The sequence below is a fragment of the Falco biarmicus genome, chromosome 8 (assembly GCF_023638135.1).
Source record: "Falco biarmicus isolate bFalBia1 chromosome 8, bFalBia1.pri, whole genome shotgun sequence".
Lineage (NCBI taxonomy): Eukaryota > Metazoa > Chordata > Aves > Falconiformes > Falconidae > Falco > Falco biarmicus.
The window spans coordinates 53,077,539-53,654,254 of record NC_079295.1 but is presented as its reverse complement, the minus strand read 5'-3'; the positions used below and the strand labels follow the sequence as shown (position 1 = coordinate 53,654,254).

The window sequence follows — 576,716 nt, the reverse complement described above, 5'->3', positions numbered from 1 at the left end:
TAATACATACACACACATATACACATGCTGTAATAGTAAGTGTTGTTCAGAAGAGAAAGTGACCATACTGAACATCACCCTGAGAATTCTAACTAACCTCCAAACCTCTCACCAAAGTAAAGTTGATCTTAAAGAGTCTCCTTCAGGACACTCCCACAGGGAGCCCGTAAACCAAAAGACAGCTGCAACTCTCATGCATTTGCCCCAAAGGTCACATTTTGTTTCAGCAGCAACCGTTTGACAGATGAAACATTATGCTGGTTTCATCTAGGATGGAGTTAATTATCTTCTTAAGAGCTAGTACAGTGCTGTGTTTTGGTTTTGATGTGAGACTTCTCAGTTGCTCAGGCCTTGGTAGGGAAAAGGCTGGAGGGGCACAAGGAATGGGGAGGGGGGACAGCTCCAGGCCAGCTGACCCAAACTGGCCAAAGCGGTATTCCACACCATGGGATGGCATGCCTGGTATCTATACCTGGAGGGTTGGCTGGGATGGGCAGATCGTGGCTCAGGGACTGGCGGGGCATCGGTGGATGGGTGGTGAGCAGACACGTTGTGCACCACGTGTCTTTCTCGCTTTCTCTCTGGGTTTTATTCTTTCTCTTCCCCTTTTCATTATAACTGTTATTGTCATCATTGTTATTATTGTTCTTTCATTTATTCTATTTCAATTATTAAATTGTTTTTATCTCAACCCTCTAGTTTTACATTCCTTTCCAACCCTCCTCCCCACCCCTCTGGGTGAGGGAGAAGTGAGTGGGTGGCTGCGGGGTTAAACCATGACAATCATATAGACAACATAGCTGCAAATTTGGCTTCACAGACATGATAAATTCTGTGCACTTGGAAATTCAAAAGAGAAGCTGCAGGTTTCTGCATGCAAAGCAGCGCAGCACCACTATTTCTACATTTCTGTACAGCGACTATGTGATTTAAGCTCAGAAAGATACGTCCTTACACCTTCATTCTAGATTTATAACAGGAAGAAAAGAGTAGGGGGCAAACGAACAAGCATGCATATTACAAAGCTAGAAATAAACCTGAACAAGACTGAAAGACTGAAGCTTGAGAATAAGTTTTGCTTAACAGCGCCTAGGGACCCATCTGTTCCACACCTGAAGGTTCTCTCGTTTCCACTGGATCTCTGTTTTTTTCTTCTCCATCTGAGTAATTCTGTGCAATGGTGTTAGAGATGCAGGCTCTTGAAGTCCCCATGTTTTCTTCCTCATCCTCACTGTCTGAATCATGGACAGTAATAGGCGCTGCTTTTACAACAGGCTGAATGCCACTTGGCCCTAAAAACAGTAGAATGCCAACAGTTCATGTAAAAATAAGCCAAGCACAGATTAAAGGGCTGAAGAACTTTTAGACCTGCTTCAAAAAACTACAGGAGATTAATTTGATTCAATTTGTCCACCCATTCTGTGGCTCCCTCATTAAAATGCAAATACAAGAAGGGCAAAACACTGCATTTCAGCATTAAAGCATTCTAGTTTGGAAGGGGAAGAGTATCACAATGTAAAACAAGACAGAGGTTTTCTGTAATCTTTTTTCTGCTTCAGAACAGCTTAAAGATTCTTCCACCATAGGATGAGTAACTGCACAACTATATATTCTAAGCAGTCTCTGAAACCTCCAACACAAAGACAGAAATGTCAGTCAGAAGATCTGCAATTATCCTTCTAAATCCCACCACTGGAAGCAGGAAGGAGAAGCATGAATTATCAAGCTTCTGTATAAGTGTGCTTTGTTAGTAACCTCTCTTGGCTACTAACGATAGCCAATCACAATGACATATATGCCTGTGAATAACATAAGAAATAAACATGAAGTTAAATAATGTTTTCAGGAGTTATCTTGAAAAAGTGAACAGATCCAGCACAGATGTATGTTACTTCATGATGCTGGTATATTTAGTAGAAAATTACTTTGTCCAGCAAAGACTGCCTTATGTGACTAATGTGTGTCACTAATGATGTCACTAATACAAATTAACACTGGAACAAGTTTTTCTGGCTTGAAAAAAAAAAAAGGCAAAAAAGAATCCATATGTTGCAGTGAAAGAAGTGAGGCCATTAACACCAACAGGAAACATGGCTCATTCAGGCCCTTTGAGTCTTTTATTATACTGGGCTCAAAAATAAGGCTTTACAATCAAGGTATTTTACTCCGTATGTAGAAGAAAACTCAGAACTCTAAAACAGAATTTAAAACAACAGATTTCTTCACAGCAATAAGCTGTGCTAGCATCATTATTCCACACACACTAGAGAACACAGCTGAAGGAAATCATCCAAAACCAGACTTATACTGAAAAATTTAACCCCTCAAGAAGGGGATACCCAAAGGTAATTTCTTTCAACAAACAGTTACCTGCTTGCTCTTCGTCCACCTCCATAGGAACAACAGCCTGGCTATGACCTGGGAGCTCATTCTGGCCCTGCCCAGCGGCCACCCCTTCTTCCTGTGCCACCTCCTCCATCTCATTCAGTGCTGAAAAGATTAAGATGAGGTCAAAAAGAGGAAACAGAAGGAACAGAGCCCCTAAGCACAGAAGGAATTCAACTGGTACCCACAGAGAGTCAGAGAATCATTAAGAAGTAATAGCTGCCTTGATTTCTTCAGTGAGTCACTAGGTTGCACAAGTCTCTTACAGATTTGTTTTACATCTCTTTAGCCAAGCCACCAGCCTAAGCTCTGGGGGTTTCTTCTCCCAGATTTTCCACATCTTCTCAGAAGTCTTATTCTACTGCAGTGAGCAGCATAACTAGGATTTACACGTTCATTCCCTCCAAGAGACATCTGCCTTTGCTGGAGAAGTTTAAAAATATACCATCTGACACTGATGTACTCCCAGCTCTGACCAGAGCAGCCTACAAAACACTTGACACTTTCACAGAGGAGTATCACATGAAACTCCACATAGCTAACATCCATACTAACATGTATCATTGAACTGTAAGGTGCCTGTAACAGCTACTAGATACAATACACAGATAGCTTGTATCACACAGGTATCAGAGAATGTGCAAACAGCCTTCAGAAAAGATTGGTTACATAACAGGAACTAAAAGAGTAACAAGCTTTCAACATATATCTCCCCTAGGACCCTACCTAAGTGGCAACGCAAATAAAATCCCTCCCTACAAAGGTTCCCGAAGGTCGGAGATTACCCTCAGCTGCAATCTGCTGCTCTTCAGCTTGACCATCTTGCCGCAGGTCATTCTCCTCATTCTGGTCATTTGGGTGTTGGTGATTGTTGTGGTGGATGTTTGGATTATTGTTATTCTGGTGGTTATTGTTGTTGTCATTGTCATTGTTAGAGTTCTGATTGCTGACTAGAGCAGATGAGACGCCAATTCCTGTGCCTGCACTTAGGCCCACACGAGCACAACCCTGAAGACAAAGAGCAACTATTAAGATTTGAAAATACAGACACATTTTATCAATAACATATCCCAACGCCAACAGAAAAAGCATTCTGTCATTAGTACCTGGGATAGCAGGACAATATGCACATGAAGAATGTGGAAGTTGTCCCTAATAATTCCTCATGCTACACACTGCAGAGCCCCATCTTAAGTATGGCAACCAAGAAAACTTACACTCCGCTAAACGTCTAATGAAAGGGAACTCCACAAAGCATATAGCCTTACATTATTGAGTTGCATTTCATTTGCTATGAGATCATATTAGAGCAACACAAATAGCAGATTACATGGTCTTCCCAGAACACAGTAGCCTCAAGAGAGAATCAATGATCAAAGAAAGCAGTTTTTTTACATAGGCAGTTTTATGTTACAACAGCTGTTAAAATGATTTGTGTTACAAGTGTGGGAGAGGGGACAACATGAAGAAATAAAATTCCTAAGCTTTGAAAGCACTCCAACAGGTGAACAGCACTCCCATTTCCCCCACTACAAAATCATAAAAAACCCTTAGCATTGTAAACCAACTCTCAGCATGAGAAATATCATATAGAAAGCAGACGCAAAATGAAGTAGCAGCAAAGACTTCAACAGAAACACAGAATCAATATGAGTCTTATTTCCTGGTCACATATTCATACAAGATCATACCTTGCCACTGCTCCAATCTGCGGAAAAAGTAGCATTCTCCCTAACATATGATAATAGCAACTGCAAACCAAAGTCCTTTACTTACCAAGCTATTTAATTAATTACAACTTCTAAAAGAATGCCTAACAGGTGGAGCTCACCATATTTCCAATGAGCTGGCAACAACAAAAAGTAAAACCATTCCCTGAAAGACTCACCTTAGGAGGTTCACGGAACATCTGGTCCAGAGAAATAAATTCTAAGCTTGGCAATAACTCAATGAACTGACTAAAAGAATCTAGCTTTATTGCATGGCATCGCACCAGGGTGAGGTCAACCAGTCGGGTCCACCTTGAATGATCTATGGAAAAGAAGAGATGCATTTCCTGAAGGATTCCTGTCTCACTTTTCATTATATCCTTTCCAAATTTGAGAGCAGGCATTTTCTGTACCTCCATTCTGACTGTTAGCAGCATCATTATGGTTCCAAACCAAGCATCATCTACTGTACTTACTAAGAAATAGAACAAATGGTACTACAAGCAGAAAAATTCTCTTTTAATATCACAGCAATTCATATAATATCTCTAAAATTTCAAAGGTGTGCAATACCTGTGATCCAATTATTTGGGTTATGTAGATGTGGGCAGTTGTAAATGACCAGATATTTGATGCAAGAAAAAACTTCATTTACAGCTTTCATACCAATATCGGTAATAATTCCTGGATTTTCAACCACATCAGCCAAGCCATACTTCACCAAGTCTCCATTCGTCATTTTACCTATGAAAAAGATCGTAGCAAACTCAGCAGTAAATTTCAGAAATGTGCCTTTTATAGCATGATTGTCTAACTCCCTATTTTAGTCCAATTTTACAAAATGGATCAGATTATTACTTCAGCTTAATAAAGCCGAGACTTTCACAACTTCAGTAAGACTTTCAGGGAGTGAAGAAAAACATATTTGGCAGTATGAGGTCACCAGCCTCAATATGGGTACATTAATATTATTTTTAATCACTCTTAGAACATGACTGAAAACACAGAAACTTGTTTAACACTTATATTTTGCCAATTATTTATGTATATAAAAGATGTCATACACTGTAGTAAAAACTCATCAACATATCCTAGATGAAGAGTTTCAAACTGTGGAAATTCCAGTTCAGCCATCTTCAAAGCAGAAAAAACACCGTCTTTGGTCAAGGAAGGCTGGATCCGCACTTCATGCAACCTGAATGCAATTAAGAATTGTTACTATTAAAAGGCATGCCAAAACACAATTGCCATAGAAACTACTCAAGTTGCTCTTTCACAATAAAATGAAAATATTCTTTCAACAATGGCAGGATTAAGACGATATTTGTTGTATCTTTATAGCAGTATTTGGCAGTTGCATATCAATATAGTTGTGAGACTAACAGGACCACACTGTTCAGATATAGGTCTAAGGCGGCAGCTTATGACACAAAGTGATGCAGGAACAGACATAACACCAGTTACTTTAACTGCAGAACACTCCTGTTACATAAAGTTTAAATGTATATTCCTTAAAATTTTGAAGGCTGCTCTGCTTCTTCACATTCTTGGACTTCATTACTAACACGCTTATTTTGAAAAAGGAAAAGAAGAAAAGAAAGATCTGAAGGACATACCTTCGTGCAGCTGTTATGATGAGGTAGCCAAGATCCACTTCAAGTGCATTCTTGCAAGCTCCCAGAACTATAGTGTGCAAATTCCTAAAACCACCTGATAAATAAAAAAAACATTCTTTCACAATTCCATCACAGATCACAACCTTAAGACTTATAAATTTCCAACAGTATTGTCTTGACAACTGAATTAGCAAAATGCATCTTTTTTTAGAAAATCAATAAAACACTTATTTGCACCCAACTCCCTCCAATTCTGCTAGTTCTACTCACCAACAAATGCAACTGAAAGGTTAGCTTATCAGTCAAGAGTTAATTACAGTTAAAAGGTCAAAACAATTCTCAGAACAGAGCTATATTTAGCACCATAACCATAGTTCCAAACTTGATACCTTTAAAATAATGATCAAGAAAGGATACGCTACAGACTAGCTAAGCTTCACGTCTCCAGTTATTTGCCAATATTTTTATTTATTTCTTTGTTCACTTGAAGTCTGAGGGATAAGAAGTTTCATACCTGATCTCCAGCTATCTTCTACTACATGCTGGATAAGTCCTCCAAGAAATGGAACACGAACCAGTTCTAAATGCTCCAAATTTCGAGCAGAAGCCAGGCCCGTCACTAGGGGAACATACTTCAGAGAATTTGTGGGTCCTACATAGAACAAACCAATACAGACGAAGAAGGTTGTTCACTTAACAGCAAATATCTCATGTTAAAAGAATTTTAAAATGTTCACATACATCCATCTAGATCAGGAAGTCAATAGAACCATGTAGCACCAAATAACGTACAGGAGAGGTGTACATTTTTACCCAACACCATCAATAAAACAAAGACTCATTTCAGAATTTTCTATTTCAAGATTTCCATTCCCATTTGTTGCCTATTGAGCTTTAACAGAATTAGATTTCCTACATGCTAAACCATCCCCTCTATATATGAATCCTTCTTACCGGCACAGTTCCTCATGACAAAAGCACGTAAGCTGATACAAAGGAAATCTTTAAAAGGCTGTGGTTTGGTGAGTCTCACCCACTTCAAATAAAGGTGCCTCAGCATTGGGATACAAGGAATCTCAGGGACATTCACCCCTAACAATACACAAACAAAACAAACATTTTAAGCAAGCTTTAAACTATAAACCCTAGGATAAATTTCTTTGGATTAACATTCTGGCTTTTAAACGGAAATCTTTTCTTTGCTATGTGGCATGTGAGAAAAGCTGTAACCATTATAAAACACAAGTTCCTCACCTCAGTTTGTCAATGCAATTTTTTTAGAATTTGCTTTTTGGAACTGCTAACATATATATAGCAACTAGTATTTCAAAAATGCCACATTCCAAATTCCCTCTCTTAAAAAGAATTACAACCTTGCAGAGTTTCAAAGCCTTTAAATTCACCTGTGTTTAAGCCAATTACTTCACCATTACCACACTCACCTACTAAGTGCAAAGTCTGAATTTTAGCTCCTATAGGAATTTTCAGCTTGTTCTCGGGAGGAATTGGAAAAGCACCATTACGATTACGAAACTTCCCTAAAATGTGAACTTGTGGCATGTACGTCCAAATAGCTTCCACCAGCTCTAAATGAGAGGTCTCAACACCCTGGATAAAAGGAAGCAAAGCAGATGCTCTAACACCAGTTCAAGCAACAATATCCTCTTAACCACATAAACGTCTCAATAACACACTATACATGATGCAATGTGTTATTTCACTTTTAATTTGTAGAAAGACTTGTCTTTTTAACAGAGGGATCAGAATTTTAATTCATTTCTGAACTTCAGAGCACATGTGATTCCCACTGGTGAAACTAAAATAGTACTCATATGCAAATATGTCACAATTAACTGCTATTCTGTACAGCCAGATCTGAATATGCAGCCCAGGTCTGAACATGAAGCCCTGTAAGCAATGAGTCCCTGCCACATTTCTTCTGCTCTGTTAACATGCATCATCTCAGCTGCCAAAGGATGTTCTTTCTTGAGTCTAACCACTCACCAGAAGATTTGGGCAGGCTTGCAAAGCCTCTAAAACTCCAGGAATGCTGAAAGCTTCATGGCCACGAACTCTGCGCCTTTCAAGGTACCTGGGATGAAGACCATAAAGTTGTTCAATGTCTGGCATCTTCCTCAGCAGCGTTAGGAAACTGGAATCAGTGAAACCTAAGATGACAACAAGAGATTTGGTATTTGTGTGACAGCAGACACCTATCTGTAAAGGGAAAGCCAAATAAGTTGTTCTTTTTGTACGGTAATATAAATTCTACAGTGTTGGAAGATGTACTCAGTGAAGCAATAGCTTGTCTTCTACTTAGAGATTCTAGAAACCATGACCTACATACTCTCTTCTGCCTTGAATTTTGAAGGCTTTCTATAGGTTTCCTTCAGCGTAGTTGCATGGCTACAGGGTTAACTATACTTTCTCCCTTCTCAGATGACGCACCTCTGCAGACTGTCAGGCTTCCTGTCTCTGTCTTTCCTGGAATTCCATTTATCAACTACATGGCTCAGAAATGCCCAGCTGGATCAGTCGTATGCAGTTCATCGCTATTCATACCAGCTCAAAGTTCTCAAAGACGACAATTTCTTAAAGCAAAGGATTATTTTATTCTAACATAAGACAACATATAAAAAGTACTTTAAACTAGTAAGTTACCTGTATTCTGTATTTACACCTATCTCAGGCTAGGCCTAACCATCTACCTCGTATCAGCCCTACTAAATCCAACTTTGCAGATCATCTGACTTTTAGAATTCACTCATTGTAGCTCTCTCCCCCAACAAATCCCAGCAGTGTAATTTAAATCCAACAGAAATCCTAATACTCACAGGGTTGACCTAGGTTGCCAAATTTATCTATTGATCTGAAGATGGCTTGAGGTGTGACATCAAAACTTATTTATTCTTACATTAAGTGTTGGTAGATGAGTTGCTCTCTCATTCCATTGTATTTTTTCCTGCCTGCATGCAAACAGCCTCTTCTTGGATTAACCCTTGGATAAACTCCCTTACAATAATCAGACAAACACAGATTGTATTTACAGATTGCTACAAAGGAATCCCCATTTCTGCTACAGTAGTATCCAAAATATATATACACACAGACACAGATAAATTTTCCAAACCACATACTCAAGGAAGCCACCCAAATCTCACAAAAGTCAAAAGGAATTAAACATCTAACTCCTTTTACTGCTTTGGAAATTTAACCTGAATATGTCATTATAAATACCAGGATAGTACAGACAGATCTGCTCAATACCACTTTAATGCCATATCTTGAGTGCACTACTCACCAGTGGGCATGTACTCCCACCAACGGCCTGCACACAGATCCACAACCTTCACTACTCGCAGATAAAGAGTAACAGCTTCCTTCAGCTTCCGGGACAGGCATTCCATGCACATAATATCCTGCAAGGGAAGGTACCTTTGGGAGAGGAAAAAACACCCCTCTGATTTATCAAAGGTGGATCCTTCTTGACTTTTTCCAAACTAAAGAACATCCCAAGCACGACTACATGAATTCATATACTTCTAACACCTAATAACATTAACTCAAACAGAATTTTCAGGCCATACTCTAATAACAGTGTGAAATTTTGCTAAGCAGAACGACTCACCGATTTCTGACACTGAATATAGGATATTTAAGGTAGAAATACAATATTAAAATGGAGAGATACTTTAGTCCTCTAATAAATACTGACCAAACTATTTCTCACAATAGTTTCTTTCTACATGGTTTAATTAAAGGTACTTTCATTTTCTAGTACACACTAGCATGCTCAATTTGCAGACATTTTGGAATGCTACTGTTTTTAAAGAACTTGTTGGTAAGGCATTATGTTTTGAATATAATAGGCATGAGTGAACATCCTGGAGAAGGACTGTGCTGTAGGGAAGATTATATGTTCAACCAGGTTCCCTTCTGCATACTATGCAGCAGATGCAACAATTTCAAAACATGCACCTCAACTGCATGCTATGTGAGACACATTTCTGCACTGAAATCAGTATTTAAACACTTGTTACCACACACTGGTGAAAGGAATTAAATCCCTTATTTCTTCTCATTCCACCATTCATGATATTCACACAAATTAATTTTCAAAGTATCCAAATGAATTCTAGGACTGAAAAAAACATTTATCACCCCTTTTTAATCCAGTTCATATCCACCTGTTCACTCATGGTACATCTACACTTTCTGAATATGTGACATCAATGCAGGTAAGATTGGGGAAAAGTTGAAAACAATGTAATAATAAAAACCAAACTGATTTCTGACAAGCTGCTCACCTAAAGATGTGGCACAGCACTTCATGAGAGAGTTGGTTCATGTAATCTTTTGGCTCATCAGCTTTGGTAGACTCAGAGCCTTCCCTGTTCACTGAGCATGGTTTTACATTTTTCCGCCGGGGACCCATATTTGCAATGATTTCTGATGAAAGGAAACGTTCACAATGCTGTGCAAATTCAGGGCAACTGAAAGAGAAAAGTGACAGAGAGTAGAGGGGGACACACCAGTTAAGCCTTGTTTACCCCAAAAAAACCAGCAAAATCTGCCAATAAAGACAAGCCCCAATAGAGCTAAATTAAGTTAACTAAGAAGAGAAAAATTATTCCAACAAGTTAATAGTCTGCCTAACACATAAGATCTCAGACATAACTTGATGATTATTAGATAAACTACAAAATCCCTTTAAGCTAAAGGAAATTGACAGAGAGGAAAATCACCATAGGTTTAATCAGAGATCAATTCTTTTGCATGAATAAGATGTCTTCAAAGATACCATCCTGTGATCAACATAAATCACAGGAAAGCTGTGCAGACATCACAGAAGTTACAAAGCAAATGCCAACTAGACATGTTCCAGTGAAAAAGAAAGTCCAAAGCCTCTGTCTAGCAGAAAATTAAGTCTTCTTTTAGAAAAAAATGGCCTCCTACTGGTCATTCCCCAAAAATGCCCTATTAAAGGTCCTCGAACTAGCTCTTCTTAGAGGTTAGAATACCAAATAAAATATTTAGGTTGCTTAGTTAAAGATCAAAGCCACAGCAAAACTGAAAGACCTTGCCTCAGCAGCAATATGCAGGATACCCTCTCCTCTTTCACTTTGTTGAATTGTGTTTGTGTCTATATTGTTCCTGCAGCACACATACAGGCACAGAAGGACTGCAATAACAATGTATGTTTCATTTAAAAACATACAAATTGATTACAAGAAATAACAAATAACAACTCAAAAAATATACAAACAATGTCAACATTAGAAGAACTGAGTTAAGACCTCATACAGATGAACAGCATGAGAAACATCTTCACTACTGCTATTTAGCTGAGGAATGCTTTCTGGTAAGTAGGGTAAAGCAACATTAACTCAGTAAACCTGTTTAACAGGCTGAATACCAAAATTTGGTGGATAAGGAGAAACAACTTTAAGAAAGAAAAAAAAAAAGGCAGATTTTGGAAAACTCATTAGAGGTGCATCTGTTACAGCATTCACTGTCATGTAAATATACCATAGTGTTTGCTTCACATTATGTGGATATGGCAACTGAGAAGGAAAACAAAGTACTTCATGGAAATCAAAAAGAAAAATTTTGCATTCTCCAACACAAATTATTTATATGCTGGCACAAAATCTGACATATTGATAGTTTCACTGTGATCTAATTGTTGAAAAACACGTGCCTTCACACATTTTCTTATGCATCTCAAATTAACAACTGTATGTTGTCATAATTGATTTTATTTAAAATGGTGATATTAAAATAACTAAATTGGCACCTTCTGCCTGTGACTAGCATGAAACATATCTCTGCTCCTTTGGATTAGCAGGAACTTCTCCAGCCAAAGCTACAGGCACCGAGTTTGTTGCCCATACCCATATTACCTTTCTTTTTGGTGCACAGTAGAAGGGTTTAGTATGTTCGTAATACTGCATTGTAATGTTGTTCAACTTCATGAAGGCCAAAATTCACTTCAAACTACTCAGATACTGGATCTGAATGAAAACAAGTATTACATGGATTCCCAGTGAATGTCACCTGATGACTCAACTTGAACAGCAGGCAGAATACAACGTAAGAATTTCTAGATAGATGCAGACACATGATGGAGTACAATACAGCAGTATTTAAAGGACAGCATTAAAAGGACTGTGATGTAAGGTAAGAGAAAAAGATATTAACAAACAGGCCAGCATATAGGGGGAAAGTCTGAAAAAATCCTGTAAGATTTAAATGCAATGCACACAACCTGCCCTCTGAGTTTCGACTGCAGTGTAGTTTGTCTCCTGCCATTAAGTAAAGGGGAAAATGTCTCTTATGAGGCAGCAGTTTCTGTAAGATACATACTCTTCTTGATACTATTTTGAGCTAAAGCACGCAGCTTTAAAATCTCATTCTACACAAGGAAGCTGACCCATTTAAAGAAAAAAAAAAACCCCAAAACAATCACAAAAGAAAAAACCCAGAACAACCAAAAACCTTCAGGCATTTAACAAAGCTGATTTTTGCTCCCCAAGAGTCTTTGTATGAAACAACGGCTCAAAATGGTATCTCCTCGATTAGAAACTACTACACTGAACTTAAAAAACTTACAAAGCCACGGGGAGACCCGCACCCCCCGCAGAAAGGACAGCTTTACAGGGAAGTGCAGAGAACAGCTAGGCACGGCCTGGTAAGTGCTAATTTAAGAGGGGTGTTTCCTTATGGTGAGAAGATGTGGGGTTGGGGGGGCGGGGGGGACGGGAAGCGCACGTTTATTTTTTGCTTAGATAAGCGATATAAAAGCAGGTTTCCCCACAGCCCTCCTCGCTGCAGCCAGCCCACACGCCGCTGTTTCCTCAGCGGGGGGGCGGTGTCGGCAGCCGCCCCTAACGCGGCATCTTCAGGGCTCCCCCCTCTCCGCCGCAGCAGCAGGGAGGACAGTTTTCCTAAGGGCCTGTCACTCCGGGGAACGGCCCTCACCAGCCCCAGGCCGGGCCGCCCCGAGGCCCCGGTGCTGGACAACGACAGCCCCAGCCGGCAAGGGGAACAGCGGCAGCGCACTGCCGCTCCGGGCCCACCTGCCGAGAGAACACGGGGGGCGACAGCCTTCGGCTCACCGAGCCCCGCCGTACCGCCGCCGGCTCAGGCCTCCGTTGCCGGCCCGTAGCTCCTTACCTGCCCCTCAGCGCCGCCCTGTTGTTGTGGCCGCGGGTGGAGGGTTAACCCCGGCAGCCGCTTCCTGCGCGTCCCCTTCCGCCAGCGCCGCCGCACTTCCGGCCCCACTTCCGGCGCAGGCCGGGGGCGGGAGGCGGGACGCCCCGCCGCCATCTTGAGGGTAGCGAGGGGCGGGGCCTTACTGCCGACATCTTGGGTGCGGCGTCGCCTCCGCCATCTTGAGTGTGTCGCCCAGGGGGCCGCCATGTCGGTGGCGCCGCGGCCGCCCCCTCGCAGCCCGCGGAAAGGGCCCCGGCCAGGTCTGGCCTTGCCCCGCGATAGCGGCAGGACGTGTGCCTGCAGGCCCGGTGACAGGGCGGAGATCTTCAGGCCAGGCCCCTGAGCATGTTAAATGCCAGCTGAGATACAGGGACATAAACTGGGTGATTGGAAAGAGAAGGAACTGAGGAAACCCTGAAAGATTGGTGGGGAGTTCTAGCACAACAGCAGCAACCACACATACATGGCAGCGTAACCCTGAGGTGTTGTGGGTTGAAACAACTCACAGGCCACTGTGACTCTCTTGAGATTGCTTTGCACGCATATGGAGAGGAATGTAATTTACAGCAATTATATCCCAACCCACAGTTCTGTATGAACTGATAGGTGATAGTGATACATTATCTGCAGAGGCAAGAATCTTGCTAGCTGCCGTTGCTGAAGTGTGTTTGCAGCATTTTGTGGGCCTGTATTTAGGCCATCTCTTAATCAGTGCATTTGGATTAATCCCAGTAGAAATCACAGTTTACCAAATACCTTGGAGGCACATTTCATGCAAACCCCAAGGAACTGAATAACAAAGCCCATTTATTACCGAGCAGGCTATTTGTGGCTTATTTTTTGTGAAGGCCAACATGCAAAGACAGTTACTGGTCTAACAATCATCCCAGAATGATCCACAACATACTGTAGTGAAATACGAAGTAACAAAATAAGTTGTTAGTTTGACTTTGCAGAATGAGCAGAGTGAGTCACAGATAAGCTATTAGGAAAACCCATGTTGAGACCACCTCTTTTGAAGGATCACACAGCAAATGCATACAGTAGTATTCACACTTAGCCTGATGTTCCTCTTATTTAACCTCAGCTGTTAAACAGCTTCAGGAAATGTTCCTGTTTAGCTTTTCCTCTGGACTACTAGAAGCAATTCTCATGAATGCAAAATCAAATAACTGCTCTGTCCAAAGCTTGTTTCTCTTCATCTCTCAGCTAACTTGTCACATCATCGCTGCTACCAACAGCAAAGACAGCAGGAATATCTGGTGGCTAATACCTCATACAATCTACCCAGAACCTGGCACATTTAATTCCTGTAAGATTCTTTCAGTACAGAGAAAAAAAAAAAAAGCAAAAAAAAAAAAAAAAGGCAGAAAGCAACATACAGCAGGAAAAGAATGACCCAGTAAAATAAATACATGCAGGATAGTCTGAATTTAAGATGGATTGCTAAAGGAGAGGAACTGGTACCACCAATGCTATTACTGAACCTAGAACAGTTGGTAACAGCTGTGCAAAACAGGGTTAGACCCTGTTCTTGAGAATCAGTGTGGATTTTAGATGTGTCAACAGCAGCATCCAAAAAAATTTAGACCCCAAAATATGGGGGAAGTAGGCAAGTGAGGCCTCCTCTGAAAATAAAACGAGAGAAGAGAAAACAAGAGAAATAGTAATTCATTCAATAGCAGGATTCAAGTCTAGTGATGCTTGTCGGTGCCCCCCTCCCCCGCCCCGCCAAAGGCATGCAAAGAGAACAGAGGAGACGCAATTGCAAACAGGACACAAGAGACTAAATTGAATTAAGGGATTTGGGCAGGGCAGTTTGGTTTAACTGTCATTTAAACTTACATATAAACAGTCAAAGTATGTTAATGGTTAGGTGGTTACAAGATAGATGGCAGAAACCAAAACCACCCTCTTTTTTCTCTTAACAGAAACCCAGTAACTTCTCACATAGATCAGTTATACATGGATCCTTGATGGTAGTTTGATGGCTCTTTCTGTCTCCACTACTACATATGAGAAAGTTTAGAGTTTGAGGCACTCAAGGATATCTAAACTAAAACCCAAAAGCAAAACAATTAAAAACCAGAGATCCTGAATACCGATACTGTTCTTGATCAAATTTGAGATTAAATAGCACGCTGCATTACATATAGCAAGCTACTGAAGTCTACAAAGAGACCAGTGTTTCTTAAACTAACAGTAGAGCATTGGCTTTACTTGCTTTTATCCAGGGTGTTGAGACCTCTCATTTATTGCTGGTGGAAGCTATTTGGCCGTACGTGCCAGAGGTTCACATTTTAGGGAGGTTTAGTAATCTTATTTCTGTGACACAAGTATTATTGAATCAAATATAAGAGACTTGAGGAAGTTAATGCATTCCTTTATGCTTGAAAGAAAAAAAAAAAAGTCTACAACCTACAGACTCTCAATACTTTCTAGTCTGCCAAAGATGTGTTTCTAAGCTTTAATCTTCTGAGAAAATGAATGCTCTCCATCCTAGCTGATGACAGAATTAGGCACTAACTACATATGTAGCAGCTAGCAAAAACCCATCAATGTTTCAGAACTTAAAAGCTTCTACAGGAACAACTTACTAAATACCCACCTAGCTCCAAGCAGAAACCTCACGCTGAGAAAATCTTCTAAACCCAACACATTTACTATAACTCCTCATCAACAATTTATGTATCACTTTTCTTCTACCTAGTCCTACCCCAGCAATGTAACTCTTAAAAACAAAACAAAATAAAATAAAATAAAATACCTTAACACACCCTAAAAAACAACATATCACTGTTTTCTTCCAGGAACAGTCTTTCTCTCTGTATTTGTAAGAAATTGGCACCTAACGTGTCTCATCCGCATCACTGAATCAGTACTTAGAAGCTGTTCTCTCCACAGCTGATACCTGATAAAAGAGAATCACAGGGATTCTGACATACAGGGTTCCTCTTACATGTCAGTACTATTTTCACCAGGTTTAAATATCTAGCCTTACATTTTTGTGTCTTCTTTACATAGAAATACTTTTTTTTAAACACAGTTAAACTTGGAAAGTAGTTCTATTTTCTGATACGCACATGTCCCTCTTCACCCTGAAAAAGCTCAGTAACATTTTATAAAAACTTTGGGATTAGCATAGCACTGATACTGTAAAAATATTTACTTCTTATTGCTAATTTGTCCAACTGTTTCACTGAAATGGCACCGTATGTTACAAATATTACAACTCGTATCTGCACCAGCCATGAGACATAATTTAAATATAGAGGATTCTGGGATTACATGTCTCCTGCCTTTAGGGAAGGTGGTCTAAACTTGGACAATTACATACCTGTTTGCAATACTAAAAAGTTACCAGATGCATAGTGCTCTTGGCAAGTCCTTGAGGTTAATGAAGTCGTGAAATCAACTTCCCACTAATTCTTTAATTATGGAAGGATTTATGGAAAAAATGATGCATGCATTTGTAAAACTTGGTGCTGTGAACTTGAAGTAAGTTCATTCACAGGAGAAACTACCTCTCTAGTGGCACTTGGACCCTTCTGAATTATATTTACAGTTTCATAAATGGGAAGTCCATCTGCTGCCAAGGTGTTCTGGTTGCACTGGTCTTCCCTGAATATCAGCCACCCAGGGCTGTCTTCTGTTGACCTGGCTGATGGAAACTATTGTGGTTTCCTCCAGTGAGAAAAAGGCAGTTCAGCTATCCAGCGAGCACGTTCAGAATAGCCATGTAGTGTGCTTTGGTTGCTTGAAAACATGCAGGCGTTGCTTAGAAATTCATATAAACTACTGGCTGTTCAATTTCACCCAAGTGACAAGGGCTATCAGTTTTTCTCAGTTTTGTGGGAGGATTACAGAGTCCTTTGTGGCAGAATGTGCTGGTGGCATTGCGAGGTGTGGTCTGCTAACAGTCACCAAATGCACCTCTCCTCTCCTTCAAGAGGGTGTGGAGGCTGTTAAAACAACAGCCCTAAGAGGCTGTGCTGCAAGACAGAATTTAAAAATAAAAACCAGCTTCCAGAAATACAATAAATACCTAGTAAGATATATAACAAAAAAATCAAATAGTATAGCGTCTCAGTGTCTGCACTTTTCCCTCAGGCAGGCATGGGGTGAAAGGCAATAGGTACAGGGGTGATGGCCTTGTGATTTCACAGATTTGCAAAGGGAACAAAGGAAACTGTGTCCTCCCTTGGGGTTCTGATCTCTTTTCCTGCTCAGATAGGAAAGCTATGGGAAGCATTGGACTCAGAGGGGAGCTATAGTTAAATGTATATTTGGACGTGGGAGGTGGAAAGAATTTCACAGCCCCTGCTTCAGGTTAGGTAGGGTTAGGATTGGGGTAGGGAACTGAGAGCCTTCAGGACTGGAGTTACACTGGGTATTACTCATGGCAGGGACAGATGAGAGCTGGGGCCACAGTGAGCTATAATGCAACACTTCCCAACAGGGAGGGAACTTCCTTGTTTTGTCATTCCCTGTTCAGGAGGGGGTGACTCCTTCCTTACCAAAATCCTCAAGCCCTCCTGTAAAGTTGCACTGAAGTGTAGTCTATGGAAGTGAATGCAGCTTCAGTCCTTCCAGTGATCGACTTGTTCAATGGAAACCAGCCACGAGAGTGGATACAGAAGCAGAAACAAACCCATCCTTCTTTTGTTATGCTCTGTGTAACATGAAATCGTCTTTCCAGCTGTGCTCAGAAAGGGCAGAGCTGTGCTGGGGGGAGGCCAGCAGCTGCAGATGTGCTGTGCTTCTCCCAGGAGGTGGCACCTCAGTGGTATGGATGGGAGAACAGCCTTCCCCATGCCCACATTCCTCTACCTTCAGGTGCTGCTTCTGGGAGGTCTGAAGGAAGACGGTCACAGCTTGGACAAATTAGCGTAAGGTTTATGTGCCATACTTCTCTGTCAGGAGAGGCTGCTGTTCTTTGAGGAATCATTAACTTTTGTGAATGTGATACTAGAGCTGTCATGCTTGTAGCTGATGTATTCTGATTTCCTGCTGTATCTGAAAATATCTAGGCCTAACAGGGGGAAAGCTTCATAATTAGTGATCCCTGTGACCATATCATGCTGGAATTTTAAAGCCCAGTTAAGAAGGGAAAGAACGCTTTTTAGATCGTTTCAGTTTTTCAGATTTTAAATGTCTATCTCCATGTATTTGCTTGTGTCAATAGTTTAATACACCTCATGACCCACAAATTGGAAAAATATCCCTTTATGGACAGTTGATGAGTTAACGCATGTAATTAATAGTGTATATTACTTGCATACAAAGCTTTACATTACTAGAAACTGTCCAAACTGTCAAAGCATTTATATTCTTTAATATAGAAGTTGAAAACCTTGCTGCATGCTTATGAGTTGTCCAAGGACAGATAGGTGCACAGTTTGGATTGCTATCTGAATTTGATCATGTCTCCTTCTGAGTAATTCCTGAGGAAGATTGTTACTGCCTCAGTTTCCCAGTTCCTCGAGGAACTGAATCCCAGAACCCAACTGTTATCAGACTGTAGTTGTTTTGATTATGGTCTCTTTATCTTCTGCAAAACAGAGGGGATTTTTTGCTTCTTTAGTGATTTTTGCAAGGAAATCTATAATACTTGAAACTGAAGAAAAGGGGGGAAAGCAACCAAAATTCTATATATGGAATCTGTTCAGACTTTAGTCCAAAAACCTAAAGTCATCAGGTATATTATCACAAGTAAGGATGGTGTCATGGTTTAACCCCAGAGAAACTAAGCATCACAACACCGCTCACTCACTCCTACCTAGTGGGGTGGGGAGAGAATCGGAAAAGTGAGAACTTGTGGGTTGAGATACAGTTTAATAGGTAAAGCAAAAGCTGCACACTCAAGCAAAGAAAAGCAAGGAATTCACACACTATCTCCCATGGGCAGGCAGGTGTTCAGCCATCTCCAGGAAAGCAGGACTCCCATCACACACAATGGTTACTTGGGAAGACAAACGCCATCACTTGGAATGTCCCTTCTTTCCTTCTTCCACCAGCTTTATACATTGAGCATGATGTCATATGGTGTGGAATATCCCTCTGGTCAGTTGGGATCAGCTGTCCCAGCTGTGTCCCCTCCCAAATTCTTGTGCACACCAGCCTCCTCGCTGGTGTGGTGGTAGGGGAGGCAGCAAAGGCTTTGACTCTTGTGTAAGAACTGCTTAGCAGTAACTAAAACATCCCTGAATTATCAAGGCTGTTTTCAGCAAAAATCCAGAACCAGCCCCATACTAATGGCTGTGAACAAATATAACTCTATCCCAGCCAAATCCAGCACAGGTGGTTATTACCAGGTGGTAAGTTTGAATAACATTCTCTGAAGAATATCAGCGTTCATTTAATTTCAATTCACTTTAGTATTAGTCTGTTCTGTTTTACACTGGTGGTGGCCTCCGTTGGATTGGAGAAAGAAAAGTAAGACAATTATTAGAGTTGTCATAGTGATAGATGAAGTATGAAAGCCTGAACAGAACAGAACTAATGAGCTTCATGCCACAGAGAATGGTTGGAATAGCCTTTTGGGGAAAGGTTCCTAGGCAAGCCTGTCTCTCCCATTTCTTGCGGTCATCATGACTTTTTGTTTGTTTTGTTTTTCATGACAGATACATAATTTTCTCCATGTGGCTTGTTAAACTCAGAAGAGGACCCTCTCTCTTTTAAGTGAATATGTAGAATCCTATAACCATTTTTTCTTAAAAAAAAAATGTTTCCTCAGTTACCGGTTTCTTTTCCTGCTCCTTGCTGAATACATATTATGTGTGTTGACTGTTGCACATCACGGAAGTACACAGCTTTGGTACTCTGATGTTCTGCATTGTAATTTTTAAAACTTTGGGGAGAGAGGGCAACATATCTGTTTAAACAGAGCATGTGGGAGTCTGCATGTTTTGTGCAGAAGTAATGTCATAGCAATTTCAGTCTCCTTTACTGTTAAAGGCGTCAAACCTGGTAGGAAAAGTTCCTTTTTTCTGTCTTTTGCTAAGCTTACATACTAATGGGATCAGAGGTAATTTAGCACCATATCCTGGTTGTTTAACCATTCCTTTAGCTCAAGGCTTGATTTTGATCCTCTCCCATCTGTTTTTTTATATTGGAGCCAGCTGAAGAATGTTCCAAAGCAAGGGATTGCCATGTAAATTAAAATTCAATAAAAATTTAAACTTTTAAGATGTGTCCTCCTCAACAAATGGCTGAAATAAAGAGTGCCAAGTTTTGAAAACATCACTGGTATTTTGGTGGTGACACTTTTTTTTTACCAGTTCTCTTTGCAGCCACAAATTACAGTCTTATGATCAAATAGTTCAAAATGTCTTCTGCTTACATTCTCTAAGTTGAGACAGTAAGGACCTGTTTTTTTTCCAAATACTTACTATTATTAAAAGATTCAGAAAAATAACTGTAGTAACTAGAAACACCCAACAAGCATGAGATAACCTTCGAGCTATTTAGTGTAAACAGTCTGAGCAGTATCACACTGGGTTTAGAGCATGGATAAAATGCAGTTCTCCAGGATGACCAAGCACTGATACACTACAATGAAGCCAGCTGAATGTGAATTATATTGCATTATACTTCACCAGTCAGTCACCTGGTATTACCTTCAATCCAGAGACATGGGATTCTGGTCTGATCTAAAGAATGATTTATGAAATAGCAGCTGTAGAGCACAGCTGGCAACTTTTTATGGTGCCCCTGATGTCTTTAAGAAAGTAATGCTAGTGTAGGAGTCAGGAAACCTGGATGTCAGTTCTGGCTCACCTATATATCTCTGATATATAAGAACCTTTGATCAAAGTGGCCACCTTCCCTCACAACAGTTTGCTTTCCAGGTCAATCTCTGAGGTCTTAGGGTCAGGGTTGGTCTCTTATATTGAGCACACGGAGCAGCAGTGCTCTTCATTTGTTGTACTTACATGCTAGAACAATGACAGTAACAACAGTACCGGAAAATAACAGTAACAACGATATCAGAAAATACAGTGTGGGCTTTATGAACAAATGATGTAGCTTTATTATAGGACTGGCATTTTCTTTTTCAGGAATCCAGCCTATCTGATTTTCAGGCCTGTATTTCACTACCTCTTGTCACAGAAGTGAAAAAGAAAATGTTGTAAGACCTTACTGTGAAAACCCTTCCTTCTCTTCCACACATATTTAGATACATCAATGATATACGAGTACCTTTTCAGTGCATAGTTTTGAAAACTCTAACCCTCAGTGAGTGCAAGGAGATCTGTTCTACTCTTCTATTCAGTGTCAATATCTTGCTGCCTCAATTTTATTTTCTAGCAAGCAGGATCTGAGCATGTTTCATCAGCTCACTCAAGCTATGTACTTTCTTCCTTCCCCATATTTCTATGCCATTGCTCCATCACACAAACTAGACTGTCCAGATTGTCCAGCCACTTCAGCATTTTCTTCAGATGTTGTTTACAGCAATTTGCAAATCATGTTCTTTGCTCTGGTATGTGGCAAAAGCTGCTATGTGTCTCAGTGTTATCTGCTGCTGTGGGCCAGCATATGATGCTAGCAGGAGATGATAAAAAGCATGAACACTCCATGTTGGAAAATATTGCTCTCCAGCAGCTCTCATCTACTCTTTCATATCAGAAATTATCAGAAACAAAGTAAGTCCCAGGGATCTGTGGGGGATTGTTTTAGATCTCTAACTTAAAGGGCTTTGAATCACCTTTGTGGATATGCATTGGCTGCATAGGAAACAGTGTCTTAAGTTTCATCCACAGACACGATCAATTAAATATCTCAACATACTAAAGCAGATGATGTGACTATCCTTAGGCTATAACAAGGCAAGATAGAAAGCAGAAAATATCCCCAAATTGTCTGCTTGATTTTCTGACATCATGATGAAACGTCAGAGTTTGGCTTTGTTTTCTCATTTTGATATTTTGATCTTTCTCAGTCAAGACGCATTCAGGGCGAGAGGACCTGTTGTGAGGACCTTTTTAGGTTAACTGTGCAGACCTGTGAGCCTTTGAGCTATGAGAATCTTCTACAATATTACCTTGCTCATTTGCATTCCTACTGCCTAATTGCTGGGACCTGGTTTCCAGATAAACAGAATTCATGATAGTGGTGGCTTTAGTCTACATCCTAGGACAGACAGAAGAATTTTCTGCCAATGTCCTCCATTAATTCCCCTCATTCCATACTAAGAGAATTAGGTTCCTTGCTTTTCTCAGCTTGTCTCTTTTAACAGTAAAGATCTTGAGCTGACAAGCAGTAACATTTCATACTGGCAGATTTTTTTTTGCCACTCATTTACCTTTAGTTGCCGTACCAGCTGACACCCTCATGCTTTATACGTGTCCCAATCCAAAAGATAATAGTCAGAGCCATCTGACTAGCCTCTTTCACCAGACCATGCACACAGCCCTTAAGTCTTGCTGTCCTTGTGCTAGAGGTCACAAGCACTTGTGGCTCTAATGAACAGTTTCTTATTACCTTAGCATAGCTTTACAAATTGTTTCTTTACTAGCAACATATCTAATTAATGCTGGAGGTACTAATGTGAGCAGTCTAGCTCAAGAAGAAAATCAAAATGCTTTGGAAGTACCTGAATAGTCTGGTGACCCAATGGAGGTTTTTTTATTGTAATGCTTTCCTAGTCAGATGTCTTGCCTGCAACTTCAAGACATGGCAACTTTACTAGACTCTCAAAGATTTTTTAGGAAATATTCCAATGGTATGTGATGGCCCTATCTTTGGCCAGAGAAAAAATGGAAGAAAGCCTCTGATGTCAGTTTATATCAGTATTTTCATAATATATGCCACCATTCTGGTGTTCTCCATCATTTATTCGCAGAAGTTCACACTGGGTTGAAAAAGATGGCAAGGCAACCATATAAACCACTAAAAAAGCCCATGTGACTTTGTGTTACAGTTATAAGAATTCCCAGCCTGTCACAGCACTCTCCAAACTATCATTACACAGTCTCATAATCTGAAGGGCCTCACCCAGGGCACCAAGTGTCGCAGCACTCTCCAGACTATCAAGCTGCAACAAGGTCTTTTACCATCTCATACCAGCATGCTCTTCATACAGCCCCTCTGCTGCCTTCTCCTCACCCAGGGCACACTCTCTCCTCTCTTCTCTCTGCTTCTCCCTCAGCTGCCTCTCTTCGTTGGCTGCCCAACCCCTTAACAGAACCAGCCACAGCTGCACCTCATCTACATTGCCCGACCCACCGCCCTGAAGCCAGCCCACAGCTGTATATTATCAATGATAATTAACCCAGCTTCATCCCTCTACACTTCCCCCCCCTTTTTTTTTACATTTCATACCTTATGTTTTTAACAATCATTACAATCTTTTTACAAATAAATTTTTCATACAGTCCTCTATAATTCCTCTACAATTCCAGCCTTTGTATTTCATACAGAAGAGAAAAAGATGACATCTGCACCTAACCCTTTATTAGTGTTTCCATCAGCTTGCACGATTCTTGGGTACATGGTTTAGCTGAATACATGGAGTCTCTTCCTCCAAGCAATCATGGGAAAAGAAAGCAGGCAGTATGTTCAATGTGTGTTTCACTACAGATTTTTTCAGATAACAGATGTGTCCTTAGAAATTGGCAAAGGTTATATTGCTCTGATTTGTGCATTAAGATAAACCTGAAGAGATAACAAGGAGAAGGAATGGACAAGTGCTCTGCAGGTTCTTGTTTTATAATCTTCCCTGAGTTTTTTTCTCCTGAAGGTTTCCTCTCATTTTTCCTAAGATTTGTAGTATTTGTTATATTTCACCTTTAGCTTCCCGTGTTGTGATAAAGTATTTTACCTTCCATAAAAAATAATCCTCTTTGACTTAATTCCATTGCTTCTCAGCATTTTTATATTAATCTCCAGTATTGTCTGTCTACCTTTTGTCTTCCCTTTCTCTTTTAGGGGTCGAGGTGGAGGCTATTGGAGTAGAAGAGGTGAACAAAATTCAAGAGATCTTATGCAGCATTAAACTCTATATGTGTTGATTTCTGTTTTGGAGATTCCTGTATCATTTTAAAACATGGTCCATTGGTTCTGCTTGATATTCACCCATCTGTCTGTGGTGCTGTCACTGCCACCATCTGAAAATGCTTGAACGTGGCAAGTTTCATCACCTGTGACTCGTTGCATCCATTCTTCACTAATGTAGAAAGAATCTCTGCTTTCCAAAGCAACCATGAATACAAATTACATTTGAAAATGTGTCATTCTGATAACTTGCTTCAGCAGTTGGCACAGTGTCATGAAAAAATTATTTTAAATGTATCCATCAGAACATTGGTCATAGCAATGTAAACTTCCCATAATCAGAAAATATTAGTCATGGAGGGACTAAATAAAGAAATATGCATGATACGTGAACCTCAGTTGAGGTTCTCTCTTTTTTTTTTTTTTAAACTATGAAATGAGCATTTGTTTTCATGGAAATGGCCTTTGTTAACAAAATGCAAGCAAGAAGAATGTAAATGAGATTTGTTCTGACAGCTTTTTTTGAATAACATTGGTAAGTTGGAATCATAGGGAAATATAGCTTGCTTTTAATGAACTCCGCTTTTTCTGTTTCATGAAGAACATGGCCCCTGAAGATGAGCCCCTCCACCACTTCTCCCCACCCACACCATACATAAAGTCTGAGTCTACTGAGAGAAATACACCAAGCAGAAACACAGTCTGGGAGGTGCCACGAAGAGAGTGACCACACTCCTGGCTCTAGGAGCTTTATGTTCCTCACATAACTGTGTGATCTCGCATTCAGAACAGTAGTCAGGCCTTTGAAACATGAGGACACTAATTAATCCTGACTTCAGTTACAAAGAGAAGGGGGCTGTGGTCTATGCGGAAACTCTTCATCCATCTTCATTAGTCTCAATGTTTAAGTTTCCAATGTTATCCTGGCACTTGGCCAATACTGTTTTAAACTGATAACCTCAATAGAACAGCAAAGTGAGTATCTTCTGCTTATGCATCACCTAGAAAACATGCCCATTTTCTCCTTCCTGAAAGATAAGAGTTAAAGCCAAGGTCACAAGTAGCCTCCCATCAGTTTCAGTGGCCTTTGAATGATCTGGAGTGTTGAGTAGGTTTTTGGTGTACTAAGAGAACCACTGTCCCTTGCAAATGAGTCCAAAGCCTCCTGCAGTGGGGAGTAAACACCACCCCACACCACAAACAGTCCCTAGGGTCCTGTTCTACTATCTGTGGTTTCATGGGACACACCAATGACTGGGAACAGCACATAATAATGTTAAGAAATCCATCTGGCCAAGATTTATATAACATTCAGTAGCTACTGCTATTTTGCCCAGAAATGCAATGCACCAGGGAACTGTACAGTTAGGAAAAAGAAGTCCTTTGTTAAATGCACTCATTATTTAGTGTTATTTGACATAGAAATGCAGAGCATTTACTTTTTATGATGTTTTCTTGGTTGGAAAATAATGCTCCATTTACATGCTTGATCTAGCATTTCATTAATCCTTGATTTTTCTTTTATTTTTTTGTTGTTTTCAGCTTTATCATTCTGCCAGATGTTCCAGATGTACTGAGTTTAATAGACAGTTAGCACAAGAATAGTTCAGCTAGTTCACATTATAAATCAAACTAGAGACTAGGGTTACATCAGTGTGTGCTAGCAAATTAAACAGAGCTTCTCTCATCCAGAGGCCAGCACGTTGACTCTAGTCACGTCTCTGCTATGAAATTATTTTATCTTCCAAAACAGGGTACCTTCATCCAGTTTCCTATTCGGGAATGGTCCCTAGACTCCCAAGATGTGCCTGAGAACTGTTGGGAAGAATTTCAATCCAAGACAGGATAGGATCATGCCAGGGCCATGCCAACAATTTCAAAGTAAAGATGATGGTGTTCCAGTGCGCACAGCTGTTTCCTGGCACTGTTTAATTTCTTGGTAAAAAAGTAACCTGTGAAAGACTCTCTCTTTAGTTGTGGATCAGTATCACATAAAATGCAACAGTCTCTTCTCCTCTGCAGGGAACGAGGGTGATGTTCTCAGCTTTGCCAGGAGAAAGAGCACATACTAACTCTGTGGACAAACAAACCCTTTTGGTCCTTCCAGTAAAGAATGGAGTCTGCCTGATGCTACAGCTACATTCAGCCAGCATTGGAATGGCTAAGCTTTTTGGAGTCTTGCCCTCAAAGGCAGGGACATGAGCTTCTTCCCCCATTTTCCATTCTTTTTAAGCGTGTGTCTTACTCCAGCCCAACTAGAGTACCAGACAGAAATGATCAGAAGTGATACCCACATTCCAGTTCCAAAATTTTCTTCCTGTGTAAGGCCACTAAAGTCGGTCATTCATACATTTTAATTCTAAGAATACGTATTCTTTTGACTGACTATTCAAATGTAAAAGGCATAAACTAGATTAATAATGAAGATAATAAGAAGATAGTAAGGATGTAAGAGCAGAACAGAAATTTCTTCAGATCTGAAAGCTGCCATTTTATCAGAAGTGAACAGAGGCATTGATGATCACATTGAAATGACAGGATTTAACAGAAACACTGCTATGAAGCTTATACCATTTTACGATTTACCAGATTTGTTTCATTTGAAGGAAAAAAAAAAAAAAAAAAAAAGAGCCAGTTTGTAGGGTAAATTCCAGTAACATGAGGCCATCTAGTGGAAGACAACATTTGTCTTCCAGGCTTTGGGTGTTTACCTCTGGCCATAACTTCTGCTCTATGATTATTTTCTGTAACTTGGGAAATATCTCATTTGTGAATCATGGATGCAATAAAAATTGTCTAGAAAGGTCACCATGGACAACAAAAAAAGAGTCAACGTTTATTTTTATAAACATGCAGACTAAGTAGCTAGACAACTTATGTTAATTAGAATTGTACAAAGTTAGAAGAAAAACAAGCGTTTAATGTATAGCTACAAAACATTGCCTACGAAAGCTGAAAGTTTTGAAAATAAAATATCTGCAAAAGTTTCTGGATAAATGAAAGAAAACAGTTCAACAAGGACAACGGAGTCATTACCTATACTGTTGCATTCACTAAGATCAGGTGGCATTTACAGAAGATTTGAAATTTAACTGTGGAGGAAAATACATGATGAAGGACTCGTGAAAACCAACTTGCTACAGAACCAGGAATGCTACTGAGACGCCCAAGGAAGTGTTTTGCAGGGGGGACAGAAGTGTCAATCCCAACGCCCTGGAGCAGAGGGAAGCAGCAAATGACAGAGCACAGCTGAAAAGCCTACTTTGTGCTTTTTTCACCATTGTCAAAACAGGCAGGATAAATGAAATTAAATTAAGAGATCGTGATAAGGCAGTGTAAAGCTGTTCTCAGCACTCTTCTCTGTTATGCAGAATTCATTCAGCATGCCCCTGCTTGCTTCATGTGTAAGGCACCTCGGCTTCTCCTGCAAAGGAAGGACATAGGCATTGCAGACAGTAAGCTTAGCAATGTGCACTAAAATCTCTCTGAAGTCCTCAGCTAATGACTTGCTAACAGAGAAGACACTATAAACAGAGAAGGCGGCACTGATCATTTTTCTTTTTAAAAAAAATATATTTTATCCATAAAAAGCAAGGTATTTGCAGTACATTTGAATTCTTACATAACCTGATTTGGGTCCAGGTGCCTTGTTAGCCCTGTGTTGCTTATCGGATTCTTCACTGTCTTCTAGTTGCTGCTAGAATAGGAACTTGCTCACACAAATATCAAGGTGATTTGTTTAGATCAATTGTACCTTATTGCTGGGAGAAGCAATTAGTCTATCAAAATGGTAACACTTAGGTGGAATGGAAATAGCAGATAACAGCTAATGTCAGATTTTAGCTTATTCAGGAGTAATTACATAGCATTGTACTTACAGGACTGCTTTGCAGAAAGAGCATTTGTTGTTATATGTTTTCCCGTCAGAGCCACAAAAAGGTTGATAGAGTCTTTCACAGTAAATAGGTTTTCCTCTCTCTAACCTCTTGTATTCACTGCAGTCTACCTGCAAACACAGTATCATTTTTCTTTGAAACCATCTTTCTCGCATTCTCCATTCACCTACAGAAATAATGAATATATGAAATTTTTGGACAAGCTTGTCACCTGTTCCAGAACAGCACAGTCAGTGAGGCTCCACCATCTATATTAGCTGAGCCTAAGCCTCAAAAAAGAAACGTTCCTTCTAATAGTGATGTGCGTAATGCTACCCATGTCAGGTACTGAGCACCTTTAGGGACTTTGCTGTCTATCTGAATAAGAATACAGTCACTGGAAAATACGCAGCCCTTTTTCCATCTACAGAAAAGTTGAGTCAATATTTTTTTCTACCTGATTGCAATTGTCAGTAAGTTCAGGTGAGATTAGTTCTCAAGGTTGTGAAGGGTTTCTGTCTCTATATTGCACAAGTATCAGCTCTTGATGCTTTTTTTATACTGGTGAAAGGTTCTGCCCGAGCGGAATTAAGTCCCATTTAAGTATTAGCATGAAAAAAATTGTTGGAAGGCCCTCATCTGACAGTGGGGTATTACAGACTTCTATATGTAAACGGGAGTACGAGCTAATAAAAGAAGTGACTGCAGGTGCTCCTGTCCTGGTTTTGTAGCTCAGTCTTCTCCTATCAAGTGATTTTCATTCCTGGTACTTGACAAGCAAGGAGTTCCTTGTGCAGTGCACATATTCTATTTAATGTACTGCTTGTCATCCTCAAAAGCCTTGGGTTTGCTTGCTAGGAAAGTCCTTATAGGTGCTGTTGTAACTAAAGTTAGTTCAGCTCTTTTTGCTGCTAGTCTAGTGACAACTGAATCATATTAGTCTTTGGAGGGACACTATGGCTGGAGCTTTTCCTTTCTGAAGATCTAGCCAAAATATGTATTACAAATGTATATATTTAAAACAGAACCTAGCTTGATGTTCCCTTGTTATGGCCGGATTTTTCCCCGCTTCATTCCAATTCTAGTGAAGGACAGAAGTATTACTTCAGCCAAACACTGGAATTTATTACAGACTGTGATTGATTTTATGCCAGTCATTGCCCAGAGCCTGCAGGTGAGTGAAGTCAGGAGCTGTGTGTGTCAGCCTGTGCCATGGCTCAGCACAGACTGAGAGATCTCCACTGGCAAAAAGTGTCATTAGCCAATCACTCTTTTGGGTATTATGGGCTTAAATGCAGCGTCCCATAATAAAAAAAAGCATATGGGATGTTAGTTCACCTAAGTTTTTCCTTCATTTGGTCCAGCTGCTAAAATAAGGAAGACATGTAGTTTGGTGGGAAGAGTGGAAGAAGCTCTTCCCGAAAAAGTGTGTAGATCTCGGTGCAGTTTTAGGCATCAGAGGCTGTATACGTCGGGCTGGTATGGGGCCAGCTCTGTGCGTGTGTGAATTTCCCCTCCCTGTTACTGTCCACTGGACTCCCAAATGGCTTGTCTGCTAATCTGAGTAAGGATTTTTGTTGGCTGGTGCCTCATTTCTTTCAGAGGCTGACCCCGAGATGCATGCTCCAGCATAGTCAGAGAGTAATTAAAATCCTAGGTACAAGATTTAGGTTCTAAAATTCACAAGAAAGCCTTCTAATGACATCACCATGTAAATATTAAAAAAAAAATTCTTGATTTCTCTGACTTTAAATTTGGCCTTGCCCAATTTCTTGCCCAGAATGTAGTACAGGTAAAAGTATCTGGAAGTTTTCAGGGCAACTGTATGGAAACCACTTATCACAAACTCAGGGATTTCTCTCTTAAATCTCAATACTTTGGCAGCATTTAATTAACATTTTGTAAGTGTTTTTCTGACCTCATGTTGTTACAAACTACGTATTTTTATCCAGAAATATATGAGAAAATTACTCACTTCAGTCTCTTCGGCAGCATCTGCAACATAAACAGAATCACAAAAGATAAAATAAAAAACACTGTTGATGAGCATTCAATTTGCAACTGGGGTTATTTCATTAGTACCAGCTCTTCCAGCAACACCAAGTCTCTTACCTCCTTGAAAGTAAATGCTGACATCATTTTTCAGTGTTTAATAAGATACAGGTGTCAGAACCTATTAAACAAGTGGACCTTGTTGTATTGTTTACCTTAGAAATCTGTGTCAGCAACTAGAACAGCCTTTGTTGTGGGAGGGAATGGAAGCTACTGTTCCCATTTTCAACAGAAAAAGATTGAAGACCCAGGAGTCATTATTATGTTCAATAGCCAGTCTGTTTAGGATGAACTAGTTGTTGAGCATGACTGAGTTTTAATTCCCAAGTTTATAAAAACAATTGTATGTGCCTCTAAGCGTATCGTGTGGTCTCCTTATACTTTGATTTTCTGTCAATAATGAGGATAATATCTTCATTAAAATATGATATTAAATATATATAATAATGATAATGCAATTTGGATCATAATACTGCTTTTAAAAGTGTTTTCCCTTGCAGGTTGATATGGATTCTAAACTATTTGGCAGAAGGATTGCCTTCTGTTTTGTACACATATGGCATCTAATATAATGGAACCCAGTTCTCAGGTGGGGCTTCAAAAAGCTCCTTCAAAATAATGATAATTACGCCTCTCTGAAAGTAATCAAGTAAAATTGGCATGTGTCCATTGTGGTGACACATTTGTTACTTTCTTTAGGAATGTATTTTGTTGTTCTCCAGTCCTATAATCATCATTCCGTGGCTTCCAAGAGATAAAAGTTATCAAGCAGACGTTTCTGCACAGAAGGAGCAGGAAGAAAACATATGGTAGCAATACCCCTCTAGCACTCCTCTTTCTGAATAAATGTAGCTTTTTTTTGATCTTTAAAGCCATTAAGCTTTCCACTGAAACTTCCTTTCATGGAGCTGCTTACATCATGTCATCAAATAAAGTTGTCCAAGGTAAAGAAAACTAGCATAAGTAATGCTCCATGTCAAGTTTCAGTCTATGTCACCAGAGGTTTGACTTGAGTTTTCATTATTCTGGAATTGGATCAGATTTAACCCACTTCCACAAAAGCATTAAGATGTTATTTTTTCTTTGGTAATCTTCTAGTAGCCACTATGTATTTGACAGTGAATGCAAAAAAAAAAAATGATGTAGCTCAAAAAGTATTGATCAATAAAGTTTTAATGCAGACAAGGTAAACTATAAAGTTCAAGGAAGGGATTTGCTGGAATTCTTATGAAAGCAATATGATTTTTTCTGCAGTTAATGAAACACTGAAAGAACAGCTTCCATCGAAAGCATGCCATTTTATTTTTCATAAGAATTTTGATTTTGAGACAATTTTGAAAGCAAACTTTTCAGAGCTATTAAAAATGGAAAAAGATTATTTTGTTTCTTAATTTTGGTATTTACATTTTCATTTGTTTGCTTCTTTATTCATATTCATATTATATTCATAATTCTATTGAATTGCTATACTACTAGCAAAGAAGATTTGGGCTCTCCTCTTTCTGTCACTCTAAATGTTCTTATTTTCTATATATTTTTATTATTATTATTTCATGTTTTGTTAAAACCAAAATTGCCAAGTGAAGGTCCAAGAAATTCCTCCCAGCTCCCTATTTTACCATAGAGCAACCTGCACCTCAAAAGTCTCTCCACCCTGGCAAATTAACATCATAAAGAGGTTATTCCCAGCCATATTATGTGGCCTGTGCATAATCAACCATCTTCTGCTTGGTCAGATTGGCAGGAGAAGGACCTCATCAGTCCAAGCTCCCTGCTCAGATGGAAGAAAAAAAAAATAGGTAAAAACCTGCTTTAGTTCTGAGGCTTTACAGTTCATTTTTTAATTACGATGCAGGATGCAGCTCTGATTCACACCACTGTCAAGGAATAGGTTTCATCTATTCAAGCTGGCAACTGTAAAAGTGGTGCAATATTGCTTGCTACATAGTGCACAAGCATAAAATTTCACTTGCTTTCTGCCACCCAAGTCCAGAAGCCATTGCTTACTATCCCAGTAAGAATCTTGCAGTGTTTGAACATGAGAACTATAATATATCAGGAGGTAAAAAAGGTTACTCACTTGATAAGCAAAGATCTGCCAGGATGAGGAGCACAAAGGCGCCTGTTATCTTCATGGCACACGTGGGTTCTTGAACTGTTTCACAGCCAATCTGTGCTCTAAGTATTCCAGTATACTTAGCTTAAATGTCTATTCATGCATCTGTGAGAGCAGATATATATATATATATGCACACACAAAGAGCAGGAACCCTGATGATGAAATCCCCCTTGTAGAGAAGGTAATTAGAAGAAGGTGTTGCCCATGGGTAGTGTCGGTAAGAATGTCTTCTGTACAATATGAAGGTCATAAGTACAGGGAAAGATGAGTGTCACAGCGTGGATTGTGTTGATAAAGGAGATGCATTATGCTTTGGCTAAGCCCCTTGCCTAATTAGCTATTCTGTCTCCATTAGCGAGTTCAAGGAGTGACTCAGTAAGGTGGTTACTTGTTGCTGTTCTGTTATTGCCATAGTGACCCTTAGAGCTAAACATAATTCCCAGGGAAAAAGTAATTCTTGCTGGGTGTGTTCCAAAAGATTCAACCAAAAGATTCAACTGAGCTGAAATGTTTCATTCTCTGGAAATTTTGGAGACTCTTGTCCCTAGCTGTGGTTAGAGGTGATGCTGGTTGATGTGACTATGCACGGAGCCCTTTCAGACTGCTCTGTGGTAGTGGTTACTGCTCGGAAAAGTCTGTGTTTCGTGTGAATACCACCACCTTCACCCACAGCCCAGAAGATCTCCCAGTCTTTCAGTGTTGTTCAGCCTTTAAAGTTACACCAGATCAGAAACAACGCGTTGTGACAGAAGGAGCAAAGATACTGCGTTGCACTGCCTAGGAAAGAGAAGTGCTGAGTTCACAGCCATTGTGCATCTTGCTGACTGACTGCCTGGTTTGCTGTCATGGAGATATGGAGAAGGTTCCTCTGCTTGCCCATCTTCTCCTTTGTTGCTATTTCCAGACAATAGGTGTCATAGCATGGGGGATTCTTTAAACAAATCCAGCACACAAGTGTGTTAGTGACAATCAATAAGCATCATTTCCTGGCTTTTATAATAGAGACCAGGAGCACGGTTACAATGGGAAACGGGTCTTAATTTTTCATAAAGTTCAAGGTAATGTGGTGTGTTGAGCCTATAGTTTTCTTTTAGCCCATCCTTCCAAAATTCCCTTCTCTTTAGTGATTTGCAATGTAGATATGCAAACTGTCTCAATATGAAAGATCCCTGCACACCATTACAATTCACAGTATTTCAGTGATGACCTTCCCTACTTTGCAAGATAGCCTGTGGCTTTCTCCCCGTGCAGGAGTTAGGGTCATATATGATGATTTCACTAAGAGAAGAAGGACTGAAAGTTCTTACAGAAAAGGCTGTAATAGGTCAAGTAGTCCTTGGGCCCCACTAACTCATCCCAAGAGGGATATGCATCATCTTGTCCTTAGAATATAGGTAATGAATAAATGATTAATTTCTCATCACTTAATGGAGGGGGAAAATGCCATCAAACTCCTGTTCCAGCATAGGTAAAGATGTGGTTTGAGCTGCAGGCCTGTAGGTTACCTTTTCAATAATACCCTTACTTCAGAGATTTCATTTTAAATTTTGCTTTGTTCTTAACTTGGACATCTGTGCATATTCCTGTGAGGTGGAGATCACAAAAGACAGGCCATGTTTAAATTGTGGTTGGTCTGGATTCTGCTGCTTTGGGATGTCAGTGAAATTTTTGTTTTGTAAAGTCCAAAACTTTTCTGAAGAGCCTGGCACAGAGTGTGTATAAACTCACGGGCGATATTCAGGACATGTCGGTTGGTTGATGGACAATTACCGACACTAGGCAAGAAGAGCAAAACCCAAACCAACCCAGAAGGTACTCCTAGTCTGAATAGTTTTGAGCAAACAAGAGTCTTGAGGATCTCTTGAAACTGTAAAGCTGGAACTTGACAGAACACGCAGGTTCCTTGACACTGGTATGAGGAAATTTGCCACTTTGCTTATGCTCACTTGCCTAATACAGTGCTGCAGCGTGTACTGTCTGATGCAACCTCAGTATCCATCCCAGCCCTCTAGCAGAAGAATATAAACATCTTTTTGCAATTTGTGAGTTGATGTAGGAAATTTTTTCTGGGGACTATTGTAGAAAGGAACAGAGATTTTTTTATTATTATGTTTTTTAGAGGGGAAGCTAGTGAGGGAAGCAGATTTTGCATCAGATTTTTCGTAGCATTTGAAAATTACTCTGCTATTGAAAGGACTCTTGACACTTATTCTACGCCACACAGCAGGAAAGTCATGATGTGAATGTTTTCTTTGTGGTAGTATTTACGCGTTTCGATTAGGGCTTTTGAATCAAAGATTCATTTTCTGAGCAGTGGACCTTAAGCTTTGTAGGGCTTACCCAGACCACTCGGATAGGGGGTATGTGGTTCTGATGAGAAGCTGTGACATAGTGTAGGGTCTGCAAACAGCAGCTACACTACAAGCAGGGCACAGCAGGGGGTCAGCTGAAATTCTGGAGGTTTTTGCATTTCGAAGTATCAAAGCTGTTGTGAAGCTTTGAGAAGAAAAATGCCATACACAGAAGGCAACAGTCTGTTTTACTTTCTGCAGTGAGGTAATACTCGTATGCAAAATCTCAAAATGAAATTTGGTAAAAAGGAATGCCACAAAGCATTTATTGCAACTCCAGTTTAAAAGGATATAGAAGTACCTCTGAACCTATATGTCTTGCTTTAAGAATGGGCAGAATTCACATTAGCCACCTGGAGAAAACAGTCACTTTGACTTAAAAAAAATGCTTCATCTGAGGCATCTTTCTGTCCAAACTTGCAGAGACTTGCTGTTTGCCCTGGTAGTCTTCATACAGAGCTGGTCTGACAACCTGAGACTTGTCATCTTCAGGTAGGCCAAAGGCTCATCTAGGTCAGAGTGCTGTCTTTGAGAACATTCAGCAGCAGACTGGGAGCAGTTCTTCTGTTACTGGACAAGTTGAACATGAGTCAATGGTTTGCCCCTACAGTGTACAAGTCCAGCTCTGCATACTGGGCTGTATTAGTAAGGATGTAATTATCAAGTAAAAAAAATAAACCATTGTTTTCCACTTGTTCAGCACTTGTGAGGCTGCATCTGGAGTTCTGTGTCCAGTTCTGAGTCCCCCAGCACACTGAAATACTGGATCAAATCCAGTGAAGGACCACCAAGATGTTTAGAGGGATGAAGTACATGTCATGTGAGGAAAGACTGAAAGAAGTGGTTTGTTCGGTCTTTTTGAGTTGGGATTTAGTTTTTGTTGTTGTTGTTGTTGTTGTTGTTTTTTTTTTTAATTCTGAAGAAAGAAGGCAAAGCCTCATTGTTGTCTTTGGTTACTTTAGAGGGATGTACAGAGAAGACAAGAGCCAGACTCTCCTTTGAGGTGAGAGAGAATAGCGTAAATTGCAGCAAGAGAAATTCCAGTTAAATGTGAAGAAAACAAATTTTGCAATGAAAGTAGTCAGGCATTGGAACAACTTGCCCAGAGAGATCATTTGATATATTAAAAAATGGTTTTGTTCTAAACTGGCCATGGTCTGGTAGCGGGGTGGGGATGTGGGGGACCAGGTGACCTCCAGTGGTCCATTCGAACCTGAACTGACTCTGTGATTCTCGTAGGTGAACGCCAGCTGTTGCTGGCAGTCAGCTGCTTGGGGACTTTGAGGCACATTATATTTGTCCTTATAAGTTAACATTTCTAGATATGACAAAGCAGACACAGGCAATAGACTAGCACATTGGATTTATTTTAGCTACTTGCAAAAAATGTTGCTTGTTGGCAAACAAGTGTTCAGATCTGTTTAGTAATACCTACTTTCCAGAGCTGTGTAAGGCCTCTTCACCATATCTAAAACTAATTCTGAAATTTATGGTACATAATCTGTTTGGATTGAAAAATTGTGAGGGAAATTTTGGCCTCATCAGCAAACTTATGCTGGTTTCCATTGAGCTGGGAGGTACTGTCTGAACACAGGTACGTTAATTGTGGGTCTCTGGTAGTTTTCCACTTTTATCATGATATCTTGTCTTTTCCTAACTTCTTACCTCTCCAAGTTGTTACTTTGAAGAAGAAAAAGCAATTACTTGGTGAACAAATGTTTATTCACTTTAATGGGCCTGTTACATCTGATAAAATATTAGTGCATATTTTTCTGAGAGTGGGAACATTTGTCACAATTATTGATATATTGCTTTTATTTTTGGAGTCCCAAATGGAGCACAAATGTGATGCCAAATATTCTGCTGCAGCACGTCATTAGTTAAGTGCCTGCTTTATTCTGCAGGGGAGGATGTTATCTGGCTGCTTTCCAGAAAGCACTGATGCGCAGTAGCTTGTTCCCATTCATATGATGGAATGCCTCGCATTGAGGACATCAACAGTGCTGAAAAAATGGCACATGGAATAGGAAAAATACAGTCTCACACCATGTGCACCTGGGAAAAATGTACAAGCCAAGACAGATACTGATATGGTCACGAGTGGGAATTCAGACCTCTTAGTGATTCCAGTGCATGTTTATACACAACACAGTACACGGGCTCCTTCAATCTTATTGTGTGTGGGTGGTTACGGTTGTCCACCCATGTGCAATTACTGTATCAGACTTTTAAAGTCTTGCTCAATGGAAGATTTGAGAACCAAGTGATGTATTTCTTAAGGCATCAAACTGTGTCAAAACATTTGGGTATCTGCCTGAAGGAAGGTGAATTTCTTATTTTCCACACCTTAAGAAAGATCAAAGGAGCCTTTCTTTAAAATTGCAGGTGTCAAGCTGGGACAGATCCCAGCTGAAGGTTTCATACGTTATTGTAGAAACTAAAAAAACCCAACACCATGACTTTCTGCAAAGGCTGGAGCTGATTTTTATTATTTTTATTTGTATTTTCTGATCTCTTGAAGATCAATTACAAGGCTGTGATACCTACTATTGTGCAACTAGCTTGTGAATCCTTTGAGTTACTTAATGTCATACCATTGATGTTTCTGAATGACTTGATTCTTCACAGATACACGCAAAGCAGGCATGAACAGCTTAACTCTCATCACTGAATGAATTGGACAGCAAGCATTGAATATGACTTACTTTAAATTGCCTTCTATTTTGTGGAAACACCTTTCCAGGTGTTTAGGACTCTGAAGTTCTGTTACACTGAAGTAAATCAGACTGACATATTTGAGGAAAGGTTTCTTTTAAGTTTTTTTTCATGTCTCAGAACAAGGTTAGAAGACATGTATTGGTTTTGCCTCTATTAAAAATATTACAACTTTTATAAAAGAGAAGCTACAACTTATGAACAAGAGAGACAGGAGGAAGGTCAACATGGAAGGAAGGGTGGATGTGAAGCATTTGGACCTGAAATCTGTGTTCTCTCACAGAACCCCGAACTAGTCACAAGCCTTTTTTCCCCTTTAGCAAGCACTTACCCAGCTGTAATGGCTGAAGCACTTAAGAGGATAGCAAGCTCCTGCTGCAATCTATCAGTGTGTCGTTAAGTACACCAACTATGTGTAAAGCATTCTTTAAGATGAGGAGCACTCACAAAAAGCCCTGGAATCGGTCTCTGTTCAGTGCAGATTTAGGGAGGTGCAGTCGGCAAAACCTAAAGCCACGTGTTGAATGACGAGTATGAATAGAAAGCCGGAGGAGCTGCCCCTTCCCAGAGAAGGCTGGGTCACTGCGCAAGACAGAGGTCCAGCAGAAAACCTATTGCGTGTCGATAAGATTAATGACTTATACCATGGGGCCTCAGGAATAAACTCTGTTCTATCATTTCATTTCAGAAGCTTTGATTTTGCAATCTAAAGTTTTTTGGGGGCAATTTTGTACATTGTGCAGCCTGATTTAGTCTATACATTATGACGTTTATAAGGTTTCCAAATTATTTGCAGTGCAGCGAGATGAGGAATTAAGAAAGAGAAGTACAAGGATTAACTGACACATCAACTATTATTTTCTTGGCTAGATGGAGTATGTTGGGAAATTTTCTCCAGTGTATGGAGCCACCATAGTGAATATTTCCACTGTGACATTAACACCTTTTTATGCTATCTAGAGAGTTCCTCGGGGATGGGAGAGTCTGACAATTTCTAGAGCAGATATTCAGAGGCACTTGGACCCATATAAGGTCCAGGAAATAGATAATCAAGGGTTGAAGTGAACTTTATATCTTACAGAGCAGCTGTTTTACAATTAAGTTGATGTAACGGATGAGGGAAAGGCTGTGGGTGTTGTCTACCTGGACCTTAGTAAAGCCTTTGACACCATCTCCCACAGCATCTCCTGGAGAAACTGGCTGCTCCTGGCTGGGATGGGTGCACTGTACGCTGGGTGAAAAACTGGCTGAAATGTTGGTGACTTTCTTTACTACCCACTCCTCATTACCTCATGATCTATGCCAGAAAAGCTTCATGTAGGAAAGTTTAACTCACCTTAAGGGATCACGGCAGAAAGGCATGTTCCTCTAAAGGTAATATAGATCAATACAATCTCCGTCAGGATACTTGTAAATTTAGCCTGAGTATTTCTGAGAGTGAAAACTAGGCTGAAACGAAGTTAATGAGAGGTTTCAATGTTTGGTTTCAACGGTGCCAGGGTTTCAGCCCAGATATCTGGAGAACAGGAAGGTCCTACTAATTCTGAACACGGTACCAACGGTATTAGAGAGAAACCTCAAAGACCTCAAGCTACATGTCAGCCTGGTTTCAGTTGGAAACCTCCCGACCACAAAGGCCAGTGAACTTCAGCGAGACTGCGAATGACACAATCACTCCGCCTGCAGAAGAAGCTTTAGAAGAGAATGCTGACTAACAGACTTCACTTTTCTGCATTGTCCTGTACAGTTTTACAGGCCATGAATTTGGTAAAATTAATCAGTAATAATGCCTCTTCTTACAAACAGTGCCTCACAGGTAGCGTTTAATATTCTGGTAGGAAAGCGAAGAGTGATATTAACCATTCTTCTTAAAACATCACAAGTAAACCCAATGTTCTTGTTTTCAGATGTATTTATTGTAAGCTCCTTTGTAAAACAAGCACAGTGAATTGCATTTATAGCAGAAATGAGTACATTTAATATTAATAAATACTAACAGCACTTGTAGCTAGATTATCAAGTTTTCTGTAATATCTGATACTTCCCACATTTCAATGTTTAAGTATCTTAAATTAACCACCCTTTGCTAAGACTGGAAAAAAGGAAGCATGGTCACAATGGAAGTCTTTCTTTAATTTCAGTGGTTCTGTATCGGGGATTAAATCCTTTGAGGCCTAAATCCTCAAAGATATTTTAATGTTTTATTTTGCCCTCCTGAAAGTCAGGATTTAGGTGGTTTGACAAAAACATACAGGCTTCAACACATGCTTTTGCTTTTTTCCAGACCTGGGGACTTACACTGTAAGCAATTTAGAACCAGGACCTGAGGGTGTTTTTCCTACCTATGGTTCTGTGAAGACACCTAGCACATGTTGCAGTAGTAGGAAAATACTTTCAAAATGAAATATAAAAATCTGTGTTCTAAAACTCTAATTTTAATTAGATGCTTAACATCCACATAAACCCAGTAAACAATTGCTTTCTGAAATATCAGATATACTGCAATTAAACTTACGTAATTTAAGCTGCCTTGGTTTCAGTTGCAGATTCCTGACTACTTGTGCCCTGTGGGTTTGCCTGTGGCACGACAGGTCTGAATGAATTTTATTGTCAGAAATCTCCACTGCAAGGGATGTGCTGGCTACACATGGGTCACTGAATAAAGTGACTGAATAAAGCCTCCAATGATCACAAGTATGAAAGAAAGGGAGCTTTGCTTAGGAGGTGTTCTATTCAGCTACCGGCTCCCATTTCCCTTCTGAGAGGTGGCAACAGGACTGTTTCAACCACAGCACCTCAAAGCTGCCTCTGTGCCAGCTATCCCATTGCTTCCACTGCAGCCTGGCTTCAGCCGCAAGTGTGGGGCTTTGAGAGTGGCTGGTCTCTCATTTGCAGTGTTCACCAGCTGGGCATCAACATGATGTAGGCACAGAAAGCTGACAAAATGCAGCAGCTAACATTTCTAGGACTCTGAACTTGCAATTCCTTCTTTTACTAAAACATCTGCCATCAGATTGGATGATGAGGATGGCCCTGATACATGATACATGCAGCCAAGGCTTTATATGCTGACACATGTCAACAAAATAAATAAAAATAAATAATTAAATAATTTAATAGTTAAATAATGGAATGCTAAACCAGTTCTTTCAGCAAGTTACTTTCCAAATAAATTAACATATGAAACCGTTTGAATAGCAACTGCCATCATCTGGCATTGCAAGTCATGTCGAGTAAATAAATAATAATAAATAAATAAATAAATAAATAATTAACGTGCAGAACCTACAATAACAGCTGACATTAAGATATCAAAATACTCTACATGTTAATATAACATGATGTATGCTAAAGTTGTTACTCAACTGGGGAGCTTAAAAGAGCTGCCAGCAGCAGGACAATATTAATCTATTGCAAGAAAGATATGGTATGGCTTATTAATAACTCAAATGCAGATTTTTCTTCTAATTATGCTTATGTTCTTGCGCTAATTCATTCTTGTCTTTCTTTAGGAGCTTTGTGCCATTCTGCTAGAATCTCTTACTGGCTATCTGTAAAATAAGAGAAAGAAAATATACATAAAAATTATCTTTATTTCCCTCAGACCTAGATTTTTAGTTCACTTCTCAATAAAGCTTTGCTGGTCTGAGCCATCTAATGAAATGCCAGCACTCAGTTTCTCTGAAGGACTCAGGACCACATAATGCAAGGCTCAGAAGTTCCCATGGTCCCAAGTCTGATGGGGATTAGGGATTCAGCTTCAACTGATGAGGGTCAGGCACCTGCCCAGCTATAGCCCTTCAAAAAAATTCCTTCAGTTCCCAGTGGTATCTATAGATGCCCCTGTACCAATGAGGACTGGATTCACAGAGCAGTTGTGATCTCGTTTCAGGTGTTTCAAGTGTTTCAAATAAAAGTTTACACCTTTTCAACAGTGTGGCTCTGGAAGCTTGGAGGTCAGAGAGATTTGCGTCCACATCTAATTGAAAAAAACCACCCACCTCAAAATTACAAAACAGAAGAGAGGAAGAAGATAAAAAAATAATCTGCGTAATTCTTTTTGGTGTTGATCTGAAGGAGGCTATTTCCATATTTAAAAATACGTTCTGACCTGGATAGCTAGGCTGAGAGTAATCTAGAGCTGTCAGAGAACCCTAATCAATTCATAGAATAAGAAAACAGCCATTCCTAGGACTAGCAGAAGCTGCTAATAGCTTTTCTTTCTAATAGCAAATACATCCTCTCTCTCACTCCCTTTCTCATTTTACTGGAAAAACTTGGCTGTATATGGATTGTCTGCTGTATTTAGATGCCTAACATTAACTCATAAGCTATTAATGAACAGAAAGGATAAAAATCAGCATGAGTTACACTGGCAATGGCCAACTGCTCATCTATTTCTTAAAGAATATTTTATAATTGCCTAGTTAGGTAGAAACCTGCCCATGTCCATGGACCTATATCCATTGTTTCATCTCTGATTTAAATGGTTTCTAATTGTTTCCTCAAGTATTATTTTTAAAGAGAATCATTGTTTAGACAGCCCAATACATTTATGTGTTTTTTCCTCAGACCTAGATTTTTAGTTCACTTCTCAATAAAGCTTTGCTGGTCTGAGCCATCTAATGAAATGCCAGCACTCAGTTTCTCTGAAGGACTCAGGACCACATAATGCAAGGCTCAGAAGTTCCCATGGTCCCAAATCTGATGGGGATTAGGGATTCAGCTTCAATTGATGAGAGTCAGGCACCTGCCCAGCTATAGCCCTTCAAAAAAAAGTACTTGACTTCATGAAAAAATGTTTAGGAGACAAAAAATTGTTATGATGAAAGGTGAAATAAATGAATATTTAAGAAGCAAAATTTCACAGACTCCTTACTCTCCTAAGTAAGGAATCATCCCTGCTCCTCCAGAAAAAGGTTCTTTAAGTCTTACCTGCAAAGTGCAGACCACTCACTCCAGGATGAGTTGTAATAGCGATCCCTGGCCTGGACGGAGATCTTGTCTTTTGGCCCAGTCACTGGAATCTGAATAGACTGCTCATCAGTATCATACACCTACGAAGAACGAAGAACGGGGCACAGCTCCATCAGCAGATTGTAAAAGTCAAGCAGAACATACCATGAAGGGCCAGACAGACTGCAATAAGCACATGTAGTCCAAAGCCCACTAGTAGTCTGTTGTTTCAAAAGCAGTATCTTCACCCACAGATACCAAAGTCATCAGGACTTGTGAGAACTAAAAAGCCCAGTTCCCACTGAAATTAGTGTTGTAATGTGTTCCAAACCCCAAACTGAAACCGTCATTAAAGCAAAGGGTTTATTTGTTTATCTGGGTTTTTCTCTGCTTTCTTCTTCCCCCAGAGCAGGAACCCTAAAAGGCAGAAGTTGCTGCTTTTCAGTATCGTTGAAATTCCCACCGAGGAGTTGCGGCTGATACAAGAAGCACTCCATAGACTCACCAGTTTCTCTACCTAAGGGATTGTACGAGACAACTCTACCAAAATCAAGGAATCAGCACCAGGGGCATGGCCCCATCTGCTGGTACAGGCTTGCTAATTTTTTTTTCGCGTAGAAAAAGACATCCTCTAGTGTCTTCGGTTTAATCAGTCGACAAACTGGAATGATCATTACATTTTTTTACTTTTCTAATTGCTGAACCAGGGAGGAGCAGCACTGTAGTTAAGGACCTGCACTGCGGTCAGCTGGTTTGTGTATTTCTTTCCGTGTCTGCTGTTGATTTCTTTGCCAGCCTAGGCAAATCACCACACTGCTGTCGTGTACCCTTTAGTGTATCCATTAGCATTACCAAAAGAAGCAAAACCATTTTGTGATTTAAAGCTAATACAGAGTAGAAATGTTTAGTTAGCAATTAACTAATAACTGAGAAGTGAGTGGCAAAGACTGTAGTCTTCACCATTTTCCACAGAAATGCTACCAAATGAGTCACCGATTCCTTATTTGCCAATTCACCTATAAAGAAGGCCTGAGCTATGCAGGTACAAACAACATACAAGGGAAACAGTGCAACAGATCCTAGATTTCTTGATTTGGAAATTGGGATTTTCCCACATTAGGACCCACACAGCCTACTAATGAGTTAGTAAACACTTCTTTCACACTAGCGCAGCTGTACAATGCTGGGCACGATTTTATCTCCCCAGTTAGATCAGTGTTGCATCCACCCCAGAGTGTGTTGCTTGGATCTTACTGCTCATAGAACTGGGAAGGAGATCTTTTTCTGCCAAGACAGAACCTTGCCACATTTGGGTCTCAGCACCCTTTTTTAAAATTTTATTTTAGTTCATGATTCTTGCATAGTTAGCTTATATTATTTGTACTGTCTTTTCAAGCAAGAAAATTGTGTTTCAAATGTTGTATCTCCACCTGGGTTTTGTGTTTCTCTGTACTTTCAACTTGGACCCTGAAAGTCAAAGGGAAGTAGGACTTTGGTGTGCTCCATGTTCTGGGATATGTCCAGGTCACTGTTCCATTTGTGGCCACATACTGACATTGGGGTGGGTCAGGTTTTACTGCAAGAGAAAATGTAGAAGTAATTAATTCACATTAGCAGCATAATAGCAGGTGTTGGTGTATTACTGTTGATCATTTTATAGAAATCAGCTTTGGGAGCCTCCCTGACATTAAGAGAGTAGACATGATGTGTAAGAACTGCCTTGATTGCTTCTTACTGAAAATCAAGAACACTCCCAGAGTCTCTCTGGGTAAGATCCTTTTTTTTTTATTTTTTTTTATTTTTTTTTTTTTCCTGGAAGGTTGCAGAGGGCTCTGTTGGACACAGAGGGATATCCCAGCTGACTGTTAGGGTATTTAGCAAAACATCTGTTTCTTTAGGATGCTGCTTCATTTTTCTGTGCCCTGTGGCATCATGGTCACAACTGGTCCTCTTATTTCCTGTCATTTTCTATTCATCTGCCCTCAATGCCCATCTGTAAGAATGCATCAGGAGGGAAGCATACACGGTGTTAATCATTATCTGAGTAAATCTGCTGTTCTCGGAGAAGAGCCTGATGGGTTATTAGTTATTCTCTGATTTCTCTCACATACCCCTTCCAAACCATGTCCATCTAATAGAGAATGCTACAGAAACTTCTGGGAGGTGTGGGGGTGAGAGGGTTGGAGGTCACAAGCTAGGGAGATGTTGATTCTTCACTTCCTCATCCTTTTCCGGACTGCTGCTATGATTTGTTTTCCCCTGTTCCTGTAACTGGGGCTTGATACAGATTTACAGTAGAATAGGGCAGGGATTCCCAAGCTTGGTTTGATCAGATACTGTTGTTAGTTCCACTATCAGCAGTGAGAATAACGCTAAGAATTAATCATGGTTCCTGGTCTACTCACTGATATCTCTGATGAAGAAGCTGCTAGTGTAGTTCTCATATTCCACCTCATCAATAACCTCCAGGAACATCTCAATTGGCTGGTGCTCTTCAGCAAATGGACAGTAGTTTTCTTTCTGGCACTGGGCTGTGTATTCAGTCACGGAATTATCACTGTGAGCTACAGGGCTGCTGCAGGTTATGTCTCCTTGAGAGCTGAATACAGAACAGAGAAAAGTACTGGAAATGCTGGTTTGTTCTGAGAATTTGTTGCCACAATGAAAACGTAGTTGGTAAGGTAATATTTTGATGTTGCCTGTATTATTTTACAGCTGCGCTTCATCAGCTGCAGGAACAGTTCAGTGGTAGTTCTTACGTTTTCGGTGCTGTATTACATATTAATGTAAAATCACACAAGCTCCCCTGCCTTTGCAGAAGGAATTAGTGTTTAAACCTAAAACGGGATGTCTCATTTCTATTACCACTGCCCCATGACAAGCTCTAGTATCTTACTTTGTTCCTTAGCCCTTTCCAAAACCTTGCTGGAAGAAACAAGGAAAGGCTAAAATGTATCCAATGGGAAATAAATAATAAAAGCTATCTGTAAAGTACTACCTGAATCTGGTTCTATTTTGGCATTCAGCAAAATAAAACGCTTTGCAGTTGTTTCTTCTTTAACAAACTGAAGTGACCTTTGCTGCAGCACTCCATGTTTTGGAGAAACCCCCCAGAGTAGTGGGAGGTAGGAAATCCCCACAAGGTTCCCCTCACATATTTCCCTCGCAGGTTTCTGCAGTGTTCCTCAACAGAGACTTGTGAGTGGACATGTGGCTTCTGCAGTGGGTGCAGCCTCCCACTCCCTTAATTCCACTGGATCTGCTATGAAGGGACTCAGTGCTATGATTGTTTCTGCTTTTGGCTCAACTTCCTCTGTCTCCCCTGCATGAACTGTTTTTGTTATTGCTTAAGTTATTCTGTGGCTGTACTGTAGCAGCTGTAACATCCACTGGGGGTTGCTCCATTTTCAAGTATTTATTAATTTCTGAGCAACTTCCATACGCTTATTAGTTAAGTTAGTCCCAGTGATGTCTCTAAACATTTTGCAGAAGTTCAGGCTTTGGAAATAGGATTCCTTGCCTTCTACGTGCCCTCAATAGCCTAAAATCCAGAATCTCCTACACACAGTAACACGAGGGCTCTTCCAGCCTTACTATGAGGTTGTTAAGGAAAGTACAAGCTTTTACCCTTTTAGATTTCTGATTGTGAACTTCACATTTGGACTCTCATTTTCTGTCATCCATGAACATATGAAAATTCCAGAGTAGTTCTTTGCTTCACATTTTAAAAATGTCCTGTTTGGCTCTAGATGGAAAAAAAAAAAAAAGAAAGAAAACATGATTTATTTACTCTTTTTGCCAAAATGGTCAAAGCAGAGATGAAACAGTAATTCTACAGACTCCCATCTGCTTTGACAGGGGGTGGGCACGTAGGCAGATGCAGTCGCATGCTGCCCCTGGGGCGGCCAACCTGCAGCTAAAAAGCCATATAACCACAGTTAGTGGCTGAAGGCTGGTTTACGTGGCGCCACATCAACCACATCTACGTGGCTATCGGCAGGAGCTAGAGCATACCCAAGCTGCTGGATAGCTGTCAGTAAAGAGATGTTTATAGATAAACCCATTGTTCCTTTCACAAGGAAAGGTTGCAGCTATTCAGTTGGCAAACTCGGTGTTTGTTCCCCTGCCCGCAAGGGCGCACGCAGTGGATAATCCCATGGCTTCACACACCGGGGCCCTTGATGGGGAATGTTTCCAGCGTGAGAAATGAATGAGGCCTCATTGTAGGTGTGTGGTTTGTTTCTGCTGCCCAGCACTGCAGATCTGCAACTCTGTGTTGTACCCTGGATGTAGCCAACTGGCAGACCAGCCTACTGGACCTGATATGTGCATTCAGGAGCCAGGGAAAAAGCCTTGGAGATGCCTAAGTTCTTGGCACTACAGTGAGGGACTGCATGAGCGAGGTTCATGCAGAAAATGCTAAACAACACAGGCTTGTCCCAGTGGGTTAATCAGAAATGGAGAAGCCCAAATGACAGCACTCAAAATCTAGGTTGGTTCCTGGTTCTGTCAAATCACGTAGCCCTGGCTTTGCAAACCCTCTCCTGAGTGCTGGATCTGTGAGATGGAGGCAAAGCCACTCTATTGCTCCCCCACCAGAAAAGCAGTGGTGTGATCTTGATGTTATCCTGGATCTAATTGTTCCTACCACCACTCCATCCTATAGGTCTAGGGAGTCCCACATTCAGCCCACAGCAACCAGTTCCTACGCTGCTCATCAGCTGCACCCTATGCAAACCCACAGAAGGAATCATTTGCCCTTCACTGTCAGTAAAGCGTTTGAGGGGGACCTATTTTAACGTGGGTATTTCTCATGCATTTCTCCAGAGCCCTCTGGCCCTCACAAAGCTCTGGTGCAGAAAGCTGAGCAAGATACATCACATCATCTTATGACCCTACCTTTAAAGCTTTTCAGAATCGACCTTATCATTTGCCCATTGGAGTCTACTTTAGTTATGAGGAAGAAATCATAGCTGATGATTTCATGGGTATCAGCTGTCAGACAGGTGTAGTTGCCAGCATCTGGGAACTCTTTCACTTCAGCAATCAGAGTCTTTCCAGTTCCCCTCAGTTCGGTGTCCTTTTTCCAGTAAACTGGCAGTGCTTCATCAGAGGTATTGCAGGTGAGCTTCACTCTTTTAGCTGGTGTCTCATCATTCCACTCTGATTCAATGACATACACTGGACATTGCAGAGAAAGACGTGTTAGCAGCTCCTCATACTTAAGTGTGAGGCTTGAACTGAGCCCTTTTTTCCAGCTTTACTCTCTGGGAAAACTGCTAACAAATCTCTGGCTTTCTTGCCAGTGCCTCATCATCACCTGGAAATCTTTACTACAAGAAGATGTTTGACTTAGAAATTTACAGTGCATCTAGAACCTGCTGATCAATAGGGACGACGTGGCTTTTTTCCCATGTTCTCAGAGAATCTTACAGTGGTTCACAACCATGGAAAGAAGGCAGATACCTTTGCTTTAAAGGTGAGGATTCAAGTGCACCCTAAGCCCAGGTATTCCTCCTGTACGTGGCTGGTGGCCTTTGCTCACAAAATGGCATGTAAAACCACTCCGTACTATGGTGCTTTGCTATGGTGCAAAGCTATGATGCTTTGCCCTCTTCAGCAGCAAAGGTCTATGATGGTGAATCCTGAGATCATTAAAGGTGAGTGATGGGGAGGAGGGCAGCTCTGAGTATGTGGTTTGTATTTGCCTGTAGCTGGTGCTGCTTTCCATTTTCTAGAGGGAACAGTCTGTACTCCCATCACCCTGGTCCCCATGGAGCAACTACAAAGGGACTGGGGATCGCTGAGCTACAGCAGAGCTAAGCGGGCTGCAACAGGGAGATGTGGTCTCCTAAATGCCAGCTTGTAACTCTGAAGTGCCCTGCCGGTTTTTCCAAATTTGAAGTAACGCCACATAACAAAGTAACTTGGAACGATTCCGTTAAGTAAACTGTCTTTTGTCTCTTTGCAGTGGTTGGCTGAAGAACTTCACTTACGCTCCTGTGTGGCAACAGTTCTCATATTTGTCGTGGCTTAGATACACTGCTGTTGTCACAGGCTCCCCAGCCATGTTCAGTGCCCCCAGAGGCTTCTACATGGCAAAAAATTTGTTTCTCAGTCAGCACCACAGCAAGCACCCAGCTCAGGAAATCAGAGTTCCAGTGAGATCTAAGACCTTTCCACCAGAGCACTTCACTACCAGAATGAAAGCTTTAGGACTTTACCGCAAAGAAGAAACTCTAAGAAGTACATGTCAAATGCTGAATCTAAAATGGCAGAAAACAAGCAACAAGCTTCCCAAACTGCCTCTGGGTATTTGAAGCACAAGCAAGGTAAATCTTACAGACTTCAAACACAAAGATTATTCCCAATCCTGAAAAACATATTTGCAGTTTTCAGCACCATAACATTGCCTAGGAAACCTACAAGATCAATAATTTTTTAATGTAAAGTTACGGGGAAAAGTAATTGAATTACTTGTTACAAGGAAAACACAATCAGATTGACAATGCTTTTCTCATGTTGATTAGGGTCCTTCTTTTTGGATAATCACACTGAAGACAGCCTGGGTTATGGAGCTACACTGGGTGAATAAGAACAGCAAATTTGATTATCTGAATTTAGTCCTGTTTTCTGGTAAGTTATTCAAAAGATTTGTTCGTTTATTACTGACACTATATTTTCACAAATGTATTTACATTTACGTTATTAACCAGAAAACAGAGATAAACTATTTCTAGGTTTTAGGCTTTACTGTGAAATACCGTTTTTGACAATTCCTCACTTGTTTGTGGGCTGTTGCCTAAGTCACAAGGTAATATCTCTGCTTCTAGATTGCATGACTAAAACTTTTGAAACAAGAGAACAGGGAATAGGAAATAAGACAGTTTCTAATGTAAATATTCAGAATGGCTGTTGTTTGACATTTTAGGACTTTAAAATATTTCTTCCATTAATACCAATTAGTCGGCTAGTTATTCACAAGCAAATGGGAAGAACCTTGGCCTAGGATACTATAGTTAACAAATTCTGTGCTTGTGGAAACAAGTATAATTCTGAAATACCCTTGTGTCCTACAGTCAGCTGCGGGTCTCAGTACATGAAGACTGCTTACCGTTTTCCCTCAGTTTCCACTGTGCTTGCAGAAGGGCAGCGAAGGAGAAAAATGAAAGTAAGGCAAATGGTAGATGAGACATCTGTAGAGAAAAAATAAATTACTAAACTTCATTGAGGATTGTTGAGTGTGTACTGAAATTGAGCTCAGGGTTGGACAGGATAATAAGATAGAGTCAGTTCCAGTGAACTAAGAAATATTGTCCCATTCTAAGAACTCTTAGAGTACACAAAAGTTGAATATCAGGTTTGTACTATTGCTCAAGCCAAGATTTTGATCCGCTTGTTATTCACACTGCAAACCAGTTTAGAGAAGAAATCATGGAACTTAGAGGAAATTGTTATGTGCATAGGTCTTATGATCAGGAGCTCAGAAGCATTCCCAGGACCCTCAGTTAAATATTCCTCACACAAGAAGAGTCTTGCTGGTGCCAGTGAGGCTAGCTGCATGAACAAGGCATTGGACTAAAGGATCAATGGAATTTAAATTCCATTCATATTCATACAAAGCTTAAAAGTATGTTCCTTGGTTTAAGCATGTCAGTAGTCCTATTAAAACAAAGCATTGTGAATAAAGTTAAGGACCTGCTGAAGTGTTTTGCTGGACTGCAGTCTTCACCATCTCTGTGAGAACAAGCGACAGCAGTGTCAATAACGCAGTGTAAAGCTGGCATCAGTATTGACACATGTCTAACTGGTACTAGTTCTAGTATCTACCCGAGGCTGCATAGTCTAATTAATTGTGTAGGCAATTTCAGGCAAAAATCCTATTGGAATCAGTGCCACAGCTATATTTGCAGACATGGCTGGATATGTGTACCATTGTTGCTGTGTTCATTTGATACATACACATATATCTCCCTTGAGAATATATAAGTATATAGCTGTATATACAATATATAAATGTATATTTGTCCTGAATTCAAAATACAGCTAGAGCTCCCACGAAACACAAAACATAGTTGCCAAATGCTGTAGTAACTACCAGCTGCATAAAAAACATTAATGACAGTTATTTAGATACATTTTCAGACCTTTTTCAACTGGAGATTAAGCCAAATTAATAGGAACATGACTTAGAAAAAGAGATTGGTGAATGTATCTTTCAAAGTCTGTTCTGACTACAGTGGGAATCTGAATGCACATGAAAAACACAAAATTGAGTGGTTTGCGTTTGTTTTTTTTTCCTCCCAAACAGTTTCTTTTTTTCCAAGGAAAGTCGAGTAGTGCTCCTGATTTCTCCTCATGTGCTATGAAACATTTTTATTTGGTTTTATGGAGGGAGAGTATGTGCATCAAATCTGTTACTCACTGGTAGCTCCTGCTGTTATTAGCAAACCTTGATCAGAAGTCAGCTCTCTCTGGACTGAGGCCAAGAAAACGTGCCCTCTGATTTTGTACACCGCACAGCAGCTATTGATGGGAGCCAAAGCTACTAGTGTAGTATCCAGAGAGTGTCTGCATCTGTACTTAGAGGCAGGCACAGGCCTGTGAAATGCCAGATACTATCAGGCAGCCTATCAGCAGTATATTGCTTCATTAAAAGGCAAATACTCTTAGCTCCTAATGATTTTCTGCTGCAAGCAGGATTATCTGTAATTTGTGAAAGAAAAACACATTTTGCAGAAATCAAGATGCTGATTTCTTTCATCGTAACGTGGCCATTCATCACTAAGCTTCATAAAACCAGCATCTGAAATATCAACTGAAACTTGGAGAAGGGTGTAAAACATGCCTTCTTTTTTGTACTAACCTTTCATCAAAATTGAAACCTTGGAAACCAAAAAGTTCCTTCTGGTTTTAGGGAAAAGCTTCACGGTTCAGGTTTTTGGTGAAAAAAGTTAACAATTTTCATGGAAAACTATTCAATTTTTGAGGTGGTGGTGGGGAACACCCCCTCTCCCCATCTCAAAATTTTAGTGAAAAATTAATCCGAAATAAACTCAGTTTCTGAACATCACTAGTTAGTGCACTTGCCTAAGCACTTCATAGGGGAGGAGGGTATGGCAATATCATATGTCCCCTGTGATCTGGAGCACAAGCTTCTGTAAATCAGCACAGATTCCTTCATGAAGACTCACAGAATAGTTATAGTTTATGCCAGAAAGGACCTCTGGATGTCACCTGGACCAGTCCCAGCTCAAGGCAGGGCCAAGCCAATGGTGGTGTGTGTTTTTTAAAACAGAGAACAGACTGACCACCAACATCTATTTGTCGATGCACACACCCCAGCAACATGAATATTGGTAAGATACAAAAGATTATTACTTTATAACATTAGCTGTTCTGTTAGTTAGATAACAATTCTGAGCTATAAACATATATACATTATGTGCCTAACTTCAGGCACGTAAGGATATAAATACTGTCCTGAGAAAAATGTCACAACAACTATTTAAATACCCTTTTAAATAAATAGTTTTAAGCTTTCACTGGTTTCATCTGAAGAAGCTAGTACCAGATGTGTTGCCCCAGTATTAGAGAAGAAAGGAATTCTCACCTTTTGCTGCGGTGCCTGTTGGCTGAAGTTGCCAGGCAGGTTGGTTTTGTGATCTGAAGGAAGCAAAGTGCTGGCCCGCTTATAAATCTAAACTGCTAAAGGAAAGGGATGCTCCGTTTTACCGCAATACCACAGAATTGCAACACGTGGCTTGAGTTCCTTTTTTACATAGTGGCAGAGCTAAAGCAAAAAAAAAAAAAGTTTGGGACTCCCAGGTAAACTTTAAAGAGGAAATGAGATTATGAGATTGTACTATGACCTTTATGCTATGCCAGAGGCATTTCCTTTCCTGCCTGATTTTCTGTCTCTCTCATACTGCCTCTTCATCATCTGGGGAAGAGTAAATACAGACTAAATAAACTACCAAAACTGTCTGATGGGAAATACATTATGAAGACAGAAAGAGAAAGTTAAATAAACTAAATCTACTTCTACCTGGTAAGCACGAAAGCAATAATTACATGAAATAAAATCCCAGCTACCACATCAATCAGAAGTAAAGCAAAGGGGAAATTAATTTTTAGCTGCTGTTTTAGAATTATATTTATTCTAAAAATGGAGACTTAGGACAAACAAAAAATGAACAATTAGTTCTGTCTTAAGAGATAAAAACCTGAGATTGTCGCATTATTTTATGTTGCAGCTTTTAAATACAAGCTATTGTTTTTTCTTTATAAACTGATGTTCCTTTTAGACCTGTACTCAAGCATAAGCAAAGCCCCATATATAACATATGCTTTGAAAATGAGGAGAATGTTTCTGTTGATTTTTTTATTATTTGTGAAATGATAGAAAACAATTCACTTTATTTGTCAGGCAAACCAAAACTGAATTGTTCTTCTAGCCCTGTTCCAAACCTGAATAAGACGACTGAAAAGTTTTAAGCAAGAAAAAATACATTACTTATAAAAGCAAAAAAAAAAATATATATATGGTTTGAAATTCAACCTAGACATACTTTAGGAATTCATAAAGAGACACAATTGTATCCTGTGTGCTCTCTAGTGACAGGAGTATTCCCATAGCCCAGGGATCAAAGCGATAATGTAGTAATCCAGCAATGAAAAGACGGTGTCTGTCCCTCCTGCTACAGTCAATGGTCTGTCAGAAGTCCTTCACACAGATGAAACACAAACATCTGCAATATGTTTACAGTCAATGGTCTGTCAGAAGTCCTTCACACAGATGAAACACAAACATCTGCAATATGTTGCGTATTTGGTGCCCCCAAATACAGCAAGAACCTGGGAAAAAAAAAAGGAGGAACAACCCAAATTAGCAGAGATAAACTTATTATGACCCCCAGCAGTTCCCAGTGCATGGGGTTCCTGTTTATTGTCACCCATCTGGGGGGCAAACAGCAGACAGGGTGTCATGCTCTAATTTGAAAGGGGGTAGTTTCAGGATTCTGGATAAACGGTGCTGAAAGCTTCACACAGATGTACAGGATTGCCATGGAATCCTTTTCTCTCCTTAGCCATCCTCTTTAAAGAAACACGGCTTGAGTAGGATCACAGACACCTTTGGCAGCTGAGCTTTAACTCCTTCCCATGTGGCAAAACACAAAATTAGAGTATTGCATTCTCCAATGGGCCTAACGACCTCCCTGCTGAGGCCAGCGTGCCCAGCCTGTATGTCACACACCAGCCCAGGCTGCCCGTTGCTGGAGCTGGTGGCCAGAGCTGGGTAAGAGCAGAGCGAGAGGGCTGCAGGCTGTGAGCGCAGCTTTCCGAAGCTGGTTTGAAACGGCGCCTCTGTCACAGAGAAAAACTGCCCCCTTCGCATACTGTGTACTGAATCTGTATCAGAGTGGTTTATTGATTTATTTCTGACACAGAATTGATGAGCAACCAGTGAACTATTCATCTGAGAATTCCGTATCAATAATAAAACAGATAAGCCAGAGTACTAGACACTTCCAAAATGGTAATTAACACCTGTACATCTCTACCCTGCATTTATCCCAAAGAGCTCTAATCTCCCCCTTCTACACATACAGACGGTCTTACACAGACACGTTGGGAGGACGTGTGGGTTACAAGCACATGTGCCATCTTTGCACATGGCTGATGCTCGTCTTCCTCTCTTACATGATCATTTGGGACAAATGTCTTCTCAGGCAGTTTTGGGTCCCCCACTGACATACACTGTGTATATTCACGCTCCTGTCTTAACAGCTCCTACCCAGGCCACTTTGCCAAGGGGGGGGGGCATGAGGACACTGACACTTGTGCCATTGTTCCACTGTTCAGAAGGAGGACGGCAGCCTGAGAAAGCCCTTTGGGAAAGGTGTGGCAGGAGCAGCTGGGGCACAGGCAAGTGAAAGGTATCCAAATTCTTCCAGGTGACAAAATTGTCTCCTTCTGATCCCAGCCCCTCACTACCTTTGAAACGTATGTCAGGAGGAGGCTGGGCTGTGTACCACATTCCCATGCAGCTGCTTCTCCTCCCAGGAGAAACCTCGTAGCAAGGGCAGGGAGGAAGCCTCGGGGCACAGTGACAGCCCTTCCCTCCTGCAGCCCACCCTGTTCCAGCTGCAGCCCTCGGGAAGCACTGGGGGCAGCTCTCCTTTCACAAATGAGAAAGAGCCTGGGCTGAATCAAGGTTAGGCAACAATTTGTTCCCATTGAAGACAATTTCAGATTTCTGAAATTCGCTTCTGAGATAACACACCAGTTTAACAGCAAGCCAGCAATGACCAAGAAAACTTGAGAGCTGCATCCAGTCGCTGAGCAGATAAATATGGGCACAAGTAACTTTACATACGTGTTGCCTACATCTTCCTCAACCCATTTTAGCTTGCCTGTTTGCTGATGTCAACCACATAATGTGGCTTTTCTTTTTTGACTGTAAGGTCGCTAATGCATAGCTTAAGCATCTGTCCAACTTGATGTAGTCTTTGAATACCTGCTTAGTTCTGAAACATGAATAGTTAATGATTAATATAAGTAAACACACATTTTCAAAGTGTATGCTTGCACACATGTGCATAAAGCCTACATAATTGCCTCAGCTTAGTTCTTGTTACAGGATAAATGGAGCAATACAGTACCAAGTCAAGAATGCTACATGCCAGCTATGGAGCACAGACACATCTGTGTGGAACTTCCATGATGGGATAGTTCGCTATGATCCATCAGAGGAATTTTTAAATATTAAAACATAAAGATTGTGAAAACATCTTTTGATGACACTCTGGTTTTCCATTATGAGCTCATATATTCTTAAGGGGAAATTTGGAGAGCAGCTTCTCTCCCATCATTTTATCCTACTTCCCCTATGACACTGAAAGAGAATGGTGGAAACTCTATGTCCATGTTTTGCTTTCTCCTAATGCAATGGAAACATTTTTTTTGGCAGAATTGCCCATTTGAAAACAGTTTTCCCCTCTTTTGAAGGACAGATAATTTTTGCTTTGTGGAATGACACAGTTATTTCACCATAATCCAGGAAAAAAACCTGTGTAACCTTAGTAAAAGGAAGATTTATATAAAGTGTATAATCAGTATGATTCCTTTATATGGAATTTCCTTCAACATCTGGCTACTTATGCATGGAAATTGTTTTGGAGATTAATTCCAAAGATCAAGTTTTATTAATGTTATTATTAATGTAGTAGCAGTGAGAAGGGAGCACCGTTCTTTATATATAATTAACTAAACAGTGATTTATATTATTTCATCAGGAAATACTGTGTAATATTAGCATATCAATTAACTTTCCTAAAAAATTACCATCACAAGCTACTATGTGGAATCACTGAACCAAGATCAAACCTTGAGAGAAACGCAAAACAGTAGAGGCGGGAAAAAATACATCCCACTTCTATCAAAAAATTTAAAAAATCTAAGCTTTATACAACAGTGATTCATTTGCGTTATGATACAACTATAGCAGCCACCCAAGAGAGGGACTTTGGGTATCTCTCCTTAGATGGAGGGGACAGTAAAAGGTTTACCTCATTTGCGCTCTGTGCTGGTAGGGCATCGACTACCTCCAGAATTGTGCAGTACTATTACTGTGACCTGGCCTAATTAATCGGCCAGTATTGTGCTAATGTAGCTCCTCAGCTTTCAGATTCCAGCTAACTGTTGTTCAGCATAGAGCTGAATGTGGATATAAAATGCATGTAGACGCAGAGCACTAGCTGGTGCTAAATTAGAGAAGTGCAAAGAAGGGGGTTTCGTCTTTTAGTCCTACTCCCTTCTCCCCCAGTAAATCCACATCTGCCCAGTCAGCGTACCTCATAGCGCATTGGGTGTCTCTACATAGACCCTGTTATACATACAGCCTGTATTTAGAGACAATATTAGAAGTAAAAGAAAGAATGCAAGGAAGGAGAGAGTACTATCCTGCATAAGGATATAAAAAGCAAAAAGAGGCATGACATTTCAAAAATGTTTTAAGAACCAAATCACATTTACTACAGTAAATTATGTCAGAGAGTCACTGGGATTTGGGTACCCAAGTCTATGATATGCTTTGGGAAATCTTCACAATCACTCAGAAAATATGGGGCAGAGATACAAAAGAAACTGGTACCTCTGTAACATTCAATGTGGAACTACAGAGATACCAGAGATACTTAACTTGGGAAGCACAAAAGTTCCTCTCCCAGAGCATGCATGTGAAGATGGCTCATTGCCTTTTTCTCAGTGCAATGTGATGCAGTGCAGTGCAATGCTTCCTATTACATCAGCCTGCTGTTTCCATCATAAATTGGTGGTTTACATTTGATAAATCTGATACAACCGTACTACGCTCAGCTGGAGGATCTAGATGCAGGTCACTCACTTTACGCGAAGTTCACCAACTTCTTGAGGGCGATGTTGCAACTATTTGAAATCCACTGTCACCATTACTTAGTCCAGGATATAGTGCTGGGGGTGGGGGAAATAACATATCAAACTGAAAGTAAAGGGAAAAAGCCAGTAGTAACTTACTGACTTAAATTCAAGCAGCATTATTTTGTTTGGCAGGCAACTTCTATAGAAAAGAAGCTGGATACTTGATTTTTTTGAAATTCTAAAATTGCATATAGCATTTTTTCAGGTATTGACAATAAGTTAGTAATAGGCAAGGATAAAATGCTTGGGCAACAAATTCAGTAGCTGAGTATCTGTGCAGACAACCTGACGACATACTTGTGATTCATATTACACTGATGGGAATTTCAGCAGACTGAAGACATGACAGGGAAAGGTCGGTAGGTAGGTAGGTGGGTAGTTTGGTCACAGTGTTTAGAGCCAGCGACTGTTAGCAATGTTTGTGTGATGGGATCAGGCAGTCTTTTAAAAACCAGAATCACACTGTTGGACTGGGATCAACAAATCCAGCAAAAACAACAGTAGTCTTCCTACATAAACTTGAAGGTGACAAAGGAGACAACAACAAATGTAGTCCATCACAGTGCTCTAAGCTGTAGGAATAGCCCTGGAGAAGTCTGTATTTTCTTTGCTAAAAGCCAGTTAATACATAAGACTTCTTGGTCGGTGTTAGGATCAGGTAATTGTAGGAAAATCATTTCAGTGTGGACAATTAGTAGAAAGCATCTATTGTATGGTCTGGAAAATGCTTTGATGCACTCATACTGCTCTTATAGTTATTCCTTGGCCACAGCTGAAGAAAGACCAATGCAGGAGAAAGATAAAGTGGAAAACTATAGCATGACACTGAAGAGAAGAAATAACGTCTGTGCTAACATTCAGTTAGAGAAGTTATTGAGAAATTACTCTCAGGTTTTGGAATTGTATTAATCATCTAAAATTCTTAAAATACTTTTCTCAGACATTAATAGACTTTCTCATATGAAATACAGCTGTTTGATTAGATATCATTACAAAAGGTATTTATTGATAGGTGAGAATCAACTTTGTGACACACGTCAGTCTTGTACAGCTAGTGTCATGTTTTTAACACGTGCGCTTGAAGTGTTCAGTGAGTGACTAAGTAAAATAGAAGCAGAGCAGAAAAGAATTGCAAAGGTTAAGCATGCCTCAGAGAGAGAGGTGTTATAAAAACACCATTTGCAGATCTTTTATGTTTCAGGAGTCATTATGTTGCATTTTTTGTGGAATTATATGGAATATTCTATTTTTAACCACTCACCTATCACTTAATAGCACAGTATTTGAAGGACAGTTTACCTTTTTTTAATCTTTCTGTTTCAGCAACGATAAGAATTCACTTCGGCATTTGGATTTGCAGTCTCGACGTGCCTTTAATGTCTCAGAGGTGAAACAAATGAGATGTTGGCAACATGAGGCACTGTCCTCCTTTAATGCAGTATGAACTTGATACATGCATCCCTATGGCCGCATGCAGTACCCAAGGGCCTTATGGAGAACACCCTGGACGAAGGACTGCTGCTTTTGCAGCATCTAACGTAGGCCGTGCTAAGAGATCTGCAGCTTTGGTGAAGGGAAGAGCTGGGGGAAAAAGGTGCTATTCATTTCCTCCCATTCTGGGGGGAAAGGGAAAATTGTCAAAAGCACTTAAAGACATTTTGAACCACTCCAGCCTTTTGGTAGCATATTGCAAAAGCTCGCATAAGTTTCCAGCTTTATCCGGGACTTTGGTGGCCATTCTTTTAAAGTTGACCAGAGCTGGGCTGAGGAAATCCAAAACAACACCTGGAGTGTTAGGAGGATGATAGTGGTTAAAAATTCTCACCCTTTTTAATAGTATGAATGCTAGGTAAACTTCTTCAGGGGAGAAGAAGGGAAGAAAACAGGTCTTTCTTTCTCCAGAAATGGCCCAATGCTTCTGAATTAAATGTTCCAGGAAGTCAGAAAACATCACTGCCTTCTGCTCCAAATGCAATTTTTTTTTATTTTATTTTTTTTTTTACCCTGCTGGTAATGTGCCTATAAAGAACAAACAAACCCTCCTTCTTGCCCGTCTGATGTGCACACACTTCCTCCTCTGGTGAAAACAATCTGTGCTATATATGTGCACATTGCTCAGGTACCTGCCTGTTACCACGGCATTAATGAGAGGAGGGCAAAGTAGAGCAGAGAAATTACTCCTGCTAGTAGTTCCATTGAATAAGTCTACATTTACATGGTATTTCACAAGGGGATTTGCACCTTTCCTAAGAGGGCACGTAGTTCAGGCTTGGCACTGTGCTAACTAGTGCCATGCAACTTCTGATCAATCTCAGGATGCTGGCAGAGCAAGCTCACGTCCCAGTGTATCGACAGAATTTCAACTGTACTCTTAGTGCATGTATGGCGGTACACAGTGTAATAATTATGAAAAATACGTCTGTTATCTGCTTTTATTGCTCTTTTGAAAGGGAAGATGGATATAAGTTAAAGTACTCAGGGATATACCTGGAAGAAAAGGGAAGTTGTGACAACTTACTGTTTTGCTATGTAATTATTAATGTGTATATCTTTATTTTATGCTAAAACCTAGAGACTCACACTGAGAATGGGACCCCATCTTATAAGGGATACAAGGAGTTGGTAGTAAGATTCAGTGCCTAATCACAATCTGGGCAATCTGTTGCATCATGTTTTACCTGTCAGAAAATTCCAGGTTCCTGAAGGTGGTGAAAATATATTTTACATTATGTAATAAGAGCTTTAGCACCTCCTATGACTGTTAATGAATGAGGTCATACAAGGCCTATTTGGAAAGCAAAGATGTTTCACAAATGAACTACCAAAGCATCCCTCAACTTCTGAAAGTCAAAGGAAATTTCTGAAATGACTCCAGTGGTTGCTTCGTGATATGACATTTGCTTCTGTAACTTTTGTGAATGTTAGCTTTGCTGAAGCCATGTTGTAATAAGTGGGACTACAGTATTACCAACCCTAAGTGCTAAAAATTCAGGAGATTTGACATGTGATAGCTTCTAGCAATCACAGCAGAATGGGGAAAAGTGAGGGACTCTGGACTGGTGAATCCTCCTTGCTGCTGTGTACCAGATAACGTTTAGAACAAGTGTGCCCAGGAAGGGCTACAGCCCTGTTGGCCTTCCGCAGTCACCAGATATTACCTACTCCAGGGAATTATTTTTTAAACATTTTCTATCTTGTGCTGGTATTGTATTTAGGATTCAGGGTAGAGCCAAAATAAGTTCATCAGCTGTTCTTTGCAACCACAGTAGCTAGAAGCTGATTTTAGTAAAAAATATAACCCGAGATTTCAGTCTCGTGCATTATCATGTAAATCTAAGCCTTAAAATTAACTGTCATGTTAAGAAAAGATGAGTTCCTGTAAAATTCTGAGAGTTATTAACACTATAATTAGAGAAATAACAAGGTTGCTTGGTACTAGTCTAGGTCTAATTAAAAATGTATACTTCAAAACTTCACATAACTTTAATGTTAATTAACTGCAAAAATTCAGGTAACCTGAGCAGTTTCTGGAACTTTGCAGCACGCTCTAAAAAGAAAGCTGAAGGAAAAGTCTTTTTTGGCTTTTATTTTCTATTCCTGATAGAAGGCAAATTTGTATTAATGCAAATTTATACAGAGTTTAGACAGTGGAAAAAGGAATGTTCCATGTTTCAGGAGAAAACTGTACCAACTTAATCCTTCTCCCTCTAATAATAATGGGTGTTTCAGTGTAGACGTGTGCAAACAGCTTTTGCACCAGTGTTCAGGAAAAAAACTCTTGGGTACAAAAGCTACAATGCTTAGACAGGAAAACTTATTTCAGTCTTCTCTGAATCTGACCAGGGTGAACAACTGGACTTGGGCATAGGAAAAACTTCCAGTTTTTAAATGGATCCTGATCAGGCCTGAAGTGTGCTGCCTGCCTTCTCAAAGAGTGGATCAGGAGGGCTACGTTTATCCTCTGGCTTATTTAGGGAATAAATGCATGTGTTAGGGGTTTTTTTTAAAGATATTCTGTGCAACAGAGGTTTGCAAACTGTTCCAAGATACTTACAAACAAGCTTTCAAAAAGAATGAGTTCACCACAGTAGTCTAAAATTCTTAAGAGACATTTGAAATTCCACTGGAAAATTTGAAGAAATATGAAACCCAGGTTTTCAATATCCACTTGAGTCATCTATCATGGAACTTCTAGGATAGCAAACTAATATGCAAACTAATATGCAAACTAATGTGCAGTTAGTTTCATATTGTTAATCATGCAGGAAACCACTAGGGAAACCAGCAACACGTGAGCTTAAGTTGGAAATATTCAATAGAATTTATGTTCCTTAACTTTGTCCATTAAAATGGTGTTCAGAGTAGATTTGAACTCTAATAAAGAGTATACAAATGTTTCAATAATTTCTCAAAGTATGTCTTTGTAAATTAAAAAAATGGAAGCCCAAAAAATTTTTAGTGTCTCTTCTTTCAGTGCAAACCCACATTTTCTGTAGTACTGCATTGTGCTGTAATTTTGCATTAAATTCTTCTACTTTTTAAAATTATCATCCATGAAAAATCGTCCTTTATTACAGTTATTAATTGTAGCTGTAAAAGAGGAGATCCATGTGGGTTTTTTTCTGCTTCTCAACAGTATCAGCTTTCTTCCTCAGTTTTTAAACTGCTAAACAGTCCGCGTTGTTACAATGTTTATGATACAAATCACTTAACTGAATTTATCCTGGTTTTATTTGAAAGGGGGAAGTCTTCTAAAAATGTCTTTTACTACTAGTATGATGTCTCTGCAGCCAAAAGTAATTAAACAGGCAGAGGAAAGAGGCCTAAGAAAGTGTCTTTGTTTTTTAAGTATATTTTGTCTGTCTCATTCCCAGCTGCATCGACACACAGACTGTTAGAAGATTAACGGGAATTTGATTGTTTCACACGTAACCACAGCACCCCCATTTCTCGCCACCACACATTTCTGAATGAAATCTTTGCAGAAAGCTGCTTCTTCAAGATACAGGGGCAGGTGCGGGTGCTGATATGCCAGCTGTAAGAACGAAATAATAATGACAACCTGAAGTTGCATCTCTGGTGCAGTCCCTGCCCTGAGCTTTCCCGGTGCTGGCCGCCCCATCACCCAGCAGGAATACTTGGCTTCTGTTCGTCCCGACTAAATGACAGGTTTTACCGGCTGCAAGCAACCCTGTTGCTGGTTGTAGCCACTGCTCCGCTTCTCTTCCCCACCGCGTACTGTATGGCCTGTGGCTTTCATTTCGTCTTGTGCTCAAACACTTCAGCACCTCATTTGCACGTAGGTTACACAGACTACAGAGGAGAGGCACACGGACCGTCTCTGTGATCACGAGAATGCAGTTGTGGCAGGGGTCTGAGTGCATATGGACACAGAGACTTGATTTCTGACTCAGTGTTGGATCCTGTAGCAGTTACTCTTTGGCTGATAGATTTTGTTGTATCGTGCAACTTTCTTACAACTAGTTCATGGTTTAACACTTCTGATTTCTCCTTAGGTTTCTAATTGGGGGGGGTGTGTGTGTGTGCATGTGTGTGTGTGTGTGTGTGTGCGTGCGTGTGCATAAAATAGGAAGCAAAGAATAACAACGCATGGCCCAGATCAGGGCAAAGACCAGCTGAGCTCAATATCCATCTCTAACAGTAGCAGAGAGCACAGGGAAGACTTTTAGGTTAGTTAAGACCAAGCACTCACTGGTACCCAAAGGGCATTTTTTTCTTATTTAGCTGGTGACTGATCCATATGTTGGCCAGAATCATACTGAACGCCTTTACATACACGGATGCTAGAATGATAGAAATGTGACTGGAAAAAAAAGAAACCAAAGAATGTTATTTTTTTAAAGTATATAATGTGTTGCTTTTTTTTTAGTATTGCTTCTAGAAATTCTCAGAAATCCTGGGGTTTACTTCTGAATTTATTCTTGAAAGATTGGAACATCTACCTCAATGTAAACACTGTGATAAAAATGAGATTGTTCCACTGCAATTGACTGTGTCTTTGTGACTAGGTATGACACAATACACATCAAAGCACATTGCGATGCCTTGTCTCAAGACTTAACAGCAATGGGACTAACAGACATTGTCACGTACTCTGGGGTTGTTATCGCTATTGTTCTGCAGTTTCTGAAGAAAGCTGCTTTCAGGGGACATAACATCAAACAAAGAGCTACACTGAGCCAGCTGGTACGGCCCCTATGTTCAGATGCAAAGAACAGAGCAGGAGAGCGAAGACATTAAGATCAAGCTGCTTCATCCAAGAATCAGTTCTCCACTGCCTGGAGTGCAACGCTGCAGAAAGGTGAGGAGCAGGGTGATGGCTGTCCTTCAGTTCTTACTCCCTGCCAGCAATGTAATTCGACTGGGGCACAGAGAGGGCAAAACAGGAAAGGAGGTGACTGCTTACATTTCTTTTTGAGCAAAGCAAAACCAGACACATAGCTTTACATGTCTTTATGGGGTGTCTTTTGAAATTTTGGGTGTGAATCCACCTATGTTCCATACTCGGGAAAGAACTGTCATTCAGCAAACAATGTAGGTGTCAAAGTGAGGAGAAAGCCTTGCATGAGGGAACTTCCTCTAAGTACTTTCCCAAAAGAATGATGAAACTGCTTGCATGGAGTGCACACATTTGTTTCTGCTTGCCGTCATGCCATGGAGTATGAGGATGTGCCTGGAGTTGCTCATATTGGGAATTGTGCTCTCTTGCTCCTTCCTTGGCTCTGACATCATCCTGAGTAACCACAACAGGTCTCTAGAAAAAACATCTGTCACCCAGATGAAATCGTTGACTAATGTCAGTAAATTCCTGGACTTGACACAGGGAGGAGACTGTGTCCTGAGGAGACACAGGGGGGAAAAAAAAAAAAAAGAAAAGAAAAGAAAAGAAAAGGAAATGTTTAACTTCTAAAATGTTTATGGATTTGTACTTGGGGTTATTTTGCCGAAAGCATAACCCAGTGCCTTTTTTTAGGTGATCCTATACACAGGGCTCATCAGAGTTGTGCGCAGACTATTGACAGTCGGTTCAAGTTAAAACTGACTGCTTTTTGCACATATGAGAGCTCATTTGGTCCTGTCCCAGGAGTCTCTGCTGGGCTCTGCTGTCATTACAGGCAGAAAGTACGAAGGTAATGAAACCAGGACCTTCTAGATTACGGGGAGAAGCAATCCTGTTAAGTAAATAAGTAACCCCTGCAGCTTTCACACAGGGATCGTTGACTCTTCTGTGTCACTTCTTAACTCTGCTCTTCCCTGAAGGTTAGCTGTGCTCTCGGGGGGCACGGTCCTCACTCTACCTAGCTGAAGAATGAATGAAAAGGATGGAAATTAAACAGTCTCTAACCCCACAGTGCAGAGCTGCAGAGCATAAAGATTGACTGGCCCCCAAATTCCACTTAATTTATAAGCAATCTGAGCCAAAAATGCATCGCTCCATTTTAAACTTCACATCTTTAATTGGCTTTTTCTCTTGCCTCTTTCTATAGGCAAAATCCCCTAGGACACTCCTCAGAGTACTCAAAATAAAAATTCAATTCCTCTGGGCGAAGCTAAATGAAGTTGCACAATAGCTATTGACGTAATGAAGGCACCGTGGAGTTTCTTGGTACCTCCACCAACCCTTTCGCTGGCACTAGAAAGTCACTCAAATGTGGGTTCCAGCCACAGGCGACATTACTTCCTTCCCGCGGTAAGAGCTGCTGCAAGGAACACCATACGAAAACAGTCCACCTAACACGCACTGTTTATTCCTCTGACTTCTGTTGACTTGAGCAAAGTGTGTGCTTGCATTTGTGACTTTCCACAATGACAATTCCTCTCCTACGCTGAGGCAAAGCTGTGCAATCTTACAATCAGTTATGGAAGTTCTAAGGCAAGCGAGAAACAGCAGGAGAAAGCCCTGTATTGCGGAATCTCTTCCATAAGCACACGCCTGACCACCTCAGAAGTTAAACATTAATATTCCTGTGCAACACATGTTTGTATATGTAATAATAATAATATCAGTTTTAGATGTTCTGTTTCAATTCCCTCCACCTGTAAGTAACATCTGAGAGTCAGAATCACTTCAGAGAGCTTTATTCTGACAATCATAACATGAATCCCTTTGTCAAAGGAACTGTTGTTTGCCCAAAGCAAACAAGATGTCAGTCATATTTCGGGAGCTCAGCAGAAACCCCCTTTTATCACAGAACGCAGTCCCATATAGGTAGCTTAATGTTGTAAATAGATTAAATAGAAATTTTACAGTAGAAAATATATATCAAAGAGTACCCTTCACATGTGAACTGCTACCATCTGCTTTTTTTTTTCCCTTTTCCCCTCAACCAGCTGAACTTAATAAACGCACTACTTAACTAGCGTGAGCATCCTCATGGAAGGACACTTCCATCCAGATCTGCAGGGAACTTCACGCTGGCTGAAAGGGCCAATTGTGTTGCAGGTTGTGGTCAGCATCACGAGCTTGGCACCACTCCACGAGCCAGCTGGCAGAACCACCCCAGAGAGAGGATGTGGTACGGACAGCCGTATTCCTGGAGTCACCGCACGGCTTTCCACAGAAGTCAGCTCTGCAACAGAGTGTGTCATTTTAAGAAAACAGGAACCTTCCAATCTGCAGCAGAGTTATAAATAACCAAGGGCAAAGTTTATTCACGACTGCTAGATGGGAGGTGGCTGGGCACAGCCATGGGTTTGAGCACAGAGTCATCAGAGCTAAAACCCCTAGCAGTCATGAATTTCCACTGTGTCAATATGATAATTACCATTTCATTATAGAGGGCTACATTTGTGTTGCCCTTTCCTTACAGTTAATTGTTCATGAAAAGGAAGAAATAGAAATGAGGAGAAAAGAACCCCAGAAACATTATCCCACCCTACACACAAATGTCTCTTGTGAATGCCTGTGACTGAGCAGGTGAGACAGAACTTAATTCACTTGTGCTGCAGCTTTATTTACGTATAACAAATCTACAGAAAAGGAAAGATGGGGAGAGAAACACAGATTCCACTAAACAGACTTGATTTTTGTCAAGACAGTGAAGGTTACATTCTCTCACACTGCACTGCTGTTGTACATTGCATCTGCATGCAGAGATGATCCAGAGATATCTTTGTTGAGAAAGGTCTCATTTAACATGCTCAGTAGTGCTTAGGGTTTTGATACGACTTGAATCAGAATTCCTAGTAAGCAAGACAGAAGTGTGGTAGAACAGATGTAGGTACATTTCCTTTAACAGCACATATAAAACCATATGGTGGACAAGGCATCAGGAGGTAGCACTGCGTGTACTTGTATATAGGTTACATCTGTTATCACTATTCATCGTTCAAATACTAAGCCATGAGGGTTTGTCCTAGAGATTCTCTATCTCCATTTCTCATCCTATATTAAAAAGCATTACTAGTCTTGAAATCCAGCAGAGTGCAATAAAGTTTAATGTTCCTCATAAACAACTTCAGCATGTCTGCATTTGGGAAGGAAAATTTAAAGCCACTCCTCTTAAAAGAAGTTGGAAGGGGAATCCTTGTCAAAGTTAAAGCAAAAAAAAATAAAAATCCCCTTTGCTTAAACTTAGGGAATTGTGATAAAAGATGTTCTCTATAGGAAAAGGCCCTGTGTCCATCACTCAGTGTGCCATTAGAAGATCTGGCAGCTCCCCTTCCCTGTCACTGCCTTTTATTTGGAGGCTTAGACCCATCCCACAATCACGTGGAAGGGTTCCTGCATCTGGGCTATGTCAGGGACCCCAAGATGGTGCAAGGTGCTGCCAGTAACACCTGCTAGACTTTGACCTTTACTACCAGCCCCAGACCAGAGACAACCTCCTACCCAGTCCTGGCAGAGAATTTCAAGTTCTTGTTGACTTCAATCATGACAAAAGCCGCCCCAGCCGGTGCTACTGCCACTCATTGATGTAGCTGCTTGGTTGTTATGAATCAAAGACTCTTCCTCTCATGTCAGCTCAGCTGGCAGAAACTGCCACTTGCAGCAAACAAAAGACCAGAATCTTCCATGGGATGAACAGGCACAGCCGTAGCAGAGCTGAGCCAGCATGACTGGCACAGGCTGAGAAGCTGACCTGAAAGCCCTGTAGGATTTCATGGCTATTGCTCACTGGCTTGAGAATGTGGAAAGGAGAGAAGAATAGGTAATATCCCATTAAATAGTCTAAACTCCCTAGTGATGGTCAGGCGGTTGTGTTTTGGAAGTTTCTAGCAACCGTCGATACCAGCAGGGTGGATGAACCGGCACCAGTGGGAAAGCTGTTCTTTGTAAACGTTCATGCTATGCAAAAAAGAAGAAGGTGCTGGAATTTGTCATTTGTTTGAATCAGTCTAGGTTTGGGCAGCTTGTGGCAGCTGAAATGGCCATGCAGAGATAAGAAGGTCTTTAGATTTCTCTGGAATCAGTTTAAATTCTTACTATACTTGTTAGAAAAATTTAAGGCACTCTTCAAGTTGTTTTGTTAGGTTGGCGGGGAGCACAAATGGAAGAGAGTAAGAAACAAACAAAATCAAATGAACAAGGAAACAGAAAGAAAAGCAGATGCATTTAAAGTAAAATTTCAAAATCTAGTCTTGGGAATCTTAGTGTTAGGGCTTTAAAAAAACACAAACCACATACTAATAAAAAGCATTCTAAGTCCATTTTGTCTGTGGTTCCAGCCTTTCTTAAAAACCCTTCCCAGGTTTTTTGAAGCCTTTTTTCCATACCGATGATTTTTTAAGGTAATGGAACATTTGGTAAAAAAAAAGACAATTCCATTTTCCTTCACAATTTCACTGGAAAGAAACCACTTTGAGTTTTAGTAACATTTTCTCTGTCTGAGATTGAAACCTTTTGTTTACTAAAATTGTTTGGAGTACTTCTTTTTTTTTCTTTTTTTGTACAAACCTGTTAAAGATTTCAGTATTGTGGAGAAACCATAGACGGAAAGCGGAAGGCCAGTAGCAGGACATTTCCCAGGTAACTGACATTTTCTTCGTAAGAACCAGCTGAACGATGTCGATGGTTTGAAAGTGTCAGAGGTGGCAGTGATAAATGCATGTTGCTGCACAAAGGCTGCAGGGTGGGACTGGAGCGTGGGTGAGTGATGGCCCCATCCCCGCCAGCCACCATGAGGGACCCGCGTGGGGTCTGTGGTACACAGCAGCGTGGATTTTTTGGTGCAAGACCCCCCCCATCAGCACAGCTCTCCCCGGTGCTTCCTGGCATCGCGCTAGCAGGACTCAGTCCTCCCTGTTTCTGAACTGGCAGTGCAGAACACACGGGAGTCCCCAGCACAGCTGCCATCACGTAAAGGCAGGAGCTTGTCTTCCCACCTGTATCCCTACGGACCTGGTAAGGGGGTTGGGATTTCTTGGCAGGAATCATCAAGACAAAAGTTCTGGAGCAGCCACTGCTTCTTCCTCATCGGGCCTGTTGGTTTACTCAGAGCAAGCACCAATTTTACTTTTTTTCCTGATCTTTTTGCATAGCCTAACAATGACTTTGGCTGACATATTTTTAATGAATTCCCAGAAGAAGCCCTCAGACTTTCCCTTTTTTCCCCATGTTTTTTTCTCATTTACTGGCCATTTTCACAGTGCAGAGTATGCCACGCTTTCCAATGAAAGAAGGGCCTATATGAGATGCTAGTTCTCAGATTTGTATTATCTTTCTTGGAAACTCTTGTCTTTCAAGAAATTGGCCATTTTCACTCAGAATAATTTCTCTGCCTTGGAAAGTAAAGGAAATACTTTCCTTAAAAAGAGTTGTGTCAAGCCCAACAGAGCTGAAGCCTGTCAAAGGAAAAAAGAAAAACAACCCAAAAAAACCATCAGAGAGAAGTCTCAGGAGATGCCCAGTGCAGAAGCAGGTAGCAATGCTGGCTGGGTGTGGGTGTCCCATGTGCATTCACTGCAGGGTGCAGGACAGTGCCACTTCTCCGGTGGTATCCTCCACATGCTCCAGCTAACATGTGGGGACCACAGCTGCCTCCTTCACAGCATGAGAAAGAAGGCACTATTTTGAAATAACACACAGTGCACTGCATCTCTGTCCACTGAGACAACCGTGAGTATTCACTGCGATTTCCTCCAGGAGAACAGTATGGGCTTTATGGGCTTGTGCTGCTCATGTCCACCTCACCCCACAAGATAAAAAAGCCGCGCATTAATACCAGCCATCAGGAATACCTGTGTGTTATTTGAAGTCATTGTAAATGTACCGAATGTTATTTCAAAACAGTGACCTTTTTCCTCCTCTCCCCAAACAGTTCTAATTTTCAGTTTTGAAATACCAAGACAGCTTTGTTCCGTTAAAAACTTGGCTGTTTCCTTCTGAGAGCAGCCAGAAGTGGAGTAAGTTGTCACTAATTTGCATTGCTGGCTTTAGCAAAGCTTCCAGTTGCTGACTGGTTATCTAGGGATGTAATACCCAGCTCCAGTCAAAACAACTCTGTGGTTTCATTTACATATTAGGGGAAATAAAACAATACAATGAGTCAGAAGTGGAGCTCTCTTTATTATGTAATAAAATAGCAAGCCTTTCAAAGAAAACGTAAGTCTGCCTTCGCTGCAGTACTTCCCCCCGAACTCTCTGTAAGACCTAACTTGACCTCAAAACCCAGAAGCCTGAAACTGGCTCCTTATTGTCACGGGCAAGTGAGCTGTCATAGCTGTCATATGAGTATCAAGAGCAGCACAGTCGTTACACTTATCAGTGAACTGGTGGGTTTGCACACACATGCGTGCACGCACACACATGTTTACACACAAATTTTCCCCTCCCCTATAACATCTGATAAAGTTCAGGCGATGCAAACTTCCAAACTAAAGGAAGAGCTCAAAGAAACTTTTAAATTCTCACCCTGAACTGTTCCGCCTCTGATATACCTGCCACGTCCCTTACAAACACACAGAAATTTCGGTTGTATGGTAAAAAGTATGAGAAATTTGACAGGTTTTCTTACTTGAGTCAGCAGTGTCTCTACTTCCAAATCATCTCCAGAGCCAGAAGTAACGGGTCTGTAGAAGATCATATCCCAAGAGCGTGAAAAACTGAGCCATGGATACTGCTGCCACAGTGGGCTAGCTGATGGATTGAAGGGTATCTCTATGTAGCTACCAGCTGAAGGATGGAAAGAAAGAAAGAAATTTCAACATCTTTAGATCCAGTGAATAAAGAATACACATTTGCTGGTGACAGGACGGTAGTTTGATCCAGTGAAATATAAAGACCAGAAAACCTGTGATTTCAGTGAGTAGTATCTTCAAAAGTCATCTGGCAAGGGAAGTGTGCCTGCCCGCAAGCTGGTGGAGAAGGGTTTTACCTGCCTCTGTAAGCACAGCTCTGTGAACTTCATTGCTCTGTACGTCAGGGAAAGAACCTGTGAGCTCTGCTGCAAACTCCTGTGCTGAAACTCATCGGTGCTGAAATCCATTCTACCATGTTGCCATTATCTCCTGCCAGTGCAATAGGGTTGTGTGGCATTGGATTTCTATCTTTTTAATGGGTCTGAAGGCCAGACTCAAAATTCAGCAGAAAACCTAAACTTTGTATAAGAAAAAAACCCCTTATGTATTATTTCAAATCAACACTGAAGCCCAAGCTTCTCCTGACGATGTAAATAAACTTCAAGACACAGCATCCTTAAAGCACTAAGCACGTGCTAATCTAACTACACCAGTATTTTGTACATATCTTGTCCTGCTAAACCAGCTGATCAGACTCTTCAGAGTTTTAATTACAACATTCTACACAGAAAAATCTCTCACAATGTGAAAAATCAGTGTCATCTATTAAAAATAATGATAAAGAAGCTGATTTTCTTCATGTTCTGAGGAGGTATTTTCAAATAGCAATTCCTAATGCATTTCTTTGATGTAAAATCCTAGCACATATTGGACATCAACAAATCAATTCCCATGTCACATATTTTTCATGCAAACACACAGTCCTGTAACTATGAATGGTGACTTTACACTGAGTGTTTTGGAGTCAGGATTTGGCTGATGGTTTCTAGGTGCTTAAGAACTGAAGTGATAGCTCTGCTCCATTTAAATAACAGAGTATTTAACTCGGAATGCAAAACACACTTGTGTTTATTTCACTGGGTCAGGATTTCATTCCTGGTATTTTACAGATGTGACTGGCAATAGGAATTAAAGAATTTCTGATTGCTCAGTGGAGATTAAATACAAACAAGGATGATTTTAATTTCATACTCCAGGTGCTGCCAAATAGGAGGAAAAGATAAATGCACATACCTCAAAAATACTAATGGGTGCTTAGCTGTTGGGAAAATAAAATATCAAAGTATGAAGATTATTTTTTCAATAGAATTTCTGATTGGACAAAAGAGCACAGATGCTCTGTTACAAGTTTCTTATGCAGCCCTTACATCAGCTGTAGGGGTGTTGGGTCTTCATCCCATCCCATATCCACACCACCATCCTTCTAATGGAAGTTTTTTTTCTTGAGTTTTTACACGTATCTTAGTAACTGACTTACAATTTCAGTAATTTTTTTGTGGCTTTTCTGTCAGTACTTTTCAAGTACTGACAAAACCCAAAACCCAACTGGAAATACAGAAGTCCCACCGTGTCATGTCATGTTGCTACTGTACAGGTTATCAGGAGCCTTCAGACTCCCACAGATGAGGTAAAGACAGACACGGTGAGAGCTAGCAAGGGCCATCATCTGTGCGAGTAGGATGAGATGTGGCACATCATTTGAGTAACAGGTTTTATCTCTGTTTGCTGGAATTGGAGTCTGGTTGAACGCCAGAAGCCCCAAGTCCCTCTTTTATTTCTGCCAAGAACCTGCTCTACCAACTGCGGACCACGGTTGGCATCATTCCCTCTTGGCCTTCTACCCCAACCCCCCCACCCTCTCCCCACCCTCTCTCCTCCGCAGTGTCCCAGCTGTGCCTTCCTTACCCGCTAGTTCCCATTGCTCACGCTCCTCCACACCCTTCTCATCACAGATAAGCTGAGTCATTCTCCAGACTTACTGCTGAATTTCTGAGATTCCCAACTACGTCAAATCTCTTATCCCTTTTTGTTCCCTTCATGCTTACTTACATCAAGTGCGTTTCAGCAGGACCTCTAATGCTTTGAAGGTAATAGAAATAAAATTGTATGAAATGCTTGACTTGAATCAGGTACATTGACTACAGTTTATACATTCCAGTTTGCATTTTATACCCAAGTTCAACCTTTTCTTGTGTTTAAATCTAGGTCTCGGTTCATGCCCTTTTTATCAAGGAGTCATCTGGGGTGTTTAAACCAGGTCCTGAATTCTCAAAGCTCCGTGATTTTCAAAGAAGCCAAACAGAAACTGCAGTTTGTTTGAACTCTGTGAATATTTGCATTAAACCCAGACTTCATTAACATTTTTGAGACTACTGCTGGCATCAGACTGCTGGAACCAGAAACTTCAAATGTATTTGTGACATTCAAGTTGGGCAACTAATGTATTTTCCAATGTGACTACAAGTCTCACTTCTGGTGTGCCAGCAAAGTCCATATGACCAATGCAAGTACGCAATGACATAAGATGATATCAAAACCAAACCTGCCAATGGTTTTTACAAAAAAAATCTGATTATGGGAAATGAAGAACTGTTCAAGCTGAAAGCTTGGCCAGCTTCAGAACAAGAGAACTAATGCAAATTGAATTGATATAACAAAAATCAGGAACCTGTTCTGAACAAATGAATTTGCTTTGGGCCACCCTGAAAAGGGGACACAGTAGTCTATACCAAGAGTTACACTGGTCTCTGCATCACACTGCTTTTTCTCCTACTACTCAGCAACATAACGCTAACTTAGTGTACTGGGTTTGCACGGCAAGGCTTTGGTAGCGGGGGGCTACAGGGGTGGCTTCTGTGAGAGGCTGCCAGCAGCTTCCCCTGTGTCCCATGGAGCCAGTGCCCACCGGCTCCAGGACGGACCCGCCGCTGGCCAAGGCCCAGCCCATCGGAGACGGTGGTAGCGCCTCTGGGAGAATGTGTTTAAGAAGAGATGAAAAAACCCCAAATATCAGAGGAACTGCAGCCAAAGAGAAGAGTGAGAATATCTAAGAGAAACAACTCTGCAGACCCCAGGTCAGTGCAGAAGGAGGGGCAGGAGGTGCTGCAGGCACCAGAGCAGATCCCCCCGCAGCCCGTGGGAAGCCCACGGTGAGGCAGGCTGTGCCACCAGCCCATGGAGCCCACGGGGAGCAGGTACCCACCTGCAGCCCGGGGAGGGTCCCACGCCAGCGCAGGTGGATCCCCGAAGGAGCCTCTGACCCCATGGGAAGGCTCCTGGCAGGACCAGTGGACCCATGGAGAGAGGAGCCCAGGCTGGAGCAGGCTCCTGGCAGGACTCGTGACCCCGCGGGGGCCCCAGGCTGGAGCAGCCTGTTCCTGAAGGACATCACCCTGTGGGAGGGACCCACACTGGAGAAGTTCATGAAGAGGTGCAGCCCATGGGAAGGATTCACCTTCGAGAAGTTCCTGGAGGTCTGGCTCCCGTGGGAGGGACCCCACGCTGGAGCAGGGGGAGAGTGAGGAGCCCTCCCTCTGAGCAGGAGGGAGCGGCAGAGACAACGTGTGATGAGCTGACCGCAGCGCCCGTTCCCTGTCCCCCTGCACCGCTGGCGGGGAGGAGGGAGAGAAAATTGGGAGAAAAGTTGAGCCTGGGAAGAAGGGAGGGGTGGGGAAAGCTGGTTTTAAGATGTTAGTTTTATTTCTCGTTACCCTGCTCTGGTGATTGGTAATAAATTACACTAATTTCCCCAAATCAAGTCTGTTGTGCCTGTGACAGTCATTGCTTAGTGATCTCCCTGCCCTTACCTCGACCCATGAGCCTTTTGTTCTATTTTCTCTCCCCAGTCCAGCTGAGGAGGAGAGCGATGGAGTGACTGTGATGGGCACCTGTGTTAGCCAGGGTCAACCCAGCACAGTTAGGGAAATTAAAAATTAAGAACAGAGTCTATTATTAGTGAACGCTATTTTCCTGGAAACAACCACCACATTGTAAAAACATGATTAGATTTTATCTCACTGTTGCATATATGTTTTTTGGAATAAAAGGCAAAAGTGATGAGAGGAATGGAGAGGAGAGAGGAAGGGAAAAGAGAGAAGGAAAAGAAAAGAAAAAGATAAGGAAAAGGATGATCTAACACAAGAACACAAGTATGGCAGGTATTTTAAGTAGAAAAAAATACAAGGTAATGTGATTTTGAGCTGTATTAGGTAATATGAAAGCAAATGACAGTATGGAAGTAATTTTTTTTTAAGTGAAATACAGTGCTGTAATCCACATTCTCTAAAAATGGAGCATGACATTCAGGTATGCTCAAAGCAACTGGACTGTCAAAGTTCAATCCAGCAAGAACTAGTTTACAGCAGAAAATGTTACCTAAATATAACTTCCCCTTTCAACCTAGTATTTTGCAACTATTATTTTATATTTTTATAAAATATATTTTATTTTAATATTTTTTATATTATTTTAATATTTTTATTATTTAAGCATTTGTACCTTCCCTCCAGTAAATTCACATTGATAGTTTTGAATGTTCCTATGGAACTTGCAAGGTCTCAGTGTAGATTACCACGACATTTAATATTTAGAAATTAATATACTGAAAGAGGAAATTACCTGACTAAAATAACACAAACACACATGATTTGCTTCTGCCATGTGCTTTAATTACAAGCTCAGTCCTGATCTCTGCTTAGGCAAATGACTTAAAAATGGGAAAGAAATTGTATAAAGAATTTCCAACATAGAGGATGACAATGAGTCTTTTACCTATGAATCAGAAATTCACTTCCAGCCTTAATCTACATGACTGAAACCCACTGATCTTTAACGGGTAGCTTCATAGAAAGTTTGAGTAGTTTCAATCCACTTTCTGATAGATAATTCCCCGTTAAAGACTCATATCAAGGATGATCTCACTTTGCCAGACTAATGCTCACAATTCATCTCAGAATTAACGAACTCCAAAAAGATTCCTGAAAAAATGTACAGTCAATTCTTTTCTTCAGTCTACTTCCCTTTTGTTATTTCTCCCTGTACCCAGTTCATGTTTTTGGCTGAGCCAGGCATCTCTGGGCAGCTGTGCCCATCCCCAAGGCACATGCCCCCCTGGCAGTGCTGCGCTACCACCCCGGGGCTCCCCACGGCCCAGGCAACTGCCCACAGTCAGAGGGCTCTGGACCCAGCGCCACAACACGAGAGACACTTTGCTTTTCACTAGGTGTACTTGCAGGTCCTGGCTGCTGGAAATGTTGCTCCTCCTTGCTCAGCCAGCTCCTTGACTTTTCACAGAGGTCCATGAGCGCCATGGCCCAGCACCAAGAGTGTGTGGCTGGGGAACCAGTAGCAAACTTGGACAGAAGCAGGGCAGCTCTGTTTTGCAGCAGTGTGCTGCTGGGTAAACTGGAGCAGTCTCACAAGTTTACCCTAAGGTTGCAGGAGGAGGCAATGTGGCTCTCCAGCAGAGCCTGGATTGGAAACAGCTTGCAGCCATCTAAGTCCCTCACAGACATTCTGCTACAGAAGTGGCTCCCACTCCATGGTGGAGAAGATCCTCCAAGACATGTCTTAGGGCCCCTCTGGTCCTCTTCGCCTATTACTGCTTGTCTCAGCAAACAGAATTTTCAGGGATGAAGCCGACGCCAGAATAGCTATGGATGTGAGCACAGGCATGGGCCTCCTCACAGGCACGGGGAAAGCACAGTGTCTGAGGGCACACAGTGCTGTGAAATGCCATAGCTTCTCTGGTGTCTTGTGACCATTTATTCTTGTCGGCTTTCTGCCTTCACAAGCATTCAAACCTCTTGCTTTAATAAGAACAAAATCATAAAGTAATTACTGGGGTATTTAAGAAAGCAATGTAATCCTTGTACGCTGGACTGCCTGTCTCACGGGTGGGTGGAAAATATCCCTGGTAGCTTTATTCCCATGACATCAAAAGACCTCTTACAAGACTAACAGAGGTATGAAATGGGGAAACTCACTGGGGCAATTTTCTTTTCTTCCTCTTTCATTTTCCACGTGTGTGAATATAATGCCCTTAATTGGTAGCTTCAAGGGTTTTAAAAAATTAGCTGCCACTGAAGAGAAGGACCATGTGTTTCAGTAATGGTCAAAGAGTTCATATGTCTGTATTTTTTGTCCTGAGGAAGAATGAAAAAATTACAGAGAAATTTACCCCCTTTGAGATGTCTCTTTATGAGACATCTTTTCTTTAAAAATAAACACCTATGGAAAAAAAAAATCAGAAGAGACACCTGGATCACCAAGATCAATTAATTCCTCATCACCACAACTACACAAGAGATGTTTACTCCAAAGCATTTCCTGAACAGCCCCTTCCCAAGCCATGAAGTCCTCCTCCAAATACCTTTAAAAGTGAAGGTTACAAACCCAGTGTCTCACGGCAGCACAGCAGGAAAGACCAAGGACATTACATTGCGTTTCAGGCAATCTGAGAGACAGAACACCTGAGACAAGGACTGCATCTCCTGCTGCCAGGAAAAGGCAAAAGAAACTCCCAAAGCCCTTTATTGAATCTCGCTGAAAAATCCTCTCTGGTCCTCATCCCATTAATTGGCTTAACATCAAATATGTGAGGAAAGTATATTAACTTCGTTTCTCTAAGCTGTGCTTTATATAAACAAATCAAAAGGTTAGGCAAAACCAGCATTACTGAGGCTGCGAGCAGCTGGGTGGGTTGGCTCGAAGACTGCACCTCCAGCAGGGCAGATGTGGCCCCACGCAGCTCAGGTCCTGGGTAAAAAAAACTGCAGCCACAGACCTTTGAGTTACATCTCAGTGGTGGTAGTCCTGACATTAAACTGTGTCCCATAAATACAAAGTCTTCCCATAATCTTTGCTTGTTTTGGAAATGCTAGAGTACTGCATAGCGGAGGGGGTCTCCCTATATCTCTGCTACCTGTTCACAGACAAATTTGTCCCTCTGATTAAAAGAAACAAATCCAAAAAGAAAAATCAGTGCTTATTTGTTTTCCAAACCACTATATTGCCCTGTGTTAGAAGTTGTTTGGTTTTTTTAATCACCCAAGCAACAATAGCAGTGTACCACAAACATATTACAAACTTCACAATTTTCTTACTGTGAATCTCAAGCTTTATCTCTCATCTTGGCAAACACATACCCACAAGTTTCCCTAGAGGTTTCACTGCTGCTAGAAAAGAGCTGTTTTGTGGATCCCCTTGTTAAAACACTGTCAGAACACCACTGACATAGTATTCCCAAATCAGATTCTCAGTTCTGCAATGTCTTCTCTGTAGCCTTTGAGAGTTAGACAGTTTTGACAACATCAGTGTGGTTTGATAAAAAAAAAAAAATAAAACACAAACACACACACACATGCAAACCCACATTTAGATTTGAGGAATGGTATCATCTTCTTGAGGTGAACAAAAATTCCGTATTTTCTTTTAAGTATTATGAGAAAGGTACCATTTTAATTGAAAAAGGCTTCTTCCCTTTTGTGGAGATCTGTTTCAAATACAGATAGTGAAATAAATGCTCATCTTCTCGGCCCTGAGAAGTCAGATTTTGTGCCATAAAATTTCCCACCTTAGAGGTGATTCTGCAATGCCCAGTGTGTCCTGAACCACAGTCTTCAGTCTCAGTATTGGTTTCTTTGCGGGTCCCACAGGGTTCAGACTCTGGCATTACGCCTACTCCCTGTCCCTGACATCCTTTGATCAGTAGGTGTAATGACCCAAAACAGCTTTAAAATATCAGAATTGTTTATTTAGCAGGGTATTTTGTTAAAGCCTAATTTACCTGATGTTATTGGCATGGCTGTCTTGTCAGGAAGTGGATAAAGGAGGCAAAAGATCATTGCCAATGTGTAAAACTGCTCCCTTCAATCTCCTCTTGCTTCTTACCATGCTTAAAGCCAGCCAGGCTTACCCATTTATTTGCAAATACCTAGTTTGGAAGTACAGTCTAAAAATCAAATTGGTACACTTTCCAAGGGTTGAACAAAACCATGAAAACAGCAGGCCCTACTATTGCCTCTGTCTCAAGGATTTCTCAGAGGGGTGAGGGATATTCCCATCCACAGGCAATACCTTGTTTTCCTGTATTTTTCACAGTAGCTCTAACAGTTTAGTTCAAGATTGACTTAAGCAGAAATCAGAGTATCACGTTCAACATTTTTATAGGTAATTCCAAATCTGCCCAACCACCAACTGAGCTAGAAGATTAGAAATTTTTTCTAACTTACTGAAATGTTGTTAAGGACTCAACTCTAGAAGGATTTGTGCTGTGGTTATATTTCATTAGGCACTCCAATACAGCAGGTGGCACAGGAGAACCTCACTGAAGCTTGTACAGGCTCTGAATTTTGACCAAGTTGTTGGGATCTGACTTTCTGATTCTCTTCAGACACTGGTTTCCGAAGCTACTAGGCAGCAAGAAAATCATCCACATCCAGCTGATTTGTGGATTTGTGCCCCAAAAGAAAAAAAATAATTACTCGTACAGTACCCACCTTTCTGAAATTAAGGCTCTGGCCCTCCTATGTAAGAAATAGTATCTTGTTCCACCATTCCATGGCTACATTTTAATGAGTTTTAGACTTCACATCAATACATGAGAGTCAGAACGCCCAAACTTTCCATTCCCCTGACCCACGTTCCACTTTATCTTTTCTGGCTGGCTTAACATCAACCAATAATTCCTATGTTGTATTAGCAAAGCGGAAGACCTGCAAAACCAACATCAGGTTTTGTGATTCAAGTATGATGTGCGGAAAACAGACTTCACAATTGGTAGATTGCAAAGTAGGTATGTTTTATTCAGTGCTGGGCAGCACGGGGGGTAATCCCACCAAACTCGTGTGCACCCCTTTCGTACACTGATGCTAATTTATGTATGTTCCATATCTTATCTATTACATACATATGGTAACTAAGTAAAGATTATGTCAAATCATCAAGTCACACAGTAACTGTAAGCAATACTTTATGCTAAATCATCATGACATGCAATAACTATAACTGTAAGCAATACACTTTATGCTAAATTATTATGACATGCAGTATTGGTTAGGTATGTGCTTGTTTGCTAGGGTGCCTAAGCTCAAGTATGCCATAAATAACTGCCCAGAAATAAGGTCTAAGCAAGATGGTGTCAGAATGAGGCCCTGGTGAGCAGAAGCAGCTATAGGGCTGGCACAATCACAGCCTCTCTAACACGGATATACTTATACCAATATAAGTATGCTGCACCAATATAAACTCTTTTTTGCCTGGCAATAGCTGAGCTGTCAGCTGGCCCAGGGGTTCCCTAGACTATTTTCTTAGTATTTTTTGTGGCCAAGCAATTTGTTAAGAAACATTACTTTCAGCAATGTAGCCTTTTTTTTTTTTTTACCATACAGGTAGATTCTAAGAAATGCAGGGTGGTGGTCAAACAGGAGGCTTTCTGCAGGAAAAAAAACAAGATTAAGTCCAACAGGAAGACTCAGTTATATGCACAGTTGTAGACAGAGCTACTCTTTTTTGGTGCTATCTTAGCTGGCCATGAACAATGAGTCCACGAGCCTTGTAAGGACAAAGGAACCTAGAAGCAGTGTTTCCAAAACAGCCTCCCTCTTGCGCCTTACCAGCTCAGAGCTAAGGGAAGATGCCTGAAATTAAAGTGAATTCTGTTTGATAAGAGGGAAGAAGGGTAGAGCATTACCATTTTGATGGTGAAAGAAAAGCTGGAGTTTTACCTTGCTTTCTGAGAGTCTCCCTATGAACCCCCAAACCAAATCCTTCTTAATTTGTGCTTTTCCTTTCAACGATCTGATTTTTTTCACTTTGAAGGATGAACACCACTCCAACGTTGTTAATCTTGCTGCATTCATATTAAAAAGAGACAAGAGCAGAGCTGATCCTATGAATCTCCCTCAGCATGACAGTGCTTCAGCTGCTCACCACCACCTGACACATGGGATGGTGGAGTGTGATACTGTTCTAAGCTGGAAGAACATGCCACGAAGAAATATTCACCTGCAAATCTTCCCCTTGAAGTGACTCTATGGGCTGGATCCTTGGCCTGTCACAGCTGAGGTTTCCAGCAACATGAAATTAGGCCGTTGTATGCATTTAAAGCAGTCTAAATCAACCTCATATGAGCACACAGACACAAGATGAGTACCAGCTGACAAACTCTGCTTCCAGCTCCACCACTGTATAATTTGAGAAAATTCTATCGAAGTCAAGACAGTTTACATCAGCACAGTCCAGTTCTTAGCCTCTAAAAAGGCAGCTCAACATAGACAAGGGGGACCTCTTCTGCTTTTCTATGGGCTAGTGGTCAGAAGTGACCAAAAGTTGTTGTCAAGAGTCCACTACAAACTCCCAAGCAAAAAGTGCCTTGCATCAGCGGGGCTCCTGGTCACCCCACATAAATAGGCAAATAGCCAAGGAAATACCTTCAGATCTGTAGTTCAGCCAACAGCCTAGCAGGCTGAAATAACCTGTTGCAATCTTACTCTATTAAATATATACACCAGAACAGCCACGACCACATCTGGCACAAAACATGCTTTGACTGGCACGCTTTTTACAAAGCATCTTGAATCACTCATTTTTACCACTCCCCATTCTTTAGCTTTTTAGAGGCTGGGTAAGGACAGCAATTACGCATTCCCAGTGACAGACCATGCTACCCTGTCTGGGGTGTCTGAGATCATGCCTTTCACATACGCACTCAAATTTAGAGAGAAAAGCATCACTTCTGTTAATATGTCCAAATCTGGCTGCAGCTGACAGGCCACTAAAGCAGAAACCTAATAGCATTTTAAGAGCTTTGATTAAAGATACCTGTGAGACATCATTAGCTTTGCTCCATGTTTGACTAATTAAGGTGGTCAAAAGGTCACAGGTCCACAAAGCACTATTCAAGCGCTTCTGAAATCTCATCTGAAAGACACTTTGCAGCATTCAGGTGAGTGCTGGGACCCAAAAGTGTGAATTTGGGTCTTGAGACAGTAACATCTCAGGAAACAGACTAGAACATCCCTATGATTCTCCTCAGGATCCCAAAGGATTACCACCCCCTTATCTTAGACTAAATTCTGCAGTTTCTAATTGTTGAAATTTTGCTTTTGAAATCCGTGGGAGCTTGTAATGCAGATTACAGAATTTGGGACATTGTAGGATCATTTTCAAGGCAACAGAAACTGTTTGTTCAGAAACTGCCTAACTAATTATTTCTAGGCTCAAGTGGCAAATTTTTACTTATGAATATTTAATTTGGTAGAGTGACAAACTTAATTTCATATTAATATACACACTAGAGGTTGCAGAAGAAGGTAGGTTGCCAAGAAACAAACATCAATTTCTTTAATTAGCTTAGAAAATTAAAGGGAAGTATAATAACTTCACACTATAAAAATGTGGTGTGTTGAGAAATAATACTGTGTGAAAACAAGGAGATTGGATATAAATATGTAGAACTACTATCACTACCTCAGCCAAAACAAAATTCAGGCAGACCTTAATGAGGCTTATACAACTTTTGTTAAATTAATTTTAAATAATTAGTCCCCCACTTCCCTCATCTCCTAATCCATGAGCACTTGCAAAAGCAAGGCAACAATATACTGAAAGAAAGGTAATTATCTCTGTATGTCAAATGTGACTTCAGCTTCAGAGCTGAAAGAACCATGAGAAAGCACTTCCTCCAAGGATTTCTATCCCAAGAAACTACAGATTTTTACATCAGTTCAAAGATACTTCAGCTTGTGCAATTGCTGTATTTTTGGAGGTTCCTACTGCATAAGCTTTCACGGAGTGCAAAGGGAACTAAGCTGAAAGCCCTGGCTAGAAAGAGGAAGCTTTGAGTGTGAATCTAAGGAATTCCTCATATTATCATCTTACAAGAGAGCATCAGAGCAACAACATACATGGGTCTGTGCACATCTGAGAGTCCCAGTAAAGCCCTACCACCAAAACAATCTCCTTTTACCCCTCTCAAGTTTTCCTTTACCCTACAAAGCTGGACACCACAGTAATTTATGCCTTCCAAGAAAAAGGGTGTGTTTAGGAAGGTGTTTCAACCAGGAATTAGCTGTGTGCATCTGTCCTGTTACCTCTGAACCTTGGAAAGAGGCTAGCAAAGCAAAGTCTTCATACAAGACGACAAAGCAGGGCAGGATTGGATGCAATGAGGTTAAAAGAGAATGATTTTACTAAAAAAAAAAATTCCATTTCTAAAACATATTAGTCTTCATGGAAGTTGCATCAGGGGGGATGAAAATGGTTTCATAATCAGAATCCAAACTCAGTGGTCATTAGGACACCAGATTATATAGCTCTGGAGGCTTAGCGGTAATTCCTTCACTGTCTTTAAGGCTGAAATCAAAAGGGATAGTAAAAACAGAGTTCGGGCCTCTTCTGGCACTGCCTGATCTTATCATAGGTAGAAATTTTTTGAACCTTATGGTGATATTCTCAGAAGTTTGACCTAAACACCACAGAAAACCTTGTTTTAAGTACCTAAAGAAGATGTGACTTTATCTTTATTCTTAACTCAGGAGAATTAATCTCTCATGACATACCAGCAAAGTAAGATATGAGACAAAGAGGTATGTGAGAAGGTCTATAATTTATTAGAATTCTGTATTTAATTTGGCCAGGCACCTGTGGTTAGGCATGAGGAAGGAAAAAGAGGGTACAGGCAGGGAGCGGTTCATGACTATGTAAATGACACTTGCCAGGAAGGCTCAAGTAAAGCCAGAGAACTCTTCGTTCTCTTGCTTTAGGTTCCTCCACACAAGCAACAAAATAAAACTACCTAAAACACAAGAAAGCTTAAGAACTTGAAATTCATAGAGATAAGTACAAGCTATGGCATATAGACACATTCAACATATATCTTGAAAGATTTGATTCCCTGATGTGCAGTGTGTCCCAGGAACTTTGAATTATGTCTTCAATGGCTAGACTTAGCATGCACATCTCAATCAGGAAGATTAATCCTGGCATATGTGTACATCATAGGATATACCATCCCACAGGTGTTATGAGGGATGGTCTCTGTTTCATTCTAGACCACGCAGGGCACAGCCAGGCTCAAACTAATTTCCCAGCACTGTAACTTGAATCTGGGAGGGTTTTTTTCCCAGTCCCCATTGACTTCGGGCCTCTCACTGTAAGTGTAAGAAGCATAAGCTGAGGCTGGCATGATGCCTCGCTCACTTTCCTTATGTTTATGTCTTTTCAATCTGATATTAAAAACAGCCTTGTTTTGCGTACACTAACCCTTCTACTATTAGCATCAGGTCTGCTGACAAAGGACTTTAAAAGTACCACTGGTAACACACACACTTGGAAATGGATGTAGAGTAACTGCTGCTATAACAGAGGTCACTGGAACATCCTCTTCTGGTTCCAGACCACTGCACTCTGCAGTGAACTCTCACAGTTGCACTGGTTCCCTGTAGGACCTCCAGAAACACCTTAGCAAAAGCACTGTCATGGGGAAGGGGGAAAGACACAACCACCTCCCACAGAGTGGTTTCTGTCAAGGAGGGGATGAACAAGAAAAATTCCTCCTTAACAGTGACATGGCCCTGAATCTCATCACTATGGTCAGTGCAAGTGATGCTAGTAGCGTTACTGTAAGATTCAACTCATCTACAAGTGCCACATTGCACTACCTAGGATTTCTCAGATGGAAAAAAATGAGTTCACAATGTAGCATTTATTCTTTGAATCCGGATAAATAGCCAGAAGAACTCTAATGTTTGACCAGAAAAATATGTAGGTAGGTAAAGAAAATATATCTGGGGAATCCCAAAGGGTGCATTACCACCACACGTATGCACATGCAGGTGGGAAGAAAGAGCAGAGCAGTTATTGCCTGAGGAACGTGTCTTGCAGCTGGTTCCCTCTGGGTGCAGGGCCACGCTGTGGGCTGCAGTGTGGGGCCCCGACACGTCTGCCCCAGGTGACATGCACAGCACAGTCCAGAGGGAAGAGGAGAAGCAGCACTGCACACTGTGAATGCAGCGGAGACCCGTGTCTCCATAGTGAAGGAAGCCTGTGGCACAGAATAAATGCATTCTTTCCATGCTCAAGACATGGGATGCAACTGATCTGGTGTTCGCAAATAGCAAACCCACTGGGGCAAAAAAATCCCAAGAAATTTTGCACATTACATTTGTGCTGTCCTCATACTTGGGTGTGATTTCTTTCCTCTGAGGTTTTGCAGTACCCAGCTGTCTGGGACTGCAGGACATGAAACATCCCCAACAACACTTGAGTATTACTACAGTGAAGTTCCATGGACAGAGAAGATGCTTTTTTGAGCAGTTGCCTTTATTTTCATAGTGGCAAAAAAAAAAAATAAAAAAAAAAAAATCCAACAGCTTGGTCTCTAGGACCGTTGCATATACTAGGCATGAGCGGTGGTAGGAAATATTTTGTACATTGTGTTCCACTTACAAACAAATGTTGATCTGATCATATTTTGGGGGCTGTTTGTGATTCATAAATATTCATATGCTTGGAGTTCCAAGCTCCAATATATCCTGAATGAATTTCTAATAATATTATACATTTATTTGAAAACTCTTCATCAAGAATGCCTGCTGAGTTGTTTAATTCTTATGGAAAGATTTGCTAGAGGAAAATAGTGCCATTAAATATATCACATGAAATGTCAAGCTGTTGGACAGTTATGCAAATGTGATTGTTTCTGTTAGTTACAATAAACAATAGAATCACACTGAAACAATGTAATTTCAAATTGAATGTTCTGTTCTTATTTTCATAACTAGCACATCGGTTATTTAAGTCACCCTGCCAGAACAGAGCTAATATCACGTAACGCATTACCACAACAGCGCTAACAGCACATCACGAGTCCTTGCTGAACATTTATAATGTAACCAAAGCCAGAGAAATATGAAATTTAGTGTAGTTGCTCTGAAGGAAATACACATTGGAATCTCTATATACTTTGTAAATAATAGAAGTGTGAAAAGTTACCGGATTGCCCTGAGATTCAGCTTAATTCCAGGTAAAGCAATAAAAGTCATTAATTTGTTAATAGACACACTGTTCTGAATCTTTGATTAATTTAGAATGATAATAGAGAATGAACAAACTGAACAATGCAAGACATTTTAGTGATTGCATTGGCTAATCCCTTGAGATAAATATATTGATCAATGTTATATAAATCCCTCCAAACCCTTAAAATAATTAGAAATTAGCAAAAGAAGCTGAAATTTAAAAGTTTTATTCCCTAAGAACCTTAAACAATTGCTTCTTAATGATAACCACAAGTAAAAATGGAATATGCTCCTCCTTTCCTATGTAATTAATATTTAAACTCATTGCCTTTTTGCTTTTCCCATTCCTCACCTAGTCTAGAAAGATAAAAACAGATCTTTATCCATTTTTAGGGATATTTTTATCTTCATACTGTGGTTCTCTATTGTTCAGTGTTGAAGACCATTTTTTTTCTGCTTTGGCAAGAAGATACTGTTTCTCATATTAATTTCCTTCAAAGGTAAACTGATTTGTACTGGTCTTGCAAATTTTCTATTATTCTGAAGAATTTTTTTATAAAAAAAAGGTAAAAGTATTGAAATAAAGAGGTAAAGTATGATCAGTTGAAGGACAATATATGAAAACCTTCAGTTCACGCTTTTTTAGATGCTGATGCTCAAGGATTCAGCCACTAGAGGGTAACATAAGATAAGGAAAAAGGGAACTTTACGCACTCCACCTTGTTTCCACAATTTAGAAGTTCCGATCTTAGTGACAAAGTTTATTCAGTTATTTTTTAAGAGTGCTTGGTCACAGTAAATACCTGTTGCTGCCTGCATTAAGGTGATAGAAGGAGCCACATTAAGGACAACGACACACCCGTACAAAGGGAGGTATACTTGGGAGAAAGAGCATGATCTGGCAGTTTCGCCACATGAAAAGCTATATTGACAAAGGAAATGCTTTGTAAACGCTAATGAACGCAGAATCCTTGAAGACAACTGCTGAAAGTTAATTTCAGTGTTGCTCTCAGACATGTGAGTCCAAATCACCCTGAAGCTGCTCTTTTTCCAAAGTAAAAATGGAATTTGGCCTCATGAATGACACATGAGGTTTTCTAATGGAATCACAGAAAGTACAGTTAGCAAAGACCATCCTATCTGGACCTAAACAAATGCAACCAAAAGTCCTTGGAACTTTTCAGTGACCTTTACAGGCTGGAAGCATGGGCCACTGAATGCTTCCCAGACACCAAAGACTAGGTCAGGGCTACAGACCACACAACAGAGCTTACTTACAGAGTTTATAATTCGAAGTGCATCGTCCTCTTTACTTTCAAGTGACTCTAGAACAAAGGTTTCTGCAAGTTCCTTTGGGATAAATACCTCTGCACTGACTCATACAGGAAATTGCCGAATGACATCCAATAGCTGTTACATTCTCAAATCTTTATGCACAAGCTCAATACAAAATGTTCTAGGCACTATACTATGCAAGCTGTTTGATTTTGCTGGGATTTAATTTCTCCAGCTTTTCCTCCTTTTCATTTATTCAGTGCAAATGAATTTATAGATATGGCTTATGTCAACAAGGTCAGTACAGAAAGCCGTGAGCTGACCAAAAATGTCTGCGAATACCATATCTGACTGACCTGTACTGGATTCAGATCAAAGTAAAGAAATCCATGAATTGCAGCAATACTTTTAAGACACCGTGAAAACAAATGCTGCGATCACAATTGCAGATAAGTTACCTTTGCTTTTTTTTCAGAAATAAAGTAATTGAGGTAGTAGATATAGTGAACTATGCTGCATGTATACACATGTTTGGGTCTGGAGTAAGCAGACCTGTAGCCCTATTAACAAATCTAAGCTTCTTATTAATAGATTTTCTTTTCATCCTTAGGAGTCCATGAACTCATGGCCAAGAAAGGTCTGTTGACTACTGGGTGATGGCATTGTGAGGTGCGAACAGAGGGAGAGGAAGAAACCATTTCATATCGCCTGTCCCTAGGACTCTAACAACTTATTCTCTGTTTGGGGTATACAGGGGCAGTGTAGAGAGAGTGGAGAGTCTGATCCAGGTGCAGCCAAATCTGATGCTTGCTTCAAGCCTTCCCTTATGTTCTATCTCCATTTGTACTCTGAAATTTAGCACATAGTTTTTTATTCCAGACTGGAAGGCACGCACTGGGTCCCACTAATAACCTCCGCACCTGGAGCTGTACACATGCTGCCTTACCTCGTCATCCCCCGAGATGTGAGAAAAATTCTGCAGTTTTGGCCTCCAGAGTCTGGTATCCAAGACACTGCAGTAAAGCTGCTACATACAGCCAGCGTTATTCTATCTAACAGCTCCTGTCACTTTATACCGCCGCTCATACGGCTCCTTCCATGGTAAAATCCTAAAAGACTTCCTGTGAGGAAATAAGACACAAATTAATAATAAACTGTTCCTCTTTTGGGAGAATTATGGGCTGATAGACCATTACGTAAGAGATACTTTGGAAAAGCATGGAATCACACTTAGTTAAGAAATGTATGCTCAAAGCATATAGATTCTTATCCGTTACACTTGTCCAAAAAAGTTTGGTCAAGTCAAATCACCCCCAAATGTAGATTTTAGCATGGAAAACCAAGAGTTGCCTTCATCATATTAATATATGCCTCGATGTGTACTCCAAGCTGTTAAGTTTAACAAGTATGCATTCCCCTGCGGTAGCCACAGCTCACATACTTAAGCATTGTTCCATCACATACAAATGCTTCAATAAAACAATTTAAAAAAAGAAATGAGAATTTGAAATACACCAGAAGATCAGTATCTACTGGGATTTTCAAATGCACTTAACTGTAAAACTTCTCCTGTCCATGTCATCTGTTGTCGCAGCACTCTCCAAACTATCAAGCTGCAACAAGGTCTTTTACCATCTGATACCAGCATACCCTTCATACAGCCCCTCTGCTCATCTCACCTCACCCAGGGCACACTCTCTTCTCTTGCTTCTTCCTCTCTCTCTTCATTGGCTCTCAACCCCTTAACAGAACCAGCCACAGCTGCACCTTATCTACATCGCCCAACCCACCTCCCCCTGAAGCCAGCCCACAGCTGTATATTATCAATGATAATTAACCCAGCTTCATCCCTCTACAATCTGTCTCTATACCACTCTAATTACTAGTGAAAATCTCTTCATAACTTCGTAACTGGAAAGGAAAAATTTTTTTTATTATTTATTATTCAAGCCAAGAAAAATATAGTCAGCACAAGCAGCAGGGTAAAGCCTTTATAAGCCTTTGATCAAGTATTGTTTAGAATTACTTTATACTTGCAGTATAGTCTATTGTTTATAATAATAATAATGATATTTCTCAATTTATCCTTTTATTTCATCCTATTTTGGGGTGTTTCAAGTAAAAGGAGAATGTTTTTGTTTTTAACTGGGTTGTTTTGGGGGACAAATTTCTGTTGGTTTTTTCAGTATTGACTGGTTATTATTACAGAATCAGACAGGATAAACGCTGCTCACTGAACTGCCGATGAAAGCTTTCAGAGTCAAGAATGGCAAGTGGCCTTACATGAATAAGGACCACCTGGTGCAGGTATTTCTTTATTTATACTTGCATCTCAGCAGCCCTTGGATTTGTGAATGTGTTCACAAGGGAAGCAGGCATGTCCTGACTATTCAATTTTTCTCCATAAATAACAGCAGAACAAGTTTGTTATGTTCTCTTGTGGGAATTGTGAACCCTTTCAGTATTAGATGGACAAGGGACTTTGCCTTTGGGAATGCAAAATCAAAATCCTCATAAACTAGCCAGGGACAGGGTGAAGGCTGTAAAGATCTAGAAACACTGTAAAGCCACAAGGCCGGTAATCTTTGTGAGGGAGGGAGGAGGACAAGAAACAACAAGTTGACTACTGTATCAAGCTCTTATAAACACATGTTTTTAACTCATTTCAACCTCCTCATTCAAAAAAAGGCAAGAGATTCCTAAAAAAGAAACTTTAAAACTGAAAACCAGGCAACAAAATCCTCCCTCCCTCTAGTTTTCTAAGATTAAGGAGAAAACTTCTTGTGCTTAAGAGGTGTGTGTATTATGAAACTGGTGTTTTCTGTTCCAGAGAGCCACCATACCCAGAGACAGGCAAAGAAGTAAATCTTTCAATGTCTTATCTAACTCCCATTAAAGTCTCTCTTAGGTATCATGTCTATTGGGCAGGCAGCACTGGAGCAACACCCTGCCATGATTTCTTAGCAGAGGTGCAGAACCCAGTGACAGCTTTGCTACACAGGGAGAACCAGCATGTCTCCTTCGTGGTTATATGCTGCTGGAAATTATGCCGCTACAGAAAATGGGTTTCTGTAAAATATCTCTGCACTCAAACCATTACTCCTCAGAAACAATGACCTGGAGCAATATAAAACAAGATTGCAACTCATCAGCTACACTTCAATAAAATAAAAGGAAACAATCTTAAAGCTTTGGAATTTATTTATTTATTTTTAACCAGAAAATGATGACAACAAAACAAAACAAAAAGGCCCTTCCTTGTGAGAAAGTCAACTCCATATCCCTGATGTTACTTCGCAGGAAAGTAGACAGTCATTGGGTCAGTAGAGGGGAGAAGAAATTCATTCTACATTATGGGTCTGTTTTGGGATAGGTTGAAAATCCTTTCTCCTGCCATTTGCCACTTGCTACAGGGAAGCAGAGATAACTTTGTATTTTAGACTCAATTTAGATTGGATGGATTTTCTGTAAATAACTGTTAAAAAATAAGCTATGTTTTATCACAGCATCATCAAGCACTGCAGGTCAAATGGGTATTTTAATTTAATTTTTTTTCTCCTGATTCCACTCTACTTAGTCCACTGAACATCGAAGTCATTGTGGGCAAAACATCCTCAAAGGTAACAGAGTTGAAGTAGGAGTTAACTTGTCCTCCAGCAGCCAGCTAGAAAACTCCTTGCAAAAGGTTGTTGCTGTCTGTCTGGGATGATTTAGGGATTGTAATAAACATACCGCTGATCTCATTTTCAGTGCAAGCAAGAAGCAAAATAGATGTATTAACTCTTCGGGGCCTAGCTATTTCTCTTTCATAAACACTGAAAGTAAATGATTGCTGCTGTGGACCCTAGAAACCACATTTAGTTACATAGTTGGCATAAACACGTCCTTAAACATCAACAAGTTAATATTGCTGAGATTAATCATAGAATAACTCAGAAAGGCTCTGCTGAGGTCATCTACTAAATTATTGAGTCAGTTTACACACCTAAATTTAAGTATATGCTTAAGTACCTTAAACTGAGACCACAGAGAGGCAACTACACTACTTGTCCCTTTTGATTAATTCCTAAGTTGTGAGCTAGACTGGTCACTGAACAGATCCTTTCCCCTTCTCTGTTGTGATTGTCTGTTTCCACTGATTCTCTTCAGTGATTATTTCCTAATTCTGCCAAGAACGTTTATTTATTAGATCCTCCAAAGGGTTTTGCTTCTACCAGTATAACCATCTCTGCAGCTATTTTAAGTCTTACCAGGATTTGGCAAGACTAGCATAATACAAATCCTTTCTCTTTCTCCACTAAAAAAAAGCAAAATTTAAAGATAAATTGCTCTGACTATACTACCTCTTTCCCTCTAGCTTTTCCTTTCTTCCCTATTTCCAGTTTTGAACTGGCTTTTGCAAGTCTGTCTTGACTTGATTTTCCTAGCATCTGCAAATCAAAGGGATTGTCTTTCTATTTGTTTCACAAATTTAGTGGAGTCCTGTTATAACTATACTGGTTTTTTAGGTGAAATCATGATAAAAATGAAAACAAACAGACAATGTGCTCTTGAAAGCCAGATCTGCAGACTCTTGTGAATGAAAATTTAAAAAAGGAGCAGGATCTTTAGTCATAGGAGAGCTAACATACCAAACCACTTCTACTGTGTTTGAAAATCAAAGAATTCTTCTTTCTTAGTAGACTTGGCAAGATGGAGGTCATGTTGGGGAATGGAGCCGGGGCATACAAGGCTGGAGAACCACGAGGACCAGACCAAGCCTTGTGCTTTGCAGGGTCGGTACAGCTGGGCTTAGAGGTGTGGGACAACCCCGTTCCTTGGTAATAGCGCATGGGTTTCCACTTAAACTTTTAGGACTACAGGGTCCTTTGCATGGACAGAATTGCTCACTAGTAGCAAGTCTCCTGGGGAACTGTGATATACATCCCATACCTCCTTTGTGTGTCAGGCATGTTGCAGATTCCCACTTCCCTCTGCCTGTAGACTCAGCAGAAAATGTTCAGCCTCCTAACTGGCCACTTCACTTGACTGCCTCAGTCTCCCTGTCATACTGGATATGACAGTATGTCTCCCTGATACATACTGGAATCCAAATCAAATCAGACCCAAACCATTTCTCTGATAAGGGGAGCTGGAAGAATAGCTAATAGACTCCCCCGGGCGGCTCTGATAAGCATATACAGGATATATCCTGAACAGATGTAAAAGTAACATTTTTTGGCTTTTATAGCACATCCTTTGCAATCTCCTAACATGGGATTGGTGAATCATCATTTGTCATTTGTCATTTTTGGAAGTCCATTTGATACAATGGATACTGGATGGACATCCAGTATGTCTCCCTGGGGCAGAGGAAGCAACTGGACAACTTTAGGCCCAAATTGCCTTACTGGTTTGGCTCCCTGAAGATGGCAATGAAATGTAATACCAGTTCTGTATGGCTTTATAAAAAAAATAACAAATGGAATGGCCTTTTCCCAGATATTGACATGGGAGGGGCAACACTAAATCAGACTGTAAGGGTATGATTCAATAAATATGGTATGTAGCTTTTAATAACTTTATTTTAACCTCACTAATGATACTAATCTGGGAGCTTCACGTCACTGGTGTTTATTTGCCTAACAGCCTTCCAGCTGACTTTGGCACAATTCCTATTGCTCAGACAAAAAACCAAAAAAAGCGTGTGCTAATCAGGATGCCTTCAGCACAGTTTCCCCCTGTACTCGCCACTGTATCAATACCACTTCATGTGTTCATGGCATCACACTAACTTAGCAGTTTGGTACATTAGAATATTGTGCTGTACGTTAGAATATTACGGATACCACAAAATTAGTGACACAATTCGCAACCACCTCTGGGAAGTTTGATCTCAGGTGTCTTGTTCAGCAGCTATCCCTTCTGTCCCTTCAGGCAGGACACTGACTGACTCACTCCATGACTTCCCATGCCTCCAACAAGAAGACAGAGTCTGGCACACAACGGTGCTTTGCTGTGCAGCTGATTTATCCCACAAAGTTCACTCTGGGCAGTGGTTGAGACAGGTCCTCCATCAACATAGTATTCAATCAAATAATTAGGGATTGTACTATAACGCATAAACATAAGATGGCTGATTTCATGTTCATCAGACAAGAGTACCTGTAGCATTGCTCTGCTTTTGACACCTTTATAAATGATTCGGTAACATTGCTTCAAGTAGTTTCATATAAAATACGTGTGCCCATTCCAAATATTGTGGTGCGGGGTTCCTGCAGACCATCTCCAGAAACTGCCTTCCATCACAGTTCTCTCTCTTAGGGTGCCCCCTGACAACAGTTTCAGTCCTGAGATGGTTTCTGATGGATCACTGATGAGTGCTCCTCCATCTGTTGCACTTCCAAAAATGACAAACGACAAATGATGATTCACCAATCCCATGTTAGGAGATTGCAAAGGATGTGCTATAAAAGCCAAAAAATGTTATTTTAACATCTATTCAGGATGATATATCCTGTATATGCTTATCAGAGCCGCCTGGGGGAGTCTATTAGCTATTCTTCCAGCTCCCCTTATCAGAGAAATGGTTTGGGTCTGATTTGATTTGGATTCCAGTATGTATCAGCCATAAAGGAATCAGTTTTATGCTGGTCACTATAGCCCTTAAATGCCATCATGCCAGGACCTTTGAAAATCATTGTGTTTCCTCTATTCCCTCCTAGATCTGTTACAATCATATGCTGGAGCTAATGATGTAAAGTGAGCATATGGGGAGCCCCTCCTTTCCATGTCAGCAACAGCAGTGATTCAGTCTGTTACCATAGCAAGCTGCTTTTGGCACCGAAGGGTTTGTAAGCAAATGAAGTTTACAGGTTGTCTTGTCCAATGATGAGAAGTGACGTTTTACTGCCTAATTTTGCTCATAACGTCATATTTTCCCCAAACCATGTCTCTTCTCCCACGCTTTCATTTCTCCCCCACTTTCCCCTCCCACTTAACTATGTTCATCACCTTCCTGGAACAGGAGCAACTCCAGCTCCTGATTCTTGACTGGACAAGACATAACAGCTTAGAGCAAGGGAAGAAAGTCCCTCATGAGTCTGCAGTGTCCTTGCATTGCACGTGGAACAGCTACTCTCAAAGGCCCCTGCCTAGCAGATGGATCATCGGTCTTATTTCCTGTACTTCCTACCTTCTTATTTTTTTCATGGCAATTACCAATGTGGCGTCACTTTGCTAGCTCTATAGACTAAGAAAGGAAGCAGATTATTCATTAAATGGTACCATCTATGTATTTGCAGAATTGGGTATATTCTCCTGCCAGGTGCCCATATTGCCAATCCAACTGATTTAATTAGGAGCAGTGATGACATTCAGTGTAGATCTCTGCCTGATCCCTACTATCCTTCAGCCTTTCCAGCATATCAGCTCCCTTACTGTACCTCAGAAGATGGCCTGACAGTGTTCCTCAGACCTGCAGAGCCTGGGTAACTATGCATCAAAAACTATTCCTGTAGGCGTTCATAAGCAATAACCATCTGGCCACCAAATGGACCTGAAACATTTCTGTTTCAGTGCTCTGTGTGAGTCCTCTCAGCTGTTACTTGGGGTGGGTCTGGCCTGACATCAACCAACACAGTATCTCCATGGCTTTACCTTGTGGTGATCTCTTTGGATATTTGGATTTGTAAGAAATTGTATCAAACAGAAATTGCTTAACTCACTCTATAGGCATCTTCAGCTCCTGAAATGATTTCCCACTTGTACCTCTGTTCAATGAATTGTAACAGTAAATTGGAGAGAGAAGCTTCTTGTGAGTGGTGGGGCTAGTGCCCCTAGAAAGTTTACTGGGAATTATTCAGGCATCTTGCACTTGTTTTGCTTCAATTTCCTGCTGATAAATCTACTTGCCAGCCATACAGTTAAGAAGGAATAATGCCACCTTATTTAGGTAACACCTCTAACTATGATTAACAAAGATGCAACTCAAACACAGCATGTCCACCCAGTCAACACATGCTTCCTTTGGTCTACAGCTTTCATTTACACTTCATGTCATTTAGAAAAAAGCAATATACTGCTAAGTTAACAGCAATATCATGTAACTGAATGTTTGGACTGGGAGGCATTCTTGCAGCAGATCAGCTTGCTTTTGCTTTGACATTTATTTTGCTCTAGAAGACTATAAACCAGTGATTTTTCAATTGTGCTCAATTAAATATGTGACATTTTTCACTATCTTGAAAATATGCAGCTTTCTCAATTCTTTTTTCATGATGCCAATCTGTGTGCCATTTCTGCATGATTAAGCCTTTTTGAGATGTAATTCCCACCTTTTCGCTCTCGGGTTGTGAAAATTTGAGGTTGGTAGCTTATTGTACTTACCAGTACTACTGTTCAGTTCTGAAGTACCTGCTTCCTACATTGCTACCTTTCCAAGCCTTGTCAATAAAACCTGATCCCTAAAATTGTGAGCAGTTCGGCACTCAGCAAGGGAAGGCAGAGCTGGTGTCCTCGGTTGCTTCAGCAGTTGCAGGGGCTGGGAAACACTTTGGGGTTGGAAGCTCTGAGGTAGCTTTTTCACCCATGGCACCCCCAGGGCTGCTCTCTGTCAGCAGTGGATGAGCCAACAGAAATAGCAGGTGTAAGAAACGGAGAGTGAGAGGCCAGCTCAGGCTCTCCAAGTTGTCTTTCAGAGGACCTTTCTTCTAGCACAGTCCATGGGGGGAAACACTGAAGCTAGTCACCATAACTCGGCCATTTAAAGCATTTAACTCCCCAAAGTACCTTCCAAATAAAATCGATATTGCAAATTCCCTACTAAATAGCATAAAGCCTCAAGCTATTCTTTTTAGGATAACATTTCTGCTCAGAATTGCATTGTATTATTGGTCAAATTTAGCTTATCTCCTGGAGGGTTGCAAATGAAAATCTGGGGGCAAGTTCTACCCCAGCGAGTGTTTGCAGTGATTGCTGAAGAAAGTGCAATGCCAGGATTTCCCGGACTGCAATATGGGGCTCACAAGGTATCCTTAGAAAGACTGCTCTGAATGTACCATCCTTAACTCAAGCACAAGTAAAATCCCTGCAACAAATTATAGAATTTCTATTTATCTAATTAGTGTGTGCAACCAAACCACAATGAAAACCCATCTTTCATACTGTATTAATTAAAACCCTAAATAGGAATACTCTTGCTGAGCTGGCTCAGTCCTCAACCTTCCCATGTAAGTACTCCAGAATGGGAAATCTGCAATTTCAGCTCTTTCTTAGTCTCAGCAAGGATGAAAGTCCTGATGGAAACTCTGATCTTGGCACTGTGAATGATGTTTAGTACCATACTGAGACATACCAGAACTTCAGACCCTGTAAGATCTGATCACAGCCTGCCCCAAAGCCAGCTGCTGCAGCTCACATCATCGTTAATATGATCAGAAGGGGAAGGAAGCTGGTGTTTTTAGACTTTTCAACCGACATAAGCAATTGCCACTTGCTCAGAATAACTGAAAAGTTTCAAAGACATTGAAAAGATCAGGGATCCAACATGTGCCAGGAAATGCTCACACAGTGCCCTTTTACCAAAGCTAGTCTCTTACAGGTAGTGCATGGATAGTATGCTACTTTGGAGAGAGCTTCTCTCTGGACAGCATCCATCTCTCCAGATAAGAATGTACACTACTGCTAAGATAGTAAGGAAGTAGTTTCTTTAAAGCTCTGAACATCCCTGTGGACAGCTGCTTAAGGTCAATATTACCCTAAACATCTGCTTTCCAGTTAATAAGTTTTAGTGTTCCCACCAATGTAGTTTCACCCCCACAGATCTCTGACATGCCACATTCTGCATAGTTTAGCCTCAGCAGGTAAAACTAAGTTGTGAGTTTCCTGTACATACTCACACTTAATAAAATTTATCCCACTGCCTGCAGATACTCTGTGCTGTATTCCTGCTCTTAAAAAATCCCTACTAATCAGGTTTCCCAGCAGACACTCTATTTATTCACAGTAAATCATAGCCTGCAGCATAGAAGTCTGGACAAATTAAATGCTTAGAAATGGCTTTGAACAGTAATCTATTTCTAGGATCCCTTAATAATTTTAGATGAAACGCTGATGGCACTAAACCTGTGAATGGGACATGAAGCTTCACCCCATGGAAATGGCTTTGCTAACACAGGGCAGGTATAGCCACTGCTACCCCCATGGCCTCTAGCCCCAGATGACTGTACCCACCAGGACCAGGGGCTAAAGCCTTGCAAAGGGGGCTGATGCATAGATAACAGCGAAAAAAGTCAAAGCCTGAGCTTTTACACAAAATGTTTCCTTCGCTGCCTGAGGTATGCAGTCCTGGGCTGGGGGAAGCATCTCAAGCAGCAGTAGCTGTTGGAGCAGGAAGAGGAGCGTGACGAAGATTAGGTGCTTTTCTAGGAGTGTCTTTTCATCGTCACATGCCTAAGGTTGGGAGAAGAGGCTTCAGGACCTATGCGGGAAAAGGATGCCTCTAATTTGTATGAAATACAGCCTTTCCCTGCCACAGCCTCCTTCCCCCTTGGAACAGCAGTGAGATGGGAATGAAGGCAGGTGGGTCTTCCTACACTGATACATCAAGGAAATTATCCTCCTGTGGACCTGGGCTACAGCTGATATGTGTTTGCTGGGACCAGTATTGCATCTATTTTCTCTAGACATACCACACACCTTTAACAAATAGAACTTTAAGCAGCTATGAAGAAAAATGTGCAGACACCAGCATTGCCTCCATTAGGTCATCTGGAGCTAACTCCATCAGGCATGTGTTGGGACAGATAAGAACTCATTTCCATATGTGCGCAATCCAGTCATATAGTGCTGCTGGCAGAAAATTCAACTTAGTAAGGCTAAAAATACGATTTCTTTCCTCAAACAATTTCAATTGGAAGATGAAATTGGGAACTGTAACTGATGACTTTGTTTACTTTAAAAGGCCAGTTTTGAGCTTGTTGCCTCTCTCTATACCACCAGTCCTCAAAGCGAAGCGCTGCAAAGGATTTGCAATGAGTGAGATCCCCCAGAACTTCTGCCCCAAAAGCCTCTCTGCCAGCACGTAGCTGGAAGCGCTATTTAATGTATAATCCTGCTTGCCAGTATCAGTCAGGAATTTCTTGACCTCTGGGATAACCTTCATTAAAAGAATTAAAAATATAAATCTTCAGCAAGAAATTGAAGGTCTGGGGAAATGGTCCATACTGGATTGCTATTAAGACTCTCTTCCGCTCAGTTGTTTCTCAGTAATCTCAGAGGAGAGCTGCAATAAGACATGCTACCTCCGTTTCATGTCCCAGCAATTAACTTCCTGACTAACAGCAAAGACTGTTCCAGCTCAACTGGCTGCAGTTGGCAAAGTACAAACAAGCCCCTCAAACTCCACAGACTGCTCCACATCCCACAGCTTCATGAGCCAAACTGTTAACAATTTGCATTCTATACAGTAAATTTCTAAAATGTAATACCCACTAGAAAGGGACCGGTCAGCTAGGGAGAAATTTGGATCATTTGTTTTGAAAACATGATCTCACTAGCCATTGTTTTCCCCAAATCTTCAAAACAATCTATTGGAAGGCTGGAAGTTGGGTTAGGGTGTTAAATAATTCTCACAAGAGAAAAGATAAGCTTGTTGGTGAATGCAGGTGTGTTGGGTGCAGAAAGGGAGAAATAACAATACTCTGTTGATATGTTTTTGGGCCACGCCACCAAGCAGCAAAGGCTGTCACATTATTGAAAAGCCAGGTAGACCTCCACATTGAAGTTTGTATCTTCATTCCCACTCCACATGAGGTACCTTGCTACTGTGTTTTCACTGGACTGTCACTGGACTTTCCCTGGACTCTCAACTGGTTAAACTGAAGAACATGTGCCTGTGGACCTGTTCTTGCTCTGAAGAGACAGGTCCTTTCTTTTGACTCTATGACAGCTATGTACTATTTTTACTATTTTTACTATATCATCTTTAGCTGATACCCAGAAACTCCATGTGACTGAAGAAGTTTTTAAAGCCTTGGCACCTGCTTCTTTTTAGGAAGCCATAATAACATGTGAACCTCTGGAAAAAATTGTCTCTATTGGTTAAAAGGGAGTAGGGTGTAAATCCTGAGCATAATTCCCCATCTGAGGTCAGAAGAAAGGAGATGTTTCTGCACCAAGCTCTAGATCCTTCAGGACCATTCTCAGCACTTTTTATCGCAGGGCTGTAGCTCCATAGGGTGGAAATATTTGGCTAAATATGTTCTGCAGAGAAACCTGGCCTTGTTTCTCAATGTGCAAAAGAGCTACAACTTCAGCAGAGCTGAAGTTATCTTCAGTGCCACCACTGGTAATGCCAAGGAAGCCTATGGTGCTCCACCTGTCTGAATTTCACAGGGAATAAATATAAAATTCCCTTGGATGCAATTAAAACCTCAGGCTTCAATAATGCAGAACTGGTTCTCTCACTTAATGACAGTTTATGTGTTGGCATTGCCCCACAAAGATTTTCAGAGGCAGCTTGTCTCATTTTCCTTTCTATTCTTCTCCAGAAAGGTAGGAATAAAAGCATGAGTGTTTTTCTGTGTCTTTGTTGCTGTTCTTCACCGAAGAAAGAGATAGGAGCAAGGATGTTTCCTCATTGAAGATGTTTTTTCATTGTTTCTTCATTCTTCTTGAGGCCAGCAGGGCCAGGGCAGTGCCCGTCCCCCTGTGCTCGGCACTGGTGAGGCCGCCCCTCGAACCCTGGGTTCGGGTTTGGGCCCCTCACGGCCAGAGGGACATGGAGGGGCTGGAGCATGTCCAGAGCCGGGCACGGGGCTGGGGAAGGGGCTGGGGCACAAGTGCTGGGAGGGGCGGCAGGGGGAACTGGGGGGGTTAGTCTGGAGAGTAGGGGGCTCTGGGGGGACCTTATCGCTCCCCACAGCTGCCTGACGGGGGCTGTAGGCAGGGGGGGTCGGTCTCTTCTACCAGGTAACAAGTGACAGGACAAGAGGAAACAGCCTCCAGTTGTGCCAAGGAACATTTAGACGGGATATTAGGAAACATTTCTTGACTGAAAGGGTGGTCAAGCACTGGAACAGGCTGCCCAGGGAGGTGGTGGAATCACCACCTCTGGAAGTGTTTAAAAAACATGTAGATGTGGTGCTTAGGGACATGGTTTAGTGGTGGGCTTGGCAGGCCTGGGTTAACGGTTGGAATCGATGATCTTAAAGGTTTTTTCCAACCCAAATGATTCTGTGATTCTATGTTTCACGTGGCTACCTGTGTAAGATAAAGCAGCCTTAAAGTTGTTCTAGTCAGCACAAAAGTGGCCAAGAACAGGCAAAACATGGCCAAACCCTCTGCACTGAAACACCTTGGTGTAGCAAAAAATGCCACAGGGAAGATTTTCTGCCATTACTGTGATGAGCAAAAAGTTGTCTTGTGCTGCGGCATTCCCTGGGAGTAATTTCCATGAGGTTAGATGTCTTTTTCATGCAAATTAAATGGTATAAGGGAATCAGAGTTCTATAATATTTCCCCACTAGTCTTTTGATAAATGCACAAAGCTATGAAGATGACATCTAAAAGTGTGTGTGTTTTCTCACTTGCTAATAATGCTCAGTGATTAATTTCTCTGGCAGAAAGAAGAAAGGGTCTGTTTTCCCTAGGAAGTATTACAAGCCTCAGAGAAAATCCTCATCTGGTTAAACAGCTCCCTGTAAGCTGGGTATTTTATTTTCTTGAAAATAAAGAGAGAACTAGTTCAGAGTTGGTAGCTACTTCTGTAGGAAAGGGAAGGACCTGTAGTTGGAAAGAAGTAGTTTCCATTATCTGAACTACAGCAATAACCTCAGATGGATTAGTAAAATCCAGCAGTTGCTATCCCCACAGGACAGAACTGCTGAAATGTCTCTCGCCTGCTGGTCCCAGGCCAAAGAAGAAAAATACTTTTCTCGCAGTGCATGTTCAACAAAACTGACAGCGTGGAGTGAGGGAAGGCCAAAGATGAATGATAATGTCACAAGAGCTAAAACCCACTTGGAGCTGTTGAATCCCCCCACGAGGAAACTGTGAGAAGCTGTTTCTGCTTATTCCAGTTGATTTGGTTCTGTTCGTCATCTTTTTTTTCCTCAAAAGCCACATTTTACTTTAAGGCAAAATTGCAGGAATTGGAGGTGGTGATAAGCAATTCCTCTGCACTCCTCCTCCTTGGGCTCATTTCACTTGCTTATTTTTATCTGCCTTGGCTTGTGTCAGCCTCAAAAGGAGCAAATGTATTGTAATTTTTTAATTTCCTCACATGTATACACAGGCATACAGACTCACACTGCTCTTCAAAAGCAACAAAAAGCAGCTTGGATTTTAGTGATAGAAACTGCATTAAATTTAAAATGGCAGAAGCTGGCTTTCTGCTTGGATACAGTTAGGGTGGCTTGGCAGAGCCATAACACATTGTGGGGTTCTGCTTTTGTACCATCTCTACAGTGACTTATTTCTGATTAGGAACAGTCATTACATGCTGTAACATTCTCCTTAATAGCTCCCTTACTCTTCACCAGCTCCTGCAGACTATTTTTCCTCATCCTATTTTATTGGAAAGTCTTTGTACTATTCCTAGTCACTTGAGAAAATAGTTGTCTGTATATTTTGGGCACTAAAGTAAAAAGTGATCTACATTTTCCATCTCTTCATTAACCCATACCCTCATCTTATGGTCATACAAGGATTGCTGGCTCTCTCTGTCCTTTCTTCCTCTACCGTTTATGGGGTAGTCTGACATTGCTATTTCAGTGAAGGCTGGTGATACCACTTGGAAAGCATAACTAACGCATGATGCTTCCCTAGTAGCAGATCTTGAGCTGGTCTGCCACAGCCCCAGTGATACTTGTGCAGATCTTCCCTCTTAAAGCCTTTGTACAGTCATGGCTTAGTAAGTGCAGACTCTGTACTCAGAAAGTTTTACACGTTTGCATGAGGAGGATCATGAAACCAAAACCTGTTGGGCTTTTGTGAACAGGAGAGGAGCACGTGTCTTCTCATGGCCAAGAAATAAATGCCCAGATAAAGGCTTGGGGTGATAAGTGGGAATTAATCTACCTTTGTGACTTTAACCTAGAAAGACTACCTCTGTGTTAGATCCCAGTAAAACAGTTCTAGCAGAGATATTGTCAGCACATGCAGATAGTTACATCTTCCTATGCAGCTTCATTGCCTCTTTGTTTCAGTTCAACATAAACTGCTTACTAACTACAAATGTCCAGAAACACCACTGTGCGAGGGAAACAAGTTTTGTCAAAGGAACAGATGTGAAGTTTTAAAAAAATGTAAAGTCCTGGGATCCAGGGCAGTGCTTGGCACAGCTGAATAGAAGGACCACGAGAAGGCAGAGATGGAAAATGAAACTCTGATCAATGCCTGAAGGTGGAGAAGGAACTGGCAGAAGTTGGCTATGACAGTGTGAACTGATGGGAAGGGCGTGCAAGGAGGATAATGATAGGAAATAGTGTCCATTGAGCATATCTGCCAGCAGCAACAGTTACTGGAACCATTCGCATGCCTAGCATCAGTTGCCATCTAGAGCCAGATATCTTCTGAACAGACATATGCAGCTAGATGCAGCCATGGTTTCGGATGATGGCTTTTTTCGTAGCTTCAACAAGATTTTGCAGTCACATTGCTTAAGTCTGTTAATGACTCCTCCTCCTTCCCAGAATCTCTCTGCCGCTGTTAGCATTTTGCTGCAAAGTTTTATGAAGCAAATGCCACTTTGGTCTTGCAATATGATTTATTTGCTCCGTTCATTCACAGCAAACACATGCAGCACTTGCTTCTCTATAAGAGATGCTTTTTCAAGGTATCTGTTGATCTCTCACTAACCAACCACAGGTTACTAAACACTTCATACTCAGAGAACTCTGCTTGGTGGAATCCCAGTTCCACATAGCTTTCTTCTGTCATCACCTCCACACACGTTTTGTGTGTGGACCACATTTCAGCAAAACCTAAGAAGTGATTTTCTGTCAAGAAATGAGACAGAACTGTAGTTTTTCCAAGCTTACTCAGAACTAAAACATTTTTTTTCTGCTAAATAAAATCGTGTACAAATGATGTTAGAATAATTTAGGTTCATCATTAATGTGCTATAAATAAAAAGAGCTGTACCCAGGGCTCTGGCCCAAGTGATATGGCTCTGCTAGTGTTATTACAGTCCTTCCTGCCATCAGGCTGGAATGACTGGGATCACACCAACTGGGACAGAGACCGTGGTTCAGTATAAATACAGACCATCTATGTATATCAGAGGGCTGCGACTGGCCTGCCTAGCAGTTTCTCATTATTGAATGATTCCTGTGGGCTATGAGTCATATTCAGAGCCACTCAGAAAATGATGAGGAATCATCACACTCAAAATTTTTACAAGACAGTAAAGAAAAAGATTTTGCATAACATTTTTATCACAGAAAGATTGTTTTCTCTCTCTACAGGAACTAAAAAATACTGGAATATTTTTATAAAACCCACAGTATTTTTCTTGCTGCCAGAAATGTTGCTGGGTACCTCCTCAATGCTGCAGCACGCTCCCACATAGCTGCAGAAATCAGCTTGCAGAGAAGTGGATCACACACCTTGGCCCAGCACAGCTGCCCTCGGGAGGAGGAGGGACAGCCATATCTCAGTGCCTGATCAGACTGTAACCTATCTTTCAACACCAGAAGTAACTCCTTTTCACTTCAACAGAGGGAATGTCATCCTTCACCCCTAAAACCTGCTTTTGTTTTCCTCCAGCCAGAATTACAAGCAACAATCAAACAAATATGCATCTAAATAAATACAGATGCACTTAAACCAGCAGGATTTAAAATGCTATTCATGCTGCCTGAATGCTGTTACTGTGACCACCACGAAAGCGCTGCTCACGTCTGTTAAAACACACTGAGGTCAGAAGCCAGTGTCAATGTTACACGTTGTTTTACTCGTATGTAAAAGTTGTCTGTGCTGAAGCACAGGTTGGAGCTCTGCTGTCACTGCCCTCTGCTCATCTGAAGGTCTGAAGCTGTGAATAACATCCTGCCGCTTTCAGCTGGCATTACATTGTGTGTGGGATAATCTCACACTTCATTACTCCACCGTACATGGATGCAGTACTGGCAAAGGCTGAAGGATGTGATTAAAAGTGTTGGCTGAGCAGCCTGGTGCAGTCTAGCAAATCCTGTATTCCTAGTCCAGCAGCTAACTAAACTAGCATCTTCTTGGGATCATAGAATCACAGAATCATTTAGGTTGGAAAAGACCTTTAAGATCATCAAGTCCAACCGTTAGCCCAGGCCTGCCAAGTCCACCACTAAACCATGTCCCTCTGGCAAAGCTGCCTTTTACTGTTCTGATAAAGTGAAAGAAAGAAAGAGAAGGATTTTAAAACCAGTGTGTTTTCTTTGCACCCTTAGAACAGAACACTGTGAATATGTGTTTCTGTAGCTCCAAATACTGTAGTACTTCTTTCTCAGTGATAGTTAGCGAGGTAAGAAAAACCAAATTGAACTTTTCTACTACAAACTCACCAGTGAATTCTTCTCAGTGGATGCTGTACTCTTTCTGTCTGCCTAATTGCGGATAGTAAATTTCCAAAAATGACCAGAATTTATGCAGGTTCCACTACAGGATCTGTGTTTCAAAGAAAGAAGTAGCAAAAGTATCTGCATGTTGTCCACTGTGAAGTATCTTATCAAACCCAATGTTAATTTATATGTGATGGAACTTCATAGAGTGAAAGTGGTACTTCCCCCTTTCTTTACATTTTCTTGTTCCGTTTTCCCATGTCTCATGAAATACTCACTTACTCACAAAGTGTAGCGAAGATGAAAAATGCTTTAAGAACTGAAAGTTGCTAAGCATTTTGAACCTTTTCTTAAAATCTGCTGAATACTAAGGTCTCATAGTCCTAATTGAATTTATAGAAAATGAAGATGCTCTGAAAATTAATCCCAGTTATCTTCCATTTGTTTCTTCTAGCCTGCCTTTCAATTCAGAAACAAAAAACCCCAGCAAAAACAACACCACCAAAAAAAACCCAACACCCCCCCCCCCCCCCCCAAACCCCAAAAAACAACCACGTGGAATGGAAATCTACCATTTTGACCAATTTTAGTCATGCTTAACCAGGTAAGTAATAGTACCAAAATTCAGTGTGATCATATATCAAGCTCAACAATGTTTGATTTAAGTCTGTGCTTAAATGCTTTGCTAGATCAAGGTGTATCTCAGGGGATTATTTAGCTTTGTGGTTAAAGTAGTTGACTCAGTTGCAATCACTGGAACTCATTCATAATCCCTCCAAAAGCTCACACCATCCACTGAAAGTTCAGTGTTCAGCTAATGTTCCTTCTTATTTTAGAAATACTTAAATTTTGTGAATTAGCCTATAAGTATAATTGAATAATTTCTCATTTCAGGACATTATTTTGTATGGAAAAACAGAATATCAGAGAATCTGACATATAAACTTTCAAAGACTATGTGACTCAGTGTGTGAATAAATCAGGATGGTAATGTCTCATCTCTACCCACTGGACTGTCCCTAAGGGTTTACTAATTGTCAGTGGGACTTTGAAACAAAGAGCCCTTGGAGACTGCATAGGACACAGCAGTTCACGCAGTGCGTGTAGTCCTAGAAAATCAAACTAATGCCTGCTGGTGAAAGCCCGTTTCCATTCCATCTCTTCTCATTGTCAACTTGGAAAACCACTGTCTTAGCCTTCTCTGCTCCGAGTCCTCTGGATGCTCAGAGTCCTGCCTCCATAACCCACAGCAACCACGATGGCAGAGGCCAGCTGCTCTCTAGTCTCACAGCTGGCTGCTTGGTGCCTGAGGCTCACTGTAAAGTGACACTATCAGAAAAGGGTCATGAGCAAAACATTTTCTCTTACAAAATCAAGAAGTCACTTGGCCTTTATGACAGATTCCTGTTCTCACAATTTAGCAATAGTTCACTACAGCTAAAAATAACAGTCGAGAAAAGAAAGAAAAATCACTAAGTAAATGCACATGGCTCCTGAGGCAATAGTGTATAGCCTTTAAATACAGATAAGAACTGCATTGCAACTAGGAGTGTTGTTAAGTTTTTTCTACTAAAATGAGAAGTGCAAAATGCTAACTTAGGAGGAAAAGCTGTATTGCTTTGCCTGTGTTGGGGCATTCATCCAATCATACAGCCTGCTTTTCACAAAAAGCAAAAATTTTGTAGGACTGACTGTATTAAAAGAGAGTGTCGACGGCTGACAGACCTGGGGATTTCAGTACCATCAGCATAACTACAATAAGGATACGACAAGCTTGCAAATCTTGCCCTGCTCACTTGGAGCAGTCTTGCATGTAGGTAGAGGCTCTCCTTCAGTGTCCATTCCCACTCACCTGGTTAACTGTGGTTGTCCACCTCAATGCACGTAATTCATTTAGAATCACATAATCATGAAACTGCTTAGGTTGAAGGGAGTTTCGTGGAGGTCATATGGTCCAACCTCTGCTGATAGCAGGCCAACTTCCAAGCTAGATCAGAATGGGTATGGATTTGTCCAGCTGAGTTTTTAATACCTTCAAGGACAAAGATTACACAGTCTCTCCAGTGTTTAACCTTCCTGTAAAGGATACTGCCCTTATATCTATCTGGACTACACCTTGCTGCAACTTATGTCTGTTGGCTCTTGCTCTTTCACCGTTCACCTGCTTTGTCTTCTCTAACACTCTCCCCTATGTTAACAAGGGTGTGGGGACAGTTGACTAAATAGTTGCTAGAATTGTAAACACCTGAAGACAGAGATGAAATCATGCTCATTAGAGGCATTTTGGATTCTGGAATCCATCCTTTCTAACAGCCCAAGAGTTGGGATATCATTTGCAACACAAAACTTTGTGTTCTCAAGGATTTCACCAGATAGTGAAGAGTGTGCAGTGATGATTTGCTGGCAAGCTGCCTTTTGTGGAAGCATGAGGCATGTGCCTGAGTGCTGTGATGGAAAGCTCTTCTGTGAAGGATTTATCATTTCAACAGTGTTTCTGAAAACTACAACCTGTCCTCTCCCCAGGAGTCTGTTCTCAGAATACTTGATAACAAATAATGAATTATGAAAATAACAAGCAAGCACCACACTTATCTTTACATATTTGTCTTGAGTAAAACCAAAACATTGAGACTTAGAAGATCTGGGTCCATCCACTAGGCATTTTGGTTAACCTATGGCTGGACTCACTCTCCCATGCAGTGCAACACCAACTCAGAGACACCTTTGGTATCTGCACAGCACACCATTCATGTACAGATGCCAGCTTGGGGCTCAAAACCAATGTTGCCACGTGATGTTATAGCTAGGATAATAATCTGAGAGTGCAGAAAAATGCCCTGGCTGATCTGCCACAGTTCTGCCACTTCCAGTTCTGGACCTAATTAATACTGTTATTCAACAGTAATGTTGTATTCATTGTAATCCAGTAAATGCCAAGTGAAGCTTTGTCATGCCAAATCAACTTACTTATTAAAGATAGCCAAAGACTAAAAAACCCCACAAACCAACAAAACATGTAAAACCCCAAGGAAACCACTTCATTACTTCATTACAGGTAAAACATGTTTTCATGTATACAAAAATCAAATTAATCTCTGCTTCACCTCTTTTTTCTTTTTTTGCTTGATTGACAGCATTCTTAATTTCTGCAAAGAAAACACTTATTGTTTCTCATTTTAAAATACATTGTAATTTCACAGTGGTCTGGCTACAAATAAGATTGTATCTGAAGATCCTAAGAATGGCTTATGCACTAGACTGGAAATTAGAAATAGCTCTGAAATGTTTGTGATATAAAGTAGGGAAGGGAACATTGGATCATTATAGACAGTGGGACTTGAGGGAATTCTACTCTGCCTTCTCCTAATGCTGCAGGTTAAAGATTTATTTGGTGGCATTGCCCATTCCATTAGCTTTCCCTGTTTGCAGGTGGCAGTTCTGTCAAATGGGGTCTCCAGAGAATATATCAGTAATATTGTTCTAGCGCATAAAAAATGTGCTCCAGCAAGAGAAAACATTGGAAAAAAACCTTGTGTCTAATGGAAAGCAATGGGAAGTGCAAATCATCATTACCAGCTTTCCCAAAGTCACCAGGAGATAGTGTTAACACCAAACTTCTTAATTCTTCACTAATACAGGACAACGGATGAGGTATTTAAAAATCTGAGCATCTGAATTTAGAGGTTACTGAGCAGCTTAGTTACAATGGCACTCCAAGAAACTGAACCAGAGGCATCTCAAAAAGAGAAGAAAAAAATCTTAAAAGAGAAAAAACATCATTGGCTGTAAGAAAAGAGTTGTGATGTGATGCTATTCAGTCCTCCTTTGGTGTCCTCCCAAGTCGATCACATGGGCTCCCAGCTACTTGCCCTCAGCCTGTGTCACTGACACACATCCAGCCAAGGAAGGCACGTCACAGTGCAGCACAGTCCTGATAATCTCACCGGAGCACAACTGCTGTATCAATCCACCAGCTCAGTGCCTTGCCTCAGCAAAGGACAACACCAAAGAACTAGAGATGAGAATACAAGCAATCTGCAAGCTCATCTTTGCACCTTGCCACTTGCTTAGATGTTGCAGATCACTCTGAAAGTAGGGAACTTCATTCTGAGCTGTGAGATGCTTAATCGCTCCTCTTTACCTTACGAACTGTCTGCATTCGCAATGCGCTGACCATTAGCCCTGTTTCAAGGCCACTTCCTGAATCCCTGCTGCAAGGTACAAAACAGGGCTATTAACGACCATTCTCTGTATTATGTCTGAAAGATAATATTAAGGCATATAATATTAAGGTAACTCCCACTGTTGTCTTCTGCTCACTGTAATAAAAATGCTGTTAGTCAGTCCTTTCCTCTGGGGAAAAGAGATGCTAACACAGAGAAGGTGATTTATAGAAGACAAATGAGAAAGGTTGAATAAAGAGCTCCTTTAGGCCCTGATTCTGCTATTGTTATTCATGAAGAATAGTTGCTTACTCCTATCAGAACCGACTTTTGGATTGGCCTTGACGTATTTCTTGGCCTTAGCAAAGGCTGCAAAAAAAAAGGCTTTAAAAAGTCATGGATTTTCAGCAACGTATGTGTTAGGCAAATCAGCAAAACAGCTGCCCTCAGCACAACAGCCCTTTCTGCAGCGCGGCAGGGAGCGCTTCCCACGCCATGGCCGGTAGCTGTTGTGCAGGGCACAGAACGTGTCTGAGCTGTCAGTCTCAGTTCAGCTACCTGCCAGGCTAATAGTTTGCTGCATGGCCTGGCATCTCAAGAAGCAAATAAAAAAAAAAAATAAAGCAAAAGGAAAATGAGATCAGTTGATCAACCTAACATTTTTTCTAGTGCAGCCTGAGTCATTATTGCAGTTAGTAAGCCATATCTTACTGCTTTAGTCAAATGATTGCTACCATTACATATTACCTTAAAATCTATCACTATCAGAGGATGAATGCTGGAAATTCAGATTCCTCATTATCCTCAAATGCCTCTGTATTAAATCAAGAGAAACTTTTTTTTTTTTTTTCCAAGCCATGAAACTCGGAAAGTTTATTGACGAGCAAAGGCTGTTGCAGCAGCTCTCACAGAGCCCAATCAGATGGCCATTCCGTGGTTTTCCTGAAGGCCATGAGGCTGTGAAATAAGGGAAATGCAAAGCCCACCTTGCAAGACGAGGCTAGCACATCAACCCCAGTGTTAATAGAGATCATGCACTTCTGCAAAGATGGAGAGGAGTTTATATTGAGCCAAAGACCCTGGACACATGACCTGCAAAATGTGTGGGTATGTCATACCGTGTCGTGTCACTGCGCTGTGGGTATATACTCATCACTGGCTCATCTCTAGTAACACTTTGCTAGTACATCCTGTTCTGCTGGTAAGACACATTAGGTGTGGACAGTCTTTGATTACTGTGAAATTTTGGTAAGGAACTTTGAAGGGATGCCCCTAGGACTTTACACCATTTTTATAGAATTTAATCAGCAGTATAAGCCTCATTTAGGGAATCCCCAGTAATTTCCTGTCTCATCACTGTGTTTCTTAAAACCTTAGTTTCCTTATTGAAATCATCTCTTTCTTCAAACTACCTTTCCCAATATTTAGGATTGTGCTTTTTTAATTTTTTTCCATTTCTGAGGCTTCCTACTGTCCCTTAAATGCTCATTCAGGGAATTTTTACTTCTCCCAGAAGTCCAATAACTCACCACCCTGTCCGCCACAACACAGACAAAACGATTTTCTGTGAAGGAAGTAGGCTAAGACATGAACATACATCTGCCAATGGTAGACTCTAGGTCATAGTAAACAGAAAAGGCTTTAGCTGTCTTATGCTTATTGTGGGATAGTATAGGACACGATCCTAACTTTGGGCAATTACTTAGAGCTGCTTTGTGGGGACACTTTTATTTATGCACAAGAAATCATTGGCATGTCCATACCCACAGTTCTTCTGTCTATGCCATGGGAATAATAGTATTGACTATCCTAGTACAGTGCTGCAGCACTAAAGCTCAAAACTACTGACTTCAAAACACCCTGCTAATCTACACTGCGCATTTCCCAGCCTTGGTGGTTACTTAACACTATTTATGAATGTTTATGCCTGTATTTAATTTCCTGTGGTGCTTGAAGTCCTTCTCTGAGACTTGCAAAAATGGCATCATATATTTGCCAGAGAACCTTTTGTTCAGCATAAATAAAACATTATGTAGCAGCTTCAATTTCCTGATAATTAAATGTAAAACTTTTCTAAAATGCTGGATCCAGGGCAGCTATAGGAACTAAACACTGTGTTGCTGAGGAGGCTTGAGCTGGATTTGTGCACCGAGTTCACTTAAAGACCTTGATGCTCATGTGTTTCTTAAAGCTGGATATTTAAGCACAGTGTTAGGAAGCTGGAAAGGTATAGAAAGGAAAATTTGGGAAGGAAAACAATCAGATTAGTGGGATTTTGTATGAATGGGGGGAACGCAAGCAATGTAAGTGTTATAAAGGAGATACAGGAGCAAGCAGCCAAGATGATAGAAGGGTTTTGGAGGAGATTTGCGCAGGTAGGGCTCAAAAGAGACAGGGACCAAAGACTGAGCCAACAAGTTCTTGAAAGGGTTTTCAATATACTGTAGACTTAAAACAAAAAACAAGGCTCCCCACTCCAGTTTTTAATAGTATGATTTCTTTGTTTCCTCTGCTGCTGCTGTGCTGTGACTAAAGAGATGTTTTATTTCATTTTCTCAGTCTTCTCAGACCCAGAGCTGTGGCCTATGACAACAGTTGGTTCTCATGAAAACACTTGTGACTGGAATGAGGAGTCACTCCAACCAGAGCAGGAGCAAGGACTCACAAAGTTTGTGAGAGAAAGCCTTGGTTAATGCATTTACTAATTCATTGCACTTTCATTTGCTAATTAGCAAGCATGACGGAAAGAAGAAAAGGCAACAGTACAGGCCACATCCTTGGCTACTGTAAATACCAATTTCTACCAGCTAAGATTCTGGCCTCTTGATACCCCAAAGGAAAAGATAGCTGCTTGCTGTTTGGTTTGCTATAAATAGCAAAATGGCTGAACTGAATTTTAGTTATGGGCCAAATGAGCAGGCAGATTTAGAGCTATCCATCATGCAAAATCCTTTGTGCAGAGCTGCAAAGTTATCCCTAACTGTGCATTAAAATAATCTCTTTTCATTTTAGTCATACTGTACCGACTACATACATACTTTCCCTCTTTATGAAGCAATTCTCCTTTCCTGTAAGATGGGCTGCTCGAGAAACTAATCACCTAAATAGCACCAGCGCCGGGTAGGCCAAAGAGCACCATGAATCATTCCTTAAGGAGAAAAAATATGCTAATTTGCAGATCAAAAAGAAAGCACTGGTCACAACTGATAATCTCTGTATATTAATAAAGAAATTTTACTCCTGTTGGTATTCAGAGCTGAGGAAAATGGCTCCAAGTGAACTCAGTTTTTTCCAAGCAGAGTATTTGCTAAGTTGGACAAAATAAGGAGGATACTAGTGCTTTTTTTCCCTCTAACTGTTCAGTGCTTCATGTAGTAGCTGTGAAAACCCACTGCATGACTGAGCCATCTGGACATGTGTTTCAAAACTACCACTTCAGAGAAACATTCATGCAGGTTTTGTTTTTCCAAATCTATCTAGAGCTTGTCCAAATGGACAAATTTGTGCAAGGGAGGAGACTGGACTGCACATCAGAGGACCCTTGTTTACTGGTAAATCCCACACAAGGGCCAATGCAGGAACATCTCTTTGAAGGATAAAAGCATTAACATTCTCAGTACTCCCTGCCAATAAAATTAGGTATAAGTTACTTTTTGACATAGCCACTAAGCAGACTGACTGCTTGAAATGCTCTCCTATTCTTAGATGGAAGCTGCTTTATAAACTCAAAATATTTTTTACTTAGCTGACAAAATATGTCTTCATAATAATTAGTCCTGTAGAAATACCCTTATACTATCAGTCTATGAAAAATTATAGAGTGGCTTGAACTTTTCTTTAAAATTACTGTGTCTAGAAAAGGGGAGCATTTAAAGAGTTAGAAATTGCATGTGATGAACCACATAATTCTGACCATTTTAATCTTAAGGGAAAAAAGTACAGGGCCACATCTTGACATTGATGGAACTATGCTAATGATGCCATGCCAGAATGTGATTCATGGTGGCATTTTTTATGCTTTCGTTCCCACTGTGCTTGCTTATTCACATTAATATGTGGACTAGCTTAGATAAAAATGTAGCTGAAACACATAATGTAGATAGCAGCCATTTTCTTAAATCCACGAGAAGAGCTATTCCTGCATGAGTTCTGCGGAGCTGCATGTCCTGCCTGGCACCCAAGATACGACACAAGTCATCAGAAAAGCAATTCTGTCCTTTGGATATGGTCATAAATTGAAACACAGGGTATTGTGACTGAATGTAAGGGGGGAAAAAATTATTGGAACAATGAAGCACTGGATCACGTTGCCCAGAGAGGCTGTAGAGTGTCTGTCCTTGGAGGCTGCTTTGTCTTGTCTGAACAAAACCCTGAGCAACCTGATCTGAAGTCAGTATTGACCCCACTGTGAGCAGGAGGCTGGACCTGAGACCTTCTGTGGTCCCTTCCCACCACAGTGATTCTCTAATGCTATCAAGCACGAACAATCTTTGTTGTTTACATTTGTGTTTAAAAATAAAGCCACAGAAAATGGGTAACTCCTCCACTGAGAATTTAGAGTATCTTAATATAGTTCTTAAAATTTGTATTCAACAATTTTGACATTTTACCTAGATGAAAGCAAACACAGTGAGGATATCCCATCATGAACTCATTTAAGGGTCTTTTTTCCCCATAGGATCTTGCCTTGAGGAAGGAAAAGGAACATCTGTTCTTTTGGCTCCAGTTAAGGGCTTAAGTCTTCCCAGTCTTGAGGAGCACTTCATAAACAAAGTCTGAGATCACTGGATGTTCCCACAAAACTGTTTGTGTAATCAGGCTAAGATGGTTGCAAAAGCAGCAGCACTCAGGCTGCCATGCAGTAAGAAAGCCTGCAGCAGCATGCAGTCAATCACTTCAGACTTTGCCTTTTAGGTAATGGGGGGTCTGAGGACATTCAGAATTATAAATCAGGACTCGATTAATTTTTTGTTCTGAAAGCACATTCCAAATTTCAGACACATTTACGAATACTCAGTTGTCATTTTCCAGTCAGCAGTTAGCTGAGTAAGAAGAGGGAATACAGACTGGTTGGCATTTTTATCTCATCCATCTTCTGAGTCTTCCAGGACCATCTTGGTTACTCAGATGAAGATGAGTGACAGCAAAGTGGTATAAAATCCCCTCTCTTCTGCCCTGTGACATACGTACAGCCCCTGTGGTTGATTAGGAGCAAGAAGCCACTGCCCCATCCATTACCTCCCCATGTCCTGCTACATGCCTGGCAGAGCTGCCCCAGCCCATGGCTCCAGTTGATGGGCTGCATCTGCTGACTCCTTTCGGAGTGAGCCAGTGGGATTTAAAGTGGTGGATGCAGCTTCAACAGATTTACATGTTTCCTTCAAATACTGGAAACAGAAATGTTTCCTGGATTCCCAGTTCTGAAAATGGGGCTTGAAACAAAATAAAGTTAATGGCCGTAGTGCCAGAACAGTTGCATTTTCTCATCTTCTCTGGGTTCCGGCAGAGGATGGACTGATTTTTCAATGCCATTTAGGAGGATGGTGGGTTAGTACAGAGGAAACTAATTGTCTCTGGAGCTTTGGAGTGTTTGCCTTCACTCAGGAGGCTGCCTGAGTCCCCTCCACAAGAAACGCAGGAGTTAATACTCAGAACTCTCTTTGGCAGTTTCCTGGGTTTCAATGAATGATTATTTAACATCTCCATGTTCCTGACAGGACCACTGTTTTTTTCTGTGCAATTAAACACCTCAGACCTCAGTACATGTGGCAGAGTTTCTGAGGAGTCCAGAGCTAATGGCTCAGGTCCAGGTGCCCCAGGCTGGAGACACCATTTCTATTCCCTGAGATTTTAGATATCATGAGTGTGCTTACAGAAACAAACCTGTATTTGACACAGAGGCACCACCCACAAAACGGTGCCAAATCTCGCTGCTTTGCTTTATGACCACAAGGAGTTGTCCCATGAAATGACTGTAAAACCAACTGGTGCCCACGTCCCAGATAGATTAAATTGCCGCCATCCTCTTTTTCCGTTTTCAGCTGCCTCATCCTGCCACGCTGCCATTGTTATCAGACACCTCTCTCCATCACTCTCCCAAATACTCCCTTTTAATACAATTTCTACCACTAATTGCATAACAACAGCTTTTGTAATCTGTATTTTAACAGCTAACAGGATTCTTTGGAAACTCAGGGTTAGGATGACTCTTAAAGGCAGAGTAGACAAGACCCTGCCTCCATCTATGCTTTAATTTCCCACTGGGTTCAACGGGGCTGGGGTGCCACCTTTGGTGTCTGAGAATTAAGTACCTACAAGGCATTTTAAAATCTGGGTTATTGATCCTAAGTGCAGTAAATTCATTGGTATACAAAAGAGATCCTGTTTGGACTGAAAATTCATGAAGAGCGTCACGCTTGGAATTTTCTTCCTCATTAAAAAGAATAGGACATTTTCTTCTAGCCCTAATCAGGTGAATGCCATGATTCCTAATCAATTTGGTACATAGTCAGTTTAGCCAGTTGTTTTGGGATGGCTCATTCTCTGTGTGCACAGATGGTCTAGAGCCATCACAGTGCTGTTTTTCTTTCTTCAACTACCAGGCAGAAGCCACTTTCAGGGCTTCCCAAATGACAGTGTCTGGAGACCCTGAATGAAGTTTCTCATATGTGAAATTAAAGCCAGTGGTGTTTTTCTCATCAGGGAGCTATCAGCTGTGCATCATGAATATCAGGTACAACCCTGATCAGTTATCAGGAGACAGGATCGAGACTGGAAATTAAAAAGGTGTCTTTCTTTGCTTCAGAACTGGTAGGATGAAGAGAGTAATCAATCCTGGGAACGTGCTGTGTGGACTTCAGAGAAGTGAGAGTAATTACGTTCTCTAATCTCTCCCTGAAGCCCTTAGCAGTGTGTGGCCAGATGCTAAATGAGTAATTCAGGAAGGGAGAATACATAGTAACCATACACAAAAATACTGTGTTTAGTGAGTTTTCTTCTTCTGAAGTTTTGAAGTAGCTACGTACCTTCGAACCGGCATCGCTCAGGGCCATGTTTTGTCTTACGTTGAAATCCCCAAAAGGGATTTTAGGTCCCGGCTTTTACCTTCGATGCCTGCCTGTAAGCTCACAAGCTGCCACTGCTGCTGTCCTGCAGAGCTTGTAGATCCTCATTTGGGCCTGTTGGGATGGACTGTGATGGGTGAAGCTGGGTCCCACAGGGGGTCCTGAGTACCAGCACTGCTGGTACTGGAGCCTCTGTGCTTGCAGTGGCTCCCAGCTGGGGACAGCCAGGCTGTGAGCCTGGGTGAGCTGAGCACACCACGCAGCGCCTGAGAAATGGGCTGGACATCTCCGCTCGTATGTCTAATCCAGACAGAGAGCCCAGATATGCCTTTGACAGGCTGAGCTACTTCCCCAGCAGCACTGACCTCAGTGTTTACATTTTTGAACAAAACTCTAAATCTCTTTTATTGTCTCCTGAGAGGCAGAAAAGAGCATCTGTGATTACTGCACACATATCTTAAAAGAAGATCACTGCCATTTACACAGACCAGGGGCTTTCCCATGCATGCTGCTACAAGTGTTTTTCTCAAAGCCCACACATATTTTGGGGCAGCAGAGAAGGAAGAATCCTGCCTTTCCTTTAGCTCATTTCACACTTTCTTTCAATGTTGTGTTTTCCTGCTTCTCTGAAAAGGGAACACACTTTCCTTTTCACATACCTTAGCCTTCAGCAGTCACAAAGTCTCACTAGCCTTGATCCTCCCGTTTCCATTTATTCCACTGTAGAATAACCCATGTTTGAAACACGGGAGAAACTCTCAGAGGTACATAGGTACATGACATAAGTACAATACAGAAAACAACTCATAATCATGGTAAAGAATCTGAGGATATGATGTTATCCATCAAGATATGAAATATTAATGTTTACACACTACTAACAAAATGAATTATTCAAAAGAAAGCACAGGAAAGCTGAGAGGTCTCTGATGAACCCTCACTATCCATTAACTAGTTTTGCTTAACCTGGGAATTTCTCAATGGAAACTGTTTCATCAGAAAAGACAATTTTTCAAAACCAAAACACCAAATAAAGAGAAAACTGTAACTAATCTTTTTACATAGAAAAAATAAAAATGTTTAAAGATTTCAAAAGTGAAAAAATTGTACCTGCAGAAAACCTCTTATACCTAGGCTAGTAGTAATAGTGAAAATACTAAAAATTAAGAAGAAAGGCACTGTAAGATAAAAGCTTTCTAAGATTCCAAAAGAAAATAACAAGGTTTGGGATTTTTTCCCCACATTTCATTCAAATTTCAGCTAGGACAAATTTTGTAGACACTTGCAAGTTTTCAAAGGCTAGGAAAATCCGTTTCAGTTGCAACAACTAGTAGCCAATTAATTATAAAGTGATCCCTTCCAGAAGAATACCCAAGTGCAAGTTGTAACCAAAGAACATTATCTCCTTAGCATGTGCCAGAATAACACTCCTAGACTTTTTATCTAAGACCATCCATTCTTTCTGAAAAAGTAAAAGAACAACAAAAGGCCACCATGTAGCTCACTATGAGTTGGCAACCAGGAAAGGAGATGATAATGACATGCCTCAGTACATCAGTAGTAACAATTTCACTGTTTGCTACTTCCAACATTTTCATTGAAGATACTGACAATACAAGCAAGGTCCCACATGTCCCTGGGGACCAGCATGAGCTGGAGTTGCCACCTTTTGCTGTCTTTCAGATGGTTGGTAGTCCACAGACTAGATGTAGGAAGGTCTTGCTTCTGTTTTCACTCCGTTATTACACGGTTTCCCCACCTCTGATACAGGAAGGACACACTCACCCATTGTTGCTCTGAGTTACTGCTCCAAACAGTGATCTTCCTCTCCCCAGAACAGTCGCTCATCATCTGGCTGTGGCAGAGTTGAGAAAGTCCCTCTCTTGGTGGTGACTGCGAGTAACCATGAGCCACATCCCTTACTTCCCCAGGGCGAGCCAGCAAACTCTCCATTCTGAGACAAGCCTGGTCCATAGGTGCAAGGATAACACAGAATTACTTTGCTGTACTCCCAAAGGCAGCCATCGCCCTTGCATTAAATTCCTTGGAAATAAAACCAGGCTGAGTTCACAGCTTTGGTGCCAAGGGAAGAAAATCTGTGGTTCAGTTAAAGAAGAAAGGGAGGGGAGCAGATTCAGTGGAACATTATTAATCTCTACTTTTTTTTTTAACCAGAAATGTTTGAAATTGAATCCTGCTGTTCTAAATTTAAATATTTCCTTTACATCACTGAAAAGAATTCAGAACTTGCATTTAGTAAATCCAGTGTGTGAAAGGTCTTTTGGGCTGGTAATAAGACTTCTGAAGGAAAAGATATTCACTAGGTCCATTAACATGGAGTGTACCTTCAAAAGGGAAGGCTGGCTTTGGCTACTGGAAAGTAATTCCTTCTCTTGCTCAGATGAGACTTTGATCTTTTTTAATCCAACCATAAGCCTTACAAAGCCATTTGAAGTAATTGCAATCCTTGAATAGTACACTGACCTTTCATATTTTAAAGACATAGCCCTAAAAATAACTTCATTTTTAGAAGTAGACTTAGCATTCGCAGTGCTATGGCACTATCAATGTGTTTTGTTACTCCTTAGTTCAAAAAGCTTTCACGATGAAGGTGGCTTTACTGAGTATGATGAGAGAAGGGCTGTTTATTTTTCTTCTCCGTAACTGTTTCTGTGTACTACTCCATAACTTTCTCTATCAACCTATCAAAACCACCATGATCATTGCTTCCTGCCTTCAAAGATACCCTACACTTGCAATTCTGGATAAGCATTAAGTGAAGGCTTTGAGAACAGCTATTTTAGAAGAAAAACAATGCATGGAAAAATTACTTAAAAAGCTCAAAGGCAATAACATACTTCTTTTCTGATTTGGGAAGTTATGTCTTTACCGTTGTTAGTAGTGGTAGAAGCTCTGCTTGTTCAAAGAGCTCTCATGAACTGGAGGGACGTGAGGAGGGATGCTGCTCTGGTGCTGCCAGTCTCACTGCAGGGAATTCTCCTTCATGAGCAAAGGTCTGGTCATGGTGGAGCTGAGCTCCTCCAGACTCCTTCTCCCAACTCCTTTCCCACACAGCCCAAATGTGACCTGGGTGGTAAAGACTGGGGTCAAAGCGGCATCAGCTAGTGTAGCTGTTACCCCCACTAATTTTGTATCTTTTCCACCATAACGTCCAATACCTTACTCCAAGTGAACATCCCAACCATTGGGTCATCTTCCCCTCTCCAGTCCAGGAGCTGACAGCATTCTTACCAAATTTCAGAGCCTCCCTGCTATATTGATGGTTGGGATGAAAGTTGACAATGGACTAGTACAGAAATAAAAGACTTTGAAAGTCAGTTCAATTTCACTCTTTGGAGTGTGGCTTAGTTTTTGGAAACCGAAAAAACATGATTTCAAAACCCCAGATCAGTTGTAAAATTGTATCAAATCCAATATTCATTAATAACTTGTAAGCTATACAGATCCTGTTTGAACAGATATGATCCGTAAATGAGGTTTCAAGTATTTTCAGTGAAACTCTGTAGGGTTTCAAAAAGGCTGTGAATAGTTAATTGTAAATAGAGTAATGGCAATGAACAAATAATAGATTTAGCATTGAACAAAAATGTACATTTCTGGAAGGATCAATGCAGCAATTTTTTGTAGTGGCAAGCATTTACATAGCTGATGAACTGAAGCAGTTATGTACAGGGAAAATGAGGAGATTCATGTCTTGTGTAACCCTGAGTTTGCTAATGCAAAGCCAAGAGATATTTTGGCAAAAGCTCATGTATTTGTGTAGAAAAAGCTTTCAGAAAGAAGGTTTATATCACATTCTCAAGGACTTTTTGCCTAGGGCTGATAATGGTTGCATTTATGGCTATTACTGTCAAGAAAGCTGCTTTCAAATCAAAATCATTGGAACGTGAGGAGAAGGAGCTGATGAAAGAAAAGCTGGTTTTAGCAACAAGGTGCAGCCGGTATCTGCACTGGTAGACTGATGCCTGGCAGGATAGGAAGTCTGCATGGACATAACAGACACAAATGAATGCTCAACAGAGATTTCTTTCTCTCATGTGCTTCCAAAAGGAAAAGCTTCACATCACTTGCCACACACTGTACATGTCAGAGCCATTAGTGACCTCCAGCTGTAGTTAGTTAAGGAGGGCCCAACACCTTATGCTGCTGCTGGATCTCTGCCATTGCACACCGCCCGCCTTTTCTCACCCCTCCCCAGGAATCTACTACATGTCCTTGGCTTGTTTTTTCTTTTCCTCTTTATAGCACTCTTTGCTGATGGTTAGACAACCCTCTTAAATATTTGACACAAGTACAACTAGAACAAAACAACTACCATATTTCCAAAAGCAATAAAAGGACACACGCAGGGATGAGAGGATGGGGGAGAAAGTGGAGACATTTAAACAACCAGGTCACCTCCAGACTCAGAGAACTGGTCAGTCCAGGCCCCTGATGCTCTTTGCACCAAGCTTCTCCAACACCCTGGCTGCTTGCAGCATGAGCAGAGGGAACAGCTGAGTGGTTTATCCCTGCAGTCTCGAAGCAGAGGTCCTGCCTGGAGGGGCTGTGGCAGAATATGTTCTCTGCAGGGTGCATCCTGTCCTGCCAGCTGCCTGGGCCGGGCCTTGGGCTCCCACCCCTCTGCCCGAGGCCCCCAGCCATAAATAACACTGGAAAGGGATTTGACAAGACAGACATAAGCCACTCCAATCAAGAAGCCACCTGAGTGAGACCCTGTAATATGAAAGAGAGGGCATGGATGTTAAAAACAGCATAAGCAAAGCCCCAGTGTCTGCTTTTTCCCCTACAACAGAAACAGGGAACAACTTAAATAAGTACTTTCCAGTGGCTTAGGTGGTTTAAACAACCTTCACAAAAAAAGAGAAACTTAAAGCCTATTGGCCTTGTGGTCCAAAAACCTATGGTGCTGGCAACAGGCTTCCTTTTACTTGGTGTCTTCAGAAGCCCTGCTGTTTCGTAGAGATGCCCATGTCATTAGGAAAGGATGTGAACACATCTGGAACAATCTTTTTCTCCAAACTAACTAGGTTTACTTGCTGTCTCATAAACCAGACTGTAATTATGAGACTTGAACTGCAGCTTTACCAGAATGACAATTTATGACTTTTCCAGATGTGTTTTGATATCCTTATATGAATTCTACCTAAGCCTTGGTGTTACAGGATTAAGCCATTTCTTCTATAAGAAATTATCTGCCTGCCTTCAGGTTAGTTTATGTGCTGACTCTGTTGTCAAGAGTCAAGCTAGGCACAGCTGAGTAATGCCTCTATAGAAGAAGTAATTATAAATTTCATCATTATGTATTTGTTATAACTGTGTCTGAGTCGCACCTAAGAGCTCACTCATAAACCACAGCCAAAATATCCCCTGTATTTGCAAAGAAACATCCCTTGCCCCAAACAGTTTTTCTGTTGACACGGTGGAAACAACTAGTACTGAATTAACAGGCACTGATAGTGCAGAATGAAGGCTGACTTAATTGTTCAGTGTGGAAAGCCAAAATTTTGTTTTCTATGTTCGTTTTCACCAGGCTTTTTTCTTTTCCTTTATATGAACCCAAATAACAATCAACAGTTCCATGACATTTTATAGTCCCCTGCTTTCATTCTACCTCCAGTATCAGACACCTCTGAAAGCTGTGATTTTAGCATATGACTAGTCATTAAAGCAAACAAATCTGTGAGTTGAAAGAACATGTAAGATTCAGACAAAAAGTTACCCTGGAAAAAGGCAGTAGACTAAAGTGATTCTATGCAAAAATTCAAAAAAATGCAAAATTAAAACAGCCCTCCCCCATGACTACAGCAAAAAGAAAATGCCAGGCGTGAAAAACAAGTGACAGAAAGATGGAAAAACATGTCACCATGTGGCTGACAGCAATATATATTATCCCTAAACAGTGATAATTCAAACGGAGACAGAAGCCTGTATGAGTCAGAAACTTTTATCAGAATACATCTAAAATAGGAAAAAAACAATTAAACACAAATAACAGGGAACTGAAGAGATGGAGCAAAACCACCTGATCACATCCAAACTTTGGGATGTTTAAACCAGTTATAAATCTCTGGATTGCATCCAGCTTCATAGCTAAATCATAAATCTTCACAGGACCAGAGGAGAAGAAAATTAAGACATTCTGAAATTTTGGGACAGAAAATAAAGCAAGAAGTGTAACCTATTCAAAGGAAAGTTGAAAAACCCAAATCTAAACTGGCAGCCAGACAAGAAAATTATTATAGTTTAGCAGATAATCAGAAATGATCATGATTATAGAAATGCCATTTTTAAACAGATATGCAGACATGATCCTTTACCCTTGCACCAGAAGAGCTGGACAAAAAATATCATTGAACTATAATCCTAAAATGGCAAAAACACTGCAACTGGAAAACGTTTCTGGTTTACACATTTCAAGCATAAGAATACTTCTGTTCTAACAATCTCACTGAAGGCTTTTGCACAATCTTTGTGAAAAGAAAGCATCAAGCATCCCAGTGATGCTCCCTACCATATGTGATAGAGGAATAACCCAAACGTCAGAGAAAAAACAAGAGACTTCCGTTTTGGAATTTTTTCATACCAAATTGTTGCACTCTGACAAGAAAGAGAAAGAGAGACCTAGTTACTTTTGTCAAAGTTGCATACCCAGATTTGCACAGTGATGACTGTCAGTGGCTGTGCCAGATGAGGTTTCAGTGACTGTGTGCAATACACAGAAGCAATGAATCGCAGTAGCTATCAGTCTGGATGATGCTGCATGAGACAGTCCCATCCCCCAGTGCACACAAATGTAAACAGGCGCAGCTGGCGCAAGAGAATGACAGCCCTGGCACAGGGCATGTTGAAGTGATACCACAAGGCTAAGACAGGGAGTTGATTTAATTTGGTTGGGCTTCCTGTGTGCAGGTTCTCAGGTTTTACTCAGAGTTAGTTCTACACATTGATTCATCATTAAGTCCTATACATTGATTCATCGTTACCATCAGCTCAAACTGCTGCAAAATACTTGTGTGTCGGTACAGCTGGGCAAATTAGGGAATATTGGATTGGCTATGAGTATTTCATTACTACCATCACCTATAGCAAACTGCAGTCATCCTATATGACAGTAAAGAAGACGTAATAAAAATGAGGCAGGATGCATCAAATATACTTCAGAAATATTACTTCTAAATACTGATGAGTTTATTGTGTGGGTTTCTGTCTGATATGCAAAGATTTAATGAAATATGACAGCACCTTCCTAACAAGGGATCAGTAAACTCAGAGTATTTATCTAAACAGCAGTGATACTTTTTTATTTTTTGAACTTTATCTTCAGTGTCCTTGTTATTTTGGTAGGGTAAACCTACACATCAGACATGCAGAGGGAGGGAAAAAAGTATGTATGGCTTTGCTCATCTACTTCTGTGCAAAATATTATAGCCTAGGCATTTGCGAGCAGTAGAGACATGAATAGCATTCTCTTGGTTTGGGAAGGTGCTTGCTGCCACATGGAGCAGGAAGCCCATCTGGCTGCTCAGAGCTGTGGAGGAATTTGGATCCCAAGCACCTGGCCTTGGGAAACATAAGGGGAGGGATTTCCCATGCCAGCATAGCTACATCATTACCCTTTCTTTTCTGACTGTGTCTGCACATTACTCCAGGCCTGTAGTCTTGAAGGGAAAGCAGGGAGCAGCAATGCAAGACAGAGCACTAGGTTCCACGAGGCAATCCAGCAGAAAACCCACAACAGAAAAATCACTTTCCATCTCTGACCTTCTGCTGCTGAATGGCTTCTTTCCCCAGCAAGCACCGAGCCCCGGCAGTGGAAGGACCTTTTCATGTCCTGCTCCTGCTTCAGCTGGCTCAGAGATATGTTTGAAAACTCTGGGTGGATAATCATATTCTGGTTTTTCTTTCTCAGAAAGTTTATTATAAACCAAAGGAAGCAACTGTTTTTAAATGACTCCGCTGTTTCACTGCTACAGAGGAATCTCTGGGATACTCTTAAGGAAAATAAAGGAGAACAAATTTTGAGGTCTCAGTTTAATCAAAGAACATTGTGCAGTGCAGTAACAGAACAGGTCACCAGTACGAGCCACCCAGCGGCAATACTGCAAACCTTCAACTGACGAGACTACAAGAGCAACAGAAGCACAGACATTTGACTGCTTGGAGTGAAGTGGAGACTTGGGAAAGCTCCTAGGGAACTCAGCCTCTGCTGGTAGTAAAACATTTCAATGATGGCAAATTTCTGACTTAGAGGGAAAAATACCAGGATCCATGGTAGGCACAAATAACTTCAGCAGCTGATCTCCTTGGGAGGCAGGATCTTATAGTTCAAAGGCCCCTGGTCCAGTGGGTATTGCTGTTTTGCTGGAAAGGGCCACGGATATCCTCTGTGAAACATCCCTATGCGCATGCATTATGCCAAGCTAGTTTGCATAATGAGAGAAGAGATAAAAACCTTTTTACCTAAACATCAAATCTACTGAGGCTTGGCTTTACCGTAATTTTCTCAAAGCAAAACTGAATTTTCTTGTTTTCATTTGGACCTGGAAAAGGAACTTACCAGAATCCTATTTTAAAAGGTTGCTTTCATCCTGTTTTTACAAAGACTAACTCAGGCTGTATCAGAAATCACAAAGGAGGATGATCCTCAAAGAGCTTTATGGCCTTATTGGCAGTGGCTCAAGGCTGGCCCTGTGACCTCCTCTAGACAGCTGGAAGTGAGAGAGAAGGATATCAGGCCATCAGTCGCTTTATCTGATCCCAGTACTGGGCAAAGAACTGTACTGATAGTGAGGGTCCATAACCCTCCACGTTGGCTGTCAAAGAGGGAAAGTGTTACCTTAAAAGTTGCACAAGTAGCTCAGAGTGAGACCTCAGTGGTTATTTGCTTTGGAGTTATTCACACACTGGATAGTGAATTTCCCCACTGCTGATGTCAAAACTGGTTTTTGAAGACGATGGTGACAGTAAATGCAGAAGAATGAAACTACTCAGGATATTAACAAAAGGACAGACTGAAGCTATTTGGTCTTGAAAAACTGCTCCCTTCAAGCTTATCCCAGCATATCCTGATGGATCTTTCTGGTCCTTTTTTGCATGGCTTTCTGTCCCCTACATCCCTGGGATTCATTCATGCTTCTTCAGTTCAATGGTACTGGTGGAAAACTGAATCTTCCCTGTGAGCTGGCTCCTTTCTCCAAAAGTTCCCCCAAAACCTACTCAATTAGAGTATTGAAATATATTAATATAGAAAATATATATTGATATAAATTAATAAATAAAATTAGAACTACTCAATCTGTCCTTGCTTATTCATGAGGTTCTGCAATTGCTACCTATAATTTCTTCCTGGTGTCTGTCTATCTACATCTGTAATAGACACCTAGCCCAAAAGACCTGGAACTGATCTTATAAAGGACTTTTAGATCCCTCTCTCTCTCTCTCTCTCTCTCTCTCTCTCTATATATATATATATGACATTCTATTTGGTTGGGTCTTTTTTAGCCAAAGTAATTTATTCAGATAAACACAACCTGTCACATATGGAGGTATTCAGAGAATAGCTCAGCTATGAATGTGATGAAACTTTTTACATGGTGAACGTTGCTGAATAAATTCGGTGAACTATCTTATAACTACCAAGTTCTTTGATTTCTTACACCATAATTTATCAAGAATTTTACACACTGTGACTTATAAAAGAAAGCCAGATGAAATATTGCAGCTGTGATTTGCCTCTCCATATGCAGCCTCTCACCAAGAACATGCTAGAGTGTTCGGTCACAAATTAAGTGTGAGCCACTCGGCATCACCACAATTCTCACTATGCAGATCTTCAAAGACACCATGGATCTTTCATGATTCTCCAAAGCAAGCAGAGGCTTTCTTTCCCCCTGCTCAGAAAAGAAATGAAAGTCTAAGAATGACATGGCAGCTGTCACAAACTCTGGGCCAAAGACTGCATTTATAACTTGGCTATTCTGCCTTGCTCCTAACTCTAGCCAAAAGTCCTAGGAGGAAAACAGCCCCATGACCTTTGGGAATCCAATCCATTCAGAACTCTGGGCAGTTTCAGACCAAGAAATAAAAATTATCGAGTCTGTTCTCAGTCAGATGAACAATCTTTGTCCCGAGACTCATCAGTTACCACTTTCTTGCATGCTATATCAGTTCATGGTGGCTGCTAATAGAAGAAGAAATATTTGTCTAAAGTGCCCACTCAGACTATAAATCTTCATCCACTTCCACAAATAAAACACTGCCTTTCCGACCAGGGAGGCTCAGGGAGGCTAGTGAGAAATGGCAACCTCAGCTCGGTGAAGTTTCCATCCCAAACCTGCCATCACTCTCCCAGTCAATGCTCTCATCACAGACTGATCTGCTCTTTTGTCCCTAGAGGTCCCTGCAAAGCAATCGTGCTAAGGCAGTGTGGGGAGCTGAGCGGTGCCCTTGGCTCTGTCTTGGTCCCTGTTCTTCCATCTACCTGCTCTCTCTACTGATACTGTACTGCTAATTCTCACAAACAGTCAGTTTCTATTTTATCCAGTGGAACTGTCTTTTACACTGTGTTTATCACAAGTATCATGAATTTAAAAATTTTTTATGTGTGACCATACGCCTGTAAATAGCATGCATTCCTCCATGCCCCCTTCTTGGCTATCATAAGGTAGCTACATGAGACTTATTTTGTTCAGGAGGGGCCAAGTTTTGGGTGAGCTGCTCAGAGTTCACATCACTGTAGGGCTGGGATGCTTTAGGTCACAGCACAAGAGTAGAAAAATGTGTCAGTCAGTTAGGAAGTTATTTAATTGCTTTAACTCATTTTAAACTCTTTGTATAATGAAACCATCTGCAGGAGAATCATACTCACAAACCACAGATATATCAGCAGAGAATTTATTCAGCCCTGCACTTCCTACTAGCTCTTGTTGGATGGCAATCGTAACAGATCTTTAAAGCCTAATAAATACTAACCATTTAGCTCCAAACATTTAGGATTCTTCCAGGATTAGTGACAGCTTAAGGCATGATAGTGAAGCTGCCTATCAGCTGATCTGTTCTAGGACAGTAGATCTGCATTAATGCAACCAATTATCCTCATCTGACTTTCATTTCAACTTTTTTTTTACCTGCTTTTGCCTCCCCCCTCATCTTTTTTTGGCCCAAAGTCTGTGACAGCTGGTTCACATCCCATCTTTGACACAAACTGGCCAGAGCAGCTTACCAAAGTGGCTGGAGTCTCTGCTTAGGCCATTGGCCATGGATGTAACTCTGCTAGGCTTCCAGCTAAAGCATGTGGGACATTGAGCTGGAGATGCAGAAAGCAATTAAAAGACAAGAACTTCTGACTTAGTTTGAGGAGGAACCAAGTTTTCAGTGAAATGACTAATTAATTCATATTTATATATTTACTCAGCAGAACCTATTTTGTAATGCTGCTTTCCTCAGGAAAGTAAGTATTTCCCCCATATTGCTGGGAGATGTTTACTTCTGTCCACCTATGGCACCAACCAACCAAGTCAGTTGCTACAATTATACATGTTCCAGACAGAATACAGACATAATTTCTTCATCAAATGGGGTGGCTGTGAGATAATCCAGCCATGCTGTCCAGATAACGTTAAAGCAGGGGCAGCTGGGTTACATGCATGGGGTTATATTGCTGAAATACAACGTTGTGAATTATTCATGTTAAGGGTAGATATATAATCTAGAATATTTAAAGGTCTGGGAGAAGCTGTAGATGCCCCATCCCTGGAAGTGTTCAAGGTCAGGTTGGATGGGCCTTTGAGCAACCTGCCCTGGTGGATGGTGCCAATGCCCATGGCAGGGGGTTGGACTAGATGATCTCTAAGGTCCCTTGCAACCCAAACCGTTCTATGATTCTATTATTCTAATGTGGCTTATATCCACATTATGTTTGATCAAAGGAAGAAGCCTTCTTCTGTTAGCTCTTCTGGACTTTACTGCCACATGGAAACATCAGTGAAATGAAAAAAAGGATAAAAAAACAGAAGAAAGAAACATGCAAGTCAGATGTTGGAAGATAAAGAAGAATTGAGCAGGATCCAGGAGTCTTGTGGCATCAGTTGCCAGCATATGAGTGAAAGAAAGGAGGAAAACCATGAAATACTTTCTGTATGCAATAGCAGCCAGCACCAGAAAAGATGAAGGAAAAGGAGCTGTAGTGGCACTTGACAAATACCGCCCTGATTTAGAAGTGGCTAAGTAATGACTGAGAAATGAGTCAGATGTACTTTTTCCGCCCATTTCTCCTCTGCTTTTTTTTTTTTTTTAGTTTTAGGAGATTATTAAATCAGGTAATATTATGAAATCTTTACAGTCCCTATTATCTCTGCCTACCCTACTATGTGCCTTATTACTGAAAAAGGTGAGACCGTTTTCAGTTCATACACATGGGTATGAAAATACCACAGAGAACTTCCGAAAGATTACTCACTGCTATATCTAACCTTTAGGGATGGGGTCAACGACTGGATTTTTACAGCTGTTAATTACTAAATAACGAATATAATTTTCAGATAATTTGTTCCACTCGGGCATGGTTCAAAATCCTTTTAAACAGACAATTATTACCACACTGAAAAAATCCAGTAAAGGAAGGCTCACAGAGAAGTGGTTACAATGTGAGCCTTAATCTGTAATTAGAGACATAATTTCTTGCTTTAAAAGACTCCTTCTCTGACCTTCAGCAAGCAGCTTTTAATTTCTTTGTTCCCATTTGTAAGCAGAACACAACAGCATTTCCTGACCTCAGAGAGGTGCTATAAGTATCCAAATATTAAATATTTGAGCCACGCTGTAAACATATTCAATTGAACACCATCTACTTTATATTTCCATCACTTATAAACATTGTAACTGCTATGCATTAAAAAGTTATAAATTTATAAATTCTCTCTGCATAAATTTTGCCAATGATGTATTTAATTTACAGCTTTCTGCTCTTCTAATACTGTCTTTTTTTTCTAGTAGACCACACTGAAAAGAAAAAAAGGCATTTTACTTAAGACCTTTCCATGGTTTGAGACCACGTGACAGATGAAAATAGAGCAATTTCCTAAAAATGCTTCAAGAATTTTTTTCACTTTCTTAAAAAAAGAACACATTAAATATTACCTCTTTCTGTATAAAAATCTCTTCATGTACTTTCAGTGAAAATGACTGTTTTCTTTCAAGGGAACAGAACAAAAGAAAACAAAACAATATAAGTTTTCATATGTGCAATGTAGGCTGTATTTCAACACATTTACTCAACTCTCATTACATTCTCTGTCCTATAAAACAGTTGAGAAAGAGTGCTTTACAAACGTAAGGGTTAATATAGAGAAAATGAAACCTCAGGCACAACAGCTATTTCTGCACCCTATAAAAGCAGGGAAGCAGGCTGACAGTCACAGCTTTCTGCAGTCAGGTTCCCGAGATGATGGTAACACTCAGCAGAAGCCAAAGCAGACATCTGCAGGAGTCCCCTCTGTGGCCAGCCTAGGAATCAGAGAGCCAGATGATTACGAGCAGTCGTTAATGCCACTGCGCATTTTTATAAGCATCACCTGGTTTTGAACAAGCTGATGGAGAATGTGGAAAGGCTGATTAGGTACAAACATGCCTTTTTGAAGCTCCCTTTGGCCAGGATGGAAAACAGGATGTCAAACTCATTCTTCCGTGCCCCCTACGTCCCTCTTGCTCGTGTATTATGACACAACACCCACACTTATCTGCTGCCCCTGCCAGATGGGGACTCCAGCCTACAACGCGCTGCACCACCTGCGCTGCTCCCCGATCTGGGATGATCCTTGGCCACATGGGAGGTACCCCAGAACCTCCTCAGGTTTGTAGCATTTCTCTACATATCTCAGTAACTGCTACCTCCACCTTACTTTTTAACTCTTTGTTTCCTCTTCACAGGAAGCCTCTTAAAAACTAGGGGGCCGCCCTGACAATAAATCCTAAACCCAAGGCCAATGAGGTCCACAGAGACAGAACCAGTTAGTCCAAAACAAAGCCTCATTACAATGCCACTACACTGCCATTCACTAATAGCTCAGGTGTCCTGTGCTTAGTAAATATGTTTCTTTACTAACATGAACAAAAGTGCAGGATCAGTGAGATGTCGTGCATAAAGATTTATCAGAAATGAGTATACTGGGCTCAGGAGAAGGGTTTCCTCAGTAAGCATTTACTCATTGCTGTTAAGTGAGCAGTCTGGTAGGTAAATGCATGCACATAAGTGTTATGACAGATCAGTAACCCCCCTGCTCTTTAATACAATTTGTGCTTCAATGCATGCTGCTCTGCACTTGATTAGATATAATAAAACTTCTTGTCATGGTGTCTCACATATTTACTTGTTGTACAAAACAGAATAAAATACATTTATGTAAATTTTATCAAGCTTTTAGTTTCTATCATATCATTTGCAGAAAAGGAAGAAACAATGTCAAATGGCCTCTTGGAGAGATTCTGCTAAAATTGGGTATTTTAGCACAAGCTGTTCTATTCCCATTGAGAATACTTTCTAACAGAACACAGACCAAAAAATCGTATTTGTTTTCCAATTTTTCTTAACAAAGCAAATGATGTAGTAGATGGTTTTTTTCAAAGTCTTAAGCAGAAAAGAATATTTTAGAAAAAGCAAATTAAATGTGAGCATCACAAAATTTGCTCTCTGTGCTTTGCTGTGTGGAAACTAGACAGGGCTCTGAACTGTAAATCCTGACAGGAACCACCGAATGGCCTGGAAATTGTAGGTTTACTCAGCCCAGTGGTTCAGCATCTGTTTATCAAAAAAAATAGAGGTTTGTGCCCAAAATCTGGATTTGAACATAAGCGGGTTGAAGGAAGACCGCAAACTGAAATTGGAGTACTTGGATCCATAGTTTGCTTATTATAAATTACTAGAATTTTAGTTATCTGTTAAAATGCACCATAGGATTTGCAGCTTGAGTGACAGGAAGGCTCGTGTCCCATGGGGCAGGTGAGGGTAGGCTGTGGTGCACCTGCAGCTCCATCCTGCCAGGGAACAAAGCACCCTCACGGGAGAAAGTCATTCCCGGACACTGTAAGAAACCGTGTATGGCTTTGATTTCACCGCGACCTGTCCCAGGTGAAACCAAATGAGAAGGTACAGTACTGACGTGAAAAAAAGACATTTCCTAAGTCTTCTTCAGGCCATGTTTGCATCTGCTAAACACCTCAGGGTGTTTCCTAGGCAGTGCTGAGCTGTAATCCTCCTAGCTGAAATACCACAGTAGAAAAACAGCACCTTGTGTGCCCTGGGTGAGGCAGAATGCTGCAGAATGCATTAATTCTAAGAACAAAAAAAGTTAGTATAAACATAAAAAAGCATATAAAACTTTTATAGCTGCTTTGGTCTATTATGAAAAGAGACTAAAAATAATTTCAATATGTTCTTAAAAGGTACTTTTTTCCTTTGGTTCTAACTCAGTAAAAATGTATCAACAGATGAAAGTTAAATACAGGTTAATGAAACAAGTTAGAGACAAAGAATTCTGGAGACAATATAGACATAAATATCTACTTATTCTAGCCATAAATAATTTTCTTGGTTTAGTTTGATTGATTTGGGGTTTTTTCCTGATCACAATTATAGAATATATTAGATTGAAATTAGAATATATTAGCTTGAAACATCCATCAGTTCACTTGTCAGTGAGTGAGACCATTAGCCAGGTATTCAGATTGATGGTTTTGCAGCAGTACCTACTGCAGGAAGGATAGAAAGAGGGAAATTAAGAAACAATTTTAAGGGGAAAGCATTTTTTTTAAACAGCCCAGCGGACAATATAGAAATAATTTAAATTGTTCCGTAATTTGGAATTCATGTTTCCTTGTAGAATTATTAAGAAAAAGTGTTAAATTGATTTTAATTTCTGAAGTTTCCCTTTGAGGATGTGGTCTTAGCAAAGCAAGCACTAAAGGTCTCAGTTTACAGAAGTATTCAGACATTGCCATGAGCCTTCTATGACTGACAATCCTGAGATAAACATTTTTTTTATTTCTTCTGGTGTCCCTCAGTTTTTATATTTCTGTTTCTCCTCCCAGTGGATACAAAGCAGCAATAAATTAAAAATTAAAGAAATCATGAGTATTTTCACACTCTAAGACTTCAGCAGGGTTTGAACCAGGCATCGGCTCCATGGAGGAAGCTGTTTGGCTCTTTTGCCTTTGACATTTATTCATCATTTTCTTGTATTTCAAATATTTTGCAAACTTTCATTTTACCTGAATTTAGGTCTCTCCTGGTTTTATGTTCATTACAGTGCCAAATAAAAAACAAGTCACCATTTATTTGCATAAAATAAAAAGCAAATAGAGAAAAATCAGCAATGATGTGAATTTTAACTGCAGATATGGGACTGGAAATTTTCATCCAGCTGCCTGCATTCAAACCACCTTTCCCTTCATGCTTTTTGCTTTCATCTGTGAAAATATTGGTATTGGTATTACCTGTATTTGGCAACTGTTTCACAACCAGCATTTACTGTTTAAACTGTGTATCCTATACACAGTATTATCTCAGGTTCATTTATATTAGAGACAAAAAAATGGATGACAAGTTGGAAGAAAAGGATATTAGTAAACCTCTTTTTGTACTAATTTGGGATTTTGCATACAAGTTGCTGTCCTACAGCTCTAAGACACTTCAGGCACAAGGCAGAAATCCTTGAGGAAGAGTTCAAAGGATGAGCAGGGTGTCTTTGCGTGAGTCAGTTAAATTTCTTATTTTCTTTTATCTATCCAGGGGCAAATACCACACCAGAAGACAGAATACTCACAAGCTGACATCTGAAAGATTCTTTAACTGCAAAGAATATTGAAGTTTTTGCAGGAATTATCTTCCATATCTAAATAGCTGCTGCTGCTTCTTCACAAACTATCGGGCTTTCACAGGAAAAGCAGAAGGAAAGAGGAAGGAGGGGTAAGTAGGAAAACGAACTGCAATGAAATAATCAGTTAACATAAATATGAAGCTATTAGACCAATATAAAATATAAGGGGAGTTGCAAATATTCATCGGTGTCCCTGTGCACAGAGTATCTCAGAGCAGCTTTTTGTGCAAATATCCTCCCTCTCAGTCCAGGCTTTGATCTTCCCTGAACTACTCCAGTTAGGCTGCAGTGCTAGCATTCTCTAGTTGTTCCCGAGGAATAGTGCTCGTGGCTTTCTTCTTCTCTGATTATACAGTGCAATTTTATTCTACAGTGTTCAGAAATATGTGCCCTGTTAGGTCTTCAATTAGGTTTAGAAATTTATGCTGTGTTTTTAAACCTTTAAATTTTTGCCTTTTTCAAGCCTGCTGTATTTTGGTTTAAATTCTTTCTTTGCAAGTTTTCACTAATAATATTTTTTTCCCCCATTTAATAAAGCTCTCTGCAAAGCATAACATTGCTCAACTAACACTTCCTACTACTCCTTCCAGTGCTTCTCTGCGCTGATGCTGTGGATGCAGTTCCATTTTATTTTGCTTCCTGAATGAAGGAAATTACATTGTCTGCCTTGTTTGTTCCATTTCTCTTTCCTACATGTGGTACTAATTGGGCAAGCATATGTTCATCAGTCAGTGAGCAAAGGGGAGCAAGCAGATCACAAGCACCCCAGGCTGTTGCTGTCTTGGCACTAAAGAATAAAATGAGAAAGACCATCCTATTATACCCCACAGCCCATATCCAGAGCAAATATCACCCTGAAGGTTGTTAGCATTGCGTGGGGTGCAAATAAGATCAGCTGAACACAAGCTGTCCTTCTGTTGTCCTTAGCTAGGAAACAGATTTGCTACAGCTTGAAAGTTCACTGAGTCATAATTTGATCAAGATTGAAAAATCAGTCTCTGGGAAGTGAACCTGGCCAGTATTCAAGTAGCATGTACTTAGATTTAACAACACATACCAATCAATCTGGGTCTGGGAAGATAGCAGCATGCCTCAGAATTGGGGGATATGAGAAATATTACTACTTTAAGAAGAGTAAGAGAAAAAATTCCCAGCAGTTGACAGACTCTCCTGCTCCACCACTACTATTCTCAGTTTGAAAGTTGTATATCAGCAGTCAGACTCTGTTCTTTTAAGAAAACAGAAATTCCCATGTGCTTTTTTTTTTTCCCTTTATAAAGAGTACAGCCAAAAAAAAGCCCAACCAGTTCCCATCCAGGTTTGCAAGTTGTCTTAATTGACAATAGTGTTGATGTGTGAGAAATTGCGTAGTGTAGTTTTATCGCGTGTCTTGGCAGCGCCTTTCTCCCGCTGATACTCTCTGCAATCAAGTCAAAGCACAGACATCTGCCTCTGTGTGTATGATACTTGCAGTACAAAAGCAGCGATGATATCCAGAAAGATCACAGGCATGTTAAGCCAGCTCAAACAGCTTGATGCCATTATTTCAACATCATATGTTTAAAGAGCAGATATTCTTTCCCACACATAGTCTTGTGAATGTTAAATAGTATTTATAATTATAGACTCCCCAAATACATACTCTCTTTCCTTTTCACATCCTTCATGGTGGAGCTAACACAAACACAAAGTGAAAGATCAGGGCAGATGAGGTTTGACTTCACCTTAGCTTTAGCAGCTGGAAAGCAGCAGACGGAAAGCAAACTAAGGCGAAGGGTCAGTTATGAAGATGCCATAGATTTCTGGGATGATTTCATGAAGATTTTGCCCACCTGGGAAATCCTGTGATATCAAACATTACTGGACTCCTTTCATGCATGGTTAGGCCTTTCAACTTCCAAGATACCTAATGATTTTAAAATCAGCAGTTTGCTTTCCATGTCATCTTCACCTAGAGTTCTCAATGCACTCTCTAAACAGCCAGGGTAGAATAAGCAGAGTCTAACCCCTAGAAGGAGAAAATACTTTAACTCCTCTTCAAGCTGTTGATTCAATATGGGTCCATCTTGTATTTTCATTAAAAGTAAAGTTCCTGTGGCCTCTAGCAAAGAAGAGCATGTTTGTGTTAGTTTTTCATGCTGAAAGATGGCCAGGTAAGATGGTGACTAAAGGTGAGAGACCTGAACTCAGCCTTCTCATCACTTCTCAGTATTCTTCTGTGTATGTAATGAAGAGGGTTTTATGGTCCAGCCAAATATTTGATGAATAAGCTGTCTGAGTGCAGTGCTAATGTGTGACCTGGCTCTGGCTTTGTATCCTGCTTTCCAAAAGGCCACACACAACTATCGCTGCCTGTAAAATGCCACAGAAATCTTCCAGTTGTAAGAGCAAGGACTTTGTTTTAGCTAGTCATATTATTCAGGTCACCAGAGTATGTCATATTTTGAAAGCACAATCTCCAAGCTATGTATGGAAATGGGAAATGTTAAAAGCTGTAATTTTCACTCTCTGACTCAGGGTTTCACCACTGAGAATTTGCATGCTTTTTATTGTTGTTGCGGTTTTACCTTACTTGGGTTTTGCTTTTTTCTTGTCCTTCAAGTAGCAAAGACAACAAATCTCTATTTAGGAACATATCTACCTAACACACTGAAAAGGGGAAGATGACATCCATTTTCTAGCGTGTGCCTTCCCTGCATTCTCCTCTGCTCCCTGAAGAATCATTCCCACTGGCGTTTGATACATTTGTGCTAAGGCATACTTCGAGCAACAAGGAAAAGCCCCAGACAGCAGAGGCTGTTGAGGCACGTTCATGTCATACATTGTTCCAGCCTGGTTCTTTAGCAGGGAGAGCTGCTTCAGTGAGAAGGAAGCCACAAGACCTGCACGCGTGTCTGAACTGGCCGTACCAGCTGCCAGAGGACCAGGACCGTCTTTGTTCTGCCTCCTCCAGTAACTATAAGCTCACCAACCTTCAACAGCTTGCTTCACGGGAGAGGATCTTAGATACGTCCCGGTGGGCAGCTTGAAGAGGCATAAAAATGCTTCTGTCTTTTAAAACTAACAACAGCTTGGATGGGCAGACATTTCCTTACTTGTCATTATTTTATGTTCTTCTGGCAAGAATTCTACAGTTTATGTTATCATATATAGCCTATTTCTCTTATTAATGCAGCATGGGTTTTTTATTTATAGAACTGTACTTTGCAGTGAGCTCCAATAAATATTTGTGGCAGTGAGTTCCCAGAGTTAATCACATGTTGCGCAACAAGCATTTATTTTTATGTTTCCATTTTAAATTCAGTTAACATTTAATTCCATTGACTGTCCTGTGGCTGTCTGGCCATTTTTATGTTGCTGATTTCTGTAAAAATATACACTTCTATGATTTTTAATTCCTTCTCCTAAAGAAATTTGTTCTGTCCTCCCCTTCCAACTGCTGCAGAGCTCAGACAAAGACAGCAAGAGGAATGGTCTGCAATTAAATGCCAGGGAACAGACCTCTGTTGGAAGAGCCAGACTCTCTGGGGATAGTTTCTCAGGAAAAAAAATTCAAAAATTGCTGCACTGAGCTACCTTTTCCCTTTGTTTCATAAAATGTAAGGTAAAATCAACAAATACCATTGCAAGTCATTTTCTATGGGTGGGAACCCTCTTGCCTCCTTAACCATTAGCATTAGATTTCCAACCTAAGCTGATTGATTTGCTGAAAAGAAAAAGTATGTCTATCCTTGATTAAAACAATACTAGGACTTGACGCTTCGTGCCACATTTTCCCTCTTTGTCATATGGAGGATATAGATGTTGCGCTATAAGGGCTACCTCCAGGAAAGGCTACTGTAGGTCTGGAAGCTTTAAGTAAGAGTGTATGCAGTCTGCTGCTTTGTGATACCTTTGTATATAAGCAAAATGCAGAGCCTAGTGAGACTATAAATTCATTAATGTTTGTGAAGTGCTGCAAAAACTTAAATAGAAAGTGCTTTTGAAATCAGCATCACTCAGGAAGATATTCACCTAACCCTTTGATTTTATTGGTCAATAAACTGGCAATCACCCTGCCACACTGCCAAATAGATCTTTGCTTTTCTTCACTCATGTTTCTAGTTTAACAGCAATATGCCCCAGAGCAGTAACTATGCTCTTCCTTGTCAGAGCTTGGATTGTTTTTCTCCAAAGTAATATTCCAGGAAGATCATTCCGTCATAACTGGATTTTGAAGGCAGTTAAGAAGCTTTGGTTGATTCCCATTTCTTATTACCAATAAATGCAAAAGCAGATACAGAATAACGTTATCATATTGTTTTCCACAGCAGTGAAAGGTAAAATCAGGCAATCAGAATAGGAATTAGGGTTCCCAACCTGAACTTTGTACCATTTATTATTATTAACTTCTGCAGTTGCTTGAGAGTTGCTTTCTCACCCCACAACAGCTGGAAGAAAGTTGTCACATGAATCCATCTCTAGTTCCTGCTGTGACCACACCAGTAATGAAATCTCATGTATTATCAGTGTTGATTTGAGATCCATGGAAGGATTTTCTCCAGTCATAAACATCTTAGAGTTTGCAAGAGTGTTTTGACTGATTTTTCAAAGGCAGTCACAACTCTGTCTCCACCTTTATTTTAAATAATTTATAATGATTTTTAAGTTTTTTGTGAACTAACTTGAGGAAGGGGGAAAAGAGAAGTAAGCACAGCTATATGGCAATAAATTATATTTAGCCAGAAACTGACTTTGAATGTTGTTATTTAGTAACCTGATGCTACAGTTGCTACAGTTGTTGAATATGTCTGGCTAAGTCAGACTGCGATCATAGTTAAGTCAGAGTTAGCATCTTCCAGCTGAATACTATTGTTATTACTATTATTAATTCCAAAAGTTTTGCTTTTAAAAATTAAAACCCTCAAATGTGTAGCAAAGCAAATGCAGCATTGCTTCAAACGATATGTATCTGTTGTAAGAACATTCTGTAGTTCGTAACAACATCCCTAATCTATTACGAGTTGTGCCTGTAAAACCCACGTTGGAGCTGGGAGGAGAGGACAGACGGGGAAGCTCTAGGCTACAGTCACTAGTCGGCAACTGTTCTGACAGGACCAACTTCAAAGTTCCCTGAGCATGACAAAAACCAGCTGGCTTGCATCTACGTGTGTGTTTGTCTGAGAAATCAATGACAAAAGCTTCTACAGGTGAGAGCCAGAACTACCACATTTACCAACAGTCCCTGCAGCCTGCACTACCTACAAGGACAAGCAGACAAGGAACCAGAATGTTACTTCTAGATTGTCATTAAGGTTTAAATTTTTTTTAAAAAAAAAAGAGGGAAAAAAAAAAAAGAATGGTCTACATTGTCCTCTCAGTGCTGCTGCCCAGCTAGTGATCACAGATAGTTCTTTTATCAGTCCTTCATTTAGCTAGAAAGGACTGAAAGGAGAAAGCAGCATATTACATTGACCAAGCTCCCATAGGTCCTCAACAACTTTGCTCCCTCTAGCATCTTTCAATCTCTTTATGCAAAAAGAGAAGGTACAGTTCCTTCTACCATAGCAGCAACCATAAGGACTCAATGCTGGGAAATGAAGAAGAGAATACTCTGCATTCACAGATCTATGGAGAAACTGCATCAGCCTCAGAAATGTTACGATGCTATTATCCAGTTTCCCCAGGAACTTCTCATAAGATATGATTTTTGGCTCACACAGACTTTTCATGGATTTACCAGGCACAGTCCAGCTAGGGAGCAGTTACAATATTAAGTATGAATTTATTCAACTCTTTGGTTTGCTAGAAAGTCCTTCAGAAACTGTCAGGAAAGAACACTGAAAAGTAGACCTGAGCCTTCTGCCCAGGGAGAATAAACCTGAACATTACTGGCTTAGGGAGGCAGGTGATGTTAAAGCAGTTTGAAGCCAGTTCTGCTGCCCAATTGCTCTTCTAAATGCCAAATAGAACTTACTCAACAGCAGAAATTAAATTTCCACCAGGCATTTCATTTATTAGAAGACTGTAAACCAAGAAAAGCTTCGAGAAATTATTTTTTCAAATTATCTTAATGTTAAAAAAAAAAAAGAAGGAAAAAATAAATAAAAAGAAAATCTGTTTTGCTGGTCCAATAGTTTTCCTTGCAGAGTATACCTGCTAAGCTGCAAGAATTCACAGCTTCTGACTACAGGTATCAACACCACTGAAAGTCTGCTGTAAAGAGCTAATAATGTGTCTTAGTCTGCCAGCAGCATCTGTCCTCAGAACAAATCAAACCAATTGGACCAAAAATTATAATGCATAACAGCTTAATTAAGTTGCAGATCCTAATTAGGCACATTTAAAGACATTTCTGGCCACAATGCCTGCTCTCTTTTTCCCTTTGAAACCTAATGCTGCACAGTGAAGTGCTTTTCCAGTTCTCTGAGCCCTCAGCGCTCCACCACTGTAATTAACACCTTTATAGCTTGTTGTTGATGGTTTTGTCACTTAGTATGGAGAGTGTGTGGTTCACAAACAGTACAATAAGGACACTGTTGCCAGACCTGTTTTTTTGCAATTGAAGGGTATTGTCAGATATTCCAGTATAATTTTTCCCACAATTTTTTAGGCCAATGCTTAGAAAATCCTACTTGCTGGCTTCACTGCATTAAACTTTATCTAGGTGTCCTTATTTGTCTAATTTCTTTTGTCAGTTTTCATCAAGTGAAGTACCTTTGGTGGCTGGATCTTCTTAAATTGCCATCGGCAGACTGTGGAGCTTTGTGAGGTGTGCATTACAGGTGGGCTAAAAAATCAAAGTGAGGTAGCCTGCATATAGCTGAGAAAATGACATTTTCCTGCTTCCTGTGAAAAATTGGATATGAAGAAAACTTGTTACCTTGAAACAATAAACAAGTAGTGACTGGATAAACACAATAAACCAGATGCTAGGGTTTTCCTTGGTTTTGCTTCTCATGCAGTAACAGCTTCTCAGAAAAGCTGTATGCAATTCCTTTAGCCAAAGTACTAGAAAATAGTATTAATGCCTGCATATCTTGATGAAAGCTAAGCCTAGCCCTTGCACAGGAAACTATGTAAAGCAAGGATTTTCATTTACATTCTCCATGTAGTGACCTGAAAAATCTGCCATCACACTTCACTTAGGTATTCATACATTACAAAGCCAAAAGCGGCACTGTAGGGTCTCAGTAAAAATTCGTATCACAGATGCGAGTGAGTTTTGTTTCTCTGAATATAATACTTTTAAAGAAAAGTAGATCCATATTGATTTGATAATTGCTAAGAATATAAAATCTGCTATAGCCATCAATGTTTTCCTCACGTTACAGACCTGTTTGTTACTTCCAGTTGGAATTTATCAAGCTTCAACTTCTAGGTAACAGATCATGGACTATCTCTGTCTTCCTACAAAAAGGAAGCATCAAAGTTGGTTTTACCTGCGGTTGATGTTTTTTTCTTGACATTGCTGTTTGTAGCACAAGATCCAGTCACACTTTGACACAATTAATAAAGGTAGCTGGAGTTTTATTTAGCCTTTTAGAAATGGTAAGGGATATTTTTTCAGGCTTCTTCACTTTTTGCATGTATTTTCCTGAACTTTCTGGCTTTGCTGACGTTTTGTTCCTGTGTAGAGGTTCCTGGTAGGGCTGTTTTGCAATTTGCCTTACAACATATGTTTATGAACTTGCCTGCTGCATAAACAATTTATTACGCCTTGAGTTAAATGTCTCTGCCAACGTGCAGCCCCCTAAGGTAACCTACCACATGGTGGAAAGAAGAAATGTTAAAGAGCTTTGGAATTCATCATGGACTGTCCACTGGCATATACTGCTTACATTTATACAAATGAAAGTACAGTTTAACTTAGCAAGAGCTTAGACGCCCTTTGTCCTCACTCTTCATGTCAGTGCAAGATGAACACAGTCAGGAATCCAAGCACTGTGAATGTGTTGACTTGTTCAGTACAGGGATTACTGAGGGAGGTCATCTGTCCTCAAAGAACCATACTTTAAGAAAAGACGTTTGAAGGCAAAGACCTTTAATGCCAGTTCTTTTAAATTTAACATCAATTCTCTTATTTGTAATAACTTCCTTCAGCTAGCTTCTTTTCTTCTGCGTGTTTAAAGAAATCACAGTTTGTATAACACGAAAGAGCTGAGAATGCAGAAAGATTATGTTCCTTGTCAGATGCCTATTAAGTTAGCAGTATGACCACATCTGCCTTGATGTCAGTCACAGTTTTATCATCAGCTGCAATGGGATCACTGCAGATCCAGGACCGTCTGTTCTGGGCCAGTGCAGCTCTCATGGCTAGCAACAGACTGACTTTGAGGGGAGCTGGCTTGTACCCCATTGGAAAGAGTCTCAGTTGGCGTTAATCTCAGCTGATCCTATATTGCTCAAACCACCAGGAAATCTGACTCCGTTCTCATCCCATACTTGGTATTCATTGCTATCAATTTTAAGCATAGCATCATAGTATCAGAGAATAGTTTGGGTTACATTACCAGGGGGTGACGAAAGTGCTCATTTCTGTTTATCCTTCCTGCAATGCCTTAGAAAGACAGACGCTGGGAGCCATGCTCTTCTAAGTAGCTCATTGTGATCCACACAACCATCTTGAGTTGTGTGGATTGCAATGAGCTAGACACTAGAGGCATGTGTCATTCCTCTAGGTCCTGGTTCAACTTTGACCCAGATCAATTCAAATTTGGCTTTGTAGAACCCAGATTACTGCAGTGCCCTGGGGTGGAGAGAAGAGTTTTTATATGGTTCTGTGGAGCTCTAAGAGTGTTCCTTAGAAAATACTTCAGCCAACTCTTAGATCTAATACAAAACTAACTCTATTGTATAGCTTGTTAGGTTTTTGTTTTAATTATTCTGGAGAATTCCAAAGCATTTTTTTGTACAAGATAAGGCCCTTTGAGAAAGGGATACTTATTACATACTGTGCTTTTACCCCATAACCAACCTCTGGTCACTTTGAAGATTAAGAGGACTGCTAGCGCAGGAGAAATTCCTCTTTCAGGAAGAGCTTTGGACAGAGAAAGGCCATGGTTAAGGCCTGAGCCACTGGAGACCACTGCGTCAAACTGTGGTTGCTTTCTGAAAGTGCTATACAGATGTTACCTCTCTTCAGTAAGCTGGCAGCTTCTCCATCTATTGGGGTTCAAAAGGCTGAGCATGGTTTTGCACAGTATTTAGTGTGTAACTGTTTGTGGAATTTCAAAAAAAACTTAAAGCTGATGTTCCTTTGTGCTATTCATGGAAAACATATTTTCCTTGTTTTCTAATACAATTTATGACCTTAACACATGGTTGGAAAGGATATTCTTGTCATTCTGCTTTTTCAAGATCTGATTTGATCCTTGACCAGAACATATTATCTGATGAAATTTTACAGGATACAATAAATGATGAATCAGTGCAAGTTTTGTTGATTGGACTGGGAAAAGTCAACAGGGTACCAGTCAAATGAGGGATGAATATCAGCAATGACACTCAAATTCCATACAGCTCTCAATGCAAACCCACTGGAGTCGGTGGGATTTTCAACCCAAACTTGTATCAAGTTGCTAGATCACAGAGGAGAATAAATTCCTGCTGGCTCTGCCAAATTACTCATCGGCTTCCCAGTGAAACTGAATGCTATAATGACAACCAAGAGAAACACAAACGTTTGGAAACATAGGGCTTAATGCAAAACCTGCTTTCAGCTGGTTAGAGTTCATTTATATCATACTAGGATTCCCCTCAGCCATAACTGCCAAAGAAACAAACCATAGCCAGTGACTGGCTCAGAAAAACCAGGACTGAGCACCAGCTCCACATGGTTAAGTAGTTTGCACCATACTCTGATATGTAGTCATCTCTCCTCACCGTTATAAAAACATTTCCAAGTGTTTTGACAGAAGGAGGCAACATGGAACAGATATAAAGAATGAAGGATGGAACCTCCACTCTCAGGAAGTCAAACATGCTGTTAAATATTAACCAAAGTATGAAACATTGGAACATAGGAACAAAAACTATTAAGGTTCAATTAAAACTTGGTTAATATTTTGCAACCGTTTTGTTTTTCATTTTATGTGCCCTAATTGTCTGGAACAAGAAAGCCCTGAATTCTAATCTTAGGCACATAATGGTATACAATTAGGTGTACATATATTGTCAGTGTACAGATTTTGCAGTCCTGCTGTATCTGATCCAAACTATTTACTGCATTTCAGCCCAGAAGATAAGCAATAGTATTGCCATGGAACTGGTCCTGGCATATAAACACAGCTTTAACCTCTGCAAAACTTGGGCACTGCAGAGTACCACAAAGGGGGACAGCTGACTGTGGTACTCCAGTTCCCTCTCAGCGTTCCACTGCAGAAGCTGACTTTTGCATTCAGTTGTGATACGTAGACAACCAAATGTGGGATTGGAGCCACTGATCACAGCTAATTAGAGAGCAGAAAAATTACCAGGAACACAACACCATGTGTTAAGTTATACAGAACTGCTCTGGTCTGAGTTTGTCTAATTCAAGGCAGATCCTTGATGACTCAGAATCTGGAGTTAAAAAAGAAAACATCTGTTCCAGCCAAAGGAAAAACCTCAGTATTGTTTATGCCGTGAAGTATACTGGAAACAGACCCAAGACCTCCTTTTTGCCATGAGGAAGTGGTATTAATGCTAGTGCATTACCAGAATTACAGTACCATTCATGTCCCTACTGCCCCACGCAATCCTAGTCACTGTTACACTACAAAAATTGAACAAATTAGCACATTCAAATCTAATTTTCCAGGTTCCTAGCCAACTTGGGCATAGCGCTGCTGACTTTTTTCACAAATGGCAGGTGTTTTGCCTTAGACTGTGGTAGTGGGAGGGCTAATTCCAGAACCATCTGGTTGAATCTGGCAAATTTATTTGAAAACACTGATCTGGCTACAAGTCAAGATATTTGGCTCCACCTATTGGACCAAAGACTTAATCTGAATGTGTTTATTTTTAAAAAATAAATTATGTGTAGGCTCCTGCCATTGCAAATCTTGACTTATATATTTTGTAAGTAAAACCTAAAAGCTTTTATAAAGTTAGGCTGGCAGATCTATACTTTCATATCTAAGTATGAATTTAAAAGCCAGTTTCAGATCTGTTTCAATGGAAAAGCAGACAGAGAGGTCTAGAGTAGAATAACCAGCCTTGCTTACAGGCAGACACCATATCAGAGGCTTGTACATCCAGTTGCTTCCCCCTCGCTCCTACTTCTCTAACCTCAGGAGCCCACTCACTCGTGTGTCAATGAAAGGCAGGAAGGGAAAAAATTAGCTTTACCCAAACAGTAAGCATCTGTTTTGCTTATTGCCTTAGCAATTCTTACTAACATTATACAGCAACACAGTTCCCATGAGATTAAGATGTAAAATGTTTTGCTTCCTAATAGTCTTTTATTTTCCACATAAACATTGTGTTAATGGATTAAAGCCTAATAAATAAGTTCTTCTGAATGTGATGATTAATTAGTTATGAGTTACTTGGACCTTTTGGTTGAGCAACGTTTGCTGAAGTAAAAGGTCATCAAAATGCTGTGCTATCTGTACTGATCTCTCCTCCAGGACCTGTGTTATGAGAGGCAGCACTGTCAGTGGCAGTCTGCAGTTTCAACAGTGGTAAAGCCGCAAAGTTCTCCCTAGCAAAGTCCAGTATTTTTCTCATTTCTTCTCTGCAGAGTGGCTCAGCATCAGTCTGAGTAAGCTGAATTTATAATTTCTATTCAAATCATGATCACTTATCAATAGCTTTCCTGATCTCTACCACACCTGGGATATGGTCATGAAAAAGCAAGCTATTTCTATGTGGGAATTATAGTCCCTGGTTAGAAAAAGGTGGGAACAAGCTTCTGGCACTGGTCCATGCAGGCCAGCTAACTTGTGAAGGCACTCTGGAGCCAGTATTGCTCATGCTGGGGCTGAAGAATTCTACAACTGGATCACATTGGACCATTTTTCTTAACTTAAGAGTTGCAAGCAGAATGCGACACATCTCTTCCATTCTGTCATGAGTCGAGTGTCTCCAAATCTGAATCAGTGTTGACCCTCAGCTTTACTACCTCTAGCAGACCTTTTTGTCTCAATCCCTTCTTGTCTACCACATAACCTTCTCATGATGCTGCTTATAACAGCTGTCAGTATTTTGGGCTGGCAAAATTACATGAGGACAGTCAGGCTGCCCCAAAATGCATCAGGAAGAAACTCATACAAGTCTACTTTCAAAGGCGTAAGTTCTGAAAGATAAGCATCACACAATTTTTGAGAGGTATGAGGTGGGTGCAGGTACTCAGGGTTTGGGATCTCTCAGAGAAAAGCCATTTGGATAGGCAAAGCACATGACTTAGTACATATGTGAAGCCTTAGCAATATATGGCTGCCCATCTCTCAGTATAAACATATCCTAAATATCAGGAGAATTCCACAGTCATTTGTCAAAAAAAAAAAAAAAAAAAAAAAAAAAAGGCAAGTTCGTTTTCTAAATCATTGTATTCCTTTTCTGATCAACAGTGAAAGGGATCGATTCAAGTTATTGAACAGGATATATCAGACAAATGCACTAAGTTCTGCCAAAGCCAGAATGATTAACGTATTACACATGTTGGCTCAGACTTACAATTTGTTTTACAAGATAAATACCCATGACTTTAGGATTTTACCCTCTGTTTTTCATTCAGCACAGGAGTCAGAGTAGTTATACATTTTATATTGCTTATAGATGTTTTGCTACTATAGAGCTAAGCATATCCACTGAATATAAGCATTACTTTGAACAAAAAGAAGCATTTAATCACTAAAGACAATAAAAATGCAGTTTTCTTGAAGTGTTATCTGTCACTCTCCTCAGTGCATAGAAATCAGAGCTGGAAAGAACTTTCAAGCCAATGAGCTTCTCTTTACATCAATTAATCTAGATTCCTGCCCTTGCAAGATTTTTTCTATGTTATATTTACTACCATTTTATCGAAAATGAGATAAAGACATCATAAATTACAAATCTCTAGCAATTAGTCTGGCAGATAATTCCTGAAGTCTCCTATTGTCGGAATGCTTTTTACACATATTCTGCCAAAACGTCTGTGTTACTGATCATTAATCAGAACAGTAAACACTAAAAAATGAAACATACCTAGCAAGCTTTTTTCCTTCTTTTACTATTTCTGTTGATATTGCCAACGAATTGAGATGAAACTATTTTACAGACACCGGTTCTTCCATAATCACTTGGGAGTTGTGGATCACAATTTTATGATCACACAATATTATGCTCCTAGTCAATAGCTCCAAGACACCTATCAAAGCAGGCTCTCTTAGTGAAGGGTTTACCGAGCCCCAGGACAGCTGGCTTTTCAGGTTGCCAGCACTTTTTATGCTTCGCTCATTATCACCTTCATGTTATGGATATATCTACAGAGCACTTCTGGCATTGGCAGCCTGATGTATAGGATGGCACAGGGTGATGTGATGGACAGGCACCAGCACTTGGGACTGAATGGTGTGCATGCCTCAGCACGTGAGTCCGTAAGACGGCTAAGGGCCACAGCGCTTACAACATCCCACTGCCCAGGGTACAGGATTCAGTGGGCCAGGTGTCAACTACAGGGTCCTGGAGGGGGACATATGATGAATACAGGGTGGAAGTCAGAAAACTGACTGCCACGCTGAGAGCAGGCAATCAGACAGATCTGCACATGAGCAGGGTAGCTTGACATCTGAGTTACTCAAGCAATTCTGCTTGAGAAACCCAAGAAAGACAAAAAATTGAGTTTATGCCCTTTTATGAATACTACCCCTGTAGCCATAGCAGGAGTACAAAACAACAAAACAATTTATTTAGTAGCTGAGAAAGCAGATCTAGATGCAAATACTAGCAAATTATTTGAGTGAGAAATTCCCATATCAAAACTCTTTCAAAGGTAGCATGGCCCTTGACACTTATTAGTTAATTACTTAGTTTTTTCATATTGGCCTGTGCAGCTATTTCTGCAGATCCCCTGGCTTTTACTGAATGTGTTTAGTCTTTCCTTGTTGATAAATTCTTGGTCTGATAATCATCCTGCCCACTTGTTGCTACCCTTTCCCTACCCACATCAGTAGTAAATATATTCAATTTCCTTATTGTATGCTGAAAATAAACAAGCCTGGGATTTAAAAAGACCATTTGATTTCTGCTTTATGGTCCCAACATCCAAACACTCTATTGAAAAACTCAGTGTACAAGAACTTTTTACTGATCCAGCCTAAAATGGGAAGGGGTGGAATATGAGGGAGAAATATTTAGCAGAAAAGTTAGAAAACTGCAGAATACTGGTTTGTGAAAATTACAGTGAAGTTTATTTCTTACTGTTCCATTTAAAATCTTTGCTTTTTACTAATAAAAACTGAAAAAACAAATTCTTTAGAGAAAGGTGGATGAAGATGATTCCACAGAAAGCTATTTTTTTTTAAGAAAAATTCAGGCACACTGTTGTATTTTGTTATCCATCTAAACGGTACTGACAAAGACACAGCTTACTCCTTTTACTGCCCTGTCATCACTGTGCCACAATCACAATCACACTTACTCAGAGTGCTAAAATCTTACTACAGCCATTTAAAACACGAATGACCTTCTGGGCTTTCCTTCCTAGTGAGAAGAGTGTGGCCCAAATCATTACAGCTCTGAGCTTTTCCTGTCAGATCCTCAGCAGACTCATGGCCTCAGGAATAAGAGAGCAAATCTTTATCGGAAGACCTACAGTAACTTCAGAAGATCTTATTCAGCCTCAGCTACACAGCCATCTGCTATATTTATGTCAGGTCAAAACAACATCAGCCCTAACCCTCCTTGAGCAGTGAAGGCTCCCTGTCACGCTTCCAAACATTACACATTTGGCCAAGCTTTACTCTTTGCTATGCTGCTAAAACCTCAAGTTTTATCTCTTTTTATTGAAGTAGCAAAAGAGAGCTATCAGATGGAGGGCAGGGGCTGATGGAAAGCTGGGGCTTCAGAGAGCACTTTCTGGTGGATATTGTTTACAGCTTTCAGGCCAGTTCGGTATCGTCTCATTGAAGCAGGAAACAACCTCCGAGACAAAGATCTCACTGCTGTCCTGGCAACGTGGTGACAGCACCAGAGCACTGAACAGAGGCCCATGGAAATGTAACTCTATAGGAAAAGGTTCATCATAACACATAGTGTGTAATTACACCACTCTGGAAAAAGCAGATATTTATGTTTGAGTAAAATGCATAATCAATAATCAACAGGTCGTTTCAGCTCATAGCTCTCCACCCACAGTGTACTGTGTACCACTCAGTGGTACTGAATAACAATGATGTTTCGATGCAATAGCTCCAGGCAACACTCTGAAATGCAGTTTGTTAACATAAAGTCTTCTGTTAATCTTATTTTTCTGAGGATTAATATATTTGCAGGTTTTCCTTGATATGAAATTAACTATATTTATGGTCTGTACTCAGGTTTCACATACAGGGTCTTCCAAGTATTAAATCTTGGAACGTTTATGCATGTAAAAACAGCAACAAAAAGGCAAAAATTCCAATAGGCACTTTTTGTACTAAATTAGATTAGTCATTACTAGTTCTCATAAACCAGGATTATTTCAATGCTAGGAAATTTAAACCATCCCTCTAGTTAGTAAAAGGTCATTTATTTGCTGATTTTTCAAGGTGAACAGTACCTTTTCTTTTCATCAATAAAAAAAATCAAAATTTAAAATTTGATCAGTTATAATCTTGACTATTAAAGCACAGCTAACATTGATTGGCATCAATTGTCTGATGAACTGTTGTACAGTCAAGTTGATTTAAAGCCTGGACCCAGTACTGCTGGCAGCAACTTTTGAAATTCACATCTTGTATTTTGTATATCCATTTCTGTACTGCTCCAGGCACAAAAAGATCTATAAAACTGATTATTTAACTTTTACCTCACTCCTGCTTCTTTTGTCATTTTTATCATTAATTTCACATCAAATAAAAATTAAGATAAATTAAGCACACTAAATAGTTTAAAACTAGTTGAAAGTTGATGCACATTACCTTTGTTTAGTAAAAAATAGAACCTGTTGAAGCATATGCATCCTATGTGCACGAAAGGAATAAGAAAAAAAAATGCCTGAATAATATATCTGTTCAAATAAATGCAAAATAGTCCTCACTGATTTTGCAAATTCCTGACAGGAACATACACTCCCTGGGGTTTCTCAACTCAAATTTCTCAAGTCTAATCCTGACTCAGTGGTTCCACAATAGTCCACCTATCTTTTTCATTGCACCACTTTAGAAAATGAATGGACTCAGTGCTTGAGCAATACGTTACCTAGACATTCTCCAGAAGAAATCTTGCTTTGATTGCAAGGCACAAAGCTTTTATAGCTCACACAGCTATTCATAGCAATTGCATAGCAATTTCCATCTGCAGGTCGCCATAGAGATTAACAACTGATCTGTATCAATTTTCTCCATCCAAGCCTCCTCATGATTCATTGCTTCACGAAGCTTCCTCAGCATTCTCTGTGATCACAATCCAAGACACCTGGGCCAGAGGGTTCCCTTACAGCATGCCTCCCAGTGCTGAGCAGTTTTTCTGTCAGCATCAGGAGGTGAGCCCCTGAGACCAGCATCCCAGCACACCCCTCATCAAGTCTTCAGTGCTCTGAAACAGGACCTCACACTGGGCAGCTACATCCCCCAGTACTGCCTGTGTTGCCTGCCTGACTGCCCCAAGTTTTATGAACATGAATCTTTTTTACTTTCCCTCCATAATTTATACATAAACATACTGCACATGAAATAAAAGAGCTCATCTGGGTGCCTATGCTCATAATTCATAACCAGAACAGTATTAGTGCCAGGTTTGCTTTTTTGAGCATTCACGCATGTAGGCAGTTCACTAGCAATGAAAAGAAGAGATCAGGACACCCAATAAAAGGAGTTGAATCAGATTATTTTTCTTGTATTGACCCAGCGTATTGGATCGAGTGACCAAACCTCCTTTACAGAGACAGTTCATTATCACACTACCAGAAATTTTCTTGCTACACTTGCAGTGCAGCTCCAGAGGGAGCATTATGCGGTCTGCTCCCACAGTCTCTTCCAGCTCATGCTTGAAAGCTTTAAAGTTTTAAACCTATGTTAAATGTGTTACAAAATGTCGCTGGTTGCAGAGTACAGCTAATCCCACCCCTCCAGTAAAGCAAGGTGAAAGACCCCAGAGTTAGCTGGGCTCTCAGCAGTGGACTCTGGCATGATGACTAAGAATAAAACCTGCACATACTGTCTCATCTCTAGGCTGAAACAAAGATCTAATGCATCAAGAGAAATTACATCTTTTTTTCTTTAAAGGTGCATATTCACTCTGTTAATTGAAGAGCAGACACTGGAAATAATCAGGTAATTGGGTCTAGCTGTAAATGATTTATTGGGCATTGTAATAAATATAGCAGCTCTTTCTGCTCTCAGTCCACAGCTTTACCTTGCTGCGCTAGCTGTCTTTGCATGCAAATATATTTGTATTATATGAGTCTTTCCGTTAATGCTCTGACATTAAACGTCATAAAATCAGATGTTTTTTCCAGTAACACTTGAAAATGTAGTACTAGAATTACAGCAATGACTGCAATGATGCAGATGTAAACATGATATACTGCCCTGAAGAGAGAAGCTGGAATTTGTTATTGATCTTAAAAGCTTCCACATGGTTTAAAGTTAGTGTTACAATAGCAATAACAAGATTCAGCAAAGAATTTAACCCAAAATCACTTCAGCATCTACAGCTAGTGCCAGAAAATGACCATAGTGTATATAGTTACCTAGATCAAGGTGAACCATATTGCACATATAAATATACGTACATATAAATGCACACACATAACAGCTTTCAGTTTTTAAATTGCTGCTCTGAGGAGAAGGACCTGGAGGTGCTGATGGATGAGAAGCTCAACATGGCCCAACAATGTGCACTTGCAGCCCAGAAAGCCAAATGAATCCTTGGCCATGTCAAAAGAAGCGTGGCCAGCAGGTTGAGGGAGATGATTCTGCCCCTCTACTCAGCTCTGGTGAGACCCCACCTGCAGTGCTGCATCCAGCTCTGGAGCACCCAGCACAAGGACATGGACCTGTTGGAGCAAGTCCAGAGGAGGCCAGGAGGATGCTCAGAGGACCGGAGCACCTCTCCTGTGCAGACAGGCTGAGAGAGTTGGGGTTGTTCAGCCTGGAGAAGAGAAGGATCCAGGGAGACCTTACAGCGGCCTTATGCCTAAAGGGGGCTTATAAGAAAGATGGGGACAGACCTTTTGTTAGGGCCTTTTAAGGACAGGACAAGGTGAATGGCTTCAAACTAAAAGAGGGTAGATTTTGATTAGATATTAGGAAGAAATGCTTTACTGTGGGCATGGTAAGATGCTGGAGCAGGTTGCCCAGAGCAGCTGTGTGTGCCCCATCCCTGGAAGTGTTTAAGGCCAGGCTGGTGGAAGGTGTCCCTGCCCATGGTAGGAAGGTAGGAACTAGATGATCTTTAAGGTCCTGTCCAACTCAAACCATTCTGTGATTCTATGAACTGAGCTACTTTGTACCCTCTTAAGAAAACACACATGAGAGATGAAACAGTACCATATCTCCAGGATGCATTTAGAAAATCCCTTTGCAGCTGAAAAAATGCAGTGCTATCTGCTAAATTAAGTGTGGCTCTTTCAAGGAGGCAGCTGACTTCCAGCTGCTGGAGAAAAGGAACATTTATTTAGGAGACAAAAGAACAGGTGAAAATATATTTATTGTATTACCTAGAGCCTTTTTCACACATCTTTTGATGTGTTTTCATGAGATCCTAGTAAACTATTAGGAACCAGGGCACAGGGTGAAATCAGGAGCCCATCCAGCCCAGGACACAGTGCCTCAAAGAAAACCATGAAAGAGGAGACTGAGTCTCCACGGGCCAATATTCCTTGCAGTACCTTGATATTCAACCAGGTTGTTTTTCTTGCTTCCTGTTTTATTGAGGGCTACAAATACCATCTGCAATCGAAATCATAGGGCTCATCATGAACTGAAGGACCCCGAGCCCTTGCCATAGACTCAGAGGCTGTCTGACCATGCTCCCCTACATGGTGCCTCCCTGAATGAGCTTCCCTGCTCACTGCTTGATCATGACTCTCCAGCCATTGTTCTCCAACAGTTCTGACAATTTTTTCGTTGTGTAACTTCAGGAACAAAACCAACAATCATTGTTGAAAAAGGAAAGAGTAGGAAAGTCACAAATACTACTATGAAACAGTAGTTCTGTAAAGAGCAATCTGAGCATTCAACGTCACCAACCACAAGCCCAAATCAAACCTCTGTTGGAGTACAACCCTGCCTCTCAGCCTAGAAAACTGGTTTTCATCAGCTGAACTATTTCATAGAAAACACGAATGCAAATATGACATTAGGTAGGGAAGCAGATGTATTGGGTGACAGCCTTGCAGCTGTGAACAAGAGTCATGTAACGTAACATCCTTTCAATTATTGTCCTAATTATCACTTCCAGATACTGAAAACCAGTGTTTTTCACCTGGAAAATAACCAGAGCTGGAAGACATGACTGTTACCATACTGCCTTTCTTTCTCATTTTTAGAATAGAGTTAAGAATTTAATCACAGTGGAAACCAAATCCTTGTGTGTGTCCCAAAAGCTACACATCTATCAACAGTACTCAAGGACACGTATGCACCCTGGGTGAATAAAATGCTTTACCCTAGTCTGTGGGCTCATGCTAATGAAGACTGCTTCAGGATCCTTGAGCGCTGCTCTGCTAATATTCCCAAAAGAGATACTAACTTTGGTACTTTTTCATGGACTAAATCACACAAATTATCTTTTCCTTCTCTTTCTCTGTCATCTATAGAAAAATCCTTGAATCCATCTATCCTTAATCACACTGATTATAATTCAGTTCCAAATTAGTGAATAAAAAACAATGCAAGGACTGGAACAGGACAGAACGTTGGCCCAGAAAACTAAAAATCTATGACAAATATCACTGTTCAACAGCTGTCCAGATTTAATTTTAGGATAAACATTAGAACACACCTCCTCTTGTTCTGCCTAGCACTGATTTAATACTTGCAGTACTAATTTAAATCATTTAATTTGCAGAACTTTTAGGTCCATCATCTGTTCCCACAGCTCAGTCAATAGAGTGGCTCAGCTCACACAAGAAATTGATCTGCAGACCACTCTTCACAAGACAGATTAATTTTTGTCGATAGATTGATTGGCCTCTGTCTGCTACACATACTAATTTTGGAGCATTTAAAGCTCATAAGGCTTTATATTGAGATTCATTGATTTCAGAGTAACAAAATGATGAATGGGTGTTCAGCCAAGAGCAGGCAACTGATGCAGGCTTGAGGAGAGAGGCCAAAATAACCCTCACAGAGTGGAAAGTGCAGAATTGCAATGCCATCTCTGTTTCTGCTCAGATTTTTCCCAGGTGGCTGGCAGTTCACTCTTCCAACCCGTGCACACCGAAGCAATATTTAGGGCAACTTCAGGCACTTTTACCAGATCTGTACCTCAGGGGGTGCTCTGCTGCCCCCCCCAGCCCTAATGTTCAGATAAAGATCTCCTTGGTTAAACACAGCTGGAAGAACCAGCCTGTCCCTGGCTCATAGAGGGTGACAATGGACACACACTTTTTACAGCCTTTGCTTCTGTCTCTTTTATCTCCTAGTGGGGAATATTGAGAATTCTGATCATTCTTTGTTAATGCTCTAAAATCACATACCTTCCCTGGAGATCAATTTAAGCATTACCGTTATTGACCTATGATTTCATATACACATGCAGTACACATGCCCAAAGGTAACCAAAATAACATGCTTTCCTGATAACATTTCATATATTTACAAGTATTTTCATGTGAAGAAATTAAGACATTTGCTAATGTTTGAGAAGGTTTTGTATTCATTCAGTCATCTCCTAAATTTTCCCAGTTAACTGAAGAACTGATCTCACCATCCATTTATATGTGGTCAGCCCCATCACAACGCAGCTGGGCAACACAAATCTGAACATTTACTCAGTGTTTTTTCCAGGTAGGGTTTAAGGTATTAACAAAATCTCTAGCACATATAGGACTGCTGAGGATCTAATTACTGCAGGATACTAGCTGAGACTGCCTTCCTTCTGCAACTGCATTCAGTTTTCCGGTATGGATGGAGGGCTGTTTTCCAGAGGGGGAGCCTCATTTGGATCTTGTTTCTCTTAGCAGTCTGATGTATTCAATGTCCTTCAGCTTACAATGTTAAGATGTGTAAATTATGTCTTCAGTTTGGACTTTGTAGCTTGGCAGTATTAATAACAATGAATCTCTCTTCAGCATTCCACAGTATTTTTTATTACAAAATCTGGATGCTTAGAAAATAAGCACTATCACAATTAAATAATAAACATATGAATCTGAAATATCAAGCAGCACCTGGACGTATAAAGTATATGTCAACCAGAGGAAAATCATCCAGCTCATTCTCTGTTGGAATCTGCAGAATTATTTTGGTTCAAGGAACCTGAACTGAAGCCTCTTTCCTTCTGCTGGTTATAGTGTCAGAGTTTATTTTCAGACAATCTGTTAAGTATTTTGTATGCTCCCCACAGAAATATCCTTGGAAAGAGATTTCTATATATATAGCTTCTATAAGCACGACTGATTCATGCAGGTCTCCACAACATGCTGCTTCAATTTTATGTTGTTGCCATACCATATGTTTTTTGAACTACCGCTTCAGCCCACTCCAAATTCCATCAAATAGCTTCAAAGTAGATGACAAATGGCCAAGGAGGAAAGCATTTCTTTTCTAAGCTACACTTTGTAAATGAGCAGTAACTCTTTTGATTTCATTGCAATTACTCTGATTTCTACACCAGCGTAACTATCTGGGCTCTTCATTTTCCTCTGACATCAGAGACATATGTATACATTTTGTATTTAGAGATTCTGTCATGCGGAAAAATAAATCTTCCACACAACTTCCTGCTGGTTTCATTTGAAATGGAACTTATTAATGGGCATATCATTGGACTATAGCCTTTCCAATTAGACAATGTTTGCAACTCCAACTAAACTGTTGATTGATATTACCACCCCCAAATTACCAGATTTTTGTAGATACAAATAAAAGGCAAAAATACAGAAGATCCAGAATTAATAAAAAAATAGCAGCAGGTTTTCATTTTCAGACTGGTGTTTGTATCCTTTAAGGACAATTATACTATACTGGCTGACTGTCCCAAGAATATATACAGTTATTTACTTTATTATTATTATTACATTGTCTTTGTGTCCTCTGAAATTAGGATACTGTCTCAAACAAAAGGTATACAACCAAGTATTAACGGGACTCCTGGGTCTGCCTCAGAACCTGGAGCTAGAATTTCTTAAAGCCTGCCAAAAAGGAATGTTCCTCAACCTCTTCCTATTAAAAAAAGTCTCTGAAGAAAAAAAATAATCTATCACTTGTCTTGTGCAGCACCAGCACCACGGTACTCATTTATAAACAAGTAAAAATAGATCTTCTGTTCTAGCTTATCAGATCTTGTTTATTTGCTGGTCGCATGCATAGGAATGTGTGTATGCAGTTGCCACTGCACATTTTCAAGTATTTCACAGGCTGTTTCTCCACATCTTACATGTTGCTAGTCCTGCTTAGTTCTGTGTTCTTCAGAAGGCCAGAAGGTAAGGCTGAGACCCAGCAGGACGAGCCCAGCAGGTTGACCTGCCTGCTCTTACCACTGCTCATGCTGGAGGAATTCTTTCCCTGGGTGGCAGGCTGGCACTCCTGCCCCAAACAGGCTGCAACGTACACAGGTGCCCACTACTCTGGCTTTGGTCTGCTCGGGTATCTGGTACAGAGCAGGAAGAGGTTTTGCCAGGGTGCCATAATCATGCATTTACCCAGGCCCTTCCTGCTCACTTCCAGAATCTGACAGCCTCTAGCTAGGAGGGGGAAGAGATTATGAGCTGTAGTTAGAACTCTTACAACTCACACCTAATTTAAGTGCAACCACAGGATCTAAAGTCAGGAAAACAGTAAGATCTGTACAGTCCAAGGAGAGAAAACAGAGTGGTATCTAAACTATACCTTTCTAAAAGGTAATCTGCTTCTCACTAGAATGCTTGTCAAGTTCTAGAGAGGGAGACTGACATACACATAACAGACCTGAAGCATCAGCCTGGCTCAAGGTCCCATTGCAAGAGCCTTTATCCTTCAACACATCAAATGGTGGAGATCTGCTGTGTGATGGCTGCGCTCTGCCTCCCCTGTCAGAAAGCAGCAGTGACCACCGGCAGGGAAATCCCCCTGTGCAGCATGGTGGCCAAAGGAGGAATTCTGGGGTGCCCACTGCAAAGCATGAGCGAGCCGAGAACTCTGAAGAAACCATCCCCTTTTGCACAGGGAGAAAAGCACCAGCCCTGTCAGAATCCTTGATGTACAGGAGTCACAGGAGACAGTCATTTAATCCTTCCTCTTTATAAGACAGCAGCAAAAGAAAAGAGTGGGGGATTTAGAGAAAACCAAGGAGGTAGACAGTGGATATGAGTCATAAAATAAGATCCAAGGTAGTGAAGACCTCTTTACTTGCATATATCTGATTTTAAATTAAGTTTATAGGCTATGTTAGAATTATTTTAGCATATAGAGTCTAGCTGTGCATCAGGGTATGTTCAAGTAGCTCACTACCCTGCTGGGAAACTGTCTGAAGACATTGGAGCAAAGGTAATATTGTGGCTCCCACCACAGAGCTCGGAGAAAGCTATGCTCTCCCATCTTGGCTTTGCCTCTTGGCCTCTCCAATCTTGTGAATGTAGTTCCCTACTTTAAAAGGAGGATATTTAATTATAGCTGGATATTTTAAGTTCAGGAGAGAGAAAGCAGGGGAGAAGCAAACAGTTTTAAAGATAAAACAATACCTTTTTTTTTTCTTTTATATGGGAATTTTACTGCCTTGCTCTTATTTACTCTTACTTTAATTTAACATGATATTTATATGTAAAACAAACAAGCAAAAATAATCTGCATGTACTATCAAACACTGAGAAAATAGAAAAAATGCTGACTAATAAGACCTTCTCAAAATACTGTCACAGACAGGATAGTTGCCTGGGACCCAAAGATTCTGTATTTTGCATCTACTCATACAACTGTTTTGCCACTGGGACACATGGAAGTTGAAGTAGTATTACTAGCCTATTTCATTAATTGCTTGGAGACCAATGGATAAAAAGCAGATGAGAGCAGGAATATAATTAAACAAGGATCCAGCATTTTTCTTGTTCCTTTCCCCAGCTCTCACACCAGTACGATTTGGCATCAGGCAAATGGAGAGGTTTATTCACTCTAAATCCTTAGTTAGACAGAATAAATCAACAGCTACAAGCCATATGATAGAGCCACATCCCCTGTCACAAGCAGTACCCTTGAGACAGATGAACTTTCTGGCTGGAGACTGCTGCACGCAGCCCATTCCTCAGCAGGCTGGGTTGCCTTCACACCGTGTAAGGCAGCAATTAGTAGCATATAGCCTGCAGAGAGCATCTGGGACATCCTCCAGGCTTGCTCATGCCATGGGAAATACTGTATTGAAACTGAGGCTGACAGAAAGAAAAAACACTATATCACCTGTGGTATGCTATGGATTAGGTGCTGGTGATCACACATGTCGGGTGTGTGGGATGGGAAGGGCAAAACAAATGCTCTCCATGGAAAGCTCTGCTATTCAGTGTCAAAGTGAAGAACACGAGTCTGTGCTGGTCTACTGCATCAGTCCCAAAATAACCATCCTTCACACAGGCACATGCAGAAAAACCTGGAATGGGGCTGGGGGTTTCTTTCTAGTAGGGACAGAAGTTCAAATTCAGCATTTTAATTTCAAAATCTCTAAAACTGCTATTAATGGGAATCTTTGTAGTATAGTATGGCCAGCAAGTAGAAATCATGTAGAAAAGTTCACTGCTTTTCTCCTTCTTTTTTTCTAATGAAATTACTGCAGGTAGTTGACTGTTTGAAACCTTCCTTAATCATTACAATAGCATCCCGCAACAGAAGTTACTCTGCTGAAATCCACAAAACTGTTAATGGATTTGGATACTGCTTAATAAATAGCACGACCTGAGGTTAGGTAACTTTGAAAGTGGCAAAAATGCTTTTCTTGGGTACAAACCTGTAGTATTGGGGAGTTACAGGCTGGGAGTGTAACAAAGACCGTTTCACAAGCCTCATCATATAGTCACTGTTGCAGAACCGTAAAACTATATATTAAAATTTTATCTGAATGGCTTTATTTTACTTTCCTTTCACCTCTCCTATAAATGTATCAGAAGCAAGTACAATAAACAAGGAGGAAAATTTATCACCTTCATTCCTTTAACAAGATCTGTACATTAGCCTTTTCTAATAAAATTACAATATAAATGTGATTAAGTCCCAAGGTATAAAATTATGGAAAAAGTGCTGAGGTTCAAAGCTATGTCATTAATGAGTGATATTTGTGCAGTGCAGGACCAGAGAAGATGGGGAGAACTTAAGGTCCAAGAACATAAACCTGCATTTTATCCAGAATTAATTTCCTCTAATCACATTCTCAGCAACTAGATGACTATTTCTCTACAGCTGAGAAGCTTTGTTAGCCAAGCTAAAAGTCTCTTAGATTGAAAGAGTGAAAATGGGCAGCTTTCCATACTACTAACAGTAAAGAACTGAAAAAGCTGTAGAACAGATTTTATATTGTCAGAGGTGTTACCAGGTTAACGTGAAAAGTTGCTCTGAATTAAAACTACAATTAAGGAAAGAGGAGAACCAAAATACACTGTTATTGTTACTAAAGAACACCTTCACTAATACAATTTTCAAAGACATATCAAAGATATAAAGGATTGTGGGCTGGCAGCTAATTTTGAAGTTACAGTGTTAAGTAGGAGCAGTAATAAAAGAGTTGGCTTTTTGATTTTATTTTTGTTTAGAAAAAGAATACAGTATGACTAATCACTAGATTGTTATCTATTTCTCCTGAAATACAGTATGTCTGGCTTATCACTTAACCTCTAAAAATTAGATGTAACAGAGACTAAATACATTTAAACATGCTGGGAAGATACCACAAAAACATATAATGGAATGGTTTTTTTCAGACACTCAGGTAATTTCATGTCCAAATGTGATAATGCTTTTTCTGATAGGATTTTTTATATGTATAGCCTATAAAGCTATAATAGACCTCAAAATTTAAAGGAAGGTTAAATTCTTGGGCGTCTTTGGTTCTGGCAGTAACAGCTGGTATATCCCCACACTGGAAGCCCATTTGTCTGGTACATATTTAGAAGCTAACATGCAGATATCAACATCTGAGTTAGTTATTTAGACTCCCTTCAATATTTGAGGGAAAAAACTGGCATTCCTAAAGGACAATTCATTCAGTATTTTAAACTTCTACTCTAGGAGGAGAGGAATCATCCCATAAAGATGCTGCTTTGCCAGTGAGGATAACGTGGACAAAGAGCTGATGAACACATGACAGACATCTGAAGTTAGGGGATATGAATTCCACTATAAACCTCTATGTCCAACATCTTCCTAGTACAGGAGGTTTATGATTAATTCTTCTTAATATGAACATTTGCAGCTGGCAAGGAGTCCAACACACAGTGTTTACGTACAGATATTATTCTCCCAGAGAGAGAAAAGTAAGCAGGCCAAAGATCGGCTATGTGCATTACACATTTTGCTGTACTGTGCTATTCCTATCTAACATTTTACAAAACTTCTATCAAAGTCTTCTGGGACTACAGTTTTCATTCTGGGCTGAAATAGCTGTTCAATAAAGATAGGAGGCATCTGTGATTCTGAGCAAATATATGCTTTGGCTCAGAGGCACCAGAGTTCTGAGATGCTGCAAAGTGGCACATCATTGCCTTCTGGATCTGACAGGTGTCACTCATGAAGGGAGCTAAAAGAAATGCTGAGAGCCTGCTGACATTGACAGGCAGAGGTTCACAGGTGCAGTAATGCTGCCTCTGGAGTTCAGCTTATAGGAGGTGACAGACAATGAGGTGTAGCCTGAGAAAGGCCTCCTTTGGGAAAAGCCTTCTGAGAGAGCTTTCATCAACACAGAGCATGGTTCTTCTCTACGTTTCAATCCCACTGCTTATTATTCTATGCGACTTTCTTGCCAAAAATAACTACAAAAGGGTCAGAAGCTAAGCCAAAGGTCCATCTAAGCACGGCTAACATTTACTTGTTCACAAAGTTTTCGAAAACATGCACATTACCAGCCGGGCTCTGACAGCAGAACTTCAGCATATGGAAAAGAAAATCCACTTTTTCAAACTAAAAATAAACACAAGATGTTCTGCTGCTTACTTTAACTGCCAGCATTTCTGATTCTTCCTTTTGCATTCTGTAAATTCGTATCTAAGGGTGACAGACAAATCAGGCTGGAAAAAAGGGAGGTCCCACATCTCAGCTTCAACTTTGCTTCACATAGTTTCAGAAAGCAGGCGTCAGCCAGTACTTGTCCTGTGTGTAAATATGGGAGATAGGCGACACTGAATACAAAGTATCCCTGCAGTCATAGAATCACAGAATGGTCAGGGTTGGAAAGGACCTCTGGAGATCACCTAGTCCAACTCCCTACTCAAGTGGGTTCCTCTCAAGCAGGCTGCACAGGGTCATGTCCAGGTGGGTTTTGAATGTCTCCAGAGAAGGAGACCCCACAGCCTCCCTGGGCAGCCTGTTCCTGTGCTCTGTCACCCTCAAGGTGAAGAAGTTCTTCCTCATACTCAGAAGGAACTTCTTGTGTTTCAGTTTGTGCCCATTGCCCCTGGTCCTGTCACTGGGCACCACTGAACAGAGCCTGGCCCCGTCCTCCTGGCACTCGCCCTGAAGATATTTGTAGCCCTTGGTAAGATCCCCTCTCAGTCTGCTCTTCTCCAGGCTACACAGGCCCAGCTCTCCCAGCCTTTCCTCTCTCAGCCTTTCATCCTTCCAGCCATGTGGCCAGTTTCGGGCACTTTAAGGAGAGAGCTCATACTGCTCTAGAAAGTGCTAACAAAATAACGGATGTTCCCTTAGCTTCTCCCCAGTAAAGCCCAGCTCTGTGAACACAGCTGAAGACACAGGACCTTCATAAACATCACCTAAAGTGCAAGGGATGAGTATGGTACGAGCCCTCTCTTACACTCTCTATCCTTGCAACACACTCTTCCAGCAGAAAAAAGCCATATAGGAGGGCAACAGGAAAATGTAAAGCTGTTGATTTTGAACCAATCTGTATGGAAAAGGACACTTCTCTCATGTTGCAGTTTCTGCCGGAATGGTTATTTTACAGAGGGATGCACTTACTGAGCTGGGCCACCCAGAAACTCATAAAAGATGACAAAGAAGCCAAAAGCCGTGACTAATTTCTCTATGCTGACCACCACCTTCACAAAGCAGAGGTAGCACATTTGTGAGGAGTGGAAGGGCTTCCTTCTGCGAGTGTGCAGCCGCTGGTTTTCCTTCCAGAGGCTGCACAAGTCACACTCCAAAGGACAGTACAAATGTGGAGCTAAACACCACAACCAAGAGGACAGGATATTCCACATTTTTATACAACAAAGGACATACTCTATTTACATTTTTCATCATCTCACTGCTTGGAAGATGCAAGTAAGTTTTCTGATAGCGTTTCTTTGAGTGATGCCATTTTTTACCTCATGAAGTCTGGAGCAGCACTGCCCATCATGGAATTACAAAAGAGGAAAATTTGGAGACGTAACATTCAATTCAAAATATTAGTCAGATTTGAGCAGCAAAAATAAAATGGAAAAGAAGCAGTACTCTCTGAAACATTATATATACTTAAAACATTATCCCATTGTGACAGGACTGTGGCCAAAGCATTTTTTATAGCAAATCCTGTTGCCTCAGAGACAGTAACATCAGAAAAGTAGATTTAGATCTCTATAATATTCATGAAATTATTTTATTTCTTAGTCCATTAAAATGATCTCTAGCTACTTAAACAGTAAACGTCTCTGAAAAGAGCTAGAAAATGTGTTTACATATTTGACAATGTAATTATGTTCATATCTAAAAGTCTTAATTAATGTTTCTGATTGTTTAAGTATTATGTTAAATGAAGAAACTAAACTATTGTAGAGTATTTCAGTTTTAACAAATTAAGAAAAATGCAATATCTCTAAGTATTAATTCAGGAAATAATTTTAGCAATTAAAAAAAATTGCTTCCTTAATTGTCACAGATTGCCTTCATCAACTTTAAAGTAGTCTGCTTCTGCCATAGTAGATTATTTTATGTTAAACACACACATACACACAACTAATTCCAACATAAAAATTATTTTCAGCCTTTCTCTGTGTGCAGATTAATACATCATTTCTCCAGAAACATTTGAAGTATGTAAAGAATAGCAGGACATACTTTGTTTTTATCCAAAACATTTTAAAACTGTCATTTGTGAATACTCAAAATCATTCTGAGAGTGGGAGGGGAAAATTCTTTCACTGGCTGTAATGGTGGATGAAAAATGTACGTGCTTCAGGGAAAAGGAAATTGTTCTAATATGAACTAAGGCATCTGAGGACAAGGGCAGAGGAGAGCAGGGGGCTGTTTGTTTTTGAACATTTCCTAAAAGACAGCATCTATAAACAAGCTATGTCTACTAATAACTAAAAGAGATTGCAAAGTTGGAAAGAGTGGAAAAAAACTCTACAGTATTCAGATACAGAGTTCATCTGGTATTTGGCAAAAGCAATCAACTGTGAATTTTGTGCCAGTGATATATTTGCTAAAATCCAGCACATGGCATTGCTTGCAGTGAATCCACACTCCCCAAAACCTATAAAAGGCCTTTCTTCCAAAACACAGATAACGTATTTCAAAGACATGTAAGACTACCCAGAAGAAAACACGTTGTTTAAAGCAGCAGTGATTCATCTAGAAATGAAATCCTGGTACCCAGAACAAATACAGAAATGCCACTGCTAGAGAATCACTAACGGTTGGATACAAGCTCTGCATGCCTCTGGTCCAGCCCCTCACTCATGTTACATCTGGCTTCAAGGTCAGAACACAGTTCTCAGGGCTGTGCCTCTTCCAGGTGTGGCCATTGCCAAGGATAGAGGTTCTCCTTCCTCTCTGGGCAAACAGTTCTAGTCTAAATGTCAGTTACGTAGAGCTGTATGTTTGTGCACATCTTGGTAAAAGAGAAAATACAATGTTCCTGTAAGAGCGGAGCAGTATGGAGGTTGTAACTATAAACAGGGAGAAGCTCAGGTGCTGGGATGTCTTGGCAAGAATCTGTAGGAAGCTGAACTGCCAGCTGTGGCTTACCTTGGCAATGAAAGTCTCTGGCTTTATTCAGTCTTCTGCCTTTCCCAAGAGCACTGCATGTTCCAGATACATCCGTGTTAGAAGACCTGGGAAAAATAGACATCTATCAGATGAGCAGACAGCATTTAATGAGGGGTTTGATGGGCAGCAACCTTCTTTTAATTAATGTAGTATTAATATGCAAATTAGCAAAGTGCTTAGCAGAAGGAAATCCAAATAAAGCTTAATCATCTTGTGCATGTAAATTATTTCATATTACATGGACTACTCAGTCCTTGCAGGCTCACGTTAAACAAAAGGGAGAGCTTTCTGCAATGTCTCTAAAATGACAGGTGCTTCCAGTTCCCTCTAGTTATTATGTTATGCTCCCCCTGGGCTGAAAACCAGCAACATTAATCCAGAGAGTAAATGGGAATATTTATGACAACTAGCTAAATAAAAAAACTTTTATCAGAAGAGCAGGTAAAGAAATAGTTACAATGACCGGCAAGACTGTTCATTGGACAATAGGATAGTAGAATAAACTGTGTAAATTAAGTACACTTATTTTAGAAAATTAATTACAAAAATCACTTTCAAATGGGGCTATAGGTATGTGGAGACCTATCTGACTGAGACAGCAGAGATAAAAGCCCTGGGATCATTCATGAATCCCATTAGATTTAATTCATTAAGACTGTGAACAAATATGCAGGAAGAATGTAGAGATTTTGGCTTCTGTCCCAGTTATTTTCTTGGGGGCTTTCCTCTAAGGCAATATTTATGTATCACAAATACTGTTGACTGAACTTTTTCAAAGTCAAGTTTTCTGGTGACCCTATGCCCTAATATTTACTATAAAAGAAAGAACAAGCTTATGTGCAACTGATAAAAAAGATAAAGCTGCAATATTTATTTTTGTGGCTTGACTTTAGAGGTTAACAGAAAATAGTTAATCCTGAGACAGATGGTGGGAGGATGAAGGAATGCTTTAGAGTGAAACACAGTTTTTGGTGGCCTCTTCTTCCAGTGCCAATTATCTTTTATTCCACCCTTTAAGGGTTATCCCTCACTGGTTGTGAAACACCTCCAGTGGTAATCTTGTTAATATGTAAACCTCCTTTGGGTACATATTGCCTCAGAAATTTTAGAAATAGGAAATACTGTTCAGATCATAGACTCATACTCCAGCCCAGCCTAGTTCATTGTATTTTATCCAGTAATTTCTGAAGAGAGCTCAACAGTCTTGAGCTGAATTTAAGACTATAGACAGACATCAGTTCGGAATCAATTGCCTTTTAAGACAAAGAAACTACCAGATCTGCGGTTGCAGGGTCTCATTACTCTCACTGATAACATTATTTGCATTTCTTTACTTCTTGATCCTTTATTTATTACACAATTTAGGAGTGGAAAAACAACATTTTATTTGAGCCAAAGGTTACACAAGTTGTCCTGGAATCACTGGCAAAGTTATATCTCAGCTTTCTGTCATGCTTGTAGAGAGTGAATCATGGGACTGTAAGCCTTCAGCTAGCTTTTACTTTCAAGATAATACTTACTGTCTGACACAGCAATCCAAGAAGTGGTGAGGAAGAATGCTTAGTTACAAAAATATTTTTTTAATATTACGTGAGCTGATAAAACTCATGTTACTACAGAGAAAGGGGCAAGAAATCTTAAAAAGGGAAATTTTCTTCTTCCCAAAAGATAATTTATACTGTGAAGCATGAGGGTTAACTGATTTTTCAAACTTGTATTAATTTGGTTTCTTATGATGGTAGCATTATTCATATAAAATAGATTAATAAGTCACAACTTCAGATGTTGTATCTGACAGAGCTAAAATTCTAAGACAGCTGTATGGGCTGTGGGGAATAAAGCAAGCCATCAGCTCCAAACCTTTTCCATTAGATAACCAGAATAATATGTGCACAATATGCTTCCTTTATCAAAAACGATGATGTGATGATCTTGTTTTTAATTCCACGCTGACCCAGATGTGAGTACACAATAAAGGATGATATGGAAAACTCTTTACATTCTCTTTTATGAGCTCAGCTTTGTATCTAATTGAGTGATGCCATCACAAGGGTAATGAGGATACAAACATCATCAGACATCCTGAAAATCCCAGAGTGCAGTTGTTTACTTGATAGTAGCTTACTTTGGTTTTACTAGGTTGTAAAAAAATAGCAGTACCAAAAAGGTACCAAAATACCCAAAAGGCTGTCCTAATTAAGATACAATGAGTTTCAGTTCAATTAAGAAGAGTTAGCATTCCTTGATTTTTAGATTACCCTGAAAACAACTTTTGAATGAGGAATCTATGCAGCTATATAAGATATGTAAAATGTGCTGGGGATCTGTACAACAATGAGATGTACCCATTTCTCTTAACCTGTGTCTGGTATGGTTTCTGTGTGACACTCAATCAAAGCAACGCAGCACAGTGACCCAAGAGTCCTAACTCCCCTGCTCCCTCAGAAGAGGTGGAGCTTCTCTTTGAAAAAAATTTTATTAGAAATGGCCATGATGAGGTGGCAGAGGTTTCCACGACACCTGCTGTTACCACTTAGTATCTTTAAAGATCAATAAGAACACCAATAAATATTTCATAATGCTTAATTTACAAAGGCATTTTCATGGAAAGTGGTCATATTTGAGTATCTTCCTCCGCAATTTTGCAAACAGTTCAAGGTACAATCAGATTAACTTGATAGGACACATGTAATTCCATTTGTGCTTACACAGCAACATTTTTTGCCTTCAAAATGTGTGTTCTTTCTCTCTTATTGATTGCTGCCCTGAAACAATCTGGAATATTCTCAGAATCTTTCTCTGCCAGGAAGCACAAGTCTTTAGTAAAAGTTGATTTATTCTTCCACCTTTGATCTAATTCTGTAGATCACTTTTCTATGTTTGTTCTGTGCTCCTGATAAAAACAAGTAATTTTCCTATCTAGTGCGCAGTGGAACAATGACATTAGGCCAGTGCAGACCCTGCACACTGGCAATCACGCTCGGCAAAGCAGAATATTCAAAGGGTGTTTCAGTCAATCTTGTCTTATACAGGTGGTTGGGAAATAAAAGAAGTGAAAATGAGAAGTGGACTAGGATTTGATTAGTGCCAGCATCCAATATTTGAATACAGAATATTTCTATTAGATAAAACACCTGAGCTCAGGTAAGGCTAGTATTTCACAAGACAAATTTACTCTTGCCTAGTGTCCACATGAGGCCTAACAGAAACAGGTTCGTGACTGCAGGCAGGATGGAGGGAGACAACTTCAAAAACAGAGGGTACAGGAATCCATCCTACTGCCCCTTCACAATGACAATGAACAGAAGGTGTAGCTCAGTGTCCCATTTGGGGTCACGGGACCTTCTGTTACAGCTGACATTAGGAAATTGCACTCTGAAATGGCTTAGCAATGTGGTAAAATAGTCACCACTTTCATTATGTGGGAAAGTACTGGTGTGTTCTGAGCACAAAACTGGGGAAACCATATTTATCAGTACCCTTGTAAACAGCCAGTAAAGAACAAGGTCCGTACCTGCATGGAGAAGCATGTTCAGCACAAGCAGTTCCTAACAATCAGATTATGGACTATATTTCTGATTCTGATTCTCTGTAACTTTTAGCTTCACAGTAAAAACTGATGTATGGCTACAGCCTTTGCAATACCTGTTTTCTCTTGTTGCTGTTTAATTCAAGTCCACATATACAGCGTTCAGCTTGCCAAAAATGCCACAAAAATTGGTACTTTAATTTTCCTTATAAAACATAGCGTAGACTACAATTTGCAAGTTTTATGTATTTCTGTGACTACAGCAGAAGACGCATTCAACAAAGCAGTATTAGAACTTCATAAAGATCAGGTTGATTTTAATGGCAGAAAATCTTTCCCTGTCACCAGCAGAGGACTGAGCTCCAAATACTCGAAAACCTCCTCATAGGAAAGGAAAATGTTAGATGCTTTCTCAAGAGCAGCACTTGAGCATTCACTGTTCACAACTCTGAATATTTATGATTTTTGAAAGATTTGCTGGAAAAATAATAGTTGTTGGCCTGACTTTAAATTGGACTTTAAATAGAGGATTGCTTCATAAATCACTAGTTTATGTTTGAAGCACGTTGGTAAAGCACTGAACGTGATTTGTCAGCCAGTCTATGGTTCTCTAGCGATATAAAACTGACTGAAGAGGTGCTGAAAGAAAGCGATTAAGAAGCAAAAAGTAATGTTTGGTCCTGCATGTTCACAAGTTGTCAGTGAGCTGCTGTATCAGCACAAGCAGGGCTTACCCAGCACGGAGAGCAGCACACAGTTCCAGCTGTTCTACAGCACACAGCCTCTTAAGTGCCTGGTCTTACTGCTCCAGCACAGATATGCCTGAAAACAGCAGTGAAAAAACACCATTATCCTATTTTGCACCGTTAACTCTCTTTTGCCATAGCATTTAATTGCAAACGACCTTTTTCAAAAAGCAAAGAACTCACTCATCAGTATTTTAGCACTAGAGAACATGCTGGGATTGGGCCACGGCAGGATGAAAATAAAGCAAAGAGATTGCTTTTTAAAAAATACATTATTAATGCTATAAATTTAAATACCCTGCACACTGGAATGAGAGTGGAAACAGCACTAATTAACATTAAAATAATTGGGAATTAAAAGAGCTATTAATTTACCATGAAATCAAGAACTGTAGTGTTATTTTATTTCTATAGTTCATCTTTTGCCTCTTTTTAAATATAGTTCATTTGTATTATTGTATTCAGTTTTGAGGTTGTAAACATTTTTCAGCTAAACTTTATTAATAATTTATTATTAGAAAGAGACATCTAAAATATCCAAAGCCACCTCAACAGCCGAGATGCCTAGTGACACTAATTTTAATGCAAAAAAAAAAAAAAAAAAATCAGAAAAATCCAGCCTTTCAAAGTACAGCTTTACATTGCAAAATTAGATTGTGGGTTTGGACATAATGTTAAATTAAGCTGTAGCTTTGTGGAAATGTTAATAGGCTGCAGCAATATTTTCATCCTAAATAATTTTTATTAACAGTACCAGTGCATAGCTGTAGCTAAGGTTGAAGTGGCACTAGCATATGAAATCCCTGGGACATTTCACTTTATGAAGTCAATTTTTTTTTCCTGCAAATTTTCCACCAAAATCAAGTTTTTTAATCATTTTGAGTGCTGTGCATTTTAACAGATTGGCATTTTCTGATAGGCTATGTCACTTGTGCCAGTTATTTCTCATCCAGGGAAATAAAATAAGAACAATTACCATGAATTGGGGCAGCTTTAAACTGAAGGTATGGTGAGTGCTCATACTGAAGAATCAAGTATAACCATTTTTGCATAGAAACTCCAAACCCACCCCTTGGCTGGGACCCTGTTATGGACTAAATCTGCTTGAGCAATCCCCCTCTTGCCCTTTTGGCAAGACAGCTGCTGCTGAAAGTTATGGATCTTCCGTAGAGGAAACATTTACAGAGACTAGGAGCCCTCAGCCTGGAAAAGCTCAGGGAATGGGCTATAAAGACCTGGTCACCACGAGTGGTACAGAGGGAGCAAAGCAGGAATGAGTATACGCTGGACTTTCCAAAACAGGAACAAGGGAGCATCTAGCAAAACTAGCAGTGGACAGATTCAAAATAACTATACTTCTTTGTATCATGAGCTTGAATTCCTTGCATGGGATGCGACAGATGACAGATTTTTACACGGATCAAAATGTCATTGAAAAACTCCTGGGAGAAAATCCATTAAAGATTCACGTCAGATGTGAATGCAATGTCTGTTATTTTTTCTCATTTCTTTTCCCCATGAATGATCCCTAAGCAAAGTTAGATATAAACTTCACTCTTTCTTTTTCCTTTGTTGTGTACATGCAGATTTTACATCACTTCACAAGATAGCGTTTTACTTGTCTTCAAGGCCTGAAGCTAAACCCAGTGGAATGGCCAAGAAGGGCAAACACAGGCTGCTGCAGAACCGCACAGGGAATTGGATCCATCCCTTCTCTTTAGAAAATTTAGAATTAAGGAAATCAAGTTCCTTCTAAGAATGCAAACTAACCTTTTTCTGGATAAAATCCTACACCATGTCTGCTCCGACAGACAGAGAAGAAAGGACCACCACGAGAAGAAACACTGGCAAAAGAGAAATGGCTTTGAATTGCTGGATTGCTCCCCCAGAGAAACAGGCACAGGCAGATCTGGCAGGCTGAGGAGAGGTGTTTAAACAAGTCAAAAATCAGGAATTGTAAGTGAGGATGGAATCAAAACCCAACAAGCAGGAAAGCAGAGTTCATACATTATCAGTGTTTCATTTGCATTATAGGAACCACACGTAGTGAATAGCAGCTATGGATTTACTTGACAACCTTTGTAAATCTAAGAAAATGTGATTTGTTATTAAATATCTCTAGAAGATGAACCTCAATTCCATTTCTTTCCGATCCCTTTCAGTCCCTGATTTCATTTCTTTCTAATAGCTGCTGCCCTCAATAACCTAACTGATGCCTTTCTAAGCCAAGAAAGTTTTTTTCATGCCTGAGCCTGTAGCTTCCACAGAACCATCGGCTCCGACTGAAGGATTAAGGCTCTTGCCAATATTTGCAGTTGTAAAAGGAAACACTGCCAAGGTTTAAAAGTTGCCATCATCACCCTCATCAGGGAGAATTTCTGAAGGACTGTGAAATGCAGATTGAACAAAATCTGCGGTGGGCAGGCCATGAGGAAAGCTCGCTCATAAGCGTCCCCACTTAAAAATGCACAAGTATAGGTGACGACTGCCTGATTGGGGCAGAAACATCCACGTGTAATTCATATTCCACATCACTCCCTATGCTATACCTCTGCCACAACGGTATTTCAATTAATATTAGTGATAGTGGTACAAGACAAAACCAGTAGCAAGTGAGGAAGCTTCTCCATATTTGAAACATCTGGGGCACTTACGAAAGACACATTTCTTTTCTGAGTTACTGGACTAAAGTTGAGGCCAGCTTGTACTCGGCAGTGCAGCCAGCCTGGCAAATGTTTCTCTGAGCAGGCAGTGCCAGGAGCAAGCTCCAACAGAAGGGATCCAGCAGGACACAATCGCTATGTAATTCCTAGCAAAGCATTTTAAGAACATTCTTTTCTTCCGACACCGTAAGGTACTACTTCCAGCCAGCTTCCTGCTGCTTAGTAAGCAGTAAAGATTGAAAATGGTTGAAGTAGGTTTTTTGACACTATTCTTTGTGTTGACTGTTATCATGGGTCACGAGCTGCCATTCAATGTCGCAACCTTTTTCCTTTCATCAGATGAGAAGCAGTACTGTTTCCCAAAACACTGTCTAACCAAAGAGTTCCTGGAAAAAACTTGTAGCTCATATGGCTGCAAAGGGATGTTGTGCAGCTTGAACTTAAAAAACACCAAAATCAAGCTGCTGCCCATACTGTCATGGACATTTCTTTAACTCTGTTTACACAGTTCAGCGGCTCAGTATATAAACTAATCAACTTGAAAGAAGTTGTGCTATTGGGATTATTTTTAGCCAGCAGACACAAAAGGGTAAACGAGCAGACACTATTCTTTTTGAAGATGTTTTGTGACTAAGCAGCAGTCCTGTTTTCTTGCACTGGATATTTACTAGGTAACATTGAATAATTAAAGTATACTGTAAAAGACACTTCAGGACACTCTCATCATGCTATCTCATTGAAAAGCCACCTTTACATATCACCCAGAAGAATGTCAGTGTAACCAGCTGATGAGTTCCCCTTTCCAAACTCCCTTAATTTATGAAAAGCTGCCACAGAAACAGAGCAGGTTTAGCTTGGCCTTGATTAACGGGTCCATTGTGAAAAACAAAGTAGAAACCTGATCTTGCTATTGATTCAGCAGGAACAATTTTCAGGCTGCCAGCTTTACACATCAAAGTATTTCTGCAATAATGAAAGTTTCCAGGTGTTAGGCAGATGTAGTATAAAACAGGACAGAAATAACAGTATCTAAGAGTATTCAAGCCATCACGTTTCCAGCACATAGCTTCCACTTCACAAGCCACAGAACTCTATTTGTCCAGGATTTCTAAAACTGACACAGATTACCAGGCATTATTATACAATAAATGTAATATTTTTTACCAATTATGGTGCTGTCTTGAAAGAAATTTGCATGACAAGGTTAGACTTTATTGCTTTTTGTTGCTGTTGTTCCATCACTTATATACACACTTTTCCTTTAAATGTAGACTGAATTTGCCATTACGAGCATCTTACATAGTTGACCTAAAAATATTGTACCTTAGAGTACAAGTACATGTATTTAAACACATATTAAATACATGTATTAAAACACGTAGAACTGTATTTTCTGGATTCCCTACAAATGCTTGTTAGTTTATGTGCTTGAAAAAAGCTGCTAAACTGTAATTACCAAAAGTCACTAATTCTTCTCTGGAAAAGGCCAATGTACTTAAAATTCTGCTCTTGAAAAATGCCTGGTGCTCACGGACAACTCTCTCAAGCATGTGCCAAAAAACACGTAATGTCAAACTTCTTAGCAGTCTCCTGTGTGGTGTGTAAGTTAAGTGGAACCCAACAGCATGCAATTAAAGTAGGATTTTCTATTCTAATTAAGCCATCAAATTATTTTCATTATTAAATATAATTTAGTTATTTCCCTATGCTTGCAGGTTTTCAAAATTCCACTTTGTAAAATTTCACTTTCTGGAGTGAGTGAATCTGATCCATGTCCCCATTCTGTACATCCTGCTGTGGATGTGCCCAAACCTCCTTGTGCAACCTAAATTTTAAAATGAAGTAGATTGAGTATCTGATTTACCCTTTCAAAATGCATCTTCTGTCCATCATAGCCAAGATGAACTCACCTAGTAAAAGGAACATTTTCCAAAATAGTGTTTAAGCAAACAGAAGTGCCACAGAAAACTTATTTTGAATATGCAGTTCTGTGTATCGACGCTGATTTCAGAAGTCCTGCCAACCTCACAGGGGCTCTTGCTCCCAAGCTATGCACATCAGGCCTGAGGACAGGAAAGTCAGCAACAACCTCCCAGCACTTTTAGACATATTCAAAGAATAGGAAGTAAAAAAGAAAGCCATATAACAACTTTCTGAATAAGATAAACTTCTATATGGTCAGCAGGAAAAGCAACTGTGAACAGAATCCAGTTGTTTTCATTTGGGGGATTTACCTTTAAAGCAATGAGACTATTAAAATACTTTAATGAAAGCATGCTACCTTTTGACAAAACATGCTGGTGGCTGAGAAGTGGTTACTGACATTTTATTGACTGTACAATTTATGCTTAAAGGTACTTTCTTTTTAGTTATGTTAAAAATTTGTGCACATGTACACAGTACAAAAAATATTACAGAAAATATTAAATTAACTGTTTATCACATGACCCCATACTGACAAAGATAACTGGCTAATTATACAACTACGGAAATTTTAATAGTTATATTTTCTGATAAACTTCTGCTATCTTGGATGACTTTATATGCCCCATGTCTAACACTTGCTCAATATGAAATTTTAATGACATGTCTGTTTACATACTATAATCTGCCGGAAAATGTACGTTTTCTCTCAGGTTTTGGGAGTATTTGTTTTCCCCTGAAAGAATGCAAAAGAAAAGACAGAAAGTCTTCTACAGTTTTCTATCTGTGTTCAGCCTCAAATTCATGCATTATTAAACAATATTTGCCAGGTCTTTCTCAAGTGTCTTGTAGTTCATGTGTCTCTGCTCTCCTGGCCCTTGAATCTGTTGTCATAATGTTTTGGTAGGTTTCTATTCCTGCTTCTGGGCAGGCTCACAGTGCTGTATGAATTTTTTCCCCCATGATTTATTTTATGTCCTAAGAAAAGCCAGTACCTTAGAAGCACAAACAGGAAAACACAGTAAGGGAAGAAACTAATCCATGTGTTCAAAAAAACCCACTTATCAATAACTATTGTATCTAAACTATCACTCACACAAACTTTGCCATAGGTTTGAGGAATGAAAATGAAATTCTGGGGTGGGTGTCAGGCAAGACTGCTCTGACAGGACAGGAATGCGTTACTGAGCGATCAGAAGGGTGTGTTGCCTGATGGCACATACAGCTACCCTTCACAATACCTCTCGGCCAAGCTGACATTCAAAGTACCTGTCCAAGTACTTCATGGGTTATTTTTCATCATCCTTAATGTCCGTATTTGTGCTCCCTCCAACCTCCCCCTCTGCCATGTCCTGGCACTGGGCAGCCTGTACTCAGACCCTGTCCATGCCCAGTTAGCTAATGCCGTGACTGGGCTGCCTCCAGCTTGGCAGCAGGCTATCACTTAGAAAGCTGATTTCACAGCTGTCTTGTCTCCTTATCCCACGTCCTTTCTGGTCTGGCCCCACGACGTTTAAAAGGAAACTAAAAATAATACAGTTGGGCTCTGGATGTTATTGACACAACCAGTTCTCAGCTTCCTTGGATTGATGATGATGATGGATGTGTCTGCCTTGACTCTGGTGCCAGATCTAGTTATTTTCTTGCAAGTTGCATAGTACCTCCTTAAGGCCCCAGCTGTGTAATTATGTGAGAAAGCCAGCAGCAGTTGAAAAGAAAGTTTCTAGGCTACATGTTTGTGGTGAAAGGTTTGAAAACACAAGGAGCTTTATACCCTAAGGCTCCAAAAAAGGCAAAGCAAAAAAAAATTCCTGTGTTTTCTTTTTTCTTCATTACTTAGAAATTCATTTTGTGAATTTTCTGGGCTCTGAACTCACTTTTCAGGGCATGGATTTGGCATTGCTAATGTAAATAGTAATTAGCACAAAGTGTCCTTTTATTTTGGAATCTAGTAAGTCAGTTATGAAAAGTATTTCCAAATGTGAAAGAGTCTTCAAGTATTATAGCACTACGTACTATATCAGTACTCAAATAACAAGATCAATCTTATAAATTGTCATTTCAAGACTCTATATTATAATAATGTGCTTAAGACAGATAATGCTTAAGGATCCGTTGCGGCTAAGTGGTTTCTCCAGATTCCTAGAAACCAATCTCAAACACTGATACGTTGTTGGTTTTCATATTTTGTTTGTTATATTGCATTAATAAGGAGAGAAACTACAATTCACATTACCATGTAATTGTAATTCTAAGGTATGAACTGCTTTCTATTGTAGACTGAGCTGAAGTAATTGAACTAATTCCACTTAGGCTGGCCTTTTCCAAGCTGCAAAAGGTGGTTTTCTACTGTATCTCCCCTTCATGGTAGAATGGATGCTTCTGCAGTTATCTAACTAAACACCGCTCTTTAATCATTCTCTCCTCTTCTGCCTACTAGCTGATACCATACGAGCGAAGCCTTACAGAGAAATCTCTCAAATTATACTCCACATTATCTTACATCTACCAACAGTATCCTTTTCTGGAATTATCATGAGAAATGCATAATAATTCACATCAAAATTTTGAGGCTGCCTTTTGGTGCTGGGTACGTAATTTCGTATAGGTATTTGAGCAAAAAATTCAACCCTATGTACATATTCATGTCTAGAAGTTTCCTTCCAGTTGGTGGACACTGCACTGACTGGGAATCCAGCAGTGTCCAAAACTGAATCTGTTTTGTTGCGTTTGACCATATCAGTTCCTTTGTACATAGCCACCATTCCTGTCCCACTGAACATTGTGCTTAAGCATAGCTACAGATGGAAGTACACTGAGCACTGCCAGTACACAAAGCCCTTCTAAGCAGGGATTCTGAACCATAAACCATAATGGCAAGTGAAATCCCACTAACACACATCTGAATGATGTGAAAAATTAATGCTTTGGCCTGCTTGAATGTTAATTACATGTTTCTGAAATCACAGAAGATCAAGGTTAAACGAAGCTTGCAAGTTACTACATCAAAACAGCCTGATGTGACACACAGGAGCACTCTGAAGAGACTGGCTAAATTGATTTGTCCCTAGGAATTCCCACATAGTACACAAGACTCGCATCACCTTGCTGTGTAGAGCACATCCCGGGCATGCCCAGGAGATGTTCATCAAGTTGCACATAATAACAGATTTTAGCAACTACCACCTTAGTTAGACTTTCTTAACTAGTTATTGATTAGTTTACTATTTGTGCCCTAAGATACAGCTAATTTTGGCTGTAATACAAGCCTTCCTATAAAATCTATTGTCATGCTGAAATTTAAGGGTGGCTCTTGCAACATGACAGACCGACAACAGAAAACAGGTACGGTTAAAAGCAAGCCTACAGCTTTATACTTTGAAAGTCAGATTTGTTAATTTAATGTCGGTTATCTCAAGTTATACATCTAGTTCATTGTCTGGGCATTCTCGACAAGCAATGAGGAGACACATTGTAAAGGCCACCTCTATCCCTGCAGGTCAGGATGTGGTGAGTCTCCCCTCAGGGTGGCTCTTGGGTAGGACCACTCCCAAGACATGCTATGCAACCACATTGAAAGGTCACTCTGATTTCATTTTAATTCTGTTCACTAAAAGCAAAACAAAAAAAAACACAACAAAAAAAAAAATTCAGCTGAGACAGTAATTTGGGTTAAGTATATCACTTCATACTTAAATTGAAATCACTCTGCTTCCACAGGTATTAAGTTGAATTATGAGCTCCAAGTGAAAGTTGATAAAAAGATTCCTTTGCATTCAGAAGGGTGATTAAATTTAATCCATTAACTTCCTATTACATATTCACTAGCTATTCCCCTCCTTCGGGCATCTTTCACTGTGCTAGCTGGCACAGTCCAGATGGAGGCCTGGGCAGGATGTCAGAGGTGTGACAAACTGTCTCAGATGAGGGTACTAGAATCTGTTCTGGGACATTTCAACCTGCTAGTACAGATCCAGCCTAGTAGCGATAGAGTTGTGCTCATTGCAGAATGCAGGAAAACACAGAGAAGGAAATTTACCTAGGCATACTGAACTCAGCTGTGGTTAGTCAGCGTGCCAAGAGGAGCATCTTTTATTCTATCATTACAAAAGCACTTACAGAAGCTATTATGATTAATATAGGAACTTATGGAAGAAGCCTATTTCTATTTATAGTATGTATATATGAACAGTAGAACTTCAGTTCTTGACCTTTTTCAGTGGCAATTTCTTGCCTGGCTCCCTAGAATTTATAGAAAGGAAAATGTGCACCCATCTAAATGTACAAAAGCACACTACTTGCTTCTTAATAAAATCATGACTCTGACAGTCATCCAAAAGCAAAATGTGACCCTCAGTATATTAACAGTATTTACAAGGCACTAGGTAACTCCAAGACAAGCTGTGTTTGCCAAAAACATAAAACAATAAGCTGTCAGGAAAGGTTGGTGAAGGTCTTTTACATGGCGTGGCATAACAGCGTTAAGCATTTTCAAAGCAATTTGCATCACTTAAAGAAGTTAACTTATGTTGCTGTAAACAGAGCTTTTTCCTGCATTACAGGAGGTGGTACATACAAGCAGATAGGCTGAAGACAGTTTTCCTAAAGTTTTTTCCTTCGCAGAAGTACATAATAATCTCTCTGCTGTATGCCAACGACAGTAAAATATTCCACTCATTTCTAAGAGTCCTCCACTCCAATGCACCCTCCCTCCTTCCTTATGTGCAGCTGCCACTCAGTTCAAATGACATTGTTGTTATTCTAGTTGTCAAGGTTTTAGAAGGGCAATACCAAAAAAGGTATTTGGTTTGGAAAATATGTGTTCTTGGAACTGCATGTAATTAGTGACCTCATGACTTTAAATATAAACTCTGAAACCTAAGAATTTATCTGAAGAAATAGTAAGATTTCATGCACATTTTGTTAATGTTAACATGCTCATTCAGAGCGACTTGAGGAAATTTCTCGGTTTGTCCCTTTTTTCTTAGAATTTGTTCCTGAGTAGTTGACAGCACCGGCCAGTGCAGAAGGTAGTGGGAAAGCATCTACATGCTTCCCTGCCGAGGCTCTGATCCAGACCCCTATGCTATCCAGTCCTACCTGAGAGCACCTCTGCCAATATGCTTCAATCTCCATCCACACTCCTAACTCCAATGCTCTCCTCTTCCACCTGTCCTTTGTAGGCTTTGTCATTTACTTTGCTATTGGGATGCTGTCCAGGACCAGGACACAGATGACTTCTCCAGAGGGACTGCTATAACAAGTGAGACCAAAGGCCACATTCAGCATCTTTTAAGCACAGCAGATGCTTAGAAAAGGAACATTAGTAGGGCAGGATGGGCAAAGGAAGACTCTTCCCTGTCCCGGAAGCACTATCATCATGTCTTTAGTTCATGTGCACGTACACATACCCTTATTTCTATATATTCTCAGTGCAATTTGGATCAGGTTGGCTTTCCATTACATTATGAACATTATTGTCTAGTAAAAAATGCCTCAAGTACAGCTACCATTCTCAAAGCCCCATTTACTTATAGAATGCGCAGACCAAATCTCAGGATGTTTACAGAGACACAAACAAGAGACAGGTTCCAATGACTGAAGCCATTATCTGTGTTTTGGGAGAATATGAGGCAGGACAGGACAAGTCTGTCAGGCCTCTTCTGCTCAAGCCCTTTGGAAGAGGAGGTGATGTTGCTGTCCCTGTGCAGCAGAAGGGCTCTGTGCACACACTCACCGAAGGAAAAGAAGTGAGAACTGGCACCGAACACGTACTCCTCTTGCAGAGACTTCCCTGGCAGCCTGCAGACAGGGCAAGCAAGAGGCAATATCATCTTAATTATAGACCACTGCATGGACAGCACTGCATGCTGAGGGAACGGCAGGGTTTAGTGTAAAAGCTCCTCCTGCTCCCAGTTTGGCTGCATCCCATGCCTGACTGTAGCCCCAAGGAAGACTGTTACTACTTACATAAGCATACATGGACAGGAGGAGAAACAGGTTTCACTTTACCCTTTATTTGAATTGAGCTGGGCAGATTTTCTTGTCTCATCAGCACTGGATGGGATAAATACCTCTTGTCAGTGTACCAACACAGACCATACTGTACATCACGATTAAGGTTTCCCTGCTACTTCTAGTAACCACCGTGTGGGTTTAGCTCTAAATACTTAATGGCTTTTTGTGTTTCCTAACTGGACTATTCTCTCTGTTTTCATTCTGTAAGGTTGCAGTTGTTCAGTAAGTGTAATATGGTCACTCAAAAAAACTGACTAATTATAGAAACTGCACACAGGCACACTTTTTTTTTTTTGTTAAATTGCTTTGTCTCTTTGGTTCCTGGATTGTGGTCTTATAGTTTTTTAACTTGTAATTTTAATTCCCATTTCTTACTCACGTTGTTTAGTACACAGTATCTGAACTATGCTTTGCCTTTTGATGAACATTCCCTCTGGTAAAAACAGCAGTACAAGAGGCCAAACAGCCACTGTCAGCTGAACCAACTCCTGCAGTTGGAAGCAGAGCCACTCTTATTAGTATAATTAAGTTTTGCAGCTTAAAAGAACATGCACCCTCACTGATCTACAGTACACAGCTGGTGATTAAATTCCAAAAAATTCATTTCACCAAGACATTTTGTTCTATTCCAGTTCTCCTGGGAAGATCACATGGTCATTCAAAAATTGTTGATATGCACCATTCTGTCATTTTAAGGAGCTGAGAAAGCTCCTGATACAGAGACATGGATTATTTCTTTTGAATCGGACTACAACAGACATTCTAAAAATAGCCAAGGAGAAAACAACATCTTAAAAGCCAAAAAAAGTAAAGTAAACAATAGATAAACCTAGCCAAGCAGCAAAAACAACACATGCCAAAAAAAACTCAAAAAAACAAATAACCCCTCCAAACAATAAAAAAAACCCTGAGTAATGACTGGAAAAAAAAAAAAAAAAAAGTTGTAAAGTGTCACTGGAGACAGTTGCAAGGGATGGTGAAGTCAGAAGTGCACTACAACATGAACAGAATAATAACTTCAGCTGTCTGCAGAGTAGCTGGTGGGGAAAGGGAAATCTGGCTGGGAAGACCACCTATCTGTGTGTATCTGTTGTGGCTACAGAGGCACCACTTAAAGCCAACTCTCTCCCTGTAATTTCTATACCTTGTGGGCACTGGATGTGCAATGGATGTTCAGATATTTCTTTTTAAACTATCAAACAGGTAGGATTTTCTATGGCATTCCCGGACATATCACTACTGCTTCATTGAACTGTATTCATTATACATTTCTTCAATGAAAGAAATAGTCACTGTCCTGCAGAAAAAGACAGAGATCATTGACAGGCACTTCTGTGTAATAACTAATGATTAGAAGGGGCTCTGAGTCTCATCTGATTGTTAAATAAAAAAGGAGAAAGGTAAGCCTTTGAAAGTCTGTTGAAGCTTTAGCAGAGATGACTTAAAAATCAGGTTGAAGGAAATTATATTCCTGGATATTCATAAATCAAGGAGCTCTTCTCCAAAAGCATCTACTCTATATGAAAAATATGGCTTTTACTGCCATTGAAAAACTGCCTGAAAAGCAAGTAATTTTCTCCTGGAAGCTAATTTTGTCAAACACAAGTCAGTAATTTTCACTCAGGTTCATCACCAGCATCACACTGAAGCTTAAGTTGAGTAGCATTCACCCTTTCTCATGGATGCAGGCTTTCCTCCTGGATGTCTTGGGAGCAGCAAGTTCTACCACACGCTGCCTCCTCTCACCCAGAACCCCAGCTTGGGCAGCATGCTGCCACAGGGAGGTAATCAGGCTGCATCCATCCCATTTAATTCAGACAGCCCTTCTAGCTTCTACCCTACCTTGCTCCCTGCAGGTCAGATAAGCATCCAAATGTAAATAGTTTTGTAATGCCAAGGGCTCACCAAAGACTAGTATCTTTCTTTTGCACCATATGTGTGTGTATCGTGCAAATTCCTTGCCACTCTGTCATCCTATCCTTTCAGCTCTTCCCTCTTGTCTATTTTTTTCTTGTCTTTTTTTTTTTTTTTTTAAATAGAGCCCTTGGAATAAGCTTCAGTTTCTTGTCTGAGGCTGCTGCTTCAGTCCCATACACCCTGTTTTATTAGTCTTTTGCTACAGGCATTTTCTTGACAGTTCACTCCAGGTCTTCTGCTACAAATATTTGTTTTGTCTCCTTATCTCTTTGACTGTAAGTTTTTTAGTGCAGGAACTCACTGATTTTTTTCCATTAAATAACTCTCTTACTCCATCCACTGCAGACTTCTATGCATATATTGTACATACGGATTTATAGCACAGAGATACTGAACAACTTTAAATCTTAAATAGAACTCATGGTATATTCCCTGTTTTGTAATCACATTACGTTATTAATCAAATAATACCTGTCTTGCTGAAATTAAATAATAGATTTATTTTTTTTTTAAAGTCTCACCTATAGCCACATGTCAGTCACTGCGGAATGCTTGCTTGGAAGGGAGAAAGACCAGAGAAGCCAACAGAAACATTCTACCCATTGGTGAGAGGTAAAATAAAAGACCCGGTTGCCTTAAACTGAAACAAGCAAATAAATTCTGTACTGCCCCAAACTCTGTCTAAACCTTAAAAAAATGTTAACATCTTACACATGTCAAGAGGGTTATTTATGAAACTATTTTCTTGTCAGTCGCTGCAGTACATTCCGTCCCTTTCCTAAGATACTGTAAATTCATGAATGATGAGTAAAAGTCTTACTTTGGCAGAAATATTTATATTTATCTAAAAAAGAAAATTATCAACTTGCTTCAATGCAGAGATAGTCTTTCAGTGACTAGTGGTATGCAATCATACCATGCTCTCTTCCCTGCACTAGGGCTCTAATCAGCAGCAGAGGGTGTTTGTTAGTTCAATAAAGGATTTCAGTTTGACTGAAGCAGATTTTCTTCCCCAACAGCTTCACATTTTTCTTCTACTATTAAATTTCCAGGCTTTGTGCTCGTGCTTTCTATTGTGTCAACTGTTTCTATTGAGCGACTGTTCATATCCCCCCTGCAGGGAGAGCTGGGTGCTAAAAGCACGGTGATTGCCAGCCTGCCCCACGGCTTCTGTGCATGGGTGCCCAAGCTGGGGAAAGCAGTGCGCTCTGCTTGTAGAGCTGCGCTTGTAGCTCACTTGCTGCAGTTCCAGCTGAGGCACTCAAAGCTGAAACATTACCAACAGGTTTTCAAGTAACAGCCAAACCACACTCTTACCAGCTGAGATCAAAGAAAGCTTCCTGCCCAAAATGATGGTTTTCAGTGGACCACGACGATATATACCAAATTTTTGCCTCTCCATAGTATCATGAGCTAGAAGAAGGCTGGTGTCTGGGAGACAACCGTAAGTGTAAATAGGCTCCATAAACCAGTCTTACAAATAAGCCAGTCTCACAGATGCTTTCACTAAAGCAAAGTATGTTTTGTTTCCTCCTCCAAGTCATAAAACAAGCTTTTTATTGTTTAGGGGGCTGAAACCGGATGAATTCCTGCAGCCAGCGTTAGTCTGGAGGATGAACACAATGATCTAATTGTCCATCTGCCCATTAAAACTATGATTCTATGAAACACAAGATGTTTTTCAAAGAGTGAGCTAAACAGCCGCTATTTGAGAATGGCTCTACAGGGCTCTCCCCCTATCACTCTGAAGAGATTAAACAAACACAAGGGACACAGAGACCACCTTTTATGCTGCATCCCAAACACCTCCCTAGGTGAAAAGTCCAGAGCTGGCTCCTCTGAAACTAATCTTTGCATTTCAGAGATACCAGAAGTGGACACTAATTTTCTCTGGTTTTGTTTCAAACCATAGCATAATAGTATTTGCTGTTAATAAAAACCAAATCGCTAAAAGCTTCAGCATTTCATTGCAATAATTAATCCTGAATGGTAGATGCTCCTAGTTTAGCACAGACACGGCAGTATTACAAAATGAGCCCAACACTCCCTGTCCCAGAAAGCGAGGTCCAATCAGGAGCGGTGGTCCCTTCCCTTAAAACTTGTTAGCAGACTGGTATACACTTGAGAATGGAATGGGAAAGATTGATATAATTAAGTTTCCATTAATGGAATCTTAACCTCCTTGTTCATCAGAAAGAATGCAGATCATGACTTTATAAATACATGTCTGCAATTACAATCATAATGCTTTATAAAAAAGAACAACTGTTCTGGCTGGAAATTGGCTGTAAATTTCCACACAAACCTGAAATCTATTTTAAGTGCAGTATGTGATCTAACAAATCTCAATTCAGTACATGCTTGCAAGAAGTCAGATATAAATGTGGGTGATGCTTTCAAGTAGTCATTTACTAGCAATGAATTGAATATAAAAAAACAGGGGTGGGTGTGTGTGTGGAGATTTCCCTGGGACCAAACACAATTCCAGCTCATTAAATCCTCTTTTTTTTTTTAATGCAATGTTTGTTCTCATTATTTATCTTCATTTCATAACAGAGCACTTGTTCTCATGAAAACATAACTTTGTTCTCACACCCTTTCACACTGCATGCCAAACTTTGTTTCTGACATATTTAGTTTTGTTGGTATTCCACTACAACTCGGAAAAAGTAGTTACTGAATGACATGAGGGAGCCATAAACTTTAGCAAAAGATGATCACAATGCCAACAAGTTATCTGTAAGATCTGTTACAAAGTTAGCTGAGCTTCTGACCATTTGAAAAACAAACACTGATGAAACTAACACACACACAGACAGCATATGTTTACTGTTATCAGAAAATCTTCAGTATTTAGACAGGGAAACAATCTCAGATTTATAAGCATTTTCTCACAGAGCAGATTTTTCATTTTTACCAGATTCAGTAACCAGGTAAATGCATGTTTGTAAATTAGCACAGATATTTGTATTCACAATTTATACCAACTAGAACAGTTATTGTTTCATGGAACCACCACGAAAAGATGATGTGCTTTGGGAAAGAAGAAGTTGAAACCTATCTGATAATTTCCAAAAAGAAAAATTCAGCTCCGCTTAGCGAACTCAGTTCTATAAGTTAGTATGAAGAGCACCATTTTCAATACTCCCAAAGCCAAAAGCTAAGAAGGTATCTCCGAGAACCTGTTTTTACTACTCTTCCCACTGTTGTTGGTTCTTCTCTTTCCAGTTTGACCAATTCAGACTCTTTTTACTTATTTACAGATTTTAAAAAAACAAAACTTTGCCCACACAATATGCAATACCCATGAGATATAATTGAGGCTAGTGATTAAGATAAGAAAATCTAACAAATATATAATTCCTGACCTCCCATATATTTAAAAAACAAACAAACAAACCAACACCAAACCTAAATCAAAATTACCATAAACCAAAACAAACTCCAGCAACTTCTAGAGATACTAATAGAGGCTTACTTTGCCACTTCAGGGTTCTTTCAAAATATAGATTTAGATCACTTCATAGCACCAAAAGGAAAAAGCAGCAATGAATGTACCTTGAGAATTATCTTGTGTACTTATGTACACTGAAGTACATATAGCTGTATCCCAATTCACACAAAATAATGATGCAGAACAGTTGTGCAACTGGGGAAACAAATTATTGTTTCGATTCAGAAATAAACATGGAGGTCTGAGCCAAGCTGTCATTGCCAAGTACCTCTGATCCATACTCAAATTTGAGTTCCTCACTCTGTTTTTTCCTCCCCCTCTTTATCTGAATCCAGAAGATGAATAAAAACTATTCATTTCCCTAAAAGTTTATATGTTTAAAATTCAAGTCTCATTCTTGTGTCTCGGCCCATTTCTAATTAATATCGGGTTTACTGTTTTCATGTTTTCCATTTCACTGAGCAAAACAGATTGCTGATCAATCCATCTTATTCCTGAAACAGATACGAAGCCAAAAAACAGATAGTCTTTTCGTTTATTCAATCATCCAAGAAATTATAGCCCTGCACTCAGTCTTTAAGATATCATTCAATTTTATTCTAGTTGGAGTATGTTAATAATAAAATATATTGATATTCCTATAATCAGTGAATATTCATTAATGCAAAATCACACAGCAATTCCTTATATTAATATGAAGTGTCCAAAGCATTGACCATTGAAGGAAATTACAATTAAAGTTACTAAAATGAATTCGAAAAGGAGATAGTAATTAAATCCCAGTTGCTGGATCATAAAACTGCTCTGAAATCAAATAATACAGATGGCTCCTCCAGAAAGAGGAAAGTTGGTAACATTTCTTTCCTTACAGTTATTCAAAATTTAAGCTGATTTTTATGGTAAGTAAAGGATAACATTCTTTACCCAACAAAGTTTTTCTAAGATTATTACACTGATGATTTCTGTGAAATGCATATTGTTCAAGTCTTTCCTTTACAGGAGAGACCACCGCACTAACAGGCATGGTAAAACTCCACGGTCTTACCACCGGCTGCAAAAATAACAACATGGTGGTAAAGTTAATGCCAGAAGCAAAGCAATTCCTCCAAGAACTACTCTTTTTCAAATGTAAGTCATAACAACTAATACTCTTCCTTATCTTCATCTCGTCAGATTTACTGCAGCGAAGATCTGTTTCCATTTCCCCAGTAAACACTCACAGTAATAGGCTCTCTTTGCTAGTCTCCCTCTGGCTCAGTAAATAAATTCTCTCGGAGCACACACAAGCTCAGGCCACAGCAGTGAACGAAGAGCTTTCCACACTGAAGGGAGGGAAGGGCAAGCAGTTCGCTGCTTTGCTGAGAAAGCAAGCTAGAATTTGCTGGCTTTTAGTGAATACCCTCAGTTCACTGAGGCAGATCTCTCACGTTCTCCATGTCAGGCACCATTTGCTCTTCTGAATGTTTTTCCAGGAAACAGTTGCCTTTTCGCATTCAATCTGCTCAACGGAAGATTCAGTCCTGTATATAAGAAAATGAATTTCAGATCCCTACTTCCATAAAACATGAGCGCATCCTTGTTTGTGTTTCCAACTGACAAGTTAATCCTAGCTATCAGAAAACTCAGTGCTCCAATCTGAACCTCTGAGATGAAAGGGGTTTATACACAGAAACTAAGTAAAACATTTTATTTTCCTGGGTATAACAAAGTCAGCCTGTCATTTTTCAAGAAAAGTCATACCATAGTTGCATAGACTAAAAACGGTAAATTACATATAAAAACAGGAATTAACTGTCTTCCAAGACTTCCCACATTGCTGTTAACTACCTGGAATATAAACACAAAAATGTGAAACTGGTTACGCTGCAGAGCCATGGAAGACTAAAAGTGTATCTTTAGGAGTAACAAAATCACTTCAATGTTATCGCATCAGTTGTGACTACTGATGGAAATATTGATTCATTGTCCGTTGTTCAAATAACATTTGAAGAACATTCATGTTCAGGGGAAGAAAAAAACCCTTCCCCCCTACAATGTCTTTCTCAGCCATGAATAAAAGTATAACAAGTAATACAACCCCTGATTAAACATGTTGTGCAACAAAGCTTAGATTTATGTTTAGCTCCTGCATCAATACACCAGAGGATCTGGTGTCTGCTATTGATAATTCAGAAGCTAGAAAACTCACCAATCAAAGAGACAAGAAACAAATACGCATTGATAGAGAAATTAGCACAGGTCTGTTATGAAGATTTTTGTTGTAATTTCTTGAGGAATAGGACTCTTGAGTAACACAACTTTTGGAATAAACCGATGCAAGCATGTCTGCAGTCCTGGCAAGACAATAATGTTTTAAGGAGAACGCTGCATGTCAGCACTTTGAATTTATTCCATGAGAACACGAGGAGTGCCACTGTCCAAAAGACACTGGGAGTGGGCAGAGAGTATTGCCCCACTTCGGTACTATGTGTGTTGCTCTTCTACTGACCCAGAAGCGCACACAGCTGAGGCAGAACCTAATTCTTTAAAAAGCCAAAGGTGTTCATGGGAGACCGCCATGAGTGGTTGGCCTTCTGAACTCTTACACACTCTAAGAGTGTGGTATCTCAGGTTTTGTTCCTCAGTCTGATTGGCAAATGTGCAGGCAAAAGCAGTAAAATGGAGCCTGGGCTGATGAGGACCAACCAACAGGTTTGGACAGCTACAGAGAAGTTTGCAGAACAGCTTTGTCTATTCTGTGCTCGCATCCTTATCTGTTTGTTATCTCCATCTCCTCACTTGAGCTTTAGATTTTGCACTCACATCTTCCCACCACTTCTCATCTTCCAGAGCTTTCTCCTTCCTCATCCCCTGCTCCCCAAAACAAGCAATGCTGTCCTTCTGTCTAGCATCCCCTCACTTGGAGCACGGTGGAAGCAAAGCAGAGCTCTGCTGCCTTGAAGGAATCAGGCACAACCAACCTGTGTGTAGGGTGCTCCTGAGGAGAAGCACAAGTCAAACCGCAACAGCATTATTATAGCTGTTCTGGGAATGATTTTGTGACACACACAACCATTATTCCTGCTGTCATGCTCACCAGCTGACCAATGGCTCCTGAAAGCCTGGAACAAAATGCTAAGGCTAACCTTGTTCATAAGGAATTCATTTTAGTGGGGTTTATGTTCACAAAGGCCTCTAGAAGAGGCCCGGTGCTGACCAAATTATGCTTGTTTTGTTGGGATTTCTTCAATAGGTCTAGCTGTCTTTTAAACTTTCTTACTTCAGCTAGATTTGAATATATTCCCAAGACTGACTCTCTCTTAGTAATGCTATAATTTCAAAAAAATATCAGGAAAGAAAAGCAGCCCTTTTGTTGGATAGATTATACACAATATTTTAAGTACGAGGCAGAAGAAATTGCTCCTTTTGAAACAAGAAATCCCTACCACTTTTTTTTGAGGCAAGACTACTATTCTTTGTGAGTGTACATGGCCATGTTTATAGATCTTCACCAACAAATCAGCCTGACATAAGCCTGAAATAACACATCTGAAAGTACGTCCCCTCTTCACAGTAACCACTATCACCTTGCAGCCAGTGAAAAGGCATTCAAACACTATAGGTAGTCATTGGTTACCTTTCCCTGAAATACCAGCTCAAGGAACAAAATGGTGAGAAGTTTTCTTGGCTTTTGGATGCTAATCCAAGTCCTTTGGAAGCTCAGCTGTCATCTTACTGTTTTGGAAGAAACACAGATTGCTCTCATACTACCTTACTGAAACTGGATTCTGACCACTTTGTAGTACACTCTCTGCTAAATTAGACTGTGAAAAACAACTGATTTTTTTGACAGCTAAATGCACACAGCAGAAATCAGAAATTCTGAATTCTGTGACTGGCATATGTTGAAACTCCACAGTTTTTGCTTTGAAGTCAGTAAAACACGTTTAATAATTTCACTGGCAGATGACACTGCCGTCTTTAACACTAAACAATGGAATATAAAATACGGAAAACTTTAATCATCACTAAAGATGGATTTCCCATAGTCTGATATTGACAACAGCTTAGCTACAGGAACCAAGTAATTTCTAGTGCTATTACAAACATTTTGGTAGTATCTCTTTTCTCCCGAGAGAAGAGAGGTTGATTACTTTATACTCTTCCCTTTTGAAAAAATACATGTAACTCAATTTATGGAAAATATCTTCAGTGAAACTCAGTGGCTCCTATAGCTGTAGAAACATTCTTGCTTGAAAGAAGACACGTCTGAATGATAATACACTCTTACAATAGGCTAAGGACCCTAAAGCTGATGTAACAATGGCATAAGAAAAGCAGTCTGGCTAGTAATACATCATAATAAACTCTCATGTTTTGAGCCTATTAACTTATATTGTTCCAATTGGCTTAAACAGTTTCATTCTTTGGAGAAGATAAATTAGTGTCTTTAAAGACAAAAGCAAATGCATGCTCATGTGGTACTTACTTTGCCAGTAAGCCTTTTCTACTAGATTTTGTATTTCTGCAAGTAGCTTATTTAGAAAATCTAGCATAGTCATAATACATCTGACTCAGAATATTGAAAAACATAACTTGATTAGTTTGAAAACCAAACTAATTCTTTCTGCGATGTTTTCCCCCCATCCAGTCTCATGACCTCATCCTGATATTCAAAATAATATTTTCCCACAGGTCAGGGGATACAAAAATAAATATATTTCCACAGACGCAAGTCGAAACTATTTCAACGACTATACCTCACTTTAGAGACATGCTCCAACAGAAGTTTGTACTGATCAGTAAAACAAAGCAAAGACACTCTAGCTACGCTCAGCTGTTAGAACAGACACAAACTCATACTTCGGGTTAACTGTAGCAGCAGGTACAGCCACAGGGAAATACCTAGTGAAATGATGGTTTAAAAAAGCTTTTGACTCTTCAGGTGACTTTCTTATGATCCCAGAATTATTTCTGGCAGCTAACCCTCTAATACATTATTCAAGTTTAAGTAAAGAAAAGGCTAAGATTACTCGCTATCTCCTTGTAACGACCAGAAGAGTTTCAGATACAGCTAAGTTTTAAAAGCAGGTATTTTACTCTTGGGCTTATTTGTTAGACACAATATAGTTTGCACATGGTATAACTGAAAAGTTTCTTAGCAATATTTGCATTGAATCCGATTGTTTTACCAAGCTAACAGATGGCTTTCCTGTTCAGCTCTGTCAAAAGCACAATGATGTGAAAAATAAAATGAAATTAGGTTTCCTACCATAACCAGTGAACCCTCTCTCTGCCAGGGGGTGAAAGTTTGGAAGCAGCAGACCACAGAAACATATCATCAGCAAAGCTTCTGTAGGTCCCTTGATGCCACTAGGTCCAAGAAATAGCTTTTAGGCAATGAACTTCCACAAAGGTCATGAGATATCTGTGGGTTTACAGGCCAAAGCCAGCTTCTCTTCCGATTCAGCAAGGGTCAAGCAGATCCCAAAGGAAATGACTGACATGTGTTGCCAGGAGCTATTTACTTGTACTATTAATCCACCTCTATCTGTATCCTTTCTCCCACATAGCCTCCCCATTTTATAGAATTTTTACAGTATTTTAAACTCTAAGGATTTAATTCATTCAAATAAAGCCAGCCTGAGGGCAGACAGCTCTGCTGGATAAGCAAGAAACATCCTGTAACTCCTAACCACAAACAGGAACAGTTAGGAGTTTTACTTTCTTGCACTTAGATTTCTTTTAAAAACCTAAGGACTGCTGTTTCCTGGGATTTTGTCATTTTAGACACAGTTTTTGAGACTCACGGCAAACATGCAGAGGAAAGGCAGAGACTACAGAAAAGGTTCTAGCAGAGCAGCAACAGATTAGACAAAAGAAACGCCCATTGCACTGCTTGATTGCTTGCTTTGAGAACTAGCAAGTTTTCCCGCAGCATGCTTGTCCTGTCCACACTAGCTCAGGCCCAGCAAAGCCGGTAAGTCTCTCTGCTACCTGCAGTAAGCATTACAGTAGCCCCTAATCATCTCCAGCATCCATTATCCCAGGGAAGAATCTTTCTGAACACAGCATCAACATAAAGTGAAATTAGCTTTGTAAGACCTACATCTATAACACGTAAAATACTTCAAACACACACAGTGCTCTCAAAACAGAATACCAAAAGAAGACAAAACTTACCCTTCCCCAAGCAGGGAGAACATCCACCCAACCCCAAATTCAGCCTGATAACACCTAACACCACCTCAGGTGCCAGGCTGTTAATTGATTCCTCAGGTGGAGTGAATTTGAGGAACATCTTTCCTAATCCCTGATTGCTGGGCTGCAGTGTGTGCCACAAGGTTTTATAGCCTTCCAAATCTCTGCTTTTTCCCTCCAGTGTTTACTATCACTTTTTCATTTCATATTTTCATTATATTCCATTTACAAACATTGGCTAAAGTTTCATCCATGCTGCTCTTACACATTTTGAAGAAGCGAAAACTGCATATGGGAACAACAGTGAATGCCTGCTCTCAGCCTTCTCTTCAGTTTCGTGTTACATGTAGAAGAGAATCCCATTTCTTGCTGTCACTCTCAGCCCTTTATTTTGGTTGCCAGCAGTGTCAGTACAAAAAATGAGGATGTCCTTGCACTCTGCAGAGCTTCACTTCACATCCTTTGACATGGATGCTATCGTACCACTATGAAAATCTTAACATCTACTACTCTGAAGTACAGAGAAATGCGGTGACTTCCCTCACAGCTGCAAACAGTTTCATAGTTTAGGCTACAGGTTTGATCCCAGACCTGACTCCAAGTCCTTCATGATAATTAGTAGTCTACTTTTCCTCATCTTATCATACATACACTGAAAATCAAATTTAAATGAAATTAATTTCAATTCCGAAGTCATCCTGAAGGATAGAAATGCTACATGTATTCAAGCTGGAGCTAACTTTTTCTTTATTCATTCATTTTGAAAATTGAAGGAGACAAGGGTATATGCTAAAAAGTAAATGTAATTGCTGCCACATGATTATGATAGACTGATAACTCCTACTATGACTGCCTGAACTGCATATGTGATGCAGACACATTAAAAGGAAAATTCATCCCACCTCCTCTCCTTAATTCATTGTTCCTAGGATCCCCTATTGCAGGTGTTGTGCCAAAGCGCAAAAGTGGGAGGCTGGGAAAATAGTGTGTGTATGCTGTTGTAAGACTACTTAAATCAGGTTTGGGCTTTGTCCTTACAGCCCTCACTGCAATTCATACTGCTGCTGATCTCAGGGGAGGAGGATCCAAGTCTGTGTCTAGCTGCAGTGTTTGTAGTTATCAGCCTGCCAATATTTTCCTGGAAACCTTAAGTGAGAGAAGAAAACTAATGAGTTTTTTAGTGTTAGTAAAACAGCTAAACCAGAACTGCCTAGAGGGTGGAAGGGTGCAAAGGCTTTTCACCCTGCTCAATGTCAAGCCTCCTCTGCAAACAATGGAGATGTTAGAAAACCTTTAAAAAAAAAAACCCAGTTTGCAAGAATACTTCTATTATCAAAACTGTCAGACGCTTAGATGCTGAGAGCATGCTGTAGCACTGCCTCAGGAGTATGGCTGCAGAGCATTGGTCAGTAACTGTACAGCACAGATTGGTCACCCAGCCTGTCCTGAAGGTGTCTGGGGATGCACATGAACACATGCAACAGTGTAAACCACTCCACTGACAGATACAGATCTAGTTACCTGCTAGAGGCAGCGCCGTGGGCCCTCAGCGAACGAGCCAGCACTGAAAAACTTGTAGGACACTAAAGGAGTTTCCATGGGTTACTCTTTCCCATGCCCCCATTCCAGGCCTGCTCTGGAGAGTCCTCTAGATGAAGGGCAGCCAGCAGCATAGCTGTCCCTTGGCTCAGTTGCTTTGGGAGACTCAGTCCAGGACAGACACTAGATAGTCTTGAGCATAACCCAGGCACTTCTGTTTAGAGAGAGAAAAATACACCCTCTCCCCCGAACTGCAGTCCTGCATCACCAATACAATGTCTGCCTGTAACACTGACTCTTACTTGTGTAATTTTCTGAAAGTCCCAAAATCTTGGAATCTTACTTACTTTTCCCAGATACTGTCTTGGCATCAGCACAAGGTTTCAGTGTGCTGAGACTTCATTTATCATTCTTAACTGATCAACAGTAGATAATAAATGTTATTCCTCACAACTGGCTAAAATTGTGCACTATATTCTCACTTTCAGAACAAACATTTCACTGCATTTGTATCCTTCTGGCCTTACGTCATGGTGCTCAGAAAGAAGATCCTATTCTAGAAGAGGAAATTTGCAATGCACTTTAAGCTATCCTTACCACAAATTTGTAGATTATTACTGCTCCTTGCAACCACAAAACATTAACTAAGTTTATTTTAATAAAATTTTCATTAAATTGCTTTTAGATACAACCCAGAACATCCATACGTCCGTTAAAGTATCTGCCATAAGTCTGCTGAAAACTCATCTAAGTAAAAACCCATCATACTCATTATTCAACCCACAAATGTCTGAATAAAAAGTGGAGGAGAATGATGAATCAGAAACAGAAGTCTGTGGAAAAAGCAGTCTCAAGCTGTGAGTCGCACCAGCAGTCTCCTCATCAAACGTAAATCACTGCTGTGTTAAACCAGCTTGATGTAGCCATGACTTGAATAAAGCGATAGGAAAGAAAACAGTAGTCATTACAGTACAGAATGGGTAAAACACAGGAATGAAACAATGTCTGGAGAAGTTCAACCTCAGGGGGGTAATAAACTTGGACTAATTTCATTAAATAGAATTTGAAGCTTTAGGAAAGCAAGCAAGAGACAGTTTACAAGTTACAAGAACAGAGGGTTGAAATGACACTGTCAGGTTTTTTGCTGGCACCAGTTCTTAAATAAACTCAGTTTCTGTCAGCCTTTCCGCATGAGCTCAGAAAGATGTCATGGCCTCGTGACTCCATACTCTAATACAAGCACTACTAGCTCTCCTAGTTCTAGGATTTGTTGAGTCTTTTTGATGATTTTATTCAAAGTGTATCTGATTTTGTTGGCTGCCACAACATCAGTGTGCTCACAGACTCACACTGAGAGGTCTAGGGCTGCTATTTTTCCCTCAGTAGCTGTGGTTTTGGCACACCCTGATCTGGCCTAGACATATACAGGCAGGTCGTGGTGGAAATGGGTACTACTCAGGATGAGACACAGGTGACATTTTCAGAGGTTCATGTCCTTCAGGGCACTGACCTATGCAGATACCAAAGTCTTCATCATCCAGATGTTCTGCATCACAAGTGCTGCTTTTGTATCTTACAAGCCTATGAATTAGAAATCCCAATGCCTTTGCAGGGCACCTCTCCCAGCAGCACTGGCAAAGTTCTTGAAAATAATTCTCAATTTTGGCTGTCCTTTCCCAGAAGCTCTACGTGTCAATCAGCTGAAATCCCCAGCTAGACTGAAGTAGCATGCTTAGCAAAACCCTCTGAAATGTGGGACAGCTCATAAACAAAAAAAGCAAAAAGCAGTCTGCATCATATCCTTTGGATGAACAGACCATTTTGGATGAAGCAGACCAGTTTGGAGATATCTAGTCGGGTATAATTTCTGTTTCTGTCAAACCAAGTAAGTCAACATCATGTCTACAGATGACACAGCATGTTATCATTGCTTAAACCTCCATAAAACATGGGACAGCTGGCATAATGCTTAAAAAAATAAATATTATGACATGAAAGGCTAACATTGCTCCTTATCTAAGAACATTAATAATGCTTTGTATCTATTCATCCGTGTCTAGGAGCCAGGAAATACATATGTATATCTATTAGAGGATGGAAGGATAAACAGTAACAAAAACTTCGCAGGAATGATGGAACAGAGTGACAGGATAGGGAACAGGCTTTCAGTATTCATTAAATACTGCACTGCAAATTTAAACTGAAAGCATTTTGAGATACAGAAAAGAAGCTACCATATATATGGTGTAGTATAATGTTACATTGAATGCTGCTTGCAATCCTTTACAGTCATTAGCATATCTACCTTCACATAGAGGAATCCCATTTCCTTGACATCTATAAGAACAGGAGCAATGAGGAGCACTGGTTCATTCATTCACACAGTTTCTTTTTTGCTTGTAACCTATCTACGCAGTATTTAGAGGCAATATTGAAATCATTGTATACAAATAAAACATTGCATCTGTGTATTGATGGGCACAGAGAGACAAACAACCCAGGTTCCAAAACCAAAACCATTCCTATTCAGAACGCTGTAGAGAAGGTGACCCTAGTCAGAATGTGAGGTTTGTGTATAATAAACATTATAGCATCAAGTTATTTAATTTCTAATGCAGTTTTTTTAAAGATTTTATTGGTAGGAACTGTACCTGCTATATTTAATATATATTTCAGCTAGCCAATTGTACTCACATAGGTGGCAATAAAGAATAAAGGAATAAAGCAGGCTGGTATGACATGAACGATAGTCATAAGAAAATAGCTTTATTATTTGCTATCAATTGTTCAAAGACTCTGCCATTTACGATTATTAATTTTGTGAAGCTTACCCTCATTCTACTTAACTAAAGTTGTTTTTTTCTAGATGAAGCAACAAGAAAAGCAGTTAACAAGTAGAAAATTACACCTTTCTCCTTAAAATGCATTTTTGTAACAGTTATACTGAAGTATTTTTAAGGTATGCAGAGATAACATTTGTAAGTAGAACATTAACAAATGCAGGCCAATTATTTAGTTGAAGATAGTGTGTTCAGTTAACTAAGTTCATATATATAGGACTAAATCCACTGTTTTCAAAAAATAGGAAAAATCCATTTACTATAGAAAACCTCTTTCTAAGACATATAAGATCCATTTTCCTACAAAAGTGTTTTCATCTAACATACAAAAGATCAAAGAAAGCTTTGTGTCTTCTGAAAGGAAAGTTGAGACTAATTTACGGGAAGTGTGGCTACATATAAAAGGAAAAAAACCCACTGAAATGAGTGTAATGACAACATCACAGCAAAAATAAAATAGGTGATAAAAATGTTCTACAGTGAAACATTTTATTTCTGACACCTTTATTTCCTTTTGTTGAATAAATTAAAACATTATTTCCATTACATTTCCACTTACTTACAGGGCCAAAATTTACCTGGAAAACTAGAATTAGATTATGCACTTAGAAGAGTCCTAAGAAAGACAAAGAATATATTTTATAATGAGTGTCCATGATGCCAAGATTAAGGAATACCCAGGCTCTGGCATAAATTCTCTAAATACAACTCTACATCTCAAAGCAAAATTAACACTATGTAATTGTACTGCTGTTTGTGAGAATACCAGGAATAAAAGTCACACCTTGTCATTTTGAGAAGATTGTTGTGGGTCAGACTGTTCTAAATGATCATGCCAGAGTTCTGGATCTCCATGTCTAGGTGGACAGCTGCTAAGCAAACAGCTTCAGCCTTTCTGCTGAACTCTCACTCACCTAACAGTGAATTGTAACTAGACTGAGAACTCCAGCATTCATCTGAGCAGTTTAATCAGTTCAATTCTGAATAAATTCCAACAAGGAGAATTTTACCAAAGTATTGTTACTTTTAATTTCACTTGAACAGAACAAATAACAAGCCAATCAAAATAAGTCCATAATGCTATTCTATGAGCTTCTGTTCTGTCTGTGTCCCTGCATATTACCTCCTTTCTAAACCTGTAATAACTTCAGGCTAATGTAGTCCCATGTATTCAGAATATGCTTAATTTATCTTTGTTCACTTGCATGAATAAAAACCCCCAATCTCAAAGATATTTATTGAAGATATATGTTTTGTTAATATAGTCTTTTCAATGTTTGCAAACTACTTTCTGACTTTTGGCCAATAATGGCAAATAAGAACTTGGGAGATGCAAAGCTTTGGAAAATTGGAATATGCCTTAGGTCATGAAAATTTAATGAGGTTCCTTATTACCACTTACAAAAAATCTCAAAATTAATCAGGTTCATTGTACAGTATTTAATGATCTTTTATGTTACTGTTTTTTAATGTAAGTTCAGACATGGATCTGCAAATTATACATTGTTTCTGCTCTCTACTTCTCCTTTTATAATAAGGAACATTTTAGACAATACTCTGCTGCTCTTAATTTGCCAAACACATGATCACAGTCGCTTGCTCTGGGGCTTCCCTTGCTACTGCAAAAATAGTGCCTGGGCAATCATTTAGTGGATGATGGAAGATCACACTGGAGATACTAGAAGAATAGATCTTTAACTTCCAGCAACAGCAAAACACATTAACTGTCCATCTGATGTTTCCCACCAGAGGAGTAAGAATTACTGTCAAACACTACCTGGCAGTGGGAGTTTCTAAGCTTCCCTCCCACTAGGCTTCACCATTACAGTACCCCCCACCCCAGTGCCTCCCCTCAATGCCCTCCACAGCCTGTGGGTTTGCCTCACCTGCAGGCAGCAGCTCCTTCTCAAAATACAGCAGATAAATTAGGACAATTCCGGCAACCTTATGGCAAACCTATCTGGGCACTAGCAGTGACCTCCACACCAACCTCCGCATGATCACAGATCAGCAGCCTCCACCACCTTTGGAAGTCTCCAACAGCTCCCTTCCAGTACATATCTTCCCATATTCCTGGGGACATCTAGCTATTAACAAGCTCTACGATTTCTTCAGTCTAAAAGAAAAAAAAATGCCCTTGTTTTCACCCTGCTCCAGGTACAGCTAAATGTTGAGCTACCCCTTATCTACTCGCTGCTCCAACGTTTCTCCAGTCTTTCTGCAGCCATGGTGGGGAGCGCATCTACTAGCCAGGTAGAATGGTGCCAGCCAGGAACAGGCAGGCAAAAAGGAGAAAACTGATGGAAGGAAAATCTCTTGACAACCACAGGAAAGTGAAATATGAGCACCATATGGGTGAGCAGTTGGATGTCCCACTCTGAGACAGGTAGAAGAGGAATTTGAATGCTGGCTTAGCCATAATTCAGATTAATAACATTGTCACAGAGCTAGCTCATGATGGGCCTTTATTTCTCTGATACTAATCAGAACTTCTACACTGCCACATAACAGTAAGTGAATGTTTAGCAAAATACCCTTGTTTCTATGGCAAGTTTGGATTACAAAGAACTTGAAAGAATTTGTAAAGATTTCAAAGAATTTGTGATGAAAACTGTTTCACTGGAAAATTCCAATCAGCATCTCTAAAACATTTGTTTACCAGACACATAGTTTATGTTTCCAACATATGGAAACCTCTTATGGTACAATCCAGCAATAAGCAGGGAAAAAAATAGCTATTCCCCCCTACTTTGGAGTTACCTTCATTTCTTCTACTAGCAGTTTACATTCATCATGCAGCTGCTGCAAGTGAGACTTGCAGTTTGAGACGCATCATATATTCGGCAGCACTGAGATCACAGTGACGTGCAAAGCAAGGCGAGAGAATCACCCCTTCATCCATTCCAAAAATACTCCTGTTACAGCCAGCAAGAGCACGCGCTGCAGCCGATCCATCCACCACCAAAAAGACCCAAGTTGTATTTCCAACCGCTCCATTTTTCCAAGAATGAAGGACATCACAGAGACAGGTACATCGCTAAAGTTCTCAGTTGCTCATTTATTTTTAAACATTGATGTTATTTCTCTCTGTAATAGCCTCAGAGTCACACCACAGACGAACAGGCACTCACCCTGTTAGTATGCGTAAAAGGCTACAGAGGCTCTGTGAAAAATTCACTCTAGCAGAAGGAGAGACACAGGAATCATGATTGTAAGTATAAACAGAAGAAAATCCCACTTGTAATAGAGTATGAATATATATTTGCAATATATACTTTATATATATACATATATGCATGTGGGAAGGGGGAAAGCTTGGGTGTTCACAAAATTATATTTTCCTCCCAGCTAGTAATAGTATCTTTCTGATATATTGCTTTTCAGCTAAATGTCAAGGTATTTTACTTACAAGACAGGCATCATCATTTCCTTGTGAAAGGTAGAGAAACTCGGGCACTGGGAGAGTGCGTGACTTGTTTGAATTCACCCAGCAACCCATTAGAAGAGCTCAGACAACAATTACTACCTCCTCATGCTCAGGACCGTGCCCTGTTTAGTAGCAACATTGCTTCTCCACACCAGACCCCAGAGGTGGGTTGTATCAGACAACTAGTCCGATCAGAGGACATCGCAGCCCAAAGGCTGAGGAATGCTGGTGTGACATTTGTGATATTCTTAACGTACATTGTACCGCTATTAACTTCAGAGTGCTTTTCTGTTACATATATACACAGGCAAATAATTCATATAAAATCATGCAAGTCTTTGTTTTCATTAAATAACATGCATGACCGAACTTTTCTCTCACCATCAGCTCTGGAGAAGTCCAGGATCTATTTTCTGGCTGCAGTTACTCTATGATCACAGTCAAGATGACAGTGACAGATATGTTACACTGAGGCAGTCTGATTTTATCCTTGCAATAGTAAATACTTTTTGTCCCTTAATATATTTCATTACATCTATGGTAATAGCACACTCTGAGGTGGTAGGACTGAAGAAAACAGACACAAAGATGAGATGCAGACCATAGTATTATTTTAAATATTCTTCAGATTTGTAGCTGTTTCTATTATAGACATCTCCTGCACCGCTTAGATGGGGGTAAAGACAACAAGTGAAACCTTTTCTCCAACATATATGCCAAAAATTCTTGCAGGGCTCTACAGAATTAAAACTGTCTTAGCTTTTTTGCAGTTTTGAGCACTACCATAACGTGCTCATTTAATTTGTGATGGAAATAGCATGTTCAAGTTATCATTATTTGTAACTTCAGCTTCTTCTACAGTTTCATTTGTCCTCCTGCAACTCTCCATTGAGTTTGCTTAGGCTATAAATAAAGATCTCCTGGGATCCTGGATCTTGCCTTCTGAACAAAAATTTCAGTGAGTCATTCTCATACATATTTTCTTCCATTATCTTCATCACGGACAAATGTTCATGCTCGTTTTAAAAGGTCAGAAGGAATGAAGCTGTGACTAGCTTCCTGTCAGAAGTAGGTCAAAATGCTCTTTCCTTAGATGTCCTTAAACAAAGGTGAGTTATTTTTTAACCAACTACTGTTGGAGTAGTTTCTGGTTGCACCTAAACCTCCTTAAGCCCCAGAGATGTTGGGTGATTCCTTAGCAAAAAGGGAAAGTTGCTAATCAGAAGAGTGGTGCCAGACAGACTGACAAGTCTAATGACTTCATTTGGCATCACTAACTTGTAAGCTAGTTGACGCCTTACTGAACTGTTTTTTCTAATGGATATGTGTGGTGCTGGAGTCCAGAATGTCATTCTTAATTACAACAAATATTAACCTGAGTAATAGACTTGGAATGGACAAAGTCTGCAGAAGCACTGCCTAGTGGGGACAAAAGTTATCCAAACAACACTCATATATCAGCTCATCAACAGACTGTTTCTAAAGATTAATTTCCTATTTGTTGGAAACATGTATTTTGTATAATTAAAAAAACCTCAGGGACCAGAAATCATTGGCAATATCTGAAAGCATGAATTTCTGAAGGTGCCATCCAGTGCCTAGTCCTTTTTCACACATTGCAATGTACCTTTGCATTGCGTACTTTGGTGCATTCAGCTTTTCCAAAAGACTCGTATTGTATATCCCTCCACATGCTGCTGACAGATGCATGCAGACAGTTTCACTCACAGATCTCTCAGGTATTTATCTGATCTTTCCCCAGACAGAGTTATAGTCCTCCTTCATCATTTACCTCTTTACACCAAACACTATAAGATAATGAGATGTTCTCCAGGACAGGTGGTTATGACTGGCTGTGGATCATGTATTGCCTGATGATGGCGGGGGGCAGCTTGTAGACTGATCTTGTGAAAACTCTCTGAAAGTGAAATTATTCCCGATGGGTCAAAACTGCTGCCTTTAGCTCACTTTTATTTCTGACTCACAGGGACTTCTGACACTTTCAAGAGTAGCTCCTGTAATGAGCATGTAAAAAATGCTTTGCTTTGGGTAAATAAATCCAAGAGTAGATATTTGTGCGGTTATAGGACTTTTCAGGAAAAGGCCCGTATCTTGTATGCCTGATGTTACAGCTATATTGTTTATGTAAGAAAATGACAAATCGATAACTCTGTTTAATAAATTATTGATAACTTTGTGAGGAATTTAGAGTACTACTGAACTGCGCAATCCCTGCTCTACACTAACCTCTACAGTGCCGCCAGTAAACCTCCAGTTATAGTCAAGGTGCTGGCTACAGACTATGAAGTACTTAATAGCTTGAATTCCATCAGCTTTCCTTCCCTGTCCTGCTGTAAATCTGCATCTAGCACTAGAATGCTTAAGGCAACTGTCCCAGTGATGAGACTTCAGAGGGTCTGGGACATGGGGTCAAGCTGCTGGCTGGCAGCGTTAGCCAGAGTTGGCAATAGGAGCCACGGTTCTTGATAATGTTCACAACATTTTTCTCCTATTGAAGAGTATTTCTTGTTGCTGCCTAGTTTTAGTTGCTGATGCTGAAAAGGATTATAGAACATAAATTCTGTATAATGGTAAATGTTTCCAACTCCAAATTATGCATAACAAACCTGGGCACTGCACTGGTAGCACAGCATTCCTGTGCAATCCCTAGTAGGCATTTAGACTGCTCAGGCACCTGTCAAAGTAGTTAAATAATCAAAATGAGACCTGCAAAGGTGGGTTGCAGGTTTTCTTCTTTCTCTCCTTTGCAATATGGAGAGATCAGGTGATTTCCCTGGCTTGAACCAATTTATTCAATGATTCTAACACCATCTGCACTCTCCTGATTTGCAAGGCCACAGGACATGCGTGGATAAGCAGCAGCCAGATCTCGCATGTCCCCCTGTTAAACCACAGGAATATGAAAGCAGTTTATTTTAGTTTATTTTAGAAAGCGATTATTTTAGTTCTACAAAATAAAGCTGTTCTCATTGTTCTCTTACACTGCCATCAACTATTAGACAACACACAATGCAGCTCACTTTCATATCTAATGCACACTTAATTAGAATTAAATAGCATTAGGTCTTTTCCCAGTTCCTTTAATAGTAGATATAATTATTCCAAATCTTGACAGGAAAAAGACAGGAAATGGATGCTCCCTTTCACCTGATTTTTCTCCAGAGAAATAAAGGGTGGTTATAGATTTTTATGGCTTCTCACAAGAACAGAATGTGGAAAAAGTATCAGATTCATGAGTATTTGACATTAATACAAAGAAGAGCTCAGTGCTCATTTCAGCAGAAGATACAAGCCAAACTCACAGTTCCACCCGTTAGTATGTGCTCTAGCTACTGAATGCTCAACTGTCACTGATGCACTGGGTAATACTGAAAAATTCATTTATTTCTCCTCCTACACTCATCTCTAAAAGATGGAGTAGCATGCAGTTCTTTTATTTACTCTGAGGGGTGTGAAGCCACTAGTGCATATTTTAAAGTATTATGAGATATTTATAGGCATTCAAAATACTATTGTGAAGGAGGAGAATCTGTAACACTTAAATACCTGGCTCACAAGCTGAGTCTTAATGAAGTACTATGAAAGAGGGAATATCTTGATTCACTACTTAAGCAGGAGTCTCTAATTGTCCTTATAAGAAAAGACACAAAAGAGACAGTTTCTCTCAGCAAGTTGCAGACTACAGAAGGGTGCAAAACTTTATTCCTCCTGCTTAGATTAACAGACTATTAGGAGTGGCACGTTTGAGGATGTGAAAGAAGTCACTGTTGCAGTTCTTTTTGCTCTTTGCTAGAAAGTTCTCTTTCTTTCATTCCCTCTTTACTTCTGTATTATCTTAATGTTTTCAACACTGGACCAAAGAAGCTTTCTATCCATTTGCAATCACTTCTCCAAGCAATTCTGCCATTTAACATTTTTGTTATTGCTTCAATGAGTTCAGCAAAGGAAAAACTAGATAATTATTGAGATATAGAGGAGAAATATAAGTTTCCAGCTTCTCTAGGATTTTTAGCTGAAGCAGGGAACCAATGAGACAGGAAGCCTAGACGTGCTTCCTTTTCTCAGAGATACCCATATTTTAACAAAACTAGAAGTCAAAAATACTTCAAGAATAAAAAAATGGCTTGATTACAATGAAGATATCCTGGAATATATCTAAATACTGATTTATGAAAAGGAACAGATCAAATTAGATGATAAATTGACATAGATTCCTTTGAATGAAGATCTAGGGTCAATATTTTAAGGCCTGCATTACTGCACACATAAACCTCAGCCACTGACTCTCCCAGGCATTTTCATCAAGGCAAAATATCACAATGGATTGGTATAACACCACAGCAAGATGAATTTCAGTGTCTATCAGCAGTGAGTCCCCATCCACTTACTGGCAGTAAGATATGCTGCAAGTGCAAATTCTGAATGTCATAAAGATATAATGAAGTACTGTGCAAACCATGATCAGAACTTCAAGAAATGGAGAGAGACAAAAAATAAGTTTAAGTTTTTTAAAAAAAAGGAAATATTGGTCTTTCACAAAATTGTCCCAACCTGTAAAATTCAAGTTTAGATTTCAAATAGCCCAGTACCTTGGGACCCAAATTGCTATGACCTGCTAAAGGCAGACTAAATCCATCTAGCTATTTAAAAACAAAGGGAGGCCTATCATAAGGCTCAGAAGTAATCCTGGCTCTTGTGCACAGCTTGGGGGGAAAGTTTTCAGAAGTTTCTAAAGGCCAATAAGGTATTCTGGTGCATAAAGATGAAGGAAGCTTAAAAATATCAAGACAGGATAATTCCCCCTCAGTGCAACCACAGCACTGAGCCAGCCTAGATATCTTTGAAAAATCTCTTTCCCAGCCACATTTCTGTGTTGTTAAAGATATTACTCTAGGCTCAGCACCTAATTATTAGAATGAGGAAATGGTTCACAGGAAGGCACAGAAATGAGACTAATTACATATGACATAATCTGCCAGTATGAAAAGCTTCTATCCAGCCTGAATTTACCTTCGAGTTTATTTCTTGAGGCACGGAGATTTATAACGCTGCAGTCATCTTAGCTAGTTTATCAGCGATTTTTTTGTAGGCCACATAAATGTCTAATCTACTTCTAACTCTCACAGCTCTTGGCACAATATTACTTTATGACAGTGAGTAACATGAGTTATGTGTTGTGTTTAAAATGTTTTTCTTTTTTTAACATTTAATTACTGTCCTTTTAATGTCACGTTAAGTATTTTAAATGAAGACTAGTTTATTTAATGTAAATAAATATATCCAGCCATGTGCCTTTTTAAAAAAAGACTGTGCCATCCGTATTAATTTCAATTTTTATGATCTAGAACAAACTGTAATATGGAGATTAAAACCTCAAGTTCATTCCATTGTAATTCTATTCTAAAAGTCCAGTTATGAGATCGCTTAAATGCATAGGAAAGGAGGAGAGCCTGGTATCCCTCTCCTGTCTCACCACACAATTCAACTGCTTTACCTAGGAAGCCCAGGCCAGCATCTGACAAGCCCTGTTGTTCACCAGTAGGACTTAACGAGAGGTGAAGGTGCTCAGAGCCTTGCAAAACAGTTCATATAAAGTGTGGCAACTTTCTAAATGAATCATGATGGCATTTAGCACGGTGACTTCTGGACAGACATGGACAGACCTATCTCACTCCATTCATTCTTCTTCACCTCAGCCAGGCTGTAGGCACCTCTGGCTGAGAAGCCACATGCCATCTCCCGGAGGTCAGCGTTCAGGCTAAAAAGCCTTTCTGGGAGAAACCGTGAGCTAGCTCAGCTATTATGGCTGTTCCGTTGCTAACAATCAGCCCACACAAAACATGAGCACTGATACTCATCTGGTTCCCGTTAAGTGTCCCCTTATTGGATTAAAATTCTAAAAGATTGCACATGTCAAAAATTTCACCAAGCTTTAGGACTCATCTCCAGCTGGGACCAGGAAAAAATCCTCTTTCCTCAGTGCAGTTTAGCACAGCACTGTAAGGGATTTACACTTTCTTTTGAACAGCTTCTGTCCACTTTATCACTGCAGATGGGACGCAGGCCAGCCATGATAAACCAGCACACTTTTGCTGCAGGTCTATTTTATTACACTCAACAAAGACAAAATCATTCTTTTTGTAATAACTTTCTCCTATAATATTTATTCTGTGTCCTGCTGTGTTTTATTTAAAGTGTGAGTTCTCCAAATGGCCCAAGCTCTTCAGTCACTTGCACACCAAATTACGCCTGTCATGAGGTGGCACCTGACTCACAGCCAGTGTTTCTTTCAGGCACCTGAGCCATGCCAGACTTCATAGGATATACTGTTTAGACTGCTGGAGCTTAGATTCATTCTCAGCTTACAAATCAGTAAGTTTTTGAAAGAATCTAAATGTACTTTAAATGCAGCTAGGAATCTGACTATTAAGGAAGGATGAAAGATAAGAAGGAAATAAAATAGGACTTCTGATTAACCAAAGCATCAACGATTATCAGAAATTCATCACAGGCAACACTGTGTACTCTGCACTGCCAATTAACCAGCATTTGCCATGGCAAGTCCATGGCCTTAAATAAAGTTATTTAGTTTATATAAGAACCCAGAGTTTGACCCCTGTGAAAATGGCTCCTGAAGACTAAGCGAACTCCCTTTCACCTCCCACTGCCCAGCTGACAATTCTTAAGATTATCTCCATGGTTTGAGAAGGCAAATAAACTCCTAACTAATAGAGTCTCATGGAATTAGAGAGAGATTCCTGAATCTAACACACATTTTCCTTTCATCCCTTTTAATTTCAAGGCATAGTTAATAAGGAATATGACCTCTGTTTTGGGATGGAAGTGGTTTTTCTAGAAGGCATGCATATTTCAAGCAACAATTGAGAGGGCGCAAGAAAACCCTTTGAAAAATTTCCCTTTCTCCTCCTGCATTTATGGCTTTAATCCATGTTGTTGTGGTTAGCCACACTGCAGTATAATAGCAACTAAATGACCAGATTTCTAGATAGAGGAAACCAGTCAAGACTGCACATTGTACAACTAGAGCAGCAGCTCATACAGTGCAGGGGCAGTGCTATCACACCAGCTCACTAAGCGCAGGGATTTTTTGCAAGCACCTTTACGTTGATATTCTATGACAGATTTTCACTATTTTGCATTCACACAAGAAATGAGTACAATATTATAAACTACACCTGTCAAACACAGCTTCATGGGTTTTTCTTATTTTAGAAAAGATATCCTATGCTTTATATGAGTAACTTAGTAAGATTTTTTTACTGCATTATGGTTTTTCAGAACATCTTGTCAGCTAATATTATCTTCCAATAATAGCTCTGTGATCTCCCCATAGTTTGCAATCAGCTCCAAGCCAGCATGACTTCCTGGGAAAAGTCAAAGGAGACAATAAAATTAAATTTTCTTCCACCACAAGAATTTCTTTTTATGCTCCCAGAAATGTGCTATTGTTCAATGTCAGTAAGTGGACATGCTTAAAAAAGAGACCTGCCATTTGTAAAAAACACATGAGTGACTGTTCCTGTAGAAAGATTTTGGGTTTTGGTTTGGGGTTTTTTGGCAATAGGGAATGTTACAGGATAGAACCATGTGCTTTGTTTCACTGATAGTCCCAGTGCAACCACAAGCAGAAAATAAGTTGTCTGCATGAACTGATAAAAGTGTCATGAATAATAAGAAAATTATATCCTGCACACCAGCCTGCCAGCAGATGATGAAGAAAAATCAGGACTTCATGAGTTTTCTTTTTTCCTCATGCTCTGGTGATATTTGTCTGATATTTATCTAGCTGTGTGATAGTTACTTCAGCAGTTTTAGTTCTTTCCTGGGAAAATACCAACAATGTTACCTTGGAGCAGGGAGGAGCATTGAGGGGTTGGGATTTTTGAAGATCAGCAACCCAATGACCTTGTTCAAGCAGCCTGCAAGCACCAGTTTATAGCTGTTCATTGGTGCTACTGGTTAAGTGATGCTTTGTTTTCATAGCAGGAGAGTGTACAGGCAAGAGTTGCTACTGGAGCTTCATGAAGATGGTAAGTGAATCTCCTGAATAGTAATGCTCTGCCCACCTCTTTCTCCCCAACTCCAGGGAGCAGAGGGCAGGTGGCAAAAGAGAGCAAATGGTCATGGACCACATGATCACAACATGAAGGCAGACAAACAGAAAAAATGCATAGTTTAGATAAAAGTTAAAGAAAAGGCAGAGAGACTTGGATGTAGCACCTCATTACTCTTATTTTCTCTTGTTTTGAGGAGGATGAAACAGCTTTCAGTCATCTGTGCTTCCTGGATGCTACAGTGATACTATGTCGTGACGCATAGGGAAGGAAAAAGAGATGCTAGTGCCTGCTGAGATTAGCAGGTCCTCCCCCTGCCTTTGCTCTTTGTGGGTCTGTTTACTGCAGCGTTTGGTTGCAAACTGTGCACTTTGTGAAAGACAGGTAGGAGTCTCAGAGCAGAAGACAAAGCAGCATCTTCTCCCTTCAGTGCACTTGCAGAATGATGGTAGGGTGAGCCATGCCACAGGGACGGCAGCCCGAGGGGAACCTCTGCACCAGACTGGCCCCATGGTTTCTGATAAAGTGCAGTTTGCATTAAAAGAGCAGCATCCCTCAAAACTGTTTCAGAGACTTGTAACACCTAGGTTTCTCTTTAGAGAGGATGTAATTCAACTTTTTCTTTTTTTTCCTTTTTTTTTTTTTAAATTCAATTGCTCAGTGTTAAGTTTATAAAGGCTGACAGCATCAAGTGGGCCCATCAGCTTCCCAAGCATTTTTAAGCTGAAAACAACACACACAGACATGCACCCACTCCCACTGGAAGGAGAGAGAAGCTGTGTTATTTTCACTCTCTTTAAAGCAGGGACATACTTTATCCAGATTTCCAAATACTGGTTTTTTACCAATCCTCGTGAAGTCTGTTTCTGACATGGAGCCTATGTCAGTAACTGGTAATTTGGGGAGCCTTTAGCACAGCTCTGGCAGAAATGCACAGCTAAAGGAGTGTGAGAAAAATGTTTTAGTGTGGGAAATGGGCCTGCAAAACCTAAATCTGGAAAAAGAATTTAAGAGCCAATGACAACACAAAAAGCATAGTATTTTAGTTAATCGAATGCATTTAACTTAGAAAACTCTCTCTACATTCTATTTACATAAAAATGACAACCACTGAATCGCCACGGAAAAAAAAAGATTATTCAAAATTGCAAACGTTTGCAATCTTCTTTTGGCAAGTTCAAGCTAATAACCTTAGCTTTTAATACAATCCCACGAAACAGTTTTTCTTACTCCAAAAATAAACCACAAATTTTTAAATATCATTACTGGACAACTGAAAACTAGCATTTTAAATGCATTTTTTCTCTTGCCATCATGGAAATTGACACTTTCCTGAGGCTCAGGGTTTGTGTGCACACATTTAAAGGAAACTGTCTTCTGCCTAATGATTAAATGTAAGGAAACTATAGTCACCTGTATTTCAATTGTCCATGGAAATTTTTCACCACTCTGGCTAAGCCAAAGAGGTTTTCTATGAAGGACAAAGATCTGCTAATCAGCAGTAATGGAAATGAAAGAAATTTTGTGCATCACACTGTCTGTGGATTTTAAGTGTTGTCCGGTTGTCCTTATAGAAAGAAGATTTCAGAAAGAACACTTGTACCAAAACAGTCATAACATTTTGTACCATCTGTAATTAAAAAAAACACGCAATAAAATAAGTGTAGCTATGTAATGAACACTGAAGTTTCTGACAAAACCAAACAAGAGTTTCATCTTGTAGCATACCTTTAACGACTGACACCATCTACAAAGAAGCTGTATTATGAAGAAATAATCTAGTGCCAAACAATGTCTCACATTTTCTCTGAGCTGTGCATACATTTTATGCACCCCAGAAGCCTACATATCCATCCACAATCATACAAAAAACTTTCCCCAAGGCCACCTCCTCACTCTACTTCTTGGGAACATTTTAGTATCAGAGACAGTGGCAGAGAAGTTTCTACAGCTGCATCCAATGCCCTCCTCATTGCTGCTTGCTTTTCATACTTCTTTCATGGGAGGAATTATTTCTGGTTTGTACTGGTATGATGAGAACACTTGGCATCAAATATGACTGCATGTTCATACCGTTCAAATCAAGGTGAATAAGCTAAACAACTTCTGACCTACAGCCTTGGTTTTCTTTGGTCATATCTGTTTATTTCTGTGAGTTATCAGGATTTCTTATTAAATCAAAGAATTAAGAGGAATTCTATAGAACTATGTGTAGATACACTAATTTAAATTCTGTATTAGCTCATACTTTTATGTCCAATTAGAAGCAGGCTGTATTGTTATTCACTAGTGTTGCAAAAGTGCTCTGGAAGTGCTTCTGCTGTATTTCTGAAATCAGATCAAAATGCCAATACATATTTTTAATATCAGTTTGTAAAAGAAGAACAAAAGGAACACAGCTCTTTACAAAACTGAGCCATGACTATAGGACTCTTTTTGCATCATTTCTCTGAGACAACAAAATAAATTTTAAAAGTTCAGCATATTTCAAATTTTGAGCTAGTCTAAGAACATATGAAGCTGTTATCAATGTTTCCTCAAAATGTATGTTCTGTATCCAGTCTTTTGCTGCTTCAGCAAGAGCTCAGCAGAAGTACATTGAATAGCTAAAGGGCAACCTGTCTTGCTGTACATCATTATTGAAATAATATTGAGTAGAATCTCCAGACTATTAAAATTACTTTTTCATAGAAAACTATGATTTATCTGAATGAAAGCAACTCTGCAGTGAACACTATCTGCACTTCTCTGATCAGATGTTTTTGATTGCACTAGCTTGAAATGCTACCTTGAACTTGGCAGAAAAAGTAGCCTATTTTTCACAGTACCTATTCTACCATTCATCCGAAGGTAGGTAAACAGTTAACATTCATGTCTGAGTTTCAATACACCCTATTATAGCACCTGCCACTGAAGATCTCAAAGCAATCTGTGAACATTAATCAGCTGAGCCTCATGACTATTCAGCCAGTATGTTATTACACAGACTCGTAAACAGAGATGTGAAAACATCAGACTTCACAGCAGGGTTGTAAAAGATGAGCAGTAGCTTTGTCTTCCTCTTTGCCACCTAGAAAAGGACTTTTCTGTCTGCTGTTTCATCTAGAGGGGCACAGAAAGCAGGACTAGTAAGGGAAGCTGAGTGGTCCCAGTACTCCTGCCATCAAAAGTTACTGAGCAAAGAAACCCATGGTTTAGTCCAATCACTACCAGTTAGAATACTTATTCCCACCCCTTCCGCCCTTTCTTGTCACTGCTGTTGGCACCGTGCCCTGGACCTTGCCAGTAAGCTGTAATCAGCTGACTCCTGGAAGTGCCTGTTGAAAGGCTATTGAAAGATCTGGTTCCGGAGGGCTACAAAATCTTAATGTAGCGCGACTAAAGCCAGGGAGCAGTTACAGGCCACTCATTATTCTTTGCAGGCTGGGCATACCCCACATGGTGCCAGCTAAAAAAGTGAAGTAGACCAGTTTACCCCCTCACCGATTCTCCACATTTTGCAGTGATTGTATTTTCTTACATGCCAAAGGCTGAAACACCATTACGTCTGGACCTAATGATCTAATCAAACTTGCTTTAATTAATGTAGCTCAAGCACCAAGAGTGGGAAAATGCAGGCTTCACTGCAGGCTATGCAATCCTACCAGGATGACCAGGCAAGCAGCTACTCCTGCTGTCCTCTGCTACCACAACTCTACTGGGAGTGGCACCGAGCCAGATGCCCTGGCCATGCACAGCTGTAATCACATCTCCTGACAGCTGTGTCTGCACCTTCAGGACAGGAGAGAGCCCCTAGCCTGAGGAATTCATGGTTTAAACAGACAAGGCAGAGAAACAAAATGAGAAATCACAAACAAAACTAAGAGTGGTTACGTGGAGTCCAGCAAGAATGGTAAGTGTGAAAGATATATGTCCAAAACCAAAGGCCACTAATTGCTTTTATTAGCAATGAAAGCTCTGTCTTGGAGACAGCAGAGGCAGAAGAGCTGAGGCTAAGCTCGTAAATTGAGTGTTTGTTCTTCTTCCCTTCAGTGACTCCATGACATGCTATCATGTCATTCTTGTAAATGTTTCAAAGAAAAGTTTTTGAATGATAGTGCTTTGCTATAGTCCCTGCTGTTGGGAAGGGCTATACAAACATCTGCCATACACTCCTAAAATAAAATTCACCCAGAGATTTTGTTTACATGTTTTGTCCTTAAAACCAGCACTCTGCTGCAACTTTCGGCCATATCTGCCTTATTAAAATTGAACCTTTTATTTTAAACACAGTACATTTTGTAACAGGAAAATCAATATACAGTAACCCCGAGTACTGCAGACAACAGCTGTAGGGCATAATCTGATGACAGAAAGTTGAGAACAGTATTTTGGCAGTTATGTGTTCAGCTCATATTTCACTTTTTGTTTGTAATGTTACTGAGCAATAAATATCTGATATTTCTCCCTACCTGGTGACTGACAAAGCTACGCAAAATGAAGAAATCAATGTTTTCAGCATTAAAGACTACTATCTAAAAAATTAATCAGTTCTTACTTATTTTTTCCTCTATGGGATACTGTAAGAGGATAGCTCTTCCCAGAGCTACAATGAGTTAACAACAGTCTCACAGCTCTTAGCAAAGATATAGGAAGATACTTAAGCATAAAGAGTACCTTGAAAAGACTACTAAATACTTTTCACTGCCTTCAATTTGGCTGTGGTAAGGCTGCTCAGCTCTGTTCCAAGGCTGGGATTCATGATGCACCTACGCTTGGAAAAGCTACCTAGGTAGAAAAGAGATGAAGGCACAGGTATGCCTGGTACACAGGAGTATAAAAAAACCATAAAGATCTTAATAGAGATTTTGATTTTGATCATCTGTTACTTTTTCTTTATTAAGTAAAAGTTTACAAATAGAAACAAACTGCTCCATGTCTGTTTTTATGCCATCATTAAATACTGAATCTGTGAATAAACTAGGGATTTTTGGAACCTACCTATTTGTCCTTAGAAGGTGGAATATTATTAGTTCTCTAAAATGGCTTGTGATTCACTTCGATTACAAAATAAACTCAAACACATTTCCTTGGTGAGCAAAAGGCAAAGCGCGCTAGATCATTTTGTACTCAAATTGCTTTTTTTACCACATCCCACCAAGCATATTTTTCTCAGATAATGAAACCGGTATTTTAAAGGCTTCCAATCCAGATTTCTGTGGCAAATGCTTTAATTAAGATTGATATATTCCATTTGTTTAGCTTTCAGGCTTTGATACGGAAGTTTTAACTTGAACTGCATTGCCCTCTAGCGCTGCGCCGGGGCCGGCCGCAGTGATGTCACCAGCACATGCCGTGTGAGCACAGGCAGCCAGCTCATGCAGAGCTGCCTAAATGCTGACAAACCCTTCTTGGAGACGCATGTCACAGCAGCTAGACAGAGGCATCCTTCCAACAGAACCACAAATGCACAAGGGAAAACAGTAAACCTGTCTTTTATTTCAGGGACGTCATGATCAAAACAGCTACTTTTGAGCTCCAGCCAAGACTTCTGCCTTCTAATTTCTGTTTAAACGAGTTCGTATGAGAAATTAAGCAAGTTTGAACAGCCTATTATTTCTGACAGGCTTCAGAGGACTTCACGCTCTGCAAGTTTTACGGGCTCATAGCTGACAGCTTGCTGGAGAGATGAGTTCTCAATCTAAAACCGGCCGGGGCTTCGCAGCAACTTCTTGGGTAGAGAGATAACTTTCAGCTGAACTCAAACCATCTGCGTGTTTTGCAAGGGATCCAACCATAACTTGCTATGGAGGATGATTTTTAAGATGAATACCTACCTTGGTGATAAATCCAATTCATCGATACCTGGATACTTGAAAGTGCCTCCACTAAATAATGGCAATCTTTCTGCAAACAGCTCCAACGAGACAGCAAGCAATCTGGATTCACCTGCCTTGGATATAAGTAGGGCGATAATTGTGGGGCTTATTCTAGGTGCCTTTATACTCTTTGCTATTATAGGTAACATCTTGGTAATTCTCTCTGTTGCTTGCAATAAACATTTAAGAATCCCTACAAACTATTTCATAATTAACCTCGCAATAGCAGATTTGTTGCTGAGTTTCACTGTCCTTCCATTCTCTGCTACACTGGAAATCCTTGGTTATTGGGTTTTGGGGAGGATATTTTGTGATATCTGGGCAGCAGTTGATGTGCTATGCTGTACAGCTTCTATTTTAAGTCTGTGTGCAATTTCTATAGATAGATATATAGGAGTACGTTATTCTCTCCAGTATCCAACTTTGGTAACAAGAAGAAGGGCAATTTTAGCTCTCCTAGGTGTCTGGGTCCTTTCCATGGTGATTTCTATTGGGCCTCTTTTGGGCTGGAAAGAACCAGCACCCAAGGACGACAAAGAGTGCCGTATCACTGAAGAACCATTCTATGCTTTGTTTTCTTCCTTGGGCTCGTTTTACATTCCTTTAATTGTCATCCTCGTGATGTACTGTCGGGTCTACATAGTGGCAAAAAGGACTACTAAAAACCTGGAAGCTGGGGTTATGAAAGAAATGTCTAACTCCAAGGAGCTGACTTTACGGATTCATTACAGGAACATTCATGAGGATACATTAAACAGCACGAAATCCAAGAGTCACAATCCCAGGAATTCCTTAGCTTTCAAACTTTTTAAATTCTCTAGAGAAAAGAAGGCAGCCAAGACATTGGGAATTGTGGTTGGCATGTTCATCTTGTGCTGGCTACCTTTCTTCATTGTTCTGCCACTAGGTAAGTGGGTAATCAAGGGGCTGTGTGGGAAGGGGGGGGGAAGAGGGTTGGTTAGTTGTTTACTACAAAAACATCATGGAAAAAAATCAGATGAATGGTAAGTAGATATCATTTTGAGAACTGCAGCAAACAGATGAAGGGAAGTGAAAGTAATGTACTTCTGACGTTGAGTCATGCTCAAACTTTGTAAAGTGTGCAGCCTGCAGAAAGTCTGGGGCAGATGTCAAATCAGGGGACAACATCTTCAGAGTTTATATATTAAGTACCCCTTTATGGTCTTTGTTAGAATTGAATTAGGTTTCAGAAACATTTTTATAGGATGCTTTAACAAAAATCCTAGGTAAGAACACAGAGAAGAAGTTTCAGCACTGAAATGTTCTTGGTTTAGTTTACTGTTTGATGTTTCTACTGTAATACAGTAGGTCCTCTGGCATTATTAGGTGTCTTAAATGGAAATGAGTCTGATCTAATGATGAAGTGCAAAACTCCCCTGGGCTTTGGGAAGCTGAAAAAGTTCTAGTTCTCAGTTCAAAGGTCATTGATCAAAGGTCATTGATCAAATCCCAAAAGCAAACACACAAAGCCCACCGATCCCCACAGGAAGTTTCTTGTTGGTTTCAGTAAGTTTTAGGACAGGCATTTCAGGAGAATGCCATGTGAGCTTTTGGCAGTCACTTTGTTCACTTTTAACTTTAAATTATTATTAAAGTATTTGATGTAGCCTTAATACATTGTTCTGTGTTCCCAAATCCTTGTGAAATTTGCTTATATTGTCTTTAATACTAGCGCTACCCGTGAAGTGAAATATCTCAAGACGTTGAATTACTAAGCTCTCAAAAATATCTGTCCAAAATTCATTTCTCTGAGACAGAGACAATCTGGCAGCCTAAATATGGAAAGAGGTGGAAAAAGAAAAGGGAGACAAAGCCTTTATTAATGTTCTGTATTCATGTTTACTTAGTTACCCTACCAAAACATTTCTAATTGAGTGGTAAGTGAATATTTTTAGTAAGTGAATATTTTTATTCTGTTGTAGAAAACTAAATTGAGTTCAGCAACGTGGTACTGGTAAAGTGTTATAAAACTATCATTTCAGTGAATGTGTAATATCATATAGACTAGATTCTTTACTGCAAGATAACTACTTAAGCTACTGCAGGGCAACTGTATAATCTCTAGCTTATTGTATTATAAACTTGAAAATTTTTATGATTCAGAATCTGCATAAAGCTAATGTTAAGGATGTCAAAAACTCTAAACAGAATAAAAATTGTGAGCAAAGTTCTCTTTGGCTACTGAAATTTAAGTCCTTGTGCTGGCTCTTAAAGAAAGTTTATAATATAGAGGAAGTTTTCAACTACTGCAAAAATAGATACCAGTGGGTAGGACATATATTTTCACCATATGGTACCAGTAGTAGTACTAGATATGTAGCTACTAGGTCATAATCCCCTGATAAAGTAGATTCCCTCCTTGATTTTGAACTATTGAAGGAACTTTGAAGAAAAAAAAAATGTGAATGCAGTAGAGCATATCCATAGCTAGCAGAAGCCAGTATAGCTACTGACGCTGTTCAATAAACAGAGATGCAGACCAGTCCATTAAAAACATTATGGTCACAGGGCACAAGCAACATGAGAAATAATTAAATTTCTTGAAAGATTGTCAGTTTTCCCTTTGAGAAGTTATTTCATAACTCCTGATCTTTCCTGGGAGGTTTAATGAGTCATTGCTCTAGACACCTAAGTGGAGAATTTCTCTCTTGTCACAATATGATTTTCTCTCTCACATAAACTGTGTCCAAGGCATCAGTGAGGTGACAGGCTGAGAGCCTCCACCACAGCACACCATGTTCTGGCAGAGGGGCTGAATGGGCTCAAGAGCTAAACCCACTGCTGTGAGCTCTGACCTGACACAGACTGAGTGCCTATAACCCCCAATACACTCACATCAGTGCTGTGAGCACTTGGTATCTCACAGAGCCAAGGTTCAGAAAAAGTTGCCGGTGTCAGTTAAAAGAGTGAAAAAATCAGTATTTTGGTGTTGCAATACAGACTGCTGGCTCTCCTGTCCTCTTGAGACCCTTTCAGGGGCCCAACTCTTAACTGACAGCCTTTAGTCTAAGAAAGGGGTGAAAAAAAGTATTCATAGTATCCAATATGCTTTCAAATAGTAAGTGCTTTCCCTTTGATTTTCTAACTAGGAATAGGGCTGGGTTTGTTCCTTGTACCTGATCTCTTTTTTAAATTTATTTAGCACACTCCGGAATGTTGTACTTTTTTATCTCTGTATATCAGTGCAAAGTTAATTAATGCTGTTAGGCATGACTAAAGCATTGCTCACTAAAACAGGTGGGGAAAAGACCTTTTCCTGATATGCATAATGCAACCATTAACTGGAGGAGATAGCAGAAGAGTGGAGAAAGACTTTTTAAGGAGCTTCTTGTGTGCTGCACTCTTGGTACTAGAAATCTTTTGCTTTGTGTCTTGAAGTCACAAAATTAACTGAAATGCTATTAAGAACCCTTACAAAAAGCACACAATGGTATGAAATCAGTTTCAGTGATAGGCAAACCATAGAATCCAAAAGGTACTGATGATGTACAAAACTCTCCATAGGTGACCTGGGCTGCTTTGATCACAACCCACTCGCTCATCAGTGCAGGGCTGCGAACTACAATACCTCTTCTGCTACTGAGTCCAGACTAGATACTTACATTTGCTGTACTGGAAGGATAGGCTTCTTCCTTAGCTTGTGTTTTTTATACCTTATATTTGCACCATTAACCCAAAACACAACCTCACATCCACATCTTCACTGGTTTTTGTTGCTCCCTGTTTCACTCAGTAATGCCATGGCACTGCAGAATGGAGTCGACAGAGAAGCTCTGGATTTCAGAGGATCCAATCACAAAACATTTGGCAAGTTGGTAGACGTTATTTCTGCAACATGCCAAAACCATGTCTTAACAAATCTGCTTAAAAGTAGAGGAGCTTCCTTCTTCTTAGCTCTTCTACTAGTTTCTCAGACAAAATTATAATTCTTCCACTCTGGCATTTCAATGTATTTCACAGCTACCTATTTTGATATTCCAGACAAAGGATTATTGCATCAGGTGGCAGATATATACTGGGAACTGATGCAGTGCTGAAAGCAGGGATATTGCTTGAATAAATATTCTATGACAGAGGCAAAGAAATAATATTAACACTTACAGAGTGTTTTTCAAGAACCAAAAGGCTTTGCAAGGAAAGCTCTCTGACAGAGCTCTGTATACAGCTACAGAGAGGACTTACAGCAGTGACACAATGATGCACTGAGCATCATGAAACGATCAGTGTGAAGAATGACCCACAATCTCTTTTTGTAGGACTGAACCATGCTGCCTTTAGTGTTAAGCTCCTGATGATGCAGCAAAACTGGTATCAAAGTGAATCATGTGAGAAATTTGGTTTTATTCCAGTAGCTACCAGATATTCTTTCCAGAATAGAGCTACAGAATATCCCTGTGGCACACATTCATAAATGCTCCATGGCTTTCTCTTGCCACTCAAATTTTTGTGGTACAGCATAAAAAATAAAATTAAGACATACGTGTCTTTAAGACAACTTCTTGTGCCATAAATTCAGTGACTCATCTTTGAAAAGTAAGTATGTTGCTTCTTTAAAATAAATGTTTCTTTTATCCTCCCTCATACAAATCCTTTCTTAGGCATCAAGACTATATTAAATATGCATTGCTGAAAAAACGCTGAGTAAAATAAACGATTTTTATCTAAAGACTAGAGCCCTGCAGAAATAAGGTACTCATTAAAACTCACTCCTTTAAACAAAGGAATATTAAATTTTATGCCAATACCTTCATTAAAAAAATGAATACAAAATGAAGGATCATATGTATCCCCCATGGCTACTATGTAAAGTTTAGTCTCATTCCTGTTAATTGAGATATCAGAGCTGGCTTGCCAGTCTTCTCCCAGACACACACACACACAAACCCCACAAAGGCAAAACTCACCACCTCCACTACTTTAATGAAAGCATATTCACTTCCCCAGCCTATTGCTTAACTCCAGCGGAGATCAGCAGAGCATTATTCACATCCCAGTTCAGAGACTAACTCTCCTTGCTCCCATAAAACCTGTGATCTTATCCACTAAAGTCAGAAACAAAATTCTTGTAACTTAACTGGCAGTTGGATAAGGTCTCAAGAGCCTCATAATGAATATACTACTCCTTTGACTACCATTATATATTAAGCTTTTGAAACCACTCTATAAAATAACAAAAAAGAAGACAAAAATATTCTGCATGTGACAGGTCAGCCAATACAAAATTATTCTTAAAATAAAATGTTATTCAAGTACAGTATGTAGATTTATGTTACATCAGGCCAACCTCTGCACCTCTGCACTAAGAATCCCAAATTAGGCCACTTAGTTTCCCATGGGAAACACTTCAAGGCATTAGGTCCAGTGCTGTCAATGCTACTGGGTTCTGCTTTCTGCAAGGCTTTAGGCCTGGTTTGCCTTTCATCTCATTTTAGTCGTGCCTCCTCTCCCCCTCTCTACCTGGCCTAGTTCTGTAGATTTGATGCCCCCAAGTTAATAGTTACACAGAATTTGTACAAATTAATTATATATGGGGCAATCTGACCTCTGCCCCCTTACAGGTCAATCTTTGGTACAATGTTCAATTGCACAGGTGATAGCAGGAACCTGCTCCTCCTATTTTCTAGCCAATTCCTGTAAAACAAAACATAAGGGCATTTCCTGACAAGTACAGCATGTTTTATCACATGTGGAAGACTAGATTACTTAAACATTTCATTTTACTGCTAAAATAGCGTCCCTTAAGCTGGTTGTGGTTTAAACCTTTTGGTTTGCAAGGGATGCCAATTAGCAGTTCCTTACAGACTTCTATTTTTTAGAACAAAGTTGTTATCAAAGCAGATGAAACTGCACAAATTCTGAGGTACTCCCTATGTAGGCTTTTGACTTGCAGGTCAGAGGAACAAAGGGAAATCTTAAAGTGTACAGTCTTATAAAAACAAATACACAAAGCAATACAGAAAAAATACAAAGAAATCAACTCATGTTGATTATTCAACCTCAGGGATGGCAGTAAATCCCATCTCAGGTGATGAGAAATCTCCAAGAATAAAAAATCAGGACTGAGCCACTGGGCAGCAATAGGAAATCTCAAAACTATTGAAATCTAAGAACGGAGAGAAGCATAATTTTAGAGGAAAGACTGCTTTCAGCATCCAGCATGCAGCAAGGCAGTGGATACAAGGTACTTATGCCAAAGGCATTTGCAAGCACATGCTATTGCTCAGTTAGTAGTCATGATGAAAGCACTGAGTAATGTTATACAAGTGCATATGGTTCTAGAGGCCATACCTCAGGATCTCAGCTGCACATTTTTTAGTGTACCTATCTGTGAAATACAGACATGAAAAAACATGTGATGATTCTTTTAGTATCTTCACAGAAGTCCTCCCGCATAACCCACTGCAAGATTTTGTGCTATTTTGACAGGCTTCCAAGTGATACCTAGAAACTGAAAAGCAATAACCATCAGTCTCTAACAAAAGAGATACAATATAATGGAAGTACATACAATATCTTTGTAGCTGTGTTATTCAATTCCATGGCAGAGTCCTATTATTTACCAACGACGCCCAAGGCAGATTGCCTCAGAATATGTCAGAAGTGAGAAGGGGAGAAGACACCAAAGCATGCTCAGCAATTGAAGATATTTAAGTATAATAAATGAAATGTCAGCAGACTGAGATTAGCTTTTCTAGACTCCTTTAATCAGCTAATCCTTTGTAAAACAAGAATAAGCTTGGCGCATATTCTTTCTAGTTAGCAAGCTGCAAAACTCTAACTCTTTTGGACAAAAGAGTAATAACAATAATAACATGTTTCTGTCCCTATCTGCTGTCAGTTTTAGAGTACCCAACAGAATTGTAACTAAAATTGATCTGAATTTTATCATATTTATATGAGGGCAATACAATTCAAGCACAAGTGAATTCTCTCCATGGTGTAAGTCATCATCGCTATTCTGGACTGAGAGGTAGAGTTTGTGTCAAAAATGTAAGTGCTTCATGGAATTTTTCCACATCTCATGTATTTTCCATATCTTGTATCTCCATGTTTTGTTATTCAAAATATACTCAGAATTTTTGCTAATGTGACAACTATGGATGAGGCATGAAAAACCTTAATCCTATTGCTCTTTTTTATTGCTTTTTAAAAAAACTACAGCTTTCCTTTTTTTCTTTCTGGGCTGGGCAAATAAAGCTCCTATTTGTTTTTTCTATTGCACTTCTAAGTAACAACTTGCAAATGGTGTGTTGTACCATACGTTTTTAAAAACATTTTTCAGCTCTCAATTATTTAAGAATCAACACCATCTTTTGTATGATGCTGTAGGAAGGACAGTCATGGACCGCAGACCAGAGCAGGATCTCTGGAACAGATAATTATCTCTTAACTTCTGTCTATCAGAGACAATTTTACCATGCTAGGAATGCCAGTTTAGTAGCTCTGTGGTCACATATGTAGGCAATGTCCCTTTAAAAAAGCAAACATAGCTACTCTGCTTTGCAATTGCTTGTACCATAAGAAAGTTAGCAACTCTGGGTTTTAGTAAAAAGATTTGATCCCTATCTGCACTACAACTTCCATAACCAAAGCTTCAAGGAAGGTAAAGTTGTGGTTTTATTTTGGCCATTCTTGGTACATCTCCTTTTGGAGCCTTTAAAATGCTCTCAAACTTGAGCCATTGTGAATGAAGTTCATACAGGTCTCATAGAAGTGATTTGTTCATCTGAAATATAAGGTACCCTTTATCAGAGATAGATAGTGTGGATGATAAGAACTTGTGAATTTCAATTAGGATTAGAAATAGAAACAATAATTTTTTTCAGCCTACCAGACAGCAAGGAAAATGTTTTCCTTAGGTTTTGCTCTTACTCATGAGCATATCCATAGGGGGGTGTACTCTTTATGGTCAGATTCTGCATTTGTGCACGTCTGCTACTTTCATCTGCCTCCTTAAGAACTTGTCTAAACAGCATCAGGCCTTAGATTGGTATGAGTTACTGAGTTTAGTTAATACCAGTAATGTACTGGTTTGCAGACATTTATTTCCTTTTTTGAATGGGATGGAGGAAAAAGTATGAACCACTTTTACCCTGTCAGAACAGTTAGGTGAGATTTCTGTGTGACTTCCTTGACTCAGCTGGAAAACAGAGAAATTAAAGACTCAAGGGTTGATGACTGGTTGAATGATACCTTCACCACCTCTCACAAGTGTTTGCTCACTGTAGGGCCAGAAGGTTCCAGCAAAGCTAATCCAGCAACTGCTATACATAGTCAGTTCTAGGACATAAATTACTCACAACAGGACACTCTTCTTGATAGCTGACCTAGATCCTTGGACATGTATGCCATTTGCCTATTAACACAATGAAGAATGAGAACCGCTGTACTTGCAACAGCATTGTATTTGTATTTCTATATCTCCCACATTATCTTCTGCAATATCATTGTCTAGTCAGTTAGTCCTTATTTATTATATCTCCTTCCTCAACAGCAAAGTGCTCTCCCCCAACACACACACACAAGTTACCCACAAACTCGGGAGAGCAGCTCTGCAGCATGTTGGTGACTGCAAGGTTACTGGGATTCCCATGGTGTCCCCCAGCCTGGCAGCCTGGGCACTGCTGGGATATGCAGCCCAAGGCATCCCACAGAGACACAAACATGCTTGAAAACCATAACCAAATGCTAGCCATCATTACTTGTTTGTAGTAGTTACAATTTAACCATCCTTCCTTTAATTTTCTTTATTGAATTTTACCCTGTTGCTTTTGGATGCTCTTTTTTCACCATTACCCTAACCCTCTTCTCCAGAAGGCCTGCAGTCCCTCCCAGCTTGATCAATTCTTAATTTTATAACCATACTCTCTATTTCATCCTCTACTGTTCGTAAACTGTGGCTTTTTTCCTACATTAAATAAGTCCAGGGGAATGTAAACAAACATTGAATGCTGGAAGGAAAGAAATCAGAAGCTGTAGAAATCCAATTAGCTTTAAAACCTTGGCATGCTGACTTGGCTAAGCATGGGGTAAAAAGGACCGCAGAAAACTTAATAAAAGACAAACACATCCTTTCTGCATTCTCTAAAACTCATAACATTCTGTTCAGAGGCAGCTTATTACTTTTACAGGGAGAATTTTACTAGCTATACACACATAGTATCTGAGCTTTCCCTGTTTATTGGGAAGTGGCCATAACTCAGCCATAAGCAGCTACCAGCAGTTACAGCTGCAGCAGGAGTCAAAGCATGAACTGCAGGAGATGCGGCGGTTCCCAGCCAGGCCATCAGCAGCCACCTACTGCCTAGCACGGGGCTCTCGCTGATCACATTATAAATTTGATCAAGTAACTTCTCATAGAAGACTGAGTTCCATCATTCCACAAATTTCTTGCAAAACAATAGTCATTTTTGGAAAAATTGTCTTCTCAGGAACAGATTGTTGGGTTTGATATTGTTGAAGCTTCCTGGTTTTCGTGTTGCAGAACTCATCTGTTATCATTTCGTATTTTGCAATGCTTTTCATCACTAGAGCAGTTTTTAAAGCATTCGAATTTTCTTTTGTGGAGAATGTTGAAAAGTTCAGATTAAACTCCAGCCAGAATGACTCCAATCTGCACCAAAACGGAATGATTCTGTCCTCTGAACAAAGGAGGGTATGTTTGCCTTCCAAGGTTACCTTAACTAGATTTGACCAGACAAAACTTCCAAATACTAATTACCAATTCTCTATTTCCATGTTATAGTATTCAAACAAGAAGGTGGTTTACTCTCCAGAATACTCCCAAATCAGTGTTTCAAGTTTTGAAACACTTCATTTTCTACTTGTTATGAATGGAGACAAGTAGTTTCAAATTTTATGGCTTTTCTTTAACCTTAAGACAATGACAAAACCCTGTGCAGTGAAACTCTCTAGTTTTCTACTACTGGAATATCAACTGACAAACAGCAAAGCACTTAAACAACTCTAGACCATTTTATTTCAATAAAAGCAAATGTTGTATTTGTTCCAGTAAACAGGAACATACACTCACCCTAGGTTGGCTCTCATCTTAGCAAAACAGGATTTAGAAGATTTTGAAATGTGATTTTTTTTGTAATGGGCAGAAAACATAGCACCTGACAATGCAAAACTTATCCACAGAGACTTTTTCTCCTTAAATCCAGGAAATTTACAGTTCTCCTGCCCAACTATTATCTAATCCACGTATCAAATGCTTGATTGTGAACAGAACTGATGATTCTATAGTAATGTATATACTTAATTGATAACAAATACACAACTTATTAAAAAGGAGGTTTAATTAATAAAAGACAATTGTCACAACATAAAATTAGAGAAGAGATTAGCAGTTGGAGTTAAGAACTAAGTAAGACATAAGCAGAGTAGAAATAAATATTTAAAAATTAAGAGGAAGACAGGAAATTACTGGAGAGTGAACATGCCTGGATGGAAAAAGAAAAAGCAGAGATATTAAAGAGAAAGCAGGCAGTAAAGGAGAATATGGTTAATTTTATGTTAAAAAATCATTAACAGCTTAAAATTTTCCTCCCATTGGGTACAAATAATAAATACAGGGCATTCTTGAAAATACATACACAGAGAATACCCTCTCCCATGAAGATGGCTCACACAAACATTAACATAGGATGTAAAACCATTCAAATGCCTGTCAGATGCAAACTGCAGCATACTGGGCTCTGTAACAGGAATGGAGCCAGCAGATGGAGCAAAGTGATTATGGCCTTTTACTCAACACTCAGACCGTGCCTGGAGTACTGCATCCATGCAGGGGAAGACAGCGATCAACTGGAATGAGTCCAGTGCAGGCAACAAAAACAATCACAAGGCTGGAGCACATTGTGTGAGGAGAGTTGAAGGAACAGGTCTCCTTCAGCCTGGAGAAGGGAAAGCTTCAGGGGACCTAATGCAGTGTTGATCCTGCTTTGAGCAGGGGGCTAGACAAGAGACTCCATAACTTCCCTTCCCACTGCAATAATTCTGTAGTTCTATTATGTTCTTGGCTTTCAGCCCCATCACGTATAAATATATATACATTCCATGCACAAAGGATGAAGGGAGGAAATACAACCACACAATGGAACCCAGTGATATTTCACAAATGACTGTTGTCACAAACTATTTGTTTCTTATACATTGTTATTTCCTCTGTGTGGCTTAAAATAGCACACAGAACAGAATGGCACAGAGATATCAAAGACAATTTCAAAAGTTCTAACTCATAAAGATTATCTTACAGGTTATTTTTCAGTTATAAACTCCAGCTAATCACTGTAGTATCTGATCATGTGTGTATATGCACACAATTGGAGTAGCAAGTTTGCTCCCTTCTCCTGGAAGTAGTTTGGGGTGTTTTGTCTGGTTGGTTGGTTGCATTGGCAGGTCTAATTTTGATGCTAAGTTCTTCCTTCCATAAAGTGGAAATAGAAACTCATATATGTCCTGTGTATTACACTTTCATCAAGAAGCTCGCCAACTACTACATTAAGAATCCTTAAATAGAAGTCTTAACTTTCCCATCCTCCTTTCTCTACAAATACAGCGGTCAGTTGCGAGAGGTAGCAAAGGAGCAGATATTTAGATGGAAGAAAAATAGACCAGGAAAGAATATGAGGGGTGGGTGGGTGTGCAGGTATGTGTATGCATGCATGCGTGCATGTGTGTGTTTCTCCTCTGCAGAGGGCCACATCAAAACCTCCTTCAGTGAAGAGTTTTCCTTAGTTAAGAGTATTGGGATTAAGCCAGTTCAGAAGATTTTCCTGCTGCTTACCCTGATATTTTAAGGACTCTTCCAAAGTCCACTGAAGTTCTTATGAGCCTTTACAAAGGCTTTCAAAGACTCCCACTGACTCCACTGGACTCTGAATTTTAATCTCAGTGATGTTCTGGACAGATATTCTGCAGAATATGTGAAAAAATTAATATGGCAAATTGCTTCCCACAACGTTCCTTAATTTCATTGAGGATGCTTTACTTACTTTCTGTGTAATAAAGAATTCATTGTAAAGAACCAGACTCTAATCAAAATTAGCTGTTACTAAATAAAATACTTATTGATTCCTTTTCATGATATTTGCTGCTGCTCAGTGTATTCCCAAACTGAATAGCTCTATCAACTCTGTGAGCATGGTCAAAAACAATGAAAACCGATCAATCTGATTGAGTTTCTGAAATATTTCCTGTTCTCCATTTGTTCTGGACACAGGCTTTGCAAAAGCTTCATTGGTGTCAATGGTGCAATCAGAGGATTGTGGGGCTATGTTTAATAAATCACAGGGTTTAGTGCAGAAAAGTAAGAAAGAATAGAAAATACACATTCTCTTAGAGTGAAGATGTTAAACATGAAGCATCAGGAAAGTGATCAGTTTGAGTAGGGAAGTCACTCTGGCTACCCTTGTCACAAACAAATCACTGAGGAGATAATCATATGCAAAATTTTCTAGCCATTTTGAAAAGCAATCTAAATCAGTACAGGGAAATATTTAATCTGTTTATCAGACTGCGATGGGAAAGTAGTTGGAGATTAGGGGAGGAAATATTAGTCTGATGTTTAGAGAGTGTGTCTAGTAGGCTTAGTTTTATCATTTTATCAAGGTACCAAAATAGCCTGCAGTTGTTTGCTCCTGACAGGTTAATGATGAGGTAAGGCATGTCTGCAGCTAAATAAAAGGTAATGTTGTTAATTCCAAGAACAAGGTAGGGAAAAGGGTGATGTTAAAAATATACAAGGCAATCAAAATATTTTGTATATCTTTATATGGTGAGAGGCAGTGGAGCTTTGCATAATAGTCACCAAATTAAACTATATTTAGAAGTACATGGCATGTATGGCAACATCTATCTAAACCACCTTCTGAATAATAAAGAACAGCTTCTCTCTGTAGAAAACTCAGGCTGGGATTCCACCCAGTGAAGAGGGACTGAAGACAAAAACTTAGAAACTTTCTGAAGCCCTGAAGAGAGTAAGTGCCCAAATAAGTATCTCTCTCGGACATTCCAGTTTTCTAACAGTTAATCCTCAACCTAAATAATGGATATATTTACCAAGGGGATCTAAGCCTACAGTATCTGGTAGGCTGCCAAAACTTAAGCCATTAAAGTTTTCCTGATGAAAACAGTTATATTCTGCAGAGTTAATTGGAGAAAAAAGGGACTAGAAGGGATCTGAAGAGGTCATTCAGGGCACCCTCCAACCCAAAGGTTGGATCAGCTATACATATATCAGTCGATGTGTGTCTACTCTGTTTTTAAAAGACTCCAGGGGTGGATTTTTACATCCTTCTTAGGTAGTATATTCCAGAATTTTCCTTTCTTGGAAGACAGAAAGTGTTTCCAAATCCATAATCTCAGTTTGCCTTGCCGTGATTCAAATCACTGTGCTTCATATATTTGCCACTGTGGACCTGGAAAACAATTTCATTTCCTTCTTAGCAGATAACTTATGTTTTTAAAGATGAATTGTCATGTCTGTCCTTAGTCCCTTTTCCTTCACCATGATGCAAGTCATATTACAAAACTACTACATTTCAGAGCATCTGTAGCTTTTGGTGGTAGAGGATCTCTTCATTAGCCACGGATTCCATCACAGGTGGTTTTGCTATGATCATGCAGTATAGCCTCTGCACAGCCAGCAATGTATCTGATCGTGTGCATCAACCAGTTTCTGTTAATCCCAGGAAATATTCTTGAATTCTGCTTTTTCTTGGGTGGTGACAAACGTAGCACAACCCACTGAACACACTACTTGGATGTGCTGTACTACCCACTGTGAGTTCTAGTGGTTGAGAGTTGTGCCAGTTCTCCTGGTTCTCTTCCTGGTAAAACAAACTTTCTTACTTGTGAAAATTAGTTGGCACATGACCTTCAACTGATTGCTTCTACTCTCCCCCAGCTCAGATTGCCCACTGGTAAAATCAGGATGGCACAAAGTCAGGATGACAGACAGATGAAAAGTGCTACCTGAGAGCAAATGAATGGTGCTCCTGTATATGAACTTATTCTCACTGGGACTGTGGTGACCCCTTTTATTGCTAGGGCCCTCTTGGAATAATCACCTACCACTTGATTTTTGAAAAAAAATGAGAAAGTAATAGAACATTATACGATAGACAAAATTCCTAAGATGAAATCCATCTCCCTTCAGAGCAGCTGCAGATAGATATATAGATACATATATATATATATATATAAGGAAGGGTAGAGGAGTTAAGAATTCTATCCAGTTTTATTACATCAGTCTGAAATAAGATCAATTAACAAACCAGTCTATAAATCAATGGCTTATTTATCAAATTAATATTCCTTGTTCAGAAAAGCATGCTTCCTCGCCTTCTTGTGAAAACTTAATCTACTAGTTCATGTATATTAAGAGTCAAGTAACACTTGAATTGTGCTATTTGCAGAAACAGGAAAAAGTGGAGAATGAAGTAGTGTGTAATGATCAGTGTTTTCATTAACTCCTTGAAACTTATTCCTGAATTTCTTAGTTTCAAAACTTTTCTACTATTGTAGCTAAATGTTAACATTTATTTTTAAATCACACCACCACATAGCTTTTCAAACTTATATATTTCCAAATTTTCTGGTAATGACTCAGCTTAAGGTCATGATAGCTTTTAAATGATTGATCCCAGTTCAGTGATTTTTCTAGATTCAGGTCTGAACACAAGGTGCCTCTGTCAGTCAGGGTTGCTATGAGGAAAATCTCTGCTCTTTTGTGCTGCTGCCCTTTAATATAAAAAAGACCTTTGAAAATGCCTTCTGCATCTGCTGAAAATGGCCTGCTGTCATTTTTTCAAATGGCATTTGAAAAATAGATTATCATGAAAGATAAGCATAAACTCCTTACCTTTTTTCCCTAGGGAATACATACTTCTTGAAGCAGTTTTAAAAGGTTAGCCATTTTGCAGCACTCAGCTTCTTACCTTTTTCCCTGCTTGGTCTTTTATTCTTTACTGTATGTAGTTAAATTCAGTTCATGTGCAATATAGATTATATAAGCACAACTCTTTCATCTGCATTGGTTCCCAGTTATCTTCTTTATAGCTTAGCTCATTTTATTTCTTAGGGAATTTCACAAAATTTGTCAGTAAATGTCTTTAATATTTTTTTCTTATTTTATTAAAAACTATACCACAGCATTTACTTTGTCCATATTTAACCTGCCTAAAAATATTTTAACCTGGTAGAGGAACGTCCTGTAGATTACCAATTGTTAGAGTATGAGAGAAAGGCAAACTCATTGATCTGGAAAAATTCACCACTGCTCATTCAACATTCACACATAAGAAAAAATGGGACCTCTTTAGCCACTTCAAGAGGTTTACTGGGTTTTAAGAGCTAAAATGTATATTTTAAGGCAGTTCCATAAAAAATTAAGAATTTATCAGTGTGAGCTCCAAAAAAATCCTTGTTGTACATAATAAAGCTTTATACTTGTTCCCTGTTCCCTAAACTCAAGGGAAAATATTAGCAAATATTATTTACAGAACGAATCCTGAAAAGGTTTGCAACTGTGCATGTAGGAGATTTTGGAGCATCTTCCTCATCTTGGCTGTAATTATAAACTTATACCAACTTTTCCTGAAGCTTTGTAAAAATTTGACACCTATTTAATGGCTTATACCATAGAATCATATGAGTTATCGCTGAATCTTTCATCAACGAGTATGTAACACAAGACAGTTTTAAGTGTTTTCATTGATTTGATTTATCTGTTGGAAATTTATCAAATACAATGCATAGTTTCTCTGATGTTAGACATGTTGTTCTCTACTTTCTGTATTATCAGTCAGGACAGATGGAGGATCTCCATCAGATAGACAAAAGCATTGGTGAAACCTGGCAGATCATTTGCAGCAACAAAGCAGTAAGGGACATGGGTTCAACTTACAAGAGTCTTGTACATGGAGTAAAAGTCAGTAAAGTGCAGGAGTCATGAAAGAAATACTATAAATCTTGTAATTTAAAACCTCCATTTTAACTTTAAGGGCTAGCATGTTGCTTATTTGCGAGGCAACAGGTAGAGCTAGTGTTAGCTGGCATCATCCCAAAACACTGCCAGGGAAGAAATCTATTATTCTGGATTCACAGGATCTGTCCTGACTCCTGTTGCCCCGGTGAGCAGGAAGAAGAGATAGCTGATGCCATCTCAGCATCTTAATTTCTCTTCTTAGCCAGCTCAAGGACTAGTTGACACACTGAGGAGCACAGTGGATATGTGAGGAACGAAACATACTTACTTCCCTTTGGATTTCTTGTGAGCTAAGAAGGCTCAGACCCCTATAGTCAGCACCAGGCCAGCACTGCCATCTAAATAAACAGCAGTATCTGCTGTGGCACGAGAGCTATTTACCCACAAAGCTAGGAAGAGCTTTTGCATAGTTTTGAGGCCCAAGCCATGGCCTCTACATTGCTATGAGATGGGAAATACGCCTAGAATCATATCCCTCCCCACTAAGGCATCCTGACAGTCACAACTGACTCAGCTGCCTTCACAGGCCAGGGACTCTGAAACCACTCCAGTGTAAAAGGTCACTCTTCACAGAGATGTGACATTGAGGCTTAAGTGTCACCTTCCATTTGAAAAACTCTTTAAAATCTAACACCAGTTCTTGAAATAAGAATTCTCTCCTGCATCCCCACTCTTTGATTACTTAAGCCAGACACAAAGGTGTTTGCCCACCTGGATAACTGTTGAATGCCTAAATACTAAAAGTACATGAAATGGATTTCCCAGGATGAGTTTTTCATTTGGGCAGCCTCTGTAGGGAAATTATTTTGTGTTAACAGAAGAGGAAGTATTCATAAAATAACTTCTTTGTTCAGGTTACACCATTTTTATGAATGCCTGAGATATGGGAAGTATCATAATTAACTTCAGGTTTCAAGAGGTTTGTACTATCATAATAATCTAGATAAATGGGGTGATGTTTAGGAGCTTCCAGAGAAAGTATTAGAAGTTATAAGGTATGTCTGAACACACTCCTTCCAAGAAGCCTAGGAACAGTTAGGCCTCTTTCTTCAAAAATTACATTTAAAAGCGCTTTGAAGAAGGCACAACCTTATTCCATGTGTGCATTGTGCAACAGCTTGGACAATGGAGGTTTGATCTTTCACTGGAATCAATAGATGTTAGTGTAATAGATGTGTACATATAAACACAAGGACTGCTTTTTATTTTTTAATTCTACATTAATTATGTGCTTCCTTAGCTTTGAGATGGTGGAAAGCATTTCCTTATTAGCTGTAAAAATCACAAAAATAACATTTTATTACCAAAAGACTGAAAATGAAAGCAACATGCATTAAAGATTTTGAATAAACAGATTATAACAGTGATCTGATGGCACATTTACCCTTCTCAAAGGCAGACAAACCAATTATCTCAGATGTTGTCTCTGCTTGTTTCTTCTGGACAGGATCTCTGTTTTCGGCTCTGAAGCCCCCTGAAACGATCTTCAAGGTGATTTTTTGGCTTGGCTACTTTAACAGCTGCTTGAATCCAATCATCTATCCTTGCTCAAGCAAAGAATTCAAGAGGGCTTTCATACAGATCCTAAAATGCCAGTGCCACCGTCGAAAGCAGCTAGGGTGGTGGGCCTATAGCTACAGAAACTGGAATCGGTGCTCCTTTGAACACCCTAGGAAAGACTCTCTGGAAGACAGCGGGAGTTTCCTTAGTGGCAGTCAGAGGACATTATCTTCAGCATCTCCCAGCCCTGGCTACCTGAGCAAAATCACTCACCCACATATGGAGATGTGCACATTCCAGGAATGGAAAAACTCCAGCTCTTTCCTGAGCCCCTTACAGGAAGGCAGCAGACAAAAGGACCCATGCCAGTTCTTTACCTTCAATCTCTTAACAGAGCGCAATGGACATGTTCCTGCTGGCAGCCAAGTTTCCAGTAATAGAGACCATGAGGACCTCTGTGACACACTGAATGGCAAAACCGACTGTAGAGCAAACATGACGCTGGAATGAACAGATTCTAAATTGTCTGTTCTCTTTGTACACTAACCTGATTGACATTTAGTCCCAGTGAAGAAATGGACCTTTGCACAGTTTCTCAGTATAGCACTGAAAGGAAGCCAGTGAGGAACGGGCAGATTTATGTCGAACAGGCAGATTTATGTCACAAGCGCAGCACAAAATTGGGGCTAACCATATTCTGCCAGAGGCTACTGAAGCAAAAACAGAATGCAGGAAAGATGCCGCATAAACCCAGGGAAGTGCACACTGAACTATTTAGCTGTCACGGAAGTGCTGTGGAACAGCCAAATACATGTGTATATAGAAAGAATGTATAAATATGGGGTGGGCAGGAGAAATGTGTATGAATGTGTGTGTGTACATGTGTGCTAGTCGCATGTATGGGTGCCTGAGAGTGGAAGTAAGCAATGCAGTGTTGTTTGTACTCCTGCAGGGTACTAACAACCACTGATCTTGCCTGTGATTTCCTATTGTTGCTGTACTTCACTGTACATTAGCACTTTAGAAATGGAAAACAATTACAAAGATTAAAGTAATTTCGAAACAATTTAAATACTTGCACAGATTACTACAGGACTGGAATTCAGCCAAGTTCCCCCATCACAATTTTCACTTCAAAATAAAACACTCAGTGGTTAAGTTTGCCATTGTAACTCCTAGGATGCTCCTGAATCTCTCTGCAGTTGCTTCCCTTCCATGATTCCCTTATCAGCAACATATGTAACTCCTCTATCCTTCACCATGTTCTTTTTTGAAAGTTTGAAAATATCAGCAATGACGAGAGCTCATAATCTACATTTCAGCACATTAGTAAGTGTCCTGTAAACATACAGGCTACCAGAGGATTTGATTACTACAAGCAACACTCATAAATCACTCCAAATACCTCATAAACAGTGTCATGAACACAGCACAAAAGAGCAGTGACCGATGAAGGCCCAAAACCCAGCCTTAAGACAAACACACTGGGGCCCTGGTTCTTTCAGCGCACTGTGAAAATAGTACTGCACATTTAAAGGCTTTTACTTTGCCACTTGGATAAGAAGAGAAAGAGTCAAAACAATGGAGTAGTGTAAGTTTCACTGTCATTAATATTTTTCACCTCAGTAATATAGTACTCTAACAGAACTCCTGAGAATACCTTCTAGGACATTTTAGGTTATGTTTGGAAATTATTTTCATCTCTTCCAATTAAGTGTGAATCACTAAACTGATTTTTTTACATAAAGTGGTACAAACTGTGGAAAGTGGTATTTACTCTTTCCTCCAACCAAGACTTTCCTTATTAGGAATTACAGTGACATTTTTTAAAGCTTGAAATGGAGAATGAACCATAAACAGATGCACTAAAAACACTTAGGGACAATTTAACAATGCTAGGTCCCAAAGGAGAGCCATTTCCTTTTGTTTCCTTAAATGTATATTCTTTCATTAAGTAGACAGGGATGGATGTGGATTGTGGTTAGATGAAATATCCCCCAGCTCAGTGAGCAATGATAGGAAAGTCATGTTCCAAGGTGTTCCCATGGTCTTATGCTATAGTAAGAATCTCACAAATATATTTCAAGTCTTACCTTGGTTGAAGTTATGGCCAATCTCCTATTTTAATAATTCAATTTTTATTGGGGTAAGTCTGTAATTTCCTCTTAAAGGAAAAATGCTTATAAAATTAGAAGTATTATAAAACAGAAAAACAAACTCTTATTGTTCATATATTGAGGCTGCCATAAAGAATATTCTATCTAGCTATGATATACTAGTATGAAGCTATCCCCATTGGGCCCCTAAATGGCAGAGGGCTGTAGTTCTAATCTATTGTTACAATTTTTGGAAGGAACCAACAGTAGTCTGTCAAACACTTTTGGGTTTTATAAAGCTTCTTCAAAATTACTGTTAATTGAAAATAGATTTGTTTAACCTAACCACCTGACAGCACAATTCAGCTAGATTTTGAGTCACACATGACTTGTACACTATAAAGTAAATCCAAGTAATGCTATCCATATTTGAAAATTTCTAAGTGATACTATGAGGTTTCAGAATAAATAGCATTCCATTACTCTAAAGCCTTTAACTATGTAGCTTTAAGAGACTGACAGTTCTTTTAATTAGTTTCTAGTCCTAACAAAGACTGTGTGATCTCCACATTATCATTTAAGCTCCTTAAACAATGTCATAATTCTCTAATTACCTATGAAATCAGATAGGCTTTTATCCCATACTGCAGTGACGTACGAGTACTTATAATCTTTGTACATTTTTACACAGAATGTAACAAAAACTGCAAGGAAAGTTCCCTTACTGCTTTTTTGAGATCTATAAAAAGAGATTTTCAGCCATTTCAGTACTGAAAAAACAGCTTTCTCTAGACACTGTAATTGATCAGGAGGAGAAGATATGCATTCACACCATGCTAGTCCATGCCATTTACAATATCCAGTGCCTCTAACCTTATGAATCATATACCAAAATCCTCAGAGAGCCAAAACCTCCAAAAACGTGCCATAAGCCTTAAAGACTGGAGAAAAGAAGGCATTCCACAGGCACAATATTATTTTTTCCCAAGAGTTACACTGCTCTTCTGTAAATTTGAGCTGGGAAGGCTGCTGGACTCTGCAGGGACAGCAACACGAACTCATCCACCCCTGCTAGCTTGCTTTCTCTCACAGCCAGCCACAGCGCTGCTGCTCTTCCCATGCCCTACCTAGCGTGGGAGACAGTTTGAACTGCAAATATTTGCAGAATATGCAAAACATATGTGGCTTAAGATGCACAGGATCTCTACCCTGTAGTGCTTCCCTTCCTCAAGCCCAAGTCCAGCAAGTATATTGGGGCAACCTCCCTGGAGACATGACTTGGTTATGCTGCCTTGCCAGGAAAACAGGAAACTAAGAGAAGCTTTGCTTTGGGATTTCTGATACTAGGGAAAACAAGAAGGGGGAAAAAGTTTTTTCAACATCTTATGTTGAAGATGGAAAACAAGAAATTGGAAATAATTACAGGCAATCAAAACAAATACATTCTGGCATTTCTAAGACAGACATTTACATCAGGCTGAGTTTTCATAGCTATTCATTAGGCCACATCTTAAGGGATCATCTCATACAATCCCTAGCATCACACAGATGAAGGAATGACAAACTGTGGGCTCCAGCACAGCAAACAGTGATAACAGAAATAAGTAGGAAATTCAGGCAATACCCGATACATACTTCAGATACCACTTTAACAGTTTGTCATTCTTAATCACTACCCAATTAAATTTTAAGATTGGAGAGCCTACAATTTGTAGCTGTAACAATTATAAGATGGAAATAATATTTCTCCAAAATACATTTCTTTTCTCCAAGCTTTTTTCCAGGTCATGTATACATCTTGCTCTGCTAGGCTCTCCATAGCCGTGCATATTACACGACTTCCCCAAAACAAATAGATGACTGCTGATCTTCCAAGCTCTCTACTTTTTGTCTTAGGAATTCCCATTTTTGTAGGGTCACATAACAGCCTGTTCTTATACACAGCAACACTGTACCAGTGGGGTGTCATTCACGCAAATGTGTTAAATTATGGAAGACTTCAAAAAAGTCATGTCACATCTGCTCATAAGCTGCCAACAACACCTACTTCACCTCCAGCCACAGCTTCAATGAAGGTACAGGCAATAAAACTGATCATAAACATGGGAAAAAAAATACATGGATCTGAGGGAGGGATCACAAAAATTAAAGAGGAGGAAGTCTGATATGCCACCTTAAAAAATGAAACCCTTGCAAAGCCACCTGACTTCTCTAGAACAAATCTATTCTAAATACCTTTATTTTCACCATTGGAATCTTCTACAACCTCCACCAGGCAAAGTCAGCCCAAATGAGGCTGTAGCAATCACCCTCTTCCCTTTGTTAGTCCTTCAGTTGTTGCAATGTTTTCCTTTAAAGGAAAAACTACTTGGGTCAGGGCATCATCATCAAACCTTGTGGGACAAGTCCATATTAGCCCATTTTTTAGTACAGACAAAATTAATTTGACAAGCAGAACATCCACAATCTAGTGAAATGGCAATTGGAACACAATGGTGATCTATCACATGCAACTATACTCCATTATGCATATTTTGATGCCTATTAACAGACCTTATGATGAACCCATTTTGTGGGCAAATAGATTTGCCTCCAAAGAGGAGTTGCTGCCATTTAGCACAGAAGGTGTTCATAAAACACTGTGAATTTCTCCAGGTTAAGCTACTATGTGGAGCTTAATCACTAACTAGGGGCTTGTACAAAGCCATTCAGCTGAGGCACAGCTGTAATGGCTCACGGAGTATTGTTAGAGTCCAGCTGCACATAAATTAAACCCATTAGGTTTCAATGCACTCAGCTATCACAAAAGTGCTTCTTATTTTTTAAAAGAGTTATGGTAAAATCAATCCAACTGAATGAGACCGAAACTCTAGAGCATTCTACATTCTTTACTCTTTGGAAAAGCAGTTTTCTATTATCTTTCTAAATGTGAAAGGGAGAGAAGAGGGGACATTAATATTATAAAGTGCAGTACTAGTTTGGAAAATGTAAAAATAGCAGCTTTCTACTCAACACATGTGCCCTCTGCTCTCAGTTTCTGTGCGTGACTTTCACCTGATACAAATGAGCATAAAATTGCACAACACAGGAAAAGATAATCTGCAGCAGCTATGGTATGGAAGTATTGGTATACCAACAACTGCTTATTCCTGTTAGTGGCCACAAACTAACCAGCTCATTCCCACAACAATAAACTGGATTCTGTTTTGATACACTCAACAACAGATACGCCTACCTTTTTCCAAACCATGCTTTGGATCACACACTTCATAGGGCCGAAGACAGTATCACAGGGATGGTGCATCAGACAGAGAAACACCATATTTAACCTGAAGTGGTCAAAAAGAAATACTTCAGAATATGAAGACACATCATGCTAGTTGAAGTCACTTTAATGGAACCAAAAAATGTTTCCAACCATTATGATTTTTTGGGGACTGGAAGGGGTACTAGTTACCTTCCTCATAAAAAATGTTATTTGTGCAAAATGTAAGTCATGATTCCCAAGTTCAGTAAAAAACACTCGAAGCAGTAACATAGTGGTCAGGTTACTAACTTAGCAGTCCCTAGAGTGAAGAGAAAATTGAACACACAAGTCCCTCTTACAAAATGACTATGTCAGCTGCCATTCTGTAACTGTTGGGCCTCTGTTTTTTTTAAAAAGACTGAGATTTGCTTTTCCCTCCAAAGAACAGCTGAAAGGGTTCACTCTCAGCAGATACATCTAGACTGTAGATCTCGAGTGTTTGGAGATACCTTCCTGCAGCATACAGCAAGGTCTTTGGACAAGTCCTTGGTTTCAGGATGCCTTCTGTCCTCCCAGCAACATCATAGCACATGCCAGCAGCTTAGGTTCTCCCAGGCAGTCTGTATTAGGTCCCACTGTCAAACACCTACTTCTCTCCATGCATTGAACACAATCCATAGACAACAGTATTTTGTTGTCTTTTGTTATCATCCTAGATAACCCTCATCTATGCAGGCATATTTTTATTTTATCAAATATTTTTCCATGTATTTGTCTTACAAGAGTTTAACCCTTTCTTGCAAACCTGTGGATAGCATTCAGCTAATATGTGAAGTATAAAATAAAACCTCCAAAGGCTCACAGAAGAAAGGGGAACGGGTATTTTACATATAAGTGTTGCATTGGAGCCTTCTGCTCAGCTGACATTACAAGCAGACAGAAAAGATATATATTCTTAAGCTCTCTCTATCCATTACTTACTATTTTAGGTTTGTATACTTCTACGCGCAAACTTTTAACTCCCTCATTATTCTCTTGGGATGTGTAATTATTCGTTTGTCTGTGAAATGGAAATTTCTCCCTGAACACAGAGTAATCAAAGCATCATTAACCATGATTTCTGTGGTAAAGTGTACAGTATTTTTTTACTCCATTCTCCTGCCTGTGTAGAGATATTTGCGCCAGCCAGCTGAGAACAAGCATGACGTTCGAAAGGCATCAACAAAGTTAATATATATTGGACAGTGTGTAACATTGTCTGGGAAACAGAGAATGAAATCTAGATATAAAAATAGATGTGGTTTAGCCTATTCATAGAAAAATCTGGACTCAGGAACAGAAACCTTATTCCATTATGCAAAGCTGCTTCTATGTTTAATTGTAGGCGAATCTATGAATATATACAAAATTATGAAAATAACATATTGCTCATTAACTTGCATGAATCTTTACCCTGGTATTTTAAAGAAATGAGGCTCACACAATCATTTTGTCTGTCCATCCATTGGCTTCCTTTCTTGTCCTCTTATTAGTCTTTGAATCTCTTCATTGATTTCTACAAAATTGAACGAGAAGTTAAATTAAGAAAGGTAATCAATTATGTATTTTGAAAATTTGTGGCTGAATAGAGGGAAGGCACCCAAACTAGTGCCTTCTCTCAGGAGAAGACTTACTAAGTCTCTCTCTTGACCAATTTCAAAGCCTGCTGGCTTCTAAGCTTGTACATGCTGACTAGTCAGCACACACACAGCCCAGAGGCAGCTAGGCCACCTGCTCCCATTTGCCTGATAACAACAGGGTAATGTGGAACAGGGCATGTGGGAGGACAACATGGAAGACAAATGAGGGTGCTGAAAACACCAAATGAAAGGGAGAAGTTTTAAGAGATAAAGGTTGCAACACCACAAATCAGTCTTTACTCATCCTAATGGTTACAGGACAGCATTTATATCATGTTTATCTGACTGATTTATAACTAAAATGAGGAGATAAGCAAAGCCTCCCTGTAGCGAAAAGCAAGGCTATTACGTCAGTTTATGTCACTATGACATGGACAGATGTATCTGCATTCCTCTGTTCTCTTGCCTTGGTTGTAAAAGCATAAGGTTAAGTTCAAATTATACTCATTTGTAATCTACGAGTTGGCTTTTCCCTAGAATATCCATCATTTTAGAACACAACATTCAAACTTGAAAACACAGTTCTAATAAGACTAATTTGTAATATTTTTTTCTGCTTTTTAGTCATTCACAATGACATGCTTATTCGCTGCTTTTAATCAAGCACTGGCTTAATGTTAAAGTTGCATTTTTTAATTTATTCCTGTAATCAGTGAACTCCATAGACATTACAAACATGTCTCAGACACTTCACTTTTCCAGTAGCATTGTTGAGAGTGTAAGTCTGAAATCAGCGTAAGAAGCAGCATGCCCCAAAAGAAAGTCACTGGTAGGGCACACAATCCCACCAGATGAATCAGTGACTTCACTATGGCAAATGCTGCTTTAGATACTTTAATGATGTGAACTGACACAGTTTTGAGCTCAAATCAGACAAATTAATTTACACTGGCTGAACAATTAGCATTCTGCCTCTACAAAACGTGAAGAGTGATAAAGGCAAAGAACAGTCTTAATTAAGAGGTTGGACCTTTATCTTGGACCCTGTGAACTTGAGTCAAACTGATGAAAACAATGGAAGGCTTGAAAAAATATTGGAATAGGGTCATTCAGATAAGTGGAAGGTGACAGGGAAAGGAAAACCGGTTTTGTTACTGAAAATTTCTTATGTCAAAATATATTAGCTTGACCAATGAAGAACATACTCTCTATCTAAGTAATCCCCATAATCTTTATTGACTCCAGCTAAAATATGGAGAAAAAGAGAGTGGATGTTCAAAATGAGTAAGAGTCCTTCATAATTTCTTTAATAACTCAACCTAAAAAGCAGATGTAGTAAAACTTTAATTTACAGATGTAATTAAAAAGCCTTCAATTTTCTATTTCACAATTCCTTTTAAAATGTTATTTGGGAAGCAAAATAATTTGATTCCACTGAGATTTGTGTGCAAATGTTTAATTCTAGCAAAGAACCTGGACTTTATGTAACCTCTGGAAAATGGTAATTATTTTTCCTTTGCTTCATTTGCTGAGCTTTGGTTTCTTTACAGTAAAGATCAAAAAAGCTGTCCCAAAAAAGTATATTTAGCATATGCTGTGGAGCCTGAGGTAATTATGAACAGTTCATCCTCTTCTTCCAGTCACCTTAGAGTCCAGTCCTGCACGACTGCAAGACAGGGCAGCTTCCATCCCGATTTCAATACGAACTGGATCAGTTTTGCAAGGAAAGGAATGGGGACCTGGGTTTGAAAATCCAACATCGCCATCTGTTGGATTTCTATTCCGGGTGAAGTTCACAAATATTCCAATCCAGCTAACAGTTCCCTGAATTTTACACACACAAATTCAGCCTCTTTCACAGTAAATCGGGAAGACTTTTTCTTAAGGCAGTAAGAGATCTTAGATATCCTATCTTCAACTTCAATTAGGTCTCTTCCAGAAGTGATGAGTTCCCAAAGCTCGTTTTTGTTGAAACTTTTTACAGTAAAATCCAGGAAGGAAATTGGCAAGCTTACAGAGAAAGAAGTTAACTAATTAAATTCTGCAGATGCCTTTAAAAATCCTCTCCTTAAAGTACATAAAGTAGCAACTTGGTTTCCATAGAAATTCCTGTGTCTTGGAGTTTTATTCTGTTTTATATTTAAAAAGAGAGAATGCTTTTCAGGCAACTTGGAACTAGAACCTATAAAAAAAGGAAAGCTGTGAAAGGCACCTCTTCCTTTGACTGAAAACTCCCAGATATAACATGAATTCTTTCAGTAGAAACTCTTTCACTCAGTCTTAATTTCTAAAATAATTCACCTCTTGTGCAAAACACACGAGTTTACAGTAATAATAATAAAAAATAAAAGAGAAGCTTTTTTCCAGAATGCTGAGTTTTAGAAGCACTCAGGTGTACTGAGCTGCAGTACACGGCAGTCAGCCTGTCTTCACCTCAGCTGAGTGCAATACTTGGTATTAATCCTTGCAGTGCTGGTATTGCACCAGTACTGCACCCAGTGGGGCTTGAGGCACCTTTACATCCACGTTAACAAACTTGTTGTACGCCTGCCTGTTCATTTACATTATTACTGTCTTAAGCAGCACAAGGCCAATTTTTTCTCAAGAAATGCATACTTTTAAAATACATCAGAAGTTACCAGCAGCTTGAGCGTAGATTAGTCATTCTCACCCAACAGCAAAGGCTCCTGCTTTCATCACTGTGTAAAAATAGAGTCCAGCCTAGGGATCCTAGTGCAACACTTAAACTGAGAGGAGCTGCACGCAGGTAGGCAACAGAGCAAGCCCAAAACAGGCCACAAAGAAAAGATCCTTTTAATATGCAAAATTCATAACCCCAGTTTGCTCTAGCCCTGCTGTGGTCCTCCTGCAAAGCTTAGACTGTGAAAACCGAGAAGCATGCATATACATTGCTCAGTTTGTGGGCCTCATGTTGGCTCTACCTTGTGAATCTTCTGCTGTAAATATTAGTATTTAAGAACATCTGAAGACTGCAAAATTCAAATGCATAACCTCATAGTCTCTGGCTGTTTGAATCCACAGGTTTTGTTCCATCTACTGGAAAAATTCAACCTCCCTTCAAGGCTCAGATCTGAAATACCTTAACACTTTTAATATTGTATGAAAACAGAACGGTAAGTGAGACTAAACAAGTTTAGGATCATCTCAAAGTTACACTGTAAAATCTATGTATTCCTGAGATATATAAACAGGAAATGTTCATCAGGGGAGCTCAGAACTGGAGTAATTCACAGTTCATGGAGACACTTAGAAATATAATGCAACTTTCTGGAAAGAAATATTAGAGAATTCTTACCCACAACGAAAAATGAAATATGGGTATCACTAGTGTGCAGGAGGGAGTGCAAGCTTTAACAAGCAAAGAGCTGCTTCTATTTGTCACAAGACCTTGAATGTTTTAAGGATGATTTTTTTCAAAATGCAGGTACCTTTTTTCTTATACTCAGTTTTCTTGCTTTCTCATATAAGTCAAGGAAATGAGCAAACACATGAAATTCAGCAGTAAAGTGTCACCCAGCGTGTCCCTGAAATCAGTGTCATTATGCACACAGATTAGATGCCTAATTGTGTGCAGAGCCATCTTGCAAATGTGGCCATAAATATTGGAGCTACACTCCCAAGTTGCCAGGTACTGTTCTCAGGAGTTTGTTCAGCATAAAATCCACTGGCCTTCAATGTTTAAACTATTGTATACCTTTTGTTACATTTTAGGAACATTTTACACTTGGAAATACTAGAAATTGTCTTTGGTCTCATTGTCATCTTGTTAAGATATTTTAGTGAACTCAAAGCTATTAGGCTATGAGTTTTCATAACTTATATTAAAAGAGCAGAGTCATTTCACCAACTGCCAGTTCAGCATAGCTGCAAAACAGGGAACAACTATTATGAGTTTTAAAAATAAGTGTTTTTAACAATCTGAATAAAATGCTCTCCTCCTCCCAGCTGCCCTCTTGTCTTCTATAATAGTATTGTTATAAAAGGTAGGCAAAATCCAAGTTTGTCTTGAAAGCAGTAAGGAAAAAGTATTTGTATACAATTACTAGAAAACTTTCATGCCAGAAAGAAAAGAATATACATCTTTCACATTGGCCCTCTCTATATTTCTTTCAGCACTACTGAGAAAGCAAAAGTAAACACAACATTCTTCACTTCCTGGCAGCTTTTCTTTTGGCACACTACATTGTACTTGAGTCTGTTGATCATGCCAGATAACATCACCAACACCGCCCTATGGGTTTAGGAAGAAACAGAAAAAAATGTTAAAGGTTAAAAAAGTTCTTGATGAAGGAAAGTACTGAGATACAGCCTCTTTGTCTGACTTGACCTCTTCAACTTATGCCTGGCTTAATAAAAGTGTTGTAGTATTAAAGTTTTCCACTTGAGGTACTCCATGACCCTGCACTCTGCTGCGTACCTGCCCAGAGAGGTAAACCCATCCAAAACAGGGAGTAAATTTCAACAACCCAAGCTAAGGCTTCCATCACTGAACACTTATCCAAACATATCTGCTTTATTCAGGATTGTATGTTCTTGATTTTTTCAACAGGTGTTCACTTAAAGGAACATAAAGGCTCTGAAAAATCCCTTAGCACTAGCAAGGTTAAACAAATTATACTAAGTGTTCGGTTTTGTATATATACAGCCTTCAGCTATTCATACACTTCCACTTACAACAATGAATTAGAGATTCTAAAAGACTGATTAACTCAGTAACATGTTCTGTGTTTGAACAAGTAAGATTTAGTGGTAAAAACTGGCAACTGCCCTATAACCTCCAGGGTAAGTGCATATGTTTAAAAATACTGTGAGACAACTTGTTCTTGTCTTTTCTAAACATAAAGTAACCTATGAACACAACACTCCAAGTGTAAAGAGAAAGTGAGACATAAGTCATATACATTGACTACATTGGTACCTGATGGTGGGGTAGAAAGTCTCTACCTTTTCATTTGCCAGCTGGAGGATTGGTCCCCTGATGGCAGGCAGAGAACTCTGTTTCTCCTGGTGGCTGCTCTCTGAACACCAGTGAAGCCTTTGGGATTTTACTTCATAGGGGCACTGAGGAGCAGTTCCACAGCAGAGATATGCAGAGACATTCACTGAGCTGCAACTTGCTCAGGGCTAACCTCAGGGGAAACCAACAATCCTAAACAGCAGCCATGAGGCTCAAAGGTCTTTGCTAAAAAGGACTCCTGGGGACATCCCCATCTTTAATAAAGCAGGACCATGGGAAATCTTGCCTTTCTTGCTAGATCTAGGATAAAGATTCATAAAGGAATGACCACACCTAAATGACAGCAGGGAACTGGGATTCTGGAGAGTTGCATTTTTTCACCTATGTTGTGTTAGAAGAAACAAAACGCTGAATAAAAGTTCAAGGAGATCCAAAGTGTCTCCAGATCAGAGGAGATGCAGGCAGAAAATTTCTATGGTTAAATCTGCTCATTTTTCCTCACACTTCTTCCTATGAAGTCAGTAAGTGTGTTTCATCAAGTTGAGGAACTCTATTTAAAAATGTGATAAGGAAAAATTGTCAGTCATTTTGGAATAGAAACTCCATGGGACAGAAGCCAAAGGCAGCAGATAGATTTTGGATGGTGCACAACAAGGCTGGCCAGGGACCGGAGTTGGGAACCACAGCATTCCTGAAAAGCAAATGTTCCTAATCCTGGCTCCCATCAAGCTTCGAGCTGTGGGGAAGTAGAAGCCCCTGCCTTACATGGAGGCAAGGTAGCATCTTGTCAGGGATCAGCAGCAGCTCAAAACTTCTAAGCAGGTCCAATTCCTGTAGTTTTTGCTGGCAAATAAACTCTCTCTTGGAAAAGATAAAAATAAAGGCTAGCACACCATCCTGGATGAAGTGTTGACCTCTGACGTCCATACCAGTTCAATTCCTTCTGGGGATGAAACAGTGTCACTTTCTCAAACCCCTGTACTCTGCACAGCCAGAGGAGATTTAAATAGCATTTCAGCAAATTCAAAACTGTATGGATTGATTTTGTACCACAGCTGTAATTTCCTTCTCCCTTTTCAAATGAGATGGTATTTAACAGGACAGTGAGAAGGTTCAGAAATATTTTCTGTAAGTCAGAATAAATTACACAGTGCTAGCAGAACAGCAGAAAGGCACATTTTTGGGGGCTAAATCATTGCAGCTGGGATGTTGCAGAATGCTGAATCTACTTTTATCCAGAGAGGGAGGAAAATCAGCCACAGAGCTCCTGTTTGCTTTCATTCTAACTAGCCATGCTCTTGCCAATTTACTGCAAAGTGTTCCAATCTCTTGTTAATACATCTACTACTGGCACCAACAGACTCAGTCATCTGAAATGTTCATTTAGAAGCAGTGATCAAAGAAATTAAGACCAAAAATGAATCTGGCATCTGAATCTTCAATTTCTACCCCAACTTTGGGTAGAGAAAGGAATACCCCGTAAGAACACTCCTTAACTGCCTCATTGCTTGGCATAGTGATTTTTAATTAAAAGGTATTGTTCCACATGCCTTTGACTTCAGAATTTGTGAAAATTCAGTTTTGTTTCAAAATTTGGGGACCAACATTAAAAGGAATGCATGTAAAAAAAGATGAAAGCAAATTTTATTCCACTGCTTGATTAGAAAGAGCTCAGTTTTCACATGTCACTGGAACAGAAAAACCAAAACTGAAGTCGGTGATGGAAACAACCAATTAATGGTGCCTTAGCAGTGATACGGCTATCACACGCACACTCATCACTCACTAAATGAGCCACTAGACTGAAGTAGCGCAGGCAACAGAGCCTGAAGCAACACCACCAATCTGCTGCTGTAGATATGATCCCTCTTTCTGTCGATCTATGAAGACTTTCCTTCTTTTTTTCTTCCGTCAGCTGATCACGTTTTCACCCCAATTTCTTTTCAAGCCAGGTGGTACTCGCCCGGGACCTCACTTCTGCTGTTCACCTGCGCCATGCCTAGCTGTGCCCTTCATTTCCCAGTCCCCATAGCCTCCCCATCCCTCAACCGCTTCCTGGTGAGCCTGAGCAGTGCCCTTACCGCGAATGGGTGAACTGCAGCAGGGATCTACCACTCCAGGACTTGCCATAGCTTTAACTGCGCCTGATCCCTTGGGGACCCCCTGGCGCAGCAGCCCGCAGCTTCCCGTGTCCTCAGAGCTGCCCTGCACCCAGCCTAACAGGGGCCTGCCCCAGTGCTACCACAGGGGCGGTTTCAAGGCGTAACTTCTAACCTAGCAGTGAGCCTAAATAACTACAAGAGATACTCCTTCAGATGCGCAAAAAGGCTGTGCAAGCGGCCCAAGTAAAAAACCTCAGCATCCGGGCGCCAAGCACAGGCGAGAGCAGCCCAGCAGGGCGAGAGGCGCAGGGCACAAGGGCTTCCCCTCACTCAGCCCGGCTCCCCCCTCAGAGCGGCTCCCCACTCAGCCCGCCCCCCCTCAGCCCAGCTCTCTCCCCTCAGCACGGCCCCCCCATCAGCCCGGCTCCCTCCTCAGCACGGCTCCCCCCCCCCAGCCCGGATTCCCCCCCCAGGCCGGATTCCCCCTCAGCATGGCTCCCCCCAGCCCGGATTCCCCCCCCAGCCCGGATTCCCCCTCAGCACGGCTCCCCACCCCCAGCCCGGATTCCCCCCCTCAGCACGCCCCCCCCCCAGCCCGGATTCCCCCCCCAGCACGGATTCCCCCTCAGCACGGCCCCTCCTCAGCACGGCTCCCCCCCAGCCCGGCTCCCCGCCCCCAGCCCGGATTCCACCTCAGCACGGCCCCCCCCAGCCCGGATTCCCCCCCCAGCCCGGCTCCCCCTCAGCACGGCTCCCCCGCCTGAGGGGCGGCCGCCAGCCTCCCGCGCGCGTCACGCGCCCCCGCAGGACTACAGCTCCCAGCAGCCTGCGCGCGGCCTCCTCCTATTGGCCGGCGCCGGCAGGAAGCGCCCTGCGGGGTGAAGGGTCAGGAGCGGCCGGCGAGCGGCGGTGCAAGGGAAGGCGCAGGTCTCTGCCCGCGGCCGGGCGGGCGTTGGGGTGGGTCCAGGCCGGCCCCGGGGGCAGGTGGCGGTGTCCCGAGGGCGTTGGCTGCAGCCCGGCCACTTGTCTCAGGGAGCGGGATAGGGCTGAGATGACAGAGCCGGGAACGGCTACTGGGGGCCTGGCTCCGGGGGGTTGTGATGGGGCTGCAGGGGAGCGCGGTGCAGGCGGGGCCTGGGGCGGCGGTGGGGGGCTCGCTGCTCGCAGGCGACAGGGGGCCGGGCTGGGCGAGGGGGTGCTGAGGCCTGTGTGCGTGACTTCAGTCCTATTGCAAAAGCAAAGCCGCGGTAGCATAGTGCTGTGCCGTGGCGGGCCAGGGAATCGGGGCTCGTGAATTTGCTTGTTTATGGGAACAGCATACTGGCCCCATGTTGCTGTATAGTGCATAGAAGAAGCGTGTATAAATGGCTCCCTCCCCTGGGGAGTAATAGTTTCCCTCATGTGATGTCAGGAGTACTTGAGAGATTTCTTTGCTGACAAGGCATTTATATTATGCTTATTGAAGGGTTTTTTTCTCTTGTTTCTAAAAACCTAACCTCTCCAAGGAGTCCATCATGGAAGAGTTTAAAGATGAAAGTCCACCTGAAGAATTACTTGATCACTTAAAGCTTTCTGATCAGAAGTCTTCAGAGACTGGTCCCAAAGGTGCACAGAATCCTAAAAACATTGAAAGGGAGTGTACACCATGTTCAGCCAAAGATTCCACCGCTGCAGATGAGTGTTTCCATGACTGTCATGACTCCTTTGAGGCAAAAGAACCTGTGCTGGATGATGAAGGGAATTTACAGAATGATGAGAATAGCGCAAGGAAGCAGACAGAACTAGATGAAGAATACTTACTAGAACTAGAAAAAGATATGCCAGAGGAAGAAAAACAGGTAATGCAAAGTAGCTATGTTGAATATACAAAGATACATTTTCAGTGTCCTGTTTCTGAATGGTCTGTGACTGGCATGAAAATGGACCTTTAAAACTCTCTTATGTGTCTAGTTTTACTGTTCTTCTGCTTTTAAGTAACAAATATTTTTGTTAGCTTTCCTTGCTGTTCTGAATCATAGCATTCTGTTGCAGATTTTTGCCTACTTCACCAGTGTATAAGGTTACTGCGACTTAGTGAGATTATAAGAAACAAAAATCTCCCTGTCTCATGTTACTTAGTTTGTGTGCATTCATTGTTTCACCTGATTAGCTGCAGAGTGCTTTTCCAAAGCTCAGAGTAGGTTTCAGGATAGTTCTCATTATCTGAAAGGTTAGTTTATGTAATACAACTACTTAGGATTAAATTTGAAAGTAACCCTATAGATTACTTAAGCTTTAATCAAACAGAACATATTAAATGTGTGATTCTTTTTTTCCTTTCAGTGTGGTTACAGTGGACAAAATGTTTGGGTAATAAACTGGATAATGTTGTGGGGAGTAACAAAATAGGTCACAGGGGAAGTCCAACAGCCTCTGTAATGGTGTTTACTGCCCTGTAAGTCTGTGTGAAGCAGGTTTTTTTTGACCCTTAAGCAGTGGTGTCATTTGACTGCAGTTAGTTTTCAAGGTTCTAAGATATTATGGTCATCAAGTAGTTAGGGGAAAAAATATAACTTTATTTTTTTCTAACTTTGAGAAAACTTGTTAAATCACTTCCAGGATTAGACTCTGTTCACTTGAGTAATGTGGTGAATTTCTGTTGGTAATTGTGTTCTCACAGCAAATGGTGGAAGTCTTGCTACTGATTTAGTTTTTTTTTTTTCCCCTGATTTTTTTCAATTGTAGCTTGTAAATGGTGGGAGAGTAAAGCTATTAAATCTGTGTCCCAAAATCAGCTATTGCAATTTATTTTTTTTCCCCAAACACTATTTTTGACAAGTTACATAGCTTGAACAGGTCATGTTTCAAAGAACTGATCCAGCCTCTTAAAATCCGATTGAATTATCCAAACAAGCAGTTGGTTGTACTGAAAATTGAAATAGTGGTGTACTACTGTATTATTTGGCAGTTGGGAAGAAGATGGAATTCTGACGTGTTGTAACTTATGTGAAGGGAAGACTTCAGCAAACGTTATTTTATAGTCTTGTAGGCATGAATTAGATCTTATTTTAATAAAGGAAATGGAGCCCTTTCTGGAAGGCCAGCTGCACAATTTGGATCATGGGTAACACTGCATAACTGATTATGATGAGGCAAGAAGAGTAGAGTAGGGAATAGTAGCTGACAAAAGAAGGCAGGCAGCATCATATGAAAGCATTACTTCACAGGGGGAAGATAGTGTGTTGTATAGCTGTATATTATATATATATATATAAAAAAAATATAGCTGTATAGTTTTTATACTGGAAACTCCCAAATCACCAGGAGCAAAAGAAATTACTATTGTAATGGACAAGTTCTACTAAAATGTGGCATTTGATGAAAATGAAGGGTCATATCCAATTAAATTTTTTTAAAGTCCTTAAAATATTACAAATGTTTCAGTGAATTTATAGGAGCTTATTACTCTTTTGTACAGGCAAGCTGATCTTTTCCAATTCAACTGACTCTGTAAAGCTGGACCATGCTTTCTTAACTGTTGGCTAGCTCTGTCTGTATGGTAAAAGTAAATGAATGTTGGCTTTACATTGCCCAAAAAAGTTGGAAAGAGGGGTTTGGCAGTAACTTGACTACACCATGGTCTTACTGTCAGCCTCTGTAAATGGAGAATGAGGGGCAGAAATATGCAGAGCTAAGATGCCAGAGGCAACCAAATGTCTTAAATTGTTACAAACCAGTATACAGAAATTTAATCAAGTTGTGTCTCAAATAGTTTCCTTGCTGGTAGGGTGGGATTTCTGACCAAAATATATCAGTGAAGACAAAAAGGTAGTTTTAAATCTGTAGTACAGGTAATTATGTTAATATAGAAGTTCCTTGAGATGGAAAAGCAGTACAGGATTAGCGGGTAAGGGGAACATGGAATATAATCTCCTTGAAGTAGAATGACATAAAATGTAACACTTTTCTGCTGCTTGACCTTGTAGAAGTATCTCCCTCTCTGTGTCTCTCAATTTTGACATCTGTAAAATCGGCATAATGATGCTAACCAAGATCTAATGATGAATAATAAGAGGGAGAAAAAATCTCAAGAGGTAATCAGGTGTATCCTTTGCCTCAAAAGGGCCTCTGGAGGTCATCTAGTCCAACCTCCTCCTCGAAGTTAGGTCAAATCGATCAGCCTGCCCAGAGCCAGGCCCAGAGAGGCTGGAGACTACACAGCCTCTCCGGGCCCCTGTTCTAGTGTTTAACTGCCCTCATGGTGGAAACTTTTTCCTCGTATTCAATTAGAATTCCCTTTGTTGCAGCTTGTGACCATTGGCCCTTCTTTTTCTGCATGCTTACAGAAAGAGTCCGTCTCCATTTGCTCTAGCAATAAAGCTTCCCCAAGCCACCTTTTCCTAAGGCTGAACATACTCAGTTCTCCTAGGCTATCTGTTTAGGTCATGATCCCCCGCAGTGTGCTGACCATCTTGGAGACCATCCACAGGACTCCCTCTGGAAAGTTTATGTCTCTCTCTCTCTCTCTCTTGGGTTTTTGGTTTTTTGTTTTTTATTTTCCAAATGGGGAGAACAATAAAATTGAGCACTCTCCAAATGCAGCCTCCCAGGTGCTGAACAGAGGGCAGTAATCACTTTGCTTGACCTACTCACTATGCAAAAAGCATCCCTTTGCCCTTGTGCCTTTTCCAGTTCAGACTAAACCCTCCCTTTTTTTTACTTGTATTTATTGCTGTACAGCAAGGAGCATTGTCATCATGACTCACGATGAAGCTTCTGCAGCAGCCTGTAACTTGAAGGCAACTTGAGAGTTTCATAGACAAAATGCTAAAAACTGGGGCAAAATTATGTAGTAGAATTAAACTCTAGAAAGAGCATCAGGCCTGGAAATTGGGTGTGTTAGTTTTCGTGCTGCTCTTGTTTCTGTTGGATTGTTAGGTAATCACTTAATTTTGCACATCAAATTTTGCCTTCTGTAAAATGAGCAAAAGAATTGTGAATGTTGAATACTTGCATTCAGCTTTCTGGAACTCCATTGAAAGGTGCAGTGGGAGTACAAAATAATAACTTGAAAGCTGGACAGATGGCTTTGAGAAAGTATTGAGACAGCTCTCATCTTTCTGTAGGCTGATTTCCAATGATATTTAACACTTGTGCCCTTCAGCTTGGTTTATGGTTATACCTAATGAAATGGATGGATTGGATCTCTTGGTACCACCATAACTATTAGATTGGCAATACTTACATTGTGAATTTTATGTTCCATGGAGAGCTTTCTGAGTGGATTATATAAGCAGTCTTTAAAATACAGCTATTTTTTTCTGCAACAAAATATTATTGGTATCTCTTATAAGTAGACCTTGAAAAATCCAGAAATTAGAGGGGAATTAGAAGCTTAGAGCTGTTGTTACAACTGTTGAAGTAGCCCATTTGCATGATCTCGCCTTACATCACCCTACATTCTCTGTGTAGTAAAACCATGGGGATGGGTCATTCCTGAATTGCCACTGCAGCTTTCCCCATAGTATTTGGAATTGATGGCTACAAATTTTATTTTTATTTTTTAAAGTGTTCGGTATATTTTGGTTATGAAAAGGCTCTGTTAAATGATGCAGCTTTTGGGAAAAAAATACTGCAATTACAGTCTGAAAACAGTTGCTGTACATCCATTTATTCAGTTTTTCACACATCTTAAACCTCCTTCCAATAACTCAAAAGGTCATTTTTGATAAGGGCGACATGATTTTTGTTTTTTGCAGCTGGAGAAAATGAGACAGAAATATTCAGAACTTACTTGACTGTTTAGGTTGTGACCAGACACTCAGCAGCAGTGCTGCATTTGCTACTTAGGCAGTCCTTGATCAGTTATTCTCAGCCCCCTGCTGCCTCCTTCATTGTGCTGGCACACCTCTCTGTGTGAATGTGCAGTGAACTAGTTACAGGGAATGATTCAGATGAAAAATAATGCTCTATTTTTAGATCAAGGGCGGTGCTGGTAAAAGTAGACATCAAATGTCAGCATCGTGATGGCATACAGGGGTAAATGGATTTTCTTCAATTAGACTGCTTGCCTAAATAATAAAAACTTCCTATGAACAGTGGTTGCAGCACCATAAACTATATACTCAAGTCATAAGGAGATCTGGATGTTAGCCCTGCTCAAATCAAATTTATGCAGCTACATCTTAATGTATTTTTTTTTAAACTAAGATCATTGTTGTGTGTTAGCAGCTTTAATAAATAAGTTCTTCTGAGTGATGTTCTCCAATAACTAGGCTGTAGAAAAGAAAATCTCTAATTTATTCTGGAGATGCAAAGATATTCTAGTCCTTGCTCTGTGTGTTTATGCATATCCTATATGTAACCTTTCATGGTAGCAGCTCTAAATCTCATCCATGCAGAAGCTGCTGCAGAGATCAAACTGAAGGAGTAAGCAGTTGTGTATTTTCTCTGCTATATTTCGAGAGTCCCATATAGCGAGATTTCTAATTTTAAGCAACAGGAATTGCTTCCAGGGAAACAGTACTGGTACCATAAGAAATCTTCTCTGCACAATAAAACAAAGTTAAGAACTTGAAGGGAGGGATATTAAGACACAAACCTGCAAGAGCTATTCTTAAAAACACATGTAGTGTAGAGCCTGCTTACTTGCCTGGACTTGTAACTAAGCTTTTGAAGAATTAAGCAGCCTGTAATGAAATTCATTTTATAAATTTTTTGTTGTTGTTTCAAAAGCATGCTGATTGTTGCCTCAGAAGAGGCACTGAGCAGTAAATGGCTTTTGATGCATTACAAACAGATTTTTCTGGTTATTTGTCATTGACAGTGATGGCTTTGACGTTGGTCTAGTCTGCAGAATTAATCAGAAGACACCCAACAGCTGTTGCATGGTAATTGTTTCAGTCTGACCTGGTCCTCTTCTGGAGGGACACCCATTAATTACGAGTTTATCCAGCAACAGGATTCCGATTCCCTCATGCTCTTCCATCATGACAGATGTTGTCTTGTTCATTGGGCCTTATCTGGCAAAGACTTAAGCACCTGGCATAGTAAGCTCTTATTTTGGATACAGAACACTACTTTCTAGCTGCTAGAAGACCCTGGAATAACTATCTAATATTCCTCAAAAGCAGTTCCCTCCTTTGGGCTGTTGCGTGTGCGTTATTGCTACAGCTGGCTGTAGTCATGCTCAACTTTTGTTTTAACACTAGGAAATGTGTCAGCAAGACAAGGAATACAGCTCTAGTAGAGGAGATTCTGGGTTAGTATCTTGCTAGCAAATCTGTAAGAATTAAGTGAAACTGATCTTTGAGAAATAGTATTTTTGAGTTATACCTGAGATTTTTTCAGTTCTGGGCTAAACAGTAAAATTCCCTTTTTTCTTTCTTTTGGGTTTTTTTTTTTCTGTTTTCTCCAGAAGTTCTGGGCTGTGTTAAGAGGATGCTGTCTTAATCAAGAAAATTCCTTTAAACTGCTCCTCTCCTCACCATTTCTTCTCCATGCTTCAGGTTGATCCCATTGTTCTTCCATAAGTTATAGCTTCTGTGTAGAATTTGCTTTTCCAGGGGCTGAAGAACCAATCTGGGATTTCTTCTGAGGTGGTTTCTCAGGTGTCGTCATGCATTTCAGCGTTTTGTGTTTTCCTAGTTCCATCTGTCTAACATTATGTAATCACCTTGACTCTCAAAGCTCCTTTTTTTCTATAGTATTTACAAAATCAGAGCTAAGGTACAAAATGGAAGATGGGATACAGTGAAGCAAGTCATATTTTGGAGCAGTCCTCAGGTGTTGATCATTTGGAGATGGTCTCAGAACTCTTTCCAGGAAGGTTTATGTGGTTGGACCAAAAACCCCCAGATTATTAGTACATGAGACAGTCCAACTGACTGCACAGCAGTAAAACTTACTACGTAAGTTACTGACAAATATGAATAAGGAATATGCTTTTTGTTAACAGTTCTCATCAGCTTTCAAAAATTTTTGTATAGCAATAAAACTTGTAAGACAGTTGGGTTTTGAAGGCATCACAATGCAGTCTTGTGAAATAAAGTAAAAGGTGATCCCCTTATTCAAATGACCTACTTTAATAACCTCAATCCTGTATACAGTAGAGCACCAGTACTAAATATGCTATTGTTTTTGTTCAAATTGGAGGAAAAAATGGATTGCTAGATTAAAACTGTCCTGTCTTATGGATTGCAAAACAGAGTAAAACATCATGTTGTATTTTCTGAGTTAAAGCTTGGAGAAGTGCATTTGAGAAGTGTACCTGTATCTGCTAGAGTAATTAATTCCAAGTGCTGGTGAGAAGAACCTTGATAAAATCTGGAGTTAGTCTCCCTTGTGTTTTGTAGTTCTTTGGATTATGTTTTTAAACAAACATAAAAGTCTTTTGCTGGGTGGCAGTTTAAGAGAAAGAGTGAGAAAGTATACCTTTCAGTGCTGCTATCTGATTTTAGTCTTAGGTTCATTTTTGCATTTTTCTGGTAGATGTTGATACTGTCAAATGGAGATAACTTGTGGTGGAGATGGGTTAAGTGGTCAGCTCCACTTTTCTGAGTGAAGTTGTTTCCTCTGGAACAGGAACAACTGAATGGCATGTATTGTCACTCGGGAATAGTCATATTTAGTCTGGTGTGTTAACTTCAACTTTTAGACTGTCTAGTATGGATGTGACCTATTGTCTCTGGAAGTGCTGCTTACGATTTCAGGAAAAAGGTGGTGATTTGGCCGTAGGAAGACTGGTAAGTCTTTACCGTGGAGTTACAATCAGCAGAGATTGGCCAAAGTCTAGTGATGCTTATTACTCTACCTCTTGAGTGTAGAGGGCAGATTTGGCACAGTTTTCAAGTGACAACTCTAGAAGTATTTGAAAAAGAAAATTTTTTGAGTGACTACAACCTTAAACTGAAATTCAAATACCTGAATGCATGATACAGCAATAGCTTCACAAAACTGCAGGGGGAAGCAGATGACTACTAATGGATGACTTGGAAATAGAATTGGTATTTAAAGCTGAAAAATGTGTTCTTTATCTGTTTAAATTCCTTGCTTCTGTGCACCCTTTGAACTGCAGTAATTTTAAATTGACTGCTACTTGGTGACCTTACAAACTGGTATATGAGATGATGCAGATGTGCATTGTCACATTGTATAAATAGCCTTGCAGAGAAGAGAGTGCGCATTTTCAGCTGTTGAAAAAACTGGAGCCAAGAACAGTTCCCTAGCAAAGTTAGATCAATTGATCACATAAAATGCATAGGAACAGCCAGAGGAAGCATAGTTGGAAGCATTACAAACTGAGGGTGTTTGTCCTTCAGCTCTCACCAGCTATATTTAAGGATTTTACTTCCAGCACTTTTAAATTGGTTACTTACAAAATAAACAGTGAAAATGTGTAGGCTCCTTTCATCTCTAATAGTAAAAACAAAAGCATTAAAGCCTTATTCTACCCTTGAATTTTTTGGCAGAGCAGCTGAGGTCCAAGGACTGTATTTGATGGCCTTTTTTTTTTTTTTTTTTTAATTGTGTACTTTATTGTCAGAAGGCCAAAACTGTCTTTTCTCATTGCTTCAGGTCAGGTCCTAATCTTCAGTATCTCTAGCTTGCCGGGCAGGTTTATGTTAAGATCCTAATTTCTTCAGAATATGGACAACTGTAATTCAGTATCCAAATCTGTAAACATTTCTTATCAGATCCTTTAAGAATCATATTACTAGTTAAATGTCATTATTTATTCTGGACTTCAAAAATTTTTTGACTTCGTACATAAAAATCTAACGCCTGCCACTTGGAATTTGTCATCTTTGTGTTAATAAAATCTGAAAAAAAACCAACCAAAAACAAACCCTTAACATTTTGAAGACTTTGAATAGCAGAAAATTGTAATGGAGTGTAAGTTGGGGAAGTTGTGCCTGACCCCGATATTGTATATGAGCTGCTTCAGGGAACGTAGTGGTTCAAGATACCATTTCCTCAGGCAGAGCATTCTAGGAGTTCAGCCTGACCTACTTCCCTCACCGAGGAAAGGGTAGCCTGCCCTGCAGCGACTTACATCTTTTTCTGAAAAATGAGTGGGTGGGGACACTGAAATGACATTGTGCAAAATTTGTCCCAAGGACAAGTCACTAACAATTTTTTCATTCTGGGGCTGATACGATCACAGTAAACTGATGACCAGTCAATTTGCAATTGTCCATTGAAGCTGGAAATGTAGCACACTGAGTAAAGAGGTTATGTCTTCTAACAGCAGTTTAGATTCTGGTGTTTTGTTGTTTGGTTTATTTTACCCTGAATTTGACTAGAAGACAGATTCTAACAGCATCCATTGGAGTAGTCCTTTCAGGTTAAGTGTAAATTCATCCAAAATAGTTGACTTTCCACTGCTTTTGTGTTAGATTTTCTGTTAAAGAAAGGTATGTGTGTGGGAGTAAATTAAGTATTACTGCATGCATTTCATTCATATTATTTCATGCATTATTTCATAAATATCATGGTGTGCTTTAGAGGGCAGCATGTTTAGGATGTGACGTGCTAATATGTATGCTTTTACATTTTGTAGAAAAGCTGGGGAAATTTACCTTTAGGGATAGTCTCCTACTATGTATTGCTTATGGGTCATACTTCAAATACAAATCCATAATGATGCTTGAGGTACCCTATAGACTTTAGCTTTTTTAAAAATACTGTGAAAAATTGTAGTTTGGAATCTAAGGGACAGCCTGAACCCCATAATACAGGGATGTCTTGAAAACATTGGGCAAGCTGTAAGAGAAATAGTGGTTTGGAAGCAGGACTGCATTGTCGGCGTTGTTGCTTTCCAGGGAGCTGAGTAAGCTGCAAAACCATATAAGGTGGTAACAACGCTGCTGGCTTCTGAAACGTGCTTAGACACCACCTTTTCTGGTCAAATAGTCAGAAGTGACCGCAAGACTGTCGCTGACATTTGTACGTCTGTAACGGTTGGATGACTAATAGTCCTCTGTCCTTCAAGTTTGTGCAGTTTGATTCACAGGCGAGAGGACATAGCGAGGAACAGGCTTTCGGAGGAGGAGAGCTGTATGAGTCATCAGCTTCCCGGTGTGAGTCCCTAAGCTCTTTGGTTGCTCAGAACATTCAGCAGCCCATGTTTCCCCAGTGAACATGGCCGTACAGCCACACTGGTCTTTATTCTATGCTGGTGAGGTTCCAGCTCACAGTCCTCTTGGCTACCTGAGAAGGAATCCCACAGTTGAAGAATTTATTATTTTTTTTGTTCCTTTTACAATTTTTTTTAAAATATAAAGCTTGTTCTCCTGAAGCCTTCTTGCAGCAAATTGCTTTTTATATTAGTATTTAATATTTAACCAGGGTAAGCACATAATACTTAGTAATAACTTTTAATAAAATTAAGCAAAATAATAATAATACAGGTAAAGCTTTTCATCCGGTATTCCTTGACTGCAGGGTTTCTGCATCAGGAGTACTGTGGCCGTGCTGCAGTTTTCATTTCATACCCCCCCAAAAAAATGGCTTTTGTTATTGTAGAGTTGTAACTCCACCTTATGCAACAGTGAATCTGTTAATGGCACTTAAAGGCCAGTTCTAAATAGGTCATGAGCAATGAAGTCAATAGGGCTAGTGTTTCAAGCATTTCTTTTCTTCAGTGAGGGTTGTCTGTGTAGATCTTTCACGTTTTCCAGTAGGATCATCATCTCTAAACCTGTTCTGTGCTGAAATCTGGCTGCTTTGTTCACTGGTATGAAAATGACTTCTGTTGTGCTAACTTTGACTTTATATGCATTCAAGAAGTTTTACCAATTTCTTTCTGTGGAGGGCCAGCTGTGATGTGCAGTGACCTTGCTGGAGCTGTTCTGCCTGGCACTTTGAAAGTTTGGGTGCAGCTTTCAAATGCAGTTAACATGCTCCTTCAGCTGAACGTGCACCATTCAATTCACATTGAAGGGTGCATTGTAATTCACATTACAAGGGTAATTCACAAATAAACCTGTGCTCTTAATGCAGCTTGTGTCTGAAATGCTTAAACTTGTTTGTATACTCATATTTAGAAAGCACCAACTGGCCTGCATATATTGGTGCAAGTGACATTGTGGAAGGACTTGTGTAGGTTTGTCAGTCCACCCTGGAGGAAAGCCAGTTTCTAAACAGTGGTGCATGTTTTGTCTGACCTATGGTTTGGGTTTTTTTAAATGAGAGGAGCAATGAGTTTTAGAAAACATATTTCTAAAACACAACGGGCGATAGGAAAGAATGTAGTGATCCTAGGCATGTATTGAAAGGGTCAGAGGATGTTTCACTGTGTAATTTTTTTGTGTCAACTGAATGCCATTCCGCTGAGCCTAGTTTTCAGAGCATTATGATCTGTTATTACTAAGATGGTGACAGCAGCCAGGTGAATTACTTTCCAAAACCAATAAAAGCAAGAGGAGAGAACCTCTGATTTTGTATTGTTTGTCAGTTACTTGGCAAAGCTGTGAGATGGTGCACTGCTCCACAAAGAGTACTATATTTAGCTGTTTCCAAGGAGATGTTCTGTGCGATATTGATAATTGCATTAATCCTTGATTTACACAATCTGCAGGAAAGGAAACTGCTCCTTTTCCTAGTGTTGGCTTTTTAATTGCTCAATGATCTGTAATTCATAGACATATATAAGGATGTCTATTTGTGTATGCATGTGTGTTCGGCGCAAAATCAGTGGTCAAATGATCATTTTTCTACCACAAAAATTATTCATGAAAACGAGCATTGCCTCTGGATGTTACTGTCTTACTTACACTGCTTTGTTTTTACTTCTGTGAGGTATGTCTGCATGTGAAAGACTTCCATTGTAAATAGGTTGAAGAGATGGCTTGGTGACATCCTGTGCTTTCTGTGTCAAAGGCTAAGAGCATTCATGTCGACTTCGCTTGTGCCAAGAGTACTGTTAAGATATTCATGGTTGAAAACACAACTCTGCTCAGCATGTGCAATTTTCACTGTGTAACAGAACAATCTTCCTGTCTCTGGGTCTGATGGTTTAGTCACTCTCTGCATAAGAAACCTTTCAGGGCAGTATTATCCATGAACCCGTTTCTACTGCAGTCAGCTCAACATGCTTTGTACATCTCTGAAAGTAATTACCAATTTCTGAGGTGGAATTATTTCAGGCAAAACCTTTGAACTCTACATCTAACATATATTCTACATAGTTGACCTGCTCTAGTTGAATTAAACTGAGTTGGAAAGGAGAAGCAAATAGCCAGTTAAAAAGCCAACATATTAGTTTAAATATGTAATTCACTATGAATCCTCTTTCTGCATACTGTTGTCCATGAACTGGAATTCTTTAATTGCCTTGTTGTTATACTACAGTGTTTCATAGATATAAAGTGTATCATGTCAGAGTGACTACCAGAAAGTGATCTTGGTACTAGTTAGAATTCTTGTTATATTTTATTCTGATTTCCATTCATACTTCATTTGGAACTGCAGCTGACCTACTTGTTCATTTCAATTAAATACTTTGAGACATTGTCTTTTCTTTTGTAGAAAAGAAGAAAGGAGAGCACAGGGCTGAAGGAGAAAGGAAATGAGCAGTTCAAGAAAGGAGGTGGGTTGATAATGTTTTAACATCATATGGATGTTAAAGAATCTGAAATTAGTACTTAGCCATCATGGTGATGTTGCAGAAAACCCACAGGAAGATCTCACACCTATTATTGTTCAAATGTATCATCTATATCATTTTTCATCATCATTGAGAGAACAGAAAGAGATAGCAGACCTCCTTAAGAGTTAAGTTTAAATCACAAAGCCTTGTATTACTAAAGCAGGATTCTCATGAAAGGGAAGTGTTTAAATCCAAGAACATGATACAGAATTGACTGCCTTCCAAGTGCCAAGGTTTCTTTTACTAATCAAAAAAGAGTTCCACTAGGCTAGTTTTGCTAATGTGTGTGCTTAGAATTGATGCAGGACTCGGTGGCCCAGTAGCTCTCTCATACCTTTGTACATTTGCATGTTTCCTTTTATCCACTGGCTCTATCTGTTACATATTTTATTTATGTATGTGTATATACAGACATCTATATGTATGTATACACAGAGATGTAAGTACACATAGGCGTGCATATATGTATATGGATACACATGTATATGTGTATATAGAGATGTATACACGTGTATAAATAACTGTACCAATGCCTTTAATTAAAAAACATAAAGGAGGAAGTGTTTTTGACACCTGCCTTTCATTTAATTTTCTGGTGGCTAGAGGATTCACAAGGAAATGAGGACATGCAGATTTGTACTTGCCTCAGTCAGCAGGGACACAAACAAGTAACTTCCCCTTCCCAAAAGTATACCCTGACAACCAGACAGTGGCCTTCCTGTGGGAGGTCTCTTATTGTGTGCTAAGAGAGGAGGATTCCTGGGGAATGATTTACGAGTTCAGGCAAGCTTCAGAGCAGGCAGAAGAAAGCCGCTTGGACCATGAAAGCAGCAAGCCTGTAATGTTGGCTGAATCACCCTGTGAAGTCTCATCCATAGCCTTTTTGACAAATTCTTTTGCGGATCTTTTCAGAGAGCCTGCCATAGTCCTTACTGATCAGAAGTACACGACCTCTTAAGCACCTGGATGGTCACCAGCTAATGTGCACAGGAAGAATTGCGCTGTTTTGAGGACAGTGTGTTTGTCAGCTGGCAGGACATTGTTCAGAGTCAGTACAGGGCCTTTTCACTCTTGACTCTACTTTTATTAGAAAATTAATAACTTGATAATCCCATGTGGTTTACCGCTGCTCCTTGCTTTAGATCAGACTTGATAATGGATGACCTCCGGGTGATAATGGGCTTGTGGCAACTGACCTTTGAGTCAGTCACTGAAGATGATGTGACAAAATATCTCCATAACTGCTTTAAACAGGTATCAGTGCAGTGACGTGCTTCCTTACAGATCAAGAATATGCTTAATCTAAAGAGATTCTACAACTAAGCCTGGTAACTCAAATAGAATTAAACAATTCCAGGGATGAGAATTATATTCACATCATGCTGCACTTGTTACATTAAGCTCAGAACTATATTTCTGGTTTTACAAGGGTGTTGATTTGAAAATGATTGTCTTTGATCTATGTGCTACTCAGGTACGTACTTTGTGAGCAGCTACTGATTCTGGTTTAATATTGCATCATATACTGAGAAATGTTTCTAAAGAATTCATCGTAGCCATGTGGTTCACTGATTGTACTGGCATTAGAAATAAATGTTCTGTTTTGGTTTTTTTTGCTATTGCACCTGCAGACTATGGAGAGGCAGAAGACTCTTATACGAAGGCTCTGCAGATTTGTCCAGCCTGCTTCCAGAAGGATAGGGCTATTTTATTTTCGAACAGAGCTGCTGCAAAAATGAAACAGGTGAATATTCTTTATATTTTATGAAACATCATGTATTGATTATATGACAAACGCAGTAATGAAGTCATTAGGATACATAAAGGAGGCAAAGGCATAAAGCTGTCTGCAGGTTTTGCTGCTTGCTAAGTCTGTCGTGCTCCTGGTAGAAATGCTGCAATGCTTGGTTTTACTGAGGATGAATACAAACCTGAAAGTTGCAGTTGGAACAGCTGTTGAAAGTTGCTCTGCTGCATTATGTTTGAAACACTAATTATTTTTTTTTCAATCTCCCTATTGTAATCAAATTCAAAGTTTATGTGGAACAGATGTCTTTAGGTATGTTTAATGTATACAGACCATATATTAGATTGTTTAGAATTTTAGCTAGTTAGTGTTTTTTCTAAAAGCCTGTTTGTCATATACTTGTCTTAATTTAATTGGATAAAATGCTTTGAGGCATAAGCAGGAGTTCCTAACTATGGCTTTATTAATTCAGTTAGTCTGCTTCCTTCACAGTTGCTATAGTAGGACAGACCTAGATAGCAGGGGATGGTCTGGATAGAGTGGCTGCAGCTTTCTTCATGTTTTCTATTCCTTGACAGGTGCTCAGATCATAGAACCATAGAATCACAGAATGGTTTGGGTTGGAAGGGACCTTAATCATCCAGTTCCAACCCCCCACCACAGGCAGGGACACCTTCCACCAGGGCAGGTCACTCAGAGCCCCGTCCAGCCTGGCCTTGAGCATCCCAGGGATGGGGCTTCCACAGCTGCTCTGGGCAGCCTGCTCCAGGGCCTCACCACCCTCATAGTAAAGAATCTCTTCCTTATACCTAACCTAAATCTCCCCTCCTTCAGTTTAAAGCCATTCACCTTGTCCTGTCCCTACAGGCCCTTGTACAGAGCCCCTCTCCAGCTTCCTTGTAGCCCCTTCAGGCACTGGCAGCCTTCTGTTACCAGAATTGGCAATATACTTAGGTAGCATGGATGGCATAGAACACGGTCTGTCTGAACAGAACTTTTCGATTCTTTAGGAGGAGGAGATGCTAAGAATTGGGGAGAAACCACTCTCTATTTTTGCCTTTGTTTTTAAGATTAAATTATTACAGAAAAATAGTACAGTAACTCCTGTCCTCAGTTTATCCTCCTGCAAAGGGAACATTCTGGCAGTTTTCCTCCAGTATTGGGACAGATGCAGCTTTGCCTAGAGATGTACCTTGCAGCCAACCATATTTAGGCATAAATAAAACCAGTTCTTACTCAGCATAGAGTATTCTTGTTTGGCTAGAATTTTCTAATTTGCTGTTGGTATACTGAATTGTTTGAGCAGACAAGTTAAAAATGGAATAAAATCTGTAATAGATGCTGGAACTTTTCAAATATGAAAGCTGTAAACCGAAAAACCTTGTAATCCAGATGTCAAGTATTTATATCACTGGGAAACTAACCCAGTAGTCTCCAAAGCAGCCCCAGATGTTAAAAGATCAGTGGAACCTGACAAAGAAATACATTACTTTGGAGATTGATTTTTATTACTAGTAACTTACCCATTAAGTTTGTTCTTCCATACCTGTTGCACCTATTTGCTTTGCACTACAGTAAAAGCTTGTGAGGCACTCTTCTCTGAGACAGCTTCTGGTTTATGGAGGAGGAAATAATTCCTTGGGTGTAGAAAGATTACTACTACTTCAATGAACAGTACAAGCACAGAACAGCCTGGTTATTTTATTAATTTTTTTAAAAGCAGTCTTAGTTTGGGTGAAAATTGGATCTTTTTTGCTATTTTCCTTGTTTTGTTACAAGCAAATTGCTTAACTCTCATCTTTCAAGTATAGTTGTCTGGCTGCACTAAAATCTTGTCCTTACCACTTCTGGAAGTCTCATGCATTTTCCCTTGTAGCAAACCCTGTATTACTGCTAAAGGTAGTATCTGCTTTCCAAATGTCTTACCTCATACTGACAGGAATTCATCTGGGACTCTTGGGAACCATCTATTCCAACCCCTTAATTAATTGACAAAGGTAGAAAAGCCGTAGCTGGGTTAAGCCAAGGCCTGCAGATGTGACTCAGCCTTTTGACTGTAGCTTGCTGCCGGCTGTTCAGTGCAGACGATTAGTGGGGCAGCCGTGCAATTTGAACACTGGCAGCCTTCACCGAGAGGAAGCTAATCACTGCTAAAGAGCTTTACATCAGAAGCAACGGTATGAAAAGCCTTCATTACATGAACGTGCCAGTTCCTTGGACAAACCTTTTTGCTTGCAATTGTAAATAACCTGTTTCCCAAGAAATATGACTTAAACATAACAAAACTATTTTGTGTTCCAGGTCAAGACAGAAGCTGCCCTAAGTGACTGCAGCAAAGGTATGACTTTTTTTGTTTGGGTTTTTTTCCCCCCTCTATGTGCTGCTCTTGTGCCAGATCCTTCATGCATAAATTATGCCATTTAGTGCCTTACTGCAGAGCTGTAATTTTGAGCATAAGGGTCTTTAAAGAATTTAAAGAAAGGCTGTGATGGAATACACCTGAATCTGGAATTACTTATATTATTTATTTTGTAAAATGCCTATCAAAATTTTCCTGTTTGTAATAATTTACTTTCTATTCTCCTGTGCCAATAAGGCTGCTCTTTGTACTTCTTTTTAACAGGAAAGTCTTTTTATTATGGAAGGTGTTTCCTTACACCTACTATTTGAAACCTACTTACACCTGCCATTTGCCCCCCCAAACCTTGGTTTAATCCCCAAGAACTGTGAAGCTTTAGAAAAGCATTATCAAGTCCCTTTTGTGCAAGTGTTTTGCTTTGTCACAAGGGCTTATGCCCTCCTGTTCTTGTCCTGCATAGTTTTCTCTCTGCAACTGCTGGTGAAACGATTTCAGCTGTGCATTGCTTTATTGCTTCCACCCACTCACTCATGCTTAAGTATTTGTTAAATTCCCCACAACAGCTGGGCAAAAAAAGTCCAAATTACCAATCCAAAAACCAATCCGATGGCTGCGTACCAGTACCGCTTGTACAGTAAATATGAGTTTGTATGTGATACAGGTATCTTGAAGGTAACAAATTTTAGCTGGCTTCTGTCACTCTGGGGGTTTGCCTTGTTTCGGTGGTGATGCATTTTGAAAAATGCTTCTGATAATTTTGAGGAGGCTGAAAGGGAATCAGGCTGCTTTGCAGCAGTGAGACTTCAACCTACCATGGCTTGATGCTCCCCAGGGACTTGGCTTACAAACTGCAATGCAACACTTGGAGCACAGCAGAGCAATTCACACTAACCTGCAGCTTGCTGACTGTAGCATTGTCTTTGTCCTTCCAGAAGAAATAAACTAGAATATTTAGCTAGATAATCTTAGATTTAATTGTCCTGAGGACCATTTTATAGGTTTAGTAATTATAAAATGGGCAGGCTTTCATATTCATTCTTCCTATGGATGAAGAAATTCTTGAGAAATTACTATTTGCAGCTTCCTGTTAAAACTGAATGCTAAACTTAACTGCATCTGTAAACACGGTCACAGCTGCCAAGGGTATAAGGAGAGGGAAAGCTTAAATTCATTCAGTATGCCCCTCTGCTAACTTGTAGAGCTAATATAACCATTTGTGGATTCCCCACCCAGTTTTGAATGTTTGGTATTAAATGGAGAAGAACACCAAAAGTTCTCCTGAAGTTTGTCTCATCTTGAAGTGAGATAAGCAGGGAAATGCTTATTTTCCCTGCTATGTTTATTTTAGATATATTTACCTTTAGCTGTAACCTACTAAGACACGCATTAAATATACAAAAGCTGAAGAATATCTTACAGGTCCTGAAAATTTCCGAAGCATCACTTGGAATCTCTGCATATACAGTATTGCAAAATTATGTTTCCATGTTATAAATCACTTCTATCTGTGATAGATTGTAGACATTAAATGAAATTTGATTATTTGTATTAGACTTTTACAGGCAGATGCATGCCTTTCTAAATTGCGACTTAGAATCAAGCAGAGTCACAGTTTAAAAGCTAAGCTACATTGTAAACGTAACTAGGAAGAATTTAATACACACTTAAGAATGCATTTGAGGGGTGTAAAAATGTTTAAGTAAAATACTGTGCTTTGTTTTTGTTTTCTAGCAGTGGAATTAGATCCTAACTATATTAGAGCTTTGCTGAGGAGAGCAGAACTATATGAAAAAACAGAAAAACTAGATGAAGCTCTGGAAGATTATAAGGCAGTCCTAGAAAAAGACCCATCAGTTCATCAAGCCAGAGAAGCTTGCATGGTAAGTCTTTTTAGTATACTTTGGCCTAACTTTAAACCAAGGTCTTTTCTTTCCTATTGTAAATATTCAATACTGTTTATGCGAGCAGCTTCATATGCAGTGATGCTAACCACTTTTTCAAGTCTGAAAGTGTAGTGGTTTTCTCATCTAGTGTTACGTAAGGAAGATTACATGAACTGCCACGACTGCCATGGCAAGTCTCAGGTCTATAAAGCATAGTCCTCTCTTTACCTTTGTAAAATGAGTGAAAGTAAACATGTGTTCTGAGCTGTAAGCATCTAATTACATGTTTAGCTCTTGAATAGTGTGCATGCATGCACATGCACACACTTCGTTCTAGTTTTCTGATGGAGGCTATAAATTGTATTTATGCATGTGCTAGAAAAGATTACCTGAGCACTGCTGCATTTTAGCAGCCATCATTTCAATACTGATCTGCAATTTGGAGATCAGAATACAAGCACTCTATAATACAGCTCTTGCTAGCTGTTTAATTAGTAGGAATCTGGTTTTCCTTCAGTAGAATTATTTTTTGGATTGGTAAATTTGCAGTTGAATGCCTTTATGGCATCGTTATGAAATAATTACTTTTTTTGGTGAGTTGATTATATAACTTTGAGAAAGGCAGAGAGACAGGATTCTGTCAGCCTGTATCTGTGTTTGTATCTACTTTAAAATGTTGATATTTTTGTTTCTTGATTTAGCTGTTTTCTGTTCCTGTGCTTTGCTATGCCTTGTGTGTGAATTGGCCACTTCCCGTTATTTTACCAATAGTGACTGAAGTCTACTATTAATCTTCAAAACATTAGTCTTTCACTTGAAGAAGAACGCACCTCGTGCTTGCAAACAGCACTCTGTCGTGATTCAGCTGCTTTCTTCATTCTTAAGGGGAAAAAAAAATCTGCAGTTTAGTACTGTGTTCCAATGTCCACTTTCATGATTTTCAAACTACAAATACTTCAGGATTAAGCATTTCTTGCAGAATCTTTGCATTATCTCTATAAGTTTAAGGAAATGCTTTAAAAGCTTCCTTGGCCTTTAGGATATGTCAGCTTGGATGAAAAAAGGTAAACCCCTAGTACTGCCTGAAACCCCAATTTAAAATGTAAATAATCCCTACCGATGGGGATTTAAAGTCGCTGCCACAGCCTCATGAGTTGAGTTTTTAAGTAACTATTCGTGTAAAATACCAGTATGAAATGATTTTTCTAGTCATATTTAGTATGTTAATGCTCAGCGTGGGAAATAGCTGTGGATTGGACAAATTCAGAGGGTCTTTTCACAAGGATAGCAAGAAGGGAAATTTATTTTGTGCTCTTCTTACAGCCTGCTTGCTGTTCTTATTTTTGAAAAGATGGTATGAAGGCTGTGTTGAAAGGACAAATGTGGTAGAGATGTAGCCACCAACAGCCTGTGGTTTTGAAGGAACATGTGCTAATGAAAGGTAGCCACTATAAAAAGTACAGCAGTGATCCCTTTTTATCAAAGTGGGAGCTTCAGGTCATGGTAGGTAGATGGTTTGCAAGCGCCAGAGAGCCTGGAAAAAGAGCTGACCATTTTCTGCAGGGAAAACAGCAGTCGAAGTATTCTTTACTTCCATTTCAAGGTAAATGGATGCAGTTGTAAAATGTAATTCTTAGCTGGGTACCCAAATCCGTATACCAGTACTTGACTTTATTTATATCTAGTTAAATTTTCAAAGTGCATCATTATTTTAGTTCAGCTTCACATCGGTGAGCCTGCAACATATTCAGCCCCATAAAGGAAAAGAAAAAAATCCTTTGCTTCACCCACAAAATTCTCTAAACCCACGTTGAATATGTCGATGCAAAAATATTTTTTAAAGGGTTAGGTCTAATAATTTTAATACTCCACTTAGAAAATAAATCATTAGTAGTGATTCCCCACACACACACACAATGGTGTTTTAAGTGACAAATTAGAAACTGCCTTTATAGCACATTAAACAAGAAGGCTTGCCTGAAATTACAAAAAATATGAAAATCCTTTGGGATCGGTTGTGCTGATGGCAGAAAAATACTCTCCTTAACTGTGTAACTCGTGTTAGTGTTACCACTATGGTTTCACAAAACAGCTAAACTGATGTACTAACTACCTGCTGTTTACAAAACTGTCTAGTTGCTTTCCTTGTGCTAATGCTGGTACAGCTCATATCTGACCCTAGGGGAAGGCTGGTTCTATGTATGAATATGGCAGGCAACTAACTCTGCTAAAGGGAAAAACAGCAACAAGCAAGCCCAAAAAAAAAAAAAAAAAAAAACAACCAAAAAAAAACCCCCAGCAACCAAAAAGCCCTAAAGTAAATACTTTTATACTGCCTTGGCTTTTTGCAGTCAGGCAAGTCCTGCTGCAAGTCTAGTGAGAAGGAAAGATGTGGTCAGGGCAGTGCAGGAACTGGGGCCATCTCTTTCAGTAGCCCCCACTGACAAGGTCAGTTTACTGTACTGTGAAACAACCCCCTGATGCTTGTTGCATGCGTCTAGTTGAGAACAGGAGAGCACTTCATCACCTAGCTCTTGGCAACGGCTTAATAAATGACAAGCTTGTCAAACATCATTACTGCATGGGTAGTGAATGTGATGGGTCCATCGCAGTCTAGAAAAGAGTACTTGTGTTGGCCTTGTTTATAGTCTCCTAGCTGAGACTATAGCTTATTTGATCCAGGAATTCAGCCAAAGGAGTCTGCTGACATTTCTAAAGAAAACGATGGGGTTTATTTTCTGCAGCTTGTAGTCTGTTAGCGTTAGACTAGCTCCAGAGTGAGGCCTAATATAATCTAGCCAGTTGCTTTGTAAAATAGTTAATTAAATTAACTATAATAATAATAAATATATAAATAAATAAATAATGAAATTAAAGGAGTGCATTTTAGCAGCTCATCATGCTAATAACAACTGTGAAGATCAGATGGATTGTTAGGAACCACCAGACCACCCGGTCAGGACTCCACAGATTAAGACCTGGGGAGGCTCTCAGTAGTTGGTATGAAATGTAAGGAGTTTAAAATACATATATTTTGGCGGATTGGAACTCTGTGAAAGTACAGCTACTGTCCTTTATACCACTTGCAAAAAAAGACAATTTTCATTCAGTGAATATGTCTCTAATCTCACAAAAGAGTCCTTGCTCAGTAACCGGTAGAGATGTGGACTAGCAAACAGTCATAAACAGTGCTGCTGTTCTTCCTGGCCATCTTTCAGGAATGTTTTAGCATGATCAGTAATTCATATTTCATTTTTGTGGCTGGGAAGTACAGAGGTTGACAGTCCCATATACCTTCTGCTCCTTGACCTCATTTTACTAGGTAGAGGCTTTAGGCTCACATGTGGTACAGAACACTTTGTACAAAATGCCCTTAATTTACACTGCAGTGGGATTTAGGACATTCTGCCCTGAGTTGGTCCTGTTCTTTCTCAAGTTTCAGGGTAGAAGCAACCTTTTGAAACTGAAGCTTAAAACTCCCCTCTTGAAAAATTGTTGTTTTACCCTTTTTAAAATATTCATGATAAATACCTAAATTTCATAATAAAACCCAGTTCCAGCTGTGATGTTGACTCCACATATGTGGTTATTATATATATATAGGAGACTAAGAAGCTTTGGGTTTTTGTAAGGTAAAGGGCATTGCTCTTTGCAGAAATATCACAGCATTTTTCCCCCCTTACTGGTAATGAAAATGATACGTCAAGAGAATCTTGAGTATTAGCATCATTCACTATTAGAGCAAATCTTTCTCCTTCCTGTACATAGAAAATATTTCATATACTGCTTTACAGAATGTCATGATGTTGTTAAATGGCAGGTTAAAAATATTAAGTACACAGTAGTTGTTTTCTTTGATTTCTGATTTGGTAACTCCTCCAAAATTTCAGTTTTATATTTCAGTACAGTACTAGTGTTTTGATTTAAATCCAAGCGTCACACACTTGAGTTACTTCTGACATCTTCAATGCCAAATTAAACAGTTTGAAATCATTATGTTTTATGGTCAAATAATCCCTATTGATGCTTTCCCAGAAAGTGTTTAATTATATGGTATCAGTGTATAGGTTTGTTTTTTTAGCAGGTGTGTAATAGCGTTGTGTGAATTTCAGCTTCAGCACAGTTTTTAGGGATTGGCCGGCTGGATAAACTTTTTTACCAAAAGGAGCTGTACTTTGAGATAAGTATCATAGACACCAGATAAACAGCAGTCCTTACAGACACCTTTCTATAGATAAGTAACCTTGCAAATACTTTTCTGGAGTGGCAAACACTGAGTCTTGAATAGTAGAATTCAGACAGAAAACATGGAGTATGTATTTCAGATTAAGGATTTGTGTCTTCAATTCTTGCTAAAGCCGTATGTCCAAATGGGAGAAACAGTCTATATATGCCAAACTCATCCAGGATTCAGCAAATCTCACATCACGATGCTAACTGAATTTAGGGCCTGGGGATATCCATACATGTTTTCATGCAGGCAGCTTAGGTCCAGATCTGCACCCAACTTAATAAGCCCCTCTGGGTCAGCAGGAGTCAGCTGAAGTCTGACCAGGCTAATTAGATCTGGCTCGCTGGCGGTGATGCTGGGCCTGGGCTGGTTTCAGGTTTAGCCATCCATGTGTATCTGTTCTGTTCCTTAGTACTCATTTTTCTGTTTTGTTTTTTTTATTTTACCATTTTTTTCTGGGGTATACCGCTTCTCTTTACAGTTCATTTTCTATAGTGACAGGGTTTGCCTGTGTTCACCAGCATATCCAGCACTGAAGAGGAGAGGAATAGCCAGGCAGCCTCACCAGCGGGCTTTTTCTTGGGGTGAACATCTTATTTCACTCTGGCAATGATACCAGGATGATAAACCCATCCACGATGACTGGAGCTGTAAATGACAGGAAGGAACAAGATTAGGAAATGAATTCTTTAACTATGTTGAGAAGCCAATTATCACAAGGGAAGCATATTAGGAGTGAATTCCACACCTGTTACCATACCCTGCAACTGTAATTAATTTACTGATAGCACCATTACAGCAGATCTGTCTTATTTGCTGTGACCTCCACAAGAAGAGACAACATAGTTATCCATATAATTGCATCCTGAACTGCCAGAATTATACAGTAATAAGCATAGTAGAAAAGCTTGAAATAGTACTTCTGAAAAATCTGAAAAATGTATAAAAAGGGACTGTCATTCAGAATAGATTTTCGTTTAATATTGCATTTGACTAATTATAGAAAATAGAAATTTTAAATGAAACAATGGTAAATTTAGTTGTGGTGAATATAAAGTTCTAATTAAAAGTGATCATTGCAGTCATATAGGAAAACACGTACTGTGTAAGGATGGCAGATGAGTCACAGCTGTCCTAGGCATAAATGAGAATCTCAAATAGTTAGGAATGCATAGACCATGCAGTTAGGTAATCCTCCTAAGAAACATGTGAGAAGTTTGTGATGGTGCAACAGATTTTAACGCTGGTGCCAGTTCTGAGAAGGGAAGAAAGCATGTTAATGAACTGTTACTTGGACTAGTACCTTGCTCAGGATGAACTGTTGGAGCTCCCTCCCCATGATGAGCTGCCAAATCAAGGCCCTCATTTGTAATGTGCTCTCCTCCTTAGAACTATGCCATACATTGTGTAGTAAGATGCTGCTCATTAAACTATGTCCTGAAGTTCATAGACGGTTAAATCGGTGATCTGCTGATAAAATATCTGTAGTTAGAAAATCATGTTTTCACGGTGTGGCTTTCCCTGAAGTGTGATGCCACTGAGAACCGACTTTATGGATATTTCCCTTACTACACCTGTGTTTGTTCAGAAGTCAAATGCCGTGCTTGCTTAGTTCTCTAGCCTCTCTTACCAAGCTTAATGCATGCAGCAGAGGAAGCAGGGCTCAAATATACTTTCATTGTAAGTCTAAATTTCCACATGCATTTCAGTTAAAATTTCAAGCAAACAGATCGGATCTGGTTTTCGGCAGTATAAACGCATGCCTGTATGAAACCTGCACTGAAAAGTTACAACTTATGGCTTAGGTAAAGTGATGTCATAGGATGCGTTACAGGTTTTCAGAATAAGATGAAAATGTGGTTTGAGGTAAGGATTCCTTTTAAGCCATAAACAGTGTATGCTGGGTATGTGTATGAAAAATCCATTCGCTTAACCTACAGTATTATTGAAAGCTTGGGTCTGATCCCAGTTTTTATCTCTCTCAACAGCGATTACCTAGACAAATTGAAGAGCGGAATGAAAAATTAAAGAAAGAAATGTTAGGTAAGTAGCATGTACCTGTAACTTGCATAATAATCTTCATAGTCTACTGGAAAAATAAAAATGCATGAGTAGAATCTCTTGTATAAAATTTGAAGAAGGTAAATCTTAAAGGAGATACTTGTGTTAAACAAAACAACAAAACTTCCGATTTCTTTGTAGTTTTCTATTGCTTGGTTTCACCTACAGCTAAGTTCTAGCCAAATACTTCTCCCATACAGAAAAGGCTGTTGGTTACATTTAAAGAAAGAATACTCAAGACCTTCTAAAACAATTTAATACCGATGCATGTAAAAGCAGGGGGAAATGGTTGAAACAAACCAGTTGCTCTGCCCTTTTTCTTTGAGTAAACCTTCAAAGGAGACATTCCCATGAAAGGGATAAAACAGGGTTTTCACTAAACCTTTATGTAAAAAGTCAGCCAGCTGTAGTAGCTGAGCATGTTTGATCTTGTGTCTGAAGAAACAAATTTGGTTCTTCTTGTAGCACTTCCAACTCATATTTACCTTGATTTATGTAGTATTTCAGTTCTGTTTGTTTGGAGGCTGAATTAGGCCTACCTAGTGTTACAAACAAGCATCTGGCCTTTCTAGGAGTGGAATTACATTTCCTGTGTAGCTCGCTGTCTCTGACTTTTTACAATTCTGCACCAAAGGATACTATTGACTCTACTTGTTTGTAGAAGAGAATTTAATTAGTGTAACTCAGTTGAATGTATGTGCCCCCATCGTCATGTTGTATGATATTGCTTGGATAATATCTTAACTGGATTGAAGTAGTTCAAAAGGATAGCTAGTTAAATAAAATTGCCCAAGCAAGATCGGTTTTAATGTGTGATACCAAGTATAAAGCACTTCCTTGTACCACTCAGCGCTGCAGTTAAATTAACAGTTTTGGGGGAACCTCCTGCCCAGAAAGACTGCTGTCAGCATTTTCTGCTGTCTCCTAGCTAACGGGAGACAGTCATTGCTGTTAATTCTTGTAGGTTCAGACACTACATAAGCCAATCTGACATTCTGGTGCTTTTTAAAATGAGTTTTTGTTTTTATATAATTTTTTCATTTGTAATATTTAGAAAATCCACACAGAAGAGCAAGGACAAAGGACAGTGTAAGATAGAGAAACTAACTGTACCTAACCTGTTTCAGAAATAGCTTTCAGTAGTTACCTGTTTACTCATTCTAGGTGTTAGAAGTAGTAGGTGAAATGCTATTTCAAGATCAGTAGGCTTAGAGGGTTTGGGTTAGGAAGGGGGAGGACTGTTTCACTGTTCAGTACAGAATCAGGTTAAATAAACAGTTTCTTGCATACTGTAACACTAATTCTTAAAATATTTGGGAAGAACAAACTGTTTCAAGGGCTTATGCTGAAACTGGTGTTTTGTTTCCCCCCCCTTTACTGTGCAGGGAGTCTGATTTGCTCTTGTTTTGCATCTGTTTTGACACAGTAAAGTTGCAGTGAGTCTTTCTAGAGCTTTCTATCATCAGATTCTGTTTCCACCATTGTACTTAGAACAAGCCATGAATAAAGAAGGTTAAGTGTGATACTGCTATAAATAAATGACAAATACAGAAAATCTCCAGAAAGATCATGCCCATTTGTAGGACATGGGATGAGTTTCAGTACACATTAATATGAAAACAATTCCTGATCTGTTTTGAACTCTCCATTTACACCATTGTTACCTCTGTCTGAAGGGCCTAACAAATCACAAGGGACTATACTGAAACAGTACATCCAGTTTTATAAACTGTCACGACAAACGTAGTTCTATACGGCTAAGTTTTGCCTAGCTTTCAGACTAGATGTGATCTTTTTAAAAAGAAGTGTTAATCCAGTGGCAGTTAGGATTTCAGAATTTTAATGGTCTTTTTGTGCAGGCTGTGATTCTTGAGAAAGGAATCCCTTCTCAATGATGTTACATACATGAAAGGAGATACACTGATGTTACTGGTGTAAACATCCAGGAGAACCAGACTAAGAGTAGGGTACTACAGCATATAACCCAATGTTTATCCACAACCTTTGCATGTGACAGGGTTCAAATAAATTGTCACATGTGTCATTAAAATGATATGGTGTCAGTTGGGCAGGTGGTATTTTATTCTTAGCACTGCTTGTGATCACTAGTCAAACATAAACTGAGCATTTTTTCTATAATGCAGTCCCTTAATGGAACACTTGAAATTAAGTTAGGAATGTGGGCAGTTACCAGACTAATTTTTAAAGTGCTGTAAAATTCTCTGTATCTTGTCGGTAAGAGAAGATAGCAGTGAAGTCATGGAAATAACTGTGGAGGCCCGGGAAGGAAATACTTCCCAGGTTTACAAAATGCTGCTGTTCTGTCTAAAGTCAAGAAAAAAAAAAACAACCTTACAATTGAAGAAGGGGGATTAGACACGAGTTCTGGAAGGAGTGGAAAAAGATAAACTTCATATAGTACAGTGGTTAAGAGATTTCTTTGGGTTGTTTTTGTTGCACAGTGTGTTTGTTCTAAGCTTTTTCAGCTTTTCTTTTTCAAGAATTTTGTTAATGCTATTTGCCAAATGAGTACTGTGTCAGAATAGACAGTTGCTTATGGTAATCGGTGAAGAGATTATCTGACTACTGGTTAAACAGTGCCAGGTGTGCAAGGATTCATTCTTGCCTTCTCACAGGGGAGACAGCTCAGGTGTCTGTGTTGTATCCCAGATTTTTTTGGTTCCAGGAGAGCAAGTCAGATGCCTTATAGTAGTTCCAGGCTAGGCCCGGTCCAGGAGAACTGACACTAAACTTTTAATTAATCACCAACAAAAATCTTTAGAAAGAATGTCACAGTTCATGCTTTGGCTCCTTTGAAGTTTGGATATTGAATTTAATTCTTATTTTAGTCAGTGAATCAGCCAGTAGCATAATTTTCCTAGGCTTTTGTTCTGTCAACTAAAACTAAGTCCTGGTATATCCAACTAACTAACACTGTCATGAAAACTGGAGCTGTGTACAAACAAACCAAAATAAATGGAGTGCATCTTCCTCCTTCCCCAAGTGTGCTTCCTGCTTTCCAGGGCTACAGCTCATTACCACATAGTTTGTCAGAAGCTGAAAGCACTTCTTAAGTGATTGTGTGTAAATAAATCAGAATACACATTCTTGGCTGGGTTTTTCTTCCAGACTACCTATGAGTTCTTGAGTGCAAGTGGTAGTGCATGTGGTTGATGAAGTTGATGGCACCAAAAAAAGCAATTTTTGTTGCCAAACCAAGTCCATTTCTGCTGTGTTCTGCAAGGGTCTAACTTTTCCAAAGCTGACATTTGTATTTAAATCATTTTCATATTTTCCATCCAGCCTTTGCAGGTGAGCACTGCCACTCACCCCTGGAGTTTGCTCAGTACAAACTAACCTCTGAGTTTCGCATTAAAGAAAGCTTAACTTACAGCACCCTTTGAAAGCAGCTTTTAAATCTGTGTGCCTCTTCCCCTTTGAGCTTTCATAACGTGGCTGCTCTCTGCCTTAGTAACTGTGCAGGATCTGAACATATGCTGACCATTTTCAGCTCTTTTTTTATTTCTCTTCTGACTTTAAAGCCAAAGACTTCCAGCTACTGTGCAACAAGCTAGTCTTGTCCAGAGAAACTAACGACTGTGGTAACTGGGACCAGTTTCTTTGGGGAGAGGGGTGTGAGAAGAGGGGACGTTTGGACTGGTTTTAGCAAGGTTTAGCAGTTTGGAGGCTGTGACCACAAATACAGTTTTCTGCATGGCTGGGGGGAGCCAAGTATATTGGATATTAAAAAATGGGATGGAACATATGCCAATCTGTGTAACCCATCTTATACAGACAGGGTTCATCAAATCTAATGAAAAACTATTGGGACTCCCAGCTTAAGTTATAAATGAGCGTATTCCAAAAAACAGTGAAATGTACCTGATTATCGATGTGATTAATGAGAAGGCCTGTCAAAACCTGGGCCTTTCTGCCAATAAGAGATTTTTCCAGCTACTTGACACCAGCAAAGATATTTATTTGGCTTAGTGTCTAAAGAATTAGTTCCCTGTTTTGTTTGGGGTTTTTTTTTCCTACTGAAGCATATACTGTGTTTGCAACTAAGCTGCTAAACCACAATACTGTATAGAGGGAGGTCACTTTAAATAATTCAAACCAGAGCTAATATACAATTAACTTTTAGTTCTGTCGTTCTGTCCTCACCATTTAGGGAACAGATTTGCCTTTGCTCTTTTAATTGCTTAAAAAATGTTGTTGGTAATACAGAAAGTTACACAAAGGTGAGGTGAGACCTCATCAGGAAATTTGTCTTTTATCCAAAAAAAATTTCTTAACACAAACAATATCTAGCTTTTTAACTTCCAGGCACCACATTAACACTAGTAGTGGCACTAGAAATATTGCCAGATAGACTGAACAGCAATTAATTTTGGCTGTTGCATCTTAATGTAGATTGTGAGAAATCTTTTCTTGCATCTGCCTTTTGCAAAAGGGTGTTAAATTGCAGTTTAGGTCAGTAATTGATTGAATCACAGACTTCTGAGCCCCGAATTGATTTTTACCAGTTAGGTTTTTTTAAACCTCAGAATATTGCTTTGCTGAAGAAATTTTAACATGCTGGAATTCCAGGTGGAAAGTAGACATGGGCTTTCTGAAATATAAAGAGCAAGATCTATGAAAACACAGTCTCAGAGAGGAGAATGTGACCCTGCTCAGGGACAAGTGAGTGTTTGATTGCTGAGAGCTCTTTGCAGCTGAGTCAGAGCTCCACATGCCTTCTTCCTTCCTTCAAGCACAGTCTCTGTTTTAAGAGAGCTTTTCTTTGCAGGGAGGGGGAGGTTGGACTTAACTGCGTATCTTAATTTAGGGATGAAAGGAGAGTGGGAGAGGAGGAAATAGCGCTTTCCTACAATGATGGGTTTATGTGCGCCAAGACAGCAGGAGCAGTGCTTTGGGCTTCAGTTCCCGGAAAAGGCAAGGCTTTCTTCTGCTTCATTAACAATTTATTAAATGTGCCTGCACCAAAAGGCATTGCTGTATGTGGGTTTAAGTGAACGAACAGGAAGGTGACCTGTGATTGTGTTGTTTGAATTATTCAGTCACAGTGAGATGAAGAATAAATATATCATACGGTCTTCAGCTTCTCCCAAAGAGCTGGCCTAGCTACAAGCAGGAATACCAGGGCAGTTGTTCTGTGTTTGTTGGCTCTAGCATGACCGGAAAAGAGCTGTCGTACTAACTCTGGTTAGAAAAGACCTTTCACGGTTTCCTGAGACAGGCAAAGTCGTCTGCCTGCTCCTGAGCCAGCTGCAGTGCCTGGAGAACTTGTGAACTGCTTACAACTGACTCTGGCTGTGCCAGGATTCTTTCACCAGTAGAAAAAGACACTTCTCACCCCAAACCTGAAGCTAAGCAGCGACCAAATGTTTGTCTAGAAGTACAATAGCAACTGTTCATCCCAGTCATAGAGATGCTATGAACAACTTCATGGTTTTATAACCAAAATGCTTTTAGGATGCAGTACAAAATTAAGAACTTAATAGTTAAAACAGGCTGTAGTTTAAAACACCAGCGGTACAAAGAAGCTTGTCCTAGCTGAGCCACTTGCTGGAATGACTCTGGTCAGATCACTCAATCACCTCATCTGGTAATCCACACAGGGGGGAAAAAAAAATCAAATTGAAGAAAAATTCTGTCTCACCAGCTACCTGCTTTTGTAGACTACGGTTGTCTTCTGTTTCTTGGGTAAGGCCCATGTTGATGCCCAAAGGCCAATCTTGCTTTAACATAATCACACAAATCTCGGAAAGGTACTCAGTTGTGAACCAGAACTTTGATGCAAGATCTTAATGACTTTGGCGTATTTAGGAGTACCATAGAAATGCTGTTAAATTTCTTTATGCAGGATTGAGTTCTTCTTAGAATGAGATGTTTACATTTTCCCCCAGCTATTTTTTTTTTTTTTTTTTTTTGTATTTTCTGTGAATGTGTTCAAAACTGCTTCCCCTGCCCCAATTCAGTTTTGGAAATGTGATTGTGAAAATAGCATCTTTTGGTTTATGGTGATGGTGTTTAACCTGCCTTGAGCTGTTGTCGGATTGTAAGAGATAAGGGCCATACCTCCACGGGGTAGGTTCAGACTTTGGTATCATTTCTGTTCTGAACACTGTCACCTGCAGTGTCATGCAAGGCAAATGTCTTGATCTGTATGTCCTCCATTTGTGCAGCATAAACACTGCTTGTCTCTTTCTGTGAAGGACTTGCATAGGGCTTTGCTCCTTATGTTTCTGTACTTTTACTGCTTCAGTATGGCTTAGCAACAAAGCCTGAATTAAATTCTGGCTGTTGCGTTGTAGTGAGGAAACTTACACAATAGCAATAGTGATGATTGCGGTGCTGGGTAGAAACAGGGTTTTCAAACAAACAAAAGCACTTAGGAAAAGCAAAGAAACTAAGTAAGCGTTCATATGACTTTGCAGTTAGGTTCGGTTAGTTTAGAAATAGAAATACAAATGAAGATGAGTAGAGTAAGATGTTTCTCATGACTTAAGATGGCTTGCTGAAACCACACACATGCAAGCAGGAATAGGTGTGGCATTTGCATGTTTTACTTGCATAGAATCATTTAGGTTGGAAAAGACCTTTAAGATCAAGTCCAGCCATTAACCCAGCACTGCCAAATTTACTGCAATGTAAGCCCGTACATTAACTGCAAAAAGTATGTAAAAAAAAAAAAAAAAAATAAATCTGCAAATTGAGATCACATAAGATGAAACTGCTATGCAACACTAGTAGTTTAGAGATAATGTATCTTATAAAAGTCTAAAAATTACGGAAAATGAAATAAGCATGAAAATTATAATTGAACAGTAGTCTTGACTACTTCAGTTGCTCAGCTGGATTTCCTGTGTGCCAGCTATTGTCGTCACTTTCTCCCCACCGTGAGTGCACACAAAGCTCCCAGCAAAACAAAATCCATTGCCTTAGAGAGTCTAGTAAAAGTAGAAGGCTATTTGAAAGGTAGCGTGTAGTCTGTGGATGCAGACCTAGGGTAGGCTTCAACTTGTCCAAACTTCTTCTGCTTGTTCTTTGGGAAATTAGTCTACAATTCTGCATTGAAGCCAGGGGGAAATAGTGTTTTTCTTGAAAAACTGACCATCATCCTCCTTTGTCTTGTCTTGCCAGGAGCTCAGTTAGCTTGTGTTTAGCCAACACCAAAGTTGTTACCTCAGCTTCTTGTTTAATTTTATGCATTTTATCTATTCTGTCACCTCTATATAAACATGGTGTTTGTTTTTTTTTAAAAAAAGTCCTTTTGTTGGCCTTCCCCTTTTATAGGTGGTAGTGAGATTCATTTTCTAGAGTCAGAACGCATGTATAATACATATGTTAATAAAGCCTTTAGATTTTCTTAACTGTTCTACTGCGTGTATATTTAACAATGCTTGTTAAATAATAGCTGCTTAGAGCTCTTAGTAGTGTGAGTCCTGAAGAACTGTGGTTTTGAAAGTGAGTTACTGATGTGACATCCCATGATATTATGCTGAGGGTGTTTGCAGGCCAAATGTAAAGGCTGTAAAGTTGTATGCTTCAGATGGAACTCCTTAGTTTGCACGTGCAGATGCAGTCACAACGATTAATTTGTTTTTCTTTGTATCTATATACAGCTCTAGAAAGGGATTTTTAATAATTACAAACGAGTAGTTTGAACGTTGGCTTTCATTGTGCCTTTTGGTAGTCTAGGAAACTGGCCAGTTATAATATTCTGGATTGTTTATAGAGCTGTAGCTGCATCAAAAATGACCAGAACTGAAACTTTTATGTTAAAAAATTGAAAGTTGGCAGCATCAGTTATATTCAAGCATTATGTACAGGGGAGACCAGTGCTTTGTTGTGAGCTGTTAAAAACTTGGATGCTTCAAGAGCTTATAACTGAGGAAATGAGGTGCTTCTGGATAGCTGTAACCACATAGAACCATGACTGACTGCAGCCACTGGCGCTTCATCAGGGCTGCCTGAACAAACCATTCAGAACCAGCACGGTCATCTGTGTTCAACCTCAAAGCTGACAGTAACTACATCACAATTGGAATTTTTAAAATTTGTGTTCAAAGCCTAAATATTCAACAAACTGCAAAGATTCCTACAGCATTTACCTTAAATTAGTAGATGAATTTACCTTAAATTAGTAGATTAGTAAATTAGTAGAGCCGGACTCTGTTGTTGGGTATAATTCAGTGGGGATCTGCCCTCCGCTTAACACTTAACGCGTTATCTTTCCTTTTTGTTGTAGGCAAACTGAAGGATCTCGGGAATTTGGTTCTCCGCCCCTTTGGCCTGTCAACAGAAAATTTCCAGATAAAACAGGATTCATCAACTGGTTCATACTCCATCAATTTTGTTCAAAATCCAAACAACAATAGATAACATGGATTCAATCTAGTTCTGCTGGCTTTTAGGCTTCGTGACCGTGTGCTTGCACATACCAATAAAAGGATCCAGCAAACATTCTTCACACGCCCCAAGTGAAGATAAGACTCAAGCATATTCATTTCTCTGCTTGTGAAATTACTTACAACGTGGATGTAAAGCAGGTCATTTGACTTCCCTTAGTGGTTAACTGTGTCCACTGTGTGACTTTTTGAATATTTTTCTTTTTCTTCCCTTGCAGTGTTTGGCTTATCCAACAGTCAGGTTCATTATTTTGGCCCACTCAATGCTGGTAACAAAATTCTAGAAAGCAATTCAGTTGAATCAAAATGCTCACGCACTTGTAGCCAAGAACAAAGCCTAATGGTGTCTTGGGGAATTAATGAATCTAGCAGAAGCACTTCTCCACACTCAGCAGGTGGATATGACTGACAGCATGCATGGAAGCAAGCCAGCCTCTTCTGTGGAATAATTTCTCTTTGTAATAAAGGCTTAGTATTTCTGTTGGTTTGGTTTGTGAAGTTCTTGCCTTATTTGAATCCTTCCCGTGGTGGTGGTGTTAAAAGTGTGTATAGCCACCCACAGATAACGTACTTGCAGGACATCAATTTGAAGCATTTGATATTTTTTTTTTTTAAATCTTGCTTATAGCAATATTGGTAAGTTAACCTCAGGCCACCCTTACACCACAGTTTTACTTTTTATTCATCTTTCTGAAGGCAGCAAGGAAATTTTGTGCCTATATATATATACACGCTTTGTAATGGTACCATAACATTAATTAAATTTGCCTGTCTGAGATTCATTCATATTACAGATACCCATAACTGCAAACAAATAAGTGATGTTAAAGCTGACTGTAATGATCTTCATAGTATAGTAGGCTGTGAAATGTGTGTATTTCTATACACACACATAAATAGGTGAAGTTGAAGTAGTTCATTCAGATTTTGGAGAAGGGGGTATCTTTTGTAATTACTACTTAGTGTTTCTTAGATTGATGCTGAAATGTTTACATTGGAGGCAGATTTTTCAGTTGTCTCCATGCAGATTTCAATACGTGATTTACTTAAATAGTTAGTGGTGGCTGTCTGTTGGCTATTCGTTGTCATCTTGAATTTATTTCAGGAAGTTTCTTTGTGTGCTTAAGGACTGAAATTAAGTAGCTCCAGTCTTTACACTAATATGCCTGAAAGGAATAGTCTCTCAAGCTGAGGTGTTCTTGGTGCTTTATTTTCATTTTTGTCTCTGTAGCTCTGGGGGCGGGGGGGGAGTGTGTGTGTGTGATTTCTCTTTAACTGTGTCCTGCTGCATTTTCAGTTTTGGTTACCTGTTTGTTTGTGAACAAGTCTGCAGTGAGTGTGTATTAAGTCTATGGGAATTAAAATGTCGTTGTCAAAAGAAGAGAGAAGCCCTAATTCACAGTGAGGCCTGTGCAGCCTTTAGCATCTTCTGCATAATTAAAATCTCACTTAAGTAAATAACAGCAAACAGCCTCCAGGATCTCCAAGTGCTGAACCTGTAACTGTGCCGTGCTTTACTGGAGTAAAGTTTCTAATGTGCAAAGCTGAATTTTCTTTACTAGTCAAGTTTGGGCAGAGGGGTAGGTGGGCCGATGGGGGGGTTTAAAGAAAGATGTCGCTCCTCGGAGCGGCCACAGCGCTGCCGGGGACGGGTTTGCCAGCCAGAGGCTGCAGGATCCAGGCAGAGGGCTGAGCTCTCCCAGGGCAGGTGGTACCAGGGCGTGTGCTGGGAGAAAAGTGTGCTCACCCCCAAGGGGCTGTGCAGGTCCAGATGCGTTAATTAGCTGTAAACCCACTCTGCTTTCAGAAGAGAGTTCTTTAGATTTGGGGAAGGCTTCTGGGGTTGGGCGGACTGTTAGGAGAGATTATTAACCTCCCGAAAACTGGGATTCTACAGAGCAGAGCTTCAGAGGGCTGAAGGCTGTAAGTGGGGCTCGAGCCCAGCAGCGCGCAGGTACGCCTGGCTCCCGCGCCCCTGCAGCCCCAGGGCAGGACGGCAGAGGTGGCAGCCCAGACAGCCCAGGCTGGGAGCAGCGGGTGGCCCTGGGAGCGGTGCAGTGCACCTGGAGCCAGGCGGTCCTCTGACCCTCGAGTTCCAGGAGCCAACTTCCCGCAGGGTCGGAAGGGTGGGGAAGGGAGTGCGTCGGGGCTTTCTTCTCATTTACCAACATTAGCGCCAGTCCCGTGTCGCTGGATGTGAAGCAGATCGGTCTGTGCCCTGGGTTTCACCCAACTGCAACATATATATATATATATTATATGTCCACACCCTTGGGACATATGTAAATGGAACCACTTTGAAGCTACTATGGATACTTTAAATTTTCTATATATCTTTATTATTACCAATTAATTGCTATCTTTATGCATTCACTGTATGTATATCTGGTATTTACCAAGTGTAGGGCTGTTGCGCAAAGTTAAAAGCAGGGGCTTTTAGCAACCTGCTGTTTGTCATACAAATGAGTTCAGTGACAGATTTTCTTTTGTTCTGTTCCTGCTCCACATCTTTCAAGGGCTGGGCTGGAGAGCTGCACACATGCCTCCTTGGGTGGAGGCCGGTTAGCTTATTCTGGAAAATAAAAGCACGACAAAACTTCTGAAATTACTACCGGCTGTGCAAACACAACAGCAAGTGCAACTTCCCTGCTGGATGCCTGATGTGTACCTGTAGCTTTTAAACGAAGGGAAGAACAAATGAAGCTGAAGGATTGCAGCTCATTTGCTTTCCACACTTGGGTTTGTAATTTCGTTGCCTTGTGTGAAAGGCAGGTTAGTGTCACAGGAAATTGGGCACACGGTCACTGAGGACTCAAATCTATAGGTCGTACCTACTCGAAGTGCCACTCTTTCAGATAACACATTGCAGAGGTTTCTGGTTTATCTGCCATTACAGCAAGTTCTCCTCTAGGTAAAATTCCAGTTAATTGCCTGAAAGAAGTCCTTTTGCATTGTCCAAATCCTGAACGATTGCATGTATTTTGCTTTTTATTTTTAAAAGATGTTTTTAATGTCTAAACTAGTTATTACAGCTGCCACCAGAAGGGTAATTGGTATTTCCTTCTGGTGTCATTGGCCACAGTTCCACCACGGTGCCAGGGTGTAGTCACACAAGTTGGGCTTCAACCTCTAGTAGGAACAAAATGTTTTATGAAACATAATCTTTTAAATGTAAGTGCTCTTAAACTACTACGTTCCTTACTAATTTGTTCCAACAATTACTCACCTTTATTGTAACTAGCATGTCCCTCTTTTCCACTTTGAGGTGTCTGTCCTCAGCTCCCAGCTTTTGTTCCTTCTTACTCTGCCTGCCGAATAAAAACCCTGTTAGTACCTGGGCTGTTCTCCCTGAACGTGTTTGCACAGTAACCAAGGGGCCTGTTGGCCTTCAGAAGCTGACAGACAGGGCCGCTTTCAGTCTCTCCCTACAAAGAACTTTCCAGGACTTCCATAATGTTTGTGTCGCAGACCTTCCATTTTTTGACATTTAGGAAGGGATACGAGAACTGACAGATTTATTTCCCTTCTGCTCTCTACAGAAGGCGTCCCATTCTTACTTCATTGTTTATACCCTCCAAGATTGTCTTAACCCTTCTGGCAGCAGATGAGCACAGTTTTACACCTCCCCGGGGCTGTTTCTGGGACATGGGCTCCCCTGTCCTGTGGCTGCAGGTGACGTTTTCTGCCTTGTGCTAACGCAGCTAAATGCACCATGAGGTCCCGCTTGCTGAGCAGTGTCTGCTTCCCCGTGTTGTCCCACCCTGCTGGTGCTTACCAGCGTTTTCAGGAGTGATTTTAGATTTGCTTTTCAGTCTCTTGACGAAAGTGTCAACTACTGTGCGGGCTAGCGGGGATTTGAGCGGAATCCCTCAGGAAACATGGCTGTTTGAAGGACAGTGGCAAACAGATCTGTCAGGCGGACAAGCTTCATCCACAGGTGTATCATTTGTTTTATCTTGTAGATAGTTATCTGTAAATACTATGCATACTGCAGGGTGCCATGCCAGGTAATGCGTCTTTATAATTAGACTTACTAAGCCTGGTTTAATGACAAGGTCTATTTTTAATGGATTTTAATTGCATGTTTGCCTTTAATTCTTTATTAATGGATTTCTGATCCTGTTTTCAGATTCCTAGCCCAGGTGTCAGATTAACCAGCCTGTGTTTACCTGGGGTTTCCTCTCTGTTGCTCCACTGTCCTGTCACTGTATCCAGTGTACATTAAAGGCGAATGGGTGACCCCGCTGGCTGTTTTAGGTGAAATATCTGGGCTTATTTTCAGTCCTGCCTGGTTGCTAATAATGGCAATTTCATCATACCACTTGCTTTAACTTGAGAAATACCAAACACCACTACTTTTATGGTCTGCAACAGGCCCCCACCATGTTTTGGGCACTGCTTTTCTTCCTAATAGATTAAAATTTCTCTTGTATCATCCTCATCTTTGTTAGCCGTGTTTTTTATAAGCTTTCCTTATCGAGATTATATTCTCTTACATCAAGTTTATCACAACTATTTATTCTTCCCATATGCATTAGATTTATTTTTTTAATTGCTACCTTCGTATCACTGTTGAACCTCCTGGTTATATAGCCAAGGACTACCTCATGTTGCAGTTTTAGAATAATTTTGTATTTCCTTTGTCTAGCATCTTAGAAATATACATTCTTCTTTTTCATTTGCTTATTTCTAGTCAAGTGTATCCTATTTTTCCTTCTAGTTTTATGTTTCTAAAGCAGGGATAGAAATGGAAAAAATATGTATGTTTTTATGTGGGTAACGTGCACAGTCCAGACTCTCTGTCTATAACCACCGACTTCCAGGACACTGACTTTTGTCCCTAGACACTGTAAAATGGCTCAAAGTAACATATCCAAGATACCGCATTAGAAGGCCCTTCTAGAAGTAATTTTCAGAAACTCCGATTGCCCAGTATGTCTCCAGCAGTTTATCTTTTCATTACAAGGGTGCCTGAAAAATAGCCCATCTGTTTTCTGGGGGCCATTAGTTCTGTTTCCTGAGCTTTGTTATCACGCTCATCCATACGCACTCGGTAGCCATTTGAGTGTACAGTATTTAAAGCTGCTGCTTCTTCCTCTCCTTACTCCGCCCCTCCTGAATAGGTAATACCCACTAATTACCAGTCCAGTCAGTTGAGTCATTCTGCTACATTACCATATCCTAAAGCTTATATCATTTTTTTCCTCATTTGTGAAACACTGCAAACCGCCTTATTTTAGAGGACTATTACAAGTAAGAATGAAGAACTAGAAACGCGTACGTGCTCTCTGATAATTCGGTATGAGATATTTACAACACTGAATTTCAGATTGTATCACTGTTGTTACCTCTACCTCTTCCTCTTCATGCGTGATAGGAGTGGGATACCCAAGGGAGATGTCTTCACCCTCCACTTCTCTGCCGCCACTCAAGCCAGCTCCACCTCCCGGATCAAACCTGGACACAGAGGAGGTTCAGAGTGGGTGTTCGGGTTAGCGTAAACCCCACGTTACTAAAACATCCAGCAGGTGAGCTGCCCCAGCAGGGCTGGACTCAGCCGCTCAAAACAACCTTCCCCACGATGGAGATCTCCATGCCAGAAATCCAAGATGTGGCGTGAAGTACAGCCCTTTCCAACGTCTGTCTGCATTTGTTCAGGGGATTGGAAGAAACGCTAAGGTCTTATAAATAACTTCACAGGGTTCCTGTAGTGTCCCGTACTCGGTAATTCAATCTGTTCTCCTTCCTGTGGTTATCCCTGGCAGCAGATGCTGGCTGGGTCTCTGTAACCTTCCCAGGCTCAGAGCTGCAGCTTGCATTTCGGCGCTTGCACCGCCGTGCTCGGCGGTGGCTGACCCACAGGGCTTCCAAAATCAGTCTTTTGGAAACCTCTAAGCTGTATACCCAGCTTCCTGAGAAGGCAAACACTCAGCCCCAGAAAAAGCCTTGTCTTACCGTCTCCTCAGCAAAGCACAGCTACGGAGAAGGGCTCCACAAACCTTGTCAAGAGCCTGTTTATTTGGTGTCCCTTCGCCGCAGCAGGAGGGGCAATGCCCTCGGTTCTCTTCCTCCGAACGCACACGCTGTGGCGCCCTGTCACGCAGCCCTCTGAGCAAACCCGGCGCAGCATCGCAACCAGGTCAGCAGAGGAACCACCCCGGGTTGGTTCTGTCACCCTGCAGTGGCTGCCCTTTGGCTTTTTGCTCTTTCTGCCCTTGGCAGCGTGCAAGGCCCCGTCCCCTCTTTCTACCCACCACCTTACTCCTTCCCGCCTGCTCTCGCCTCCTGGCACGGCGGCCCTGTCCCCCTCCCCTGCGTGCATGGCACAGCCGCGCTGCTACCCGCTTCTGCGTGCTCTCACCTCCCCTCAGGCCCCCGGCATTAAACCACAAACTGGGGTGGGCTCCCTCGGCTGCAGCTGCCACCCCACACGGGCCGTGCCAGCCCCACACGGGCCCAACTGCGCCGCCGCCACCGCACATCCCGGGCTGCGCAGCCCCGCTCGCTTCTCGCTTCTCCTGCCCCTTCTCCCAGGTCTCCAGCAGGACCAGCCCTCCGCTAGCAAGTTCATCCAGCTCCATCGAGCAAGGAACTCGCTCAGCCCACTTGTGACCGGCAGCGGCGGCGGTGGGCTGCACTGCGCCCAGTACAGCTGCCTGCCCTGAACTGGCCTTACTGGAGCACCCAGCTGAGGCAGGTGCCATAAAACAGAGGCCAGCCCGGCCCGTGGCAGATCAGGAGTAACCAGCAAAGTCCATCAGTTTCCCCCAGGAAAAGAACAACACCAGGTCCGCCAGATGAGCTCAGCTTGCAGGGCGCTTTCAAGGGGCATAAAACATGGGTACCCTGATCCACACGGCTCTGCCGAACCCCCCGGCGCGCAGAGCTGCTGGGAAAGGTGGCTTGGGCAAAAGGAGGTTTTTGCAGCTAATTCTGGATTCTGACTGTGAGAGTCCCAAGGCCTGACCTTCAGAGGAGCTGAACACCCGTAGTTCCCTCAACCTCACCAAAGACTTGGGGGATTTAGCATCTCTTAATGAAAAAACAGCTCTCCGTTGATTCATATCATAAGATCTGTCTCCCAGAACACCAGCCCCACACGAGGCAGCAGGAGGCAACGCTCTGGAGTTCAGAAAAGGGGCTGTGGGACTGGACCCACGCCGTGCCCGTGACGTACTGTACACAGCACTGCCGATCCCTCCCAGCAGCCAGTACGCAGGGATGTGAAATCTCTCTCAGCTCGTCGTGTTGGGATATTTAGGATTTGATCAAGCACCCAGCTTTGAAGCTGATTTCTTCCGTCCTTGATTAGCACATTGCAGCACAAAACTTCCTTGACATCCACCTACCTCTGATTAGCACAGACAGAGCTGGAGAGAAAGGAGAAGCTGCTGGTCACCAGTTCCCAGGCTTTAATTAGCTGTGTTATTCCCAAGAGATTATTGCAACAGCCAGGCTCTGTTGCTGGCTGCTGCAGCCAAGAACCAATTATATCAAAGTGCCGCCTCCTTTTAACAGCAGGTAAGGATGTGTTGGGCACGTTTAATGTGCAGCCTTAATAAGTTGCTCATTCACAAGCTTTCCCTGTTTAGAAGAATCCCAGCGTCTTCTTGTTCAGCAACTTAATTTTTTAAACCTGTGCAGCCTCCTGCTCAAAAGGATGTAATTGCTGGGGAGTGTCTTTTATCGGCAGAGGCTCTGGGCAGTCCGCTTGGCTGCCAGGGCACAGTAAATTGTCAGGCTCTCGGCTGCTGTGGCATTCCGCCGGAGTCATTGCAGCCTACCCTGACAAAGCAAAGTCCTTTATAGATTAAAGGTCCCAAACCAACGGAAAGCTAAAATAAACCACATTTTTCTGATTCTGCATGTTTGGTGGTAATCCCCCCAGTTGCAAACCACACCATCTGCAGCTACGACTCCAGCCTGGAATCCCCGGACCTGCCTATTTCTCGTCTGCCAGTTCTCGTGAAGAGCATTTAACAAAGCCAGTATTCCCTGAGCGGCCGCAGCAGAAACAGGTTTGCCTTTCCTAGCCCGACAGAGACCGATGCTCTGGTCCTGGCTCCCAGTGCAGCCTGCACCACATCTGCCAGCTCCCTGCAGTGACTGGGTGGGCGCTGGTCTCCGGGTGCACAAGTGTGGGTCCCCCGCAGCTGCTGACCAAGACCCTGACCCTCCACCAGCCACAGTAAATGAGACTTGAAGCTCCCAGGCACTGGTCGTGCCCCTTCATCTGGGATAAACACACGTTGTCGGGTGGGTTTTTCCGTTCCATTTCTAACTTTGGCACGTGAGATGCAGCCGGTCCAGAGCGCAGCGGTGCGGGAGGTGCTGAGCACCCTCCCTGCAGACTGACACATCGGTGAACTGGGATGTCAGGAGGAGGGATGGTATTATCTAGTCTAAGCAGTAGCTCTGGAATAGCTTCCTAAATGTATTCCTGCATCGGTGCTGGCGAGTGCCAAGTGATAAAACAGGTCCCTGGGGAGGCAGCGGGGGGTGGGCTCTGCTTGCCTAATTGCATTTGAGCACAGCTTCTCACAAGCGCATCTATCTTCCTTTATCTCAGTGAAGACAGACACATTTCCATTTGCTCATTTGCCTGTAGCACTCCATCATAGGGCACTTTTCCACCTGAGGAAGGAAGAATTCAGTATTTGGAAACTTTGGAAAAGAAGGAGGCTGGAAGCTGATTTACTGCCTACGGCTACAGCCCTGACCTGCCCTTGAAGCTGCAGCTCGCTCTGTGCCGCATTGTACTTTTGTGTCCCTGCTCCAAGCTCAAATACAGCTGAGGCCACGGTACTTGCAGCCAGCAGCGAGTTTACTGAGCCAAGATGGGACCGATGGCTTCCGATACGATTTTGCAGTGTTAATGAAAAGGTGTACAAAGTACGGCCACCCCAGCCCCTGGTCTCACAGCTCATTCGCCATGTTGTCTTTTTAAAAGGCAAACAGAGCAAACTGAGTGAATCACGAAGGGATTATCCATATCCACCTGAACAGTATTAGTATTTCTGGAATCTTATATTTAGCATGGACCAGCCTTCATCCTTGTGCACTCTGCAGCCCTCAGCCCCTTCCTCTGACGGCTCAGAGTGCTTCAGTGTTTGGACGAGCCCTCCAGCAGGCACAGCCTGAGTTTAGTATTTAAGGACCGAGACAACCACATTTGGAAATTCCAGTCCCTAAGATCTTGAGATGTGGAGCTCTTAGCTGAAAATCTGGATTTTGAAATTACAGCTACCCCTCCTGGGCTTTACATATTTACCCCACATTCAGACCAACCCAAAACCACCTGCAGGAACGTCCAGCCAGCCCACCATGGAGTGCCCATGGCTTGTGCTCCAAACCCAACACAGGAGTGAAAACAAAGACCACAAAAACACTCAAGGGAAAAGCAGGAGCAGATCATAAAAGCAGGCTACAGAATGCGAATAAAAACCAGCTGTATGACCCAGCAAACGACGTCATCCTTTCCCTACTGCCACCCAGCACAGGCTGGAGCTCACGGCGCTCTGCTTTCTGAAAGCCCTGCCTCCACTCGCCCTCCCTGCACAAAGAGGGAGAATGACAAATCCACCTACCATGACTTGAGCAAGGACAAGTGAGCAAGAGAAACAAAACAAAACAAAACAAAAACATGACAGTGATCAGCAGTTGATCCCACGGCCAGTACGCACACGGGCTTGTTTCTGCCCCGGCGGCTGCTCGGAGGCCTGCGGACGCTGCCGCTGCTGCTGCACTGCGCTGCTGCCAGCCTCGATGCCCACCTTCGCATTCGGCCATTTGAGTGCTGCTTTCCCTCTGACTGCACAGAGGGATGAGCTGCTTTGCAAAGCGGCTGGGGTTCTCTGCTGCACCACAGGTGCTCCTCACAACACACCACCACGCCTCACACCACAGAATCCTTCCAGCCTGGTGGCATTCCCAACTTTCCGGGAAGCGCAAAAGCATGAGAAGGACCTCGCCATGCAAATCTCAGCAGCCCCTTCCGCTCCTCGCAGCCTGGGGAGATGCTGTCGGTCAGGGAGAGTAGCCCAGGGAACACAAAGGTAACGTGAGCATCCCTTGTGTGACTTCCTTAACCCCAGGTAAGGCTTCAGGCAGGTGACTGCTTCCATCCTCGCCCTGTGCTCCTCACCACATAATGCTTAACAATAATGAGCATGTGACAGTGTCTGAATGTACTACAACATCTCTCTGTTGCTGATCTACCCAGTTTCCTTAAGAAACCTGCCCACTGGTCTCATCCTAAAAGAAATCTCGTTTCTTTGTCCCAATCCCTCACACTTTAGCTGGCAAGCCATGACAAAACCCTCCTGCACCAGGAGCGGCACAGAGCAGCTGCTCAGTGCACTTTTGCCCTCATTAAGTATCACCCTTTTGATGCTTCAGGGCAGCAGCAAACACCATTACTGAGCGGCATTGTGTAGGACTGGCTTCATCACTGAAGGTTGGGTTACTTTTATACTTTTGTCACCGAACTACTGGAGTGAAGATTAATCAATGGAGTAATTGCAGAACTCTGAAATCTGTCTGGCTAACCTCTCTTGTGGGCTTCGCAGTCACGCAGCAAATCCAGCAGACTCCCACAGTGAGACGCTACCAACACAATGTCACAAAGGAAAAGCCATTAGCGAGCAATTACATTTCAGCAGGATTTCCCCTCTCCACCACAGCCTAATGAGGATAACCAATTCAAGGGGAACTGCTGCAAGGATGAATGAATAATGAGAGAAAGAGGATGGGAGTTCCTGTAATCCGGACAGAATAAGAAACAACTCCATGAAGGCAAAGAAAAACACGTATGTTGGAGCTCTGCTCCAAGCAACAGACAGATGTGGACGTTCACTCACAGTTACAGGAGGCACCAGCTGGTTTCAGAAGCATCACAGAGGCCCAGGGCCAAGACCGCAGTCGCTACAAACACTGTACGTGCACATGATCACATCACTCCAGAAGTTAATTCAGTTTTGGGGAAAGACTTCTGACTATCGACAACAGGTCCCTGCAACAAAACACCTTACTTACAAAAGGGTTAGTACCTCTGTACCACCCAATAGTTCCTGACACGCTGTGCACCATAAAAAAAATTAATGCTACCTTGAAATAAGAACTTCCTAGAAGTCGAGTTCACCTGAGCAGATTATTTTTTGTTTAACCTAGGAACTCAACGAAAATGAGGATATCTTTTCTTTACAGTAATAAAAATGCAAGCGGGGGAAAAAAAAATCTAGATAAATGCTACCTTCTATTTAATGGCAGAGTGCAATTCTACAGATTCTGAGGTTTGAAGAAGTATTTGCCAACGTGGCCCTCGGGCCACAGTGGCAGAGATGGAGAGCTCTGGCGCAGGAGCCAGCGGGTACAGCACAACGTGCTCGCGCTCCTGCAGGCACCATGGCCAGGTAACGCAGCTCAGCGCAGGGCATTTCTTCCCTAAATGAGAAATACCCAATTCCACTTACCTGCAACGGACAGCCTTGGCTGAACCCGTTAGCATAGGAGCAAAAAGCAGCCAAAGAAAAGATCAGCAGGCAGCACGCAGGTAGCCCACGGCAAAGCACTTGTCCTGTGTCCCAGCTTGGTGCCTCGCTGCGACAGCAAGGACCTCGTCTGCTCACATGAGCTGTGCTGTGCCCAGCAGAGCTGGGGGAGCCCTGAGCTCACCCCCAGCTCTGCAGCTCGCTCGGCCCTCACCGACTGCGCTGGAATCGCGTCTGCAAGGGGCACAAACCTCCCATGACACCCACCTTCCTCCTCTACCAGGACCTAGTGCTTCTCAGTTGCAGCCACAGAACAGAGCCATCAAGGCTTCTTTGATTCTGTCTCTACAATGTACGCATAATCTTTTCTTGCTATTTACACAAAAAAAAGTTTTTTCCTATTGCTTGTGAGAAGCATCCAGCTGGTTGAGCATCACTTGGTATCTTTTGGCTGCTGTGGTGAAAGGTAAGGTTGGATAGAGGCTTGTCCACATGATAGACTTCCAGTAGTTGACTAGTAACCTCAGTTTAATCTTCCTTTAATTCAGAGGGGTGGGCAGGGGGGATTAACTTTTGGGCTTTTGGGTCAAGGACTAATAAAACAAGAAAAGTTAAGACATCAAAGCATTATTCAACATTATTTCCCTTTAAAAGAGCACTGAAAAAAAAATCAAGGCTTTATTTGAATAAATGTTACACAACATTCTTTATCATTTACTTCTCAGCAAACCTTAAAGGGTGAATCATATTTTCCTCATTCAAGTCTACAAAATGAAAGAGGCATAGTGACCATTCAATATACAGACAAGAAGGTAGCACGGAGCAAAGCTTAAATATTAAGCAACTAAAGCAAAAAAGTGAAAAGCAATACATTACTGTAATTCTCTATCACTAGAATATCCCTGACAATTTCATTTCAAAATGAAAATCTGGTTTCAAACAAAATGGCTGCAATACTTTCTGTGAAAACAAACGCAAATACAGTTAGCTACCTTGTCTATTTTTATGCTATTTGCTTATATACCCATATTCTCCAATGCAGAGACCTGCATCTCTCTTTAAGTGTATTATTTTATATTTCAGCTGCTGTGCACAAGTGCTCACAATGGTGAGGAAATAAGAGCACTGGTTAAGATGTCACACAGGCAGGCACTACTGGCTTCTACTTACAACATCAATCAGTTTTCAATCCATGTGCAATAACCCTGCTATTACAGTCCTGGGCCTTTTTCCTGAGCAGAAACTGGTTTGTGCCATGTTGTTTGGTGGTTTCTATTTTGTTTGGGGGTTTTGTTTTTTTGTTTTTTGTTTTTTTTGTAGGTAAAAATGTAATTTATTAGGCCAAGACCCTCATTTATTGTCAATAGAACTGGGGTTTGGTCTCCAGAGGTGAAAGGCTAGCACATACACGCCATCAAATCGCCTCCCCTTTCCTCAGCTCGGATGTCTAATTTTTCTAAGTTGTAGTCACGTCTCAGGCCACGAACAGGACCAGACTGCTGATCCTCTTCGACTGGTGAAAAGGAAAAGCACTGTAGAACAAACATTAATCTCAAATCTAAAAAAAAAAAAAAAAAAAGAAAAAAAAAGAAAAAAAGCTTTAGCTTATTATGAAAATGGTACAATTTGAACCTACTGTCCAGCATTATACAGCTAGTTTTTAAGAAGTAGGCAGTAAGTATTTAACTTCTGGCTTTTTAAATAGAGAATTTACTTCTGAAAAATAGAAACTGAACCAGCACGAAGCGTGAACTGCCTCAGTATGTATCACGATACCCCTATCCTGGATGGGGATGCCTGTCCCAGCCTCTCACTTCACCCCTCTCCGATTGTTTAGCAAGCATAAACCTGTTGCCAATATGAAAGCCAAACGATAGAGCTGTCCTGACTTCAAATTCTACGTGATTAATTCAGGCTCCATACACGAAGGCTGTGAAACTGTCTTTGTGCTGATACAGATGCCTCTCAGAAAGGTATCTCTTTTTTTAAATTATCTAGACAAAGACACTGTAATTTCTCCAATTGAATCAGGATATTAGTAAGGAGGAAAGCGTTTACTACAAGTCTTTTCACTTCTATAGAACGAAAAAAATTGACTTTTATGTGCACAGTTTCATTTCTTCAAAACAAATATTTATTTTCCCAGGTTATATAATAAATGCCCTGCTAAAAAGTCTGTAAGAAATGATACTGCTGAGAAAATGTGCACACAATGTCAAATAATTAGTGACAAATAAATTAATATTTAATAAGTCAATATTTCAGCAGCGTGTCCAGCATTCACAAGCTCCACTGAAATAAGTCTTACCAAACGGCTTTGGGGGAGGGGAATAAAATGGATAAAACCCACTGGGTTTGTTTCTTTTAATTTACAGCTATTCAGAGAAGTCAATGCAACTCAGATGAACAACCATCAGAAACACTAATAAAACCTTTGTTCTACTAGTTACCTATCTGAAAAATATTTATGTCAAAAGGAAAAATTAACCCATGATTTGAAATAGAAATGCCATTCCATTTCATCACTCTCCATTCATGACTGCCATCTTGATATAGTATTATAAGCAAAATGCTGCTCTCTGCGTTGTAGCCCTTCTTAACGTTATTCCACAATCCTCAATTCCCTAAGTGTTACAATAGCATAAATAAAATGCAACCATATTCACACAGAAGGAGCTTTCCCATAATACAGAGATACATGGAATTTGTGGTCACTGTCCTTTCCATCACCTCTATGGGAAATATTGGTCTCATATAGCAGGACTGTTCATATTTTACAATACAATTGATTTTGGACATGCTTTTGATCACAGATCACAGCTCTGCTAACACCTGCACTAAATACTAACTAAGCCTCATAGAATGGAAAATTGCAATGCTAAAGTTAAGAATTAAAATAAAAGTTCAAAAGTTACAGTCAACTTCCCAGGCAATTGGCTCCATCACTGGCACCTATCAAAACATACAAACGTGACTGTCACATTACAAAAAACCCAGTTATTTGCAGTGATTCTTCATACTAATAATTCAAGTGGTTCCTTGCATGTAAGTGTCTTATAGTCTTTAATAATTTCATGCGTCATTTATTGCAAAAAAGTTTTATAAAATATTTCCTAACATCTTTTTAAATTTTAAAGAAAATGTACATTAGGTACAGGTGCCCTAACAGGGTGAGAGGGGGAGCTTTAACATATTTACCCCCTTTCCCCTTCAAAAAATGTTTACTACTTGGTGAAGATTTCAGAGGAAAAATAGGACAATTCAGTCTCAGATTTCTTTCAGTCCTGATGAGCTGGTGCTCTTCGTGGCAGTGTAGTGAGGTTCCATAAAAACAGCAGTTGACTAGTGTCTCTGAGCTGAAAAGGGGAGAGAAAGGGAAAATGGTTAAATGTCTTCCAGTATATATTGCAAAAATAGGTAAGCAAAATCTGAGGTGGTCAGAAAAGTTACCGGTTCACCTGCTTCGTGCATTGTGTGCAGAAGACAAAAAAAAAAAAAAAAAAATTTACATTATCACAAGACATACACAAGTGAACAAACTCCTCAGTTGACTGGAATTTTAAGAGGAGCTACCATACCAATCTATGTTATATCTCACCCCATTTCAGCATCCAGAGAGATTTTCCTTTTTTAAAGATGTTTAAAGATAGCTAACGAAAGAGGGAGATTAATATACAATGTCTGTACAACGATGTGTATGGTTCACAACGCAAAGCTAAACCTGACCTTGTAACACCTTTCCAAATGCAAGACCAACATGTGCATGGCAGCACTGAAGTATAAACCTGCTAATCGTGTTTCTTTTCCGTTATTGCTTATATTTTCCCATTTGCTCCACAGAACTGGGAAGAAATGATGATAAAGCAGATAGAAGCAGTCCAAGTAATAACTGCTGCATGAGACCACCACTTACGGCATGAGTAACCACTTAGGGTAGTGCAGAGCCCGCACCGTCTGCACTGACCTGCCTCTTGTGTTGCATGGAGGAAACATTGCTCTAGAATAATCTAAGTTGGAGGCCTCTGGAGATCATCTGCTCCAACAACGCTCAGAAGAACAAAAAAAGGTTCCAACAGGCCAGTCTTGTTGATTCCTTTTACCGTTCTGTTGAGTTTTTGACTGCTAGGATTACCTGAGAGGTACACATACATGTTCCAGTACTGACAACAGCATTGTGAAAAACACAACGGAATTTTAAGACTCATACCATGGACAGGAACATCCTAAAGTTCTTTCTAAACAGACAACTCTTCTGAAGAATATTAAAAAAAATAATAAAACAATTGAGAAGTAAGAGAGAGGCGTCTGTGAAACGGTCCTGCCACAAGAGGAGGCAGGGAAGACAAAGGGGGTAACTACGGAGTTTCTCAATTGCTCTGCTGCTCACTGTCCCACAAAAGTACAACATAAAACACAGAGAAATAATTCATTTCATATCCTATACAATGCAGTAGAATTAAAATAGGAATGAAATTTTCGGAAAGTGGAAACAGAAGCAATGAGTGCTAATTACGAAATTTAACAGATCCAGGCACAGATGCACTGAGCTGCTTTACGCTGACAGCAGGCTAGTTATATCCAACAGGTCCTCATTCGGGCATAATACTGAAAACTGATACCTAATTAAACCTGTTTTAGCTATGGTCCACTCCAAGATGCACGAAATAAGCCTGCAGAGCCTCTACAAAGAGAAGGATGTGGACAAAGTTCCACTGTACTCAGTAGTACTTACTGTTGGTGCCGGTAACTGAACACCACAGTATTCCAGGCTGCAAAACAACCAACACTGGGTATTAAAGCATACCACCAATAAGAAATTCTCCAAAATAAAATTAATATTAAATTAGCATCATGCATCCATTAAGTCTTGTAAAGAGAAGCTTTTCTATTATGCCAGAGAACCAGACCCAGAAATGTCAACAAGTCGGCTAACAGTTCAGCCCGGGTGTTCCAGCACCCACACTTCCAAACTCAAGCCTCAGTGAGACTACTGCTAGCCAGCAGGCTGCTGCGATCTGCAAAGGAATAAATGAGACAAGAATTTGGTTGTTATCTGAGCGTGCACGCAGCTACTACTTGGTCTAAGGAGATGGCCAGTTCACTTCAACCTTTAACTGGTGCTCCCTCCTCTGATGGCAGGCAGTTTTACTTTTCACTCCCCATCTACCAACTTGGCAATCGATGCAGTTGTAGCGATTTTCAGAATCAACACTTGGCAAAGTCTGTTAGTAACATACCTGACACCCGTGTTCCTGCCCAAGCCGGTTCCTACAGCTCTTTTACCCTCTGATTCTTGCTGTTGAGAGACTCCAGGACACCCTTAGTGAGCACCAGGATCTTCGCTTCTCCCACTGACATTTACACATCATCAGCAGTGACTCCAGAAACATTATTAGTTTCGTCCTCTATTATAGTCCAGTCTTCTGTTTTACCAGCAGAAAATCTCAAGTTTATAAAAACTAAAACCAACGGATATTGAATATCTAATCCCAGACCTAATATAGCACTAGGTCAAACTTCTTAATGTTAATAAAGTAAAAATTGTGACTTCTTCATGCAAATAAAGCTCCCTTGACAACAACTGTATGTTCTCCTCACTGCCCTATTTCCTCTCCATGTCAAAAAAAAATTATACAAGAGGTGTGCATACACCCATGGCAGATTTAAGTAGTAAATACATGTTTGGGATAGAATTCCCAATAATAATCAGTATGTGCTTGGCTTTAAACATGTACTTCAAGTTTCCTTACTGACTTTGGCACACACTAAAAGTTAAGCATGCTTGTTAAGTGTCACTCCCTCAGATCACAGCTTTGCAAAGGGAAAAAAAAAAAAAAAAAAGGAAAAAAGAACAAAGGAAACAAACTTTATTTTCCTGGAAAAGTGGCTCCCTAACTCTGGTCCATATGTCATCTGTGAGTTTCTCATTGAGATCTTCCTGCTCACGTTTTCAGTTTTTTGTTGTTTTAGGTACTAAACTTCTTTTCAAAGATTAAAATGTTACTAAATTCCTTCCTGATTTTACTTTTACGCATCAGCAAAGGCAGAAAGCTGTGCCTACAGTCACAGCAGCAGATGAACTGCCCACATAGTACATCCTACTAAGATATGATCCACATAGCAAAAATGTTTGGGGATTGCTGGTTTAAGGAGACAAAAATCTTTATTTTTTTAATATTTTTTTTTACCTTTACATTATACCTGTCAAGTTATTTAATCCGATCATGACATGCAAACTTCAAGAAGGAAGCCTAAAGAGAAACTTAGTGTCGATCTTTCCAATAAAATACATATAGATCCTGACATCAGGTTAGGTCAGGGAAAAAAGCTGTATCTGAAGTGTTCAAATAGAAGAGGGAAATAAAATAACAGGTAGCTCATTACTATTGTCCTTAACCTGCTTTGCATATGATTAATTGATAGCATAGCACATCCTTCACTTAAGGCAGGGTTTCAACAGAATTCATGTAAAATATTGCCTTTTGTTGAGACTTATGCTAGAAAAAAAGCCAGTTAACAGGAGTAAAGAATTGACAGTGGTTTAAAAAAGAAAACAATTAACCTCCTTGCCTGCCTGAATTCTTACTGGGTGTACTACTCTTGCTTTCCAGAAAACAGTACACCATGAAAAGATGCTAAAAACTCACAGAAAATTCAAGTATCAACTTTTTTGAGCTTAAACGGGACTTTACCAGCAGAGTTTAAGGGAAATTACACATCATGTAGCAAACAGCACAACAGGGTATCTACCTGTACAAAGACCTACGCAAACACTGTACTGCTCACTGAAGAACTTGGTGCTCAAAGCCAGAGTGATATTATGAAATTTTGCTGGACCAAGTAACTACCAAGAACAAGTGGAAACTGAAGCGATGGATTAAAGTTAATGGTGTCCATGACCTTTCTGTATTTTAGAGTTAAAAAAAAAAAAAAAAAGCAAGCTTAGGGCACTATCTATTCCATATAGCTAGCATTTTACATCCGTTGTGCTATGCAGCCTGTAATAAACCAGATTTTTTCGTATACTGAGAAATGCAAAGTGTGACGAGGCAGACAACATGCCATTGCAGCAATACAACCCGTAGCCAAACCCAGTTAATCGTTACTTTCTTCCACGTCTTAGACTTGCTTGCTTTCTAAAATGTGAAAACCATCAGCTAATCCTCCCCTTTTCAGAACATGACCCAGATGAGATACCAATTCTTCCCTCCAGGTGAAAACCACACAGATGAGACTGTGCCTTCTTTTGGCTATTGATCTTCACACAAAACTGCGCGTGTACACTGCATTCATTATGGTCAAACTACCAAGAACTTCTATCATAGCAATTACATTTACTTAAAAGAGAAGCAGATGACTCACAGTTGTGGAATATATCAAAGTTTCTTTGTATTTTGCTTCTCATTCTTTATTACAAGTACTATAAAAACTGTTCCCACTTGGTTGCTCACACAGCCTTTAAACTGAAATACAAAGCTGCCTTGCCAGTGGCATTATAATCTTTGTTGAAGTGATTATAGAATGGAAGAAAACTGAGACAACAGAAGGTGAAAGAGCAAATGGACCAGTCGCTTTCATGGGTGTTATGATCTGAAGGCAAACCCCCTGTTATTTTATTAATTTCCAGAGTGTTTCTAACTACTACAGAATCTCACTGTTCCTATACATACTAACATGCACTTGTTAGCTGCATGTTTGGCAAAATTAATGAATATGGGAACCTTTGCACTGTCACAGTGAAGTTGACTTCAGAGGGCTGCTTGGGCTACATTGCCATAAGGGATGAAAACTGATTAGGGGATGTCTAATCTGCTCAGTTAAAATATAATTGGGGTTACATTCTTTTATTTGGATCCATAGCAGTGTTTTGCTTAGAAAAGGTTTAAGGCAGAAGTATACAAGATTAGGCTCCACAGATATAGTGACTAAAAAAATAAAGCCACGCACATGCCCTCACATATCTTACTCTCCTTGTACTGTGGAGGAACCTCTCTTACCCCGCGGATTTCCCTGTGAGAACCACACGGAGCAGGGACCGGCCACCCAGAGAACAAACGGTACAAAGAGCCGAGTTGTCACAAAAGATGAAGCGTCCCTGCGTCCTCACGGACTGCGCTTCTACACTTGCAAGCCACCCATGTCAGCCCAGTATTCATGCCCTTGAAATCCTCAGCCCTTGTGAATGCAGCAAATCATGTGTTCTAATCATTCAGTGAGTTCATTCACTTCATCGTGTAATCCACAATTTGAAGGCGAGTGATAGCAAAGCCTAATCTGAGGGTACGGCTCTCCCGTGGCGTGCAGTGCACTCACAGCGTTCTGGACTCCGTTTTGAAACAGTTTCAACTGTTGGAGACTATGGAGTCATCATAAAAATTACCACCAGTAATCAACTTAAGTATGCGCGTTAGGACAAGCACTGATGGGGCTCACGGCTTTCACCACTGACGTCGTGAACATCTGCTCTACTCAACGGTGTTTTACACAGCCACTTTCCTGGGAGTCATCACTGTAGTGTGGATTCTGATTTTTCTAACGTGAAAATTGTCACGATCCTGTGTATTCACTAATGTCCAAAGAGAAGCACTGCCTTTGAAAGTATTTGGATTTCTCTGCAAAGGAAAAGCAGAAAGACAACAGGCAGCCATCAAGAGGAAGAAAAGGCAGCCCAGAAGGACAAGGAAAGTAAAAATAGCAGCATCTCTCATCACATACTGTGAAGAAGATACATAGCTCCTAAAGTAGAGAGCTCAAATTTAATAACATTTACAGTAGCATATATACAACTTCTTCAGGGGACTAATAATTTGTCTATATGCAAAACTACGCAACAGAAGAAACCGCACATGTTATTTTACTGCTACGGACTGACATTTTAAGTAGTTAGGAAGAGTTAAAATAGACTTCTCTTTCAGATAATGAATTACTAAAAAGCAAGCAGAACTGTTGCACTCCTCTACAGCCCAAGCCAATCTTCAACAACAGGGCCTCAACTACAAGCAAAACCAAGAGCAGTAACACATTCTTCAGTTTACATGCCTAATTCCCTGGAATATATAACACAGTATCAAGAATTTCTAAAACCTGGCTAAAAGCAGCTTTTTCATATAAACGTATCAGAAGAGATTAGGTCCCTAAATCCCTCAACACTTGAAAAATCTCAAGCGAATATTCCCCCCCCCCCAAAAAAAAAAATAAATTGCTAAATATGATATTCCAACCAAGAAGACATTCAATGCTCAAAACGTTCAGCTGTGATTTTTAACAGCAACTTGTAGACAGAAAAAACCCATATTTGTAGTTGTTTTGGGGTGGGGTTTTGTGTTTGGTTGGTTGGTTATTTTCCCTAGCAAAAATACAGAAAAACAGGTTTGCTTTTTTTCTTTTTTTGGGAGCAAAGGAAGAGGAGGGAGCTATTTTTAGTACTAAGCCTTCTCTCTCTTGTTGAAGGGCTCAGGAATGAGGATTGATTTGGGAGCTTTCACACACTCCCAGTGCCTTTCATGATGTCCAAGTTAAATGAGCATCATGAAACCAGTAAGAGTAACCTGATAATTTCCTTCTCCTATTGCTCAGGCTTCAGCCACTTGTTATTACAACCTCTAGCAAACACATTTCTCAGTAATTCTACCAAAACAAAAAAAAGCTTGTGTCAATCAAAATTTCTGCCTACTAAACAAACACTACAGATGGCCGAAAGAACACAACTTTGTTGTCAGTCACTTTCCAACTGAGGTGCCACACATGTCACCAACGGGACAGCAAAAATAACTAGATCATTCCTAGTACTAGCAAACGTAAGGACATGTTCCTTACCACATTCATCTGTGCTCCTATATGAAGCACCAACTGATTTTAGGGCTGATTTTGGCAGTGACGTCTTAGAAAAGCTGAGACAATATGCCCCTTGCTAAAATCAGTAAAGATTACTTCAGTTTTAGATGACTACAGAACCAGACTACATGACACAGTCCACGATTACTTACGAAATGTCATTCATACAGACACCTGTGTCTCCACTGAGGCATTTAATCAGGCCATACAGAACAACTTGAGAATCTAACTCTAACTAAACTTCTTTGAAAAACCCGTATTTATGGGCTTAGCTCCTTTTCACCAGAGCTACTAAGTACCAAAACTGGCACCACATATTTTAAAATTCTGAAACACTGCAAAAAGTACAATTAAATAGTGTTTCCTAAAGCCAAATGAAACCCCTGAATTTTCCTAAATAAAAAATTATGCAAAATTAGCATTTAGGTAAATAATTGCTTGTGATTATATCCGTTTACTTTACTGGCAAAGCAAGTGCCCTCTTCCCCTTTATGCACCTGTTAAAACCAAGCAAGGCCAATCCTGTCACCAGAATTATGTTGTTTCTGTTGCGGAATCTTTTAGAGATGGTAAGAAGCTAGTGAACACAGCTTGCCTTCCACAGATTCACAGCACATGGCTGGCACCTCTAAGAATATTTATTATTCATACAGCATATTTGACACCAAAACCATTAGTAAGCAAACACGAAAACAGGCCTAGATTATTTTTAAAAAAACAAACCACAACACTCTAATTTAAAGGACGTTATATAAATGATGCCATCCAAAGATGATTTTGCACAGAAGAGGCCCATGGCAGGAGATGCAGTGCAGTTTTACTACAGGTAGAAGTTAAGACTCTGTTGTTAGAAGGCCGTACTTGCGTTGTACCAAGTGCGAGTCCTGCATGACTGTGAACAGGATGCATAAGGCAGAATCTTTCATTATACGCATATTTTTACAGACCCTGTTTTTCCAAAATCAGAATGCTTAATAACACAATCACAGAAAACAGAGCTGTGACAAGGTCAAGGTAGATCACCTATTTTATCCTGTACCCAAATGCAGGACGAATTTAACCCGTTCCTGACAGAGATTAGCCTAATTATTGTTTTTAAAAACCTGTAATTATAAAAACTATGCAGCTCTCCAAACACTCCAGGTTTCACTGTTAACAACTGGAATAAATACTCTAGTGGCTAATCTTAACTCCCTGTCTTATAATTTTAAATATTGTTTCCTGCCCTAGTTGCAACTAAACAGAAGCACGTTTCCCCTTTGCCTCCGCACCTATCCTGCAGGTATTTACACACCTCAGATATTCCTCAGTCCAGCGAAGGAAGAAAAGACTATTGGAACTGAGGTTAAAACCACTGGCACAGAAACTGCATTACAGTTGTTCAAAATACACATGGTCTGGATTTTGAAAGTAACTTCTCAAACACGGAGCCCAAATAATTCCCACAGATCCGTTTGCCTTCACGCACTGAATGAGCAAAGGCCAAATGTAAACTTGCAACAGGGGATCCCGATTTGCTCCCTGTGCCAAATTACACCTGCAGCCTGTGTTGTCAGCACTATCCCCTCTGACCATAGGTAGGAAGGTAGAGAGGATCAAAGACTACACATCTCCATCGGCACAAGCACCGGAAAGTTTTAGCCCTGCCCGTACAGGAACTATCTGGGAAGGTTACGGCGTGCAGGGCCATCTCTTACTTCCATTTTTCTCCTTACTGGATGTGCAAGGTGGCTCAGGTCTTCTAAGGTGTAAAAGTCCTGGTCTTAATGATATTAATTTTCCAAGCTGCTGCTTATCCTACGTCATGCCTAGCACATTGATTGCTTTTTCTTGGGGAAAAAAAAAAATGGAGCCATGGATCTGAGTTCCATCACCATGGGTACCTGGCACTAAGCTTGCCAGCACTGCCCCAGGGAGAGTTATCCCCACTGCCCAACGTGGTAGCAACAACAAAGCCAGGCAGGGAAAAAGCACGACAGCAAGACAGTTGCCAAATCACTGTCTCCTTAGCCATGCCTGGGAACTGCTATTTGGCCTTCTGTTCACAGAAGCACAGTTGTGTCAAGAGTTTAATTTAAGGAAAAAATTAAGAACTTTATGGATTGATATGCACACCCCAGGTATTACAGAAGACAGGCTGAAACGTATGAGTGAATCATAGGAAACTACAAGCTGCTGTTAGGACCTAACAATTAAAAACCAAGAAGCAGACATATTTTGAACTTAGGGAGGAATCACCACCATTTGAAAAGAGTTTTGTAAAACCTCATCTAAACTACCATAAACAGTTTTTGCCACCGATGTCAGGGAAAGAGGAGTTCAAACTAGAACAGGTGCATTGAAATGCCAGTAAGATGAGCAGGGAATAGAAAAGCCATCTTACAAGGGGATCCTATTTTATCTAGTTAATAATCTCCACACACTATAAATACACTAACGGGGTAACACCATAGGAGGGAACTATTTACACTAAAATACAAAGTTGTCACAAAGAACAGCAGCCGAGGTATTTTAAACGTGGAATAGGAACTTGCCGTCGTAATTGTTAAGGACTTGTATCAAAACAGAGGTTCTTCCTATTACAGATTAAGAGTAATTCGAAGCTGCTTACAATCACATGTCACAAGCTTGAATCTAATGAATCTTTAGACAGCCTGACAGATACTACAAGAAGTTTTCAGCGCTACGGGCCTTTAGCTGTCCTGATGTTAAGCGTGAATGATCTCCGACCACTACAGCCGTGTCAGAAGAAGCTTTAAGGAAATTAGTTATGCAGAACTTTTGATACTTCATTTTATTTATAGGGACAATTTCACTGTATTATTGCAAGTATAGCCTGTCTACATCCCCAAAAGGTATGCTGCTATTTCCTACCCTAAAAAAACAAGACACGCTTTACGTAAACACAGTTTAAACTGACAAAATCCTGTGGCAAGTCACTATTTCCACAAGTGTGAAGTAGATTCTAGATGAAGTTCAGTTAACTGGGAGAATGATACTTTTCACCAAAATTCTCCTACAAGCTCTCTAAGACAGGAGAGCACCGTTCCTTTCTGCTGAACCTGCAAAGTAACGTATCATTCTCAAACAGCATAGCTGTCCCTCCAGCATCCTAGCTGGCTTGACACACCAAGTTCCTCTCTTTTCCTTCATGTTCCCTATGACCTTTCTATTTATACCCTTAAAAACTGAAAAAAGAACGGAAAGCACCTCAGCCTTTAACCACTATAAACTCTGTACTGTAAAATCACTTTCAAGTTTGTTCTTAAATAGTATATATATACTTTTACCAAAAGGCTTATGCACAAAATACTGCCATCTTACTGCCCCTTTAATCGTAAGCTTACTGGACTTCACTTCCAGTTCCAGTCTTTATCTACAAGTTAGTGTAGTGATCCACTGCATGGACTGAATTTGCTTACTCCAGTAGGCATTTATTAGAACACAATTATAAAGAAAGCAGAGATTAACTGAAATAGCCTTTCACTGAATGTTAGCCGCCTCCTCTCCAGAATTCTTCAGCCAAGAAGGCAGCTCTAGTTTTTCACTGTACTTTGCAGAACATGCATGAGGATAAATGATAATGCTACTAGGGACTAAGATTTCTTTTCCAAAATTCATGTTCTTATCCTACTCTGACAACTTTAGCAAAAGCTTATAGAAGACATGAATGGAAATCAGTTTCAGGACTTAAGAGAGTTGACTGGAAACAAACCTAAGGCTAGCAATGCAAGAAGCAACTCTTACCCCTTCCTCACTTCCACTGATATGCTATTTCTTAAATCGAATCACAATTAGAAACTACTTTAGAAAAAAAGATTTTAAAGCATGCTGGAAAAAATAAGTCTTCTCAGCCTTGCACAGTCAACCTAAATTATCCCCACTAAACACACCCCTCCGGGTGAGGTAGCTGTTGGTTATGTAGGTTTGAAACTAAAGATAGCACTGTCTGAGAAAATACCATATAATCAGAGATGATTATCTCATTTAAGTGTTGACATAAAATTACAACTGATTAGAAAAATAACAAATATTTGTTCAGTTTCCTGTAGAACTCCATTTCAGAGACATATAAGCATTTTACAAGCATTTGCATCTAACTTCACTCATGAAGCGATCATACCTTCAAACACTCCTGTTTTTTCCTTATAAAGGAAATAAATCTTACTAAGTTTTGGAATAACTACTCTCTCCCAAAACATTTTACCTGAAGCTAAAGATCTTCAAAGGAGAAGTAGGCTTGTACTAGAAACTCATCGCTACCTGTCACATTTCCCCCCCTAGATTGAAAGAACATACATATTCAACAACTACACCGAGGAATTTCATTAATTCAAAAAGACATCATTTGCAATTTACTAAGCAGACAGAAAACTAAGTCACTCCTACTGATGTTTGTCTTCACGACACAGGCTACTTGCAACAGTTGCACAGTTTAATTACACAGATGCACTATCCTGGCACCATACAGACATGCTCCTGTCATGAGTTATTTAATAGCCATTTAAACTGTCAAGCTAACTCAGAGATGGTAGATGTGCACCCAGCTGCAAGAGCAGTAGTCCACACTCACAGTGTAGGCATTGCTGGGAGCAGACAGGCACGTTAAGTGTGGGTTATGTTGCAGTTTGTAGCTAAAACAGCACTAAGCTCTGTCTGCCTTCAAAGCTAACCGACATGCAGCATCCATACCGCCACGAACAGGGTTACTTACTGTACCCAGACTTTACACAAGCCCAATATTTTCTCCACTGTAAACTGTTAATCTAGAGTGATAGCTATTTCAGAGTGAAAGGAAAATCATGCATGAGTACGAATAGGATATTTTCAACCTAACTGTTTTTTTTAAAAAAAAAAAAAAAAAGAAAAAAAAGAGTCATTTCTTTCGAGACCTGTTAAGTCTGAAAGGATAATGCACATTCACTATACAACTTAGGAAAGACTTCTTAAACGCCTGATCAATTACAAATCAAAACTAAGACTCTTTAAATGCATTTCATAAACAGTTCTTTTGAACATAAAACAATATAAGGAAACCCCTCTTGTTGCTCTCCCATCTTACCAGTGAACACCTGAGCAAGCTTTGACTATGTATGCTTTAGTACTATCCTAACTTAATAGTACAAAGCTTCCAGGTCTTTTAAAGAAAAAATAACAATGAAAATACTGATTTCACCACTACTTGGCTCAGAACAACTAACTTGTAACCAGTTCGCTTGAGCTCCTAAATCTCAAGGAACTAGTGCAGACATCTAAACCACGTTGTATGTGCTCTTTGACATCAAAAAGCAGCCTGCTTTAATAACAAAGTACGGCTTATTTACTTAATTAGAGCAACTGTTTCTGTTTGCAGGAAAGAATACAGAGAAGTGAAACAGGATTTTTTTTCCAATTTTTTTTTCCACATTATAAAATTTATTGTGTGTTTATCACATTCAAAAAGCATTGACCAGTGGGGTTTTTCTTTTTGTAACTTAGAATGCCAAGGTAAAGCTGATATATTTGCAAGCTTAGTTACCACCTAACAGAGACTACCATAAACTTGAGGAAAATTTGAATGGCCATGTATTTAACACTTACAGACTTCCAATAATTCTGTGGGCACAAGAGTAATTTAAAAAGGTAAAAAGAAACTGAATGCTTCAGAAAGACCAGACAGTATCATGAATATATGAAATTTAACCTTAAATTAAAAAGATTTTAAGGGTTTGATGATTAAATCCTTACCCCATTTTCATGTCTGTTTAAAATCTGATTTCAGTCTAAACTTAGATTTTTACAGATGTCATGATTGCCTATATGGGCAATTATGGAAAAAACAGGATGAAAACTGCTTTGGGATGAGCGCTGACAGATTCTTCACAAGACATTGCAAGGCTGAAACAGGAGTGGGTTGGAGAAGAGACAGTAATTCACATGGTCAGATTAGGACCAAAACTAGGAGGAAAAAAAAAAAAAAAAAAGTCAGTTGCATGAAAATGCCCCAACGCTGAGCAAAAGACATGCAAGAAAAGCTGAGGTAGCAGTGGAGAGTGGGTCTGATTAGGTTTTGATAGCTGGAGAAAACTGAAAACATTTCCCCACTGTATAAGTGACATTATCCACAGTCTTTACTCAAATCTATGGAACAAAATCTAATTAACGGAGAAATTTGATAAACTTTACAGAAAGCCCTCTACAGAGCTAGTTTTGAAACAAAAAGGACAGATAATTGCTTAATCTCAAAATTAAGACTGAAGTATACCAATAGTACTTTACATCAAGCAGTTATCTTTAAGAATATGTGAAAAAGGACAATTTACTTTTTAAAAGGGTGTCCTCTAAATACGGCATACATATGAAGTACTCTAACATCCTGGATTTTTTTCAAAGCTTTTTGAGAAACACACACAAATAATTCAGATTTAGTCAATTTTATTTACAGTTTGTTTTTTTACATTTCAGAGCATTACACAATTACATATTCTCATTTTCTGACCTGCAAACAGATACCTTAAACGGAAATATTAAAAAAATGAAGTTAGATACATCCAAAATGCAACAATTACACATCTGACAATTCACAAAGTGTAATTTACTAGGACGTATCCTAAGAATTTAGGAACAACCAGTCAGGAGAAAATCTGACCAATTTCAGCAATCAATTATTTACACATTCAAAACAAAGCCTCTCTTAAACTAAACCTCCAGGCAAATGGCCTGAAAGATTTCTTCGGGAAGAAAGACCAGAAGTTATGATTCACACCTATGCAGCATTAACAGCCCTTGATCCCAAACACTGAGCGACTTCTCAGCTTTGTCTTAGAGCTACAGGCATCCCTCTCCGCTTCAGACCCTGAAGTGTTATATTTGTGCCCCCATGTGCATAGAAAGGTTGAGTGTTTAAGTGGTCACTACGATAAAACCCCATTTAATCTGGTCTTTCAGTTATGTGAATTCTTCTTCCTTAAAAACTTGAGCAAGCCTCCTAATGCTGTTTAAACTGGCCTGTGTGGACTGGAGCATGCCTCCCTCAGATGTTTAAGCATGCTTTGAACCAATTTGCACTGGCCAGACTAAATACATCAGAGACTATAATAATCTTTAAAGACCATTTAGACAAGGCTTACATTTCTACACTTCCCTGATGGGCCACCTAATTAAAAAAAAAAAAAAAAAAAAAGTCACAGCTACTACTTTCATTCTTTGTGTTAACCCTTTGCCACACAGCAACTAGTTATATACTGGGTAGAAACTACTAAAAAAATTCCCTGCAAATAAGCTGCCTTTCAGCTCAGGCTATGGCTCCTATGCATTGGGTGTTTGAGGAGGTTTTTTTTTCTTTAAAAAAAAATTCTCACTTGAAAAATACTCAAGTTCTCACTTTAGGCTAATTTTGATTGCATGTTCAATTTGCTTAACTGTCAAGAAACCGCTACAAATGGAACAACTTTAGTATAAAAAGAGCAGTCAACCGAGTGCAACTTCTGACTTGACAAGTCCTTCATGGTAGTTTTCTAACTAGGCTATGAATTTTGTGGAGCCTCCAGGTTTCTTGCCTACCTTACTTTCCATGTTCACGTTTCAAACTGTGTCAGCAGGGCCCGAACTTCGGGAGTCAGCTGCTTAGCAGCCTTAGCTGCCTCTGTGACGGCCTTGCGGTAAAGACCCTTTCTCTTCTTATTAAAGCGCAACTGGAAGCTTTCTAAAAAGGGGGATAGTTGTGCAAGAGCAAGAAAAGATGTTGTTGTGGAGCCAAACCATGAGATACGAGCCTCCTGTCGAACTAAAAGGCCATTATCTTTCCGGCTCACAGTTATGGTAAGAATACGGGCTGGCCACCAAGGGAAGCCATAAATCTTGGCCCAAACAATGTCCCCTACACATACGGTCCTGCCATCTGGTGTGACACATTTAGAGACGTTTTTGGAAAAGACTTCCGTTTTCAAGGAATTACTGAGCTTTTTCTCTTCCTTTGAAGAGGAGGAGGAGGAGGAGGAGGAGGAGGAAGGTGCATGCATGCTGCCTGGAGGAAAATCAAAGCTTTCAGTAGAGCTACACTCAGAGTTGGTAGATTTCAAATCATCTGTGCTATCACTACTACAAACTGATGCACTGGAAGAGTCAGATTTCTTTTGATTAAGGGTCATGTAAACCGTTATATTGCTTTTGCTGCCTCTCTTGCCCAATGTCTGGTGTTCATCCTGATCAACAGTTACATGCACTTCACTTGTGTCCTGAACCTCACTGCTGGCCTCTTCAGGGCCTTCTGAGGGGCTCTGATTTTCTGAAGGGGCCTCACCTGCTGAGCGGGTGGAGGAGCAGCGAGACTGGGGCTTAGATGCCATCTTGCCACTCCGTATTTTCTCAAGTCCTGTCTTGAGAGAAGAGTCATTTTCTTCATTCCGATACCTTTGTGGCTTTAAACGCAATCGGGGTGGAAGGGAACCTGAGCTGGTGTTCTGAAGACGCCGTGTGAAGTGGACCTTTGAATGTGCATTTTTGGAAGAGGAGGTTGCACTCTGCTTCTTTTGTGCCTTTTCTTTGGCCATTTTCAAGACTTCCCGAGCTTTTGCATGATCCATGTTTTTGCTCTGGAGAACTTTTTTTGTATTTAACTGCGCTTTTGAAGTATTTGCTTGTGCGGAAACTTTAACTACTCTGCTTCTGCTGTGGGCAATATTTGAAACCTTGACCACAGCATTCCTTTTCTGGCTTTCAGTTTGGCTTTTTCCATCCACTTTATGGTCAGTCTTAAGTTTTTTATTCACAGTAGTCACACTCTCATTTCTTCGTTTTTTATTATCCTCATATTTTGAAGAGTCACTTGCATTGCCACCTTTTTTAATTTCCTTTTTTTCTGCAACAACACTGTTTTTGCACTTGTCACATAAGACCTGCCGGGGCCGTAGTTTGATAGCATTCATGATAGAAGTGGGCTCCTCCCTGTACATTTTACGCTTGGGCCGCTTAATTTTCCGGGGCGGAGGCTGAGGTATTGACTGGTTATACGTGTCCCTGATAAACAAAGGAGGAGGGTATGGTGCTCCCTCATGAAAGAGAGGAGGTGGTTTAGAAGTCCATAGGCTTTTAGCTATGCTAGGTTCTGATGGCTGCGCAAGAGAAGAGTCATCAGGGACTGCAGCATTAGATTCACACTTCACCTGTGCCTCATCTTGGAATGGTTTACTTTGGAGCTGCATGGCTTCAGGTTTATCCTTATATTCCCTTTTAGGAAATATGGTCACAGGGATTCCATGGGGTCCAAACCTTAAAGAGAAAAAAAAAAAAGTTACAGGTTTTGAGGGATCTTTTGCTGCATTATTTAAAAGTATTTGAAAACCTGTCCACGTTATGTAGCCACCATAAAGACGTAAGTCCCAGGAAAATTCAGGCTTTGTATCTAGCCTTATGGTAAGCTTTGAAAAAGCAGGACAGCAAAACCAAGGCAGCAGAGAACATGAAATACGCAGCTTCACTTACTATCAGTTTATCTTGCATCAACAAGATGCCCTCAAAATGTAAACAAAAAATATCACCTAGAGACAGCAGTAAAGAATTAACTTTGTACTTTTAGAAAATGCTTATAAACATACAAACTATACACATCCCATCAACTCCAATTCTAACCCAAGAGTAAATTCCATACTAAGCCATACTTCCACACTAAGAGAACTCTGTGAAGAAGGGTGTCTTCAGGAACTTTTCCAAAATTCTTCAATTTTTAGCATAGCACAAAAGGCCAAGTATGTTTCAGATTTAACCAAGGCAAATACAGACTGCATAAATACTTGCATTTAATACTCTCTACAGAAAGTACCATCACTCTTGATCCACTAAAGATTAGCACTTGATCATCTGATGCATGACAGCCCAAAACTGGCTAGCCTGTTAGTTTGAGTTCTGGTGACACTACCTTTATTTCAACAGAGTACAAACCATTCCTCCCTGTTTTGCGAGCAAACAAAATTTAGACCTTTGCCTACTTTGCTCCAGACAGCTCTAGGTCTCTGCTGCCCTGTTTGACTCACACAGCATTTCTCACCACCCTGATCAGCTCTAAGAGAACAGAGTGAAAAATCCCAGTATGACTCAGGCATTAGCTCAACTTCCCTATAGTAACATAAGTAGCATGTTGCCTAACAGGTAACTGAGACTTTCTGCAAAGGGTTATGCTAAGGGAAACATTTTACCAGTTTGAAAGGCATTATGTTTGCCGCCTTCTGAAAGGAAATCCAACCATAAATACATCCATTTTACAACACCATATCTTTCAATCCTCAGAACAGGGCAGGAGGGATTATAAAAGCTTGTTTAACCTTCATTCTGTTCCACTCTACAATCTGCCAGCTGAGGTAGCAGCCTTACAAAAAGCTGTCACTCGGCTGTTCACTGCTCGAGCTCTGCCCGACTCCAGCTCCCATACACACACTAGTGTTTGGCTTCTATTAGTTGGTATTTTAATAGTTGACCTTAATGCAGTAACAACATGATAGACAAAGTTGCAATTCAAATGCCAAATCATCCATTTTGAATCACTAAACTCATCACGTTTATCCCACACCCCACCTGACAGGAGAATGAAGTAATTACCCAAGATTTGTCCTCAGGCTAACACTAGTTCATGTTGCACTGTAGCTGCTCAAAGGCAACATCCTCTAACTGATTGAACTGAAGTTTATTTACAATCTATGGTTGCCTCTCAACTGAAGATAAATGAATACCAGTCTATTTTCCATTCACACTCCTGCAAGAAACATGCAGTTTATGCGAGTGCCTACACTTTGGCTTTATTCCTTCAAAATTGGTTTTGAAAAAACATCATAGGTGTTAGAAGACTCTTTACACCAACAAAAGCAGCCGCTTGTTTGTCCTTTTGCTTATCTGTTAAGCCTCTTTTTGCACTTAAAAGTTGTAATTAAAGCAAACAACCCACCCAAGAGGTAATGAAATGCAAATTGGATGGATAATTTCAAAAGGAGAACAGAAACAGCAAACAACCTAAGCAAGGGGCAACCACATAATTTTGTCATCATAAAAAAGAAGGGAACTTGAACACACAGCAATTTACAGTTAGTACCACCACGGACACTGTTGCCGCCCTACACCTAGGTGCTGTTACATTCCTACCTTTGAACCCTGGAGACAGAAGCAGGAGCCCAGGTGGGCAGCTAGAACAGTTCTGGTTTTATCCATTGGCGGAAGAGTGCTCTTCACCACAAAATATCCCACCACCCACAAAAGTTTGTTTCTGAGGTCTGGACCCACTCCAGTTGAATTCCACATATCCCTACAGAAATGAGCAGCAATACTAAATGCAGTCTACTGCACTAGTGAAGGCTACAGTGAATTATAAACATTTAGCAGCTGATACAGGCATTTCTCCAGCCTGCAGTCGGGCATTAAACCACAAGGGACACACTCATAACTAAGTTTTAAGTTCCCTAAAGTCCCAGAAGCCCACCAAGCGCAAAGAAGTTGCTTTTCCACAAGCATTTTTCCTTCCATTAAGGATTACGAGGAAGTTATTCACTTTCAAGTAGGGCTTAAAAAGAAACTATCCACTGATAATAATTAAATTGGCAATATTTTCAGTGTTACTTGCATCAAGAACTTCAGCTTCTTTAAGAGCAATACAACCCAGATCCCATCTTTCACCACCCAATAAAGATTACAGCATTTGGGACAGTTAATTTACTGTAAGAGTTGAGAACAAGGCAGGACAAAAATCTCTGCTGTGCAAGTTTCAATCCCCAAAAAAACATCACTAAAGTAGAACTAGACAGGAGCATGATATCAGACAGGCAAAACCCACACAGGAAAACATTATTTACAACTCTCTTCATTGTCTCAGGAGCCACATTTCCTAGCCCCTCACAAGACATTTCCACAGTCCAATGCACAAGTCTTGCTTAGCATTAGCAGCATCGATCAGGGAAGAACTGGATGAAGAGGACTGCAAGGAGGCTCTCCAGAAGGATCCTGTTTACCTACTTCGTCTCCCTCCCCCTAAACATTCATTCTACTGCCTCACAAAGTCAGCATAATTAGCAATCCAAATGCATAAAAAAGCTTAATGGAAAGCTCGCCAGATGACTGACACCATGAAGGTATTGAAGATTAATACTGCATCTTAGACTACCTTTTCTTTCAAGCACCTGCATAATACACAGGCCAAACAGCGGAAGAACAACACAGCCAAAGTGGAATTTTTATCTAAAATGCAAACCTTCTTTAGTGAGACACAAAACCAATCCAGACAATCTCTGAAGCTGGAGTCTGTCTCACAAAAGATACTGCTTTAACAAATGAACTAAAATCTCCTGTTCCTGTCTACCTAAAAACGAATGACTTGTAGAATTGGAGAACATTCTCAGATATCATCCAGTGCCAGTTATGTAAGAACAAATGAAGGCACTATTCCTGTAAATGATGTGTCAATACATGAAGACATGACTAGTCAAAACACAGTCCACCTGAAGTACAAGAGAAATTTGTTAAGCCCAGAGACCGATTATTACTTCCAACAGCTGAGTATATGGTGCCCTCTCTTTGCCCTCATCCAATAGCAGGTTTCATCCATAAACATTCAGGTTTTGTATGACCTTTGTTTCCTCCTTGGTGAATGAAGTTCTCCAACTATGCAACTTGGAAGAACAGTATGAAAATTAAGAGAAAACAATGGCAGAAAAACTCAGGAATGAAACTGTAAATGATACAGGAGAGAATGGTGACAAAGAACAAGGTAAGAAGAGAGTGAAGGCAAAGCAAATGGCCTGGTTTTTTTTTTAAGAGAAGCAGCAGAATGAAGATGTGATCTTAAACTTAATAAAGACAAGGCACAATACAGCCCATAATTAGTTCAACAGGAAACACAAGTATTTATTGAGTATACTAGAACTTCAAGCCCTATTTTCATACATCTAGTTGGTAGACCTTGAAGACAAGCACTTCTCATACGATCACGGTAATAGTTTTGATTATACCAACTACATGTTTGAAATAGCTAGGAGTGTCATGTGTATGTAGGTTAGACATAAATGTTGCAAAAACTAGCATTTGGTTCATCTACTGCAGAGATGAAGAGGGTCTAAAAGGCTACCATACAAAAAAAACGTAAACCAACCCAAGCAACCTAACTCGGTTGTATCATCACCTTTACTGATTGACACATCAATGACTCGGCAGCAGAAAACCACCTACTAAAAGAAACAATTTCAGTTATGCTACCTCAGTGAGATGACCTACACGTTTCCTTTGTTAGATGTTGCATGTTTAAGTACTTCAAAGAACTGCCTTAACAACAAACTAAATTTCTTTAACATACCGATCGCAAGCATCACCTGCCCCTAACAGAATATTCCTTTCCTCCAGAAAAGGCTATACTTTGAAAGGCCTACTGCAATTACGGTTTGCTTAACAAAAAAAAAAAAAAAAAACACAAACCAAAAAAACCAACATTTGTGCATAAGTTCCAGTTGTCCACTGTACAGCCCACTCTCATAACATAATATAGTTCTACCTCAGACTTGAAGGAATAGAAGGATTCATTGATAGGGGATCTAAAATGAAGTGCTAGGAAAACCAAAGTAAGAAATAGGTATTTCAACCTAACTTAAGGCAGTTCTGGAAAGCAGTGCACTGCTGCTTCACACCTATTAAAAATTAGAATCAGTTTTCCATGCTGCCTGCTTCCTTCCCCGTAAAGGTGTCCTGGCTCTCTTCTGCTTTGAAAGGGCAACTCTAAAGGAGAAGACTGTTGAGACCCATCGTAAGAAACTTATCTCCAAGAAGTTTTACAAGTAACCAGAGCAATCAGTAGAGTCTAATAATGTTTCCGGTATACCTATCACTCCAATATACATATGCATTAAAGACATAAATAGCAACAGGAATATCAGGAACTATATTTAATAAAAGGCTACCGGGGTAGATGAGATCAATTCTGGCAGTCCAGTCATCTTTAGACTGAGAAAAGCTTTCAATTGGCTAGGGTACGCAGACACAAAAATATGATTAAAAAGTCAGGGTTTATTTCCATTTGTCAACTGCAAGTTAATGAACTATGAAAAATACTAGTTACCCGTTATGTAAAAGCTAGTTTGGGTATCAAACCTAGAAGTCTATCACTTAAGTTTACATATTAGTAATACAAATCCGTATTGCTTTAAGCAAGCAAAGTAAACCCACTTTTTTCAAATCAAAATTCTATAGCAGAATTACTGCAATGAATACATATTACTACTCAATTTGTATGCAAAAACACAGTACAGTTAAAAGAGTATTTTTTAAAAAAATAAACATGAGAGAGGGAAAAAATCCCATTTAAATTTGTAACTGTACATACATAAACATCTAAACAATACATCCTGGGGCTAAGTGTTTTCACATTACTACCATGTAAAGTCTTAAGCTCTCATCTTGAGGCCCCAATGTCTCTTAACTTTTGCTTCTCCATTAAAAGAAACAAAAGTGAAAAAGCACCTTGCTCTGCGAAGAGCAGTCGAAGGAGAGAACCCACTGAACTGCTTCAGAAGCATTTCACATCTGTCTACAAACACACTGAATTAAAGTCAACAAAGCACGGTAACTTCCAGTGTTGTGGTAAGTGTTAAATAAAGTCTGTTGTAAATGACTATGATCAAAACTCATCTTCACTACCATGTCAGACAACAGTAATCTCCGATTACCTTTCTATGCTTTGCTCTTGTACTCAGTATCATCCTTTGTGTTTTGCAAAAGCCAAAACAAGCAAGAACTGAAGCAATTTTTATTGCATGGATAAAAGTTCAAAGACTATAATAATATGTTGAAATAATGTAGAGCTAAGTATATATATTTCATGCATGTATCTAAACTGAGGTTTTAAATTATAATATTCAATATAAAACACATTTAGATCATAGCTATTTGAACATAAAGTACATGTATCTAAAACAGAGATTATGCAATAACCTATTTTTAATATACGATTTACTTGGTGTGATAAAGCGCAATATGGAACATATTGCTTTAAGTGGCAGGCACCTTACTGAAAAAAGCATCCACAGAAGCCAAACTATCAACTGAACGGTTTACTCACCTCCTGAGCTAAGCAGGCTAGAAAATGCTTATTTCATTTAGAGCTCTAAAAACATGGCACAGGACTGCAGCATAGGTAACTCTTTGGAAATAACACATCATCAAGAATAGATGTTGCCTCTCCATCACACACTCGGCACCAAGAAAAATCTGGTTAAATATATGACAGTTCAAATTAAGTAACACGTGACAATCCACATCTAAGTGAAATATAAGAAGCTTACTACTCAAAGACTTTTGCAAATCAATGTTATGCTTGGTGTTTTTCAAAGAGGTACACTTGCCTGAAATCCAAGCTCTTGTTTCTGGGACACTTTCAAGACAGAGGAAAGACAAGGGCAGAGTATACATAGAATTGAGTTTGAAAGAATACCTCAAGAGAACTGGTTAGAATACCCCAGGCAGCAGTGATTTTTAATTTGTAACCACTGTCAACCTGGATCTACTACTGCAATCATTACCCAAGTGGAAACCAACTAATGGATACCAAACAACATGCAAATATACCAAACATTGTATTAGCTTACAGGACACCGCTCCACAAAGTTAGAAGCCCTCTGAAAGACTTCCAACTCCCAGGAAACTGAATCACAGAAGTTTATGTAGCCAGGATGCTGATGCAGACTTTGAAGAATTACCCACTGTAGAGACAGAAGAATCTCAAAGTTGATAAGCCTAAAGAGTATACAGGTGGTCCCCCCTAATAACAGAAGTGGGAAGGTACCCCTCACCTTTTCATTGGAAAGGATTTACAAGTTAATTTGCAGAATTTCCTTCAGTTTTCTGCAACTTTGAGTTCCATCAAGGATATAAAAGCAAACTTTAAAAGATAGAATGCTTTCAGTTTAGGCTTCCTGCTGACTACCAATTCTACTGGCATGCTTATAAAACTGAAAGTCTGTTTAAGCTGAAATTACAATTATCTTTTAATTTTTACATCTGTTGGTATTATTAGTTTCAAGTGTCAATTGCATTTTAAAGTAGATGCTTTGCCAATATATTTGGAAGTGTTACACAACTGCAAAACTTCATGATTAAAGTAAAATGCCTTGAATATGGACTTCAAGATCATCCACATACCAGTCAGACCCAAGACACATGGAAAAGAATGATACTGTTAATTAATGGATGAACTTTAAGCCAATTCCACATCAAGATGGACAAGATCCATCAGTCCCATAATAGAAAAGAAAAAAAATTATTTAAAGCATACTGAAAATTTCACCTCCACCCTGTCTCTCAACACTTCAAGCCAAGTCAAGTCAAGCTACTCTGAGAAAGCAACGGTAATCCATGCTGTTGGAAGACAGAAAAGGATACTGTAAGAAGAAAGAACAGTTTAACCATCATCTGTTGTATCACAGTCTGACAAAGAACAGTAGTAGACCACAGCTACTTCAGGAAAGTTTGAGGCACAATCCACAGGCGCCCTATTTACCAGCAAGATTAGGGTTTACCAGTTTGAGAAAGGGAAGTCACACTCCTTGTACTGGCTCAAAATCAGAAGCAGATTGACGAATGTTTTCAGTATAAACAGCAGCTTTAACATGCCTTATACCCATTTCAGCAAACCCCTAAAAGCTAGTCCAGTTTTGTCAGAGATTTTCACTTTCCAAGTGGAAACCTGGGAATGAGTAAGCCTTTCAAGAAACATTTGATAAGTGACCGCAAATAACACTCAAAGGTTTGAATGTAGAGACACAAGACAAACTATTTTCATACAAACATTACAAAATCATAAAAAAAATTTTAGGATGAGAGCAATATCACGACAACTTCTGATCCAACCCTGTCCTCTAAGTAAGGCTACATTTGACACTATGTCATTCAATATATAACCTCTGTCAATCACAAGCAAAGTACCTGTAGTAATTTACTCTCTTAAACACACACACACACATCACACTTATGGTTCCAGTGTTCTGGGGATAAAGCAAATATCAAAAAACAAACAAATGGTTGTTACTTAAATGCTAGAATTTCACCAAGCTCCTTTACACATCTGAGAAAAACCACAAAAGAGAATAGGTGATGAACTGTAGGAACACCTTGCACACCGAGTCTAAGTTAAAAAAAAATAATTATCACACCAAAACACAACCCTGAGTAACAGATATTTCTTTACTGTTGATAATGTGTATCACTGAACATCAGTACTTAGAATCTAAACCTTCTGCAGACAAGGACAACCAAATGTTGTCCCTGCTTATTAAATGAAGTTATTAGTAAAAGAGAACTTAAAAGGCAGGAGAAACGTGCCACATTTTCTCAAAACTTCTGCTATTTTCCTTCTCGCATCATGCATCTTAAATTTCTCAACTTGGGTGTACCTTCCCCCCCGCATCATTCTTGGTGTATATGGTTACAACACACTAGATTCACCCTGTGGAGTTTATACCAACAAAATGAAAGCGTACATAGACTGCAATTTTCAAGAAGTGTTAAATATAAATGATTTACAAATCTAACAGATGTTTTGCAGATTAAGACAACACAAACTAGAGAATGGATGCAACAGTCCATTATTTACCCTTATTCTTTTTGAGTAGAAAGGTCCATGAATAAATCAGGAAAAATATAGGATTCAAGAGTTGCCAAGAAAGCAAGCCATAACTGAAAACTGCTGCTAGAATTATAAGAACTTGAAGCTGTCTATAAGAGTTTATTTTCATCATATAATGCTGCAGGAAGGCTTTCCTCCTCTTCCACAACCAAATCCCAAGATATAATTTCAAACACCTGTCTACTAGCAATGTACTGGGCATCTTTTGGGTATCTAAGATCAGAAAACAACTTTTTGCTCTCCCCTTTCCCCTCAAAAGCTATTGTCACACACAAGTGGAAAGGGAAATAGCTTAGAGAAAAAGACAATAGGAAGGCACGTGTCCATCACATCTGTAGGATTAGAAGGAAAATTTTAGTCAAATGAGAAAGCAATAGAAAGTCCAAGTCCTGAATGTTGGCAAAACAACAGAACATAAATTTAATCCCCCTTGTGTCCTTAATCTTTGGGAAGGGGAAAAAAAATGCAGAAATAATTATCCTCTCTCCAGAAGAGCAAACTAAAAACTAGGACTTATTAATCCTACATTTTAAGGTTTACAAATGCTATGCTCATCAGGTATTTCCTTCCTCCAGGTGCAGAGCAAGATTTACACTAATTCGGAGCCAGCAGGTGGCATTCACATCTCACACACCCTGAGCAAACAGGGTGTTAGGCAAATGCAGGACACGGGCAAGCTCACAAGCCTTATTTAAGCCCCATACCTAACAAGTAGTTTTCAATGACAACTTGTACAAAAGCATGGGATATTAACTACAGTCGTGCATGAAGCATTCTGCTATCCGCTCTGACACAACAGGACAGGATTGCCGCCTGCTGCCTGCCTGATGGCTGCCTGCATGTCCTGCCTCTCCTCAGCACCACTCCATCAGCTATACCCAGAACTCCTCACATCAGAACTTTATCCTAACATACAATAAGGCACGTAAAAGTTTATTACTACTGTTGCCAGTAAGATCACATTTCTAGTTAATGCAACAAGCCTTTAGAGCAACAGAAGTGGGGATACGTGCCTCTTTAGATGATTATTTACTGCGTAAGAATTTTTTTTTTAACTCAGTAGACATGGGCTCCCATTCTCTGCTGATTTTCAAAACTTCCTGTTCAGCTGCTGACAGGTACACAAGACTGCCATTAAAACAGAGAAAATACTTCCTTACCTCAAATAAATGTAGTAATAAAGTCCACTGAACACTGAGGTGCTTGTGTTATCAACTCCTAAATGGACATCCTATTTACAGGGGGTAGGGTAGGAGAAGAAATCAGACCTTTAATACAAACACCACTGACTTCATATCAAAGTCCACAAGAATAAAATGCAAAGTCAGTGCATCATTTCAACAAAGGAAACAGAATGAAATAAAAAGAAAAAACCCAAAACAAACCAAAAAAAGAAACTTTAAAACCAGAAATATATGGGAAACATTTTTGCTTTTCTTTCACCTTGAAGATCAAGTAATTCAGAACATGACTTGAGAAGGCTAAAAGAGTTCACTGGACAGGTTTTTAAAACATTGATTAAAAGAGTCTTCTTCGTACTGTACAGAAGTAGCACCCCCTCACAGCCCTGAAGGGAAAGCAGAAAGGACTAGGAATTATTTTCTTCCAAGTATATGATGAAAACTGTATTAACACATGCAGTGAACGCATCAGCTGCTTTTTGAAGCTATTGAATGAGTAAATGCCAATACAAAACTTCACTTTTGTTAAATAAGAACTGGCAGGTTCAAGATATTGATCCCCCTTCATTAGGAAAGTTTGTAAGATTGCATGAATCTTGAATGCACTTAATGAGATAGTGGAGACAGGTGGTTACTGAAAACTATCTTTCCATACTAGAAATCCCAGTGTTTTCATGTAAATGCAGGCTGAAATGTACATGGGTTTGATACAATCGTACTCCTCCTTTTTTTTTTGTTCAGTGGAAAAACTTGTTATAAGAATTCTAGGCCTGCCTCTAGATACACTAGACGCAGAAAGAAATTAAATAAAAATGCTGATGCTCTACAAGTTCACATGCTGCTACACAAAACAAACATATAGAGAAAAGCTGATACCCAATACTATCATTCAGTCACTTCCAACCGAAGTCATAAAGTCTGAAATAAAAATTAAGTCTTAGGTATTCATGTAACACCTGTTTTCTGATAATGCTTCAATTTCTTACAGGTAGTAAGTTCTTGGACTATTCCTAGAGTTCATTTACCACTGCATTTCCTGCTCTGAGATATCTGAACAGAGACTCCTATTCATCTACAAGTATTTACTTGTCACCAGCCAAGTATTACAGACCTTATGTCTAGAAACTCAATTCCTGTCCACGCACTCTGAAGAACTCTGCTTTTAGAATTTAAAATTCATCTTCTGGAATCTCATGTAAGAAGCACCTCTGAAGGAAGTCCAAGATCATTATGAATGGAGAGAAAGAAGTGGCTCCACTGCATAAGAGAATCTAGGAGTAATAGCAGAAGCCTTCATATATCACTTCTTCACAGTTCTTACTGTGAAGACTTGCCTCAGGGCCTGTGCTTAAAAACAGGGGAAACTGAGATGCATGCTTCCACTGAAGGCACAACAGAAAAGCAGCAGTTTGCCTGCTACAGATGACCTTTACTGCAAAGTGCTGCAGTAGGTCTGGCTGCATCAGGATCTTCCTCGTACAAGAAAACCTCGGGCAAATGAGTCAATGAGTGCTTAGTATGATATGACTTTTCAGGAGCAAGGGAGAAGCTGGCATCTTCCTTCTTCACATCTATAGACACCCTAAAAGTACAGAAGCATGTTTGTCACCCTACTAACCAGGGAAACAATGTGATTTTTGATTTTGCTATTACAACTTCAGACCTATAAAAGAATCTATGTTACCTAGCACTACATCTGAAGTTGTAATGCCTCCTGGCCTGCTTTGAGACATTTTAATATTTCATACTAGAAGCAAGTAGTTTGCAGATTACATTTTAGTACGCGGCTTCAAAAGGCAAGCTGGTAACACTTCAAACGACAACTGACAAACTTAAAACTTAATTCCATAACATTACCCAGAACTTGGGTTTCAGAAAACGCCTGCTGTTTCAAAAACCAACGACGAAGCTAGGTTCAGGACAAAAGTGCTGGTCCCTAATGGCTTTCCTTTTAGAAAGCATTGAGAACGTTGCTGTTACAGAAAGTTATTAAACAGCTAGTAGTAATGTAAAAGGGAGTCATAAAAGGCATATGACCACGCATGCAGCTTAAAGGGGGGGGGGGGGGGGGGGGGGGGGCGGGAGAAGTACTGCATTTTTTGCATACCGATTATTTTAAATAATAACCCCAGTCAAATTTCACTTTCCTCTCATGTACTTGTGTAGTCCTTTTATGTCTAGAAAGCAAGCAGTAAGAGGAGGAGGTATTTTCACCTGTAAATAGCAGTTAGATGGTTAACAAGATACATAAGCACCACTGGTGAGTTCCAGACTCCCAAGAACCCCTTGCTGCAGGAAGGCAATGAGAGGAGCAACCCCAGGCCTCACAGTATGGTAAGGCTTTAAGCTATTTTGTGGTAAGAAACAGTCGTCGTCGTCCCTCACCCCTCCAAAAAAAAGGTTATTTAAGAACCATTAAACTTCATTTACTGCAGACAAGGAGCAATCAGATACTAGTAACTACTTCAGGACTGTAATAGCGTGGCTTGAAAACCATTATTCTGAAAAATAAGGTTACCTAGGCAATGTAACACACAAGGCAACGAGAAAAAGCGATCCCAGGGTCTGTACGTCTGTACAAAGCCCGGGATAAATGCTAGCGTTTGCTGCTCAGGTCCTTTCCCCGCGGCAGCCAGGGATGCTGGAGGCCCGACGTGCATCCCAGCCAAGCCAAAAGGATGGGCCCACGTGCTCGCCCCCCTCCGGCTCCCCCATTTTCTCACTCCCAGGGGACAGTACTTTCGTTAGGGGCAACACCGTCCGGCGGGCGGGCGGGCAGCTGCCGGCCCCGGGCAGGGCCCGCTCCCCCCTGCCGCGCTGGGGCCGGGGGCGGGCGAGAGGGGCCGGGAGGGCCTGCCCGCCCCGCCGCGCTCCCTCCACCCCCGCTACAAGGCTCGAGGAGGCGGCTGCCCGTGAGCGGCTGCCTCCGGTCCCCGGGGAGGACGCGGGGGCAGGAGGCACTCGCTCCCGGGCGGACCCACGGCTCCGGCCCCACGGGCGAAGGCGGGGGGGGGGGGAGGGGGGGAAGGGAGGGGGGGGGGGAGGGGAGGGGGGGGGGGGGGGGGAGGGGATGCCCCTGCCGTCGCGCCCCCCGGCCCCTCCCCGAGGGCCGGAGAGGCGCAGGGCGCCCTCGCTGCCCCCGTCGCCGGGGCGGGGGGGGAGGGTGTCGGGACGGCTCCCCCGTGACATCTCACCTTTTAGAGAGGTCCATGAGGACCCCAGAAAAAAGCTTCTCTCCCAGCCGGAACGAGACCACCAGGGCGTCCTCGATGATGTGATCCAGGGTGACCCGCACCTCGGAGCCAGGCAGCAGCGGAGCCTCCGCCTCCCCTCCGGCCGGAGCCACGGGCACCGGGGACTTGGGCTCGACAGCGGCGGCATCAGCAGCATCCGGCTCCTCCTCCTCCGGCCGGGACGGCTCCTCCCCGGGCTCCGGCTCCGCGGAGCCCCCAGTAGCCGGCGGGCAGGGCTGCGGCTCCTCCTCGGGAAGTTCAGGGTGCCCAGCAGGCGGCGGGCAGGGCTGCGGCTCCTCCTCGGACTCCGGGCTAGGCGCTCCGCGGTGCTCGGCCAGGGGCGAGCCCTCCTCCGGGGTGGAGGGCGGCAGCTTCTCCGTCCTCTCGGCTTCCGGCTCCCGAGTCCCGGCCGGGCTCCGGGCGAGCTGCACAGGCGGCGGCTCCTCGGCCTCGCCGGGCACAACCTTCCCTCCGTCGGCCTCCTCCCCATCAGGCACCACCGACTCCACGGCCTCGGTGACGGCAGGGAGAGGGTCCGCACCGGCCTCGCTGCCTGGGATAGGCTCCATCTCAGGCTCGGCTTCGCCAGCCCCCCCATCGCCCGGCACCGCTGCAGTTGCTGCCGCCTCCGCAGCCATGGCCGCCATTTTCTCTGCTGCTTCACCGCCGCCTCCCTCCAGCAGCGGGATCGATAACCACGGCCTTCCCCGCCCGCCTGGGAGGGAGAGCCCGCCCCCTAGGCTCGCATCCGGCAGCCTATTGGCGGGCGCCGTGCATATTCCTGCTTCTACTGGAGAGCGGAGTAGTCCGTCAAGCCGAGTGGGAACTTCTCGTTGGCCAGCGGGGACTTCATTCAATGAAGAGTCGGGAAGAGGAAGAAGGGGCGTGGCTTAGCACTTTACAGGCCGTTAGCGATTAGAGGGGCCGGGCCTCCAGGGCTGCTCCGCTATCTCATTGGTGGCAGGAGGAGCCGTTCCCGTGGGAGGCCGGTAATTGGCGGCGCCAAACGTCTGTTAGGGGGGGAGCGAGGCAGGAGCCGCGCGGTGGCCGGCATGCGCGCTGCGGGCAGGCGGCCGGGAGAGGGCGTGAGGGAAGATGGCGAGGGCAGGAGGGTGGCGCCGGGGGGGGCAGGGTCGGTCGGTCGGTCGGTCTGTCTGTCCGTCCTGTAGTGGCATCCCCGGGGGGGAGAGGCTGTCTCTGCCTCCCGGCTGCTACTGCACCGCGCCCGTCGCCGCGCGTGTGCAGGCCGGGGGGGGCACTGGTCTGTGGCGCCACCTGTCCCTGTGCGGTGGCGGTGAGCGGGGCCCACGCTGAGGGGAGGGGGGTGGGTGAAAACCTGTGGTGAGAGAGAGGGAAAGCGTGAGGGAGGCAGCGGGCCTGGTGTCCTTTGTGAAGTAAATCAACACGTTAAACAAGTGGCGTGAATTTGGTACAGCGGATAAAGGTGAAAAGCGCAGAGCTGGGAGGAAAAGTGTTAACCTCTTCCCTGGAGATGTACTGAATCGGTTGCTACTGTGTGGGCATTTTTTCCCCGCAGGTAGGAAATCTGGTATTTCCTAAAGAAAAAATAATGAAGAAAAGAAAGGTTTCAGTCCATGTATGATTTTACATTTTGGGAGCCCGAGCCCTTTGTAGAAAGGAAGGATTTGTTGGAAGGATGGCTGGGTAAAGAAAAGTAGATCAACTGGAGGCAGAAAGACAAAAGTGATGTTAAAGCACGAATGGGTTTACTCTTCCTAGTGCTATTATCAGAGCTATACTGTGCGGCAACAAATGAAATTTTCTGAGAAGTGAAGAGTCAAATCTTACGGATTTTCTTTAAAAATAAAGTATTTTTTTCTTTCACGTTAGGGACTTTTATTGGCTGGCTTCAAAATTACTACCAACCATATGATTAGAATAAAAATGGAGCTACACTGTGGGTTGTCAGGTAGAAAACTTAAAAATAATGGGCATGAAGAAGTAAGGAAATTTTTGCAAGGTGTATGAGGAAAAAAACCTTGATCAGATTTAAGGCCTGGTACTACACACACCTTTTTTTTTTTCCTTTTTTTTTTTTTTTCTCTTCATAGTAGGAAAAGTGAGTTATATGTAGTTAAAGTACTACAGTAATGCAAAGATGATTTTTTTTTTAATAATATTAAATGAGGACATGGAATAAATAGTCTTCTGTAACACCAAAAAAGTAATGTATAAGTATGCAAGTAAGACATGATCTTGCAAGATTCTAGTTGTGGGCTTTTAGTAATAAAGGCATGATTAACCTACTCTGTCCTGATCATAGTTGTTTAACTTACCTAACAGACATAAAGACTCTTTCTTTTGTATCTGATACTGATTTACTTTGCATGGTGAGCATAATGTTTGCATTATTGATGGTGTAAAGTGTGTAAGGAACATGTGGGAACATCAGGAAGAACAGCTAGACACATTTCTTGGAGACAAATATATTTGAAATATAGTTAAAAGAATTTGCTAATGATTAAACTGCTTAATTTTTGTATGTTTTATTACTACATCTGTTAAATCAATGGTTTGATAGTGTGGATGGGTAGAATAGAATAGGTTTATTGGGGAGGGAGCAGTAGATACTGAATTACAAATGTATTTTTTTCCAGCCATGTTTGCAGCTTTGTCAGTCTGTATCACAGAGAAACAGCAGATGGATACAGCGTGTGATCTGTGGCTTAAAAGGAATCAGATTTGGTGAGCTTTTCCATAACTACCTACCATTAATATTACTTCCTAAGTCATTTTGTTAGACCATATTTGTAAAAGATCTGTATTCTGTATCCTGAGGCCATAATGCTTTGAAAGATGGCAGCTGTCTGAGCGCCCCTAAGGCTCAATGTGTTCTTTGGCAGAATTCTGGAGAATAACGAGAAGATTTGTGTTGCTACTGAGTTACCTTCATTTCAAAGCTATCCGTGTGGAAGGATTTCAGTTCTAATTCAGATCTGAGATTACAGGTTTTCCTGTATGTTCTGCCAAGGAGAATGCAGTAGTGGCTCTGGAAGGTTCACCGAAGCTGCAAATGATTCGTAAAGAGTTCTCAACTCAAAGAAGCCTGGTCTAAAAGAAATAGTCATAGAAGTGGAAGGAGGACTCTGCTGTTCTTCCCTCTCATTATTTTTGTTATGTGCGATTATGACAACATATGACATATAGAAAATAAACATTTGTTTCCCAGAAACCTTTTACCTTATTCAGACAAGTAGTAGGCTAGATTAAAGAAACATATTAGTGAAGATCGTTCATACATAGCACTAAAACTGTCTTTACGCTGCTCTCCTACGCAAAGAATTTCACTGTGCTTGGAGGTACTCCAGCTGTATTTCAACAGTAGACCAAACCATACTCCGCATGCACAGGATTGTTCTGTACATTAGAAGTATGGTTTTGTTGTTACTGTTTTAACACTAGTAGTAATCTATTTATTTACCCCAAGACTAATGTGAGGAAAAGGCATCACATTAGCTAGAAGGGCTCGTAGGGTACAGGGATATGTATTGTCATATATTCTGTACTATTTTTTGTAATTTTTTTTTTTTATCAGGACACCTAGTACTATATTCCAAAAGCTTACAAACACTTGCACTCAGATAAATGTTTGCAAAATTGCCAGACAGCTTTCACGCAGGGAAAGCCAGAACTGTCATGGTCCTTACTATAAAACAGCATGGCTTGTGTAGATACTAAGTGATTTTGATTGTGCTAGCCAGTCAGTTCAGTTAGCCACAGTTCATTTCTCTGGTGCTGCTGTGCCATGGCATAGAAGGGCAGCAGTAAATTCTGAGACTACAAGAAATTGCAACTAGTACAAAGAGGCTACTCACTTGAGCTGATGGGATATTGAGATCCAGTAGCTCAGCTCAGCAGGCCTTTTGTTATGTTAAGTTCAGACTAACATAGAGGATGGGCATAAAATGGAAGATTTCCTCTTGTAAAACATCAGTGAGGTTAATGCTTACTGCAATCCACCTTGTTGTAGGTGTTGCTCAGGCAGACCATTACCATTAAAATGCTGTCATCTTTACATCTACTAGAGTCCCCAGCAATCCTTATGCTGGGCATGGGAGAGAAATTTGGGTGTATGGCTTGTTAATGCTCTGAATTGTTTCTTTGCAATAACAGGAGATTATGTGCTTGACCCAAGTGGTTGAAACTACTAGGGGGTCTTAAAATAGAATGTAAACAGCTCTTTTGCAGTATCATTTGCATGTTGAAAGGTGCTATATGTGCTTTTAACAAGGGCTAAATAAGGACATTTATATACTAGTGTAATGGCCAACAGAAATATGATACCAATAGGTAACCTTTAAATGGAAGTTTACCAACAGTAGGCATGTAGATGCAGGGTGAAACTTGTAAGTTTAACAAAAAAGTGCTGGCTATATAATTTTTTTTCCCTCCCAAATTCCTATGATCACCATTTAATTTCTGTTTATTTTAAATCTAGCCTTAATCTCTTTAAGATAGGGTTTGTCTTTCTGTGGCTGGTTTGCATAGTGATTGGCATAGCTGGGGTCTTGTTTCTATCCTGGAACCTTTAGAAACTGCCAAAATAAAATGGATTAAGTTAATGGAACAAATTGCACTAACACACTTTCTGTAGATTAAAACAAGTCTCTGTGCATTCAGCAAGTGGTAGAAAGGACAGAAGTAGAAAGAAGAAAATATGAATTTGAGAGAGGAACTGATAGAATTGAAGGGAATAAAGTTATGAATTTCAAAGCAAGAAAAGAGCAAAGCTCTGTGAAGATGTGTTAACAGCATATTGGTAGGCCGGATAGCTGGAGAAGTTGTAATAAGTTTGGGTTGAGTGAGTGAACAGATGCGATGTGGCTGCATGATGCCTATAAGAAGTAAATATGATTGTATCTGGATGTATGGTTATACATGGGTGAAATAATTGTTTCCATGTGTGGAAGTCAGGATGCGGTAAGGATCGGGTCTGGCAGACTTGACTGTTCAAAGGCCTGAGCTGTTCAGTATTAGTGATACTGATTTGTTTTGTTCTGTCATGACCAAAACGTGTTATTGCACTCACCTAAAGAAACTCTTGAATTTTGTGAATTGTCACAGCATGCCTGTGTTTCAATTAATAAATTCATTGGGTCTGGGTGTGTGTAGTTTAAGATGTGTAGTGGTAACATCATTCTCTGGGCACTAAGTTCCATAGAAGTGCACTGTGATGAAAGAGCCAACACAAGATGCAAGGTTGTAATGGAACAATATACATAAATCAAGTATAATCAGGGTTGCAGTGAAGCCAGAGTGCATGATTGCAGCATGTTTACAAATATCAGCTTTCTCAAACCTAATTTAGCTACGAATAGCAGCGGAACTGTGGTAGCAGTCTCTGGAATGGGCTGTACCCTGGTAATTGCCTAGTAGCTGGAATATGTGGTGTTATTGGTATCCAGGCTAGCTGGATCTGTGTAAGTTTACTATGCCTGTTCATGCTGCAACTGATCTGTCTTAGTGTAGGCATATGAAAGCTCTAAACGGGTGTGTAGATTTATAGGGAGTGTTTATAGAGTCTTGGTACGTTAGTAGGTATTTTTCCTAATATCTGGACCAGGGCATAAGAATTTTAGATTAGAGGTTTACAATTTGAAGTTCTACCAGCCTTGCTGAGACTTTGACTCCACACATTAAAGGGATTGTGTTTTATAGACTTCTAATATCTCCAGTCTTTGCTGGCACTTCAGCAACAACACTGAAAAGCATACTTTTCTCTCTGTGTCAATCTGAATCATAGTGGCAATAGCTTCCTGTGACTGCTATAGTGACAACAATTTCTTGTGACCCTGAGGAAAGTCTGAGGGTCTCAGAAAATCTCCACAAGTTAGGATTTAGTGACCACAGTTTTATGCTGTGTTAATAAATCCATTTTAACATTATTATTCAGTGTTTGCAAGGCATGATATGCTATTGTGAAATTTTCAAGGCTTTCCTATTTAAAAAGAAAACGTGTAACCAATGAAAGCCAATGTCTGTAAGTGTTGCAGAAGAATATAAACAAACAAAGTAAGGGTTAAATTACATTTAAGCTCTTTTGAAACTTCATTATTGATTTATTACAGAAAATTTATATGGGCGGAGAAAATAATGTGTCATTCCTGTAATGTTTAGTAACTGATTTTTGTAGCCATATGAATGTAGAACTCGTTTTGTTAGGTTTATGAATGATCATTAAATCTGCCCTGCAATTTGAAAACTTAATTATATGATAAATTTTTTGTGAACAAGAGATGAAGTCAACGATTGGGGCTTTACCTAATGTACATATGGATAATTGATTTAAATCAATTACCGTAGTTGGGGATGTTTTAAAAAAAAATAATTGCAACTGTAAGCAAGTCCTTGGGGCAAAGCACTGGCATTAGCTCCCTGCTCACCTCTCACACTTATTTTATAGTTTTAAAGAAATGCGAGTTTAAAACTGCTTCCTATTTTATCTTGTAAGCTGGTTTCTGCTATCTTCTGAAATTTGTATAGCTGTAGGTACTGGTGGTATCCATATTGTATCTCCACATATTTTTCTATTCAGATAAAATAAAACAACTTTGAAGATGCAATGCTATTATTGTTTCATATTTTGGCATCTAAAACCTTACCTATAGTTTTGCACGCATACATTATACTCTTATTCAAAGATCTTTCATTATTTAATACACATAAAAATAAATTCATCATGCACTGAAAACTAGGTCTATAGGGTCTTTCAAACTGTGATGGTTGTTACTAAATGGTTATCTTATTGATTGTAACTAATTCTGAGTAGATTAAGTGCCAGTCCTTTTCCCACACATACGCACTAGTCCTCTTCCACAGTTACTTATTTGCAGTATTAAAAGTTGTGGGTGTGGAATGAATTCATTCATTTACATGATACAGTTTTGTAGTGCCCAGCTAGATCAATCAATTTTGCATCTTGGAATCTCAGTAAATCAAAATTAGTCTAAAATGTGACTAAGGCATCCAAGAGCAGAATTTGCAGGGCATCCTTTTCAAAGTATTATCAGGACAATTCACCTTTCGTAGCACTGTGGTCCATAGATGAACCAGTGTACCAGAGGCTGTTGGGCTAAGGACACCACTGTGTCAGCACATGAGCTGCTTTGTGTTCCTGCCAGTTCCTTCTTGCTGAAGCTACAAACCTCATGATGGGCTGGCAGCCCATCTGGCCTCATCTTCATCAAGCATGGCAAGCAGGGAAGTACTACTTCCATTCCTCTGCTTTTATAGACCAGGTGGATTCAGTCTGGGAGATGCTAATTGGTTAACATGGACCTAAATGCCTAAGAAAGTTCATTTTCAATAGCGGTTTAGGTATAGAGGAAGGTATTCACATGACATAATTTAGTGCATAAATTGAATGGCCAGTTTAGGAGCTCTGTTAGCAGATAAAGGAATCACTCTCAGGACAGTGGTTCAGAAAGGGATACTAAACTAGCTCCGAAGTGATCTCAGAAGACCATCTGTCCTTTTGACTATATGGGTACTCTAGTTTCAGAGTTTAAACATGATGTGATTATCAGCTGTATTGCTTTATTCCAAAGAGGTAAGGAAGGTTCTACAAATGTTAACAAGTGTTTGTTTGGGCAGTAAGTGACTGCTTAATCTTTTGAGGCATCTAGCTTAATTTTGTCTTAATTTTGAGTGCTAAGCCTAAGTATTTTTGAAAGCATAAAGGCCTTAGGCTCTGTGGATAATTTTGTATCTAAAACATTTTTGTTTTCAGGGCTTGCATGAAACATAGTGCAATTTCTGACTCTATTCAGGAATCAAATTACTTGTATACATTCTTTAAACAGACTTGTGAGGAAGTGTTTTTCCTCAACAATTTTTTATTAGTTTTCCTTGATGGTTTTAGGAAAGTTTAATTTTCCTGTTATAAAAGAATGTGTTTTACATTTTCTGTGTTCTGCAAAAAGCAGAACTGTAGCTAGTGTGTTCTCTTTGGATGACTGTTAGTGCCAAGAGCAGCACGCTTGGGGACTGTGTTACTAAATTTAAGTCTAGGAAAACTGAAAACTGGTTTCTTCAGATGTTAAGTCTTTTCCTTTCTTCCTGCCTGTTTAAAGATCTCCCTGTCTATGATTTGTAGTGAACAGGGTAGGATATATTATTAGTCAAGTTTTAGGTGATCTTTTAGCCAGAGTCTCACAGTGTTTTAGCATAAATATAAGGCTGTATAAAAAAATCAAATGGAAATAGTTTACTTCAAGTAATCTATACAGTGTTCTTTCCTGTGGGGATGCAAGTCTTTGTATATTTGGATATGGTCAGTTGTTTCTAATTTGTGACTTCTCTGCAATGTACACATTTAAGTTTTTCTGACTTGTCACAAATACTGGTATATGCTCCTTCCTACCATGTCTGGCTGCTGCTTTTGACCTGGGTCGTAAGTCCATTCACAATTGCATATTTTTGCAAGTAAAAACATAGCTTTCAGTTTGCAGAGGATTCATTTATAGGAAAGTCATGTGTGTTCTTGAAGTGTCTAAATAATGAAGCTCCCGAGGTTTGATATGGGGTGGGAAAGCAACTGTGTCTTGCCAGACATTTAGTTGTGTCTTCTGTAGACATTTAGTTGTGAAATTCTGCTGTAGTTCTTCAGATTCCTTTAGGTATAACTTACTGCTCTGGGATACAGTCATGGCTTTCAGCAAACCAATAAATTCTGAAAGCATTTAACTGAGAGGTTGTTTAGTTTTGTCTCCCATGTTAATTTAGCAATTTATACTGTCAATCTTTTAAAGATCTTCCCTGTGGCTGTTAGATTGCAGCTCCTTTCTTCCTTAATGATCTGGATGATAGCACCTCCTTTGACATTTGACCAGTAATTAGTTAATAGATACCTGCTCTGTATTCTCCAAATCTTTACCCCTTCAATTGTAGATTGAAGAGGAAACTTTGAGTGTATGTTTTTTCATTCCTTATTTATGTATTTTGCAGTGAAGTTTATGGCACAGTAGGTGTCAGTTACTCATTGAAATACGGTCCTGACATGGCAAGCAGGACAGGGCCTTACCTGAATTTGAGTAGGAGATCCCTACAGAATACTGAAGTGATTTACTAATTGAGTCAGTAACAGCCTTTTCCTGAATCAGTACTAAATCAGCATCCTACACCGAGTAGCGGCTCAGGTAGCAGAGGACTTGCTCACAGAAACTTTTATAGAACAATTCCCTGTTCGGATTGAGTAGGGCGTTCCTTAGGGAGGCTTTGCCATGCAACTTGCAACTTTCATAGTTCGGTTGTTAACTGTTACTGTGTTTCACAGATACTGTTGCTGCTGTGGCATAATCTTTTCAAGCTGCCCAAGCACCTGTAGAAGTGGCCTTGATGCTTATTGGTGCCACAGCTGTCAGTGTGGAGAGCTCTGCAGTTGTGCCAGTTCTACTTGCTGACTGACTTCTTTTACTTTGCAGTGCAGAAGAAACAATTCCAGGACTTGTTGTAAGGGCTTGTCGTTGCTAATACCAGTGTGTTACTTGGCCTTAGCTTGCATGGCCTCCTTTGAATGGCTCTCTTTGTACCTGAAGATTTGCTCTAGAGCAAAACTCACTTTTCTCTCTCTCTCTCTTTAAAGTAATTATCCAAGAATGAAGAAAATAATTCCTTCAAGGAAGCTGTTCCAGAATAGGGATTAGGGAGTAGTCTTTGGAGTGTCCTGGAGGTGCTGTCTTTGACTTGGAATGTAAAATAAGCAACTGAAGTTCTCCTGGTACTTTTCCTAAGAGTTAGGTTATTAGTCTTGATGACTTGGGCATTTTTGTTTCTGTGGTGGTGTGGTTTGTGTGTTGGGTTTTGTTTTGGGTGGGGTTTTTTCCAGTTAAAATGAATGCAGTAGCCTTAGGTATTTAAGTTGCAGCTGAAATGTGTGAGGTTCTGCTCTGGAACAGAATTGGGTTTCAGTGACTTTCCCACCTGAGATGAAAGTTCAGAAGCTGCTTTTTGGCTTTAATCCCCTGCCAACATGTCCTCATAAAGCCATGATAATGATTTTCTTAGAATCACTAGGATACTTCAGGATCACCCAGAGATTCATCTATAAAAATGACAGGTTCTGCAAGATTTAATGTTGCTTTATATCTCAAGCAATATAAACCAACTTCTTAGGATCTATGTCCTCCTTCCTTAGCTCCTGAATTCCAGTCAGGAATGTCTAATTTAGTGAATTCTATGTGTTATGCATGGACATTTAGGTATTCTTTAGGATGAAAGGGGCTATTTGTAACTAAGATTGTGTAAGAATTTACATTCTAAGCTCTAGTTCTTAATACTTCAGGACACCTATGGGAGAGATTTTTAGATTTTTGTTGAAAAATATTAAGGGAATAAATGAAAATGAAGGAATGGTTAATTTATCAAAAGCCAAATGCTGTGTAGCTCTAAGTCTCAATAATTCCAGCTGGCAAAGTAAAATTGCAGTGCAATTAAATGATCAGAAATTGTATTTCAAGTAATGCAATATGTCTTATGAATATTTGATATATAAGTGAGTTTCAGAATATAATTGAGACATTTTTATGGCTAAAGGTATGAAAAATGAGTGATATGGTACTGAAAAATGCAACCAGGTACTTAAATGCTATCTATACAAATATGTATTAAGAGACAAAAGATGTGTGTGCAAACTTACTTTTGGCATTGCCTGACTTCTATTCTTACCCATGCAACTACTGTCTTTTCTTGCATTTCTTTGTGTGTAAATTAAGGTACAAATATAATTATTTTTTCTATAAATATATTATCTAGATCCATTAATTTCTGTTCAGTCTCTTTTAATTATTTTAAGAATGCTGTTTGTGAAACAGCTCCCTTGGAATGTTTGTGACAAATAAACAAGACAAGTCAAATATTTGGCAGGAATGTATTTAATATGATTTTAAAATATTAGAACTATGAATTTAAAATATTAATATGTATTTTAAGTCATAAGGAGAACAGCAAGAAAATATACTATACAAATATTTCCTGGAAATTTCCAAGTAAGCCAAATCTTTCAAATACCTTTTAACTCATCATTAGTTTATTTAACATCTTGTAGGTTTGGTTGTCTCTTATCAGATCACATCTAGGTTGATTTTCTTATGGGATGAGCACAGCAACTATATTTTTTTTTGCACCAGAAAATGCGAGTTGGAAGTATTTGAGCAGCACCTCTGAAAACCATATTTATTGTTTACTGCTAGTCACCTGTGTTTTGGGAGAAGAAATGGTACAGAATGTCAGGGCACCTGAGAAAAGCAATGATCAAGTAATAGCTGATATTTGGCTGACACATTAGACTTCCAGTTATAAGTACTAAATATTATTATTTAATGGAGGATTCTGGACATTATTATCTTTTGGTTTAAAATATCTGACAATATATTTGTTTAGGATTCTTCACAGAGTATTTTTGTTTAATAATAGTTGTTTGCAGAGTGTCAATTAGATGTTAAATAATTCTTTTGTTGCTGAAGAAGTCTGTGCTGCTGCAGGTAAAGAAATATCTAGCAGGTTCACTGTCCTTTTGAAATCTGGAGTAAATTTGTATTCAAATTTGTGTTTAATGAAATAATAAAACAGCAAAGACGGGGACAAAAAGTGTCCTATGTGGATAGGACATATAGCCAGACCTGTTGCAAGTTGGGTTATGTTTGATTTTGTGAGAGAATAGGCAGCTGGTCAATTACTTTGCATACATGTAGGGGAGGCCAGGGAAATTACTCATGGAAGCGGAAAGAAAATGTTTTCAGAAGGATGTAACTGTCACTTCGTTAGCTTGTGTAAGAATGAGCATTGAAGAAGTTTTCTTTTGTCTTAACTGAACTAAGGTGGGGAAAAAAACTACCTTGATAAGCAAGTTGAAAAGAGGATTGAGAGTTTCACTTACCTCTTTTGATTTCCATTTTTCTCTTTTACTAAGCTCTTATACTACCTAATTCACCTGGGACTGATAAACCAACTTGTAAATTATATAGGCGTATAATTAAGTAACACTGCTTTAACACATTGCCCAATGTAACCCATGTTACTGTAGCAGCCTATATGAATCTACTCCAAGGGTGAGGTTACTTGAAACATTGTTTCTTTTCTACAAGAGAAAGTCCTGCAAGTTGTCACAAGGGGATGTATTTTACTGCTGTGTCAGCTATTATTTTTCATTTCGTGACAGAGAAGGACTGAGATCCAATGGCTCATGCAGTGGTTCAGCTGACTACTTGTAATCTGTTAAGCTGCTGGAAATTGTTTGTGTTTGATCATAACCATTTTAAAATGTTTGGAAGGGATCAAATTGTGCTAAGTGAAAGTACTAGTGAAAAGTTTCTCAGGATTTCCCCTGCCATTCCTAAACCTTTCCGCAAAATTATTCTTGGTGTTGAACACATACATTACTATATATAGTATTGTGTAGTTAAAGTAAAATATATAACATTCACCTTTAAATTATATGCAATGTCCTTGTTTGCCGAGTAAAACAGGGTACACCTTCCTTTAAAGATCAGTGTTGGGTTTTTTTGTTACATGAAAAAGCAAATGAATTTCTAATTATTTTCTCTTTAGTGCATTTAGTTAGTGCATTGGGTACACAGCAGATAAACATTTTGATGTCCTTCTGTTAAAACACTGACATCAAAATACAAAATACATTCGAAAGTATGATGGAAACATGCTTCATTCCTTCAGCATAGGAATTAAACCCATTTACTAGAATGTCTTCACAGGCTTTCAGGGCCTTTTAAACCAGACCTTAAATCAGCTGGTGAAAATCCTCAATGTCCAAAGCAAATGGTAATTTTGAAAATTTAGAACTGTTTTTCCTCCATAGGCACATGGCAAATCATTGCAAGTGGTGTAAACATCACTCTGTTCCTGTAACTGTTAGAGGTAGCTGCTCAGCTGGCCTAAGAGTGGCTCTCTTAAATTGATGACTTCAGTTCATGTCTGCTGAACATCAAAGACCCAGTTCATTTCTGACAATTAAATGTAATCTTTTTATTTCTGCCATTGTACCTCTTCCTCAATAATAGCTCTTATTTCATCTAGGCTTTTGTTCTGTCTTGTTCCTTTTGTCATAAATATTTCTCTTAACCATCTGTGAATAATATAAAGGAAAATCATTGAACAATATATTTTTTTCTAAATGAAAATGATTTGACCAAGGTGTCTCAAGTATATTTAGTTCTTTTGCTTAATTCTTGAGCTGTTTATCCACACGGTCCCTTTCAAACAATTCTTTTAATTGTTTTGTGCTATTAGTAATTATCTTTCCTCCTTCAAGTACTGTGTTGAGCTGGCACAGAAATTGCTTGTTACAATCACTGGCTCTTAAAGTGCTTTACAGAACACTGACTTACATAATCTACATTCTTCAAAAGAGAAAGAAAGAAGGAAGAATAGGATGATTGTCTTTAATACTTGATTCAGCCTGCCACACTGACTTGCCCACTGGCCTTCAGTTAAGAGCTAAGACCAAAGCAAAATGATCGGTGGGTAGCTACAGTAACATCAGTACAGCAAAACTTTACGTGGGAGTGTGCGTCTCATAAACAGATCTAGGCTGAATTCAGATCCATCATCACATACCAAGATCGTGAACATTGCGTGGTTACAGAAAGTGAGTTGCAGATCGCCATCCACTTCCTTTCAGATAACTGTCTGCCTCGGAAGAGATGCCCCTTCTTCACGACGCAGAGCCAGTCAGTAGGGGACTGTTGACACAGCATGTCTATATAGACATGCTCAGATGCGGTCACATTAGCTTAACCTATGAAGCTATGTTAATTAAGGGCCTCGCAGGGGGACAGCTCTTTTCCTGCAAAGGCGGTTTTATATTAACGTGTCTAAAAGGTTGTGAATTGGCATTGGTTTATGCCCAACCGTTGCCCAGTTCAAGAAAGCAGGACAAACATGCAGCTGCATCCATCTCAATGTATGGACAGGGCTGCAGGTCAATACATTCTCTGGTAGGGATGGAACATACTAGAGCTGTAAAGGAACTTGTTTTGTGAATGTACAGATGATTTTCTTTGTAGGACTGTGAAATTAGAATATTTTATCAGATATTAAATGCACAAAAGATAGAATTATAGATACACATGCTCTTTAGGATCAGATACCTCTTACTATGAGTCAACTTACAACAGCAATGAGTTCAGTATAAATAGATACCTGAGCTTTTGTTCTGTAAAGTTGTTCCCAACAGTATTGACCTCCCAAACTGTGTTTGAGAAACTATTCTGGAAATTTCTTGATTGATTCAAGTCAAGAGATCTCCTGGTTACTGCAGCATCTTTATGAGAAATAACTTTTGTGTGTAGTGTTTCAAGAGTTGAAAGGACAAAAAATGTCTAAGGCAGGACTGGCATTTGAAGTAAAAGAGCCTGTTGGGGCTTCTGATTATTTCACAGTTCTGTTTTTTATTTGCAACCTGTTTTCTTGTCCCCTTACTTCTAGGAACATGCTGGGTAGTTAATATTACCACTGTTTGAATGAGAAGAAACTTGGGCACCAGTCTTTGCTTTATGTGTAAAATTGTTCCTGAGTCTTTTCTGCGGTATTTTCTGTGTGCTCGTTTATGAATTATGTGAACTTGATTAGCTCTTGTTTTCTGTGGAAGTGCACAGCATGAGCAGGCGGCAGCATTGCGCTCTTCCCCAGTAATGTATGGCACCTAACCCTTGAGCTCTAGGGCTGCTCCACAAATGCATCTCACTTTGATTTGACACAAGCTACCAAACAGGGGTTTGTTTGTGTTTGTTGGATTGTTTATTTTTTTGTTATTTTTATCTTTAAATTTTCCTTCTGATTGAAGTACTTTCAAAAACGGTGATTGCCAGGCACATGGATGTCTCTTTCTATGTTTATATAAAGCACAAAACAATTGGGCCCAACCCTGGCTGTAACCTTCACCTGCCACGGTAATACAAATAACTATGCAGCTTTTCCTGCAGTACCAGAAAGACTATTTGTATCACATACAAGTGTGTTGCATTTCATCTTGCAGCCCATTTTATAACTGCAGTGTTGTTCTTATCCTGATCCCTCCCTGCCTCCGTGCAAAAATACGCTTCTCAAATGAATGCATATATTGTTCAAGAATTAGTTGTTTTGGCATAGGCTGTGGGTTGAAACACATAAACTACTGACATGCCTGTAGTGCGTTGGTGACACGGTATACACAATTCCTCTCACTTGTCATTGTTTGACAACATTATCACTGCAGCTAGGATACATTGGGCGGGCTAAACTTAAGCATAGGTAAGTTAGCATGCGTAATTTATTTAGATTTTCTTGTAAAGTCTTCTAAGCAAATTACAGAAGTCTCGCCTTTAATAATATATCCAAGCATCTGTTCTGTTCCTTGGCTGTGGAAACACAGTGTTATTCTGAGGTTATTCTCCATTTGTAGACAAGCTCTATTGACCCCAGGATCAAGAGAATTTACAACTGTTGAGGTGTGGCTTTTCCTTACCTGTGGTCCCTGGAGAGAAATTTCGTGTCATATAGGAATAACAAATGGTGAAATACTGACCTTAATTACTTACAGAAATGTGAATCTTACATAGTCTATTCTCATTTAGGGTTTTGTGCTGATAAAGCTTAAGAAGATGGGACAATAGAGGAAACAGAATTGACTAGTAATCATTTGGAACTATTGTACTTCCCAAGCTGAAGCAAGCAGATGCCAACACATCTCTGACCCTGTGTCCTTTTCTTTGTCACTTGTAGCTTCAGCTTTGCTGGCTGTGAAATATGGACAATAACTTTTCATTTACAGAGGTGTAATGTGGTTTAATTATAGTGAATGTTTAAAAACAACTTGAGAATGAAAAGTGCCAGGTAAGTGCTAACTGTTGTCCTTGACAAAGACACAGTAACTAGGTAATTAGTCTTTCAGATGCATCTAGTTATTCCATAAATTACAAATTAATTTCTCCCCATCAATTGAGAGTTTTTGACACGTTCAGCTTTCTTGCTAATTGGTTTACATGACCCATAGGATGTATTTCAGTAAAATGACTGGTGAAGGTAAGTATGTTTTCCAGCTAGATATTGCCTTACATACAACAATTATATATGGATGGGCTGCAAATCAGAGCTAAGCACTGCAGTAAGGTTAACAAAATAGGACAAGTTCGTATGGGGAACTTCTAGGTAGATTTCAAAAGTGTGCTTGTAATTGGCAGTGCCTCTTGAAGTCACCTTGACTTCATGGTTTACCTGAATAAGATGGAGTAACTGTTGTCTCACATCCTTGTCTTATTGTCCACATGCCATTCATAACTGGTATGTTTTGTAATTGGATCTTTCTTTGAGTTCACTATCTGCTATCTATCTGATGTTTTGAGAATTGTAAAATGGGGACACTGTGGAGCCTAGGATTCCACATTAACTGGGTTCTTTCTGTCTCTCTTGTAATAACAGTTTTGAAACTGTTCAAAGAGGAGGGGTGTGGCGTAAATGACAATGTATCCAAATTTTTCAAGCCTTTCCCCATAGCTTAAAAAGGCCAAACAGAAGCACTGAAAGCTTAGCCATGCCATATAGTTAAGCGCTCAGTTAAAAAAACCCAAACAACAACAAACCAAACAAAAGCAACAAAACCCCATCAGCTGTTACTGAGGTCCACAGTTGGGGGGTGGGGTGGGGGCTGTGTAGGAAGCAACTCTGAGCTGGAATCTTCCAATACCGTATAGTCACATCAGTATAAAGACATTCAGGGTAATATCTCTGATATAATTCCACCTATATTTTTTTTTTAATCCAATTACACTGAGAATGAATTTGTCCCTCATGGTGTCAGAAAACACACAGGAAAAGCACTAACAACAGTTGGAGAGGTCATGGCCCAATTGTGTATGCTAATGTCTCTGTGCCTGATGTGCACATTTCATCTCTATCAGATGCTCTGTTCTCTGACTAAAATTAGAATAAAAACTTGCAGTTAGCAATTTTCAATGCCAGACATTTTTTTACTAGATTTTTTTTGGTGACATTTTGCTAGAGGATTGGTTCGTATTCCTCCTTTGTCTATCTCTTTCTGTCTTTCAGTAGAGTTCAGTTTTATCAACCCTCTTACTTACTCAGGCCTCATCTGATGTGCATGGTTTTACCAAATCAAGAAATGCTGTCATCACAGACAAGTATTTTCAGCTCCTCTAATCTTGAAAATGTACCTCAGACTGTATGTGTTTCTCTCTACTCTGTATTTTTGCATTCTTGATAAAAATAATGAATAGTCCCTAGTGTCTAATAAAAATGACAAGTTTATTATTAATTTTAAAATATCGCAAGTTTTGAAGGGGAATATATAGGGAAATAAACTACAGAGATTCTCCCAGTCAGCCTTTTGGGAAAGGAGGCAGAAGAGGAGAGTAGTTGTGTCCTTATGTCCTTACTTTCTTTGGAAAATGGTACAAATTTTTAGCTATTCAAATTAAGGTCCTTTTTTCCCTTTCACCTCCTCCCCCAAAATGAGGATTAGCTGAGGACATTCTTACCATCTTGTCAGTAGCCTAGGGGTATGCATATAGCATTCAGCAGCTGGAGCTGAGTGCTGTCATCCCACCTCATCTTTAACAGTGACGTTAATCTTGCAAAATCTCTTTGTTCTCTGCCATGTGCTAAACAGCTTTTCATTTAGATCAAGAAGTGTGTGCTACTTGGAGTTTCAGGTGGGAAATACCTTCCTTCACCTCATTAAGGATAGCTGCGTGCCTTAATTCTATCAGCAGGCTTGGCTGGCCTAAAGTTGTAGAGACCTCTCTTTGCTAAAAACCTATGAGTGTTAGTTATGCAAGGGAGAAAAAACTGTACTGCTTTCAGGACACAGGCATTGTGCTGCACGTTGACAACAAACTATGCTTGGCGTGCAGTGACTTTCAGCACTCCCTGAAATAAGAGTGCCTAAAAGGCACAGTCTGGCCACAAGACTGCAGAGTTCCATCATTGACACAGTGAAATGACAATGTGAACATTAGGTCCTGATTACTAAGGTATCTGCACTTCTGACTGCTTTAATTCTTTCTAGATCTTAAACCATTTGCTCTTCTCAATATATCACATTGTGTTCTCTTACAGATCTTTACTCTTGTTAGTGTCTCATGTTCTGTTTTCTTGTGGACTTTAAGTTGTAGAACCTGTTGTGCTAAGTGTATTTCAAAACAAGGGAAAGTGTATCACCTGTATTTTATGCATATCTGACACGCATGCTTTCTTACCATTACCTAATCTAATTCCAGGTAGGATCAATTTATGGAGTACTCGGGCTCAGCCTATCTTCCCATCAGAGCTCATCAGCAATACCCAGCACCGTCCTTGCCAAGTCATTTCCTTTGATAAAGTCAGGTCACTTTTAATTGCTCTTACCAAGTTAACTTCTAACTCTGAGAAAACACTATTTACAATTAGTTTGCACATCAAGGGAAAGAATCCTTCAAGCTTGCTCTGTTATCTTTTAGGGGTATGCTTGATTGTCAATAGTTGGGAAAGTGTGTGGCCCTTGTTCAGGGACTCCCTTTAACTCAAGCCTTACAGCCACAGAAAAAACATTCCATCATCTCCAAATCAAAATAGGCTGTGGTCCTGGTACTGTGATCAATAAACCACTGTGGTTTATTATGTCGGGGTAGGTGATTGGCAGCTGGTCCACAAAACCTTCTCAGAGACGATTAACATAAGAGACTCGATTGTCCTGTCAATGATAAGGACACATGGTGATCAGTGGAAAAATTTGCAAGACAGTAAATGTTGCTTGTCCAAATGTTTCTCGGGAACATAGAGTTGGGGTGATGCAGTCAAAGTGGAAACTCTAATAAATCCTTTTCCTTGGTCCTGTCACAGACAAGTCCATAAAATTGCAGATGCCAAGGTATAACAACAACTCTGTGACTGTCATTCAGCTGTGTTTAGCCATGACTTCTGAATATTTATTTATAGGCAAGTCTAAAGGCAGAAGATGAATGTGATTAGAACTAATCTTGATAATTTGGAAAACATTGTTTGTTCCTTTTAACTGCATTCCATAAGATAAGAGTGGCTGGGTCTTGTGTCTGAGCTTTCTGCGTTTGTTGTTTGTCATGATTATCAGCTGTGTTCTACTTGACAGTTGAAGCCAATGCAAGTTTTGCCAACACGTAATATGCAGAACTGGATTCTTGTTTATATTCAAAGAGGGTTGTTTTGTTAGCAGGAGTCCGTGAAGAGTTTTGACAGGTGATTTTGGGACATTGAGCAGGGTTTCAGAGCATTTCAATGAAATTTAAACTGTTGGATTGTACGGGTGGGCATTACAAGGCCCTAAGAAGGAAGGTGGTGGTGTTTCACAGAATGTTTTTACCCGCATTGTACAGTTCTCCAGAGCTGTGCACGGCCCATAGCGACTGACACCAAGGCTGAATTCAGGACTTTGTGAATGTGCCTCTGTCTGAAAACTGGAATGGGGTGGTTCAGATTTTTGCAATTCTTCTATTGGTCAAGTGACTTCTAAAGCTGCAAAAGTCCAATTTTTATATTGTTGATGTTAATCAGGAATGCTTGCATTTTTGTCATGTACCAAATCCTGTCTTTGTTTGTCTGGTTAATACCAACTCTTGGTGTGGAATCTGCTGAGGCTGTATAGTGTTTTCTTCAAACTAACTTGTGGTATCTGTAGACTAGGAGTTTAAATGTTCTAATTAAAGCATATAACTGTATTTTCTAGGCAAATGCTCAATGTCACCACACTTTTATTTTGTTTATTTTGTTTGTTTGTTTATTTTGTTACTAATTTAACTGCTAGAGATTAAGTTGTGAAGTAATATGCCTGCCTTGGGGAAGGAAACTTGAACAGTCGTGCTCAGTAGGTACTGCAGATTCTTAAATAGTAGTAGAATGCATGAAAATAGCGCAGAAAGTTTAAACACACCATGTTATTTCACTGGAGTAATAGCAGTAATGTATGATACTGAATTACATATGAAGGATGATACAGAATTAGTATCTCTTCTAACACAAATTCTCTTATTTCTAGAGTTGTCCAACTGAAACTCTCCCCTCTCACTCCCCAGCAAATAATAAAAGAAAAATGCAAGCTTTCAACAACTGTTTTGCCATCCTTGTGAGGAAATACGTTGGTGTAGCTATGCTGCATTTCTTTATAGCTGTACTAATCTAATTCCCCATGTGGAGGCTTATCACAGAATACGGGCCAAGTCTGCAGTATCAAGGATATGCTGATGTAGCTGTACAGCACAGGGTTTTTTAACAGATGGAGTTCCTTCCCCACAACAGCTAAAACCACCATGCTGAATAGTACATACTCTACTAGGAAAAGAGATACCTTCGCCAGCTTAAATTTATTTCTATTTACTGAAATGGTTGGTTAGGAGTGGGGTTGTCTTTCTTCATGCTTCTAATAGGCATAGTTAGGCAGCAAAAACACTGAGAATGGATTTAAAAATGCTTTTTTTCCTAGCATGGTTTATGTTAGTTTGAAAAATACAGAAATTAAACTGCAATAGAGATACTTAATTCTGAAAAGGATAGACATATTAAAGGACTGCTTTTTTGCAAGATTATGGGATTCCTCGATTTAGGCTCAACCTAACTAATGGAATAAAAAGAGAGGGAAAACTGTTAGAAAAACGAATGAACCGTGCTGTGTCATTCTATTTATTATGGGGGAAAGACTGAGAATTATTTAAAACTGCAACACTGCTTCTAAGCAATCTGACCTTCATACAAGGGGCTTTTTTTTTGTGTTTTTGAGATCTCTAGCCTAGATAATTAATGTTGGAGCACCACTGGCATTTAGTATTACTTTCACCCCCTTGTCATTGATTACTATGTCGGTTAGATGTTATGTTTACTGACTGTTTCATCATCAGTTCTCGTACTTCAATCTCGTACATGTCTGGGGGTGGTCAGTTTGTTCTCCTTTGGCATCCATTTGAATGACAAAAATGTTCTGAAATGCAACTTGAATTTCATGATGTATCCTGTCAAGTGACATGTTTCTATAGTAAATAAGGTATGGTGAATTGTAAAATGCAATGTAAGGGTCTCTGTCCCAAAAGAATTAACAGAATTAAATCATGTTATCTCTTAATAGTAGTGGAGAGGTTGCAGCTAGGATTCTGCATAAAAGCTAAAACAGCCAAATATCTTAGCAGTGCAGGGGAACAAACAGAAGGAGGAAGGAGGAAATCTCTTATCCATAAAGAATCAAAGATGTAAAAATCAGTATTGATTAAATTTCAATAATTGGAATAGAATAAATTATGATGAAGCATTGTACATACCTTTGAGGAAGATGTATTTAGGAGCAACTTCTGATCTAATAAATTTTTGTTGCAACATGATTGATATAGTTAAGTCAGTTGCCTTGTGCTATCAAATTAATTTCACTGAAGCTCTCTTGCAAAACAACAGATAGTTGTATGGTTTTTTTGGATTAGATGTGTAAACTACTGATGGCTCCAAAGAAAAACAAGGTATCCAAAGCTTAGTGTAGTCTAACTTCTTTTTTTTTTCCCCAAGGGTTGCCCTCACGCAAAGATGAGGAAGTTCTTAATGTCCTTGAAATGAGTAAAGACAGAAATGATTTGACATTGACACCTTAGCTGATGAGGTGCTGCAATCAAATTGTAGACAGGTTAAATTCTGCTCCTTTAGGATTTGCATGCTAAGTTTTTCTAAACCTAAATCCAATTCATTACTGCTTTTTCAATAGAAATTTTGGTTGCGTTTTTTTAATAAAGGAATGTTGATAGCTCACATGCAACAGTAGCATCTTAGCAAATGTTGAACAGAATGGAACTAAAAAAGCTGAACACTTATTTTCACAACCTAAGCCTGGAGATTGCATAAGTCTCGCTAACTGCATAATTATAAGTAGTACATTAGACTTTAATATTGTAGCATTTTTTATATTTTTAGTAATACCAACTTTTATGTAATACATTTTTTGTTTGCTTGCTTGCTTGTTGAGTATTACGTTCCTTGTTCTCTGCTCAGGCAGAATTCCCATTGAATTTGATAGTAGTTTGCCCAGCAAAGAGCTGATCAAGTACGCAGTAAAGCTCTTGGAATTTTGCCTGATGTTTTTCACCTGACAGTGTCCCTTTATGCATATTTCATAACGTGGCCTACCCTGTGCTTGCAGGCATAGAAGAGACTTTGCAACTGTCTCATGTATGAAATATAAAAGTTTTAAATGCTTGTGTAAGCTACTCTATTAGAACAAAGTAGTATTTTATAGTTCAAAACACTGATGTCTAGTTTAATGCATTGTAATTGGGGAAATTTGGTACTGTTTCTCTGGTTTTTCATCGTGGGTTCCTATATCTATCTATATTAATGGGTTTCTTAAATTTTTATCACTGTGGTACAGTGAAATTTTTGTAATTGTTTTTTCCTCTGGCATAAATCTAATATAAAAAGTATTCATGAGACTCATTATGTTTTTCCCTCAGAATAAAATCAGATTGGCTGATTGATGCAAGCTTGGACCAGTGATTGACCAGATAAAATACTGCTTCTGCATTCAGATTGGAGGCCAGGAATTCTTTGTCACATCAGTAGAGAGACTGAATCTGACTGTTGTTTTTGCTTTTTCTACCCCAACCTCAATTTGATTCTAATTTCTGAAGTCACCCAGGGTGAGTCAGATCTGGTCAAGCCAAAATAAGCTCTTGAATCATTCCCAAATGCTGGAAAAAATGAGTCAATTCAAAGAGTTAAGCAAGTAGAGACAGTCAGTCATTAGGCGTAAAGCAACCACAAAACTTCACATGGCTGAATGGGAGAGAAGGTCCACCCAGTGAGTCAAGGTTGAATATAACTGGATTTCAGGGCTCTTCTGTTAGCAGAGCTGGTGAATGGTCAGAAGAGAAGTATGAGAGCTATGAATGGGGAGGAAAACTGGACTGATACTTATGTTATGCATTTGTTTATAGATTAATGTAAAGCAATACACCCAGAAGGGAATAGGTTTGAGCTGTGTGTGACTTGGACTTGAACGTTCTTCTGAGGGGAGACTAGGATAATTAACAACATGGAAGTAGGCAGTAGACTTAAAACTCTCAAGGCAGTTGATGAGGCTGTGACAGGTCTTACACAGTGAGAACAAAATTCCTTGCATTCATTAGCATTTTTGTTGCCAACTGTATCAGCCTGGGTGTGCATATTGCAATTAGTAACTGTGCTTTCTCAATAGTTCTGGGAAAATCTGTGCTACTGTCATATACCACAGGGAGTAGTTACTATTTTGCACAAAATGCTGTTAGCTGTGGGAAAACTTCTCATGCAGAGATCTGGAAAACAGGAGAACTTGATACAACACACGAACACATCAAAAATCATACTTCAATGTGCTTGCTTTTTTGATAGTGGTGCTTCCCGGCTGTTCACGGTCATAGGCAAAATACAGTGCATGTTCTGAGTCAAGAGTCAGGAAGAGTTAATACAATGTGGAGTTGGCTCTGTGAGAGTAGTTACAAAATTTGGTGAGAATTCCTTATATATAAAGGCAGGACCTCAATGGTAATTTTAGTTTACAGTCAAATATGTACCAAGACAAAATCCTTTTATTTTAGCTCTTTTCTCATTTGTAGCCTATTGCTTCTACCTCATTACTACACTGTTCTTTGCTAGTACAGTAAATCTGGAGACCTAATGCTGCACAAGCCCCTTTGAGGACAGCACTGACTTGTAAAATATTCATTTCTATGCGGATCAGGGATATCCCAGTCTGGCTGTAATCAGAGGAAGAAGGAAGGAGACAAATAATCACTGAACATGACTGTTTAGGGAGCAATTTCTGTCAAAAAACAATCAGCAGCAAAGGTGGATATGAGCTGGCCTTGCACCCCCAAGCACAAGTAAGAGTGATGTGGGCTTGTTTGATAGCCATAATAGTATAATTGCTTCTTTCTATTCCTTCATCCTCTAGCCAGCTGCTTCTCCTTCACTATGCTGAAATGCCTGTTGTTTCTCCCTGCTAACTGCTGAGTAATGTAGGGCTAGTGAAAGGTGCCAGACTGACAGCAGTGGGATCTGCACTTCTTTGTTTATACCCAGAGTGCAGGTATATCACAAGCCCTGACAGTGCCCCTTGCTATTCTGGTGAGATACAGCCCTAGCCTGCAGGGAGAAATCACAAAGCAGGAGATCCTTCGGGGCAATTCAGTTCTTGGTTAATTTTTTGTTTGTCAAAATGGTGTCAGCTGTGGCAGTGAATTGCATGTTCTGGAACAGCAGTACAGCTCTGCTTCCAGCCAGTGAACCAGGCAGAGATCAGTTCATAGCCTGAGTTATTCCAAATGCAATAGACCTTTGTGCTGTGAAATCCATTCGCAGCAAGTCTCCAGCCACTGGGAGTTGAACTGACTACCAAATTTATCTCAGCCAGACTTAATGAACAGTCATCAGGTAGTAATGATCCTACCAATCTTGATTTAAATGTAAGTTATAGCAGGGGTTGGATTCCATACCCCTAGAGTAATTTCTTGTGCCATCCAAACCTCATCAAAGTGTCTTGGTGAAAATGATTTAAGCTAACATGTTGTACTGCGTGTTAGCAAGCAGCTAAGGGAACCCATGTATCAGTTACTGTGGCTCACTGGTAACGTGTTAACTCACAGTAACTTCATTGTGTGCTTTGGTCCTGTGTTTTATTCAGAGGCATAATTCCAGGCTTTTTTTGTTTGTTTGTTACTATCAGGATAACAACACTAGCAAGGTTGTGTCCATCAATGCCACCTTCAGTGAGTAAACTAGATATTTTTTTTTGAGACAGAGTTATTTAAACATTCATTATGATAGTAAAGAAAAAAAGCAAGCAACCAAAAATTATATAAACTCATATCTGACCCTGTGTGAAAAAATAATGCAGAGGCCACAGCAACTCCAGAGCTGGCCCAGCCAGGCAGTGTCACATAGAGCTTTCTTTCTCTTTAATTTTTTATTTGGATCATGCCTGTATGTAGGTCACAATGACTTAAAAGAGAAGGCACTGTCCAGACAAAACCAAATCTTTCAAAAAAAATACTGTTTTTGTAGGAGAAAGAATCTTTCTCAAACAGAAGACTGAAGATTTGTACTGAAAGGATTTTACTGTGCACAGGTATTTCAGCTAGCTGTGATTCCAGTTAGTAGTGACTGAGCAGAGGGGTTGTGTTCTCAGCTTGCTTGTCTCCTGCTTGTAAGCTTATCCAGTGCACAGCATCAAGATGCTATGGAGCTGGCTCAAGCCGTTTCTCTTCCTGACTTTTTGTGCAGTGATGACCTCGTATAAATCAATTCTAGCTTGATCACCCTTCCTCAGGAATAGAGAGGTGTGAAACCTCTCACTGCAGATCCCCATACTGGTCTGTTTCTGCTTTCCTGAAAGGGTCTGGACAAAAACCTCTTGTGCTGCTTCCACCCTTGTGAACATCACTCAGTGGCCAATAGCCACCCTAGTGATTCTGTGCGTCTCTGTATCCTGTATGCATAGTCTGTACATCTTTTCTGAGCAAACTACTTTTCAGCTTTGAGGAGCATGAAGAGGGGAGGGAAAGCAGATCTTCTGTCTCGCCCTCTGGTCAATCTTTGTGCAAGCACAAGAATAGCAGCATGTAACAATAATCTAATAAGCATTTCTGCTAGGAGAGGAAGCTGGAGGCAGTGATGCAGCTGTGAAGAGTTAGGGCACAGAAGGTTTAAATGCCTCTGGCCAAAGAGCTCTTAGTGACACTTGGGTTACAAATAGTAATGCTGTGTGGCAATAGTGCAAATAAAATCCCCACAAAACCAAGGCATAAACCAGGCCTAAGAGTACAAATCACTTGTAGAAAAGCTGTATGGAAGGTGCAGTCTAATGTTTTTGAAATCAACGGTCGAAACCGGTAGATTCCCCTTAGCTTTAAAAATCCATATTATGCACCCAGATTTTGTATCACAGTCCATGCATGTGTGATTAGCAAAATTGAATTATTTTTTCTGTGCCGGTCCCTGGAGATAGTAATAACTTCAAGGTATTGTGCAGCAATGGAGGTATATTTTTATAGTGAATCATCTTTTGTGAAAAGATTAGGACTTCTGAGACAAATACGCTTTCAGAGAATGAAGTTCCTCTGTAGAAGAACATATTTTAATTTTGAATGAGTGGCCTTTTGATACTTTTTGTAGGGTTCCCATTTTTTTTTATTTTGCTGCAATATTTTCAAAATATTATGTTGATTTTACCTTACCAGATTACTGTTATAAAGCCATTATTTAATTACTACATTTTCTAGTAACCGAAGTGTTTTGGTAAACTAACTTTGTCAAAATAATCAAGGTGATCGATACTATTTTGAATCCTTGGTAAAGGAATTAACTTTCTGAGTCTTTTAAAGGAACTGACTTTCTAAGTGTTTTAAAACATTTGGAAATTATTTTTCAGGTTTGTGCCAAGTATAACTTTCGAGAGAGATGGGGCAAAGAAACAGAATGTTTCATGTTTATATTTTCCTACTATGTTGTGAGTTTCATTTGTGGACAAAGGTCATTTTACACTTGGCTCAGCGGCTGAGGTAGAAATGGTTGATTATATTGTCATAGACTCATAATTTATGTTGGAAGGGACCTCCAGAGGTCATCTAGTCTGCCTCCCCACCCCCCCAAACATGTCTAGTTAAAGACATGATGGCTTACAGTTTAAATGGGCAGGGTCGTCTCTACTTGAGTCTTGACCAGTGGCAAGGATGGAGATTCCGCATCTCTGGGCTCCCTGTTCCAGTATCTCACCAGCTCATGTTTTTTTTTAAAAAAGAAAAGTATATATTTCACAATAGCCAATAGAATCTCTCATATTCCCAGTTGTGTCTGTTCTCACCATGCCTCCAAGAAGCATCTGACTCCATCTTTCTTTCCTCCAGTTGAGGTGGTTGTAGAAGGCAGTAAGATCTCCCCTTTGTTTCTATTTCTCCGAGCTGTAGACACCCAGTTCTTTCAGTCTCTCCTCATCCATCATACCCTTAAGTTTTAACATTTCCACAGGTGGCAAGAGGAAAGCTAGGCATAAAAATGTAGGCAAACCAGAGATTTAATCCTCTAAGAATGACTCTAGTTGCTGTTAATTGTGTTTTATTGTTGATTCAAGTATTGCTCAGTGGGAGACCCACTCCCATTTTGTATTAACTCTACTTTTTTCAATTTGTTAGCCTTTCTTCTCATCTTTTTTTCTCTGTTTCAGCATTTTTTTCTCCTCTATTCTGTCTACCAAAATGAAAGTAAGGAAATAGTTAATATTGGTATGTAATGCATCATAGACTTGCAATGAGCCTAACATTCAAAGGAGATTAATAGGGAGCAGGATAAATAATACTTAATTTCTCTTCAAACAGTTGTCTCAGCCTGCCTGTTTTCCAGGCTCCAGAATATAGCTGGGTAGTGATTTATATCCAGCATACCCTTGAAGAAATCCCATAATCACAACAGAAACTCAACAATCCTAAGAGAAGGTGAGAGCTAATTTTCAGATATGCTGAACAGTAGTGGACCTGCAGACATCACTGCATGACCCTAAGAAAAGTACTAGCTCAGATAGCAACATAGATATCGAAAACTTCAAGAGAAAACTAAGAATTAGCAATTAATAATCCCAAAGGTCTTAAAGAAATTTATATTTCAATCCTCGGAGACAGACCTTGCAGTTCAATTCACTATTGGAATGTTCTCAAAATTTCTCTCTGCATTAGGTCATTGAGAGAGTTTTTTTGATAAGCCTGATTTTGCTGTCATCCTGGATTTGCATGCGGGAGTTATTATCATGGCTTATTCTGCATTTTACCAGGAAGCAAAATGAAAATAACAAGCAAAATGAAAATAACGAGCAAAATGAAAGCAAAAGGCAGCCCACCTTGAACCAAGGTAACATTGTGTTGCAAGGCAGTTCTTAGCAACCTGAAGACAAAGAGAGCCCATTTTTAAACGGATAATGGTGGCTTGTTTACAGAATCTCATCAGGTGCTTCTAGCAAAGAAGAGGTGGGTGGAAGACTTGCTGTTAAACGAGTGCAGTGTAGCATTTTTAGTCAATATATTCAGTAATCTGCCTATATCTCAAATTTTGGGCAAAAGTTCCAGTATCATGCAGGAAGAGCTTAAGTATTTTGCTTTCTCTAGATCTCCTGTCTTTCGGACACAAGCAGCAACTAGCCTCATAAGCCACAGATTTTGGCACAGAAGTCCATCTGTGGCATCCTTGAATGTTTATGCAGCTAAGCAGCAGAGTGAGTGCTGCATCACTGGGTAGGGGCAGAGTGAGTGCTGCATCACTGGGTAGGGGCAGAGTGAGTGCTGCATCACTGGGTAGCGGCAGAGTGAGTGCTGCATCACTAGATGGCAGCATGGCTTGTGACACAGATGTGCCTGCCCGATGTTCAGCCTGCTCCCAAGGGCCAGGCCTTCCCCTGGAGAAGCATTCGCAGAAATTCAGACCGGTTTTAGAACCACCTCAGCATGCTCACCAGGGGAGTCATGAGGATAATCCTGGCACTAGAATCCCGCCGACTGGTTTTTAAGGTTTGTGCCAACTTTGTCAAAGCATTAAGAATTAGTGTTTTAAGAATACTGGGAAATTGGCACCCTAATCAGTCACTGACCTAAGTATGCATCCAGATTTTTAAGGATCCTGAAAATGATGTGATCTATATATGTTACAAAACAGACATTAAAAAATGCAAGTTTATGTTAAAAATGAAGTTTTAAAAAAATAATCAGTTGTCACTTTAGGGTTTTTTGTTCCCTGTTGCTTTCCCATGTTTAGGAGGGAAACAGCTGTTGTTCAGTACTACGAAGTAAAGAAACAACATTCTAAGTGGAAGTTTAGATTTTGAAGTTTAGATTTTTAGTTTAGTTTTAGATGTTTTCCAGATTTTCCTTATGATTCCAGAAGGCAGCTTTAAGAGAAATATGTCTTATTCTAGGGTTTAAGATAAAGTTACAGCTGTTAACAATATAGTTCCATTTTCTCAGTTTTACACCAGTGTTGTGTGATTAATAATGTCAAATTTATTGCTGACCAACTGAAGGATAAATAAAACCATTGAAGAGAGACACTACGGGCTAGGTGTAATAAAAGCAGTTGATAGAACAAGCAAATGCAAATGTCTGCTTGTTTTGGAGATGATGATGAAATTACATGTGAGATGTATGTATTTTCTCTGCTACAAAAGTATATTTATTCCTCCTGTTAAATGTATCTAAGGAAATATAAACAATTTCAGATTGTTGTAAAATATGCAGTGAGATGTAACTGAATCATAGACATCAAAGCATAGCTGAAGCCCCAAAGAGTACTTATATTCAAAGAAAACTGTTTTTTCTTATATTTCAAGAAAAGAAATGCATCCTTCTCTACTTCACACTTTCAAACTCTTTCTGTTCTCTGAACATACTGATGCAGGTTAATTGTTCCATGTGGCACACTGTAAACACTTCACTAGCATAAGAAAAATTCAGTCAAATACTGGTTTCTTACATTTGCTTTTGAGATTCTTTGATACTAAATCCTTGTTTGCTTGGGTTTCTGGGGTAGCAAATAGCTTGTCACCATCACCAGGTAGCTGTCTGTTCCATCTCACTCTTCTCTTCGGGTGAGGTGCAAGAGAACAGAGGAAAAGCTTGAGAGAGTGAAGGTGATGGAACTAGTAAGGATGATTTTAAAATACAGGAAAAATTCAACTACAAAACAGATGTGCCTCCAAAAAATAACGTATCTGAATTTAATGTTCCCTTTAACAGAGATTCAGGAACTGCAGCTGAAGGATTCCTTTGGAATAGCAGAATTTAGCTGTGCGTGAGGTTTATGTGCACAAATAAAGCAGCAGGCTTTACAAGTGCAATAGATGGAGGTTAATACACTTGAGGAAAATCAGTGGTGATACAAGGCAATGTGCTGGAGAAACCATTATATCTAAAAGATGGAGGGGTGTCTATTGTTTTAACAGACAGCAGTGAATCAGGATTTCTGGCTGTTAATCCCATCTCATATGACCTCGGGCAAACTATATAATCTGTATTTAAAATACAGTACTATTGCTTTAATGATGGAGGGCTGGTGAGCAGCAGTCTGGAAAGCAGGATGCATAATAAAGTATGCTGTGTTTATTCCATGCGTACTGAACTCTGAGTAACCCTTGCAGTAGAAGGAGTTCCCCTGGCAGGCCAAGTGGGGAATTTGGCCTTTCTTTAGCTCTGCAGCTTTGAGTATTTGCTTCAGTAACCATTGATGATCCAGATACAGAGATGCTGGCATTACAGAAGTAAAGATGCATGAAAATAAGGAAGTCGTGAAATTGCAGTATCTTAAGAAAAATAAAAATAATTTTTTTTATTGTCTTCCATGTTGGAAATAAGAAAATGTTGTGTTGGCATTTTCAGTAGAAACTGTTTCAAAATCAAAAGATGTACTTCAATTTATTGGAGTGACCTAGAAGGTTTTCTTTTGAGACATAGGAAACACATATCTGTATTTGTAAATGGGGAATTGTCTTGTTGAAGTTGATAGTTAATCCCTTTCTCAGCACCTATTGCTAGCCTGCATTTTTCATTGTATGTATCACGGAGTAAACTCTCCAATATATTAAAGAAAATGCTCTGAGTATCCCAAACTAGAGGGAAAAGGTGAAAGGAGTGGGACTGCTGTCAAGGTACAGTTATTAAAAGGCACTTGTATATAATGCATTAATGGATTTGAAAACAAACATTTCAAATGTTCTAAAAATGCATTTGTTTTAAGACAAAAAAAATGTGGCTTTTCCGGTATTAACTGTGATTTTTAAAAAGAATCCAGAAGCAGCATAGTATGTAAAAATTATTCCAACAAAAGAAATCATTTTTTTTATATGTAAACTATGTATAGGCTTGCATGTTGAACAGAGATAATGTAATTCAGCATCTACACTGTAAGTTTGAAATATTTTCTGAGGAGGCAGCTTTAGTTATACGTTAGATAACACACATTGGCCATGGATATGGGAGCAATTTAGACTAGACATGGTGCTGGGGTTATTTGAGACACTTACACGTCTCTCTGGATTGCTGTCACTGAGCACATTGATTCCTTAAAATAAAAGAAAAACAATGAAAACACAGAAGCTCTTAATGTCTTTGTTCTTCCTTGAAACAGTACTTCAAACTAAGGAGTTTTTCTTTAAACAGTGTAAGGCAGAAACAGACACAAGTGGAAAAATCTTATGTCACTGTGCTTCAAAATGTGGTTGTTTTTTTAAACAGCTCCTTACCAACATGAAGAAATCTTTTGTGTTATCAAATATGACAAAGTTCTGCAAAATCCTGAACACCTTCAATTCCTGTTAGTCTCAATTAATACAACAAAATACATTGTGTTGCAAGACTAAGTAGGTCTTTTTTTTTACATAGATAATGTTTGTTGTTAAAAGTCTCATTTTTTTCCTTATCATCCATGGGCTACATACCAGTAGCCTATGCTTAATAAGCCAATAATATGAGTAAAATAAGGGTAAATAATTTGTTAATAATTTTCTTTCTTAAAAATAACTTTCTGGTTTCAATGCACCTTATATTATTTCTCTGTAGATTTTGAAAACCTCTCTTTTCTGTGTAGCAGATGGCACTTGAAAACTGATTTATTGTTTTATAACATGATATGTTTTGGAGGAAACAGAGCAGCTCTTAGCAGAATACCTACTGAAAAACAACTTAAAACATGGTGTTATGTGCTGTTCTTTATTGACTTCAGTAACCTTAGTTAAAGCCAAGCTCTGTGTAGCATTTCTCCAAGAAAGTCTAAATCAACATGTACTCTAAACCATCAGTTGCTTCCTTTCTTAGGTGGAGCAAAGCATTCTGTGATCTTACAGTGGAGTGAATGTAGTCTGCTAGAATGCAGTTGTAGGGTGCTGCAGAAGAGGCATGTGAGAAGTAACAAAAGCTGTAAAATATGCAAGTCAGTTCAGAGAAAATACATATTTTATATGAAAATGCAAGCTCTAGGACTGGATTCAGCAAATTGTCCAGCTATCGTGAGAGGCCTGCTGCCAACAGAGCCCGTGCAGAACTCCAGTTTGTGCTGCAGAAGTAGGACAAGTTCCTGAAACACAGAGTCCTGGCTTCTTCCCATGTTCATCCTGCTGCTTTCTAAATCTAATTTGAATAAATTAACAATCAAATTTAGGTAACTGTAGCTGTAGAGAGGAGGCTTCCAAATCATGATACCTTCCCAATATATTGTGGCTAAAAAAGAATTTTATTTTTTTTTTTTCCTTGGTGGTGGTGCTGGTGTGTGGTGGTGACAGTCTATTGCACTCCGTTAGTGCTATCAGTCCCCTCTAACTTTAAATGCTGGTACAGTGCACATTCGTTTTATATTGGTACACATCTTTTTCCCCTGCTCAAAGACTGAAGGTTGCTTAGAAGACCACAACCACGTGACTGAAGTCTCCCAATTAGACTAGATTACTTTGAAGATAAGCTCCCGTTTGGAGCTATGTTGTCCTGATGTGTCAGCGAGTACAATCATATAGATACAATCACATAATAAAATCTTTACGACACATCACGTGAACTATGTAGATAAAGGGGAGATAACTGTTGGGGTTTGGTCAGAAGAGTCCAAAAGAGTAGTTATAATGATTTCTATCTTTAGGGTTGTCAGTTACTAACTTTATTAGAACTAGAGTTTCTGTTAGGGACTACCAGTATAAATATATGGGACAAAGAAATAGAGAGAGGTAGTAACTAACTCAGTTTGCTTTTACCAGAAGACTCTGCAGATAAGGTTGAATTATATCTTTCATTTTAGCAAGTTTTTAAAAATAGTCTGTATTAGACTAAAGCCATTGAGGTTCAAAATGTTCTATAGTGGTTTTTAATCCAAAGGTGATGTTCCAAACAAATCTTACCAGTTTTGTATCTGCCAAATTGATAGCAGCCAAAATTAGTTTTACTATGCATTTTCAGATTACATGAGTCAAAACCGGCATAACAAAAATCACAAAGTCTTCTGTTGTAGTCATTACTAAAATTTAAAATTCAAGATAGCTTCCCATTTCTGCTATCACTCCCCATTACCACTGAACTGGATGCAATTGATAACATTTAGTAGAAGATAACTAATTAAAAGGAAGAATCCTGAAGAAAGAAAGGAACAATTAGATTCAGTAGAAGTTGCTGTTGTCAATCTTACTGTAAACCCAAAACATTTTAGTATTTCTGTAAGTGATCTTAGTTTAAGAGGTGGGGTGTGTACCAATGAAACTTGTCGTTGAGCTGGAAAACGTTATAGGTCCCAGTCACCTCTGTTCCAAAAAGGTTGTCTGAAATTGGGGTAAGTGAAGAGGAACGCTTAGATGATAAGGGGAAAAGTCTGTTATTTCTGAAGTATCTAACAGAGTTTGGCATGGCTTAGCTCAATTTATTTACCTTAGCAAAAAGGACAGTGTAACTGCTCTCTTAAGAACTTTGGGGTGAACCCAGAGAGAGAAGGGGCAATGCTGGCCCAAGTACCAACAGGCTTAAAATAACTGTGCATTAATTTAAGTCAGAAATTAAAGGAAGATTTTTACATACCAGGGAGTAAACTGGCTGTGATGGTAACAAAGGCAAGAAATTGAATAGAATGCGATCAATTCTAGAAGAGACTGAAACGATAACAGAGATGTCCCTCCCACTTCTTTGTTTTTGTGCTTCTGAGTCCAGGAGTGCTGATTTGATTTACTTGGGTGCTGGACTCTGAAGAGACAATAGGAAATAATGAGTTCAGAGAATTTGTACTGCGCCTTCAGCTTGTGGAAGATTTGTTCAGTGAACCTGAACTAGGCACACATCACTAGCTCAATTAGCATGAGCATGTTTCTGCTTTTCCTCTCCAGAGCCTTGTTTACAATTAACAGTTTGGACTTCTTTATTCTTTTAATAGAAATCATATTAAAACTCTGTCCATGTTTTTTCCAACCTGAACAATTCTGTGATTACAGTGAGCATTTTTCAGTGGCATGGCCACCTTGTGCCGATATTCCACCAGCTGCTTGTTCCCTTCTCTGTGCCAATACTTGCATTATGCCAGTACAGCTGTTTGTGTGATCAGGAGAAGAACTGGGTCAGAGCACTGATCCAGCTGAAAAATACCTTTTTATTTTATCCTTGGTGTCTTTAATTCAAATCATGCCCTCGCTCTGGTTGTTACACTGCTACATAAATAGTTATGCCAGCACAAAGCAGGAGGGGGGTTCAAGGATACTTGAGCAACTGAAGCAGCACTGTCATATCCTCAGGCTGCTCTCAGTCCCTCAGTGGTTTGCAGTCAGGGCTGGCTAGTGAAAGGGCTGCGTGGTGGTGGTGGTGGTGGTGATGGTGATGATGGTGGCTTTCATGTTCCCCTCCTCCCTCTCATACCTCCTGTTGTACCAGCAGGGCCTTGCTATGCAATTGAGACATTTCAGAGAACCAAATCAGCTGAAAACTGATTAAACCACCTGAAAACTAAACACATCTTTTTTTTTTCCTTCCCCTTAGGTTTAGTTTTCTGTCTTTTTAGTTGCCCAAACCAGACCTTGGTAGTCCCATTGAGTAGCACTCGGAGATGGGAAAGCCGGCCAGGGGCAGCACAACCAAACACTTCTTACAGAAGCTATGCCAGCTTGTACAGCTTGAATGAATCACTTGGTTGTCTTGCTCTCTGGAAACTACCTTTCTGGAGATCTAAATGGCGTAAAGGTTTTCCTGGTAGAGTGTTTTGCCAAGAAATAATAAAATTTCTTTTTAGGGAGTCCCAGAAATACTGGATTTTTGGAAGATCTGTGTCTTCCTCCCCTGCAAATGTTTCTATCTGAGCTTTTGGTAGCATCCTTTCTGTCCTGTTTTTGTTAGGCAGATCCTACCCATCTGAGGCGAGGACCAAGTCTGTACTGTGTCACCTGTTGAAGTCCTGTAGAGCTGGCTGGTGCATTAAATATTTGGACTCTCTACAAGCATTAGCTTTTCAAGAATTCAGCCAGTCTTGTTGGTAATTGCTTTTCTACTGCTTATGGGTTTAGAATAGTAACACCTAGTACTACATTAAGTGGATACTTAATAAGGCAACCTTATAATAGGACTCCCATGGAATTACATATTACATTAACACCAGATGAGTTCTTTCTGAATTCATTATGAATGATTACCCTGAATACCAAAGGAATTATTAATCATTAGCCATTTACTATGGAGGGTTACTGAATAATTGCCAGATACAGCTGTTTTAAGAATTTACAAGCCTTCCTGATCAAGTTTCATTCTGAAAGAATCATTAAGTGTAACTTTCTTTTCACTAGAGAGTTCCTACTTTTATTTTTAATCTGTACTCCTTGTTCAATTGCATTCCAGTTCTAAAAGCACTTCAAAGATAGTCACTCAGCCTAGCTCATTCACTAATGGAATTACTTTCCTTATCTCCATTTTGTCTTTGAGTGTATCTCAGTTGGCTTTATACAACACATCTGAAAGGTTAATAAACTTTAAAGCCTGCTGGGAGACATTCAAGGGCAGGGTGACTCTGACATGACAAAAAGATGCAAAAGCATTATGTTTATGACTTTGTGGCAAGTAAATTCTGAAAGTAAAGATATCCAAGGCCTTTGATTTGGTTTCTGAAAGTTCCCTCTGTTCCTACCATCGTTTGAAGACTTAGCTGTTTTGCATATCAGAGGTAGATGACTTGGGAGACAGAGGGAATTAACTACTTGCTTTAGATAAACTTTTCTTTTGGGTATAAGCATCCGCAAGAGTTTTGCTTCTTTGACAACTTATTCATGCTGACTGTCTACAACAGCACACAGTTGCAGCTCACGTCATCCTGATTAAATTCAAATAGTGTTGAGCTTTTCTGCATAATTTCTCATTGTAACTAGTAATTTGATTCCTGCCCATAGTCCTGACAATATACACTCTAATATGAGTTTTACTGTGTGTTGATGTTAGATCAGTGACTCAGGTTTCAAAGTTAGGTAAGCGCAGCTGTGAATGCATTTTTGGGTTGTTTTGGGAGGGGGTTCCCCACTCAGCAAGACAAATTCAGTGTAAAAAGCCTATGTACCTTTAGACCTTGCATAATAATGTTATGCCATTTCCTTGTATTCTGCCTGCAAACAGTGCTGCTCTGTCTAAGCGTGCACACCCTTATTTATGTTTATGACAGCTGAATCCATTCAGTGGGTTTCACAAATGCCAGACTGCCACAAATAGCATTTGCACATTAAGTTGCATTCATTAAATTGTGTTGAAGTTAGTTCAACTGTAGATGACTCCCACTGAATTCAGGGGAATTCAGTACTTGGCTTCTGATCTGTAAAGTTTAATTAAATCTGTATGAAGCAGTCCTGTGTCCTGTTGATTGCCGAGATAGCAATACAAATGTATTTGTGTTTAAGCAAAGGCTGATACTATATGCTGTGCCAGTGATGCCATAAACCAATGCTTTGGAAATCCTCTTCATTTAGAGCTGTGTCCCAAAATGAAACATATGAAGATAATTTCTTGTATAAATACTGATATATTTTTATGTGTTATATAAATGATACATTTAAGATGACTCTTTTTGAGCTAATTATAACCAGCTCAGGGTGGAATTTTTTTTTATTTTATTTTTTTTTTTTTTAGTTAGAGAATGAGGGGATCAGCAGTTCATCTTGGAGATTCAGCTGTGGCATGGGGCTAGCTGCAAACCCAAGCATGCTCTCGCTGAAGTCAGGGGTTTTACACAGGTGAGGTGGGGGCTCAGTGTAGGACATGCTGCCTGGCATACAGGCCCTGACCGTTGGCCACCAGATGGCAGGCACAGTCTCCTATAGAATAATTATATGTTCTTTGACCTACATAAAGAACAGCTGCATCTTTCTCCATTGAAAATGATAGATAGTGCCAAGTACACCGAAGATAATGGCCGCTTTCCGAAAGCTGTTTTCAGGTTTTACACCTGAAACTTTTTATTCTTTTGCCTTTCTCTGTTATGATTCTCACCTTGTGCCAAGGAAATTTCTTTTTCCACTTGACTCAGCTATAGCTGTTAAATTCAGTTGGATTTGAACTGAGTTCTGTTAAGCAGAAGTATTAATATAACCAAGGCTTTTCGCAGCAGTGTGCAGGCCATATGTAGTAGTAGTTGGAATGGATTAAATATACATAACGTATTTTAAATGCATGCCTAAATAGACATATAATTTTAATTTATTCTTTTTTTTACTGGACAATTCTGGAGTTCTCTGCACCACTTAGTTTGATGACCAGCCCACCAAGGATGAAGCACTGCTGTAGAGGTACACAAGAGCAACATCACATGCTCACAGCTCTGAAGAGTCAGGGAAATCACAAATTGCAAATGCAAAATGTAAGATCACTAAATGGGTACTGGTTTTAGCAGAAACAGAAGAGATAGGGACTTGGATGACTAACCTTAGCAATTGTGCAAGTGACCATAACTTCAGTAAAGTTAGAGGGCCTCCATTCCTTTATTCTTGGAATAAACATTGTCCTTACTCAGTATTTGGAAGACTAAATGAAATTCTTCATTCTCCAATGCGCTATTGAGTTTCATTACATTTTATAACAAAAAAGGCAGGAATGAAAATAAGGATTTATTTCAGAGTAAGTGAGTGGAAGCATGGCTGCAAATTCAAAATGCGCATTAAAAACTCCTCTGCACAGACAGGTACAGATGATGGCACGTTTGCTCAAAACTTGTTCTAAACTGAGTCTGATCCTGAGCAGCCAGGTGGAGCAAGCACATTTATTAACGCTATGTAGCCTTTCCTTTATTGTTTGGATGGATGTTTGTAACCTGCTCTGGAACTCTCATGTACAGCCTAGCGTACAGCTCCTCAGAGGTGAATAAACTCTAGTGTGTGGCAAGAGTGACCCACCCAGTGAAATAGTTATTCATTGGTAATTTACTGTACTACACACTGGCCTTATGCCCACTACATTCCCACTGCAGGCAAGCTCCAAGTATTACATAGTTGTGTAGATATCAGCATTTTTATATCACGTCACAAGAAAGCCATAAATTTAATTTGATCTTTATATAGAGAGAGAGATCATAAAACCCAAGTACTGTTCATATAATCTGATTATCTTTTTCCTGTTTCACAGAACTGAGGCATTTTTCTTATCCAGTTTGATCTATCTTTCAAGGTCCACGTAGTGTTACTACACCAGTGCTATCTCCCCAAAGAAGTTTTATGTAGACAGAAGAGTATGGCTTGAGTTCATTTACCTTCTTAGCAAGTTTGTGAATGTCTCTCTGGAACACTGAGAGCCTCGTGCAAGCCAGAGGCCTCCAGTGCTCAGCTAACCTGAGGACAGCCTCACTGGTCACCCACTCTCCAAGAGCAGCTGGAGATGGACACTAAGCCAGATGGAGAGGGCAAGGGTCTTACCTGGAGACCTGTTCAGCCGGTTGTGCTAAGCAGCTGTAAAGATGCTCACAGCCCATCAGTAGAGCAAGTGTAAAACTCCCTGGGTGACTGTTTGAAAGTAAACGGTTGCTCAGAGCTCTCATTTGCTTCTAAGGGTTTGTTTATTATACGAATGTTTAAATTAATGTGCTATCCTGTGGACACTGGGTTAATGCCTGGACTTAGGATTTCTTACTGGCTGCATCATCCATTCATTCTATCATAAGCTCTGACAGGTCACTTTTTCTCAGTGTTTCAGTTTTCTCATGTATGAAATAGGCTTGATGATCCTTTCCTCTAAATGGTATTTTTGAGTCTGTGTATAACTGAAATTACTAGGGTTTGTGCTTCAATTAATGGCATGGAGTTTACACTGCTGTAGCTTAACTGGTATCTGCTTAGCTTTACCATAGCAATAAGAACTGAAGCTTCTATGTTTGTGCAACCACCTCATTGTTTTCCATGCTTAATGCAGTTTTTCTTTATATAGATAGTGCCTAAGCATCTGGGTCCAGCTGATAAAGAAAGTTTCCTTTTCAGTTGTCTGCTCCTGCACAATTGGTCATTGAGTTCAGCAATCCTGGGATTAAGCTGAAAGAGTTTTAATTAAAAAACAAAGTGTCAAATATGGTTGCAGGATGGTCAGAATCATTTTACAGACACTTTTAAATCAAAAGTGCAAAGGAAACATTGGCGGTGAAACAAGTTTCTCGGTTCCTTCCCTGAATCTTATGTATTTGTAATTGATACAGAAACCCTCAGTTTTGTCCTTTTCTCCCACACTCCTGTGTTTTGAATGCTAATCACAGGACACGGAGAACGTTCACAGAGGGAAGGTATATGGCTCTCTTCTATTTCAATATGGAGACATCCTTTTAATTGCGTGCAGACAGCAGATGGTATGGCTTTTGTGGCATCATGAACTCCAGCACAATTTTGTCAGCCCCTGCACAGCATGGTACAATTTAAAGCTGAGTAAATATGGGGAGAGTGAAGAGTTAGGGGTGGAAAGGCAGTAATTCCTAGGACGTTTGTCTCATTTTTATTTTACAAATTGACCGCGATTTTGTTATGCTTCACTCTTGTTCACTTTCTGCATCTGTTCTAGAAGACTGCTTTCCTGCCAGGAGCATCCACCCAAACAAAGAGTTTTGAAAGGATTGTTGTCAACTTCAAAAAAATGCATTGCCATTTGAAAGTTTTGTGTTTTTTTGTATAAGAGGATCTAAGATTTTGAAGTTACTTTCTCTCAGACTTCAGAAGAGGAAGTAGGTAAAACAAAAAACAAAACAGAAATAACACAAATTCCCAACTAATAAGCATAAGATAAGCTTTTTTTCCAGTCCACAGATATAATCTCTCACAAAACTGATTCAGAATTTTCTGAAGCTTTTTCTGGTCAGGAAATTCTTTTCTATTAGAAATCCCTTTCTCGCCTGATTCAGACTTCTCACCCATCAGTGAGCATATTATTCTGGAATTCTTCTTATTTTTCCATCATTTTTTGCAGTTTTGAAACTGCAAAAATATTCCTAAGGTAAGAAACATTGTCCCGCTCAAACCTCATATGCCCTGTGTATTCTGTAATTGGTTTAAAGGCGGTATGACTTACAGACAACAGAGGCCTTGTATAAAAGCAGCTTAGTAAGTAAAACAAAAAATTAGTACAAATTAGAGAGGATTTTTTTCATTGAGTTGCAACCTGACAAGTAATATGCCATTAAATATATACATATACATAGCAAATATGTTTTTCAGTTGAATAAAACCTTAACCCCCCCCCGAGAGGCACTGATTTTACACACTGGTATGCTGCTATAAAAATTTGGGTACAGGCTGGCTTTATGTCTAGCTCCTCTTGGAGTTAATGCTGGTATGACATAATGTACATCCAAGTCCCGAATCCGTGAGGCTACAAGACACAGCCAGTCCGTGGCCGTACAAGAGAGGACCCGTGGGAGGCAGGGTTCACTGGAGGCACCAGTCTGTCTCCACTCAGTAGAGCAGTTGCAAACTGCACTGCACCTCCAACATGCAGCGTTTAGAGCACTGGCAGAGAGAGTGTACAGCTGACTGTGTGAACTCAAATAATATTGCTAATAAACTTGTTAGATGTAGCAGTGCTTCTAATTTGTATAGTGTTACAGTAACAGTATACATGATTTATGATAGTGAAGATTTTTCTGGAGTTTCATCATAATACTGAAGTTTGCCTCGTTCTCTGACAGAGCAGAGTATAGATAAGTCTATTAAGAAGAAATATAGAAACGGTTACACAGAATACGTTAATTTGAAAGTATATCAAGGAGAGCAGTGGTGAAGTTTAGTGTACCTTTGTTTCCCATGTTTTTAATCACCCAGCCTATGTTCCTGTTCTTCTGATCAGCTTCTTGACTCTAAATAGACATATTCTTGCATTAGCATGTGAGATTATGTTAATTTCACTTATGAAATTGAACCCACTTTGCATATAGCAAAACTTGTTGAACACTGTTACATGTTTCTCCAGACTTTTATAAAACTGGAGAAAAATAGATTTTTATGTTCCTTCCTAAATGTATTATTTTAATAAAATGAAATTCTAATCTATGACACCATTTCACATAAATCCTAGGAATGTTTTTGTTCGGATTAAAAATTGTTGGTCTGTATCCTCAGCTAGTGGAGCTATGCCAATACATAGCAGCTGGGAATTTCCTACCCTGCTATCTGTGTGTGGCATTGGAGTCATTAAGCATAGGACATCTCCTGTATGCATTCTAAATTACCCAGCAGACTCTTTGGCTTTTAACATATGGTTATCTTACATAAATCAGAGTTCTGCTTTTCCAAAATAAGTGTGTTTTTTAGTACTTTGTGCAAATACTTGCTAAGCAATGCAAAGCATTGTTTGTCTCTTGATATTAAATAGGGCATGGGAATATGGTGCCACAGACTAATCTAGTGTACTTTACCGTCCAAGGAGCGTGAAATATTTCAGAATTCTTTTTTTCTGTGTGGAGATAAGGTAGGACATGTGCAGGTGCAGTAATTTACCCAGAATCTTGTCATGGCTCGTATCCCACCAGAATTACTTAGAATATGTACAGCTTCTTTCTTATTTTCATATTTTAACTAATATAGGGTATGCTTCCAAATAGAACAAGGCTGTGATCTCAGGACACTGTTTTGAAGTAATTTTCTCCCTGTTTCATTATAAATGTTTTACCATTATGCCATCCTGACTGCAAAATCAGTGGAATCTTGAAAGTAAAAATATATCACTTTGTTTAAATATGCACTGAAACGAAAACCGAGCTTTTGTCCTTGATTTCTGCTGATCTCCAGATTATTGTCAAGGATGTATAAGTGAATTATAACCTTGAGTTTCATACAGGTCAATGGTATCCGTGCTAGTGACTCATGTAGGCCATAAAAGTATATTTCCAAGGGGTGTGGGTATAGGTGGGCTGAACAGCTTGGGCTGGTTTATAAAAACAAGGGCCTCAAGCCATCTGCACTTATCCATTCTTCTTTGTTCCAGCTGCTATTCTGCTCTAGCAGCCACATCACCAGGGCAACATGGCATTTGCAGGCAAATACGAATTTGAAGGCGATGAGAACTACGATGACTTCGTGAAGAAGATTGGTAAGCATGTCTTGGGTTGTAAGTCTTAAAGGTTATCAATTCGTTAAAAATACTTCTTCAAAAAAAGCTTTTTTACTGAAATGTGCTGAGATCAACAGGGGCTAAGACTGGTAGGAGTGCTCTGCACTTCAGCAAGGAGATTCATTCTTGTAAAGCACTGTCAGCTGCAGGAAACGGTCCTGTTCTACAGAAGCAGTATTCCTTTTCAGTGGCAGCAGAATGAAGGGCCAAGATGTTTGCAGCATGATGATTGTGAATCGCTTTTTCTGTCCTTACTATTCATCAGTGGGAGCATAAATTTAGTATGAAGATGATTGTCAAAATCTTACAGGAACAGCTTTCTGTGAATGCTATCAGAAGACTGTGCAAACCTTTTTTCAGAGATTACCCCGTAAAAGCTCTTAGGGATGCTATGATCGGTGTGCGTAAATTCAGTGCCTGTGTTCATTTATTTAAAAAGCAATAGCAAATAGTAAATAGGTGTATGCAGCTATATATCAAAGGCACAAGTTCATATACATTTAAATTCCACACATCTGCATGTGTAGATTAAGCAGCAGGAAATATTTGTATATGCTTTACATCTATGCATTTATTCTGTGTGTCATTCCTTAGGGAAAAGAGTGCAAGACCAAAACTTACTATTTCAGGAAATGCATTGGTGTGCCTATATTTTCCTTTAAACCACTGGTATAAACTCAGAGCTTTGATACTGCTGTAAAAAAAAAAAAAAAAAAGAAAAAAAAAATTCAGATGCTCAGACACCAGTATTTGAGAATAAACATACCATTGGCATGCTCCCATTCAAATACAGCTGGTAGGCTATTAGATTTTATAAATTGTATGTTTGTATTGATTAAGGTCTCCCCAGTGACAAGATTGAAATGGGAAGGAATTGCAAAATAGTCACTGAGGTGGTGCAGAATGGAAATGACTTCACCTGGACACAGCATTTCCCAGGAGGCCACACCACGACCAACACATTCACAATCGGCAAGGAAGCAGACATGGAGACAATGGGCGGTAAAAAGTTCAAGGTAAATTAATTTAGCTCTTAAGTTCTACACTGTCTCAGTTATTTTTTTAATTTAGGGTGAAAATCAAATCTGTCTCAGGGACATTTTCCTTAAATGTTTTTTTTTCATCTGTCATAGCTTAGAAACATACAATTTTGCCCATATTTCTTGATGCCTCTAGCAAAATATCTAAATCTGGTTTTAAAGAGAGCTAGAGCGTCAGAACTGTACATACTAATAAAGAACAAGGATAGAGTGGCAAGCATCTACTGGTGTCGCAATTCAAGCAAACATAATGCTCATTAAAACTCTCAAGAGCTGGTTGGCAGCTGTGTCATTGTCCAGCAACTGCAGCACATTCTGAGGGAGTGCTGTGGGCCCGAGCTCTGCCCGTGCCTACCTTGTGACGTCAGCTGTGCTTGAGCCTTAAACAAAATGCTGTGTAAAGTGAAGGGGAAAAAATAAATTTCTCCATGTCCTCCCTCCTGTTGAAAAGTACAGAGCAACTTGCAGCTTAAGCAGCCTCTAGTGAGACCTAAGATTACACCGTATCGATCTACTCCTGTCATGGACAAAATCTGGATACAAAACCTACCGTAAAATGGTTTAGTTACTTAACTTACTCATTTCTCATATATTTAAAGGGATAAGACAGTTTGGGACTGCTAAACTCTGCATTTGTGAGGTGTCCAGAACCCTACAATAGATTACTGTATAAATGCTTTATACATATTAAAGAGTCAGGAAAACCAGCAATTGCATCAAGGAGCTGTGACAAACTGAGACAGCAATAGCACTGCATGATTTCCAGAAGGCTTCTTTACTCACACCTTTCTGATTACAAGAGGAAAAAACCTCTTTGGCTTTGAGGAATCTTTGTGAAACCTAACAGACTGAATAAGACACAATCAACTTGGTCAATTTATTACAAACATAACAGTTTTGAAATACTACAAATTTGATCCTCTTCTTTTTGGCTCTGGCAGTCCAAAGCCTATTAGATAACTAAAGATGGAGGCAGAGTAGATTACTTTCAGCAGAGAAACCGCTGCATTTTATTATAGTGTCACTAAATAATATATAAACTAGTAAGGTGGTTTTCCTTGTATCTGGTAAAAAATGTCCACTCATCTCTTCATTTTGCAAATTACTTTTTTCTCCTCTAAATAGGACTGGCTTATCTGCATTACTAAAAGTGTGGGCAAGACTGGCTTTGTGATGGAACTGCGTATCGAGTTTTGGCAGTCAGCTGAGCTGCTGCCGTATTTGTGGTCTTCATAGTAGCATCTGGCATACTTCTTCCATATAGAAGCAGCTCTTACAGCAATTGGCACATATTACAGTATGAAGGCACGGCTGCAGACTGTGCAGCCATGTTCACCTTTACTTAAATGAGCAAGATGAATTCTAGTGTAGTTAAAGGTATGAAGCTTCAGGATCTGGACTAAAGATTGGCATCACTTGTCCACAGTGAGTTTTGTAACTGCTTGCAGGCAGGTTATTAGTGTCTGAGAATGCTACTTCAAAATTAACTCCTACAATCATGCCTTTTCTTTCACTGTCAAAACAAGAGAACCACATAAACACTGAGGACGGAATGACAAGCATAGCCTGTAGTCAGATCATTTTTAGAGCTATAGATGAATATTGTGTACGTATTGTTAGACGAACATTTTTCTATTTAAATTGTGAACATTTAAGAACTAAAGCACAAGAATTTGTCTTGTTCATGAAGCTTCATGTGTAAAGAACTTCTACTTTTAAAAAAGTAAAAACTTTAAGCATCAGGTGTACAGATCTTTACAGTGTATCTGATAATATAAATGCCAGTAACCCCAGGGAACATCAACCCTTTCTCTATTACAGGCAACTGTTAAAATGGAAGATGGCAAAATAGTAGCTGATTTTCCCAACTATCGTCATACTGCAGAGATTTGTGGAGGAAAGCTAGTAGAGGTAAGTTCTCAAATATCCAGGTTATTTTATAAAAAACAAAACAGAACCCTCAAGAGCAGCAGGCTTAAAATTCTGAGCTTAGAAAAAATCTTTAGATAAAGCAAAAGTTTTAAATAACTTTCTTCTTCACTCGATAATCTTCTAGTGCAGATTTAATCCAAAAATTAAATGAGCAAACTTTTCATCATACATTTTTTATAAACTTGAAACGTAGATCTTGCATCTTAGGCGCAGACACACAGTTTTATAGCTGAAGACTGGAATGTTCGGAGTGAAATATTCCCAAGCTGCCATGCCTGATTGTATTCACTATGCCTATGCTCCAAGAACAGAAAATAATATATAAAAAACATTTCACCTACTACTTTGTAGAAAGTTAACACTTTGTTTCATTCTTGGAAAACTATCTAGCTGCAGCTCCTCACAGAATTTCTGTAGAACTCTTATTTCCTTAGTCTTACCAAAAAAAAAAAAAAAAAAAAAAAAAGGAAAGAAAAAAAAAGAAAGAAAAAACCCCACCACAAAAGAGGCTGGATTTCAAGTAGTATCCTATTTTATGAACAAAATGGCAATATAGCTTTGGAAGATTACTGAAACTACAATACTTATAGTAAAACCTGTGAAACAGATAGGATTGCCAAACATGATGATTTCTGATTCTCAAAAATCCTCCTGAATTGACTTATGTCCATGCCAGTTACGTATGTCCGAGTGCATCTTCACCAGAGACTAACCAGAAGTGTTACTCTGTGAATCAACAAGGGACACTCACCCTTCCTGAAAGTAATAGTGTCAATTGTTTATTGCTTTTGGAGAACACTTATCTCGTTTGTCTAAAAAACTGAAAACTTGGGAGTTGGTGAAGCCATGTCTAACTCAGGATATGTTTAAGTTATCCCTAAACCCCTGTTCAGAAGTTGTGCTTTTTGTGTAAGAATATTTTTGCACTGTGTATTTCAGACTTGCCAAGGACATTCAGCTTATTTTCTAGATAGGCCTTCTACAGAAGGGTGAATGCTGCTTTGGTAAAGGACAGGTTCTGTAAGCCAGTCAGCACGTCTTTTCATTTGTAACACTGGAGCTCTAATTACACTGTTCAACCATATTTTTGTTTGTTCTTTATTCCAGATTTCTACTACTTCTGGTGTAGTCTACAAAAGGACCAGCAAAAGGATTGCTTAAGGCAGTAAAGTCAGTCTTTTCCAGTGCACTGAAAAACAAAGAACAGGACAAATAAACAAGAGTTTTGATTGTCTTTCCCTCTTTCTTTGTATTACAAACATGAAGAATTGTTTTTCAGAGTAATATTATCCTCAGCATTACTGCTTACCCCATTCCTAAAGATCTGACAAATACTCAGAAAATCAGAAGATGCCACAAATCATTTAATGATGCTGTCCAGTCTAAGTATTTCAGGATATGATACGTACTTGACATATTCAAATGTGGTCTACCACATGCTTAATAGAACCTCTATTCAGTATCTGTCTAGAGAACAGGACAATACTCTGCCCAAAGCGTACATCAAAATGCAAGACCTGATGAAAACCTTTTGCCCTATTGCTGGTTGGAGGACAGAAATTTAGGAGCTTGAAAACAAGAGAAAATTTAGTTTATCACTAATTAAAAGATATGCTTTCATACTGTTATCATGGCTTTCTCATTCTCATCAGTGTCTCTTGATGTCCCAGATTCTTAGAAGACATATAAGGTTTTACAGACAGACTTCTGTGGGAAAATGTGGAGTCTTATTTTCTCAGTGCAATCCTGTTATTTACATAGAGCGCATGTGAAAACCTGTTTTCTTGAACACAGGAGGAATTAAATATAACACAGTTTTTGCATTCACTGTTCCAAATCACCTCTGGCCAAACACAAAGCTTTTCGCTTTTCAGGCTCCTTTTTCCAGCTGTCTTGCCTTCTAGATCCACCTAGCTGCTTGCCCTCACAAGCTAATCAGAAATGAGAATTATAACTAGGGCATGTGTTTTGTGTACACAAAGGTTCACTTTCTGATGGGCCTATATACATGATTGATGATCCCAATCACTTCAGCTATCTTGCATTAAAAAAGACTTTTAATTCCTTTTTAATGTTTTCCTCAATAGAGCTTGCTAAGCTTTCCACCTGCAACAAGGCTTCATCCAGACTCCATCAGTTTACACAAAACAGGCTGCACATGTCTTATGACTAGTTGTTGCACAATATATTACTTACTCTGTGTTTCCAAGGCGAAGTGTAATGCTGAACTCTTCTTAAACACAAGTCAAATCTGAAACCTGTTCAATCTTGAGATGCTCTTTTGGTACTTGCAACAAACTTATCTACTGATTTAATAGAATTTTGTTGAAATTCAGCCTCTTCAGTTATATGAGGTCATGTTGAGAAGTAATAAGGGATCTCTTCAGGCTTACCCCTCATCTGAGTTCAAGTCAGCCAGTATATGCCTTTGCAAGTAATTATGGGACATCTTAGAACACTTGGATTTAGAATGTGCCCATCACTTTCAACACTTAACCAACTACACAGAATGACTTGTAGAGTTACACATAAGTAGATATGGGGCAAGTGTTACGTGAAACTAAAGCTCATACTAGAATTAAGGGATGGTGGTTTTGTCTGAACCATTCACACCCACAAGAACGTGCTCTGAAGGAGATGATGCTGATACCTGATGATTCCCTGCTTTGAAAACAAAATGAAACCGGCCAACACAAATTCCAGTTCTAGAAGCAACAACATTTAAGTGTTATGCAGTTGGAACACTTTGTTTTCACATTCTGCAGGTGATCAATTAACTCCCCATTATACAGACAACAATGCTTTGAAAAGAAGGGTGGGATTTTTATCTAGGCTCTCTAGAAAATATGCAAGGGGTGCTTTCACGTGGGGAAAGAAGCATTGCTGTCTTTTCAACTGGAGGACATTCTTGAAATCGCAGTACAGAGAGAAAAATAAACACCCCTTAAACAAACAAAACAAAAAAAACCCTTAGGCAAAAATTATCACTAAGAATCCATCAGTGTTTGGCCCACATTTGCTGGAATCTAGACTTCTCAGTAAAAAATAGCACTAAGCTAAATTTTATTACACCTATACGCTTTACCAATGAGTTGATTATACTGATCAAAGAGCATTATTTCAGCTTTAAATTGTTCCCTACAGCGTGTAAAACTTGCTAAAACAAAAGGACCAAAAGTGGCTTTGACAGCTTTGCAAACAGAGGGTTGTGGCTTTCTCACAAATAGGGACACAGTAGGTAGCTTCCCTTTCCTGTCTAAAAAAGCAGCAAGCTGCAACTGTAAGATTTTTAAAAAATAAGTTCATTTTAACCTTTGATGCCTGATCAATATTAGCAGACTTCTTTCTGCCTGTGTCCCTGTTGCAGCTCTTATCAGGACTCACTAATAGAGTTTAATTTTACTGTTAGCTTTCTCATTTGTTTGGTTGTATCTGCAACATCCTCCCATGTAAGGGAGATAACTAGTGCCATACCCCTGGCCACGTTTCACTGCATTTGCTTTTGCAGCAGCCTTTCTTTGTTCCTAGTCTGCCAGGAGAGTAGGAGTTAATCAGCATATAAAAATTCTGATCTATGACTATGCTACAAGTGGCAGCATCAAAGAGCACAAGGTGTGAAGTTTTACTTCCATTTGTTTAAAAATTAACTCAGCTTCACACGCACCTCTGCAGCTCCCTCCAAAAGTTGTGGCGAAGAGTCTTCAGAAAAGCATTTTTAGGTTGGCTGAACTCTTCTATGTTCACTTTTCCTGGAGGTATGTTTTCACAAAAGAAACAAAACAATTAGTGACACGAAAAAAGTATTTACTGAAAAATGAAACATGTGGAATTGCCACTAACATTTAAAACATTCTAGAGAGAACTGTCAGTCAAATCATAAGTCTTTCCCCTTTCAGAGTCTGCCGTTGGACTTAATCTGCCCCAGCTCCACCCATGATACAATGGCAAGAACAGAACCTAGAAGCCAATGGACAATTCCTGCTTAGAAGATGCAATCTGCAGAAGAAAGACTGAACATACAACTGCATTCTCCTATTCAGCCTTTCAACCTCCTCCGGTAAGATGGCACCCCCAAGTCACATTGGCCATGCAAGCTGGAACATTTTCTGCCTTTCTTGTGCAGTGACTGAATTCCTGATCTGCCTAATCCTTCACAATTTATTATTTGGCAAGGTCTTTCCTACCACTCTTCTGTTCTGTGAAATATTAGGAGTGCTCAGATCAACTATTTATAAGGTATAGGCATACATTCTTTGCTAGCTCTTAAAAGCTAAGGAGAAACCACTAATTAAAAAAAAAACAACAAAACCAAACCACACATAGCTGAAGTACCCTTGTTTATTGGAAGCTTTCATTGGGAACTTAGGCAGTATTTTCAAAACTGAGCACGATGGCGGTCCAAAGTATAACACTGAACATGATGCAGATTATAAGTCATAAACAAAAAAACCCACACAACAATACTGCCACGTGTTTTTTATGTCTGTTGAATGACACGAAAAAATACACTGAAGTCTTCTGAAAATAAAGTTTTAATATAAATACAAAGCCAACAGAATAGAAGATGAACTAATTTCTGTAACCTTCTAGACAAATTTCTGAAGAGTACTGCCTCTTCATTTAAGGTTTGCATATTTTTTTTAATGAAAGAAGACTCCTCTAGCCTGCTGAATGGAAGAAATTAACTTGACACCAAAAGTTGTCAGAAGAGAGTTACGCAAACACGCCTTAGCACACAGGCTAGTTTTTTCCCCCCTCTACCCTAAAACACCCTTAAAAACAATTCTGAAAATATAATTTAAAAGAGCACTGTGACACATGACTTGAAAAATTTGCCCCAAGTCAGTAAAAGCATATTGCACGTTACTCTGTTACATATTGCTGTCCTGAGAACGTTCAGAGAAAAGACAAACCAAGCGTATGCCTTCAAATAAATTTACAATAGTGGTGGCGTATATCAAAACTAAAGTTTCACATTTGCAGAAGTCCATTTCTTGTAAATATCTACATTAACCAAAAAAAAAAAAAAAGCCTATACAGTTTTTTGAACAATCATCCCTGGAATCAGTTGAGAAAGAAACCTTTGAACATGTGACAGTATGTGTGTGTCTCATTGCAAAGAAGCAAAATAATCTTCAATTTACCAGTTATGTTTTCCAAGAGAATGCTGAGATGATGTTTAAAAAACTAAGTCAGCATTGTCTAGCACTGCAACCACACTAATTTCACAGCAAAGTTAACCAGTTCCCTATCTTTGCCCCATTAACACCGCTTCCTCTGTTCTGAGCCTGAACTACTGCCACAAGTCTTTGAGCCTGAAAAATAAAATAACTGAAGGCACTGAACCTTTCAAGAGTTTTTCCAAAAGGATTTCTTCAAGTAATGTTAAATCCCTGATAAAGGTCATGAACAATTTTACTAGCAATCTCCAGTCTGAAAAGCAGCAGCATGTTAAAGGTTTAAGAGATGATTAAGGTTTTGTTTTTGTTTCTAAAATACTTGAAGGTAGAATGATGTTCTGTTCAGCAGCATGATGTTTGGATTCCAGGAGAATTTTAAGTCTTAATTTGATAGTTTTCTTTTTTTTTTTCCCCTTTTATTCTGAAGTCTTACTCCTGAATTATGACTTCTGCTCAAATAAGATGGAAAGTGTTCTACACATACATTTCTGCATAAACAAAGTTTACATTAACTGATACCAATTTCAATATATTTCAGTAGAAGCTTTCAGTAGTATAAGCTGCCACTGTTTAAGTGATACATCACTGGGAGAGGAGGAGAGCACTCCATGTTTCCAACAACATCCTCTAGGTACATTGCTGCTGGGCCAAAAGTTCAACAAATGCTCCAGCCTGAAGTAACTCCTCAACACAAGCTTTCAGCCAACTCTGGCAAGTAACTAACTGAAGGCTAGGAGGAAGTAAGCTCCACAGGGTTTCTACGCAGATGCCTCTCAGAGTGACACTGAGTGACGTATATTAATTTCTATTTCTCTCTCTCTCCAAGAGCCAAACGTACAACTCCTGGCAGAAGGACACCCAGGTTCCAGTGATCAGCAGATCCAGATCAACGTCCTCTAAACGAGTCGTATGGATTCAGTTTCTTCACTGCTTTCATTCAGATACACATCTTGTATCGCACACAGGGCTGCTTCTTCAACTTCTGTTCATATCACCATCTTCTCCTGTCAATATTTATCCATCAAAACACCCAGCTGCATGTGAGTGATGACCACTGAAGTAACTACTGCCATAAACTGTGGAAATGCAGTGCCTGGGCTCCGCTCCTAACGCCACCTGCACGGCAATGGGCGCTGGGGCAGGCAGAGGCTGGGCGAACGGCTGGAGGCTGGCCTGAAGAGCCGCGGAGGAGTGCAGCGAGCCCTCGGCGCTCTGGGCAAGCAGGCTGCTGGGCCTGTGGGGCTGTAGGGAGTCACGGTAAGCAGAGCACAGGTCTTGCACTGGCGACTGGAACTGGGAAAGCGTAGCTGAATGCTGGGCTAGGGAGTAGTAACTCGCCTGCTGGAAGAGAACTTGAGTAGTGGCTTGATTGCTCAGATTTCCCACTGCTTCCTGCTCTTGCTGTGGAGTTGTTACTTGGTTTTTTTTGTTACTGGCATCTTTGATGTCATTCTCATAATATCTGAAACAAATTATAAGTAAGATTTATCAAAGAGAAAAGTTCACAGAGGTTGCATATATCCCAAAATTTCACCAGTCAGGCTACATCATCAGCTTTTTGGCCCTAGCTCGATGTAGTAATCCTCATCTGCTTTCACCATTAATTCTAATTATCCTGCCACAATATTCACACATTAGGTTTATGGATCATTTTACATCACAAGTGTGTTGTTACTGATGGACTGGTTATCTTGGAACCTTAAGTCCACAATACACAATTTCAAAATGCCTTTGTAAGTATTTGCAGAGTATCAAAGTGCGTAGCTATAAGGGAACAAGGCAAGTTCCTGTTAGGTATTAAGAAGAAATATTTTCACACTTTTGATTATCACGAGAATGATGAAGCACTGGAACAAGTTGCCCTGGGGGGTTGGGAAGTCTCTGTCCTTGGAGATAGTCAAAACTTGCCTAGATAACACCCCAACCAGTCCAATTTAACTGCAGTTGGCCCTGCTTTAAGGAGGAACTCAGAAGGTCCACCATCACTCCCAACCTAAATCATTCTATTAAACTTTTTTTTATTTTCTATTAAGACTGTATGTGCTCAGATACCAGACCAGTATTGATGCATCACAATCATACCATTTAGTGGAGAAAAAACAAAGAATAGTTCTGAAACGGCTCCCTACAGTATTCTTGATGTTAGACACTGGTGTGTCTGCAGCAAATATATTGCAGGTACAATGAGAAAACAAAGGGGAAAAAAAGCTTTCATCAGCCCTCTGTAAAAGCTTCTATCCAGTCACATAGACAAGCAGTACAAGAAAACACAACGAACACCAAACTGTGCACTCCATTCTGCATTGCAAATATTGTTAAAATACAGTATTTAGTAAAGGGACCTGGTTTTTTTCCCTTTTATTTCTCTCCCCGAACTGAAGATAGAGAATACCAATGTATATTAATTCTAGCTAAACAATGACTTAAAAAAATGAAATAAATTAAAAACCAAACCAAAACAGAGTATTAACATATTCTTAAGAGCACAAACAGGTTTCTTTTCTTCTGATCTTACATAAGCATCATTTCTATGCATTGGGCAAGATGTTCCCAGGAATAACATGTTAGCAATTCAAGCTGTGTTGTCCAGGCAGGAGAAATCTGCATACAGATACGTGAGGCACACACGCAAGCTGCAGCAATCAGAGATGGCCGAAAATGGAGGAAAGTGTGATCTACAGAAGAAAAAACAAAAGCGAGAATTATACTGTTACTAATCACTGCAGTAAGCCTATTATGTGCGTACATGGCAAAACAGGACAAAATTAAATCACAGCTTCGTTCCACATATCTCAGAGTATTAACTCATGAGCAGAAAAAGTCTCTCAGAACTGGATGAAGCTTTCCTGAAGATCTCTGTACTATTTCTTCATAACTACTATGAAAACTTCACTGTAGTTTCTTTCATTTCAGAACAAGCCATGAAATAAGCTATGCTAAAATTTGTAGACTGGTCTCAACTGAACCAAAGTTTGGTATTGACAATCACACACATATTTACATTAGTGCTGAATCCAGCTTATGAGGATGCTGCAGTTCGCTGCCTCGCACAGGGGCAGATACTGGAAGCAATGCTGCAAACCAAATCATTAAAAGCCCCATCATTCTAAATATGTCATGCCTTGCAGCACAGGACTCTCTAAAAAATGCCGTTAAGATTCATACACTGAAGTGCATAATACTATGTCTGCAACTGACAGTACTTCATACTCTGAGGCAGATCAAAAACTAAGACTCCACTTCTGACAGTCTCACCAATTAGTGTGCTAAGCTGAAGGAAAAAATTGATGTTATCTAGAGATTTCTGAAAAGAGGCAAGAGGCTTACGTGCAAAGAAGGGACACGGTACCACTTGCCACCTGAAATAACTGCAAAGAGAAACCTTTCTGCACAGATAATTTTGTGCAATCCATATTATGAGAAGTTTTAAAACCCTTGTCTCTCAGGTTTTTGTCTTTTGCCAAATGGAAGGTCTTTCTAGCATAAAGCTAAGCCTCTTACCTTGCACTGAGAAATCAAGGAAATAATATGCATATTTCTCCAGAAAATCTTGGATTTTTGCCAGCGAGGTGATTGGCCAGCCATTGTGAAGGTCATTCTCACAGGTGGACACATGGAGGTAGTAGTCAATGTAGTGTGCTGGTGTTGGCAGGTAGAGGTTCCAGTTGAAGTTTTCCAAAAGCAGCATTTCCATTCTAAGCAAATCTTTCTTGTTCAATACCACATTCACATTGCACATGCATGCCAGGTTATTCAAGTACTCCAACTTTGGAACTTTGTCTTCTTTTTCTTCAAATTTACCTGCCAGAAGAGACAGTTTTCAGGTAAGATTTATCATCATGATTGAGTGCCCGAAAGCCAACAAAGAGCTCTCCCAAACCCAGAAAGTCTAATGATAAAAGGTGTTTTTTAAAGAAGGATGGGAAAGGACAGTGACTTAAGTAGGAAAGAAGCCAACAGACTGGTCAACATATTCCTGTATCCCTTTTATGGTTTTGTTACTTTGTTTTTAATTGTTTCTATAGTATTGATGCCAAAGCCAAGATTATAAACTCATTAGGATTACAGATAGTTTTTCTGACAGTAACTGGAAGCAGTTTGCTGAAGGGCATTCAGTCAAGTGCGAAGCAAGCAAGCAGTATGGGGAAAATACGGCAAAAGAAGATCTAATATTGAGGGGGGAAAAGCTCCTTTGGGTATGGAAGCTAAATGCACGTGCTACAAAAAGGAAGACATTGAAAACCCTTGGGCAACATCACCTTTGCCCTTGCTGCTTCAGAATTTCTCTTTGTTCCTTCCTGTCTTGGAGGGCCTCATTAGCTAAGGTCACCGAAAGGCTAGGAGAAGTACAGTGTAACCAAGTGATTAACATAAATAATTCCTATGGGGTTAGGAGAGAGCATACATTTTCAGAGTCAAGATAGCTAGGCAAAGCTGCACCTTTTTCTAAATTGTATTTACCAGCCTACTGAAACAGCAGTAGTCTCTAGAATGACTCAGTTTTCACCAGGAACTACAAAATGCTGTCATTTTTTTTTTTTTTTACAGAAAAACAGAGTCTCACTTTATTCACTCTTCTTTCATAAAAAAGCATTCACTATTAGATTTGATTCCCAGGATTAGATCTCTCGGAAATAAAGCAACAGCTTTACTTTGCTGCAAACTTAAGAAAGCAATGAAGTCTTCTCAAATTCACACTTTTGCTTTACAAAGCCAAAAATGACCTATCTACGAGCCACTCCTTGTTCAAGAGCCAGCAACAAACATTCACCAGTAATAAGTTTCCAGTACAGCTTAAAGAACACCCCTGCTGCAAAATCCAAACCCATAGCTACTTAAAAGTACTCTGTAGTTATTCTTCCTTTGTTCTTGAAGGCATATAATCCACAATTGATTCTTGCATCCATTGTCCTTCCCTTTCTTCTGTAAGAGTCCTCCTGTACCAACACAGACCAGCTGACAAGATACTAGCATGTCATATGGCTTCAGAGTATTCTCGTCAAATCTAAAAACAGTTAGAATGAGTATTGCCCTAGAAAATTATTTTAAAAGCAATTAAGATCTTGCTATCCATTTAGGATAGTAATTCCATCCAGAGTGTCTCTAGTGTATTAAAAAACTGACAATTTTCTGTACGATTAGCAGCTTGTCTTTTTAAAATGTCTTTTTAACACATTTAAAAATGGATTTTCCATCTTTGAGCCTGTTCAGCTATCATGGATATGAAATGCATTGAAAGTGTAATATAGCTGCCACCCACCATAAAAGAGCATAACAATAAAAAACAAAATTTGCCCATCATATGAAGTAGAATGGAAAAGGATTGTGGGCATGCTGTCAGCAAAAAAACCCCTTAAAATTCAGGAGTCTGTATACATGTTCATGAATCTCCTTGTCATCTGAATTCAGAACTTTTTAAAGAAAATGAAATTTGAGAGAAGTTAACCCTTTGGTTTTTTTCCTCACAAGGTGACATCACAGCCTGATAGAGAAATTTAAGGAGTATGCTAGCAGAAGGAGGAAAAACCAGTGCATGCACTGCATTCTGCTTAGGAAACTAAGGATGAGATCTGTCATTCTGGCTTCCATAAGTTCTAGTTCCTTCTTCCTTCCCTCTGGAAAGCAGACTATCAGCAGAGCAGTGGATAGGAAGATGTTATACCAGCATAGGGCAAAGCTATTTGACTTGATCAAGAACTTCGATTTTCTTTTAAAGTTAAAAATAATTGACAACAGCTAGATTTAGCTATTTAGGTAACTAGTCATTTAAGATTTTCCCCCTTCTGTTTCTCAACACACTAATTCCTAGCTTCAATGTTAGATAAGAGCAGCCACTGCAGCAGATTGGAGACACTGAGTATAAATGTAGCTAAATAAATTGAAGAAAGGCTCCAAAACTGAGTTGAGAATGGGGGAGAGTAATCAACTCAGAAGTTTTGCTTCAAATAAACTGTAAAATTTGAACATAAGCTACTTTCCAAAGCCCTATGCAAGCAACTTGATCACATTTTCTTTCCCAATTCCACCTTGACCTAAACATTTTGCTTCAAGTTTACCAAGCATTTCCTACCTATTTTTAAATTGAAATCTGAAGACGACAGCAATAGTTCATTCCATCAGAGCAAAGAGATCAGAGACAAGCTGGGAAAGAACAAGCTTAAGATGGCTTTAAAATATAGCGTGCCCTTTTCCAGTTCCCCGATTTCTCTAGTTTAAAGATACCAGGATATACTATTCTTATTTTTGTTCCTTCATTTACACCAGAAACTAAGAGTTTACGCACAACATATTTAGGCTAAGATGACCAGGACCTCCGATAAAATTACTGCAAGAGTATTTAAAAAAATCAGACAAGACAGTTGCAAGTCAAGTAGTGGCCAAACAAGTAACACTGGCTGGTTTAATCAACATTGTGCTTTGGAAAGAAAAATAAATTATCACCTCGAGTCTGTAGTTTGAAGTTCATGAGAATTGCGTACAAGTAATTTGCATACTTTTGAAATGCCACTGTAGACACTTCAAATTAAGTTTGCTGTTGTGTTTTGGGCTCCAGTTACTGATAAAACTATTTAGTTGTCACTATTGCTCTCAAAAATAGTTTTCTTTTGAGGTAACAGAATCATAAGCCTTTAAATCAGTGCTTAATTTAGGAAGTATATGGATGCTGCAAATCTGTTATACAATGAAGCCTGCTGCAGCTTAATAGATCAACAGGATGAATAAAATGAGTATGTAACGTAGGTTCACATTGGTGACCAACCTTTTTGTTAAATCTAAATAGAGGCAGCATGGGACATTTTTAAGAGTGTGTAGTATTACTGTATTTAATGATGCAAAGATTTTTCCAAGTTACTTTAGATCACGTTCTGCCCCACTCCAAATTCTAGTTAGATGCTCCTGCAAGAAAGAAAAAGCGACTGCTGTTTATGTTACTCATTCACACTTCTGTTTTGATGAATGAAAGCCAAAGTCCTGTTGTCAAGGGGAACAGACTTAAGTTATAAAGAGTATATTTCATTAGTACATTTGTCACATTATCAAAACAGCTTATGGATCCATGCCAGCTTTTCACTAGGAAAAAATCACTCAGGGTCTCAGGGAAGCATCACTGCTGTCAAACGTACCCTGAAGAACTGACTCACCCGCTGCAGGAGGCAGGAGCTGGTACAGACACCTAGCCCAGCATGCGGTTCGGACATTGCTGGTACCTGGGGAGATGATCTTCCTGGGGTTTTGCACGGGTAGCAAAACAAAAGCAGGACATGCAGGCAATTTGTTTTATTACATTTTCAGCGTCCTTAAGAAGACCGAGTAACAAAAAGGACCGCCAGTTTAAAGAGTCATTAAGTGTAAGTACTTTCTGTCCTATAAAATCAACCCAAAAGAAGGATAAACCAGTTCATCCCATCTAGTCCAGCATAAAGAAAAGACCTATGGCCGCTTACACAGCTGAAGGACCACTTTTCTTTATTCCTATGTTGTTGCAGAAGGTGGTACAACAAACTTCTGAGACTCTCTCCCATGCCACCCTCAGATACAAGCACAGCTTCTAACTGTCCTCCAAGCGAGGCAAGAACGAGACAGGCTATTTCAGAGATAGCCTGCTTCATTCCTCTTTCTGCAGGGTCCTTCATCTGTCTGTACAATACATGCAAACCACTCAGGTCAAGGCACCTGAGTTTTTAATGCCTTACTGCAGTAAAGTTCAATTACTAAAGAAAATACTCTGTACGTGTACAGCAACAGGGAAATAACAACAACAACAAATTTAGGACTACAGACTTCAGTTTTGCACAAATTATATCCTGGACTGCCACCCACTAGTATCCTTTAATGAAAATAAGTAACTCAGCTGTCTTTGTCAGAACAGTTACCTGCTCACCAAGGTGGGACTATAAATGGAGAATGGATCGCAAAGCACAGTCCGATAGACAAGCTGCCTGATCTCTGATGACGACTCCAGATAGTCAGTGGGGAATCAGGTGATAAAGGATTACCCATGCCCTAAACTCAGCCCATTTAGCACAGACATCTTTTCTTGCTCCGATTTCTTCTGTTGTCGTGAGTTAACGCAGCTGCTGAGAATCCACTGGCAGATTAAGGAGCTGGACAAAATAAAGCCAGGAAAACCACAAGAAGTACTCAAGTACTCTGTGAAGTAACCCAGCACTGGATGTGCTGAACACTGAGCTAGCTTTGCTTGAAACAATACTCAAATTTAAAAACTGTTATCATGTCTCCATAGCAGCAGAATTCTCTTGAGGAAGAGAGTCCATAAGAACTTGAATTGCTGGAACATTCAATGCCACTGAACGGCTGAAAGAGATGTTGGTTTTATCAGGTACTGAAGCACCTGCTACTGAAGAAGGTTAGCTCTTCAGGGACGAAAGAAACAGCTTTTAAGACCCAGCTGGGATTTTACAGCAACAAGCAAAAGCTGCATTACTTTAACTACACTGATACACCATAATGTTACGGTCTCTGCATACTGCAGTTACAAAACTCACAGAAGAAATAGCTGCAGCAGCTGAGGACGGACTGCCCAGGTACTTGCTCTCTCCCCAGTTCACTGCTCCTGCAGCTGGACCATCCAAATGATTGTGTCAGTGCATCTGATCTACTTTGGAGCAGCTGGTTTGCACAGCTTTCTGCAGGCAATTTGAGCCAAGTAGCACCACAGCAGATGGGATATCTTTACACAATCCCTTTTTTCTAACAGAGCACTTAGGGCTACAGCACCTTAAAATATCACAGTCATTTTCCATAATAAATTGCCCAATGAAGATGCAGTTTAGAACTTTACAACCTGCTGCTGCTCAACAGTGCTGCTCTACAAGGGGCTGCCTGCTCAGCTGCCGGGGAGGAGACCTGAAAGTTCCTCAGCTCCCTTCAGACCCCATGTCAGTTAAATTAGATCAGTCCACTTACTGAAAGCATCAGCCAGCTCATTCTGTCTAAAGAAACACCAGGAGCTGACTCGACGCACTGGGGTGCTTTGGCAGGGAAAAGGGAAGCAGTGATGTTTTCAGTCGCTTACCTGTTTGCAAAGTGAGCAACACCGTGCCTGGTGCAGAGACAGCCGCGCTGGCTCCTGTGCACGTGTGCTGGTCACTGTCCTGCCCTAGAGCCAGCTGCCTTGCCTGAAGACCACCGGTCCCAGTTGCCCAGCATTACTTCTCACCAAAAGCCAGCATCTCCCTGACCTCACAGCAGTCCACCTGAGCAACACTAATTTCCTTCAAGCAAGGGACAGATGGATTGTCTTGAGCAATTAAAACCACTGGACTTCACTAACGATCTTGCAGCAGCAGGAACCTCTTATATTACTACAGCTGGACCTCAAAAGGAGGTCCTCTGTCTTCTGATTGTGTACCTAGCCAAAACATCCACGTGGACCTCGTCTTTCTGTATTGCAAAAACACATTTAGTTTATGATTCTGATTTAGCTCATAAAGTTTCCCTTAGTGCAAGTATGACAGACTAACTACATTCCTGTGTGACATCTGTTTTTCCAGCAACTTTTCCTTCCCTCCCCCAACAGCTTTCAGTTCACCCCTAGATTACTGTGAACAATTTTTACCATTCTTCTTCAGAACTGATTCAGAGGAAATAATAACACTGACGACATTAGTAAATCAAACCTTTTATAGCTGTTCTGAGGAGCTAAAACTATCTGGCAGGAATTTCCAGAGCTTTCTCCAGTTATCACACTGTACGTACACTGCAAAAAGACATACATCGCCCGGCTAGCGAACAACTGGATGATTCCAGGGACACACACCCACATTCCTCCCAGCTGCGGCAAGCCCAGGCTGGATGTTACTTGGCTGCTAGCGTGATTTGTTTGGCACAGTATTATGGTCTCACTCCCTCATCTCTTCCACAATTATCACCAAAGTGGGAAGCACTATCATCACCCAGTTTCCCTATCTGGGGAAACCCATGAGCCGGTCAAAATGCATCTCTAGAATACAGTAAGAGAAATTAGCTCCAGCTAACTAAAGGACACACAGCAAAACGCTACATTCCCATCATGAAAGCACTGCTGTCCTACGCTAGTGAAAATACATGATGGCATTGGGAGGGAAAGGGGAGGGGGGGGAAGGAATAACAAGTTTTTGAGATTCTTTAGATTGGAGAGAGAAGCAACAAACTTTACAGCTAAACACAAGTTTACAACAATTTATCTGAGCTTCGAAAATTGTGCTCAACTTGTATTTAGCTTAGAAGTTTGTTGCTTCTATTTCAGAAGTTAGTGTTGAAAACCTTCTCTATTATGCCCCTCCCACCTCCAACCCCCTTACAGTAATTACTGGGAATAAGTAATCTTGCCTCTAACTACACCTCATCTTGCTTGTGGTCTGCACACTACCCTTGATCTCTTACTCTTTTCTAAGGAAGCAATCAGGAAGAAAATCTAAAGTTTCCCCAAATACTTATATAATAATGTATATTTTATATATATTATATCAATTTATAACAATAACAAAGACAGTCTGCATTAAACATTCATCTTGATACCATGAAAACACCACAGCTATTTAAAAAAAAGACTAGCTTTTTTTCTCCCTACAGTAAAGGTATACAATTTTTTGAAAAGTGTCTTGCAACACAGCCTGAAGAGCACTTTTGCTGCAATCCTCTGGTGAAAAACTACGCAACTTCCTACGGCAATGCTTTGCGGGAAGTTCCTATTACTGCATTTGAAGTAACAGGCAAGGGACTGGTTTTATTCTTTGCTACAGTGAGAACTTTTAAGGTGACATTGGGTCGATACTTCTGGCTTACTCAGAATATTTTACTACAAGACATTTAAAAAAAAAAATATCATAGTACAAGATTTCTTCCATTTCACATAATTTTGAAGGTAACAAACTAAACACAGGAATTCCCACTTACTGTAAAGTGGCTTTTCCTGATTTGACTTACATCACTTAGAACGATACATCCCAGAAGAGGATATCCTTATTGCACATTAAGATGGCCCAAACAGTAAACAGCTTACTATGCTCCTAAAAGTCACCAGACTGAGCCCTAGTATTTTAAGCCTTAGCTATACAAGTTAATTAGGCATTAACTTCACACAAAGCTACTTTGGTTCAACTTTCAATGTTTGGTTTCTACACGTTGATAGGAAAGCTGCCTTGACAATAACAGACCTTTTCCTCTTCCTGTAAGAAATTGTATCGTCCCAGATCAGGATGTATACATGCTACTGCATTGATTTAATCTTAATTTATAAAGATTTTCACACTCTAGCTCTCTAGATATAGGCTTGCTCTTTTAAGAAAATAGCCTTTTTTTTTTTTAAATAGGCAGAAGTTGAAAAACATTTCCCTGCAGTCTTATCATAGGGAAGTTTGTGAACTTCCTTTTGCTTCAGTTGCAGAGAAGTGGACTGAAGTTGCATTTTACTTCAGTCATGTACATAATAAAAATCTTGAAAGCTTTTTTGCTTCTTTTTAAATCCTAGAAGCTACAGAAGTCAGCAGTCCAGCTCTCCCAGTCTCATGTAGCAAGCCTCTGCCAAGGTCTTCCCAGCATACCAGCTCTGACAGTTCATAGAACCATAGAATGGTTTGGGTTGGAAGGGACCTTAAAAACCATCCAGTTCCACCCCCCCGCCACAGGCAGGGACACCTTCCACCAGGGCAGGTCACTCAGAGCCCCGTCCAGCCTGGCCTGGAGGATCCCAGGGATGGGGCACCCACAGCTGCTCTGGGCAGCCTCACCACCCTCACAGAGAAGAATTTCTTAATACCTAACCTAAATCTACCCTCTGAGTTTAAAGCCATTCACCTTGTCCTGTCCCTACAGGCCCTTGTACAAAGCCCCTCTCCAGCTTCCTTGTAGCCCCTTCAGGCACTGGCAGGCCGCTGTAAGGTCTCCCTGGATCCTTCTCTTCTCCAGGCTGAACAACCCCAACTCTCTCAGCCTGTCCGCACAGCAGAGGTGCTCCGGTCCTCTGAGCATCCTCCTGGCCTCCTCTGGACTTGCGCCAACAGGTCCATGTCCTTGTGCTGGGGGCCCCAGAGCTGGATGCAGCACTGCAGGTGGGGTCTCACCAGAGCTGAGCAGAGGGGCAGAATCATCTCCCTCACCCTGCTGGCCATGCTGCTTTCGATGTGGCCCAGGACATGGCTGGCTGCAGCCCAGGATACAGTTGGCAAGCCATATTATTCATACAAGGCTTGAGGGTATCATTTTCACGCTGTCTGTGTAGCACTGGAAATGTAAACCAGCTATAATTTTTTCCTCTAAGTCCAAATGAAAAGTTATTAGGAGAACTGTTGAAGCATCAATTTTATGCTGGGGAAAACCAGAGTAGGAGCATAGATAAATCTGTCAACTTCAAGTAAAGAAAATCTTCTCTTTTCCTGAAGGTAATATTCATCCACGCACTGGGAAAATAATAATAATAATAATAATAAATCCACAAAAAAACTAGCAATGCTGCAAGGCATTTTGTAGTTATGAGTTTACCCAAAAAAGAGAGATGGCCTGAAAGCTGAAGGAGTACACCTCTGAGCAGGCGTCAGCCTCCAGGCTACCTGAACATGGCATTTCATTCAGTCTGATGTGTTTGACATTAAGAGTACAGTTTCACAACAATTTACGAATCATCCCTAGCCCCTCTTCTCTCCATTGCACCAGCCTAAAGCTTCTCTGGCTCCTCAGGAAAAAAACTCTCTGGTAAATAAAGAAAACTGTTCTTCAGCTGGGATGGTTTTCTGCCAGTCTGCTGCTCTGAAGGAGCTTGTCAGAGGTTCAGGTCAGCAGAACTACAGCATGTGAGAGTCACTGAGGCTGCCATGAGACTGCACCTACAGCAGCCATGTACATTCTTTGTTCAGATTTTAATATTGGCCTTTTCTGCAACACGAATCAGTAACTGCTCCACATATATTAACCATCTTCACTAGAGTCAGATGAACAGCAATGCTTAAATACATTAAATGTACGGGGGGTGTTTATTATTTTACCATTATCCCTTCAATTTAAGCTCTTCAGACCACAATGAGCAAGGAAAAGCAGTAGCATCCCTTATCCTGAGGGCTAAACATAGAGTATCACCTTCTTTCCTCATTTACCTTCTAGCTTCTGGCTCTCCATATTTTATTATTTTTTTTATCTTAACCAATATGAGTACTTGCACTTTTCAGCCATCAGTGCTAGAGTTTGCATAAGTTTTGTTGTCCACAGTAGTGCATTGCTCTACGTGGCTCCCACATGGCAGGATAGTTTCTCTGTAACCTACAGACTCCATAAGTCTACAGAGACAGACGGCAGTTCCTTGAGGCACCAGTCTTGCTTTCCTCCACTTGCACAGCACTAGCTGCAGGGAAGATTTCAAGAAAGCACTAATGACAAACATTCAAGATCATTTGCTAAATGGATGCCAGTGCTGAAGCTTTAGCATTAACAGCAATGCCTAGCTACTTGACAGAAGCCCAGAGCAAACGATATGCATGCCAGCATCTTCAACACATCCACTAAACGCCTCAGAAGCAAATTTTCCTTTGGCCCCTGCATAAGAAGCTTCCAATTTGCAAGGAACTGATTATGCCCAGTGATCATAGCAGAGGCACACATTGTCCAAGGATGGTTCTCCAGGAGAAGCTGCGTGTTTCACAGACGTTATTCCCTACTACCAACTCTTCCTTGGAACTAACCTCCCCCAGTCCAGCCACTTCCTTCCCACTCCATCACCCTGATACACATTGTCCCTTTCCACTGACAGCTTCAGCTGCCAAAACTTCCTCTGCGCATGAACACATGAAGCTGAGCAGAGTTCATTAACAGACTGCTTTATGCCTTGCCTTGGACTTCATTAGGCTTTACCCTAGGTGGGTGGAAGCTGTTAACACAGAGAAAGCAGCACATGATATATAAGGAAAACAACCATCTGCTCCAGAAGAAAAAGCCTTAATAGACAGCAGCCAACTTACTTGCTAGGAGAAGACAGGCAAATGAAATGATGTGCAGTTGCTTGACAGTGATGTCATAGTGGTCCATAAAGAGGTCCAGCAGATAGACAGCGAGATGACGGGCGGTAGGGCAGAGATCGCAGCGGTTGCAGAGGACTGTCAAGAGATCAACGAAGTATCGGCGCATCCCAATCTGCGGTGAATGAGCCTTATACATGGGCAACTTCAGCTCCTAGGGGCCGGGGGCGGGGAGAGAGGAAAAAAAGGGGTAGGAAAAAAAGAGTTACTGAGACAAATACCATTTCAGCATCTGGAATCCCAAACCAACACCTGCCACCTGCCATGGCAAATGCTCAGCAGCCACAGCACGGAGTGACACAGAAATCGGGGCTGGATTACTGCGTGTGTTGACAGTCAGTTCCCCTCTGGGACTTCGGCCATCCACACGCTTTCCTTACAAGCATGGTCAAACACTGTAAATTACAGTTTAACCCAGGACCAACCTCTGTCACTTTCTACAAAACACCAAACTTCTTGGCCATAAAAATTATTCTTGAAGGATTTTTTTACATTTTGTTCACCCAATTTGGACTGTTAAGTATGGCTTCAATAGAGTGTCATAGGTAAGAAACGTTTCTCTGACACTGCCTCTTCTCAGTTGCCCAAGTTATGACATCCTGTGCCAAAAAACATGCATATCTTCAGAATAAATAACATTTATCTAACTTTTTTTTTAAAAAAAAGAAATCACATGGTGCATGGCTGCAGCAAGAAACAAAAGCAGACATTAACAAAAGAAAAAAACCCAATGTGGGAGAATGATTACTTTTATAATTATAACAAATTCCAGTATTTTCTGTAGTAACCTATTACAGTATTATAAAAGCTAGTTACTGAACTGACAGACTGTATTTCAAATTTAATATATGGGTTTTCATTTTAAAGGGAGAATTATACAAGTTTGTGATTTACCTATGCTAGATCTTCACCTGCAAGGGTTTTTACTCACCAGTTGCTAGCCGCTTTGCAAAAAGCGGGTTAAGGGAAGGAGTGAAGACCCCCAGGAATACCTGCAACAAGCTAATGCCACTTAAAAGTTGACACTTTCTGACTTTAGACACTGTCGTATACTAATGCAGTTACCATGGCCAGACTTGAGTTCGAATGGGCTGAACACACGTTGATAGGCACGGATTAGAAAAAGGCTCTTTCAGCAAGGTATAGCTCTCAGTAATTCATCAAGGGAATAAGTAATTTTTGGTTTACATATATTTGAAAATAAATTAGAAGTAGTGCAATGCTGCGAGATAGATGTGTTTTATAGTGGAATACAAAGCAGTGCATAGCAATTAATTCTACTAAATAAATCAGGACTTAAAAAAAAAAAAAAAAAGAAAAAAAAAGTGTTCTGTGAACATAGCTGCACTGGCTCCCCCATTTACAGAAGTAGGAGGCACCACCTCGCACAGCCAGCATCACGGCTGCCCACGCTCCTTTCATCCCCTGGAAGGAGACATTCCTTGAGGAGGTTCAACTTATCGGGAAAAAAATAGCTGCACAACCAGGCTCCGAGGGGCGCACAGCAGTGGAAGCCAGGGAGGTCGCAGAGGAGAAGCGGCGCGCAAAGCCGGCCAGCTGGCCGCAGGTACGGGTGGTTCCTTCCCCACCTGCTCAAAGAGAGTCACTGGAAAACAGCATTCCCGACCGAACAGACACACGCTGCGGACGGGCAAACAGCCCTTTGAAACCTGGGACAGCCTTTGCTGGCGGATTATAAAGAAATCGCCGACCCGTAACAATTTATAAAGGAGGAAAAGAATGGAACATGTTGCCCCCCATTGTTTTATACCCAGAAAAAGCCCATAAATTTGGTTTTTCAATTGCCTTATGTACGGAGATTTCAATCCATCAGTTCGAGTGACATACCCAGGTTCAGAGCAGGAATTCATGGCATAGCCATAACATGAACGTTCTGACAGGAACAGTTGCAAGCTCAGTGCTTACATCAGTTAAAATAACTGCCCCCCCCCTTTTTTTTTTTAATGTCTATACACAGTCCAAGCTATCAGAAGATCAGACGGCAATTCTACCTCCAAAATACTTTGTTCTTCTAGGTGACTGGTAGGAGCTTCGAATTTTAATTTTTGAAATGGCCATCCTGCTTCTACAGCTAAGTCTCCCAGCAAAATCATACTCTATACTCCAGGGTCAGCATACATATTTAATGTGAAGCTTGCTTTTTAGACCATAACACCAAATGCAAGAAATGAACAGTAACTCCAGTTACACACCTCGTCAAAAAATCTGATCTGTCTAAACATTACAGTTCACTGGGTGAGTAGGACAGGCTCAGAATGAAAGCAGAGATCCAGAGATTTGCACCCAAACCTCAGACACTCGGAAGCCAGAACAACCCCTACTAAGCCCATTGCACTAGAAAATTCAAAGGCCAGGCAAAGCGCTGGATTTAAACCAATAGGATTATTCTGCTACTGGTTTAACAGAGACATTTACCCCCCATATGACATCTGCTTTTTTATTTTTACTCCCCTTCTGCCCTAAATCGGTTACTAGTAAAGGGTATAAGTGAAAGGCACTCCCATTTTGCTCACCAAAAGCCCCACGTGGGCTTTGTATAACGAGACCTGACAGCACAGGCAGGGTTCAGCTTCAGGATTAATATTAGGAGGAACAGAGCCACGTACAGTAGTTTCTTACAAGATCAAGTTCCTAGGCATTAATTGATCGAGGGTAATTACCTGTGTATAGGCAAGAGCCTTGCCCTGCACCACCTAGCATGAAGCAGCTAGTAAGCAGTTCAATGCTTTTACACCGACAGATCAGTCTTAAATGAGATTTTCTTGTAGAGGAAAGCAAGTAGTACATAGCCTAACAATGCCAGAGCTGAATGGCAGGCTTACGCTTATCAACACCTCTGTGGGTATGCACCCCTTTCCATCAGCCCCCCACTGGGGTCTTTAGCATAAATTCATCAAAGGGGAAAAAAAAAATTCCTTTGAATTCAAAAAATGCCTTTGCTGCTTTGGGAATAGGGATGCAGGATCAGCAAATACAACTCTATGGAAAAAACCTCAACTTTCAGGGAGCAAGAATAAAATGAATCCTTTCCATTGCTTAATTTTTTCCCTCTATTTTCAGTAAAGCAACAGATTAGAAAGGGGGAGTCCTGCTGCCTGCTGGAATCGCCCTTTCATATGCTGCTTCTGCTTATCTTTGACCTGTTCATCTTTATCTCCTTCAAGGACTTGGCTTTGGGCTGCTGAGCAATTGCCACATTTTTACGCTAAAAGGCAGCACAGAGGAGACTCGCAGGTGTCTTGGAAATTACTTAACAAGCTTTGCTCTACTTATTGATCAGTGTCTCTCCACAAAAAGCCTCCAGAAAGTCAGAGCACAGCATTTAAAGGGATCACCACTTCATCTCAAAACCTGGAAAGTAAGACTTGGGCAGAGAGTCAGTGTTAAAGGGTGAAGACTTATTTTAAGCTGCCACCTCCTACCAGCTGCAAGACCTGACCTTCCAAAAGGAGTGAGTCGGTGTAAACACTTTTAAGTGGTGTTAAAGACAAATCTTCCTCAGCAATCTCATCTGAAAGTCAGCCAGGCTCCAGACATCAGGCATTCCCCACAGACAGCACAGCTCACCTGCCCGCTCCAGCCGGAGTTCATCACCTGAGCTCAAGAGACACGATGCTGGGGTGGCTTCCTAACTGGGCTGAGCAAACGCACTTCAGCATCCATCTCCCAAAGGAGACGCTAGGCAACAAGACTTAAACTAAAGCTTCTGAGCAGCCACATGAAGGTTAGGCTTTCCCCGGCCATTTGAACTAAATCAACCCAACAGCGATTGAAGTGGAGAGGGAGCAAACAGGATTATTTCCTCCAGCTCCCTTAAAGCAGGAGCAGCTGGTCCAGGCCAGTCTACCCAGCACTCACCTACATCACAGTACCATATCAAATGGTCTGCCATTCAACATGGCAAGAAATTCCATGCGTACATTTTTTCTGTCCAATTTATTTTCAGTAAACCTGTTCTTCCACTGATAGAAAGCCAGTAACGAACTGACAAGCAGCCACAAGAAAAAAGTTAGTTAGCAAGTGATGTGACATTATGGTAATCAGTCACACTATAATGATCAGTTCTTAGCACAAAAGTGGAATTCATCAAGGTATTTTAGTACAACTCACAGGCTTTTTGACAAAGAAAATGAAAGGCTGAAACAAATATGTCTTGGGTTCTGAAACTCAGGGAGATGTTAACGGAATCTGGTTTTCTACCATGTCTAAGCGCTTGGCGCAGGCAGTCAGGATCCGTTCTGTGCCACAGGTCAAACACACAGCATCTCCTCACTCCCTGCAACAGCTTCGGTGTTTTTTACTGCCCTCCTGCCTCCCAGCACCAGCTGCCTCAGCTGCCAGCTACCCAGCTGCTGCTCACGGGCATCTCCAGAGAGCTGCATCCCCTGCGGGCAGCCAGGTAAATTACCTTCTCATTTTGTAGCAAAAAAAACCACCTAAACCAGAGCTACTCAGTAACAGTAAAGCCTATTCATCTAGAAACAGCTGTTGCAATACTCCTCTACACACACACAGGCTTCATTAACTACTATGAACTTCATACTTCTCTCATTATTATTCTTTTTTAATCTTATTATCTGTTTCTGGATATGTAAACAGAATCCAGTGTATGGCCCCTGCCACCACAGCCCACAGATGTTCACCACTGATCCTAACCCAAAATCTGAAAAAAGGTTCCAGCTGATAAACAAAGATAACCAGTGAAGTATAACAAGTTTCAGCAAGTTCTGCATGATCTTTATTAATCCAGAGGAAAAGTACAGAAACTCAAGATACCACTTGTGTGTGTCAATATAAGGCACTCAAATATAAATTAAAAAAAAAAACACACAAAAAAAACCCACAAAAAAAAACCCAAACAAAAAAACCAAAACAACAAAACAAACCAACAAAAAATCAACACCTGGGAGGGAAGGCTACTAAGTATTTAAGTCATAAAACTAGTAAAAAGCTAACTTGGACAATCATTTAGTGCTCTGCGCATTGCGTGTTCCAGAAAAATAGCACATACGTGACCTCCACCAGATTCTTATGAATTCCTACAGTAAGAATAACAGATACTGCAAAGTTGTTAGCATTAGAACAGGAAAAAGAAATGCCAGTAGGTGAAAAATAAAGGGAAAGCTTATCTAGCAGCCCATTAACAGTTGTTCCTTGAAAGAGACAAACTCCTTCCTGTTTTGTGTTCTAATCAAACAGTTTTCCAGCTGCAGAAGAAAGGTGCCAAATTGATCTCTGAGAGAATTATTGCACCCCACATGAGAAACCACTAAAAGCTAACGCCTCTATGACGCATTATTTATGCGGGCAAGATGATATAAGAAGAAAAATTTAGACTACACTATTTTTTTATAGGAGCTTGAAAATGCAGAGCACTGTGCATGCTTCTTTGCAGTAGACTAGGTAGCACGCTACCAATTTAATTTTGCTACTATTGCCACACTACTCTCTCTCGCTCAGAGAAACAATCCTCCTGCCCCTGCACAGACTGCGGCACTGTGCCTACCAGTAACAAAATCACTTGGATGAAACTTGCTGGTAAGTCTTTCTGTGCTTTGGCAGCTGCCTGCAGTTTGGTCAGGAAGCTGAAGAGTTAGCATGTTTGGCAGCAGCCTGACAGCAGAGCACAGCTGATGCATTTAGCTTTTACTCATCTTAAAGCTGGCCAGGCAAACTGAAAGGGAAGGGCAAAGATAACCGGCAGGGCAGTGCACTTCGGGTAGGGCCAGCAGGATGTGTTTCCTCACCCAGCAGAAACCCACAGTGCAATTCTCTGAAACAGCCCCGCTCGGTTTGCTGTGCAAGCACCAGCCCCGCTGTCTTGTAAGACAGAGAGACCCAGGACTCCACCTGTTCGAAGACAGAGCAGCAAGGGACAGTCCAGGATTCTCTGCGTGACCTATTACTCCTCTTCAGCCCTGCCATAACTGAATCTCTGAGAGTCCTGAAAGTGACAGCGTTTCCCGTTATTTCAGCAACCTTCAGCTGTTTCAGACCAGCCTTAACCAGCTTTCAGGAGAAGTGCCAGTCTTGCACAGCGTCTGGATTCAGTGCATAGGAGTAAAGACACAAACCTGACGGAAGCGTGTTTCAAAAAGGATTTCAGACAGTTCCTCTCTATTTCCAGTGAAAATTCAAAAGCCAGTGAGTTTCTAATAAGGAAGGGCCATATAGCCCTTATTTTCCCCCTCATTTAACGGTGACCAATCAGGTAGACAGAACCAGAGCCTAAACACACTCATTACACCGCCTAGATAGCACTGCCAGCAGCTACCCTTACTGATCTACAATGCATTCCACTGATGTGCGAATGAAACAGCATAATTTCCGATTTTCTTCTGCGTTACCACTGTTCCTGCACACTCAAAAGGAACAGCATCTTCTGCAAAGGGCCCAGTCTCCGGCCACAAACAGAACCTCAGGTTCCAACCTGCTCAGTGACTCTGGCTGACACTGGGTTGTTTCACTTTCTCTTTCAAAGAGCCTTCGGTAGTTTTCCTCCCTTTACCTAGATTAAAGGCCATCTCTGACTGCATTCTGTGCTCTTCAAGCATCACCCCATATCACCCGCTTCTGCCTTTCAAAATACCTACAGGTAAACGCAGACTCCGTTCCCGCGATCTGAATTTTGCGTAGACAAATTAAGCTTCAGGCACCTACTGAGAAGTCACACAAGAAACCTGTGGCAGACCCAGACAGTATTGCAACTCTACGTAAAAGCTTTTTGTGCTTGAATCCACTCCACCCTTCAGCATCCCCACAACAGTCCCAGGCATTCAAAAGCTGCAGGAGAGTTGAACCAGTATTGTGCTTGAAAATCTACTACTTCGCATGTTCCACTGTGGTATTTTATCAAGCATTTCATAAAGTCCTTCTTAAACACTTCAAAGTATTTTGAACTTCAGCAGCTAATCTGAGAAGGATCAGAGAAAACGTGTGAAAACTGAAGTCCCAACTTTAACGAAAAAAGAAGAGAGATCATGAATAACCACGGACTTTATTAGGACACCTGCTCCTTTCAGCTTCACGCAATGCTGCCATCTATAACATAAGCAAATTACAGCTAGCAACCAGTAATGCTATTGTTGCTGATTTTCAAAAGCTAGCGGGTTTTTTATGTGTTTTCTATTAAGTGAACAGATTATGCTTTTGTTGCTGGGCTGCCAGTCTTGGATTAAAAACCTGATATTAATACACCTCAATGCCTGTTAAACCTACTTTCTTTTACAGCTGATTCAAACTGGGAAGGTGCATCAGAATGAGAGGTTAATGTTTTATCCTGTCTGTTAAATGAAATGGAAAACAGCACAAAACCTTTTGCATGTCCACAGGTATGTCGGACCCCTGAAGTTCTCATCTAGATTTTGTTTTAAAACCCCGGGAGATGCACTGCTGCAATGCCCCAACACTTTCCCTCTGCTCAGTGTAACTGTCTAGTCTGTGCCAATCTGCATTTCAGGCTGTGCCAGGCAGATCTGAATGTATCAAACTTACCATTTAATTAATTAAACATTGAAGGGATGACCGCTTTTTAAAATAACAATGACAAGGGTGGACTTGCAGGCTAAAAGATAAAAGAGGACCTGGTACATCAAGACCTTCACGCTGCCAATGGGTCAAGTAAACCAGATGCTTTGGCACAACTGCAGAAGAGAGAGGGACATAGACTGGGTGCAGGGAGAAGAAGAAGAGGTGATGTTTTTACCAAAGTTCTTACTGAATTAAGTTAATAACAGGATCCTGCACTACTTCTAACAGGATGACTTAAGACTGCAAGAAACACATTTATGGTGACAGTACCCAGAGACCAGCGAAGAAGAGGCCCCCTCACAACAAACCCTGTACGGATCACACTCCTGCTTCAGAGACCACAGTTCGAACTGACACCATGGACCCAGCCAAGGGCGGCATTGCACATCAAAATATAATGAAACACATCGTGGTGGTTAACAGCATTTCCTCATTAAGATCTTTAAGCCAAGAGTTGGTGGGAGACAGGTGTGGAGCAGCCTTCACCTAGAGGAAATCACTCGGATTTTTTTACCGCTTAACAGCAAAGGACTGTTTGCTTTCAGCAGAAAGAGGATCAGCTCTCCTCACATGGCTGAAAGTAACTGCAGACAATAACAGGGACTGCCTTTAAAAAGATCAAGTTACAATTATTAACCTTCTAAATTCTCAAGCAACAAGTTCTGTAAAATTTGGCCCTGCTCTGAGAAGCTATGCAAGAGATAGGTAAGGGAAATGCAGGCAGATATAGTAATTCTCATTAATAGCAGGAAATGAACATATCCTGGAAGAAAACAGCCCTACATAAGCACAAAACTGGGGGAGGAATAGCAGTCATCACTTATTTCTGGGACACTCAGGCTGCTTTCTAGAGTAGAGTATTTCCTCAACTTTAAACAACAAGCAAGGGAAAAAAACCAACACTGACATGCTGCTCAGCGCTACACACTTGTGGAGTATTCGGGGCTACTGAAGCAGACAGAAGAGTTCCGTGCAGATGTTGCAGCAATCCCATTTCCATTCAGAGGTCTCTGATTTTTGCCTTGAAGCCCGGCACTGCCAGTAACGTAGGGCCACTGTAGAAGTAGCTCAAGCACCAGAAAACGCACACACACCCAGCACCTTTGTTGGCTTAGCGTGTGTTAGGCTTTTCTAGCACATGTATGCTCAAATTTTTGTTTTCCTTCCCAGCTCAGTCTTGCAACAGGTTTAAACGTTCTGGCTTAAGCCAGGGAACACTTTTAACCTTTCATTTCAAGTCTAAGGACATGTGTAGCACTTTTGGAATTTCAGCGTTTTGCTCCACTAGGTCAGCACACTCAATAACTAACACAATACAGCCCTGCTAAGCTGAGCACTACATCCCAATAATCACAGCACAGATACTTTACGAGCCGGACAATTCAGGGGCTATTAATTTCCTCCACATTGAGCTAGAGCCTTTGGGAAGTCAAAAGCCTCACAGCATCTTTCAGCCCTCTCTGAATTAGAAGCCAGGTATACCAGTGCATTCAGTATCTGCTCTCATGCAGAACATACCCATCAGATACAGCACACAACATCTGTCACAAAGGACACCAACTTTCAATGAGGTGAAGAACTCTCAGACCCAATTGGGAGCATGAGAGGGATGGGATGGCATGACATTTTTTCCAGTTGTTAACATAAAATCTGGGTTGTTTCACAGTAGCCATACATTTGTGTGTCTACATTATTGGGGGGGTGAGGGGTGTGTGTGTGAGGGGGAAGTGTTTCAAATGATCCTTCAGTTGTTTTAAGATAAGATTTATGTTCTTTAAAAAGGACATGTTATTTCTTACCTTAAACCCAGACTTTAAGTGCATTCTTCAAAAAAAAGTGGGATAGCCTGCAACATGCATTTCAACCTCCAACATGCATTTTCAACCTCCTTGACAAGCAGCTTTAAGCAATCTTCCTGCCAGTTTCACATGCTAAAACTAAGACCTGTTTATTCTCACCCAAGACCAGGGACACACGCTGTTCCAGACTAGGACTCCTCAGCAAATGTCTTAAACCAGAGAAGTCATTTAGGCTTGAGGGTACCACTGCCTGAATTTTCTGTATTCCAGTATGAACACACTAATACACTAATAACATACTGGTACTCTAGTGGTGATGCCACTATTAAAGCATATTTTATTCTATGCAACAGCCACAGGCATCCCTAAAACTGGTCCACACCCACAAAACTGACTTCAGTACCTTAAAATTACTTAGATTCCCAAACTTTGCTGAAGGATCCTTTTGAGGAGTTCCACAATGTTTTACGGTAAATTCTGACACTTCAGACACCAAAAAACCAAACCTTGGTGATATATTTGAGAGGTGTTTCTGCAAAGTATTATCTGGGAGAAAAAAAAAAAAATCACAGAAAGTGAACCAAAGAAGTTTTAGGGGCTGCGATTATTTTTGCTTGATGTACTTGCGCTCAGGATTCTCATGTAGCACTGCCTCCAAAAAGAAAAGTCAGCCTTACAAGGTGGGTGGAATGAAGATTAAAATTGTCTAAGCAGAAAGATTTGTAGACCTTGCTCAGAGCAGAAAAAGCAGAGCAGCCCAGAGACCCTTCTCCCTCTTTGCAGGCTCTTTGAATTCCAACAATTACTGTGATTTCAGCAGGCCCAGGTCAGCATCCATACACTGAGCAGGAGTTTTAGCACTCTAGAGCTGTCAGATGCTTCCAGAAAGCAGGCTGAAGAAAAACAGCTGATTAAAAGGTAGCGGGTACAGGGAGACAAGAATAAATAAACGATGGAAGCTTCCCCCCACCTTGTAAAACCCTGTCAATGAGATTCGCAGTTACTCCCTGCCCCTCCCCCTCCCGGGCCTGAAAACCTGCCTCAGCTGGAGGGCAGGAGAGCGAAGCAGCTGGTACCAGCCCACCGGCACCGCTGTGTGCTCAGCGGGCACACACGGGGAACGGGATCTGCAAAGATCCCACCTCGCCTTGACCCGAGTGACTCAGAAGCCGTGTGGGTGCAGGCAGCCAGTGTTTGCTGGGGGGCAGGCCCCCTCCCCTCCCCAGCTGAGGGCGTGTGGAGCCCCCCACGGCCGGGTAGGGACAGGGGCAGGGACCGGGGAGCCCCGAGCGCCTGCGGCCGCGCACCCGCAGGCACCGGCTGCCCCGCTCGGCCGGCCCTGCCCTGCGGCGCCCACCCAGGTGCAAACGCTGCACCCGCCTCGAGAAAAGCCACGGCAAGCCGTGTCTGCGCATCCCCCAGCGCCTCTACAGCCGGCCAGCGAACGGCCCCCTCCCCTTGACTCGAATGTCAGCGTTTATCTGTCGGAAAAAGCTGCGACGCTGCTTCTGCGGTTCCTCCAGCCCGCTGTTCGCGGGTCAGCATCAGCATCCTCACGGCGCTGAACGCAGCGAGTCACGGCCCCCCGGCCCGGTCACCGCTGCTGGGAAGCCGCGGGCAGGTAGTTGTGGCCAGCAGCTTGCCCAGGGCTGGCTTCAACAGGTCGCGGTCATGAAGCAGCGGGCAAGCAGGCGCCCGGGGTGACCCTGCTCCTTCGAGGCGACCCCCGCCGGGCAGCGCCCCGAGCCCCGCAGGGGAAGGGGGAAAGGAACAAGGTGGGACCCAACCTTCGTCCTCAGGGTCTGGTGGATGTCCGCGGCCAGCTCCCCCTTCCACCACTGCTGCTCCATCCTTGCCCTTCCCATCCAGACAAAGGTCTGCAGGAGAGACGGGGCCGCGCCGCTGGAGGGAGAAGGGACCGGACAAGTCGCGGGCAGCCCGCGGCAGCTTCCGCTGGCCGCCCCCCCGGCACCGGCCGCCCCGTAACGTCGTGATTTATCGGCCGCCCCCCCCCCCCCCCCGAAGGCGCTGCAGGCCGGGGCCGGCGGCGGGGGCAGCCCTCGGGAGGCCGGCGGCAGCGCCAGCCTCGGCGGGCGGCCCGGGCCGAGCCCCGCAGCTGGCGGGGGGGAGGGGGAGGTGGAGCGCTGCTGCCCCCCTCCGCCCTTAATTGGCGCTAATTAACAGCCGGCTGCCGCGGGCAGGGGCATTTTTCCTTCCCCGCCGTGCCCCAGCGCTCCGGCAGCACCTGTGCGCGCAGCGCCCGGCCCCCGCCGGCAGGAGCCCCCGTTCGGGACGGGCGTGTCGGGGCGCACGGCGACCCCCGGGCGCGGCTGGCTGGGCTGCAGGGGGTCGTGCTGGCGGCCACGGGACGCAGAGCTGCCCCCGGCAGTGAGGGCTCGGGGTACTCGGCACCCGCAGCGCTGGCAGGAGGGAGCGAGCGGGCCAGCATCCCCTCGGCCGGTGGCTCCCCCCCTCCCCCCGCTGCACCGGGCCGCCCGTCGGGGCCTGCACACACACACACCACCACCCCACCCCCCCCCGCCAGCAGCACGCGTTTCCCGCTGCTCTAGAGGTGCCACCCGCAGCTCGCGGCCTGGGGACGGGCCAGGGCCCACCACCACCACCCCGCTCCTCAGAGTCGTCCCCCGGGTCCCCCCCGCCACGCAGCTCCGGCCGCAGCGGGACCCCGGAGCTCCGCGGTTCGCCGTCGGGGCGCAGCCCGGCCGAAGCTCCCAGGCCCCGGGTGTCCGTCGCGGCTTGGCCCCGGGACCGCGGGACCCCCCGGACGCCCTCCTTGTCAAGGGTTAATCCAAAGAGCCCCGGGGCTGCCAGGCACAGCTCCCGAGGCCGAATGGAACCTTCCAGCAAGGCTTTCTTAGCACTCCAGCAACTCCAGGAGCCAGAAAAGAGGGGAAAAAACCCACCGCACAACCTGTTTTACACCCAAACCTCATTGTTTATCCGTTAAGGATAAAGAATTCTCATGAGAAAGTTTACCAGGCCTAGCAGCGGCTTTCCTGTTTAAATAACTAAACTTCATTTTTAGATGAGGACTTTTTTTTTTTTTAAAAAAAAAAAATCCCATTCTGCATTCAAATTTGCAAAGAACTTCACAAAACATTTGTCCCTCAGTTTCCTAAAAGAAAGAAACAACAGAAGTCTGGCAGCTTCAGTCAAAATAAATATTTGTGTTGACTTTAGTGTTCCTGGGAAAATATTTTTGTGATCAAAGAAAGTTGTTAACCAAATCTTCTGGGGAAAACATACCCCGGTTGTTTATAGACTCTGTTTGCTGCCTTGTCCCCTACTATAAAGGAAAAGCAATGAAGTTAAGTGGCAAGAGCTATTAAGCTTACAGATAAAAGCTGCCACCAAGTGTCCATCAGAAATAATTTTCTTTTAAGTACATCCCAGTATCCCTTAAACAAAGTACTCGGGTGCCTTAAATTAAGGCAAAGAAAAAACTGTCTGGTCTCTTTGCTTAAAACTGAGCACGTGCATAACTATTTTGTTGAGTAACAACCAGACCTTTTCTTTACAAGTACTCTGTTCATGGTTCATACAATAATATATTGATTTCCTCTAACACTTTTTATATATGTGTATTGTAGCAATATAATTCTCAGGGTTTTTCAACTGAGTGTAAATCAAACCAATAGTATTATTTGAAAGAGAGTATCAGTTCTTTGAAATAAAGTTTCAATAACGTCAGCATGATAGGGATTTTCAGAAATCCATGTCCATAGCATCTATTGGTTTAAAACTTTTGCATTTTTTAAGAAATCTTGAGAATCCACGTGAAATAATAAACTGCTCCATATAATGTTGGGTTTTAATTTTGCAGCCAAAATATTTTATTTTTCCAGAATATGGTTCATTCGTTTCATTTGTTTCATTTGAAAATTTAGTATGATGTGTCAAAATTTTCCTTCAGCAACTGTATTAACATTAAAAATGAAAACAAGTAACGAATGAGGTTTTCCTTTCTGTAGCACAGCTGTCAGCAGGGCTCAGATAGACTGCCCTGTTGATTTAAAAAACACCCAACTGACAGCGTCTTTGATCTCATAAAATACTCACAGTAACGAATGAGTGAGAGCAGTAATTCTGGGCTTGATAAGAGCTCAGACACAGCCTTGAACCTTGGAATTGCGTTACTTTGAGGGAGGGAGTGCCAGCAAGGCCATACGCAGCCCGGGGAATCCAGTACTCTTCCATGAGATAGTCAAACGAACACACAGACATTAACTCGTTGGCATTGTAAAACTGACTCCAGCTACAGTCTGTCTTTTTCCATCCAACCGGGATCATTCAAATCCTCATCAGGTTCTGATATAATCAGAGAAGTTTGGGTTAAAATACAGGCTTTAGCCACCACTGCGTTGATTTAATTTTCAAGTGTTTTGAAAAAACAGAGAGAGATAAAAGTAAAATCCCATGGAGATTCCCAGAGTAGGTTTGCACAGGGTTTATATTAACTTTGAGAAGTTTTACGTTACTCTTTCAGCATCAGTAAGTCACGGTTAGGTAAAGCACAGGCACAGAGTCAGTAAAACCTCACTGAAGCAAGCGGAGCTTGTAACTCCATGGAATTGTTAACACCAAGGGGTTTCCCCTTAGAAATCAGTTTAACTAAGCAAGTTAACATCTTCACCGCTAGTGCTAACATTCTGAGTGCTGGGGCGATAAAATCGCTTTTTGGCAACAAAGCCATCTGCAAATAACTGAGAACATCAGCCACAAAGTGACCCGGTGGCTCAGGCAACTGGCACCTTACCTGCACCTTACTCAGTGTGGGGGCCAGGAGGGGCCAGGCTGGGCTGGGGGGGCGATGCGGTGGCAGTGCCATGGTAAATGGCAGCACCAAGCACAGGGAGGCTGTGCCTGTGTCAGCGAGGAGCTGGGCTCTCTTGGTGGAGCACAGGGGAAAAAAAGAAAAAAAGAAAAGAGGCCTTTTTAAGTCAAGTCTCAGGTACAGCACAGGCAGCACCTGTGCTTCTGCCAGGGAGGCTCCACGTGTAGGTAAGACATCAAAAAGACACTCGTTCACCCCTCAACCTCACCTGCTACTGGAGCGGGAGAGAAACATCCCTCATAGCCAGCAAGGCTAGTGCAGACAGGCACCCCCTCATACCTGCACAGCCCCCAGCCCCAGATGAGCAGCTCAGCTTGGTGTTGCCCAGGTGCCTCCCATTTCACCAGGACCCCAAAGCCAGATTGGCTCAGCAACACCTTGAGCACCTATTTTAAGCTAATTTGAGTTCCTTTACACAATGTAAATTTTTTTTGCTGGTAAGGGGAAGAGCTTTATTAGCTCTGGTTCTGAATGTCCATCTGTACCTTCTACTGCCCTTCCTGTGTGGTTCCTCTGCTAGCTCTTGTGTATTTTTGTTATCTGATCTGCCTTACCTAGTTTTTCTACTAGGTTAGTTTTCTGTGCTTTTAGGAAGTGATGCTGGTTCACAGAGCAATCTGAAGCCAGTGCAAAGCAAGCAGTGTGGAGGTACAGGCCTGAGTGGCAAGAGGTAAGCAGGACCTCTTCCTTTAACTGTGCTAAACTGGGATAATGTGGCTTGTGGAGCTGTGCCGAAACGTGGCTGATCCTGCTCCATCCAAGAGCCAGCATTGGTGGGGCTGGGCGGTGGGCACGTGGCGCAGTAAAACGCGCACAGGGAAGATCCTGTGAGCTGCACGGAGCTGTGCCCTTGCTTTACTGACTTAGTGGGACCGGGTTTAACACGCAGCTGTTCAGCACACTGCTCAAAGGCTCTGTGCCCTTGCAGACAGCAGGGATGAAGGCAGGTGAGAGCAGAGCTGCCGCTTTCCCTGCGGGGCTCCTGGGGTTGGAGAGCTGCAACCTGCTTTCCTGCGCTATGGGTAGAAGCAAGCTATGAATGTTATGTTTTTTTCTTTGTTGTTTGTTTTTTTTAAGAAACAAAGTTACAGGATTAAGACTGTCTTTAGGAACTGTAGTTATCAAGCCTGGCTGCTATGATGGGCTTTAACCCCCTTGAGCTGCTGCTGGGTGTGCATCCATCCCAGGCTAAGCCTGTGACCATACAAGAGCAGCATTACAGATGGTATCCTGGGGTTTAAGGAAAATGCTGCTGTACTTCTGTGTAGCTTGAAAAGCCTGTTTTATTCAAAGGCTTTTAAATGGTTGCAGTTCCTAACTTTCTGCTGATGCTGAGTGGATTGAGTTGGGGTGCTTGTGCCTTGCCTTGGGGCACTGAGAACCCCCAGGAGAGGCTCACTGGCCCGTCCTGCACAGCAGCCTGAAACATCTGAGCTTTGTGCCCAAGAGCTGGCAAGATGCACCAGTCAGCCGCCTGCCTGAGCATCCCCTTCGGGCACACCATCCCCTCGCCCCTGCTCCTTCCTGGTCCGAGCACTCAGTTCCTCGTTCCTCCTCTCGGCCAGTGGTGTATGTGGAAATTAGAAACTCTGTGAACATGTCCTTCCTTGTAGAGGTCTTTCACTTCTCTACCTGCCTGTCAAGCACCCAGGGGACATGACTTCTCCCACACACAGTTGCTGAAAAAATGCAGGGAGAAAGGACAGGGCCATTAATGAGGTTACAGGAGTGTTGGAGTGGGGCACTGAGAGCTGTGGGGCACAGGCTTGTGCTGTCCTGATGTAACTCTGCAGTTTGTACTGTTGGACCTGGCTTGTTTCAAGTGCAGGAATGGCCCTTGGCAGCGGGAAGGGGCTGGGAGCTGCCAAGAGGTAGGACAGCGGGGATGGTGCAGAGAAGCACCAGCTGCCATGCAGCCCCCAGAGCTGTGAAACGTTACCGTGGGCCTGCCAGAACATGGTCTTCAGGGCGATGGTGTTATTTAGTGGGGCAGCATTGACAAAACCTGGAAGAACAGAAAGAAGAGACTTTTTTTTTTTTTTTTAACATTGGGGTGCTGACTATTGAGTGTTAACTGGTGTAACTGAGATGGGCTCACCTGGGGAGCAGCACAAACCAGGGTGACTGGTGAATGCGCCTGGGTCCTCCTTAGTCCCTTAATCCCCCAGAAGGAAGATACGATCAAACAGTTGAAGACAAAATTGATGGCTCCTAGGATGTACACCTGCCAAGTGGAGGGAGAAGATGGCCAGGTCTAATTTTCTTTATAGTTATACCCATTATGATTGGAGGCTTCTGAAACATGACATCATGACAGGACAAGGGGCAACAGCTTTAAACATGAAGAGACTAGATTTAGATTAGATATAAGGAAGAAATATTTTACAATGAGGGTGGTGCAACACTGGCACAGGCTGCCCAGAGCAGCTGTGGGTGCCCCATCCCTGGGATGCTCAGGGCCAGGCTGGACGGGGCTCTGAGCAACCTGCCCTGGTGGAAGGTGTCCCTGCCCGTGGTTGGGAGGGGTTGGACTTTAAGACTTGATCTTTAAGGTCCCTTCTAACCCGAACTGTTCTGTGATCTGCTGGGTCTGCTTGGGTGAGTGCTGAAGCTCAGCAGTGCCAGATCTCAGGGCAGTGTGTGGGGCACATGGCCAGGGCTGCACGGGGGAGGTGCCACCTTGTTCTGGCTCCTTTCCTTTGTTTCCAGCTGTGACACTGCATCGTTACTTTCCAGATACCCCATGTACATTGACTCCATGGTTAATGTTAATTTGCACAGTGAAAATATTTTATGTTTATTTTTTCTTTTCATTCTTAGCATTGAAATGTATGGTGGTTTTTTTTTAAAAAAAAAACCACAAAAAAACCCCAAAAACAAAAAAAACCCAACAAAACCCCCAACAACCCACCCCTGAGGTCCTTTTGCGTAGCTCAGCCCTGACGAGGAGGAAAAGGGCTTTGGGAGGCTGGGTTAAGGGGTCAGAAGCTGCACCAGGCAGGAAGAGCTGTCCTGGGGCTCACCCAGCACTGAGCACTGCCCACCCTGCTGATGTCTGTGCAGAGTGCTCAGACAGTTCGGAATCACAGCTTCGCCTGAGCTGGAAGTGTGCTGCCACGTGGCACTGGGGATGGATGTGGGGATGGCAGCGGAGACAAGATCCTGTGGCAGAAAAAGCCACCTCTGCTTCGGACGGGACCTGGGCAGCACACGTGCTCGCAGCCGGGTCCATGCTGATCTCTAACGAGCCATGAGCTGAGCCAGCCGAGCCTTTTCCCTGCTGCTGGCTGCACACTGAAGGTGGGAGCTCCTGCCTTTCCTTGCCTCCCTGCCCCGGCACGCCGGCTGTGCCAGAGGGACTCACTTGTGCCAAAACCTGGTGCAAAGGGCAGCTCCGACACTTGCGGTGAAGGAAGATGCTGCAGCATAACAGGTCTTGTGCAACTGTGGCAGCTGTGGGTGGCACCCTGTTCAGCCAGGACGTTCCTCCTTCCTCCCTGGTGGCATCTGCCCACGTGCTGCCCCAGCTACCGCTGCTCCCAGCTCTTCCCCACCGTGCCCGAGGTGCAGGCAGCTCCTGGGGCGCGCAGCCTGCCGAGGAGTGGGGCTGTCTTGGGTCAGCTTGGCTGTGAAACCCAGGGCTCTTTATTTGGTGGCTTTCCAGAAACTTTGTGTTTCTGGAATAAAAAGACTTTATGTAAATCTCACTTTCAGTTTAAAACAAAAGTAAATAAATGCTTGGCTGGAGGACAATAGCAGCACAAACTAAAATGTGGCTTGAAGATGCAGAAGCGAGCCAGAATGTGTTATTTTTAAAATCCTCCAAGTCTGAGCCAGTCATTTTGAGTTTTGCGTGGCATTTGCCCCCCCCCCCCCCCCCCCCCCACCTTGTAATATTTCAATGACTGGCCCTGTAGGCACCCAGACACACTTGTCCTTGGGCTGCCCTTCCCTCCCTCCTCCCCTGGGGGAGGCAGCAGGAGGGGAGCCCACAGCTGCTTCACGTGGCTCGTCTTGCAGGACTGGGCTGAGTGGAGACATCTTGTTCAGCGTGCAAGTTGCTCATCAGGCATCATAAGAGGAAATTCATCTTTTTTCAGAGGAACCTGCATGTATCACTTCAAACGCTCAGGCCTCTCTCACAGAAATACTTACGATAGCTGGCACCTTCCAATGCCTTCAGCCCCGTGGGAGGGTGCACAGTCCGGAGAAGCTGTCCCTCTCCCTCCTGCCTGCTGTACTTTGTGAGTTTGGGTTTCCATTGCTCGCACTCCTCGATGGCAGCAGATGCCCAGGGCTGGGTTTGAGCTCTGCAGCGCAGAGGGTGTCCTGGTGAGCTGGTGGGGTGGCCGGGGCAGTTCCCGTGGGAGCCAGTGGCCCAGTGCTGCTCTGGTGGGAAGGACCTCGTAGCCCCAGCTGGAAGCAAGTGCTGTCGAACTGAGCACTCAGCGGGGGTCAGTGGTTCCCTTTATAATTTGCATTTTGATATTGCAGACTCAAGACTTGTTTGCAGGTTTTCCTTGTCACTGGGATAAAAAGGATGCTTTGCCAGACAGTTAATAACCCCGTTTGCTTCTCCTCTGGGGAAACCAAGCTGTGTCCCTCTGAAAGGGCTGATGCCCAGAGGAAACGCTCCCTGCTGGGGCCTTTTCTGGGGACGAGAAGGGAAGGCTGAGCAGCTACAGGGATCTAATTGTGGATCTAATTGCTCGCTGCTGCGCCCCCCCCACCCTCCTGTTCTCGCTTACTCCCTGTGGTGCTCTCCCATCCCCTCCCAGCCCTGGTACCTGCCCGGGGCCAAGTGGGTTCAGCTCATACAAATCAGTGGGGAACTAACTTGTCTACAAATAAAACACAAACAATAATAATTAAAAAAAGCCAAACTCAAAACTACCCACTTTTGGAGCTGGGCAATGCACTGAGTACAGGGGAAAGAAGTGGGGAGGGAAGCAAGGCTCTGTCCTTAGGCAGCAGTGTGCTGGATGAACTAAAGCTGTACTGTGCTTTGGGCGCAGAGCAGCGGCGCGGTGATGTGGGGAGGTGGCATCCTCCCGTGTGTCCCACCACCTCCCCTGAGCTGCCCCAAAGACGTGCTGTTGCTGGGGGACCTGTGTCGGGTAGAGACCTTCATGCAGCTCAGAGCAGGCATGTCCCACGCTGGGCTGCCAGGGCGGGAGTGCGGCGCTGGGCAATGGGGGAGAAATGCAGTTCTTGAACTGCTGCTGCCTTTGGGAAGCTGCCTGCAGACGCACCCCAGGACACCCCGGGTATTATTTATATTATGTCATATATATTATATTTATTAAATATATAATCTGAGCAACCACTGTCAGGAAAAGCACACCTGCCATCTGGGTGAGCAGCTGCAGGGGAACAGACAGATCCTATGCTTCTACCTTGCAGGTTTTCTTGCACAGAGAGCAGAAAACTCATTGCGTTCCTCAGTTTGCTGGGCTGGGAGGAGGGGAATCCTCCTGTTGCACCAGCCCTTGCAGAATTCATCACCAAACCCGATGGGGCCGGTGGAATCTGTAACAGTTTTGAAATACCTTCTGGGAAACCACTCTTATAAATATCAAGACTATTCCAGCAGTACTTTTGTTCAGCTTTATTTTATAAAATGTATTTGAAAAGACTTTTGTAAGATATAAAACAATTACTGTACTTCATAAACATCATGCAAATATTTGGAGCTGTGAAAGTAAGACTGAAAAAGAAAAATCTTTGTTCTTACGGGATATCCCTTCAATGCCTAAATATGAGGATTAGAGGAGCTGGAAGTTCATGAGAATTTTCATCAAGTGATAAAGGAGATGAGAAGTATGACTGGAAACCAGGAAGATGCACCTGACAGTGAGGAAGAGACTCCTTCCATCTGGCTGCTGAGAGAGAGCTCTGTGTTACAGGAGTGTTGGACACCCTGGGGCAAGGCAGCCAGCCTGAGGGGCTGTGTAGCACGAGAACTCCTTCCTCTGGCAATAGCAAACCATTTTGGAGCATGTCCCTGTAATAGCTGATACAGAGGAGGAAAAAAAAAAATGGCTAAACTCAGCTTAGCAAAAGCAAAAAGCTCAGCTGAGCAAAAGTTCAGCTTCTGACTTCTCAGCGTTTTTTTCCATACAGTTTAGAACCAAAACATTGCTTCTGAAGCACCTGTAATATCTGACATACAACATCAAAAAAGCAAAGCAGCAGTAAGGTAGTGTCTAGCTGCAGCATCAAGCCCTTGAGGAGGATCTCAGCAGCACCACATGTAACCTCCTTCCAGCAAAAGCTGGCAGGGATGAAGGAGAGGGACTATCAATTAACCTGTTTCTGCTGGTGAAGGTTCCTGCTGTCTTTGACAGTTGAGTCTTATCTGTAAAGTTCACCCTCCACCGTGGCTCGGAAGCCCACACAGATACTTGGCTTGCACAGTCCAGTTTAGGCGCTGGTGACAGCTTGCCAACACTGGTCTAAAACCAGATACAGGACTCCAGCACTGGTGTATCGAGGCTGAAGTCTGAGAAACGCCAGTGGAGCTCAGTGCAACAGCTTGTGTCTTACGAGGAGCCTTACCTTTAACCTTCAAAAGGACAGCTCTCTTTTGTGTCATTCCCTATTTAGACCAGGTGCCTTTGCTTATTAGTACTGCTTTGATGAGGCTGAGAACTACTCTTACAGCTTCGGCTGACAACTTCCTGACTCTTAAGTAGTTGGCAAAGTGTAACTCTGTATTACCAAGGTTTATTACTATTATGGGGGTGTGGGGGGGTGTCGGGGGGGAGGCGCAGGGATACACTCTCCAGCATCAATGGCACTTCTGAACTCAGCTTTCAGGACATGGTTGTTGGTTTCCATGCTTTATAGTAATATGTCATAATGAAAGCATTCTGCACCAGTATTTGAGTTACATGTCCGTGGCATGTCGGAAACGTGATGGAAAACGTCAGATGGGTGGCTTCAAGATTGAGAGATTCATGAGGCTGCTTAAAGGTGAGTCCTACTGGTCCCAGTACCCTGCGGACTAATGGATGACATCAAGTAAATATCTAAATAGCCAATGCAGGCTGTTAGCGCCAAAAATGTAGACTTGTATGGTAATTCCACACATGTCCATGTACAGGCTGCACTTTGCTGGACTGAATTCTCATTAATTTCCTCCTTTTTCCCAGAGGCTTGTTTCTCATTCTATACTTCATTGAGATAATCTTGATCAGGATATATCAGGAAGCCAGTAAATAAGCTGTCTGTCCAGTAGGGATCGTAAAAGAGCCCGTTTTGTTCTGAGTAAAAGATTTGCAGCCATACCTCATCCTCCTGCTTCAGAGAAAGGATGGTTGATCCAGAGGCAACGTCATGGTTCCCAGTGTTGGCATCAAAAGTCTTGATCCGGTACTGCCCGTTGTGGACCAAGCCGATAGCCAAATGTTTGTTGGCCAAAGTGATATCATAAGTGAAGTAGTAAATACCTGGGATGCTGCATATGAATTTCCCACTGGAAGCGTTGTAATGTCCTCCCTCGTTCATTAGGATCCTGTCAAATTTGATGGGCAGCCTCTCCCTGGGGTAGCTCTTTGAGACCGCCACAGAGAAGGCAGATTTGGCTTTGTTGGCATTACAGGTGCAGGGTCCTGGCATCCCCGCCTCACCCTTGCTCCCTTTGGGCCCTTTCTTTCCTGGTGCCCCGTTTTTTCCAGGATTACCCTTTAAACCTTTGGGTCCTCGTGGGCCAGCCTTGCCAATAGCTCCTGCTTTCCCCTTCGGTCCTGGCTTGCCGGGGTTTCCTGTTCTGCCTTGTGGACCTAGAAGACAAATAACCTTGTAAATTTTTCAGTGAAAGAGATGATATGGCAAGTGGAAAGGGGTTGTATTGTTGCAGCCATACATTTTCATGTAGGAGGAAAACCTTGCCAGTGAGAATCCAAATGAAATAGCACCTGGGGCTGGACATCTGTCAGGAGTGACTAACCGTGTTAGGTGGGCAGTTGGCATAAGGACAATGGGACTTGGAGCAGGACAGTCTGTCCCTTTCAAGGACCAAAAGGCTGGTTCGATTATCTGTCTCACTTGAGAAAAAGGAGTAATTAATTATAAAGCTAGCCAAGAACAAGCTTTAAATGTTTGGGTTTTTCAGGAGTGGGGCAGGTTTGTGAAGCTTTTGGAATGTAGCTTGGAGCAGATGGAGTACTTTTCATTTTCTGTCTCTCCTTTTTTTTTTTTTATTTTTTTTATTTTTTTACATTTAACATGAAACTGTTGTTTAAAAAAAATAACACAGGTGTAGTAAAAAGCTCAGCCTAGCTGGGGGATGACCTAGTCATGAACCAGAAGACACCTGGTGCTGGGATTGCCTTGAGATGAGAAGTGAGTTGGGCTGTCACAGTGATGCTGAAACTGGTGGTCAGTGCTGATTATGGTATTGCCTGATAGAGGACAAATTTGTGGGGATTTATACCCTGCCTCTTGCCCTGCTGTGGCAAAAGTAGATTTAAATACAAGCTGTGGGTAGAAACTTGCTCTCCAGATTCCCTGTTTTGGGAGTAGGAGAAGAGAGTGAGACCCAGCGTTGGCGCGCTGGTGTAATGCTGAACCAGGAGTGCACTCTAGTGTGGCAATGGGAAATCACTGTTCTCCCACCGCAGCTGGTCCTGATGCTTACCGACTGTAAGCTGGGTCTAAAGGAGAGCCCCACCTCAGGGTCAGAGAGGGTTGTTTGCTTTGATTTAGATTGAGCGTGGTCGGAGCAATGCCTGTCCCCCCGCTAGACTGCTCTGGGGAGAAAGTACTTAATTTTTTTTCTCCTGACTTTGTTTTTCTTGAGAGCAGGCATCAGAGGCCACCGCTTTGTCTCATCCAGAGGGTGTATATTAAGGCAGGGAAAATCTCACTTCGTAACGAAGTGCAGCCGTTAGCAATGGCGTACAGCAGTAAGGTGCTATCTGCAAATAGCGCTGGTCTGAACCCCCCGGCAGGAGCTGGGAAGTGTGAGATGTTGGAGGGAGGAGAGTGGAAATTTCTAGAAGAGTTTCCTATGAGATGTGCTCTGTCCTGGCGCTCAGATTTGGGGTGACAAGTTGCTGTTAACTGGGCTGTCGCACTATTGCTCTTACATTTTACCCTTGTTGTGTTAAGAAGCGCTTTTCTCTTACCTTCGTCACCGTGCTCGCCTTTATCGCCATCCCTGCCGTCCTTGCCATCTTTGCCCGGGAAGCCCATCCTGCCGACCGTCCCTGGAGCCCCGGGTGCGCCGGGGGGGCCAGGTGGCCCGGGGGGTCCCGGCAGGCTGCATGCTAGCTGTGGCCCTTCCTGCAGTGCTCCCTTGGCAAAGCCCCCAAGGATGTGGTTTGCCACGCAAGGCACAGTCCAGAGGAGGAGGACAGCAGAGATCATGGTGCAGCCTGTGAGGAGGAGACGGGACGTGGCTGTGATGTGCCGTAGCCAGCATGTGAGGGTACGGTGGTGGCCCCTCCACCGGGATGGGGTGTTGTAGAGACTTGCGTGAAAATGGGAGATAATTGAGCTTTTGTCGGTAGGGTGGGAGAGCTGTTTGTTTTGGTGTGATATGAATCCAAGGATTTGGCTCATGGAGTTTTCTAGATCTGACCAATATTTTTTTCAAACTTGCTCTTCTCTAAGTCCATACCTGTGGCCATCCCTTGTTCTGTTTTGTCCCCTGGGCCTCCTTTCCCCTGAAACACAAGCAGTGATGGCGCAGGGGTGCACAAGGAGCTGCTCGGCACTAGCGGAGTGGAGGAAGGAGAAGGGGGCTCGGTGTAAACTTCCTCAGCAAGACCTGCTGTGCGGTGGGGTCACTGGGGTTGCTTACCAAGCCCAAAACCCACCGTGGGAGGCATGGCTGAATTTAGAAGATGGGTTTGTGGAGGCTTCGGGCCAAGGCAGCCCTCGATGCGTTTTGCCTGGCAGTAGGAATGGAGCCCTTTGGCTAGCCGAGTGTCCCTGCCCTCACTGCAGCCCAGCCGCAGGGTGCTGCACAGCCCGCAGCATCGGGGGGCAGCTGCCCCCGCGGCCGTGAGCGCCCCACTGCAGCCTCCGCCACACCTCCACACCTCACACCGCACCACTGCAGAACGGTGGTGGTCCAACCTCTCGCAGGGCTGACCTGCCTCTCGGGGTGGGGGGGGGGCAGCAGCTCAGCCTTGATGTTTGCTGCTAACAGTCACCTTGGAGAGACAGGTAACTGTTAAAAACCCGGCTGCTGTTAGTCTCCAGGCTCTGTAAAGTGAGCCATTGCTTCAAGCAGAGGAAATGCCAAGGGCTTTTTTTTTGAGCTCCAGGCTCTGCCTTCATTCACGGCTTGAGGCTGAGCCTCCTGGGCTTGTCTCACTCCACTCCCAGATGGGGATGTAGCAATAGAAAATTATTTCTGGAATAAAGCTATTCCCATGAACCTGCTAATGATACAGAACAGTTATTATACAGTAAATTATCCCTCTGGATGTCTGCACATGGAGCTGTTTGTAAATCGCTGTGCTGCCTGTGCAGCTTCTGAGTAACTCCACTGCATCTTGAATGAGTGCTCAGATGCATCAGCAGCTTGGAGAAGATGCCCCAGATCAGGCTGATTGATGAGAGCCCACCTTCATGCATGACCCACCTGAGCCTCTGGTATTACAAGCATATAAAGTAGCATTTGGGTTCTGCACGTGATTACAGATATAGTAAAAAAGGGAATTTCCCCTATGGTATCAGTTTCAGACCACCCATGGGTGAAGGTGCTCCTGCCATCCCCTCCCCACGCCCTTTGCTCTGCCAGGGAGGGAGGTTATGGCCATGGCCACCAGCTCCCCAGTAGGGCCGGTGCTCCCCACTGGGCACTGGCCATGAGGGGAGATGCTGAGGGAGTCGGGCTCTTTTCCAGTTGTAAGGAACAAGCTGGTGAGGGGATGAAAGGCACCCCCTGGCCCCATTTCTTTCTCTCAGCTTCTGTAGCTGGAGTAGCCCTTGGAGAGATGAGACACAAACTGCCCCATACGAATCTGTGGCTGGTTCACTCTTTGCTCAGTAGCTCTTTGATTAGGGGAGATCAAGCTGAAGCCAAAAGATTTTTTTTTTTAAAGGAATTAGCCACGTATCACTTCGATACAACTCCTACCCCTGGGCTAAGAGGTGCACAGTCTTATTTGATGGAAAAGAATCCTATGAAATTTGGTCTTTTCCCTTATTACAGCTACCTCTGATGGCAGGAGGTTAAACTTTTTTCAAAAATCATCTGTTTGCACGGGTTTTCTTATCACATCCCCAAGTCCTGCTAACAAAATACAGAATGTAAGGGAGGGTTGAAAAGCAAGCAAACTGCCTTTCATCTATTGCTTCAAACTTTGGTGCTGAAGCAAATCTGTAGTTAAACGCAGATGCAATAGAAGATGAGCCGGGATATCCCAGACCTTTCAGTCTGCCAGTGGCCTTTTGGCCAGGCAAAGTCCTGCCTGGCATTACATCAAATACTAGGAGGCTTCAGCATCTCTCCAGCAGTGTTATGCTTAACTCCTGCACTGAAATAAGATGATTAAAGTATTGTATAAATTTCATGTTGGCTTTAGCGCCCTTATCCTGGTATCAGCTCCTGAAGGGGGAGGAAATGCATGTTACATGCTCCAAATCCAGCGAGCAATATGCTGCATATTAATGCCGAGTGGGAGCCCCCCAGTCCTGCGATATGTATAATTAAGTACATGCAGAGGAGTGGGAAATTCAAAACAGATCCCTGGGCTGGATCATCTGCTAAGATATTTTGTTCTTCAGCTCTCTTTTGCTTTTCTTACATCTAAGTTTATTTGCTGTTGGGGAAAGGTATCAATTTAATGGTCTTGTGAGGTGGAAATCACCAACCAGTATTAATACGGACAGTTGAATAAAGGCTTCTCAGTTCACAGAAAGGAACAAGGTGTTAAAATGCCTGGCAGAGTGGGGAGATCCCAAGGCAAGCTACATCCCTGCTTCCCAGAAACCACTTCAAACGGGGCAGAAGAGAAGTGAGAGGCATCTGGAGGTGGATGACACTAATAAGTTGTGGCAAGGAAAAATGTCGTTGTGGAGCACAACCTGGGAGAAAGCTGGGACTGCTTCACGTGGAGAAGAAATGGGCAAGAGGGAGCACAGGGCAAAAGGGCAGCTCCTTTTCTTATTTCCCTATCAGAAGTACTTCTGTTGCCTTCAGACAACCCAGCTAGTTGACCTGACAGGGTAAAAAGTGGCAAAGACGAAATACCCCGAGGCTGGGAGATCAGTAGTACCGGTACTTGCATAGATGGGGAAAATGCAGCTACCTGGAGCCATGCTCTGGTGCAGCTCCTGAGTCGGTGTTAATTAACGGCTCCACAAGAATGTTTCATCCCAGATCACAGCCGTGCGTGTGGGATGCAAAGCACAGTCACATTCACAAGAGGATCTATAAATAACCTCTTAAAGAAATCTCTCTGAAAGAAAACAAACCTCATGCTGCTCCACCTTAAAAGGAAAATTGCTCCTTGATACAGAATGTATGATGAGCTCCAAGAAGCAAATTGGAAACAGATCAGCATCTTTCCTCTCCGCAGTACGGGCAGCAAGCCGTGCAGCGTGCTTTCAGCTGAGGTCTCACTTTTCTAATGACATTTTAATTAATGTCTTTGCTAATAGGGTTTTGCAGACTTTTTGGCCGTGACCGATGCCTGTTGTGGAGAAGGGCGCACCGTGCCCAGGAGGTGACGGGAGCGGGCTGGTGGGGGAGGACTGCCAGGGGACGGGAGGGGACCTGCGCTGTCTGATGGGCAAGGGGGCTGTGGTGGCTGGAGCGTGTACCTGCCGCTGAAGTGCAAGTGTTCAGCTCCTCAGCGTCCAGGGACAGCACGCCGGTGTCGGGCACCAACTTCAGCATGGGAAAAGGAAGCAGACCAGGTTTACTGGAAGGAGCTGGCTGAGGTGTCGGCAGGTAGGCATGGCTGGCCAGGCTCCAGCTTCCCCCCTGCAGAGCCTGGGGCAGCACCAGGACCCACTGGAGGTTATCGAGGGGTTGGTGCTGAGCTTGGGCCAGTGCAGAAGTGCTCTGGCCCTTCACGTGTGGAGTGCCTCTCCCTCGCTGACAGCGTGTTGGTGATGGGCAAGATCTCATGCGCACAGAAATGCTTTTCTTCCCAATACTTAAAAATATCCATCCATTAAGTCACTCTGAAATGATGTCTTCTCATATATTTGGCAGCAATGGTGCTTACTAGGTTGCTCGGTTGAAGAAGACTAAGCCCTTGGGCTCAGGAGATGGTACAACTCGTGGTGGACACATGATGGACAAGGGCAGCACTGAGTTGCTCTGAGGTAGAGGATCTTGGAGGAAAGACCCTCTGAGCTCCCAGGTGCTAGGTAGACTCTGGCTGGGACCTGATGTTTGGAGCATAGCTGGGTCAAACTTCCACCCAGAGAGAAAGGACAGAGGCTCCAGAATGTGCTGCAAACATCTGGGCCCTGAGATGGAAGTATGAGGCAGACAGGTGGAGTGACAGGTGTCTGTCATCTGGGTTTGAGAGACAATGGTTCCCTGTGGCCTGGTTCAGCTGAATCAGTGGAAATTGCTGCTCTGGGTCCAGGGCATCCCCTGGGATCAATGTAGTCTGTAAAACTGTGCTATGGACCTCCACTGGGTAATTTTGGGGAATGGTTGTTGGGAAGCAAACCAGGAAAGGGACAGTTTTGGAAAATGTTCTCTCCTGAGCTGGAGCACACCTTCAGAGTGCACCTCAGGGAAAATAAAGCAATAAAGACAGAGCGTCTCTGATTTGCAGGCGCAGTGCAGGCAGAGCTGAGCCTTTACTAGCGTCTCTCTTCCCAACGAGCCACATATTCAGGGGCCTTTGCTACAATTACATAGCACAATATAATAAATGACTCAAAGCAAGATTGTGTCTAAAATGGGTTGTTCTGACTCTGCCCCATGGCCTGTATGTGATCCCCTCTTTCTGTTTTAGGACATTTTGTTGTCATTGCTTGCTGCTCCGGTGGGTCCTTCTCCTCCTGCTGGAGCCCAAGCCCTCAGCAGAGGCAGCCCTGTGCCCTGGCTCTCCCTCCCACGGGGCTGGGGCTCAGCTTTCCTCAGGGATGCTGGCAGTGGGGGGGCTGCCCGCCTCCCCAGCTGTCCCGCCAGCCTGCTCCAAGCAGACACTTGTGCCCTCAGCAGGAATTGGAACCGACCCCTCCATGCTGAAACCTGAGCATCCCATGAGCTTCTGTAGCACATGGAGCATCTGTGCAGGGGGCCTGCAAACCCATGCTCTCCAAGGGCTTTTCTGTGCGTCCTCCTTGTCGCCGGAGCTATGGTGCATCCCTGTCACCCGAGAGCCTCCCTCCCTAGGAGCTGTGTCCCCACAGGGCTCCCATTTCTGCTGGCTGCTGTGGCGTGGGATGGAGCTGCTGCTGCTGGAGCAGCCTCAAGGGCAGGAGCCTGGGAGCACATACCTCTGTCCCTGTGTCCCCTATAGCTTTGGCTGCCGCAGCACCCTGCTCTGCACACCTCCTGCAAGCCCCTGTGCAACTCACCCCAGCCCTGCTGCAGGGAGCTTCCCAAGCTGCTTCATTAAGGAGCCAGAAGGATTGTCGAGATCTATATGCATTAAAAAGGTGTTTCTGTCAGAAAAGATTTTGCCTGTAAGCCTCACGTGCGAAGGATCAGTTGTACTTTCTGGTGCTTACAGGGCGGCTGGGCTGAAATCCCATCAGAGGGAAGGTCCCTGAGGGCTCGCCTGCCGTGGGGTGGTTTGGTGGCACATCCAGTTGGTGGCACGTCCAGTAGCCGGAGGGTGGGTTTTGGCTGGGGAAGCCACCCTGTGCCAGGCAGCGGGGTGTGTGCCTGCCCGTGGGGGGAAAGGTGTAGTGGGGGAAAGAAGAGGAGACAGTTTGGGGGAGATTGCTGCTTGGAGAGAGAGGGGAGCAGGATGGGAGGGGACCCAGCAGGGAATGAACAACTGTGGCTTTCTATGCCATTTCCTTTCAATACTCGAGGCTTTCTTAAATAAAACCACCATCTTGCTTCACAATTTCCCAGCTTACCTCAAGGCACCTTAATTACCCTTCAAAGTAATCATTATCCCTGTGAGCCTCCTTCTTGGTTGCCCTGGGGCTCAAGGAGCCCGTGGGCAGGTGGGGCTGGTTTAGATGAAATCAGGTGTGCTGCGGGTGACAGCAGCTGAAAGGGATGTATTTAATTTCTGATATAAGCCATTCGTTATCCCAGGTAGGGGTTTGATCTGTTATCTCCTGTTGCAGAAAGCAATGTCAAAGGAGAGCGATGTATCACTGTCTCAGCTTTAGGCAGCCGGGGATGCCCGTGGCAAACCTTCCCCAGCCCTGAGCTAAAGCTCCACAGAAACTGCTGGATCTGTACCAAAGCGAAGACAGAGGCTGTGGCTTCAGCTGTATGAGGTGGGTGCTCCCAGCAAGAAGTCTGAGGAATGTTTCCTTCCTGGAGTATTTCTTTTGCCTGGCGACTGTTGCCTTTGCGGATTCCTGTGCAGGCACTGGAAACCTGAGCACTCAGGGACTTAGACCTTATTTGGGAAGTTTTCAAAGTTAAGGTTAAAAGGCGGGAGAAAAAAAGAAGGAAAAGTTCATCTACTCACCACAATTAATCTCTTCAGTGGGTTCTTGACAGGCGCTGGAAACCTACACAGTTTCAAGCAGATGTTTTGCTGCAGGTCGCTGTCACACGCAGAGCCCAAGCCCCGTCCTGCCACAGCGGTGTCCTTCCGAGGGGTGTGCAATAGTGACTTTGGTCTTTCTGTTTTATTACCGTTTTACTCCTTTTTGTGTGGATTGCTAGCTTCCTGCATCAGCTCCACGTTTTGGCTCAACGTTGCTAAAGGCATATTTTTATTATTGTGTAATGGGTCTGCGCCTCTTCCTCTTGTCACGTGGCACGGGAAGAAATTTTTATGCACATATGGCTGAGAAGCTCTTGGTGCTTGAGGAGTTTTTCCCTTTCTCTCTCTCCCTTGCAGTCAAGGCTCAGGAGCTGCCTCGATCATTTCTGACAGCTTCAGCCCCTCCGCGCTGTAGCTGCTGCCTGCGCAGGCGGTGTGTCGGGATGGTAACGCAGATCAAGCTGGGCAGCAACTGCGATGCTTGATCCTGGAGCATTGGCAAGGGAAGCCAGTCTTGTCCTAAGGGGGACACTTGCTTCTTCCGAAACAACTTAGACAAACCCAGGCACATCACCCCAGGCTTGAATTACAGGACATAGCAGTGAAGCAGCAGCTTTGCAAATGCAGATTTGGAGAGGAAACTGCATGTACCTCAGTGCTGCTTCAGGTGGATGCACAAGACAAACCATGGAGACATTGCCAATAGGGATGGCAGGGTGGGAATGCTTCTGTCTTTAGAAAGGTTTGGGAGTTTGTTTTAAGTTTGCAAAGCAATTACAAACACCCTAGCAATTGCTGGAGGTAAGGCAGTGACACCAGCAGTGTCAAGCTGGAGTTCAGCTTGAGCTCTGCCACCACAGAAGTGTTGGGTCGCAGTAAACCCCTGTCCCTTCTTGCCTCTCAGCTGCAGCAAGTCACGGTGCTACAGCCCCGAGCAGGGTCAGTATCCTGGCTTACACCAGCACATTAAACCCAGAATCTGCAAATGCCTTACAGCTCTCAAAATTGACAGCGCTTCCCTGACAGCCCCTGGGGGGAGGTACAGAAAGGCAAACGGGGGGTGAAGAGTTTCCTGACCCTGCTCACCCCTCCCTCCCTCCCTGCTTTGCAGGATGCTCTGTGGTGCTGCCAGGGTCGGTACAGACTGGAGTTGCCTTATTAAGGGAGTGATGGGGAGAGTCTACACGGGAACCGTGACATGACTCAGACATGATGGGTGCCCAGGCTGGCGGGGTGGGAGGTGATGGGGACCCGTCACCCTTCTGGCAGGGCAGTGGTGGCCCTGGGGCTCTCATCACCCACCCACAGCAGGTCGCTGGTGCTCCTGGCTGCAGCCTGCAGTCCCTGTTTCAGGTGCGTGGTTCTCGCTCTGTCCTGGCCAGGATCCTGCGTGGGCTTGGGGGACAGCGTGTACTCAGTGGCAGGGCTCCAGAGCCTGCTCTGCAGCCAGCAAATATTTTCTGCTCAGTGCAGATCATTGGCTGGTTGGGAGCACACTGCAAGTATCATTCCTTACTCTGCCAGAACTCATCCTTATCAGAGCTGTTGTGGTTTGGTTTTTTTTAAGCTTTTCCCTGAAGTTGCTGTTGGAACACGGTGGGAATGGATATAATGTAAAAATGAAGTATGTATACAGTTTGCTTTGGGAGCTGTAATCGGTTTGGCTGCTCTTGGGGGGTGGGAACGTTTGGTGGAGGAAGCACAGGGTGGTGCTGGTGCTGGTGGTCCTGCAGAGCTCCTCCAGAGCTGGCCCCCGGCTGCCTGATGGCTCAGCCGTGTGTCCTGCTACTGAGCAACTTCCAGAACACCCCCCCTCCCCAAACCCCTGCAGTGACCACCTTCCCTTCCACTGCCCTAAGGGCTGGTTTAGCCAAGCTGCCATGTGGCTGCAGAGCTCTGGCACGCCTGTGGGAGCTGCCCAGGGCCACACTGACCCCAGCGCTGGGGTGACCGCAGGTGGGGATGCCCCCAGGCATGGGTTCTGGGACCTGCTCTCCCCTGGGACAGCTCTGGTGGTCCGTCAAAACAGGAATTGTCACTTTTTGCTTGTTTCCATGAAGTCTGTAGGAGCCCAGCTCTCTTGGACAGCCTCTTCCAGCCAGGTGTGAGGCTGGAGTCAGCCTAAAGGCTCAAGGCATTGCACGGTGGGGGTCCTGCCTCCGGTTCCCTATGAAACCGGATGAAAATTTCCCGTGGGCTTTGCCAGGGTGCCAGTTGAATTGTCCTGGGAAGCCACAGCAGCTTCCCCAGACACTAACGTTGTTGGGAAGAAAAATCTCTGCTGGTTATCCCCAGCCTGCCCCATGGCAGCTGTGCTGGGGCACCAGCACTTTGGGATGAGCCCGAAATGGGCCAGGGATGAAACGATGCTTGAAAATAACAGCAGTTCTGCCAGGCAGGCTGAGGTGTGACTGGGGAATTTGTGGTTGCTGGTGATTTCGTGCCCAGATCCACAGCATGTGGACGCAGCGAGAGCCTGACCTAGTTTGGCAGTGCGGGGAGAGGCAGCGCTGGGAAGCTCCTGCCAGGCAGATGGAAAATATGTCTGTGCTGCAGGGCCACGCCGAGCACGCAGGGTCCCGGGCCCTGCCGGGGAGCACGTTTGGCAGCATGCTTTGTTAAATAAATAAACTGCCCGTCCACGGTGGAACAGCGCAGCTCTGAATCTCTGTTCTCTGTTCATGTTGTTGCAGCTAGACGTTGCAGGAGGCGTTGCAAGGGATCATGCCCCTCCTGTGCTGCTTTTTAGCAAAAACCTCCTTGCCGGGGCGGTGGTTTGCCCGTCGATCACGGGAAGGTGGCTCGTGCCACAGCATGGGGAGCTGCTCGGGCTGGCGCCCGCCTTGGCAGACCCTCACAGGACACGCAGAGGATGGGGGGTGCAGGTCCCTACTGTGGATGAGCCACTGGGGCTTGTGGTGCTCCCTCCTGAGCAGCAAAGCCATCCTGCCCACGCCGCCCCTCACAGTCCCCTGCCCGCGTCCCCCGCCAGCACCCCCAGCACAACGCACGGCGGCTTTAAATAACGCTTGTTGGGGGGACGTGTGGCTGGTGGGGCAGGGGAAGGTGCATCATCCAGCACCTGCAGAGTAAAAAGCATAATTTTAGCTCCGGTGTTGCCTGCACAGGCGCTTTGGGTGGGCAGCGCGAGTGCCCAGAGGTGGGAGATCGTGGGCTCCTGCCCCGGGGTGGCAGAGGGGACTGTGGATGTTCCCTGTTTGCTTTCCGAGCACTGACACATTTCACCGTTACAGACACCAACCTCGCAGCAGCGACCTTGTAACCAAATAAAATGACTCTGCAAATGCTGGAGGCAGCCCGAAGTGCAGCCGTCCCATTGCACCAGGCAGTGGCAACACGAGGTACCACTCTTGAAAGTGTAGGGGCTTTGGCGTTCTTTTGGGAGAGACTAATGGGAGGGAAAAACAGTTTTTCTACCCAGCAGGCCTCCTGGCTTAGCGTGGAATGGTGATTTGAGTCATTTTTATTGCCCTGCCTAAAAGGAGTTTGGAGGTCTGTGAGCAGTCTTCAGAGAGTGATTGTCCCTCTCCAAAAGCTCCCATAAAAATGAGTCAAATCTCTGTTTAAACTTAAAGTATGCCCTCGGGACCATTAGCTCTGCTTAGGAACTGCAGCCCTAACCCATTAAGAGCTTATTTTAGGACGAGGGCAGTGGGAACCAGCCCAGGCACCGGGGAGCCACTGCAAGCACAGTGCAGAAGGTGTGTTAAGGTTGGAGTTTTTTCCGTTGTCTCATGCCCCTTCTAACTCAAAGTGAAATTCAGCAATCTTTCTGACTTGCTGCAATCGGCTCCTGCCTAAGTGTCTAATAACGTAGTCAGATGAGAAAAGACTCTTCTGAAAGTGCCCCGTATTTCCCAAAATACAAAAAACTTCAGCCCTACTTCTGGAGTCTGTAGCGTCATCATCAGCAATCTCAGTACCTGGGGACACGGGCAGCCTTTGCCTAAGCCAGGAAAGCCAGTGACAAATGTTATTTACCTGTGTCATGGTACAGTGCCTCTATCCTTCAGGGCACAGGAGCATCCCCCAGAGACGAGTGAAAAATCACTTACGTTGTATGCAAGCAGTGACAGTCTGTGGGGATAGTAACAGCTACAGATAAAATCCCTTCTCCTGCTGCTGCTTTCCAAGCAGGGAATTTTGCATTAGAGCTGGCTTTTCTGTTCTCAGAGAATTGATAATTTGTTAAAAATGGTCTTTCAGCTATTCCTAAAATACTAAGAAAATATTAATGCATCAGCAGACTATACGTTGGGGCTGTGCCGCCTCTTGGCCGTTAAATCCTGCAGCCCAGTGCTTCTGCTCCTGCACATGCCTGGCATGAGACCTGTAAAGCCCGAAGGCACAGCTGGGCAAACCAGGGTGCCAGCCGGAGGCACCGTTTTGCTCCCCCGGCTTGGGTGTCCTGCAGCCCTGGGGGCTGATGGCATCGCCCCGTCCCAACCAGGGCGCGCAGCACCAGGAGCAATGCTGGCGGGAGGAACCTTCTCCTTCTGCCGCGCTGCTGTAACCGCTGCCTTGCTAACGGGGCACTCCAGCAGGTGACTGCATCCTCCGGCCTTGCTTCCATGGCTCCACCATCCTTCCCCCACGCGCTGTTAGCACGCGTCCCTCGCGGCGGCTCGTGGATAAAACGTGGCGATGGGTTAAAACTCTGCTGTGAGGTGGCGTTGGAGCCAAATCTGTTGTTCTGAGCTGTATACTAAAAATGGAGAACAGATGCACGTGCAAATGTGATAAGGCCATAAACGCATCTGAAAAGAAGTCCCACTTGTAGGAGAGGTGGTGGGAGATCACAGAATGATGGGCCAGGGACTGTGCTGAGATCAAATGCCACGTGGACGAGTGGCTGGGTGGAGGCTGTTGCTAAAAGGCTTTGGAATTACTGGAATTATTTTAAGTATTATTTGTAGGTTGGTAATTTTGGGTTTGCTGATCTGCCCACTGAGCAAGGTTTTCTTAGGCAAAGTGATTTTTTTCTGTTTCGCTGAGGTCTGAAACGCGCTTGTATCCTGCAGAAGCCAAAATCATTGCTATCTGGTACCCTGGTGGGGTTCTGGTTGGGTCATCTAAGAGATGTGAATGAATTTGTTTCATGTAAAATAACTAGTTTTAAGTTATAATGATATTTCCACCCATTTCTTTGTTGCATCTGGCAAGATAAATGTGAACAGGAGCGCTAACAGCACAGCGGGGAGTTGTGTGCACATAGTTCAGGCCACGGGGTGTTGGCCTGGAGGAACTGGAGTTCTACCCTAAAGCAGAATGGAAAACCACCAGTACTGGGTTGTGCTGGGCGCTACTGGGCACAGCAAATCCTGTCTCATCTGTTGTTTTTTCTTTTTCCTAGAAGCTGAACTTCATGTCATCCTTAACCACTTGCTATCATTCCTGCTTTCTTCTGACCCCTCAACAGCCTAAAACAATTACGCTGGTGTGGAACAGTGTGCCCCACTCATCAGCCCGCTCGGGAAAGCCATAAAGAACCAACTACAAAGAAATGTGGAAACAGGAGAAGAACTACCTTCTGGAGTGCCTTGAAAAATAACACAGAACGCTAAACTTTTCAACCAAAAATAGAGAGTTTTAAACTATGTGTTTTAACAAACAAATGCCGTCTGATCAGCTGGCGAGCTCAGCCTGCAGCCTGAGCATGCCTCGGCCAACCAAACTTAACGGGACAAAAAATGACGGCACTCCGAGCAGCTGTTGAAAAGGGAGTTGAGATAACTTTTGAGCTTTGCCAAGGACAAGATTCAGAGAAAGCCACCCTGGCTGCTGGGAGGGGCTGTCTTGTTGTGGTTCAAGGATCCTGACATTTTGAGGCTGAGGAGTTTCCTCTCCCCTCGGTTGCTTGTGCATGTGAAAAGCAGTTCTCAACTTCAGCTGCCTCTGCTGGAGTACGCTCCTTTTCACTGTGTGTTTGGTTTTGTCCAGGCGAGCCTACAAACTTGTTTCAAACTCATTTGAGGAAAGAAAACATTTTTCTTGTGCAATAGGAAGCAGCCTTTGGATATGCACAGTCACATTGCATGCCAAATCCAAGGGGAAGCAGATGGAGGAAAACTAATCCTCATGATCAGATCCACAATGTTCTTTAACATTTAACCTTCACGATATAAATAGGAGAACATGTTTTCAGCTTTGTCCTTTAACTGTTGAGAATGATCCAGACAAAATCTATTCTGCATCATTCGCAAGCTCAAGGAATTGTATTTTGAGTAAAAGTCTGCTAACTGCTTTTTTCCCCCTAGAGCTGCCTTCCTGCTTCACCAGAGGGGAGACTGGTCCAGCTTCCCACCGGCTCCCTCCTAGCGGAGCCAGACAGGGCACGCCAGGAAGTCACCGGTATTGACAACCAAACCCATCCACACCGAGTTACTGTGGAATTCAGTGTGTTTATTTGTAATAAGCAAATCTCCCTATAGTACTGAACATTTTCTACTGGCTTCTAAAATACACCCATCTTTCACACTCTCCCCGTTTTTCTCTTTGATGTAAAATACTCACTAATTATGAGTTTAAATCTGAACTTTACAGGCTGCCTAGCCTGGCAAATTATTTGTTCTTCATTCTAAATTGCTCTTTTCAGTGTTAGTTCTGAACCGCCTCCTTTATAAAGAATCAAGTCTCTAGCTGCTCTTAGAAAGGAACTGATTAACACCAACCTTCTGACACCTCATCTTCCCTGAAACTGAACTTGGCCCTGACTGGCAGTTGCTGCCCCTGCAGCTGGAGGTTTGCTGGCCGGAACGTCAATGTCACAGCCCTGAGAAGAGTAATCGTTTATGGTTCAAATCAGCCAATGCAGAAAAACCATGCAAAGACAGTTTGTATTCAGGTCATATACCAGAGCATCTCTAGGAATGTAGTAAATAACCTAACAGTAAATATTCAGCCTAAAATTTTAATCATCAGTATCGGCTAGTTTTAACATGGAACTACGTTGCAGACTGATGCAGCACTTCCGTTATCAGCTATGCACGCTACATTAAAATACTCAATCCTCAAAGCGGCTGTGAAATCATGCACATGACACTTAAATGTATGTTTATTTGTATGTAATTACTTGTGCAGAAGAGCAGTTTTCCCTAGAAATTATCCATAACCTAGGAAGATCCAAGACACGAGCCAATGTGGAAACTTAGAACATGAGTCACTAGTATAGCAGAAGGAAAATCACATCCCCTAGTATTTTTCTCCCTCTGACTGTCCAGATCCACATTGTGAAAACACAAAAGCTATTCTTGCAAACACAGATTTCTACTCTTTTAAAGTTCTTCCTTCCTGGTCCTTGTTTATATTAACAATTCCATCCCCAGATCTTCCATCTCACTAGTTGGTTATATTTTTTTGCAAGTGCTAGAAGAATTTTAAATCAAGTTTTATAAAATAAAAGTCTGCAGTCAGATTTGTAAGTCTTACAAAATAAAGTGTGCATTCAGAATTAGTATTTCTGTAACAAAAATAAAGGGGAAGCAGACTTCAGGAAAACCTAATAAAAAAGGAAACCAGCTTTACAGGTAGGAATTACAAGTACAACATAGTTTCATTTTCTTCCAAGTAACTTTAACTTCCTTCATTGTTTACAAAGTGGAAGTTGTAATCAGGTTCTTAATTTCAAGAAGAAACCCCAGGATTACAGTCTTCCCTGTCCTACCATTAATATAACCACATTAAATGTGGTTATAAAAGCCATGCTTAATGAGACAGTTTAAACCCTAACAGCCACAATTCTCAAGCCTTCCAACTCTAAAGTCACACTGTGAAGTTTTTTCACCCATTTCTTCCAACTTTTAATAGTTAAAAGGGAAAACTCCCAGTTCAAGGGCTAACACTGCCAAACACAAAGCAGATACCGCTTCACGTTATCATGAGGTAATAGAGCCCAGCACTTGGTGTTACACCATGTAACAGGACTGGCAGTTACATGGGTAAGATGAATACTGTTATCAAACAGAAAACCAAAGAACTCAAATGTTTGCAACTGAAATGTGTATGTCAACACCTGCAGAAGTAAATTAGAATTTAAAAGCTTTACAGTCAGCTACTCCTAACCCCTTCATTAAAAAGGCCGGACAGCATTTAAGACCTTTATAATAATTTAACCAAAACTGTACAAAGCAATCATTTTTACATTTCCAAAATACTTACTAGAAAGTGATCAAGAAAGAATCTATTTCTCCTTTTAAAACTACACGACAGGCAACTCATTTTACAAGTAAGAGGCTTCAGTAGCTGTATCAGGTTTTTCTTCCCCCCCTCACCCCAACAATTTCTGTTGTATGTTAAGTGACACTTGCTGAGCATTCCTTTTGAGCAGACAATTTTACTGAATGTATCATGACTCGATGCATATATTAGTTGGCCAAACAAATGTAGAATTCCAGACAGTATCAGATCTTTTCTCTTCCAGCAAAAAATTCATAGGGTAGGTATATGAATTTTATATATATGTATAATTATATATATATATATGTATGTGTGTGTATATATATTTGTGACTGTATATATATACATACACATATATATACAAAATTGCTGTAAGCATTGAACTGCTCATGTCTGTTGAAAGTAGTTTTCACCAACTTCTTTGGTGCAAAAAAAGGTCTCTGCCATTTCTGGCACTTATTGGGCATGTGGAGGATAAGCAAGTATCTATGGAATTGTAAACAAGTATAAAAAAAAGTCTTGTGTACTGGAATGATTTTCACTGCGACTACTGTCCAAGAAAAGAGGCCATGGGATCATCAGGTCTCTGACGTTTCATTCTATAGGCTTCCATTTCCTCTTCTGTTGGCTCCCTGGTTTCATACAGGCTGTTGTATGGTCTTTTCCTTTCATCTAACTGCATGATTTCTTTAACGTGGAGAAGACGAGCCTCTTCTGCATTTAGTGCCTGAAATAAAGGTAAAGAAAAAAACCCAAACAGTAATGAAAGTTAAGCAAAAAAAAACAATGAAAGTTTGTATTGGAGCCTAATATAACGAACAAGCAGCAGGGAAAACGGTGGGACAAGCAGCGCACATCCCTCTGGCCCACCTATGGCACACTTCATTTAACGCTCGGTTTTTAGGTGTTTAGTGCACAAGATATTTTAATCTCTTTTCAACTGCCAAAATCAAGTAAGAAATTCCTCAGCTTTACCTAAAATGTAGTCATGATCCAGCAGGTAAAAAAGCAGGTAAGCAAACATGTGATCTTAGGGGTTTGGGTTTGCTTGTTGAGTTGATTTTGTTTGGATTTTGGTTTTGTTTTAGTTTTTCCCCAGTCAGGGAGCATTTTTTAAAATGCTTTTTGAAATACATGTTATCTCATTCCTCAAACTACTACTGTTGCTCCTTCTTGCTACGGAAAAGAAGCTGCATTTGTACAATGCTTTGCTCAGCCATAGTTTAACATGAGTTTCACACTCCGAATATCCAGAGGTGGGCTGCTGTGCTTGCGGAAGGGCTGGCCAGCAGCAGTCAGCAGATCGCTTGGTGGATGGATTTACTGCATCAACTGTGAGACTGGGCCCAAGTCTGGGATAAAAAGTGCTAAGCTAAACTTTGACAGTGCCTTTGATCTCCCTCTCTTTCTTCAGTACACAAATCATTGTGTTCTGCAATGTCTTTTATAGATCTACAGCTGTAAGAGTGCCTAGACAGGAAGTGCTCCTAAATAATCTAAACTAAGCCTTCCAAAACTAAGTATTTATTGCATGTTTGCCTGAGAAATAGGGAATGTACTTTCAAACATCTAACAGCATTTTAAATTTGCTTTAGCTCAAAATTAGCATCAAAGAACACAGAATACTATAAGAACTGCATTACAGGCTTCATAGAACTGACACTGTTTTAAAATGTATCTCAAGTTCTTTTTGCCACAAAACCACTCAAGAATATAGTGTACCTTTTTAAGTTTTTCTTGCTTCTTTTTCTCTTCACCCTCACTATCTGAATTGGAGCTCTTCTTGTGCTTCTTCTTTTTCTTCTCTTTCTGTTTCTCTTGGTGAATCTATAAAGGTGGAAACCCAGTTACTATTAAGATTCAACTTGCAAACATCAGTAATGTTCAAGCCATTAAATCCCAAGCATCTATTACTGCCATTTCAAAGCTTAGCTTTCAGTAGAGGTGTTAATGATCTAATAATGCAGTCTAGTAATTTTCAGCCTCATTATGACTTACATAATTTTGTAGTTATACATACCTTTCCATCTTTTAAAATACTGAGGGAAAGAATCTGCCTTCCTGAGGCAAGGGAGACAACCTACCTCCATCAGTGTTTTGGGTTTTGTCATGTGTTCCTCCTCCCTGGGTTGCTCTTCCAGTAAGCTTGCTTCAGAATTCTGTACAACAGACAAGAGAAAGCATGCCCATTTACTAAGCCCTTTTGAAAGAGTAAGGACAAAACCCCCCACCCAAAACAACAACAAAAAACACACACCACCCCCACCCACCCCCCCAAAGCAAATCAGTCTAAAACAGGTAGGAAGATGAATGCTTTTTAGCCCTTTCCAAGTGACCAAGTGAGACAGTACTTACAGCAATTTCTTTCCCGGCTTCTCCTGTACAGTACGAGTACTTGACAAATGAGTGGCAGCATTTGTAACCCCACTTGCCTTCTTTCCAATATGAACCCCAAATACACTGCAAGAGAACGCACCATAGCAGTTATGTCCATAATGATACTCCTGTAAGAGGCAGCCTGCAATTTATTCCTGAGGTTATATCCTGCTAAGTAAATTATTCAAACAATCCAGAAGGGAAAATCATGAGAAATATTTTTGTAATTTTACATTAGCATTACAGGTACAGTTTAAAAAAAAAAAAAAAAAAAAAAAGAGAAAAGCAACAGGATGTGATCAACCCATTCAAAGTTGAAGGGAAACACAGTAACTTCCCCTTCAGTTTTAGACTGCCATCGCAACTCCTCAAATCAACATCACAACCCCTCAAATTCGTATTGCAACCATGACAATTTGAAATTCCTTAGTAGAAAAGGAAGAATGTCACATTTGAGACAGAGGAAATTTATTTGCTGTATTAATTATATCATACAGTATCCTATCATACCTCATACCCTTCTGGTGGGAAGGAATATAATTTTTTTAATGTTAAAATTACATAAGCTAGGGCTTACTGTATGGTTGTTGATCTTTACATCCTCTTCATATTTAGAGCAAGCAATAGCTTTCTCTTGTCCTTTGATGACTGTTCCATGCCTAGAGTACTCCACATAATCTTCTGTTTGAGCTAACAGCAGTTCAGCTGGTGGGGCATCCAGATGTTCTTGTCCTCCATACTAAAATGCACATAAGAAATGACATTGCATAGTTTTGGAAAAAAAGCCCAAAACCACAACACCAAACCTTTTATGTAGTTAAGCATACATTTCAAAAATGTCACCTTCGGTACCTTCTAAAGAAGACACCGAAGTAGTGGATGGAGAGTGAATAGTTAAGAGAAATACATCTCCTACGGCCACTGTGGTGTTTTTTTCAGTGTTTTGGTTCTTTTTGTTTTCTTTTGTTTTTTTGGTTTTTTTTTTTTCTACCTGGAGAATTACCACAGTGATATTCCTTACTCAAAGCAGAAAACCTTCTATACCAAACCAAAGGCTGTGGTATACCTAGAGCAGTATTTCCAGCTCCCCTTCCAAACATGAACGCTGACAAGGTTAAAATCTTGTCAGCTGTCAGTTGTCCAAGAAACCAGTTGCAAAACAGAAAATAATTATTTATCTAGAAGACTGCACCCAAAAAAAGAGTCTGAAAATTCTGCTTTTCACATTTAAGAGAAAAGTTTAAAAATAATTTTAGGAGACAGTTAGTTGGATATTTTACAAAAGATACCACTTTCAAACAGTAAATTTTCAACCACTTGTATTTAAAAAAAAATATCTAAATTCCCACTCTTCCTACATACTGCTGTCCAATTTTTCACTGGAGAAATTCTGACAGTTAAGGGAAGACCTCCCAATAATCCAAAGAAAAAATAACAGATCTTCAAAGTTTCCTATATTAAATAACATAATGAATCCAACTGATGAGAGTGTGTTGATATAAAAATCTTTTTATATATCTAAATTGCTGAGAATAGCTGATGCATTTTCATATCACATTAATCTTATTTGTTCCTCAAGACCCAGACTTCCAACAGAATTCCTATTAAATAAAACCAATTGTCTATTACCTTCTCTAGGATGCTTTCTTTCTGCTGTGCCTTGAAATCTTCTTTCTTCACTTTGAAGGATTTATAAAGTAGCTCTAATTTTGTAGGATCTGCTTGAAGATGAACTTCAGAGCCTTTGTCATAAGCCTCCCAAGCAAACACTGTGTACACAAGAGATTTCACTCAGTATTTATCCTAAAACTGAATTATATATTCAAATTATGAAAAGTATTGTTAACTTGAGTCTTTTGTGTCCATTTCCTTAAAAAAATACTCAACAAAAAAAACCCAAACCCAAAACCCACTTACACTGAGTCTGTGCCATTGAAATGGTATCTCCAGTGTAGCGAACAAAGTTGTCACCTGCATAACCAACTCTGCAGAAAAGAACAGTATGATTTTTAGTATTCAAGTAACATGATTTCCTCTTAAATACAATCACAGAACACCAACAGGAAAGTAAAAATTCTCCTTTGTGGTAACAGCTTTATTGCTCTGTTATCTTTTGCACACCCCATGAAGAGATTCACAAAGAGTATATAAAATACAGGTTGAAAATCAAGTAATGTTAACAGTCCAATTTTCCACTCTCGTCATCTCCCCAAAGCCACTGTGAAAAATGTACAGTCTGCAGAGCTGTGGCAGAAACACAAGATTCAACAAAGATCACATTACAACTGTAGAGACAAGAGAAACCATCTGCATCTAAAAAAAAAAAGAATTGACTGGCATTATTCTAGCTGGGGGCAAGGAGAGGTGGAAAGAGCATTATTTGCTAGCATTTAGCCACTGCCATTCTATTTCAGGCAGCGAGCTAATCCAATTACTGTACTCTGAATAAATGTTTCTACTCACAGCCTGTCTACTCTGGAAGTCCACAGCACTACACAGGTCAAGGCGGGGTCACAGCTCAAGTGCTTGACTGGGGTTTTAAGTGAGACAGCCTTATGTGCAGCCAACAGCCAGCCTATGGCATTCTTTAATTAAGTTGTCTATCTAGACAATGCCAAAGCTTTCAGACCTTTTCGATGCAGACTCCATTAATATGATGAGCTCTTGCTCCTAATTACACAGTCACAGAATGGTTAGATACTCTGTGCTAGTCTCCAGTGCTGAATGCTTCCCAACAAACAAGGGATGAAGCTTAAGATGTGGTTACTGAAACACTTTACAGAAACATCACTATTGTTTACAGGTATCACCTCTGGATACAGCATGATACCAGAATGATCTGGTATGGATCATTCCACTAAATGGCGGCCCACATATCCCTGAAGATGAAGGGCCAATATTACTAAAATACCATTTTATATACTAAACCTAAACCTGCTGCTAAATAAAACAATTCTTACTCGTACTTCTATCCATAACTGACTAGAGATTAATCAATAAAATGACATACAGATAAAATACAAAACTATTAATTTCATTTTTAACAGTTCTGTTGGATACGCAAGCATGACCCTGGTATAACTTACTCATCAGGATTTTTGCCGGTATTGGCATATGGGTTCTCCCTCATTGCTCTTGTTTTGGGATCGTAATAAGCAGAGTTTGGATCTAGATTCCTCAAGTACTAGGGAAAGAAAACAACATAAAATATATTTGATATTTATAATTTTAAAAGAACTGAAGTTACTCCCGTATCCCCCAGCTTAGACATTTTAAAACATCACATCTTTGTAAAAGGATGATCCCAACAAAGTCGTAACATGAGCAGGAACAGAACTGAAAATAGACCTTAACCTTCAAACCCAAAGACCTATATGCAAACTCACTAATAATCGAGTGTACATTTTTTAAAAAAATTAAACTCGCATGAATACATGTAAATGTATCTGTAAAGAATTCTTTACTCACTTTTGCAATGTCTTCCCGAATACGTAAATTTCGAACTGTGATACGTCTTTTAGAGTCAAAGTTCTGCCCAGGCATATCAATGTCATCTGCATATTTGTCTTCGTCTTCATCTTCACTGTTATGATCTCTTTCCTGAGGAAAGATGGGAAACTTCTAAATAAAAGAGGACATTCATTCTAGATTTTACTGGTTTCATTAAAAATTCTGCAATCCCTGTAGTTAAAAGCTAGCATCGTTTAGCTGGGCTTAAGTGTGCTGTCATGCTAATCTATCATTCAACAGTTTCCAGAAACACTCTTGTTAAAGGATTTCTACTTCCTCATGTGGAAACAGTTACAAAAACATAACTGTGATGATATCAAGAAAACAGTTATCTTGGGCAAAACTTACCACATATTAAGAACTAGCTATTTGCTTGCATCTCTAAGGTTTGACAACACACAGGAATTAAAAACAAAACCAAAAATCCCTCTGTGAAATCCAACAACCTCTGCCCAAAAGAACAGGCAGCCAGTGGCATGAACTCTACACTGAAAGCCTTATGCCACCCTTGTTTCACTGCTCGACTAACTACAGGTCCTTTTTTTCTGCCCGTGGTGTGATGCAGTGGGTAATCATCTTACTGTCTGTGAATTTGGTTCCTCTTCTCCCCACTGGTGTCTTGGGGAGTTCTGCAGCAAACAAAGAACACATCAGCAGAGAAGATAGCGGAGAGAGGAAAGATGGCAGGGGTATAAAGAGCAATCAAAGCAGAGCTTGACACTGCACGCAAAATACAATTTACCTGTGGCACAAAACACACAAAGACTGCTATATAATGTTCTAGGGAAGAGCTTCTAAGCACCTCTATTGCAGACACCTCTTGGAGACCTTTTCACTGTATTCCCAACTAAATTTCCAAACCTTTGCATGAACAGGAAATTCTAGAACTGCTGCTGTTACTTAGAGCTTGCTATTCCTTTGAACACTAATGGTTTATACTAGCCTGTTTCACATCATGCAAATACAACCAAGATTCAACTCTGAACGCTTAAGAAACATAATCAAGAAGATATGTATGCAAGTACTTAGTTGACAGGAATACTGAGCACGAATCAGAGGATGTAATTTAACGTGGAGAAACATAGCCAGAATTATTTTTTTTTAACGTGCTTAGACTCTAACTTGAGAATACCTGCAGTGGTAAACATGAAACAGCTGTGAGTCCTGACCAGCAAAGTGGCACTGACTATGCAAAACCAGCCTTGGTCCTCTCCATCAGAGACAGTTTTTATGTTTCAAACGCTTCTTCTTACAGCTCCGTTTTATAAGGAAGTATATGCAAGCCAACAATGCTTGCCTTGTGGTGAAAAAAGGCATCAAAAAGAGAAAGAATCTCTTCTATGGGGAAGGTCAGACGCTATAGTTTGTGTTGGATTGGAGATTTAAGCTCACTCTGCCATCTAGTGATAAAATGCAAGGTAACAACCTCTGGGAAATGGAGGCCTGATCTATGTAGTATTTTGCTTGTTTTGTTTCTTACAATATTGATTAAGAAAACCTACTTCTGACCAGCAGCAGTTGCTACTTTCTACCCATTTTATAAACTTAGAATATTATCAGAAATGCCTTTTAAGATGAGAATTTTATATCAAAGATTATCAAAAGCATTGTCTATAACCTAAGAGAAGGTAGTAGAAGTTAACAGAAGATGCCAACTCTGCAGTTAAAAGCCAGAGGGAAATAGATACATGCTCAGCCTTCAATAACCAGAGACACCGCAAATAGTTACAGCAACGACTGAAGAAGAAACAAGTTTGGTTTAAGATAAAGAAAATACCTTCCTATTCCAATTTATACTAAGCATTACCAAAACAATCTACAGTCACATTCAACATAAGTCAAGACATAATGACCTTTAAATAATAATAATAAAAAAGAAATTCAACGTAAGAAAAATATTACTCAATGAAAATGAGTTTTTCTGACCAAAAATTCCATGTCGTTAATGGTAGCAATAATAATAATCAGATTTTTCGCCCATAAAGGGAAAACAAAGCAACTCTCATTTCAAAGAAGATGCTTCAAATTCTTGAATGTGACGCAGAGCATGTCAGTGCTAGGAAGATCTTTAAATTACTGAGGGGCATAAAAAACAATAGCAGACCCTGCACAGCCAGTAAAAGCATCAGAAAGCAGACATAACCTGTTGCATTCTTATATAGTCTAAATAAAAATAAATTAAGGTTTAATTTACTTACCACTTGCTCCAGCTTCCCTGATGCTAACTCCTCCTGAAGCTTCTGGGCTTTCAGTGTACGTTTGGCCTGTGTATCATGAAAATGCATTTGTTTTAATACTTCTTTTTAATAGCAAGTGTGTAGTAATGCTTATCATAAGCATTTCTTGTGACTGCTGCTTGTCTCCTTTACTCTTATGCTTTGTTGCGTTGTTTTTTGGGCCTCAAGGAAACGAAGTCTACTAACCATTTTACTACTGTATATTATACTGCTCAATAAGAGTTTACTAGAGTTTATGCAGCTATACAATTACTATATTCATCATACTTTAGAGAAAGAGATAGCTTATTTTAGATCAAAAGTGTTTAAAAAAAAACATGTTTTATTATTGTGTTTTCACAATCTAGTTAAAAACTTTAGTGCTTAAGGTACTTCATGACTGACGCTGCAAGCATTTGGGTTCATCCAGGAGGTACCAAAATCTAGCATGTGAAGTCAGATTTTAATGCAGCATGTAGTGAATTTTTGTGTAAGTTTGACACCATCAAACCACAGAACGGCTGATACTGGAGGTACCTCTGGAGACTGCCGAGGACCATCCCCCTGCTCAAGGCAAGCTTGCCTACAACAGGTTGCCCAGGACTGTGTCTAGGCAGGTTTTGATTACCTCCAAGAAGGGAGACTCCCCAGCCCTACTGGGCAAGCTGTGCCACTGTCTGATCACTCTTACAGTGGAACATTTTTTTTTTCCCGTTTAAACAGAATTTCTTATACTTCAATTTGGGCCTCTGCTTCTTGTCCTGTCACTAGATACTACTAAGAAGAGCCTGGCTCTGTCTTTAAACATGCTGATTAGACATTTAAACATAAACTGATCAGATCACATTTAGCATTAGCTTCCCTACATGCTATAGGAAAACACGAGGACCATGCACCAATGGGAGTGAGTGAGTTAGGCACCTAACCACCTTTTGGAACAGGTAGCCAACATCCAGCCAAGGTAGTGAACTAGCATTTTTTTTTTCTTCTAAGAAGTTAAATGTCCACATGGATTTGGCGCACACAGATAGGAAGTTAAATGCAACAGCAAGGTGCCAATCTGCACAAAGATGTACAAATAGTCCACTGAGCCATCACGGTAACAAAAAGGATTCCTAAGTAAAACAATGTGAATGAGTTATAAAATAGATATAGATTTATTGGCTCTAATACAGCCACACAATAAATTCCTTTCTTGCCTGTGATTCAATCTGCATCTTGGGTAATAAATTCTAAGGCTCGTCTATTAAAAGTAGGCAATCTGGAGAGACATTTCTTTTATTCTCCAGACCCATATGCAGTTGCCAGTTCTGATCTGAATTTTCAGTTTAAGTGAAGTTCACTGTCAGTCACAGGATCCATCTCACTTTTTCATTATCAATACAGCACAAGGTCTAATATTAACAGTGCACATAAATACTCCTCCTCCCAGCCAAGCCAAACACTAAAGCCTTCCCCAGTAAACCATAGCACCTACGTACCAAATCAACCTTGGAATATTCCTCTACAATCTTCATGTGCTCTTCTGGGTTATAACCATTCCAACGATCTCGCTTTCCATCATAATCAAACATCAGCTGAGGTTGCACATGTTCATCTGGTGCAATATTCATGCCTGTGTATTTTGCTCCAACTTTCCTGGGTCTCTGAAAGAAAAAAAATGGTTGGATCAGTCCATTAAACTAAACTATGTTACTCACTCAGATATCCCTTTAAAAATAGTATCAATTGAGCTCCTCTAAAGCCAGTAAAATTCGCACTATAAGTCTATGAATTATGAATAAATGCAAGTAGCTCATTTCTGTATTTTAAAGTAGCACAACTGGCTCCAAACTCCATCAATTTCTAACTCTTGTTTTCCACAGTTAAGAAAGCAATTAAAACACAGTTTCTAGGTATGGCTTCTAGCTGACATGAAACAGAAAGACAAGCACAGCAGCACTTGCATTAAAGCAAATTAACAGGAAGAGCTAAACACTCTCACCTATTATTGCAGTGCTCATCACAGACAGAACTGATGAGCAACACCCTGGATAGTATCATTTTCTCTCTTCATTTTCTGTACATAATTTCTTTAGAAATTTTCAATCTACCTTTCAACATTTGTAAACTTTTTTCAAAATGGCTTTTTCAAAATTAGTAATTTTTATCTGTAGCTAGCCATTTTCCCCTAAGATTAGAATTCACTGTTTTCAAAACCATTAAAACAACAAAAAAGTCAAGTTTACCTCCATGCAGTCTTTCTTCTTGTGTGTCAATGCACCACAGTTCTCGCAAGCTCCTTTACGATATCTAGTTGCTACAGCATGCTAAACAACAAAAAGACAGTGCTGTACAAACTTGTGGCAAGATTCATATATGTGTTTGCAGGAACGAATTCATTATTCAATACAACTGAAGCGTGTGTGGTCTACACAAACCCAAGAACACATGTTTTGATTATCACCAAACACTGCTGCTTGCCTGCTGAGTAAAAATTCCCACCTCCCGTCTCCCTCAAAAACACATAATAGGAAATTATTTCCTCGTGGAATCAAACCACATCTTTATTTTATGACAAAAACATTTTGCATACCTCTTGAACTCCTCGTTTGTACCAATCTCCAGAGGAGCTATACTGTTTCTGCTTCTCTGGCTGAGGTCTCTGATGTTTTAGTGTAGGTCTTTTAGAAGGATCTATGTACCACGGTACTGAGGATATGTACTGAGGAATATGAGGATTGATATCTCTGTAAAAAATGTTGTGTAATAAGTACATGGCATAGGGACACCACCCCACCCCCCAACAATTTATGTTAACAAATAAATCTCACATTAAAGTTCAGTGCTTTAGGAGTGATAATAGTGTTGTTGTTACTAGGCACTGCAACATGAACTCTTAACTAAACACAGACCTTCACTGAGATTTTGTTTCCATCTAATTCACCTGAACTCCTGACTTCAAATGAAATACCTTATTATACACAGTGTTATTTAGCACAAAAATAGTAACATTTCTCAGAAGTAACAAGCCTTGCAGAAGCAAGAGAAAGAACAGATGATGTACACAGCAAAGTCCCCCAGTATTATGCTTTGGTCATTTTTAAAGTATCACTTGTAAGCAGCTGCACAGATGGGACTTTTTAGCAGCGTCATCAATAGATCATACAGTAGACAAACACTAAAGCTATTTTTTTTTGGAAAATACCAGTTCCCTGAGGATAATGAAACGTTAAAAGCAAGTGCACGAAGTTCAGCTATTTACTTCTACCATAAGTCATGTGGAAATCTTGTATCACTCTCACGATTATTCTGACATCACAACAGGTAAAAAGATGGTTTTCACCAGTAACTTTGGAAAAAGCGTATTTTTAACAAAACTTACTTTCCTTCTTCATCCACCTCAGCAGGTGCATTCCCTAGTTTCCTTTGTTCTTCTAATTCCTTCTTTTTCCTCCAGTCTTCCCGTGTCATCTTCTTTGGTTCCTCTAGGCTCACATCATTTGATCCTCCTGAAGGAGTGGCATTCATTACTGTCCCTGATGCCATTTTGGTTTTCTCCCTGTAAAGAAAAAAAGAAGAAAACTGAAAAAGTATTACCAATCGATACCATTTGACAGTACAGTTCTTCAACGTGGTTTTGTACCATTCAGTGAAGACAGTAACGCAGTTTAAACGTTCTTAGCGTGCATCTTTCCATAAGACCATGCAGCAGTACTGAGAAAAAAAATTAACTTATTAACGTTCCTCCTAACAACGCGCAAACGGAGGCCTAGCGCGGCCTAAGGGCAAAGCAGAACAGCGACCACGAGAAAGCGGCGCCCCACCGGGGCCCCCCGGCCCGCCACAATGCGGGTACCTCCCCGCGGCCCAAAGCGGCTGCTTGGCGGCCGACCCCCGCCCGGACAACCGTACCGCCGCCCCGGGACGCCCCGCACCCACACCTCCGCCACCCCTGTTTACCAGCTAGGCCGCACCGCCCCCCCACAATATCTCACAATGCCCCACAATGCCCCGCGGCCCCGCCTTCGGCCCCGCCCCTCTCCGTCACTACCGGGGCGGTGACAGGCGCGGCCCTGCTCGGCCAACCACGAGCGCCGTGGGCGGCGCTGCTGAGCCAATCGGCGGCCGAGCGTTAGTCGAAGCGGCCAATGGGCGCTGCGGGGATAGTTTAAGAGCCGGGAAGCGGGAGGGTGCGGCTGCTTTGCTCTCTGAGGCCCCATCTGAGGCGAGTACGGCCCCGCTGTTGTCCTGCCCCGGAGCCAACCGTAGGTGCCGAGGTGAGCGTGGCCGCTGGGCCTGGGAGGGCGGTTGGTATTACGCGGTTAGAGCCGGGGTGTCCTAGGGGAGGGCTGCTGGAGCTGTGGCCAGGAGGTGGCTTAAGGGGAGTGCTGAGCCCTGTAAGCTTGCTCTGGCTTCACGCTTAAGCTTTAGGCTCCAAGCTGTACCAGCTAAAAGCAGATTTTTCTGCAGACCTGTGAATGAGGAACAGCTTACCCAGCCACGTAAGCCCCGAGTAGGAGCTGCCTGGCTGTTGGTAGGGGTGCAAGGGCCCACTCTGGTGTGCTGCCTCAGATGGGGCTGGAGATCGGTAGGCAGGCAGTCGGTTTGTGTAGGGTGTTCTCCAATGGTTTCTTTCTCTGGGGAAGAGATGTCTCAGCTAGTAACATAGCCGGCGTTACTCTTGGCTGCTTAAGTGCTCCAAGCTGACCTGAGGACTGGATCACTAGGCTAGGAGCTGCACTCTTTTCTTACACTGAGGAAGCAGTTAAATTCTATAAAGGAGGTACAAACCAAATGTATTAAGTCCATAAGACTGCTAGTGAAACCTTGCTACTTGCCCGAACTTGTACAGGCTCCTTTAGGACTTTGAGTCTACCATGTGTACTAATAATGCCTTCAAATGTAAGGGTCTGTAGCTGAGCTGCTATGAAGTGTTGTAAGGTATGGGCTTGTTTCCTCTGCTCTGGGACCCAGCACATGGCAGCTATGTTGTTTTTAATGTGTTTTGTTTAAAAAGTGTACTGTGGAAGAAGAAATGATAAGAATGATTTTCTCTCTTCCCCGCCCCCCGGGCTTTACAGAGTGGTCCTGTCAACCTGAAGATGGCAACGCTGATCCTTATTGACAAGGAGAATGGTGAAGTGTGTGCTGCTAAGAATCAGCTAAGACGCCCTTCAGGATCTTGTGTGTATATACTGCCCTGAGCCAGTAGGGGATCAAGTGAAATGCATAAGTCATGTCTTGTTATTCACTATTTTGAACAGTAATAGTTTTCTGTTTGTATACCTACTTATCTAACTAAATCTGCTAAGCTCGTCAATTACTACAGAAATGAAAATAACTCTATTTGTTGTAGATGTGGCTTATGCTTGTGAGTTATAAATGGTGAGCAATGATTTTTGACAAGTCGTTTTCAGTCACATGTACTTAATGAAGCAAACTTCAGGTTTGGTAAAATTTGCTTCTTCCTTCCCCTCCCTCCAGCAAAAGTCTTATGTGAAAGAATGCTAGTTAACACTCCACTTCCTAAAAAAACAATCAGTAGATCTCCAGCCACCCCTTGCTCTGTCAGAAAGGCTCTTGGAAATGTGAATAGAACTGAAGGAGTCATAAGCAAGACAGAAAAGATAAGACAGAAAAATCAGCCTTGCACTGCCACCAAAGTGAGTACAACACACTTCTACAGGGGTAGGTGGTGATGAAGGGTGTGTGGGAGAGAACTGCAAGGGTAAAAGTGAGAAAACTCATGGGCTGAGATTAAAAGAATTTATTAATTAAAAATGTCAAAGAAAACCAAACCCGGTTTCTCACCAGTAGCTGACTGATGCCTTGCCAGTCCCTAAGCAGTGGCAGCCCTGGGAAACTTCCCTGCTAGCTTTCATTGTTTAGCATGGTATCATATGGTATGGGATATCCCTTTGGCCAGATGGGGTCAGCTGTCCTTGCTATGCCTTGCAGCCTGAAAAAGTAGCACTGCCTCACACTGGTGGGATGGTGAGCAGAAAAGGCCTTGGCTCTGTAAGCACTGCACAGTGATGGCTAAACCAGCTGTGTTACCAACACTGTTTTCACCGTGAATCTAAAGTGTGGCATCCTGTGAGCTACTAAGAAAAAAATAACACTATCCTAGCCCAAACCATCATGCCTACATAAGCAACAGGAGTACAGCAACTTAGAACATACCTAGTGGCAAACAAGTGGCTCTAGAGAAAATTAGCTGACTTGAGGTCTTGTTCACATGTTAAGCATCAGGAGTTTAATATTATGAACCTAAATGTTCCAGTGCAGTGATTTTTTGCTGCACTATATAGTACTGCACTACACAAACTCATCTGAAGCATTTGCCCATCTCTAGCTTATTTGTGTTGAAGGTATTAGGATTTAAGCCTAACTGAGGACTGTATGGCAGGCATCTGTCTGTACACCGTGCAGCACAGGAAAGCCTACCATAAAGGGAAATTGCAGTAGCTTAAATAATGTGACTTTCTGTTTTTAAGATTACTGGAAAGACAGCACAATCAGAAAGCTGTGATGCAATAGCTGAAGAAGACTGGCCAGAAATAGAAAATATGTTTCCTTTTGATCCTCGAGGTAAGAACTATTGGTGTAACTACTGATCATGAGTGGTGACTTTGTTGTAATACTTTGGCCAAGCTATTGTGGCAAACGGCTAGCATTGCATTTCTCCAGAGCCCTTTCTTAAACATAAGGATGCTTCCTACTTCTGAAATACTATCTTATTCTTAAGTATTTCTAACTGCTTTAGATCTGCAGTAGAGTCTGTTATGGTGGCAGGAAACTAGTTCTAAATTACCTTGTGATGGCCTCTTACACATTAAATGGCAACTAGTAGACAAGTATTGAAAGGAATACTTCAGCAGTACTAAAGAATATAGTTCTCTTAAGAGTGTGTGCCAAGATGGTAATTTGTAACTGAAGAGATTCCTACTGCTGTGGAATATAACAGTTGAAGATTAAACTTCTAAAGCTGTTCTTAGCACACCCCTTTGCAGATATTTTTATCTCAGTCCTTAACAGTGTCCTTGAACCATCCAGTTCATGTGGAAGCAAGTGTGCAAAAACTACTGTACCAAAGAGTACTTCAGTGTTGGTGAAATGGATGCTGTGTTTGATGAAGTTGACTTGGTATAGTGATAGGAAAGAAACTACTAAAAGCTCCTGCTTTACATTAGCAGTTATGCTATGCAGTCTAGTCTTTTGATAAGTGTTAGTTGTCCATGAAATCCTATACACCAAGGTGTAACTGCAACTAAATACCCCTTAGCAGGGGACTGTTGAGTTGTAGTGTTTTGCTAGGAGAGCTTGCACCTTCCCAGGCTACTGCTGCTGTGTGCTGTTACTAAACTGCAGTGTGTCTTTCTCAGAGTTTGAGAGTTTTGATCTTCCTGAAGAGCACAAAATAAGCAATATCAACCTGTGTGGTGTTCCCCTCATGGTATTTGAAAGGACATATGACAGATGTGTGAACATGGTTCCTTCACCTGTGAAGATTGAGGAGATTTCAAGGGAGTCTAGTAAGTGGAAATTTAGCATGATTTTCAGTACATACTGTGCTTGTTAGTGGTTTGGGAGGGAAGCTAGTTGGCTACAGTGGTGAACTGCCATTGCTGTCCTAAATACTAGAATAGCACAGTAGTATCAACAGCTCTTTGTGTAGTTAAGCTGAATTCAACTGGTCAACCCTACTTGTACAGATAGTGGTCTGTTGTGGTTTAACCCCAGCTGACACCTAGGTACCATATGGCTGCTTGCTCACTCCCCCCTGTGGGATGTGGGACAGGATTAGAAAAGTAAAAGTGAGAAAACCTGTGGGTTTGATAAAGACAGTTTAAGTAAAGCAAAGCCAAACAAGGAATTCATTCACCACTTCCCATTGGGAGGCAGGTGTTTGGCTGTTTCCAGGAAAGCAGGTTCCATCATGTGTAATGGTTACTTGGGAAGACAAATGCAGTTGCTCTGAACATCCCCTCCTTCCTTCCCCCAGCTTTATATGCTAAGCATGATGTTATATGGTCTGCAATGTCCCTTTGGTCAGGTGGGATCAGCTGTCCCAGCTGTGTCCCCTCCCAACTTCTTGTCTCCCCAGCCTCCTCACTGTTGGGGTGGTATGACAAGTAGAAAAGGACTTGACTCTGTGTAAGCACTGCTGGGCAATAACAGGTTCATCCCCAAATTATCAATTCTTCTTGGCACAAATCCAAAGCATGGCCCCATACCAGCTACTATGAAGAAATTTAATGCCATCCCAGCTAAAACCAGCAGGTAGTCTCAAAGTGATGTTGCTGAGAATCTTTTACAGTGTGTTGCTAACTGATCAGTTAGGTGCAATTGAACAATATTTCCCTTAGTCATTCGAGAGGCTTATGCTAATCCACTGGGACCTAGGTTATGTTAGGGAGTATGAATTCTGGGTTTCATGAGAAACTAACTTGCTCCATTTCTATTTCAGACTTGCTACAATCAACTGCTGACTTTCTTGCTACCCTGGATGAGATCATTGACATGCCACCTCCAAATTATGACCTTTAATTCATATTCTGAAGCTTCTATTAAGTTTGAATTTCATGTAGCTCTGTATTTTAATAAAGGCTAACCTAACATGTGTGATACTGGACTTTTTACTGGTTTTCAGTAGACCCGAGATGCAGGTAGTAAAATAGTGCTTTGGAAAGGAGGCTGACAGTTAAAGCAGAGCCTGGGTAAGCTTCTAAGCAAGACTGTAATATGCTGTTGTGAGCCGTATCCAGGAGTTGGTACCTGCTGATTTGACTGTGTGGTCATGGTGGATTAAGGGGCCCCTCTGATCTCACTATTTACATAACTTCATCCATTAAACATACTAATTGGTTTATCTAGTGTAAATCAAGTACTAAAGCTAGTACTGTTCTGCCACTTTTACTTTCTTGAACTTGTTTGCTCTTTAGAGTGGTTGTCTAGGATTGTCTATGTTGGATTCTTATGCAGCTGTAGACTAATTTTAATTGTGACAGCATTATGTGGCTCTCATTGCTGGGTACTGTCTGTGCTCTGTAAGGGAAGGCTGGTGGAACACCATCCTTCAAATTATAAACGCACAGGTTTAAAAATCTTTCTTTTGTGTTGTAATGGCCTCAACTCCAGTTATTCTTCATCACATAAGTCAGTTGTAGAGGTGGTCAGCCTTCACTTAAACTGCTTTTATAGCTCTTGGGCAGCACTCTGATTTACCCAGATTACAGCAGCCTGGGCTGCCCTCAGCTTGTTGCTCGCCCTTACCATGAATCACAGTGCTGTGCTGAAGTGGATTTGGTGCTCTTCTGTGAGTTCTGAACAGGAGGAATGGCTGTGTCAGGTTTACTATTAGTAGTACACTGTGGCACTATAACTGCAAGCATCTGGCAATACCAGCTTTTCAGCTCATGCTTACAGTAGTGTCTGAAGTAACAAGAAATACACTGTAATGAGTGCAAGTTGACTGAAAGATGAAAATGCTCTAAGGAATGGGGTTAACTTGGTGTGGCTTGGTACTGCATCCCACAGTTCTGCTTCTTGGAGGCATACAATGGCTACAGTCTGACTGCACGTGAAGATGAGATGTGAATGTGTAACCTAAAAATGCAGACAGTGAAGGAACCCTTGTTTTCTAAAAAGTTCTCTAGTTTGCAAGTGCTGAAGGGAATGTATTTGTGCTGCTGCTGTGATAATGTAAGTAATGAAGGCTTTTTTTTAGTGTTGGAAAGGGGTAACTGGCAGAGGAGAGAATACTTATTTTCACTGTTTCCTAGCTGTGGATGTTTCCTCAAGGCATTTCATTTCCTTAATGCTTTTTACTCATCAGGAGGTAGATGGGCCTTTTGGGAACTGCCTGTTGCAAATATTGGCCTTAAGTCTGTTAGGACTAGAAATTTGCTGTTGCTGTTTCTGAATTATCAGGCATCTGATGAAGTGAGAACAGTCATTCTGTTTCTTGCTCAAACTTGTCACTATCAGTTGAAATATTAAATTGTAATGAATTATACAATAGTGGGTCTTTACAGTTTCTTGTCTTTGGTTTGAAACTTCAAGGAATTCAGAGAAACATCAAACTAAACAGAAAGAAAAAAGATACTTTTAAGGAAACTGTATAGAGATTTCAGGTTTTGGCTGATCTTTAATTGTGTTTTAATGATTTTTGATTCTGAAATAGCTTGGCCATCTCAATTGAGATCAAAGCTTGATGGGTATAGTCTACCAGTTGCAGGAGTTAAGCTGTAGTAACCATAAAAGAAAGTGACAAAATGAATCTTCCTTTGACTTTTTGCTTTTATGAGCTCAAGTGAGCTGTGAGAAAACAGTCCAAGCCCAATTTTACAGAAAAAAACCCTGTGACTAAGGTAGTGAAACTAGTTACACAGTGCCATCACGTGGCCTGTTGTTATGCAGCCATACAAGTAAAAATGATCATTGGCATGATTTACCACCAGGTAACGTGGTATGAGGTACCGTAAGGCTATGACAATTAAGTCAACATAAATGTAGGTTGTTACTTTATATGTACAGACATCTCAGCTGGAGAGATACACTTGTGTTGTATGTGTTAGGGAAGTTTATCATGGTAAAAATAAATATTTTGGTTGATTTAAAACATTCAGTGTGATCAAGCACCTAGATGTATTATTCAAACCTCCAGAAATAAGATTTTTGTGCCATGTCTGCATGTATGTATACATGTATGCATGTCAAAACATTTAAAACATGCTTGCTGGTTGTAGGACTTCATACTAAATTGGATAAGCATTTGTGTAATGTTTGTAAAGGTGATAATTAAATGATTCAGACAGGCCTCTTGGTACTGATAGACTTCCTTGGAGCCCAGAAAGTTGTTACTTGTGGGGACAGTGGAATGGATGTGCAGGAAGCACAGTGTGAGTCAGAGTTTTGGGGATATTGCTGGTCTGTCTGTGTGAGAATGAATGCTGCTGAAGTGTAGAACATAAAGTAATGCTAGAATAAACTAGATGAGTTCACTAGTGTAATCTTCTTTCACTTAAATTATTAAATCCTTTCAAAGTCAAAGGTAAAAGAAGCAGTCATAGGTTTTGTATCTCCTCCTTCATGCACACTCAGTTTTCTTTTTTCTGTAAAATTATGAAAGGGTGCTTTGGATGTAGAGGAGCATTCTTTGTAGGATCCTTTTCCAGCTCTTTCATCTGATTTTCTACAAATATTGTCTCTTATAGCTGCTGGCAAGAAACATAAGTCAGTCACAGTTAAGGTAAGCAGCAGGCTAGGTTTTCAAGATTTTATCTGTAAATAGCTGAGATCAAAAGGGTATGTTACATCATGTAGCCCATCTCTGAACCAAAACAGGAGTGTTGCTAGGAATCCTTTGTATGGGATAAAAACCCGTATTCAGCAACACAATGCAAAAATCAGTTTTCTTTATACTAATACCATAGCTGATTAATATTTAGTGTTTAAAAACTAACTAGCTTTTTAAACTGTTGGCCATGATCCTTTTGGTTTAAAAGGTTAAAAATAAATAAAGGCTAATGTCCAATTTCAGACACATCCATGACCAAACCTAGAATTAAGAAGTCTCTATAACAGACAAATGGTGAAATTAACATCGGTTTTGGTTAGATGTTAATTCTTAGCACCAAATATTAGGTGACTGGGAATACTCTTGCTTCCTGCAGTGGTGTACCCCATCTGGGGCTTTCTGTTCTTATTGGGATTTCTGGTTGATGCAGGTCCAAGTTTTCGCTTTTAAAATGCTTTGTTTTGTAAATGTTCATCAGAAAGATCCATTTGCTTCAGCTGGCTTTTATTTTGTTTCATGTACTGCTCAGCTCAGCTGGCTGGGGTTAAAGGGAAATGCATGTTCCTGTGACTTGTGAGAACAAAGCTGTGTTGAGACTCGGTCTGTAGATTCAGTTTCCTGCCTGCAGTGACTCGAGGAGATCCCAGTCACAAAAGCATAGTCTACTATTTAGAAAATGTAAACTCTTCGCCTCAGGGCTGCAAAACCAGCTGGTGTCAGCCCATGAAGGCTGGCTTCCTGTGGTGCAGGGAGCCTGGAGGCTGGCAGTTTGGCGCTGCTTCATGCCCTTCCAGTAAGTGTTAACACTGACTTCTACTGGTGACTGAAAAATCAACTTCTGAGCTGTTTTAATGTTGATACAGCATACATGACTTTTTACACTTATAAAGTTTCATTTTCTGTTGGGGTATTGTCAGGAATAGGTGCAACTTGAGTTCAAAATGGTGTCTGAGCACTACCCTGCACAACAGAAGTCCTGTTTACAACTGCCTGCAATGTTTTCGTTTACTTGCTTGATCATTTCATGCTTTCCACAAAGACCTGAGATGTTTGGGACTTTAAATGCATGGCTGTGATGAAAACAAATGCTTGCTTGGTGGCATGTTCTCAGTTTGAATGAGCCTTAATAGGCCAGTGTAACATGTACCTCAGTTGGGAAATCAGGATTGTAACCAAGTCCACAGAGCAGAGGTACCTGTTTAGTTGGTTATCACTCTGTAAAGCATCTTTGACAGCGTTCTGGCTGTGAGAATCACTTAAAATCCTTACCTGAATTTCTGTAAGGAGAACTTGGAGATTCATATAAAAATAATGTCTTAGCAGGCTGAGTAAAATTACTTCAGTGCACATCAGATAATTCATCCTATTTGTAATGTTCTGGCAGCGGGTGGCACCATGGTAACAGCATGTATTATGGCTTCTCACTCCTGCAACCTGACAGCTGTGGTGTGTTGATGTTTGCTTTTGGTGCATCATGCACAGTGCAGGCATCTGTAATGGGTTTCATTGCTTCGTTAATGTGAAATGGAGTATAAGAGTCAGCGCTAAGGAATTCAGTATGCCTTTACCCTGTGACTGCAGGGAATAGTATATCAGCCAAGGGCATTTTTATCTTTCGTTGTTTAAAAAGAACAGAAATTAGAAGCCTGGAGGCAATTGGTCTCTCTAGGATTAGCAAAGCCGTGAATCTTGTAACTTTTAGTTTCGCTGTAGTTTTATTAGTGTTAGTGAAGTACTGTATAGAAATGTAATAATGTCCCTCTAACTAGCCCCGAAGTAGTACTCACTGTGCTCCAAGAGATACAGGCGCTGATGAGATCAACATGTCTATAATGAGGTTTCTATACAGTTTATATACACAATATATGTTTAGTGACTGGTTGTTTAGGATCTGACTGCAGGCATGTGTTTTAACATAAACTTTGCAAAGCATGTAAGAAAAGCATAATTGATAAATTTACATCTGCAATTTGGGAGAAGTTAAAAGCATTGTGACCCGCTGTGCTTGAATGATCTACAAAATTAGAGAGAAAAGTTATAACATGGTCTTAATATGTGTTTTCTTGCAGAATTTCTTGAAGAATACCAGGATGAAAAAGGAGTGTGCAAACAACTTAGTGGGGTGTGTGTTTTGTGCTTTTCTAACAGGTGAGGTAATCTCTCCCAGTTAATGAAGTTGGAGGGGGGTTCCTGGAGCTGAAGACATACTTCTAGCTCTGGGTAGCATGTTGGTGTTTTTGTGCTAGCCAAATTATTTCCATAAGTTGTACGGAAGGTGGAGTCCTCGGAGACCTTCAGATGTTAATTTTCAGTGGCTTAGGCTGGAAGCCCAGCTTCCATTGAGCACTTCTGCTCAAAATATGTAGGCAAGCAGTAAAAGGATCTTGTAAGTCCCTCTGTATCACAGAACCAGTTTAAGTGAATTGCTACAGGTTCCAGTAGAAGCGATTCCTCTTTCTATTAGTTAAGGGACAAAATTGAGATGATTATGCATAGCAAGAACATGTAAAGACTGAAAGAGGGGAGAGCTTGAGTCTATAATGCATATATTTGCTTTGAAAACTGCTCTGAGTCAGTATTTTTGCTGCAGACCTGAATTCTTTGCATAAGGGCTTATATCAGGTATGTCCTTTATGTGTATGATACCACAGTCTGAAGGGACACGAGCCCATCCCAAATACTAACTTTGGAAAAGTTTAAACAAGGAACAAGATCAGACTTTGATCTTACTGTGACAAGTAATGATGATTGACATAGCACTGAAGAAGATCTAAGATCTGGTCTGCGAGGATATCACTAACAGATGCTAAACTTAAGAGTTGCTGAGGGCCTTTAAGATCAGGTAAGACAGAGGTTCTGTTTTAGTGATGGAGATTCTTTTACATGTATCATTTTTCAGTTACTTAAAGCAGAATTAGAGGTGCTTCCTTTGAGATGGTATAACGCTTGCTGTAGCTATACACAAAGGGATTTGAAAGAGGGGAGGGGAAAGAAAGCTTTTTTGCATGGAACACTGAGTATTCAAAGAATAACCAGAACGATGCAGGGTGATCGACAAGATGTGTGCAAAGACATATCATTCTTGGTGACGCTTCTCTCATCTTAAATTCAGCTTCTAGCTCCAGTTTGGTGTTGCCCACAGCCACAGGCCCTTCTGAAAGAAACCTGCTCCCACATGGCCTTACCCTTGGCTGCAGTGCCTCCAGGGGTGTACCTGCTCTGTGTGGGCTTATGATGCATGGCCACACACTTTGAGGTGCTCCAACATGACCTCATGCACAGCCACTGATGCTTCAAGGTGTACCTGCTGCAGCATGGGCTTATCCACAGCCACAGATGCTTCAACGTGTACCTTCTCCAGCGTGGACTTGTGCTTGGGCCACAGTCCCTTCAGAGGTATAACTGCTGTGTGGACTCATCTGCAGGTAACAGTCCCTTTGTGTTGAGTTCACACTGGAGTTCTGGCCTGTCTAGTACAGCAGCAGCAAAACAGTAGTGATGCCCTGGCCATCTGCCAGCCCAGATGCATTGCCATTGCTGTCACCGTGTGTCCAGGTGCAGCAGAGTAAGATAAGCAGTGCAGCAGTACAGCAAGCATCAAAAGCAGAAGGCAGCCACTAATGAGCACTAGACTTTAAGACAGTGAGGCAAGCAAGCCCCATGGTGAGCACAGGAGCCTGCCCTTTAATAGCTTAACAGCTATAAATTCAATCTAGCATGTTTCAGTCAGATCTGTTATCTTGAACCCTTTGAGCCCCACGCTGGGTGCCAAAAAGGACTGTAGTGGTTTAACCCCAGCTGGCAACCAAGCCCCACAGAGCTGTGTGCTCACTCCCTGCCCGTGGCGGGGTGTTGTGAGCAGCAGCGAAGGCCTGGGCTCTGTGTAAGTGCTGCTCAGCAGTAACAAAAACATCCCTCTATTATCAACGCTGGTTTCAGCACAAACCCAAAACGTAGCCCCATGCTAGCTACTGTGAAGAAAGTTTAACCGTATCCCAGCCGAAACCACTGCAGTAAGTTTCATAGCTCTTAAAACGGCCAACAATGTCCCAGAAAACACTGATTTCTGAACGCAGAAAAACCTTTATTACCTTGCCATTCCACTGAGGCATGTTCTGGCAGCAGTCGCCAGTTTAGATGGTGCACTCTCTTCAGCTATGAACTGTAGAATTTTGGGGTTGAGTATTTTCCACAGGAAGCAGACTGCTGGAGAAAATCCCTGACCAACAGCTGTTTTTTGAGCTATTTCAACATTTAGGAAAGAACCTTTTACATTCAGGTAAAAGATCTTAAGAAAAAGTCTTGCAGAAAAGAAATAAAAGCATGTTTGGGACAGCTCTGAAGGTAAACGTGACCTCATTTCTTCTGCCCAGCAGTCCAGAGGTAAAATACCAGCATAATTAAAAGTGACCTTTGGGGTGCATGCTGTAAATCCAGCCTCTTACAGCTCTGTGGCCTTAGCTGAGACCTACCTTTATGTGGGTGCTCAACAATCCTGTGGGATCTGCTCCAGTGTTTAGGAGAGGCCAGATCCCGCATTCTCTGCTCTTTCTCAATTCAGACAAAATTTCTGCCAGCAAAGCTTCCAGAGAGCACTGAGTAAAAAGTCAGGAATTTCAGCAGTGCTGCCATCAGGAAGGTCTAATTGCAGCTGATGTGGACACACCCAAGCTCCCTTCTGCCTCTCTCTAGACCTGCTGAGCCTCATGGCTTACACCCCGCGGTCCTCTGGCTCTTCTCCCTTGCTGTGGAGCCTGCAGCCTGGCCTTTGTGCCCCTGGGCACCTGCTGGGGAGGTCGCTGCGGGCACAGGGCATGGCTCCTGGTCAGGCTTCCTGGCAGCACCTGGAGCTGGGAGAAGCTGGGGGCTGCCGCGGGGCGTCTGGGTGGCTGTGCTGGTGGGAACACAGCTCCAGGGTGATTCTTCTGGGACTGTGGCCTTAGTGTTGTTGGTACCCACAAGGTGTGCTGCACCTGGGTGGGATTTTGGATTCTCCTGGGTTGTGCTCTAGTGCTGCTGTGTGAATCCTGCCTTTAGTCCTGGCCCTTCCCTCAGCACGCAGTGAAACTGGTGTGTCTCAAAAACCAAACTGGCATACAAAGGCTGTGCGGAGCAGGTGTAGCCAGGCAGTACTGGTGGGAGCTGTCTTTTTCCTGGTGCCTTTGTCCCCGTTGCCTGCTGCAGGTTGCAAACTAGTCCAAATTCTCAGGTTTGGTACTGCATGTGTGGTGGGCAAGCCCCCGGGGTGGGCTGTGTGCTGTGGAGGCAGAATTGGATATCTCCAGGCTAATGGTGAGGGGCTGTACCACACCTGGGAGGCAGTGGGACTGGGAGAACTGGCCTGTCCTCACCATAGCCACCAGGTGGGACCTCCTGCTGCTGGTGGGAGAGACAGACCTGATCCCTTGGGTGCGGGCAGCCCTGTGCTGTGGGGCACGAAGGACAAGGCTGCCTCTCTGGAGGGCAGCCCCCTCCTGCCGGACGGCTGCCTCTGGGGGAGCCGGCCCCTCACACGGTCGGTGAGCTTAGCGTGCCGCAAGTCCCCTCTTCCTATGTGAGTGTAGAAGTTAGTATGTATTTAAATATGGACACATCTGTGTGTACTTACTGCAAGGGTAATTGTTCATGATTCCTGTAGTGCCACGGGTCTGTGCGTTGAGCCCGGGGTCGCAGGCGCCCGGCACTGAGCTTGCTGCGCCGCTGCTCGCAGGGCCCGGCCGCCGGAGCCCGAGTGAGCGGGGCAAGGTCGGGGTGGGAGCTCTGCGGGATGAGGAGAAAAGGCTGATGGCACGGTTTGGGCTACTTGGGGTAAGGTATTGCACCGGTGGCAGAGGGCGTCGGGCCCTGCTGTGAGCGATCCCGCAGGATGGCTGCGGAAGGGGCCAGAGACGCCGGTAACGGCGCCCGAGGTGCGGCAGCACGGCGCTGCGAGAGGGCTGCGGGGAGCGGTGGCGGTGCCGGCCGGGCTGAGCCGCTGGGGGGCGCCCTGCCGCCGGGCCGGGGCTGTGCCAGCCGCGCCGGAGCTCCACGCAGGGCGGCCCGGGGCCCCGTGGCCCGGCTCCCTGTGGCCGCAGCAGTGGGTCGTGTGACGGCGATCCCAGACATCCCTGGTCCTGAGTTACAGGCACCGGTCCTCCCAGCGGGCCGAGGCTGACCCGTTCTTTACAAACCGAACAACCGCGTTTTCTCGGGAACTGTGACAGCGTGATTGCTGGGCAGGAACGGCAGGTGCCTTGTAACGCTTCTGTCGCTTGTCTCGCTCCTGCCGCTGGAATTTCCTCTAACATCCAAGCAAGAGGCTGCTGTTAATCTATAAACAGCCAGCTGGGATACTGGATGTTTGCGGGTTTGGGCAAAAATCCCTGGTAGCGTTCACGATCCCCACCGTGTATTTTTGCAGCTGCAGTGTGGGCGCATGCCTGGGGAGGTGGCGAGGACCGAGCCGTGCCCCAGCGGGAGCGCAGGGGAGAGCCAGCAGCGCTCCCGGGGACCTGATGTGCCAGTCACCCTGTTCCTCCCTCTCTGGCAAACTCCCAGTGGATACACAAAGGCACGAGGCCAGCATGTGCCTGTCCCCGCAGCGAGGGTGTCCCTGGCATGCTGCAGGGCAGGCGCGACGTGAGCCCCGCAGGCTCGGCTGCTCCCCAGGCAAGGTGCAGCTCCCAGCCCGTGGGCGAGCATGGCCGGCCTCCCTTCCGAAGCAGCCCGGGCAGGCATGCAAGGCCGTGCAGGCAGGTCCCTGGGGTTGGAGGAGCAGCGCCAAATGCTTCCGCAGGCAGCAATAACAGGGCTGCTCTGGCGCTGGTGGATCCTCTGGCTGGAGAGGGCCAGGCTGCGGTGCGGGGCAGGTGGATGTGGGCACAAACACCCACTGCTGGGATGTCCCCGTCGGGGGAAATCAGCTTTCAGCGGAACAGTTTCCTCAACAAGAATATCTTCTCAGGCTGTCATTCCAGTGCAGGTTCTGCAAAGTCTCTGACTCAGTTTTGGAATGGGGAAACAAACCCAACAAAACCAAGCTTGAATCAGTTATTGATTGGCTTCAGTTTTCTGTAAGCTGGCTGAACAAAACCATTCCAGCTTCAGGAATTAATAAACTAGCATCATGTTTAGCTAACCTATCATCTTGTTCCTTAATCAGATGCAAAGTGCTGTCAGAATTTATTAGTTCAGAGTGTTTTGCATTTCATTCAGCACGGTAGCGACCTCTTTTCAAAAATCTAATTAGTGAGAACTGGGCTTTTCTGTACCTACTGGTTGTAGAAACTCCAGGCAGGAGAAATAAGCTGTGATTCTCTCTGATGGATTCTGTGTATTTTTGGGGAATCTACTGAGTTTATTCATCAACAGCAAACAGTAAGTGACAGTTTCTTTGCTATGAATGTGTTTTCAGTTTGAAACTTTTGTCTGTACGGTTCTCTTCCTCAGGCTGTTTAGGTATTGCCTCGTCCTTGTCCATCACCACCTTCTTAAAAAATACACAACCCTTGAAAGCTGTTTTTGGCAGCTGCATGATCCTTTGCTTGGAGAAGAGCCTATTATGTTTAATCTCCTGGATTTTGTGAAGTAGCTTATAAATTCTTTTTAGGTATTTTAAATTGTCAGTTAAATTGTCCTATTCTTATGAAACCAAGACTTTGAATTCCAAAGTTGACTTACAAAATCTTACTCTGTAAAACTTCGGAATGAAACTTAATTTTGTAAATGCAATGTCCCCTGCTTCCAGAAGTGTGCTGACCTATCAAAGCATGTGTGAGAAGAAAAAAATCAAATTTTAAATGGAAACATTCCTGTGGGAAATTGATTCCAACAGCACAGCACTTTTCTAAGAATAATTATTCCACTGGCAAATGTTCAAAACTTGCAAGTTGCAACCAGATACTGGATTTTGCTTTTTACCTTCCACCTAGTCTTGCCCCAGCCTTTTTTTTTTTTTTTTTCAGATAAGTTCTCAACAACTTCTTTCAGTGTTAGTAAACCTTCCTCTGAAGTGTTTTGTTCTTCTGTGCCCACCTTCCCACACGTTATTCTGAGTTTCTTTTGAAACTAGGAAGCATCTGGAAATGCTTTGCATTGAAATCTAGCTGCCTCAAGGAGGCTCATATTCTACTTCGGTTGTGTCCTGGTTTCCCAACCTGGTGTATGTGACCATGCTGTGACTCTTAAGTCTTTTGCTACAGTGGTTTGCTGCTTTATAGAAGATTATTCTTAGAAGAAGCAGACGGGCAAGGGCTTTTTCTGAGTGCTAGAACTCTGCCAGTTCTGTTTGTCCTTCTCCAGATTATTTTTTTTTTTCTTCAGTTGGAACTAGCATCCTATTTTTCTGACTAATACAGAGAGCAAAAAATGATTTGTCCTCCTAATAGCTTCAACAGTATGCTTGAAACAGAGGCCAACATATTAGGAACCTGATGCACTACCTGTGAAACAGTGAATTCGTCAGCTATTTTGCTCTCTTTAGTTGCTGGGAAAAGTTGGTGGGAACTTGTCACTGATCTAGGGCCTGGGTGCTTGTGTGACTGTCCAGGCTTAAGGGCTGAGTGTTATTTCCTGGTACTGCAACTGGGAATGCATCATTTTTGTGTGATGGGCAATACTTTCAAATACTGCGTGAGTATAATTTTCAAAGCTGTCTTTGTGACTTCAGAACCCAGGTTCTATTTTTAGATGTAATTTGCGTGCCTGGAGGTATACCTACAAAAGGACCTGGGCCTCTTTTGTACCTATCCCCAAAATGCAGATCCTCAGCACTCCTGCCATAATGCTGCTGAGCTGCGGTAGCACCGATGGCTTCTGTTTACTCCAAATGAATTCTCCAATAAGCATCTGTTTCTAGACATGTAGCTAGGGTCTCTTTTATGCCTAAGCCCTGCTAAGATGTTCCTTGGCCTCCTTGTTCTGTGGAGGCTGATGTGACAGTGTCTTCAGAGCAATTTCTTCTCATGTGGGACGTGGGCAGAGTAGGATGGCAACTGAGGAGGAGGTGTTGGCGTTTCTATTTCCAATAGCACAGCACTCATCTGAGTGCATGAGAGGTCAGTGTTTGGATTTCAAGACACTTTAGGGGACTTGAAATACCAATCCCATCTGAGTTATTCTGGAGGACTCTGCTTCTCCTGAGCAGAACTGTGCAGGAGGCTTCAGTGTGCCTGGGCAGGGAGGGGACAAGCTGGTGGCTTGGTGGTTAGGCTGCCTCTGCAAGGAGAAGGAAAACTGATTAGAAGACAGTCCTCTGCGTGGAGAGAAGCTTCCCTGCTTTGGGCTGTGGTTGAGGAGAAGGGTTTCTTCTCTTCTCTGTTCCTGTCCTGCTGGTGCGCTCTGCTCTCAGGTTCATTCGCTCTGGTTCTGGACGCCTGTGTCCGTGGCTGGGTGTCTGCAGTGGAAGGGGTTGCTGTTTGCTGTCCCTCCTGCTCAGGGCTGACTCACTTCCTGCCTTCGTAAGCCTTCGAAACCTTCCTGTTTGCTTTAACTTCTGACTACAAAGCACCTAGTGGAGCTATCTGTGAAGCTTGTTACGGAAACTGCGCTGTGCTGCGTGATACTGCTTTGGATCGTTTCACAAAAGCTGGATGACGGGGCAGCAGCAAGATTTTTTTTTTTTTTTTTTTTTTTTTTTACCTGTTGAAATGGTGCATTCGCCTTAGTGAGAGTCCTTTGCCGCAAGCCCAGGGTGCACGCAAGCCCAGGGCTTATCAGAGGCAGCAGTGAGGCACAGAGGTGCTGCAGGCCAGGGCTGAGGTGCGGCGGCAGGTCTGTGGGTGCACTGTGGTTTGGGGTCTGACTGCGTTGTGCCAGCTCTCATAGTCTTGCTTTCATGGGTGTTAAAGCCAGTCACAGCAAAATAATCAAGAGAATTATAAACCTGTATGGGATAGCTGGCACGGTTTTAAGGCAGTAGGACAGATGATCTGGCTGTTGTGAGGGTCACTGAGCAAAGCTGCAGGGGTTGCAGGCTGTTCTGGTAACATTCCAGCTCTCTGTGCAACTATGGAGCAAAAGTTTTTCTTTAGGGTAAGAAATATGTGCATGTACATGCACTCACATACACGAACAGGCTCTGGGGAGAAGTTTAATGCCTCTGTATGAATCTCTGCAGGCATTTTGTACTGGGAATGGTTCCCAGTGTAGAAAAAACATGTCACGGAGGGGTAGCTGCAGCTCTCCTGTGTTGGCATGTTCCTCCCCATTTTGGGAGCCCTGTCCATGAGCAGAGTGCTGTGGCTTCTGGAGGCTGGTCAGGTCATCAGGAGCACACGCAACTGTTACTACCATCCCCTGCCTACTCTGCTACCCAAGCATGCCTGGCATGGCTCTTCACTGCTGGTGTAAGAGGTGGGAGCACAGTGTCCTAATTTGTAGGCCCATTACAGTGCCAAATAAGAAGTGGTTCATCAGATCCTACTTGGCTTGTGATATGACTGTAGCCTTTGTAAATGTGCCAAGTCATCTATGAAAGGGGCGTGATTTAATAATTGCCTAGGTTTCTCTGTCAGCCCAATCTCTTTTGGATCAGTTGTATTGGGTATTAAAGCAATGAGACAGAAATCAGTGGGAGAGCTCATAAAATTTGTAAGTCAGTTCAGCTTAAAGAAACCTGACTAGATGCACAAAAGTAAAAAAAAAAAATAAAATCTTTGTATAAGGCTCTACATTGTAGAAAAAGATCTACAGAGCTTATCTCTCAAGGGAAGCCAAATGAAAGTTTGCTCTTAACAGTTTTGAGGGACAAATTGCAGTTTCTTCGAAAGTCATGTGGATTTTGCTGTAGTTTTCAATGGGACTGAGCTCCAGCTCCTCTTGGAATTCGTAACTCATGTTATTATCTCACTGTCTGTCACAAAGAAATATTATAAGCAGGGACAGAAGATTTATGAAATCATGCAAGAAGTGACTATATGTGTACTGTGTTTTTCTGATGGCTATATTTTTGTGAAGGATATTTTATATACAAGCCCTGATTTATCTCCTATGGCTGCATATTTTATACTGCTGTAAAAATTTTAACTAGCTTGGGAGAGATCTTCCCTTCTGGGAGGACCTTCCTCCCCAGTGAAAGAAGGAAGTCAGCCCTTTATATTTATACAGAACACAGTGAACAGCAATAAATAAAGCAGAGAAGCTGGAACTACCTGGTGGTGATGATAACAGCACCTAGACTGTGATTTAGTGCCTTTAGAAAGCACTGCATGACCACGCGTTGTGTTCCTGATAGTGCTGCACTCAGGGCTGTAGTGCGATCTCGTTTGGCCTAACATAATATTACCTCGAGAAATTCCAGCCACTGAATTAGGGTAAGATCTAGACTTCCTGTCAAAACCCAAATTCAGTTAGTCAAAACTTTCCAGATGAGATGCTGAGACGATAATAACCATCCTGACTGATGTCGGCTGTCAAGAGCAGCGCACACTATTGTCTGTCTCTTCCCTAATCTGTCTCTGTGTACAAGCTTTCTGCCACCCCCCCACCCCCCACCCCCCCCTTAGTCTTTGCTTTTGTTTCACAAAGCAAAGTGGAGAACCTGTCCTGTCATCTTGCCTTTCTAAAGGCCTGTGTAAATGATCAGCTTTACTGGTGTTTTTTCTGCTTTTGCTTGGAAGATGTGGACTGAGGAATAAGATTCTCTTGCCATGGGACTCAGGTTGTGTTTAGCTACTTTCTGCTTTAGCTTATCCAGCTGTGACACATGCGCATAATGAAACCTACCTTTTGGGACCCAGGAAACTTGAATAATCTTTACTTAAAGAGCCAGCAAGGATGTATTGGTCAGCAGGGAACAGATTAATTTAGTTGTCTTTCACAAAGAGGTTTTTAGACCTGGGGCTAGGGCAAGGATGCATTTTGAAAGTTGTACCAGTGAGCACTGCAAATACAGCTGAATCCCACTCTCAAATATCACCGTCTCTCTCTTCCTGTGCAATGACTCACGCAAATACATTTAAGCATCCTTATTGATAAGTCCCACAAGGGCCTTTGCTTCTCTGTGCCCAAACTTGGACGAGGGCAGCACCTGGTATTTTGTTAGCCAACACCAGATCTCTCATGCTGCTGAAAAGCAAAATCTCAGTTCCAGATGCTTTAAGAACTTTAGGATTATTTCCCATCTGGGTTTGGACTCGGCGTCAATGGATCTGCCTTCCAATGTTAATTACTGTTGTTGTTACATATTTTAACACGGGTATTAAAATGAGTGGGTTTGTATTTGAAAACTCTGCTCTTGTGAAATAGATTTTATGTATTAGCCTAGTTGGAGATCTGTAAACCAGATCTTGGGATGAAACAAAAGATGGTACGTACTTTTGCCCTGAGTATGGACAACCTGAGCCTTTGTACTGACTTGGAGGAATGTGGTTATTAACAATAAATTTTATTGATTTTTCACTTCTCTAAGGTAGCTGGCCCATACATGAGCTTGTTTTTGTGGTAAACCTTAGGGTGAGTGCAGCAGAAAACATCAGAGCTCTCATCAAAAGCATTTGATATGTTTTATGCTCTGGGAGCAGAAGGTGGATTAAGCCCTGACTGCCTGCAGAGTGGCAATACCTGGGAAAATGTTCCTAGTTGCGTCCAGGCTCATAGATGGAGTGAGTTTCTCCAAGGTCTGCAGAAGTTGTGTGTGAAGGAGAACCTCCTGGAGTGTATCCTAGAAAAGCTCCCTGGCCTGACTGAGGTGACTGGTGGAGTGGGAGGGATTGCCTGTGAGTGAGTCCCGGTTCAGTACCCATCTGAACTGGAAAATGTTGGCGATTCAGATTGCGGTGGTGGAGGTTTACTCTTCCAGGGCTAAATGCACAGATCAAAGTGTAAAGCCTGCTGTTAGCCTGCAATGAGCAGCTGCGAAATGGGTTTGGAAACATCTGTCTAATGCCCAGTAAACAAGTGTCTACGCTGAACAAAACAAGGATTGCCACACTTGCCAGCTTTGCCGCGAAGCCTGCAGGGCGAGTGGGCACCAGAGTCTCAGGCAATCCCTCCCTCCCAGAAACAATCTGCCTCAAGTCAATCGTGAACAACGTCGGGACGGAGTAAGCCATCTGTGCTGTTGCTTCTGCTGCGGTATTTGTTTGTGGATAAATAAAGGCATTTAATTAACCAGGCATATAATTCCACCTCTTTTTAATAAGCTCGAATTACACGCACTGAGCATCTTGATACAGGTATGGAAGAGTAGATTTGTTTATGCCAGTTTTTAAACATCAGCCACATTATTTCGGATGCCAGCGATGTCAGACTACAAGTCTCATCTCTTCTCCATGAGGGTCTTGCTTTTTATTTAGATTTTAAAACCGTATTCAAATGAGGTTTTGACCGAAACTGAATCACTATGTACTTGAAAGCTAAAGAGTTTATCAGGCATCTGATAATGTTTTCAGGATTTCCCCAGATTAGACCGCGGAGTGTACAGACAGGAAGCTGAAGTACTGAGCGCCTGACCAGAGCTTCCTCCTGCACAGGCGTGGGGGTTTCTCTGCCTTGAGTCTTTAGCTCTACATGCATGCTCTGAGCCTTGAAATCTCCAGGATAAAAAGCACCCAAATCTCCCAGTTGGGTCCTCCAAGCAAGGTGAATGGAGCGCTTCATTTAAGCCCCACTTGCAAGGTCAGCAAAACAGTTCTCACCTCTCCCTGCTGCTGCGTTACCTCCCTGGCTCCTTATCAGCCAGGGAATCAGAAAGGGACTTTCCAGAGCTATAAACATATGAGCTGAATAGATGGAATGAACCCGTATGCAAATGGGTTTTGATTCCCTTCCCTTTATAAAGTTAAAATATTTTTGAGAGAGAAACAGACCCTCCAGAATGTGGGTGTCTGAGATTGTTACCTTGGACTGGCTGTGTCTCTCCCTGTTGTCTGTCTCTGTCTGCCTTTCTTTTTGCCCGTCTGTCTTTCCACTGTAGAGAACAAAGCGGAGTCATGTAAAACAGAAAATGAGAAATGCAAACCTGTGGTGATTGAAGAGGAGGAAGGAAAATGAAAGAGAAAAAGCTGAAGAGTGGGAAAAAGATAAAATAAAATGAATTTGGGGATTCCACTGTGAGTAAGAGCTGAAAAAAAAGTAAGCTGATTTATTACATGCTTATCCTCTGTCTGAGAGCCAGTATGCTTTGTATACATGAAAGGTAAATTGCACATGAAAGATTGAACCAAAATGCCAAATTCTTCTTCAGTTTCTCCAGCTTTAAACCAGAGTAATGCTGTCAGCTTTGATGGATTTACATTTTGAAAACAGCAGCAGAATCAAGATCAAGTGTTTGAAGTAATTTTGAGTTGTAGTTATGTTAAAGTGATGAGAAATTTAGAATGACTTTTAAATACTGTTGTGTCAGGGAATCTGCGCGTTTTCTAATGCTTCTCTTCACTCGGCAAGAATTTTTTGTTATTGTCATTCCAGCACCGTTGTGACTTTATTCTGAATCCAACCGCGATTCAGAAACAAGGGGTGGTGGTAACATTATGTGCATTAATATTTTCCTTGCATTATGATTTATGTATTTTTTTCTTTTAAATCTGTATCTTAACCCACTTAAATAGTTATTTAAACAGGGAGAGGATGTGAGTTAATGGATGTATTTTTTTTTTCTCTCTCTCCATCAAAAGCCACTGATTTTGAAAGTACAATGCGTGATAGCAGCCGAGGGGTTTGAGTGGCTGTACTTGTTTCTCTTTCACATTGATGCTTTACTTTTTTGAAGATGGTTTATTTATTTTTTTCCTCTGTGTTCTGAGCTTATCTAGGCATTGAAAGCTTTTTTTTTCTTTTTTCTTTTTTTTTTTTTTTTCCACTATGGAAAAAAGGGATGGAGGAAGCGCCACAGTTTTCCTTGGTAGAAGTTCCAACAAATTCCCGGTTGTGTTGGAAAGGTGCAGAGATAGGTTTCTGGAGTCTGCAGGATAAGGCAGCTCCCATCCTTACATCTATTAGCCTGATTAGAGACAGGCAGTTGTTCTTTTCTTTTTCTGACTAGTTTGCTTGCTGAAAAACAGTTTTGAATCAACTGAAATTTATAAAGCTCAACTGAGTGCAGCAAATAGTATCAGGTAAATAATAAAAGATAAAGATATTTTAACATTTTCAGAATTAAACCTCATTTTTTTCTATAAAAATACTGTTCTCATTTTCTTAATCGCTCTCATTCAATAATAGTAGTAGTAGCAAAAAAGAAATAAAATTCTTTGTTTCATTTTTCAATGTGTTTTGTCTTCAGAAAATAATGAAAAAACCAAAAAAACCCAAAACATTCCGGGTTCAGACAAGTAACATTTTTCTTTTACCTCATTTTACTTCTTTTTTTGGCTAGTGGATGAAAAAATGGCTAATAGCCATAGCTTTGGTGCAGACCATTATCGAGACCAGGTATGTTTTATGGTCATCAGGGAGAATGCTGAGGTTTTATTTTCTGTGGGAAATAGAGAAGAAAATTTTGATGATAAAAATGTATACTTTTATGTCTTTTTGTTGGTCAAGATACATTATCCTTCTTTTCTCATAATTAAAAAAAGAAGGGAAAAAACTCAGTCTTCATTACTGAAATAGGTTTTATGTGGATTTTTTGAACCAGTTTCCTAGTTTCTTGAGCAAGTAGCTGAAGCTACTCTCCTGCAGCTTTTCAAGTATCTGTATGCCATCTCAATTTGCTTTGGGGACGGGGCTTCATGGGTGCTTAAAACAGTTTTATTGTTGGGTTAGCAGGACCTGGAGCCCCTGGAGGGAGCAGGACTTTGAGGATTGCTGTGATGGCAGGACAAGGGCCTGAACTTGCGTGGGGACTCTTCTGCAAGACAGAGGTTCCAGCTCTGTCAATGACTACCTGTGACCTTGGGGGGATTCGTTAAGGAGAAGCCTGAAAAAATTGATTCAAAGCTACATTTAATCCTTTAGTGGATACTGGATATCCACGTCCGTCTTACGTTATGTCTTTCGTTAGAAGTCTGTGCATGCATCAAGGAATGTCCTCACTTTTCACTGTAATCATTAGTTGTAGTCAGCACACTTGACTAAATATTCTTGATGTGATTATGTTGAATCTAAATAGTGCATAAATTTATTTTCTTTAAAATCAGATCCAGTGAGCTCAAGGGGAACAAGACTTAAAATCGTGACTAGAAGGCGAGTGTATCCCAGAGGAAGGCAGCGTCAGGCCCCCGCAGGCTGGCTGTGTCAGCGTTTCTCAGCCTTCTCTGATGGAGCCCCTTTGAAACAAAAATCTTGGACCGTTTCACGTGCCTGAAAAGGAGCCGTCGGTACCTGCAGGCAGTCCCTGGCAGCATCCAGAAACTGGCTCCCAACTCTGGCTGCCAGCGCTCGTGCATCGCTGCCAGCAGTGTGGGCATAGATGTGCATTTTTTATCTTCTAAAGGGGATTGTTCATGAACCAGTTCCTGGTGTCTGACAGCAGTGGTCCACAGCCCACAAGCAGTGGTCCACAGCCCACAGGCTGTGGAGCTGCCCAGATAGCCTGCAGGGGTTAGGGTGCCTTAACTGGGTCACAGTTCATTCCTCCCAGACTATTTTATTAACTGTCGTATACTTTTGTCTGAATTAACTGTGGGCAGTTTTCCACAGTACTGGAGCTGTTTCATTATTCTAATATCACACTGGTTTATTTCAGCAAATGGATATTGAAACAAACCATGTATGTATAGAAAGTTTTTGTTTTTTATAGACTACTTTATTTTCAATAACTACAGCGTAGTTACAATATAAGTACAGTAATCTTCTGTATTTCCAGTATCTATATATTGAGCCTATTTGAAGAAAAAAAAAATATCTCTAGCTTCTAATGAATTTACTAACATTACAGTTACTTATTACAGTGTGCTTTTCCAAATAAACTCCTTGCTGGGTGATGGTCACTATCCTTTTTTAAATAACGGGAGGGCTACAAAAAGGTGATTAATTGATGTTTGCCTGTTAGTTTTTTAACTGCTTATGCAGAGCCTAATCATTTTGGGTTAGTAATATATAGTATAGTAGTTATGAGTGACAAGTAATGTAAATATCTGTGGACTTTCAGCAGTTGAAACATCGCCAGTTCTTTTGAATTACTAAAAATGTGGAAATTGGAAGGGAACAAGAAATGGCTGTCTATTCTCCTGTAGCTACTTTTCCCTCCTCTTATGTTTTTAGGTGTTTAGATCACATCTGAAACATGGATTGACCAGTCGTTTTGAGCTCACTCTGTTCCACCACCGTTTATCAGGAGCTGGTTCAGATGAACAGTTCATCCTGCCACCCTGCCTGCCCTTTCACAGGCCTGGAGACAGCATGGGTGTCACCTCCAGCATCTGCCGTGGGTACGGCGATCAGGTATCCTGACCAAGGGAGGGAATATTTCTGGGTCTGGAGGCAGCTCCATATACAAAGAGGTAGACCTTTTCCTTCATCCTCATTATTAGTCAGCCGGTATGGAACTTCTTGTTTGTTTAGAGTAAAAATGTATTGCTAAATCACAAAGAACAGATAGAGATGGAGTTTCACAGAGTTGCAAGGGCTTTTAACTTCTCAATTCTCATTACCCTTATTATCATGCTGAAAATTGCCTTTCCAGCTATCCCTCCTGTTTCTTACATCTGGGCACTGTTAATACAGTTGTGTGAATGAGCAAAATATGTGGTTTAGACTGTTTATGTTCCTCTACACTGTGTTTCATCCTGTCATCTGAGAACATACATAAAAAAAAAAAAAATGGATCCTATAAATATTTGTATTTTTCAATACAAAAATTTTGCTGAAATTGTTTCCAGGGCTGTGACCTATTATAGCTTACTGTGAGTATAACTGCAGCTACACTATATTGTAACTATACTGTAAGTGTATGCTACATATGCTATAGAGATTACTAAAAATAATACTTAGTATTAAAGTTTTTATTATTATTGCTGATGACCAGAACTTTTTAAAAATATGAAATAACATTTTCATTGGGTACTTTTCCATATTACTGTTTTAACCAGATGTAATATATATAGATGGTTGACTAGGTGTAAATGTATGTTTTTCTTAGTGATTTATGCCTGGTATGTATTTTGCCTTGTATTTTTCTTTAAATTAGTAAAAATTGCAAAAAACATCAGTAAGTTTTAGGTCAACAAATGAAATGGAATATGCAATCATTTTTATCTTTCTTGAAGGAAAATGGTCTGTTGCACAAAGTACTGTGTTGTTGGAAAATGTGATTAAAATGGAGACAACAGAATTGAACCTCCAGATAAGCAGAGTGGAATAATTCTACAGGAGAGGAAATTAAATGTTTGTTGTTCGTGACATAGACATTGGCAGTAGAACTATAACTACAGCTTGAAATTAAAAATGCATCCAGGAAATAACTGGGAGTTTCAGAAAGCATATTGGGAACAAATGCACTTGCTTCTGCCAAGCCCAGAATATGTGCTTGAGCTAATACTGATTCATCATGAGATCTATTTTTTTTTTTTTAACAAAAACTAGCCAAGTTTTTTTAAAAAAACTTTTGTGGGTTTTTTTTTCTTTTTTGGGTGGGGGGGAAAATGAAAGTTTCTGTGTAGTTGCTGGGCTGGAGGCATTATGGGCCTGATGCACTTGTCATCTTGAAGGGTTCAGGAGAAGGAATACCTACAGGCAGTTCCTCATCTGACATTGCCGATGGTCTTCGCTGATGTGGTGAGAACCTGGGGTGTAATCCTGAAGTAGGGTTTGCTTAGCACCGATATATCTGTGTCTGAGGTGAACTGTTTGATACTGGTAAACTTTAGCTAAAGAGCAAAGCTTAGGTGTGTCAGGGAAGAAATACGAGTTACTCTGGAGAGCAAGGGAGGCTGCCAGCATGGGGATGCTTCCTCTGGGGGAAAGTTCAAGAAATGCAGGAAAGAGGGAAAGTCAAAGAAATGGGGAATTTTTAAATGGAGAAGACCTAAAAGGCCGGGTAAGGGTCTTAAAGGTTGATGGTCTATGTTTTAAATGTTGAGATGGGGTTCATCACGCCGAGCAGAAGTTTCTCACTGCCCAGTGCCCTTACCAGCAAACAGGCAGGTGAGTGTGAGGCTGATGTGCAGCTGCACCTGGTGGTGGTGTCCCAGGGGATGAATGAGATCTGCCCAGCAAACAAAGTACCCCGCTGCTCTGCAGAGCACGCAGCCCACCGCCCCGCTGCCGAAACCCTCCGCTCTCACACCCTGCAACACAGCCGGCCAGTTTTAACCTGAAAGCTTCTGCTGAGCTTGAGTGTATGACTGCCTCTGGTGTCGCTGTGGTCCTTTTCTGGCTGTGAGTTTTCCTTTCTTTTTTAATCTCAAGATCCTAGAATGACTTCATCTTCCATTTTGCCCTCTTGTTTCAAGTAACCAGATGTCATTTTGGCTGTGAGATATGTATTTTTCCACTAGCTGTGGGGAAAATGTATTTAACTAAATAAGGGTGAAGAAGATACATTATGCTCCTAATGAAATGTGACCATATTCATATTTTATTTCAAGTTCCCCATCGGTGCTAGTTAATTACCACCCATGATGAGCTCATTTGAATAGTATCTGGATTTCATGTGAAGCTGCAGTAGATCATTGACTGGTTAAGAAGCATTAAAATCTCACCGTTCGGCTGTATGTTCAGACGAATGTAGATGCTGTATTAAAAAAAGGTGGTAATGGCAACACAGAGAATAAAAGTAGGGGACGATAAGGAAAATGGAGAGAATTTACACATTCCATTAACTTGATGGCTTTAAGATCTTTATGTTCTTTTCCTGTTAAAACATATTTAATTCAAAAGCAAACTTATGGAAGAATAGTCTTCAGGCACTTAACATTACTTAATCACTCTGAAAAGGTTTGCCTTTTGGTGTAGCAGTAAAACTGTATATGATGATTGCCTATTAAGTATCTGTCCTGTAGGAATAGTTAATTCCTCCAAGCTATGAGGTGCTAAGTGACCTTGCTGGAATAGGAAAAAATAATGTTTTTTCAAAAAGTAGATTTATGGCCTGTTGAAAAGACTCGCCTCCTCACTGCTCTTGCAAAGGCAGAACAATGTAATTTTATGGGCTATCTTCTTGTTTGCAAATGCACGAATTTAATCTTTGAGTAAATGAGTTCTCAGAGGGAGGGGGGCACTCCAGGAATGACACCGGAAGGATAGAGGATAGCTGATGTGAAGTTGATAAAGGGTCAAAGCAGACTGTAGCTGAAACTGGCATCGTGTTTTTTAAGATCAGAGAGAACTAACGAGCTGCGACACTATTAAGCTCAGCAGGCAAATCGAGAGAGAGTGAGTTTGACCTTTTCTCCTGCTTGGTTAAAAAACCTGTAAAGTCAACTTAACTTAAAAGTGACTGTGGAATTCTGAGGATGCACCAGTCCGTACCTGCCCTTTAGGGATTTCAGTGACACGCTGGCTGTGCTGGTAGGCTGCTCAGCTAGGCTGTCCTCACAGGGAGACTGGGGCAGGGCCACCCCGAGCTTTGGGAGGGGGCAGAGCTGCCTGCCACAGCGGGTGCCGCAGGCTCCCAGGTCTGCAATAATAACCTGAAAGCAAATCCACCTGCATCCCTGCCTTGGGGATGCCCGCTTCCATGCTCCCTCCCTGGCAGGTGGCAGCTCTGTGGGCGCTCCCGGGGGTGCGAGAGCTGGGTTTAGCTGCCCGTGAGCGCGGGTTGGGGAGCACCCCACGCTGCGCCACAGTGCTCAGCTGCCCTTCTGGCCTGGGTGGTGGCTGCCGTGCCAAAGCCACCAGCAGTGCCCAGGCTAGCTAGTTAGAGCTACTGCAGGTCCGGTTATGGTGTTTCATGGAGGGGCGTTTAATATTTTTCCTTGCCATTAGCCTGCCTGATTGCGCAATACAAACAAGTGCCAAAGTTAGGTGACCCCAGCTGTGTGCTGGCCACACGGGTGCCCCAGCAGTGCCAGCTCCTCCCGGGTACTACAGGTAGGGGGGACTGTCCCAAGGGCTGTGCACTTCTGTCCTTTATTCTTTTTCTCTGTTTTACCATATGTTTTCATTGGTGATAGTTTGGTGTTTTTTTTCCTGCTTGAGATTGGAAGAGTGATTATCACAGAAGGGCTGCGCCGCTGGTGAATGTCTTCCTTAACATCAACAACGTCTTAGCAAGCAGTACTCCAGTGACCAATCAGAAAAATTAGACAAACAAAATTTATTGCTATGGCATCCTATTTCACAGCTGCATATAAAATTGGATCTTATTTGAGGGCCTTAACAAGATGTTACTTTTGTTAATTTGTTTTTTCTTTCTTGTAATAGAAGTCTCACAGAATCCGCTGACAGGTTGGTGGCACTGAACTGGGCTGTAGGTAGCACAAGACAAGTTACTTTGCAAAAATGTTTGTTCACAGGTTTCCCCCCCAGCAAGAGAAATAGTTAAAGAAGCATCATTTTAATTTCAGTGGTTTGGTTGACTGGTTCAACAGCCTAAGAAAACAATTACAGCCATAAAGGCGCCGGCACGCCGTTGGATATGCTGCCAAACAACACGCTCTGCGCTGAGCCTCTGCTGGTTGGGCTGCATGTCTCGCTGATGTAGCTGAAATAAAAAATCATTCATGGCAATTTTCTTAGATATTTGTTGTTTATCTGAGATGATGAGTTTAGAGATAAATTTAAGAGTGGATTCCTAGGTAAATTAAATTATCTAGAAAACCAGATAGTAATTGCTCTAGGACAGGCTGTACAGACAATAAGGTTTTCATATCCATGCAGTGCTGGCCGCACAGTCACCGGTACCCCTGTATTCAGCTCCACCAGTGAGCTTTAGTGGGGGAACTTTGAATTCCTGCCAGGGCTGGGCAAATTTTTGGTTGGAATAAGTTGGACATTTTCTAGTAAAAAAATAGGAAATATTTTTCAGCTTTAAAGCAAATTACTTGCTCAGGGAAAAGCCAGAAACTCCTTGATGCTTTTTAATTGTCATTCAACATTTTTATTTCAAAAAATTTATACTTATTTATAATTTAAGAAAAGCAATACTAAACCAAAATAATTAATTCTCTTTAAATCATCCTGTTAAGTAAATTTAAAGTTCTTAAGGCTAAAAGTTTTAATCTGAAATCCCCTTGACCTCCAAATATTTTATTGCAGACCAAATATTTATTTTTACTGAAACCCAAATGGTTTTTTTTGTGATGTCTCATCTCACTGGAACATAAAGAAATGTTTAAAATATTCCAAATAAATCTGAAATTATTCTAACTAAACCAACACTGTTTATACATGGTACTATGCAGACATAACATCTAATGTACAGATGAATGCATCATCCAACTTCTTATCTAATCTGTTTTTCCTCAAAAATTCGAGTTTGGGGTATGAAGTTTAATGAATCTTGTGACTTAGGTTTGTCAGAAGTGACGAGGTGTTTTCTGTCTGGGATGTCAGCTTTGATCTCCAGTGCCGTTTGAACAGTATTTATCTGTAGTCCAGAACTCCTGCCTTTGGGTGAGATTGTCACCCTGGATGAAGCTGTCACATCTGACAAAGTTGTGTCAGGGCACAACCGTGCAACTAGAATACTGAAGGCTTCTGCTTGCTTTTTTGCCACCCAGACTCCGGGGCTGTACCAGCACTACATTTCCTTCTCTTGAGCTTCTGCATGGATTAGTTTATTAACAAAGATTGCTGCGTGAGTCTGGAAGATTTTAGCTCTGTATCTGTGTCGTTGTATTAAAAAAAAAAAGGGGAATGAAATTTATAACTTACCTCTTTGAAATTCTCAGAGGCTTCCAGAAAAGTGCAAAATGTTTTACTGTTCTACTGCTAGGGCATAAATTTTGGTTTTTATTACGAAGAATTCTGCCATGTGTTAGGACACATTCTGTCTTTGTGTGTGGCCACTTCTGGTGCCAGAAGGAAATATAAAGTAGCCTATTTTTCAATATATATGTCCTGGAACCATTATTCTGCATCTGACCTACAGTCTGGGTAGAGTTGCTTTGGCTGCAGTGAAGGTTTCACGCTTCTGTTTTACAGCACCTGGAAGAAGGCCAGGCACTGGAGAGAGCAAGCAGGAGTATGAGCTACTACTGTGCGACAGGACAGCCTTAAAATGAATGCCGTTTATTCTCAGCTTTGAGAACTGAATTCCATGGGTTGTAATTGAATCCGCTGTCAGACCCATGGGGCTCAGTTCTTCAGCTTGGATATTTCTGTCTTCACATACACAGGAGATCAAAGAAGCACTTGATCATTCGCTGATTCTTCGGGATGGTGATAGCAGCAAGCAGGAGAGAAAGAATAACTGATGTGAATCATTTTAACAGGAAGGCTTCATTGCAAAGGCCAGGCTCTCTCATGTTAAATAGCTATATAGTGATAGAATCTTTTCTTAGCTGATAGGCTCTGTGTTGCTCTCACTGTTTAATTCACTCTGTTCTTTCCTCTTGGTTTTATCAAGGTTACATATAAAGCCATGAGATATTGCTGAGTGAATGATGGTCCCCAAATATTGCAGAGTGGTGCAGTGCACCTAACAGCAGCTATGATGACCTGCACTAGACCACTGAAACTCTGGACCTCCCTGGTCTGAATGCCAAGTTTGCCAGCGGATAATCTGCTGTAACCTCCTCTGTCCGGTACTGCTGCTGTACAGTTATTGTTTCTTTTACTTAGGCCAAATACCTGTTTTCAGAAAAAATAAATTTCAGTTGTGACTATAAAGAATATACATTTGCACCAGCCACCAGCACCCTTACATAAACACAGATTTGTTTTCCTGAAGATGGTAATGTGCTCCCAAAGTGTTTGGATTAGGGAGCATCTAGTGTAATCAGTGATGGCAGCGTGTGTGCTGTTTGAAGGCTCAGCAGCACAAGCATCTCTTTATAGGGGGATTCATTCAAGTCACAGGCTGATTTTTTTTTTTTTTTTTTTTCTTGGAGAATCTATGTTAAATTTTTTCATTCGGGCATCAGGAAAATATTTGTGTTCTTTATACATGTAAATAGTTACTATTAACAATGAGCTTTCCACTTCTTTCCTGCAATAGCACCTTCCTAAATTACATTTTTCCAGCTCAGTAAAGTAGACCATACACTGATCTTATCCCTGTGCTGCAGTGCTCTTAAAAGCACAGAAATATTAAAATCCCACAGGTGCAGGAGCAGCATGTTCAGCTAAGTAGCTTAAAACTGTTATGTGCCTTTTATTCTGAAAATGTATTTACACTAAAAATAATCAGATATAGTCACTGTTGCCTGTGGATACAGATGTACCTTCATACTGATGTGCTTTTCATATAAATTTTTATTCTAGAGTTACTGAAGAGTTTCTTTGTGGCTGTCTGAAATGTATCATGCTCACCAGTCTAGAAATTGTAGTTCTTGGAAGAGCTCACCGGTTCTACCAGCTCTTGCTGGGGGAATATCCATTAAACAGAAGGGAGAAATGCACAAAGCAAAGGATGATATTAAAGTTTAATTTTTTCATTTCCTCTGTCATCCCTGTCAGAAAGAGGAAATGGAATTTGAGGTCAGAGTTAGCAAAATCTGCAAAAGAAGAGAGAGCAACAGAGCAGTTTTACAGGATGTATAATGCAGGCAGCTTGGTGGATATTAAACAGCTGAAGGTGCGAAACTTCATCCACTTCTGCCACTACGAAGCCCAGCCTCCAGGCAGCAATGCAGCAGAGAAGATGATGTGTGTATGGTGGTAACCACACAAAGCCACTGATGAAATCAAGATGGTCTTTGGAACAGAGGCCTTTGCAGTCCCATCTCAGAGGGCAGCCCTCAAAATGTGGTGTAAGTAATTCTTCTTTTTTTTTTTTTTTTTCCCCTCCTCAAAAGTCTACAGTAAACTGTGAACTAATAATAGCCCTTTTGATGTTACCTTAAATTAAGCTTAAGTAGTTAAAACATGGAGGGGTACATGAGGGAGCAGATACAGGGCTGTTGTTACCCTGATAATGGGTTGTGCCTGCGATCGTACTCGCAGGAAGGGTGAGGGGGTTCCCGTGGTGAGCCAGAACCATGCACGTGTACCCCCAGAGTGGTTCCTCATGCCCTACAAATTCACACAGCAGATTATGACACCTCTGGTGAACTGCAATTGGGATATCGCTACCGAATAGCTGGTAGCTACATCTGCACACCGCCGAACCTCCCCAAGTGCCACGGGCTGCCTGTGTCTAGGTGAAAGTCATGAAACTTCTGTCTAGCTCTTGAGCTCCAGCTCTCCGTGAATGCTGGGCTTGCATGCAGGAAAACGGTTGCATAGCCCATGTGTAAAGAAGTAGTTGGTATTTGCATCCTGAGCATGTTTATGTTCTGACTATAGCTGTTCATGTGAAAAACGGTGAAGGAAAGAGTTGATCCCAGAGTCTTGTTATTCTCAAGCCTTTTTTCTCTCAGAGCTGCCTAGGTGGTTTGTGTGCTCTACAATTGCTGCTGGGTGAGAGGGAACAGGTTAAAACCATTAGGCACAGAGCTATTCTGAAAGCAGAAGCAAGCCTGCCTTTCAGCCCCGCAGTGACTGACCGTTCCTTTGCTACAGGCTGCTGTAGTTACTTTTGAACCTTGCTTGCCCTGGATGACAAGGCATCTTCTTTTTGGATATTGGATATTCTTGGGATCTTTAAACTAGAAAAGTTTTCAAGTCCCAGGCTGTCCTATTGACAGTGCTGTGTCTTTCCAGCAGAACAGCAAGTATTTTTAGCATGAGGCTTCAAACCAATGTACCTTCTGTCTGTCTAATTATGCTTCCCTGCAGTCTATGGGTTTATTCTACTTCACTGTAACCAGGGCAGTCCTCAGGATGCCTCAGCCTGCAGCTCACCCCAGCCAGCCTGCACAGGGATACGTGCCTCTCAGCACACAGAAGTAGTGCAGTGTCACAGCGCTGAAGGTAAACGAACTTGGTGACTCATGTCCTGATGCTCTGACAGATGCGTCATGTGTATTGATTGATACAACTCCTTACTGAATTCACCAGCTTTGTGCACAAGCACCAGAAGTGAAAGCATCACAACTCTGATGACTGCATCTCTTCTGAAGGATTTCCTCATCTTCTCCTGTTCCTTGACTTACAAAACCGATCTGTTTAAACTGGTCCTCTAAATGTTTCGTTTTGGAATGATTTTTTGTTGTACTTTTTCTTGGCAGAATCATTCAGATGAATTCAGCTGTATTTGTTAGTGCTGCTGTAGATTTGAAACTTGATTTTTGGGCAAGTAAAGCATTTGCTGAAAAGTCATACCCTCTCTATATCTTTCTCAAGCTGATCTGTGCCACCTTCTGGTGCTTATTCACAGATCTTACTCTGTTTATTTTGTTCTGAGTAAATCAATGGGCTGAATCCCCCTGACATAGCTCTGGCAGACCAGTAAGTCTACCTACATTTTGTAGATGAATAGGCTGAGAGTCCAAACACCTAAAATGGAGAAGCAGCCCAGAATTCTGTTGCATGCTTGTTGCTCTTCACTTGTGGCTTTCTGCTTACTATTCACAACAAACAAATGAGGACAAACACCTACACACTCCTTCTGGTACGAGCATGCCCCAGTATCACCCACTGCTGCTGTTTGTGCAGTTTGCTGCCTCCCCCTCCCTTGGCTGATATTCTGTCCCCGCTCCTTGGTCCTTGATGCCTCTCTCGGGGCCTCTTCCTTGTGGTTTTTTTCTTTTTTGGCTTTTCTCCCCTCTATATTGTGGGATTGTTGCTTATTTCTTTTTCTTTCCTTTTTATTTAAATTATTTTTTTTTATTTGTAGCTCATCCCCCAGGAGTCTTTTCTCTTTGTGTCAAGATAGTGCTTGAATCTGGTGGGGAAAAAACCAAACCTCATGAGTGCTGGAGGGGCTTGTGCACTACTTCAAAAGCAGAATGGAAACAAATGGTGAAGGAAGACAAAGAGGGGAGTGGACAGAGGCAGACAGAGAGAGGGGAGCTGCTGCAGCAGAAACAGGTCTGTAGGTGTTTGCATATTTTGCATTGCAGGTAAGGTGAGAAAAGTACCCTATGGCATTAAGCACTGCTCCCTTTTGCTGCCTCTGACCTATCATCTTCTCCTTAAGCCTCTGCATTTCTTCATACTGTGTGTGCCTTGTCCAGTGAATGCTGATGAGAGGCCTTAATGCACGCTGCAGACAGGCATTTATTCTCAGCAAATGATCTTAGGGCTTTTCAAATGAGTGGCTGTGCATTGAACACTCCTCTAGAGATTGCTCTGTTCTTGCTGCCCTTTGGTACCCCAAGACAACAGAGCTGTTGCTGACTGTGGCTCATCTTTTTGGCTAGCATGCCTTTTTGCTTCCAGGAAAATGATGGGTTTATGTCAGGTTCAGTAATCCTGATGTCTGCACAGTTGAGAGAAATAGCAGTTTAACGTGAGCGTGAGTGTGCATGTGTATATATGGAAACCACAGCTTTGACAAGCCTCTCATCTGCCTTGGAAAAGAAACAGCAGGGCTTAAAAGCTATGGAGTTGCAATATGCTGAGTAAGGTCTCTAGTTTTCAGTGACTCACAATCTGTTTTTCTGGCATCCCAGCCATACAGCAGGTTGTGCTTTTTTTATCTTCTGTTTCTTTACTTTAAAAAAACCTCTATGTCAGAAAAGTTAATACCTAAAGGTGTCCTAGAAGGCCTGTCCCTTTGACAGGATACATGCACTCAAGTGCAGAAATCTCTGCTCACTGGCATCCTTCCCTTACTCTGCTGTACTAGCCTATTTTTGCACTGGCAAAGAGACACTTTTAAAATTAACATTAGGTTAAAGTTGTTACAAAAGGTGTTTTCTAGGTTGTCTTTCTGGTAGTCATCCTTATTTTGCATTTTCTGACCACTCACTCTTGACCTGGAGAGGAGTGTTGGGCAAAGCCAGCTGAAGCAGGGTATGCCATTATCTCACTGGGGCACTCAGATGTTTCTGGCTGCCACTGAGGATCTAGTTTATAAAATGAGGGACTTTTCCTCTTTTTCTTTCTTCTTTTTTTTTTTTCCCCTCTTTTTTTTCCTTTTTCTTTCCCTCTGTACTAAAGATAGGACTTGCATTGCTTCAGCATTTATGGTTCATAGAATCACTGGATTGCAGAATGGTTTGGGTTGGAAGGGACCTTAAAGATAACCTAGTTCCAACCTCCCGCCATGAGCAGGGACACCTTCCACCAGGGGAGTTTGCTCAAAGCCCCATCCAGCCTGGCCTCGAACACTTCCTTGAATATTTGGAATTAGTCAAAGAATGGCATTTGCTAGAAGAATCTGCCAAGATAGGGTTTTTTTTTACTTTCATTTTTCTAGATTTTTTAAAAAGTCTTCTGACTCCTCTTCTCTTTGTTTTCCTTTCTCTTTTAGCCTGCGAAAACTTCGTTGTCTACTAGCTGTTGAAAAAACTATTGCTTTTGGAACAAACAAATGTACAGGAAACTGTTTCATTTAAGATGCAAAGGAAATTTTAACATCAGATTTGAAATAGAAATATGTTGCCAGAAGATTTGTCTGTATGGGTTAATGCCTGTTGCTTGCCTGTGAACTCCACTGCTGAGCAGGTGATGGCAGAGCACCGTGAGCCTTCATGCATTGCCACCCAAGTGCGAGGCAGCACTCCCACTGTGCTGTGGAGGCACCTCTTAGAAGCAGGTCATTAAAAAGGAACCAGTTTGTTTAAAAAAAATAATCACTGGGATGATTATTTCAGATTTACAATAGTGTACTAAATAATGATCATGGATTTGTTGTTTTGAAAAAAACCCCACATGTACCCAGCCAAGCATTGCTACTTTCTATAGTTAGCAATTCAATTACTGTTGTGCTGGACTTAAACCTCGGTGTTCCTGTGAGAAATTTTATTCTTTATTTATTCTCATTTTATAGACTGAGACACAGGGACATACTTGGCTGAGGACACAAAATTAATCTATTTGAAGTTTTCTAGGAATGTTGCCATAGTTAATATCACTGGTTGGAAAGCTTGAGTATAAAGGAGGCTATCAGTGTTGCCTGTAGCCTAACCCTCCTCTGAACAGATGCCCGTAGTGCAGAAATGTTCATTTTCTGCTTGCACTGTTGCACAGAAAGTTACTCTGCCTATTCCTGCCAGGGAGAGATCTTTCAGTAAAGGACAATGCCTCCCCGTGCCCACGGATCACCGAACCCCTGCGGAGGCAGCACCACCTAAATCACAGCCCCACTTCAAAAGCCTGCTGCTAAAATTTTACAACTTCACTTGTTTTTCACATTTCCTCTTTTCTGTGTTTTCCTGTGCAAATTCAGGCAAGGAAGAGTTTTTCCTGGATACAGAAATCCGTGGCTTTTGTGGCATTTTTAGGCGTATTGCTGCCAAGCAACCTGTTCACACAGAAAGCCCTTCAGAGTGGACCCAAGGCTGCAGCACATCCTTCAGTGCCTGGGCACTTGCACCATGGTAGGGGCTTAGCAGTGGAAATTTTTATCTTTTCCAGCATGAAAACAAAGCTCTTCTCTTGACTGAGATCTCACACACTGCTGACAGCATTTGCTGGGGTGCTGCCAAATAATAAAAGGCAATATTTTCTTTAAAAAGCAGAAAGTGTATTAAAAGTCTGTAAGTGGTGTTTGCGAAAATCTTGGAGTCACTTGATTAGGAGCTTGAAGTTGGTCGGCCTGCTTCCAGCTTCCCCACTTCACCCTCGTTTCTGCGTGATACTGCAGCTGCTCTGATGAAAAACAGTTATTTAAAAATTTGCTTGTAGCTATGGCAACCTTCATGCACTGTATTTCAATTGAAACGCTAAAACAGCAGCAGAAGTTTCTTAATAGGATATTTATGAAGTTTTTAGTCTTTGTACATTTTAAAATGGAAGTATTCCATTTTTAAAGGTGGGTTATCAAAATCTCATTAATTTTGGAACGGTATTTTTGTTGTGAGAGCTGTTGCTTAGCTCTTTTTCTGAGTTTGGTGGGTGGTTTTTTTTGTGTGTTTTTTTTTTTATTTTATTTTTTTTTTTTTTAAGATTCCTCTGTCTGCTTTAACTCTACGGAGCCTAAGACCTGGGGCACTTCCCAAATGCCTGTTCCTCCTGTCTGCACCTGGCCTCCTGCTGTCTCTAGCAGATGGCTGGTTTTGTAGTGGCACAGTGGAGGGACGGGGCGACCAGTTGTGTTGGGATCAGGCTGGTGGGGCTGGAGCATTGCCAGGGATCTCAGACTTTGCTTTCCCACAGTAAATAACCCAGGTGGTTTATTTAGCCCTTTGCCCATGTGGTTGCCAGGTGTCTGTCTGCTCTGAAAGAAATAAGTAGATGTGCTTGCAGTTAGATTATTTAATATCTCCATGATATTTCAATGTTTCTTCTCAAAGGCACAAACTTTCAGGGTGTACTTTGTTTGTCTAGGTACAGTCATAATAGTCACAGACAACTGAGGTGGGGTAGCTGCACCTTGGAAGGGTTAAATTTGCAAAGCTGCTCTTTTTCTTTTGTTTTCTTCCCTCTTCTTTCTCTCTGTGCATGCACACCTTCAAAATTGTGAGGATAAAATTAAGGAAGCCTTGCTGAGACAGACACTCTACTGCCCTAAACCCCCTTGAGCCGTGATGATATCTTCTGGTGCCTCTGAAGTGTGGATTAGGTCTAATTAATACTGTTTGTTGATCAATGGTTTTGACACAGATGTATCGAAGGGATTTATGTAATTACAGCTGTAACAGCAAGGGCTTTTTGCTGGAAACTCCTAGTGCTGCAGTGGGGAAGTCTGCTCCTAGTGATGGGATTTTTGTCCTCCAGTCGCTGTAGGTGCATGACCGCCCCATCTCTCTTGGGGCTGCTTTTGCCTGGGCAGGTCTGAAGCTACTGGTTTGCACTGGAAGATGCTTGAGGTGTGGACAGGTGTATTTCTTAGCTAGCACAAGTTTGTATAACTAAGCGTTGGCACTTTTTGTCCATACCCACAGGATTATTCCCGACCCATATGGTGAAATGTTCATTTTTGGAAATGACTCATAATAGGTTATAATGAGCCAGCTGAAGAGTTGTCATCAAGGTATTCAAAGAAGATTTTTGTGTTCCTTTATTCTAATCTGTAGGAAAAAAGAGTTGGCTTGATCACTTTCACTTTTCTTACCAGTACATCTAAAAGAAAACATGCAAGGGATGTGAAACGTTCAGCACCCTGTAAGCCCTCCCATTCTGCAGGTCAGATGGCTGACATTGTCTCCAACCTACTCCCGGCACAATGGACATCCAGTGTCTAATCCATATGCCACATCTAGTGCTCTCGTCAGAGGAGACAGGACCAGGACACAGAAGAATGTATGCCCACTAGATAGGCAGGGCTCTAGAAGGGGAATTGCACTACTGCAAAAGATATTAAATTAAATGATGAAACTTTCCAGTCCATTGACTGCACTAAACCAACCAGACTTTGTTCAGGGTTGTGAGGCTCTAATGGAGTTTAGAAAAGCTGCCAAAGGGGCTGGAATTGTATCTGTATTGGAGTGGGAAGTTTCTGGTTCGTTAAGAAGTTAGGAGGATCAAAGAAAATAAGGTTGGGTGGGATCTTAAGGAATCCTCTCATCTAGACCATGCAACGTGCTGGAAGTCATTAATAGATATCAAGGAGAGGCAGGGCTTGGGTTCAGGGCTGGATCTAGGCTTCAGCAGTTTTATGTTGTAAAATTTCCCTGTCGCAGTACAACCACATATCAAAGGATTCACACAGCCCTGCATGCCTTTGGTGTGGAGGTGAACATGCAGGAATGAGGAGAGCTGAGGTGTGCCTGTCCTTTGCTGAGTACCAGCCAGGTCATTTATAAACCAGCACAGCATGAAAGAGGCTGGAAGTAGAGGGCTGCAGAGACGTCATCCGGTCATGTCCATCCCCTCTCCCACTGGATCTTAAGCAGAGAATAATTTGGTCAGCCCTGAGGGATTCTGCCTTTTTCTGGGAAGTGCTACATGCAGCGCACAGGCACACAGGGCTTCACTGCATTGCCATCCGTATGCTGCAGGTATGGCAGGATCAATGCCAAACTGTGGATTAAAATAGCCTTAACACCGTCTACTTTGGGACATTGTACTGAGGCAGTTGTATCATGAGCCAAATCTATCTGACTTAAGAAAAAAATACTATCTTCAGTTTGCACAGAGGCAGTCAAGAAGCTGTGTTACAAACTATAGTACACCTTCTTAAATTTTTCTTGTTTGTTGGTTTAAAGTCAGATTGGTTTCTTTCAGCGGCTGGAGCAAGTGAACACAATTAGAAGGCCAAAGACAGGGAATGATGCTGGGATAATTTCCTTCAGCAAGTTTTATGCCCTCTGTAAGTTAACTTGCAGCTGGTGATCCACCTTGGTATAGTTTTCATTTTAATGGGAATTTTCTCAGTCACTTTTTATGATGAGAAGATGCCTGCGGGCAGCGGGGCGGTGGGGGAGCGGGACACAGTGCAGTGGGGCAGGGGCTGCAGCGAGGGAGCGGGCAGTGGGGCAGGGGGTGCAGTGGGCGGCGGGGGAGCGGAGCAGGGGATGCAGCAGGTGCAGCGGGGGAGTGGAGAGCAGGGCAGGGGGTGCAGCGGGGGAGCGGACGGCGGGGCAGCGGGGAGCCGGGGCCTGCGATGCTCCTTTTGCCCATTAGAGGGCACAAACGTAACGGCGAACGGCGGCACCGCGCGGCACCCGGCACCGAGCTCCCGGCCGGGCGCGGGGCGGCGGCAGCGGCACGCGCAGCAGCACCCCGCGCAGCAGCACCCCGCGCAGCGCACAGCAGCAGCGCGCACAGCAGAGCAGCACCACCGTCAGCGCCGCGCAGCACCGCACGGTGCCGGCCCAGCAAACCTGGGCGCTGGAAGCGAGCCCTGCGTAGCCTGGAGGAGGGGGTGTTAATGCGCTCCGCTTTTTCAAAGCCAGTAAGGTGCGCAGCTCCCGAAGGGGAGGGGGAGGGAAAGGGGCGCAAACGGGTGTGTGGGCACCTAGTGAAACAGAGCGCCGAGCGTCTGTGGAGCATTTCGGAGGGAAAACAACGGACCCTTGCTAGTTAATTCTATAGGTAGGAGCTGTGAAAGAGACGGTGTACCGTTCCTCGGGGGCTGGGATTGGGGCCAGCACTCTTCAACAGCTTTGCTGACGATGCAGGCACTGGGATCGGGCGCACGCTCAGCAAGTTTGCCAAGCTGCGTGGTGCAGTTGGTGCTGGAAGGGAGGGGTGTCATCTAGGGGGACCCTGACAGGCTTGAGAGGTGGGTCTGTGTGAACCTCATACAGTTCGATAAGGCCAAGTGCAAAGTTCTGCACCTGTGTCGGGGTGATCCCAAGCATGAATACAGGCTGGGTGGAGAATGGTTTCAGAGCAGCCCTGAGGAGAAGGACTTGGGGGTGTTGGTTGACAAGAAGCTCAACATGGCCCAACAGTGTGCATTTGTATCCCAGAAAGCCAACTGAATGTTGGGCCACATCGAAAGCAGCATGGCCAGCAGGGTGAGGGAGATGATTCTGCCCCTCTGCTCAGCTTTGGTGAGACTCCACCTGCAGTGCTGCATCCAGCTCTGGGACCCCCAGCACAAGGACATGGACCTGTTGGAGCAAGTCCAGAGGAGGCCAGGAGGATGCTCAGAGGACCGGAGCACCTCTGCTGTGCAGACAGGCTGAGAGAGTTGGGGTTGTTCAGCCTGGAGAAGAGAAGGATCCAGGGAGACCTTACAGCGGCCTGCCAGTGCCTGAAGGGGGCTACAAGGAAGCTGGAGAGGGGCTTTGTACAAGGGCCTGTAGGGACAGGACAAGGCGAATGGCTTTAAACTGAAAGAGGGGAGATTTAGGTTAGGTACTAGGAAGAAATTCTTTGCTGTGAGGGCCGTGAGACACTGGCACAGGCTGCCCAGAGCAGCTGTGGGTGCCCCATCCCTGGGATGCTCCAGGCCAGGCTGGACGAGGCTGGGAGCAACCTGCCCTGGTGGAAGGTGTCCCTGCCCGTGGCAGGGGGGTGGAACTGGATGGTCTTTAAGGTCCCTTCCAACCCAACCCATTCTAGGATTCTATGATTTTGCTTTAAGAATATTAATTTTAGCAAAGAATTTACAGGTGGTATTGGAACAAGGGGTAAAGTCAGTAAGGGTGTGTTCTCAAAACCATTACTTCCACTGACTGGCAGTGGGAATTTGTCCCATTCCTTTCCTGGCCTCTACAGGGGAAGAGATTCAGTGATCCCAGTCTTGTTTAATCAAAACAGCTCTGTGGTTGCCTTTGCTTCAGGGATTGTCTGTTTGCACAGAAGATTGCTCATCTGAACCTCAGAAACATTTGCTTCATCTCCTTCCCCCTTCCCTGGAAAAGCCCAGTTTGCAGCAGCGTGTAGGGCCCTTTCATCAAGCTGCCTGCAGAGCTACTTGGGAAGCCAAACACAGCTCTCCAGCTTTATTAAAATGCATTGCTTGCTTTTTGTCAGCAGTGCTGATGTCGGTAAGAACAACAGGGCAAACTCCTTAATAGGCAAGCCAAGAGCCTGTGTAGTGTTTATCTCACACACGCACGAAGTTTGTATATGGCTCAGCTATTGCATTACATGCAGTGGTGGTATTAGGTTTGAATGGTATTGGAGTTAAGCACAACTGGGCCATTGTAGAAGCCTAGATAGCTGCTGAACTTAATACCGAGCTGCAGAGCCGATTGCCTCCAGGGCTGTAGTCTGAACCCAGACCCAGAGTGGAGCATCCTTATGGCAGCAGATCTTTGGGGGCACTATTGCAGCAAAAGAAAGCTTTTAGCTGGCTCAGACTGGACGTGGAGGCTGGAAGCCCGTCACCGTGGAGGTGTGGAGTGCTGTCAGGGCTGGCACTGTGTGTCTGTCACTCTCCAGCCACACTGATGAAATAAAAAAGGAAAAAGGCAGCTCTTCAGGTGCTTTGCTAGGAGAGTATATTACAGAAATAGAAACAATTCACCCGGCACTGCCCTCCCGTGGGTAGAGCCGCCTTTCCACAATGCACAGAAGCACCAAATAAGCTCCTTCTCCACACACAGGAGAGAGAACAGTCTCCTCTGCTGCCAGTGCTGCAGAACTGCTCTGATTAGTTAGTAATTTTAATGGTAGGGGTATTTTTTGGCTGTGAAAAGCTATGGCTGCTGTCCAAATCAACTAGGTCTTTTTTAATGTGAATAAATATTACAAATATGTGACAGAGAGATAAAAAGCCTCACTGAACAGTTGCACAAAGAGGCTGAAGGGTAGCATTGAATTGCTGAGATAAAAATGCATCAATGGTTGTGGATGGATCTCACCTGTGAGAACTGAAGTCCCTTTTGTCTGAATGTCTAGTTGTGACCAGCTGGGCTTTGCATCCCATCTCAAAAGGTAGAGCCATTTGTTTAAAATGCTTAACCTTTGTTTAAGAGTTGCTTCACTAATGACTCAATGGAGGAGACTGCAGTGAATTGAATCACTACTCAAATTGTGTACTGTGTGAAGAATTTAGTTGCAGAAAAAAGGTTAGTAAAAAACCTCTAAGGTCTAAGGCGATCACAGCCCAAACTGCTGTAATCATTTTAACTTGCTAACTGCTGCAGTCGGGGCTCAGCATCACTGCTGATAGCATTTTCCACTGCAAGATTGTTCTCTGACTTTTCTTTGGATTATGTTGGTATTGTCCAATGTCCAAATATAGAGTAACTCAATGTTTCCATTCAGTGCTTTTGTATGTAAAATGTGTTAATCTGTTCTAAGCAGCAGAGCATCTTCTATAAGCTGATATTTTGGCATCTCCTTTGGTCTGTAGCTATTTCAACTTCCCTGAGCTGTTTGAAGGGGAAACGTGTCCTGGCAGAGAGCAGAGCTGCAGTGGTCCCACTGCTTAAAGGCACTGAGGGCAACTACAGGCCAGTCAGCCTCACCTCCATCCCTGCAAAGGTGATGGAACAGCTTATCCTGGAGGTCGTCTTGAAGCATGTGGAGGAAAAGAAGGTCATCAGGAATGTCAACATGGATTCACTAGGGGGAAATCATGCCTGACCAACCTGACAGCCTTCAGTGATGGAATGAGTGGCCGGGTAGGTGAGGGGAGAGTGGTGGATGTTGTCTACCCTGACCTCAGCAAGGCTTTTGGCAGGGTCTCCCGTAACAGCCTCATACATAAAATCAGGACATGTGGGTGAGATGAGGGGACAGTGAGGTGGGCTGAGGGCTGGCCGAATGGCAGAGCTCAGAGAGCTGTGACCAGTGGCGCGCAGCCTGGCTGGAGGCCTGTAGCTCGCGGTGTTCCCCAGGGGTCCCTGCTGGGTCCCATCCTCCAACTTATTCATCAGTGACCTGGATGGAGGGACGGAGTGTCCCCCCAGCACGTTTGTGGCTGATACCCCAGGAGGCTGCGCTGCCATTCAGCGAGACCTGGGCAGGCTGGGGAGCTGGGTGGGGAGGAACCTAATGAAGCTCAATAAGGGCAGGTGTAGGGTCCTGCACCCAGGGAGGAACAGCCCCAGGCACCAGCACAGGCTGGGGGTGGCCTGGGAGGTCTGGTGGGCAGCCAGTTGCCCGTGGGCCAGCAGTGTGCCCGGGTGGCCAAGGCCAGTGGTGTCCCGGGGTCGTTAGGAGCAGCGAGGCCGGCAGGGGCAGGGAGGCGATCCTCCCCCTCTGCTCTGCCCTGGTGAGGCCACGTCTGGAGTGCTGTGTCCAGTGCTGGGCTCCCCAGTTCCAGAGACAGGGAACTGCTGGAGAGGGGCCAGCGGAGGCTACAAGGATGATCAGGGGACTGGAGCATCTCCCTTGTGGGGAAAGGCTGGGAGAGCTGTGCCTGTGTAGCCTGGAGAAGAGCAGACTGGGAGAGGATCTTACCAAGGGCTACAAATATCTTCAGGGCGAGTGCCAGGAGGACGGGGCCAGGCTCTTTTCAGTGGTGCCCAGTGACAGGACCAGGGGCAACGGGCACAAACTGAAACACAAGAAGTTCCTTCTGAGTATGAGGAAGAACTTCTTTACCTTGAGGGTGACAGAGCACAGGAACAGGCTGCCCAGGGAGGCTGTGGGGTCTCTTTCACCAGAGACATCCAAAACCCACCTGGATGAGACTGTGCAGCCTGCCCTAGGTGACCCTGCTTGAGCAGGGGGTTGGTTGGACTAGTTGACCTCCAGAGGTCCCTTCCAACCCCAACCGGTCTGTGATACTGTGAGGTATCTTCAGTCAGTGGGACTTTTATGTCAGAGGTGTCCAGGCCTACATGGACATGCTGAAATAGTGGTGGTAACATTGTAAATGTGGTTTCCTGTGTCCAACAGAGGTACTTTGTTCCTAGCAGGTCAAGGACTGGATCAGAACGGTGTGGACTTTCTGAGGAGATTGAAGTTTTAGTCTTTAAGGGGAAGAGCTGGTTGAGAAGCTGGTCCTAAGGATGGCAAAGGCAAGGGGGTGAGGTCTGACCAGGGCTATCTGTGAGCAGTCTCAACAGAGGGTATCCAAAACTGGTGACTCCTGTAAGCCATGTAGGCAGCCCGCTCCTTTCTGCACTGCTGAGTGAGCCAGTTCTCAGCAGAACTCACGCAGCCTCTGATACCTCCATTTGCACCCACAGAGGCTCAGCCTTGGAAGTGCTGAGGGCGGCGGGGAGCCACAGCCAGCTGTGCTGCTGTGGGCAGAGCTGCCGGTGCAGCCCATGTCCTGCCGTGTCCTGCCATCCCTCAGCCGGTGCCCATCGCCGGCTGGGGGAAGGGCCTGTGCAAAAGCCAGGGCTGTCTCGCTGTTGTGTTTCATCCACTGCCCTTGCTCGTAATTGACTGAGTGCTGGACATCTAATCTTGATTCAAGCCAGGGAGAGCCTTGCAGCCTTAAAGTAATTAAGTGGAGAGACCAAGCACTTCATGTGAATCTGAGTAACCTGTTGGATGGGGGGAGGGGGACAAACCCACAATTTCCCACAGTGAGTGATGAAATAATTACATCATAACTGACAAAGCTGCTGATTTTAAGGAGGATAAATTTCCCAAGGGTAATACTAAGATGACAAGCTTTCAGCTCTGGTGTGTCATTTACTGCTCTTCCTTGTGTTGATTTTTATAGAGCAAGTGGCTACTCAGCGAAATTAATGTGGCAGAATGAGACCCTCAGATGGGGTCTGGGATTTCATCACTGAGCTTTTCACATATTTCAAAAAACACATTAATGTTAGGAGAGACCATTTATCAATTACTTACTAGTTTGCTTCTCAGCCTACACCACAAAAATTTCACCCAGAAGTTCTTGCAGTGCTCTCAGGAATTATTGGCAGAAGCAGCTCTCTGGAGTTAAAGCAGAAGAGACAATTTCATGTGACTGAAGTTTAAAAAATGCTTGTCTCCTTTCTAATACAAATGATCTGTGATGAATTATCACTCCTCCTAGGGATAGAATATAAGCTCAACAACTTATACCTGGCAACCTTTAATAGCTGTGCATATTCAGCCTCTTCACTCTGCAGCCCAGGAGAATAGCTTCTTAATATTCCTCTTAAAGACTTTTTTTGTTTGTGTTGGGTTTCCTGTAAATTCATAGTGTTTCATTTGCAGCCAAACTGCAACAAACCCCACATAACGATTAGGAAGCCTTGCACGTAGATACAGAAAATGCAGTCACAAGATTGCTAAATAGGAGTTGCTCTATCTTTAAATGATCATGAGCTGTCAGCTGTTCCTTTGTTCAGATTATTATAGACACACATAAAACATTTGATTGAATGCTCAAGTTTTCACCAGCTAGAATCCAGACGGATGTCTGATAAAATAACAAACACACCCCATTCCACCCCTCCTCAAAATCCCCTTCCTGCTTCGGCTGAATTTCTCCCTGTATTGAGGCCAGTATTTCATGGACTAAATTGGACAAAGCAAGCAAACAATCTCCTTTGCATTGATTTCTAAATCAAATCATTGTTAATCACATCAATATTCCCTACTGATTCAACAGTCTTGGAGGCCAGCTTTCTGGCTCAAACAAGCTCCTCTGCATGGATGCCACAGAGCCCTCTGTGTGTGCTGCTCAGATTTGCTATTAATTGTTGGAAACACTCAGGTCGGATTCTCTCACCTCTTCTTTCTCCCCCCTTTCCCCCTCATGCAGCAGGGAAGAAACAGAAATGCCATTCTTGCTTGACATCGGCTTTCTGACCTCTCTCAGTGATGCGAAGGGGGCAGCTGCCTAGTTCTAAGATACAAACCCAGGGCACCACTGGCTTACCTGTAAGCAACCATGGTACCTCAGCCACTGGGAAGTGTGGCAGACATTTCTGCAGGTGAGCTGCTAATTTCTGGGGCTAAACTATCCTCTTTTGTGGTACAGCTCTGATGGGGGGTGTGACAGCTTAGGGGGTATCAGAGCCTGCTTCCTCAGGCTGTGCTGACTGTGGAGCAGAAGCCTGCTCGTTCAGGCATTTGTCCGAAAGATTAATTTCAAATCCATGTGCATCTCTTTATGTTCAGTGAGATGCCTCTCATGCTTTAAACTAAGCAAGTGTGTGTGCTTTGGGAGGACGGCAATCAGAGCAGAAACAGCGGAGATGTGGGCTGACTGTGGCAGTCGTAGCGCTGGCGTTGGCAGCCCGCGGTGGGCAGGGATGCTGGCAGGACCTGGGGGGATCTCTGAATCAGCTCCTGCCCCCCCAGCGGCTCTGCCCGAGGTCAGGTCTCCCCGCAGGCGATGAACAACTCCTTCCCTCCTTTGCAAAAGAGGGAGCAGGAAGGAAGAAAAGGTGCAGACTCAAACATGACTGTTTCTAGCAATAACAAGAAACCCCAGCAGTGTGCATGCCCGTGGGCAAAGCAGCTTGCGCAGGCACACAGAGCACATCGCGGTCCGGTGTAAAGGAGCCTGTCTGAGGCTGGATTAATGGTCACTCCGAAAAGGAGTGGATGAGCCTTAGAGACCAAAATAACTTCTCCCAGTTAGACACAGCTCACAGGAACTCTGTCAGTGCGCACGTGGGCACAGCTGGTTGGGAAAGCGTATGCTGCCCATTTGACATGTAATAAATTTACCCTGTCAGATAAGCAAGACTTCAGGACTGTATCTGTAACATCTATTAGGAATGGCAAATTAATTAAACGTATGAACTAATTAACCTCCCTGCTCTCTGCCTCTTCCCTTGCCAAGACAGTGAGGCTCATCCTGCCGTAAGCCCCGCAGCAGCCTGTGCTGTGTCCCGGGCAGCCCTGGCTTTGCTAATGGCCCACGTGCTTCTCCCTGTGCGTCTGGGGACTGAGGTGCCCTGTGCTTAATGAGGCCACTGACAGCTGGATGATGCTTTCTGTAGATGGGTTCTCCCTTATGCCTTTACTGAAATTGCCTGTGGACTGGCTGTAATACGGCCTCAGGCTGGTTTGTGAGCTGTAGGGTAGGGTCACCAGCAAAGACTGAGATACGGGGCTTTGAAGGGTCTCTGCCTTAGAAGTGGGAACATGTTGAGGTGAAGAGGGCTCTAGAAAGGGACATATACTTCTCTTAAGATGATTGAGCTGAATTTAGGGAGTACTGGTGTAACATAAAGCCCTTTGAACTATCCTTTAGCGGAGTGGGCTTTGTACAGCCTCAAGAAAGCTTTCGCCAGGGGGAAGCTGGGGCTGTTTTCCTATCTGCTGTGGTTAACCTGCTGGGGACCACGGTGTCCTCCGCGAGGGGCAGAGGCTGTGCACCAGCTGGTGGGCGCAGCACGGGGCTGTGCTGTGGCTGCACAACCAGCCCAGGTCAACGCTACAGGTGGCTGCACCCCGTGAGAGCTAGTCTTTATTCTCTTGCTGTCCCATTTTCTTGTCTGCTTACTTGTAAATCAAATTGCCATCTTGTCTGATGATAATGTTTTACTCCTCCAAAAGTTACTGTTTGCATGGTGGCATTTGTATGATGCTGTTTTCCCCTCTAAATAATCATTTTCATAATCTGAAAAGAAAACCCAAACAACTACCATGGAAGAAAGGAAAATTCTCACGGAATAAATTTCCATAGACTCAGTTAAATTTCCCCGTAAATGCGTATTACTTCTGGACCCTCCTGTGAAGGCAGCAATAAGGAGAATTTTTCTGCTCAGTTTTTACCTACTGACCCTACCAAATATTTTCCTCAGCATGCTATCAGAGGTGTTGTAGAGCTGATGCATTTGCTATTTTCTGTTTAATAGAGCTGATATTCAAATCGAGTGATGTCCCTTGTCACAAATATAATTTCATCCTTCTACTGCACTTGCCAAGAACAATGCAATGGCCTCGCTGTTAGATACTGTACTTGGTTCATTACTTTAAAATATGTTAGCACTTTGTTCATAATAGGTTTGATGGCTTAAACAATATAGGTGCTGAATTTTTAATGGTAACAATAAGGTATTTATTTTATGTGTATTTGAAGGAGCAGGAAGCACAAGTACCTTGTGAGAAAGCTTGTTTTTGTGAGACTAAGTCCTGTTTTGCAGCCATGCCAGATCATGCCAGCACCCTTTTCTGAGGTGACCCTGAGAATGTTGCAATTACTACAGGTGATTTGTCATTTACGTGTGTTATAAAAAATAATCCAGGGGCTCTCATAGCGCATGAGTGAGTTTTACCTTTATCCTTGCAGCCCAGCAGAGAGGGTCTGGCCAGCCATAGGGTCTAAGCTGCATGCAGAGGGAGAAAGTCTTGCCTGTGCATCTTTAAATCAGTGGCAGAGGTGTTTCTTGTGGGGGTGCTAAATTTGATGTAGGAGCAGAGGCATGGGTTGGAATTTCAAGATTATGTGGCCATTGGCACCATCTCCTGTGTTTCCTTGCGGTCTGTTGAGTGCTATATTCAGATCTGATGTGTCCAATTAATAGGGAGATTGAAACCCTATGAAGTGTCCCAAAATTATCCTTCAAGGAGCAGAGCATGAAGCTGCAGCAGGGTAGGAGGGAGGGGACCAGCTGTGGGTCCTGGCAGTGTGGAGCAGCTCACAGCATCCCAACCTGCCAAGGTGCTGTGCTGGTTGGCTCCTTACTGAGGAGTTTGGAGGTACAGCCAGTGATAAATAGCATTATGGGATGCTTATGCATAAAGCATCAGTGCCTTGCAGAGGCATCAGGTTTCCTGGGGAGAAGCCGTGTGGAATCTCTGGATTTGATGGCTTTCCCCTTTGTCCATGGTGGGCTTCAGCTCACACTGCGCTGCTGCTGCGCTGTCTTCTCCTGGCCCAGCCCCACACCAGCCCCTTCCCTCAGGGCAACTGCACATTCCTGTTGACATGCCCACAGACAGCTCCATTGGCCTTTCCCCTGCTCAGAAAAGAGTTAAGAGGTTGCACAAAATTTCCATATTGCAACAGAAATCTGGAGGTTCCCTTGGGTGGGACTCCCCAGTGGTGTTTGGGGAAGAGAGGCAGCATTTTAAGGAAGGACCATTTGAGAGTATTTCTTCAAAAACCAGAAAACATTTTATTTTTAAAGCCTTGTGCACAAAATTTGGCTTCCTCTGAAACTGGAAATTGTCTCACAGCAACATATGCTAATTCATCAGATGAATTTCATTCATTGAAATGTGAACTGGAGCAATTTCTTCCTACTTTTGAATGCAAATTGCAATTCAGCCTTAACTATGGTGGTATTCCCATTACATGGGGCTGAAGAATGTCTATAATATTTACTTTACTCTTGCTTTTAGCTTAGCAAAATCTTTTCTCAGTGAGCTTCATCTCATCCCAGAGCAGCCTTTTGTGTTGCTTTTCCTTGCATTGCAGTTTTGCACCGAGGGATCAGCTCAGCCCGCCAGGGTAACAGCATCACCAGGGCCAGAAGTCTCCTGGACAGCTGGCGGGGGACCATTTTGTCACTGACAGTCCCCTGCTTGTTTTGTTCCTGGCGGGAGCTGGCTTTGTCCAACCTGTAGAAGTCTAATGTTCACAGAGCAGAGGTCTGCTGAGGCATAGCCCATGCCTGGCTTATTTTCACTTTGATCTAAATGAGCATGATCTAAATGATCTAAAAGTTAATAAGTGGAGGAATTTGCTTCCATTTTGATTTTCAATTTGAATTGATGATTCTTCCAGCAAAAATAAATTACCCCAATAATAACATCTTTATAACCTCAAGGCTTCTCTTTGGACTACTTATGGCGATGCTGCATAACCTCCATCCACACTGAACTTGTGCTGAGCGTCATAGTCACTGAAAGAAAGAAGAGGAATAGCAGGAAGGAGGAGGGGAGAGAGAATGAAGTTCCCTTCCCCCCATACATTATATTGTTTCTTATAAATTGTTTTGATAACTTTTTTCTTCTGACAATACACTTGCCTGTGTATTTACGTGTGTTATTGTCTCTGTATGAGGCTAATGACTGCCTGAAATCATTCACTGAAAGCAATTGTTTAGACATCCCTCCATGTACTTTAAAAGGTGATGAAGTGTGAGGTTTTTGTTATTGTTCAGCTCACATCTGGAGTCAACTCCAGCCCGTGGCTTGGCACGCCAAGTCAATAGCCTCGCTCTGTATTCCACTCACATCTTTTCCTTTCCTGAGCTTATTCTGTCTGACTTGATACTGCCGGGTGGTGTAGTCACAGGAGACCCTGTGTACAGGAGAGAGCGCTCTGGTTTGTGGTAGGAAGCTGGTGTGAGGAATTAAAGCTCCTGTTGTGACAGAGATGGCAACAAAAGCAGAAAACTTCCTCGTGCAGAAGGAAAAACTGTCAGCTGAGGCATTCAGAGGTGATACATGAGGATCAAACAGTGACTTTCACACTAATTTCCAAAGTTTTGTTAATGTCACCCTAGGTCAAGTCTTGAAGCTTCCTTTGCCAAAGGCTGCCTGGCAGGGTCACTTCCCACCACTGCAGCTGGCTGATGGGATTTGTTCCCACTTATGCTTTAGCATAACGGACACGTAAAGTGCAGCGAGGAGAAAACAAATCCCCTTTAATGTCCTCCCCTCCCATTCCAAAATCCTGGGGATTTTCTGTGCCGATTACACATAGGAAGGAAAACCAACTCAAGCTTCCCCGTGGCAGGGGCCACCAGAGCCACGCTGCCAGGCGGTGGGGGCTGCCCCTTAGACAAGGTAACTTCCCCACCATAGAGCATCATCGCTGCAGCCCCCCTCCACCGTCACCCACCTCTGAAGGGCCGTTATTGCCCAGCCTGTAGACACTTGGGGTAAGCAAATATCTCAGGCTGAGAAGTCTGGTATTGGTACATTACGAGAAAATCCCTCAACCTTAAAATTGCTTATGGTAAAAAGCTCCAATTTGTAGATATCGCTGTCTAACAGACCAAACCATCTCAGGAGTTTAGGAATAAACCTGATGTACACTAGTGTGACTGTTTATGGGGTGAGGGAAGACTGGAACAAAATACAAAGAAGCTGTGTTTGAAGGAAAAGCATCTTAACAGACAGTCTTAATCTTCACCTTTCAGTATTTAAGTCACAGTGCAGCTTCCTGCCATTATTACAGCAATTAAAATGCAATTACTTTTTCATCTTTCTTTCAGTTCTTGAATAATTAAAGCCACTTCACATCAAGGGTGATCCATAAAGGAAGGCATTTTGCATGTGAAAAGCTGCAAAGGGTGGAAGACTTTGGGGTATTGGCAGTCAGCAGCCAAGCGACTGAGATTGGTAATGCTACAGTAAGCTGCCTCCTCTGCACAGCACTACAGGATCATGGAAAGAGGCCAATTGCTGGATTTCTGTACTTTATCTTGATTAAACGGCTGTTTCCATTTGGTATTCACTCCTTTCATATTTGTAATCACTTTAAGATTTTCATTTTATAGTATTCACTTATTTAACTGCTTGTTTCCTGCCAAGTCTAAAAAAAGAAAGGCTTTTCCCTCCCTTCTCCTTGCTGCAATAAAGGCAAGAGTTTACACAAAATTACTTCTATATTTAAAGTCTCCTGATGTAAATCTCTGATCGCTTTAAATAGTCAGAGCTGGTAGATAGCGCTTGTAAGTACTGGAGTGAAAGATCCAGAGCTGCTGGGGGAGGCTGACAACTGCCGCAAGCCTGTGGGTGTCCCTGGGGCATGGGTAGGGGACAAGCACCTCTGGGACTTGAGGGGGCTCCTCCCCAGACCCTCCAGAAGCTTGTGGAGGCTGCTGTGATTCCTTTTCAGGTGGGCTGCCTACCTGTGAAGGGGCCGTGCCCCCCCCCCCCCTGCCCCAAGCTCCTGCAGCACTCCGATGGAGGGGGGACCAGGACTCTGCGCTGTGGGCACTTCTCCGGAGATGTGGGAAGAGGAGAGCTCTCCCCGTGGGGCTGCAGCGATTGCCAGACTACCAGCAGCAGAAAACCAACCCCTTCGGGTTCCCTGTCACCCAAATGGTGTATCATCCACCTTCTATCTTAGAGGAGGTAATGGGGAAAGGAATGCAGTCTAAATGTTCTGGAAAGGATGAAACCCTCTTAGGTTTTAATTTTATTAGTAGAGACTAAGGGAATCAACATGTTCTCAGGCATTTGCTGGACTAGTTAGCTTTGTAACGCTCATTTGTCACCATTTTTTTATTGATGTTGAGAGATGTAGTTTAAAGAAAGTGAACAGCAGGAGAGTTAGGGGTCATCTGAGGGGAGCTGCTTTGCAGAGAGGATCAAAAGTAGCAAGCGAATGCCTGTGGTATTGCCTGTTGGCCGACAGGTTCTGCGTTACTGTCCCCTCAGCTAAGCCCGTGAGATGCTTTGAGATCCTCAGAGGTGGCTGTGTTGAACCGTCAGAGAAATCAGTACGACGGATTAGTTGGTGGCTTTCTGTGGCCAGCGATCCCAAGCATCTCAGCCAAGGTAAACTCAAGGGTCACGACTAGAAATGACACCTGCAGACAGAGATGACATTGCTTAGCTCAGCTTGAACACAGTTTCAGAGTACAGCCTAACAGCTAGAGCAAGACCCATCCAGCTAATGTCACCCATCCAAGAATTGTGCTGTGCTGTAAATTGGGTTTAATTGCTACATTTTAGGTACAAATAGCTTTTGAACTGCTGAGGGACTGTGTAACTAGTTTGTGAATCCAGTCCCAGAGAAACGTATTATGAAACACATTTGTTTTTTTGTTCTCCAAAGTTGAAAGTGGACTCATACCCGCAGAGGGCACAGGGAGAGGCAGGAAGACTGACCGAATAGCAGACTTGCAAAAAGTCAAATTGATCCTGAAACTTGTTTGGCTGCAAAACTTTATCAAAAGAACAGGCAGCCATGGCACAGCCGTGCCCAGCAAACCCACAGGCAGTGGGGGCTAAAGTCTGCTTTCGCCTGCACTCAGCCGCGGTGCTGCAGCCTGGGTTTTGCTGAATGGGTTCCTGGTGTACATGGGTATGAGAGTCAGGGTGCTGGGGACACCACTGCCCAATGAAAACTCTGGTTTCTTGATATATATACTGGGACAAAAGTGAAAGGTGCTCACATGAGAAAAGGTAAAGTTGTAAGTAAGCCTGAACTGGATCTGGTTGGGATTTGTACCTGGTTGCTGATAGACTGCCGGGAACCGGTCCGTCCTTGGCACAAACCTGGCCTAAGGACCACGACTGTGTAACTGCAGGGACTGTGTTTTCTAGATTTTCCTGACTATCAAAAAACTCTTTCTTTCTTTCTTCCTAAATATACTCAGAAGATGTTACAAAGGGCAGTGAGTGGCAGGCTGTGAGTCTCTTTGTTTCTTGCTTTTCTTAAGTTATAGTGAAAAGGAGGATGGAATGAGGGACAGATGCTGTGAGGGGAAATCTAAAATCTATAGTAATAATAGTTTAGCTAAAAATGCTGGAGTCCAAAGGCTCCTTTCAATGTGTGGGTTTTTCATGTTCAAAAAGCAGTAGAGCATTTGTGGCCTTGATGGTGTTTGAGATCTGAAAAACCCTTCCTATCCTTTGTATGGATTTTCTTTAGCCTTCTAAATCTCAGTGATATGAATCAATCATATCTAAGCACCTCTATAAAAATCTCACAACCTTTCCGCTATGACTTTCACCCATCATCCCACTTTTCAATCAACAGAACAAAATCCACTTTAATCTTCATTCATAATCAGTACAAAAAACAGGTTTGAAAAGAAAGTTTTAATAATTTCTCTTTAACTCAACATCTTCTCCCCCTCTGCACTCCCAGTATATCTGGTTTCTGACCAGCTTGGTTAATAAAAGGGTCCTGGTGGGCAGGAGTTCTCACAGGGATTCTGACACTGCTGGAACAGCACCAGCTTTGCCTTTCGTCATGTCATAACTGAGAACCTCATAAGGATGTGTGTGATCCGAAACCCCAGTTTTACAGAGCTGGAAGTGGTGAATGACTAAGCAAAATGTTTCCTGACCTGGCTCTCCAGAGGCACCATCACCTCTCGGTCAGAGAAGACAGTCTCTTTAGCTCTGTTTCATACCACTCTGCTCTCTTCCAGGTCTTTCCAGCAGTGTTGGCTTTGTTATGCCAGACCCCGGGGAATACCCCACCTGAGCTTTATACCATGTATAGAACAGCTGCTCGGGATGGTTCGTGGACACCAGTAGCGGTAAGATCAGTGTTTATAAAGGGTCCGTGGGATTGCAGGGGTGTTTGGACTTGGGGAATGGAGTCTTGGGATCTTCATGGCTCTTTCTGGCACCACGAGCATCATGCGGCATGGCCACCCTGTAGCGGCTCCATCTCGGAGTGATCTCAGGGTCATTCATAACCATTAGTTTCTGCATGGTGGAGGTTTGGCTTTGCTGTGATTTCTGAGGCAGGGAGGAAAGTTAAAGAGCAGCTAAAGGGAAATATGGAGATTTGCATTTGACTGAGCTACAGAGTGATTGGAGCCCAGACCCATACCGCAGGAGCTGGCGTGCCTGTAGCCCTATATGCTCAGAAAGTGGGAGAACAGGAAAGGAGACAGCGTGAGTAAGGACAGTATCTCCTGCTACAGGTATGTCAGAAGCTTTGGGTGAAAATCGGAGCAAAGCTTCAATTTTTCTGCATGTTCAAATTAAGGCTAGCTGACTCCTTTACTTGCTTTTACTAGACCCACTGGCCGAGATGCAGAGCAGCCACACAAATTACTATCAACACAGACAACCTGTTGCTTCATTCACTGCCTGGTTTTACAGTGAAACTATAATTCTGTCCTCTATATCACAGTCACTGCATGGCATGAAGCTCCTGGAGGTGACGGAGACGAGGGTGACATTTCTTTCCAGGCTGCCATGCCCTGGCCTGGCTGTGCTGCAATGAGAATAAGCAACCACAGGAGGAGGGTGGAAAATTACCTGCCAAGTCATTTGGTTTCCGTACAAGTGGTCCCCTCCCAGTTCACTCTGCTGCAGAAGTTTTCTCTGAACACGTATTCCTGCAGCTTGCATCCAATTCCACATGCTTTCCCTCCTGCAATTTCTCCTGTCCTTGAATTTAATCGAACTAAGCTGTAACCAGCGTGGTATTCAGGGCTCGGAAGATATAGTTTCATGAACTGTGCTCTAAAAAATTCAGAGTGTTGACTCATTGCTCTTCTCACCCTTCACCCCCAGCCCCAAACATGCAGCCAGGCCTGGGCTTGAGTTGGGGAGTTGCTGAATTTTTGTTATCTTAGGCAATTTTTCTATCCGCAGATTGATTTCCGTGAAACACGTCAGGGTATTTGCTAGCATAAAAATTGCTCCAGTGGCACAGGTTGTTTGTTTACATCGATAGGAGGAAAAGAGCCCTTATTACTGAAATTTCTCCTTCTTCCCTCAAGCTTCTCCCCAGGAGCCAGCACACAGGCGGTATTGATACCTGCTTTTTTAATTTAGGGCCAATTTTCTATATAGATGGATGTGACGATGCATAAATAATACACCACTTTGCTGCATGGCTTGTTTATCCCCGGCCTCATTGGCATGCACAGCACACAGGCAAGCCGAAAGCTTCTCTGGATGGGTATTGTCAGATAACTTGCCAGGTTGTTCCCTAGAGAAAACCATCAGGCACACAGAGCTGGAGTTTGTAAAGTCCTTTTATTTTATCCTTTCAATGCACTCTGTGCTGGTACAGCAAGTTCAGGTTGAATCAGCACTCCCATTAAAATTCCTTATTTTCAGGGATTTATAAATTGCCTGTGGAAAGAAAGAGAGTAGGACATCGTGAGAGTGGGGCTCGTTGGCACAAATTTTTAAAAAGCACACATATGCCGGAATGACAAATGCTCATTGCGTAAAGCAAACAAACGCCCTGGGGGGCTGCTGGGCGGCAGGAGGTGGGCATGGGGGGGGATCACCCTGCTTAATTCAGAGCATCTGGCCATCCGTGCGCCTGCCTGTGCCCTGGCATCCGAGCTCCGCCGGGAAAGGCCCAGCGCTGTTCGAAGGGCTGAGGGCTTCCAAGGGGACACAAATGCCCAGACAGCTTGTATGCTGGGGAGCTCATCATGACGCATGATGTCTTCTACTTAAATAGGTTACAGAAGACCCAGTTCTCCCATTAATTGCAAAATTCTCAAGAACTTCATTATGAGCAGTCCTTAAATGTACTGTTTAGAGCCTTAATCACTTGATATGCCATATGCCATTCCCCAAATCTAATACTGCGAGCAAAACCGACCCCTAGGTGCTTTATGATGAACTCAATTTACAACTGATACCAAATCATATGCAATTCTTTCTTACTGTCTTACTGCTGGGAAATACCGTCTGCATTTTTTACTATGGAAATACACTATTAAATGTGCTGAGATGAGGAGTGAAAGGGGCTGGATTTAGAAACATTGGATAATAAACTCTGACCTGCTCTTAGTCTGAGGGCAGTCTTGGGTGTTTTCTGAAAAAATGGGGAATGGAGACCAACCCCTCTGTCTCTGCCCAGCTTGCAGAATACTGGTTTGCATAATGACTGTATATTAAATTTACATTAGGTTTATAGCAGTGCCTCACTGGCTACATAATGCGTGGAAGCATTCTCAGCATCCAGATGCTAGAATGGCCCACAACTAACGTGAGTATAAAGGATTTTCCTCAGCTGACTGCATGGTGTTTGGTGTTGGTTCAGATTAGGGAGAGCCTACCTCTTCTCCCAGCATCTAGAGATGACAAGGGAACACTCTACTAACTGGCTTATTTTTTTTTTTTAAATGTTAGTTATTAATTTTTGCAAAAATGCAAACAGGGAAACACAGACCTGAGAAGCTTAGTCAAAGCAAGCCTATTACCCAGAGGAAATTACAGCAGTCTTGCATGTATTAGCAGGGAAAAAAAGGAAAACAAAAGATATTTTGTTAAATGAGACTTGTTTGGGTTTTCTGCTGGAATTGTTTTTTTTGGTTAGTAAGTAATTGCCAAGCTAAGCTGCAATAATAATATAAGCATGGTAATAAGATAACAAATGCTGATGGATAGCTGATGTAAATTTAGATGAGTGATCTGGCTGACCGTAAGCTGTCCTAGTTAATGGGCAGGAAAGGCTTGGAAAAATGAATTGTAAAGTATATTGAGTGATGCATAACAGCCCAGTTAGATGCAACAGTGTTTTGGAGCTACTTTCCTCTGCAGGGTGGCCATCAGTGCAGCCCTGCACTGCGGGCCTGAGGTGAGGAGGCTGCGAGCCTGACGGTGGCTGGTGGGTTCAGGTGCTGAGCTCTGCACCTTGACTGGAGGCACCTGGGTTGATTTTAGTAGCAAAGAGGTGCTAACACATGCAGCTCGTTTTCTGATGCTTATTATACATGAGGAGGGCTTGGAAGGACTGGTCAGGGGGGAGGATAGGAGTATTGGCTCCTTTTTCTTCTTCTTCTTTTTCTTTTTAGATCCACAAATTCTGTTTCTAAGTTAGACAGCCAGGCTTTTAGGCTCCCTCTGTATTCAGCAGAAACAGATAAGCTGCCTCTGTGGGCAACTCTTCTAGTTACCTCTGCCTTTCCTCATCTTCCTTGTCTCAGAGTCCCTAACCAGATTAGTGGGAGGAAATTAAATAATTCCCCAGAGCTGGCCAGGTTTTCCTACCCACCCCAAATCTCTCTGGCAGGAAACCGAAGCCCTTGTAGGAACAGAGGGAGATGCTAGTTAGAGAGTTAACGTATCAAACCGGTACCATCTGTCACACACAGCTCCAAACAAACAAACAAAAAAGTATTTCTAATCTAGGTTAGATCAACCTGTTAGAACAACGGCTTTGCTCCTGCCCGTGGCAAGACACACCTTGCGGTGTGCCGTAGAGACTTGTGTTGTCTCTACTTCCACTATTTTAAGCCAGCTTCCCTTTTCAAAAAGTGTCTGGGCTGATACGGTGGGCACGTCTAGATAGCAACACAAACCACCCGTTAATGCCAGAAATATAGAAGTCTCCCTTTTTTTTCAGTCTGAATTTCTATAAACCCTCAGCTGAGGAGCAGCTCCCCAGAGAAGCAACCACATGGCCGGTGTCGCAGTTGCTCTTCTGCTGCCAGCACTGCGCAGCTGAAGGGGTCCGGTGGGCATCGGGACACCTGATGCAAACAGTGCGCAGACCCAGGAGGACTCGGTAAGCAGAGCACAAAAGGCTGACAGTGGGAATAAATGTGGTTTTGGGTATACCAGGTGAGCCCCAGCAGCTCTGTGTTCACCCTGCAGCAGAAGGTGCTCTCTGCTGGGAATGCTGCTGGGGCAGTGGGTCTGAGCCATCTTTGTTCGGACCAAAAGTGATGCTCGCTGTGAAGCTACTTCTCTTCTTTTAACAGCTTGGAGTGAAACACAAGATTTCTGGGTGTCAGCCATTGCCTATGGCCTCCATGGCAGCATGCTGGCTGCTGCTGGGGCCGGGGGGGGCCCTGGCTCACGGTGCCCCGTTGCAATGGGGGCTGGAGGTCTCTGAGGAGCAAGGGGAATGCCACTAGAGCTGGAATTTCTGAAGCATTACTTGTTGTTTCATAGTTCTTAAATCCAGGGGAAAAAATTAATTAAATCTAGGGTTGGAAGGTGTCTGGTTGAGCACTGCAGAAGGGCAGCAGCCAAGGGACCAGGGGTCCCTCCTTCCCTCGATGTCCCCATCACACACCCGGGTATTTCTTGTGATGAGAGCGCGTGTATCGGACAGCATGCACAGGGGGTGCAAATATGGGACCAAGTGTGCCAGGAGTTACACCCTGTGCCAACTCCTCCTGCCCTGACTCCGGCTCTGAAGGGTGGCCGGGGACCCGGCGAGGCCGAAGGCTGTGGTGGGTTCAGCCGGAGGTGTCCCCAGGCCCCCGCTGGCGGCTGCCTGCCTCCCCAAGCCGCGGAGCAGAGCAGAGCCCTGGTGGGTCACCCCGCACACCCAGGCACAGGGCACGGCCACCCCTGCGCGCTGGCAGGTGCCCCAGGGGCTGGCTGGGTGAGGCTGAGCCCCCGGCGGGGGGGACGAGCAGGAGGCTGGGGCCATTATGCTCCAAAATGGCTTTGGGCAAGATGCCGAACACGAGGTGGGGGGCTTGAAAAATTGCTTGAGATGTGCAGCCAGCCCTGGCACGTCTCTCAAATGAGAACCGTCTTTTTTTCTGGGATAATCTATCATACTTGAAACATTCTGCAAGGCTGTATCTTTCCCCCTAACCATCTTTATCATTTTAATTTAAAAGCTTTTTAAAATTATCACCCAAATAAATGGTAAGTAGTAACAGGGTAAACTGCTCTGAGCTCTCCATTAGTGCAAACAATGCAAAGCGACTGTGCTCTATTTACAGAAAATTAATGAACGTAAAAAAGATGAACTGCACGTCATTCCAGTGATCGTAAGTTTTTTTTCATGCGAGGAGGTTTGCAGCTTTATACATTAAATTCTGGGACAAAAGAAACATCTCTGCAATATTAATAGTTGTAATATATGATTATATGTGAAGGGAATAGAAATAACATTTATTTTATTTAATGAAGACTAATGAAGTTGTTCAGATCTTTTCATTACATTTTCAACAAGTTTTTCTAATCAAGAAGATCCTACTCTTTGAAAGCCAATTTTTCATTTTAAATCTCTGAAATGCCAGCAGAACAGTGAAATGCAAAGGCAGTATTGTTGGATGTCAGAACCTTTCCATTTCTGTTGGGAAATTGATGCATTTCAGAGGTTTTGTTTTGTTTTTGATTAAAAGAAAGAAACCTGAGGTTATTTTAGAGAAGTTTGTTTTTCTCTCGTGGTGCTTTATCTCTAGACAAACACAGCAGATACTCTTCAGTGGGTTTATCCACAGCTGGGTAGAAAAAGGGGGTCTTTTTCCTGGACCTGATCAGAGCAGGATACCATGCGGTTTAGCTAAAGGACACAGCGCTGAGGGAAGGAGAAAGGGAAAGAGGTACTGACTGAAACCAGCCCCTCCAGGGGCACCGAAGTCACATAGTCTTTGAAAAGTGCCCCCAGCTCTTTAAGCCTGGTTACAAATACTGGAAAGCAAATAGGACTAGACTTTTTTTGGAGTATTCGTGTTCAGACTCCCAAAGGAGCATGGCTATAGGGATCCACCCGTCTTTGGGATGATGCAAAGGGATGGCTGGTAACAGGGGAGAAGGGCACTGACTGTGCCTTTGGTGTCCTGGTGCCTAGAGCAGCTCATGGGCAGGACGGAGGGCCTAAGGCAGGGGAGGGCAAGCTCCTCAAGTGGGGAAACCATTTAAACCTGTATCTCCTCTGCTTCCTGGGCAAGTGAACTAGCAACAGAAACATGGAGGAAGGGGGAAAAGACAGCTCTGCCCTTTTATTGCCATCTGCATTTATGCTCCTGAAAACCCCATGGGAATGCCCAGGAGGTACTTACTGCTGATAAGAGGCTCTGTCTGGGTGGACCTGCCCCATGTCCTTCTGCCAGCTGCTGGGTTTCAGATCTTGCAGCGCTGCTTCTAGAAGCAAAAAAATGTGGAGTAGCTGCACAGAATTTTGTTGTCTTGATTTCTGTCGTATATATCTTGTGCTGTGTTGGTGCTGCTACATAAATCTGCTGTCTAACACCTTCTCATAGCATTAATAGGGTTGTTGAGCCTTCAACATTTTTCACACCTGACAGTTTCTTAGAATGCATCAATTATTTTCCTACCTGTGTTCACAGTTTTGTTGTCATTTGTAAAAAAAAAAAAAAAGAAAGAAAGAAAAGGATTGATTTTATTTTTGATTTAAACAGAAGAACTGAAGTCTTTCTTAGCCTTTATATAAGCATAAATGTGAGAACTACCAAAGCTGGTAGTGAAATCTGAACTGGTGAACTGCTGTTTTCAGGCCAGCAGGTGTGAAGCAGAAGAAGCAGGACAAGAAATTCATACTGAAAATGAGATGAAAAAAATCACTACCTGTTAGTGCCGTTTCTAGCTGCAGTGATGCACCAAAGCTAGAAATTTTAAACACCCACAAATACACATAGAAAATATTCTGTCCTGTAATGTTTTACTGCTGTACACTGGGTGAAGTTTATCTTGTGCTGAGAAGCAGCTGGCTTCTCCCATTCCTCCTTTCCTTCCTTAGCAATTTGGTTTTATTTTCCCGCCTGCCTTTTACCCCAGCCCCCCCCGCCTCAGTTTCTCTTAATTCCCCTGCTCTCACCATCAGATACCACCTCTCCTCCAGCTTAACACTGGAATGATGTCCTGGAGGTGGCAGGTTGGTGAGACCTTCATGGCACCTTCTGCTGTCTCTGGTGCTTCTGGGATGGCACCATGGCACGCAATGGCAGGTGGGGTCTTGTCATACTCAGGAGCCCTGCTATAGCCCTCATAATAGACTTTTTTTTTAAAAAAAAAAAAGGACAGAAAAAGGTTTTTGTCCTGGTGTACCTTGTACTTTCCCTCAGCAGTGTCACCCACACATTTACTTGGCTTCTTTCTTGCCCTTACACACATAAAATAGAAAGCTGGCAATTTTAATAGGTATAGACTTTTCTGCCTAATTGAGATTAACGTAGACAGTTAAAGTGTTAGCACAGGAGCTGAACCTTGGTGCTTTTGGAATTGCTTATCTATTTGCTGGGTCAGGTTCTGATTACTTACTTTAACACTTAGGTGTTTGCACTGTGATGTCACGGGATAGACCTGCTTATGCAGTTCTGCCCTTCACAGCGTGCACTGGGAGAGAACCCCGCCACGCGTCCATGTGCGCGCACCCTGCTGCCCCTTCTCTCTCTGATTTACATGCTTTGCTCTACTCCCAGGTGTTGCATAAACTGTGAGCATCGCACATCCTTCTCCGGTCAGGGAATAGTACGACTTAGCAACCTGCCCCTATGGAGCCCCCCGGTCCTCCAGCTGCCTGCGTGGGTGACTCGAGATGCTGCTGCCCTCTGGGTGAAGCGGAGCAATAAGATGACTCCAGAAGAGGTAGACGTTGCATTGAATTTGTAGTGGTGGCAGCCACTGGTAACTGCTGGGTTGGTGACCTTGAACAAGTCACCTTCACCCATGCCTCTGCCATTGCCAGAAACACACACCTTTGGAAGAGCTGTCCTGCTGACGGTGAACTCTTTAAGGAGCAGAGGTGAATTTTCTTAGGTTTCTTTTTTGTACTTTTGTGCTTTTTGTGTGTGGTGGGGCACCGACAGCATTCTTGTGCACCAGCCTGTGCTGGCTCCAGGGAGTGGTGGGACCAGAGGAAGCAGGGCAGGGAGGGCAGCCGGTGGCCCCTTGGCCATGCCCTGAGCCCTGCTCCCTGCTGAAGCCTGTTTTGCCTTGCTGGATGCTTCCAGCAGAGACCCAGCCCTGCGGGAACGCTGAGCTCTGCCTGCAAATGGCAGCCAGAGATGGCTGGACGCTGCTCGCCCTGCGTGGGCTGCGCTTGGTGCTGCAAGACGTGAATCTGGAGGGGACCGTAGGGCTCTGCACCCTGCAGCCCCACTGTGTTTCCCAAGAGGTGGCTCTGTCTCTAGCTACCCTCCCCTTGCTCCTCCATCTCAGGTTCAGGGTGCAGAAGTCCCTGCTGGCCCTTCCCATCACGATTTATCAGAAAACCAAATTGGCCTTGCAGTGGAAGCAATTCGAGACATGGCGGGATGCGTCGGGAGCGGGGTTTGGCACCTGGGGGAGCGGGGTCCATCTGCAGCTCCAGCCAGCACCGCTGCTCCCCGGAGCTGGGCACATGGCCGGGGCGGTGGGCACATGGCCGGGGCGGTGGGCAGGCGGCAGCGAGGAGCAAGAGAGCGGCAAAAAACACCCAGGGAAATTATTTACGTGACTTTGATTTCTGCGCAAATCTTGCCCTAAAAAGGGCACAGCTGTCACTCCATTTGTCAACATCAGCAAGTAATTATGTAAAGAAAAACATCATTGTACTTTTGACTTTGATGCTTGTCGTATCGGCCAGAGACCGATAGATGGACCACTTGGATTATGCGAGGTAATCGCGTGGTGTGAATGCGCAAAGCTGGAAGGGCTCCTCTGGCTTCAGCTAAGCTTGTTATTTTTTTCCCCTAATAATAGAGTGAGAACTGAGAAAAAGAGAGAAAATTAGGAGTAGAAAAAGCAGCTCCTTTTTGTTGAATAGACAGTTTAATTTATTCCTGAGCACAATGTACCTGAAGAGTGATAAGAAACAACTTTGATATCATGCTAAATAAATAAAAAATAGGTTACATAACCTAATTTTCTCTGGGTCTTACAGCAGTTTCTATTTTATCAGCTTGCATTTAACCGGAGCAAAATTAATAAGGTGAGAAAAGTAAGGCTGCCTCGAATACCATGAGATTTCTTAAAAAGAAAGCATCTGTAAGCTATTTATTTTGCATGCAGGTCGCCGTGTGGCAATTCAGGGGGGCTGACCTCCAAGAGAAGCTGATGCTGGGTGGGTGAAACTGAAGGCTGGGTCCCTGGGCTGGACCTCACCGGTGGGTGACACTGAAGGCTGGGTGCCCAGGTCCCTGGGCTGGACCTTGCTAGTGGGTGGCACCGAAGGCTGAGTCCCCAGGTCCTGGGGCTGGACCTCACTGGTGGGTGACACTGAAGGCTGGGTCCCCAGGTTGAACCTCACCAGCAGAGCGCATGGCCCCACATGTGGGACCTCGCAGCAGTGCTGGGGCCAGTGCAGCTGCTGGGGCTGGGCACATGGTCACCCACGGCTTGGAGGTGAGGGAACCAGGGGAGGAGACATGTCCACCTGTGCTCAGTGCTCCCAAACCTTGCAACCTCTCCCAAGATTTCAGCGGCAGCTGATTAAAACGATTTAGTCTGTGTGAGAGCACAAGAAGCCCTTTAGTTAATAATTTCCTCCTATTCCCCCCTCTCCTTCCCCAAGAACTAAGGAGAAAAGAGAGCAAAAGCTGAAATAAATATTTGGTTTTATATATTTCCAGAATTTGGTTCTGCTGGCTTTAGAGATGAACCAATACTACAGCTGCAGCAAGTGGAGATGGTGGCAGCCCCGTGCCTCCCTTCTCCGTAGTGACCAACCTTCACGTGCAGGAACACGGAGCCCACCCGTCTGTCACCAGCTGAAGGTGCCTTCAGGCACGGCTTTAGCCTTTTTGGCTTGGGGTACGTTTTAACTCAGTCTGGAAGGAACAGAGGGTATGAGGGTTTAGATGTAAAATTCCCCATTAAGCAGCAGTGGTGGCAGGTGATTTTGTTGCGTTTTGGTTTCCTGTGGCGTTGCAAAGGAGAGGGGCAGCTGGGGAGGCTCCTTTGCAGCAGTTTTTCTTTTGACAAGTCCAGCTCCCAGTCACCCAGAAGGGTGTCACCGCCTGGCTGGGGAGGGCGAGGGGGAATCGCATCAGTGCAGAAACAGCCTGCAGAGCTGCAGCAGGTCGTACTGCAGCAATGTCTTTTGGACTAGATGTTTCCGAGGGGCTTAAACTGCTCCAGTGAAGGGGCTGTTGAGCTGCTGTGCATGCACGCGCACACAGAGCCTATCTGGCTTTTCTGCCCTTGGGCTGAGCTTAAAGGCGCCTGGTAATGGGTAGACCTGATGCCAGGAGTGCCCGGGAGCTGGCTCACCCCCTTGCCAGCCGTGATGCCTGTCTGCCAGCCGCCGGTCCCGGGGCGTGACTAACTCGCAACGGTCTGACGTGGAACTAAGCCTCTTACTTTATGTCTTTTGTAACCCTGCTGCTGGAAGTAAACTTGTCTATGCAAACTGTACATCAGCAAACAGAGACAAATGTGGCCTGGTTCCTCCGGCGTTAGGCATTTACATTGGCATTTTCTGAGCTTTGGAAGAGAAAAATGGGAATGGGAAAATAAATTAGGGGTTACGTCACTTGGATGTATCTTTTTTACAAAAGGAAGAAACTCTGTGGTTGTGCAGCATGTTGAAGGACGCTAGCCTGAAAGAGGCAATGGGTGCTTTTGGCTGGCTCCCTGCAGTGTTTACTGCTTTCATGCCGCTCACATAATGATCCAGCTTGCATGTGCGTGGCTCAGCAAGTCATTATATAGTTCCCTCAGTGGCCCACAGCGTGCCAGTCTCACTGCCTGTCCCACAGTGCCAAGTGACAGACAGACAGGGCTTATGGGCAGACATTTACTGCGCACTCCTGCCATCAGGCCAAGGGCACCTCTAGCCCGAGTCGTGCCTGAGAGGTGAGCTGGAGCAAGCTGGGGGTTTGCTTTGTGTAATACGACCATTGCCACCGATTTACCTCTGCTGGACAGACAGGCCTTCTACCATAAACAAGATCGTGCAGGAGCATAGCAGGCTGCAGATACGCTTTGCACTAGATTGTGGTATAGAAATATATTGCAGATGGTATTTACTTAAAAGACAAGTAAATTTTTATTTTTGTGTCTGCTTGGAATAAACCTAATTAAAAGCTAAGCAGACTGTTTTCCTCTTCACTTAAAATATTACAATTAGTGGCAACATCTGTGTTGCACAATTTATTATTTGTATGTGCAATGTTGTAAAATACACTTCCCAACATTATAAACTGGCATACAAAACCCCTGCAACTAACTAATTAAACAACATTAAAATGCTAATCTAATTTGGAGTAAGAGAATTCAATATAATTTTTTGTCTTTAAAGTGTTTTCTTGTTCTATTACAGAACCCCAGGGAAACTGTGCTGTGGTGTGAGCTGGGGGGGCAGTCCTTTTGCTATAGAATCCATATGTGAGTTCTATAAAATACAGGCTGACAAATCAGTTGAACTCAACATTGGGATGTTTGAATTGGAGATGTGTCCTGTGGGTGGTCCTCAAATCGACAAGATATGCGTGAAACAAGACTTCAGGGGATCACAGTCACTGTCCTGAGTGGCACAGGGAACAGACTTCAACTCTACACCTTACGGTACATGGTGAGGACAGTGGCTAAAGAAGTAATTCTTCTCTGGCATAAAATACTGTTTTCCCACAGCCTTTTATCCCCAGAAGTTACCTAACGCAGAAGGCAGTGGGAGTCCTCGCTGCAAGGACAGAAAGGATTGCTCACAGCATACAGCTCTATTAATCCTTCTTTTGAGCTGGTGTTGCATTCAGTCCCTCTTCCCTCATCTCCCACCTCAGCCAATGCCTTAAATTGTTCCCCCCACTTCCATCCATCCTGGTGTTAAACCCCAGTGGTGGTTGCACCCTCCTGGGAGGTGTGGTGCTTCCAGAAGACCTTTTAGTCCCATGCCTTAAGGTGCATGGGCAGGAAGGTGGAGAGACACGGGAGCCAGAGTAGCTGCTCATCCTCTGGTGTCTGGTAGGAGCTTGACCCAGCCGTGGTGTGACTCACACCCTCAGGAGACTGATTAAGTAGAGGAATACCTCTGCATGGGTTATAAATAGCCCAAGGAGTGTAGCCCATCTCAAGTCAAAGTCAAAGGATGATCTCAATTGTTGTCACTAGCAGCTTAAATCAGCCTGTGTGTCTTTGCCCTGAGGTGGATCAAACAGGAGCAGGTGTAAGAGCAGGAATAGCTGCGAGGAGAAACTCCTTCCCTGGGAAATTTCACCGGCAACTGTCCTCTGCCAGTGTGTTACCTGATTGCAACGCCAGCCTGGCATCGGTAACTCCGGATGGAAACACAATGTCAGCGTGGTAGTAGACACACTGTGAGTAAGCTTGCAGGTAGGACCCATCAGACCATGTATGCTTAACCTTAGGTGATGGATGTAGCTGGGGTACAAGGGAACAGCCTTTTCCACCACTGCAGCCAAGTTTATCGGGGATTGTAAATTGATCTGAGCCGCTTAGACGCCTACAAGTACAGCCCTGCTTTTAGCGAGCAGAAGTGGCGACACATCAATAGCAGGTCACTTTTGGAAAGACCCATTAACCCCACCACCACTTTTAGTCTGGAGATACTCACCGGGGCTTTGCCTCGTCTGTGTGCTTTTAACCTCAGCTGCGAGCTGTTTCTCAGCTCTGGGAGTTGATTGCGTTCCCACTTCTACTTAAGCTGGCAGAGTATCTTCATACAGCCCATTACAGCTGCCAGTCATCTAAATTACATAATTTGCATTGATTTGATTAATACAAAGAATTTTTAGCCATTTAGAATGGAAACAGATTTTCCGTGGCCATTATGCACACAGAGCCTGAGACGAAGGTGTGTTGGGCTTTTGTTGCCTTCCAGACATCTCCATCACAGCAGGGCGGGTGCACAGCACCTCACGGGGGTACCTCACCGTGCAGCCAGCTGGGCACGTTCCGGGGTGTTCCTGCTTGTTTCCCACCCCCCAGCAATCATCTTATCAGTGCTGTATTTTCTGTGCACACTTGCCACTTTTCTTCTGTCGATGAAATGAAAGACAAATACCTGGTGCTATGACATAACCACAAGAGAAAATATTAAATTAAAGCTTATCACCTCATCAGGCTATGGGTTGCAAAGTATTTATATGACAAATCAAAGTATTTTCCTCCGAAATGAAGCCGTTTGTCTCCCAAATGGGGACCGACCTCTGATGATGAAATCCCAACTTCCATTAGGGTTACAGCTTAACTTCAACACCCCTTCTGTGGAGAAATTTAATGATAAAAAAATTAGAAAATTGTCTTTTATTGTGTCAGCAAAAGGAGGGGTGAAGTGAGAAACGGAAAGCTCACTTTAAAAAAAAAAAAGGCAGAGATTGTTTCTATTACAGATGGAAGGTGGAACCAAAAACTCTGGAAAACCACCTCAGACACCATACTGATAGATTCCCTCAGGGATTAATTAGTTTGTCAGAAAGGAAACCAAAAAGCAAACTACGTTTTTCGCTGTTTCTTTTGCTGGATCCCATGGTGTGCTCTTGGCGATCCCAAGGGGCTGCCGCCTGTCACAAACCACCTTGTTCTGGTGCCTTCTGCTCAGTCCCAGGCTGCTCCCGCCTACAGAGAGCACGGAAAGATAACAGAGACACCACGACGCCCATGGGGAACCGCTATCATTGCGGGGGAATGATCACTTTACCTTTTATTGCACTCTGTTTTGAGGCAGCAAGGCTTCTGCTACTCAGTTCTTTGTGCTGCGGTCTGCATTGGTCGGTGGCCTTAGGACAAAAGGAGTTGCTCATTCTCTGTCATGAAAAATATCCCCTGTCTGGAAGGGAGCTGAGGACAATGGAGGAGAGGGAACGCGGTGTGATGAACGTGAATTGCCTCTCTGATCTGGTTTGGTTTCATCCTAGTCTGTGCAGAAGGAAATTTTCTGACCGCCTGCAGCAATGCCAGAATTAGACAGTTTTTAATTACTGTCAGTCATTATATACATTTGTTAAATAGCCAGTGGAAGAGAAAAAATGCTCAGTAAAATTTTTGTTTCATGAGGCTATGGGAAGTTTGCAGCATAAATAGATGTGTATGCATGGGTATCAGACCTTGTGGTCTGATATGTTCTTAAGGGAAAAAAAATACCATATTTAACAACTGTGGTAGTAATAGTGCTTTTGTCTTGTGCTAGAACCCCGCAGACCCTGCCACCCTTAGCACACGGGAGCGCCTGCCTGCTGCGAGCCCTGCGCACCTGCAGCTCTGTGCTGGATGCGGCACCTCGGCCCTGCTCATCGCTCAGCTGTGGTAAGAAAGATTGACAAAGATAGAAATGGAAATGATACAACACTCAAGGAATAATCTGCGTCCTCACTTGTGGAGTGAATCTGGGAGTAAAATCTTCTGCCCTGCCAGTCTGATCCTGCTGGCCCTTCCTGCAGTGGGGAGGAACTGTGGGGCAGCCTGGTGGGCTTACAGATGTGCACAGAGCCACGCTGCCCCCGGGAGTGAGGGGTCAGGGGCTTTTTTTGTGATTCCTCAAACTGCTGCTGGAGGCAGCTTGCTCTGAAGAAGTCCTGCTGCAAGCTTGGGATCACTCTCCCAGCATTCAGCACAGCCCATGCTTGCCTCCTGGGGCACATTGGAGCACCCCGTCCCCACTGACTATGCTGCAAAACACGGCATGTTGATCTTCTGCTAAGGAATCAGCTCCTCAGCCTGTCCTTTCTTTTTCTTGCTCCTATTTCTTCTGGTCTGGGGGTCCCTGGGGGTGTGCAGAGCGGGACACAGGTGAGATGCTCTCATCCTTGCATCAGCAGGATGAGCCCAGTGCCATAAGCATCTGAATGCTGGAGTGGAAATCACGAACTCTGAAATGTATTTCAGGCTGCTGAAAGAGCACTAGCCGTGCCAATGATGTTTAACAAAATGCCTGTTTGTCCTGGGTCAGTAGGCACCAGAGGCAACCACCCGTTCCTGCCCATCTGCTCCCCGGCTGAGCAGCCTGGACCTGACTGCCAGCCAGGCTGTTAGGTCATCCAGCTGCCATCGGATTTCTTGGAGGCTGAAGAAACCAGAGTCCTCCCAGAAGCAGAAGAAAGCCTCGCCACGTTATTTTAATAAGGTTTGACGTGTGTCCTTCATGGCCAGACTTTCTGGCTGCTGCTGCTGACAACTTTGTCCAGGAAATTGGGAGCATTTTTCTCTTGCACTTAAGTGGGAAGGGAAAAATGTGTGTGACTGGGACCTGTGTTTATCAATGTATGGAAAAGAAGTTGGTTGGTGCCAAATAGTCAGTGACTGCTGCCCCAGCCTTTAGATGTACAAAGAAGGTATTACACGGGATCAAGAAATGAAATCTAACCAAAATAAATCTCTGAGGCTTGCATGGCTTTTGGCGTGCAGGTAGACAGCCGGCTGCACCCCGGCTAACTTCCCTCTCTCCGTTGCCTAACCAGCACCATGCCAGGGAAGGGAGCATGCTGGAGTTGCGTGCCCCTCTATCCAATGGGGATATGCTTGTTAAAAAAGAAAAAAAAAAGGCAGCAAAGGTGTCACTTGTGCCCACACCGGGTAGAAATGATGGGTGCCGTTGAGCCCAGAGGAGCTGTGCCACAGTTGAGCAGCCATGTACCCAGCCTGCTGATTCTCAGTTTTAAGTTTTTGGGTTTTAATCACTCAAACAGATTCCTCTTTTCCAGGCTCAGATTTGATTCAAAGCACTGTTAGGCTTCTCAGCTCTATTTTGGATCAGCTTGTTCAGACAAGCCTGCAGGCAGATCCCATTAGCACCTGCTCTTTCCTGCCGTGGTGAAGCCCCTTTGGTGACCTGGAGGGTGAGGAACGGCTGGAAGCGTAAACTTGGAGGCAACCGGTGACTGCAGCGGTAGGCACACGTGCAGGGCCCAGCTAATTCACCCACAGAGGCCGTGTAGATAAAGAGAAGATATCACAAATAGCCAGACAATGCAATGCAGTATGTACCCACTTGTTGCTTTTTCGAGAATATTTGCAGCTTCTATTGCCTTTACTTTTAGTAAACGCACTGATGCATTACATGTCTGATAATTCTTGGGAAAGTTCCCTGTCTAAATTTTTTTTTCTTCTGTGAAAGCTTTTAATAATTCAAATCCAACCTAGAAAATTGCCACAAGGAACACTCTGTCTTCTCAGCTGTGCAGAGGAGAGCCTAGACCCTGCCTCTCTGATGCTGGACTACTCAAGACTCCCCCTTACAAATTATTAGGCCTAATTTAGCTTTTATTAATTCTACTTTTTCCTAATTTTAATTCCTAGACCGAAATCAGCCTAAGTTTTTCTGACCATCACGCCTGTTAATTTTGGCTAAGCTCTTCCATATACAGGGAGTTATCTGCTCCATCCAGGCAGGTCTGGCAGCAGTTATTCCATGGGAAGTCACTAGGTTTCAGCACTACAGACCGCCGTGATGCTCCGTGCCTCAATCTTCAGGTGGGCTGGCGGAGCAGAGGAGGTTATGAACTCACTGAAGAATAAGGAGTTCTACATACTAGGAGGTATTTAATAGTATGGGCAAAACTTAACAGGTAATTCTTTGTTAACATAAGTACCTGGAAAAACATACAACTTATCTAAAATAATATACATAAATACATGCATACATATATCTGTATATAAATCTTATGGGTATGAATGTATATAATTCAAAGCAGGGATACTGGAAATGCACACCCCTGATCCCCAGGGTTACAGTATTTCATGATTACTCAGTTTAAATCCTCCCACTACCTAACTACCAGGATGAAAATTATTTTTTGGTCCCTTTCCTCCTGTACAGTGTTAATTTTTTAATGTCAAATGCAATGCTTTTGACACTCACAAAAAGTATTAATTTGTAAATTAATTTATTTATAGGCTTTTCTATAGAGTTCAGCACCGTCAGTTCTGAATGCCCTTCAAAAGTTGCTAGGTGACACTGTCATACCTCAGTTTGATGAACAAATGAGAGCTTGTAATATTGGTGCAGTGACTTCAACCAAACATCCTGCTTTCATTTTGATAGAGGCTTTTTTTTTTTTTTCCCCTGCAAATCACTATAGGTTTGTTACGAAATGCGAGCAAGCTCAAATTATATTTTTCACCAGTTATTATTTAGTTCATAAAGAAACTGGTTCATAAAGGCAATGCAAATCTTTCAGTGTTGTCTTCATGGAAACCAGAGCAAATTCACATATTTGCATGAGCAACAATATTCATAGACGGATCCAGAAAAAAAAAAATAATCACAGCTTCTAACCTGAATTGCATTTATCAAAGATGTAGCTAATTCCTTGTTCTCCTGCCTGCACTGAAATGGAGTACAGCTACCTGGAGGGTGCATTGTCTCTGTAATGCTCCTGCAGGTTCAGGGAGGCTGGTTAAAACCCCACATGTGCAGTGGAGCTGGAGCCAAGGTCCTGCACACAGAACAGGAATGTGTGTGTGTACATACCTGCTTGTGAACCCAGGACAAGAAGTCGGTGCTGACAATATGGATCCTAATTCAGAACAAGCATACTTTTTTTCTGGCTTCTTCCCAGAACCATAATGTATTAGTATTAGAGTTTTATGGCATGGAAGGATGAAAAGAGCAAACACCCTTTTATTCACATATTTGTCGTCCTTCTGTTTTGTTTTTTCTTAAACATTTCCCTCCCTGTTCTGAACTGTTCTGAAATAGGAACATTGCTACACTGACTTGGTGTTCACAAGGGTTTCCACTTACGTGGGATTTGTGAGAAATGTGTTTCTAACAATTTTCCTGCAGGCAGGAACCTATGGAGCTGGGAAACGCCGCTCAGTGGGGCTCATCTGCAGCAAAATTGTGAGTCTGAAAAGGGGCTGTCAATGGGCTTTCAAGGCTTTGGCCTGGCTCTCTCTGGCAACATTTTTGTGATCCAAATTGGCATCCATTGGAGATGTGTTCCTGTGCAGGGTAAACAATAGCTTAAAGCAGCTGCTAATTACCTCAGCTCGGCTCTGTTCCTGCTTTTCAAGTCTAGGTACCTCCTTCAGAAACAAGAAGCAGAAGGAAAACATCCAAGCAGAAGAATCAGAAGGCAAAGGAAATGGATGGGGATTGCAAGTGAAAAATTAATGAGGAGAGACCTCGTTTCACAAAGCTTACGTAAAGCTGGGCTGCATCTGTGCGAGGAACAGTGACCCAGAAACGGAAATCTGTCAAAATGTAGAGCAAGGTGCAAAACTCGGTAGCCTCTTTCCCTCTGGGATGCACCTACGCTCACAAACAGGAAACCCTTGTTTATGGCCCCTGTGGGCTCACCTGTGAAGCTTCTGCTTCATTTTCCCTCCCCTCTGGCAGGTCCCAGCTCAGGAAGCAGCTGGGAAGGACGTTCGCAGAGAAAGTTGAGGCCGAGTGAGAGTCCACAGAAACTGTGCAAAAAAATCTCACATTTGTTTGGGAATATCAAACCTTCTTATGAATCTATTTTTCTTCCATCCATTCATCATATAAAAAAAAAAAAAATGTTGTATATATAAAAGGTAAAAACCCACTTAACTTCTGACCAAGATGAAACCCTTTGTAACACCACTGCTGCTCATCTGGCTGCCTGGTGAGAATTCCCTTTCTGGAGAGCTTGGGATTGTTCCCAGCATAGATAAGCAGGTAAAAATCTGTGTTTGCAGGTGTAGCAGAAGTCTGCAGAAAATCATTCTTGCTGGAGGAAAAAAAAAAAAAGGGAAAAAAATAAAGGAACCTGGATAATACCAAAAGGGATGGGGAATATTTCTCATTATTTTACAATTCCAGCCCTCAATTATTGGGTATCTCCTTTTGTAGCCAATGCTAGAAGAAAAAGACCATTAGTACCCTGCATGACAGGGCTGATATTCTCACCCCAAATGCTTGCTACTTAATACCTGACAAACAGGACTCTTCACAGGTTCCCAGGAAGAGAGAGGAGCATCTGCAGGAGTGCCAAATCAGCTCGTTAGTCTGAATGACACCTCTTGCTTACCTGCCTCTTGCACTGAGTGGAAACCCAGGAGAATTATTTAAAATGAAAACTTTTGTCTTCTATATTAAGAACATCTTAGGTAATACTGAGCAGCTCACTCTCTGCTATTAACGGGTCTCCAGGTATTAACACAGCACTTATCTCTCCTGCCAGTCTTTGCAGTTCAAATAAAGGGATCGAGGTATCATCTGCTATTGCATCGCATAAGCTTTTACTCCGACAAGCATCATCTGTTAGATTGTTTCCAAACCAGAAAGGACAGCTGTCAGCCGCCTCCCAGAATGGATTCAAAGGCTATAATCACGAAATCTTCTCCAAGAAGTTGTTCAAAGCTGGTGCTTATTGCTCTTCAAAAGACTGCGAAGACAATAAACTAGTCAATTTACTGGGAAAGGTGCAATCTGAGTATTTAGTGTCTCGTTAATATTGACTGGCAAGACTTAAAGGAATTGGAATGCCATGGATGTCAGCTGCTAGACTGGCAGGGCATGAAGCAGTGATGACAAATATTTGTAGTTTCACAAGAGGCTACTTCTACTTTATTTTCCAAGGTGTTAACTGCTGAAATTAATAACGTTTAGAACTTGCACTTTACGAATCCGTTCAGATTTCTCTTAATTGCTGTTTGTTCTCAGAAGGCTGCAAGGAACCCCCGCATAATAGCAGGGATTTCTCCTGATGAATCTGATCTGGGCTCGCTCTGCATTTGGTGCAAGCATCTCCTGCCCTCTCCGACTGCCCCACTTCTGCCGGCATCCCAGCCAAGTGATGAGTTACAGCATGCTTATCCTCATATCGCTTCTCCCAGGCTGGCCAAAGGATTGTTATTTTCACTTACAGCCTGGGAGAACACCCACAGAGAGACGGCTCCCCACCTTCTGGAAGGTATTTAGCTTTGTCAGCATCACTGAGTGGCACCCGCAGCTGATGAACCCTGAGGTGACAGGTTCATCTTCCCACGGGAGAGCTGCCCAGGGCCAGACCCCCTGGGGGACCTCGGCTGATGACCAGCCTCACCCTGGTCAGTTTAGGGTATTTATGTATTTTGCTTTTCTTTAAGAATGCTGTTGCAGAGGGAGAGGCTATTAAACCACCTGTGGCATCATTAGGTCTACAAAAATACATAGTTCCTAAATTCTGGTTTCTTTCCATTTTAGCAGCATGTTTCCCATTTTGCTACAGGCACCTGAGTCTTTCTGACCCTGGGACCCCTGCGCTGAGGGAGGAGTGTCCCTAGGGGCTGGCTCAGGAAAGCCTGGGTAGCCAGCAAGTGACTTCTTAACCTCAAGATACTAATTGAAATATGCCCTTGAGTCATTTCCAAGTCGGGTAACAAAACAAAAAGCCCCAGAAGACCTGGAGAAGGGTGGATGTTCAGTAAATAACAATACCTATGAGACGGTACTGTTGGTGACAGGAAGATAGTTTCAGTTGATAGAGCTTAAAATCTTAGTGAAAGTTGTTCAAAACCACTTATGTGCAGTTTCTTTCTCAGAAATCCAGGTGAACTGTTCACTTTCCTCTTCCCAAATACCTGATTATTTCGGAGAGTTGAACGATTAGTGACTTAACAAAGGAAGAACTATAGCCAAGGTAATAACAGTATTTTTACAATAAATTTTCAGCTTTGCCTTTTGTGAGCTGAAACAATCTTTTTGATGGTGACATACAATTGATTAGACCTAGATAAACAATATTAAGCAGACAAAATATTTCTTGAATGCAAGCATTTAGGGGATTCTGAGTAATTTCCTATCCCTTATCATCTTTAAAAGGATTTTCATTTATCACTGAACAGCTTATCTAAATAAATTGCAAAACAGAGATTTTCCTGTAAACCATTGACTTTGACTATCTGCCTTTTTCAAATGCAACTGATTTGCACTTTAACCTATTTTCTGCCTCTTTTTAGGTGATTGTAACTTTCCAGTATGAGAATAAAACTTTATTATATGTAACAAATAGAGCATATCTAAGGACATGCTTTCAACAAAATAGTTTTCAAACTTTTGATGTTTGTGGTCATTATCATGAAGGTTAATGATGATAGGAATAATAGCAAGCAATAGGTGCTGAAACTCTTACAATAAAAGAGCAGCAAAGTGAATATGAAGCTTTAACGTACCAACATTTCTATGCACCTGTTATCCTATTATTTGAGTCACTCCACAAATTCCATTTTGCTTCAAGATTTCTGCATTTTTATACCAAAAGCATTGTATGGAAAGTCAATATTTTGAAAATGGACCGACCTCATATTAATTTTGCATCATGATAAAAGTTTTGCCATAAGCCACATGATTGCTATTAAATTCATGTTTCTATTTCAGTTGATTTAGAACAAAAAAAAATATTTCTATATACTGGGGTGATACAGAAATCCAGAAAATCAAGACTGTAGTGAAAGTGATGAAACCAATTTAGTTATTAAAAAAGTGCAAATATCTAAGAGTTTCCTGTTTCTTAGTACATACAGGACCTTCCTCTGTGCCACTGAATGCAGCAGAGGCTTTGGCATTGACCTCAGAGGGTGGTGGGATGCTGCCTGCAGCACAGAACCCACCCCTCCTTTCACAAGAGAATTCTACTGCCTCCTCCAACCTGCACTTCAAGTCCGGTATGTGCTAATGAAATTGCTCTAATAAATGAATGATTACTGATCCAAATATAAAAACACAGCTCCCCTCAGCAGAAACAAAAAATGATGAAGCCCTCTGACAATGAATTCTGTATTTTAAACTGCTGTGATTAAAAAGCCAGCTTCAGAAATACATAATAAATATAAACCAGAGAGAGCTCTTAGAGGTGGGCTATAGCTGATATCCCTGTACAGCCTGTCTTTTAGTTTCTGTGGTTGCTAAGATACTAGCAGTATTACCTTTCACTATGTCTTTGGGATTTGAAGATTTATATTCTTGCCTACTGTAAAAGTCTCCTCCATGTATTGCATCCATACCTTTACCTTCACCTTTCCCTTCAGAAAGAGTGGGTGGAGAGTTGAGGTCGGATTCTCCGCAGACATAAAGTCTCAGACCTCCAGTTACTCCAGTGGAGCACTACTACCCTCCAACCACTTACAATCTGGCCTGGTAAATGCAACTGCTTTATTTAGAAATTAACAGTTTTGAGGTTGTGTCATAGCAGGTAACGTAGACTATTCTGTAAATGCAAATAACTTCACCGTCCTAAAAGATGCCAAAATTATTTATGTCAGGGTTCTCATTTTCAAAGTTAACTTTCAAATTCTACACTCAAATACTTGCTTGCCTCGATCAAAATAAGTTTGATATCTAAATGGTTTTGCATTTTAGTGCCCTAGCATCAGCCTTGAACCATCACGAAGCCTCCAGGCTGAGGAAGTTATCGCCAGGATTTTATAAATGATGATGTCCATTTCCAGGAGAACTGAAGATGGAATGATTCGAGAGAAATTCATCCTTTAAAGTTCGTCACTCTCACTAGGCATGATTAAACACTATATGATTTAACATTATTTGCTGATAGAAAATCAAAGCATTTGCCCCCAGTATGCTGACATTTACAGCAGTGGAGAACATTTGCACATTTTATGCTTATAACAACAGATGAGGTATGAAATGGATTCTGATAATGATTTGAACACCATGGCAGTCTTGTCATTTATCACAGCATATGAGCTTGCTTTGGATCCCTACCATTATTGTGATATATTTCTATACAGTAGAAGTAAAGAAAAGCTTTATTCCAATGATGGATAGTGGATGAATTTCAAAATTCCAGCAAGCAGGTCCTTTTCAAGCAAGCCCCACTGTAGTGCTACTATAATTTCTCACAGGGTTGTTTGTTTGTGGTGTTGTTGGAGGGTTTTTTTTGTTTGTTTTTTGTTTTGTTTTTTTTTTAAATAAAGACTTGGATGGACAAATAGCTGATGTGGATTGTCTGTAACTCCTTCCTACTTCTTACATTTCTGTGAAAGTATGATCTATCACAAATAAACAGTTATCTGGAGTAATCTCAAGAAACTGCAAACCGGTCTGAATTTTAAATGAAAGCAAGTCAAATGCACATGTGGTGCCAGAATATTCCTTTTAAATAAGCTGCCTTCAAAATCAGTATTAGGTTTTAAAGTATTTATTTGGTGTGTGCTTGGACTCCTTTATTGAAAGATGCTGGAGAGTTAGATTCCTTTGGGTTGCAAATTTTAGCTTTGGGGTTTTTTTTAGCTGAGAACTAATAGCTGCAAGCACAATTCTGGCTCTTTGATGTCTCTGGACTATATTCCCTCCTTACTGTGAAATTGAAGATTATGAAAAGGAGCAAAGGATCTTAAGAACAGATTCCCATAATTTATATACGTTCGCAATTTTTGAGAAATCATATTTGAATCTTTACAGCATTACCTCCGCTCAAAATAAGATTAAAACCAAAATCATTTTAGCTTACTACAAGTGTGGGGCCATTCTTCACAGTCCTCTGCACTTAACTGAGAACGTGCATGGATGCATACTTTACTCATAAAACATGTTAGATAGACACTTCAAGCCCTCTGAACAATGCTTGAAAGAAATTAAAGAATTTTGTTCGGAAATCTCCGGAAGGCCTTGGACAGGTTCATGTTCTTCCTTTACCATTATGGTGTACTCCTGGTCTTATTAGTCCATCTCCTGCCCTAACCCACATACGCAGTAACAGAATGAGGGTTCAGCTCTCCTCTTCAAATCTTGATTTAGATCAAGACATTACTGGCCATGAGCTGCCTAAACGTTGTGAAAGAAGAACCGTTCAGATTGAGCACATATAGATGTTTGTTCTTCCTGGAAAAAAGTCTTTAGAATTAAAGTATTAACAAAACAAGATAGCCTTTAATAAAATCTAAGTTGAGTTCACCTGATTTTAAATGAGCTCTGTTGACTTGCCTGCAACTTACTGATTAACATTTGTTATTTTTTGAATAAAAACAATAAATGTGCAGGAGTTCCCTAAATTATCCGTTTGAGGTTAAATCGAAGAATATTAGTAAACCAGGGAGGAACACCTGCATAAAAAAGGAAGGCCCCAGATCTGTTTTGGCTCACCTTCCAAGGTATTGGCTAGTTATTTTAAATATTTTCCAGTGTTTGGGAATTAAACATTCTTTCCATTTGAGGTTCTTTGGATGCCTACTGTCTCACGCAAGGTACAATGCCCTGGAAGCTTAGATTACCTGCTGCCCCCCCGGAGCAGCGCATGGTACCACGAGCACAGCAGCTCTCTAAGTCAAAAGGAAAAAGGCCTAAAAACCTAAAGATCCACCTGAGAAAAGTCTCAGGTGGTAGTTCTGTCCTGCCTTACAAGATTTCTCAGCTTGGTTCCTGAGGAACCATAGCACGTAGCGCTGAATTGCCCTCATCTTGCTCACTGTACCCAGGCCTAAGCCATTGCTGGAAATCGCTGTATCAGGTACTAGAAATCATAAATTAGGAGGAGTTTGATACATCAATAGAAGAAAATGATAACAAGCCAAAAATCATGTACAAGATCCTGTCAGGGTCACTTATGAAAGAAAGTTGAAAAGTGCAACTCTGAGGAAGACCACTTGAGCGAGGCCGAAGGCTGGCACAACCCTCTAAAAATTGATGTCAAGAGAAGACTCAGCCTAAACTCCACCCAGGCCCCACTTAGGCTCTGCCCATCATTCATATGCAATGAGATGTTGTAATTACATGAATAATATATGAGATGATGTTGCAATCATGTATGTCAAATGTATAAATTAGCCTGTCTCACACCTGTACGGCAGAGCGAGTTTCTGTGGGGCGAACCACCTCCTCCCCTGCGCAGAAAATAAATATCTTGCTGCTAAAAGTACAAAAAGTCTCTTAGCAGTTTTCTTCATTCCAAGGTTTTTCGGCATCAGACGCAGCACGTTCAGCTGGAGAGGCGGCTGTGCGCGCTGAGGGACTGCAGGCAGAACGGGGAACAAGGTCTGCACCTCGGAAAGAAAGCATAACCCAGAGCTCTGACAAGTTTGTCAGGGTTATCTGAAGCAGCTGAAGAGGTTATGTGGCTGTTCTGCCACCCTCATGATGAGGGCAATAAGCTGTGACAGAGAACTGGCCCCCAGGGTGGCACTGATGATGCCTGACACCGTGCCCCCTCCCCAGCTCTTGGCTCAGCTTTGTGGGGCTGGACTGATGGCAACGGCAAAGCAGCAGCTAATGACATGGTTTCTGTGAAGTCAAGGTCAAAATTGGGTTTCCCTGGAGCCAAAACTTGACCTTTTAGTTATAGTGATGATCATTTATAGAGCTCTGCTCTCCTGCTGAAGAACACAAGAACCAGCCAAGTTCTTTGGGCAGTAACGTGGAAAGCAACTGCGAAGGGTGCCTGGTGGTGGGAGCATGCTTCAGCAGGTGCACTGGGGATGGTGGATAAATAATCATCGCCTTCAGTGCCTTCTGACAACAGACAGCTACCCCTCTGGTATTTTTGGAAAATAATGATTCAGACTCTATTCAATCTCAACCTTGATTATGTAGCTGAAAAAAAATCAGGTGTATTAAAGAGCTGGGCAGCAAGTTCTGTTCACAGTTGTCTCATGTACCAATAATTGCAGCGAGTTCCAATCACCAGCTATGTCAAAAGTACTTTATAGATCTTCAGTGTTATTTGGTCAGCTCTCTAAATCCCACCCCCTGTGATCATTATCTTCAAGAGGCTCTTGTCTCCACGTTTATATTTTTACTCATCAGTGCCACTTACAAGTACCTAATCATGCCACATCCTGCCTACAGTTACCTTACTCCTAAAGTAAATAGCTCTGCACTCACCACCTCAAACTGCAATCAAACAAATGAATTAAACATTGCAGCATCAGCCAACAAAGTGGCAAAACACACAAAATTCGTCCTTGGGAAAAGTGGTTTCTGTGCAGGATCACGATGCACACCTATGGCTAAAGAGTTTGAAACTTGGTTTTGTGTTTCTGAGATATATAAGAAAAGAGAACAAACTGCATTCCTCTCTCTATCCCACCTGAATATTTCTGGATTTTAGACTGTTGTTTAGTTGTTGCTGATATCTAGCCGATAATCAGCTGTAACTGTCTAAGACCACATCTCCAACTTGCTGTGCTGGAAGACACCAATAAAGCGCAGACATGTGTATGCATTTCCCTCGCCTTATATTAAAAAAACACTCGAACAACTTACCTCTGTTGAGAACATGACGGATGGCTCTTTATTGACCATTGCAAGCGGCCTGGGATTGCATCTGTTACTCAGCCAGCAGACCTGGTAAGTCAGCTCCTGCTCACCTCTATATGAGATGCCACCTTCAGTTTGTCATGTAGGTATAGCTCTGTATAGCTCAAAGCACCGTCACTTATGCAGTATCATTATTATAATAACAACATAGACTAAAATAGAAAATATGCATCAATTCCACAAAAATACATTCATTTCAGTGTTTTATAGTCCAAATGTACGAAATGTTGAATATCACCAGACAATACATTAAAAAGTGAGATGCCTGTTCTGTTGTGAAGCATTCGCGTTAGAACTAACGGAACTTGTATCTTGATGGTATTATTAAATATGTCTTGAAATAAAAAAGCTAGCTTGGAAATCCAGACAGGTCTAAATAACCCATTTAGTAAACACGTTTCCCCTCTTGCAAATGAATGCATCGGAAGGCTTGCTTTCTTGCTGTAGGTTTGCTTTCATTGGAAAACATTTACCTCTAGGTCCTGCTTCCCAAAGGGATTGACAGTCTCATCTAATTTACCTCATGATCAAAGGAAACTGCCTGCTCACCATCTTTTGAACAGGAGATAGTTCACAACCACTGCTCACCCAGGAGCATAGGAAAGATCACACTGTTTAGCAGTGAATGTAGGTCCTGAACTATGGCAGCATCTGCTCTGGGGGAGGGCTGGTGGCATTATCACCCAGGAGGAGGAGTGTCAGGGGAGAGCTTTGTAAAGCTGGGGAGCCAGCTGGGATGCAGAGGCCAGGTCTTGCCTGATGCTGCCTTTTGTTTCTGGTTGTTTCAGCTTTCTCTTTCCTCAAGGATCAGGGATGCTTTTCCTCTATGTTGCAAATTCTCCAGGTAAATGGATCTATTGGACCATTTTGTTATCATCTACCACACACAGAATTAACAGATTGTAAGTCTAGCTGTAGAATTATTTAAGACAGCCATGCAAATTTGGATTCTTTCTTTCTTTTAACTGAAGTAACTATTTTTAGTTACAGCCTAGAAGCTACTTAGAGAGGGACTGCCTTCCACTTCTTTCATCCCCTGACAATAGCAGGGACTCCATCACTATAGAGCTTTTAGGGACTATTTTGCTGAGATAATAAGCAATCCTTCCTTCATTCCCCTTCTTAAAAGGACCCTCCCTTAACTATATGTCATTTCTGAACCTCAGCCCAACTGTCAGGGCAAAATGTGTGGCAGAACAGTTTTGCAGAAGTTGTGATGAGAAAACATGAAATTAATTTTTGACTTTAAATCCAGAGATGTTACAGATCTTCCAGATTTGCTTAAACATATAACCTGTCTGGCCCTTTTCCATATATGCTCAGTCCCACTCCCCACCCCTATCCCCCCTTTAGATAAATTGTTATCTAGTTTTTATGATAAGCATGATAAGCATCCCTACAGCATAGACCACTAGATAGAGGAGTGGCCTCCGAAAACGTGGGTTTGTCACTCATGGATGACAGTAGGAAAAGTGCTCTTCTGCCTCTGCTTCGCTCCTCACAACAGCACAGCAAGTCATGACCACATTACATTTATTACTATAAAAACACTTCACATTTTGTAATAAAATTTATAAGAAATTGGCATCTTTAAGTTCAAAGGAAATGGACCGTTTAATGTAAAAACGTGGCTGTGAATCATAAAGGCTTGATCTGGTCCTGTCACCTAATGTCCATTCCCAGCTCGTGAGTAAACAACTGAGCAATCTCACACTCCATTAACAATAATCTCAGCTATGCTTAATTCCCTTCATTTTGTACATCATGCAAAAATTATCTTTCTGAATTGTTTTACAGCTGACAATTAATACTTTAACAATTGCAGTTCTAGGTATGCTTTTGCTCTGCCCGCCAGAAATCCCAGTGGTAGATATGCTACTGAGTTTTGCCTGAGTTGCTTTAAAGTAACATCTTGAAGACTCTACTTACAGTAATTATTATAACACAGAGGTTGAATTAATATGTGCTAAATAGGTTATTAAACAGATCACACATTGTGATAGGTAGTAAATAGCCAAATTAAACAGCTAAATTAATATAGCATGTATAAAAAAGGCTAAAAACCTACTTAAATCAGAACCAGTGACAGATTCACTAAAGTACAGCTGACTGGAATCTAAAATATAGTTAAGATTTCACCCCACATTGTGAAGAAAAACTTGGGAAGTGGTGTTAACTAGTCAACATTTCTATAAGAAATACCAAAGTCACCTTTCATTGCATTGCAATAAGTAGTGATGATGGTGGCATTTTTTTTTTTTTCCTGCATCTTTTTGCCCTGAGATACAGAAAAGGATGAAGATATTATGCATATTTTGGTCATTCTACACTGTGTATTTTGCAATGTGATTAGTGACCTTCATATATTGCTTGTCAAAATCTCCATTATTGAGATCTCCATCACCTACTGAATGTAACCAGCTGTGGGGAGGAGCATGATTTATACTTGATTGAATGCAGTGACACTACATAATAATCTAAAGAATGGAAGGAAAAAAGGGAATTTCTAGATGAAAAAGCAAGGACAACTTTAGAATTCTAGAACATAAATCCTTGCATTTGACTTGTTATATCTGTCTGTTTTTGTAGGTATGAAGAAGTAGACTCCACTTATCCCTGAGTTATCCTGTCAGTTCTTGTAGTTCAGTGTTTGCATTCTTCTACTTCATAAACTCATTTGTCCTCTTCTTAACAGCATCAGGTCAAAGCACTGCCTGCATAAAAATACTGAGCTTACTGTTCAGGGAAAACAGACAATAGACCTGCTGTTGCTATATGTATAAAGTCCATATATTAAAAACTGGAACATTCTCTAGTCTCTTTCCAATGCTGTTATTCTGCAAATTCCTTTAGGATCAGGAGGTAACATTTTTTCCCAGGCAGAACTGTGATTTTTAAGTTAGTAAGGTCTTTTTAAGACTTTGATAGTAAAAGCTAGAGTGGGATGTGTTGCTCTAAGACTTGCCTTAATATAGAACGGATTCTCTTTCTATTACCTCAATAGCATAATAACATTGAAACATCACCAGTACAATTATTCTCTATTACCATGAAAGAAAAATATTCCTGATGAAAGAAAGTAATTGTACATTTCTCAGCAACTGTGTGATGTTCTTGTAACATTCCTCTAATGAGACAAAACCAGGAAGATCAAGAAGTCATGTCATGACAAACCCAAACTGTATATGCACTTAGGAAAAACTGCATATTAGAGATGTTACTGCACTACTCCAGATGCCCCTCTCTCCTTTTGCAGTCAGCATCGTGGTTAAGTAGAAATAGACATTTGATTTTCCCTATGGTATCCTTCTCCCCACAGCCTGTGGATCCCATCTCTGAATGTTTCTTCAGAGGGTCACTGCACTCACAGATCGTCGATGGCTTCCATGATTAAAATTGTTAGTGTTATCTTTCATCAGTTTGCCACGGTCCTGTCCAGGAGCTGTTCCCCTGCTGGGTACAAGAGGGTAATGGCTGGAGAAAGGTCCTGCTGAAGAGCTTGTTGCAGTAGTTTCTTCCTCTGCCCACTTATTAAAAAAATAGTAGCCTTCTTCAGGTGTCCACTTCCTGAGAGGATTCACCTCAGAGGCAGCAAGTACCTGACCTGTGTCCCTAGGAGACACAGCTGCTGCTGCTGCACGTAAAAACGGCGACACACATAAATGGCTGCTATTTTGGTCAAGGTCATCATTAGATGCAGGTGATGCTACAGGTGCACCAGAAGTAGTTTGTTTTCTTGATCTCAATTTCTGGATTTCAAGATCCTTTTTGTCTTTAGGGAGTTTATCTAGTTGCTGTGCTTTCAGAATCAGAGATGCTCCGTAAGTTTCTCGTAGAGCAAGAATAAAGAACCTGATGAAAGAGGAAGAGAATGGATTCTTACCAGTGGATTATTTCCATAATCTGCATCACATAACACAAATCCAGTTGCTAATTTTCTTGATCTACAGGCATCTGGTAGACACCTTATACCTGGTAGATGAAAGCTGACTCCTGGATCTTAAAGCAACATTTAACTACACACTTATCTTGACCGGCAGAGTCAACAACATGTATATAAATACTGAATAAACGATAATACAACCACTTGATGGATGAACAGTGCAAGAAAGATACAGAAGCTCACCAAGAGATGCAATATTTGAGAAGACTGAGATTATATTTATACTGCCAAAACAGGCTAAAGCAGGGATCTTATTTTGATGGATATAAACCTAGAAATTTAAAAACCTCAGCTTGTGGATTTTCTCAGGAACCAGCAAAGGAAAATGTGTCCTACCTGCCCTTTGTAGGACAGAGAACTTATGTAACTATATACTGTGTGCAGTGAGAGAGCACACGTCCTCTCTCGTCATGTTAGTTTTGTCTGAAAACCAAAGTCTCTTTCAAAGCATCTTTCTATATGATTTGACCTTTACATAGATGGCCTCAATATGCATTTTAAAACAAACGTGGGGACTTTTTGAAATTGCATTAAGAAAGCTCCTGTCTTCACATCCTGCTGCTAAATGTATGCATAAATAAGTATGACAAGATTAAAAAGCTTAACAAACTAGACTATGTACAGAAAGGGAGTCTAAGGCAATGGATTTCAGACCTATCTGCACGAGTAAGAGTGGATAAATACATATTTGCTGCACCTGTGCTCAGGCTGGTCAATCCTGTAGCATCTCAGGTCTGGGAATTGTGCAACTGCTGGTTACAGCTTGGCATCGACGCATAACTACAGAGAGCCCAGGTCAACCTGTGTCTAGCTGGTGTGGATCATCTTGTCCTCTGAATCTTCTGTGCAAGTTGCAGGTTGGTCAGACAGGAGGCCAGAGCAGGGAAAGAGAACTATCTCCCATCCTGTGAACTGCTTTTATTTGCTCCCGCCCTTGCCTTGAGACCTGCAGAGTGTGAGACTTGGTTACCCATCGGGGTGCTGCAGGGCTTCCCAGCAGACCACAACCTGCCTTCCACAGCTGGTTCGTATGGTGAAACCCTCCAAGAGACACGGTGCCTTCCCTTGCCACTGAACCGACACGAAATTCAGATCTCTTCCTCTCAGACTCAGACTCAGCACGAGGTTTTAGTACCTCATGCTGTGTAGTTTGCATCCCAAAACAAGGTTCAGCGGCAGGTTTGAGATGCAGATGCACAGAAGATGCACCGCAAAGTACAGCTGGTGCTTCGAGAACAGCCTGCCCATAGGCAGGGTGCAGGCAGGTCCCCCGAGTGCCTGCAGCATCTCAGACACACCAGCTAGCACAGAAGGCAGTAGCAAAAGGAAGAGTCGAGAAGAGCAAGGATTTAGCAAAACCTCTAGAAATAAATGGGAATCTTAAGGCTCCAACTGGTTTCTGAAGGAGATCGGGAGCAGACAGTGTGGTGAGATGAACCAACTGAAACTTAAAATTCAGTGCATTTTAACAAAGGGTGGTTTCACCACTGCTGTGATTTGCCGGCACAGCTAAGTTGCAGCGGAAACTAGGGGGTGGATATTCTGTGAACTGAGGACTCTGCAGAAAATAATCTGGGGTACCTACATGGAGGAACAGCAGTCCTCCAACTCTGAAGATTATAAGATACAAATCTTTAAGTTCAGCATCCTGCTGAGGCAACAACTATCTTAACCTTGCTGAATTCCCAAGATGGAGATACAAGTTCTTTAACCACATTCGATGTACCCCTCAGTAGAAAACTCAGGGTCAAAACTGACACTGTGAATGAGGGCTGATCGGAAAACAAAGACCACAGAGGAGTAAAACAGGGTGGAGAAGGATGCCCTGCCTAGAAGACATGAGACCTTACTGAGCTACGTGTTGTTTAGCCTGACCTGAAGTTATATAATGTAACATGAAATCACAAGAGCGTCTCAACTCACATGTGGAAATAATAAAAATAATTTGAAGAAAAATAGTATCTAGTCTTGAAGGTCCCTTTTTAAACAAAGGCTCAAATTCTAATGCCTTAAAGCACATACAAAATCAGATACTAAAAATATTTTTCCTCATTCTTGCAATACCAGTGTGCTGTGCTACTTCATGACAATTAGGATGAGGAGACTAACAAGACAGTCAAAACCATTTCTTTCATTGTCCAAGCACAAATAAAGATTTTAAGTGGTGCAACTCAGACAAACCTATCTGCTTACAGAATGATTAAGGTATTAAGCACCAAAAGTAGTACGGTTACTATATAATACATGGGAACATAATCATGATTTTTTTCAAACGGTTTTCTTTTTTTTGGCAGCCTATCAGAATAATTATCCCTCTCCAAATACTCTTCAGCCTCGGTTACCTTTAACATACCTGATTTGTTGCACCGAGCAAAACTAAAATTCCAGATGCAGAAAACTGTTTCATGTAGAAACATGTTCTTAAATTCGGTTGAATAATGTAACGTACACTGTACAATAATGTAAGTACACTGTAATGTACTTCATCAAAGAGAATACATTTTGTAACTCTCAAAGCATATATTTCAAAGACTTGCTTTCTTATCTTCATCAGCTAAACAACATTGTGTTTACGATAGTGAGCAATTATGTAGCAGATTTGTACTGGTAAACTTTGAAGCACCGCAGAAAGAAAGATTTTCTTGATGGGAAAACAAAAGCAGTAGATCTGTAGTGACTTATCTAGGGTTATATAACTGAATAAATTAATGGTTCATGAACTGGAAAGTTGAACCCGGGCATCTGATTTCCACTCTTATCACTGATCCCTGTGTAACACATGTGCATGACACATCACATATCTATACACATCATTATTGTTATGTCACTCAAATGCCTATAAATCCACAAAATGAAAATCGAAAGGAAAAGGGTGCAGCATTCAAACCTTGGCAAGAGTGCGATGGCCGGGGTGATAAGACACAGTAAATAGAAGGTGGGGTCTGAAAGCTGTTTCTCCATGATCCAGTAGGGGTTGGTGGGAGGGTTGCAGACCACGCAGGCGGCGTTGTAGATCAGAGAGAAGATGAGGTAAAACACCACACTGCCCATCATCGCCGCCAACTGGAACAGGGTCTGTAAGCAGGATTGCATGAAATGACTGATGCTTTTGAGACCCTGGCTTTGGGTATAAGACAGGAGGATACAAAGACAGGTTGGAAAGAACATATCCAGTAAGTAGTCCATGTTACTGAATAGTGCAGTAGGAGAAATACCTGGAAATTAACTTACAAAACAACAGTGACAGTGAATACAGTTCTTTAAGAAACACATCCGCATAGATAGAAGTACGTAAAAATTGTGTACTGTCCTGTCCAAGGGCACAGTAGAAGCAAATTCTGTTGTCACTCACAGGAAGGTGTTATCCTGAGGCTAATAACCCTAGCACCTCTGAAATCTCAGTGCATCTGTTACTTTTTGTGACCCAGAATTCAGGTAAATGACCCTGAAAGACAATGTCATGCCTACGCAGTATGCTATGTTCACAAAAGAAAAAGTCACGTGAACAGGACAGGTCAAACACATACCCATGTTTTCATTTCTAGAGCCTGGTGCAAGAGAATGGTCAGGAGGGAGATGGTATTGATGGGGTTTCCAAAGGAAAACACATCTATGTCAGAATCCTCGTATGTCTAGAAAACAGGCAGATAGACTGTGATGAACCCTGACTTTTCAGAAGTGATTTTTTCTGTTTTTTTTCAGGAAGATAGGAGAATGAGAGTATTAATGACCCTGGTTACTTACCATATAGGGGACAAAGAAGCAAACGAGGCTCTGATAGAAGGCATCCAACATTGTAATAACAAAAGTTGACAGCTTGTATATCTGCAGGAGTTCATAGATAACAGTCATTGTAAGGGGACGCGCATCTCTAGTCTGTCCTGCGGACATAATTGCTGTCTGTTTCTCTTCCATTCAGACTACCATTATAGTTAGCTGGTCTCCCTTCATGAGTAAATGCCTCCTGAGCAGCTGCTACAGACTGAGGGCTTATCTCTGAACAGGCTTTTCCTCTGTGTTAACTACAGACAGACCTTAGGAAGACTAACCAGCCAACTAAGGGTCTTAAAAGCCAAATGTCTTGAATGCCCCAACCCTCCCCAGAAGACCCCATCTATCAAATTCTTTTTCAAACAAAGCTCTTCCTAGAGCTATAAAATTGGTCAAAAATCCTTTCTGTTAAGGTTCCACTGAAACATCTATTTAGTGCCATTTTAATTTGACTACTTGTCATATTTAAACTTATCTAGTGACCCATGCGTCCACAGCTCCAGTGGAGTGGGAGAAGGCTGGGCTCCTCTTGTTTCAATGCAGACAAAATGTTGAAGCAACAACAATGACCTCTTCAAAATGGTAAGGAACATATATATTTGCATATATGTGAGGTCTAAGAGCTCCTAAGAAAACAGATGGAAAGTCCTACAGAGAACCCTCAAATTCTGCACTCCCTTGCCTGAGTTTTTCAAAACAACATTAAACATGATAAGAATCAGCGGTGTTCATCAGTGCTAAAAATCACAATCCAGGATAATAAAAGTAGGTATTAGGAAAAAAGGAGGAGAGAGAAGAATTCCTTAATACCTTGCAATTTTGTGATTTAAAACTAAGGCCACTTAAATTTTTACTCACAAACATTTTCATAGTTTCCTATTCAAAATTTAGGAATTTAGGAATAACTGCTACTGTACTGTATGTCTGTGCCAAACCAGGTATGTACGTCTGTATATGTGTGCTCCTCGCAAACATACAGAGGTCAGACTGGTTTGCTAAACCTGACAGGCAAACTGAGGTAAAAACATAACATAATCCAGGCGTATTTTCTGAAGATTACCAATAATGACTAGTCAAAGTAAAAGAAGCAAATAAATGAATGAGTTCATGCCTGGAACAGTCTAGACACCAAACTGTGACAAAATCCTTTATGTATTTCTGAACCTGAGAGTAGAAAAAAAAATGTCGGGCTGTTTATTGATTTAAGGGTTTGTGTTTTCTTGTCGGTTTTTGCTGTAGTCTTTTCAATAAACTTTGCTTTGTCAGTAGGTTGAGACTGCGAAGCACCAGATCTGAGCAAAGTTTAGGCAGGGACCATCTAAATTATTTTACCCTCATTCATTACATTTCTCATCGTGTTTTATTTATTTCTCCCAATGTCTTCACTGAGAAATTTTCTCGATATATGGCATGTACATATATACGTACACACACATATTTGCTCCCTCATCTCTTCTTCAGACCAGAAACGCCAAACACAGGACAGATTCACTAGCACATCACTTACTATAACGCAGCACATCGGTACCAGACAGGATCGCTCCATTTATTTAATGGCAGAATAAACTTTCCCATTTACATCTTCCAACCATGACCAAGCACCCAGCCTCACTTCCAAGGAAAAACTTCAAACACATGTTCACCAGTTCTTCTGACAGCTACAATTATACCTTCTTTTAGTGTATGTCAGTAAACTAGAAACCATAAGTGGATCATTTGATTCCAAGGAAGTCTGAATTCTTCTCTTCCTTCCCTCCTCACAAAACCAAAAAACTTGTGGTCCTTTGGCTTATCAAGCAATCAAGACATACCTCTGAATTTTGTCCATTCTTGTACAACTCGGGCAAACCTAGAAGTGTTTCTGCAGAAACATCTCTATCCAGGACTCCAAAGAGAAGAGGGGGCACGGAGGTGAAGAAGAGGTTGAAAAAAATCATCTGCCAGTAATCTATCATAGTGCTGCCTGAGAACCCGCAGAAGAACTGGTACCAGAAGAGCAGGTTGACGTAGCTCTGTGAAGCAGATACAAACAGTACATCCTGTTAGGAGCTGAGCTGTGGCTCCCCACACGTGCAGCAGCACATCCTTCAGGCTGAGGTGATTCCATTTTTCTTTGGGTTGTGGGAACCGTGAAGCTGCACCTTTCCTGTGGCCTCTCCTTTACATCCCCTTCCTTTCCCCACGCCTGCTCCTTACTGTTACAGCTGATCTCAACCTTTTATTTTGCAATGTACAGATGGTCTATGTCTTACATAGTTCCACCTGTGAGGTTTAGGTAGTACATTGGTTATTGACAGAGTCTCCCAAGGATGCACTATTTTGGTTAAAGGTACCGTCAGGAGACAGCTCTGCACTTTATTCCATAAAGCAGTGTACCTTAAAGGTCTACTTCACACCGATCCACTGTGATACAGCTTTTTCAAAGCCATTAGGTTTCTTTAAGAAAATAGCAGACAATAATGAAGTAAGCTGTTCACAGCTCTGAGCACCAGATTTTAAAATCCTTTTACAAACCAGTTGTCTGTGCGGAATCAAAGGCCTCCTGCTCCCTAATGGTGCTGGGGAGATAATAGAGCAGCATCATCTCAGTCTGGAGAACTACTTCGCATTGCAAATAAATATCCTTTGAACTCTAAAAGGATGCCCAATCAAGGAAAAAAAAAAGTTTCCATTTCCACTACAAACTTTAACAGTGATAAGAAGTAATTTTTATTCAAAATTATTACAAAAAATGCAGATACTTTCAATTCTAAGTAGTCTTTCATGCTCAGAGTGTATTTCATGTCAAATGGACTTGTTTGCACAGTCTTGTAGAAACTGTATTACTATCAGCTTTTTCCACTTTACATTATTCTTCAATGCACAGCTCATTTGCATATACATTAAATTTTTAATAAAAATGCCAGATATGACTGCATCATTACTTGCAAGTGGTTCCTATCAAATTAAATGCAAAAATTCAGAGGTTTCACAGGCAACCAATTCTTAGTGCAGAGTCATCTTCTACATTGTAGCACTAATAATCTGCTCTTCCTTATGCAAATTTTATTTTGAGGCTCATGGGTATTATTAATAAAGTTTCTTGAACTACCATATAAAAGTTACTAAGCCTCGAGTCCTTTTCCCTCTGGAATAATGCTATTTCAAAATATATTTAGAACCCATATTTTCTAGAATGCTTTATGCAGCACATTACTAGGAAGGGGGTAGCATACTATAAACTTGCAAAGTGAAGAAACAGGGGTGTAGCTTCATAAAAACTAAGACAATATAGCTTGCAAACACCAAAACGAACACACACACACACCCACCCCCAAGCCCTGGATTTAACCCTTGCTAGGATGAAAACTTACAGAATTTTAATAATCTTACCACATTTTTGTAGAAAAAGTAAATCACCATCTTTGCCAGGCGAGCATAACACCAATGTCCATGGACAAGAAGCAGTTTTTTGAGATGCTTAAATCGGGATATTGCAAAGTCACTAGCCATCACAGCCTTTGGTAAAAAGCATAGAAGTAAATTTACAATATATCTTTTCCCCACCCAATATGATGAAATTTGAACACGAACATTGAAATTATTTCTATTATTGAATACTCTAGCAAAAATACACACCTTGGGAAAACAGCTGGAACTTTCTATCTCTGCAAAACTCTCCATCTTAGGAGAATGAGGAAGGGAGATGTGTGGGAAAGGATTTGGGGCTGAAAACACTTGAAAGAGAATCAACAAAACCCGGAAATGCTGTAGCAGAGATGATTCAGAAACCAGGTGCCAACCTAACACTGGACAGGCATCTGCTAATTTTCCAGGCTTATGAGCAAACACACGTTTGCCCATGCATGCTAATTGTTGGCTCAAAACACTTTTTTGGCTGGACCCATAATTATAAACTGAATTTTAATTTATGACAGTAATGATACCAACTTGCATTTTTAACTTACGAAGCAGCAAGAGACTGCATGACGAAAGAGGAAAGGAAATAAATTGAAGGGATACCTGCATGCCTTCTTGGCCAGATATTCCAATTCCAACATCAGCTGCTTGAATCATACTTACATCATTTGCACCATCACCTGGAATGGGAAGACGGGAGGGAATGAGAAAGGTGCAAGAAAGGGTGCTTAATACAAAATGCCTGTATCAGTACAAGGAAAAGAACCCCTAGCCTTGCTAATGATATTCTACATTGCATCTTAACTAAGGTAACTGATGCTGAGCATCAAGCAATCATGAACTCTAGGCTCTGATCTTGGTTGGAACATTCTCCTTTACAGGAGATCTAGATCCACCAGGGCTAAGGTCGACATTGGGACCAGCTGGGTGGTGGCACAGACACCCTGACACCATCTACGTCTGCCTTGTTTTGTATATTTCTGCTTGGTGAACTCCATATGCTCAGCAACATGCTTTGCAGTGCCCTACTTCACTGAACTCTCCAAATTATATGATACATTTGATTGCAGCTGACAACGTAACAAGCCCGTTTCAGGAGTTATTCTGCTCATTTCAACTTGCAGCAATATATTACATACATAAACAAATGTCCATGGAAAGAACAGCCATGGTTGCTGCCTGCAATGCAGAGACTGTGAATTAGGTTAGCTGGTAAAGCAAAATAAATGAAGCAGGAGGCTGAAAGCTTATGTTTTGAACTCCAAGGCAAAGCAAGAAATTTTAAAATACATCAGACACTTCCTTTTCTGTTTGGCCCACGGAGGTGTATTTTTTAGTTTTAAGTCATAAAAATCAATTCTGCAAGGATTTCAGGGGGATCACTTGCCAAAAGTAGAGCAGGAAACTCAGAGCATTTCACATTATTTGGAGGTAAAAACCAAACAACTCAGTGCTTAATACCACTCTGGGGATACCTCCATTTTCACCAGTTGGGAAAGTCTGACAGTAAAAGGCCTTTTTGGAAAGACAAACCAGTGACTAGTGTTGACTGCTTTCCATGCCCAAAGCACGGGGATTCTGGAGGGAATGTGTATACATGCTTGTACTGGTGTGCATGAAAGGGACTGCTGGGGGGTTCTGAGTGTTGGGTGCCTTCATTTTGTTTAAATGTTGGGTGCCAGATTTGCTCAGTGAAAGCTGAAGAAAGGACTTCCATATGTTTTTTGATCAGGAAGATTATACAATATATTGTACAATATAGTCCACGCATTTCCATGACTCATAAAGAAAGGACCTGTTTCAGAACAGTGCGGTTCAGGGTGGGGGTACCTATCGACAGGGTCATCACTCCGAGCTGCCTCCGGACGAGCTTGACCACCATGCTCTTCTGCAGCGGGGTGGACCGGCAGCACAGCACCGAGCGGCAGTGCTTCGTCAGCGCCAGGAACTTCTTCTCCAGCCCCCCCTGGAAGATGACGTTCAGCGTCCGTCCGTCAACCACCAGTCCAAACTCAGGGCTGGGGGCCTCCTGGGCTGAGAAAGATGCTGGGATAATGCCAAAAAGTTTCCTCTGTGGTTTTTCAGCCTCGTAATTCTTCCTCACCTCTTCCAAGGTTAAATTCAAGAGAGATTCGCAAGTTTCCTGTGAGAAAACAGAAGTGGTTCTAGAAATAGTTATCTCCATCTCCCTTTACAGCACAGCACCTTACAAAGTCTGTGTTTGTATGATCGTGCCGGTGGGTTATAAGCCTATCAGATAAACATTAGGGAAAACTGACTGAGAAACACACTAAATCATCAGACTGGAGATTATGCCAATGGCGTCATCAAATCCTTTGGTGAAAACACTGCACATCTTATCAGCTAGTTAGCTGTAGTAAGGAATGATTTTAAAAGAAAAGAAAAGAAAATAATCTTCACATCAGGAGGACATATTTGTAATTTGTGATGCTGAGAGTTCAGAAATTTAGAAAAAAAATTGCTTTCTATTCTAAAGGAGATTAAAAAAAATCTGGTTCTGATATGAATGATGTGAGATACTACAGCATTTTCTTCCCTCAGAAATAAACTGCAGTAGAGAAACAAGACATTCAGATTTTCAAAATCACCCAGTAACTTTTACAGTTTGGCTTTTTCTAGGTCACAAATCAGGTGTGTGTCACTGGAACTAAAGAAATAAAACTTTGTATTGCCCAGCAATGTGCCTCAAACTCAGCCCCTGTCTTTCTCTCTTATCAAACCTGCTTCCTTTTGGACCGAATTCACCTCTTCGATGCAAACAACCAGAAGTGACTTAGTATCAAACACAAACAGATTTAAGGGGTGCACTTTTACCTCTCCCATACAGGTCTCCTAAACTGGCACACCACTACCAGATAAACCCCAGAATGATCTAAAAGTTGTTTTGCTTCCTGTTAATGCTAAAAGTCCTCCTTCTGTGGCATGACACTGAATACCTGAGGAGCTAATCACTCCCTTTTCTACCTTTTCTGTCAGCTTTATTGAGTGATGATTCAGTTCTAAAATGTTATTTTCACTTTATGTTGCATAAGGTACATGTGTAGGATGTTTGCAAGATTTAAATTACACTGAAGTGGGAGGTTCTGGAATCAAATGTACCTCTGATATCTAATAAAAAGCTGCATCTAGACTGCACACTCAAAACCTCTAAAAAGTGTTGAAGAAGCATCGGCTTTCTGTGAACAAACCAAAAATCGTAGCGGAAATTCTTGGTTTGCCTTGGCTTGCCTTTGTAAATGAATCCTCCAAACTCTCTTTGTTCTGCTTCTGCCTGGAAGATACTTAATTTTCAGTGTCTGAATGAGCTGTTGGACTCAGGGGGCAAACCGAGTCCCTTCCCACTGAAGGCAGTTCAAGGGTTAACTTTGGCAAAATTAATGGGTTAAATGCTTTGTATGCATTATTTTTTTCCCCCCAACTGCTGCCATTGGGAGACTGCCAGAACCAGCGTCCTCGGCTGCATTTTGAAAGGGAGGGAACTAAATCTTATTGTGGAGCGACTCCAGTGCCCCCTGGACCACACGTGTTCACACAAGCGCCCATACGTGCGCAGCTGGCACCTGGGCCTATGGAGGGCCGTATAGGGTGCTATAGGTGAGTGCATGTGCCTGTGTTTCCTGGAGCTGGGGTGGTCCTGCCTGCAGCATCACTTCTCTGACAGAAACCATCTTCTAATTTCCATCCTAAATGTATTCATTCTGCCTTCCGTTAAAGCAGATATGCGTATCAAATGAAATTACACATTGAAGCAAGGAATGTATTCCATGCCAAATTCCATATCATCTTTGCGTGTTTCCCTATTTCCATGACATTAAAAGAGACAGACATTTGCATAGGATTTTATTCTTGTTTGGAGAACTACTAACTGCAGACAAAAGCAGCTAGAAAGTAGGCCATCTAACTGCTCTATACAAATTGCCTATCACAAGAAAAACAGTCTGTACTTTAACTATGCTTAATTAATCCTCACAATAGCTTTATAGGGAAAGGCAAGCTTGTATCAGTAAACCCTCTTCTGTGGGGAGAAAAACCGAGGCAACTGAGATCAGTGCCTTGCCCACTCACAGGAAGAACCTGCATCCCCACCTCATCCTCCTGTCCATCCCGGGCAGGGCTTGTCTCATGATAACTGCTGGTATGGCTGAGCAGGGGTCACCAGCGTACGCCTGATGAAAGGGACAGGGCAGCACGCTGGGAAGGGGCAGTGGCTGCAGCCTGGGGCACCGCGGGGGCATCCAGGGCTGCTCAGGAAGGAAGAGCTCACTAGCAAGAAAATGACAAAGGGCATCACAGCTGGCATTTTGGACCCTACTTCTGGGCTTTAGAAATGATCAGGGCTGACTTCTCCTTAGCAAACAGGTCTGGTTTCACCATGATGCCTGAACTTGCTTTTCCCTAAATCCACCTCAGAAAGCCATCTGTCCCACCAGCATGCCCGGAGGGGCAAATCCTAGGCTGTGCACAGTGGTGGCCATTCTGTGTCCTGAAAGCGAGGCGTGGTTTTCCTGGTACCCTACTTATGTTGCTTCACAACCTGCAAAAGCCAAGGTTGCTTTTCTGAAGCCTTTTATTTTCACCATCCTTAATGGCACTTACCCTCTTTGAAAGGTAGGACTCTATTTTCTCTCTGTACAGATGGTTTCAGGAATAGCCATAGATTGCACCACAGATTGTTCCCTGTATTTTAGTGAGTCACAGGAGCTGACAGACACGCCCTTGAAGCGATTATCCTCATTTTGGAGTAAGTTTGCTTTGCCTACTGCCTGACCTTCTATTGCCCACGGAAATTCAGGGAATATCTGTACACATCCACAACTACGTGCACCACCACGGAATGTCAAGAAAGTGACTGTGTTTTTAACTGGCTCACAAGAACTATATTTAGGTTTCCAAGAAGGTAAAATGCTGCTTACACAAAAAGATACTGGATTAAATTGTTCACTAATAAATAATTAAGTCTAATCCTATTAGGGGACATGCAACTAGGAAGTTCTTAATTCAATTAAATCTACACCTGCATAATTTTTCCAGACGGACTCATACAGCACTTTCCAAATGTCTTTCTACAGATATCAACTAGGTTTAAAATCTCATTCTAACTGAAATTTCCATTGCAAGGTGAAAAGCTAGATATCAATATTATTAAGGAATCAGGCACTTAAACTGCATATTACCTTCTTTCTAAAGCTCACTATTCAGGTAATTTTTTGAAAGAATATTTTCATTTGGAAAAATCATTGTATTTTAATTGAACAAAACTCTATATAACTGTCTTGTGTTTTAATTCATCCTGATATATGTGGTCTAAAGAGTTCCTGGCCTAACGTTGCTACGTGGGTTTTTCGTTGGTTGTTTTGTGTTGAACGCAGCCTGAAGCAAAACAATGTCAAGCTGCAAGACACGAAGAAAGGAGAAATTGCAAATTCTGTGCTTCTCTCTGTACTCACCTTATTTTCGGTGTTAATGGTGAAGACGGTGTCTCTCTGGTTCAGGAGTTTACAGGAATATGCAATGTTAACTGCTGTTTCCTGCTTGTCTCCTGTCAGCACCCAGACTTGTATCCCGGCTTCGCGAAGTGCAGCAATAGTGTCAGGCACTCCATCCTGCAGGCGATCTTCAATCCCTGTTGCTCCTGGGGAAACAGGAAAAGGAGTAGCGCATGAGTTTTCTTTCCTTTTGGAAGTCATGTTGCTATTTTCTTTTTTCAGAATTTTGACTCCCAGTTGTGACCCTGAACTTATCAAGAGCTGAGCCAAGGCATTGCCCAGCAAATAAACACACAGGCACAAGATCTGCATTAGGATTAAGATCTGAATATGTCAGCAATCAAGTTCTAGCTCTTCATTTTACTCATAGCTAGAACGATACCTTACATTGCTTCTTAATAATCCAAAATTGCAATGTACTGGCAGAGGAATTATACCATACGCATTTTTAAAATACTGCATTAAGACCCTTTAAAACAACCAGAAAAGATGGACTGTGACTATTTAATGAATGCTATCCCTGTTGTCAAGTTAGACAGTTCACCCATCAAAGGGAGAAGAAAGGGTACAGCAAGTTTTCTTTTTGAAAATGTGCAAACTTTGAAGCAGATGCCAACACTCATCCTGATGGTAAATCACCCTCTGAACGTTGCAATACTCCTTACCTCTTCCACTAGAGGTCAGCTTGAAGATGCTGTAGCTGTGATACATTAAAAATAGGTATTGATTTAAGCTAAAAGAACACTTTTTGTGAAATAAAGTATGAAAGCACACAGACCCTTAAGAGCTGGCAAAGATAACAGATTCTGACAGATCTACATTACCTTTTATGTGGTTCTGCTTATGGCATATACTGTTATTACTCTAATTTTTAAATCAGTGCAGAGATTATGAGAAGCCATAATGCTAATAGCTTGCAATCACAGAAATTCAGGATAACGAAGTACGGGCATAGATTTTATTCACAGAAAGATGAGACTGAGACAACTCTGAAAATCAAATTCCTAAGGAACAAAATGTTTGGAAACAAGATAGAAAAGAAAGCTCTGCAGTGTTCCATAGTTTAACAGAATAGTGTTGCTAGATATGACAGTGATGGATGATGCACAAGTGCCAATGCACGGAACTTTTAACGTGAAATATCCTTTAACAAAGTGCAGCAAGCAAACATGACAATACAACAAGAGCAGGAATTCACTAGCAAAAGTGCTTGTGTGTTCAAGTTACCATTTTTTATAATACAGTTTAATTAACAAAATGCCCTTGGAATTTGTGCTCAAATGTGACGTTAATTTACAGTATTTTATAGGTCTGTCTAAGGACACAGACACATGATGGAATTATGGGAACTTCATTATCGACCATGTTAGCTGAGCCACAGTAACAGCTGATGTACACATTCTTTGCTCCGGCCACATGACAGTTTCAGCACACTTTTTTAAAAGTTACTTTTTACTTTTTTTTTTTTTTTTTACTTTTACTTTTTTAAAGTTACTGCTATTCAAAATGCATGAGAACTTGCTTAAACACTGTCATTGGACTGTGTACCCTAGCCCTGAGATTTCCAAACCTCAAAGGAAGACTTTTGATATAAATTAGTATAAGCTGTTGTCTGATTGCCAAGAATATCACAGGAGAGCAAGTGATACTTCATGCAATGACAATTCGTATTTTTAGCTACCCAGCAAGGTGAGTTTGGTCTCCAGATGCTGCGTTGTCTCCATTAACAGCTCATCTCTGTTGTCAATTGCAGCTTCTGCCTCCTGACGAAAATTGGCCCATTTTTGAAACTCATCTTCATTCAAGACCTGCATAACACAGTTTAAACAGAGCTCATTTTTAAATTTAAATAAGAGAAGAATCCTAACATTCTGGATCACAGAGACTTAACTCCTATCCAGGCTAGTAAAGTAGTGTGTCATTTTAAAGTAACACAAACTTTTCCAAGAGAAGACTGCAACAACTAGTAATAATGAGAAAAATAGACGTGCCTTCCTGTTTGTATAAATGGCCTGTAGCTGAGACTTAAAACCACGACCTAGAGAAACTCTTGACCACACAGCCCTTAGCTGGGACTCTGACTTCAAACACGCCATTCCTGAAGGTTGCTCTGCATTTCTCCAGAGCTTCAATATGATCTATTTGTTGCCCATAGACAACTTCTGTATTAAAGTATCAGGCTAAGATGTACTAAACCAGGCTGAGGACAAGATTTTTGAAAGCTGAATGCCAAGCAAAACAGAAGAAGGTTGGCTCCTCTGTGTGTTTTTTTTATTTCTTGCATGGAATCACTCTAGAGAAGGTCAGCTAGAGTTACCATAAGAGAAACAGAAATGAATGTTTTGAGGCTGAACAAAAATCCATCATCTGCTCGCACTGAGGAAAAGAAGGGGAAAAGAGACTGCAGAGCAATCAAATAGAGGGACAAAAAGATGTGCTCTGTCTGGCTTGTTCTCTGAGGCAGAAAGAATTATAACCATTACATGTTTCTAATAAATCTATTGACATGTACAGAGCACAGCTGTAAACAATATTAGGCTAATGCCCTCCTACCTTCTTAGCTATGCACAGAGTTCTTAGGCCATCACGGGCATAGCAGTCCAGATGCTTCTGTGTTTTTTCTTTTATTCTTTTCATTCTCTTCTCTGCATAAATGTCATCTGTGAAATGCAGGGAAAAGATTCTGTATTTTAAGCACAGATCATTGCAGACCTAATGGTCTAAGGTTAAAAAAAGAGTGGGCATTAGATAAAACTGGATTCCTGTATAATAAAAATTCCTTTAAAAGTTCAAAGGCTGTGCATAAACTGAAAGCTTGTTAAAAGTCCTTGTTTCCTTTAAGTTAACATTACTTGGAGGTTTTTTTTTTTGTTTGTTTGTTAAAGTTATAGTACTCTTGCTGACAAGCTGAAATACTGTGGTCCAGCCTTTATGACAGTATTATTGCAGGGTACACAATCCACATGGATTAGTGCTGTCAGTGAATTTTAATAAGCCCATTCCGTATTCTAAACACTACCCAGGTTAAATAAATACCTTAGTTCTGATCTGCAAGGGTAACACTAGAGAAAACTCACTCTCCTTTTTATACTTCTAATGCCTAGATATGCTATTTCGTGCAGAAAAGACCACCGCAAACTTCTTGCGCTTCTTTGCAGGAGACATATCAGAAATAGCTCAATGACTAACTACCTTTGGCAGAGTCTTCCAGCAAGTCCATTATAACAGAGTCAGCTCCTTTTGTGTAGACAACAATCTCCTTGGTTAGAGGGTGTCTCACCACTACAGACATCCTTTTCCTCACTGAATCAAATCCCAAAGTGTAGAGAATATCGAAAGTCAGGAGCGTGCCTTGTGGCAATCGTACGGTCACCTGTTCGGGAGTTCGGGACACTAAAGTAAAACTATATGCCTGGGCAGCGTAGACAAGCGCTGCCTCGTCTGGGCTCTCAGCCTCATAACAAAAGTCTGTCGGCAAAGAACTGCTAGTCATAGATTGAAAAACCTCATCCAAGGAAGCGCTCCCAGTATCTGTGCTGCCTTTGCCCTGTAGCTCGCTGCCTCTGCTGCTGGCACAGCAGTTGTCATCATTGTCACAGCAACCCAAGGCAGCCAGATGTTCCTCAGCGTTCTTCGCACTGAAGCTAGCGCCTAGGTCTGAACTAGACTGAGATGATGAAAAAGACTGACTAAGGCTTGCTAATTTTAGCCGTTGAAATATCTGATGAATCTTCTCCAGGGTGATTCCCGACTGTTTTATTGGTGGTGGGATTGTGACCTGGAAATATGAGAAAACCCATGGTTAAAAATAAATAAATGTGAGCTACTAGCTACTTTTCAAAATTTCAGTGTGTTTTTCTGTATCTAAATGAATATAACTAGAAAAGCAATTTTTTATTTTTCCCTGTTTGACTGTGGTAGGGGAATTCAGTAGAGGAGTCATAGGTAAGTTGGCACCCAAATTTGATGCTGATTTGTATCTCTACCTCTGAACCAGAGATGGAAACAAGCCCCTTGTAGTTCCGACAATGGCCTGGGAGGTCAGAGAAAACACAGTTTGTTCAACATATTTCTTACAGTATATATAAACTCGAAAAGAAAAAAATGTAAACACTGTGGTAGCCATAGCTATTCTCAGAATAGCTTAGAATATCCTTAAAAAGGATATACACAGACAGGAAAACAGCAGATATTGCACAAAAGGTAAAAGAGCTAGAGGAGAACTCCCAAACAAACTATTTTTCACCATTTCAGGTTTCACCAAACGCTGCTCTATGTTGCTAAGTGGAAGCATAATCAGTTTTCCTCATAGACTTAGATTACCCTTTGTCTTGGCTCGGTAGCTGTGGAGACCAGGACCGTGTTGCAGATGGCAAGGGCGAGAAAAAAGTCAGTAAAGGACGTGGAAGTCTTCATATGTATAAACGGAGAAAGGTTTTCAGTCTGGAGTGCAGCTTCTCTCACTCGTCTTAGCAGCCTGCTATCGGGAGTCACATCCTTTTCCTGGAAAAGAAATGACTTCATGAGCATTATTCCCATTTACCCTTGTCCTCAAGGAAGAACTCTCAACTTGTTAGCAACTTCTTGCCTTTTGCTGAATTTACACCTAGAATTATGTAAGGTAAATACCTTTTGTACTTAAAATCGAGGGAAAAAAGAGAAATTTCTAAAAGCTGCCTGACTAGATAATTAGAAAGAGATGCATCTTGAAACAGAAGATGATTTCAGAATTATATTTCTTTGGAGATCTACCAGAAATCAAGAATAATCTATACTGTGTCCCCCAACTTTGAAACTGCTGACTACTGAATTAAAGGGCATTTTAGATCGAACTGGATTTGGGCTCTCCCATTTCAGTGTGGGAGCTGATGGTTATTTCAACAGAGAATGTATTGTACTTAAGGCTTAGTTACAGCAGTATCATGTTTTTTTCCCCGAGTCATTCTGCTCTGCACTCAGAAAGAGAAGCTGTCTCAAACTATTCTTCCTCAGTTTTTACAATAAATAAATAAATACATACATACCTCATTTGTTCCTGAAATGTTATTGTAATTTTACTACCACACTCTTTCTAATCAAGCCTAAATTTGCAAGCCAAACTACTTAACGATGTCACTTACCTACAATTTAATTTGATGTAGGGCTATGGGAGTATTACTTTTAATGGAAATTTCTTGTTAGGAAAGCCTGGTTTGGATTTAATTCAGGGCAATATTTAATAAGAACTCTCAAATTTAAAAGACACCTTCCTGTGAGCCAACACATTTCAATACATTCTTTATGGCACTGTAAGAGTGATTTAGCTGCTTTCTAGTTCATCTCAGCTATTGCCCTCTCCTCCTCCAACCTGGCACAGTTCTCCTAAGTTCCCTAAATATGCAGCAGAAGTCAAGCATCCACCTTCACGGCTCTGTTGTGCTGAGCTGAATATGTTGCATTGTAACTCCTGCTTGCTAAAGTGAATAGCAGTACTTAAATCATCCTCATAATTGCAAATAAATCTACTGCTCATTTTTCAGCAGTCCGAAGACAGAACAAGGTTTTGCAGTTTCTCTGCTGTCGAGGCTCTGGCTTCTCTGGTTCAGCCTTTTCATGCCTTTTTATTTCACGTATGGGGAAATGTTTGAAGTATAGGTGCGGTCCTCTCTTTAGCAAACTGATACATACTGAGAATAAGCTGGATTTTCTGCTTATCTTCTCAGGTCTCTTAAACTCAGAGGCTGAAAAGTTAAAGCTGTCGTTCTTTAGAAATGCTTTCGCAATATTGCACTGCAGCAGACAGTTCCTGTGGGTACCGGTGTCTGCTGCCAGTACTGTGCTTTGTACGTGTAACAATCCCAAACAGCTCAACTGGACAGTTCTGACGAGGAACACGTGCACACACAGTTGTCAAAACAGTTATGTTGGGAATTATGATAAAGCCAAAACACGAAAGATTAGACACTCACCATTTGCCCAACTATTGATATAATTTCCTCATGCACCGGCACAATTAGAATGAATCCCATGAACCACAAATTATTACACACGGATCTCAGCCTCTCCTATCCATCATCATCCCACCCAATTTCTTTCCACAGAATAAGAGAATTGTTTAAGTTGGAAAAGACCTTTAAGATCATCTGACACTAGTTCATGACAAAAATGACAATGCACTAATGGATATTCCACTGCAGCAGAAACTTTCTGGACTCAAAAGTTTCCTCTGAAAAAACAGAAAATTGTCACGTCAATTGTGGCCTCAGAGACAAGTTTTAAAAACAAAAGAATAAAAAAATCCATATTTATCAGAAAAGTTTTTTCTCACTTTTTCACGTTTTATGGAATTTCAGGAGATCAAAAAAATTCAGAGAAACAAGTCTGCTCATTGAGCAACCTGAACATATACAAAACCAAACAAAAAGAAAATTAAACAGCACTAATGATGATGATCAGTTAAATTTACCACCTTTTCAATGTTAGCAATGTTGTTAGTGAAAATGCTGATGTTATAAAATGGTTAGTGTCATTCAGTTTTTAAGATTTCTTCATTAATTTGATAGCATTTCTTCTTGATGGCACTAAAACCTAATGACAGTAGGATAACTGAAATCTTCACAAAATTATAATAGAAAAGTGCTATTGGAATTATTAAATCCAGAAGGAAATGTGCTGTCATGATAAGAACTCTTAAAGATAGACAAAGTAAATGTTTATTCTCTGTCTTGTTCCAAATTTGCTTATCATATTTTTCATACTCATTTTGATTTCCCTTAAGTCCTTCTGTCAACCATAGCTCTGTTTTTTTATAATACATGATTTTATTTTTCCCTCTGAGAAGCTGCAGCAGCCATAAGGAAGCAGAATAATAAAGTATACTGGCATTGGCTCCTTCTGAGTTAGACAAAGAAACCAGTGAGTTGGCCAATGACACCTTTGAGGTTCTAAAATGAGATTGTGTCCTCTAGCTGGGCTAAGGCTGTCTCTCTGGAGAGCAAGACAGGCAGGATGAAAATCAGTTTCTGTTTCCACAGAAGCTGTGACAGAACAGGTAACTCCATTCTTTTTCCAGTTGCATTAGATACTTTAGATATGGACATGTCCATGACCAGTGGATATTTTCTACCTGGACTTCAGTATGGGCTTTGAAAGCGTCCCGATAAGACCCTCATAACCAAGCTGTTGATGTTCGGGCTGGGTAAGCAGGCAGTGAGGTGGACTGAAAACTGGCTGAATGGCCAGACCCAGGGGGTGGTGATCGGCAGCACAAAGTCTAGTTGGAGGCCAGTGACAAGTGGTGTAACCCAAGTATCAGTACTGGGTCCAGTCCTGTTTAACATTAGAGGAGTGCCTGACACATCAGAGGGTTGGCGCTGTCCAGAGGGACCTCAACAAGCTGGAGAAATGGGGGGACAGAAACCTTATGAAGTTCGACAAGGAGAAGTACAAAGTCCTGCACCGGGGAAGAATAACTCCAAACACCGATACATGCTGAGGACTACCCAGCTTGAAAGCAGCTTGGTAGAAAAGGACCTGGGGGTCCTGGTGGACACTGAGTTGAACATGAGCCAGCAGCGTGCCCTTGCAGCTGAGGGCTAATGGTATCCTTGGGCTGCATTAGACAAAGCATTGCCAGAAGGTCAAGGGAGGTGAACCTACCCCTCTACTCAGCACTGGTGAGACCACACCTGCAGTACTGCGCTCAGTTCTGGTCTTCCGGGTACCAAAGGAGGAGTCCAAAAAAGGGTCACAAATATGATCAAGGTACTGGAGCATCTCTCATATGAGGGAAGGCTGAGGGCGCCACAACTGTTCAGCTCAGAGAAGAGAAGGTTGAAGGAGAATGTCATAAATTTATATAAGTACCTGAAGGGACATGCTAAAAGGATGGACCAGGCTCTTTCAGTGGTGCCCAGTGACAGGACAAGCGACAACAGGCACAAACTGAAACACAGGAAGTTCCATCTGAACATCAGGAAACTCTTACTGCGAGAGTGGCCGAGCACTGGCCCAGGTTGCCCAGAGAGGCTATGAAGCTTCCATCCTTGGAGATATTAAAAAATCATCTGAACCTGATCCTGGGCAACTGGCTGCTGGTGAGCAGGGGGGTTGGACCAGGTGACCTCTGGAGGTCCCTTTCCCTCTCAACCTTTCTGTAATTCTGGGATGTCTGTCTACCTCCAGATTTCTCATAAATGTTTATGAAATGAATACATCAGTCACTGTGTTTCTCTCTCTCAGACATCCTAGGAGATTTCTGAAGCAATGACTACACCATTCTCCTTTCCTTTCCATTCCACATAAACCCTAAGGTGTACACAGACATTGCACGTTTTTATGGTATCAATATAAACACTTGTAGACTTGGCAGCAATTCTCAACTGTAAGTTTTCAGAATAGCTTGAATTTGTGGTCAGACAGTTCTGTTCAGCTCAGTCTCTAATTTTGCAAGTGTAACTGTTAACAGGTAGATCTCTGTCGCTTTGTGTTTATGTTTAGTAAGAGCAGCAATAAGTGTGGTTGCTGACAATAAGCTAGGAATTTGCTTTTCAGTTGTTTAAGACTTTGTCAAGTTCCTTCCCACTGGATGGACCTTGCCATTGCTTTTTTTGAAGCTGCAAGTGGACATAGGATGCATCATTTCTGATGAAGTGCATAAATTGTATGTAACGAGGCTCCACAAACTGCCATGGACCGTGAAGACTGTAGACAAAAATACTGGAAAGAGCAAAACCACAGGAGTCGGGCTCTGCGTCATACCCGTTTTACTTTTACTTCAGAAAAGGCAAGGAATAAATGTAGTTATTCTTCTAGGATCTGCAGGCTCCGGTTTAATTAACTTTATCAAATGCCATGAAAACCCCATCATCCTCATCTCTATCTCAGAGACACACTGAAATGAACATGTTAATTGATAAGAGCTTCTTGGATTTCAGCAAAACATCAAAACTTGTCAAGCAGAGAACACTCTCCCTAACAGGCGGGCTGAAATACATTCTATAGCTGCAGAGCTTCCTAATTGCAGATCTGCTCAGAATACTGAGACAAAGTTCAAACATGCTGATTCACAGGCACAATCGGTTACCACTGTAGAAATGCACTTAAAATACCATATGCAACCTGCTTATCATGGATTCCTGCAAGGCTGAGTGAGAGCAAGTAAATTTTGTGATCACTGCATAGATAATTTCCCTTTAAAAGCTATTCACATATAAATTTGACGTTTGTAAATGGTTCTCTTTTGTTTGGCACAGTTACTTTCCAATTAAACTCTACATTTTGTAGGATACTGTTAAGTTAACCCCTTACTTTAAAATGCTTTTCTTGGCAACAGTTCCGACATGCAGGTGCTCATAGCAGATGCTGTGCTAACCCTTACCCAAAAACCACTGTGTCTTCTCAGCAGTGCAAAGTTCTTCAATTTTACTGTTACCTCAGGCTACCAGTTTTCACAAATAGTTTTCATGCGGCTGGCACATCAACCCTTGGAAAAGTGACTCTTACTAAGAAAAAAGCCAATAACAACAAATTGTACAATGCCAGGTACTGGCCTTTGGACTTTACATTTACATAAAGCAGGTTGGTTTTTTTCTTCCTCTTGCATTTTGTTGATCTGAAGAAGTGTAGTCTCACAATTTTGTGGAGAATACTGTGCTCAACAATTATTGCCTGCCACTGAATACCTCAATGCTTCTATTTTAGCACAGCCATTCATCCAGAAGTGCCCTGCAAGTCTTAAACTAATTAAGTTAGATAGCAGTCATTGTGTCTTTTCTCACACATTGTTCAAAGATAGATTTTTCTTAAGGAACTTTGACTATTGAGACACATTCAGGCCCATGATACTATCTGCATGACTGGAATACTCAAGATGGTCCAGATTTGTAGCAAAGTACAAATGCATCCGAAGTGATGGAAGTTCCCAGGGGCGGGAGCCATAGAGACACAGAAAGTTTTATTAATAGGGAATTGGCTTAGCTGGTAAAGAAAGATACTACTATGCATCATTTGAAGGATATCAACATACCGGACAGGCTCTGGGCAATATCTAGGTGTCTCCATTTTTACTACATCTTCATATTTGTCATACAGGTTAAACAACTTATCCAGATATATTGATACCTATTAGCAGCTAAGGCAGCTTAATTTTCCTCTACAAAGGAGATGTTTGATGTTGCTTTTACGGTGGGGGAAAAAAACCCACAAACATGGCAGTTTATTTATAGAAGAAAATGAAGAGGCCTGGCAGTAAAAAACATAACTGGGGAAATGTACTGGCAAGAAATTCCTTTTCCACACTTCAAAAGTCACGACCCGTAAGACGTTCTCAAAATTCATGACCCATGGGTTCTCAAGAACCCACGGAGAGGTTCTCAACATCCCATGAGGTCTGGGCTGGAAAATACTAGGATAACAACTGACCAAACCCACATATTCCAAGAGCAGAAGCAGTACTGACAGATACCACTACGTGACAGAGGAACTGAATGAAGCAAGTAGGGCCTTATAACAAACTTAAATTTACATCCTCCAAAAAAATGTGAGCAAGTCAAAAATTGTGCCAAGAAGAAAAACTGCAGAAAATAAAGTTCAGAGAACTCTGTATTTATTTTTTATATATATATATATATTTAAATCAAGATTTGGTAAGGTTTTTCAGGCATTTAATTTCAATCAGAATTCTAATTTTGAAAATGTTCGACTTATCCTAGAGTCCATAAAAGCCTTGTCTGAAATACCTCTTGAAAAACTTTCAAGAAAAGAACAGTCTGACTTCAATTAGGTCATGTCAGATTTTGGGAAGTTTCAGTTCTAAAATTCAGCAGCCTAAGATTTTCCTTGAACTGCAAAGAAGTGAACATGTACCTCCAAGTCAGCACTCCAGGTGATGCAGAGGCCACCCAGCTACTGAAGGAAGACAAAGTTCTTCAGCATCTTTCAGGATTTAACACCTTAACCTGATAAGCCCTTTTAGCTTAATTTCTATTATCTCTGTGAGAAGTCCTGCTTCCCCCCCGCCTTGAAAAATGCAATATTTGTCTTTTGACACATGCTTGGACCCCAAATTCAAAATTGCCTTTTCCTCCTATCAAGCAACCATCACAAAAACTCACTGTTGTGCCCCCCCCCCCCCTCCTTCTGCTGCCGTCTGACTCGAGGTGCCAGGTCCCCAAACCCTCCCCAGCAGCCCCCGAATGCAGCCCACACCCAAGCAAGGACCCCAGTGCTCCATCTCCCCCTTCTCTCTCTCAGCTTCACCAGGGCTTGGATTTCTGCTGTCCACCTCTTGCCTTCCCATCACAAAATAAAACAGAAAGAAGAACTTAAAACGTGCTAGCTCAGCCTGTTCGTACTCACAATGGTGCTGCTGAATGCCACTTGGGACTGGTTGCTGTCACGACGGCCAAAAGATCTGTTCCTTGTATGCCCCTGAAAATGAGCCCTGGCACTCTGGCACCTCCTTAAAGGTCTCATGGTCCTCTGCTTATAGGTGGCTGATCTCTCAATATTCATGGGAGGAAGAGTGAAGTGTTGAAGTTTTGCAAAGTCCTCATCATCTAAATCCAACTCTTTGTGGGTTTCCAGGCGCCTGGCTGTGAAAGGAGAACATGGAACCTTACCTCTTAGTCTGGTTTTTGCATTGCACAGGAGGAATTCCTTGGTGGTTAAAAAATGGAAACAAACCAAAGCCAAAACATCTCAAAAGCCAGCACCAGAAAAACTTCACTATTCGCTTCAGTTTCTGGCAACTCCAACTCTCCAATGTTTATTATTGCAAGAAAACAAAAACGTGTTTTCAAAGCAATCAGTCACTTTTATGGACTTCTGCTAATGGCCGGTCTCTTTAGCTGCATTTTGCAGTTGACCGGAACAGGGGAGTGAAATATGGTAATTCACAAATTTGCTAATGCTTTCTGTCACACAGCACAAACGTCTTTTTGGAAGCTGCTTGCCAGCTTAATGAAATCCTTTGCACTATGTGGAGAGAGAAAGTAGCGACCAAGAATGGGCCTGAGTCAGCCCACCAGGTTCGGAGCACCCCGTGCTGAGAGACTGCAGCTCGGGTCAGCTCACAGAAACCTGTAGCTCTACCTTTCATATCACACAGAAGACTATGGTAATTACTTTTGGACCCACTGTGTTTAATTACTATCTAAACTCAGTCTGTGATCTTATAAATGGTTGGCTGGCATTCATTTAGAAATAAAAGAGAAAATGTTCTCTGCACGCTTCAGTGGGTATTGAACGCAGGGCAAAGCCTGAGATACCTGCAGAGGGAACTGGAAAACCTTTCCCATCTGACTTCTGAATCATTTGAAACACCTTCACTTTTCTGAATCTCTGGAACAGGAGTCCCCCACAAAGTGGAGACAAACCCACAAAGCTCTGCGTTCAGTCAGAGGGCTCGGTAGATTTAAACAGTAATATTTAAATTAACATCTAATTGCTCAGAGAGAAAAGCAAGTGTAGAAAAGGGTCTCTCACCATTTTCTTGATGAGAAAACTCAATTCCATCAACAGTACAGCGCCGGAATACCATTTTGTTTTCTGTTAGTGTCCCAGTTTTGTCTGAGAAGATATACTGGATTTGTCCGAGATCTTCAGTAATATTTAGGGCACGGCACTGTATGGGCAAATCTGCCACTTCATCATACAGGTCAATGTCGTTGTGAATTAAGAAGACTTGGCCCAACTTGACTAACTCAATGGACACATAAAGAGAAATGGGGATTAAAACCTGAAAGAGAGTTTAAATTCTCATTGAGGAGTGAAACAAGCCTTAATGCCTTCTGTCAGCAACGTCCTAGCACAGGTATCCTAACGATCTCCAGAGAAACGGTCCTTCCTAGAGACATATTGCAGGATTGAATAATAATGGTTCAAGAGAGAAAAAAAAATCCTGCACACAATGGCAAAGGATAAACAGAGACAACAAGTGACAAATTTAATACAGAATCCCTGGAATATGAAATGCAAAGATGGGTCTTTCAGAGGATGCTCATACAAGGCATATTTTCTGAACTAAGAAGCATGCTGGCTCTTACCCTCCTGAAACTGAAAGATTGCACTAGCACAGACTAACTCTTGACGTAAAAAAGTTTCACAATCAATTACTTTGCACGCAACTCTTCCCACCCACTAGCTTCCCTGCCCTGAAATAATAATGAATTCTTAAGATGCACAAATATTCTGTTTCAGTAATGAAGAATAATCCCCCAAGGAATCTCTGAGCAGCTCTGAAAGTTATCTTTATGTTTCATTCATATTAAAGAAATTCTGTCCACTTAAATCTCAGCAGTTACATCAAGAAATCTGAAAAGTAAATGTGATTTTTTTCCCCTCATCCCATAAAATATTCTCTCCCCATTAGGCTTAATCAGACACAGATATACAAGCATCCTACTTCTAATTTAGCTTCTTTCCTAAACCAGCTGAACCATACCTAGTTATTATTCCCCACTGGCAAATATGACAATTTCTGTTTCACTGTTTTTCTGGGATGTTAAGAGGCATTCTTATTTTGGAATTCTGGACATAGGCAGGGAAAAAAAAACCTGACATTTGGATATAAACATCCTCTTTATTGCATATGCTAGAGATTCTGGAGTTATTTAAAGATACATGCCCTTCCTATCTATATCCTTGTGGGGTTTCAACAGCACGAAAGAAAAATCTGCAGTTAGAAAGGGGTAAAAAAAAGAAAGAGAAGATACATTATTTCATACTTGGATGATTTGACACACTCCTAACAATATTTTCAAACAGGATTAAGAAGGTACTGCACAGCTATTAGTTGATATTAATTGTCCATTAGCGATTATGCTCAGTTTTGAATAGCTTCTTCCTTGGAGGTAATAGAGGTTTTTGTCTTTTACCTGCAACAGGATTATCATTGTCAAGAACATGTAGAAACCACCAAGAATGGGAGACAGAAAATTGCCGTTCTCATCTGGGACATCATAAGGCGGATGCTCTGAAAAGTTTCCAGTCCAAATGCCATGCCCTGTAGGAATGATATATGATATTGAAATACGTTGAGCAGTAAGGTAATCAACAAAGCTTCTGAAATGTGCAGATACGGACTGCTATGATAATTAAAAAGCAAGAACATTTCCAAAGCAACAGTCCTCAAGCAATGCTGTAAAACTATTGAAGACTGCAAAGTATATGCAGAGCTCTGTAGCACATGCATGTAATTGATATGCTAGTAAAAAACAAGTGGTCATGGATATTTTTATTCACCTCCCCTTCAGCAGGTGTCCCCCAGGGCTCTGGGGTCTGCATAGACCTTTCCTCATTCCATGTCTTGCTGCTGGAGGACTCCATCTCTATGACCTGTCTTTAAAAATCCTCAGTGATGAAGACTCCCTTTCCTCTTTCTATTAGAGAGAAACCTTATAACTTTTATATAGACAAACTGAAATCTTTCTTATACTTCCTGACGATTCCTGATTTCAATCTGTCTTTGTTAGGGTTGACAAACCCCCTATAATTCAGCCTGGGCAGCTCATTTTTACAATTCCTTCAATTAAGTCATACCCCCGAACTGCTTTTTCCCCTGTGTCTTATGTATCAGTAGATATCATTGCACTGCTACAATAAAGCCTCAGGACTTAACAACATCCCATCATGATTACTTTACCACCTTTCATACAGCCCTTACCGAAACAAACTTTGCTCAAGGACGTTACTAGATTTACAGCATCAGAAACTTCACGCACAGCTAGGACAAACCATTCAGCCGCCCTCACAGCACCATCGCTCCAGATGCAAAACCTTCTCTTATTCCACTCTGTGTGTCCAGCTCTGATAAAACTTCTATTAGCATCAGTTAAGCAAGCAGTTGTTTTGCAACACCAGCCTACTAAAATACTGCCAAAGGAATTCAAATTATTTCAGCAATATCTTCTGGCTGCTAGAGACCACAATCACATCTGAGCAAGGACATCTATGCTCCACAAGCCACTTCTTACTCCTGTTTTTCACTGGGTGCAAGAAAAATCCTGATAACCAATCCAGCAGTGATATTTCTTCCTAGAACTCTACATTCAGGCAAGGTTGCAAGGCAAAAATGGTAGCTCATGGTAGAGCTACCGGACACTTTGAGCTAATAGGCTAGTTACTGGTTTATGTTTCACTTAAGACAACAAACATTTTATATTTTTTAAACCTGAGCAGATAAACTGTTTTTTAAGTGCTGATTTTTTTTCATTTGAGACCACTTTAAACCTTAAATTAAAGGACTTTATTACTCAAGGGTCCCTACACACCAGACAAAGACAAGTCTCTAAATCTACATGACAGCAGCCAGGGAACAATGAAAATAAAGTCCCTCTCTCCATCACACAGAGCTCAGCTGTCAAGCTGAAATCCTGTTTCTATGCCAAAAAAGCCCACTGCAACATGAAGCAGTAAAATTAAAAAAGCAATCAAGTCCGTTCAACTGTTCATCTTTTCTGGATGAACCTGATTTCTAATGGTATTACACTGATGGCTGTCTGGTGTGTCACAACGTATGCCTCCAGAGCGGGTTCAGGAAAACTTGACAGGGCCACAGGGTTTGACTTTGTCACTACAAAACTAAATCAGAGCAGTAGCACTAAGCAAGTTATTACCAATATGGAACCGATTAAAAAGAAAAGGGGCTTTGAACACAAAGCGCTTATGGGAGCCTCTGTTATCTCTTTAAAGCTGTGACCCGTTCAAAAGTCAGCAGGCTTAAAATTTGGCCCTTTCCTCAGGATTATGAGATCCTATTAATCCTGTCCTTCCTGGGACAGATTGCAATCAGAGCTGGAAGGCAAGCAGGTGCCTACATGCAGTGAAGATGATGTTTTTGAGATTAGCAATCGATCCGCTAACCCCAGTTAACTATATTCAAGTGTGCTTCCTCGCAAGGATCCCAGAAAAATGCAGGCTATTCCTACCTAAACAATTAATCCATCTCACAGCCTGCTGTAAAGGGGCTTTTCAGAAGGAAGATAGCTGTGGAGGCTGTAAACTGGATGAATTAGCCATGTGCAGCTAATGGGTTGTAGATTGGCTAGCTCTGAACATATGCTCCTGAACATATTAGGGGAAGGTGTTACTGAAATGAAGGTAAAGCTTCATCATTTTACCTTTGTTGTTAGACACAAGGAGCAAACATCTACTCAGGAAGCAGACTTCAGTTGGCAAGTACCGATCCCTATGATGCATTAACCCTATGGCTTTCACTTGCTTGCTTTACACATATTTTACGACAGTGGAGATGGATCTTAACTGAAATATTTATGGCCATGGATGAGTTTTCTTCCAACTGAATTGCTCAGATTTGCCATTTTAACTTGTCTATTGGAAAGGCTGAGGAGCCTAAAGACCCCAAGAGCATTCAGCTCTAGATCTGATCTCACTCGTGTCTATAAAATCAGTTGTAACAACCATTTAGAAAAAAGCAATGAAACAGAAAAAGATTTTTGTTGGTGATTCATACCTATGGCTCCAACAAGACACATCACAAACAGGAGGCCCACACATAAGAAAATATCCATATTCATCTGTCGCTCTATCTTGCTGCGCTTGTAACGAGGACCATTGTTATTTAGCATGGCTTTAGTTTCATGACCTGCAAAACACAAACAAATATCATCATGTTTATGTAATATTCTGTAGTTTGATTTTTTAATTTAAAGTATTTCTCTCAAAAAATGAGAGCAGGATGCTCATGACTAATGTTACTTTAACTCTAGATTAATTTAGTAATGTTGTTGCCCATCTTCTCATTTCATTGAATAGCAGAATAGATCAGAGACTAAATCTAGAGGTTTACAGACCTCTAGTACGTTACAGATTGCAGCTGTCATATACATTTTACTCTCCCAAAGACAGCAGATTCAGGAGGATCAAAAGGTTTATATAAATATTGAACAGCCAAATCTGTTGAATATGTGAGAATAAAAAGAAAAAGAACAATAATATTTTACTTCTGTATTTTACAAGCAACTTGATTAGGTGCTATACAGATTTGTGAAACCTACATTTGAGTATTTTTCAGCAGCTATTTAAAAGGCACTAAACACATTTCATGTATTAACTTAAATAAACTCCAACATGTCAGATCCAGCAGTGAAAGACGCTAATGTTACTAAGTTTTTTGCTATGTGGTTGTAAAGTGCTAGGAAAACGGTAGGACAAGAAATAAAGAAACCCCAACCCTTAAAACTTGCTGAATTAGAATTGAGCTGGTATATTTGTGATGGAAAAAGAGAAGTGCTGTAAAAAGCCAAGAAGCAGAAATTGGTTTTCTGTTCTATTAATGTTATCTAAACTGTGGCTCCACAATTGGGATATCTGGATACCATCTGTTGCTATATGAAATGGAATCTTTTGTTTATTTCTACAGTCCTTTTCCCTGAAAATACAAACCCTGCAGACTTGTATTTAGTTTTCATTTGTATGTGCGTGATGAGTGTGAGAGGGACTGTTTTCCAAGCTACATTTTGGGTTCCTCTAGGGGAGTGATTTGAACCAAAAGCTGAAAGTTAGGTGTGATTCAATCATGCCTGCTGGATTCATTCCAGGTTTACATCAAAGGTTATTAATTGAGGAGGAAAGCAAGAGAGAAAATTACTCTCCAGCCTTATGTTCAGGACATTCACCCAAGAGCTGACTTCCTATTCCAGTGAATATGTAATTATTTACACAACCTGGAGCTATGTCAGTGGGACCAGTTTATACTACCAGCGCTCCTTCCTTTCCAACTCATGTCTATGTAAGTACTCACTCGTTCCACAGAGTCAGGTACTCAGGGTACAACTTGTGAAGCAGGAGATGTATGTTTGCTCCATACAGGCAGAACTGAGAACAAACCCCATGCCTTCCCTTTGGTGGACAAACGCTCTAACGGCCGAGCTACGCAGCAGAGGAGGGCACTGCTGCCCACGCTTGGTCCTCCAGCAGCTGTGGGAGCCTTGTTCCTCACTTTTCTTTCATGTCAGGGTTAATGGAATGTTTTGTGTTGAAAACAAAACAAGACAAAAGCCTTTAATCCCTCCCAGAAAACCCTTAAAGAAATGTTGATGAATTTATTTCAGGAAGAAAATGGGAAGAGGTTTCTTTCCAAATATCAGCCTATCATTCCCTTCAGCTGACCAACAGGAAAAGGACGCATCTGTCATACAGAGATCCCCTCGCAAGAAATAGAATATCAGAAATAAGAGGAATAAACTATGCAACATAGCACCTCATCTACCACCCCACTACTACCAGTCTCTCTATTTCTAGATGCTGATGGACTTCTCTAGAACTTTATTCCGGTACTTTTATATAAGCATTTAATTCTTGCTGCTGTCTCTATCACCATGAGGAAACTACACTGGCTGTTGCTCGGGAAGGAGGTTTTTGTGCATTAGTGCTATTGCTTTGTGCAGAAACTTTTGGGTAGCCATGAAAAGTATAATCATATTTGGGTCAAACGAGACCTGCACAGGCTAACAATCCCATTAAGTGATGGCTGTACTCCTGACAAAGGCTTCCATTACAAAGTTCAAGGAGTAACAAAGTTACAAAAATGGACAGTGTGCCATCTTACTATGTGACTGATCTTTATTGTTCAGAAAAGGTCACAGACCGTAATTACAAGCCAGACTATAATCAGTTTCAAAGAACCATAGAATTTAAGCTGATACCATCTCAAGTGAGTCTAATTTTAGAATAAAAAAATGAACTTTTATGCTGACATTAACAATAAGATGTCAGTTTGAAACTGAGTTGAAGACTTACTCAGATTGAAGACACCATATCTGGAGAACAACTTTAAAACTCCAACCTTTGCTACTAGCAGCTTAAGCAGCATTACAGAGATCCACATTAGGATCTGTGCTGGTGGGCAAAGGAACGTACTGGGAAATACTGACTAAAGAGAAGAAAAATAGGAATCCTAATCCTAAAAAATCTCCCAATAAAAAATAGGAGAAGGGAAGACAAGTTACTCCAATTCCACAGGGAATGATCCCTACAGAGATTTTTATATAGTAGTTACTTCAAAAAAATGAGTGATGAGTTTGGCTCTGGCTCTCCTCTGGCTGGTGTGCACCATCCTTACATGGGGTATTCAGAGGGACAGGCAACGAAAGACCCACCAAGCGAAAGCTACTTTGGAAACATATGGAGCTACAGACATTTAGAGTCTACTTCTGCGGTAGTGACATAAACCAGTCAGTTGTCAGGTATAATAACCTGGATTGTGGAGATTAATCTAAACTAAATGACTTTTGCAAAGATGGTGACTTCTCTTTTCTTTTGGGTGGATCAGCCCTGAACCCCTTGCTGCTGATTAGACATAAAACAGGTGACATGACTCTACAGGAAAGATAAGAATAACCAATAACAGGATTAATTGTTGTATTTAAATTTACTTTTATTTAATCTACAAATAAAAAGGCTGGCTGATACACTCTAGCTGAAGCAAAAGAGGGCAAAGCTGGAAAAGCCATTGATAAATCTTTCTCACTGAGCAGAAACAGTGGTAGCACTCCAACAGTAAAAGATGCTGAGATAAAGCTGAACTGACCCACTGCTGAACCTGGCACTGCTGCATTTGATCTGGGCACTGACACTGTCTTGCTTAGTTCATGTCTCTGCTGCATGAAATTCACGGTTGCATGGACACACTATGTCTATGTCAGCACAAACCTGCGCTGCGGCTGCCCCTTCTGTCACCTCCAGCTGCTGTTCTCACTGCCTCCTGTGTGCTGGCACTGGCAGAGCTTGGCTTTGTGATTTATATTTTTTCATTTTTTTTTTGCTTGTTATATCTTCAGCTGCACCAGTTTCTACCCCGAGGAGCCCGCGAGACCTCCCTAAGGGCAGCCATGTAGATTTTATGCCAGATGGAATTAGTACTACAATCAGAACTGCAGAGCTGAGAGTTAAACTCACCTTCGCAATTTTTCACTTGTCTGGATATTTTTGCAAGATATTACAAAGACAACACGACACTTGACATACACAAGGATAGTGTCACTTTCCAGAGACCCAGCACAGGACTTACTGGTTTTGGAGATGGATAAGTAATACCTTTACTTTAAAAAAGTTATGTCATTTTCCCATGCACTACCAGTTCTTTAAAAAAAAGTTCTTAAAAAAAAGTGTGAAATTGTGGTGCAATATTAGACTACACTTAAAGATATTTACAGAGAAATTCTATGTTTACCTAGATATAGAAAGTACATCTTACCTGCATATATAACAATTCCTATTGCAGCCTCAGTGTTTCTGATTGTACATCCACGAAGCAAGAGGCTTTCAATGTTAAAACCAACCCGTTCATGATTTGGCTGCTCCCTAGAAGAAAGAAAATAAATAATGCCTTTTGCTGTTCTAATACAGCATTAAAATAAATTTTTGTGTGCATGTCTCTTTCAAGTTAAAATCAAGCAACTGTGAAAACCCTGTTTTCCTTGTATTTCCCTCAGCTTCAATAAAGACTCCAGTAAGAAGCTACAGAGAAGTTCAAGAATCTCTTTTAACGACCACTTGCATGGTGTGTGCTTCACGATGTCAGTAAAAAGCAAGTTTGGCTTTCACTTGGCACCTTCTCTGGCAGATTCAGAAGCCAAGATACATTATGCGACTTCGTTCAGATGAAATTATTTTAGAAAGCTAAGCAGGGTTTGCCTGCTGGTAGAGATTCAGATGAATACACCTGCACCCTGCAGGAGCCTGTCTCTCTGTCAAGCCACCAAAGGGCTTCTTGTCTCTGCACACTTCAGTTCACTCGAACAGTTTCCTCACTCACGCTGGATGGAAGACACTTCATTCTGGCTGAAGACGTCCCATCGCACAGCAGAACAGACCAATGAAAACTTAATGGAAATTATTAGCTCAGTGTTCCATGAGGCAGGCAATTCATTAGTTGCCTCTGAAAATGAAAGCATAAAACTAGTTTTGCTCACAGTTTTTATTATATACTCTGGTAGGTTCCTCCCGAGATCTTTACCAAAGCTGAGATTTTTCACTTGTCACTCCATCTGGTTCTGTTATGTAAATATCAGCATCAGAAACCTTTTTTTTTCTAGAATATGTAGCTTTTGCTAATTTCTATTTAGCATTTCATTCACCAGTAAACTGCAGTATCACTTAAATGGAGGGCAAGGTTAGGTGCTATCTCAGGGCCAGGCACAGTCCTGGTCTATGTGCAGCTGCACATGATTACATGACATCAAACTACGCAAGTGCAAAGGTTTAGGTGCCAACAACCTACAGCTGGTAGTTGTAAAAAGTAATGCCAGAAACCTGTTTTTTTCTGGGAATATAGATTCAGCCTTGGTGAACTTATTTAACAGAAGCCTTCTTGCGTCCCTTGGAGCAGAATCTTCTGTGGTCAGGCATGTCAGATGGATGTCATAAAGTTCTTTCTTAGCAGAGAGAGCACTGCTACTCTTTTACAGCAAGGCAACAGAGCCTCAATAATTCATTAAGGGATCTTTGAAAAAAATGTAACATGCTTCAAGTATTTCATGTTTACGAAACAGCTCAAAAACCAGCAGACCAAAGACAGAAACTCCATTGGTAGTAGGTAATTTTCAATGGCAAAATCTTGCATCTACTCCTGAAGCAGGGAGAGAAAGGCAGCTAATTCCATATTCCACCAAGCAGGTGAGATAATAGGCATTTCTGTTAGAGACTTTCAGTAGGCGTTTTAAGATTTTGATTCAGTCCTGGGTCCTAAGGGTGTGTTTTTGTGTATGTTTTCTTGTGACATATCACCTACATTTCTATAATCTCAGTGCTCTTCTGCCATATTACAGCAGGCTAATTGGCAGGATTGCTCCAATTTAGATTATACCCAGTGGTCCTCAAAGCCAGAAACCACAGCCAGTGATCAGTGATTTTCCCTTTTAAGATATCACAGTAGAGGGGAAATGGCACTGCTATTAGAGGCATCACTCTTACAGGGCAGAAATTCTCAAAATCAGATTAAGCACAATAAGTGCTAATGGGCAAGAACTCTCTGTTTACTCGTGGCAGAGGATCTGGGCACTTGCAGCTACTCCAGGTACAACACTCTCACTGCGTTCTTGCAGAGATGCTAACTCCTAGTTTAGCTACTAATAAAGTTAACAGAGCTGGGGCATGGGCAGGGATGCTGGCGCATGCGTACAGTTAGATTATTTGTATAACGTGGGGCATGCATTCAGTGTGGGGCAGCAGGTATTCCCCGCCATTCTCTGGTGTGGGATGGGAATCAGCATGGACCAGCGAAATATGAAGAGATCTTGGGAAACAGCTGCCCTGTACTGGAGTGTAAGAGAATTTTCAGACATGAGCCATGCTATACAAATTTGCCTTATAGCAAGGGAATGGACTTAGATCTGGTGAATTTGCTAGTATAGATTTCCCTGTTATGCCTGTGCCAGAATTATACGATTGGAGAAAGAACATAAAAAGCAGAGGATGTGGCTTTTTCCTTACATACATAGGTTTACACTGATAAAAAAATCACCAAACACTTTTTTATAGTAGTCTAATACATTGGTTCGGTATGATTTTTGCTGGCTTGCTTGCTTTTTCTAGCTGTAAGAAGAAAATCTGATTTGTTTATTAGATCCTGGTTACCTTTTCCCTGTAGCCGTAAATATGAAGAATCTAGAGCCATGCAGCTGAATATCTCTAAACATTAGGAAGGATTTAGATTTACAATCTAGCCTAGCCTAACCCTCAGGTCAAACATAAATGAGTTTGTCTGAATTCTGAAAAGAGCTGAAGCCTTTTGAGAACCATTTGTATTAAACAACCACAAATTCAATGTCAAGCCTTGGTTTTGCCTTGCATCAAAACACAGGTTCCAGTCTACATTTTACATTGACTTCTGAATCCAGGAATAGTGACATCCAGCAATTTCTGCAAAATATGCTCCTTCCATCCACTTTCTCCAAGAGAAATATTCAAGTTCAGCTACAAAATGCATTTATGGATAACAGATACTTACATGTACCCTTTGAATTTATTGAGATCATTGTTAGGCATTTCACAGATGATGGTGTTTTGGAAAGATTCAGGTTCGAAGAAAGTATTCTGCAAGAGGAAACACATTGAGAATGAGTGGTAAACCCAATGAGTATTTAACATGCTGAACACTAAGAGCAACTCAATATAGGCTACCAGGATAGTAGGGGGCTGAAGCTCTTGCCCTCCAAGGAGAGGCAGAAGGAGTTTAGCTCATTCAGCCTGAAGCAAAGCTTCAGAGGGGCCGACTGAAGATCTGAGATTTTCCTCTCTTGGATTAACAACTGGTTAAATTAAATGAAGAAAATGCTGTGTACTGGACAAGACATCACAGATACAAATTAGTGAAAACATATGTCTTTATTTAAAGTGAATGTAACAAATAGTTCAAATTATTTATGAAAGAAAAACAGCCTTCAACCAAAAGCAAGCTCAAATGAAAATGATTTCAGGATTTATCAGGATTTTGAAATATGTTAGGGGAGTTATGTCACTGGCCAGGATGGTATAACCATAAAATAAGAGCCCACACATTTGAATAAATGCATCACATTCAAATAAGACTAAAACCAAGACTAACAGCAAACAAAACAAAACTCACCCCAAAATGAACAAAAAATACATAAATATAATCTAGGTACAAGCAAGTAGGAAGTCTGATCTAAAAAAAAAAAAATTGGAGAAAATATAAAAGCTTGATGAATATAAGGGCATTTTGTATACCTTCTGAATCACATGGCTGAATATTTTCAGAATCTCTTTTAAGAGATATCATTTATCTCCACTGAATCTTGTTCAACTCCATGGACTGAACAGAAAAATCGGCACGTATTTGGTTGTGCTAGAAATACTTGTACAACAGGAGAACAGGAAGATGCAAAAGGCACTTGGAGGGCTCGTTACTAAACAAAGATGACTAATAGGCTTCTAGCTGGAAAGGAGTAGAGAAGGATGATTCTTCTCTCAAAATTTTTTTCTTTTGATGACAAGAATTTTACATTTGAAAATTCAAGTCAGAAAATGGCATAAAAGGAAAAAAAAATAATATTGCTTCCTCTCAGTCTTTTACAGGTAGGTGAATTCGGTATTCCTAAGCGCATCCTAAACCAAAGAACTAAGGCCAGTTCATACATATTTTCCTCCCTCCTTGAAGAGTTGCACTTTATAGACACAATTAAATCTGAATCAGTTTTATGCAGCATATAAATCACAGGACTAAACAAAGGTCAAAGAACAAGGAAGAAGTTGGCACACTGGGTTTTTTTAGCCAACAAACTGTTGACACTAATACCTTAAAATAACAGGGTAATATAGGTGACTCTTCAAGCTCTGACCTTCCTGAGCACGGCCATCACCACGGTCAGAACTGCACTGCACTCTGCCAGTGTAACAAGACTTCGTAAGTATAAACACTTCTAGGCATAGTTTATTTAAATAACAACTCAAAGTCTAAAGAAAAAAACCCCACGAATAGGCAGTCTGGAGCATAATTCAGCACGTGGGGATTTTCTGATTTAAAGCAAGACTTCTGCATATTATAAACAACTGAGGCAAAAGTTTGCATTTTGTGTGATAGCAAAGCACTCCGTCTTCCTCTAACAGCAAATATACAAAACCTAATGCGTAAACTGTGACTGTGGGACACAAATGCAGTATTTTTGTTTTTTCTTTTTAAGCAGCCAGTTTATTTTTTTTTTGCTAAATCTCTACATATTAAGAAATTTTCAGGGAAAGCCCCTTTTCCTAATCATCATTGGAAAGCACTGGAAAAGTTATGTTTTATAGTATGGCATACACATGAGAAAGCCCTTAATTCTGCTTGCAAAGTGATTTCCATCTGGACAAAGAGCAAGTGACTCTGGGTACAGTACCTGACCACAGCTGGCTATGGAAACGATGTTCTTTTATTTAATAAATCTGGTTGCCTGCGGGCAACTGTAACCCACCCACCAATAACCCCAAAAGGTTTTCCTAATGGCACTGCTACTGATGGCTAAATAAATGGATGTGATTCCTAGAACTGTCTGCCAGGTTTTTTGATTTCCTGGCTGCTGGAGTGATTCCAATGGAACAAAATGTTCCTCGTCACATGCTGCAACTCCTGAAAGTTGTTCTGTGCTATTTGAAAAACTGCCCTCATGTATTTGAAAAGTTACATTTCAAAATGTAACAAGTACAACTCTCCCTAAACCATATTTTCTCGTTTACTTCACGCTTATCAAACATGAGTCACCAGAATATACCAGTAAAGCATTTGTAAAAAGGGAATGATACAGCCTATGGGGAAAAAATAGTGATTTTAAGCATTCAAACTGAACCTCTGCTGACAATCAAGCTGATGTTAAACATTATTTTTATTGAACTTTTCATATTTTAATGTACAATGAGTTCCTATTCACTTGCTTATTATACTCCTATAAAAGATTTTCTTATTTCATTACAACTTAGCATGCCTTCGAGCAGTTCCTAGCTGAACTGCCATACATCCATCTGCCTAGAGAACCAGCAGTGGCACCTGAGCTGCAACAGAGAAGCAAAATCCATAAGGAAGCCTGTGGCCACTTTGGAAGGAGGGCCATGAGCTCTCTTCCAGTTTCCATGCCGGAGTAATTCACTCAGTAGTAGTGACTTTGCTGTGGGATGCGCTTGTGCTGTGATCACCTGTGGGGTACAGATGACTTACACATAGGACAAACCTGCTGCTGTCCTGAATGGTGGTACTGTGTGGTGCTGGTGAAGCATCTGCTGATACACTTTGCTGCAAACAGCTACTGTCTGACCTAATCTTCCTTTTTATACAGCCATCCCTGAGCCAGAATAACAAAAATACTTCAGGACAAATGTAGAAGAATGAAGCTGGGTTAATTAACATCCAATTGTTGCAGCACTCTCCAAACTATCAAGCTGCAGCAAGGTCCTTTACCATCTCGTACCAACACACTCTTCATACCAGTCCCTTTGCTGCCGTCTTACCTCATCCAGGGCACTCTCTGCTTCTCCCTCGGCTGCCTCTCTTCATTGGCTCTCAACCCCTTAACAGAACCAGCCACAGCTGCACCTTATCTACATCAGCCAACCCACAGCTGTATATTATCAATCCTAATTAACTCAGCTTCATTCTTCTACAGACAAACTGCTGCTTTCCGTACAGGGTGGTAGCTCCAACAGCAAAACGCTTTCGTAGCTGTATCAGCCCATCCGAACTGGTGCACTTCATGGCTAGAGCTGTGTCCCAACGGGTGCAGACCAGCAGTGGGCTCCATTCCCGCCAGACCTACCTGGCTGGAGAACCCCATCACGACCTGTCGTTGTTTAAGGTTGGTCTCCCCGTCGAGGTTGGCAGTTTCCAAGTGACAGATCCCGTTCTGATCGGAGGAGTACAGCAGCAGGATGTCAGCTGGGATGGTCTCGTTACACTGCAGCTGCACAAAATCCCCCACATGGACATCTTTCCAGCATTTCTCGACATAAGTGTGTTCTTCCCTGTTGCATTAAAAACATGTCATGGCTGAGGAGTGACATTAGAAAGGCAGGCCTCCTGCTTAGTGTGGCTTCAAAAAAAAAGGAAACCAGAAGGGTGATGGCACATTGCTGTATTTTTTTAAGACACAGAGCAACAACTAGAAATTTAGGATTTAGACGCTTTCATAGTATCAACTTCACCGTATATCACATTCAAATAAAAACTTCATGTAGGGTAAAAAGAAACTACAAATAAAAGTTCTCTTTCATTCTAGCATTAACCCTATAATCTCCACCGCAAAATATAGAAAGCTGTTCTGGTTAACAGGGGTGTTTTAAAGAAATTTAGGGATTTCATAAAAAAAAATATATTGGTTTTTGACTATGTGACTATTTCTCAGATACTTTCCCGCAAGAGCATATAGACCCTGAAATAAGCAAACTGATATCTCAGCCACACTTGCTCCAGTTCTTTCCAGTTTGTAACTCTCAAAAGGTTATTACAAATCTTTAGCTTAGCACACTGAAAGAACTTCAAAAGGTAGAACAGAAAAGATGCAACTAGAGGCCAAGTTTAATGGAAAAATTAGGCTAAGAAACAAAGAGTTTCTAAATAAGAAAAAAAAAAAAAAACCAAGAGGAAAAAGAGCCTATAGTGTGCAAGGAAATAAATTACCATTTCATCAACGAACCAGTGCTCATTGCTTCAGGAAATGGCAAACTTTTTTTGACATTACATATTCAGTATGTGATCCTTCAACTGCTCTTAATCATCTAAACAAACTGAAAACTGCACAATAAGCTTTAAAATTAGTTAATGGAAAAACTGCACGGGCAACAATGGCCTGGTTCCTCTACCTCTTTAAGGGGAAATTAACTTTTCAGTACGAATAATTGAATCATCCTATGCCTTGCTCTGTAAGAGGGAAAATACTTGTGATACTTTACCAGACAGACAGAAAAAGGGTTTTTGTAATGACTCAGACTCATTTTTGCTTAAGTTTTTAATCATCCTCATCTATTGCCTGAAGAATATTGTCTTTTGATTAAGCGTTAATATCAGGAGAAGGGGAGGAGCTGTATGGCAAATAAAGTGTCTTACTGCAGTACAGAGTACACAGCCAAGCGCTGCTTCAGAGCCAAGGCAAAGGCAGCTCCCTGCTCGCCTGCTCCCAGCCCTCTGCACAGCCCAGTGCCACGGTGCTGCTGGGCGAGCCCTTGCGCTGGGCTGATAGCCTTATCTGTAAACCAACATGGAGTAACACCTTCCTGCAAAGGTCATGCACCCAGTTAAATTCTGTTCACTTCCCAGTGGTATCCATTCTTTTATTCAAACGAAAAGCCCACAACCTATTTAAATCCCTTTAACATTAGATGTGAGGCTTTTACTAAATAATGGTATCGTAGCAATGTTTTCCTTCTTACATTACGTTTTCCTTCTTGAATTTTTCATTCCTCTTTCTGTCTGACTCCAGTTGTCTCTATGTCCTCTTTTCTTTTGTTCAGCAACAGAGGACAGAGTTTTTTTGTAAGTTAATTTGATGTTGCTATGCATTTCAAAAAAATCCTCATAAATTTCTCTTTGAAAAATACTTAAGCAGGTGCATGTTGAGTTTTTATAGCTCTACAAAGTAAATATTAATGTTAGCACAGATAATCTACTAAGTAACTGTGAATCTTCCCCGTGTCAAACACTTTCTAGGTAGAACTTCCTTTGTTTAAAACATAAAATTGAGAGTACAGAAGCAGATTAGAACAAGTAGGTGGCTTGTCTTGCTCTCCTAGACATTTGGATGCTGTGTATAATTTAAATATAATGTTTGGTATGACTTCTGCAGGGCAATCCTACCTCTCTGTATGTCAGTTCTTGTAGAATTCTGAAGTTTATAGACACTTCTGACTTTTTTTGCTTGTAAAATGCTATAGAAGGTGCCTTGCCCAGCTGGCTGTCTTCCACATCAGCCTGAAGAAACCAGGTGAGCAAAAGTAAGCCACAGAAATCACAGAGTTGTAATAGCTTTTCAATATTTCCCTACAAAACATACATTACAAAGCTTCAGGTTCTTCCCATTCACTAATTACAGAGGGGATGGTGAGTCAGAAAAGCTAAATGACCTCTTTCAGATCAGAGGAAAAGGCTTACTTAGCCCAGGGACTACAGTTCAGGAATTGCTAGGAGCCCAAACCTGCGTTTGGATGGACAGACTGCCCCTTTCTCCCAATGAGCATGGAACTTGGCAAAGAAACACATTTTCTTTTCCTAAAAGAACTGTTCAGCTGCAGCTGTAAAATGAACAATTTCCTACAGTACAAAGGTTTTCTACAACTTTGTAGAGAATTACCAATGGATGAAAGGAAGAAAAGTACTTCACAAGAAACCTGGTGCACCCCACAGCAGCGCTGGCCCAGTTGCTTAACGAGATTTTTCAACTCAAGCAACTTCCTTTTAGCAACTCCTGTAACTGGGAACACTGCCCATTTTCTTTTCAGTGGTAAAGGTTCATAGCAAAAGCTTCAGTTGCTAAATAAACAGAGGAGCTTCATAAACCTAAGATGGTGTGATGAGAAACATACAAAAAGGGCAAATGTGTTTATCTAATAAAATAAATGAGACGTGGTGATTTTCAGTAGGTGAAAAACTGGAAATCTGATTCTCAGAGCATGTGGCGTCAGGGCTGTGGCATGTCAAAGATGTGATCTAAGATAAAAGTTTCTCAATACCTTCTCTCCTTTACCAGTCAATTTATCAACAGCATGCTTAAAAAGTATTCCCTTGCTGTCCTGGGGTAATAGGTACCATGATAGTGCCCATCAGAGAACAGTGCTGACAAAAAGAGGCAGCTGAGCTTTGAACAGTTGAAGTCTGCCAGAATTTCTTATTGGACTCATCATATCTGACCAGAAGGCCTGAACTAAATAGGCTTTATGAAGTCATTTCTGGGAAGAAAGGATCATAAAAAAAATCCTGCTGTGGTTGGAGATTGTGGGGGAACATGAATAAATTATTGACTTTGTGTCAGGGATTTCATTTCACATTCTTGGATTCAATAAAGATAAATCTCAAAGGGAAACCGGGTCAAAATGGATGGTGAAGGGGAGCAAATAAAAATTATTGTTCTGCTCCCCTGAGGGGATTAAATAAAAGTCATTTTTCATATGCACTCCACAGCATGTCTATGAGTCCTAGATTGTCTTAGGGAAAGATCTTCAGAAATCTTTATCACCCAGAAGTATCGTACCAACCAATTATTTCAGTGAGTCTTATTGCCTTGATTTACTGCAAGCTCCATCTCAGGATCCTTTGCAGCTTGAAGTAAAGATGTTGTTTGCTCTGACTTTCACCCCCTCAATTGCCACTAGGTTATAACACTAAAAAAAGTAAAATATCAGTGTTACGAATAGACAAACCCAAATGTTTGTACTTTATGATATGTAAATTTGCTAGAACGTTACATTCGAAAATGCCCCCCCTCAAGCACCACCTACGTTATAAAAAATGCTAATGTTCTGAGAGTCTCAGTTCTACACAGGCAACAGGTAGAACCACACAGCTACTTACCCTTTACAATCTAGTTTTACAAATAGAAATCCCACACATTTTTGTGCTATGAAAGATTGCCCCAGCTTTTATATGGAAAAACCTCACAAGAAGTTTTCAAAGATCACTTTATGGCCATGATGTCCTAGTTAGGAGCTATTGCCATCAAACTTGGAAAAACTGACAACAAAGGAGGAAATTTAGGACTTGAGGAAGGCACTAGACTGGAAAGGAACGGATTCTGAAACTGGCCATGGGCCAGAGTACAGCACAACTTGCTGACGGTGTTCCTGAGCTAGAGATACTATCTAAGCACGAGAAGGTACTGTGTGGTCCTGCCAATCCACCGCTTGCTTCTGCCACGTTACCCTTGCTACAGTGCTGTTGCAGTCGGGAAGGTTGGTTTTGTGATGTGGACATCAGCCCAGCGGCATCAATGATTTCATTTAGCAGTGGCCAGTCCTGTGACAAGCCCACACTGGCAGGCAGCTCTAGCCTCTCCCCACAGAGCCAAACTCTCTCAGCATTTGAATACTACTTTAAGACAACAAAGAGCTTCTTTTAAAAATAACAAGAGTGCAATTTTTCTCAGGTCTGATAAAATACATCTTTAATTATACCATTTTGGCCTTCTAAATTCCTTAATGCCAGCAACAGATCCTACCTTTTTATGTGCTATAGCATCCTAACAAGGAAGTTATTCTCTCAATGACACAAGGAGCCTATATTCAGTTTCTGTAATCAATTCAAGTTTACATGAACTTTAAGTAAGTACCAGAACTTTATACATTTATTTTACGTCCATATACAAGGTTTTGGATTTCAACTTGCCTTTTTAAATCTCTGTCTCGATTTTATAAGAACCTGTACCAAATGAAGAAATAAAATAAAATAAAAAAGTATTTTGAGAACACATTTGCTTAGACTTTACTAGGTTTGTTTTGTAAGTTACGGATTATTACATTTAGAAAAAATCTGATTTTTATTTTTAACACTTCCTTCAACAAAATGCGATTGCTATGATTCTGCCTGGCATCGGCTGAAGTGAACCGGTAACTCCAAGGCCAGTTACTTAGCCACTGCTAATCATTAGCATTAGTTTCTAAGGGTTCCCATTATCTCCTCAAGTTTCTGGAAGCCACAGCCTAGATCAGCTTTTTTTTTGCTACAGTCATCTCCTTAGATGATGGTGTAGCTCTTGAGATCACATGGCAGAAACCTGCTTCTCTCTGGGTTTTAATGGCATTTTAAAAATTCAGCCAGTTAGAATGGAACTTAATGCCATGAGGTCACGATGCTGCAGGTCTCTGAGCCAAACCCATAGGTTCTCATTTATTTGCCCTTTGTCTTTAGTCGTTAGCTTCTGCTGCTGCCTGCTAAACCACTGCATCACTTCTGTGAAGCAGCTTTAAATGCCTTGGCAGGTAATAGATCTTGAAGAAAACTCTGATAAAGCAATACACAAACCAGTAGTAGCATTAGTAATGTATTTATGGATTTTCTTCCATGGAGACCAAGGATCCTCAGCGCAGCGTGCGCACCGACTGACAGGCCCTGCCAGCTTGCTGCTCTTTGACTTGCAAGTGCTGCTGCCTGGACCAGCTGAGCATTGGAACTTGACATTTTTCTTTTGCATTTAGTCAGTTCAGCACATCAATGTTTCTTGGCCACACAATCAGCATGCTCACCATAAGATGATCTCACATTTTAATTATTTCTTCACAATGTTGGTAGCACTCGTTTCAGGCAGGTGTGTGGTGAGGTGACCCTGAGTGCACTGTTGGTTAAGGCCATTTTCTCCGCTCACTGGATGTTTGAAGAATGCCCTGGCTCACACAACCAGAAGGTACTGTTTGTGCTTTCAGCAAAACCCCTTGATAATTCAGGTATCCATAGCTAAAGGGAGTACAAAAATTCCATGGGACCTGAAACCCACATTCTATGGATGACAAAGCAGCCAAGCAGAGGATGCCCACTGCTGGTGACAGTCCCAGGCAGAGAACAATGCAACCATGTCTGACATTAAGCAAGGGAGCTACAGCAGATCTTTCCTGATGGATAGGGTGTTGCAATAATATCATAGCACGTAATAATCCTTCAGTCATTGTAATATATTCTTGCTACTTTTAGAAGAAAGAATTCATATTTCAATTGATCAAAGTTCATGCTTTGTGGCTGTCACAGGAATGCACCTTCAGCCATATGCAGCCCTTTCTCCAGGAGATCCTCTTCAGCCTCCACCTGATGAAATTCAGACACCGTTCAGAGAAGGCACCGCTGAGGTGTAGAAGCCTTGATATTGCTATGCCCAAGAATACTGAATGCAATTTAGCCTGAGAGAGTGTGGTGGGACTTCAAGCAGGCCACAGGCTTTAGACTCTCTTTTTTGGTGCCTCAAATGAACCCACTAAAACTTCCGTCAGCCTCCCAGTCTTTAAAGTTATGCTTTGTTAGGAAACAAAAATAATAAAGCAGAAAAAAAAGGCTCTTCAACAAGTGAAAACTCAGTGCTGCTGAGCAAGACTCTAAATGAAAGCATTGGCAACAAATCTCTTCTTGTTTACTGCACCCTTGGTAGGATGGTGTTTTCCTCTCGTCCCGCTTTCTACTTTACAAACTTTCAGGTTCACCCTGGGTTGAATGAGCAGCATATGATGTTTCTGGTGTCCAGAGAAAAGCTGTCTTTTTTCTTTCATTTCTGAGATTTGACAATAGGTCAATTCCTACTTTCAAGCACGCTCCCTACCCTTCTCTGCTCAATTCCAGATGCCACTGACCTCCGTTTGGTCATTGTGCCCCTGGCCAGCCCCAGCTGCTCTCCCAGACATTGGGAGCATCCAGGGCAGGTGCAATCTCTCCTCCCTTCAGAAGGTCCAGCTGATCAGAGCGTATGAAAGAGGTTGAAACAGAAAGACCGCCTTCACATTCATTACCCAGCTTCCCTAATTTTAAGAAAATATATACTATATATACGGTAACCTGTAGGCAAGATGATCTCCATTGCTGTCATAGAGAGAAATTACAATACTAAGTTACAAAGCTTCAGTCGACTGAAATATTTTCTCTTTCAAACCAGTGATTCTAGCTTAAGCTGCTTCCAGCTTTTCAGCTGTTGGCAATTCTGACTTTGTGCAACACAGAGAGGAGTTCTTTCTTTTCTCCCTATTTCCACATCACTGCTCTAGGACTAACCCAGAGCTAGTGCCGATGCAGAAATCTTATAAAAATTTCTAAAACCTTACACTAAGCAGATAAAGAGTCATAGCTAAGACCAGCCTGATTTTTTTGTATCACAGCCATCAGCAGACCTACAGAGGAAGAGATTGATGCTGTAGGAACTACTTGAAAACCTCAGGTCCTGAAAGCAACACAGAGGAACTTTCTGTGGAAAAAATAACCAGGCTATCTCATTTAGGATGCCTGCTGACTTACCTAGTTATCCAACAGCTCCACAGGATGATTCAGAGCATATAAACTAGGCTTCTCTGAGTCACCATCTATGATATCCAAGTTTAGGTGCTTACAATTAAAGCAATGTGAATAACTGAAATCACGTTAGTGGTTTTATGACTGCTGCTGTTTGACACATGCATTCAGTTCAAGTGTGTTGCTGTGCCATCTTGAACTGTGCATAGTCCTTGCATTTCTACCTATTGAAACACTGAGAAAAAATTAGGTTAAATCTTCCAGAAGTGTAAAATTGATGTAAAAAACTGTCTGGATGCTATGCAGTATTTACAGACCATTATAGCTTAATCCTAGGGGTATATCAGATCCAGGCCATATATTAATTACATATATAATAATTCCTTGAACTTTGTAGAACTTCAAGAAAATCAAATAATAGCTTTTAACAACCGTTGGGTTGACATTCACGTAGAAGTTTGTATGTTACATTCAGTGCTGGCCCCCCTTGTAAGTTAATGACAAACTGGAGAGAGCTCAGAGAAAAGTAGCCACAGTAGGTTTGGAGGGACTAACTGATACGAAAGGTGGAATGAGTAATCTATATACTGTTCTCAGCTAAAAGGTGTCTGGGCATAGCAAAATGAACATGATAAAAATCACACGTATTTGACGTTTGTAATTAAATGTTATGAACAAAGAATAACTAGGGTTGCATGATACCAGGTAACAGGTGACTTGAGGAATTTAAATGCAATTAAAAAGGGATAATAAACCATAGTACCATAGAAAATGCTTCGAGAATTACTTTTTTTAGTAATGAAAGCCCCCTTGCTTAGAAAATTTAAAATCAGACGAAGTATATGTTAAGGAATACCAAGAGAAAGGAGGAAATTTAACAAGGTCTGTACCATCTGCAACTGAATTTTCTGTTCTCTTCGTTTAGTGTTGTGCAGTTTGTTCTGACAGCACAACAGCTTGTATACAATTATTATGATTCCAAGTTTTGGTTCAAAAATTAAAATCTCAACAATCAAATACTAGATCTAAGTTATTGCAGCTCCCCAAGGCACTTTCATGCCTATTAATTCTCTCCCATTTTCTCAAATAAACATTCTTTAAATACACTGCTTGAAGTGCCTTTTCCTTCATTTGACTAGCAGACTAGATTTCCCATTCCAGCTGATCTCTGTGAAAAGAAAATTAGAAGAAACGTGTTTACAGGGCAGCCTATTGAAATTCAATTTCCCTTGCTCTATGTTGAAAGAAGGCAAGTTACTGCATTTCCCCTAGTATTCAAGAAAGTTTTGGAGAAATTCAGCATTTGGAAATGATTGTTCTGCCTTCATACTTCTTTTGGAATAGGAACCAGAGTTCTGTTACTAAAATCTGAAATAAAGACAATATACTCTTCAAGATTAACTCTTAAAATCTAAGTAAACTTTCATCTCAGGATGGAAGATCAATTACTCTTTTAAAAAAGATTTTTTTTCTGCACAAGATTAACACAGTTTTCAGTGTCTTAAAAAAGACTTTCACCTATGTTAAAAAATTACCTAGAGCAGATGATTCATAAGGAAGAAAATTAGAAGACATCATGCTCTTCAATGATGTCTTTGCAGCTAGCAAGAAGAACGAGAAATATCAGCTTCCCAAAGCACTACAGAAGCCTGATTAAAATTATTCATGATAATATAAGCTGTAGCTACTGATCTGATGGCAATTGTAATTACCCACAGTTTTTTCAGACAGGATGAATGCCATAGTCTGAAGGTCTCGTTTTCCTTTCCCTTACATCACCTTTTTGGGCCATAAGACTTTGGTGAAAGACATGATTCTAGGAAAGATTTATTCATAGACCAAAGTATTTTTTATGGGATGGGATAACCAATTTTAGGGCAGGCCCATGCCATGTTTCTGCATAAGAAAGTACTCAAGGCTGTAACTTTAATCTGGATCTGTACACATGCTGTAATTCCATGATGGACATTTTCCTTTTACACAAAACAAGTTTTGTTGTATTCTCAACTTCTCACATTCCCATAGTAAAAAGCTTTCAGATATAAATTAACAGGGTTGATTTATATAAATAGGAAATAAATAAGATTCCTGTGTGGATTCATTCATTAGTACCTACTGCACCACCTACTCTCTTTCACAGTGGTTTTAACAGGTGTTAACAAATAACCCATTGCCTCATGGGCTAATGCAACACTGAAAAATCCAACTAGACTGCAATCTCGAAGCTAGGCAGAAAAGGCAATTTTGCCACCCTACCCAAAGAGCTACAATTATTGACAGTCTTTACGGTGGTGGAAGAGAAGAAATCTTAAATGAACAGTATTTAGAAACTTGTAAAATGTCTGTTTTTCAGACAAGCTGGCAAGGGGAACCGTACAATTTTGTTTCTGACAAGTCATTATTGATATGTGGGGGTAAGTTTAGCCCCCAGACAAGCAAATCCATTGTTTTCCTGTTTAACCAGCAGGATATAAAAGTAAAAACCTGACAAACACATGCAAGAGAAACAAGCACTGTGTGATAAAAGCCAGAATTCTGCAAGATCTTGCCTGTGAAAGCGTACATTATTTAAACCACTGTTGATTAGTTTGAGGGATGGCAGGCAACATTCACAGAGATGGAAAGTTTTGTACTTCTGACTCCCAGATGAGATATTTGAACAGGGAGAAGTAATTTTCTACTTTTCTGAAAGAACAGTTTTGATACCATAAAACTAAATTTTCAAACTTCTGGAAGTCCTAAAAGCAAGAGGTCATGAAACGTTTTGAAGAAGCGAGCATAGACATGTGTACTTAATTCATTTAGATATGACTGAACAGAGGCGTATATTACTGTCTCCCATTTTTAAACTGCATTTTTACAGTTCTATTTTACCTACGACCAAGTAAAAAAATATACAGCTGAAAGCTAGTCCACGGTGTAGAATATAAAACTAATTGCAGTTCAAAGGGCTGCATTTTAAAGAGGTTTCTTGGCATCTAAGAATGTAAATAGGTCCCATGACAGATCTCGCTGTCTGCTACCTTATATTGATAGAATTAAGCCCTCCTGAAAATTCCTAAGGAGCCCAGGTGCTCATAGCTGTTTAAGCACCTGTTTTCACTACAGTCCACGTTTAAGAGGCTGGTAGCCACACCAATACCACGACACTCAAACTTACCTTTCCAGTCTGAAAATCAGGTTTAAACAGAAAAAGAAATACCTTTCCCTTTGTCAGAGCAAATACCAGGTGACATATAGTCACTATGACTTTTTCCTGTTTCACTTAATCACTGTGATTTTCCAGCAGTAATTTATTATTTTTTAAAAACAAAAAGCCTTACCATTGATAGAAGATCTCAAGCCAACTTTTTTTGATAATAAAAGAAAAGCTGTATGAAACTCACCTGCTGTAAATGCAACATCTCATATGATTGATTTCTTTGTCTAATTTATACCGCCGAAAGTCCTCCCAAGCATCTTTAATGGCTGTAATGGCCATTATAACACAAATTGGGATCACAGAAACTTCTGGTTTGAAAGCATTCACCACTGGCACAAAATTCAGCAGAGTAATGGCCACAAAATAAATATTGGCGAAGCGGTGAAACTGCTCATATATATTTTTAGGAAGGAAAGTCAAGATGGTATACTTTGTGGTCTTAATTTTATTGGAGTCATAGTATCTGTTTGGGTTTTCCCTTGACTTCTTATTTCCAAAGGGCAAATTTGAGATGATCACTCGTTTATTTTCATTTTTCTTCTTTCTTTTCTTTACTTTTCCTCTCTTCTCTAGCTCGTAATTTTGGATTTCAGTATCTGGAGTCCCACATTGGCAGCAGGTTTCCTTGAAAAAATGTTTTTTCCATATCATCCTAGAGAAGCAGCCTGGAACACTTTTCCTTGACATCTTGTTTTCCTCTCAAAAAGTAGCCTCAAGTTGAAAACCAAAAAAATTAGAAGAGTTCAATAATCCAAAGAAACTCCCAAGTGGCAGAGAGAAGAGTCAAGCCGTCTGAAGCCCAGGGCTGCCTCTCCTTCCGACGCCAGTCTTCACCTGGCTAGGAACAGGTATCACCCTGACTCAGCTGCACCAGGTCCTAGAGCCTGCTGGGGAGGCTGCACCTCACTATGACAAAAGCATCCTGAATGGTTTGTTATTCCTGTTAGCATATGCCTGGAGGCCCCATTCAGAGTGTTTCCCTGGCATCGACTGCGCTCACACAAAATATCTCTGCTTTAACGCAGAGCAGAAACAAAGCTAAGAACATCCGCTCGATTTTCACGGTTCACTCTGTAAGTTTCAGAATCACTTTGTAAGCTTGGGCGTTGCCAGAAGTTCAAAGGTAATGGGCAGAGCCCCGTGTCCCAGAAGTCAGCAGAAGATTGCTGTAAGCTTCAGTACAGATGGTATTTCTCTGTTTTACTTCCTCTATATACTATTTGTTTTCATGACCATAACATGGATTATTAAACGACCAACCAACCCCAACTTCCCCAAACCAAGCCAACCTAGACTGGTTAGGTGCGAGCATTAGATATCGGCGGTTGCAGGGCAGTTTACCTCGATTGCCCCTCAGCCTTATCCTTCTCTGGCAGGCCCCCTGCTTCTGGACACCAGCAGCATCCCTCTCTCACCCAGGAACCCCTTCTTCCAGCCTCTCATTTCTTCCTCCCCGTTGGTCTCTGTGCTGCTGACACATCAGCACAGATGAGGGCTAATTTCCAAAAGAGCTAATGACATGTGTACAAACCATACTAATTTTTTCTCTATGGCCTGGGCTTAAGGACAGGTGAGAAAACAGAGACACCCAAACATTTAAACTTTTAAAAATGAAAACTCCTGTCTATTGCATTACACAGTGACAAGCTGAGTAGTCTCAAGTCATGTTAGTACTTGGACAAGAAACTCTGATGAAATCAAAATGTCGTAATAAGAGTTGCACGTGAAAATATTTCTTCCTTCTGAGTCAGTACTGAGCAAACATCACAGCTTACTGCAGGTGTTGTACCATCTCCAAAGTGAAACCATGCTCTATTGATCACTTGTGTTTACTGGAGGTCCTATAAAATTTATTTCCTGGTTATGCTTCAACTTGAATGTAGTAGATTATTAATTCTTGTGTTAATGGTTTTAGTGTGAAACATCTGAAAGACATTGCTCCAGTTGCTAAAGAGCCCCAGTAATCCTTTCCAGACTTGGATATCTTTCATTTTTCCTCCAGATCCTTCTGCTACCTGGAGAGGATGTTGCATGTGTTGGCAAGCTGGTTTGGAAACTTAGAATGAAAACCTGTATATCAGCATACACTGCTGTGGTATGAAATGAAATTTCAGTGGTATCAGGATAACATACGTGAGATAACTGAGGCATTTTTAAAGGCAGAACAAAACTCTTTTATAACAGTTTTCCAGACTTACTGTACTCCAAAGTGTCAGTGAGGGACTGCAAAATCAGATGAGCAGTTCCTACCACATCAAATGCAGGGAAAAAAATAACTATTTTAGTTTACTTACTTGTCATATACCCTAGTTTTAGAGAAGTTTATTGTCTTGTCAAATTGGTATTTTCTATAGTCTTCAATAGCATCCTTAATCATACTGGCAAGCAGCACCACAACCAGAGGCAGCATAGTAATCTCCCTGTGGAAGGTTTCCACTTGTGGGAACCAGTTCAGAACCACCAGAAAGAAGAAATAGAGATTACCCAGCCTGAAAAGGTAGAAAACAAATTATAAGTAGTCAGAAATCAGAATGTGTCTTTTTCTTAATGAACATCCATTTTGTATCAAAGGAACATTAATCATGTCACTCCTCTAACCTTCTCTTGCTTTCCCAGAATGAATTAATCAGTTCCTTAACTGAGATGCCATTTTTTTCTTTGGAAAAGCCTGTGAGATATATTTTCATAATATTACAGCTACCTTCATTTTTCCACATACCACAAATACTTTATCTCTAAGGAGTTAGAACTTCTCTAATGATCCCCCACTGCCTCAGTCTTGAAAATAAGCACAAAATCAAACAACCCCCCCAAATTACCTTAAATAAACAAACCAATGTAGCAGAATGGGTGTAAGAAACCACGTGTTCAGAATTATAGAAATGTCCCTGTCAGGAATCCAGGAAGGATTCCACAGGCGGAAGGTCAAATTATGAATGTGTAAATCCAATATACAGAATGAAAATTTCAAAGTTAGAGATGGATATACAAATTTCATTTACCTTTATCATAATGGTATTTCCCTGGGCATCTTGTCAACATGATTCATTGTGCTCGGTGCGTACATAATTTGAAACCAGCACTTGGAAAGAAACCTGACCTAGCACTTACATATACATGTATACTGTTAACGTCAGTAGACAAAGTCACTTACATGCCATTAAAAATGTATCAAAATTAATCTATAAATCTCTGAAATCTACAGACTTTCATAGGTCTCTCAACATATCCAATGAATGTCTTTCAAAATTCTTAAAACAACACAGAAACAGAGGAATTTTTAAAGAAAAACTTTTACATAGAAAACTGTTTCAGCATTCAAACAAGAGAGCATCAGTTAAGCACACTTAGTGTTTACTTGCTTTAAATTTCCATTTCAGTGTGAATCGAGTGACATGTGGTTACAAATAATCATCACCTAAATTTTATTAATGTGGCAACTACAGAAGCAGTCCTTCTCCATCACCCTCAGATACCACTGTTTCAGAGAGAGTTCTTATATCTCATGTATCATTGAATAATTTTTTTTTTACCTGTGAAACTGCTCAAAAAGATTTTGGGGCAAAAAAGTGACCCATGTGTATTTTGTGGTCTGTATCTTGTTTCCAGAATAGAACACAGAAGCTTGTTTCCAGTCTTTCCTCTGTCTCCCATTGTCAGGAAACACAATCCTCCATCTGTTTAAGTTGAGTTTTGGTTTGTCACTGAGAGAAGACAGCAGTGGTGTTGTTTCTGGTAGAGTCTGGGAGGGACTTTCAGTTCCCAGTCGCTGCCAACGATACAAAGCAGAGTCCACAGACAAAGCCATTTGCAGCAGGGATGTCAGGCTGAAAGATAAATGCATGACAAGGATTGAAAACCAATTCCATTCTGGTAGAAAATTCACTTCATGTCTTGCTATCAGAGGTATAAAGCAGCAAACAATACTCCTGTTCAGTCCATTGCAGCTTCAGTCTTTGAGCTCAGCACTTTCTGCAGAGAATGCATAGAATAAAAGATAACAACAAAATCTTCAACATGGAAAAAAGCTATTTCTATCTCGGGGGGGCGGGGGGGGGGGGGCGGAAATCCCAAATCTATTTTCTGTGTGTTATAACAGCAAACATAGATAAAGCCAATTTAACAGAGGTGAACAATGGCTTTTTTCCATCACAAATTCTGTATCATTTTCCTCAGTCAAAACCCACCACCAAATCTATTCAGGCATTTTTCTTCAAATGCCTGACTTTCTTACAATACTTTTTCTATTCACACTTACTTACAAAGGGACCAGTTCAGGTGTTGAATCTTAATAGCTCAGATAATAAAGAACTGCAGCATCAGCTTAATCTCATTTACACTCCCGTAACAGTTTTCCAAAGTCTCCCTAGAAATTTGATTTGAATGGAAAATGTCAGCCAGCAATAAAACAATGGATGTTTTATTGGTTAGAGAGATAAAGGAATTAAATCTCCGAATACTAATCCTATTATTGAACACTTGTCTTCTGCCTTGTTCACGCATCTGCAACTGCAATTGCAATCCAGCACCCAGGACACTCGGGCTCCAGCAGCTCAGGCATATATGCTGTTATGCTCAATGTAAACACAGTAAAATCTCAATCCGACAGCAGGAGTTTGAGGACTGGAAGCTGCCTGCCAATGGTGAGGCATGAAATGTGAAAAAAACAAACAAGAAAAAGGCACTGGCCTTGTGCAGCTTCAGGGTTTCACTAAACAACACATGTGAACTGAACCCACCTCACTCAGACTGTGGGAAACACAAAGACAGAAAAATTACGTAAAATGCAATGGTTATTTAGATTAATTCACTGAAGAATTGGTTTAAACTTTAATAGCAGCTGTATTTGAAGCAGATAGAGAATATCTGTAGGTGTTTGCACATGTCTAATAATCACATTTCAAATACATTAAACCTTTGAAATGAGTTATACCTTTATTGCCAGCGAGTCCTTTGTTTCTGCTTTTCATCTTCCTCTTCCAAAAGCCTACCTTTTTCTGGAAGCAATGACTTCCTTTGGAAAAAAAAACTTAATAATATTTGTACATGTTTGCATCTTGGGAGGGGAAAAATATACTGTGCTGAATTTCACTAAGACATTTGCAGTGCATTGTTTCTGCAACAAACAGTAAGTGTTGTTCATGCACTATTACTCACTAGCTGCTCAAAACACTTTAATTCAGAGTTCAGGTTGCTCAGCAGTGCCTGGGAATCCTCTACAATGTTGAGAATGGCTAATTTGTGCCTGTCAGGAACTTGGAAATACTGGCTTTGTTGATACAAACTTAAGTCCCAAAACCTAATGAATCTAGACTTAATGTCACGTTGCCCTGGTAAGGAATCTTGGAACTATGAATTGCTGGGAAGATGCAAGGGAAGGTAAATATCACAACAAGCAAGTGAAAGGAGTTTTTAACAGAACTTGTCATTACTTGTGCTGTGCCTCACAGAATGGAATTCCAGCATTTATACCTTAATTTTAGATGCCTTCACTGCGTTTGCAGTAACTATTCATCTATTGAAAGATGAAATGCCGTAAAAAGCAGCTGCCGTTGTGAGAATGGTTTCATGTGTACTTAAAACACGATCTCCAGAGCTTGCTGAGCGTCAATGAAAGCAGCACATCAATGAAAGCAGCAGGACCCTGGGCTGCAGATGAACTGTAGGCAACATGCAGTAAGTCTGAGATGGTCTGCATGGGAAAGGGATAGAGATCTGATGAACATATGGTGAACCTAAACCTGAGCATCAGCTTCTCCTTTACTCTGCTTTTATGCTGTGTTCCTGGGTGGTCCTCAAGAACCCGTGGGAGCACTGTGCTGATAGGCAGGAGAGGAAAATTAATGCTTCATTTAGGACCTGGGGTCAAGATGCCAGGAAGCAGCTGTCTCTTAGGTCGATGTAGTGTCATTTAGTTTATTCTGGTTTACTGTGTTTGAGCAGCTAGGAAAAACAGGCACCTAGACACAATAAGAAGTATGGAGTGTGGCTTGGGAAACTGAAAGAAAGCCTTCTATAGCTTCCAAGCTATAACAGCCAATGATTTTAGACAATTTGGATCTCAGGAACCTTTTCTCCACAAGTTACCTGACTTAAACTACTAACATGAGAGAGGACTGGAAGCACAGCAGACATGAAAACAGGCTTCCTTGTGTCTGGATTTTAGCACTCTTGGTGCTTGTTTACTAAGGAAAATCAATAATTTGAAGGTGCTACATTAACACGCACAAGCTAAAGCTCTGGATGACTTCACACGGAACTGAGTAAACTTGTAGTTTAATCCATAGACAGGACTCTCTGTAATCCATACTAACCACTCCGCAATGGCCAAATGATTGAGTACTTTGACTGAAATGAAAATGGTATTTAACCTGAACTATCTTATAACCAGAACTTCCTTACAGTATAATTTTTAATCTGTGGTGCTGAAAGATTTCATAATAAAATGGCAGAAATTCAGCTGTTGGTAGTTGCCAAAAAGGCACAGTGATCACTCAATGAAAATGCTATAGTGAAATGATGCAGCTCATGTTTGCTAGTTAAAGTCTGGACACTTTTGCCACCTTGTTCTGGGTGTTAAGCTCCCAGCTGATGTCAGCTACATCATAAATTAAGATATGAACAGAAGATGGAAGAGTGGCAGTCTTTGGTGGCTCAGAGACACACTCTACTACATATGTCTTTAACCACGTAACATATATATAAATTGCACGTAACAAAGCTACATACATGAGTTACATACAACCTACCAGAGCGCCAAATTCTTTCTGTATCTGAGATACATCAAGGTAGGCTGAAATTCCTTAGACATTACAAATGGGAGAAAGCAATAGTTTCAGGTATATTACTAAAAATAAATGCAGATAAAATTACTAAAGGCAGCTTTACACATAAATAGTAGCAGGTCTTCCACAACTTCCCCTAGGAAACTTTCTGCAGTTCACAAATCACAATTAGGCAAGTCTGCTTGACATTCAAGACATTGTCTCTCCACCCCATCTCTAACTAAGCGTAAAAATCAATGAAAGAATGACTTAGTTTTATTTAGTTTGGAGATCAAGCCTCTCCTCATGGCTTTCTTTGAAAGGCAGTGGTCATAAACAGTGCCATATCCATGAAGAGAGGGGCCGATTGGTGCTACCATGCAATTAAATGTGTTGCAGGAGGTGTAGAGACTTCATAACATAAACCATGCAAAACTAAGGACCTGTTATATGGGGGGTGGGGGGGAAATTACAGCTGGATGTATAATCAAAGCAGCAAGCTAATGGCTTTCTTGACATATGAATTTCAGTGCTGCCAATGAAAAGATAGCAGAAGCAAACAGCAGTTATTATTTCAGTTCAGTAAGAATAAAAAGGAGCCTAAACTTGTCATCAGTGTTAGGACATGACCTAGCAGGAAAGAAGAAAGAACTCAGAGATATGTCCTTCTGTAAAATGACAGTTTTCTATAATCCAGCCAACTACTTACAAGAATGTTCCAATTTACTAACAGTTCGGTGGGTTATGCCAGGTGCTTTCTGTATGGTAGAAAATCCATAAAAAATAGTGCATTCCTCTGGCAATATATCTAACACATCTGTCTCAACTTTTTCTAAAAGAGCTTCATAAAATCCCTTTTCTGTGATTCTAGAATATTTTATGTGTGCACACCCATTTGATTTATGTTTTTACAGACATATCATTGAAAGAACCCACAAAGTGTGGATTTTTTTCAACATACGTTTACTGAAATGACTGGTTTTCTTCCATCTAGCTAGTGAAGCTTTAGTACTGCAATATATATATCCTGAATGGGAAAGAGCAAGGTGGTGCAGACATTTCCAACACCATTATGTTTGGGATTTACCAACTATTCCACTTCAGCATACAGATTACAAGTGCTAATTCCAGTGCCGGCACATTAGAACTATTGCCCAAGCTACCCTTTGCAAGCCACTTCAGAAAAGCTTGCTTTTAAAAGCATTCAGCAAGTTATAGTGGTCTGCTTTATTTCTGACTGGGATTTTGAGACTTTCCACAGGATAAGGTCAAAAATGCCAGAGAGGCACCAGCTATGGCTGCGGAAATTTGGATTATGCTCAGTTACCCTGTAACTGCTTGAGGTGCAACCTGAGGAGAAATACGAGGAAAGCACGTGGCTGTGCCCCAGCTCAGCACTTGTCACGCTTGCAAACTAGGGGACAAACAGAGCCCCTCTATGTCCTTAAAACCATAAAACCTAATAAGTGCCAGGGAGCCTGGAGAAGTTATTCAGGTAAGTCATCCAGAGAAATATCCGTGACAATTTCCCTCTATTGCTATATAGTCACGGCAGAATAAGCTTTTAGTGTCTCATCCTCCAGTCTTTTGTGAAGTTGCAGTCAATTAATGCTATTACCATCATTCCCATGAAGTCTTAATCAACAAACTAAAAAGCCTCAGTTTCCAGAAACTGTTTTCCTTCTGTCTTTCTGTTTCATTATTGATGGATGTACTGTGGGCAGCTCTCAATAGGCAGACACATTTTTTCACATCTATACCTCCCACATGGTTTTCCAGGGAGAAGACATCGGAAAATCTAGCCTAGGACAAGTCCCCTGCCTCCTTGTGTAGATGCCCCTCAAGGTTTCCACAACCAAAGACATATATTCATTAAATGAAATGAAAATGAATCCTTACCTATCCTGTCCTTCCTTTTAGGAATGGCACTCTTCTGCACAGTCCAAACTTCTGTCACTCTTTGACCTTCCAGTGGAGCTACTATGGTCTCAGGAGCAGGAAAAAAGGTAAAACACGTCTAGGTATCTCAATTCCTGAACTTCTGCATTTGGAAAAAAAATAAGACAAGCAACATATATGTGACTAAACTATTACCTATTTATAGCAAAGGTAACTTAGCTATACAGAAACGTGTCAGCTAGACACCCAGTTACGCCAAGATGTGAGATGAGAAATGTGTAAGCTGGTGTTAGCACAGGAGGTTAGGTGCAGTAGTCACATTATTTCACAAGCCTGCATGAAAATTTCTGAAATGCGAAGC

The 576,716-nt window shown here is 41.3% G+C and overlaps 12 protein-coding genes and 4 long non-coding RNA genes across 52 annotated transcripts in view; 7 read left to right on the top strand and 9 right to left on the bottom strand.

The window, feature by feature from the left end:
• Window positions 1-12,982, bottom strand: part of FBXO38 (F-box protein 38) — a 25,653-nt gene extending 12,671 nt beyond the window's left edge. For 2 of the 7 annotated variants that reach the window (XR_008823475.1, XM_056348788.1), the window contains exons 1-14: window positions 12,887-12,982; window positions 10,018-10,203; window positions 9,012-9,145; window positions 7,715-7,878; window positions 7,153-7,318; window positions 6,665-6,802; window positions 6,225-6,362; window positions 5,711-5,804; window positions 5,159-5,289; window positions 4,668-4,838; window positions 4,274-4,416; window positions 3,171-3,393; window positions 2,371-2,490; window positions 1,113-1,292 (exon numbers count right to left, since the gene is read on the bottom strand). Coding sequence is in view for 6 of the 7 variants with exons in the window: in XM_056348788.1 (XP_056204763.1) it covers window positions 1,113-1,292; window positions 2,371-2,490; window positions 3,171-3,393; window positions 4,274-4,416; window positions 4,668-4,838; window positions 5,159-5,289; window positions 5,711-5,804; window positions 6,225-6,362; window positions 6,665-6,802; window positions 7,153-7,318; window positions 7,715-7,878; window positions 9,012-9,145; window positions 10,018-10,145 (1,930 nt within the window). In the remaining variant the exon portion in view is untranslated. Of the gene's footprint in view, window positions 1-1,112; window positions 1,293-2,370; window positions 2,491-3,170; window positions 3,394-4,273; window positions 4,417-4,667; window positions 4,839-5,158; window positions 5,290-5,710; window positions 5,805-6,224; window positions 6,363-6,664; window positions 6,803-7,152; window positions 7,319-7,714; window positions 7,879-8,544; window positions 8,754-9,011; window positions 9,146-10,017; window positions 10,204-11,613; window positions 11,725-12,886 lie in introns of those variants that run through there. The other 5 variants (XM_056348789.1, XM_056348791.1, XM_056348792.1 and 2 more) reach the window with 5 other exon arrangements.
• A 14,174-nt stretch (window positions 12,983-27,156) lies between these two features.
• On the bottom strand, window positions 27,157-31,985 carry LOC130153658 (ovomucoid-like). Its single transcript, XM_056348812.1, has 4 exons — window positions 31,931-31,985; window positions 29,774-29,793; window positions 27,802-27,929; window positions 27,157-27,347 (listed from the first exon to the last, which is right to left on the bottom strand). The coding sequence occupies exons 1-4, from the start codon at window positions 31,983-31,985 to the stop codon at window positions 27,302-27,304; spliced, it is 249 nt and encodes an 82-aa protein (XP_056204787.1). The 3' UTR covers window positions 27,157-27,301.
• A 6,979-nt stretch (window positions 31,986-38,964) lies between these two features.
• IL12B (interleukin 12B) lies at window positions 38,965-52,265 on the bottom strand. Of its 2 annotated transcripts, XM_056348810.1 has the most exons (8): window positions 51,605-52,265; window positions 49,106-49,187; window positions 46,891-47,172; window positions 45,619-45,736; window positions 44,397-44,590; window positions 43,422-43,567; window positions 41,971-42,092; window positions 38,965-40,586 (listed from the first exon to the last, which is right to left on the bottom strand). In XM_056348810.1, the coding sequence occupies exons 2-8, from the start codon at window positions 49,185-49,187 to the stop codon at window positions 40,583-40,585; spliced, it is 948 nt and encodes a 315-aa protein (XP_056204785.1). In that variant the 5' UTR covers window positions 51,605-52,265; the 3' UTR covers window positions 38,965-40,582. The 2 variants fall into 2 exon arrangements, with proteins under 2 accessions (XP_056204785.1, XP_056204786.1); XM_056348811.1 differs by lacking the exon at window positions 38,965-40,586 and having other exon boundaries at window positions 41,967-42,092.
• Window positions 52,266-63,397: 11,132 nt separating this feature from the next.
• Window positions 63,398-86,902, bottom strand: LOC130153660 (uncharacterized). Its single transcript, XR_008823478.1, has 3 exons — window positions 86,734-86,902; window positions 69,429-69,586; window positions 63,398-65,042 (listed from the first exon to the last, which is right to left on the bottom strand). It is a non-coding gene; the product is annotated as an uncharacterized LOC130153660 (long non-coding RNA).
• Window positions 86,903-209,492: 122,590 nt separating this feature from the next.
• Window positions 209,493-228,618, top strand: ADRA1B (adrenoceptor alpha 1B). The gene is made up of 2 exons (XM_056349875.1): window positions 209,493-210,938; window positions 227,494-228,618. The coding sequence occupies exons 1-2, from the start codon at window positions 209,966-209,968 to the stop codon at window positions 228,054-228,056; spliced, it is 1,536 nt and encodes a 511-aa protein (XP_056205850.1). The 5' UTR covers window positions 209,493-209,965; the 3' UTR covers window positions 228,057-228,618.
• A 13,825-nt stretch (window positions 228,619-242,443) lies between these two features.
• TTC1 (tetratricopeptide repeat domain 1) lies at window positions 242,444-276,396 on the top strand. The gene is made up of 8 exons (XM_056348822.1): window positions 242,444-242,515; window positions 243,094-243,426; window positions 255,098-255,158; window positions 256,850-256,962; window positions 259,267-259,303; window positions 261,056-261,204; window positions 267,427-267,481; window positions 275,754-276,396. Exons 2-8 carry the CDS (start codon window positions 243,103-243,105, stop codon window positions 275,885-275,887), a joined length of 873 nt encoding a protein of 290 aa, XP_056204797.1. The 5' UTR covers window positions 242,444-242,515; window positions 243,094-243,102; the 3' UTR covers window positions 275,888-276,396.
• PWWP2A (PWWP domain containing 2A) lies at window positions 276,107-319,945 on the bottom strand. Of its 8 annotated transcripts, none has more exons than XR_008823479.1 (5): window positions 319,235-319,945; window positions 304,779-306,485; window positions 281,262-281,370; window positions 279,140-279,221; window positions 276,107-278,485 (listed from the first exon to the last, which is right to left on the bottom strand). XR_008823479.1 is itself a non-coding variant. In XM_056348815.1 (3 exons), the coding sequence occupies exons 1-3, from the start codon at window positions 319,918-319,920 to the stop codon at window positions 288,800-288,802; spliced, it is 1,815 nt and encodes a 604-aa protein (XP_056204790.1). In that variant the 5' UTR covers window positions 319,921-319,945; the 3' UTR covers window positions 288,065-288,799. The 8 variants fall into 8 exon arrangements, 4 of the variants coding, with proteins under 4 accessions (XP_056204790.1, XP_056204789.1, XP_056204791.1 ...); XR_008823480.1 differs by having other exon boundaries at window positions 281,268-281,370; XR_008823482.1 differs by having other exon boundaries at window positions 305,518-306,485.
• Window positions 319,856-365,937, top strand: FABP6 (fatty acid binding protein 6). 12 transcript variants are annotated; one of them, XM_056348836.1, is made up of 8 exons: window positions 319,856-320,262; window positions 321,892-321,979; window positions 328,878-328,964; window positions 358,807-358,970; window positions 361,222-361,326; window positions 362,188-362,363; window positions 364,209-364,298; window positions 365,427-365,937. In XM_056348836.1, exons 5-8 carry the CDS (start codon window positions 361,260-361,262, stop codon window positions 365,478-365,480), a joined length of 387 nt encoding a protein of 128 aa, XP_056204811.1. In that variant the 5' UTR covers window positions 319,856-320,262; window positions 321,892-321,979; window positions 328,878-328,964; window positions 358,807-358,970; window positions 361,222-361,259; the 3' UTR covers window positions 365,481-365,937. The 12 variants fall into 12 exon arrangements, with proteins under 12 accessions (XP_056204811.1, XP_056204810.1, XP_056204808.1 ...); XM_056348830.1 differs by lacking the exon at window positions 319,856-320,262 and adding an exon at window positions 320,425-320,810; XM_056348835.1 differs by lacking the exon at window positions 328,878-328,964 and having other exon boundaries at window positions 358,810-358,970.
• PTTG1 (PTTG1 regulator of sister chromatid separation, securin) lies at window positions 355,303-438,222 on the top strand. Its single transcript, XM_056348825.1, has 7 exons — window positions 355,303-355,306; window positions 433,819-433,875; window positions 434,680-434,782; window positions 435,083-435,261; window positions 436,096-436,189; window positions 436,984-437,133; window positions 438,069-438,222. Exons 3-7 carry the CDS (start codon window positions 434,701-434,703, stop codon window positions 438,146-438,148), a joined length of 585 nt encoding a protein of 194 aa, XP_056204800.1. The 5' UTR covers window positions 355,303-355,306; window positions 433,819-433,875; window positions 434,680-434,700; the 3' UTR covers window positions 438,149-438,222.
• Window positions 370,514-395,191, bottom strand: CCNJL (cyclin J like). The gene is made up of 5 exons (XM_056348821.1): window positions 394,643-395,191; window positions 383,449-383,659; window positions 373,001-373,300; window positions 372,015-372,174; window positions 370,514-370,961 (listed from the first exon to the last, which is right to left on the bottom strand). The coding sequence occupies exons 1-5, from the start codon at window positions 394,718-394,720 to the stop codon at window positions 370,514-370,516; spliced, it is 1,197 nt and encodes a 398-aa protein (XP_056204796.1). The 5' UTR covers window positions 394,721-395,191.
• C1QTNF2 (C1q and TNF related 2) lies at window positions 403,294-413,660 on the bottom strand. Its single transcript, XM_056348824.1, has 3 exons — window positions 413,298-413,660; window positions 406,842-407,090; window positions 403,294-405,494 (listed from the first exon to the last, which is right to left on the bottom strand). The coding sequence occupies exons 2-3, from the start codon at window positions 407,080-407,082 to the stop codon at window positions 404,881-404,883; spliced, it is 855 nt and encodes a 284-aa protein (XP_056204799.1). The 5' UTR covers window positions 407,083-407,090; window positions 413,298-413,660; the 3' UTR covers window positions 403,294-404,880.
• SLU7 (SLU7 homolog, splicing factor) lies at window positions 420,376-433,611 on the bottom strand. 4 transcript variants are annotated; one of them, XM_056348818.1, is made up of 16 exons: window positions 433,559-433,611; window positions 432,981-433,157; window positions 432,192-432,345; window positions 431,845-431,925; window positions 431,098-431,262; window positions 429,599-429,664; window positions 427,982-428,029; window positions 427,359-427,490; window positions 426,977-427,074; window positions 425,808-425,875; window positions 425,520-425,659; window positions 424,468-424,629; window positions 423,870-423,974; window positions 423,599-423,673; window positions 423,237-423,341; window positions 420,376-422,241 (listed from the first exon to the last, which is right to left on the bottom strand). In XM_056348818.1, exons 2-16 carry the CDS (start codon window positions 433,142-433,144, stop codon window positions 422,062-422,064), a joined length of 1,743 nt encoding a protein of 580 aa, XP_056204793.1. In that variant the 5' UTR covers window positions 433,145-433,157; window positions 433,559-433,611; the 3' UTR covers window positions 420,376-422,061. The 4 variants fall into 4 exon arrangements, with proteins under 4 accessions (XP_056204793.1, XP_056204794.1, XP_056204792.1 ...); XM_056348819.1 differs by lacking the exon at window positions 433,559-433,611 and adding an exon at window positions 433,540-433,558; XM_056348817.1 differs by lacking the exon at window positions 433,559-433,611 and adding an exon at window positions 433,242-433,430.
• Window positions 438,223-454,365: 16,143 nt separating the features above from the next.
• On the top strand, window positions 454,366-486,073 carry LOC130154181 (uncharacterized). 2 transcript variants are annotated; one of them, XR_008823627.1, is made up of 9 exons: window positions 454,366-454,496; window positions 454,795-454,930; window positions 456,585-456,794; window positions 458,025-458,204; window positions 463,848-470,233; window positions 476,551-476,821; window positions 478,064-478,238; window positions 479,857-480,028; window positions 485,219-486,073. It is a non-coding gene; the product is annotated as an uncharacterized LOC130154181 (long non-coding RNA). The 2 variants fall into 2 exon arrangements; XR_008823626.1 differs by lacking the exons at window positions 476,551-476,821; window positions 478,064-478,238; window positions 479,857-480,028; window positions 485,219-486,073 and having other exon boundaries at window positions 463,848-470,400.
• A 1,855-nt stretch (window positions 486,074-487,928) lies between these two features.
• On the top strand, window positions 487,929-504,551 carry LOC130154298 (uncharacterized). Of its 8 annotated transcripts, XR_008823687.1 has the most exons (7): window positions 487,929-488,224; window positions 492,016-492,177; window positions 495,800-495,965; window positions 496,066-496,122; window positions 497,370-497,464; window positions 497,930-500,614; window positions 502,447-504,551. It is a non-coding gene; the product is annotated as an uncharacterized LOC130154298 (long non-coding RNA). The 8 variants fall into 8 exon arrangements; XR_008823685.1 differs by having other exon boundaries at window positions 495,800-496,122; XR_008823686.1 differs by having other exon boundaries at window positions 496,066-500,614.
• A 7-nt stretch (window positions 504,552-504,558) lies between these two features.
• Window positions 504,559-511,297, top strand: LOC130154297 (uncharacterized). Its single transcript, XR_008823679.1, has 3 exons — window positions 504,559-508,846; window positions 509,721-509,870; window positions 510,565-511,297. It is a non-coding gene; the product is annotated as an uncharacterized LOC130154297 (long non-coding RNA).
• Window positions 511,298-515,992: 4,695 nt separating this feature from the next.
• Window positions 515,993-576,493, bottom strand: ATP10B (ATPase phospholipid transporting 10B (putative)). The gene is made up of 23 exons (XM_056350484.1): window positions 576,356-576,493; window positions 571,226-571,519; window positions 569,987-570,181; window positions 557,343-557,547; window positions 554,048-554,133; window positions 551,294-551,400; window positions 547,550-547,681; window positions 544,953-545,080; window positions 543,562-543,814; window positions 542,434-542,669; window positions 535,420-535,599; window positions 534,289-534,874; window positions 533,650-533,756; window positions 532,778-532,904; window positions 531,058-531,242; window positions 527,420-527,732; window positions 526,193-526,269; window positions 525,563-525,688; window positions 524,002-524,202; window positions 522,164-522,244; window positions 521,947-522,051; window positions 521,307-521,494; window positions 515,993-518,328 (listed from the first exon to the last, which is right to left on the bottom strand). The coding sequence occupies exons 2-23, from the start codon at window positions 571,498-571,500 to the stop codon at window positions 517,824-517,826; spliced, it is 4,398 nt and encodes a 1,465-aa protein (XP_056206459.1). The 5' UTR covers window positions 571,501-571,519; window positions 576,356-576,493; the 3' UTR covers window positions 515,993-517,823.
• Window positions 576,494-576,716: the final 223 nt, after the last annotated feature.

Bases quoted from the DNA above. Each gene is read 5' to 3' on its own strand.
- LOC130153658 (XM_056348812.1), bottom strand. From the start codon at position 31,985: ATGAAGATAACAGGCGCCTTTGTGCTCCTCATCCTGGCAGATCTTTGC. The intron at 29,794-31,930 runs GTGAGTAACCTT...TTTATGTTGCAG, and splicing joins GGCAGATCTTTGCTTATCAA to ATGCTGCCGAAGAGACTGAA. The intron at 27,930-29,773 runs GTGAGTAATTTT...CTGTGTTTGCAG, and splicing joins ATGCTGCCGAAGAGACTGAA to GTAGACTGCAGTGAATACAA.
- IL12B (XM_056348810.1), bottom strand. From the start codon at position 49,187: ATGTCTCATCTACCATTTGCCTTACTTTCATTTTTCTCCTTCGCTGCC. The intron at 44,591-45,618 runs GTAAAAGCTTGT...TTCTGTATTCAG, and splicing joins ACAATCAGAAATCTAAAAGG to CTCTCAAGGAGACATAACCT. The intron at 42,093-43,421 runs GTGGAGATACAA...CGTTCTTCGTAG, and splicing joins CAGAGAAACACAAAACCCAG to GTGTATGATACTGATGAGCA.
- ADRA1B (XM_056349875.1), top strand. From the start codon at position 209,966: ATGATTTTTAAGATGAATACCTACCTTGGTGATAAATCCAATTCATCG. The intron at 210,939-227,493 runs GTAAGTGGGTAA...TCTTCTGGACAG, and splicing joins CTTCATTGTTCTGCCACTAG to GATCTCTGTTTTCGGCTCTG.
- TTC1 (XM_056348822.1), top strand. From the start codon at position 243,103: ATGGAAGAGTTTAAAGATGAAAGTCCACCTGAAGAATTACTTGATCAC. The intron at 255,159-256,849 runs GTGGGTTGATAA...TTGCACCTGCAG, and splicing joins TGAGCAGTTCAAGAAAGGAG to ACTATGGAGAGGCAGAAGAC. The intron at 267,482-275,753 runs GTAAGTAGCATG...TTTTTGTTGTAG, and splicing joins ATTAAAGAAAGAAATGTTAG to GCAAACTGAAGGATCTCGGG.
- PWWP2A (XM_056348814.1), bottom strand. From the start codon at position 319,920: ATGGCGGCCATGGCTGCGGAGGCGGCAGCAACTGCAGCGGTGCCGGGC. The intron at 306,486-319,234 runs GTGAGATGTCAC...TTTCTCTTTAAG, and splicing joins CTCATGGACCTCTCTAAAAG to GTTTGGACCCCATGGAATCC.
- FABP6 (XM_056348834.1), top strand. From the start codon at position 361,260: ATGGCATTTGCAGGCAAATACGAATTTGAAGGCGATGAGAACTACGAT. The intron at 362,364-364,208 runs GTAAATTAATTT...TCTCTATTACAG, and splicing joins TGGGCGGTAAAAAGTTCAAG to GCAACTGTTAAAATGGAAGA. The intron at 364,299-365,426 runs GTAAGTTCTCAA...TCTTTATTCCAG, and splicing joins GTGGAGGAAAGCTAGTAGAG to ATTTCTACTACTTCTGGTGT.
- CCNJL (XM_056348821.1), bottom strand. From the start codon at position 394,720: ATGGGAAGGGCAAGGATGGAGCAGCAGTGGTGGAAGGGGGAGCTGGCC. The intron at 373,301-383,448 runs GTAAGTTGGCTG...CTCTTCTGGCAG, and splicing joins TGCCTGTCTTCTCCTAGCAA to GTAAATTTGAAGAAAAAGAA. The intron at 370,962-372,014 runs GTAAGATCAGAA...AATTTGTTTCAG, and splicing joins TGCATAGAAATGATGCTTAT to ATATTATGAGAATGACATCA.
- C1QTNF2 (XM_056348824.1), bottom strand. From the start codon at position 407,082: ATGATCTCTGCTGTCCTCCTCCTCTGGACTGTGCCTTGCGTGGCAAAC. The intron at 405,495-406,841 runs GTAAGAGAAAAG...TTTGTCTTCTAG, and splicing joins AGGCGAGCACGGTGACGAAG to GTCCACAAGGCAGAACAGGA.
- SLU7 (XM_056348818.1), bottom strand. From the start codon at position 433,144: ATGGCATCAGGGACAGTAATGAATGCCACTCCTTCAGGAGGATCAAAT. The intron at 431,263-431,844 runs GTAAACTTGACT...TTTTTCTTTCAG, and splicing joins AGAAGAAAGACTGCATGGAG to AGACCCAGGAAAGTTGGAGC. The intron at 422,242-423,236 runs GTACACTATATT...CCTTTATTTCAG, and splicing joins AGCAAGAAAAACTTAAAAAG to GCACTAAATGCAGAAGAGGC.
- PTTG1 (XM_056348825.1), top strand. From the start codon at position 434,701: ATGGCAACGCTGATCCTTATTGACAAGGAGAATGGTGAAGTGTGTGCT. The intron at 435,262-436,095 runs GTGAGTACAACA...TCTGTTTTTAAG, and splicing joins AGCCTTGCACTGCCACCAAA to ATTACTGGAAAGACAGCACA. The intron at 436,190-436,983 runs GTAAGAACTATT...TGTCTTTCTCAG, and splicing joins GTTTCCTTTTGATCCTCGAG to AGTTTGAGAGTTTTGATCTT.
- ATP10B (XM_056350484.1), bottom strand. From the start codon at position 571,500: ATGGCTTTGTCTGTGGACTCTGCTTTGTATCGTTGGCAGCGACTGGGA. The intron at 531,243-532,777 runs GTAGCTAAAAAT...CTGTTTCCCCAG, and splicing joins GACCAAACTCACCTTGCTGG to GAGCAACAGGGATTGAAGAT. The intron at 522,245-524,001 runs GTATGTCTTGAT...GAACTCCTGCAG, and splicing joins AGAATGGACAAAATTCAGAG to ATATACAAGCTGTCAACTTT.